This window comes from Chlorocebus sabaeus, chromosome 20 (genome assembly GCF_047675955.1).
Source record: "Chlorocebus sabaeus isolate Y175 chromosome 20, mChlSab1.0.hap1, whole genome shotgun sequence".
Classification (NCBI taxonomy): Eukaryota; Metazoa; Chordata; class Mammalia; order Primates; family Cercopithecidae; genus Chlorocebus; species Chlorocebus sabaeus.
In genome coordinates this window covers 99,574,082-100,020,703 of record NC_132923.1, presented here as the reverse complement: position 1 = coordinate 100,020,703, position 446,622 = coordinate 99,574,082, and the positions used below count along the sequence as shown (strand labels likewise).

At 47.3% G+C, this 446,622-nt stretch overlaps 1 protein-coding gene and 2 long non-coding RNA genes across 7 annotated transcripts; 1 reads left to right on the top strand and 2 right to left on the bottom strand.

Annotated features, from left to right (window-relative positions):
• Nucleotides 1-85,964: 85,964 nt before the first annotated feature.
• Nucleotides 85,965-432,819, bottom strand: LOC119623946 (uncharacterized). Of its 4 annotated transcripts, XR_005240067.2 has the most exons (7): nt 432,584-432,819; nt 347,757-347,862; nt 124,910-125,031; nt 99,135-99,284; nt 98,381-98,684; nt 94,964-95,038; nt 85,965-91,611 (listed from the first exon to the last, which is right to left on the bottom strand). It is a non-coding gene; the product is annotated as an uncharacterized lncRNA (long non-coding RNA). The 4 variants fall into 4 exon arrangements; XR_005240056.2 differs by having other exon boundaries at nt 94,964-98,684; XR_005240062.2 differs by having other exon boundaries at nt 85,965-95,038.
• On the bottom strand, nt 256,100-257,666 carry LOC119623972 (uncharacterized). Its single transcript, XR_005240077.2, has 2 exons — nt 256,557-257,666; nt 256,100-256,415 (listed from the first exon to the last, which is right to left on the bottom strand). It is a non-coding gene; the product is annotated as an uncharacterized lncRNA (long non-coding RNA).
• Nucleotides 432,820-432,952: 133 nt separating the features above from the next.
• Nucleotides 432,953-442,781, top strand: ZC3H12A (zinc finger CCCH-type containing 12A). 2 transcript variants are annotated; one of them, XM_007979374.3, is made up of 6 exons: nt 432,953-433,075; nt 433,865-434,348; nt 438,722-438,861; nt 440,029-440,263; nt 440,854-440,960; nt 441,157-442,781. In XM_007979374.3, exons 2-6 carry the CDS (start codon nt 433,900-433,902, stop codon nt 442,029-442,031), a joined length of 1,806 nt encoding a protein of 601 aa, XP_007977565.3. In that variant the 5' UTR covers nt 432,953-433,075; nt 433,865-433,899; the 3' UTR covers nt 442,032-442,781. The 2 variants fall into 2 exon arrangements, with proteins under 2 accessions (XP_007977565.3, XP_007977564.3); XM_007979373.3 differs by having other exon boundaries at nt 432,979-433,075; nt 433,862-434,348.
• The last annotated feature ends 3,841 nt before the right edge of the window (nt 442,782-446,622 follow it).

Here is a 446,622-nt window from a genome sequence, read left to right as displayed (position 1 = left end):
GCTGAGTTGTCTCACTAGGATCACCTGGGGGCCATTTTTTAAAGATGGTGTTATTGCAGTATCATTTACATGCCATAAACTTCATCCATTTAAACTGTACCATTTAATGATTTTTAAGTAAATTTGCAAACTTATGCACCCATCATTGCCATCCAGTTTTAGAACATTTTAATTTTTAAAAGAAAATACAAAGGAGAATGAGGTGGCACCTAAGGAGGTGATTAGGAATGGATCCTTGTCACTATCTTGGGAATGGGTTTGTTATCGTGACAGTGGGCTGTTATAAAAGCAAATTCCGCTCTCTCTTGCGTTCTGCACTCTCTTGCTCTTCCCTCTTCCTCTGTGGGATGCCGCAGCATGAAGGCCCTTGCCAGATATGGTGGGCCCCTAAGTCTTGAATTTCCCAGTCTCCAGAAGTGAAAGATAGAAATCTCTGCTCTTTATAAATTACCAAGGTTCCGGTATTCTGTTACAATAGTACAAAACACTGTATCTCAGTCACTGTTGGAGGGACCTTTCCAAAATACAAAATGCAAAGGAAGCGGGGGCTGTTCTTCTGCTCAAAATCCTCTAATGGCTCCTGGACAAGTGTCTCAGGGTGGGATAGCCATAAGAGGTCAATCATAAGCAAAGGCACTTGGGGACTTAGGGGACACGGAAGGGGAATCTCCCCTATAAGCCCCTCCTGGCCTTGAAGGAGAGAAAAAAAACAAACGAAGGCTTGCTGCATGCTAGGCACCATTCTAGGCACTTCACATGTATTAATTCTTCTAATCCATACAACTGCCCTTTGAGGTAGGCACTGTTATTATTGCTACTTTGCTGATGAGGAAATGGAGAAACGGTTAGTAAGTGGTGGAACCAGGTTTAGCATCCAAGCAGCCGGGCTCCCATTCTCTCACCATATAGGCCATACCACACAGTGTGGGCTGCCCATGATCTCTTCTCTCTCCCTTTTTTTTTTTGAGTTGGAGTCTCACTCTGTCATCCAGGCTAGAGTGCAGTGGCACGATCTCGGCTCACTGCAACCTCTGCCTCCTGGGTTCAAGCAATTCTTCCTGCTTCAGCCTCCAAAGTAGCTGGGATTACAGGCGTGCACCACCATGCCTGGCTAATTTTTGTATTTTTAGTAGAGATGGGGTTTCGCCATGTTGGCCAGGCTGGTCTCGAACTCCTGACCTCAAGTGATCCACCTGCCTTGGCCTCCCAAAGTGCTAGGATTACAGGCATGAGTCACCGTGCCTGGCTAATTATTTCTTCTCTAATGTTACCTGACCTGTGACTTCCCCACCCTCTCCACCTCTTCCATCCATTTCCACTTCAACCCAAACAGCCCATCTACTTTCATGCCTTTGCACGTTTATACACAGTCTCTCTAGGTATGATACCTAAATCTTCCTGTACCCTTTTCTCCATTGGGAATTTCTGCTTATGCTTCAAAACCCAACTTCAGTGTCAGTTCTTTTGTGATCCTTTCTACAACTTCCCCAGACAGAGTTAACTGTTCCAGGCCCTGTGTTTTCTCTGGACTTTGCACACATCTCAGTTAAGGAGTAGGTCTCTGAAGGCTGCAATTAGTGCTGTGTCCCAGTCTGTCTTCCCAGTCTATGAGCTTCTCTGGGTCAGGGGCAGTGTCTGCCTTGTCTCTGTAACCCGCACAGTGCCTGAAATACATCATAGGCTTGTTAAATTGCAATGGTCCAGCCAGAAAGGTGGGGTAGGATGGGAGGGTCCTGCCATCTATTTTCAGTCTCCAGCCCAGTCTTCTGTGAAGTATAGCAAGCCTTCCCTTCACTGGGCCACAGCTGCCATTTTTAAAACTGCAAAGGACAACGTGTCTCCAACTGCAGAGGCAATATTGGTTTATTCTCCTCTATTTCCCGAGCACTACCACATGGTCTATTACAGAGTAGGCACTCAGTAAGCGCTCCTATGAATGGGTGTGTGAGTGAGGGAGTGAATGAGGCCCCATCCTCCAGGTTCCTTGATAAGGACTCTGTCTGGCTCATGTCCTCTTTCCACTTAAAGACGCCTGGATCTTTCCTAACTCCACTTATGCAGGAGGTTAATTCAAGTGCTTTCCAGCTTAGCAAGCAATAAACAATTTGGTGTGGCAGTGAGTTGTTCTGCGTGTCATATTTATGGATCGAAAGTGGGGGGAGGGGTTGGGGGCGTTATTAAGTTCAGTGTTAACGGGGAATGTTCCGTGCCCTTCCTTAATTACTTTCCTCTCTTTAATTAGATGTTTGGGGGAGGGAGTGCTCTGGGGAGGGGGACTGAAAGTCACAGCAGAGAAGAAAGGCATTTGTGGCATTCTGCCATCTGATAGGACAGCAGTCATCTGTGGGGGGTCAGAAGGAGGAGGGGGAGGGGGCCATCTCCTCTCTAGAAGGGACCCTGAGCATGGAGAATTCTGAGAGCATCCTTCCTCGTGGTTCTTTTCTCCAGGGACCCTGTCTTCCCCCTTGATTGTCTGCCACCCATCCCCAAGTTTCTCTGTTTGCACCAGTGAGGAGCGGTTCCAGCCTCCTGCCTGCTGAGCAGAACCCCCTCTCCTTTCTGACTCCAGGTGAAGGTCACAGGATGAGCTGTTGTCTGTAACACACATGCCCCTTTGCAGTGGTGCAAGTGGGGTACCCTGGGCACCTCTTCTTCAGCCCAACAGGCCATAAGCTTGAGGGCAAGGTCTTCTCCCCAACATTCATCCCCTGTGGAGCACTTCCAAGTCCCTTCTTGGGGTCATCCAAACCGGACAATAACCCATGCAGACACAGTGCTAGGCGCTTCCCATTGACCTCATTTGAGCCTCCTGATGACTCTGTGAGGCACTGTCAATGACCTATGGTGAGTGACTGGCCTGAGTGGCACATCTAGGAAGCAACACTGGCAAGTGTTTGATCCCCTCGCGTCTTTCCCTGGCACTGATGCTGCCTGAGTATAGTTTCTGCAAACTGAGAGCATGAGCTGCTGTTTCCCATAATGGACCAGAAGCCACAGGGGCAGCCAACACAGCTGCTCTGGCTGCATCAGGCATCTGAGGGTGGGGAGGGTTCCTCCAGGACCCAGTTGATGGGGACCCGGCGGGGCCCCCCATCTCTCACACACGCCGGCTTCCCGTGCCAAGTCTCTTCCTCTTCTCCCCACTGCCTGTGGGTAGACGAGCTCCAAACCCAGCCCATCTGCTGCATTTTCCTGAGACTCCCGAGACGATCCAATTCCGCACACCAGATGGGAAATAGCATGTACATTTCGGATGGTGATTAGTGTTTTTGTTTTTTTCCCCGAACGCTCACGTTAATGGAGCTCCTTCCTGAAAGCAAATTGGAAAGACTTCAGTTTGACGGAGCCTTGTCGACCTCCACCTCCCCCTGCTCAAATGCAAGCCTGACTTTTCCAGGTTCAGTGTGCAGGGGCCTTGCTCCACCTCTGCCCCTCTGCCCAGGCCCACCATCTGCACTGACGGGGCCTCATGCTCTGCAGTGCAAAAACAGGGCAGGGGACAGGATTTCCAGGCTGCAAAAGGATTCCTTGTGGAGCCTGGTGATTTCCAAGGCAAATAACTCCAGCCAGGCCTCCTTGAAAATACCATGACACCCCCAGGAACCCTGACTGAGAAAGGGAGTTAGGACTTGATGGATAAACCTGGATTTTTCTCAGGGCTTATGACTTGAGAGGAAGTTCACGCATAGTGGCAAATTCGTAAAGGCTAGAACTCATATCTTTCTGTATGTTTGAGCCAATGCATAGTACACAATAGGTGTCAACAGATGCTTGCTGAATAAATAAAAAATGAATATAAGATAGATAAATAAAAGTAATTCTGTGCCTGCAGTCATATATAATACTCATTATCCAACATATTTGTATACACATACACATCACTGTTTCTCTCCCAAATAAGTGATATTAAGAACATATATATATATTTTACATAATACATATGCATATTTATAAAATATATCAAAACATATCTATGTAACATACATATTACATAAAAGACACTCTGCAGTACTTTCACATGTTGTGTTGCCTGGCTTTCATAATAACTCTGTGAAAACCGTGGTGTGGCTCTGAGGCCCCACAACAGGACCAGGGTCCCACAGGTAGCAAGTGCTAGAGGGGAGATTTGGGTTCAGGTGTAGCTGGCTTCAAAGGCCATAGGAACTCAGCAAAAGGTTTGGAATGGGAAGTGAGATCCAGATTGTGCTTTTATAAATGGCTCCACTCTCCCTGAACTGGGTGGATTGGGACCAGAGGGTCCGGCGGCTGAAAGATGAGCTGGGGCCTATTGAGTAGAACAAGTTTGTGGTGATAAAAGCCTGGCCCTGGATGGCAGCAGTGAAAACAGAAAAGGGAATATTTCACAGGGAGGAGCCACAGGCCTCCAACAGATGACAGGTGAGAGATGAAGGAGACTGGATGGTGATGAATGCAATCCCAGGAATACTTAGGTCTGGAGGAAACACTGGTTTAGGGAAGAGGGTGATAAGGGACAATTTGGGACCACAGGGCTTAAGATGTACATAGATCATCCATTGGAAACAAGGCTTGAGAGTTCGGAAAAGAGGGCAGAGATTGGCCAGATGAATTTGGCAGTTTTATCTTCATGGGGAAGGAAGGAAGCAATGGTCAAGAATGAGATCTTCTATCAAGTGTAGACCCAGGAGACAAGAAGCCAAGAATAGACTCTGGAAGCCCGGTTACCTAGGGAGGAAAAGGAATTGGTAGAAGGGTAGGTTAGGAATACACACACAACATGCAAACATATGGGCCTATGTGTGTGTTAAACACTCATGTGCATGCACACATGCATGTCACACATGTCGACATGCTCATATTTGTGTATGTATATGCACAAATACACAAATACACGTACTTACATCTGTGTATATGCAGTATGTGTATACACACACATCCATGGGTGTACAATCTCTTGGGGTAGAATTTCTGACAAAATATGGTAAGAAAGATTTGCAGGGCAAGTGAGGGAAGGAGCTTGGCTTCTCTGCCCCTGGGGGCTGAGCACACAAAGGGGAGTGTGAAGCTTCACCCACGTGGTGGTTTCCAGCAAGCTCATCTTCAGCAACCTGACCAGCTCCCCTCCAGTGCCCTGCCTTCCTTTATCCTGAGGCCTCCTCCAGTTCTAGGACAGATGATCAGTAGATCATCTTCATGCACCTTTCTCACTTGGAATGCACAAATCTCCATGTGCCTGTACCTGGGACATTTCAGTATGGAAGTGACAGACGGGCAAGCTGGACACCCCTCCCCAGCCCCTATAGAGAGGAGGCTGCAGCTTTGTTCACGGTTAGGATAGGGGAGGAGAGGGTTGTGATTTGGAGTGGGCATTCTGCTGCCTCAGTCTTCCCAGGTCAGGCTACACCTGGTGGCTTCACCATGAAGTGCCCAGGCCCTTGAGACATAAGAAAATCAGCCTTCTGGATACCTTGTCCTCTTCTCAGAAAGTCAGTTCATGTTTTCTCAGTGATCCCTCGCTCAGGTACAAATGAAGTAAATGTCCTTTAACCTAGGCCCTGGGAGAACTGACCTGAGAAAGAGTCAACAAGACAAAGGGTGGTTAGATGCAAGAAGGGGTTGGGAAACTTCCCTTTCTTTCTGGGTGGGCCAGAGCCCTGCAGAAGGGTCAGATATCTTAGGTACCTATTGTTGACTCTCCCCTCTGCCCTCAAGGCAATGAATTCTCAGAAATTCACCACCTTGAGTCTTTCCAGACATTGCCAAACCTGGCTAGGGGTGCTTCTCCCATAATGTGTCAGTTGCACTCTTCACAAGGAGGACAAAATGTCTTGAGTTATTAGAGTAGGATTTTCATGGTAAGAATATCTATAATGCCTTCTGCTTTTTCAGTCTGCATCTCAAGCCTAGAATTTAACATGGACAAAGAGGCTTAGAACTCTCAGGGAATAGATCTATTTGTCTGTCTGCCTCTGTGGCTCTAACCTGCCATCCTCACAATAATTTTATGTCCAAGGAATAAGAGGTGTAAGCTTCCATTTTTCAGATGAAGAAACTGAGGCCCTGAGAAGGCCATGGGTTTTGTAAGTAGCAGAGTGACAGCGCTGGCTTGTGTTTGGGCTGGAATCTGACAGACCTGGTTTCAATCCTGGCTTTGCCCCTTTGTTGTACGATGGCAAGAAGTTACCTTATCTCCATTTCCTGTTCTATGGAATGCAATAATAATGCCCACTTGAGTGTCTGTGGTGAAGATTTGAGGGGGCAAGGCAGCTTACATATATGGGACGGCGTCAGGGGTACAATGATACCCAGCAAATCTTAGCTGTTTGCTGGGACTTGATCCCTGGTCTCCTCACTTTGGGTCAGTCATCTTCCTCTGTAACTCTCTAGCACCTCATGGTGTAGCAGCCCCCAAACGACTCCCTGAGGGTCTTTAGCTGGGTTTGGAGGTGCTTTTCCTGCCACCCTCACTCAGGCATTGGGTTGGAACCCAGCCCAATGTGCCTGCCTCTGTGGGCACGTGCAGTCGTGCGTGTGCATGTGTGTGCGCCCCGCCCAGCAGGCCAGGCTACTGTCACTCTGCATTCTATGTGTTCATTTCACTAATGGGAAATCACATAGTGGCCCAGGAAGGGAGCAGCAAGGTCATGCGGAGTATCCAAGTCAGAGCCCGCCGAGCCTTGCCATTAGAGTTAATGCCAGACTCATGAATACCAGATGAATGTGCTGCACAGACCAGTCACTTAGGCTAAAGTGGGCCTGCTTTTCACTGGGAGACCAATTCTCCAACCTGGGGAGGCTGTGAAAAGGCCCCTTCCTTTTAACCCATCTCCCTCTACCACCTCCCCACCCAGGGGCTCTCTCTGGGGCTGCTGATCGCCATCTGGGCCTTCTGAGAGATGGTTTAAAAGAAGGATTTGCAGGCACTTCACCGGGCTGTTTTTCTGGCGCTACGTGCCTACTCTCGCTCCCTTCCTCCTCCCGACCAGTTTCTGCCTAGTTACAGGGAGTGGCTGGGGGCTGCCTGCAAACCTGGTTCTGGCTTTGTGGCAACTTGGCTGTTTCAGTTCCACCTCTGCTTCCCTGCTCAGGAGCCACATCTTTGGGAGATAAGGAATCAAGGGCTCCCAGCTGGGTTGGGTGGCTTGGGCAGGTAGAGGAACGTAAGTCTGGGGCGGGGTGGAGACGAAGGGTTAAGGAGAGCCTGCAGCTGGGTTCTGAAAGGTTCCATGATACCCACAACAGAGATCCCAGCCTGATTCTGGAAATAAAGAACATTTTCAGGGGATGGGGATTGGGAAGAAAAGGTGCATGACCTACAAACCTGCCCAGAGGACATCAACCAGCAGGGCCCGAGCCCTCGTCACCCAGAGACCTCTCTGAGCACCAGGAAGAGACTCCACACAAGGGCTTGCTGTCTCAACATCTCTACCTCACCCCTTGGACTTAATTTTTAAGGCCCTAGTTATTAAAATGCAAATAACTGCAAGAATGGAATCCAGTTAAGTCTCGGGGGCTCCTGAATGAGTCAGATCATTTCCTGAATGCAGGATCATTTGGAGTGAGGAAGACAAGAGCACAAGGTTGCTATTCAGTGGGAAGAAGTGTTGGGGCAGGGTTGCAAAGACTCAGAAAAGGATAGGGGCATATCCAGGACTCCAGGACTCCATCCTGTTGCTTGTGGCAATGCTATGAGCTGGGAGGAGACCTGGATTTTGATTCAGATATGTGATGCCTCCCAGACACCCTCAGAACACTGACTTATGGATATATAGGGCTCCATCCCCTTCCACCTTCCTTTGAACTCACACTTATAAGGGGCTGGCTCTATAGAAAGCTTTTTATTCTCCTCTTAACCTATCCATCCATCCACTCTTCTATCCATTCATCCATTCAATAAGTATATATCAAGTACTTACCATGTGGGGAGGCACTTGGAAAGGAGCTGGAAATGCAAGGGTGAATTAAGCCTATGGCCCCTGACCTCATGGAGCATGCAGTCTGGTGAGGAAATTAGACTTGAACCAAAGAGTCATATAACTAAATGGGTAAGAACAAACAGTGAGAAGTGTGCTCTACAGAAAGGTCACCCAGTTCTCTGGGAGTGATATCAGGGGACTTGAACTGAAGACAACACTTGGGTGGCCCTGCAGGGCCAATGAGCAGCGATGGAAGGGGATGATCCCCAGTGGCCAGGAGGTTCCAGGAAGTCCCCACAGGCAATAAGCCCTAAGTTTCCAAGGGAAAGGAGGAGGCAGAGGAAGACACTCTGCCTTTGCCTGTGCTGTTTCTTCCTCCTGGCCCACCTTCTCCATCAAGCCACACCTGGCAAGACCCAGTGTCAGCTACAGGAAATTTCCTCAGCAGTTCATTAGATAGGTTGAGTCAATTAGAGTCTAGACCAGTGGAGAGCATCGAGTTCAATCTCCAGTCGTATGTTAAGGGAAAGTGCTGCTAAGAGAGGGAAGGAGACTTAGTCAAGTTCACACAGCATGTCCATGACAGACCTTGCATCATGTGATTGTGTTCTGCCTCCCCACCCCCCACCACCATGCCACAGTCTATTATAAGCACCATTATCTGGGTCTCTGGCTCACCCTTGGCCACAGCCCACTCCTGGGAAGATAGGAGGTGCCCAGGACACAATAGCTAACATTCGTTAGTGACAAATATTAGCAATCATAATCATAATAAACAGCTACTATTTATTGAGCACCTACAATGTTCCAGGTCTGAGCTAAATGTGTCACACAAATCCTTTTAAATAACACTTCCTAAAAACCATCTGTGTGGTGGGTCCTAGTATGTCCGATTTTATAGATGCGGCATAGAGAGATCACTTCTACGACTTTAGCTATTTCCAATTAATTATTATTCATGTTAATAATGATACCAGTTAATGTTTATTAATCACTTATTACATGCTGTGCACACGGATTAGTGTTTCTCATGGATTATCTTGCGATGCTCTTAAGTAGATACTATTACCATTCCCAGCACAGGGAGGAAACTGAGGCTCTGAGACCTTAGGTTACTTACCCAGAATCACATGGCATGCAAATGGTAGAGCCTAGATGGGGATTAAGATTTATCTGATTCCCAAACCTTGGCCTTGACATTCTTATCCTAGTTTTCATAGGCCCCTATTAAAATTAATGCATATTTTTGGTGTCTAAGCAATTTTTTAGATAGGATGCAGAGCCTTCACCAGTTTTTCAAAGATGCCCACAATCTAAAAGAGGTTGAGGTCTCTGGTGCTCAGCCATGCTGCACAGGGCTGGCCCTGCGGGTTCTGGCAGCAAAGTGGGCCACATGCTAAGTATCTTGGAGGAATGTTCCCCACAAGGGAATTGCCAGGCCCAAGCTCAGGCCTGTCTCTGGGGCATTTAACACGCAGGAGTGCCCCAAAGCTTTTTATCCACTCAGTTCAGATGTTGGTGTCATGAAGACAGTTGTCCCTCTGCATTCTTGAGGGCAGCAATGAGCACTTGATTTTCTGAACTCTTGCAAATCCTAACCTAGACTCTTGGCCCCTTGAAACTGCCCAAGCCAGGGAGATGGATGCTTTCATCAATAGGAATCTATGCCCTGGCTGATGGGTCTGAAAACTCAAGAAGCCAGGCTTCTGTGTCAGAGTATTCATAACTTCTCCATCCCAGTGACTCAATTGATCGGCAAATTCTGTTTCCTTCTGAGTGATCATTGGTGAGCGGGTAGGAACCAGCCCCTCCACAACACCGCCCCCTCAGTAATAGCTCATGATTACCCTGATTGGGCAGCCAGCGGCCGGAGCAAGACCGTACAAGATAACTGATTGTTCATAATTGTCAACCAAATTGCATCCATGGTATTGAGCTTAAAAAATGGACCAAAAGAAGCATCTCTTATTGATCCCTTCGGGTTACAAACAAGATGTGACTGCTCCTCAGAACTGGAGACTGGGTTGGCATTGATTTTTATTCTTTTTCTCCTTTGAATAACCTACAGTGGAATTTGAGAGCTGCTTTTTAATCCAAAATTTTTCAAGGTCTTGCTTTTCTGGAGGTTGTTGGAGAAGGGCTGTCAAAGATGGCTACTGTCCCGAGATACAGCTACACAAACTGAGTAATTGACTTCCTCACTGGAAGGTGGCAAGGGTGGCCCACCTCCTCTGACCTTCACCGTGACCCCTCTGCCCTCCTACGTCTCTGGTATGAGGCCTCTCTGCTGTGCATAAAATCCTCCACAAACCCCAAATTCAAGGCACTGGAAGGCCAGTAAACAGCCAGTCACATGATTGGCACTCAATAAATATCTGTCAACTGAATGCCCAATCAAAGCTAAAGATGAGTCAACTCTCCAGACATTGCCACATTTTTGATGTTTGATGATACAAACATTCAGCCTTTGCCACTTCTGAAAAAATGGTAATAATGACACCTAATAATACTTACTTCTTTTTTTGAGATGAGGTCTTGCTCTGTCGCCCAGGCTGAAGTGCGGTGACAAGATCATAAGTCACCGCTGTCTGGAACTCCTGGGCCCAAGGGATCCTCCTGCCTCAGCCTCCTGAGTAGCTGGGACCACAGGTGCACACTGCCACGCCTGGCTGATTTTTTTTACTTTTTGTAGAGAAAGGGTCTTGCTTTGTTGCCCAGGCTGGTCTCGAACTCCCGACCTCAATCAGTCCTCCTGCTTCAGCCTCCCAAAGTGCTGGTATTGCAGGCATGAGCCACCATGCCCAGCCTTCACATTTTAATAACATGATTTTATCTTATTCTCACAAGAGCCCTATAAAGTAGGTATTATTTTTTCTCCCATTGTATGGATGAGGAAACAGAGGCAGAGAGAGGTGAAGTAATACGTTCAAGGTCCCTGTGTGAAGCCAGGATCCACATTTGCAGGTAGCAGATGTTGAAAGGCAGATTGCTACATGGTACCATCTCCTGCACAGCAGGAGGAGGTCTCCAAAGCAGGAAGGATTGAGATCCAGCCAACAAACACTTGCTGGGTAGCCTACTGTGCTCTGAGCACCCTGCTGGCTGCTCTCTTCCCCGTTAGCCCATGCAGTCCTCACGTTTGCTTGGCAAAGCAGGTGTCATTACTGCTGCTTTACTGATGGGCAAATGCAAACTCAGAAAGGAGAAATAATTCATCCACGGTCACACGGTCGGTAAGCAGAAAAGCTGTGATTTGAACCCAGGTCAGTATATTCCCAAAGACCTGTGCAAAAAAGCACAGCAATGACATTAAAAAAAAAAAAAAAAAAAAAAAAAAAAAAAAAAAAAAGCCATCTCATACGTTACCCTTACCATTTGCAGCCCAAGTCTGTTCCATGTTCTGTAATAATCACCACATAGGGATGATTACTCCCATTTTACAGGCAAGGAAACGGGCACACCCCAGAGCATTAAAATTGCTTTTCTTAGTTTTTGGTTAAGCCATACTTCAGGCGGGCCCATTCGATTCCAGGAAACTTCCTGCCAACAGGCAGGCTCGCTCCTTGGATGGGAAATGAGAAGAGAACTGGCAGGCATCAATGGTAGTCTGGGCTCCGGAACAGGCAGCAAAATGCCCCGTTGACAGATCTCCACTCACCATCAGATGGATGGTGTCTTCCAAGACCCTGGGGAAGGGCCCGGAGTTTATTTCACAAGTCTGGGCTCAACCACAAGCTAATGAGGGCGGAGGTAGCCTGGCAGGGCAGCAGTGAGGAGTGGGGCAGAGCCCTCTCGGCAGGCCGTTGCTTAATGAAATCTCTGGCTGAGAGGTGAGGAGGCAGCCTGCCCTCCAGCTCCATCTCCACAGCTACCGAGCCTTTCTGCCCTCCCCCTGCTGGGTGAGCCCAGACAGCAGCTGTCTCTTTAACAAACATCTCAGCCATTATACCCAAAAGCCCGGAAGCTACCAGAGAAGGCCCAGAGCTCGTGGACAGTGCTCAGGAGCACGGCAGCAGGGCAACTCCTAGGCTGCCCAGAGAAGCGAGCTATCCCCCCAGGTGACACGAAGGGCTCCAGTGACATCCCTCCTGCCAGATGGTCCTGCCAGGAAAAAAAACAGAACATTTCCTGAGATCTGACCAAAATCTTTTCTGGTTTTCTTTTCAAATATAACATTTATTAATGTATTTTTTTTGTGTGTTGGCTTGGTTTTTGACACCTGCTTTATTTTAAAACCACTTTCTTGATCTTCACAGATATGAGGATGTTTGTTTCGCCTTGTTTTTGTTGTTGTTGTTGTTGTTTTGTTTTGTTTTTATTTTGTTTTGTTTTGAGACAGAGTCTTGCTCTGTTGCCCAGGCTGGAGTGCAGTGGTGGGATCTCGGCTCACTGCAACCTCCACCTCCTGGGTTCGAGCGATTCTCTTGCCTCAGCCTCCCTATTAACTAGGATTACAGGCGCATGCCTGATAATTTTTGTATTTTTAGTAGAGACAGGGTTTCACCATGTTGGCCAGGCTGGTCTCAAACTCCTGACCTCAGATGATCTGCTCATCTCGACTTCCCAAATTGCCTCGTTTTTTGATGGCCAGACCTGGAAATGATTTAAATATACCAATGATAGACGAGTTAAGAAGGATACAGAACATCTAAAGGACCTGTTCTTCAACTTTAGCATGTATTAGAATCACCCAGAGGGCTTGTTAGAATACAGATTCCTGGGCTCCATCCACAGAGTTTCTAATGCAGTAGGTCTGGGGTGGGTGGGGCTTGCAAATTTGCATTTCCAATGAGTTCCCACGTGAGCTAATGTTTGCAGATCACCAGTCTGAACTGCAGAATACTATGCAGACATTAAAAATAGTGTTGTAGAAGAATAGATGTTGATTTGAGAAATTTTACATGATCTGTTGCAAAGTGAAAAGGACAGGCTGCAAAACAGTCTGGGTAATGCCGTCAGTATGAGTACAAATATAAATATAAATGCATACGTATGCACAGAAAGGAGAACGATGAGGATATGACCCACAAAGGAAGCTGAACGATCTGTGCGGGCTCAGGGTCAGACGGATTTGGATTTGGACTCCAGCCCAGCTACTTCTTGCCTCGTTCAAATGACATTGAACAAACTGTATGACAAGCAGAGGAAACAGCGTGTACAAAGGCCTTGAGGCCAGGGGTAGACTGGAGTAGAGGAATGGGGAGCAGTGTGACTGGAGCAGAAACAACTAGAAAAAGCATGGTAGAAGACGAGTCTCGAGAAAAGTCCAGTGAAGCTCAAAGCTTCACTTTCCTAATCTGTACAATGGGAATAATAACAGTACTACTGTATGAGGTTGCTATGAGAACAAAATAAGACTACATATGAAAAGTTCCAGTCCAGTGGCTGGTAGATGTTATAATATAAGCTCAAAACCTTACAGATGCTACATCAATACTCTTAACAGTGAGAATCGGTGGAGAGTGGGTTTAGGTCCATTTTAGAATTTGTCTTTTTCTATGTTTGACAAGTTCCCAGATTGAGCATTATGTTACTTTATAATAAAGAATAAAAGCCCAACAACTATTACATGTGTGCTAATCACCTCTGAAACTCTCCAAGTTCTTGTGCTCAGATTTCTTCAGACATAAGCAGCATTTAAAAAACAACCCCTAAACTTTGAAATGGAAAAAGAAAAAGTTTTAAAAGCAAATTCAAAGTTTGGTATATTTAAGAAGCCTCAAGCACTCCAAACCCTGGCCATCACAGTCCCACTGTCTATGGTCCTGTGATACTGATCTTGGTAGCTGCTCAGGTCACAGTGTCCTCCATCCCTTGAATGCAGACCACACTGGCCACAGGGCCTTTGCACATGCTGTTTCCTGTGCCTGTCATACCCAACTTCCCTTTTGTACAATTAACTGAGATTAAGATCTCACCTCAAACATCATTTCCTCAGGGATATGTTTTCTGGTTTCTCAGATTCACGAGACTGCTTCTGTTGGTAATGTTGTAACCTCATATCCTATTCTTCAGAGAACTTGTCAGTTTTCATTTTAAATCGATCCACATGTTTATTTGTTTAATATCTTCCTAATAGGCCTGCAAGCTCCTGAGGGCAGAAACCTGGCCTGTTTCACTCACTATGCCACTCTGCTCCTAGTTCAGTGCCCACGAATAGAAGGTATTCAGTAATGCTTTCAGGAATGAATGGACGACTGAGTGAATGAATGCACTTCCTTTCATCTCTCCCTTCCTCTGAGTTCTTCAGGCCTGCCCCCCACTCCCCACCATCCCAGGGGTCTTTTTCTTGCTCTGAGTTCTGTGTTCTCGCCATCTCACCAATTCTTCGTGTGGTCTCTTTGGGCTCTTTCTGTATCTCTAAGGTCCCTGTCTTGCTGGACTGAGGGCCTGCCCTGTTTCATGGCCCCAGGACAGGGTGACATTCCCAGTCTGGGCTGGGAGCAGGCAAGGGACAATGACACTATCCCAAAAAATGCCTGACCCTACTGTGTTCAGGTTTCCTCCCTGAAGGCAGAGATGATCATTGCTCAGAGCCCCAAGGTGTCCCCGGGGCCCACACAGACCCTAAATAGCAATCCTTGTGAGTTTAAGGTTTGATGGGGTGGTGGATTTACAGGGGAGCTCTGAGCAGGAGAGACAGATGAATACTCCAAATGTGGGCCCTGGGCAGAGACCATCGTGGGAAATGGGAAAGTCTCATGGCTGCCAAACTCCCCAGCCCCACGTATGGTCTTCTGACACTTCCCCAAATGATTTCGTTGACCATGTGGCAAACGTCTTTGTGTTTGAAGAAACTACAGGGAGTTGTGGGAAATAGAACAGCCACTTGGCAGTGCATCAGGGAAATCTTGCTCCTTTCTTTAGTTTCGTGTTGTGTGTATTTTTTTTTTTCTGATGAAAGCTGCATGTGATTTTTCTAGGAGAAAACAGGTCCGTATGGGCTAAAGTGAGAAGTCGTCAGTAAAGTCTTTTTTTTTTTTTTTACTTTTACTTTAAGTTCTAGGATACATGTGCTGAACATGCAGGTTTGTTACATAGGTATACATGTGCCATAGTGGTTTGCTGTACCTATCAGCCCGTCATCTAGGTTTTAAGCCCCACATGCATTAGGTATGTGTTTGAATGCTCCCTCTCCCCTTTCCCTCAACGCCCCTGGCAGGCCCCGGTGTGTGATGTTCCCCTCCCTGTGTCCATGTGCTCTCATTGCTCAACTCCCATGAGAAGTTGTCAGTAGAGTCTTTACTGAGAAATTTGACACCTACTCTTGGTAGGGAAAGCCCAGGGACCCTAGAGGACAGGAAAGCGAGAGTCTTGGGGACAAGTCTGGGCAGTGCTTCTGCAATTACATCACTGTGTGGGGTGACACCCTACTGTGGTCCCTGTAAGGTAGGGCTGCCCAGTAAAAACACAATGATGCAAGCATCAAATGCCAACCTCATGGTAATTTTAAATGTTCTACATTTCTGACATTTTTAGGAGTAAAAGAAATGAAAAAAATAGGTAAAATTGATTTTATCCCTATATTTTATTTAACCCAACATATTTGACATATTATTACTCCAACATGTAATCAATGTATTTGATGGGTGAATGAGCTTTGTTACATTCTGTTTTTCGTACAAAGTCATTGGCATCTGGTGTGTGTTTTGTAATTGTCATGCATCTCAATGTGGAGCGGCCACATTTCAAGCGCTCGGCAAGTAATGACCGTAGCAGACAGCGAAGTCTCAGACTTCAAGGACCATGAAGCTTCCTTCACCATGGGCTTCAACTCTGAAATTGGACAGCGGTACCTCGCTGGCTCCTGTTTCTCTGGTAGTTTTATTAGATCCTATAACTCCAACTGACTTCCAAATGCCAGAGTGCCCAGGTGATTGCATTCTGTCCCTTGAAATCATACCTATGTGCCAAGGATGTCCCTGTACCCCTCCAGCCCTCATCTCTCCACTGAACTTGGCCTAGGGCAGCCCATGGCCTGCTCACAGCACCCCTCAATGCAGGCCTCTCAAAGTAAGCCTGTCTAAGGCAGAACTCTGGCTTTTCTCCACGCCCCCAGATCCATCCTGGCTCCAGCTCTCCCCAGCTTAGTATATGACACCATCCTCACCCAAGGTCTCATAAAGGTCATCCTTCCTTGAGTCATCTCTTTATCTCATCTCCACCTCCCAACTTCCATGAACATACAGCCTCTGCCACTAAAGTATATCTCGAGACAGGTTACTTTGTTTCCACCCTGATCACCCTGGGGCCTAGCCACCATCTCCCTCCTGCACTACTGCATTAGTCTACTAGCGGGCCTCCTGCAATCATTCCCCATACAAAATCATGATCATTTAAACATATCAACCCAAATACAATCACATTTCTCTTCTGCTTAAAACCCTCCATGTACTTGATTGACAAAGCCACATGTTACTTCGTCTTTGTCTGTATCCTCATCCTCTCTCTTTCCTCCTGCCACCCTGGGCTCTCTCTGCTCCTGGATCATGCCATGTTTGTTGCAGCCTCCAGGCCTTTGCCCTTGCTGTTTCTGCTGTCTGCCATGTCACTTCCTTCAGTGGTGGGCAGGGGTCTTCTCTGGCTCTCCTTTCTAAACGGTCCCTCCTCACTTCCCCAGTCATGATCACATCACCCTATTTTATATCCTTTAAATCATTTATGACTGTCTGGATTTCTTTTTCTCCTATTTACTGGTTGGCTTGTGTTTCTTTGTTTCTCCGCATGCAGATGTAAGCTGCATGAGAGCAGGGGCTTTCTCTGCCTTTCCAGTGGCTGCCACAGGGTAGGTACTCACTAAATAATTGCTGAATGAATGAATGAATGAATGAATCTGAGTTCGAATCCCATCTCCACCACTTAATTACTGTGTAGCCATGAACAAGTAACTTAATCTCAAAGAGCCTCAGTTTCCTCATCTATAAAATGGAGAAGTAATAGGAATAATAGCTGTATTCATCAGCTATTGCTGCAGTGAGAACCATGCCAATATCTTGTCGCTTATGACCACTAACATTTTTTTCTTACTCTCATTATATAAGGGCTGCAGCTTGCCTGCACTTGGCTGGATTTCACATGTCTTTTTGCTCCGGGTCCTAGGCTAAAGAAATAATGATTATCTAGGATACACCATTCTCCATTCCCTTGGTGGAGGCTGCAGGAAGTGAGCAAGCAGAAGATGCTCTTAAAAGTCTCTTCCAGGAACTAGGACACTGTCCCAGTCACCTATATTCCATTGATCAAAGCAAGTTACATGGACAAGCTCAAAGTCGATGGGGAGAGGTTGTAAAATCCTCTTGCAAGGAGAGGGGTGAAAAGTTGGGGACAATAATCCAATCTACTGTAATCGCTAACATTTGTATATTGCTCACTATGTGTCAGGCACTATTCCACGCATTGAGATGGATGCAATCATCGCTATTATACAGATGAGGAAACAGAGGCACACAGGTTAAATTACACGGCCAAGGCCACAGCCAGGAGGTAGCTCATCATCGTCGTCCTGGGCCTGCATCATTGCCTGATCTCTGGTTCACAGTGATTGATAGGTCACCATGGGTAATATGCCTGAACCCCAGGAAATACTTTCTCTGGGGTGCCTGTGGCAGGTATTCAAGTAGTGATTCTTTTTAGGAAGCATCCTCCTTTATATAAAGAAGGATTTTTTCTAGATCCACCCACCATGGCCTGGTTCATGTGATGTCAAACACTCACCAGGAGCTAGGACAGGCATGGGAAGGACAGATGTTAGATGACTCTCCGGGTATATCTGCATTCCTGTGGAGATCCTCACACCCACATGCTCCCTAGATGTTCCCTAGGAGCCCAAAAGTGGCCTTCACCCAAAGGTGGCCTTCGCCCAAAGGTGGCCTTTGCCCAAAGGTAGTTTTCACCGCAGCACTGCCAGGCAATGTTCAACCACTCTCATCTATCCCCAAAGCTTATTGACCTAAAAACTTCACCCTCCTTTAGGGAGAAAAGAGTTAATACTTAACAAGTGCCGGATGCCCAACTCCTCAAATTCTCCAAACAGACCTACAAGGTAGGAATACCTCATTTTACAGATGAGAAAATTGAGGCTCAGAGGAGTGAAGCAACTTGCTCAAGATCATAAGCCAAGAAGTGACAAAGTCAGGAATCAAACCCAGATAGCCAGCTCTCATCCCCAAACTCACACTTTTTCTGTAGAGGCAAGGGTTTTATCACTGAGGAGGAAGAAACACAATTGACCTGTGCCAGCAAGGTGCTCCATGGAGACTTGTTTCACATAATTTCACCTTCATCCCTCTCACCTCCAGGGTCACTGCACATGCTGTGTCCTTGGGCACAGGCGCAGGGATGAGTTCATTTATTGATCTCTCACACATTTGGTCACTCATTCATTTATTCACATACTCAGTAATCCTTCCACCCATCCATTCAATGATGTATGTAACCATTTATCCATTCATTCTGTGAGTCCTGACCAGATATGCTTCACACTCTGGGTTGTAAAGTGGAAATTCTTCTTCCCCAGGGAGTGAGATTGAGGGTTTGCAAAAACAAGCTCATTCCAGGTATGAACGAGCATCCAAAGTGGCTGGGGAGGAGGCCTGCCCCCGCGGTGGGATGCTAGCAAGGCAGCTTCAGAAGGGCAGGCAGCATCATGGAGGCAGGAGAGAGTGGACCAGCCCCCAAGCTGTGGTGCTGTCAGGAAGGAGACATCTCCCTAGAGCCAGGGAATTTGGGGGTCAGAAACTCTGAGTAGCTTTATACCTGACACAGGGAGCAAGATAGGTGGCATCCTCCTTGTGGGGACTCAGGAAGCAAGAGGGAACATAAATATGCTTCAGCCACCAGTCACAGAGTGATGGAGAACTATGATTACCTCCTGCCCCTGGTTGGCAGCCTCAGGGCCTTTGTTACTGGTTGGCTTCTCTTTTTTTTTTTTTTTTTTTTTTTGAGACAGAGCCTCGCTCTCTCACCAGCTGGAGTGCAGTGGCACGATCTCAGCTCACTGTAACTGGTTGGTTTCTCTTAACCAGGGTTTAGTGTAGGCATCTAGAATGGACAAAAAGAGGGTGGAGACTAGAAAAGGCTACATCTGCATCCATTAAAATATCCAGATAAAACATCTAAGAACACAAGGTTAACACATCAACCAGATGTGTGTCTGCACAAAGTCCACCATCTGTAGGTTTGGAAACATCTGTGTGGCCCACCAAAGCTTTCCCTCTTGCCCAGATGTTGGGTGTTGCGGAGACCCAGCCAGCGACAGAGAGTGACAGGGAGGAGAAGAGCAGAAGGGCGAGGGGAGGAGGAAGGAGGTGTCTGCCAAATGATTAAAAAATTAAAGGGATTTTTATGCAGAGAAAATATTTAGCTTGGCATTGTCTTCTCAACCAAACGTTGGCTTCCAAGAGAAAACACTGGTGTTGGCAGCAAATGTTTGCAGAATGGAAACAATTGTCTCCTTCCCAGCAGCCATAGAAAATGCCTTTGTTTGGGCTGATGGTGCCTGGGCCAAAAACAGCGTCTTCAGAGCTGCCCCCAATTTCTGAGAGGCTGCTGGAAGGGAGGGGAGTCATGTGGATCCATTGTCCCCATCGCACCTGCTAATCTTACAGGTGATGCTGTGCAAAATGGCTGCATCCCTCTCTCCAGGGCCTGGGGTGTGGGGAGGCTGAGAGGAGGCAGGTGAGAGGCAGGAGCGGGGGAAAGAGAGAAGGGTGATGAGAGAGGCAGGCAGTTGCAGCTGTGTGGAAGGTGCTTGAGCGCAGACAGTGTGGTGGAAGAGCTGATTGGGATTCTGCAACAATGGTATCCTCAGGGTGGTAGTGACCTCCCAGCTACCTGTCCCCAAGCGTGGCTCTGCTTCAAAAGCTCCAGGAGGAGTCTTGACAATCATAATACAGAACAAGCATGGCTTTAACATATTGTCTTGCCAAATTCTCATCGACAAACAAGATACCCTAGGAACCTCATTTTTACAAGAGAGAAACTGAGGCAGAGACGGTGAGGCTTTGCTCCAAATCACAGAAGTTAGGGAACAAGATTAGAAACCAGAGGCCAAGGGCTTACCCACTAGGCAAACAAGACCCACTGCCTTGGAGGCTCTGGGCTGGGGCCTGGGAACCTGTGTTGCTGAATGTAGCCGGTCCCTGACCCAGCGCAGGGACATCCTTGTGGGTGCAGCGCTCTGGGGATTCCCCCATCCTCACTCCATGAGAGATTTTGTCATGGGGCTCCATGACTTTTTTTCTTAAAAAGGGATGTTTGTAAACCACTGGGCTACACCAAACCACCTGAAAGAGAGGGCAGGGAGGCTCCAGGAGGCCTCCTCCAGGGAACATGGCTCTGCCTCTGCCCAGAAACCAGGGCTCTGTAGACCTCCCACTCCCCTCCCTGAGCCTGGCGAGCAGGTGCAGAGGAGAGCAGTGTCAGCACCAGTGCCCTGAATACCCGGAACGCTGCCCCTGCCTCATTTCCTGGACACCCCTTCAGTCAATTTCCACCAGGAGTCCAGTCTGCGTGGGGTAGGCAGTGACAGGATGGGGTCACTGTCTCTAGAAAGCCCCTCTGAAAATGGACCTGGAGTTATTGACGCGTTCTTTAGATCCTCCTCTTTGGTCATACGTAGTCATCTTGTACCAGATCAATTGCACTGACACACTCTTGTTCTTTGTGTATTCTTTCATTTGTTCATTCGTTCATTCATTCATTTGTTTATTCAAGGCTGCCTGTGGGCCAGGCCCTGTAGCAGGCATTGAGAAATTGAGATATCGGGGAAATGATCCCTGCCCTCCTGCTGGCCTGGTGGGGCATGACCTATCAAGGCAACCACAGTCAGAGACAACTCTGCTTTCTGTCTCCAATCCAGGGCTCTCTGCTGACTCCCAACTCGTCCCTTTAACTGCCCACTGGCTGCCCGCCTGGACAGCAACCTAAGGCAGCCAAAACAGAACTCTCGCTCTTCCCAGACCTGTGCCACCTTGCTCTGCCATCTCCGTGTAAGACAACACTATCCTTCCAGGTTCTCGAGAAAACCTTGGCATCGTCATTACTCTTCCCTCGCACCCACCCCACATCTAATCCACCAGCAGCCCTGTCAGCTCTAGCTCTCAGTGCACCCAGAATCTGACCTCTTCTCACTACTTCTGCCACCCCAACCCGGTCCAGGCTGCCATCGATTCCCTCTTGAGTGGCACCTTAGCCTTCTTCCCAGCCCCTGTTGATGCAGTAGCCGGAGAGATCCTGGGACACCAAATGAGGTCAGCCTTCTGCCCAAAACCCTACAGTGACTCCTGTCTCACTCAGAACCAAAGCCAAAAACCTCACCAGGACCCCTCGGACATGGACTCCTCCTCCTCTCCTGGCACCCCCACCCAGGCATACCTTGCTGTTCTTTGAACCCACCAGGCACTCCACTCTCAGCTGTTGCAGTGGTTGTTTCCTCCACCCCAAATGCTCTTCCCATGTCCTCATAGCTTACTCTTCCCTCCTCCAGGTCTTTAGTCAATATCAGCCTCCCTGTTTAACATGGCAGCCCCTCCTTGCCCCGACCCCAATATTCGTCCTCCTCCCTTTTCTCCGTAATGCTTGTCCCCACCTTCCTACCACACTGGGTATTTTTCATATTGATCTGGTTTATTGCCCATCTCCCTGGCCTCCCTCTGCCCCACCAATAATGTAAGCTCCCGGGGTCAAGGACATCTGCTCTTTTTGTTCATGGAGGAACTGTGTCTTCAGTGTCTAGGACAGTGCCTGGCACGTAGTAGGGCGTCAGTACATATATTTGAATGGATGGATGAATGAACAGGAGGAGCTGTTGGCCTGGCCAGGATGGTAACCAGGAAAGGCGGGGTGGGGGTAATTCCATGATTTCTGAGCCTGTAGATCTTTAACAGAAAATCTCTCCCTCCCCATCATGGGCAGAAAGTACAGCAAGGGAGGTCAGGAAGGGGCACGGAGCTCTTATTATCCCACCCTTCCCTACATATGATTACTACACTGAGTTTGTGGTTCTCATTTTCTTTCTTCTTCCTTTCTTCCTTCCTTTCTCCCTTCCTCCCTCATTCCCTTCTTGACTTCCTCCCTCCCTCCCTCATTCCCCACCTTCATCCCTTCCTCCCTTTGCTTTGACATACAAACACATACATCAGTGCCTAAACAATTATCTTTTAGCTTGACTTCTTTTTGGTCTTTATAAACAAGGCATCAAATACTGTGTCGCTTCCTGAGACTTGCCTTTTCAGTCTACATTATGTTACTAGAATTTATCCAAGTTATTGTGTCACTGCAGCTCATTCATTTTTCGTTGCTCTATATTGTCCTATTGTGTGAATTTTACCGGTTTATTTAGCCATTCTTCCAGCATTGGACTTGTGGGCTGTTTCCAGACTTCAGTGTTTTTGTGTTTATTTTTATGAACACTGCTGCTCTGAGCCTTCATGTATGTGTCTCCTGGGGCACAGGTGCAAGGGTTTCTGTGTGTATTTACCAAGGAGTGGAATTGCTAGGGCATAGAGTTTTTGACTTGTTCAACTTTACAAGACAAGGTCAAATTGGGTATCATGATAGTTGGACCAATTCGTACATCTAGCTGCGTTCCAGGTTGTGCCCATCCACATCCTGTTCCACTTGTGGTGTCTTAGATTTCTGTATTCTTACCAATTGAATGGGCATAAGTGGGCGCACATTGTGGTCTTTCCCCCAACTCTTCACAGTTCTTTCCACCTTCACAGTCCTGCCACTGGCCAGGGGGTGGAGCATCCAAGTTAGTTTTTCTAATATCTAAGCAAGAACTGCCAAGCTCAGCCTGGAATCCTTGACCCAGTATGGGCCCAGGGTCCCACAACCCTAGAGCAGGCTGCCTTGAAAAGCCCCTTCCATCTCTGGCTCTATGGGGAGGCCTCTCTTTTTTCTCCTTCTCTTCTCCACTCCTGGAGCCATAAGAGTCATTCTCCCCAGGCCACCATCACACCTTCCTTAACCCAAACCAATATTTTCATGAAAATGGGCCAAAGCCCATTCCAGAGGGAGGGAGAGAAAGGCACCTCACCCATAGGCCTTCTCAAAGGCATCATTTGGGGAAAGATTCGTTTTGTTCTGGTTTTCCCCACATTTCTTCCCGCACTCTGCCAGGCCTTCCTCACCCCTTCAACCCTCATACTCACCTGCTCTTGACCCCTCCTGACCAGGACTGCCATGGAGGGAGGGACACCAGAAGCTGCATCCAGGCCAAGGGAGTGAGTGCCTCCGTGCTGCCCTGGGCCCCTGCCTTTCCCTCTGGCTGCTGGTTGTGGCGCTCTCCAAATGTTCTGGAGGAGCACAGCTGGCAGCGGTCGCCCCACCCCAAGTCTCCCACCAGGCTGATGCTCCTCCTGGATGCTGCACAAAGCCCCCCAAAATGCATGCACCCCCTGACTTCATTTGCTGCCACCACTCAAGGTGGGTCTTAAGCCCCACTCAGTCCTCTTTTTTCCCTCCGGGCTGCTCCTCTGTGCCATCTTCAGCACACTCCCGCTCAGCTGGTCTGAACACAGAAGACCTCCATCACTGTCTGCAGAGGTAGCTGGCGCCAGCCACGGGCACGGGCGCTTCTGCTGGGTTGGCACCGAAGGCTCATTAGTCAGGCTGCCAGACATCTCCAAGTTCATTTCCTACTTCCACCTTTGGCTCCTCTCCCTGTCCCCACCTCCCTGTCAAATCAAGGGTGCTTCCTCCAAGTTCTCTTGATCAAGAGGAAATAAGAGCACTTGAACTTGGGGCTCCACGTTCATTATTCAGATTCAGGGCTCCACTCTTTGTCCAGGCTTTTAAATTCCAACCTAATTGCTCTCCTGAACTCCCACAAATGCCAAGAATTGGCACCTAGCAGGTGCTCAATAACTATTTGTTGAATGAATGAATGAACACTATGTTTTTTCCCCCTTTCCTGGGAATGTAGTCCCTAAGGAGTTTCTCCTAAGCTGCTCCATATGTTACATCCACTCCTCACCCCTTTCTCTCAGATCAGCTAGCCTCAAATCCTCCAGTTGTCTCCCTTGGTTGCTTCCTCATGTTTTCTCACTCTCCTTTGTCAAAACCTTCTCTCCCAGCTCCTCCTGAGTTGCCCTGGGACCATAGACTCCAGATCATATTTGGTCTACCCAGCTCAACCCTCGGGGAGGCAGGATTGATCAGTGGTTGAGCCAGGCTTTGCTGTCAGGCAGTCGGGTGAGTAAGTAAGGACCAGCACGTGTGACTCGATGCATTTGCATCTCCCTTCCCTGACATGCCTTCCTCCCGCTCCATCACTTCGCCTCTAAGCCAAGCGTAATTGCTCAATCTAATTTAATAGACGTGCAGAATGGCTGCGAGTGGAGTGAACTCGGCTCAGCTTCCCCAGGGGCAGGCGTGATGGGCATGTTTTGAGCCTCCTACTCACTGTGTGGGTCCCCAGGAGTCAGGAGGGGGGCAGGGGCAGAGAGGCTGTAGCAGTGGCTCCTGCAGGGGTTAGAACTGCCTCAATGGAGTCTCAGCCCACTTTGGCCAGGGGACAGGTATGGACTGGTCCCTGGCAGCTGCCCTTTCCCTGGGATTTGCCAAGGATGACCTAGGTCCCTCTTGTTCCCTGGGAAGTCCCACTGGTTTTAGCCTCAGCTTGGCCAATCTTTCCTCCAGGTCTTTGGGCACTCTAGAGGCCCTCCAAACCCTCCACATCTTTGAGGGGCCTCCAAGCCCCTTCACCCTCAGGAAATCTCCCTGCTCACCCCAACCACCTCACCCCCATACCCCAGGCTTCAGGGCTGCTTCAGACCAGGGATTCTGATTATTCCCGCCCGCAGTAGACCTCACAGCTGCCCAGACTCCCCATGGCCTCCAGGCTGGTGGCCGGACGTGAGTCCACCCATTTGCTATGGAGGTCTGGGGTCTGTCCCTGGATTCCTACCAATACATGGAGACTTAGGTTTTTGCAGTCACCTCCCCTCTCACTTCCTGCTGAGCTCCGACCTCGCATTTGTTTTCCAGATTGCTTGCCTCTCCCTCTGGCATTGAGCACTGTGGCTTTTGTTGTTATTTCCTTTAAACAGCATCAACCCAAAGAATTTGTGCACTGCCAACTTTACTGGCTTGTGGGAATGGGAGGCATGACATCTTGCCCAGCACAGGGCACACAGTGCAAATCCACGCTTAAAAGTCCTGTGGACACTCCTCCTCAGAGCCTCAGGGTCCCACTGTATTGCTAGGTCCTTTCTTGCCCGCACCTTCTCTGCTCCTCACTCCAGGGTCCTGCCTTTCCTCTCTCCTAGCTGCCCCTGATAGTTCTTCTGTTGGGTTCTTCTGTTGGGTTTTGCAAAACAATTCACCTCTCTTTTCTCCTTTTTCTCTTTGGCTTTCCAGCTTATTCTGGCCATGCCCTGAGGTGGGGAGGGCTATAGTGGGCTTCACCTTTACTCACCAGAGAGCTCCAAGGCACTTAACTCGACAAAGGCAGTTTTTCTCCCAAGAGGAATTCTGCATCTGGCTTTTCAAATAGGTTGTCTTTTAAACATCTCTTGGCCTTACATTTTTATCGTGCTTTATCATCCATTCAGCATCTGACAAGCTCTTGCTGAACAGCTGAGGATGTGAGGATGGCCAGAACGTGTCTTTGTCCTCAACAGAGTTCCAAATGGGGCAGGGGCATGAGGTAACTTACAAGGAAGGGGAAACCATTTGGCCAGGGGCAGGAGAAAGGAGCTGTAGGATCACAGGAGAAAAAACACCTTTGGGCAGGTTCTAGGGCAGGGACCAAACCTCAAGTGGGTCCTCATACCTCAGAAGGAATTTGTTCAGCAAACAAGTGATGGGAGGGCATTCCCAGGAGAGGAAACAGCCTGTGCAAAGGTGCAGCAGCGAGGAAGAGCAGGGTGCGTTTGCAGAACTCAACATTGCGCCGTGTGACTGGCCTGTAGTGCAAGAGGGGCCTGGAGGAGGCGAAGCTGACAGTGAGATTAGGGAGGGAAATAAGAAGGATCAGGTCACAGAGGGGCCTCGAAGGGCCTCCAAACTGCCTGGGGAGGTGGGGACTGAGATATCTTTATGCCCCTTTTATGCCCGTTTTACAGATGGCAAAACAGAGGCTCAGAAACGTTAAGCAACTCTGTCTGCGTGGCTCAGCCAATACTTAACTCACATCACTCCCAAACAGGCCTTGTTTGAAAGGTTTGTTAAATACAATCAATTTATTTATTTACTTTGGCCAGATATCTTGGTTCCCTTGGCTGGGCCCCATGGCCCGAGAGAGTGGAGTCCCTAGGCCCTGCCTTTTTCACCCAGCAGTAGAGATGGCTGTCCAGACCCTCAAGAACCCCTCCCTGACTGGAAACAGAGAGCCTCCAGGCCCCGGAGAGCTTTAGCCGGCTTCGGTGACCAGCAGGGCACTTGTCTAATCTCCAAAGAAAGGCAGAGGAAAATGGATTACGGAGCAAAGCCCCTTCTGCAGCGTGAGATCAACAGTTGCCCACAGCCCAGGGGAGGAGAAGCCACTGCCGGGAAAAAGGCTTAACAGCATTGGGACTCTAAGACCCCAATCTCCCTTCACTTGTCCTCACCCTCCAGAATCTTTTGAAAGCTGCACGGAAATGGAGGAGGCCACGGATTATGGCCCAAAATGTTCAGAGAATTGAATGAAGGATTAGCTACTTAATGGCCATTGACTTTAATGATCCCAGGCTCAGAATCACTGAGCTTTCTGAAGCCGGGAGCACATGCGGTTTCCTTGTGCACACCATGTGTACATGGATAGGCATACTATGGATGAGCTTACTGTGTGCAGAGGGTGTGTGTGGACAGATCTGTGCAGAAATGGTGCATGCTATAGACACATCTTGTGTCTGTGTGCTTACAGGAATGTGTGTGTGTGTGTGTGTAAATGCCCATCTGTGCAGCTAAGTGTAAGTGCCAGGTGCCCCTTGGTGCACTCTCCTGTTCATTTGTATTCGTCTTTGCTAAATCTGCATTCATGCACATTGCTCTGTGTACTGCTGCAAACTGTACTGCTTGTTCACGTGTCTGCTTGCATGCATGTGCTTGTCCACACAGGCCTATGTGCCTTAGTGCATTATATGCCTCTGCCTATGCATGTGTAGTCTATTTGCTTGGCATGCATTCTTGTCTGTGTACAGGCTTCACTGTATGTAGAATGTGCGGTCTGTGTTCCTACGAAATTAACTTCCGTCTTTTGGTTCCTTGAATGTATCAAGCTCTTTTCTTCCTCAAGGCCTCTGCACGTGTGTTTCCCATGCCTGAAATGCTCTCTCCCCTGCTATCTACCTCCTCATCCAACTGTATTGCTCATCCAAGTGCGTATTTCCTGCTGCTTTTCTCATAGTGTCCTGTTACTTTTCTTCATGCGCTTATTTCCATTTGTTAGTCTGTCTTTTGTGTATGTGTTGTCTATTCTTTCTCTCTCCCCACCTCCCCCGCACATACAGACAGTAAGCTCCATGACTTAGGCACTGTGTCTCTTCATAACACAGCTGTCCTCTGTGCCTTGCACAGTGTCTGCTATATAGTCAGTTTTCCATTAGTATTTATTACTTTCTGCATGTGTGTTCATGTGCGTGGGTTTAGCACTTATGTCTGCGTAGCCAGACATGTCTGTCTGGATGCCCATGCCTACCTCTCCATCTGTGTGCATGTGTCTGTGTGCAGGTGTGTGTAGTAAGAACCTGTACATGTATGTGCATGTGTGTGATCACATGTATTAAAAATGACAGGACTTTTATTTCTTCAGCTCCTCCCTGCCCCAGCTGGGGTATCTCAGGTCCTGGATGGAATCCAAGAAAGAAAAGCTGGGGAATTTCTAGAATAGCCTGGAAACAGGACACTGTCCCGAAGGTGAACAGAGCAAATTCTCCAAAGGGCAGCACCTGCGCACCAGCCAGGAAGTGGGGACAGTGGCAGCCGTGGGCACCCCTGACTGTGGGAGTCATCCTGGGAGTGACTGCAGGGCCGAGCAGACTCCAGTTGTGGGTCTTGAGAAGGGACAGGGCATGTGAGTAATGAGCTGATGTCTCCACTTGTGTCGGGCACTGTTATTTGCTCACAACTACTCACTCATTCAGTAAACGTCACCAGGACCTCCTCCAGGCTGTGTCCTGAGCTGGGCTCTGGGATGGGGCCTCAGCAAGGCAGTCACATGAGCCACAACAAGGACTTCACTTATCGTGACACCAGCAGCCTGGCTGCCCCAGCTGACTTATCTGGCTCTGAGCTTCATGAGGGCAAAGACCAGGGGCCCGTCTTTTTCACCATTGTGTCCTCAGTACCTGGAGATGCTTGGTGAGTATCAGTTAAATGAGAAGAAATGAATGAATAAATGAATGACTGCACAGTCTCTCCCCCATATGAACAAAGAAAGAACAACTCCATTTGCCTACTGCCTTAAAACTCGCTGAGAGCTTCGCCATCCCCTTTCCCATGTATTTTCTCACCCTCACAAACGTGAGGCCCCTGTAAGTCTCTTTACGTACAAAAGTGGAGAGAGTGTAAAAATAAAACAAAACTAGGAAAAGGAGTGGCTGATAGAGCAACAGGCTGCAGGAGTAGAATGCTCTAAAAGCAAACACGGTCAAAGGCCGTATAAGGACTAAATAAAGTCTGCTGATAAGACATACTTGGGGAAAAACAGCTAACCTGGTTTAAAGAACTGTTAATAGCCCAGCCTGAATACCAGCGAAATCCTTCTAGCTGAAATGACTGCAGACCCCCAACCCCCTGCCCAGTCAGTATCCAATCTAAGGGAGGTGGAACCACATCAGGGAGGCTGCCTGGGGCATTTTGCTTCCTGGAGCTGAAGCTCCTTTCCTACAAAATACGGATCAGAAGACCCACACCTGCCCCACATTCACATGCTTTTTATGAAGATGCAATGACATGAGCCTGGCAGGTATCAGGTGATCAGTCCACTCTGGCTTCTTCTTCCCTTGCAGACAGACTTTCTACTGCAAAATGGTTCGTGATGTGTGTTCTTGTGGCTTGGCGTTTAGCAGACCCAGGTTAATAATATTAGCTACTGCTTATTGATTCATTGAGTACGTGTGTGCCAGATGCTGGGCTGAGCACTTTACACGTCTCCTCACTCAATCCACAGAACAAATCTATTATTAGTTCCATTTAACAGATGAGGAAACTGAGGCTCAGAGGGGTTAACCAGACTCAGCTCCAGGTCACACAAGCTGGTGAATAAAATAAGCCAGGTTTGAGGACTGATTCCAGAGAGCAAAATTACCTAGCAATGCCTCTTTTTTCTGAGTCTCAAGATCCCATTCTGTGAAACAAAAGAGTTAGATTAGAGCAAGCATTTTCAGAATGTTTTCAGTGGCTCAACCCTTGTATTCAAACAGAAGCCCAATGTGTGAAATAAATAAAAAGGGAGCTGCTCTGATTAACACATGATCTTCTCTTCCACCCGTTTACTGCCCCCCAAGGCAGCCCCGGAGGCACCCCTGGGAACAGACTTTGAATAACTCCAGAAAGATGATCTCTAAGGGCTTTGCCAGCTCTAATTTCCTGGGATTCTACTCCATTAACACTTATGGGTGTGCTGGAGGGTGGAGAGATTGTGGAGAATGACTCTAGAAGATGGAGGAGAGGCGGTGTAACTACCATCATCCCCTGCCCCCACTTATGAAGGTGGAAATCAACTAAAACCACAAAAATAATAAGAAAAAGCTACCCTGAAGAGCACTGCACGGGGCCCTGGGCAAAGGCACTCCAAGGTGGGGCGCAACCTGGGCAAGCTGGGGGATGGAAGCCTCGCTCCACATCCCCTGTGTAAGGGGCTCACCAGCCTCTCTCAGGCGTGACTGGGAGCCCAGGCCTGGTTAGAGAGCCTTTGTTTGGAGTCCTGATTTATGCAGCTTCTCACTGCAAACTATGCATTAAGTTGCCAGCGAAGATTCAAAATTGTAAAATAATTGTGGTAGTGAAATTATTCACAAATCCATCCAGGCCCAGCGCGTCGGGAAGGCAGTCAGATTTACATTGAGCACATGGTGACATAACTCAGGCTAAAGAGATAAGCTTGTTACACTCCTGACAGAAGCAATTCCCCGGGGGCTGCTGGGTAATGCCAGGCCAATTACACACCCAGCCCGAGGAAGGGAAGTCATGTCCCCACTGAGGGTGACATGCAGTGACAAGGGGAGTAAGTCATGCCTGAGGGGAAGCATCTTCATGATACCTGAGCAAGCCCACGGAGGCAGGGGCTGGGGCATCCTTCTTCTTAGGCAAGGAGGCCACGTGGACAGTCATGGGGGCATCTTGCAGTTGGGTGTAGCTCCGAAGTTGGGCAGTGAATCAGTTGGCTAGTGTATTAACCAAACTACATTGGACTCATGGAGGAGGCAACCACATCCTTCAAATGATAAAATGGACTCTTTCCTCCCTTTTGGGTGGCTGCATTCATTTTGGCAGGACCAGGTGCCAGGTGTTAGGTGGACCAGCGTCAGGTATGCCCGAATGATTTTGTCAATATCTCTCCTCTGAGTCTTTACTTGAATACTCTTTTTCTTTCTGGCCAGTTTAAGTTGCTTTATATGGCACTTTATCAAGAAGGCAGGTGTTTTTTATATTCAACACGACAGTGTTTTCACTCTTATCGAATAGAGCTGGTCATGATCATAGCTAACAATACTTGAACGCTGCTAAGAATTTCATAAACATGATTTCAACTTGACCCCCTAGAGCAGTGGTTCAAAGTTCAGCCCAAATCAGAATCACCTGAAAGGTTTCCTAAGTCACAGATGGCTGCATCCCAGCTCCAGAGTTTCTGATGCAGAACGTAGGGTCTGAGAATGGGCGTTTCTAACCAGTTCCCCAGTAATCATGAGGCTTCTGGTCTGGGGACCACTCTTGGAGAGCACTGGTCTAAAGAAAATTAGGTACCAAGAAGCTTCAAAGGCAGCTGCATGCTCATTCTGCAGCCTAATTGCCTGAGTTCAGATCCTGGATTCCTCTACTTCCTGGCTATGTGACCCTGGGCAAGTCGCTTCACCTCTCTGTGTCTCAGTTTCTTCAAATGGGCATAAAAATAGTAACTAGCTCATCAGGCTCTTACCAGGATCAAATAAACTAACACACTGCACAGCTCTTAGAAGAATGCCTGGCACATGGCAAACACTTGGTAAATGGGAGCTGGCATGATTTTAATAGCCCATGTTCATGCAGGTACTAAGCAGAAGCTACTTCCAGCTCCTGCAGCCCTAAGTCGACGGATGAAACTGACCCATGGTGCCTCCATAACACCTTCTCTCTCATCTCAGACCTCTAACCATGACACTGTGAGTCTCGTGAGCTGGGGCTGGTGACTCTATAGGGTCATCAGCGAGGGCAGCAACCTTCAGAGGCAGCGTGAGGAGAAGTAGGGGCACTGGTCTTGGAGTCAGGAGCTCCAGGCCACAGTTTGGGTGCTCTTCTGCTCCCTGTGGGATCCGATCTTCCCCTCTGAGACGGAGTTCTCTTACCTGGAAACAACAGGGCCTGCCCCACCTACCTCGCAGACTGTTGGGACAGGAAGAGATGCTGTGTGTTAAAATGCCCCATAAACTGTGAAGGGTCTCTAAGAGCTAGCTCTATTATTGGGAGTGGTGAGGATGGACAAGGAGTAGTCTCAGCACGTTTATTGTGCCTGTCTGAAGAGGGCCAAAACAAGAGGGGAAGGTGTGAGACCACAGGGAACAAGAATTAAGTTTTAAGAACTGCCTGTGCCACCCCGGTGCCTGGTGCCCACACTGCTTCTGAAGGCAATAGCCTTCCCCAGCTCTCCCTGCCTGGGAAGCCACTTTGTGTGTTGTGTGACTCTCTTGGACACTGCTGATCCTCGAGTAGCCAATACCTATAGCCTCTGACCTATGACCTGGGATCAAAACATGAGCTAGGCCAATCAGACTCCTCTCTCGGGAGCTGAACAGGGAACGCTGAAAGACCAAGTCTGCTGGCAGCATTTCTGGAGGTGAAAGGATGCCACAGGCAGAGAACCACGGCACGTCAAAGCCACATACAAGCTGAGACTTGAAGAGCAGAGATGGTTCTGAGCAATGCTTCTCAGATTTGAACGTGCAACCGAATCAGCCTGCAATCTCATTAAAATAAGTAGGTCTGCAGTGGAACCCAGTTGCTGCTGCAGCTTCTGCTGCTGGTCCAGGGACCACACTTTGAGTTGCATGATACAGAGTAGGGTGTGAAGAAGCTGGCTGGTAAAGGGAGGAGGACAGCACAGAAGCTCAGAGAAAAGAGGACCCAGACCATGCCAAGCACAGGAAAAGGCTAACTCCAACAGCTCTGGGGCCCTGAAATACTTCTGCGTCCAGGCCACATGCATGGTTGGGATAAACTCCGGTCTTTCCTAAGGAAACCTGGGTTGGTCTCTGTTGCAAGTAGAGGAATTAGACCAAGACAGCAGCCGCCTCCTGCTCTCTTCTGTCAGGGTAATGATGCTTCCAATGTAGTTGCTCAACTGCCCCCTCCACCTGCCCCAAGCCATATATACTCTTTCAATGATTGCACCTGTGATCCCTGGCAGACCTCACACACGGTCAGGGACACACAGACAAGCAAGTCACAAAGTCTGCCCTTTGCAAAACTCATAGGTCTGCTTCTCCATTCTTGCAGTCTGTCTCCCAGACTTTGCAACCATCATCCAGAGGATGATGAAGCTGGCGCCTGGGGCCCAAAATGATCAGGAAGGATCTGTGGGGAGCAGGTTCTCGGAGCCTGTGGACTGAGAGGGAGTAAGGCCAGAAACCAGAGATGGTCTATTATGCCTGGATGGGACATGTGGTTCCAGATGCCTATTTTATTAGAAGATCCAGAAAAAAAAAATCATTATCTTCATGTACAAATAGGGGGTAAGACAAAATTAGAAGGTGGCAAAATTAGGGGGCAGAATAAAAAAATACATGTACATTTTTAAGATTAAAAGGTGGGGTTTCAAAATTAAAAACCTGCCTGACTTTGAGCTCTGCTTTCTTCCAGGAGGTGTCCTTTAACCAAAAGTTTGACTAACTCTTGCTGAGAAGGCTGGAGTTGAAAGAGCAGCAGGGGTCTCAGGCAGCTGCCCCTGGGCTCCTCTGGCTCTGGGTTAATGATTCCCACATCAGTTCTGAGTTCCTAGGCCCCACTGGGCCATTAGGCCCTGCACTACCACTGAATTGAGGCCAGAATCTCCAGTCGTTAAACTTTTCTCACCCTCTTACTTGTTCACTTTGTCTCAAGCCTACCACCTTGATTTCACATCTATAACTCAAGATATTGATCAACTATCAAGTGTTAGGTGTCAATGATGCAAAGATACATAGACCTGGTCCCCCTGCTTCAGAGATGTTCTTACCTAATGCAGGAGACAGACATCTAGACAGCAAATTACATCCTTACTAGAGGAGTAATCAGATTGTGGTAGAGCATGAGGAGGGTGTGATGAATTGTGTTGGAGAAGTTAGAGAGGCTTCAGAGAGGAGATGTCACCAGCTCTTGGGTTAAAGGGTGAACTGAAGTTTCCTAAGATGAGGAAGATGTAAAGGGTGTTCTAGGTAGAGAAGCAGCTGATGGCCAGAGCACGTATGTTCATGGGAACACTGGGGCTTGCACACTGTCATTCCTTCCATTTATTTTATTGATATTTATTAAATACCTGCTTTACAGGCCCCTGGAGTGACGGGGTGTGAGGGGTACAGCGGTATGCCCGACACCCTCAGTCCTTGCGCTTGGGGAGCTTATGTTCTAGGTGGGTGACTTTCTCACCCCAGCAATGGAGCCAGATCATAAAGGAGTCTGAATACCATGCTGAGGAACTATAGCTTGGACTCAAACATCGATGCTACTCAAACTTTCCTGTTAAACAACCCCTACTAGAAGGGAGCGTTTTGCAAAGCCAGGCAGTTTCTCTGAAACCCAGTGTTTTAATCTTAAAAATGCATACATGTGTTGTATTCTACTTCCTAATATTGCCATAGTTGTTTGCACGTGAAGGTAACATTTTTTTGACTCTTCTAATAAAATAGGCATCTGGGATCCATGTAACATGTTTGCCTGGGGCTTTGAATCCCCCTCGTTGTATCTGAGCACATCTGTGGGTGGCTCAGTTTTAGGTACCAGAGCAAAGACCCAGATTGCTGGAGGATCTGGCCAGGCTCTGTCCCTCCCCAGGATACTTTGCTTGGCCCTAGCTCCTTGAAAGGGTGGTGCCAGACCATGCACGAGGGTGCTCTGTCTCTTCTGTACAGTGACGAGGCCATCAACTCCACCTGGATTGTGGCTCCTGTTCATGAAGAGATTTTACATCAAGTGCTTTTCATTCAGAATTGGAAGCTTTAATATGTTTTACAGGAAGCTCTTTTATGTGCCAATAAAAAACGACCGATTATAGCAGACGATGAAAAGCAGCTAGCACCTCGGAGACACTGTATGTTTAGAAAGAGCAGATACATTTCCCACGAGAATGACACGATCGGGTCCCTTCTCGTTCATTATGGAATCAGGCAGAGAAGAGCTCTAGTTAGAGAAATGCAGAGCTTTTCACAATCACTGCACACACACGTGTGTGTGTGTGTGTGTGTGTGTGTGAGAGAGAGAAAGAGAGAGGGGGGAGAAATAGAGAGAGAGACATGAATAACGCTCTCTGGCTCCACGAGTTTAATACCTTCCTTTCTTCTTTGTTGAAGAAGAGATGGACGGGAGCCAGAGGCAGTAAGCCATGACCACTAAGGGCAATTAATTTGGCATTTTAATGACTATTTATTCTCCACAGACACCAAAAACCCTCTCCATTTCTAGAATCAGCAAAATCTAGAGTCAGAGAGGCTTGAGAGACCATCCCCTCCTCCACCCAGTGAGCACAAACGGAAGTCTCATGTTCTGAAGGAGACAGCCTGGGGTCCTTTCACTTTCCCTGGGAAAGCATTATGGGGCGATTCCCCTTCCCCCATCCTGAGATCAGCAGGTGAGGAGACAAGGGAACATCCTAGGGTTGGCTTTTGAATCCAGGGACAGTGCACATGGAGCCGTGGTCCTCAGGTCCCAATGCCTAGCCTGGGAGCTAGGCTTTGCATCTTTTCTGTGCACGGTGAGATGCTAAGCAGCATCCCTGGCCTCACTCACTTGATGCCAGTAGTGGGTGGAGCCCTTTGCAACCCTCAGCTGTGGCCACCAAAAATGTCTCCAGGTACAACCAAGTGTCCCCTGGGGGGCAAAATCACCCCCATTTTAGAGCCACTGACTTCTCTAGTTCCTAGAGAGGAACTGCAGGGTTGGAGGTGCCCTGTCCTGTCTGAGAAAGTGTGCACCCCTCCTCCTGTGCCCCAGGTGGCCTGACTTGAAGGTTAAGTGAAAAACCAGGTGGACATTAGACTCCTGGGGTCTAAAGGCTAAAGTGTTAGCCCTCACTTTGAACTCCAGAGCCGTCACAGGTTCAAGCCCAGAGGAGGCATCACATAAAAGGAAGCAGACAAGTGTGGACTTCCTGGGCTCCAGTTTTGGCTGTGCCACTCACTGCTGCATGACCTTGGGCCAGTGGCTCTCAAATGGGAGTGCCTTTGCCCCCCCCAGGGACAATTGGAAATACCTGGAGATATTTTTGGTTGTCACAACAGAGGGTTGCAAAGAGCTCCACTCACTACTGGCATCCAGCGAGTGGAGGCCCTGGATGTTGCTTAGCCTTCTTCCGTGCACAGAACAGTCCCCCTTCACAAAGAATTATCACACCAAAATGTCAACAGGGACGAGGCTGAGAAACCCTGCTCTAAGAAAATTACTGAACATTTCTGTGCCTCAGTTTCCTCGTCTATAAACTAGACATGGTACTAATAGAACCCACCTCCAGGGCCTGTTGTGAGGATTAAATGGATTCATGCATACTGAGTATCTAGAAAAGTGCCTGCCACAGAAGAAACCCTGCCAATGTGCACGCTTAATGCTATGATTATCATCCGAGACAGAAGAAGCCAGTGCTCAGGAAGGAGTTCAGCAGAGTGTGTGGGAGACTGGAGGTCCAATGTCAGAAATGGTGAAAGGGGCCAAAGCCTGGGTAGAATTCTGTGTGCCTGAGTGGACAGTACAGAGTTCGGTAGACCAGATGAAGAGGAGATGGAGGGCAGAGGGGACCTGAGCAACTCCCCCAAGCCCTGGCTGGTATTTGAGGGTTCTGTCTATGCAGCGCCAGCAGCCGGGGAGCAGATGAGTAGTAACCTCAGTCCATTGTGTCATGACTTATGCTCACATTCCTTCTCCAAGCTCATGGGAGGCTTCTTTCCCCACCTGCCCCATGGCTACCCTCACTCTCCACATAATGAAGCTGCTGTGGGCACAGGAGGGTGGTCTTTGATCCGTGAAACTGGGCAGAGAATGGGAACTGGAAGCAGCCCAAACTCTGAGTTCCAGATGGCACAAAAGTTCTGCTGAGTCCTGTACTGGTTTGAATTGTATCTCCAGAAGATATGTCTACCCAGAAAGAACCTCAGAATGTGACTTTATTTGGAATAAGAGTCTTTGCAGATGTAATTAAGGTAATGATCTCGAGATGAGATCATCAGCCTAAACTGGGGGGCAGGGGACAAACTTAACAATGGGTGTTCTTATAAGAGGCAGAAAAGGGGAAAACAGAGACACAGAGAGGGGATGGAAGCAGGATTAGAGCGATGCAGCTACAAGCCAAGGAGCACCAAGGACTGCCAGAAGCAACCAGGGGCCAGGAGAGAGGAGGGGAACAGACTCTCCCTCAGCACCTCCAGAAAGAGCACACCCCGCCGACACCTTGACCTTGGAGTTCTACTCTCTGGAACTGGGAAAGAATACATTTCTGTTGCTGAAATCACCAGGACTGTGGTCATTCGTTACAGTAGCCCCAGGAACCTAACACAGTCCCCATAACAGAGAGGCCTCAAGGCTGAAAGGCACCATCGGATGAGGAAGCTGGGCAGGAAGCTCAGAGCTTGGCCCTGGCCCATGGTCACCTTTGAGGGTCTGGGGCAAAGCTTTCAGCATCTTGTCCTCAGATAACTCCCCAGTAACAGGGACCTTTTCTTCCCTGAATCCCAGAACTCTCCACACTTGGCAAGATCTACGTCTCCGGACCAGTTAACAAGGCCACTGGCCGGTTAGGTTAAGGCAGCGTCAACAACCAACTGTGTGGGAAGCAAAGAAGAAGAGAGAAAAAACCAAGTACAACCGAAGCTTTATTCATTGTCCAGGCTATTTAGCAGGAGGAGTTGAAAAGAAAGTAGTTAGCTGTTAGAGGAAGAAATGGAAAACTCTGGTCCCTCATTAATCTCGCTGCCCTCCATGTCAAACGCCCATTGTCAGGGTGGGCACAAAGGCTGCCACAGTTTGCGGCAGAAACACTAAGCGCCAGGCAAACGGGAATGCACAGGCCCGGGAGAGAACGGTTCGATATTGAAAGTGTTTTCTCCGCAGCCAGAGGTGCCCATTTCCAGTCCTTTTCAATTTGTACACTTTTTCTCCAATGACTCCTCGAGGGTAATTACAGTTCTTTTCTCAAATGAAGTATGGAAGATACGAAAGAGAGGCGAGGTTGTCAATAGTTCTGCAGGAATGTGCGGGGCTGTCTCCGGGAGACACAGAAAGCATCGATCCTCCCTCCTGCGGAACTCAGAGCATGAATGGAAGGCGCCCCACGGGGGAGGCTGGGGGGACATCGCCTTAGCCTCCCAGGGGCCCTGGTGCCTGAGGAGAGGAGGTTCTGAGCCCCAGGAAGGGCTCAGAATAGAAGAGGGTGGGTTCCCCCTGCCTCCAGCAAGTGTTTGAAGACCAACATGATTGCATTTTTTTTGTATTTTCGTTCCTTGGATGATGATCTGAGGACTCTAGCCACAGGCAGTGGGCAGCTACTCTCTGCAGCGTGAGGAGCTCTGGGTGCTCAGGAGCTGGTATTTCTGCCAGTGACTTCAGAATGGGCCAAAGGCATCTGCTTACCAACAGGTACACAGTACCCAGCCACAGGAGACCGTGGAGTCATTGGAATCAAACAGACATCCTCAGGCTGGACCAAGAGGCTGAGAATGAAAGATAAAATGTCATAAGTGTATATGTGCAATTTTGCCCTTGGATCCCAAACCCACCTTGGGACCTTCAGCTGCCCTGCTGCATAACTCTAAGGTTGTGAGTTAACAGTAAGCTCAGTATCAGCTGACACATGGGAGAACATTCTTCAGGCCAGGCACCACACTCAGGGCTTACAACAATGTCCCACTGGATCCTCACAACAGCCCAAAGAGGTCCATACTATTGTTATCCCTAGTTTGTAAACAAATAAACAAATGCTGAGAGTAGTGAAGCGACTTTTCCAAGGTCCACACTGAAAGTGGAATGATGGAAGCAGGAACACTGGCTGCAACGCCCTGTTCTTAACTGCTGCCCAAGCTGCCAAACAGACTATTCTAATGCAGCTGCTTCAGCAGAACACTTATCCCAAAAGAAGTGACCATCTGTTCTGTGGCTCAGGCCGCAGCACAGTGGGATGGGATGCTCAGGCCTCAGCGCCATGCTTCCAGAAGGACATGAAGGGTAAAGGAACCAGCATATGCAACATCTCCCTCTGCCTGTCCTTCCAGACCCTCGCTCCCACCGTGCCTGGCTTAGACCTCCTGCAGACCTCTTCTCTCTGGACTCTCTTCCGGGGGTTCAGTCCATACACTCCTTCCCAGCACTCAGCATTGCTTCCTTCCCCGTTCATCGAGTTGTCACTGCCATCACATTGACCCCATTCTTGCAACACCCTCAACCTCCTTGTCTCCTTTTTCTTTTTCACCCAGAAAAATGCCAAGTCTGGTTTAATCCAACTGTTTTTTTGTTGTTGTTGTTGTTTTGTTTGTTTTCGTTTGTTTGTTTTTTGCCCAGGCACTTGGGTTTCTGAGGGGAGCAGGATTGAGCAATATTATAGTGCAGGTGGGTCATGGTCTTCACTGAGGGCTGGGCCTGCAGCCCTTCCAGCAATGACCTTCCACACATCAACTTGGTCTGAGGTCCCCCTACTGGCCTTTTCAGGCCTCCACCCTTCTTGGCAAGCCCCCTCCCTCTGCTATCACATGACTTGCTCTCAGCATAGGATCTCACCTCTGCTGGAGAGAAAAAGGCCAATTTGTGGGGAGTGGGAGGCACTCTATCAACTCATTGCCTCAAATTTTTTCTAAACAGCTTTTTACATACCATAATTTACATACCATAAAATTTACTCATTTGAAGTGTACAATTCAATGATTTTTAGTGTAGACAGAGTTCATCACGTCTCTGAACATTTCCACCACCTAAAAAAAAAAATCTTATGCCCATGTGTGGTCACTCTGCAACTACACCCCCAGACCTGGGCAGCCACTAATCTGCTTTCTGTCTCTATAGGTTTACATTTTCTGGACATTTCAGATCAATGGAGTCATGCAGTATGCAGTCCTTTGCGTCTGACTTCTTTAATTCAGCCTAATGCTTTTGCAGTTCATCCACATTGTAGTATGTATCAGTAGTGGACTCCTTTTTATTGTGGAATAGTATTCCATTGTATGGATATAACACATTTTGTTTATCTATTCACCAGCTGATAGACCTGTGGGTTGTTTCCACTTTTTTGGCTATTATGAATAATATTGCTGTTAGCATTCATGCACAAGTCTTTATGTGGACATATGTTTTTATGTGGACATATGGGTAGTTACCTAGCATATTACCTCAGTCTTAGAGGTTAATCTGCCTCCTCCCCTCCTTCCTCCCCAATGTCAATAACTAAGATATCTCTCCTCAAATTAGAGGAGAATTCTTCATCTGGACTCTGAATTCTCTCTTTTCCTGTTGCCCTGGGGGTCTTGTTCCATCAGTCATTCCTTCTCTCTCCTGTACCAGCATTTTCCTCCATAAAAATGAGGCTAATATTAAGACATACCTCAATGTGTTTTTGTGAGGATTAAGTGAGTATTACATGTTAGGGACAGAGTCTAAGATGGCCCCGTGATCCCTGCCTCCTGCTGTTCAGGCCCTTTGAGTGTGCATGAGACACGTGTCTTGCTTCCAACTAAACAAATATTTCAAAAGTAATGGGATGCCCCTCCCATTATTATGCTACATTATGTAAGACTCCATCTCAGCAGACTAGAGATAGAGCCTCTCCTTGCTGACTTGATGAAGGAAATGACCCTGCGGGAGAAATGCACGTGGAAAGGAACTGTGGCATCCTTCAGGGACTGCTGATGGCCTGTGCAATTGCAAGCAGCTTCTAGGAACTGTAGGTAGCCTCTAGGGCCCAAGGGAATCCCTGGCCAACAGCCATCAAGAAGCCAAGGTCTTTAGTCCTACAACCAAAAGGAAGTGAGTTCTTCCAACAATCTGAATGAGCTTAAAAGAAGATTCTTCCCCCTTCGAGCCTCCAGATGAGAATGCAGTCCAGCTAATGCCTTGATTGTACAATGGAGATCCAATACCTCCAATGTTCCCTGTAAGGCCCTAAGCAGAGGACTCAGCAAGCCATGTTAGAACCCACAGAAACTTTGAGATAATAAATGTATATTGTTTTATGCTGCTAAATTTGTGGTAACTTATTACACAGCAATGGAAAATAAATGCACACATAAAGGATTTAGAAGAGAGGCTGGCACAGCCAGTAGTCTATGACTGTTGGTTGGTTTTAATGGTGGTAGCACATCAGCCCATTTCCTTGGATTATAACCAAGCAAAGTTCATCTCAAAACAACAACAACAACAACCAAAAAAAGCAAACCTTCTTCACTTTTCACCCCTGATAAATTTCTTCTGTTTTCTGTATTTATTTCTTACACTTCCATTCACTCCCATTTTGCTGCAATTTAATTCCTCCATCTCCTTCAGTCCTTTAATGTTCCTGAAGGTCACCAATCCTCTCCTAGTTACTAAATCTGAGGGATGTTTTGGGTCCCTCCTGTATTTGACTTCGCTTTGGCCTTTGGTGTCAGTGACTGAAGAGCTTTAGAGTTTTGTCCAAAGGAGATACCCACTGAATCTAAGCCTTTCAGAAAGACCCAAGAGTGATCAGACCCTGCTGGGCTGACTCCTGGCAGCACTCATTCATTCATTCATTCACACCCTTGCACATTTTCTGGATACTACAGATGCCACGTTAAAGCACTCAATAGTATAGGCACAGTCCCTGCTCTCAAGGAAAATCACACATTAGGCATAGGGAGAGATTAAAATAAGTCAACAATTAAGCAATACGATTTCAGAGAATGGTAAGTACGATGATTACAGTAAGTCACAGTGAAGTGACAGACAATGCGACATAGAGGAGCTACCTTAGACTGAGTGGTTGGATTAGGCTTTTCTAGAGGGGAGGCATTCCAGGTGAGGCCTGAATGAAAACAAGAAACCAGCCATAGGAGTATCTGGGGGAACAGCATCCTAGACTGGGATACAGCAAATGCAAGGGCTGTCAAGTGGAGAAAATTCTGGGGTGTCCAAAGAACAGAAAGAAGATCAGTGTGGCTGCAGTAGAATTGAGCAAGCAGGCAAAGGGTAGAAGATGAGGTGAGAGACATCAGCCGGGCCAGATCACTCAGGGCCCTGTCAGCTGCACAAGGGAGTTTGGGTTTTGTTCAAAGGGTAACAGTGAAACGGTATAGGCTTAAATCTGGAAAGTCATCGATCTGATCTTTGTTTTACAAAGATCATGTTGGTTGCTTCATGAAGAATAGATTATTTTGCAGGGGCAAAAGCAGAGAGACTAGGTGGATGGCAATTGCATGGTGCAAGGGAGAAATCAGGGTGGCTTTGATTAGGGATTTAGGTCGGGTCTCCCAGGACACAGACTCTGGAATTCGGTGATTCGCATGCAAGTAATTTATTGGAGAGTGCACTCAGGAATAACACCTGTGGGGTAGGAGTTGGGTGGGGGGACAAAAGGATTATGCAGAGAGAAAAATTAAACTGGCATGAAGTTGCAACAGAGTTGTCAACCACTGCAAGGGAAGCTCCAAAGCTGGAAGAGTCCCTCAGAGCCATCCTGAACAGAGGCAAGAGGGCCAGGCTTTTAGAGCTCAGAATCAACCAGCCACTGGGTATAGAGTGTAGACCTGGGGAGGGGGCACAGCCTCAGGCAAGGGGGTTCTCTTCAGCTGAGGGTAATTCCTGGAGAAGGACACAGCAGCTGAGGATGGAGTATCTGGGCACATCACAGCATTCCCTGTAGGGGGTAGCTGTAGAAACGCAGAGAATTGAACAGCCAGAATAGAATTCCTAGGTAGAACTCATGGAACTCAGAGCTGGCCTGGTTGTAGAAGAGAAGAACAGGAGAAGAATCCAAGACGACTAAGGGTGTCTGGCTGGAGCCCAGGCTAAATGGTGGTGACATTTTTTGAGATGAAGTAGCTAAGGTGGGGAAGAACAGGTTTTTGTGAGGAAATTAAGAGATTGGTTTTGACTATGTGCTCTTTAAGAGGCAAATAGACAACCACAAGGCTCTGTCAACTCTGCAGTGCACCAGGTGAGTCTGGGGCTCAGTGGAAGGTCAAGGCTAAAGACACAGTTTGGGGAGCTCTCGGTCCTCCAACCAGGGATGAGATGTCTACAAAAGACACTGAAGAGAGGCCACGAAGCAGGAGGGAATCAAGGAGAGAGAGTGACCCAGAAGCTAACAGAGGGACTGTTAATCAGGAAGAGGGAGGAGTCCTCAGATTGAGTGCCAATGAAAAGCAACCATTGAATATGGCAAGATGGAGATTGAAGGAAATCCTGATATGAGCCGTTTGTGGGGAGCAGTGGGACAGAAACCTGAGTAGAGAAGGTCAAGGGGGAGAAGCCTAGGTGGAGAGATGATTATAATGACCGTAGACAGTTACTTAATTGTTGCGCATAGCAGGGAAGTTAGACGATATCTGCAGGAAGATGTCTGGTCAATGGAGACGGGTTATTCCAGAGCATGTGCAGATAAGGATGTTTTAGCAGAGGGGAAGGGGGATGGAAGGAGGAGAGTCCTTGAGAAACCTAGCTAGAGTGGAGTCCAGGGCATGTACAAAGGATTTGGACCTGTTAGGCACAAAAGACCTTCATCCATGTAACCAGATATCAGTAGGTTAGCAGGCTTGGTTGGAAAAAGATGAGGAAGTTTCATTCTGCCAGTGAAATATGAGGTCAGGTGAGAAGAAAAAAGGGCATATGGGGGATTTGATGAGCAACTTGTTATTCTCCCGTGGGGAAGGCCAGGCCCAGCACCTGTATCTTAGGAGCACACCTACATGGTTTCCAGGAGGCTGCTTGGTGAACACTCAGAACAAAGGAGGCTGGTTGAATAAAGGGACTAGAGCTACCTCACTCTGCCACAGCCATCCACCTTGCCCTTGAGATGGTCTGGCCATCGGTACCTGAAACCCCAAAGTTTTATGTCTAGCACCATCTGTATCTGTCGTGGGGACAGAATTTTCTGAAACTTTGCCTTGCAGGCCAATGTTTTTTCACTTCTACATAGCCCTGGAAGGGCCACTGACCATCTTTTATCTAGGGACTCTCACTTCCTTCTACTGTGACCAACTCCCCTTTGACCAACACATTCTTATTTTGTATTTCCTAGACATACAAAATAGGCTACAGTCCAGTAGTCCTAGCCCCAAAGCTATTTTTCATTTTTAGATGACCTAGCATCTCTCTGCTCTGATCCACTGATTCAAATGGACTCTCAGAAGCTTATTGATTTCCCTTGTTTCCAGGTTCTCCAGTGCCGCTCTCATAAAGAATGAGCTGCGGTTTCTATTTTCCAGCATTCTCCTTTCCTTCAGTGTCCCTCTTTTCTCACTTTCCTCCTTCCTTTCAGACCTTGTCTTCTCACTTCCTCTGAGGTCTTCCCTCCCCTTAGGCATTGAGCATTGTAGATACCACCTCCAATTCTCTTTTCTTCTGAACTCCACACACTCTTCCCTGGATTCCCTTGGCTGCCATGCATGCACTGACAACCTGATGAATTCCAAATAGTTATTGCCCATGTAGAACCCTGTCCTGAGCTACAGGCTGGTAGATCCAATACCTCCATTTAATCTCCATCACAAGTCAAGGATCACCATCATGGTGAAACCCTTCCTGACCACTCTGCTGCCTTTGGCATTCTATTCCCCGTACAGATTTCAATCTTGGCATCTTATAATGTTAATTTTTATTAGACTTTATTTTTAGAGCAATTTTAGGTTGACTGCTAAATTGAGCAGAAAGTGAAGATAATTTCCACATACCCTTGGCTCCCACACACACACACACACACACACACAGCCTTTCTCATTATCAACATCTCCCACCAGGGAACTACATTTGTTGTAATCTATGAATTGATGACACATCAATTATCACCCAAAGACCATGGTTTACATTAGGAATTGCTCTTGGCGATTCTATGGGTTTTGACAAATTTATATTGATGTGTACCACCATTTGAGTATCATACAGAGTAGTTTCACTGCCCTAAAAATCCTCTGTGCTCTGCCTATTCATCCCTCCTTTCATCCTAATGCCTGGCAACACTAATCTTTTTACTATATTGCCTTTTCCAGAGCATCATATAGTTGGAATCTTGCAGTGGAGCCTTTTCAGATTGGCTTCTTTCACTTAGTAATATGCATTTAAGTTTCCTTCATGTCTTTCATGCTCGATAGCTCATTTCCTTTTAGTGCTGAATAATATTCCTTTATATGGATGTGCCATTTTTTTTATCCATTGGTCTACTGAAGGGTATTTCTAATACTAATTTTCACACTAGTCAGGAGCAAGGTGGTTAAGTCTTCATAACCCCAGCACCTAGTAGGGTGCCTGGTACACAGTTGATTCTCAATAAAGGCTTCTTAAATGAATAAATGAACAAGCTGACAAGTGAATAAATAGCATGCCACTGATATTTGCAACTCCATATGTTTTAAAGCTAAATATAATCTCTCCTTCTAATCCCTCTCTCCCATCATCTCCCAAATGATACAGATACTCTTCTTAGATTTTCTGTCTCATAGAATATAGCCTAGGATAAAAATCTGAAGATACCTGGTTCTCCTTTCTCCTTCACCTCCCACATCCAATTACTCCCCAGTTTCTGTTGATTTTACCCTCAAATGTCTTCCAGTTGTCTCTTGTTTGCCATACCCTTTACCATCACTGACGTCCAGGTCTTACTCATTTCTCACCTGGATTATTTCAACAGCCCACCCCTCCACCCCCCGCCTGCCTCATTCTCTCTCCTGCCAGGGCACTCTTCACACTGGCCACCTGACTAGACTTCCTAAAATATTTCCTGTCCTACTTAAAATTTGGCAATAAGCCCTCTTGCTTTTGGGATTACAATGGAATGCTTAATTAAGATATTTCAAAGTTACTCATGATCCAGCCCCTGAGACAGCACATGTGAAGCTCTCAGCACAGTGTCTGAAACATGAAAAGTACAATAAGTGTTCATATTATTACCGTTGTTACTATATGGCCTGGAGATGAGAATAGTTTGTGAGGACATAAGAATTATCATCAAGTGTCTGGTGATCCGGCATATGAAATTTGCATTAGATCCTTCTGTCTTGTCCCAAGAGACATAATTGGACCAATGGATGGAGGCTGCGGAGGGGCAAGTTTTATTTAATTGAGAGAAGACATGTCTAACAGATGGAGGCATCTGAGAACCAGAAGGGAGTGCACACCCCCTTTGATGAAGGAGTGCAATCAGAAGCCAAGATATTCTTGAATTCTGGTTGAGTCATTCACTGAATTCCCCAAGCCCACATAGTTTTTTAGGAGAGTTCAAGCATCTGGGGTCAGGGCAGGGGTGTGGACCACATGAACCTAATGGGCACCTCCCAACCCACAGGCTGTTGTGATGGTGATGAGAGCCCTGCAAAGCGCCAGCTCTAAAGGCCCCACTGCTCCCATCCTGTCAGATGGGAACCCTGTATCTTACCTCCTTCCCATTCCCTTCATTCCCACAGCCATCACTCCCTCTCTGCAGCCTGCACTGTTTTGTTAGCCTACGGACATCCTTGGAGCCTGTCTCCTCCTCCCAGTCCAATCCATTCTCCACCACACTTACAAAACGAGCTTCTTAAGTCAATAGCTGAGACCCTTTCATTCCTCTCTTCAAAGACCTTTGAGATCCCCAGTCTCCACTACATTGCTTCCATCATAAACTCCAAATACCTAAGTTGGTAGTTCCTGGTTGCATGAACTCTGTGGTCAGATAAACTCAAGTTTGAATCCTGACTCTGCCACTGACGGACTGACCTTGGGCAAATCACTTGTCCTTTTTGGATCTCAGTTTCCTTATTTGCAAATTGAGGATGACCATGCTGACCTCAGAATATAGCCATGGGGATAAATGCAGAGTTGTGAAGTCTCTAGCAGGTGCTGAAAGCACTGTGGCCTCAAGGCACCATGTCCCAGCGCACACTCCCAGCATCATCTCCCACCCACCTGCCATACCGCAGCCCACTGTCTGTCCCCCAGTACAGCACACACATCATGCCACTGAGCATCTGTCAAGGCCATCCCTGTGGGCTGGGTTACTCTTCACCAGATTTGGCACCTTTTAAAACCCTTCTCGTCCTTCCAGGGGGAGTTCCAACCTCACTCCTTCTGTGAGCATTATTCCTGTAGGTCTTCGTCAGAACCAACTGTCCCAACACGTTCGCTCCCACAGCATTTTTGGTTGAATCTGCATCAGAGCACCTCCACTACCCGGTTTGTTCTATGTCTGGTTCTCTTTAGATCATAAGTTCCTTGGGGACAGGAACCTTGCCTGGTCCATCAGCCCAGTGTATGCAAGGTATCCTTGAACTGGAAGGTAAGTACATGGGCCTAAGACAATGTTAAAATAGCTTGGAAATGAAGCATCCTCAATAAATGTCAGTTACATAAGTAGATGGATGTGAAAGAAATACAGTCAGTGAAACCTGGGATCTCCCCACAGCAGCGCTGTCCACTTTCACTGAAGCCCCAGGGCTGATGGCCTCTGGGGAAAGATGGCTGTAAAGGGAGGTTATGGCTCCATCTCCAATCTCCTATCTCTAGAACTTCCCCAAGGAGCTCTCTGCTCTGAATCTTCAACTCCAAATGTCCTTCTCATTGAACAATCTAGAGGCAGGAAGGAGAGGCCTCCAGCTGACCTCCTGTGATCAGGCACCTCTTGTCCTGTAGACAGAAGCTCCGCTCGGCTGCCTCAGCCTCTCTTTGGAGCAACCCACTCTGCTGGGCCCAGATCTCAGAGAAAGGTGCAGCCCTGAGTAGCCACTTAGCCTGGGTCTGGGATTCCCTGTTGGCTTCTGGGAAGGTGGAGGGCAAAAACGCAGACCACCAAGGGGGCCTATGAAAGGAGAGGGCAAGGAGGACAACCAGACTGTCTAGCTCAGCTGAGCGCAAAACCTCCCAGCCCAGACTGGGTGCCTAGGCTAGAGCCCACATCCACCCAAGATGCTTGTGTCCAGTGCTCAGAGCCTGGATTGGCTCAAGTAGCCAAGCAATCCAGTGTTGACCAGACTACTGAGAAGTGCAGAGTTCGGGGACTAGTTACACACACACACACAGACACACACACACACACACACGCATGCACACCAGGGATGAGCTCAGCTCCTGTCTCTCTGTCCCACTCTCTGGGATGAGTGTTGTAACCCACAGTTCAGGTGCCCATTCCTAGCAAACTCCAGGCCTCCTGGAACCCCCATAGTCTAGGCTAAAGAAGGAGGGAAGTAGGCTACTGTTTATTCACAACCGGCCAAGGTGGGTGGGAATCTGTAGCTCTTACTGCTCCCATTCCCACTTTCATTTTAATGAAATGAAACCACCCCACAGCCTCCACCCTGAAACCTTCCTAAGGTAAGAGTGAAATCGATTTTCCTTTTTAACTCGAAAGCAAGATAAACACATGGCACCCTTAGGGGCGGAGGGGAAGCACTTAAAATAGCACATCTCTGGGAGCAGGCTGCTGCATGCAGTTTGTCACAGACGAGGGCTGAATGCAAATCACAGAGGCAGCAGCTGGGCCCCACCCGCCCCCAGGGAACAGGTGAGAGGCAGCACCTTTGCCCCATGTACCCTCCACCTCCCACGGAGCCTGCAAGAGCATCCACAGGCTGACCCCTGTTCCCACACACTCTAACCTGGAAACTGTCTATCGGGCCATCCTCACTTATGCTCGCTGCCCTGCAGTGATGGAGAGCGTGTTACCCCTCAAGGCAGCCCATGCAACTCTCCTACTGAAAACTTCTCCCCTTATTGACCCAACACGGGTATCCCAGCAACTTCCCCCTTTGATGGATTCTGTCCTGCGCCCTGTATCCCTTCTCAATTCATTAGCTCCCTGTGCTCCAGCATGACTCTGCAGGGATAGGAAAGCCAAGATCGTGCCCTCCCCCGACCACAGTCTTCTTTTCTCCTGTCTGACCCCCAGGACCCTCAGCCATTCCTCGGAGGACCCTGTCTCTGCACAGAGAGGTTCTTTGCACTCCTTATTTATCTGTCAGTGTTGGGGAAAAGTATCCAGAGAGGATGAAAAGGAGGAGGAGGAAATGGTCTGGGGCAGGGTAACTGACATTGACTGAACACTTGCTGTATGCCAGATCATGTGTTTGTGGTGTGTTTCCATCACCTCATTTAATCCTCACAACAGCCCTATGATTTAGGGACCACGATTCCCAGTTTACAGGTGAGGAAACAGCATCACAAGCATTTCAACAACCTGTCCCGGATCCCAAAAGCGGTGAATTGCTTTTAATCACTAACTGTATTTTCCCAAGGAATCATCCTTTTTGTTTTACTGATTCATCATTTTGGATTGTTGTAGCCTCTGCATAAAAGCGAGCCCACCCCACATTTGGGGTAGAGCAAGAGGCAGAAAGAGGCAAGGTAAGGGAGCCGGACTTCCCGTGACCAAAGCTGGACGGCAGCACAGGCTTTACAAGACAAGGTGGAGGAGGATGCCTCCTGCTAGGCCACACAAATCAGTGTGATACAGGGCTTGTGTGAACACATCAACTTTGATGGCAGAGAGCTGGGTTCAAGTCTTGGGTCTGCCCCTTACTAACTGTGTAAAGTTAGGCAGAGGTCCCACATACTCCTGCTCCAGTCTCAAAGTCTAGCATGTGATGGTGGCTATGGTCCCTGGGGGCATGTCAGGGACCCTTCAGGAGAGGGGTACACAGATACGGGAAAGTGTGTCCAATTTCCGTATCATGGGGGCAACTCTTTTCTCCAAAAATGTGCTGAGGACAGAGTGGGTGGCCAAGGGCCAAGAAAGTGCCCAACACATCAGGAAGTCAGCCAGTCCCTGTGCAAATACTGCCTGAGCTCTGACAGCATGCCTGACCCTATGTCCGCGTGGAAGACACAGAGCAGGTCTCAACACTGCCCCTGCCCCCATAGGCATCCAGACCCTGGCTGGGGAGGCAGACTGGCCTGCACAGGTAAACAGTGGCTATGGGAGCTGAGAAATGGGGGCCTACCTCAGCCAGGGCAGTCCAGGAGAGTCTACTGTAAAACATGACACTCAAGTCTGAGAGGGAACGAAAGTCATTGAGGAGGAGGCCAAGGAAAGGTAGGAAGAAGGTGTGACAAAATGACAGAACTGAGAGCAAACACAGCAGAACCAGGAGGTCTGTTCTTCCCAACTGGTGTGGCTGGGAGGCTGGCTGTGTGCGGGAGGGGCCCATCGGTCACAGGGCAGAGGCCAAGACACCAGCAGCAGATGGTGGCTCTCAACAGGGATGCTGAGCTCAGGGCACCAGGGACCCAGGTGGGGAAACCAGGACACAGATTTGGTGGAATTGGCTAACGGGGTGGTGAGGATGAGGAGGTGAGTACTGGGTAGGGTGGGTGGTTTCAAGGTGTCTGTGGGGCATGTTGGAGGACAGTTCTGTCAGAAGATGGATTATGGGAGTGGCCCTCGGCAGAGAGGTCTCAGGTACATCATCACAGTGTGCCCACTGTCATTCCTAACTCTGCACACCCTCCCTGGGGTAGAATTTTATATCCTTGTTATGCATCTTTGACTTGTGCCGTGTGCCTATTGCAAAATCTTCCTCTGGAGTATGTGGAGTTTATATCCCTGCTCTTCTCCGCTTTGTTGACCTTCTGGCGCTGCCATGTAACTTGCTGTAATGAATGGCAAATGGATGGAAGTAACAGCATTGTAGTTCTGAAAGAAGCCTCCAGGAGGCATTGCCTGCTTCCACTCTCTTCTGTTGAGGGTCCACCCTCCCCATGAGCCCAGACTGCCCTGGGGCTTGTAGTGAAGATAAATGGAGTGCACTGAAGCCTCACCTGGAGCCTGGAGGCCAGCCTAGTCCAACTGAGGCCAATCAAGACCAGCCAAGTCACAGCCAATCTGCAGACTCTTGAATATGAAATAAATATTTGTGGTTGTAGAACGTTGAGGTTTTGGGATGGTTTTTAATGCAGTGTTATTGCAACAGAAACCTAATACACTGGGCATGGAGGACATAACCCAGGAAGAACAGACAGAATGAGGTGGGGAGAGAGCATTAGGACATGCTCACAATAGCAGCATTAGGAGACAGGGGAAAGAACGAAGGCTGGGACACCAAAGTGTAGCCTGTGAGGTGGGAGGAAAACCAAGGGAGGTACAAGGCCTGAAAACACAGAAGGGAGCATTATCGACCCACCCTGGGGTGACGTGAGAGGGCTACTGTGGCTGGACCCTCAACACCAGCCAGGGCTTCTCAGGCTGTGGACCCTTGAAGAGGTGGAGTTTGGGTTGGAAGGAGACAGAATAGTAGGGACATGTTTGAGCTTGGGCTCTGCTGAGCAGGGCAGGGCAAATGGAGAAACAATGGGTCTGAGGGAGCTTCATTCCATAAATCAAGGTCAGAAACTCAAGAGATGCAGAATAAGACCCAGGAAAGGGAGACAGCAGAACCAGAGGCCACTTCCTGCAGTGGGCAAACGGCCCAGGCCCTGCCTGGGGGTGTCAGGGCCCACCAGGGAGTCTGCCATGCCTTATGAAGACACCTCAGAAGGAAACCCTGGGAGAGTCCATAGGATGGCTGCAGAATGGAGGGAGTGGGGCCACCCATCCTCTTCCACAGCCCATCTCGAGGCTGCTGCCTGGAGTCTGAGGCTGCTGGAACCTACCTGGAGTGACTTGGTCCCTCATGGGCTAAGCCTGAGACCCCCATCCTGGCAGCTGTAATGGCTGAGGCACCGGCACAAGGGCTTCCCTCTGAGCACAGCCCCACACCCACCCACCTGGGAAGCCAGGAAGCCTATTTTGCATTTAAAAGTATCATTTGTACACGCAATAGAATATTATGCAGCCATTTAACACAAAGCTGTCGATCTGTGTTTATTGACATGGAAAAATGTCCGCAACATATTGTCGGGAGAAAAAATCATTTACGCAACAGCATGTGGAGTCTCCTCCTGTTCACTTAAAATGGTGTACATATGTGTTTACGTTCAGACAGGGATGTCTGGAGAGTCTTCACCACAATAGAACCAGGGGTTGTTTCTAGGGGGTAGGATTTGGGGTTGATTTCTTATTTTCTTCTTCGTTTATTTCTGTGACTGAATTTTTGTAATAAACCTATATTATACTTTTAAAAAAACACTTTTCCAAAAAAACTCCACTATGCTCTTTAGTCAGTGTTATAATACAGCACATGGGCTGAAGGAGTGTCTTGTTGCCGTGTCTGCCTCTCTCTTCCCTCCTGCCTCTCTCTCCTAATCCTTCCTCTGATCTCCTCCGAAGACACATGCAGGGGTCTGCCCTTGGGCCATGGCTTTGGAGTCAGGTGACTCGTGTTGCAATGTCAGCTCTGTAGAAAATGGGCATGAGAATTTCCCATGAGGTTGTTTAAGAACTAAGTAAGATAAAATAGGTGGAGGCCCTGAGCTGTCCCCGACCCCCTCCACACTTGGTGTTGAATGCATCTCCGGGTTGGTGGCAAGCACACCACAGGAATGCAAAGGCCAAAAGCGCAGAAGCCTGGGGAGCACAGCCTGTCCCTGGTGGGCAGAAACACTGCCTGAAAGCACCTGTGTCCCTCACAACCTCCGTAAATGTAAGTTAACATGCATTTTTAACTAGCGCATCTCTCCAGCGGCGGGCAAACTAAATCCCATGGTCACGTTCAGCCCACAGCCTGTTTTCCAGTGGCTGTGGGGCTAAGAATGATCCTTATGTTTTTAAAGGGTCAAAACAAACAAACAAACAAACAAAAAAGAGTATGTGGCAGAGACTATATGTGGCCCTCGAAGTCTAAAATATCAGACTTCAAGTCTAATATTGCATATGTGCTCGCACATACACAAACACACGTGGCCTTTTGTAGAAAATGTTTGCCGGCTCCTTCTCTATCCAGTAGTGGCTTAGGAGCAGAGTGCAGGGGCACCCCCATAACACTCTGACAGCAGCAGAGTGACAGCTCGTGAGAAGGGGAAACGCCACAAGGCAGAAGCACAGAACTGTCTTTCTGCACCGTATAGCGGGTGTGAACGCTCATGCTTCCAAGGCAGGGAGAGAAGCGTTATTTTCAGGATCCTCTGGTGAGGGAGGCAGGGATGTGAGTGAGACATCTGAGATGATTTCCATCCCAGAGAGTAAGATGGAGTTTTGAGGTTGAAGGGAAGAGCTTCAATTATGCAGAAAATGTATCCTGTGAGTTGGGTACTGTTATCATCTCTGCTTTGGGAAGTGCACACTTAGAGAGAGGAAGTTAGGTCAAGGTCACACTACTGTGAGCAGAGAGCAGGGATTTGAGCCCAGGCAGCATGACCCTGGGTTCTGTGTCCTGAACTTCGCCTGCAGGGTTGTTCTTGGGTAGGGCAGGGTCGGTTAGATGTGGGTCTCCAGGTTCCTCTTGGAACATCAATGACTCATCTAAGTGGACCACTGGGGGTCACTGGTGCCACCCACCCAATTGGTCAGGTCTGACTGTGAGGCCCGGCTTCTGCAGAGAGGTCAGAGGCCCTTTGTGGCAAGAGGGAGGGAACACCCACATTCTGGTCACTGGCCACGTGGGCCAGGCTCCATGCTGGATGTCCCACACATTACATCATCTCCTTCCATCCTCACAACCACCCGCAATATCGGGACACTGACCCCATTTTACAGGAGGAAAATTGAGGCCCCAGGAACTAACACAAAGTCATGCCGACTGTAAATGGCAGGTTCTGGAGTTGAAACTAGCTCTCTTTAATTCCAAAGTCCTTGCCTTTCCTGCTCCACAATGCTGCCTCTTCTGTGGGGGGGGGGGGGGGGGGGGGGGGGCGGGGGGGCACCTCCTCCTTGCCTCTCTCTGGGGGCACCTCCTTCTGCACCAGCAAGTATATCAGCAAGTGAGCTGCCTGCTCAGCTCCTACCAGCTCTGTCCCACAGAACCTGAGCCAGTCAAGTGTAGCAGGATTGGGTCTGCCGAGGCAGACTAATGAAGCAATTTAAAAACAATCGTTTGGAACACACAGACATCTGGGTAATAATAGACTACAAGACAACTGACCAGTGAATTTTCTCAGGGCCACTAACGGAGCAAGATCTACCTCAGCACATACAGATGGCAAGAAACTCATTGGCAGTCCCACAGTTATCTCTGTGAGGACTGGAGATATATCCACTTCACAGGATCAGCCCATCCACTCCTCTGGCATGGCCTGGCTGGGCACTGCATGTGTGTGTCTGAGGAATGCTCCTAAGCAGACACACACAGAAACACAGGTACATTTAACAGCTTGGCATGATCATGCATATACACAGTTGTGCATACATTTGCATATATGTGGAAGGCCATTTATGCACACATATACTGTCATGTACATATGCAAGCACACATGGGCATACACAAATATACATGCATGCACATCTTTGTAGAACACAATATTGACCCCAATTCCCCACCTCTGCCTATATTTCCACTGAGGGGGCAGAATACATTTCCCTGCCCCTTGACTTTGCATTTGGTCATGTGACTTGCTTTGGCCAATAGAATATGGCAGACGTGATGGAGTGGCAGTTCCAAGGCTAGGCCTTAAGAGACCTCTTGCCTTTATGTCAATACTATGCAAAGAACATGTCTGGGCTAGCCCTTGGTCCCAGCAGGAAGATGAGACACGTGAAGCAGAGCTGCTCCAGCAAAGCTCAGCCTAGATCAGCCCAGCCCAGCCAATGCACAGATGTGTGGCAGTGATAAATGGTGTGGTCTGTTATACAGAAAGAGTTAACCAATGCACACCCAGAGAGATGCATGCACACAGAGACATGTAGACAGGAATCCTTCATTACCCAGGGGGGACTGGTTCCAGGATCTCCCCAGGTACCAAAATTTAATGATGCTCAAGTCCCTTATATAGAATGGGGCAGTGTTTGTGTATAACCTAGATTACTTACAGTACTTAATCCAATGTAAATAGGTGTTATACTGTATTGTTTTTAAAATTTGTATTTTTTATTGTTGCATTGTTATTTTTTAAAAAAATATTTTTGATCCTTGGCTGAATTCGAGGATGTGGAACCCACAGATACGGAGCACCTATTGTACATGCCTCCAAACAGCCCCCATACACACACACATATACCTGCATGCGCACATGCACTCTCTTGCACACACACATTTCCAAACACAAACACCAGTTTACCCACGTGGATAAGGGCTTATAGGAGACGGCAATGAGAATTAAACCCTTTCTTATCCTGCCTTCATTTCCAGGAGACTCTCTCTTGCTGCCAGTGGAGAGGTGAACGTGACGTATTTGCCCCAAAATTCTTTAATAGACTTCACATCCAGTAGCTTCTGGCCCCCGAGTGGCAGGGTTTTCTGGAGCCTCCTCTGAGCAGCTCTGACAGAGGGCTCCAGGGTTGATTCAGATCACAGCTCCTTCAGAAAGGAGGAACAGGCTGTCACCTTCTGACTTGGGAGCAAGAACAAAGGGAACTGCAGAAGTGGCGTGGGTTGGGCAGGGTGGAGCTGCTCCAGCTGTGGGGGCATCTGAAGGGCGTGGGCGCTGGGTCCTCTCCCTCCGCACCCTGGACGATTCATTCAGGTAAGCAGGTGTCTGAGCCTCAGTGAGCCTGGCCCCACAGGAGTGCCCACTGCCATGTCTGTCCCTGGACTGAGCTGGACCCTCCTCACAGAAAACCTGCCTCTGCCTCCCTCTGAAGTGATGTGACATGGGCTCTGGGCAGATGTCACATGTGTCTTGGACATTGGCAGTTAGCTACGAACATGGGCTCAGTAAAGGGGTGTAGCTCATGGGGGTGGAGGTGGGAGTGAGGGTGGTGCCCAGGCTCTTAAACCAAAAGACCCGGATTCCAATCTTATCTCCACCATTCCTAACTTCTCTGTGCCTCAGTTTACACATCTACAAAATGGAAACTGCAAGAGTGCCTACTCTATAAGAGTTTTGTGAGGATAAAATGAGATCACTGCTATGATAGGCCCTAACTCAGTGCCTGGCATAGAAGCCACAATGAACGGTAAGTGCTATTCCTACCACTTTAGATGACAAGCTCCAAAGGGCTAGAGCTGTAATAGCTAACTTTGCTCAATTTTGTGCCCCAGGGCTTGACACATAGTATGCATTCAATACAAGTAATAAATGAATAAACTAATGAATGAGGATAGAGAGGGCAGAATGAGTATGAATGAAGGTCTCCAAGGTCTTTAGGGGCATGGATCAGGGTTAGATTACAAGACAGGTGGTGGCTGCTAGATGTCACGAGTGGCAATGGCATCTAAAGCGCTTTCCATGGGCATGGCCCCTGTAGCTTCCCAAGCATGTTCACATCTGCTGTTGGTTAAATCCTCACCACTGTCCACATTTCAGAGATGGTTTAACTAAGGGTGGCAGAGGATGAGTCGGCTCTTTTGACTCCAAATCCCAGGAGCTCTCTATGACTCCCATAGCTTCTCTCAGAGTGAGAAGAGCTTCTGAGATCCTCTACTCCAACTTCTTTCTCATGGGAAGATAAACCTGAGAAGAAAAATAACCATCTCAAGATCAGACAGTGAGGAGGACCCTGTGTTTATTGAACCTGAGCTCAGTGCATCCTCCCAGGTCCCCCGAATGTCCTGTGACATATGCATGATCTAATCTATGTACCTGCAAGCTGGAGACACACACAGGTAAGAAAGAATTCCAGTACAATGATGATAGATCAACACCAAATTAAAAATAAAAATAAAAAAGCCTTAGCAGTAAGAACAAGAAGGAATAGGATGAGGAGGAGGAGGAGGAGGAGGAGAAGAAAAGAAGAGAAGAGGAGAGAAGGAGAAGAGAAAGCAGAAGAGAAAGAAAAAGGAGTAGGAAGAAAAAGAGGAGGAGGAAGAGGAGGAGAAGAAGGAGGAGGAGGAGGAAAGAAGAAGAAAGGAAAACGAAGAAGAAAGTAGAAGAAATTTCAGCACTCAAGTCACAGGCATGAGAAGAAATCAGCCTGTGTGCATGTGAGATCGAAATATATGGATAAAGAGGAAAAATGAAAAAATCCAGTCACCCAATCAACAAGCATTTATTAAGCTCCTATAGCAAGCCAGTGTTCTATGCTAATAGCTAGAGTCATAAATACAGATAAGATGCAGACCCTACCCTCCAAGGGGCCACAGTCTAGGGGGAGACAGATGTGTGAACAAAAGTTATTAGGGTAGGCTGGACATGGTGGCTCTTGCCTGTAATCCTAGCACTTTGGGAGGCCAAAGTGGGTGAATCACTCGAGGTCAGGAGTTCAAGACCAGCCTGGCCAACATGGTGAAACCCCGTTTCTACTAAAAATACAAAACTAGGCAAGTGTAGTGGTGGTGCATGCCTGTAATCTCAGCTACTCGGGAGGCTGAGGCAGAAGAATCGCTTGAACCAGGAAGGTGGAGGTTGCAGTGAGCAGAGATCCCGCCATTACACTCCAGCCTGGGTGACAAGAGTGAAACTCCATCTTAAAAAAAAAAAAAAAAAAAAAAAAAAAAAAAAAAAAAAGAGTTCTTAGTGTAGGGCAGTACTTGCCAAGATAGAAAACGCTAAGTTCATGGAGAATTGGAGGCTTCTAACCCAGACTGGAGAGATCAGGCAAGCAGAGCCAAACAGAAGCCCAGGAGCCTTTTGGAAGACTCATTCCTGCTGCCTATTCAAACCAATATCGTCTATCTGTTTTGATGAGAGTCTCAGCCTGTTCTCTAGGTCCTTAGCAATTCAGCTCCACCCTTATATTTGCATCCTCTCTCCCAAAGCAAAAGTCTAAAACAGACCTTCCCATTCTCCTTCTTTTCCCTTGAGGGTCTTGTTCCCTGCCAACAAACACAAACACATACTTCCAGCTATTTCTCAAAGGATTCCTTCCAGGACCTGAGGGAGTTCTACTAAACAAAATTTCCTCCATGTCTGTACATTTCCAGTGAAAGATGTAAGGCTTCTTCTAAGGAGGTGTCCTGGGCAGCAGCTTGTCTGGGTCACTCACTAATCTGGTGCAGCAGGGAAGTATCCCTAAAGGAGATGACAGTTGCATTGAGTTTTGAAGGAAGAATAGGTTTGTGTATGCAGGGTGAAGGGTAGAAAGGAAGCTGCAGAGAGACCTACATGTTCAAAGGTGTAGGAGGATGAAAAAGCCTGACTTGCTTAAGAAACAATAAGCAGTTCCCCGTGGCTGCCATGGAGCGATAGAAAAAAGAGTAGCCAAGTAGCTGGGGAGGCCAGCAGGCCCCAGTCTGGGGAGGGGGCTCAGACTGGCTGTTGTTAAGTGGAACCCATGGAGGACAATGGAAGGACGCTAAGAAGTTCTTTGTGGGTAGAGAGTACAGAGGTAGGACAGCTATAGGCTTGGGGAGGAAGAGAGGGAGACAATTCTGGCTTGGTAATGAGTACAACCTCCTCCTGTTGCTCACCTGTGTGTTCATCTAACAATGATTTGTGTTTAGCGATGAGATCAAAGGGGCTTGAACATGTGTGGTCTGTGGACCATGGTGGGCACTTAGGATTTAATTCTGAGTGATATAGGGAAGCCACTGGAGAGGAGGAAAGATAGACTCAACAGACTGGAAGAAATCACATTGGGGCTGGGTGTAGATGGGTAACTGTCTGAAGCCTGAACCCTGGGGCCCTTCGATGCTCAGGGGTTGGGAGATAATAGGGACTTGCAAAGGGGACTGAGGAACAATCAGAGGAGGAAACTAAGTGAAGAAGGAGCTCCAAGGAGGCAGGCACAGCCACCTATCACCTGCTGCTACTGAGGGTAGAGGACTGACCATTGGATTTGACATTGTGGAGGCAAAGGAGGCATGCTGGCGAAGTCAGGGCTCAAAGCCTGATGGCAGTGTGCTCAAGAGAGAATGGGAGGAGAGGTCATGGTGACCAGCAATGACTACTCTCTCTGGGAGTTTTGCTGCAGAGGGGAGCAGAGAAATGGGCATGGAGCTGTCAGGGCAAGTGAGATCCAAGAGAGGGTTCTTTTAAGATTAGATACATAATTAAGCATTGCGTTTATGGTGGGAATAATCCAGTTATGATGGGAGAAGGTGACAAAGCAGAGGACACAGACAGGGAGCTGTCCTTGAGGAGGTTCGAGGGGATGAAATTCAGGGGACAAGTGCTGGCTAGCCTTGCACAGGAGCTGGGATGCTTCCTCCACCGTCACCAGAGAGAGGACAATCACCACTGAGTGGGCACAGATGCAAGGAGGTCTGTAGAGGCAGGGGCAGGAGTTTGGGAAGTTCACTTCTGATTGCTTCTGTTTTCTCAGGGAAATAAAAAGCAAGGTCATCAGTTGACCATGAGGAGTGGGGAGGAGGGGCTGGAGGTGATTTCTCCCTAAGGTTATTTTTTCCCTCGGGGGCAGCTGGACCTCAGTGTATCTGTCCTGACTTACTGGGGGTAAGAAGAAAGGACACAGATGCTTCTGCCCTGAGCTGTCTGACTCTCCCACACCTGCCCAGCACCCCAGAGGGCACAGAGAGCCCTCCTCTAGCAGCCCAGACAACTCAGCACTTTTCCTGTTGTCCAGAAACAGGCCCTAAGGGCAAAGAGTGCCCAGCCAGCCTTGTCCCCCTATCCAGCTCATCCCACAGGCTTTGGCCAGTTCCAGCTCTGGCAGGTGAAGAGGTGGCAGTTGGGGAGGAGGTGGCTGAGAATCACAGGAATTCTGCAGGTGTCTTCTGGAGGCAGTGCCTGCAGCCAGCCCCCCTCACAGCCAGCGACAAATCTTGCACCCAGAAACTCTTAGGTGTTACTGCTAAACTGTGTGATTACACTTGCCACATTCCTCGGAGGAATGCGGAAAGGCTTCCCATGTCTTCAGGTGCCTGCACGAGGGAAGAGAAGAAGCCGTTGTCAGCTCGGGTCTCCTCCTCCCTCCCTGACGCTGGCTCCCGATTCCAACAGTGAGATGGGACAATGTGGGGACAAACCTCCAACCTCAGCAAGAGCAGCTTATTTAGGGAGCCGGGCCGTGTGCCATCTGCTCTGCACCCAGTAGCTCATTTAATTCTCATGATGGCTGCAAGTTGGTTCTAACATCACCCACACTTTACAAACGATGGCCCTGAGGCTCAGAGAAGTTACCTGCTCAAGGTTACCCATCTGGGAAATGACAGAGACAAGACTTGAAGCTAGGTCCATCTACTGAGACACCTGCCAGTCTGCTCCCTGCAGAGTTCATTTCTTTATTTATAAACCTCCCACATCTCCTCAGGACCCCAAATGGCCCAGAGAGTGCTTCACTAGCAGCCTGGGTCCTCTACAGTTCTTCTCAGCACTTCTCCTGATAGGGTTTTCCAGAAATGAATCACTAAGGGCCCTGAGTGCCCAACCTTGTTCAGCTTTGTCCCCAGCCAATCCAGTCAGGGTCAGACTGCCTGGGTTCAATGCTGCCTCAACTGTTTACTACATGAGTGACCTCGGACACGGTACACAATGCTTCCTGTCTCTATCTCTCCATTTGTAAAATGGAACTGTGATAGTGCTTCTCCCCCAGGATTGACTCAATAGCCTTTGCCATGCTGAGCCTGATCTTCCTCTTCTCAACATGCCCCAGAATATGGCATCAAAACCTCAGGTGAGGACAGAACCAGAGCAGGCCATATCCTCCCTCATTCTAGATACCAGACCTCTACAGATACCATCTCACAGTCACATCCCTCCTTTGGTTCACATAAAGCTTGTGGTCCCCTCCGCCTCCCAGGTCTTTTTAACATAAATATCACAAGCTAATTGAACTTTACATTAAAGAAAGTGAGTACCCCCAACCTGGGAAAGAGGGAGGTGCAAAACTCCTTCCTGGAGGCCTGTGTGGTAGCATGCACCTGTTCCCATTATCCAGGAGCCATCAGATAGGTGTTCTGTGGAGATGAAGTTGATTGTAAATGCAAATTGGGAGTGGGCTGGAGATTGACTGGGAGGAAGCAAAACAGTGGGTGAAGGCCTGGAGGTGGGAAGCAAGTGATGAGCAAGAAAGAAGGCAGAGTTGGGAAGGAGCCAGAGCCAGACCTGAGTTCCCGACTGTGGGAGATGAGGTTGGGAGAAGCCCCGCTGCCGGTTCAGCAAAAGCTCTGCAAGCGTGAGAACCAGAAGAGTCCTGGAGAATCCTGACAAGCTGGGGTGACCTCTTAACACCATGGTGGGGACTGTATGGCCAAAGGAGGCCACCAGCTCCTGCAAAGACCAAAGGGGCCTAATGTGCACTGAGCATAGTTCATTTAATTCACACACAACCTTGTAAGGCCAATGTGATTATGCCCCTCATACACACATGGCAATAAGGTCACTTGGCTCTATGCCTGGAGAGAACGCCCCAAGAAAGCATTTAGAAAGAGCGCCCCAGGGTTTCTTGCAAACTTCCAATGACGGAGAGCTCAGGCCCATAATTAAGAGGCTCTATAGCTAGTGCATGGCAACACCAGGTTCACACAGGTAGATGAACTTGACTCCACAGTCATGGTACACAGGACTTGGAAATCTCCTGATGGGCCTTCCCACTTCTTGGACCAGGCTTTCTGTAAGATGCTCCAAATATGACATCATGGCTTCCCTCATGCCCTCTGCCCCAGAGGAGAGCTATACGTTGGGGAGGACAGCATCTGTGGTCTGCCCACCAAGAGGTCTCAGCCTGGGAAAGGAAGAGCCTGTTACTCTGGGGCCACTTGTGGTTGGAAAGGGACTGGGCTGGGCTGGAGTGAGAGAGAGAAAGAGAGAGAGACAAGAGGTGAGAGAGGGGAGAGGGAGCTGAAATCCAACAGGCTCTCCTGAATAGACTGTCCTATGGAGCCCAAGAAGATGTCAGTTTTTTTCTCCACCTGGAACAGCAAAAAGTTAGAGATCCCTGATTACGGGGACCCTGATGCTATCAGCAGGAGGAGGCAAAAAGTGAAGATGTGGAGCCCAGTGGACAGCACATTCACCACCCTTCATACTCGGCCTACAGCAGACATCACCAATCAATCATGGCACTCTTTCTTGACAAGACTGGATGGTCGTTTTAGCCAACACCACATACCCTGAGGGCCTTGAGCCTCAGTGGATAAGCCTCTAGCAACAAAAACATTGTGGACAGCTTGGAAGACCAGACTGAACTTGACCCTGGCGGTCAAGGGCAAATCTCTAACAGAACCTTAAAACCACTTTGACAACTCATTGGCTCAGGAGACCATTAGGTCATTTGGCGCATTTGGGACCAGACTTCCTGTCTTCCCTTCTCCTGGCATTGGTCACAAGTGGCCAGTGATTGAGCCCTGAGCCCACAGAGAACAGGATGTGGCAGAAACCAGCATGCCACCTGTATTCTCCACTCTGGCCAGTGTTCTGCATCTTGTCTATGTGGGCTTAGGGCCCAGCACACAACAGCTGCAATCTGTGCTTGGGAAGCTGAATGACCAAGGCCATGGTGCCAGCTACACTCAGTGTCTGGCCTCTTACTTTCCTGGAATAATCTAATCAGAGACTCAGGACTATTTTTAACTGATTAAGAGGGGAGCCTGGAATCAGCGTTTCTGTTTTAGCAGCTGCGCTGCCGACAAGGTGCTACTACAAACAACTGCAGTTATTCTCGAACACTCAGAGCAAGTGTCATCTGAGCTTCTGCTGGCCTGACAAGACCTCCCGTTTTATCGTTGTTAGCCCCTCTACACTTGGCCATTAGGATGAATTAGGGCAGCAGGAGAGACAATCACCTGCTAAAGGTATCCTTAGAGCATGAGCCTGAACGATTAGCCGAATGTTCTCAGTATCACTTACGGGACAGGTCCCCATGGCAATGCAGTCGGGATATGATTGCTGACTTTAAATAATGAGGAGCCTCCAGATCCATGTGCAGATCCAAAGCTGCGGCTCTGCCTAGGAAACAGCCACTGAGAGCATAGGGGAGGCTGAAAAAAATGAATGCTTGAAGGGGACTGAGTCCAACTGTGTACCCAGAGACTGGCCTGGGAGGACAATGGTTAGCAATGAACACTCCAATATGCTTCTCCACTCTGGCCAGTATTCGGATCTCCATCCTACATTCCTTCTTGTTATAGAGGGTTTTAGGGCAGAGGTGGCACACTCCAGCATCCCCCATCCTCTGCCTGTGGCAGGTATTGCTAATTGATTAGGGCATTGTTTATTGCCCAGGCTGCATGTAGATTGCCTCATCCAGAGCTCCAGCCAGGCACTATCAACTGAACACATGATAAAACTTAGTCACTTGTCTTGCTTTGCCATCTTTTTATGATTAAGTTGTGTCAGAATGGGAATTATTGACCTTCCCACTACTGGCTATGAAGGGCCATCTTGGCATTTGCTTTGCCTTTCATGTGCTAGTGCGGGGCACTAGAGAGGACACTGTGGTTTCAAGCAGTATGCTTGGTGCCAGAAGTCTGGGAGTGCCTTACCCATGTGGGACCTTATCAAGTGCTGATTAGATAGGGTGCATTTAATATTTTGTCTGCCCAGCATGCCACCTGTATTCTGCAAGCAGCTGCCCCTTCTTTAGTATAACTCCTCTCCACTCTCCAACAATGATTGTGGTTTTGATGGGGCTGCCAGTTATAGAACCTACCCTATGGCTACATTGACCCGTTCAGATGTAGACAAATCATGAACCAGAGACCTGTGCCAAGACAGACAATGGCATTCCTTGAGAATTTTGGACCCAGAACTAAGAGAAGAGGGGCTGGCCCTTTTTGGTGGTTTAACTGTGGAGTGCAATGCAAAGAAAATGCCAGTGGACATTTCTTGACAACAGAAGAAGTTGGTCAGAGGGGATAGTGTGAACACAAAAATGAGCAAAATGGAACAAGAGAGGTAGAGGATAAAAAAGATAAAGATAGAGATGAGAGGGAGAGAGAGACAGAACCTTGTTCCACTTCTCCCCCAGACCAGGCTATCCGTCTTCAACACTCACATGAGTCTTCTAATACAATTCCCTGTGGGGTTACTCTCTTGAAGTTGGGTTTCTGTCACCTGAAACTAAGAACTGGAAATATACCAGTGCATAGCAAGGACCCACAAGAAGAAGATAAGACTCCTGGGCAAGACTCCTGGATGAAAGCCTCAGCAGTTCCCTAGGATAATCTGTCTATCATGGGATGCAGGTAGTCATGGCCCTCAGAGGAGCCTGACCTCGCGGGCAAACACAAATATGGAAGGGATCTGGACCATCCCACTTTTTATGAAGTTCACTCCTGTGAGCTGGTCCTGGGATGCCATGCTGCCTAAATCCATGGTCCTCTTGTGTATCTGAGGTCAACAGACTGTTCTAAGATTCTGTGAGGCAGGTTGATCTCTGTATTCTCTACTTTGCTCCAGGGTTCCCATGGAGTGGGATAATATGCTGGGTACAGCAAGGAATGCATACATTCCTGGTAAGAGGGGCCAAATCTCAGCATTGGCCTCATGCCTAGAGCAGCAGCATTTCACACTCTTCCCTGCAGGACACACACTTCTGAAAATAGCTAGGGCAGGACAGAGCCTTCCACAACACTCACATGGTCATCCATGCTTTCAGGACAGGTCAGTTGGCACCTACTGTCTGCTAGACCAGGAGATGGGCACCTCAGGTACATGGTCCTCTCCTTGAGGAAGATTCAGGCTAGTGGGGCACAGAGGCACATAATAGAATATGGTGCAGTCATTTTCATCAGAGGTGGGTGTAAGGGATTCTAAAGGGCATAGAGGGACATGGCAAGTCAACCTGAGGGATCAGAGCAGGCATCACTAAAGAAGTGACATGCGAACCCCGGGGGCAGAGTTTGCAGTGAGCCAAGACTGCACCACCGCACTCCAGCCTGGGTGACAGAGCGAGACTCCGTCTCAAAAAAAAAAAAAAAAAAAAAAAAAAAAAAAAAAAAAAAGAAAAGAAAAGAAAAGAAAAGAAAGAAAAAAAGAGAAGTGATATGTGGCCTGAGGTGGTGGCTCATGCATGTAATCCCAGCACTTTGGGGGGCTGAGGACGGCGGATCACCTGAGGTCAGGAGTTTGAGACCAGCCTGGCCAACATGGTGAAATCCTGTCTCTACTACAAATACAAAAATTAGCCTGGCATGGAGGTGTGCACCTGTAGTCCCAGCTACTCGGGAGGCTGAAGTAGGAGAATCGCTTGAATTTGGAAGGCAGAGGTTGCAGTGAGCCAAGATTGTGCCACTGCACTCCAGCCTGGGCGACAGAGCGAGACCTGTCTCAAAAAAAAAAAAAAAAAAAAAAAGAGAGAAGCAACATGTGAACTGAATAAGGGTTCATTTAGAGGACAGAATGCCAGGATTTTCCTGAAATTTCCAGAGCTTCCCAAGTATGGTGGGTTCTATGCTCTCATCCTTCCAACATACCTTCCTGTACAGTAGAGACTAGAGAGCTAGACCTGCATCTCTCTGACACCTTCTGATAAGTGGGTTTACGTGTGTGATCTAGGTTTTCCCAAGTAGACAGACCAGATGAGACGCAGAAGGCAGAAGTGAGCCACAGGCGGTGGTAGCAGTGGGGTCTCCTAGAGAAGCTTCCACTAGGGCTACAGTCAATTCCCAGGTCTTAGGCGCTGAGCAGTGGGAGCTGGTGGCCATGGGATTTCTCCAGAAAAGTTCTAGAAAAGCTCTAGTGTTTGCAGAATATTTCTCCAGTCATTATTTCCTGATCCTCCCAGCAATTCTATGAGCTACCTGATCCCTATAATAAACCCCTTTCTATTTAAACCAGCTGGAGAAGGTTCTGTCTGCAAGAACAACTCCAAGTATTGCTCTAGGTTCTGCTGTGGTCTTCCTTCCATTCTGGTGGTGTGATACAGTAGCCAGGCGCATTAACTCTTGGTATCCAACAGACCTTGGTTCAAATCCCAGTCCTATCATTTTCTGTGAGACCTTGGGACTGAGGTTGACTTCTCCACCTGTAAAATGGATATCTCATGGTATTATAAAGTTCAAATGAGATCATGTATGTAAATAACATACTACCGGCATATAGCAAGTGCTGGATAGAGGATGGAGATTATTAGTCTTACAGCCAAAGTTTCTTAGTGAGCCAACCCAGGCTTCACATTGGCTATGAAAAGTCAATTTAAGAGCAGACAAAAGAATATTCATGGCAAAAAAGGGGACCTTGACAAGCTAGAAGGTGAATTGAACAAGATGAAACACATGCAGGAACTTGCAGGAGTAAATGCAAAGTCCTAATCTTGGGTAAAGAAAATCTGAACAAAGGCAGAGAGGCTGAGACACAGAGTTTGGTTGTAATTATGTGAGACAGATTTCTAGGGTTTAGACAACTGACCAACATGTATTACTAGGGTGATGCATCACCAAAAACACATGCAGTCTGGCTGTATTAATAGAGTCAGAGTGTATAGAAAGAGGGAGATGACAATGCTGTTCTACTCTGTGTTGACAGCCCACATCTATAAGATTTAACTCGTTAAATCCTTATCATGAGAGGATACAGCTATACTACCTTGAGTTCAGAAAAGCCAACCAATATGGGGAGAGAACTAAGATAACAACTAATAGTTATGGCTCTTTTAACATGTACCAGAAGCCATTCAAAACACATTCTTAACTCTTTGCCCCGCAGGATAGACTTGGACTTGCAGAAGTAGGGATGGGCTAGGTAGAATCAGACTTGGTTTTAACAATGGCATGACAAGAATGACAAATGTGGGGCACTCATGCCATTACCAGCCCCTCCCATCCCTCAGCAGACATCACTAGTCAATTACAAAACTGATCTCACTGATCCCAAATGTAGTTTCTAAACCACCCCCTTCAGCCAATATTGCATTCAATCAAAGATAAATCCTATAGGTATGTCAGTCACCACATGGACAGGATGGGCAAGTGGTGACTGTGCTGTGAATTGTAGCCAACCAAGAAGAGATGGAACTTCTTCCAAAGTGGACTGAGAAACATAAGAGAGAGGCTGACAGGGCCTCCTGGAGGTGGAGGTAGACGCAGCCCAGCCACTTGTTCTTTGCCCCACAGGTACAGAAACTTGGTATTGTTAATGTACCCAGAATGGATCCAACTCTGTGACACAGACAATGCTGTATGTTCACCAAGTCCCATTTTATTTTCTTCTTCCTGGGCACACAAAAAGACTACATTTCCCAGCCTCCCTCACAGTTAAGTTGTGGCCATGTGAATGGGTTCTGCCCAATGGGTGTGAGCAGAATCGGTAGATATCACTTCTAAGCCAGATCACAAAACCCACTTGGGAGAGTGATTATCCATGCCTTTTCTTCTCCTTCATCAATGACCTTGGAGGCCATGTACTGAGGACATCCGCTAGGCAAGATTAAAGGAGGCTGAATCCCCGAGTCACCAAAGAGGAAAGCTCCAAGGGTTACTATCCAACCCACATCAGACTGTGATGTGAGCGAAAAGTAACGTTTGTTGTGTTAAGCTACCAAGATGTCAGAGTATATTTATTAATGTGGCAGAGCCCAGCCTAGCCTGACTACAGCATATTAACACAACTGTGTGTGTGTGTTTCTCCAGTGTGGACTGTGATCACCAGCTTTAGAAACAACCAAGAAGCCTGTTGGACCTGCATATTCTTGGCTCCACTTCAGAGGACCTGGAAGCATAGATGCTGGGAGGGCCCAGGAATTTACAAGTTTAGCAAGTAGCCTAGTCATTCTTATTCTCCCTGAAGTTTCAGAACCACTTGCTGCTCAGCCACCCTCATAGAAGCCAATTTATCACTTTGTGATGAGAAATAGAACTGTCAAGCAGAACAGAACCTTGGGGTCAGCTGGCCAGTGCTATCTTTTCCCACGGACACCTGTAAATAGAAAGAAATGGAATTCCCATCTGAAGCCAACTTGGGGGTCTAGAATTAGATCCAGAAAGTTGAGAAAGAAGATCTTAAAGTTTGTCAGCATGAGCCATGGTGGCCTGAGATCCTCTTCCCTCCACCAACCATCACTGCATACTCATTCTGGAGTGATGTTCTGTGCAGACCAAATAGGGCATCTTCTTCCCAAGACAGTGCTGGAAGCTTCGAGACGATGCTGGGCTTTGGACCCATTCTCTTCACACCTTAAAGACCACCACTTCTGCCTCCCCAGCCATTCCTCAGACAGGGGCCAACATAATGAATTAGGGAATCCCCATGAGGATACCCCTGGAGATGTCACACAGTGCCTGGGTATCTCCTTATCATGCATCTTCAGCACAGGGCTCAGCAGGGAGGGATGCACATACCTGCACCTGCTGTATAGACTGAGTCTCACCTGGCCTTCACCTAAGGTATAAGGCTACCTGCTCCCCAAGTCTGCTGACCATGGGCTCCAGGACCCATGGATATCAGTCCCAGCTCTGCCACATACTGAGTGGTAAAATCAGAGCAAGCCACTTCATCTCTCCAAACTGCAGTTTATTTGCCTGTCAAATAAGGATCAAATAACAGCCACCTTTCACGGTTGTGATGGTTGCATTAGATACATATTTTTTGACAGCCCCAAGCCTCACCCTACATATGGGATGTTCAATAAAACACCGAGTGGACTGCATGACATGTGTGATGTTTGTGATGGGAGAGGCAGAGGGGATGGAGACCGTGGAGATTAAGAGTCTGCATTTTCAGGTTAGAAAGGCCTCAGTTTGAACAGTCAAGTACTAACTGTGTGGCCTCAATTTCCATAGCCATAAAATGGGAATAGGAATCCCTTCATCACAGGATTCTTGTAAAGATTAAATAAGCTAAGTGAATGGAAGCCATTACTGTGTGTGTATATGTGTGTGTGTGTGTATCCTGGTGAATAGATGTTGTGTTTGTGTATTTGTGAGTGTGATAATATAATTAACATTTCTTGGGTGCTTCCTACATGGCAGGCACTATTCTAAGCACTGTGCTTAACTCATTTGAATTCTCACAACAATCTGAGGCAGACAGTCATTTAACAGATGTGGAAGTTGAGCTGTAGAGTTTACATATGTTGACCTCACTCAAGGTATCCGTAATCCTTCCATTTCTCTTCTGATGCTACTTTCCCCACTCTGGTACCAAGAGGTGGGAAGAGCAGATGCAGCCCCTAGCCCTTGGTGGAGAGGACCCTGCTATCTCAGCAGAAGCCCAGTGTTCACCTTGGTCATCCCCCACAGACCTTATGTCCTGGGGAGCTCCATGCAGGTTTTGGGTGTGAAAAGTGGGAGTAGTCGAGCAGAAGACACAGGGTTGGTGACAGTTCTGCAGAATCCCAGAGCCCTGGAGCCTTGAGAGGTCAGTATGTCCACTCCCTGTCCTTGAGCTCTGGCAGGACCAGGACTGACTTAGTGTGATTTCCTTGTGATTTGCAGAATACATCCAGGGACCTGGTAAAGTCATAAAAAGTAAGGCTGCCATACCCTGCTATCTAGTGATTCCCTCTTAAGCACTAACCTTAGAGAAATGCTTGCCATGAGCATCTGGAAACACCAGCAGAAATGTTCACAGCAGTGATGATCATAAAACCCCAAACTGGGTGAGCGGGGTGGATCAGAGTTTCACTGTGGACTACTACACTGGCAGCCATATGAACATCCTGCAGGAATCTTAGAAACAAAGTTGATGGAAAAGTTGCTAAATACATACACTTATGTTTTCGTTTACAAGAAGCCAGCGACTCTACATTTTTAAAGAAAACAAGGGAATGATAAATCTAAAATTCAGAGTCACCTGTGGGAGGGAACAGGGGACCCCAATTACAGAGGAGCACCCCAGAGTTTCAGTGGCTTCAGGATGTTCTAGTTTTTAGGTTGATGTATTCCACACTGTTCGTTTCTACACTGCTATAAAGAACTACCTGAGACTGGGTAATTTATAAAGAAAAGAGGTTTATTTGACTCACAGTTCTGCAGGCTTAACAGAAAGCATGACTGGGAGGCCTCAGGAAACCTATAATCATGGTGGAAGGTGAAGGGGAAGGAAGCTCGTCCTACCATGATGGAACAGGAGGAAGAGAGAGAGAGATAGAGCAAAGTAGGAAGTACCACACAGTTTTTCTTTTTTTTCTTTGAGACAGAGTTTCGCTCTGTCACCCAGTTCGGAATGCAGTGGCACGATCTCAGCTCACTGCAACCTCTGCCTCCTGGGTTCAAGCAATTCTCCTGCCTCAGCCTCCTGAGTAGCTGGGATTACAGGCATGCAGCACCATGACCAACACATTTTTCTATCTTTGGTAGAGATGGGGTTTCATTATGTTGGCCAGGCTGGTCTCGAACTCCTGATTTCAAGTGATCTGTCCACCTCAGCCTCCCAAAGTGCTGGGATTACAAGTGTGAGCCACCGCACCCAACCTCCACACACTTTTAAACCATTGATCTCGTGAGAATTCACTCACTATCATGAGAACAACAAGGGGGAAATCTGTCCCCATGATTCAATCACCTCCTGCCAGGCTCCTCCTCCAATTCTACATGAGATTTGGGCGGGGACACAAATTCAAACCATATCAGTTGGGGTGGAAACATTGGTGTTTATTTTGTTGTCTTCATAACATATATATTATATATATAACTTTTATATAAATCGGATGAAATGAACAGAAGAAAAGAAACCAATTTCTTATTCTTTTTTTGATTTTTTTTGAGACGGAATCTTGCTATGTTGCCCAGGCTGGAGTGCAGTGGTGCCATCTCAGCTCGTTGCAGCCTCCACCTCTTGGGTTCAGGCGATTCTCCTGCCTCAGCCTCCTGAGTAGCTGGTACTACAGGCGCCCGCCACCACGCCCAACTAATTTTTGTAATTTTAGTAGATATGGGGTTTCACTACGTTGTCCAGGTTGGTCTTGAAACCTAACCTCAGGTGATCCGCCCACCTTTGCCTCTCAAAGTGCTGGGATTACAAGGGTGAGCGTCCATGCCCAGCCTGCCTTATTCTTATATAGCATTAGACATCAATTTCATACAATAGTAACAACCAATTCCCATCCTGTTTGTGTTGAGTTCTTTTCATCACATTAGAAATGGCAAATATTCATAGAATTTTTTGGACTAGGTCCTGTTCTGAACATGTTACATGTGTTAACATATTTAACCTCCATGCAAATCCATGAAGTAAGGTACAACTATTATCTACATTTTGCAGATGAGGAAACTGAGTCAGAGAGGTTACTTTACCTGAGGACACACACCCACCCAGGACTCAAAGCCTACTCTACTCTTGAGGCTGTCTTTCTAGCCCTTGGGCACCACAGCCTTTCGTGAGACCACAGTTTGCCTTGATGTGCCTGTTTAGTCCTCACACTGGCCCTCTCAGGCATAGGTTATTATCCTGTCTTCCATATGAGGAAACCAGGGCTTACAGTTCCATGCCTGTTCTATGTGGCCCTCTGCCTCCAGCAGGCGGGGAACACGTTCATGTACCACTTCCCTCGCCTAGTCCATAGCAGATCCAGCTATCTGATCAGGGCACCCACTCAGGCCCTTCTCCAGGATGGTTGCTATTAATCCGTCAGAGTCAGCCCATACCTTGAAACCTATTTGCCACTTCTTCATCCTAAATGACCTCTGCTCCTGCAGGTCCTCAGAGGCACTCCCAGCACTATTACCTGAAGAGAGCTCAGCCTGTCTCCCCGTGTCTTCCTGCACTGCAGACAGTGTCTGCACCATCACCTGGGAGTTCCTGACCCTGAGGAACTGGTCCTCCCTCTGTTTCATGTTCCACTTCTAAAACAAATCAAAACTGGCCTTGAACAAGTCTCTGATGCCCCATGCCTCAGTTTCCTCAAATGTGAACTGGATGAAAGGCTGCATGATCTACCCCAAGCCTTAAGGAACAACAGCTGTTATCTATGTTTTCTGCCCCTGTCGAAGAAAGAAGTCAGTTAAATACCAGGCCCGTTTAGGGACCCATTTCTGAAGACTCAAGACTCTGGGGCACTGTCGGCCTCATCCCCCATGAGCCTTACATTACATTTCAAGCCGCATGTGACGGCAGCACATTGCAATAGATATTAATTGCTACATTAAATTCTGTGATATTGCTTAAGAGAATGTTCATTTAATTTCCCTGCAACTGTGGTCAACCTGATCTTTAATCGAAACTGACAGGTGCAATTTAAATCAGGTAGCAAACTTCCCTCTCTTTAAAAGAGCCAAGAATGGCATGAATATTAAATGGGTCAGGACAGTCGGCAACACTAATACAGCTTAAATCGGAACAAGCCTCAGATACAGCTTTTAATTATTCATGCTTTCGTGGTAAGTCAGGCCCTGACAGCAATGTCACTGGGAGTTCAGGAAACTTCCTCGATGTGACATGAAAGACAAGGGGGGACCGGGGTGGGGGCAGTGTGGTCCCAGGTCAGGCCCCAGATGTCTGAGGGTAATCTGGCTTGGAGAACAGGCTGGAGGGTTGTTAAATTAAAAATGGACACTACTTTTTGGCTGCTTCTCCCATCAATAAGCAGAATCTATTTTCTTTCCCCTGGAATCTGACTCTTGATCTATTTTGACGAATGGAATGAAGCAGAGGCGATGCTGCGTAATTTTCACAACTGGATCCTCAGGGATCTGCAGCTTTCACATTCACCAACTTTCAGCCTCTGGCATCACTGAAATGCTGTATGCTAAATGGGGGAAGGACAGAAACAAATATAAAGAGGCACAGACCGAGATAGAGGCACAGTTAGAGAGAAATAGTGGCATAAGAGAGAGGGAGAGGGGAGGGGGAGGGGGGGGGAGAGAGAGAGAGAGAGAGAGAAACTTAGTTAAAAGAGAGTCATGTGGAGGCAGAGCCAGGAGTGGCATCAGAGGCCTGGAGAGACAGACCAGGGACAGAAGGGACAAGAGGGAGGGTGCAGCTCAGAGCCTGCTCAGGGGCCTGTGAGTACAGGAAGACCACAGGGCAGGGGTGCAGGTGGCACCAGAGTGGGGCCCAAACCAGCAGAAGAAAATAGAAACAACTGGACATGCCCAGAGATTGTTGCCTGGGGATGGAGGGCGGAGCTTGCCTTGCAGGAACCAGCTCCCCAAACAGCACAGGCTCCACTCAGCACTGCCTGGGCTGAGCCAGGTCTATAAATCACTCAAGGACAGGAAACACTGATGTGTAGCCTTGGAAATAGCACCTAGCAGGGGAAATGGGGGGAAGGATTGTGAGGGGCCTGAGGGCAGACCGACAGAGAAGCAGATGGGACTGATCTGAGACAGCCAGGGAAGAGGCAGAACCCAAAAGGAGATGAGAGAGACAGGTGGAAAAGATAGGAGGAAAGACCAAAAGATGCTGCTGGAGAGGGAGGCACCAAATGTGAAAAAGATGCACACCCAGAGGTGGACAGAGGGAGATACTCAGGGAGGGCACAGGAGGTGAAGATTCAGAAAGAAAGACTTTCCTTGCACACTGACCTTTGAAATGTTGTTTGCTGGGAACCGGCTGTTCTCAAGAATAACACATCCTCCTACGTGTAAAGCACTTACAGTCCACGAGGTACTTTCCCATCCATGATGTTCTCTCCTCCAGCCCTCCCGACAGCCTCCCCAACTCTAGAGGAGCATTCTAGAATATTTATGTCCTAAAAGCACAGGTTGGTACTGAATCAGGCCACTTGATTAACCCAAATCGTCAATTATCAGGCATTTATCTGAATGCTTCTCCCCAGCTGTATCGTCATCCATGGACGGATGCCCATGGTAAGATACAAAGAGCATTGAAGAAGGAGCCACTTCCCACCCTTGGAGCCTCAGTTTCTCCCTCCACCCAGTGGAATGTGACAACCCTGAAGGATGCTGGCGAAGCCCAGCTGAACTCACCCGAGAAAGCATGAGCCCTGTGCATATGGGAGAAATTGTCCTGGCCCCCAGTAAAAAGACACCTCATTTGTAGGTGCTCTGTAGAATTTGGTAAAGGGTCCCTGGATTGAAGAGCTGGCCCCAAACCTCATCCTCTCACAGATTCAGCCCTGGCAGGGCTCCCTTCTGCTTCCAAAAGGATGAAGTCTGTCTCCTGATCCTCCTCCCTGCTGTCAAAGCCTCTGGGGCGCCCCAGGCATCCCTCCTTGGTGTGGCTGAGATTTGCATCTAGTCTCCTGGGCTCGCTGATCTCTGACCGGAGGAAAAGGTAAATGGAAAGGCAGCCCGGGCTTCCTGAATGTGTTTGCCCTCTGCAGCACTTAACATTTACACACGCCGAGGAGGAGGAGGTAGCAGTCTTAGAGCCTGAGGCTGGCATGCCAGCCAAGGAGAGCAAGCCTCTGGCTGGGCCAGGTCAGAGGAATGTATGAGGGTTTTCAGGTTCAGCATCTCCTTCTCTCTGGGTGGGCAACATCTGTGTCACCTCCGAGGACCAGCAGCAAACCAGGTGGGCCTGTGGAGGTGGGCAGGAGTACGTGCCTGGGCCATTTCACCCAGAGGACCAGTCCTGGTGGAGGAAGAGTTGGCACAGTGCAAAATGAAACTGTGGGATCCCTTATTCAAAAATATTTAAGAATTTCATCATGGCCACAGCAGAGTATTAAACCATACATGGGGACCTTCTGAGTGTGGGACTCTGAGTGTGACTACACAGATTATAGGCCCACAAAGCTGATCCTACCCTATGGCAACAGGAAAAGGGTGATGATAGAAGTGTTTACAGAGACTGTGGGGGTGTTTTAGGAGGACCAGACCAGGTACTAGGAATGTGGTATAATACAGCAGATGAGAGGATTGAGTAGATCCTAATTGTTGGACCTCTGGCAAGTGACTTAACCTCTCTGAACCTCAATCAGGACAATAGCTTATGGGCCTAAATAAATGATATACATGAAGCAGTGATAAGGCTGGACACAGTGACTCATGCCTGTAGTCCCAGCTGCTCAATAGGCTGAGGCAGGAAGATTGCTTGAGCCCAGGAGTTCAAGGCTGCAGTGAGCCAAGATTGTGCCACTGCCCTCCAGCCTGGAGGGCAGAGTGAGACCCCATCTAAAAAAAAAAGCAGTGACAGTACTTGGCACACAGTAAGCACCCAGTAAATGATGATTATTGTCCTTTTTCTGACAACTGTGAACAAGATGAAAAACACACAGCCCCTTCCCAACCCCTCCTTCTGAAGGTTCAATGATGTACTGACTAAGCACGTAGCAACCCGACAACCACACAGGAGAGAGAGCATCTGTCTGCCGGAGCACTTTTCTACAGTTTGAACTACTTTAGACATTAACCAATGTGAGGGAATGATGTAAGACGTTGGCCAGAAGTACTTCATGCTGTACGACAGAAGACAGAGCCAACACGGACCATTTGGTATTCATTTGTTTAATAAATATTAACTGAGCACCACACACTGTTAAGGGGTTAAGACATGTCTAAGAAGCGACCAGCATGGTTCCCCACTCTCAAGGAACTCACAGTCTAGCATTTCCCACAGCAGAGACCAAATCTTGCTTTAATAAGAAATCATGACAATTGTAACAGTATTAGGGAACATTTTGTTGAGGACTTGCTATACACCAAATGATGTTTTATTTGCATTCTCTTATCTTCATCCTCACAACAGTCCTATGAGGTACAGACTCTAGGACTCCACATTATAAATGGAGAAATGAGTTTGAGAGAGGTCATGTCACCTGGCCAGGGTCACAAGACTAGGTAAGAGGCATTCACTCATTCAACCCTCACATGCCAAGCACATCTTCTATGTTGCACTCTGTGCTTAGGGAAACCATGGTGAGCCCCACAGATTTTGCCTTCATTCTGGTGAGGAATATAGACACTGAACAGGAAAACAAATAAAACAAGATCATGGCATGCTTTAATTAAAGCAAAAATGAGGGAGGATGCTAAAGTAGAAAACAATAAGAGGTCTGCTTTTAATGGGACATAGATTGGTGCCTAGCACATAGAAGGCACACAGTAAATATTTGCTGACTAACTAAATGAAAAAGGAGGTCACATGGTATCATTTCTGACACCTGAAGAATGAGAAAGAGCTATTCAAGCATGAGCTGGCCACTCCAGGTAGAATGAACAGAAAATGCAAAGGCCCTGAGGTAAGGAGAGCTTGGCATGACAGAGTAACTGCAGGGAGGCCAGTGGGGTTGGGGTACAGCAAACAAGGTGGTGAGTAGCATGCAATGAGGTCTAGAGAGTCAGGCAAGGGTCAGAGCCCTGGAGGCCACTAGGACAAAGGAGTTTGGAATTTAGCACAAGGGCAAAGAGAAGTCAATGAGGGAGAAGAGCACAGTGATACGATCCTATCTACATGTTAAGGAGATCACTGTGTGGGTTGGGAGGGGGAATAAATTAAAGATGGAGAATAGTATTTGGCTGCTCCCCCCATCAATAGTCAGAATCGACTTCCTTTCCCCTGGAATCTGGCCCTTGATCTATTTTAACCAACAGAATGCAGCAGAGGTGATGCTGTGCAATTTTCACAACTGGACCTTCAGAGATCTGAGGCTTCCACATTCACCACTTTGGACAATAGTGCCCAAAGTTTGGAATGCCTCCCATTGACACTTGGCTGCCCAGCTGTATGAAGCCCAAAGCTACATGGAGAGGCATGTAGACAACTGAGGCTACTCTGGCAGTAGCTCTAACTGAGTTTCCAACTTCCAGCCAGCACCAATGGCCAGCTAGGAGCATCAGATGACTCCAAACCAGTCAACACTATGTGGAGCAGAAGAACCAATCAGCTGAGCCCGGTCAACCCACAGACTATTGAGAGAAAAACAACTGTTGTTTTAAACCACTACATTTTGAGGTGGTTTATTACATAGCCATGAGTAACCAAATCAGCAAGAACAAATCAAAGGAGGGCAAAAGCAGATGCTGAGATAGGCTTTGAACCTAAAACTCAGTGACTCCAAGACCCTGCCCCTATCCACTATGCTATGTAACACCTAAGTTTCTCTGACTGCTGATGCTCTGGTTTAACTTTCATACTCATCTGCCTGCCTTCTTACTGCCTTTCAGATTCAGGGCCTATTCTCCTGCCAGCTCTGACTTCCCTCAGCTGTCTCCTGTCCTGACCCTTCCCTGGGAGCCCTGTGTGGCTGAGACCTATGAGGTCAGAGGGGCATATGGGGATTCCTGTCCATCTTGCCTTCACCATCCTGAATGCATCTTTGGTCTTAATCCCAGAGTCAGTGCTGACCCAGAGGGAGAGCTTCTTCCCTCCCACCGGCTCTAGGGAGCAGGCTGCTGCCCCACTACCTCTCCCCTGCACTCAGACGTGACTCACTGACCTTTACGAGTCTGAGACTTGATGGGCCTGGTGTTTTATTAACCTAATAAAAAGGCAACCTGATTCAGGGGCTTAACATTTCTGGAGAGAGGAAGGCTCTGCCCCCCGGGCATTGGGAGGAAGAAATACTGTCTTGGCCTGAGCTCCCCAGCACTGTTCTCTGGGACTTCTTGCAGGGAAGCAAAGAGCAATTCATTGTATTCCCCATCAAACAGCAGCAGCAAGCCACAAAGCTTAATTTAATTTTGTAATCAGTAGAAGCACAGGCAGAGGAAGACTGCTGCTCACTGTTTTTTCCACTTTGCTTTTTAATAGAATATCTGACAGCACACATAATACAGTGGCTTTATGCAATAAAGGACGTGCATGCACACACACATATATGCACATGACGAGGCAGCTGCAGGAGAGTGGAAAGAATCTGGGATTTGGAGGCCAAAGACCTTCCTTTTGCTCACTTTACGGCTTTCAAGTAAGTCACTTCACTTCTCTGTGCCTCTTTAGCTAAGAGTATTTTCCTTATTCTTCTCAGATTTAGTGAAAATACCTAATATTTATTGCAGCTTAATTCAAGTGCTAGGGAATGTGTGGAGTGTCTCATTGAATCTTTATAACAAGCCTACAAGGTAGTTAATGTTATTGTCTCATTTAAAAAGGAGAGGTCTGAGGCACAGGAGGGTTGAGTAACTTGCCCAAGGACACAGAGCTGGTAGGTGGCAGAGCTGCATTTCAAGAGGGCCTTTAGTTGCAATCAACAGAAGCTGACTGTAGATGTTTAAGCAGAAAAAAAAAAGTCTTTGAGAGACTGATGAGTGGTCAGGTGACCCAGCTTGATTCTGAGCTTCTTGCCACAGTTTGTTTTGACATTATGTATTTGTTCAGCAAACTAATTCACTCTACAAGCACAGAGTGGTCCTGGTGAGGAAACCACTTCTCCACTGGGAAGTGGCCTTTTGTGCCACTGCTCTTGGCTCCAGCCCTGATGCCACTTTGCCCTCAGGAATTCCACTTTGTAGCCTTGCCACCCACCAGAGCCAGCAGGCTTGACTGTCCCATTCAAAAGCAAAATGCATTCCAAGGGAACCTTCTTTCCCAATTTTCCCACACCTAGAGACAGTCCCAACAAGTGAGCCTGCCTGGTGAAACCTAGGTCATCTCCAACAACTGGGCTGCAAAGGTGGCTGGGACCATGAGAGTTCTGGGTTCTCCCTGAGGACACAGAACACATGGGCCTGGAAGACGTCCAAGGATAGGAGGGTGTCCAGAAGGTCTATACAGCCAAAAGCAGAGCAAATGCCCACTTGTCACTCAGATTCACACCAGGTAGGCTGACCTAGAGCCTACTTGACTGGCTTAGATGAGATGATGATGTGAAAAAGGTCTGTCCAATATAAAGTCCTTCTAGGGGCTGGGGGTGGGGGTGCTTCTCTGTGGTGGGAGCTGAGGGAGAGAGTCAGGTTACTGGTCAGAAAGTGACCAGTCTTACCAAATGGAGTGATTTGCATTCAGATCACTATCACATCAGATTAATTTGTGCTCAAGTGGCTCACAGTAAGTGATAACATGGACAACAACTAGGAGGGAAATCCTTTTAGTACTATCCATGAAGATGCCTTTGTCCTCGTTCCTGGATGTAGCCTGCCATCAGTCACACTGAACTACTCACCACCTCTTGTTCTTTCCCACCTCAGTCCCTTTCCACCTGATTTTCTCCTGCCCAGAATGCCTTTCTTTTCCCTGAGTGGCAGGCTCTCATACATTCTCAAAATAAAAATAATAATAGCATATATGTGTATGTATACATACATATATGCTTTTTAATATATATACTTTATGTATATACGTGTATATGCTTTAAATTTTTTCTATGTTCTAGACACTGCTCTAAGTGTTTTATATAGGTAAGTTCATCTGATACTCATGACGATTTTACCGCTATTTTACAGAGGAGGAAATGCAGGAACAGAGAGGTTGAGAGACTTGCTTTGTGATGCACAGCCAGTGAATGGAGATGCTGGGATTTGAAGCCAGTCACCCTGGCTCCAGTAGCCATACTTGCCACCACTGTGCTATGCGTCCACTCAAACACCACCCACTCTGTGAGACAGTCCAAAAGGGCTCCAGGCCCAGTCCAAACTCCCCTCCTCTGGAATCCCACAAGGCCTGGCTTCTCTGTTTCAGCAGGATCATGCACTTTCACTTCAATGAATCCTTCATAGGGTTCTGCCTCCCCCACTAGACTGTGAGGCCGGGACTGAGTGTGTGTCGTCTGGTTTGTAATCTCTGAGTCCCCAGTGCCTCACTCAGCCTGGTGCATAAGGTATGCTAGGTGCTTGTAGAGTGAATTAGTTTGCTGAACAAATACATAATGTCAAAACAAACTGTGGCGAGAAGGCTTAAATTCCTGAAAAGAGGAAAACATTGTTTCAAGATGCTCTTGTTTCCTAGGACACCTGGATGCTCACCCCTTGTGAGGAGAAGAGTCTTCGGAGGGTCTTGCCAGGTGTCACTGTCCTCCTGCCCCAGTGGAGCAGGCGCCCTTAATGGCAGTCACACAGTAATTCTTCCAAACCATTAAATAATTGGGAACTTTTCATTAATTAAGCATGGAGACCCTGTCTATTAATTAATGAATGAAGAGGAAGGAAAAAAGGAAAGAAAAAATGATATCAACCTTGGTTAAGAGCTTACTTTGACATATTTCTTAAGTGATTTTCTTTCTTTCTTTCTTTCTTTCTTTCTTTTTTGAGACAGGGTCTCTCTCTGTCATCCAGGCTTGAGTGCTGTTGCATGATCTTCACTCACTGCAGCCTCGAACTGCCCAAGCTCAAGTGATCCTCCCACCTCAGCCTCCCAAGTAGCTGGTACTACAAGCACGTGCTACCACACCTGGCTAATTTTTGTATCATTTGTAAAGATGGGGTTTCATCACGTTACCCAGGCTGGTCTTGAACTCCTGGGCTCAAGTAATCCTCCAGCCTCAGCCTCCCAAAGTGCTGGGATTACAGGAGCGAGCACTGTGTCCAGTGGTTTTCAAACATTGTCTTTGGGCCAGTGGCATTAGAATACCTGTGGATTTTTTTTTAACTACAGATTCTTGAACTCCTTGCCATGGAAATTTGGTTTTGTTGGACTAAGTGGGGCCCAGCACCCGCCTTCAGAGGTGATCCCTGGGATATTTCCCTGCCCAGATAGGTTCAGGAACCCATGCTTTATATCATATTTTCCACCAGAATAACATGAAGGGCACATTTAGTCCCTCTACAGGTGAGACGTTAGATGCTTTTCCAAGGTCAGCAACTAGTGAGTGGCAGGCCTGGGACTGCAATTGAGGTCTACTTAATGAAAGAGAGAGACAGAGAGAGAGAGAGAGAGAGAGAGAGAGAGAGAGAGATCTTTAAGAGAGTGGGATGCCCAGTATGAGAGAAGCAAGAAAAAAGATGGGAACAATAAGAGACGACCACCTCACGTTCTCCTTCCCCAGCCATGGCTCTGTGCCTTCCTCTGGGTCTGGATCCCAGCCCCCGATTCCCATGTTCACTCTCACCTTTGGCTGACGTGCCCTACCCCAGCTTTGGTCTTGGGAGCCTGCTCTCCTGCCATCTGACTGCTTGCTGGCAGCCTGCTCTCATTCGGCTTTCACCTTCCTCTATGGTAGCGTCTGGCTTATACCAGTGTATATATGACAGTGCCTTTAAGAGATTGCCTGATGTCTCAACCCCCAGGCTGTAGAATCTCCGTTTTAAGAGGAGCAGAGTGATTTACCAGGGCAGAAGGGGAAAATTGTACAAAACATACAACTAACAAGTATTTACAAAGCACCTCTATTTACAATGCCTCTCTGAGAGAGAGATAACAGAGTCCCTGCCCTGGGAGTTCAGTGTCTTGCTAGGGATCCAAGACATTCTCAGAAAGAGAGAGAAATGCCCTCGTGATCAAAGGCCCTGTCCTACGACTCAAAAGAACACTCAGACTGTGGGAAGGACGCAGTTGGAACGATCGCTGCAAGCAGAGGAGGCCACGGAAGCAGGAGGAGGTCCTGACTGGAATGTTCAATGTTTGTTGTGTGGGGTGGCAGTTGGAGGCTCCCAAATCTGGAAAGTGGGGTGAGGAACAAGAAAAGTTCACGCAAGCAGAACTTACGGGGGCCAGGCACTGCCCTAGGCTCTTCCCATATGTTACCTCCTCATTTAATCCTCGCCAGTATCCTATGAGAGAGGCAGCTACAAGGCAGGCCACTTGACAGATGAGAAGGCCGAGGAGTAGCAAGGGGAAGGAACTTGTTCAAGGCTGCACGGCTAAAGTAGCAAGGCTGGAACTTGAACACAGGCAGACTGGCTGCGGGCTCGATGTGCCTGACCACTTTGCTATATTTCCTGTCCAAGTGAAAAGGTACAAGAGGTGGATAAGTACAGCATGGATTTGCAATGGGGTGAGATCCCACTGTGGCTGCTATCTGGTGATAAAGGAAGAGGAACAGGACCTGAGCTGTGCCTCCAGGTCAGGCCTGAGGAGAGAGAATCTTGTGTGCTGGTGTAGGGAGTGTGTGTTCTTCTGTTAGTGGTAGAGAGCTGTTGGGGGTTTCTGAACCAGCCTGTGGGGTCACAGTCCTATGGTCGGGGAGATGAATCTGGTCCTACTGTATGGGGCGTTTGGGGTGGACAAAGATGCAGGATATTTCTGCAAGACTGAGATGGGGTTAAGGGCCTGCAGCCAGGGCTTGGGGTTGGGGGAATATCAAGAAAATGGAGAGGAGAGGGCACTCCTGGGAAAGCCCCGTCGTACCCTGCTCCATGGGCTACAGTTACCACTCCCTGCCACTGGCCAGCAGTGTGGCTTTGAGCAACTGACTGTGGCTCTCTGGCCATCTGTATAAAGAGGAGCCTACAGGGATCAAATGAGGCCATGGTTGTCATGACTGAGACTGGCCAACCACAAGGCACAGTTCAAATAGGAGATGTCACTTCTATGCCTGATGCCATCTTCTCCCCCTTCATCTCTCTCGTTGCTGATCTCCATACTAACTACTTGAATCTCTCTGTGGACTTTTACTAGTGTTTTTGTAGGAAGTGACCTCGCATCTGTCTTGGATGAAGCCAGGATCATAAATAATAAAGAAATAAATGAATGCACTTTCAGCCCGTGCCTTTGCATTTCTGCTCAATGTCTGCCTCTGACCGCTGACCCGTTTGTTCCCTCAGCTGCAGCCTCTGCACATCAGGCTTTGGCCTGATGGCCCAGACCTCAAACCCTTTCATGGAATGCCAACGAATTCCACATGGAGTCCACAGGGCTTGAGGACACTCCCTGCCCTTTGGCATATCTGTGTCATACACCACGCATTCCACCTTCCAAATGAGAGTCCATGGAAGAGACTGGAAGGAGGATCTGTTGGTGCAAGGTCACTAATTTGCCATTCCTGGGAGGGGTCAGGGGACCTGAGGAGACCAGGCTCAGCCCAGGTTTGGGCTTGAAATACAAAACATGAAAGCCAGAAAAGTGTTTTGCTGCATTTTTCAACACAGACATCCAGGCACAGATGTCCAGGGGCCAGCAGAAGATACGGATTAGAAGTTAGGAAAGGTTCTCAGCTGGGGACATAGGCTCTAGAGTCATCTCCAAAGAGGGTTATGTTTAAAGTGGAAGGCTTCTGCTATTTTGGTATCAGTTGACTTCACTAATGTTGGAAATTAGCTGTTGCTAAACAGCCATTGTGATACAAACAATTCAAAATATATTTCATATTACATTCATTCATGAACCAATACTCGTTGAGCACTCGTAAGTAGAAGCACTGAAGCTACAGGGGTGAATAAAACAGATGCAGTTGCTGCCCTCTGGAGCTGGAGTCTGTGGCGGGGGTGGGGGGTGCAGGGATGTGAAGTTCTGCAAATACTGGGTTAACTATAGTTTTTGCGATTGAGGAGGAGAGGAAGGACATGGAGCTCTACTGGAGGGACCTAACCTGGTCTGGGAGTGAAGGAAGGGTTCCCTAATGATGTGACTTTAAAGTCAAGACCTAAAGAATAAGCTGGAGTTGGCCAGGTAGGGAAGGGCAAAGGGGAAGCAGGAAAAGCAGAGGGAACAGCACCTGCTAGGACTCTGAGGCAGGGAGGGGGTTGAGGTAAGGGGGAATGGAATCAGGCCCATGTGGCTGCCACGTACTGAGCACGGAGAAAGGGTCTAAGATGAAGGCTTGAGTGGTGAGCTTGGCCACATCATGCAAAATCTTAGAGGCCATGATGAAGGTTTTAGATTTCATGGTAGAAAACTAGGGAGTCACTGATGGATTTTGACAAGGGATGACATGGTCAGATCTGTGCTTTAGAGAGATCCCTCTAGCAGATGAAGAAGAAACTGGAGAGAGGGGCTGTGAGGAGACCAGAGTACAACCACATCTTTGTTGGATCCTTGGTCCAGATAAATTTGTGTCTGATTCACTCAACAAACTTGCTCCCCATGCCTCCTCCTCGCCTCTCACTTTGCTTTCATTTTTCTGTTTCAGGAAAAGACTCCACATTCTGTCCAATGGTCCAGATCAGAAACTTGGAGTCCCCATGACTTGACCTCCTCTCTCATCCCCGCATCCAGTCTACCTCCCATCCCTTTCGTCCTTTGTCTGCATCCCCCTGCCCCCACCCCAGGCAGACTACCATTCTCTCCCTTCTCAGGTACTGCCACAGCCCCCCACCACCATAAGTGGTCTCCATGTCCTCAGCCTGCCGCACTCCAATCCACCCCCACATCAGGGGACTCAAGTGCATCCCTCACACTTCTCTCATATCTCATTGCCTGAACAAGGTCACAAGACCCATCATCACCCAACCCTTGTCTACCTCTGGAACCTCCTGCTCCTCCTCCCCTCCTGTCCCATCCCACACCCATGTTCACTTCTCTAGAATGCCAAAATAACACTGAGTCCTTTGAACTGATGTTCTGTTCCTAGCCTCCCAGCCTCCGCACACACAGTTTTCTCTGCCTGGAGCACTGTTTCCATTCCCCTTACCTGGCTAGCTCCTCGTATTTTATGTCTCAGCTTAATGCTACTCTTTCATTCCTTCATTAATTCAATACATATTTACTGACCTTTACAATATGCAAAGGTTATGATAGGTGCTAGGGTCCAGTGGGAGCAAGAAGGGCATGGTTTCTGCCCCCAAGGAACTTACAGCCTGAACCCTGGGTGTGGAGCTATACACCCATCCGATGTTGCCATGGTTCCCATCTTTCTGCTTGATGGAAATTACAGGTTATTGGTACTGTGAGCTGTCTCCCCTCCTAGTCTGCAAGTCCCACAGGACAGGGGTTGAAGCACCCAGTACAGTACTTGGCATTTATCAGGTCCCCAGTGTGCCACATATACAGAGCTGACTAACAGTACCTTCCCTGTACAGTTAGAGGACATCTATGCAGCATGGCTCTGTAGAGATCATTCTGCCAGCATCACAGAGTGATATCTTCTGCCTAGACCTCATCACCCTGGGCAGTAGCACCACCCTTGCATTCCAGCAGCCCCCATGCCCACCACCTACTTATGCAGAGCTAAAGACCCAAGAGATCCACTTCCCTCTCTGGCTAGCATGGAGCACTGCCACCCTGTAAGTCCTACTTTTCCATGCAAAAATGGTAATTGGAAAAAATGCTGATTAGCACAAATGTTAATCCACCCAAACTTGCATTCTGTGCCCAACAGCTGAAACAAGTGACACACAGCCCTCCTGCCAATCCCTCACCCACTTCCTTTCTCCCTCCGTGCCCTGTGGAACTTGGCTTTTCCTGAAACTTGGGGGAGGGATGTGTTCAGTGCCTACTGTTGAAAGCCAACAAAAGAAAAAAATGTGCCCATCCCAGGAAAGGAATTGTGTGGTCATTCACCAAACACAAAACCACCTTTATTCTGTTCCAGCCCCACATTGCAAATTCCACATCACGGAACAAGGGTGTGCCGCGCCAACAGTGGACTTCGTGACTTCTTGACCTCCACTTATGAACTGCTGTGCCTGCTCCCTGCCCCTGTGCCTCTGCTTCTCCTGTCTGGAAACTTCTCAGCCATTGCTGCTCCCCACTCACCTGCTATCAAGTCTTGCCCCCAGTTCTGTCCTAGGTAGAGGTTCTAGGAACCCAAGTATAGCCATTGGGCACTCGTAGGCAAGCATAAACTCCCAAAGCCTCAGTTCCTTTCTTCCTTTCTTTCCCCCTTCCTTCCCCCTTCCTTCCCTTCCCTTCTTTCCTTCCTTCCTTCCTTCCTTCCTTCCTTCCTTCCTTCCTTCCTTCCTTCCTTCCTTCCTTCCTTCCTCTCTCTCTCTCTCCCCCTCTTTTTGAGATGAACTTTCATCCTGTCACCTAGGCTGGAGTGCAGTGACACAATCTTGGCTCACTACAACCTCCATCTCCCGGGTTCAAGCAATTCTCATGCCTCAGTCTCCCAAGTAGCTGGGACTATAGGCTTCAGCCACCACGCCCAGCTAATTTTTGTATTTTTAGTAGTGATAGGGTTTCACCATGTTGGTCAGGCTGGTCTCGAACTCCTGACCTCAGGTGATCCACCCGCCTCAGCCTCTGAAAGTGCTGGGATTACAGGCCTGAGCAACCTCACCTGGCCTCAAAGCCTCAGTTTCTGCTTCTGCAAACAGAAATGAGATTTCCCACCAGGTGGGTTCCGGTGGGCATTCAATGGGACTACATTTGCACAGGCTCTGGAAATACCAGTGTGCATCTGGGTCCCTTGTCCTTCACCTGGCTGTGCAAGTGTTTCATTCTGCCCCTGCAGGTTCATGCCCACCCAGGTCCCAACCTTGTCCCCAGAAGAAGGAGTAGTAGGACTATGCCATGCCTGGGACTCCTGTGGGCAGCCCCAAGTCTCTCTCCATGCCATCCTGACCCAGTCTGGCAGCCCACAGCTGGCCCCAGGAGCCTTCACTATCACTAACCCAGAATCCTTCTATCCCATCCCCATTGGTCATCCCTAGACCAGAGCCCTCCCATTGCCCCCACCCCAGGTGACCCAAGCCTTCCTTCTACTTTGTTATTGGCCAGTCAATGCCATTGGGCATCTGCCTTGGTTCCCAGCCTTACATCTGCCTATGATTCCCACCTTGATCCCTGGAGGGGTCTTAGCTCTTTCCAGGCTTCTGTGGCTGTTCTGTCCCCTTACCCCAGACTCTGCCTCTAGAAAGGAGAGCTGTCATGGATGGGGGAGCAATATAATTTGCAGCTTATGATTCAATGACTTAAATTCCAACTCCAGCTCCACCCTTATTAGCCATGCGGCCCCTAGCAGGTCATTTCTATGGGAAATCACTGTTTACAGGGTCAATGGGAACATTAAATGGGTTGATACATATATAGTACTTATCCCAGTGCTGGGCACATAGTACCATCAAGGTAGGGAACACATCTAATACTCTAAGCATTTCACATGTGGTAACTTCTTTAACTCATAACCATCCTATGAGACGGGTGCAGATATTCTCCCATTTCATAGACAGTGCAACCAGGCACAGAGAGGTTACATAACTTGCCCAAAGCTACATGGCTGGTAAGAGGCAGAGCCACATATCCAAACCAAGGGAGGCTGCTCGAGAGTCTATGCTCAGAACCACACTGTGTCTCCCCTATTTGTGGAAGCTGTTGTTTCTGTTTTAGTTATTTTGTCTGTATGTGTGTTTTTAGATGTCCTAAAACCAAAGCCCTCTGCCAAGTTTCTGGTTTGGACCACCTCCTGGAATCCCTCACTGCCCCACCCCACCCCTGGCACTCCAGCCTACCCTGCAGGTCAGAACTCTGCAGCTGAGGCCCACGCATCTGCGAGAGGGAGGGAGTGCAGTGTCTGCCCTCATGTTCTGTGTGTCTGTGTGTGCAGATGCTGCGAGCAACAGGGAGCAAGCCAGAGAGGCTGATGGAGGAAAAGTCAGAGACAAAGAGATGTTGCTGCCAAATCCCTTTCATCTCCAGCAGAGAGAGAGAGAGAGTCTGAAATTCCATGGTAGGTTGGGAGTGGTCTGTGTGAGCAAGGGTGTGAGAGAAACTGTGAGTTCCAGAAGGTGAGCAGAAGGCAGGCCGCCTCCTTGTGTGTGAGTGCCGCTGTGTGTGCACAGGGGAGTGTGTGCCCCTGTGTGTTTGAGTGGTGAGCTTGTGAGTGTGAATCTGTGAGCACACTGGACCATGAGCAATGATCGTTCCACCCCAGGATAAATGGCATAAACAAGGCTGAACTTCAAACAGGCCTTCTGATGACTTTGGTGGCAGAGAGGACAAGAGGAGGGAGAGGAGGAGGGAGGCTGCTGGAAGGAGAAGAAAAGGCAGCGAGCTCACGTGCTGGGGAGTGGGCATGTTGGATGCCTTCCACCGCCAAACTCTCCTAAAAGCCGTTCCATCCAATGGAATAACAATCACAGAACAGTCCCCAATACCAGAGCCGGGGCGTTTCCCAGGGGCACAAGGCCCGTCTCCTGCTCACAGGCACTGATATTTTATTGATTTTATAACAGCCTGGAGGCAATTGCAGTTGGGGCAGCAAAAAAGCAATTTTCCTCCCCTCCTTCTGCTTTCCTGCCAGACCTCTCTGCTGAACTGAGGCCAGTCCTGCACGGCAGCTGGGGTGCGTTCAGGTCACGTCGGTACAGCAGGAGTGCCAGTGCTCAGTGACCTCCTCAGATTCACCTGCGTGCTAGGTCCTACTGCGGGGCACATTATTGGAGAGATAGATGTGTGGCTTTGTTCAAGAGGGAGTGACAGGGGCCAGGCCAGCCCTCTCCTACCTGTCCAGCCCAGGCCATTGAGCCAGCCAGAGTTCCTGCCAGCCTTCCAGTTTGGGACAGGGATATAGAAGGCAAGTCTGGGCACACAAAGGACAGGAGGCCAGGATCAGGCAGGCAGGAGGCCCATACCTGATTCTGAAGCCAACATAAGCCAATGTCAGCTCCTCAGAGGGGTGGAGAGCAGGAGACTAGTCAGTTCACTCCACCTTCACTTTCCTCACCCATGCAATGAGCATGATCTCTCTTGGGATAATTGGGATCCATCACCTAGGGCATAGTAGGTGCTCACAGAACCCAGTGGTGTGCATTAGACGTGAAGAAAACACAGCTCAACTCAGGCTTGCCAAAAAGCACATGACTATTGGCTCACAAATTCTACCTTAGTAAGCACTAGAGTATTGGGAAGGTGTGGGAGGAGGGGTGGTGCGTGGTACCTGACAAGGGCTCAGTGAGTATCTATGGAGGACAACATGCTGAGAGCCTGAGGCGTGCACACATTCTAGAGGAAGTGGGGCCTGGAGAAGGGCACAGGCCTGGGAATCAGAAGCCAGAATGTCTGCCACAAAAGACCAGAAACAGGGGCAAGTTTCACACAGGAGTTACCTTTTAGAAAACATTTTGAAGGGAGTGGGAGTTTGCTGGGTGGAGGGAAAGGGAGCGGGAACAGAGTTCCAGGCATGGAAAACAGCATTGTCAAAGGCACCGAGGGTAAACTGCACAGCTCAACTAATAACAAACCCAGCTGACTGTCATGTGTGTGCCGAGTGTTGTTCTAAGTGCTTTTCATGAATTCACTCATTTGTACCCTTTGGGCGTATATTGTCGCTTATCCCATTTTACAGATGAGGAAATTGAGACCCAGAGAGTGAAAGTCACTAGACCCTGGGCACACAGAGCTGAAAGACACTGTTTGTTCAGCCAGGCCTTTGGTCCAGCTGGACGGGTGGGAGAAGGTGCAGGGGAGGAAGGCCTCAAGCATCATTTGGAGAAGCTTAAAACAGATGCTGTGGCCAGTGGAGAGAGATCAGTCTAAGCTCTGAATTGAACACTCTGGTGATTTCTGCAAAAGGTGGATGGGAGGAGTCAAGGCTGGAGGCAGGGATCATAATGGAGGCAGCTTCCAGAGGCATTTTTTTTTTCTTGCAACTTTTAAAATTTATTTTTATAATTGATGCATAACAATTATACTTATGGGGTACATAGTGATGTTTCGATAAATACAGTGTATTGTAATCAGATCAGGGTAATTATCATATTCATTGTCTCAGCATGTATCATCTCTTTGTGTTGGGAACATTCCATATCCTCCTTCTAGCTATTGAAAACTATATGTTACTGTTAACTATAGTCATCCTACAGTGCTATAGAGCACTAGAACTTACTCTACCACCTCGCTGTAGTTTTGTGTCCTTTAAAAAATCTCTCCCTATCTGGCTAGGCGTGGTGGCTCACACCTGTAATCCCAGCACTTTGGGAGGCCGAGGCAGGCGGATCACAAGGTCAGGAGATCAAGACCCTCCTGGCTGACACGGTGAAACCCCGTCTGTACTAAAAACACACCAAAAAAATTAGCTGGGCATGGTGGCAGGTGCCTGTAGTCCGAGCTGCTGGGGAGGCTGAGGCAGGAGAATGGCGTGAACCCAGGAGGCAGAGCTTGCAGTGAGCCGAGATCACGCCACTGCACTCCAGCCTGGGCAACAGAGCGAGACTCCTTCTCAAAAAAAAAAAAAAAAAATCTCTCCCTATCCTTCTTCCCCACTCCTCTTCCCAGCTTCCAGTAACCTCTGTATTGCTTTTTACTTCTGTGAGATCAACTTTCTTTTAGCTTCCACCTATAAGTGAGAACATGCAGTGTTTAACTTTCTGTTCCTTGCTTATCTTACCTAACATAATGTCCTCCATTTCCACCCATGTTGCTGCATATGGAAGGATTTCCTTCTTCTTCATGGCTGAATAATATTCCATTGTGTATATGTACCACATTTTCTTTATCCACCCATCTGTTGTTGGGCACTTGGATTGATTCCATATCTTGGCTATTGTGAATAGTGCTACAATAAATATGAAGGGACAGATATCTCTTTGATATGCTGATTTCCTTTTTTTCAACAGGAACCTCAGGCTTTGAAAGCATTTGCACACCAAATGATACATTTCTGCCCAGTGTCACTGCACTTTCACTCCCATTAGTGTTGTACCAGCTCCAGGAGTGCCCATTGCACAGATGAGACCACTGAGGCTCTGAGCTCTGATGACTAACACATAACTGGCATCTGGCAGAGACTGGACTCGAACCCATGTCCCACGACTCTAAATTATCTGGTGTACATTATCTTTCTCCCCTACCTCAGTTGCACCCTCTTGGAAGGCACTGTTCGTCTGATCCACCCAGCACACAGTAAACCCCCAACAAGGATGTGTAGAAAGAATGAGGGAGTGAATGAATGAGTGAAGCTGGATCTTGGGTGTTGGTCACTTCTAGCTCTAGGTGTCACTCAGGTTGTATCACAAAAAGGAAAACAGATATCAGCCCTTTCACTTTCCCTCCATCAATTGAGGGATGATTCCTAATACATTGAGACAAGGTAGGCAGAGTCATGAGAGGTGGGAGCAGAGCAGAACTCAGGGGTCCCATCCTGAAGATTAGACTCAGGGCCCTGAATTAGGCCAGAGGACCCAGTTTACCACCTTCTCTTACTCCCATGCTGGTGAGGACCACCCCACACCCAACCCCCAGAATAAATGCCAACCCAGGCTGTTGGAGGGACCAAGGAGCTGCTCTGAGAAAGTCCTTGGCAGCTCTAAAGATAGGTCCTTTAAATAAGGCAAACCTATTAGGGAGTGAAGGCACAAAACAGACTGCAATCCTGGAGGCTTGGGGAGATCTTGCTCCTCCAGGACTGCTGTTCTGGAGGAAGCCAGTGCTGACTCGGAAATCCATCTCTAATATGATGTAAATGAACGATGGAAGTGCTCTTTCCAGAGTATTTTTAAAATAAGATCATATATACATATATATATGAAGAGAGAGAGAGAATATGACAGATGGACGGGGTATTCAGTGGAGTATTTTTAATCCTGGAGTCAGGATTATGTAACGTTGGGAAGAGAAAAGCTAAGGCAGGTGGTGAGTCATCTGGAGCAGAGAGGGGAAGCAAGTCACACTCAAACCCCTCTTCCCATTCTGCCAGCATCTGCAAGTGCCAGGATGCACAGGGCCACAGCAAAGAGGCAAGAGAGGTGGACCCAGGGGTGTTGAAGAACCACCGTGTAAGCTGGCTCAGTGGGTGGAGGTGGTGACTTCACAGGTTTAGCAAGGGTTGTGGAGAGAAAGGTAGGGCCCAGTCAGGCCCAGCTGCAAAAGCTAAGTCCTGGAAACACTTGTCAATTTCCAGGAAATTGGAAAAGGTGGAGATATTTTCAAGTGAGTATTTGGCTCTGCACTGCACTGCAGACTACGTGTCATCTTTGACTTCCTGGCTGAAATGGGAGGCTGTGAAGGCTCCCCTCAGAAATTGCAGCTGCAGCCTGGGGATCATACCCTTTGCATGGCCTCCCTTAAAGGCTGACCCACAGGGGCTCTTCTCCAGGCCTGTGAAGCATGTGCCATAGCCAACAGGCCTGTGTGAAGACAAGAAGCTTTGAAATGGAACATAAGGGAGCCCATCTTGACTGTGAAGGAAGGAAAGCTAGAAACGAGTGAGGGAGGGGAGCTGGGGGTGTCTACCCCTGGAGAACTTCCAGAAGAGAACACCCACCATCTGCCCCGGGGGGTTTGCAAAGTCATCTGCTGAAGGCAAGGGGTTGGACCAGATGGCCAAACGGAACTCTCGTCCCTTCTGGAACCCTTTAACTCTAGATGCATTGCTGCTCAAAATACTCAACAGATGTCACAGAGTTAGCACCCGTGCCTTTCTTCTTCAGCAGAAGGAGCTCCTGTGTATACCCACTGCCTTCCATCTCCAATAGCTGCCATTTACTGAGTGTTCACCATAGTCCAGACATTGTGCTCTTCATGTATTATCACACTGAATTCACTATCCACCTACAAGATAATGGCTACTATTCCCACTTTACAGGTGTGAAAACTGAGGCATAAAGTCAGTGATTGGATTAGGACTTTAACCCAGTTTATGTGACTCTAAATCTCACACTTTTAGCCTTGACAGCATAGACGCTCAGATCCTACAGTTTTATTCCTCCAGGGCTGACCCTCCTCAGGGCTTGGACCCCTGCAGTATGCTTAACTGAAGCCAAGGCAGTCATCAGTCAGGAGAGACGGCTGCTAGTTCCAGGAGCAGCTCCATCTGTCTGTGATCCAGGGCACACAGGGTGGGAACTTGCTGAGAAAGTGGCCCCCACACCTCCGTGCAGCCAAGGATGAGTCTGCTGCAGTTGCTGCCCGAGCGGCTCTTCAAAGCCCTTGACTGGTCAAAGCAACTGGGCTGGAGAAAAGGGGACGAATCAACTCAGAGGCAGCCTTTGCTGCCTGGAGGGCTGATGCTGTTTGCTTCCAAGCAAACACATCTTCTCTTTTAGTTGTTTCTGTTAGAGGATCCTAGAGAAAGGCCTAGCAGGAGGCTGTGCGTGCCACGAGGCCTGGCAGGAGTGGCCCGGTTTCTGCCCTGGGTCTGGCCTGTCCATGCTGCTGAGACAGGAGAGATGTGGAGACCACGAGGGAGATGCCAGTGAGACAGAGACACAGTCAAGATTTAGGGAGAAGGAGATACCATAAGAGACAGAGAAAAAGCCCAGGACAGACAAGACAGAGACAGAGGCCATGAGAGAGGCTTGAGAGTCATGGAGACCTAGTAGGCAAATAAAAACAAGAGCAGAGGCCCCAAGAGACATGGAGCCTGACAGTTAGCAGGGTTTTATCCAGCTCCTCTATGTGGCAGGTGCTGTTGCAGGCATGGAAGTGACAGAAGTGAGCAAGACAAAGCCTCTGCTTCATGGAGCTTCCTGTCTAGTGGAGTAAGGGGCAGGAGGGAAGATACCCCACTCACAAGAATCTCCCCAGACACTATGACAACACCTTTAGACAGCAAGACGCTGAACCAGGGAGGCTTCGATGGTGGGAAACAGGCAGAAAATGTCATAGGAACCACTAGCAGGCCAAGAAGGGAAGAGAGACAGAGAGAAAAAGAGAGAGAGAGACCGTAGGATAAATGACACCAGGGAAACCAGAAGATGTGGGACCATGAGAGATGCCAATAGTCAGGAATCCCGAGAAACCAAGACAGAGTTAGAAAGGAGACAAAAACCGAAGAAAGAGACCTGCCTAGAATCAGGGAGGCCAAAGATGGGAACAAAATGAGAAAGGCACAAGCAGAGAAAGCTACAAACCTGAGTCTAGGAAGGCAGAAAGGCTGGAAGAAACCCAGAAAGAGAGAGACAGACAGACAGACAAGCATGGAGACAAAGAAAGAGTAGGACAGAGAAACAAAGAGACTATTGCTATCATTGATTATGGAGTTGGGTTTTCCAGGCCTCCCCTAGATCCACGAACTTCAACCTTCTCTTTGCCAAGGGTTACTTTCATTATCCTCCCCAAAGGGCCTCAAGGTTTGAAAGATATTTGTCTACCAAACAATCTGCATTTCATGAGTAATAATTAATTCACTTTCCCATTTTTTATTCATCAAAGACATCTATAACTGGCAATCAGAGCTTCAGATCAGCGGGAGATAGCTCATGTTGCCACACTGAGTAGCTGTACTTCCAGCCAAAAGCAAAGAAATCTGCCATTGAGTCATCAGCCTTGCACAGCCTAATCACATTTCTGTTAAGTTTTGGGAGATGTTGACAATAGTTCAAAGGACACAAAGAGAGACCCTGCTGCCTTTGCAGGCTCCTGCAGATCCAAGGGCCCAGTTTCCAGATGATAGTCCCAGGAAGTCCCTTCATCCTGCTGGCATTGAGCTGCACGATGTGGGCTGAGATCCTGGGAAGGCTAGGCTCCTTTCTTGGGAGTATATGGCCAGAAATAGACCCATATCATCTATCTTAAGTAGCCTTTTTACAAACTAACTATATCTATTAAAATAACAGCATAAAACCTCAGCTTATCCCTCTCACTATGTCCTAGTTCTTGTCTTCCTCCACAGCCGCACTTGCCAAGGGAGTATGGTTATTTTCTTCTGACCTCCATAACATGGCTCATTACTCTTTTATTCATTGTCTTCCAGATTGCCCAAGCCGATAGCTTTTTCCAACTCAAGCTATTTAGCATTTAGCATTGTAGCCACTGCCCTCCTACTCTGTTTTCAGATGTTAGACTCAGGTCCAGAAGACTTCAGTGTGCATGCAGGTTTGTCTATGCACCTGCAGAGGCAGTCTCAGGACTCCCAGAACAACCACCCAACCTATGGGCAACCACTCATCCCTCGGTGTTTCTCTCTTCGTTGTCCCTGTCAAAGCACTAAAATAGCCTATGAAGATTAGCATGTTATGGCCCCCAGTCCCTGACCCTGGCCATGCACCAAGCTCTGAACCTGCAGGAAGAACTTGGTTTGAAGTCTGTCTGTAACCTCTTCTTGGGCTCTGACCCTGAGTTGGGTTGGCATTGGTTTGGTTTCTTGTTTGACCCTCATTATGGTGTTCTTTCAGATTCTCCTGTAGCTTCCCTGTCCTGCGTGCTGACTCCTATTTCCCCCATCCAGTGTCTTCAGTGTGAGCATCCACCCAGGCATCTTCTTCTGCTCCCAGCACTGCCCTCCTTGTCATGCACTCTACTGCAATCTCCCACTGACGTGTTACTCATCCTGCCCCACTCCTTAAACACTTTATGCCCATCCTCCACTTCTGCCTATTCAGCTCCCACTGTCTTTTAAGGCCCACTTTCTTCCCTATCCCCTGCTTCAGAGAGCCAATTTGATGCACATGTAGGATCTCAGGGGTCCCCCAATACATCCAGTAGAGAGGGCTTGATAAACCTAAATCCTAGGAGATTCCAAGAAGACAAGCACAGAGTGTCTCTTCCAGGCCAGCATGGAGCCAGGAAGAAAAGACCAGACTGGCATGGTCAGAAACTAGACACTGGGGCAAACAAGGAGTGTGGACAGCAGTGGACAAAATAAGATCCTCTTCTACCTTTATGGCCAGGGCTGAGTCTCCAGAAATTCAGTGTTTTAGCCACCAGTCTGGTGCAGGATGGACACCATGTGACATAAAGGCAGAGAGTCAGGGCAAATAATTCCTAACTGCTACATGAGTCCTCATGACTCCGTGCCATCATGCACAATAGCAATATCTCACCCCACCTCTCTGTTCTCCCAAAGCACTTCATCTTATTATCATTCATGTTTCACTTATAGCTGCTGTTTGTGCACATGTGCTATTTTTTTCCTGTTGAAAGTATGAAATTTCACAAATATTGATGACATTAACTCCCCAGTTGTATATTAAAATTAGGAGAAAATTCTACTTGAAGAAAGACTTAAATAAATGCATTGTCTTGGGATAGGTCTATTCCCTTCTTACTTTCAACCTTATCTATAATTCATTTTTACTTAGCTATCTCATTTCACTTGTTTATTAACAAACATTTGCTGAGTGCCTATAATGTGCCAGGCCCCATGCTAAGAGCTTGGGTGCCACAAGAACCAAGACACAGTCTCTGTCCTCTAGGAGCCACTATGGTAAAGACAGAGAGATACGGGAGTAAACCATTGTCAAGCAAGGTAATAGGCATTAAAATAGAGATATGTGTTGAGTATTTGGAAAATACATAGTAAGAGCGATTGGCCAAGACTTTGATAGTGACAGTGGTCAGGGAAGGCAGGGATAGTGCCTTACCAGGATCTGGAAGGGCATGTGTCAGTCAGAAGAGGATTGGAGAGGGGAAGAGAATTTCCAGGCAAAGCCGTTAACCTAGAAAAGGGGGAGAGCATGACACACAAATTAGTGGAATGGCAGGTTGTTCAGAAAGTCTAATAATAGGGTGCCTAGTGGGGTAAGTGAGGGGAGAGGTGAGCGATGTGGCTGGCTGGTGAGGGGAAGCAGAGTGAGATCATGAAGGGCCTTGTATTCAATACTAGAGAGTTTGCATCACGTATCCCTGAGTTATGATAAGTATTCCTATCCCTTTGAAGAGATTTAAGCAGGGAATGGCATGACTAGATTTGGGTGGTAGGTAGAGCACTTCTGGCCAATGTGGAAACAAGATAGGCAGATATTGTAATAGTTCAGGTGAGATGTGATAAAGGTTTGGATGAAGGCAATGGGAATGCAGAAAATGGACAAATTAACATGGCATTAAATAGGAAATGTCCACAGGTTTTAAAGACTGACTAGGTTGCAGATTTCTTTGAATACATCCTATGTCAGCAGTCTTCCTGGGTTGGGTTTGCTCTTACCTTGGTCTCTGGCTTTCAGAGCTAATAAGCAGCAGTAGACTTACCTCCATGTGATGGCTTGCTCCAGCAGCCCATGAACTGAGCAGACTCTCTCTTCAAACACACTGAAAATGATTTTTGCTCGCCACTGATTTTATTAAAATTGGATGTCACTCCTGCCTTGTAGTTTTTCCAGCTCAGTTCAGACCAAATTTCATAGTCAAACAAAAAAATGAACAGAAAAACCTTCTGCAACTAACTTTAAGTTCACAACCCATCCCACCCTCTTTCAACACTCGTTATTGCCTTTTTTCTCTTCTTGTTGCTCCAAAGAGCACTGGTGACAAATGTGGCTGTTAGTAGTTAATTCTATCCTCTTCTTGACTGTTTTTGCCCAATCAGGACTGAAGTTTACCTTAGTTTCCAGGGGGAATCATGCTATTAGTTATCTATTCACCTATCTTTGAAGCTCACCGCCAGTGTGAAAATTACTTTGCATTAAATTATAAGGAGGTACTCATTAACTCGATTATGCTGGAAGAAACAGTTCTAATAAAGAAACTTTTTCCCCTCTTGAATATTTTAGACATATTTTGTAGGGTAGAATTAATTTTTAAAGAAAATTACATAGTGTTTTTCTTACAAGCAAAAGTAGATTGAAGGGAGAGCGGGGAGGGATGGGAAGAAGAGGAGAGAGGAGGGGCAGAGAGACTACATGAGCACAGAGAAAGACAGAGATAAATAGAGAAAGGAGATGACAGAGACAGAGACAGAGTGGTCACAGATTACTTCCTATTGGAGTTGTCTTTGCTGGTTGCTATCATTTTGGAGATAGTCTATGGAACAGATCATCAAAGCCACTTTTTCACACTTTATAAAATACACCAAGACTCTGTGACAACTGCAGATTAAAGAAGTAGTACCAGTACCAGCTGCTGGTCTTATAGTTTTTCTCTCCTGGTTCCAATGCTCCCAAAGGCTGTCATGACTTAAAACTTTCTACCCACCATACGCTATGTCTTGCAGCCATTAACCAGGGCATAACTCAGTAAGAGCTGACATATCATCTACCACTCCTGCCCCCACAACTTGCAATTTTTTTCTAATTCCCTTTCCTGCCAGGTTCCAAGAATTCAAAAGCTTTTTAACCTCACACTGATGAAGACCACATTGAAGTGGTTAGCATAAATGTACTTCTATGGAAAAATAGGGTGGGGCAGAGGAAATGCCAGCCCTGCAATTTCCCAGAGAAACAGCCATATACGTGTTTGTAGTGCCAGTTCAGAACCATGGACAGTGACAGGTAACACATGCCCCACCTACCCTCACCAGCAAGCCCCTCGCCAAAAAATAAAATCACAAGCCTTGCTTTACTAGAGAGTTGGAGAATCGAAACACCCAATACTGATGATGAATTATGGAGGAAGGGGATTGTAGGACATTCTCTATTCAAAACGTATTGAGAAGTTTATCTCCCGTGTCTGGTTGTGTTGACTCTGCACAGGAGTGCTTGCTCTGTGCTGAGCCCAGGTTCATGTAGCTAGTAATACTAGACCTTGGATTCTGATCCATGTCCATGTGACTACAAAACCTCTGCCCTTAACCACAATATGGAGGTTCTATGTCTGAACCGGAGCCCCTTAACATGAAGGAGTCAGCATCGCTAGACTAGGGGGTTCCCCATGGTGGAAATTTCTCAGATTTTGACCTTGCCTCATCATATATTCTTGTGTGCTCTACATCAACCCTGAAAAATTATCTCACAGGAAGAAAAACGACTACACAAGAAGAATTAAAACAGAAGCACATCATTTTAGAAGGAAAGAAAAAACACCACCCAGAACACAGCTATTTTTCACCTCTGCCTATTATCTTTCAGCCCTTGTTGACACACTGACATATTTTCCATCATTGCAATCAAAGCAATTGTAGTATTTTCATTGTATTTTCACTTAGTGTCTTATCATAAACCTTTCCCCAAGTTGCTATACAGTCTCTGTAATGATCACTTTTAATGTCTGTATAATGTTCTAACAAATGGATACATCGTGATTTACTAAACAACCCCCTAATTGTTGAACATTTAGGTTAGTTCCAGTTTTTTTATTTCAGAGATTTGTGCTATGATGAGAATTTTTATGTGAAAACCACATGGGGTGATTGAAAGAGCATGAGATGAGCTTTGGAGTCAGACAGAAGAGAGTTAAAATCACTCAACAATGTAACCCGAGTGTAACTCAACAATGTAACCCTTCTCAGAGGTTTTGTCTTGGGGAGAAGGCCAGGGAAAGTTGACATTGCCAGGACAGAGGGGTAAGGGTGAGGCGAAATCAGACAACCTACAGAGAGAGATGCAAAAGGCAGGTGGAGCTACTGATTACAAACTGCGACTTTACAACTTTACCTCCTCAAGCCCAGAGCTGAGCAAAAGCATTTTAAACAGAAGAAGGAAGGCACACAAAGGGGATGTTTCTCCTTTGGCAAAACCTTTGGACCCAGGGCCTGAGATGGGCAATATAAATAGGAGATCAGCTGCCAGAAGTCTTCTTCAATGAGGTATGGTGAGAGTAGGAGGCAGAGAAACACCTCACCCCCATTCCTCTGGACTCAACATCTTAAGGCTTAAAACCCTGGAGTCACTTCTCAGACCCAGAAAACTTTCTCTGGGCTCATTCTTCCTTCCTGAAAGCCCAAGGGCACATCCTGCTGCCTCCACCTTCTGGAGCTACCAGCACCCTATGAGCACTGATCATAGCTAACAGTCAGGACTCAATCTCCCCAGCTCCTCCTGTCCCTTTCTCCCCAAGGACAAGCTCACAGCACCCTTTATGGTCATCTTTTATGTTGCTCCATGAGGGTAGATAAGCCTGAGAATTACCAGATTTCTCGAACCTTCCATGGTTTCAGTCATCATCCTTCCTTCCTGCATCCTGATGGGGGGACCCCTGGGCTCTTAGACGATCTCCATGCATTCTCTTTGACTCTTGGCTGGGCTGAGCCCAGGTTCATGCAGCTAATAATACTAGACCTTGGATTCTGATCCATGTCCATCTGACTGCAAGACCTACATAAGCCTACATGTTCAGTTTGAAGATGCACCTAGAGAAGGCTGAGAAGCAGATCGAACCAGTTGACCATCCGAGTGTTTCCAACTCCAGTGGATAATTCTGTTTTAATGGGACCTGCAGACAGAGCAATCCTTCATTAGTGCGGTCCCATGTCCACACCTCCGTGGTAAGGAAGATCTTCACCTGACCTACCTCCAAGCCACCATGGGCAACTCTACTTGGGGTGGAGGGGATAGAGCATGGAGTGGAGAGAGAATGGGAGCCTAGGGCTGAGCCCACCCACCACAGCCCTTCCAGGGAGCTGGCCATCCTCAAGGCACCCCACCCCAACCCACTCCCCTCCATGCAGCTCCAGAACACGACTGAACTGTAGGCTGAGCTCTCACCACCCTGGGGAGCAGGGAGGCCTTTTCAGGGGAAAGTTGCTGACCAGCCCCTTCTCCTTGGCTGTCAGGGCTAATCAACATCAGGGCAGTTAATGGGGAACATAAAACCTATTTAAAAGCTACATTTACCACTTGGCTGGTTCCATTACATTGTGCAATATCCAGGTGTCACACTTACTCTCAAAGTGTCTGTCTCAATGCTTCCTTGAGCTGCCGGGGTTAGGAAGTCGCTGCCAAGAACCACCTGAGGAGGACTCCTCCACCTATCCTCACAGCGGTCTTCTCTGCAGGTTCCAGTGGTGAGAGGTTCCCCAGTCCATGGAGTTGCCTGAGGAGGAAGGTTATGGAGCCGGGCACAGCAGTGAACATTGAAAGTACCTGGCCTCTAGCCTCTCCTCCAAGCATGGGAGGAGTTCTTGCTCCCTGCTATGGTGGTTATGATGCTGCCTATTGGTGCCAACTCTATACCCACTCACCCCCTGGAATCTGGACACCAATGGGCATGATCTGCTGAGTTAAGGCCTCAGTCTCTCCAACTGTCCTTCGAGTCCAAATGAGTAGGGTGGCTTTCCATGGCTTCCTGACATGGGCACATCCGATTCCTGCTCTGATTCTCTCACTGAGGATCTGACTGGGGACAGAAGACAAGCTGGGGATTCCATTAGAATAAAGCCCAGAGCCTTCTCCTCCCATCCTGTTTATCTCCCACTCCACTCTGCCATCAGTGCCAGCCCGGCCCACCCCACCCAGCAGCATTCAAGCATTTTATTTCCTTTAAGGCTAAGCCAAAAATGTCTTCACTTCCTTGCCACTGACCTGCCGTGTGTGGTGCCTAATCTGTGGGCACAGAACCCTTGCTGTGCTGAAGGGTAAATTCTTGGACTTTGAAGGAAGTCTCTACTGAGATTGCCAAAAGTGACTCTCTTTTTATTCATCTGGTAAATATTTTATAAGTACCTACTGGACTCTGTCCTTGGCCTAAGGATACAGAGTGGGCAAAGCATATAGTTTAGAGGTAGACACAGGCAGAAATCAAATAATCACAGAAACACCTATTGTACACTATGGCAAGTGATATGAAGGAAAAGCACAGGAGCCCCAGAAAGCAACTAACAGGGGTCTTAACCTGACCTGGGGTCCGGGGACATCTTCAAGGAAGCCCATTGAGGAGGTGTCTATGTCTATCTTTTTTCCTAGTCCTTGCAGTGTCTGGCGCACAGAAGATTGCCTAGTAATGCTTGTGGAGTGACTAAGGAATGCGTCTCATCACATCTCCAGCACTGTCATCATCACCCCTCCACCCTTTCAGCCACAATCATCCCATCTCTATAGCCAAGTCAAATCTTGTTTAATGCAAACAGGTGTCAACCTTGTAGTAGAATCAGGTCTGGCCACCCTCCCTGCTCCCACATACATGGCGTGGGCACCCTTTGGAAGAGCCTGAGAAGAAAGCTGTTGCCTCAGGATGAGCAAAGGATCCGCCTCCCTCCTACTCTGACACTTCCAGCCACTCTGCTCTCAACATGCATGGCCAGCTGATGTTTTTCTGCAGGAGACCTGGTGAATGTGTTGGCTCAGACTGGCAAGGGAGGCTCCTGCTGTGCAGGCTTCCCCCAGGGTTGGGTGCTGGCAAACCTGGATTTCCCAATAGTCTGCAGGTCCTCCAGGATCAGCCACTTGCAGAAAATAGAGCTGCTACTTCCCATTCTTACATACAGCAAGCCTGCTTATGCTAGGGAAATGAGGGATGCTTGTTTGCCTCTAGAGGTGCTAGAAATGTTCAGAGGTGCTATAGCCTTAGATTGTATGGCTCTCAATAGTACAAGAACCTATCCTGTGAGGGCATCTGGTGCCCACATATCCAGTCACACCCAATGGCATCTGCAGGGGCTCCCCACACCACCTGCTCAATGGGCATCTCTCCATCTTGCACATGACTGGGTCACAGGGTAAACAGAAGGCATGGCCTCTCCCTCTGCAGCCAGTCAGAGGCTGCCAGAGTGTCATCCACATTAGCATACATCCCCAGTCAGGGTGGAAAAGCACAAAATGCACAGCACTATGGGTCAGGAGCTGCAGGGCCAAGTCCAGGCATCTTTAACTCACTGTGAGTTTAGAAGTGACCTCCCTTCTCTGAACCTCATTTCTCATGAAACAAGGGGTGAGGCTAAAGCAGTTGAGCCAGCCCCACTTCAACCAAACCACCACCAATTTTATCTGCTTTGTACGTAGAGCTTCTGCAGAAAATTTTCACTTAGAAAAAAAAAGTTGATTGCTAAATGGAGTAATAGTCCCTAATGCCCCTTCCAGCTCTGACATTTCATGATTTATGAGTAAATGAAACAATGTATATGAAAGGGGCTTGGGCCATGGTAGGGATGCAATAAACAGACTTCATGATTACTGCTGTGCCTTACGTGTGTGATGAGAGCCCCTGATAAATGCTGAGCTGAGATTTGGATGTAAGGCCTACACCATTTTCTGATCTTCAAGTCTAGGAACCACACTCTCTAAAGAGGCTCGATAATTACGTAAGTGGATACATGTAGAAAGAAAAAGAGAGAGAGAGAGAACAGGGAGATAGGGGAAGGAGGGAGGCATAAATGCCAGAGTCAGGCCCTAGAAGCCCTCAGGCACTCAAGTTTCTGGAGAAGAGGGGTGTAGACCCCAGATCCCTGGCTGCCAATTCCATCATTGGTTGCCATGGAGACAAGGGAGCATGGGCTCAAGGCACTGGTCTCTCCACCAGAGGCAGCATCTGCACCTCTTGATTTTTTTTTTTTTTTTTTGTCTCAGGCTGGAGTGCAGTGGCGCGATCTCGGTTCACTTCAACCTCCAACTCCCTGGTTCAAGATATTCTCCTGCCTCAGCCTCCCAAGTAGCTGGGATTACACGCACTACCATGCCCAGTTAATTTTTGTATTTTAGGCAGGTGGATCACGAGGTCAGGAGATCAAGACCAGACTGGCCAACGTGGTGCACCTCTTGATTTTATTCAATTGAAGAAGACATGGCGAGGACTTTGTGCTTCTCTCATCCTGTTTCCCAATGCCACCTCACTGCCCTCTGCTCATCTCCAGGATTTCCCTGGGTAGCCCAAGCCCAGGTCCCCTTTGCATAGAAGGCCTGCTGCAGCACACAGGCTCATGTGTTGATTGAGCGTGTGATGGGAACAAGGCAGACTTGGTCAGAGCAGGCACATTGAGGAAGGCTGGAGAAGGGGTTGGGGCAGGATCCTGGGAGCAGAGAATGACAGCATCAGAGTTTGAAGAAGTGGGTCTGACAGGCTGCAGAGGGTGGAGCAGGGGGGAAGAGGCGGCAGGCAGGAGGCCGGGTGGAAGGCTGCTGGAGTCATTCAAGTGAGAAAACGAAGGCCTGGCGTAGGCCAATGTCAGAGGAAATGGACTGGAAGAATGAGCCCTGGAGTTTCAAGGCGGCAGCAGCAGCTGGCTTTGTTACTTAGATCTAAAACCTCGGAACCTCAGAGCGTAAAGAAATCTTCAAGATCTCCTAGTCCAGCTTTTCCCAAAATGCCTTCCCTGGAAAACCGGCCCCATAAGAGGCTCTATTAGAAAAGTGTCTAAGGTCAAGTTAGCTTTGTTGTAAATGCAGTGTGCCGAAGCCCTCCCAGTGCCGAATCCCTCCCAGCTTAATAAACGTTCACAGAGGTCCTGCTGTAAAGGAGTTTCTACCTTTACATTGTTTGACTCGACTTTTATTTTCACCTCAGTCCTGCTTTTAAAAAATGTGGTTTAACATTGTTTAATCCAACTTGGACCGTGGAACTTCCCTTGTTCCATTTACACCTTCTGGAGCATTAGGAAATTATTGATCTAGTCGAAGAGATCCCACGCGCAGCACAATGGTGGAGGATTGAGAGGCTGAGCTGTCCCAGAGATGCTCACATCTGTGACTCAGGCGCCCCACCTGTGGGGGTCGGCCTAAGACAGGAGTGCTTAATGTGGAAATGGTGATGTGGATGACAATGTTACACGATTTAAAATAGTGAAAATCATAAAACAGCTGGAGGTTTAACAACAGGAAAAGGATCAGTAAACTGTGGCATCATTCCTTGATGGGTCTTTTTGCAAGATGATTATGAATATGATCCAGTTACATAGAAGATCACTTAAGATTGAATAAATCACAAGAATGGTTTCACTGTACTTTAAGAAAATATATGGGAAATATAAAGATAAGAAAACACATAGAAATTTGTTTTTGTTTTTCAGGGATTTTTTTTTCCCCAAGAAAGAATTTTCTCCAAATGGTGAAATTAAATTCTGGTTGTAGAAATAAACAGTCTCGCCTGAAATAGATGGCAATTGGCTTGTACATCAGGCTTCTGTGAGTCTAGTCAGTTTGAGTCAGTTTCCTCCATCTCATTCTCTGCAGGCATCTTGAGTATGTGGACTTGTAGGGCTGAACCCTGGTATCCCTGTTGAAGTATGGCCCCTATTGAGACCCATCCAGAATAGCCACTTCTTGCCATTGACTCTCATATCACATTCTCAACTTTAACAGGGCAAACAAGGTTTGGGAGAAGGAACAACTGGAGCGTAAAAAACGAGGTAACTTGACTCAGAACAGGCCCTTTGAGAGCTTTCTACATTGTTGTTTGGTTCTTGACCTTGGCTACATATTGGACTCACCTGAAAAGCTTTTTAAAAAACACTGATACAGGGGTGTTGGCCTCAGATATTCTGATTTAACTGGCCTGGGGTATGCTCTGAGTATTGCAGCTTTAAAAAGCCCAGGTGATTCCAATGTGCGGCTGGGGCTGAAAATGCAGATGTGAGCCATGGATGAACCCAGGCTGAGACTGAAGACAGAGGAACTTGCCATTTCATAAGGGCTCTGCTTGAAGTTGCCACTCAATGCTGTGGGACACAGAGCGGGTGTTTCTCAGGGTCTGGGGTCAAATAGCCTGGGAGGCCTCTCAGATGACAGGCATGAGGGCAGGCCTTGTAGGATGCTGCAGAGTTCGCTCAGTGGGGCTCATGGGTCAAGCAATCGGCAGGTCCCCAGCAGTGAGACTCCCGGGCTCCCCAGAACTCCTGTTCTGGGAGAAATCACACTACCCCTTAAGGCTCCAGGGTCCCTGCTTTGCAAATGAAGACATTGCCACTTGCCAAGTGGATGGCTTGTAGGGCTCAATGACTTAATATTTTTAGAGTAGAAGGAACAAAACCGCAAAAAGACACTGTTGTTTTCCCTGTCATAATTGATGGGGCTCCGTCTTTTCTGCTGTTGAAGCGCAAGCTGCAGCTATTTTTCTTTTTTTAACCAAACACCACTGAATGCGAAACATTGATTTTTTTTTTAAACTGGGTTTCAAACTGAGAAATGTCTTGATTCCAGAAGTCAATCACCTGAGATGTCATAGTAACTTCCACTGGCACCACTGTATGGCTGACAAGGGGCTCTGTGCCAGCGGGACTAATGTCCCACTCGGAGCAGCTACCTTCTCCCTCCTCCCCAGACCACATCACCAGGCAGACAGGGGACTCACAGCCTCCCCTCTCTTGGCTTCCACCCCACCCCTAACCCAGCAGTGATGGTCTCAAGGAGAGGGACCTTCTAGGTCTTTTCAAAAGGGTCCCTGAGGACCATCCTCTGTCTTGTTTGGCTCCCTCAGACCCTCCTCTTGAGGGTCCGAGGAGATTTTCACTGCCCTTCCAGCCACTCCCATACCCTGAGCACATCCTGTCCCAGGCAGGAGGGACACTCCGAGCCTCTGCCCCATTGGGTCTCTTAGGACCACCAGGTCCAGTTGTTCTGGTTCCTCACTGCACAATGCTGGGGAATTGGTCCGATCGGTGCTGCTCACCTGCTATTTAAAGTAAGCTCCTGACAACTCCCCATTGCCAGCAGGTGAAGTCCAAGTTCTTCCAGACACCTCCCAGGGCCCAGCCTGGCATTTACCTCCAGCCACCTCAAGCTTTACCCCCTTATGTCTAGCTCTGGACCCACTGAACTCATATTCTTTTTCCACAGAAGTGTGTTCTCTCTGACCACGTCTTTCCCCATGCCATGCTCTCTGCCTGGAGCACTCTCCTCCCTTCCCTCGTTCCTTCCCTCCTTCCTTACCTCCTCCCTTCCCACCTTGGTGAACTCTACTCCTCCTTCAGCTCTCAGCTAATACATTGCTTCCTCCAGGAAGCCTGCCCTTACCTCCCATCCTATTGGGCATCCTGTCGTGTGCTCTGTGGCACCTTTTACTTCCCTTGACACACCTGTCATTGAGTGTCATTGTAATGACTTTAAGTCTGTCTTTTCTGTTGGACTGGAAGCTACAGGAGGGCGAGAGCCATGTCTCTCACTCACTGCGATCCCTCCAAAGCCCAGCCCAGGCACTGGTACAGAGTGGGGGCTGAATTCATTGGTTCTCAGTGAATGAAGGAATGAAGAAATGACTGGCTGTGGTTCCTCAGCCTAGGCCTAGCATGCGGTGCAGTCCCCCACACCTACCACCATGCTTGCTCAGTCTCTACTTCAGTTTCTCTAATTAGACCAGGAGCCTGCCTGCCCCAAATTCTGCCTTCCCAACTTTGGCTCTGGTACCTATCCACCCCTTTTTCGACCCCTCTCCTCGGGCAGAGGGGACATCTGAGTCCTGGTACCCACAGGGCCAATTGCTGGTTGCACATGGACTGGCTTGACCACAGCCAAAATGCTGATGCTCCCTGCCTTCAGCTCTAGAGAGCTAGACACCCAGGTTCCTGGACTCTTGCTGCCTTGTCCCATCCTCTAGGTCACAAGAGCAAAACACTAAGTACTTGATGAACTGATTTCATTTAAACTACACCACAACCCTTTGAAGTGGGTGCTATTACTAGTATACCCATTTTATAGATGAGGAAAGTGAAGAAAAGAGGGGCTAAATGATTTGCCCAAAGTCACACAGTAAGTCATAGCTGTGCTGGAATTTGAACATAGGGTAGATTGACTCCAAAGCCTTTGCTTTACACTGATATTCCCAGAACTAAGCTCAAACTTGCCACACAGCATGAAGACTCAAGGTCTTAGGTGGTGAAACTGCCCCTTCAGGGCCCACTTTTCTCGGGATCCCCTCCCCCAGCATCCCCCAGCTCTGTGAAAGAGGTCCTGGTGAGTCGCTGGCCCAAGGCTGGGGATATTTCACCTGCCCCCACGTCCTCTGCAGGGCCCCACCCATCTTGTTCTCTGGGTCCCTGAGTGGGGAGGGAGGACAGCAGCTCCCAGTCACCGCCTGGACAATCCTTCAGAGGCAGCCACAGTGCCCCTCAGTCTCCCTCCCTCCAAGCTAAGCTGCCTCATCCCTCAGATGTCACCACACCCTCAGCACAGTCAGTGTCCCCTTGGATTGCAAAGGCACAGGCAGTCTTACAGTCACTGGGAAAAAGAGGCAGAGAAAGTGCATTTCCTCTGAGACCATTGTGAAGAGCTGTGTGTGTATGACTCACCACTTTTCTGTGGGATCGCTTTCACTGGGTCTTGCAGACCTGAGACTTCCTTTTGCAGAAGAGTTGAAGGCAGGTGACGCAGGGAAAATGACTGACTAGGAGGAAGGATACTGGGTCCCATTCCCAGCTTTGTCACCAACCTGTTTGAAAACCTTCAGTGGCTCCTTTGCCCTTAAGAACATTTTCAAATGCTGTAAGAAGGGGGACAAGATCCTGTACCATCAGGCCCAGGCCACTTCTCCCACCTTGTCATGTATCGCTGTTCTCTTGAAAGCTCTGCTCCAGCCACAATAACTTCTGCCTGTTCCTCTGAAGGTCATGTTCTCTCTCCTGCCTCTGGCCCTCTTAAATGTCATTCCCTCAGCCTAAAGCTGTCTGTTTCCTCCATCTTTGCCCAGAAAACCTTTCTCCTCCTTCAGCCTAAATGTCACCTCCTCCAGGAAGTATTCTATTGTCATCACCCCTAGATGAGGTCAGGTTGCTAAAATGCTCCCATGTCACTGTGGGTGTTTCCTAGTGGAGTATGTGTTGCAATTTAATGTACTTTTCCTGTCCAATCATCTAACAATCTCCAATGTGAGCGTCATGAGGGCTGCACTCATCTGTCCTGCTCACCATTGTTTCTCTAGCATTTAACATGGTGCTTGACACACTGTCAGTGTTTTAAAACAATATGCTGCATAAGTGAATGAAGAAACAAATCAGTCAGAATTGTTAGTTGCAAGCAAGAGAAACCAGCCATGCCTGGTTCAAGGAGAAAAGCAATTTCTTAGAGGGTTATTGAATAGCAAACTGAATCAGAGCAAGTTCTAGGGCACCAGGACCCCACAGCAGAACAGTGGCCCAAGCCACACAGCCAGACTTATTTGGGGAGGACACCACTACCATTCCCAGCTAGCTGCAAGCCCCTGTAGCTGAGACCACCACCATCGCCAAGCACTGACCCTTGACCCTCCCACAGCAGTGCTGCCCCACCCCCAAACTCAAACCCTGCCTGTTGGGGACAGCTGCCAGCCTTGCACACCCTCCTGCTCACACAACCACATCCTAGCTGCACAGGAGCCTGGGAAAGGGAGTACTCAGCATTGCCTTTTTTTAAATTTTAAGTTATGGGGTACATTGCAGGATATACAGGTTTGTTACATAGGTAAATGTGTGCCACGGTGGTTTGCTGCACCTATCAACCCATCACCTAGGTAATAAGCCTAGCATGCATTAGCTATTTTTCCTGATGCTTTCTCCCCATCCCCCAACAGGCCCCAGTGTGTGTTGGTCTCCTCCCTGTGTCCATGTGTTCTCATTGTTCATCTCTCACTTATAAGTGAGAACATGTGATGTTTGGTTTTCTGTTCCTGTATTAGTTTGCTGAGGATAATGGCTTCCAGCTTCATCCATGTCCCTGCAAAGGACATGATCCTGGTCCTCCTTTTTATGACTGCATAGTATTCCATGGTGTATATGTGCCATATTTTCTTTATCCAGTCTACCACTGATGGGAATTTGGGTTGATTCCATGTCTTTGCTATTGTGAATAGTGCTGCAAGCATTGACATTTTCTTGAGTGGGAGGTGGGTTCTGTTTCCTATCATAAGTTGGAGAGTCATGAGTTGCAGAATTCCTAGGAACAGGATACACAAGCCGGGGGTGTTAAAAAGACAGGGAAACATCCATCACAGCAATCAAAGGAATGAACCAATAAGCCAAAGGCCTTAATCAATTTCCCTCCTTTCTCTTTGCCTCAGTTTCCTCATCTGCAAAAGGAAAACATGTTAGTCTCTCAGTTCCCCTCTGGCACTAACATTCTATGCTACTGGTTTTAAGTTGTTTATCCATCATAAACAGGGTATAACCTCATCCAGGGAAAGGATAATCTCCAAAAAAATCTTCTATCAGTCAGGATGGCCTGGGCTTTGCCACACTAACAATTAACCCCTAGATCTCAAGGACTTACCATTCCAGAGAAAACTGCTACAACTAGAGGGGGCTTTATTGCCTAGAAAAGAAGAGCTTCATCACCAGAAGCTGCTGGCACTTTCTTTTGGTTCATAGGAGGAGCAGGATTGCCTTGAACTCTGTGGAAGGAACAATGGGTCAGAAAGGCTAAAAAAAAAACTAGCTGGGAAGCCTGAGGGCAAATTCAAAGGCAGGTAGCTGCAAGAGGAGGGGTTCACCAGCAACAACCCTGATGATGATTCACTCATTTATTCATCCAGCCAGTCAAGAAATATTTTTTGAGCATCCATGATGTGTCAGGTACTCTGCTAGGGACTTGCTACCAGGATATGAGGGTAGGCAAGACAGAAAAGGTCCATGCCCTCTTCAAATTTATATTCTTGTGGGGAAAAAGGAGAAAAAAAATGAGTAAATAAATAATTAAGCAAAATACTTTCAGATGTTGGTCAGTGTTATAAAGACATTAATCAGAGTGGTACAATAGAATGACACATGTGTGGGTGAGGGGCATTTTAGTTGCAGTGGTCAGGGAAGATACCCCTGAGTTGACTTTTAAGCTGAGCTCTAAATAACAAGAGGGAAGAAGAGCAAGCCAGGCAGAGGGAACAGCCAGGTACAAAGACTGAAGTAGGAACAAATGTAGCTGCAGCACCATAGGAGGTGAGGTCAGAGAAGCAGAGAGTCTTTAAGCCATACCAAGGAATCTGCATTTGATTCTGAGTATCATGGTTTGCAGGGAGGGTGAATTGGCTGGCTTTAAGCAAGAGAGTGACATGATCTGATTTGATTTTGCGTTCTTTTCAAAAGATCACTTTGGCTGCTGTGTGGATTGTAGGATTGTCAGGGGAGCAAGGTAATAACAGAGCAAATACAATACCTAGCTCAGTAGAAATGAAATAGCCAGCAGAGAGTCTAGGCTTTAGTCACTATTGCAGGTGAGAGATACTGCTGGAACCATACAGGGAGTTCTCATGCAGGGAGGATGTTTTTGTGTATGAATTCCTTGAGGAGAGTCATCCAAAGATCCAAAGATCCTTGTATTGGTTAGAATAGGGTAGGCTACACCACAGTCACAAATTAAACCTTAAGCTCCGGTGGCTTAATACATAAAGCTTTATTTCTTCCTCACATGGCACGTTCATTGTGAGTTAGCCTAGGGTCTCAGCTCCACACAGTCACCCAGGAACCCAGGCCTAGAGAGGCTCCACCCTTGATAGCCTTATCCTCTTAGCCACTGTGGCAGGTGAAGAGCAGTCAAGGCAATCTCACAAGTTCTCCTCCAACTTTCATCATCTCTTCTCACATCCCATTGGCCAGACTAGTCACATGTCTCCACGTAGCTGCAAAGAAGCTAGACAGGGTGGTATTCTGTGGGCTCAGAAGAAAAGGTATGTCTTCGGGGGCCTGAAATCCAAAGTGATAAGAGACCAAAGAGTTGCTCAAAGAATAAACAGAGCTGTTTTTCTGCTGGAATATGCAATGTGACTCGGGAGCAAAACACACCTGTTTTAGGATGTATATGGATCTGGCCGGAGCACACTAGGAGGGGCCAGGCACCCAGGAGTGGAGGGTCATTCAAGACAGAGTCTCCAAATACCAGAAAAGTGGGCTTAACCTCCAGGCTGCCCCTTACTTTGGCTTCTGTTTTGTTTGCTTGTTGGTTTGTTGTTTTTTTGGTTTTGCTTCTCTCTGTTTGTAGAGATACATGTACATCCTGGAGAATGTTGTAAGCCTCTTTGCACCATTATGTGATCTTTCTATTCAACAATTGTTATGCATATGTATTTTTGCTTTCTCTAATAACATCATTTTAAAATAATAATCATAGCTATGCTTTTATAAGCACCTTCTAAGCATCTCAGCTATCATAGCTAATTAAATCCTCACCGCAATCTTATAAGATAAATATTATTATCATCATTTATACATGGAGAAACTGAGGCATGGAGTGATTAAATAACTTGCAAAAATCTCACAAGTTCTATGAGTTTCCTTATCTCTTCTCACATCCCATTGGCCAGACTAGTTATGTGTCTCCACATAGCTGCAAAGAAGCTAGGCAGGGTGGTCTTCTGTGTGCTCAGAAGAAAAGGACTGGATATGTCTTCAGGGGCCTGAAAGTGGAAGAGCTGGTATTCAAACCAGGTAGTCTGGCTCTGAAGCCCCTGCTCCTGAACTCTAGACTACATGCTCTTGATACAAAGTGTGCCCCAGAAGGCTGGCCAAGATCCACGCTTGCTCTGAAAAGCAACTGTTCCTGGGAGAGGCTGGAAGAGAAGCAGCAAGTCCTCTTGGGCCACATTCCTGAACTGGTGACTTGCGACTTCATGGAAAGATGAGCCTTCCCCACGTGTACCCAAGAGAAACTGACCTGAACAATATGTAAACAGTGGTCTCTGAGTACTTAAAAACAGCCAATAACAGACTAAGTCAAGAGAACCAAAGCAAACAGTTTGGAAACTTTTATATCTTTTCATTTTTCTACTTCATATTAGCTTGGCTTATTTTGTTTTCAACAAATACTTTTGAAAATCTCCTACACAGAAGACACTCAGTTAATGCTATAAAGGAAATTACAGGGAGGAAATTAGGAGTGTAAGTCATAATCTCTTCCCTCAAGTCAGGGAAACTTAACAGAATCACATGACAAATTGAATCACTTAAAAAAAAAAAAAGAGAAAGTAGCACAATTCTTGACAAGACAATGTGATTATTTGTTAAACAAATGGTCAAGATGATGGGAGCTACTGTCACACAGGGGTGTAAACAGATGAGAGGCATCACTGAGCTAGATGAGCAAGGAAGACTTGGAGCAGGAGGAGGAACCTGAATTGGGTTTTAAAGGACATGGTAAGAGCCAAACTAAACTGACTGTGGGGATGGCTGGCCTGAGGCACCAAGAGAAGGAGGGCCTTGCCCAAAGTTAGAGGCTCCTGGACAAAGGGCTAGGCAGGCGCCCATCAACAGATCCTTTCTGAAGGGAAGCTCCCACTTTGGTCTGTTGGAAAGTTCTCAGAACAGCAAGTTAAGAAATAAGACTTAGAAGCACGAAAGTGAGTTGGAAGGTGGGTTTGGGGGGACCACAGGCCCTGCTGGGCCCATGTTTGTTGCTCTTGCTATAGGAGCAGCTGCTGATCTCAGGAAAGCCATGCTTAGCCTTACTGCTGCCTGAACATCTACGGGAGCCCCTGTAGGAATGCCCAGCACTGAAAACAAAATTGTTTTAAATTCCATTATCTACAGCCTTGAGGCTGCCACCTTCTACTCTTTAGGAAATTTGCTTCCATCGCGCGCACACACACACACACACACACACACACACACATCAAACAAGCCAACAAAAAACCTACACATTTCCCTGTTGCATGAGTCAGAACCCATAACCCTCTCTAACTGATTTTGAGGAAAAGCATCAATATATCAAATGTTGCTAGATCACTCAGAATTTCAGGGAAGGTCAGAGAGCTGGTTTTCTATGTTGCCAGAAACAACATTCAAGTCATATGACTGGCCCATTTGTGGATATGGTCCTGCTGTTTCAGGCACAGACACTGAAGCTTGCTTTGTGGGCCTGGAGCACAGAACACCCTTCCCGGGACATCACCGCTGCCTCCAAAAGCTTGATGGCTCTCTACCACCCTCCACCCCTTTGCCAACAGCTCAGCATCCACACAGAGCCTCCTGCCTCAAGGTGCTCTCTGCTGACTGGAAGGCTCTCATAGATGCAGCTGATTGGACAAGCCCAGGTCACATGTCTACCAGTAGCTGCAAGGGAGGCTGGGAAAGTGAGTTCTGACTCCTGTCTTGGGGAGATGAGATTCATAATGGGGTAATTACCAGGGCAGCCATCCATCCTGGTGTCTTAGGAGAGTCTCAGGTTTTGTCTGTTGTTCCATGTAATGATCAATAGCACACTTTTTACTCTCAAACGTGTTTTGGTTTAGATCATCAATTATACAGACACCTTAATAATTCTCAATAATAATTTTGGGGCTCATATGTCCTGTTTTCTCTCCCAAGCAGCGCATACTGAATTTGCTGAAACCTTTCTATTGCAGAGCAAAAGGGAGGCTATTCTCTGTGTTTTCAGGGAACGCCCACAACAGACAATACCTCAGAGAATTACATGTTCCTCCTAGAAGGTGTTTTACATGTGAGGTGAACAATCTAAATGAAAATTCAGAGAAACAAATAAAAAACAAATAAAAAGATGACTCTAAGAACCTTCAGCTGGTCAGTTTACTTGGTGATATGGCTTGGCTCTGTGTCCCCACCCCAAATCTCATCTTGAATTGTAATCCCCATCATCTTCACATATCAAGGGAGGGACCAGGTGGAGGTAATTGAATCATGAGGGTGGTTTCCCCCATGCTATTCTTGTGATAATAAGTGAGTCTCAAGAGATCTGATGGTTTTATAAGCATCTGGCATTTCCCCTGCTTGCACATCTCCTTCCTGCCATCTTGTGAAGAAGGTGCCTTGCTTCCCTTTCGCCTTCTGCCATGATTGTAAATTTCCTGAGGCCTCCCCAGCCATGCTGAACTGTGAATCAATTAAACCTCTTTCCTTTATCAATTACCCAGTCTTGTGTGTGCCTTTATTAGCAGCGTGAGAAGAGACTAATACACTTGGAGGTCCAGGTTGGGGCCAGCTCATGGAGGTCCTTGAATATCAAAAAAAAAAAAAAAAAAAAAAAAAGACTTTGGACTTTGTCTCTGGGAAATAGTCACATGGAAGGTCTCTGAATGGGGGAATAACCTGACCCAGTCCAGTTTACCTGAAAGAGCAAGAGTCAGACAGACCTGAGTTTAAATCATGACTCGTTGTATGGAGTTCAGGATAGAGTAGAAAGTTGCTGAAACTCTTCGTGCTTCAAACTTCTCATTTATAAAATGGAGAAGCTAAAAACTCCCTCTTGAGATTAATTGTAGAATAAATTAAAATTTAAAGCTCTTGCCACAGTATACAAATCCACAGTAGGTATGTGACATGTGCTAGTTGTCTTAGCCGATGTCATGGCAGTATTTTGGGGAGCATCACACAGCAAATGTATGCAGAGCAACAGGAAGAAGAGAGAGGCTGGAGGCAGGGAGGCCAGTGAAGAGGCAGCCAGACAGGAGAGACCTGTAGAGGAAGGATGAGCTACTAGGAGCTGAGTGAGAGGACAGAGTCAGGCTGACTCTTCTTGCCTGGGTTTTGTCAGGCCAGTGGTGACAACCCCAAAGTCCAGCATGATGGCAGGCGGTTGATTTAGAGAAATTTGTAAGAGAAAGATGAGAAGTTCAGTGTGAGACATACAGGATTTAAAGGTTCAGACTGTCATCTAGGAGAGTCTCCAGCAGAAAAGCTGAAGCTTAAAAATTGTCTGTCCAACCCCAGATCTTAGAAGCTGAAAGAGAAAGTGTAATGAATAATAACAGGATGCGCATTGCTGCATGCTGGGACCAAGCCGCAGAACCTGTCATTGGTCCAGGCAAGAAAGGCTAAATACACACCTGGATGGCAGAGACCTACTGGGGTCTAAAAGGGCAGAAAGGGACATTTTTGGCTTTAAAGGAGGGTGACATGCTTGATTTGCAAGAAACAGAAAACCATTCAAGTTAGCTCACATAAAGAGGGCACATTATGAAAAAGATACAGGCATCTCACAGAACAAAAGCTCAGAAGTGCAGCTGAACCCAGGCTTTCTCTGTTCATCCCCCAGGGCTGTGTAGACTCTTTTCTCTCTCTCTCACTGACATTCTTGTATGTACTCCCTTTCTCCTGGTCAGCTTCTTCCATATGCTAATCCAATATCTGGTTTAGTCCAGTGCCCCTGCCCCGATCTCACCTGGTTTTTCAACTTGAGAGCCTACCACCAACTAAGAGAGCAGTTTCTGTGTCTACTGGATTAAATTTCCAATATCTAGAAAAACTGGGATCTCCAGGAAAGCCTGTGGGAAAGGTGGGCCTTGGAGCCATCTAATGTAAGAGGTTATTGAACTTTTTAGAGCATCCCTCAGTGTTCAGAGATGGAGTTGGCATTAGTCTGGCCATTTCTAGGGCAAAGAGGCTGCCCTAAGATGTGACTCCCAAGCCCTTGGTCATACCCTCAATATTGTATATACAGCAAGCTTGAATGTGCAGAGATAAGGACTTGGGAGCATGTTGAGGGATCTGTCATGAGGCTGGAGCACTGAATGCTTGGGTGTTGGGGGAACAAAAGATAAACCTGGAGGGATCAGCAGGAGCCTCATCCTGCAGGAGGTGGAAATTCATTCCAAGAGCAATGGGGAAGCCGTTAAGTCTTTTCAAATAACATTTTTATTGAGCTGCAGTCCACACACCATAAAATGTACCCTTTTAAAGTATAATATTCAGTGATCCTTTAGTATAGCCACAGAGTTGTGTAACTTATCTAATTTGAGAACATTTTAGAACATTTCATCATCACTTCCAAAAGAAATCCCATACTAATTAGCAGTCATTCCTCATTCCCCCTTGCTTGACAGTCCCTGGCAACCACTAACCCACTTTCTGTCTCAATGGATTTGCCTATGCATGACATTTCATATAAATGCAATCATACAATGTGTGATCTTTTGTGACTGGCTTCTTTCCCTTAGCATAACATTTTCAAGGTTCATCCACGTTGTAGTGTGTACTTCACTCCTTTTTATGGTCGTGTAATATTCCATTGTATTGATATACCACGTTTTATTTATCCATTAATCAGCTGATGGTCAATTTGTTTGGTTATTATGAATAATGCTGCCATGAACACTCATGTACAAGCATTTGGGTGAAGATATGTCTTCATTTCTCTTGGATATATATCTAGGAGTGGGAATGTTCTATTATATTATAGAGTTAACTCTATGTTTAACTTTTTGAGGAACTACCAAATTGTTCAAAAGTGGTCGTACTATTTTGCAATTTGACTAGCAATGGATCAAGATTACAATTTCTGGGTATACTTGTCAATCTTTGTTATTGTGTGTCTTTTTTATTTTAGCCATTCCAATGTATGTAAAGTTGTATCTCATAGTGGTTTTAATTTGCATTTCCTAATGACTAATGATGTTAAGCATCTTTTCATGTGCTTATTGGACAATTATATATCTTCTTTGGAGAAATTTCTGTTCAAATTGTTTGCCCATTTTAAAAATTGAGTCACTTTTCTTTTTATTGTTGAGTTGTAAGTGTTCTTTATATATCCTGAAAACAATTCCCTTATCAGACATATAATTTGCATGTCTTTTTCCCATTTTGTAGGTTTGTCTTTTCACTTTCTTGATCGTGTCCTTTGAAGCATGAAAGTTTTAATTTTGATGAAGTCCACTTTATCTATTTTTTGTTTGTTTTGTCACTTGTGCTTTTAGTGTCAAATCTAAGAATCCACTGTCAAATCCAAGGTTATAAAGATTTGCTCCTGCATTTTCTTCTAGAAGTATTATAGCTTTAGCTCCTATGTTTAGGTCTTTGATCCATTTTTAGCTAATTTTTGTATATGATGTGAGGTAGGGTTCTACTTCTTTCTCTTTGGCATGTGGCTATCCAGTGTCCAGCACCATTTGTTGAAAAGACCATTCTTTCCTTCACTGAATTGTCTTGGCAACCTTGTTAATAATCAATTGACTATGGATGTATGGGTTTATGTATCAACTCAATTTCATTCCATTGATGTACACGTCTATCCTTATGCCAGCCACCAGTCCTGCACTGTCTTGATTACTAGGTGGTTTTTTTTGTTTTGCTTTGTTTTGTTTTTTTTGTAGTAAGTTTTGATATCACGAAGTAAGAGCACTCATACTTTGTTCTTGCCTTTCAAGATTGTTTTGGTCATTCTGGGTCTCTTTAAATTTAATATGAACTTTAGAATCAGCTTGTGAATTTCTACAAAGAAGTCAGCTTGGATTCTAACAGGGATTGCATTTAATCTGTAGATCAATTTGGGGAGTATTGCCAGCTTAACAATATTAAGTCTTCTGATCATGAATATGAAATGTCTCTCCATTTATCTAGGTTTTCTTTAACTTTTTCAACAATATTTTTCAACTGCATTTTTGGTTATACAAGTCTTGCACTCCTGTTAAATGTATTCCTGATAATTTTATACTATTTATGCTATTATACATAGAATAGCTTTCTTAATTTCATGTTTGGATTTTTAATAGTATATAGAAATATAATTGACTTCTATTATTGATCTTATATTCTGCAACCATACTGGACTTGTTCTAGCAGTTTGTGTGTGTGTTTTCCTTAGTATTTACTATACATAACATCATGTTATCTGCAAATAGACATAATTTTACTTCTTCCTTTCCAATCTGGGTGTCTTTTATTTCCCTTACTTGCCCAATTGCCCTGGCTAGAACCTCCATTACAATGTTAAATATAAATAGTGAGACTGAATATATTTGTCTTACTCCTAATCTTTGAGGAAAAGTTATCAGTCTTTCACCAGTATGTTAGCTGTGGGTTTTTTTCATAGATGAGTTTTATTAAGCTGAGGAAAATGTCTTCATTTTTATTTTATTGAGTGCTTTTATCTTGAAAGGGAGTTGGATTTTGTCAAATACTTTTTCTGCATCTATTGAAATTATCATGTAGATTTTGTTCCTTTTTCTATTAATATGGTATATCATATTAGTTGTTTTTATAGATGTTAAAAGAACTTTACATTCCTGGAATAAATTCCACTTGGTAATGGGGTACAATTATTTTGCATATTGCTTGATTCACTACACCAGTATTTTGTTGAGAATTTTGTGTCTATATGCATGAGGACTACAGATTTATTTTCTTGCTATCTGGTTTTGGTATTAAGGTAATACTGGGCTCATAGAATTCATTGGGAAGTGTTTTGTCCTCTTCTATTTAATTGAAGGATTCATGAAAAATTGGTATTAATTCTTTACATCTTGGGTAGAATTCATCAGTAAAGACATCTGTGCCTGGGCTTTTCTTTGTTGGAAATATTTTATTGTTGTTGTTTTGGTTTTTTATTAATTCAATCTCTTGTAATAGATAAATTCACACTTTTATATTTCTTCTTCAGTCAGTTTCAGTAGTTTACATCTGTATAGGAATTGGTTAATTTCATTTCTATCACCTAATTTGTTGGCATACAGTTATTCATAGTATTAGCAGATAATCATTTTTATTTCTGTAAGATCTGTAGTGATGTCACCTCTTTCATTTCTGATTTTAATAATTTGAGTCTTCTCTCTTTTTCTTGGACAGTTTTCTGAAAGGATTTGTCAATTTGTTGATATTTTTAAAAACTAACTTTTGGTTTTCATTAAATTTCTCTATTGTTTTTCTATTCTCTATTTTATTTATTTCTACTCTAATCTTTATTATTTTCTCCCTTATGCCTGATTTTGGTTTACTTTTCTCTTCTTTTACTAGTTTTGTAAGGTGGAAGTGTAGGTCATTGATTTGAGATCTGCCTTTTTATTTAATATAGGGGCTGATAGCTATAAAGTTCTCTCTGCACTGCTTTTGCTGTGTCCCATACGTTTTGGTATGTTGTGTTTACATTTTCATTTATCTCAGAGTATTTTCTAATTACCTTTTGATATTTTCCTTTAATCCATTTTTTATTTAGGAATGTATTGTTTAATTTGAATGTATTTGTGAATTTCTCACTTTCTCTTCTGTTACTGAGTTCTAATTTTATTCTATAGTGGTCAAAGAGCTTATTTTGCATAATTTTAATTATTTCGAATTTATTGAGGCTTGTCTGTCTTATGGTCTAACATATGGTCTATCCTGGAGAATGTTTTATGTGCACTTGTGAAAAATGTGTATTCTGCATTATTAGTTGAAATATTCTGCATGATGTATGCTTTATAATGTTATTCAAGTCTTCTATTTCCTTTTCGATCTTCAACCTTGTTGTTCCATTCATTATTGAAAGTGGAGTATAGAAGTCTCCAACTATTACTATTGAATATTCTATGTCTCTCTCCAATTCTATCAGGTTTTGCTTCATAGATGTTAGGGCCTTGCTAAGTGAATATATGTATTTAATTGTTATGCATTTCCAATACATTGACCTTTTCATAATTATAAAACATTCTTTGTCTCTAGAAACAGTTTTTAATTTTAAAGTCTACTTGTCTGATTAGTGTAGCCTCTCCAGCTCTTATTTGGTTACTCTTTGCACAGTATATTTTTCTTTATCCTTTTACTTTTTTTTTTTTTTTTTTTTTTTTTTTTTTTTTTTTTTTTTTTTGAGATGGAGTCTCACTTTTTCGCCCAGGCTGGAGTGCAGTAGCTCGATCTCAGCTCACTGCAAGTTCTGCCTCCCGAGTTCACACCATTCTCCCACCTCAGCCTCCCGAGTGGCTGGTACTACAGGTGCCCACCACCACGTCTGGCTAATTTTTTTGTATTTTTAGTAGAGACAGGGTTTCAATGTGTTAACCAGGATGGTCTCGATTTCCTGACCTCGTGATTCGCCCACCTCAGCCTCCCAAGTGCTGAGATTACAGGCAAGAGCCACTGCGCTCGGTCTATCCTCTTACTTTTAACCTATTTTTGTCTTTGAATGTAATGTGTGCCTCTTGTAGACAGCATATAGTTGGATTATGGGGGTTTTTTCCTATTTTGCCAATCTCAGCCTTTTGATTGGAATGTTTGGTTGATTCACATTTAATGTAATTGCTGATAAGGTAGAAATTATATGTGATATTTGGTGTTTGTTTTCTATATGGCATGGGTTTTTGTTGTTGTTGCTCCTCTACCCTTCCATTACTGCCTTCATTTGTATACACTAGATACTTTCTAGTGTATTTTTTTAATTCTCTGTTGTTTCATTACCATGGTTTGTTTTTTAGTTCTTGTCTTAGTGGTTTCTCTGGGAGTTATAATTAACTTCTTAATTTAGTTTGAATAATGTGACATAATTTCAATAATATGCAAAAACTTTGTTCCCAATATATCTTTGCTTCCTCCTCCTTTGTTGATTATTATACAAATCAGGTCTTTATACATTATCAGCTCATCAACACAATTTTATAATTATTGCTTTATGCAATTGTGTTTTAAGTGAAATAGGAAAAGAAAATCATTACAAACAAAAATGTACTTATACTATCTTTTATATTTACCCATGTTACTGTTACTTTTGCACTTTATTTCTTTGTGTGGATTCAACTGACTGCTTAGTCCTCTTGTTTAAACTTGAGAGACTCCCATTAATATCTTTTGTAGGGCAGGCCTATTACCAACGAATTCTTGGTTTTTGTTTATCTAAGAATGTGTTAATACCTCCTTTGTTTTTGAGGCTTTGTTTTTGTTTTTGTTTTTTAACTTTAACTTCTGGGATACATGTGCTGAGCGTGCAGGTTTGTTACATAGGTATACATGTATCATGATGGTTTGCTGCACCTATCAACCCATCATCTAGGTTTTAAGCCCCATGTGCATTAGGTATTTGTCCCTAATGCTCTACATCCCCCTTTTCACTCACCCTCTGACAGGCCCTAGTGTGTGATGTTCCCCTCCCTGTGTCCATGTGTTCTCATTGTTCAACTCCCACTTATGAGTGAGAAGATGCAGTGTTTGGTTTTCTGTTCCTGTGTTAGTTTGCTGAGGATGATGGTTTCCAGCTTCATCCATGTGCTGCAAAGGACATAAACTCATTGTTTTTTATAACTACATAGTATTCCATGGTTTATGTGCAACATTTTCTTTATCCAGGCTATCATTGATGGGCATTTGGGTTGGTTCCAAGTCTTTGCTGTTGTAAATGGTGCTGAAATAAACATACATGAGCATGTGTCTTTATAGTAGAATGATTTATAATCCTTTGAGTATACACCCAGTAATGGGATTACTGGGTCAGATGGTATTTCTGATTCTAAATCCTTGAGGAATCACCACACTGTCTTCCACAATGGTTGAATTAATTTACATTCCCACCAACAGTGCAAAAGTGTTCCTATTTCTCCACATCCTTGCCAGCATCTGTTGTTTCCAGCCTTTTTAATGATCACCATTCTAACTGGCATGAGATAGTATCTCATCGTGGTTTTGATTTGCATTTCTCTAACGATCAGTGATGATGAGCTGGAGTGTTTTAGTTAACCTTTTTCTTTCAGCATCTTGAATATGTCTTTACACAGCCTCTGGCCTCCCTGGTTTCTGATGAAGTGTCAGCTCTTAATCTTTTTGAGGATCTCTTGTATGTGATGAGTAATTTACCTCTTGGTGATTTTAGGATTATTTTTTGTCTTTGGCTTTTGACCATTTGACTATGTGTGAATCTCTTTGACTTTATTCTACATGAAATTTATTGAGCTTCTTGAATGTGTAAAGTTTTTCATCAAATTTAGGACATTTTAGGCCATTATTTCTCCAAATATTCTTTTTGCATTTTTCTCTCTCTTCTCTCTTTCTGAGACTTCCGTTACGCATATCTTAGTATGCTTCATGATGTCCCATTGGTCTCTGAGGCTCTGCTCATTTTTTCCTTTTTTTCTGTTTCTCAGACTGGGTAATCTCAATTGACTTGTCTTCAAGTTTGCTAGTCCTTTTTTCTGCCAGTTCAAACCTGCTGTTGAGATTATCTAGTAAAATTTTCACTTCAGTTATCATACTTTTCAACTCCATAGTTACTATTTTGTTCATATATGTATACATATATATATATAATACACATAATATTTATCTCTTCAATGATAGTCTTTATTTAGTGAGACATTGTTCTTATACTTTAATTTAATTCTTTGGATGTCCTTTATTTTAGTTCTAAAAACATTTGTTGTAGTTAATCTAAAGTCTTTTTTCTAGTAAGCCCAACATCTCAACTTCCTCTTAAGAAACTTGGTGTAGTTTCTTACGACTACTTTTTTTCCTTTATATATGAGCCATATATTCCTGTTTCTTTGCATGTTTAATAATTTTTTGTTGGAAACTAAACATTTTAAATAATATACTGTGGCAACTCTGGAAATCAGATTTACCCCCTCCTCTGGATTTGTTGTTATTGCTGTTTATTTAGTGACTTCTCTGATCTAATTCTGTAAAGTCTGTATTCCTTTTCATATGCAGTCATCGAGGTCTCTGTTCAGTTACCTTAGTGATTATCTAATGATTGAACAGAGATTTCCTTAAATAACTTCAACCAATACCGATAAGCCTCCCATCCTTTACTAAGGGGGGCTCCATGTGTGGTTAGGACATACCTTCAGGGCTCTGAAAATTAATGACTCTGCCCAAGCCTTCATCTCCTGCTTGTGCAGAGTTCCAGGGTCAGAGGTAGGGCATTCTCAGGTCTTTCTTGAGCATGTGCCCAGCCCTACACATATGTGGCCTTCTAGATTCACAGGAACATTTCAGAGTACTTCAAAGTTCCCCTTCAATATCTCATTCACCAGATTTAAGTTTTTTGGCCAGCGTCTTGTTCACCCCAGTAGGTATCCCCAACTCAAGTAACTGTGTGATATTAAACAATTGCCTGTGATTGTTTTGAACAAATGATCTGCAGAGTGTCTCACTGAACAAGCTTCTAGTTAGGTCAAATGAAGGCAAGGCCTGTGATGGGGTTTTTCCAGGGAGCTGCCAGACAGGTCAAATAGCTACAATTCTCTTGAAATAAAACTTTTGTTTGAGACTCTAAACTTGTTCTTCCCCATCCCATGATTGTTAGGCTACTGGTTTTCACAGCCGTTGTGATTGTAAGGCTGCTGGTTTTCTAGGTTAACACAGGGCTAGGGACGGAGGCATGAGAATAAGACAAGTTGAAATGCCACAAAGCTCACTGCAGTTGCTGAAACCAAGCCATTTTTCTTGAATAAACACTCTTTTGATTGTTGTGAAATTTGATTAATTTCCAGAATTCTAAAAATGTTGATTCTGACAGTATTTCCCGTGTTCTCATTGCTTTCGTGCAGGAGTAGATTGTTGGAGATTCTTCCTCTGCCATTCTGGAAGTGCTTCCCTTCCATGCAGGATTTTAACTGAGGCCCAAAATGATCAGGTCTTCATTTTGTTAGGATTGGTCCAGTCACAGCATTGAGAACAGAGTAGAGGGATGAGGCAAGAGGCAAGAGGATAATTAAGAGAACCATGCTGGGGAGAAGTGGTGGTCACCAGGGCTTCAGAAAAGTGGATTGTCCAGGAGACTCATCTAAGGCACTTTTGAAAACTAAATTCTTTCCCCCAACCACTTAAGCACTTCAACCAGTCACTGAAACAGGGCCCACGCTCCATCAGACAAGCTGTTCCAGAGGGAAAGAGCCCAGACACAATGCAGGGAAGAGCAGAGGTTGCCTGCTTATCTTAGGGAAGCCAAAGATGACTTTATGAGAGAAGAGATTCAGGACCCCAATGGCGGGTGAAGTAAGCTAAGGGAGGGACAACGAGGGCTGACACAAGGGGATGAGGGCCTGCATGTTCCCTGACCTCTGCCTCAGGGACAGCTTGGGGGAGTGACCAGAGCTTTGCCTTTTGGGATTCTCCAAAAGCACAGATTCCACTCTGCTTCAGCCTTGTTCACCCCCTCCAGAGGCTGCCCTGTGTGCACTGTATGTCTGCTAGAGCCCAGAAGCAGAACCGGGTGCGGGGTGAAGTGGGCTGCTTTCTTCTTCATTCCTCTCTCTCCCAAGCAATTCTCCAAACAAGCTTTTGTATGTCCCAGATGTTCCCGCCTTTGTTCAGATTTAATCCTCCCTATTTATTCCCCCTTCTGGTACCTGTTTATTATGTTCTATTTCTCTTTGGAAGCTGGGTCTCAGCGGATCTGCCACATCTGATATTATCTGCACTTGGGCAAACACAATCGTGCCCATGCCTTGTCAACCAGCTCTCGTCTGAAAGGGCTGGAGAAAGAGAAGAATTAAAATCAGCACTGCCAAGAACAGCAAGCCCAAAAAGATTTAAAAATAAACAGGAAAGCTGCTTTGGGCCCCGTTCCGAGGCACTTGCAAAGCCCTTCAGTGGAGACACAATGGTGCTGGGTGGACCCATTCTCACTGCCTTATCCTCTGCAGCTGGAAAACGTGTGGCTGTGGCTCTTGACTCCTCCTTGAAGAGGGAACCATGTCTCCTACCAGAGCTGTGAGGACAGTGACTCAGAGCTTCTTCTGCTCAGACTCGATATCTAGGAACATTACAGCTGCTCGAAACCAAAGCCTTGGGTCCCTGGCAGAGTTCCTGAGGCCAGCATGGAGAGTATCCAGTCATGGTGAGACCAGGTATAGGAAAGGTTAGGATGCAGCCTCCTGCCTCCCCTCTCCATCTCTTCTTCCCACTGCGCACTGCATACACAGGGGCTGCCAAACGGGAATGGAGAATCACAGCACTAGCAGAGAAAAAAGAAAGAAACTAAAGAAAAAGAGATTTCATTCCTTATTGCTGTTACCAGACAGATCTGTGGAGATGAACTAACCTGACAATATTGTCTCTAATCTGGAACTCTGAGGCCTCCCCTGGACCTGGAGCCATTACAACCTGCCAGCCACACCTTTGGGTAAAAGACAAACAGGAGTTGAAGACAGACAAGGTCTGATTTTTCACTAGATTCTCAGTCCAAGCTGTCCCAATAAACCACAGGCAGGGCAAAAGCCTTGGAGACAAGTCGTAGATGGCACCGCATGTGGGGGAGGTGTAAGGACCTTGTCTAATCAAGACTCCTTTTCCCACCCCACATATCCTCGCCTTGACCTGGGACAGAAGTGAAATGGGATTTCAAACGGATTTAGGACCACCTCCATGCCAGAAAGTATGGTCGTTCTGTAACCCACTGTACACAAGTTCTCTTAAGCTTCACATCAACTCTCCAAGGCAGGTTTCAATATCTCTACTGTGGAGATGAGTTAACCAAGACTTCGAGAGGTTGCACAAGTTGCCTGAGATCGCACAGTTGAGAACTGGCAGTTCCAAATTTGAGTCCTGGTCTGTTGAATAAATATGTCGGGCCCATTTGAGCCCTGGTCTGTTGGGTCCAAGCTAAAAGATGCCCAGGAATGTTCAGGGCACCAGGGCTCCCACGAGGCAGTCCCCTCAGGATTGCCCATCCCACAGGGGTGTGGGATGTAGATACATGGGCGCTGCTGCACTCTGCATGCCTTCCTGTGGGCACCACAAATGGCTTGTTTTATAGCTGTGGCTGCGGCAGCAGCTGCAGGCGCTTTTGCCTTGCAGGATTGACATCAATCCTCATTCAAATCAAACTCCTTCTCAAACATGCTCCAGTGGAGTGGAATTTTCTGCTAAATAAGGTGTTATTAACCCAGCTCGCAGCTCCTTGGGCCTGGGCTGAGCTCAGCAGTGGCGGCAGCCGCTCCGCGCTGATGAACCCACTTAAACACCGATTAATAGGCACTGCGACACTGGCCCTGGCAGACCCTGTGACCCCCTGGGCTCCTCCTGGCTCCTCAGGCTGCAGCGCCTGGAACTCAGTCACATCTCTGACTTTCATTCCAGCCCAGTTGCTGAGTAGTGATTGGATGCTTTGTGGTCTGAGGATGAGGAGATAGAAGTGAGAGATAAAAAAGGGTGTTTTTTTTTTTGTTTTTTGTTTTTGTTTTTTTTTTTCTTTCTGCAGCTTCTTTCTTACCAGGCTTCAGTTTCCAGAGCTTCTCAGGATGGGAAAGACAAAGTACAGGCCCCATAAGAGAGGAAGAGGTGTAGCTCTGCCCTCCTCCAGCGCTCCCAGCACACATGGATAATGGGGAGGTTCTGCAACAATACAGGAAACATGAGAAGTCGTCCGGACTTTAGGGCAGGACTGGATCTCAACAAAATGCCATTCTAGTTCTAGTGCAGCTCAAAACAGGATTTGACACCCCAAATCCAGTCATTGTAACTACATACAAGTTCAGTTTATATAATTCTCAGAGTCTCAGCTCTTACAGCTGAAAGAGCCCCAGAGAGTCCCTGGTCCAAGTTCATCTTACAGCTGAGAAAACTCAGGACCAGAGAGGGAAAAGGTCATGCTCAAGGTCACACAGCTGGTAAGCAGCAAAGCCAAGGCTCATACCCAGATTTCACAACTGCCCATGCAATGCTCTTTCTGTTATCCTGTTTCTCTTCCTTCCAACAACACAAAGGCATCACTGATAGTCATAAAGTAATAACCACATTTACATGATTTCCCAGTCTACATACTGCAATGGATATCAAATTGTTCTTAAGTGATATGTTATTAAATAAGATCAGAGAATACAAAAATGGATTTCTGAAGGATGATAAATAAAAGTACACCACATTTATTCATCTGTCTTTTAGACACCGGTTTACTGGGCGGGCATCTGATATGCCTCAGGCTGGGTGTGGGCTCTAGAGGGATGAATGCACAGGAGGTGGTCTCTAGCCTCACCAAGCTTATAGTTCAGGGGTGAGGGGAACGGAAGAACAAGCTCACATGCACACACACCACACGTGCACAGACACACACAATTGCAAATGGTGCTGAGCAGATCAGTGCTATGAAGAAATGGGTGAGGGGTCCAGCAGAAAAACCACAGGCCCGATTGATGTTTGTGCGGTCACAGAAGGCTTCTCTGAGGAGGTGATATAAAAACTGAGACCTGAAGGATGGGAAAAGGCCGACTACACAAGAAAGTGAAGAGAGGGGATTCAAGTAGAAGGAATCAAATTTGGATTTCTTTTCATAAACAACAAAGTGAAAATATTTTAGAATTAATAGAAGTCTATTATTTTAGAGACAGGAAAGCTATTTCATTTTCTCCCCTAATTGCTCTGCTTCTTGAAGATGGTACTTATTGATCAGCCTTTTTGTGTCGTTTGTCTATTTTTGTGCTGTTTCCTCAATTTGTGGCTGAGAAGGGCCCTTTCAGAGGTTTGAGAAGACTTCATTTATCTTCCCAACCCCAAAATGATGGTGAGTGGAGTTGTTACACACACAGGCTCCGTCTCTTAACCATGGGAGCTTGGGGAAGGCATTTCTTCTGTGAGCCTCAGTTTCTTTATCTGTATAATTGAGAATAACAAAAGCACACTATCAGAGAGCTGTGGTGTGGCTTAACTGAAATCACGTCTGTGAAGAACTTAGCACAGTGGAATTGGAACGTTGGAATTGTTCAATAAATGTTAGCCATTTGTTATGACTGTAAGCTACATGTATTCAGATTAAACTACCTTGTTTTATAAAAGTGTTGATGACATTTTCTTGCAACTTTCTTTCCTTGCACATTGTAGCAAGAGCAGATCAGATCCCTTTGCGATTGTGACCAGGAGCCTGTGCTGAGAACTAGATGAGTCCTGGTAGGTGGAGCAGGCTTAGGTAGGGTATGGGGAGGGTCTAAGACCTGGAGCCAGAGATAAGATCTTTTAAACTGGGGCCAGTATCCCTCAGGGCAGAATCCCAGGGAAGATGTCAGCCTTGGGAGAGATTACAGAATAAAGCAGAAGGAAGAACTCCAGAGAGGGAGGCCAGAGACAGGCTGGCAGAAGCCATAGTTGCTGAGTTGGGCTTCTCAGGACTCTAGCACAAGTAAGTAGAGACCAGAAGATTCTAGCCATCAGTGGGAAATCTAAACAGGGCCTTATTCTGGACCAGGGTGTGTGCCAAGGGGCCTGGGAGGCTGGGGACTGGCTGGCAGGGGGGCCCTCAGAGGGTAGTATCTCTACGCATCAAAGAATTTCATCAGAACTTTTCCTGGTCTACCCACCGGGAAGGCTTTTCCATCTGTATCTGAAGAAACAATCATGTCTGACAAGCAGACTTGGGAGTCACCCAGAAGATCCCCAAAGACATTCACTTGGTCAGACGTGTTTTGATCTTCTCTCCCCACTGAATGATGCTTGGATTTTATCTTCTCTCTCCCTGTGGCTCCCCAGTTTGGTCCATAGCATCTCTCAGGACATGCCTGGGACCCACCCTAACTGCCTTCCAATATCTTGCCTCTTGGACCACGGACCAGTCTCTAGGACTGCCAAAAGCATTGGCAGTTACCATCCCTCCTTCTCTGGCAGTACCCACATCCAGGCTGAAATGCTCCAAGTCCAACTCACTTGAGCTGCTCTCTCAAAGCCAAATGCAAGAAAGGCTTTTTTCATTAGCTAGCTGGCTTGATTAGCATTTATTAGGGTTCCCCCCAAACTCTTTTGGCCTCCCCCTCCATATACCTACTAACCCCTGAGGCATCTCCACCAGGCTCTGGAGTTCCTTGGAACACCATTTGAGAATTGTTGCTTTGATCTAATGTCGTCACTCTACCCTTAGGGAAACTAAATCCTACAGTTAGAGTCTCAACCTTAGCACAGCCTAGACCCCATGTTCAAACCTGGCTCAAGGTTCACGCATGATAAGAGCAGAGGACCAACTAGGGAGGCTTCCATTTTCATGCAGAGCCCCCCACCTTCTTTCTGCCTCTGCCTCCACAAATCCCCAAGCTAGATTTCCTCATGGCCCTGCCTGTAGACCAGCTAGCAGACAGATCAATTCTGCAGTGAGATTCTAGACTCAGCCCTAGCATATCAGCTGGGAGACTTATCAATGAGTCACCACACTGGTTGATCCTCACTTCCCCCCAAACCAACTTTGTTTCCTTTTCTAATCTGCTCCATGACCCAGGAATTTGACCTCACTGCTGGATTCAGCCAATGGGTGTCACCAGCAGGGCAGAAGGAGAGGTTGGGTCATTTCTTCTCCATCCCCTTCTTGCTTTGGCACCATGTTTCTGGCAGTAGATATATCCCTCTGTGGCTAACAGCTCCCCCCAGACCTCCTGCCTGGCTCCAACTCACACTGGGCCCTTTTTCTCTTTAATCCTTAGAGGAGCAGCAGCTCTCTACTGCTGTGACTCTCTGGGTGACCATTTGTTGATTCCCGTTATTCTGCCTATACCTCTATAAGCAGTCCCTCCATTTACCTTTCTTCATTTGAATCATCTGGTGGGTATTCTGTTTCTTGCCAGGCATTGAATGATACAATCACTTTCCTCAGACTCAAGATTCAATGTCCCAGCCATGGTGGTTTACCTTAAGCTGTCTGTCTAAGCCTCATGCTGCACTCCCAGAGATAAGATTCTCTACAGGACCTTGGACCTGCATATGTTTGACATATAGGCTCCCCTGCCCTGTCTCTCGTAGCCCTGTCACTTCCCAGCCCTGGCCTTGTCCTGATGAGAGGCTTCACCTGGTCTTCAGCCTGTACTCTGGCCTCTCCTCATGTTGTCAAGGCCAGAGCCAGCCTCATGTCCTTGTGACCTGGCCTCCACGCTGGCCTTGGCTCAGACATACTCCCTCTTGGGTACTTTCCATACCCTTTGATAGCCCTGCCCATGGGCTCTTCAACCAGTACCCCAGGGCACGTCCAAGAAGGTATTCCCTCTGGCTATCTTGGCTTTCTGCCCTTCCCAAGGATTCTGGGCCACGCTCAGTGACCAGAGGTGCATCTGCCTGAGGTCTTTCTTATCTCTTCAGCACACTCCGGGGCAGGGCTCTGGCTAGGCTTCCCTCAGCCTGTGTCACTCCCTGACTCACTCAACAGAGAGTCTTTGAGCATCTCTTGTGTACCAGGCCCAGCCTTAGGAGGCACACAGGGTTCCTAAGTCCATCAGACCAGGAGGCCCCCTGGCCTCAGAAAGCTCACAGTCTAGAGGGGAAAGGTCTAAAGGCACATTATTACCTTGGAGAATGACAAGCACCCTAAGGTCCAATGGGAGCAGGCTGGGGAGTGCTAAATCTCGTCTGGAAAGTTTAGAGAAAGCTTCCTTGGGGAGGTGATGTCTCTGCTGAGGCTCAAAGATCCAGCGAATAACAGTGGCCTGGACTAGAGTGGGCACAGTGGTAGGTGGCAGATGAAATGCTCCAGAAGTGGCTAACAAGAGGATACTGGTGACATATCAGCCCTTGAGGGCAGGGTAGGTGAGCTGATCAAGGTGGCTACCAGGTCATTTAGGTGGGTGGATGGGAGAGGTGCCAGCCTCTGAGAACGGGAACACGGAAGGAGGAGTGGATGTGGGGAGCAGCCAGGGGTGGGGGCAGCAATGGTGAACTCAGTTCTGAAGTGCCTTGGGAATGTTCGCCTGGGGATACCCAGTACCTGGAGGGACCTGGGACCCAGAGAGAGAGCTGGGAGTCAAATCCTCCAAGTGAAAGCCAATGGAGAGAATAAGATGTGGTGCTGAGAGAGGAAGAAAGGCTGAGCACAGAGCTGATGGACACCAACATTTAAGAAAGAAGGTTTTGGAAAGAATGAGAAGGGGTGGTAAGAGAAGTGGGAGGGAAACCAGGAGAGGTTGCTGTACGGAAACCAAGGGAAGAAAGGTCTCAGGAGGGGGCAGTCAGCATGGGAGGGTGAACGGCACAGAGGGCTCGTGCAATATGGAATCACAATGGGCTCTGCAGGCCGGATTTGGATCCTGGCTCCTCCACTTGCCACGTCGATAATCTTGGACGGCAGTTCAAGTGGGAGCCTCAATTCCCACTACGTAAAAGCAAACAACGGTGGTGCCTTTTAGGGTGGTTCCATTCACGTGACCATGTTGTGACGCACCTAGCACAGTGCGTGCCACACTTGACATGTTCAACAGATAGTAGCTACGCCTCTGAGAATTAATTCACTCAGAGAACACTCATGTGCACGCATGAAATGATCTCTCCTACAGAAGATGCTGAAACATGATTAGGTCTAGTCTCGAAGAGAAAATTACATCAATCACTGAATCCATGGGAACAAGTGCCAAGTGGCATAAAAAGGAGCCAGAGAGTGGCTGCAAGCGTCCTCAGGAGGCAAAAACCCTGCTGTCACCATAGTTTGTGCTTGGAAATCTACAGGCACAGAAGCTTGCCATGGAGGAGAGACCCATGAGCCAGGCCTGGAAGAACATCCAGGAGGAGGGAACAGCCTAAGCAAAGGCCCAGAGGGAGGAACCTGCACCTTTGTGAGAGACTCTTGGGGCTCCCTGCTGCCCTCTGGTGCCAAGCTCAAGGGTAAATGGCTCCGTGTCTGGGCCACAAATTCACAAGAGCTGCAGCTCCCAGCCCTGCACTCCACATCACCAACAGGGGGATGTGATCATTAGGTGATTATATTTTTAAGGCCCAAATTGTTTTATTTGTTTCCCTGCCAGCTTTCATGAGGCCATCAGTCATTCCCCACACAGATAACATTTCTTATGTACATTGACAGAATAAATTACATGGTTCTCATCCGGCAAATCAACATTACAGGGGAACATTATCTTTTGCAAAATGCTGCCTGGGCACATCATAAATCCTAACCAGGTTTATTACATCTGTCTTGTCATAGATTCATTTTATTGAGAAGTGGGCCTTTTTTTTCCAGATTAATAATCACATTAATAGATGAGATTCTTTTTAGAGGATTATTTTCTTGGAGAAACCAAAGGAAGAATTTCACAGCTGCAGAGCATGGCCACACTAGTGGCTGGTGCTGTAAGACTGTCCTTGTCATGCTGACAATATCCTCCAGGACTGGGACCTGGGAACTCCTGACTCACCAGGGACTTTGGGCCAGCTCATGATCCCTTCTTTGCCTCTTATTTCAGGGCTCTTTCCAAAGAACAAATCCAGAAGCTTCCAAGATGGGATCAAAGATGTATTGTGATATTAAACCAATCAAATGAAAATTTAATGAGTAACTAGCATGTGTGCAACTGACAAATCAATGGAGGAAGGAACATTAACCCACTTGGAACAAGAAGAGAATAATTCAGATTAGGGGTTGGAAAACTATGGCGGATGGGCCCAAACAAGCCCATCACCTGTTTTAGTAAATGAGGTTTTCTTGGAACATAGCCTCTCCCATTTGTGTATTGTCTATGGCTGATTTTGCTCAATGGCAGAGCTGAGTACCTGCAACAGAGACCTTCTAGCCTGCACAGTCTGAAATATTTACTCTCTGGCTCTCTACAGTAGAAGTTCGCTGGCTTCTGGTCTAAATAAACTTCAGGCGGACAATTTGCACAGATCGCACAATTTGCAGCCAAGTTGTGGGATCTGTGCTGAAGTGCTCACAACATTGATTTGAGTTCATTGTGCTAAATGCTTTTCTTGCATCATCTTATTTAATTCTGGTTCTATTCTACAAATGAGGAAACTGAGGCTTTAAGTGATCCAGTGACTCTTCTAAAATCACCAAGAGGCAGAGGCAGAAGCAGAATCAAGCTAGAAATTCAGGCCTGTCCAGTGCCAAAATCCCTTCTTACCTTTCCAGGAAATGGCCGGGGTAGCATGGAGATGTTAATTAGTGAGAGTGGGGGAGACCTGAGGAAACTCCTTAGGGGACCTCAAATGTGGCACTTAAGATGTGGAAGGGTGGAGAGAAAGCGGGAGGAACTCCGGCAGTGGGAGCCCAGGAGAAGAGGAGGGGACTGTTATGCATCACAGGGTGGGCCCTGGTGTATCGGTGAGAGAATGACTTCCACCTATGGCTGCCATGATGGGCATGGCCTCATTTAAGGCTTACAGATGAACTCTAAGGTGGGTACTTCTACAGTCTCCACTCAACAGATGGAGGAAAGAAGCCCAGAGAGGAAACCACCAGCCCAAAGTCACACAGCAGGTGAGTAGCATTTCCTCTTCACTCATGTGGTTTTGGCAAGTTCTTTGCACAATATCAGGCAGTCTCACCTGGAGTAAGAGAGAGAGCTGGTGGGACACTTTAGGGATTAAAAAGAAAAAGTGAGATAACTCCAGCCATGGGGTAGGTTGCATCAGAGTGGCAGAACCCAAGGGGAAGGCAAAACTTAGAAGCCAATTGAAAGCTATCAAGGTGGCTGAGTGCACCTGTCTGGGAATCATCTCTCAGACCTCTTCTCTGTTCAAATCAGGGAAGACTTTGTGTCTGAAAAAGGGTGCTTCTCCCCTACAACAGAAAGAGTTGGGGACCTGGACCAACCCATGCCTCTTCCCTGACCCCCAGTCTGCTCTACTTCTCCACTGTGACTTCTCACAGACGGCCCTAGCATCCCCAGTATGGCACAGTTCTCATCTTCCCTGCAAAGCCTGTTCCTCATGCTAGTAAATCACAGTCCCAGCCCCCTAGATGCTCAGAAAGAAAACTTAAGCCATCCTTGACTTCTTTCTTTTTCTCACACTCAACATGCAATCCACTAGTAAACACTGTTGGCTTTACTTTCAAAATATAAATAGTATCTTATCAATTCTCCCCACTTCTGCTGCTACCCACTGGGCCCAAGACCACCATCATCCCTTGCACCAACTGGTCTGCCCACCTTGGCCCTGCTGTCCTACTCAGCCAGAGAGGTCCACTTAACAGGCAGCTTCTTGGCTCAAAACCCTCCAATTCCTCATTTTCACTAGCCTAAAGCCCACATCCATATAATGACCAGAAAGGCCCCGCACACTCAGCTGTAGTTACCCTCTCACTCAAGTCCCCTCTTCTCTCCTCCATCACTCTCAGCCACATCACCCCCTGCCCTCACAGCGCCTGCCTCCCACCTTGCTGCACACCCCGAGGAGAAACCCTCTCCTTGCTGCCTTCATGAATGCCGTCCATGAGTTGTGCAGCCCGGCAAATCCGTGCCTCTGGATGCTTGTACTAGCTGTTCCCTTCTCCTCAGATGCCCTTCCACAAGATATCTGTGGGCTGGATCCCTCAGCTCCTTCACAGTTTCGCTCAGAAGTCATTCTCAGTGAGAACTTCCTGCAGGTTTATGCAAAATTCCAACCTCCACACCAGTCTCTGCCTTCCCAGTTCCCTGCATTATTTTTCTCTTTATCATTCACCTCTATCAGGCTGTTTGTTTATTGCTCATTGGCTCTTCACTAGAATGTAAGCTCCACCAGGGCAGGGTTCTTATCTGTTTTATTCACTGCTAAATATGGAGTACCTAGAATAAGTCCTGGCATATATATAATAATATATATTAACCCATATGAGCTTGGCAAATGTATACAAGTTTAATAAATTTTAACACTGTTCCACCACAGGTAAGATGTGGTTCTTTGGACAAGGTATTTTATTGCTCTAAAACTGTATCTTTATATGTTAAATGGGGGTAAAATAGTTAAATAGCAATACTTTCCCCAGTACATACTATCAGGAATGATTGAAAAACAAAGCAAAGCTAAAATGAAGAAATGTAACATGCCTGGTTCAGAGTTTAGCACAGAGCCTCTCACAGGGCAGGTTCTGGGAGATGTGGTCCCCCTCTCCTTTTTTTTTTTTTTTTTTTTTTTTTTTGACAGAGTCTTGCTCTGTCACCCAGGCTGGAGTGCAGTGGTGCGATCTCAGCTCACTGCAACCTCCGCCTCCCTGGTTCAAGTGATTCTCCTGTCTCAACTTCCCAAGTAGGTGGGATGACAGACACCCACCACCTTGCCCAGCTAATTTTTTATTTTTAGTGGAGACAGGGTTTCACCATATTGGCCAGGCTCCTTTATTTTTAAGGACAATAACCAAAGCCAAATAAACCTGCATCATGAGACCAAAACTGAGACTGCATCTGTTAGGCTCTGATGTCCAACAATGACAAGAAACAGCTCCACAACCTACTAACAATGTAACCAAGGAATGTTTCATCATCTTGCACCTCAGTTTGCTCACCTGTAAAATGGGTGATAATAAAACTGATTTTATAAAGTTATTTTAGGGACTGAATGAAGGAAAGTACAAAAAAGATGGTTGGCATAGGGCCTGGCCCACGTGAGCTTGATGAATGTTAGTGATGGTGAGGACAGTGATGACAATCCCCAAGGAGGCTGCCTGGGAAGGAGGTGCCCTCCAATCCCTGGCCTCTCAGCAGGGAGTAGGCTGCTGATGAGTCAGGCCTGAGCACATTAATGTGCAAAGTCTCTCTCCCTGTTTTTTTCTTTTTAGCACAAAAATCTCTCCTAGCACCTCTCATTATCCACTTCATCAGTCTCAAACCGTTGGCTAATTGCACTCCCCAGCAGCTCCTCCCTCCCCGCCTCTTCAACAAGCTCAACAGGACACAGCTGCCTCCTTCTTTGGGGCTCCCCCGGGGAGTTATAAACAAAATATAACAGGCAATGCCCTGACTGCCTTCTCTGGGCTCCCCTACTGAGCCCCTGTTCCTCTCCTACCTTCCCATTCTGCAGGAGAATGGCCACAGGACAGCCAAGGGCAGCGGGGTGGGTGGAAAAGGGCGGCGGACCTGCAACAAGATTTCATGGTTTACTCTGGCTCTTAGGTATGCAAGATTCTAACCCCTAACTGGCTGTGATCCTTGAGAAAGGGAAACAGAGGAGCTGAGTTTGACATTCGTCCCAACTTCCTGCCAGTGGGCCCTTTCCAAACCTGGAACACATATTTGGAGAGAGAGAAAAGAGGTCTGACTGCGTGAAGGAATCAGAGACTAGAGTGTGAGGCAGCTGGAATTTGTGGAGCAGGTTGCAGGACAGTTGGAAGATGCATAGAGAAGGAGCACCAGGAACATATAAAGTATTTGCCCTGATAGTAAGCCACACATGGACAGGGTGAGACTGTGCTGCCTGGCAGAGAATAGCTTCTAGACCTGCAGCAAGCCAAAGTACTTTGTTGGAAATCACACCGTGCTGGGAGATAGTGGAGTTGTGACCAGCCAGAGTGGAGATCTTGCTGAATGCCCTCGGCATTTGGCAGACTCCAAGAAGGCTATGTATTAGGGACTACTCTACACTCACCCTAACAAAGTCTAAAATTAATTCATGACACAACCAAGCTGACTCACCAGCAAATTAACTACCTACCACAACAAAAACACAATACTCTTTCAAAGAGGGCAATAAAAATTAGTATCTCCATAACACAGCATTCACATTGTCTAACACACAATTTTTAAAATGCCAAAAATGCAAAGCAGGAAAATATAACCTATAACCAGGAGAAAAATTTACCTACAGGTGATGTGGGTGCTGGAATTAGCAGTAAAAAACTTTAAAACATCTATTATAAATATGTTTAAGGATGTAAAGGAGAATATGTATGAAATGAGTGAAACAATGGGGAACCTCAACAGAAAAATGGAAACTATGAAATGAATCAAGTAAAAATTATAGAACTGAAAGATGCAATACTTGGAATGAAAAATTAACTAGATGAACTCAACAATAGATTGGAAACTGAAAAGAAAAGAGCAATGAATTTGAAAACAACCTGTGAAACCATGAAAACTAAAGTACACAGAGAAAAAGGAACAGAATGTCAGTGACCTGTGGGACAACACCAAGGACTGTAACATAAACAAAATTAGAGTTCAAACAAAAAGGGAGAGAGATTGGGGCAGAAAAAAATTTTTGAAAGAAATAATGATGGTCAAGAGAATGAAAAGACAAGCCACAGACTGGAAAAAAATATTTGCAAAAGACATATTTGATACAGGACTGTTATTCAAAATACACAAAGAATTATTGAAACTCAACAATTCATAAAATAAGCAACCCAATTTAAAGTGAACAAAGTATCTGAACAGATACTTAATATACATGGTCAACAACCTATGAAAGACAGGCTTTCATAAATGACATTCAGATGGCAAATAAGCATGTGAAAAAAAATGCTCAATATCATATATCTTTAGGGAATTATGAAGGAAAACAATGAGATATCACTACACACCTATTAGAATGGCCAAAATTGAAAACACTGACAACACCAAATGTGAACAACAGGAATGCCTCATCTATTATTGGTGGGTATGCAAATGGCACAGTCATTTTGGAAGACAGTTTGGCAGTTTCTTTTGTTTTTTTTATAAAACTAAATATACCCTTACTATACAATCCAGCAATCACTCCCCTTAATATTTACCCAAATGAGTTGAAAATTTATTTCCACTCAAAAACCTGCACAGGAATGTATACAGCAATTTCATTTATAATTGCCAAAACTTGGAAGCAAATGAGATGTCCTTCAATAAATGAATAAATAAACATACTGTGGGACCATCCATACAATAGGATATTATTCATCACTAAAAACGAAATGAGCTATTAAGCCCTGAGAAGACACAGGGGAACCTTAAAGGCATATTGCTAAGTAAAAGAAAACAACCTGAAAATTGTACGTGATTTCAGCTATATGACATTCTAGAAAAGATAAAATATGAAGACAGTTAAAAGATCAGTGGTTGCCAGGAATTCAAGGGAGAAAGAAGGAGGAATGAATATGGAGCACAGAAGATGTTTTGAGCAGGGAAATTATTTTGTATGATGCTGGAATGATGGGCACATGTCAGTACACAGTTGTCAAAATCCATAGAATGTATAACACCAAGAGTGAACTCTATTGTAAACTATGGACTTTGGTTGATAATAATGTGTTGATGTTGGTTCAGTGGTTGTAATAAATGTACCACACTGATGTGGGATGTTGATGGTGGGGGAGGCTATATGTGTGAGAGGTGAAGGGGTATATGGGAAGTCTGTACTTTCTACTAAATTTTGCTGTGATCCTATAACTTCCCTAAAAAGTAAAGTCTATTGATTTTTTTAAAGACTTAAAATGTTTCAAATGTGATGACAATGTCAACCCACAAATCCAGAAGCTTGGCAAATCCCAAGCAATATAAACACACACACACACACGCACACACACACACACACCCCTCTGCCTTTACTACCATCACCAAAACACACAATAATAAAATTTCTGGAAAACAAAGTAAAGAGAAAATCCCACAACAGACCCAAAAAAAGATGCATATAGGTAGGAGAATTAAAATAAAAAGATAAGAATGATCACTGATTTATCATTGAATACAATGCAAGTCAGAAGGCAATGGAGACCTTAAAGTGCTAAAAGAAAAAAAGCCCATCACCCTAAGTCTGTATTCAGAAGTCATTAAAAATGAAGGTGAAATGGAGAAATGTTGAAATAAATAAAAACTGAGAGAATTCATCACCAAGCTAAAGAAGAATGGTACCAGATGGAAGCTAAGGTCCTCATCAAGGAATAAAGAACACCAAAAATGGTAGTATATATGAGTAAATGTAAAATACATTTTCCTTAAGTTTTAATTTATTTAAAAGAAAAGTGACTGTTTAGAGCAATAATAATAGCATTGCATTGTGGGAGTTAACATATGTAAAAATAAAATAAATGTCAAAAATAAAGCAAAGAAAGGAGGAAATGGAAGTATACTGTTGTAAGATTATTATACTGTATGTAAAGTGGAATAATATTAATTCAAGGTAGGCTTTGTTAATTTAAGAATGCATATTGCAATTCCTAGAGTAACCATCTAAAAAGAGATATAGATAAAAAGCTAGTAGATGAGATTAAAAAATTTAATGTTAGAAATTCCCATGAATTTAAAAAAGGCAGAAAAGAAAAAGAGAAAAAAGAAAAGGAGAAAAATAGATATCAAATTGCAAAATGGTACATTTCAACCCAACCAAATCAATAATTACATTAAATGTAAGTGGACTAAACACTTCAATTAAAAGGCAAAAATTGATCATTTAAAGAAATAATACTCAACTGTATCCTATTTATAAGATACCCACTTTAAATGTAAAAATACAGAGAGGCTAAAAGTAAAAGGATAAAAAGAAGATATGTTGTGAAAGACAAAGTAGATTCAACACGAGAACTATTACTAGAGATAAGAGGGATATTTCATATGAGAAAAGAGTCAATCAAGAAGACAGAGCAATCCTAAATGTGTATGTATCTAATAACAGAGTTTCAAAACAATGAAGAAAAACTGACAGAACAAGACCTGTGTGCTTCACTTCTTGTAATTTATATCTTAATAAAAAATAAAATATATATTTGTAGAAGTTTAAAAAAAAAAAAAGAAAACGACAGGCTCTCTGGCTCAGGAATAGGTAGGTCTAGGGCTTAAGATCAAGGCCTAATCAGCCGCCATCTTGACACAGTCTCAGAGAGCTGGGCCAGAGCTCTCAAATCCCTCCTGCCTGATACCAGGGAGAGCTGGCGGCTGGGTCAGGACAGATTCAATAGTCACAGGTGAGAGATAAGCAGGGCAGGGTCCCAGACAGTGCTCAACCCCCTCCTTAGACTGGTAGATAACACATGGGAGAGAGCAAGGAATAAATGATCTAATTTCCTGTTTCAGCACTTTTGTTTTCTTCATAATATTTAACTACAGTTTGTAATCATTGCATCTATCTGTGTGTTCATGATTTAGTGTCTATCTCACCCTGGGTCTGTAAATTCCATGAGGGCAGAAACCATGTCTGTATTTTTGGCATCTTATCCTAAGCCTTGGATACAGTGGCTGACATGTTGGAACACCCTTGATAATTGGTCATTGGATAAAGGAGTAAACAAATGAATGAATGAGGGAAGAACAGAAAGGAATGGAAGAAAGGAAGGAGGGATACATTTTCCACTTTCCCTAAAAGAGCTAAGGCAATGTCATAAAGAGCATGAGGTCAAAAATACAAACCCTTGGGTCTCTTCTGCCATCCCAAAATTTCCTAGTAACTCTTGCAACCCCTTGCTGGGCTGCCCTAGCCCTGTTTCTGCCCTACCACCTGAGCTCCTGACCTCTCTGTCAGGTCCAGTAGCTGGGCAGCAGGACCCCCCGAGGCATGAAGTCTCAGTCGAAATCCTCTTCTGCTTCCTGTAAGGACAACCTCCTCTCTCTGGACTTCAGTGTGTCCTGCACTAAATCAGACTTTTGTCTGCCAGAGCACAATCTCAGCTGCCTGAGAAAGGAATGCACAGTCATTGATCAAAGACTCTTACCTTAATTTGCTGCCACCTCAATCCCTTCTCCACAATGAGCCATTTTCCAGACAATAGCCATCATCACTGCCTTTGTGCAGGCCCAGGCATCCTGAAATTGAGCTTCCAATTTCCTTGTAGACATGCACAGGAAATGGAAAATCTATGCCAGTCCCCGGAGGCACATTGACAATTGATTCCAAAGCACACTGGGTACCTACTCCCTGGGGCGCAGAGAGGACAGATGACCTGGGCCAGCCTGGGAAAGGTCTAGCTCCCATGACCAGTCCTCCAGGGTAGGACTAGCCTCTCCCTGAGGGCTGAGGGCCCCCTTAACTGCTCTACTTATATCACCCACTCACTCACTGCTGTGCCAGGCAGGACAGGGCCCTATTGCTGGGATCATCCCAGGAAACATCCCAGGTCACATCCCTGGGACCCTGAGTCCCAGAGTCCTGTTTGCAGAGGATCCCTTGGCTTTCTGGAAGGACAAAGATTCAGGAGACTAGAACTCCGAGAAAGGAAGGTAGACAATGGATGCCGTGTCTGGGAAGAAGCCCTTGAAGTCACCAAGTCATGCTGAGGTAAGAGACACGCCTTTATTCCATTCCCCAAAAGACAGACCACAGATGCTTCTGACTCATACGTCTGAAAACATCATTTCTCCTGCTTAAACCTCTGACCATGGGTAGAGGGTCTCCACTGCTGTGTTGAACATAATCTTAAATATTTTCAGATAGTCAGGGAAATTTGATTAGGGACTGGGTATTTGATAATAGAAAGGATTTATTGTTAATTTTGTTAGGTGTGATAATATCACTGTCGTTGTTTAAGAAAACATCCATATTTTTTAGAGATATATGCTGCAGGAGTGTCAGGACACAATATCTGGAATTTGTTTCAAACACTTTAGTACAGAAAAACAAAAAGGAAAGAAAAACTATCATAAAGCAGAATCCAGGCTCAACAAGATGAGATGCTCAGATTGAGAAATAATGTCTGCCACAGGCAGGGGAGAGGCAGCTGGGGTGGAGGTGGAGGGAGTGACAGGACACCAACCACACATTTGACATCCTGGCTGGTCCCCCATCTGCCAGACAAATGTCTACTTTGCCCTTCAGGCCTACTTTGAAGAATACCTTAGTTATTATTGACTAACTAGGAGATGATATGTTCTTAAACAATTCAGCCTTGTTTGTTTATTCTGTTGCTGCTCTAGGACAGACCAAAAAATGAGAACTATGAGGGCCTTGGTCTAATGATTGCTGCTATTAATTGACTTTTATATGAAAGTCCTGACTTTCTGGCTGGGTGTGGTGGCTCACACCTGTAATCCCAGCACTTTGGAAGGCCAAGGCGAGCAGATCCATTGAGGTCAGGAGTTCAAGACTAGCCTGGCCAACATAGCAAAACCCTGTCTCTACTAAAAACACAAAAATTAGCTGGGTGTGGTGGTGTGTGCCCGTAATCCAAGCTACTAGGGAGGCAGAGGCAGGGGGATCACTTTGAACCTAGGAGGCAGAGGTTGCAGTGAGCTGAGATTGTGCCACTGTCCTCCAGTCTGGGCGACAAAGTGAGACTCTGTGGAAAAAAAAAAAAAAAGAAAGAAAAAAGAAAAAAGTACTGACTTTCTATTTTAGACTCAAATAAGCAATTTCTCCTTTCCTTACTTTCAAGTAGGAAGGGATATTAATAGCTGCCATTTATTGGATGTCTACCACATGCCAGGCAGTGTGCCAAGTACTGCGCATGCATCATCTCATTAATCGTCACAACAACCCCATGAGCTAGGGCTGTATTACCCCCATATTTCAGATCCCAGTTGGAATCACTTGTACAAGCCCACACAGAGGGTAAGCACTTGAGTTAGGATCTGACGTCAAGCTCTGTAACACCAAAGGCACTGCTCAAGCATTGTACTCTCTCACCTCTCACCTCTCACCAAACACCTGGACAAAGGACTTATACATTTGCGGGATAAGGGAAGAGCTGGGAGTTTGTGGCCTGGAGGGCCAGAGAGAAAAAACAGAGACCAAGTTCCAAAGGACAGCTGCTAGAGAGCTGGTAACCTTGGGGAAACTCTCTGCTCTAACCAAGAGGGGGAAAGAGAAAACACTATCTACAAGGGGCTCCCAGCCCACGGAGAGGAACTGCTTCCTGGACAGCTCAGAGCAGCTGCTCAGAAGCCTCCAGGAGAGGGCTCCCGGCTGTGAGCACTCCAGGTGGCTGGGACCACTTCCCTGAAAACTTAGCCCACTTTGGGATCAGCACTCTGTCAGCTAAGAGCTAAAAACTTGGGGTTTCAATAAGTGATACTGGGAACACAAATTCGAGGCTCCATGAATATAATTCTAATTGGGCATAATTCTTCGTTTAGGGATTTTCTTGTTTTATGGTAATAATTTGAGTCAAATTTTTTATGTGAGTTTGGTTATTTCTGTAGGATTTAAATTTTTATCAGTAACTAAATATTGTACCCAATGTGCTGTGATAGGGGGTCCTGTCAACACAGAATGCAAAGTTCCAATGTAGGCATTGAACGTGTGTGTGGCTCATGCAAGGAATCTGATATTCCAACTGAAGCGAAATTTATTGAGAAATAAGGAAGGGTTGCTAGTCTACAATTCTCTGTTTTCTGTTTTGTTGTTGTTGTTTTGTTTTGTTTTGGTTTTTCAAAAAAGGACTCCAAGATTTCCCCAGGAATTTGTGAGAACTGCTTGTAGTAATTTAGGATGGACGTTAGAAATAAGAAAGGATTGCTAGCCTATAATTCCCTGCATTTCCTGTTTCTGTATTTTTTTTCTTAGAAAAGGACTCCAAGATTTCCCCAGGAATTCATGAAAATTGTTTGTAGTAATTTAAGATGGTAGTTAGTGAATGTGATATGAATGAGGAATTGGAAGCTCTAACAGGTGTGGGATTTCAGCTGAATTATTAGGAATGAGGCATGAGCTCAAGGGAATTGTCCAGTTTGAACTGTCTGAGTGAATGTGTCCTATTGCAATGTGGATTTCAGCACACTTAGCTGGCATTTGTTTTGGTTGAGATCCCTCATTGGCTATGTTTCTCTGGTAAGAGTTTGGAGAAACACCAAAACTACAGTAACAAATGGCTAAGACAATAGAGTTAGCATCAGAACTTTACTCACTGCCCTAAAAATATCTCCCCATGACCCCAAGTTCTACAGCCTTCCAGAATCAACCTTCTCCTTAGAAGCTATATAGTGATAGTCCAAGTCCCCAGATGGCTTACATGAAGGAAAACCTGGCTGTTTATCAGGTTTCTCTCCCCCTGAGATCTCTGGAAATCCCCGAAGGATTGCTTCTTTGTCTCACAAAACAGCCTTGATCATCACTTGAACATCAAGCAGCTGCCTGGCTTTTGGGCAACTTGTATCTTCATCTCTGTGTTGCATTTCTCTGGATTATTTCTGCTCTCTTAAAAGTCCCATCCTAAATTCCCCCAGAGAACAGTGAAAACCAGGTTGTAACATGTAACATAATTTTTCTGAAGGTGCATGGGGAACAGACCGGGATTGCAGTGTGGAGTGCTGGCTTGCTGTCTCTCTCTCTCTCTCTCTGGGCTCCAGCCTGACACTGTGCACACAGAATTGCTTTGTCTCTATCTTCCCAACATAAGTGTAGATCCTCCTGCCCATCCCAGTCTTCTGTGAGGTCCAGCAACAGAGAAAAAGGTATCTCTAGTCTCTGCTTCCCATGAACTGCAAACAGCTAGCTCAGCCCAAAGTGGAGACACACTGTTAACATCATGATAAAGAGAGGTTTCATTCTTCACTGCCCTACAAATTCCATTTCAGAAAAGAATGTTTTTGACTTAAAGTTGTGAAACCAAAGTCTCATTAAACTATTTGTCTTAAGATATAATTTGCCCATAAGTAAGATACAAATCTCCCCCCTTGGAGAAACAGGAAGTCATCAGTTTTGAAAACAGCGCCTTCTCCTGCCACTTCTAGCCATCAACATTGAGGTCCGCCTTTATGATTTGGAGGTTATCTCCAGGCCTGGCAGCTGAGAAGGACCTATGGTACCTAAGCCACATTCTCTTTGTGGTCTGTCCTTTTGTAACTGGTTCCCCAAGGGGGACAGCCTATGTTTTTGCTCTGTGCCCCAAAAATGCCTTTGGACACAGTGATTCCCTGCAAGGTACAGGATGCCTGGAGGAATGGGCAGTTTTGGATCAGATTAGGGAGGCGAAGTAGAGGAAAAGCCTTTGAGTGCTGCTGGAGGCAGCACTTGTGGTCCAAGGAGAGGAAAGGAGCAACAATATTGGCAGTGAGACTGTGACAAAAAGAAAGACAATCAGTATGGTTTGGCTCATGTGGAAAGAAGAGAGCCAGGGCAGACCCCTTGATAGCACCCCAAAGTCAGAAACTTTTTAAAGTCATCTTTGTATCATTGCATTGTGTTTTGTTCACAGGGGGCCTTGGCTTTGGTGTTTCTGGGAAATGTTTGAGTTTTCTCTTTTGAAAATATTTCAAGCTCCTTGCCCCGATGTGTCTTAATCTATGCTTCTCAAACTGGGACACATTTTCCTACTCGCCAGGGGAATGGAACCATGTGCTAGAGCATACATGAAGCCACAGAATACCACATATTCATGGCATGTGGATTTAATTTAAACAATGGCCTGGGGGCATTTTTTTCTTACACGACTGTGTCACAAGGCAAAGTCATCAGCCTTCTGCTTTTCCATTTCATCTAATTTCATGTTTTCTTTTTTATGAAAGATTGGCATTTACTTCTTTTAAAGTTTTCATCAAAGTAATTCATGAACAGTTTTAAAATATAATCATACAAAAAACTTCTCATGACAAATCATCATGCCCTCCCCATCCCACCCATCCCCCAGCCTCCCTTCCCCCGAGGTAATTATTTATCATTCTTTATAACTTTTCTACTAGTTAGCTCCGTGTTTCCAAATAATATGCTTAAACTGCTGTTTATTGATCCATGCATTTGACCTTCTCTATTTATTTTGAATTATGATGGATGTGGGTTTGGCTCTTTCATTCTCCCAATCTGCATTGCCTCTTGCAGCAATTTCACTACTACTTTTTGTTAAATAATTTATGTTGTAAAATAGACATTGACTGTTTGGTAGCCACCTAACATCCATTTTCTATCCTTTTGGAACTGTACCTTGATTCCCATTTGGAATGCAAACCCACCCATTCCCCTAGGCAGTGGAAACTTTCTTGAAAAGCTGACCCCGTCTCCATCCACAAGGGTAGGTTCTCATCAGCTGAATCCCACTCGTCAAGTTATAGTGACTGGTTCAAGAAAAGGCAGGTTACCCAACATCAACCAATGAGAGGTCTGCTGGAGGAAAGTGAGGGCATGCCTTTCCTTGTTCTTCTGCAGAACTGGAGAAATATTCTTTCCCTGATGGACATGAATGAGGAAAATTAAAGTCCCTAACTGCTAGAATCCACCTTGCAACCCTGGGGAAAGCCAGTCTTACTTTAAATAGATACTGCAGAAGGCCAAGAGGAGAAATTAAAAGATTTCAGAGGGCCCCTGAATCAAACCTCATCTGTAAGCTAAACTGCCTTCTGTCAAGTATGCAACAGAAATACTGTAATTTCCTTTATGGTTTAAGCCACTTTGAGTTTTTAGTTACGTGCAAGGAAAAGATTCCTCACCAACATAAGGGTTTATATCAATATGATATGCTACAAATTATTTGTGATTTCACCACAGAGTTAAGTGATGAATGATTACAATTCCTTTCACGTGCAGCATTCTGGTGGTCTTAAAATTTAATTAATCATTATTGAGGTTCCAAGATGGCCGAATAGGAACAGCTCCAGTCTGCAGTTCCCAGCATGAGCGACACAGAAGATGGGTGATTTCTGCATTTCCAATTGAGATACCGGGTTCATATCACAGGGGCTTGTCAGACAGTGGATGCAGCCCATGGGGCAGGGTGGGGCATCGCCTCACCTGGGAAGCGCAAGGGTTCAGAGAATTCCCCTTCCTAGCAAAGGCAAGCCATGACAGACGGTACCTGGAAAATCGGGGCACTCCCACCCTAATACTGCACATTTCCAATGGTCTTAGCAAACGGTATACAAGGAGATTATATCCCGTGCCTGGCTCAGAGGGTCCCACTCCCATGGAGCCTCACTCACTGCTAGTACAGCAGTCTGAGATCCAACTGGGAGGCTGCAGCAAGGATGGGGGAGAGGCGTCCACCATTGCTGAGACTTGAGTAGGTAAACAAAGCAGCTGGGAAGCTCAAACTGGGTGGAGCCCACTGCAGCTCAAGGAGGTCTGCCTGCCTCTGTAGACTTCACCTCGGGGGGCAGAGCATAGCTGAACAAAAGGCAGCAAAAAACTTCTGCAGACTTAAATGTCCCTATCTGACAGTGGTTCTCCCAGCACAGAGTTTGAGATCTGAGAACAGAGAGACTGCCTCCTCAAGTGGGTCCCTGACCCCCAAGTAGCCTAACTGGGAGGCACCTCCCAGTAGGGGGCGACTGACACCTCATACAGTGGGGTGCCCCTCTGAGACAAAGCTTCCAGAAGAAGAATCAGACAGCAACATCTGCCATTCTGCAGCCTCCGCTGGTGATACCCAGGCAAACAGGGTCTGGAGTGCATACCCAGCAAGCTCCAACAGACCTGCAGCTGAGGGTCCTGACTGTTAGAAGGAAAACTAACAAACAGAAAGGACATCCACACCAAAATCCCATTGGTACATCACCATCATAAAAGACTAAAGGTAGATAAAACCACAAAGATGGGGAGAAACCAGAGCAGAAAAGCCGAAAATTCTAAAAATCAGAGCGCCTCTTCTTCTCCAAAGGAATGCAGCTCCTCGCGAGCAAGGGAACAAAGCTGGACGGAGAATGACTTTGACTACTTGAGAGAAGAAGGCTTCAGATGGTCAGTATAACAAACTTCTCCGAGCTAAAGGAGGATGTTCGAACCCATTGCAAAGAAGCTAAAAACCTTGAAAAAAGATTAGACAAATGACTCACTAGAATAACCAGTGTAGAGAAGTCCTTAAATGACCTGATGGAGCTGAAAACCACAGCATGAGAACTACATGATACATGCACAAGCTTCCATAGCCAATTCAATCAACTGGAAGAAAGGGTATCAGTGATTGAAGATCAAATGAATGTAAAGAAGTGAGAAGAGAAGTTTAGACAAAAAAGAGTAAAAAGAAATGAACAAAGCCTCCAAGAAATGTGGGACTATGTGAAAAGACCAAATCTACATTTGATTGGTGTACCTGAAAGTGACGGGGAGAATGGAACCAAGTGGGAAAACACTCTGCAGGATATTATCCAGGAGAACTTCCCTAACCTAGTGAGTACAGCCAACATTCAAATTCAGGAAATACAGAGAACATCACAAAGAAACTCCTCGAGAAGAGCAACTCCAAGATACATAATTGTCAAATTCACCAAAGTTGAAATGAAGGATAAAATGTTAAGGGCAACCAGAGAGAAAGGTCAGGTTACCCACAAAGGGAAGCCCATCAGACTAACAGCAGATCTCTTGGCAGAAACTCTACAAGCCAGAAGAGAGTGGGGGCCAATATTCAACATTCTTAAAGAATTTTCAACCCAGAATCTCATATCCAGTCAAACAAAACTTCATAAGTAAAGGAGAAATAAAATCCTTTACAGACAAACAAATGCTGAGAGATTTTGTCACCACCAGGTCTGCCTTACAAGAGCTCCTGAAGGAAGCACTAAACATGGAAAGGAACAACCAGTACCAGCCACGGCAAAAACATCCCAAATTGTAAAGACCATCGATGCTAGGAAGCAACTACATCAACTAACGAGCAAAATAACCAACTAACATCATAATGACAGGATCAAATTCACACATAACAATATTAACCTTAAATGTAAATGGGCTAAATGCCCCAATTAAAAGACACAGACTGGCAAATTGGATAAAGAGTCAAGACCCATCAGTGTGCTGTATTCAGGAGACCCATCTCACACGCAGAGACACACATAGGCTCAAAATAAAGGGATGGAGGAAGATCTACCAAGCAAATAAATAAATAAAAAAAAGCAAAGGCTGCAATCCTAGTCTCTGATAAAACAGACTTTAAATCAACAAAGATCAAAAGAGACAAAGAAAGCTATTACATAATGGTAAAGGGATCAATTCAACAAGAAGAGCTAATTATCCTAAATATATATGCACCCAATACAGGAGCACCCAGACTCATAAAGCAAGTCCTTAGAGACCTACAAAGAGACTTAGACTCCCACACAATATTAATGGGAGACTTTAACACCCCACTGTCAACATTAGGCAGATCAACGAGACAGAAAGTTAACAAGGATATCCAGGAATTGAATTCAGCTCTGCACCAAGCTGACCTAATAGACATCTACAGAACTCTCCACTCCAAATCAACAGAATATACGTTCTTCTCAGCACCACATCATACTTATTCAAAAATTGACCACATTGTTGGAAGTAAAGCACTCCTCAGCAAATGTAAAGAACAGAAATTATCACAAACTGTCTCTCAGACCACAGTGCAATGAAACTAGAACTCAGGATTAAGAAACTCACTCAAAACTGCTCAACTACATGGAAACTGAACAACCTGCTTCTGAATGACTACTGGGTACATAACGAAATGAAGGCAGAAATAAAGATGTTCTTTGAAACCAATGAGAACAGAGACAAAACATACCAGAATCTCTGGGACACATTTAAAGCAGTGTGTAGAGGGAAATTTATAGCACTAAATGCCCACAAGAGAAAGCAGGAAAGATCTAAAATTGACACCCTAACAACACAATTAAAAGAACTAGAGAAGCAAGAGCAAACACATTCTAAAGCTAGCAGAAGACAAGAAATAACTAAGATCAGAGCAGAACTGAAGGAGATACAGACACAAAAAAACCTTCAAAAAATCAATGAATCCAGGAGCTGGTTTTTTGAACAGATCAACAAAATTGATAGACCACTAGCAAGACTAATAAAGAAGAAAAGAGAGAAGAATCAAATAGATGCAATAAAAAATATAGAGAGAGGAAATCACCACCAATCCCACAGAAATACAAACTACCATCAGAGAATAGTATAAACACCTCTATGAAAAAAAATTAGAAAATCTAGAAGAAATGCATAAATACCTGGACACACACACCCTCCAAAGACTAAACTAAGAAGAAGTTGAATTCCTGAATAGACCAATAACAGATTCTGAAATTGAGGCAATAATTAATAGCCTACCAACCAAAACAAGTCCAGGACCAGACAGATTCACAGCCAAATTCTACCAGAGGTATAAAGAGGACTTGGTACCATTCCTTCTGAAGCTATTCCAATCAACAGAAAAAGAGGGAATCCTCCCTCATTCATTTTATGAGGCCAACATCATCCTGATACCAAAGCCTGGCAGAGACACAGCAAAAAAAGAGAATTTTAGACCAATATCCCTGATGAACATCGATGCAAAAATCCTTGATAAAATACTGGCAAACCGAATCCAGCAGCACATCAAAAAGCTTCTCTACCACGATCAAGTTGACTTCATCCCTGGGATGCAAGGCTGGTTCAACATACACAAATCAATAAACATAATCCATCACATAAACAGAACCAACAACAAAAACCACATGATTATCTCAATAGATGCAGAAAAGGCCCTTGACAAAATTCAACAGCACTTCATGCTAAAAACTCTCAATAAACTAGGTATTGATGGAACTTATCTCAAAATAATAAGAGCTATTTATGACAAACCCACAGCCAATATAATACTGAATGGGCAAAAACTGGATGCATTGCCTTTTAAAACTTGCACAAGACAGGGATGCCCTCTCTCACCACTCCTATTCAACATAGTGTTGGAAGTTCTGGCCAGGGCAATCAGGCAAGGGAAAGAAATAAAGGGTATTCAATTAGGGAAAGAGGAAGTCAAATTGTCCCTGTTTGCAGATGACATGATTGTATATTTAGAAAACCCCATCGTCTCAGTCCAAAATCTCCTTAAGCTGATAAGCAACGTCAGCAAAGTCTCAGGATACAAAATCAATGTGCAAAAGTCACAAGCATTCCTATACACCAATAACAGACAAACAGAGAGCCAAATCGCGAGTGAACTCCCATTCACAATTGCTTCAAAGGGATAAAATACCTAGGAATCCAACTTACAAGGGATGTGAAGGACCTCTTCAAGGAGAACTACAAACCACTGTTCAACGAAATAAAAAAGGACACAAACAAATGGAAGGACATTCCATTCTCATGGATAGGAAGAATCAATAGTGTGAAAATTGCCATACTGCCCAAGGTAATTTATAGATTCAGTGCCATCCCCATCAAGCTACCAATTACTTTCTTCACAGAATTGGAAAAAACTACTTTAAAGTTCATATGGAACCAAAAAAGAGCTTGCATTGCCAAGACAATCCTAAGCCAAAAGAACAAAGCTGGAGGCATCATGCTACCTGACTTCAAACTATACTACAAGGCTACAGTAACCAAAACAGCATGGTACTGGTACCTGTTGCAGGAAGTCAGGGACCCCGAATGGAGGGACCTGCTGAAGCCATGGCAGAAGAACATAAATTGTGAAGATTTCATGGACATTTATTACTTCCCCAAATTAATATTTTTATAATTTCTTACGCCTGTCTTTACTGCAGTCTCTGAACATAAATTGTGAAGATTTCATGGACATTTATCACTTCCCCAATCAAAACTCTTGTGATTTCCTATGCCTGCCTTTACTTTAATCTCTTAATCCCTTCATCTTCATAAGTTGAGGATGTATGTCGCCTCAGGATCCTGTGATGATTGCATTAACTGCACAAATTGTTCGTAAAGCATGGGTGTTCAAACAATATGAAATCTGGGCACCTTGAGAAAAGAACAGGATAACAGCAATATTTAGAGAACAAGGGAGATAACCATCAGGTCTGACTGCCTGAGGGCCGGGTGGAACAGAGCCATATTTCTCTTCTTACAAAAGTGAATAGGAGAAATATCACTGAATTCTCTTTCTCAGCAAGGAACAGCCCTGAGAAAGAGAATGTGCTCCTAGGGGGAGGTCTCTAAAATGGCCACTCTGGGAATGTCTGTCTTATATGGCTGCAGATAAGGGATGAAATAAGCCCTGGTCTCCTGTAGCACTCCCAGGCCTATTAGGACGAGGAAATTCCAATCTAGTAAATTTTAGTCAAACTGGTTGTCTGCTCTCAAACCCTGTCTCCTGATAAGATGTTATCAATAACAATGCATGCCTGAAACTTCGTTAGCAATTTTAATTTCACCCCAGTCCTGTGATCTCACTCTGCCCCAATTTGCCTTGTGATATTTTATTGCCTTGTGAAGCATGTGATCTCTGTGACCCATACCCTATTCATACACTCCCTCCCCTTTGAAAAATCACTAATAAAAATTTGCTGTTTTTGCGGCTTGAGGGGCATCACGGAACCTGCCGACATGTGATGTCTACCCCAGACACCCAGCTTTAAAATTTCTCTCTTTTGTACTCTTTCCCTTTATTTCTCAGACCAGCCAACACTTAGGGAAAATAGAAAAGAAACTACATTGAAATATTGGGGGTGGTTCCCCCAATAGGTACCAAAACAGAGATATAGACCAACAGAACAGAATAGAGCCCTTGGAAATAATACCACACATCTACAACCATCTGATCTTTGACAAACCTGACAAAAACATGAAATGGGGAAAGGATTCCCTATTTAATAAATGGTGCTGGGAAAACTGGCTAGCCATATGTAGAAACCTGAAACAGGATCCCTTCTTTACACCTTATACAAAAATTAATTCAAGATGGATTAAAGACTTAAATGTTAGACCTAAAACCATAAAAGCCCTAGAAGAAAACCTAGGCAATACCATTCAGGACATAGGCATGGGCAAGGACTTCATGACTAAAACACCAAAAGTAATGGCAACAAAAGCCAAAATTGACAAATGGGATCTAATTAAGCTAAAGAGCTTCTGCACAGCAAAAGAAACTGCCATCAGAGTGAGCAGGCAACCTACAGAATGGGAGAAAATTTTTACAATCTATCCATCTAACAAAGGGCTAATATCCAGAATCTTCAAAGAACTTAAACAAATTTACAAGAAAAAAAACAACCCCATCAAAAAGTGGGCAAAGGATATGAAAAGACACTTCTCAAAAGAAGACATTTATGCAGCCAACAGACACATGAAAAAATGCTCATCATCACTGATGATCATCATCACTGAAAAAAATGCCATCAGAGAAATGCAAATCAAAACGACAGTGAGATACCATCTCACACCAGTTAGAATGGTGATCATTAAAAAGTCAGGAAACAACAGGTGCTGGAAAGGATGTTGAGAAATAGGAATGCTTTTACACTGTTGGTGGTACTGTAAACTAGTTCAACCATTGTGGAAGACAGTGTGGCGATTCCTCAAGGATCTAGAACTAGAAATAACATTTGATCCAGTCATCCCATTCCTGGGTATATACCCAAAGGATTATAAATCATGCTGCTAGAAAGACACATGCACACGTATGTTTATTGCGGTACTATTCACAAGAGCAAAGACTTGGAACCAACCCAAATGTCCATCAATGATAGACTGGATTAAGAAAATGTGGCACATAAACACCATGGAATGCTATGCAGTCATAAAAAAGAATGAGTTCATGTTCTTTGTAGGGACATAGGTGAAGCTGGAAACCATCATTCTCAGCAAACTATCGCAAGGACAGAAAACCAAACACCACATGTTCTCATTCATAGGTGGGAATTGAACAATGAGAACACCTGGACACAGGGTGGGGAGCATCACACACTGGGGCCTGTCATGGGGTTGGGGAAGTGGGAAGGGATAGCATTAGGAGATATACCTAATGTAAATGACGAGTTAACGGGTGCAGCACACCAATATGACACATGTATACATATGTAACAAACCTGCATGTTGTGCACATGTACCATAGAACTTAAAGTATAATAATAATAAAAAAACTAATCATTATTTTTACTTGCAAAATTTTCCATATACATATCCTTAATTCTTTCCCCATACTCATTTCCAACCTCCTTCATACTCCAGTGGTGGCCTCTGAGCTGTCAGCCTGAGCCTTCTCTTCAGCTCTCTCCTGAGTTAAATCCATCTATTCCTGGATCCCATGACTTCTCCTTTTTTAGATTACTCAGGATTTACTGGAACGTTTTCTCAAAGCTTCTTATGAAAGAGTGCCAAATTGTCTACGAATGAATGAAGATGTCGTAACTTTGACCTCACAACTTGACTATTAGCCTGGCAGGGTGTAAAATTCCCAGTTGAAAATTATATTCTGTAAGATTTTTGATCCTATTGTTCAATTGCTTTCTGGTATCCAATGTTGCTACTGAGAAGTCTGGTGTCTTTCTAATTATATGCTTTTATATGTGACATATTTTGCATTGTTTTGCTCTTTGGGAGCTTTTAGAGAACCTAATTCTTGGCTTTAAATCCTCTCTATGATATACCTCAATGTGGCGTTTTTTAATTCTCACTGGGATGTGTCCACTGTGGGCCTTTCAACACATAGCCTGGTTGGTGCTCTTCATTTTGGTAAAAAAAAAAAAAAAAAAAAATTCTTGGATTATTTCCTCTGTTTCTTTCCCTATGTTTCCAGTCTTCTTTCTTTTTTTTTCTTCTTTCTTTATTATCTTCTCTCTGGAATCTTATTATCCAGATGTGGAATTTCTAGGCTTTATTCTCTATGCCTCTCCTCAGCATTCTTATATTTTTCAACTCTTTATCTTTTTTTTCTGCTTTATAATCATATTTCCTTGACTTTGTCTTCCATCCATTTTTAAAATTTAGCTATTATTTTTATTTCCACAAGCTCATTGTGGTATCTTGCTCTTGTTTTATAGATGCAATATTTTCTTATAGTCCTCTGAGAATATTTATTAGAATTGGGGCGGTAGTTATTTTGGAAGTTTTTTCTTTTCCCTAGATTATCTCTGTGGGTTTTTTTTTTTTTCATTTTTTTTTAATCAAAGACTTTAATCAATTGTCTTGTGACCTTTGACCATCTGTCTGCATTTAAGAAATAACTGAAAACTCAAAGGCCTGGGCAAGGTTTATGTAAGGTGGACTTATGTTAGAGTGGTAAAGAATGATGACAGCCATCTCATTGGTGGATGCACAAAATATCAGTGAGTGACTACAGGATTTCAAAATATATTACAAAGCTATAGTATCAAACAGCATGGTGCTGGCATAAAAACAGACACATCAATCAATGGAATAGGACAGAGAGCCCAGAAATCAACCCATGCTTCTACAATCAATTGATCTTTTTTCTTTAAATAGAGATGAGGTCCTACTATGTTACCCAGGCTGGTTTCAAACTCCTTAGTTCAAGTGATCCTCTTGCCTTGGCCTCCCAAAGTGCTAGGATTGCAGGTATGAGCCACTGCACCTGACCTCAATCAACTGATTTTTGACAAACGTGTCAAGAACACACAATAGGGAAAGGACAGTCTTCAATAAATGGTGTTGGGAAAACTGAATATCTGCATGCAGAGGAATGAAAATAGACTCAGATCTCATCCTTTACACAAGAATCCATTCAAAATGGATTAAAAACTTATACATAAGACCTGATACTGTAAAAGTCCTAAGAAGAAGACATAGAAGGAAAGCTTCATGACATTGGCCTGGGCAATGATTTTGTGAATGTGACCCCAAAAGCACAGGAAACAAAAGCAAAAACAGACAAATGGGATTGCATCAAACGAAGTAGCTTCTGCATAGCAAAAGAAACAATTAACATAGTGAAAAGACAACCCACAGATTGGGAGAAAATATTTATAAATCATACACCAGATAAGGAGCTCATATCCAAAATGTACAATGAACTAAAATTGCTCTACAACAACAAAAACAAATAACTCAATTTTTAAAATGGGCAAAGGACCTAAACAGACATTTCTCAAAAGAAGACATAGAAATGGCCAACAAGTAAATGAAAAAATGCCCAACATCTCTAATCCTCAGGGAAATGCAAATTAAAACCACAATGAGATAGCACCTCACACCTGTTAGAATGACTATTATCATAAAGATAAATGATAACAAGCATTGGCAAGGATGTGGAGAAAAGAGAACACTTGTACACTGTTATTGGTATTGTAAATTAGTACAGCTATTTTCAGGAAAAGTACGGGGGGTTCCTCAAAAAGCTAAAAACAGAATTACCATGTGATCCATGCTATAGTGTAGATATTTGACCCTCCAAACCTCATGCTAAAATTTCATCCCAAATGTTGGAGGTGAGGCCTAATGGGAGGTGTTTGAGTCTTGGGGGTGGATCCCCCATTAATGGTTTGGTGCCCTCTTACTTGTAACAAGAAAGTTCTCACTCTATTAGTTCCCACAAGAGCCCCCAAGAGCTGGTTCTTGTGGCCTTGCTTTGTCACCCAGGTTGGAGTGCAGTGGTAACATCTGCCTCCCAGGCTCAAGTGATCCTCTTACTTCAGCCTCTTGAGTAGCTGAGACCACAGGTGTGTGCCACCATGCCTACCTAATTTTTTATTTTTAGTGGAGATGAGGTCTCACTATGTTGTCCAGGATGATCTTGAAACTTCTGGGCTTAAGTGAGCCTCCTACCTTGGCCTCCCAAAGTGCTGGGATTACAGGTGTGAGCTACCGCGCCTGGCCTTAAAGAGCTGGTTCTTAAAAACAGCCTCCCACTTTCCCTTCTCTCTTTCTCCCTCTCTCACCATGCGATCTGCACACACTGGCTCCTCTTTGCCTTCTACCATAAGTGGAGGCTTCCTGAGGTCCTGTCAGAAGCAGGTGCTGGAGCCATGCTTCGTGTACAGCCTGCAAAACTGTGAGCCAAATAAATCTCCTTTCTTTATAAATTACTCAGCCTAGGTACTCCTTTATAGCAACACAAGTGGAGTAAGAAAATTCAACAATCTCCCTTCTGGTTATACACTCAAAGGGAATGAAATCAGTATGTTGAAAAGATATTTGCACTCCTGTGTTTATTGCAGCAATAGCCAAGATACGGAAACAACTAAAGTGCTCATCAATGGATGAATACATTTTCAAAATATGGTATACCTACACTATGAAATATTATTCAACCTTTAAAAAGCAGGAAATTCTGTCATTTGTGACAAGGATGAACCTAGAGGACATTATGCTAAATGAAATAAGCCAGGCAGGCATAGAAAAACAAATACTGCATGATCTCAGTTACATGTGGAATCTAAAGAAATTGACCTTATAGAAGTAAAGAGTAGTATGGTGGTTGCCAGGGCCTAAGGGAAAGAGGTGGTGGGCAGGTAAAGAGGAGACATTGGTCAAAGGGTACAAAGTTCCAGTTTGACAGGAGGAGTAGGTTCTGATGCTCTATTGCACAGCATGGTGACTACAGTTAATAATAATGTACCACATAGTTCATATAACTAAAATAGTGGACTTTGAATGCTTTTACCACAAAGAAATGATAACTATTTTAGGTGATGGATGTGTTGGTTATCTTGATATGATCATTCCACAAAGTATACATGTATTAAAACATCACATTGTACCCCATAAATATATATGTAAGTATTATTTAACTAAAAATAGAATAAAATAAATCATTGTGTGGAGGTCTTTTTCTGGGGCAATGCAGTTTCTGCAGAGGAAAACATTCTGTCTTTCTACTTTGTTAAGGGTGGGGAAAACAGAGGGAAGGGAGGCTGACAGTACAATTCAAGCTTGTCCAACCTGCAGCCTGCAGACTGTAGACATGTAGACATGTATCCCAGGATGGCTTTAAATGCACCCCAATACACATTCGTAAACTTTCTTAAAACATTATGAGATTTTTTTGCAATTGTTTCTAGCTTATCAGCTATTGTTAGTGTTAGTATATTTTATGTGTGGCCCGAGACGATTCTTTTCTTCCAATGTGGCCCAGGGAAGCCAAAAGATTGGACAACCCTGGTATAATTATTTCATCTGTAGATTTGTTGTCTCCATCTCCATGCCCCACCTCATTTCCAAACTTCTTGGGCTGAATTTGTACAGGGAATAAACTTTCAGTTTCCTTCTTGAGGTTAGAGGATCATATAAGAAGGGATGTCTGTCTTCTGGAATTGAGTACACATAAGTGGGAAATAGGGTTTGAAGAGGGGATTCAACTCTTCCACTACAGAGTCTTCCAACAAATCCCCCAGTTTGTAGCTCTACCCCTCACCCAAAGCCTGCTCAGTAACCAGTATCTCTGCCTCCTAGGTCTTTCGAAAATCCTGTGGGGATGGATCAGCTCACTTCTCATCCATACCCTACTCTGCACATACTGAATACAGCCTTTTGTGTCATGATGGATCAGTTGCCCTTCTTCCATCAATTTGTGTCTTGTAAAGATTTGTTGAAATCCCTCATCCACTGATGTCCCCTCTCCCATTTTTGTTTTGTCCTTGTGAGTTTATGACTATTTTACTCATCTTTCAAATTTTATTAGTCATTTTTAAATGACAAGAAAAAAAGATAAATGTGCATGGTCAATCCATTATTTTAACTGGAGTTTTCTAAAACCTTTTCATATGTATGCAGACAGTGATTGAAGAAACAAGTAGTTTTGTGTTTCCCAGAGCTCAGTTGTATTAACAGTATAGTTAGAACTAGGATTAGAGCCAATGATCAGAGAATGTGCCAAGACTGCAGAAAGCACAAATGAAAGTGATATTGCTGCCCACACAGCTAGGCCAGGCCACCAGACTAAAAACGGGGTAGGATGGAATTTTCACAGAGGTCACAGAAAAATGCAGACCTAGATTTTTGAAAGTAAACGTATCATCTTTTCTTTTAACTTTTGACACACAAAAAAGTTTCTTGTACAAATTATTCAAAATCCTAACAAAAATGCACTTCATTAAATATTTTATCTACAAAATGTGGAAATATGCTTATTTCAACATCTGGCCACAGTGGATTCCTGGCATCTTATGGTCTGGGTTTCACTATTCTTATATCATTTCATAATGCAATCATTTTTAAATTGCATGTTCAAATGGGACCATGGATCAGTAGTTAAAATAGGAAACTTGAAGTAAAATTTGAAATTAGTAGGAAAATGCCACCCACGTAATAATCAAAACTCAGAACTCTAAAGTATCAAGGGTGTTGTATCCTTATCCTAGTCACTGAAATTTCCCACAAAGATTTGAGAATGAAGATGCCACCACAATGTAGCAGCAATTGGGGGAAGGGCAGGATGGCCTAAAGTTTATTTAAAATACGAGTTTTATTGTTGTGGACTACAACTGAGCCTAAACTAGCATCTCCATTTCAGAAAAACCTGGAGCAATAGCTGTGTGAAACTATCATTCTTGAAGGGATATTTTAAACCTAATATACAATCTATTAGGAGAGTTAAATTACAAAATACTAACAATATGAAAAACCAATAGAGACAATGCCAAAAAAATAGTGTCAATACCAACAACCAAATTCATCACTGAAACTGGATTTCTCTTACATTACTGGTGGGAAGGCAAAATGGCATAGCCACTCTGAAAAATAGTTTGGCAACTTCTTAAAACATTAAGTATTTACTGACCATTGATAGCAGCAATCACATTCCTGGGCATTTATCTCAGATAAATGAAACTTATGTCCACACAAAAACTTGCACCTGGTTGTTCATAGCAGGATTATTTGTAATAGCCAGAAGCTGGACATAACCAAAATGTCCTACAATCTGTGAATGGTTAAACAAGCTGTGGTGTATCATGGAATACTACTTAGCAATAAAAAAAAAAAAAAACTGTCAATATACACAACAACCCGATGGTTCCCAAAGCATTATGCTGAATGAAAAAAAAAATCCCTGAAGTTCACATACTGTATGATTCTATTTGTACAAAATTCTAAAAGTAACAAAATTACATAGGTGAAGAACATATTTGTGGTTGCCAGGAGTTACGGAGGGGAAGAGGTGTAGGCAGGAAGGTAAGTGTGACTTTAAAAGGGTAGCACAAGTAATCTTTGTGTTGATGGAACAGGTCTGCATCACGATTACAGTTGTGGTTATGTGAACCAATACGGGTGATAAAATTGCCAAGGACTAAATACACACCTTTGGTTCTATGTAACAGATAAACTGCCTACATTAAAAAAGATAAAGATCTCAAATAAACAACCTAAATTTAAACATCGGGGAACTAGAAAAACAAGAATAAATTAAGTCCAAAGTTAGCATAAGGAAGAAAATGATAAAGATTAGAGCAGAAAAAAAACAAACTGAGAACAGAAAAACAATAGAAACAAATCTTCAAAACTAAGAGTTGGTTTATTGAAAAGACAGACAAAATTGGCAAACCGTTAGCTAGACTGAATTTAAAAAAAAAGAAAGAAGGTTCAAATAAACTCAGAAATGAAATAAGAGACATTACAATGAATGCTTCAGAAATTTTTTTTTTAAAGTCATAAGGGACTAGTATGAACATGTATGCACCAACAAATTGGATAACCTAGAAGCAGACAAATTCCTAGAAATATGCAACTTGCCAACACTGAATCAACAGGAAATAGAAAGCCTGAAAATATTAATAACAAGGAAGGAGATTAAATAAGTAACCAAAAGCTTGGCAACAAAGAAAAGTCCAAGACCAGATGGCTTCACTGCTGAATTCTAGCAAATATTATACCAATCCTTCTTAAACTCTTCCTAAATAAATAAAAGAAGACTTCCATACTCATTTAATGAAATCAACATTACCCAATACCAAACCCAGACAAAGACACCAGAAGAAAAGAAAATTACAGGCCAATATTCCTAATTGATTATTATAGATGCAAAAATCCTCAATAAAATACTAGCAAACCATATTCAATAGCACATTAAAAGGATTATAGTCTATGACCAAGTGGGATTTATCCCAAGGATGCAAGGATGGTTCAACATATGCAAATCTATAAATGTGATAACACCACATTAATGGAATAAAGGACAAAACACATGACCATCTCAATAGATGCGGAAAAACATTTGACAAAATTCAACATTCATTTCTGATTTAAAAGAAAAACTCAGACAGGTGCAGTGGCTTATGCCTGTAATCCCAGCACTTTAGGAGGAAAAGGTGGGAGGATCACTTGAAGCCAGGAGCTCAAGAGCAGCCTGGGCAATATTGCAAGATTCTGTCTCTACAAAAAAAAAAAAAAAAAAAAAACTTAAAAATTGGCCAGGCATGGTGGTGCATGCCTGTAGCCTTAGCTACTCAGGAGATTGAGGCAGGAGAATCATTTGAGCCCAGGAGTTCAAGGCTGCAGTGAGCTATGACTGTGCTCCAGCCTTGATGGTAAGGTAAGATTCTGCCTCAAAACAAACAAAAAAACTTTCTTTTTTTTTTTTTTTTTTTTTTTGAGACGGAGTCTCGCTCTGTCGCCCAGGCTGGAGTGCAGTGGCCAGATCTCAGCTCACTGCAAGCTCCGCCTCCCAGGTTTACGCCATTCTCCTGCCTCAGCCTCCCGAGTAGCTGGGATTACAGGCGCCCGCCACCTCTCCCAGCTAGTTTTTTGTATTTTTTAGTAGAGACGGGGTTTCACCGTGTTAGCCAGGATGATCTCGATCTCCTGACCTCGTGATCCGCCCGTCTCGGCCTCCCAAAGTGCTAGGATTACAGGCTTGAGCCACCGCGCCCGGCGCAAAAAAACTTTCAGCAATATAATTAATGTACCTCAACATAATAAAGGCCAAACATGACAAGCCCACAGCTAACATCATAGTCGATGGGAGGAAATGGAAAGATTTTCCTCGGGCGGAGCAAGATGGCCAAATAGGAACAGCTCCAGTCTCCAACTCCCAGCGCGAGCGACACAGAAGACCGGTGATTTCTGCATTTTCAACTGAGGTACTGGGTTCATCTCACTGGGGAGTGCCAGACGATCGGTGCTGGTCAGCTGCTGCAGCCCGACCAGCGAGAGCTGAAGCAGGGCGAGGCATTGCCTCACCTGGAAAGCGCAAGGGGGAAGGGAATCCCTTTTCCTAGCCAGGGGAACTGAGACACACAACACCTGGAAAATCGGGTAACTCCCACCCCAAAACTGCGCTTTAAGCAAACAGGCACACCAGGAGATCATATCCCACACCTGGCCGGGAGGGTCCCACACCCACGGAGCCTCCCTCATTGCTAGCACAGCAGTCTGTGATCTACCGGCAAGGCAGCAGCGAGGCTGGGGGAGGGGCGCCCGCCATTGCTGAGGCTTAAGTAGGTAAACAAAGCTGCTGGGAAGCTCGAACTGGGTGGAGCTCACAGCAGCTCAAGGAAACCTGCCTGTCTCTGTAGACTCCACCTCTGGGGACAGGGCACAGTAAACAATAACAAACGCAGCAGCTCTGCAGACGCAAACGACTCTGTCTGACAGCTTTGAAGAGAGCAGTGGATCTCCCAACACGGAGGTTGAGATCTGAGAATGGACAGACTCCCTGCTCAAGTGGGTCCCTGACCCCTGAGTAGCCTAACTGGGAGACATCCCCCCCACTAGGGGCAGTCTGACACCCCACACCTCACAGGGTGGAGTACACCCCTGAGAGGAAGCTTTCAAAGCAAGAATCAGACAGGTACACTCGCTGTTCAGAAATATTCTATCTTCTGCAGCCTCTGCTGCTGATACCCAGGCAAACAGGGTCTGGAGTGGACCTCAAGCAATCTCCTACAGCTACAACCTACAGCTGAGGATCCTGACTGTTAGAAGGAAAGCTATCAAACAGGAAGGACACCTACACCAAAACCCCATCAGTACATCACCATCATCAAAGACCAGAGGCAGATAAAACCACAAAGATGGGGAAAAAGCAGGGCAGAAAAGCTGGAAATTCAAAAAATAAGAGCGCATCTCCCCCGGCAAAGGAGCGCAGCTCATCGCCAGCAACGGATCAAAGCTGGACGGAGAATGACTTTGACGACATGAGAGAAGAAGGCTTCAGTCCATCAAATTTCTCAGAGCTAAAGGAGGAATTACATACCCAGCGCAAAGAAACTAAAAATCTTGAAAAAAAAGTGGAAGAATTGATGGCTAGAGTAATTAATGCAGAGAAGCTCACAAACGAAATGAAAGAGACGAAAACCATGGCACGAGAAATACGTGACAAATGCACAAGCTTCAGTAACCGACTCAATCAACTGGAAGAAAGAATGTCAGCAATGGAGGATCAAATGAATGAAATGAAGTGAGAAGAGAAACCAAAAGAAAAAAGATGAAAAAGAAATGAACAAAGCCTGCAAGAAGTATGGGATTATGTAAAAAGACCAAATCTACGTCTGATTGGGGTGCCTGAAAGTGAGGGGGAAAATGGAACCAAGTTGGAAAACACTCTTCAGGATATCATCCAGGAGAACTTTCCCAACCTAGTAGGGCAGGCCAACATTCAAATCCAGGAAATACAGAGAACGCCACAAAGATACTCCTCGAGAAGAGCAACTCCAAGACACATAATTGCCAGATTCACCAAAGTTGAAATGAAGGAAAAAATCTTAAGGGCAGCCAGAGAGAAAGGTCGGGTTACCCACAAAGGGAAGCCCATCAGACTAACAGCAGATCTCTCGGCAGAAACTCTTCAAGCCAGAAGAGAGTGGGGGCCAATATTCAACACTCTTAAAGAAAAGAATTTTAAACCCAGAATTTTATATCCAGCCAAACTAAGTTTCATAAGTGAAGGAGAAATAAAATCCTTTACAGATAAGCAAATGCTTAGAGATTTTGTCACCACTAGGCCTGCCTCACAAGAGACCCTGAAGGAAGCACTAAACATGGAAAGGAACAACCGGTACCAGCCATTGCAAAAACATGCCAAAATGTAAAGACCATCAAGGCTAGGAAGAAACTGCATCAACTAACGAGCAAAATAACCAGTTAATATCATAATGGCAGGATCAAGTTCACACATAACAATCTTAACCTTAAATGTAAATGGACTAAATGCTCCAATTAAAAGACACAGACTGGCAAACTGGATAAAGAGTCAAGATCCATCAGTCTGCTGTATTCAGGAGACCCATCTCACACGCAGAGACATACATAGGCTCAAAATAAAGGGATGGAGGAAGATTTACCAAGCAAATGGAGAACAAAAAAAAAGCGGGGGTTGCAATACTAGTCTCTGATAAAACAGACTTTAAACCATCAAAGATCAAAAGAGACAAAGAAGGCCATTACATAATGGTAAAGGGATCAATTCAACAGGAAGAGCTAACTATCCTAAATATATATGCACCCAATACAGGAGCACCCAGATTCATAAAGCAAGTCCTTAGAGACTTACAAAGAGACTTAGACTCCCATACAATAATAATGGGAGACTTCAACACTCCACTGTCAACATTAGACAGATCAACGAGACAGAAAGTTAACAAGGATATCCAGGAATTGAACTCATCTCTGCAGCAAGCAGACCTAATAGACATCTATAGAACTCTCCACCCCAAATCAACAGAATATACATTCTTCTCAGCACCACATCGTACTTACTCCAAAATTGACCACGTAATTGGAAGTAAAGCACTCCTCAGCAAATGTACAAGAACAGAAATTATAACAAACTGTCTCTCAGACCACAGTGCAATCAAATTAGAACTCAGGACTAAGAAACTCAATCAAAACCGCTCAACTACATGGAAACTGAACAACCTGCTCCTGAATGACTACTGGGTACATAACGAAATGAAGGCAGAAATAAAGATGTTCTTTGAAACCAATGAGAACAAAGATACAACATACCAGAATCTCTGGGACACATTTAAAGCAGTGTGTAGAGGGAAATTTATAGCACTAAATGCCCACAAGAGAAAGCAGGAAAGATCTAAAATTGACACTCTAACATCGCAATTAAAAGAACTAGAGAAGCAAGAGCAAACACATTCGAAAGCTAGCAGAAGGCAAGAAATAACTAAGATCAGAGCAGAACTGAAGGAGATAGAGACACAAAAAACCCTCCAAAAAATCAATGAATCCAGGAGTTGGTTTTTTGAAAAGATCAACAAAATTGACAGACCACTAGCAAGACTAATAAAGAAGAAAAGAGAGAAGAATCAAATTGACGCAATTAAAAATGATAAAGGGGATATCACCACCGACCCCACAGAAATACAAACTACCATCAGAGAATACTATAAACACCTCTATGCAAATAAACTGGAAAATCTAGAAGAAATGGATAATTTCCTGGACACTTACACTCTTCCAAGACTAAACCAGGAAGAAGTTGAATCCCTGAATAGACCAATAGTAGGCTCTGAAATTGAGGCAATAATTAATAGCCTACCAACCAAAAAAAGTCCAGGACCAGATGGATTCACAGCTGAATTCTACCAGAGGTACAAGGAGGAGCTGGTACCATTCCTTCTGAAACTATTCCAATCAATAGAAAAAGAGGGAATCCTCCCTAACTCATTTTATGAGGCCAACATCATCCTGATACCAAAGCCTGGCAGAGACACAACAAAAAAAGAGAATTTTAGACCAATATCCCTGATGAACATCGATGCAAAAATCCTCAATAAAATACTGGCAAACCGGATTCAGCAGCACATCAAAAAGCTTATCCACCATGATCAAGTGGGCTTCATCCCTGGGATGCAAGGCTGGTTCAACATTCGCAAATCAATAAACATAATCACATATAAACAGAACCAAAGACAAGAACCACATCATTATCTCAATAGATGCAGAAAAGGCTTTTGACAAAATTCAACAGCCCTTCATGCTAAAAACGTTCAATAAATTCGGTATTGATGGAACGTACCTCAAAATAATAAGAGCTATTTATGACAAACCCACAGCCAATATCATACTTAATGGGCAAAAACTGGAAAAATTCCCTTTGAAAACTGGCACAAGGGCCGGGCGCGGTGGCTCAAGCCTGTAATCCCAGCACTTTGGGAGGCTGAGACGGGCGGATCACGAGGTCAGGAGATCGAGACCATCCTGGCTAACACAGTGAAACCCCGTCTCTACTAAAAAATACAAAAAAAAAAAAAAACTAGCTGGGCGCAGTGGCGGGCGCCTGTAATCCCAGCTACTCGGGAGGCTGAGGCAGGAGAATGGTGTAAACCCGGGAGGCGGAGCTTGCAGTGAGCCGAGATCTGGCCACTGCACTCCAGCCTGGGCGACAGAGCGAGACTCTGCCTCAAAAAAAAAAAAAAAGAAAAGAAAACTGACACAAGACAGGGATGCCCTCTCTCACCACTCCTATTCAACATAGTGTTGGAAGTTCTGGCTAGGGCAATCAGGCAAGAGAAAGAAATCAAGGGGATTCAGTTAGGAAAAGAAGAAGTCAAATTGTCCCTGTTTGCAGACGACATGATTGTATATTTAGAAAACCCCATTGTCTCAGCCCAAAATCTCCTTAAGCTGATAAGCAACTTCAGCAAAGTCTCAGGATACAAAATTAATGTGCAAAAATCACAAGCATTCTTATACACCAGTGACAGTCAAACAGAGAGCCAAATCAGGAATGAACTTCCATTCACAATTGCTTCAAAGAGAATAAAATACCTAGGAATCCAACTTACAAGGGATGTAAAGGACCTCTTCAAGGAGAACTACAAACCACTGCTCAGTGAAATAAAAGAGGACACAAACAAATGGAAGAACATACCATGCTCATGGATAGGAAGAATCAATATCGTGAAAATGGCCATACTGCCCAAGGTAATTTATAGATTCAATGCCATCCCCATCAAGCTACCAATGAGCTTCTTCACAGAATTGGAAAAAACTGCTTTAAAGTTCATATGGAACCAAAAAAGAGCCCGCATCTCCAAGACAATCCTAAGTCAAAAGAACAAAGCTGGAGGCATCACGCTACCTGACTTCAAACTATACTACAAGGCTACAGTAACCAAAACAGCATGGTACTGGTACCAAAACAGAGATATAGACCAATGGAACAGAACAGAGTCCTCAGAAATAATACCACACATCTACAGCCATCTGATCTTTGACAAACCTGAGAGAAACAAGAAATGGGGAAAGGATTCCCTATTTAATAAATGGTGCTGGGAAAACTGGCTAGCCATAAGTAGAAAGCTGAAACTGGATCCTTTCCTTACTCCTTATACGAAAATTAATTCAAGATGGATTAGAGACTTAAATGTTAGACCTAATACCATAAAAATCCTAGAGGAAAACCTAGGTAGTACCATTCAGGACATAGGCATGGGCAAAGACTTCATGTCTAAAACACCAAAAGCAACGGCAGCAAAAGCCAAAATTGACAAATGGGATCTCATTAAACTAAAGAGCTTCTGCACAGCAAAAGAAACTACCATCAGAGTGAACAGGCAACCTACAGAATGGGAGAAAATTTTTGCGATCTACTCATCTGACAAAGGGCTAATATCCAGAACCTACAAAGAACTCAAACAAATTTACAAGAAAAAAACAAACAACCCCATCAAAAAGTGGGCAAAGGATATGAACAGACATTTCTCAAAAGAAGACATTCATACAGCCAACAGACACATGAAAAAATGCTCATCATCACTGGCCATCAGAGAAATGCAAATCAAAACCACAATGAGATACCATCTCACACCAGTTAGAATGGCGATCATTCAAAAGTCAGGAAACAACAGGTGCTGGAGAGGATGTGGAGAAATAGGAACACTTTTACACTGTTGGTGGGATTGTAAACTAGTTCAACCATTATGGAAAACAGTATGGCGATTCCTCAAGGATCTAGAACTAGATGTACCATATGACCCAGCCATCCCATTACTAGGTATATACCCAAAGGATTATAAATTATGCTGCTATAAAGACACATGCACACGTATGTTTATTGCAGCACTATTCACAATAGCAAAGACTTGGAATCAACCCAAATGTCCATCAGTGACAGATTGGATTAAGAGAATGTGGCACATATACACCATGGAATACTATGCAGCCATAAAAAAGGATGAGTTTGTGTCCTTTGTAGGGACATGGATGCAGCTGGAAACCATCATTCTCAGCAAACTATCACAAGAACAGAAAACCAAACACCGCATGTTCTCACTCATAGGCGGGAACTGAACAATGAGATCACTTGGACTCGGGAAGGGGAACATCACACACCGGGGCCTATCATGGGGAGGGGGGAGGGGGGAGGGATTGCATTGGGAGTTATACCTGATGTAAATGACGAGTTGATGGGTGCAGCACACCAACATGGCACAAGTATACATATGTAGCAAACCTGCACGTTGTGCACATGTACCCTACAACTTGAAGTTTAATAATAATAAATAAATTTAAAAAAAAAAAGATTTTCCTCTAATATCTAGTATAATGCAAGGGTGCCATCTCACCACTACTACTCAACATAGTACTAGAAGTCCTAGCCAGAGCATTAGGAGGAGAAAAATAAATACAAGGCATCTAAATCAGAAAAGAAGAAGTAAAATTGTTTCTGTTCACAAATGACATGATTAGATATGTAGAAAACCATAAAGACTCAATGAAAAAAAAAGTTAGGCCTAATAAATTCAATAAAGTTGCAGGATACAAATTCAACATATGAAAATTGGTGGTGTTTCTACAAACTGACAATAAACTACCTAAAGAGGAAATGAAGAAAACAATCTTATTTACAACAGCATCAAAAAGAATAAAATACTGAGTAATAAACTTAAGCAAGAAGTCATTATTCAAAAAAGATACTTGCACACACATGTTTATAGCAGCACAATTCACAATAGCAAAATTGTGGAACCAACCCAAATGCCCAACCCAAATGCCCATCAGTCAGAGTGGATAAAGAAACTCTGGCATACACACACACACACACACACACACATATATATCGAAGCCATAGAAGAGAATAAATTAACAGCATTTGCAATGACCTGGATTAGATTAGAGACTATTATTCTAAATGAAGTAACTCAGGAATGGAAAAACAAACATTATATGTTCTCACTGATATGTGGGAGCTAAGCTATGAGGATGCAAAGGCATAAGAATGATACAATGGACTTTGGGGACTTGGAGGAAGAGTGGGGGGGCAAGGGATAAAAGACAACAAATATGGTGCAGTTTATACTGCTCAGGTGATGAGTGCACCAGGTTCTCACAAATCTCCACTAAAGAACTTACTTATGTAACCACATACCACCTGTACCCCAATAACTTATGGAAAAAACAAAATTTTTTAAAAGAGGTGAAAGACTTGTACACTGAAAATCATAAAACATTAATTATGAAATTTTAAGCACAGATAAATACAAAAACAGCCCATGTTCATGGATTAGAAAGATTAATGTTGTTAAATATCCATGCTACCCAAAGTGATCTATAGATTCAATGCAATCCTTATCAAAATTGCAATGGCATTCTTCACAGAAATGGGGAAAAATCCTAAAATTCATATGGAACCACAAAATAGTCTAAATAGTCACAGCAATCTTTAGAGCAAGAAGAACAAAGCTGGAACATCACACTCCCTAATTTCAAAATATATTACAAAGCTACAGTAGTAAAAACAATATGGTAATAGAATATAAACAAACATAGACCAATATGAAATAGAATAGAAAGCCCAGAGATAAATCCATGCATTTACAGAATGCCAATGACACACAATAAAGAAGTATCTCAAATAAATGGGGTTGGGAAAATTGGATATCCATGTGCAGAAGAATAAAATTGGACCTCATCTCATACCACATACCAAAAATAAATAAATCAACTTGAAATGGATTAAAGACTTATATGTAAGACCTGAAACTATAAAACTACTGAAAGAAAACATAGAGAAAACACTTACTGACATTGTTCTGGACAGTGATTTTTTGAATTTGACTCCAAAAGCACAGGCAATAAAAGCAAAACGTTGATACTCGGTCTCCAAAAAAATAAAAATCACATTGTAACCCAATAAATACACAAAATTATTTTTTAATTAAAAATAATTTAAAATGTTTTTAAAATTTAATAAGGAAATTCAATTTAAAAATAAGGAAATTTTGACACACGCTGTAACATCAATAAACTTTGAGGGCATTATGCTAAGTTATGTAAGCCAGTCACAAAAGTACAAATACTCTACAATTCCACTCATAAGCAGTACCCACGGCAGTCAAATTTAGAGAAGCAGAAAGTAGAGTGGTGGTTGCCAGTGGCTGGAGCGGAGGGAGAAATGGAGAATTATTGTTTAATGAGCATAAAGTTTCAGTTAGCAAAGATGAAAAAGTTTTGGAGAGAGATGGTGGTGATAGTTCCATAACAATGTGAATGTACTTAATGCCAATTAACTGTATACTTAGAAATGGTCAAAATGATAAATTTTATGTTATGTATGTTTTATCACAATTTTTCAAAAAATCACTTTGGAAAGAAAAGTCCTTCCAAGCTGGGGGAGAGAGAATGAGGAACTGGGGTGTAGATATGGCAGAATGTTTTGGAGCAAAAAGAAGCAGCCAAGCTAGAAAAGTTGCTCTTGCAGGGGGACATCACACACCGGGGCCTATCATGGGGAGGGGGGATGGGGGAAGGATTGTGTTGGGAGTTATACCTGATGTAAATGACGAGTTGATGGGAGCTGAGGAGTTGATGGGTGCAGCACACCAACATGGCACAAGTATACATAGGTAACAAACCTGCACATTATGCACATGTACCCTAGAACTTAAAGTATAATAATAATAATAATAATAATAATAAAGAAAAGTTGCTCTTCCAGACTGAACCATAAAATAATGCATTTTAATGTGTTTTAAAGGCATATTTGAGCAACCATTTGGGAGACCTGGGTTAAGTGGGTTCTTTACCTTACAGTCATGTGACTGAACAGATGTTGACATGGAGGGTATTTTATGGGTCTGTGTTTACTATGTTTATAATGATGATGCCTATAAGACATTAAATGCAAATTTCTTGAAAGTAAAATAACTGGTTAAGGAAACTTCAACAAGATAATATGAGTTCCAGGGAAAACCATGGTATCAATTGGAGAAAGTGAGCAGATGGAGCTAGAATTCTGACAGGCACAACTGCAGGAGTGGCAGTAGCTGGCCTCAGGCACACACTGGATACAGCTGGAATCATTGCCTCACTTACCCTAGAATGCTTCACCTGAAAGTGCCTGCCTCCTAATTTTGTTAGTGTTTTCAATAGGGAACTGAAGCAGGTAAATTTTGTAATAAGATGTGTTTTGAGTTGTTATCCTGTGGAAAGTGCCTTGAAAAGCTGGTTCTATCTCACTAATATACAGTGGTTTTGCAAGGAGAGATGTTTGCCAGTGGTTTTGAGACATCAAAACTAAGTGTAAAAACATCAATGAGCTGAATAAATTTGTTGTTCACCTTAATGATGAAGTGACTCACAAAACCAGCTTATTTAGCAAGTTTCTTCTTTCAAGGTTGAATACACTCAATCAAAATCTGTAAAATCAAACAGTTGAGGTACATTATTAATAACCACACCAAGGCCTGATATTAATTATGGTGATGCCCAAGAGTTCAGGCAAACTGACTCTTCAATTTGCTGACATTGCCTTCAGACAAAATAATCAAAGTGCCCCAACATCTACAAAAAGCTTGATTTTGTTGTTGTTGTTCTTTCTTCCATTGTCTTAGTACATGAGACTGGACTTCTGCTTCCAGAAAGATAGAGTAGGTGTGCTTTACACTGATCTTCCCGCTAAGTATAGCTAAAAATCCTGATAATTATCTATAAAACAAACATAAGACTCTGAAAGGTGATGAGAAGAAGACAAACTGGCTGGGAACTTCAGGACCCAAGGAATGACTCAGCAGGAAGGTCTTTGAATTTTCTCTTTGCCTCATGTGTCCCACTGGGTGCTGGAGAAGCCAACAACCTGGAAATGTCAATGAACATAGACAGAAAAAAAAAATCTCTAAGTCAAAGCCCGCTCCCTCTGGACAAATGAAAAGCTTAGCAAAATGGAAAACTCTAGAAAATAATTTATCTCTATTCCAGTGACATATCACAGAAAAACTGTGGTCCCACTCCCACCCCTACTAACAAAGACTGAGTGGGGAGCCTAGACTTCCATTTTCACCAGACTGTAATGAGGTGTCCTATTCCCCACTAGTGTAGTGTCAGAAAAGGCCAAGTAAAGATCTGGGACTTTTATCTCTGCCAACTGATAATGAGACTTCTCTTTGTGGAGTCAGTAGAGATAACATGGGGAGCCTGGACGTCCACACCTGCCCAGTGGTATCAAGGTGCTCCTCTCCCTTCCCACTTAAGTAGTGTCAGAGGAGGCCTAGCACAGGGTCAGGATTTTCACCACCACCTGGTTAATGAGTCCACTCCACTATCATTATCCTTGTTATGTTAGTAGAGGCCAGCTGGAAAGCAGAAACAAAGTATTTCTCCCTCTTCCTGCCCAGATGGTCTCAGTAGAGGCCTAGTGTAGAACCTGAACTCCTACTCCAACACAGCAGTAACAAGTAGTTCTTGCCCCACTACAATGTCAATTACGGCTGAATAAGGAAACTGGACTTTCATTCCCACCTTGCAGGAATGATACAGCACTCTCTTTTCTCCACCAGAACAATACCAGCAGAAGCTTATTTAAACAGTTGACTGAAATAAGATACAGGCTGGGTGTGGTGGCTCATGCCTGTAATCCCAGCATTTGGGAGGCCAAGGTGGATGGATCACTTGAGGTCAAGAGTTTGAGACCAGCCTAGCCAACATGGTGAAACCCCATCTCTACTAAAAATACCAAAATTAGCCAGGCATGGTGGCAGGCACCTGTACTCCCAGGTACTCGGGAGGTTGAGGCAGGAGAATCGCTTAAACCCAGGAGGCAGAAGTTGCAGTGAGCCAAGATTGTGCCACTGCATTCCAGCCTGGGTGATAGAGTGAGACTCTGCCTCAGAAAAAAGGAAAAAAAAGGGGAGGGGAGGGGAAGGGAGGGGAAGGGAGGGGAAGGGAGGGGAAGGGAGGGGAAGGGAAGGGAAGGGAAGGGAAGGGAAGGGAAGGGAAGGGAAGGGAAGGGAAATATAGAGTCTTATAACAGTATACCTAAAATGTCCAGGTTTCAGCCTAAAATCACTCACCATACCAAGAACCAGGGAAATTTCAACCTGAATGAGAAAAAAACATCAACAGATGCCAGCACTGAGATGACATTAGATGTTAGAATTATCTGACAAGGATTTTAAAGCAACCATCATAAAAATGCTTCGTCAAACATTATGAACACATTTGAAACAAATTCTGCCAAAAAAATTGACAAAATAGAAGATATGAAGAAGAACTAAATGGAAATTTTAAAACTAAAAAATATGATAACCAAAAATTTAAAACTCAAAGGACTATATCAATAGAACAAAGGAGAACACAGATAAAAGAGCCAGTGAACTTTCTGGACAATAGAAAATACTAGATCTAAACACCAGAGAGAAAGTTGACTAGAAAAAAAATGAACAGGATCTCAGGAGACTGTGGAATTTTAATAAAAGATCTAACATTCACGCCATCAGAGTCATAGAAGGAGAGGGAAAAGAGAATGGACTGAAAAAGTATTCAAATAAGTAATGGCTGAAAGTATCTTGAATTTTGCAAAAGACACAAAATTATGAATTTAAGAAGCCCAGTGAAACCCAAATGGGATAAACTCAAAGAAACCCACATCAAAACAAATTATAGTCAAAATTCCATAAACTAAAGACAAAGAAAATACTTTAAGCAGAGAGATACCTTACCTGCAGGAGTTAAAACAATTCAAATGACAGTGATTTCTCATCAGAAACCATGAATGCCAGAAGAAAGTGGCACAATATTTTTCAAGTGCTGAAAGAAAACAGCTGTCAAACAAGAAATCTATATCCACCAAAAATATTCATCAGGAATAAAAAGGAGACCAGGCATGGTGGCTCATGCCTGTAATCCCAGCACTTTGGTAGGCCGAGGTGGGCAGATCACTTGAGCTCAGGAGTTTGAGACCAGCCTGAGCAACATGGCCAAACCTTGTCTCTACAAAAATTACAAAAATTAGACAGGTGTAGTGGCATATGCCTATAGTCCAGCTACTCAGGAGGCTGAGGTGGGACGATGGCTTAAACCCAGGAGGCAGAGGTTGCAGTAAACCGAGATCACACCACTGCACACCAGCCTGAGCAGCAGAGCCAGACCCTGTCAAAAAAAAAGAAAGAAAAAAGAAAGATGAAAGAAGGAAGGAAGGAAGGAAGGAAAGAAGGAAGGAAGGAAGGAAGGAAGGAAGGAAGGAAGGAAGGAAGGAAGGAAGGAAGGAAGGAAAAATCAAGATATTCTCAGATTTTAAAAACTAAGACAAATTGTAGCCAATCGACACACCAATTGGCCTACCCTAAAATAATTGTTAAATGAACTTAAACTTGAAGATAGAATAATAAGGAAATGTGGAAAGGAAATTGTGCAATAAGGAATCTTGGGATATCAGGAAAACAGAAAGAACAATGAAAAGAGTAAAAATATGGGCAAACCAAATAGACTTTCTTTCTCCTCTTCAGTTTTCTAAATTATGTTTGGCGGTTGAAGGAAGAATTGTAACACTCTCTGATGTGGATCTCATTGTATGTAGAGGAAATATTTAAGACAATTATATTACAAATTATAAACTGTGGAGGATAAAGGAATACGAAGGGAGATAAGGTTTCTTACCTCTCAAGTTGACAAATATTGGTACCAATAGATTGTGATGTTGTGTATATATAATGTGAATCCTAGAACAACCACTTTTTTAAAAACCTACACAAGGAGATATACTCAAAATACTACAATGTTTCAAAATGAATTATTGACCAGGCACGGTGGCTCACAACTATAATCCTGGCACTTTGGGAGACTGAAGTGGGCAGATCACAAGGTCAGGAGATCAAGACTATGACCTTTCCAATAAAAATACAAAAATTAGCTGGGCATGGCGGCACACACCTGTAGTCCCAGCTACTCGGGAGGCTGAGGCAGGAGAATCACTCGAACCCGGGAGGTGGAGGTTGCAGTGAGCCGAGATTGTGCCCCTGCACTCCAGCCTGGCAATAGAGTGAGACTCCATCTAAAAAAAAAGAATTATTAAAAATGTTCAAGGAAACTACAGAAAGGTAAGAAAAAGAAAACAAAACAAAAAGAACACAAAAATAAAATGGCAGACTTAAGCGCTAACATATTAATAATTACATTAAATGTAAGTAATCCAAATACACCCAGTAAGAGATGGCGATTGGCAAAATGGATGGAGATTGGCAAAATGGATTTTTTTTTTAGTGACCAACTATGTAATGTCTACGAGGAACTCAATTCAACAATAACAGTATGGGCAAGTTGAAAGTGAAAAGGTGGAAAAAGAGTTATCATGCAAACATTAATCAAAGGAAAAGAATGGCTATACAAATATCAGATAAAACACAATCAGAACAAAGAAAATTACCAAAAATAGGAATAGACATTATTTGATGATAAAAGGATCAACCCACCAAGAAGACATAGCAATTCTAAATGTATATGCACCAAACAAAAAAACTGCAAAATATGTGATGCAATATATAAAAGGAATCATATACCACAATCAAATGGAATTGGTTTCAGGATGTAGGACTGATTCAGTATTTGCAAATCAATCAGTGTAATTCACCATATTAACAAGCTAAATAAATAAATACAACATTATTCTCAACAAATGATGTTGGAGTAATAGGATAGTCATAGGCTTAAAAAAGGAAACTTGACCTAAACCTAACATATAAAAATTGACTCAGCACACCAACATGGCACAAGTATACATATGTAACAAACCTGCACGTTGTGCACATGTACCCTACAACTTAAAGTATAATAATAATAAATAAATTTTTTTAAAAAATTGACTCAAATATATCCTAGACTTAAACATAAAACTATAAATGCTTTTAGAAGAAAACAAGAGAAAATCTTCTGGACCTAGGGCTTGATGAAGAACTCATCAAATTTAATATGACACCAAAAGCACAATCTGTACAAGAAAAAAGTAATAAATTGGACTTTATCAAAATTATAAGATTTTCTCTGAAAATGACCATATTTACAGGGTAAAAAGACAAGCTATAGACTGAGAGAAAATATTTTCAAGCTATCTGATAAAGGACTAGTATCCAGGATATATTTTAAAACTCTCGAAACTCAACAGTGCATCACGTCTTACTCATTAGGATAGCTACTATTTAAACAAACCAACCACCCAACAAAGAACAGAAAGTAAGTGTTGTCAAGGATGTAGAGAAATTGGAGCCCTTATATATTATTAGTGGTGCTGTAATGTAGTGCAACCTCTATGGAAAACAGTATGGAGCTAACATACATTGCATCAAAAAAGTAAAAATAGGATTACCAGAGGATGCAGAAATTCTACTTCTGGGTATATGTCCCAAAAAACTGAAAGCAGAATCTTGAACAAATATTTGTAAACCCATGAATGCTATGGCAACATTATTCAAAATAGCCAAGAGGTGGAAGGAACCCAAGTGTTCATCAATGGATGAATGGATAAACAAAACGTATTATACACACTCAGTGGAATATTCTTCAGCCTTAAAAAAGAAGGAAATTCTGACACATACCACATACCACAACATGGGTGAATCTTACAGACATTATGCTAAGTGAAATAACCCAGTCACAAAAAGAAAAATACTCTATGATTCCACTTATGTGAAGCATCTAGAGTAGTCTAATTCATAGAAACAAATAGTAGAGTGGTGATTATCAGGGACAAGAGCAGGGAAAAATGAGTAATGGTTGTTTAATGCAGTAGTCCCCAACATTCTTGGCACCAGAGACCAGTTTCATGGAAGACAATTTTTCCAAGGATCTGGGCAGGGGCATGGTTTTGCCATGAAACTGTTGTACCTCAGATCATCAGGCATTAGATTCTCATGATTTAATGAGCACATAACCTAGATCCCTCACATGCACAGTTCGCAATAGGGTTCACACTCCTATGAGAATCTAATGCTGCCACTGATCTGACAGGAGGCAGAACTCTGGCAGTAATCCTTGCTCACCCACTGCTCACCTCCTGCTGTGCAGCCCCAGTTCTTAATAGGCCACACACTGGTACTGGTCCATGGCCTGGGGTTGGGAACCCCTGGCTTAATGGGTACAGAGTTTATGTTTTGCAAGATGAAAAAATTAAGGAGATTGGTTGCACGACATTGTGAATATACTTACCACTAATGAATTACACACGTAAAACTGATTGAGATGGTAAATTTTACGTTATGTATCATTTACCATAATGTTTAAAAAACTCAACAGTATAATAAACAAACAAGCCAAGCAGAAAATAGATTTTAAAAAAAATGAGGAGACATTTCACCCAAGAGACCATCAGGTAACAAATAAGCACATGAAACTTCAACATCACAAGCCACTGGGGAATGCAAATTAAACCACAAGGAAATATTACTACACATCTATTAGGACAGTTAAAATTTAAAAGAGTGACAATGCCAAATGCTGAAGATGCAGAGAAATCTGACTTGTCATACATTGCTGATGGGAATGTAAGATGGTATATAGTACTCTGCAAAATGGTTTGGAAGATTCTTTAAAAACTAAACGTACATTTAAACCACACAATTCAGCATTCATACTACTGGGCATTTATCCCAGAGAAATGAAGCATATCCAAACAAAAACATGTACACTATTGTTCATAGTCAAAAATTAGAAATAACTGAAATGTTCTACAATCAGTGAATGGTCAAGTTGGTACATTCATACCTCGGAATACCACGCAGCAATAAAAGGGAACTAAATATTAATACACACTACAACTTGGATGGATCTCAAGGACACTATCTAAATGAAAAAAGACGCTAATCTCAAAAGTCTCAGAATGGATGATTCCACTTATATGGTATTCTTGCAAAAACAAAATTATAAAAACAGAGAATGGACCAGTGGTTGCCAGAGGTTAGGAAGGGTCATGGGCAGGGTTGAGGGGAGTAATTATAAAGGGGTAGCATGAAGGAGACCTTTGTAGTGATGGAATAGTTCTGTATCTTGGTGGTGGTGGTTACACAAAGCTATACATGTGATAAAATAAACACATAAAACTGTATATATTAACACATCGATGGCTATATCCTGGTTTTGATATTGTACCATAGTTACATAAGATGCAACCAATGGGAGAAACTGGGTGAAGGGTCCCCTAGACCTCTCTCTTTTATCTTTGCAACATCCTTCGAATCTATATTTCAATATTTTAAAAGGTTTTTAGAAAAATAAATAAGACTGATAGTGTATCTGGGACCTTTTCAGACTGCTGTATATATTGAGTGAATTGGCCTCTTTACACGATACACCTGCGGATGTTTCCTTGTAATGGTAACCTGAAAATCTTGCCCATGCCCCCTCTTTGGCAAAATTCTGGGCATCTTTCTTCAGAGCTTATGCTGACATAGCTCATAAAGCAATAAAAAGAATAAACTGTTGTCATTTGTGCCCCTGTATCTATGCAAGCCTGAGTGCACATTGTGAGACAAAGGCAGAGAAAATAAATTGCCTCAATCTTGAAATTGATGGGCAGTGTCGATTCTATATATGTGTTATCTATTGGCAACAAAGTAACCCATACCACTAATACAATTGTGGTCTGCTACTTATATCTCTAATGGAAGGAAATGCTAAATTTCTGCTGCAAGTTACTTAAAACAGATTTATGTCTTTTTCCCAGCCAAGTTCACAAGATCTCTGAATTCTTACCTGAGGTTAAGAACGCTAGCACTGAGGACTGTTTTAGCTGCATCCACAAGTTTTTGATGTCTTCTTGTTTTCATTTTTGTTCAGTTCAAAATATTTTCTTATTTCCATTGTGATTACTGTTTGACCTGAGGGTTATTTAGTAGAGTATAGATTTGCATTTCCTTCAAACCCACAATATATTCCTTGCAAATGTGTTTTACAGGCAACTTTCCACTGAGCTTGGAGAAAATGGAAGCTCCCCTTAAAAAGATGACTTGCAAGCGAGCTGGAAGGTTGTTGAAGCCATGGTTAGAGCAGCCAGGATGAAGTGTAAATTTTATTGCTTTAAGATTTATCATTTTTCAAATGAGCAGTAACACAGGCTCTACCTTCAAAGGCACAGTGGCTGCCTAACAGGGAATCTGGGGCTTGGGGAAAACTGTCAGGTCAGGAGAGGGTGCCCACAGCCGGTTAGCCATTTACACTGCTACCTATAGCTGGGCTTTGTTCTGCTTTCCTTCAATAAGTAAGGGGACCCTAGGGAATACCAAGGATCAGGACTGGAAACTTCTAGCCAAGTAGGAGCTGTGGCAAGTCCTAGTCAAACTTCCCCCGCTTCAGTTAAAATCAAAAAGACACATGGGGGAGGTGAGATGAAGAAGAATGGGGAATTAGACAGAAAAGATCAATGCTCACACCCAAATGGTCTACAAGAGTTTGGGCACAAAATGTCAACATACCAGGTTGGGGAGAGTTTAGTCCTAAGTTTTGAAATTCAGGGTGTATTAATCAAGCTTCATTTGAGTTATGCAAGATAGATAAGTGTCGAAAACTGACGAGATGGATTCTAAGGGGTTTATTTCCATTGCTTAACCCACTGTGTAACCTTGAGTATACACTTAAACTTTCTGGCCCTTGATTTCCCTGTATGTACAGAGAAATACAGCTCTCTGAGGACCCTTCTCATTCTAAAATGACAGTGAGGCTGCAAATTTCTCACTAGGTTGTGTAGCCCCTCTGAATCTATTCTATCATCACTTGGCCTTGGAAAATTGCAGATCATCTAAAAAGGCAGGATTTGCACAAATACTCAAATGTGAATGCCATGCCATCAGACACACAGACCCACACAACTGGGACAGATAAATGCTAAGATATTCACCTTCACACACACACACAAATTTGCACATGTCCTCAACTTCACACTGACAGTGCCCATGCACTCATACACACACACAGACACATGCACACACACCAACAGCCTATGTTGTATACACCTTACCCAACTTCTGAAATGTGGGCCTTGAAATAAGACAGGGATGACACAGTATCTGATCAGTGTGAGGGTGGAAGAGCAAATGCATTTTGCAACAGACTCAAGATTTCAAGGTTCTGCTGGGTTGGATGACCAAAAAGATGAACTCCAGTTGAGATGAGTACAGAGTGGCCATATAATTTATTGACAAAATGGGTAACATTTAAGAATACAAAGGGCACAACTAAAAATGAAACGTCTGGAACATGGTCACCCTACATAGGTATAAAGCCTTGAATATGGGTTTAAAATATCAATTTCATGAGTATGGGGAAGCTGAGTGTAACAGCACCCACAACTGTGACATCCATTCAGGTACATGTTCTGGTTGAGATCCTCAATTTTTATTTAAAAAATGTCTCATCTACTCTGTCAACTGTCAAAATATATGAATATTTAAGAAAATCTGCACAGCAGGTTCTTTCCTGAAAATACAACCTCAAACTCTCTGTTGCCCTTCTTTATCAAAAACTTTACGGAAATAAATGATATTCATGGTGGACTGCCAGAAGGATGAATAATCCATCCATTCTTCTAACTAGCCTAAATTCTCCTCTTGGATAAAATTCAGTGCAGTTTATCAGAAAGCCAGTATGTAACTTGCACTGTTTGTTCCAGCCCCCCTATCCCATCATCTCCTTCTCTCACCCCAACTTACTTTTTTTTTTTTTTTTTTTTTTTTTTTGAGACGGGGTCTTGCTCTGTCACCAGGTGGGAATGCAGTGGAACAATCTCAGCTTACTGCAACCTCCAACTCCCTAGTTCAAGCGATTCTCCTGCCTCAGCCTCCCGAGTGGCTGGGATTACAGGCACATGCCACAGCGCCTGGCTAATTTTTGTATTTTTAGTAAAGACGGGGTTTCACTGTGTTGGCCAGGATGGTCTCGATCTCCTAACTTCGTAATCTGCCCTCCTTGGCCTCCCAAAGTGCCAAACCACTTTTTAAATTGTGTGTTGGTGCTAGGGCTTTGGGATTTTCTCTTTAGCTTGCACTGGGACACTATAAGAAACAGCTATATGACACCTGCTACTACACTGAACATGGAGGTATAGCCTGGAAGTGGTGTACCACAACGTCTTACTGATGAAGACCAAGGGGGGAAATGTTCAGATCTTAGCATCAGAATATGCTGAGATGATCCTAAACAATTGACATATTTAAAATTGGATGAGCCCTGTACATTTTTAACACTTGGTTTCCCCTTTTTGCTTTGGATGCTGGGAAACTCAGAGTTAAATTTGCAGCCCTCCTCTAGCAACTGTACTAGACCACATGGTCTCTGTATTTCTGGGTATTTCATGGTATATAAGTCACTTTGTCCCAGGTGTCACAGGCGTTATAGGAGCTTCAATATTCATTTCAGCCCCCATGATTAATCTAAGTGCACCATGGGAAGTCCATTCCCCTTGTCCATAATTCATTTGGGAGTGGAAAAGGGACCCATTCCTGGCCAATAAGAATTAGTGAAGGAAAGTCTGCTTGGGGCATCTGGGAAGTTTCTTTTTCCTAAGAAAAGGTGGTCTTTTTCCTTCCTTTAGGTATCATGATGCTGGCATATGATCCCTGGAAATGCTGCCAGCCTGAGGATAAAGAAAAAAATGACAGAGCAGAAAGAGAAGAAACCTGGGTTCCTGGGCCATCCCCCTGGAGTTGGTGTGCTTTAATGCACTAATGGGTTAATGGAGTAATGAGTTATCATAGGAGTTATTATGAATGGGTTGTCACAGAAGGGATCATGAGAATGGGTCTGTTATAAAAGCCTGATAAGCTCTTTTGTGAACCCCTTTGCTATGTGATGCCCTGGGTCACCTTGGGACTCTGCCCACTAGCAAGACCCTCACTCACCAGATGCCAGTGCCCAGTCTTGGGCTTTCCAGCTGCCAGAACCACAAGCCAAAATAAACTCCTCTTGTTTATAAATTACCCAGTTTCAGATATTCAGTTATAGCAACAGAAAGCAGGGTAAAACATCCTGTTATGTAAGACAATAAAAGATAATAAATGAGCTAATTGTTTAATACTTACAGCTAGAACCAGCCTGACTGACACATGCTGGCTTTATTATTTATCCACCTCTTTTTATCTTTGAACTTGGTCTCTCAAGCTAATGTTCTATCATTCTGAATTTTAAGTATTTTTGCAGGTCACTAAAAATATTATGTTGAATGAGACTAAAAGGAAAAAGATATATACATAAACAGGCAGATTGATTAATAGCAGAAGACCTGGGTGTTGCGTGGATGTGACTCAATGATTTGATCCAACTGCTGAAAGAGTTAGTGTGGCCAACATCTACCCAAATGAAGCTGTCACTCACTTATTAGGTACCCACTATTTGCCAGGCCTGTTCTGGGCACTGAGGCCACATCCATGAACAAATTAGATAAATTATCTCCTTTAGAGATAGATAATAACATATAACAAGAAACAATATAATTTCAAATAATAAAAGGTGCAAAGAAGATGAGCAGGGTAAAGGGAGAGAGAAAGATGGAATAATAGAGTTATTTTAGATGGGGTAGTCAAGGAATTACCTTTTGAGGAAAAGATGTTTGAACTGAAACATGAAAGAAAAAAAGGAAAACACTATGAGACTCCCTAGAGAAAGAAAATTCCATGTGATAGGAACAGCAAGTGCAAAGGCCCTACAGTGGGAAGTAATCTGACACATTAGAACAGCGTTTTTCAAATAATGGTCCAAAGCCCTCTGGTGGGTTGCAAAATTGATTCAACGGGTCAAGATCAGCATTGTTTAAAGATGTTAGTTTTTTTTTTTTAAGTGTTTTCAATTGACAAAAATTGCATACATTTGTGGTGTACAATATGAGGTTTTTGATGCATATAAATATGTGAAATTATTACATCAAGCAAGTTAACATATCGATCACCTTATGTGCTTATTTTTTGTGATGAGGACATTCAAGATCTACTCCCTTAGCAATTTTCAAGTGTACAATACATTAACTATAGTAACTGTATTAGTCCATTTTCACACTGCTGATAAAGACATACCCAAGACTGGGAAGCAAAAGAGGTTGGGTTTAATTAGACTTACAGTTCCATAAGGCTGTAAAGGCCTCAGAATCATGGCGGGAGGCTAAAGGCACTTCTTACCTGGCCGCGGCAAGAGAAAATGAGGAAGATGCAAAAGCAAAACCCCTGATAAAACCATCAGATCTCGTGAGATTTATTCACTATCATGAAAACAGTATGGGGGAACTGCCCCAGTGATTCAAATGATCTCCCACAGGGTCCCTCCCATAACACGTGGAAATTATGGGAGTACAATTCAAGATGAGATTTGGGTGGGGACACAGCCAAACTATATCAGTCACCATGCTGTACAGCAGATCTCCAGAACTTATTTTGTCTTGTCCAACTGAAACTTTGCACTCTTTGACCAATATCTCTCCATCCTGCAACCCCAGCCCCCGGCATCCACGAGTGTACTCTCTGCTTCTATGAGATTGACATTTTTAGCTTTGACATATAAGTGAGATCATGCAGTATTTGTCTTTCTGTGCCTGGCTTATTTAACTTAGCATATCTTCCAGGTTCAACCATGTGGTCACAAATAACAGAATTTCCTTCTTTTGTAAAACTGAATTGTGTTATGTGTGTGTGTATGCACATGCATGCACACGCCACATTTTTAATCCATTCATTCATTGATGGACATTTAGGTTATTTTTGTGTCTTGACTATTGTGAATAATGCTGCAACGAACATGGAAATGCAGATATCTCTTTGACATACTCATTTCATTTCCTTTGGGTAGATACCAGAAGTGGGATTGCCGTAGTTCTATTTTTTATTTTTTTAGGAACCTCCATACTGTTTTCCATAATGGCTGTACTAATTTACATTCCCACCAACATTGTGCAAGGGTTCCCTTTTCTCTATATTCTCTCCAACACTTGTTATTATTGTCTTTTTTGTAATAGCCACTGTAACATGTGTGAGATGATATTTATTGTGATTTTGATTTGCATTTCCATGATGATTAGCAATGTTGATTTTTTCATATTCCTGTTGGCCATCTGCATGTCTTCCTTTGAGAAATATCTACTTAGGTCTTTTGCCCATTTTAAATTAGGGTTTTGTTTTGCTATTGAGTTGTATAATTTCCGTATATATTTTGTTATAATATATATATCTGGATATATATAAAATCAGATGTATGGTTTGTGTATATATTCTATCATTCCTTAGGTTGTATCTTCACTCTACTGACTGTTTCCTTTGCTGCACATAAGGATTTTAGTTTGATGCAATCCATTTGTCTATGTTTCTTTTGTTGCCTGTGCTTTTTGGGTCAAATAAAAAAAAAAAAAAATTGCCCAGACTAATGTCATAAAGTTTTTTCTCCATGTTTTCTTCAAGTAGTTTTACCTTTTAGGTCTTATATTTAAGTCCTTAATCCATTTGAGTTGGTTTTTGTTTATGATGTGAGATAAAAGTCCAATTCATTCTTCTGCATGTGGCTATCTACTTTTCCCAACACCATTTATTGAAGAAACTGTCCTTTTCCCATTGTGTGTTCCTGGCACTTTTGTTGAATATCAACTGACTAAATGAATTAATTTATTTCTGGGCTATTTACTCTGTTCCATTGGTCTGTATGTTCATTTTTATGCCAATACTATGTTGTTTGAATTACTACAACTTTGTAGCATATTTGAAATTAGGTAGTGTGATGCCTCCAGTTTTGTTATTTTTTCTCACTTGCTTTAGCTATTCAGTGTCTTTGTGGTTTTATATAAATTTCAGGATTTATTTTTTCTATTTCTGTGAAAAATGTCACTGGATTTTGATGGGGATTGCATTGAATCTGTAGATCACTTTGAATAGTATGGACATTTTAACAATATTAGTTCTTCCAATCCATGAAAATGGGATATCTTTTCATTTATTTGTACCTTCCTTAATTTCTTTCATCTATGTTTTACAGTTTTCAGTGTACAGATCTTTCACTTCCTTGGTTAAACTTATTCCTAAGTATTGTATTTATTTTTGTAGCTATTATAAATGGAATTGTTTTCTTGATTTCTTTTTCAGATACTTGTTTGGTTCTTTTTATAACTTCTATATCTTTCTTAAATTTCTAATTTTGTTTATGTATTGTTTTCCTGATTTCATTTAGTTGTCTATCTGTGTTCTCTTGTAGCTCACTGAGCTTCGTTAGGACAATTATTTTGAATTCTTTGTCAGGGAGCTCATAACTTTTCGTTTCTTTATGGTCTCTTATTTTATTTATTTGATGGTGTCATATTTCTTGGATTATTTGTAATCCTGGTGGCCATGTATTGGTTTCTGTGCATTTGAAAAGCAGGTACCTATGACAGTCATTACAGACTGGGTTTGGTAGGGAACGCCCTTCACTAGTCTGCTGGTCCAGAGATTTTAGGTTGGCTGTCTGGTAGTGTCTGCAGGCAGGTTTGCTGCTGGAGCCCTTGAGAAGATTGGCCTGGTACCTGAGTCAGCAAGTGCATGGGCCAACAATCTGGATCCTCAGGAGCTGACCTGGAGCCTGGATCCACAGAGGCCAGTCTGGCTCTAGGATCCACAAAGGAGGACCTGCAGACTGGATATTTGGGGGCTGACCTGACACCAGGATAGGCCTGCTGTGCAGGTCCACAGGGATAGGCTTTAAACCTGAGTCTGCGGGCCCAGCAGGGTGCTGGAGCAGGCTTAGAGTGGGACTGGCCTAGAATCTGTGTCCATAGGGACTGGAACAGCTCTGGACCCTGAGTCCACAAGAGCAGGCCTGGACCCTGGATTCACTGGAACCTAGGGTCTTGGGGACCAACCTGGAGCCTGGTTCTGGCCTGGAGCTAAAGTAGGCCTAGAGTCTGGATCCATGGATGCTAGCCTGGTACCTGGCCTGCAGGGTCTGGCCTTGAGGATGTGTCTTTAGGGCCTGTCCTGGAGTTCAGGACCACAGTAGCCAGCTTAGCACTTTGGCAGGCCTGGAGACTGGATACACAGGGACCAGTCCAACACCATAGTCCAGTGGAGTAGGCTTGGACCCTGGGGCTCCTGGAGTATGGGGCTGCAGGGACTGGCCTAGCATTGGGTGTACCTGGAGCCTGTATCCATGGGACGGACCTGGTGCTTAGGGCCACAGCGGCCAGCCTAGAGCTGGAGTCCATGGGTACAGGCCTGGTACTGGGGTCTATGGAGGGAAGGGTCCACAGGTAAGAACAGCATTTTTAAAAAATGAAATAAAATAGAACAGGACAGATTAAAACACAAGGGTACATTGTGTCCAGTAAAGATTAATATATTATTTCGTGACACTTTTGTTTTGGTTGCATATAGGGGTAGTTAACTGCGTAGAATGTAAAATGAATTTCTTACGGTGAATTGTGGTTTTAAAAAAAAAAGAAACCTACTGTAAGAGAAGAACAGAAAAAAGCTGGACTCTGGAATACAGTCAACTGTGGGGAGAATCATGGCATTGGGAGTTCTACAGGAGAAAAAATCCAGACCAAAAGAACTGGTCAGAGTGGCAGGAGGGAGGGAAAAGGCAGATGAGCATAAAATCATGGAAGCCAGAGAAGAAAGGGTTTGGCAGAGCAGAGGCTCCCAAAAGGGGTAACATGAGAGTGAGGGATGAATACGGAGGTCATGAATGAGCTGGACGAAAATGATCCCCCGGAGTGATGGAGAACAAAGCTTGGGTGGAGAGCATTAAAAAGAGGATGGAAGGTGAAGAATCTGAGTCAGCAACCAAAGACACTCTTTTGAGAAGGTTTGGTCTTGTGAATGAGCAAAATAAATGGCGTGGGTGCTGGAAGAAGAATGGTGCCATTTGGGAAGCAATAACTGACCATTCCCCACTTGGCTCACTCCCGATCAGGCCCCTTTGAAATCATTCTTCTTTCAGTTTCAGGCCCCACATCCCATAATGACAGGAGAAATTGGGAAGAATCATCAAAACAACTCTTTCTATAAACCATGTCATTTCCCCATAGGAAAAGTAGGTTTTACAATGGAATAAGAGAAAAGATAATGTAGGAAGAGTGTGTCACTTTTGCTTTAGAGCCAGATAGAAGTCCAGGAGCATGACACACTGGCCAGATGACCTTGAGCAAGCCGCACGCCATATCTGAGACTTGTGCTTCTAGGTATTAATAGGCCAATAACAGATACTTTGCAAGAAAAGATCACATAGAGAAAGGGCTCCTATATGTGTATGTGACACATAGCTAAGTGTGCAGTAACAATATAAATGCCCCTCACCCTGACAGTATCAGTGCCTTTGTTGGGGCTACGGATATAAGGGGCAAGTGCATGGCACACAAGACACCCCAGAGCCAAGAGGAGGAGTGAACAGGCAACAAAACCCACATTCCCATCCCCACAAAAGATGAAGTCTTCTTAACTAGATCAGGCGAGTCACTCAAGGTCAGGGCCTTCCCCTGGATATACATCCACCCTGACTGCAGGATCAAGCCTGGCTCCTCATCCCAGCATCCAAGCTCTCTCCAGTCTGGCCCACGGCGTTGCAAAATTGCATCATGACTAAGAGGAGCATTGAGTCATCAGCCATATCTTCCCAGCTATGTCAAGTCTCTGGGCCCCAGAATCCCCATCTGCACAAGGTGGGGATACTCATCTCAGGGTAGGGGTAGAGTGAGGATCAAATCAGGTAGCTTGGATAAGACACTGGGCACAGTGCAGGTACATAGTACGTGCTGAATAAATACATTTGAGTGTTCTTCCTCTTCAGACATTCCTTCCATTCACCCTTGGCTTCCCCTAAATTAGCCTTCTCACCCTGGCCCAAACCTGCCAGGGCTCTTGGAAATACTGTGCCTACGTCTCTACTTGGTCCTGTCTGGTGGGGTTGTCCCTCCTCCCAATTTCCTGCTCCTTTTTAGTCCTGATTCTAATGTCACCTCCTCAGAAATCTGTTCCCTGACTCCCTAGGTGTTTTGTTGCTCTCAAAACACTTTGCTTATACCTCCATTATAAGGCATTTTGACATTGTATTATAAGTAATTCTTTATACATACTCCGCCTCACTCCTCGGCTAGATCATTTGAGGGCAAGAACTGTATCTTATTTATCTCTGTACCCTCAATGCTTTGCACAAAAGAAGTGTTCAGAAGATACACGGTGAATGCATCAATGCAAAAGTACATGAATATGGATGGACAGACGAACAGATGGATGGGCAGTGGGCAATCTTCCTGTCCACTTCAGCCCAGACTTCAACCCAGCTCCTCCCTGAGTATCTCAGGCTGGCACAAAACCCAGGCAATCACTCAAGTGAACAGTAACATAGCACAGCTCACCTGGACTGGAAAGAAATTGTGGACTCAGAAACCTGGGGTATAGAATTTTGAGGATAACTTGGGGCCAGAGAAAACCACTTAGGAAGAGCCAGGCTCCTCACAAACCTGCCAGGAGCCTCAATGGGAGAAAATTATTTAATTATCAGAATGTCACCAAGCAAATTGTACGCCTCATTTTTGGGTACTTAATGCTTATGGTAATTAACATTACGAAGATTTTTCTTCTGTCTTCTGTTTATATTTGGTTTAGCCATTCACAATAGAGCTAAAATTATTTAAACTAATTTTAGGAGTTCTTTCTACATTGCCCCTGTGTTTCTTCCCCAGCACTGCTACCCAAATGCAATCTTTAACTTCAGAGACAGCCAAATGCAGGACAAATTGGAATCAATGCTGCCTTTGTCTTCGCTAATAAGTGGCTGCCACGCAGAGGAGTGTGGAACTGCTAATTGGCTGATCTCAACAGGGAAGAGACAATGGTGGCGAGAATGCTGGGGGATTAATTATAGGGCCGCCTTCTGTGAGGCCTGGCTTCCGCTGCTCCTGGCTTGCGATACAACAAGGGTGGCCCTCTCCACCTGTCTTTAGAAACAACTAACTTTCCAGCTGGAATTCTCCTGCACTGGGGATTCAGACCACACACCCGGCACACACAAAGGTCAAGGGAGAGGAAGGTGGGAGTGGGGGTGGGGAGACGTCAAACTCACAAAGGAAAGCACCAGAGTGTGTGTGCTGGGAGGGTGGAAATGAGGGAGCACTCAATGGGATGCAAAGCTCTGTGCACCTGCTCATTTGGGAGGCACAACCATCCCCCAACACATGATGAAACTGAGGCCTCAGACAGTGAGGAAACTGGAGCATCAAGCATGCCCAAGTTATGTCAGGTTAGCTCCTAAAAGGAGGCAACAGTTCCCTTTTAGAAGCAGCCAAGCTACGAGTAAAGACTCCTCTCAGCCTGGATTTGAACTCAACTTTGTCTGATTCCAGAGCCCATATTCTTTGCACTCTCAAAAGCTCTCCTTCACCATTAGTCTTTGGCCTCTGAAACCTGATTTCCTTGTGTTTGGGGTAAAGGAGTTACCTCTGAAATGTCCTCATTAAAATGCAAATATATCTGCAGAGTGGAGGAGCGAAGGCATCCCTTAGCCCAGATTTGCTGTTTAAATGAGGCACCTGACACCAGGGAAAACAGATTCTTCAAGGAATGAGAAACGTCAGTTTTGATAAGGGGGAGGGGAATTGCCAAGAGACAGCAGGGCCACAGGGAACTCAGTGGTTGTCTTGGGAATGGGATGGGGAAGCCCAAAGGGGTGGCATTTGGAAGGAAAATACCAAAGGGATTGCATCAAAGGCAAACTGGGCTGAGTCCAATAGTCCCAAATCAAATTTGGTGTTCTCTTCTCAAAAGCCACAGTCCCTCCGGATTCCACATATCTGTTGCTCCACCTGGAAGCCTGGGACAGCTCCTCCATTCCCTCCTCTCTGTACTCCAGAATCAACCATTTGACTCTGCCTTCAAAGCATGTCCTCTCCTTCCCATCCTTCTAGTCCCCGTTGGCTTATGCTTGGCATTTTCCCCATGTCAAGGTAAAATTGCACCAGACATCTTTTTTTTTAATGGCAAGACAGATTTTATTTGAGCTCCTGCACTGGGGGAGAGACACTTCATGCAGGATTGAACTCATCTCCAAACACAGTAGGGGCAACTGGGGATTTATAGCTAAAGGGAAGGGTGAGGGAGTGAATGAATAGGAAATTACTAAAAGGAACTTGGTTCAGAGCAAGGACTGGGGAGGGATTCTTGCTAACATGCCTTGTTGGGATTCTTGCTAAAACTAGGTTCTACAGGCTAAGGGTGAAGCCTAATTGAGAAAAAGGCTTAAAGGAGTCTGACTAAAGTTTGGTCAAGGAGGGAGTCCCAGTCAGCCATCTCTGGGCCCTCTGCCTCCAAGCTCACTCTTCTGGTCCAGGCTCATACACAGTCAGAATCCGCCCAAAACTCAGTGCTGATGTTATTGCTTTCCCACTTGACACCCTGCACTGGCCCTCGCATTGTCCTCAGGATAATGTACACACTCCTAGGAGGATGGGCCACAAAGACCATTCAATCATAGCTGAAGAATCCTGGGAAAACCTGATTCAGAAGAAGGAAAACTTGTCTTAGTTCATTTTCTGTTGCTTATAGCCCAAAACTGAGTAATTTATAAAGAAAAGGAATTTATTTCTTACAGTTATGGAGGCTGAGGAGTCCAAGATCGAGGGACTGCATCTGGTGAGGACCTTCCTGCTGGTGGGAACTCTCTGCAGTCCTGAGGTGGCACAGGACATCACATGAACAGGAGGCTGAGGGTGCTAGCGCAGGTCTCTCTTCCTCTTCCTGTAAAGCCACCAGTCCCACACCCAAGACAACCCGTGAATCCATGAATAGATTAATCAATCCACTCATGAGAGCAGAGTCCTTATGATCCAATCACCTCTTAAAGCCTTCACCTCTCAATGCTGCCACATTGGAGATTAAGTTTCAACATGAGTTTTGGAGGGGACAAACATTCAAGCCGTAGCAGAACTTTTTGGTGTTCATTCCTGATTCTACCTAGGTTCTACACCTAGAAGGATTAAACACACCAGAACAAAACCCTCCCTTGCAATTATCTCACAGTGCGATAACAAGACTCTTCAGCCTTTCCGAAACTTTTTGTTGTGCTTTATCTCCTTGGTTTTCACAACCTCCCTGAAAGGCAGAAAGTTTAATCACCATTTCCCAGATGAGGAATCAGAATGAGCATGGTGAAGTGACTTGCTCAGGTCACACAGCGAAGAAGTGAACAACATGAGTTTCAACATGAGTTTTGGAGGGGACAAACATTCAAGCCGTAGCAGAACTTTTTGGTGTTCATTCCTGATTCTACCTAGGTTCTACACCTAGAAGGATTAAACACACCAGAACAAAACCCTCCCTTGCAATTATCTCACAGTGCGATAGCAAGACTCTTCAGCCTTTCCGAAACTTTTCGTTGTGCTTTATCTCCTTGGTTTTCACAACCTCCCTGAAAGGCAGAAAGTTTAATCACCATTTCCCAGATGAGGAATCAGAATGAGCATGGTGAAGTGACTTGCTCAGGTCACACAGCGAAGAAGTGAGTTCAACCAGCATCCAAACCTCATCTTTGGTGCAACACGACGTTGTAATTGCCCTAGTCTCCCTCCTTGATGGTAGGCTCAGTGAAGAGAGGTAGCATGTCCATTTGGTTTACCTCTTTTTCCCCATACTTGGCAATGTCTGGGACATAGGAACACTCAATGGAAAAGGTCATGAAATCAGTATCATTTGTTGAGGACTTTACCTTGTACTAGTACTGGGCTGAGTTCATTAAAAGGTCACTCTTTGCCTCAATGCTTGATGGTACTACACTATAATCAATCCCATTTTACAGACGTAAAAGCAGAGGCTCTGAGAAGTTAAATAACTTGCTCAGGTGGCACAGTTAATAAAATGATAGAGCAGAGACTTTCACCTATGTCTGTTGACTGCAAAGCCCACACTCTCTATTGCTTAATAACTGCCATGTGAATAAGTGAGTGAATAAATGAAGGACTTCAGCTCTTGAGCTCTTTCCAGCGTGCTTTGCTTTTATCTGAGTAACTACCTCCTCACTTTCCTCCACAACCTGACCTCAGGGCTCAGCTGAATGTAGACACTTTGCGAGCAAAAAAGAATTCCCAAATATTAATGCTTATAGCTAATGTTCTTTGGTAAAGATAATTTCAATGTTTTAAGATATTAATGTTCTTTTGACTGGTCTCCTTTCTAAGCACTTCTGAGTAAACACATCTATCTAAGGCTGATTGATTCTTGCAATTGCGCTATTACAACCTAAACTAGGACATTCTGAGTCACATATTCAAAAGCAGAAATTGTTCAGGATATGTATGTGTGAGTGTGCGTTAATATTTTTTTAAGTTTCCTTTTGTGTTCAACTCGAGAGAAATATTTGAAATTCAAATAATGAGGTATTCATAGCGAGTTTGCTTTCCTTATGCCCAGGGTAAAAATAAAATAAAATGCTAGACCTTTTTCTTGCTGCGTTACATGGTGCTGACTTTCCTTTCTCATTATGTTTACCTCCAAAATTTGAATGGGAGTAAAATTTAAAGGAATTACCACAATTCTTCAGTACATTTGCAAATCAATTAAGAGGAGCCACAGTATGCTCCTGCTTTTTTGGGGGAGCCAGTCTTCCCCAGCTCACAGAACGCCGCAGCCCACAGCTGCCTGGCAAACAAAGAACAGCTGTCACGTCTAGAAGTAGGCTTGGCATTTCAACACTCACCTCCCGCAGCCAATGCCACCCGCTGAATCAACCTCTCCACGGGCAGCTCCACGTAACTGCTAGGAGCTGGGTCCCCCATGGGGTGTTAATAGTGTCAGAAAAATACACACTGTCTTTACAGTCAGACAGACTCCCAGCCGTGCAGTCCCCACTCTGCCGTCTCCTTGCTGTGTGGCCTTGGCCAAATCACTTCACCTCTCTGAGCCTCAATTCTTCAGTTGCCAAGTGGAAACAATAGCACTTCCCCCAAGGTTGTCCTGAGAATGTGAGGATGTGATCAGTGTAGAACGCACCCCCACCTGCTCAGCAAACTGTGGGCTCAGTCAGCGGGGTTTACCTTCCTGTGTTCTCACCCTCTGGGACCCAGAAGAGCCTCTGGGTCATCTGGGGGAGGGGGTGCTGGGACTGTTTGCTTTATCCTGCAGATCCAGCTCCACTCCTACTCCCCTGCCCTCTTCCCTGAGAGGCTGAGTCACCTCCCAGAATTCCCGTAACCTCTGGTTCCCTTTAGTTTGACTACAGGGAGCCCCCGGGTGAACTCAGTGGGAGGGTGGAATGTGAGGTAATGTATGTATCACCCCCTCCCTGTGGGGTGGCCTCGCATTGAGTCCTTTCTCCGAAAGCCAGCCCCTTCAGTGGGCTACCCTAGACCCTCATCCAGACCTGGCAACTGCTCCCTTTCCTCATCCCTTTAGGCCTCGGGATATCAGGCCCAGCTTTAGCTCAGCTGTCACCAGCCCCGGGATGCTGCATGCTCTGTGGTTCCCACCCCCTGCCCACACCTTTATAAATGGTCCCATTACCAAGCCGTGCTCCAATTATCCTAACATGGAAGGCCATCTGTTTCCTGCCAGAGCCCTGATGGCACTTCTCTTCCCTTTTGTCTCATTCCCCTGGAGTCATAGGATGGAACAAGGAGTTCCAGCAAGATTTGGAAGTTAAAATGTCACCTCTTCCAAGAAGCCCTGCCAGATTGCAGCTATACTATCACCTCTTCTCAATTTCCTCCGAGTTATGGGAACTTTACTCCCTATTAAAGTAATGTATGCCCACATTTTCCCTCTCCAAAATAACAAAATACTATGAGAGCAGGGAAAAATCATGATGCTTCTTTGCAATTTCTATTTCAGCCAAACAGAATTTGTTGTGATTTTAACTGATTTTCGTCCAGGCCTTTACTCATGCTATTTCTTCTTATCAGAGGCACCCCCAACTCCACTTTAAAATGGATAAGCTGCCCTACCCAGACAAGCTATGGCTTTGCAGCTGCAGATTCAGGTGTATGGATGATGCCCCACTTTGTGTTTTTCTTTGGCCCAATCTGAACTTGACTCCAAGCTGAGACAGAGGGGCTGATGTGGGAATCATCTCATACTGGAACAGTTGACAGCAGCTGATGCCACAGGCCCCGAGGTGCCTCCCTGGAGAAGATCTGTCCTGGAGAAGGAGGCTCCAGAGCATGAGGTTTGGGCTTTGTGACCTGGACACTGAGGAAGCTCCCAGAAACAGAGTAGGCCCCATGCAGAAGAGCATGCAAAAGAAGACAGGGTAAGCCCAAGAGATGAAGTTATGGGATGGAGCAGCAGAGGCCTGATAAGGGGGCACCCATTTAAACCCAAGTACTAGGGCAGGGCCTGGTGCAGTTCCAGGCCCCAGAGAGAGCCCTCTGGGGAGGAGAGAGAGGGTTTGGGAAGAAGGGCAGAGTGCTGCAGGCCACTGAGGTTGGCCTCTCTCCTCTCTGGACCTCAGTGTTCAACTGTGAATTAGACAGTTCTGAGTAGGTGGTTCTCAGGGATCCTTGCAATGCTAACATTCTGGGATCATAGAGGGAGGGTGGCCACAGCATAGATGAAGGTGTGGCTAGCAGGGCCAAAGCACCTAAGAAAGTGTCAGTCCTTCCTGGTCCCCACCCAAGCAGCCAGGTGACCTTGAAAGCATCTTCATGCCCCCACGCTCCCAGGAGCTAGCCAGGATGACAAAGAAGCATGGTCCAACTTGCCTTGCTTTTATTGAGCACAAGTGTGCCAGATATTGTACCAAGGGCTTTGCACATATTCTTTGCTAAAAGAGGTGGGTGGCTAAGTTGTAATGGGCTCTTCTTGGCCCAGAAATGCCCAGGCATGTCCCAGCCTCCCTTCACAGAGGTCCTGGACTGATGAGTAAGGAAAACAGGTGAGAGGCCCACCAGACTCTCTTTGGGGCGTATGTACAATCTTTCCTTCACCTCCTTGCCAGTCTCCTGCCCTAGCGTGTTGGGGGGCGGGAGACGGGTCCCTGGGCCCTGACATGGGCGGGCCCCGCTCCACAGGGATGCCCCAGCCAGGTGTGCAGTGCTGTGCTAAGCAGCCTGCCAGCTCCAACAGATGGCAGAGCCGAATCGCCATCCATCACAGCCGTAAGTGGCCAACTCCCCTTCTGGTGTTCCAGACAAACGGCTCTGCTCCTCCGTCCCTCCCCCGACCCCTCCGTCAACCGCTCTCGCCAGGCAACCAGGCGGAGTCGTTTACTCAGCGAGTCCTGCGCACAGAATGTAGGGGGAGGCAGAGCTGGGCGACACAAGGAGGCACATCCATCATCACAGAGAGCCAGCAGCTTGCTCCACACAACGATGGAGGGACCGGGAGTGCGCTCGTGGAGGATGCCAGCCCTCACCGTGTGTGTGTGTGTGTGTGTGTGTGTGTGTGTGTGTGTGTGTGTGCACGCCCATAACACCATCCCCTCTGCCTGGCAGGCCTTGGTGGGCCTCTTCTCACAAGGAGGGACATGGTTTTGCCTCTCAGCCTGCCTGTCTCAGCCTAGGTTTTAGTTCCAGGGAGCAGAGATGACCAGACAGCTCATGGCTCCTGGAGTGGGCAGAACTTTAGCCGCTGTGTCCATTTATCCACGTTAGGCCGTGTGGCAAGCAGGTCAGACAGAGTGTCAACCTAATGGCAGGCCAGGCTCCAGGCCTCTTGGCAGGCCATGTGAGTCAGAACACAGGTCAGACCACACATCAGGTCACACATGAGGATATGGCTCAGATCACCTGTCAGGACACGAGTCTCCGCTTGATGTCCAGCAATTAAAGCCATGGAACTGATTAAGTAACATGAAATCTCCATCCTGGGGCTCTGTGGTACCAAATCCCAGCTCTCCCACTTCCTGACTGTGGAACCCTGGGCTAATGGTTGAACCTCAGTTTGTTTCCTTTTCTGAAAAATAGAAAGAACGATGCCTGCCTCCAGGGGCTTTGCATCCACCAGGCACTGGGTGAAGGACCTAGACAAGAGTAAAAACTGGCATTGTTGAGCCCCTGAGCACAGGGGCCAGTTAGATAAATATGCAACTGGGAGGAGAGTGGGTCAGGACAGCAGGCAAAGGGGGGCTCTGGTAGCCCCTGGTGAGACGACAGGTGGGAGGTCATGTGGGCACCAGGATGGGGCATAGAAGTCAACTGTGCAATTGAGCCACTGAAAGAACTTGCTGCAGAGCCTCAGAGTTTGGCCCTCTCCTCTGTACCATGCTCTTGAATGACACAAGAGAGAACACAGTAAAGCACCTGGATCGATTCTGTGAATGACTCAAGACAAGAAAAGGGAGCTCATTTATTTGAAAGGCATATCTCAGGCTCACCACTGACAGGCCAGCACCAAGTTTAGAGATCATATCTAACATAAATCTAACATCCTTCCCCTACTTTCAAATGCTACAGACTCAAGCACCAAAGATGAAGGGACCTGAATTGGCAGAAGTTCTTGTGAACACAAGTTGACAAACTCCTATACATCCTTCAAGGACCAGATGATCTCTTCCCTCCTAGGTGAAGGCTTTCCCAGACTCCCCTTTTATACATGCTTTCATCCTAGCGCCTTTCATACTGGATCCTATTCCCATTCTCTCTCTCTCTCTCGCCAGGTAGACTGTGCCTTCCCTGGGGCTGAGACTACATTTGACTCATCTCTCACACACATCCCCAGAGACTAGCATAGTGCCTAACACAGATAGGGAACAAATGAATAAATGAACTCAATCACTCATTACCATTTTGGCTGTCCAGAAGCTCCACATGAGCTAACAGAATTATATGGCCACTTACAGAAAAGCGGCCTCATTAGGTTGCATCAATAGAGGTATTATGATCAGAGAAATGGAGGAGAGAGTCCCTCTCTGTTCTGTATGACTCAGAAAGAATGCCCTGAAAGGGGATGTCTGAATGGAGATAGAGTCTGAAAGATATGTGCCATGAAAGTATTCAAGAAAACCCAGGAGATGAGTCTCAGAGCTCAGGAGCTGTCTGTAATGACCTGAGGGTCATCAGAGGTAATGGAGGGGAGCCCAGTGCAGCCTTTCTCCAGGCCCCTTTCACACCTCCACCACCTTCCCCAGCCCACAGCATTCTGGCCGCCCCATCACACCCCATCCAGTGAAGATGTCAGACTTCCTGACCTGCCACTGGGAAGGTTAGAAGCCACAGGGGGCATCTTAGGGCCCAAACTGATGGCTTCTGGCCTGAAGGGTTATCCAGACGGCACAGTGAGGTAACTTCACATAGCCGGGTCAAGCAATAGAATTGGCAAATCTCCCTAAACAAATATATCTAAATTCCGAATATAACTTCATTTCAACTTCATATCCCAAACTTATGTGTTTACTTCAGGGAGGAAGTGCTATTTTGTGGTTTCCAGGACAATGCAGTTCATAATTTTTTCACACCTTTCAGAGCAGGTGACAGCTTGCTTACAAAACCTAATTTATTCCCATGCAGGGCTTGGAGCTGCACTTTAATACATGCACCAATAACACATCACAATAAGGTTAGAGACAGGCACTCCCTCCCTCCACCCCAAATAGGCACTTTCTGGATCCAGCCATCCAAGAAGAGAGCTAAGCCAAGTAGACACCTCCAGTGAGGCCTCCCAAAACCAGCAATAAGAAGCCTCCCTGTGTAATTTCCTCTTGGACCAAGTGCCACCACCTCGTCCCCCTCCCCAACTTAATTGCAGGAAGAATTGTTATGCTAATTAGCATTATTCACCGAGTTAACAGAGCACAGGGTCTAAATTTAGATCCCCGCTGCAGAGGGCTCTGAATTCATTGGAAGTTGGCAAAGATGCTGGTGAGGAAGGGGAAGTCCCCCGGGCTGGGTTGCAGGACAGTGGAGGAGGGGATGTCACGGGGATCATTCTCCCTCTTGTCCCATCTTCAGACCTCCTGCGGTCTTTCACTTGTAACTGAAGACCTGTGACTCCTGTCAGGGAAGACTCCAAAGAGGCAAAATCCTGTCCCAAAGGAAGGTTGAACCGAAGGAAAGGGAAGCGTCCGAGGGCTGAGTGGCCACCATGTGCCCAGCAAGACACCCAGGTCACTGGTAAGAGCTCAGTGTCGTGGAGTAGCTCTGGCTTCATGTCACACACCCTGGGGTCCAGGCCTGACTCTTCGACATAGAAGCTGAGTGACCTCAGGAAAGTTACTCTGCCTGTCTGGACCTCAGTGTCTTCGTCCACAGAGGGGACCATGACATCTTCTTTGCAGGGCTGCTGTGAAGGTTGAATGAGATACTGCATGTCAAGTGGTCTCACGTAGCTGGGATTTGTACCCAGACATGTCTGAGTGAAGTGGCTGCGTGATTCACCCTACCCTCCCTGGCTTCACCCCACTGTCATGCGTGCCAGAAGGATTAGTAGCAGCTCAGCCCAATGCTGGCCCAGCCTCCTATGACTCCCATTGCCTCGTGGGAGTGAAAGTGCAAGATGGGGCCAACCAAGGCAAGGACAGTGTGAGCTGGGGTGGTCCTGCCTCCTACTTCTCCGCCCCCATCACCTGGGAGGGAAGCAGGGGATCTGGCAACTAGTACACTTGAGACCTCAGGTCTAGGGTCCACCCTCTCGTCTTGTCACAGACAGGCAGTATCATGGTGGTTAACAGAGTGAACTCCCTCCAGGCTAGAATCCCAGTTCCAGGGATTGGAACTGGGGCTTCAATTTCCACATCTGTAAGGTGGAGACAACAATGGTGCCTTCCTCCCAAGGCTGCTGTGAGGATTCAATGAGCTGTCCCATGTAAATTGCTGACAACAGAGCCTGGACCTCATAGTAGGTGCCATCTACATGCTAGTTGCTATGAGATTCTGAAAGTCTGGAGGCCAGCCTTGTTGAGGACCCTGCCTTGGGATCCCACCTGAGGTTTCTAAACCAGTTCTCGCTGTCAGGGCCCAATGGCTGGATCTTTGATGAGACACCTAAGTGAGAAATGTAGGACCTTCTTTTCCTCTGAAAAAGGAAAAGTTCTTAGATCTAAAGTTGGAATCCCCATCCCTGTATAACCCAGGCTCCAACGATACCCTGGGCCCCACAGAGCTTCCCATCTGTTTCCTGGATTCCCAAGGAAGGCTCTGCACCCAGCCCTGTGCCCTGGCCTGCGAGCAAAGCTAAATCTCAGCCTCATCAATGTTTAGTTGAAGAACACCTCCCTGCTGGGCAGACCAGTCATCTCTGAGTCTATGGGGGTCTGTGGGAAACCCCCGGATCCCTGGCAATCAGGAGATGGGGGTTCAAATCTCTGCTCAGATCCCACTGGCTATGGGCCTCAAGCAGGTCTCTGGGCTTCTGTGACCTTCAGCATCCTCATCTTTAAAGCCAAAGAGTACACTCCTCCAGAACAAGCTGATTATGCAAATGAAACACAATAATGTGATGTTGTTGATGAAGCTGTAAAGCACCACACAAATGGGATGGATTACTTCCATTATTCCTGAGTGGGATCCCAGGTGTGCATCTATGGATCAAGTACCTCTGGGAATAGATGTGGGGGCTGCATTCTCAGCCTTCTCCCAGCCCCACCTGCGACTCCTCCATTATGGAATACTCTTCTGTCCTGTGAATACTGTGGTTTTGCGGTTCACCTTCACAGACGTCCCCTGAGGCAGGCACTGTCACTATGCGGGAGGCATAAGAATAACCCCTGAAGATGGCCACATCCCAACCCCTAAACCTAGGATATGTTCCCTAACATGGCAAAAGAGACGCTGCAGGTGTGATGAAGCCAAGGATCCTGAGATGGAAAGAGGCTCTAATGGTCTGGGCAGGCACAATGTCATCACAAAGATTCTTGTAAGAGGGAGACAGGAGGGCCCAAGTCAGAGAAGATGTGATGACAAAAGAGACTAGAGAAATGTGCCTGAAGATGGGAGAAGGGGCCATGAGACAAAGAATGCAGGAGGCTTTTAGAAAAGCAAGCATTCTCCCCTAGAGCCTCCAGAAGGAACATAACCCTGATGCCTGGTGCCACCTTAATTTTAGCCCCTTAAGACTCATTTCAGACTCCTGAAACCTGGAAGATAATGCATTTGTGTCACTTTAAGCCACTAAGTTAGTTGTAATTTGTCACAGCAGCAGGAAAAATATATATCACCTCCCCTTTTATTTGAGACAGGCTCTCTGTTGCCCAGGCTGGAGTGCAGTGGCATGATCACAGCTCACTGCAACTTCTGCCTCCCAGGGTCAAGCAATTCTCCCACCTCAGCCTCCCTGGTAGCTGGGACTACAGGTGTGCACCACCATGCCAGGCTAATTTTTGTATTTTTTATTTTATTTTATTTTATTCTTTTGTAGAGACAAGTTCTTACTGGTACCCAAGCTGGTCTTGAACTCCTGGGCTCAAGTAATCTTCCCACCTCAGCCTCCCAAAGTGCTGGGATTACAGGCATGAGCCACGGCGCCAGGCCCCATATCATCTCCTTTATACAGATAGGAAACCTGAGACTCAGAGGGCTGCAGTGACTGCCCAGCATTCACCAGTGAGTAAATGGCAGAGCCTGGACTAGAGCTCAAGCCTTCTGACAGCAGAGTCCTGGGATGGGAATGTCATGCAGAACACTGGGGCTGAGTAGAAATCCTGGAATGAGTTTCCTGTCACTGGAGGTGTTCAAGAAGAGGTTAGACAATTATTTACCATGGTGTTCTAGAGGAGATTTCTTTATCAGGTGTGTGTTTGCTCCAGGACAATGGTTTTCAAATCACTTAGCAGAATTCTTCTCCCAGAAAAGAATTTCTCACTCCACTCTAATTAATCCCCTATTAACACCATACAGATCAAAGAGGAGCTTCTCTGTTTGGGCAGGATGGGCCCCAAGCCCTCAGAACTGCTCCTTCCCCATGTAGGCTGTGCTGCCTCTGCAGTGCCCCCATGCACCCCAGGATTCCACAGAACGGTGTTTGAAAGCACTGGCCTGGAAGGTTTCTGAGGTTCCTCTAGATCTGAGGCCCCAGGAACCTAAGGATTTTTCTGAAGACACAGACGGGGAACACGTGGCCTCCCTCAGACCTCCTGGAGCAGGGGCGGGAGACAGGGAAGGTTTAAGAGCTGTCGAAGACGCTACTAACGATTTTTAGTTACTTAATTCTCCTAGAGCTTTGACAGGTCCCCATAACTTAGGGTTTATTTGCTTTCTCTTGAATGTCACATATAATTCTTGCCGAAATGTTTATTTGCTTAATGCAACTTTTAGTGCCCTGGTAATTTATTTTCCTATTTATCAGCCAGGAGGAAGGAAGGCTACGTTTAGCCTCTGGCTCAAATGCAGAAAACAATACAGTGGCCCCCACTCTTTCATCTCCACAGCACGACTACGTGCCTCACCTGCCACACACCTTCCCTGAGAAAAGCAAAGTCCACTCCACTGCAAGGCCTCTCGCCCCTCCCACGTGGACCGCAAGCTCAATTCCATCCAGAAATCGGAGTTTTGTTTTCTTCAAAAAGAGCAGCCAATGAGGAGGTGAATTGTATCATCACAAGCCCTTGAGAGAGATAAAAGTCAATTCTCTGGATACAATGTCATTTCCAAATCGAATCAATTCTGTGAGTTGTGAGGGAATTCAATTCAACCAACACTAATTGAGCACCTACTATGTGCCATACCCTCTGCTGGGATGAGAATTCAGCAATAAATGAGCCAGCGTTCCGGCCCTCCAGGAACTGACGGCCAATTGGGAGACGGGAGTGTAAACCAATAACGGCAACGCAATCCAGGCTCTAATGAGGAAGCAGACAGAGCACTGGGGGAAGGCGGGAGGAGGTGGCACACTACCCCAGGAGCCACCTGAGATGGCAGAGACAACATGGGATGCAGCCTCATATTGTCCCAGGACGAAGTCGTCTGGGTGGCATTGAAGACACAGGGAGCCCATTATAAGGGAAGGCAGATTGGTACCTGGTATGCCATGAGGGGCACCAGGGGGCACCAGGGGAGAAGGCCTGGAGAGTGAGGCCGATCCTGGCAGGCCTTGGATGCTGCCCAAGAGCTTTGATGTCACTCATAGGCAATGGAGAGCCGATTGATAGTATGTGTTCAATGATTGTGGTAGCAGCGTGATCGTGAACCAGGATAAGACTGGAACTGGGTGTGCTGAGCCAGTGTGGGGTCTCTGCAGTAAATATAGGTGCAAGATGGTGAGCTAATTGGAGGCAATGTGGAAGGAGTAGGGGTAAGGGAGCAGCAAGCATGGGAGAGATTTGGCAGCATTTCCATGTGGGACCATGACTGGTGATTAGATGTAAGGGTGAAGGCCAAGGAGTGGGTCACGGATGCCATCCCTGTGTAGGAAACACTGACAAAGACCAGGTTTGTGGGCAAAGCAGTAGCCAGCTCTGTACATGTCAGGTCTGTCAGGTCTGTCAGGCATGGAGATGTCCAAGGGAAGAGGATGGCCAAGTGGTTGTTGGAAATGAAGGTCTAGGAAGAACCTGCCTGTGCCTTGGTGGGAACTGTGGGCTGGGTTGGGCTGGGTTGTGCTGGGCCGGGGCAGTGGGGTTTTTCCCATCCCAGAACTTTTGCCCTGGCCCTAAGGGGTGGTGCTGACTTCATCATATCCTCCCCACCACCACCACCACCACCAGCCCTTTACCTGCTCTACTCAATATCAGCATGGCCCTGGGGTAGGAGTGATTCTTAGAACTTCCCTGAGGCTTTGCACTCCTTTCAGAAGTTAGAGAGGGAGTCACATTGAGGGTCCCCCAGGCCTCCAAAGGGCCAAGAGAGAAATGGGGGCATAGGCAGAAATCTTGGGTTCTTAGAAATCTAGAGAGAAGCCATAAAGAAGGGGGATTCATGAGCATTCCCTATGCCTCAGGGGCCCCCAAAGCCACCTCAGTTTTCCCTGGAGGCTCACCCACTCCAGACCCAGATGTCCCAATTGCCTGGACTGGTTGGCTGTGGTCAGAGGCCAGGTCATTCACCAAGGGTGGAGCAGGACGGTGCCAGCTTCCAGAAATTTGTGAAGAAGCCTAGGTACATTGGGGTCTCCTTGGGGTGACCTGAGCATGGCTAGGAGTGTGCACAGGCAAGACTGCAAAGTGCATGCAGCAAAGACAATGACAACAGAGTCATTCGTGCTGTGCCCTGCAGGGAAGGTTGGGGTTTTCATGGCCTGCTGGGAGGCAGCATAGACTTCAGAATCAGTCTAGGTCTGTGTCCCGATCCTGACTCTGCCACTGACACAGGTGACCTTGAGAAAATTGCTACTGATATAGGTGATCTTGAGAAAAATCACTTAACCACTCTGCCTCAGTTTCTTACTCTGTAAAATAGAAATGATAATAATAGTACCTACCTCATACAATTGTTAGGAAAATTAAATGAGGTAATTACGTGAAGCACTTAGCACAGTATCTAGAACTTAGTAAGCACTCACTAAGTGGGTGGCTCTTATTTATTTTTTTTACCATCATCACCATTATCAAAGGGGCTACAAAAGCCAGAACGTGTGACCTTCCAGCCACGACCAGAGGAAAACTCTCAATTCCATCAGAGACCACTGTTGGTTCCAACACTGGAAAGGAAGATTCCTGCTATAAATTAATACACCAGACCCCAACCAGGCATGAAATTGCTCCAGGTTCTGACCACCTCCTGGTAGCCCATAAAGGCAGAGCCAGGTCCTACCCGCAAACCCACCAGCCCCTCAATAAGGGAAACCCCATTGCCAGAGCCAGCTGTCTCCTAGACCACAGCTCCAGCTCATTATTCTTCAAGTCCAGCCCCAGCCTGGAAGAAAAAAGCCCCTTTCTTTCTTAGGGACCCTTGTCATCAGTTGGGGTCTACTCACTGGACCTCCTTGACAGGAATCAGCTCAGAAGCTTCAGGGACCAACAGATTCTCCCTGGGAACTGATGGAGGAGTCCCTTCCCAATGCTCCTCCCCCCACTTTTGTGTTCACAAGCTCCCATTTCCTGAGCACCTACTAAGAGACACCCCACGCACACAGCAGCCAACTCTCCATATGCATGCCAAGGAACAGAAACTCTCAAATAACAAAGAACCCAAAAGTCATTGCTAATCATATTTGCATAATACGATTATTTTTTCAGCAGATTTACCTTCCTAATTACGTTTGTCTCCAGCCAATATTAAAGTGATTTTGCATTCCCCAAGCACATTGGTGTTGAGCGAAGCTGCTCCAGAGGTAGGCCAGGAAGTCATCCTGGAAGCCGAGATTTTGCCACGAAGTAGACAATTCCAAGTTGAGAAATTATTAAGACCCACCTACATTCCCAGGGGGGAAGAATAGCAGCAAATTGCATTTTTTACAGTGTTTTAAAGCTTACAAAGGACTTCTTCAAGCATCTCATTTGATCTTTACAATAACCCTGTCACCCACTATACAGGCAGAGAAACTGAGATTGCTTTTCTTAGGACATTTAGGAATAAAGCCAGGACTCCATCAGGACTCCAGATCCCCTGATTCCAAAGCTCTTCAGGGATGATGTCCCTAAGAGCTCCCCTAGTCTTAACTGTATAGCATCTACCACAGACGCAGATACTGAAACACAGAAATATAAGGGCCCAATTTGTTCGTGTCTCCCTGTATCTGCACCCTTGGGTACTCCCCATTGCACACTGACTCTAGAATTGGTCATGTGGCTTGCTTTCACCAGTGGGACAGTATAGAACACACGTCACAGACACTTGCAAAGTGCATGCCTCATGCTGTTCTTGGATTCCTTCAACTACCATGTGGGTAAGCTCAGGCCGGCCTACTGGAGGATGTGGGACACATGGGTCAGTCACCCTCATCACCCTGACCAACAGCTTATCAGCCACCAGACCCATGTGTGAGGCCACTGGAGTCCATCCAGACCAGCCAACACATAAGTGACTCAGCTGAGATCAGCCATGCTGAACCCAGACCACAGAGTCGCTCAGCTGCCCCTAAGAGCCAGGGTGGTTTGTTACACTGCAAAACTAACCCTAACTGATTGCTATGGACTGAATGTGCATGTCCCCCAAAATTTTCATGTTAAAACCTAACCCCCAATGTGACAGTACTTGTAGGTGGATCCTTTGGGAGGTGATTAGATTGTGAGGGCAGAGTCTTCATCAGTGGTATTAGTGCCCTTATAAAAGAGCCCAAGGGAGCCTCCTTCACCTTCCACTACTGAGGACACTGTGAGAGCACAGCTGTCTATCAACCAGGAAGAGAGCCCTCACCAGACATCCAGCACCTTGGTCTGGTATTTTCCAGCCTCCAGAATGGTGAGAAATAAATTTCTGCTGTTTGTAAGCTACCCAGTCTACGGGATTCTTTTACAGCAGCCGGAAGGACTAAGACATTGATACAGGGAGTGACAGAGCATCCCACTCCTCACTGTAGGAGGACTGTTGGCAGGAAGTGTTTCCATACACAGTCAGGCCTACACCCTCTCTCAGGCTCTGCTATTCCTGAGCCCTGATCCAGCCTGGGCAATTTCTCCACCCCAAATATCTGGCCTTGCCGAGTTCTGAAGCTCTGTTCTCAGGACATATAGAAGGTGTATTTCTTCATCCACCCTCTCATACTCCATAAACACTCTTCCCTAGTAAATCCCAATTACTGATGTGCTGTCCTCTCCTTACCCCTGTGGAGACCCCACATGAAGTCAGTCAGGATTTCAGAGACAATTGCCCGCGAAAATTAAGCTGGAGTTTGGAAGGCCCACAGGCAAATCCAGGCAGTCACCGGGGTCAGGTGCGCTGACACCAAACCTTCTCACTGGTCTTATGAGGTGGCCTTGCTTGAGGCCATGCCTGGATCCCTCTCTCCAGACAGTGCTGGCCCCAGTCGTGTTCCTGTAACCAGCTCCATCCTCTTAACAGCTTTGTGACTTTAGCAAGTTACTAGGGCCTCTGTGTTTTTGTTTGCCCCTCTGTAAAATGGGTATAATAATAGTACCTACCTCGTGGGGCTGTGTTGAGGTTTACATTTATATATGTAAAGAACTTACAAGAGTGCCTGGCACAAAGTAAGTGCTATGTAAGTACCAGTTCCCACTATACCTACTATGACGTCTCCTGTTAGAATTATGGTGCTGGTTATTCTTGTTTCCATGTCTCAGGGGAACGGGCCTGGAGGAGAAAGGACAAGTTCATGCTTTTGGTTTCAAGCCCTTACCTCAGCCTCCCGGAGGCCCCTTTAGCCTGCTCCCTAGGTTTAGGACACACAAAACACCCCCTTTCCCCTGCCTTCCTTTTCCTGGACCTAAGCCCAGCATGTGGTCTGTACTCATTAGTCAGAAGGTTGTTCTCAGATCTACACTCAAGGCTGGTTCTCATTCTGGGGCAAGGACAGCCTTTCTACCGCAGTTCAATCCCCCAAATCACTCACCCTTTCTGTTCTCACTCCTCTCTTTAAGGTCACAGTGAGGCAACTTGGCACTATAAACCTAGAGTCAGAGGGATCTGGTTCCAAATTCTGGCTGTCTCACTGACTAGTTGTGCAGGCTTAGGCAAATCACTTAACATCTGAGTTTGGGTTTCTTCATCTTTAAGATGGGTTATTGATACCTGTCTCCTACAAGTTGCTGTGAAGATTAAATGAGATAATATCCATATGTTAGTTAGAGTAATGGTAGCTGCTATAACAAATAAGCTCCACTATTTCAGGAGTTTTTCACAATAGAAGGGTATTTCTCATTTACACAGTAGTTGAATGAGATTGTTTCTTCTTAACTGGTGGCCGTCCTTTGCACAGTGATTTGGGAGCCCAGGCTCCTTCCATCCCCTCTCTCTGCCATCCTTTAGGGGCACAGAGCCCTCTGCATCTAGCCAATAAAGAGAAGAGCAAAGTTGGAGAGGACATCCTTATTTTTGCCCACCTTTACCCAGGTGGAACACGCATCATCTTCCTCATGTTCCGTGAATGAGACCAAGCCATGGGCACCATTTAAATGTGAGGGGGTTAGGAATAGAAATAGACCCAGGCTGGGCAACACTGCCAGACACAACCCTACAGTATGGAAGGGGAGCACAACCCCATGGTGGACAGACACCTGGTTATGTCTGTTGCAGACCACAGAGGCTTATAGAAATACCTTGGGCAGACAGGACAAGCTCAGCAAGTACTTACAGTGGCTGCTGTGATTATTACTGCCACCACCACTACCGCACGGCTGCTATTACTATTTGATTAATAGTTGCTGTGTAAAATAGAGATAATAATACCAACCTCTTGGAGTTGTGACAAGCATTAAATAAGGATGTGAAAGCATAAATGGTACTACTTGTCTCTTTCTCTTTCCACATCTAAGTCCCCAACTACCCCTAGCATGCTTCCTAAGGTCAGGCCCTCCTAGGCTGAGCATGCTTTTTTTTTTTTTTTTTTTGAGATGGAGTCTCGCTCTGTTGCCCAGGCTGGAGTGCAGTGGTGGGATCTCGGCTCACTGCAAGCTCCGCCTCCCAGGTTCCTGCCTCAGCCTCCTGAGTAGCTGGAACTGCAGGCGCCTGCCATGACGCCTCGCTAATTTTTTGTATTTTTAGTAGAGACGGGGTTTCACTGTGTTAGCCAGGATGGTCTCGATCTCCTGACCTCATGATCCGCCCACCTTGGCCTCCCAAAGTGCTGGGATTACAGACGTAAGCCACCGCGGCTAAGCACCCTTCTAAATAGAAAGCCAGGCCCCCACTGACCCCACCACCACCCCAAGGTTGTATAGGAAACTTGTCCTTCTCCAGCCTCCCTCACCCTCCAAAGAACCACTAAAGATAGTTTTCCAAGTCAAGCTCGCCTGATATTTTAATGGTCAGAACAGAATGCTTTCTGCCTACTTCTCACCGGGGCTCAACATGGACTCAAAGTAAGAAAAAATGGAATTTCATACTTTGCCTCCCATTCTCCATGACTGTTTCTTTTCCAATAGAAATGATGTTTCAGGCAGCTGTTTTCCAAGTCCCCCCTCCCACCAGCCTACTCCCTCAATTTCTGTAAATTCCCACAACCTCCCACTTCTTTCTGGACTATTTACCATGGACAGGATTTTGCTTTCAGGAGCAGGTGTCCCAGAGGTGGCTCTTTCTAGGACCAGGTTGTTAAAATTTAGAGTAAGTCTTCTGCACAGGCAGTGGGGCTGTTCTCAGTCTTGTCCCTGATCTTATATTTTTATTACTTTACGGGAGACAAAAGGAAGAAGCTTGTGTTGGAAACATAGACACAAACAGAAGGGGTTGTTTGAGAGGAAGGCTGGAGGAGAAACACAGAGAAGGATGGAGATTCATCAGACATGAGTTCTATCCTGCCCTCGTTCTCTAGGGTGATATAGTGGGTTTGAATTCTTATTCTGCCTCCATAGCTGTATAATTTTTATAAAATCATTCTACCTCCCTGAACCTCAGCTTCTTCATCTATAAAATGGGACCTGATGCTCACCTCATAGGATTATTGAGAGCATTAAACAGGCGTAATATTGCAACACAGCTGGCATGGTGCATGACGCTTAGTAGGGCAGTCAACAAATAACTCCTTTTGCCTTCCCCCCTCCAAAGGAAACACAGCTAAAACTTTCTGAGTCTGTGGTTAACTGGAATTTTTCTAATAAAAAAAGAACTTTTTCTGAATGCAAACGTAGCATATTGTTAGTACCTCTTTAAGTACAAGAACATTTAGAATAGTGCTGGGCTATGAGGGCCACAGGGCAGGAAAGTAGCCACAGCTGCTAAAAATCTTACTATGTAAACTTCATATTAAGATGTTAATATCAGCACTTTGGGAGGCCGAGACGGGCGGATCACGAGGTCAGGAGATCGAGACCATCCTGGCTAACCCGGTGAAACCCCGTCTCTACTAAAAAATACAAAAAACTAGCCGGGCGAGGTGGTGGGCGCCTGTAGTCCCAGCTACTCGGGAGGCTGAGGCAGGAGAATGGCGTAAACCCGGGAGGCGGAGCTTGCAGTGAGCCGAGAGCCGGCCACTGCACTCCAGCCTGGGCGGCAGAGCCAGACTCCGTCTCAAAAAAAAAAAAAAAAAAAAGATGTTAATATCTGATTCTTTTTACCTACAAAACAGCTATTTTATACAGTTCAACCTAAATCAGATAGTAGTAACGCTTATATAGTGCTTACTAAACACTAAGCCCTGTTCTAAGGATTTTAGTGCTCATTAAATCCTCACAACAACTCTGCAAAGTAGATACTACTATAAACTTACTTTGTAGCCAAAGAAACTTAAGCACAGAGAGGTTAAGTGCCTTGCCTGAGATCACACAGCTGCTGAGAAGCAGAGCCAGGGTTTGAACCCAGATAGTCTAGCTCCAGAGGCCATGACTTAAGCCCCTATATTTTACTGCCTCCTGTATGAATAATCAAGAGGTTTCCTGAAAAGGAACATGTATATCTACTGGTCTCTCAGGTGAACTGGGAGAAGGCTTCAAAGACAGGTTGGCAGGGATGCCTGGAGGGAGGAGAGAGTGCCTATCACCCAATGGTCCATCTGCAGTCCTGAGCTAGCCCCATCCTGGAAGGGTGGTATCACTCCCTCCAGAACAACAAGACAGGTACTGGCAAGCACCTGGTCCCGCTCTCTTGCCTGGGCATTTTAATTTCCTGTCCTCTGTGGCACGGCTCTCATAAAACTATTCATTTCTTAATTCTGATGGCAGAAAAGAATTTAATCAAATTGCTTGAATATGACGACAGCCTCCCACTAAGCCAGCTGCCTCCCAAGGGTCATTGGGAGACAACGCCCTGTTAATATTTAGCTCCAACAGCAAACATTATGGCTTTCAATTTAGAAGATTATGCTTCTGGTTAGTTATGTATCATATGTGCGCGCGCGCGCTCGCTGGGTGGCTCATCTCATCAGTGCGGGAGCATTTTGCCAGGGTTATAAAAAATGCCATTTTCTCTGCGAGCCCTTTCCACTCAGTGATCCAGTGTAGTAACATCGGGATCAAAACCATGTTCTGAAAAATAATTGATCTATTTCAGCAGCTCACAGGCCTGCATGCCAGCCGCCCAAAGGAGCCATTTTCAGGAGAAGCCAGGGGCCCACGTGGGAGGGAGCTGCAGGAGAGATCAGTCTCTGCGGTGGTGGCGCGGGGGCGGGCGGGGGTGACGGAGGCTGTCCGTGGTGCTGAACCCAAGCTATCCCAGGATTGCTTGGCAGTACGAATGAACGCTGGCTAATGGAACTGGCTGACTGTTTGGGGAGCTGTGCCTATTCTAGGGTCTTGGATCATTACATTTTCCTTCTTTCCAGAGCTTCCAATCCTCTCTCTAGTTCTGGGTCCACTTCTTCAAGTGCCTTCTCCCGTTCTTGCCCTGTCTGTCATCTGCTTTCGTCGTGAGGGGCTCATTCCTACTAGCCACTTCATGGCTTTCTTTGTTGTTGTTGTTGTTGTTGTTGTTTTCTTTTTTGTTTGAACTTGTCCTCAGGATGGCACAGAGGCTCTAGTGGGTCTGAGAAGCTCAGTATTTAGGAAACACAGACCCTTCTCTGTCCCCTTTTTTCACCCTTCCTCTCACTCAATTTCTCTCTGTTGAATCATCAGGTCGACCGCCCCTCTCTCCCGCTCCCCACCCCCCTTTCCCCTTTCCGCCCCCCTCCCCCGCACCCTTACCCTCCTTCCCTCTCTCCCCTGCCCTTGCTCCTCCCCTCCCCTCCCTCTCTACCTCCCTTTCCTTCTTTTTTGGCTCTTCCTTCCTTCCATACCTCCTCCTTTCTCCTTGGCACTCTCTCAATCTCTCTTTCCCTTCTTCCTCTCTCTTCTCCCCTCTTCCCTTCATAGTGCTCACATTTGCACATGCTCCCTCTCTCACCCCCTCCTTCATCTTCTCCCTTCATTTTATCTTTCTGTCCCTCTTCTCTCCCCACTTTGCTCTCTTCTCCCATGATCTCCAACTTCTTAGGAATCCCCTGCCTTGCCTACTTCATCTCTCACCCTCCCTTCCTGGCTTCCTTCTTCCATCTGTCTTCCTCGTGGTCTCTCTCATTCTTTCCATCTCTTTATCTCTTCATTTCTCCTTCTCTTTTGCCCTCTCTCTTCCTCTCTCCCTATTTGCTCCTTCCTCTATTTTCCTCCCTCACTCTCACTGGCTCCTTCCTTCTCTCTCTGCTTCGTCTCATTCTCTCTCTCTCTCTCTCTCTCTCCCCCCCCCGCCTCCCTCTCTCCCTCTTTCCCTACCATCCCCCTCCCTCCATCCCTCCCTCTCTCTTCATCTCTCTCCCTCTCTCTTTCTCTCACTCCCTCCCTGCTCCCATCCTCCTCCTCTCCATCTCTCCTCCTCCTCCCATCCTCTCTTTCTCTGCACACAGTTCCCCTCCCTAGGAGCTCCCAGCTGCCTAGTGAATTCATTTCAGCAGCTATTAGGGATCAGCACCTGCCCCAATACTTGGTGGGGAAGATGAGTTTGAGATAAGATGGGCTGTTTCAATCTCAGCACATCTGTAATTGCATTACTATTAAATTGCACCATTTTCTAAAGGTGAGAGCCCAGGGCCCTTGTGCCGAGTCTTCTGCAAATCCACTGCCAAGTCCTGCATGATGTGGAGGCCCCCGGCAGAGGGGAGAGAAGATCCAGCTTGATTTGACCACCGTATTAATACCCTTTGTCTTCAGGGTCTCTTGTTTTCCATTATATTTCAAAGGTAAAAGGACCCCTGGGAATCATTATTTCCAACCCTCTTATCTCTCAGATAAAGAAACAGAAACTCAAAGAAAGAAAGGGAATTGCCCAAGGTCACACAGGCACGAGCCACTGAGTTTGCAGATGTCCCTCATTCTGCAGCCTTCCTATAATTTAGGACAAGATCAGGAAAAGGTGGGGGAAGGGCAAAAACTGGGTCCAGTATTTTTAGGTTCCAGGAGGGGTGGCCTTGATCCAATATCCACGGTTCTGTCAGATCTACTGGACAGGCACATGGAGCAGAGGATGGCAACATAATAATTTCTTGTCGTGTGTCAGGTTTGGCCAGGGACACAGAGAACAGGATTCGTTTGGCCTGGAAGAGAGGACAAAGCTGGCAAAAGCTGGATGGGAACTGGGCACATGAGAGTTCCAGACAGATGGGCTTGCATGCCGGGCAGGATTCTATCTCCAGCCAGGACCTGGGGGACACAACTGGGAAATCCATGCAGAAGGCAGCACATAAACCAAGGCAATAAGATGGGCTGGCAGTGGAGATTGCAGTCCAGGAGTCCACCCAGCCTGTGCCTGTCTGGAGGCTGGTCCAGGCAGGAGCTAGGAAGGATAGAATCTGGCAAAATGGAGACCAGGATGGGCTAGAGCCTGAAGATAGAGGAAGCAGGACACAGACACCACCTGGGGATAGGTTCAGGGGGAGGATCAAGCACACACTGTGGATTGGACATCAGGAAAAGCTCCAGACGGGAGCTTATCAGATAGAGCAGATGAGCCTGACCAAGGATCAGCATTAGTGCAGAGCACCCACCAGAAGAGAGCCAGAAGCCAGAGAGGGTATCATCTAGCACAGGGGTCTGTCCCCTGGGGCTCTGAGCTGCCTCACTGATGTTCTGCTTCCTGCTTTGGAAGGAAAATAGCTTCAGCGTCAAACAAAGCCCAGGATTGTCTTCCACTAGAGGATAATTCTCAGTGCCCAGCTACTGGCAAGCAGACTGAGAAAGGGTGGGTTTGGAGCTGGAGGGGAGAGCAAGGAGATCATTACCACAGTGGCCTCCAAGGATCTGGGAGCCCAGTGATGCCCACTCTCCAGCCCCAGCACCGACAGCAGTGGAAATTTAAACAGGCAGGTTGAGGCTGATCAGATGCACTTCCCCAGCACATCAGCCCCAGCTCCAGGGCTGGGAAACCAGCAAGCAAACAAACAAACAGCCAGCAAATGTGTCCTGGTGCCCCAGGGTCAGCCTGCCACAGTGGCTACACCTGCTTTGGCAAAGCATCTACTTTGAAGCCCAGCCTGATGCAGAGAGAGCGTGCAGCACCCGGGGACAAAATAGGGAGGTTTAATGATGTGAAATAGCTGTGTATGTAATCTGGGTGCGCTATGAGGGCTGCTGAGAGTCTCTAAAAGCTTCCCGGTCTGGCCCGCCTCTGAGGCCAACCCATTATGTTATTTGCTGCCTTGTGACCAGGATGAAGCCAGCCCCAGCTGGCTCTGGTTCCATCCATCCACCCTGCTCCTCTCCCCCAATTCCAGGCACCCATGGGGCCCCGCCACAGGTCAACAGGCACACAGCGAGCTGCCCCAGCAATTCTTACATAAATCAATTAGGATAAATGAGCTTAGTGGTGTATGATGCCCTTACTCCACTGCATGCCTTCCGAACTATTAGTTCTCTAGAGAAGATTAATTACGGGAGCGTCATGCTAATGCTTTTTTAATGGAAACTGTTATTTAAGTTTAAGAAGAGCAGGTATCAAATGTATAGGAGTTAGATACCTGTTATGAGCATCTCAAATCAGGGGCGATGGATGGAGTCAACCTCAGAATGGACCTGTTGAAACAGATAGAGAGCCAATGACCACTCTGAACCTTGTGGAAAGTTACAGTGAGTCCTAAAAGGTTTTCCCAGAATTGCATGTGTTTGTGGAATTAACCTTATAACCTACTTGAACAGGCTTTCTTATGTTGGTGGAAACAGAGTAGGAAAATGGAGAAGGAGATATTGAAGGGAAGAGGCTGGTTGGCCTTAAGTAAGTTAAGAGTGGGGTATAGACAGAAAGGGCTCATTTGATTTGTGGTCATATTAATAGAGGTATAATACCATGAGTAAAGGAGGTTATCGTCTTGTCCTAGATAGTCCAGTTCATGGAAAGTCACATTTCCCAGTTGCATTAACCTGATGGAGTACATGAAGTGGACAGTGACTAGAATGATGAGAGACCTGAAAACTGAATTCTGTGATGGTTGCAGGTAATTCCTGGGAGAATTCAGCAGGAGATGAGGATGAGTGTGGCAAAGCTAAGGATCATTTATTCTCTAAAATAGTGGTTCTCGGCCCTGGCTGCTTCTTAGAATCATCTGGGGAACCTTTAGGAAATACTAATGGCCAGACCTCCTCCCCCAAAATTTTTATTCCATTCATCTGTGGTGGGCTCAAATATTAATATTTTTAAAGGCCCCTCAAGTGATTCTAATGCACAGCCAAGGCTGAGAAACACTGCCTAGAGGGATGTCACAGGTAAAGAGGGATGGTGTTTATTTTGTGTGACTACAGCAAACAAAACAAGTAAGGGTGGGTGGAAGCTTTTGTCCTGATATCTCAGAATCCTATTGCTGGAACCCTGGTGGACCAGCAGAGGACAGGCATGAAGTGGATCAACACTGAGCCAAGGGCTGGCTTCTCTGTGGAGGGTATTAGCAACTGAAACACAATGCCAAGGGATTGGACAACCAGAAAGACCCACACAGAGGTGGAAATAATTTGCAAGAAACCTTATATTTATTTACTGAATTTTTATAAAGGAGAATACAAAGGAGTCAGCCGTATCCCCAGGATTCCTGCCCACCAGAAAGTCGGCTGGGGGTTAGAAGCAGTGAAAGCAGCATGTCTGGGCAGAAGCAACACTCAGAGCTGGATGGGCAAGTCAGAGTGTCAGTAGTCAAGGCAGCCCCAGCTGAATACAGTCAGGGGCCCAGCCAGTTGCCAGGTGCCCAGGACGGGGCATGGCCCTGCCCCCAGGAAAGAGGAGCCTGGCAAGAACTGTGCAGACGTGCTGGGGCCATACCCTCCTGGGCCAGTGTTTAGGACTGGGTTGTTGTCCTGGAACGTCGGAATCAGAACCAAAAGGCCCTTAGACCAGGAATGGGTGGCCGTATTTTGGGGAGATGTGAATGTGTATTCTCTGAACACCTGCTAGAGGCCGGGCCCATGAGGTAGCTTCACATCATCATCTCTTTATTCCTAACAATGGCCCTACAAGTCATGGGCAGTTTATGGACACATTCAAGATGAGAAAACTGACGCTTGAAGAGCTCAAAAGACCCTCCCATGGTCCCTGCCAGGGTCTGACTGCAAGCTCTTTCCATGGGCCTAGGCTAAGGGCCATGCTGCCCTGTGGTGGGCTGTATGTGCTCAGGACTGAGGCCAGGAAAGGCAGGCACTCTAATGGAGGAAAAGCCACACCAACCTCCTGCCATGCCTGGCCCCCACCCACCTCAGAGAAAGCAGAATCTATGGGGTCTTTGGAGCCCCAGAAGGTTGAGGGGCAGACAGAGGATGCCCTGTGACATAGACTGGGCAGGAGCTGTGCACTGTGTGGCGCTGGCTTCTCTAATCCAGAGATTCTGCACAGCCTCATGTCCTCATCTGCCAAATGGGAACAGCAGCCCCTGTGATGTCCCCTGCCGGGGGGTGATGGTGTGTAAGAAGTTTGGAAATATTTCCAACCCAAGTAGGGCAAAGCCACCTTCCTTCCCCGTGGGGATAAAGCATGATCCCCTAACACACATACACCCCTACATGCATACACAGACACACAAATATGTGCACACCCAGGGACACAGACATGTGAGCATCTTCATTTACACATAATGTACAAGTAGCACTGTGTTTGTTCCTGTTGTCATCCTCAAGACCCTGGTAAAATGTTGTTTAACTATTCCAGTCCGTTCTTAACAAGGCCAGACTTTTCATGCTTGGGCCAAATAACAAATCAGGAACAGGGTGCCCCTTAACACACGTAGAGGGCACTTGATAGATGTTTGGTGAAGGAAAGAAAAGAAATTTAATAAACGAATGGGTGACCTTGCACTGTAATTCCATCTTAACAACTCACATAAATAGAACGCTTTACAGCTGACAATGAGCTTTGATACATTTTCTCTCAAATAATCCTGTGATAGGTATTAGTATTTACACTTTACAGATGAAGCACCTGAAGTTCAGAGAGGTTAAGTTACTTTCCCAAAGACACACAGCTAGTAACAGAATAAGAAGTGGTAGAGCAGAGAGCTGGGCACATACCTCCGGAGTTACATAAGACTCCAGTTACCCATCCTGAAGTCCTCTGCTCCCCACCCCCGGAACCTCCCCCATCTTTTTCAGTTCCATTACCCTGCCTCCTTTTCTCCATAGCTCTATTACTCATATGTTTATCTGCTACAGTCTGTCTCTCCCACCAGAAAGTAAACTCTAGGAAGACAGGAACTCTATCCCTCTTGTTCACTGCCGCATGCCCAGTGCCTAGTAGAATGCCTGGCACACAAATGTCCTGCTGAGCAGTGATTCATAATTGGCTGAGGAATTGCTAGGGGGTTGGGGGAGATGACAGCAGTGGGGGGAGGTATTCATAGTGACACCTCCCACTCCTCCATGTTCTCCTTTGCAAAGGTTCAGTAAACAAATGTCAGGTTCATTGCAAATTATTTCTGCCATCTCTCATACAATGGAGTTAACAGCTGGCTGAGCTACAATATATCAATTGTATAAATTCCGAGGGCATTTTCATGTTTCAATCTCCTTATGTATTTCTAGTTGACCAAACTTGTTCAAATTACTATTAACTGCAATCTCATCACCTGGCTCACTGGGCAGGAAGGCAGTGGCTTGGGTTTAACTCCTGAAGTGCCATGCATGGGACAGGAAAGCGGTCTGGGGCTAGCAAGGGAGGTGGAGAAGAATCTGCTGTTAAAAGCCAATCAGTTGCTTTAATCTGTAGATCTCATTCTCCATTTTCCATGGGAGCTTCTGTTTGACCACCTTCCATCTAACTTCTGTATCTTATCAGATCCTTCTCTCTTGGGACTTTAAGGCCATTTCCTGCTACATTTCCACCCACACCAATGACTGATAGAACACCCTCCTGAAATACAGTCCCCAATTCAAATTCAAGGCCCCATAATAGACAGACACAATGAAGCAGGGATACTGAGAAAGTGGGTTTCTTTTTGGACAAAGTTGTAATCCAGTGGGAGTCAGGGGAGAAGGGGAATGTAAAAGCTCTTTAGGGCTGGGACAAAGACCTGCTCATGCGTCACTCAATTCCTAGTACCTGGCACAAAGGCTAGCAAGTAGCAAGGACTACAAAATATTTATTGAATGAATGAATGAATATAATACAAAGACCATGGGTCTTGGGATCAGATAACTGACCTCAGTTCCTGCTTCAACCATTTTGTGATCTTGGGCCAGTCACCTAACCGCCCTGAGTCACAGTTTCTGCATCTTTAACATAAGCACGGCATTCAGAGTGGGAAGGTGTCACGTGACCCCTCCCCCAATTTTCCAGAGGGAGAGAAAAATCTTGTAACTGTCAGTAACATGCTAGAACTGTCAAAAGCACACAAAAGAACTATGCCAATTGTGAAACAGAAGTCACAGTTCTGTTTATTTTGCAATGATGTAAACTTCACAATTTTTCCTTGCAGATAAAAAATGCAAACCTTTCACTGCTATATCCAAGAAATCTGTAAACTTCAAACATTGTAGACCTGCCTGTCTAAGGTAAATGAAACACAGACAATGTTAGTGGTGTCCTCATGAGAGTTAGCCCAGCCTGGGGTAGGGGTTCCCTTCCCTGTGAACAAAGAGGGGTCATTCAGAGAAACACAGCTCACATCATCCAGTTGGGGAAAAGCTTCCTAGAGTAGAAGACAACCAAGTGAACCCAGGGAAATGGGCAGGATTTGACTAAATGGAGATGGAGTTGGGTGGGGTTGTTATAGCCCATGATGCTCTCGTGATGTCAGGCCAGTAGAAACTGAGGCTAGTTGTTGGATTCTGTCCTATCTCAGCCCCAGCCCAGCCTTGCTTTGAGAATAACATCAGCAATAACAATAGTCCATTTGTTCAGCATATAGCCCAACTTAACTTAGGCACCATGCTAAGTACTCACACCTAGTATCTCATTTAATCTCCCTGACTTACCCACAAAATAAATATTATTGCATTCTGACATGGCTCCCGATGATGCAGACCTAGTGACTTGCTTCTAAAGAAAAGAATATGGCAAAGTGGATGGGATGCCACTTCCAATAGTAGGTTATAAACAACTGTAACTTCAGTTTTGTTTGCTCTTCTCTCTCTCTCTCTCTCTCTCTGTAGGTGTGTATTGTGTGTCTGCCAGTCTGTCTATCTGTCTCTCTCTCTGGCTCTTCATGTACTTACTCTGATGAAACAAGCTGGAGAGGCCCATGTGGCAAGAACTGAGGTCAACCTCCAGGCAGGAGACTGAGACCCTTAGTCCAACAGCCCTTGAGGAACTGAATCCTGCCAATAACACGTGCATGAGTTTGGAAGCAGATCCTTCCCCAGTGGAGCCTTCAGATAAGACTACAGCCCCAGTGACACCTTGACTGCAGTCCTGTGAGACAGCCTGAGTAGAGGATCCATTCAAGCTGTGTCCAGATCCCTGACTCATAGAAACTGTGAGATAATCAATGTGTATTGCTTTCAGCTACTAAATTTTGGTGATATTTGTTACTCAGCAATAGGTAACTAAAACAATGATTATTCTCAGTTTGTGGATAAGGAAATCAAGGCTCAGTGAAGTTATTAAGATTGCCTGGCCCACACAGTGAGTAAGTGGAGGAGCCCACATTACAACCAAAGTTCATCTGACTCCAAAGCCCATGTTTCTATCTACCAAGAACCCTCCCCCTCTCTGGAGCCCAACACTCCAGAAGCCAACTGGCCTCCCAGTCACAGACTGTGAGATCCCACTATTGGCCCCTTAACCTCCTGTCCACAGCCCTCCTGTTCAGGGGCTTGGCTTTATTGGATTTTGAAGCTTCAGTCAGTCCCTAGTGAGAGCCAGTGGAGGCACATAGAGTCCCATGACTTCTGGGTCCACCTTGGGTGGACATACTGTCTTTCCTCCTTGCCTGGAGAAGATGGTGGTATACAAGAAACAGTGGCAAAGAAAGAGACAAGGGAGGAAAATGTGGTGGTTGTTTGTAAAGAGCCTCCCTCCACATTCTCAGACTTTTCCGGGCACCCTTTCCACCCACCTTCCCTAGTCCCATCCTCATCAGCAGCTCCTTAAGGCCTCCAGTGGTCTCAGCCCCATTGCCACACTACCCACAACACTTTGCTGCAGGTCTGAGCAGGAGAGGACCTCCTGTGCCTGGCTCATGGCTCTTTCCCCAGGACCTAGCACAGGCCTAGCCCAGAGCAGCTGGAAGGTGGCATCCTCCAGGGGTCCAGAACCCAAGGAGATGGAGTCAGCCAGACTGGGTTCCAACCCCTACTCCACCATTTGTGCTGTGTGACCTTGAGCAACCTCTTCAGCCTCAGTTTTCTCCCATCCAAGTACTAACCAGTCCTGACCCTAACTCTTAGCTTCCAAGATCACGCAGGATCGGGTACGTGCAGGGTGGTGTGGTTATAGACTAGTGTCAGTCTTCTATCTGCAAAATGGGAATAACAATCACAATAATGACAAAGTTCTGAATCTAGTGCCTGGCATATGGTCAACAGTTAACAAATATTATCTACTAATACTGTTATCATGATTACTATTTCCATTTTTTTAAATTGGAGTAGTTATATATTTCACGGAACTGTCCACTGGCTGTAAAACCATGTGGTCTATTGCATAAACCACTAAGAAAGAAAAATGCTATCAGTTATAACCCCATCAATAGTAAGATGTTGACCATTTATTTCTAAGAGTACATCATATAATTAATGAAATACAGAAAGGGTGTCTGCTTCACAAAGCTGCTGTGAGAGGATTGAGAGGGATGATACCAAGGCATTCAATAAATGTTTGTTGAATGAGTGGAGGTTGGATTCCTGCCCAGGACCCAAGACTAATCCAGTGCTCTTCCCTCTCTGCACTCTCCCCACCCTTGCCCACTCTGTAGCACCCACAAGAGTGCAGAACTGATCTGCAGGGGGCAACTCCCATGAGCTCCATGAGCCCCCTTGCTGCACAGTCTCTCAGTTCCAGGACCATCAACCTTACAGAGCCGTCCTTCTTGCAGCCAAGGGAGACCCCACTCTGACCACCTAGAGGTGCCTCCTCTCCTTAAGGCTATAGCCTCAGGCAGGAGCATGAAGCCTGGTCCTGCAGCCCCCAAGGCCAATCCACAGCCCGATGGGGCAGCACTCGGACTCCATGTCTGAAGAGCAGCATTCCCGTCCTAGCTTGCTCCTTCTACTACTGCCCTCTCTGTGCCTCAGTGTCTTTCTCTGTAGAATGTGGATGATGATTCCTTCTTCTCAGGATAACTGTGAGAAGCCCATAAGACAATGTCTGTGAAACTCTTCCTTGCTTGGATATGAGAAATTTGCCCCACCAGAATGAAGTTCCCTAGACCTCTTTGCTGCCCACTGGACTTCCATCCAACAATGAGAAAGTTCAGCAACTTCTCCCTTCTGCTCAGGATTGGTCAACTTCCCAAGGCCAAGGCTCAGGGGCAGGAAAGGGGGCATTGGGCAGAGGCCTCTCCCTGAAAGCCTTCTGAAGCCAGGACTGCACAGACCCCTGTGGATGCTCCTCCAGAAGGTTCTGCCCCAGCTCTTCTGTGTCTTTCCAGCAGTCAGAGCCCAGGCCCCCAGCTGAGCAAGCCCCAGTGATTAAAGGCATCTGAGCTGGAGGCAGTGAGGAGAGGAGATAAAGAAATGACGGTCCCCAGCTTCCAGTGTACAGCTGTGCCTCCCATGGGCAGGGATAGGCATTCACAAAGCTCAATGGCTAATCCAGTTTTCAGAAATACAAGTTTAGGCTTCTTTATATCCATGTGTCTCTCCCAAGCCCCTCTGCCTGGGAGGGTCTGTTCCTCCCTACCACCTCCTGCCATGGTGAGGTATTAAGGGCCACCGAGGCAGGTGGAGCTCAGCTCCCCACCCCCAGCCAGAGATCCTGGCTCACCTAGGACCGGTGCAGCAGCTGCTCAGGAACAGCAGTCCCTCCCTCTCTCGGTGATGATGAGCTCCTTATCTCTCTGTGCAAATCAGGAGCACTTCATGGTAATCCAGCCCAGCTCCAGCCTCAGCAGACTCTCCAAAATAAAAGAGCTGGATCACAGTCATCCAACATTTCAGTTCCCCTACCGCTGCCCCCGCCAGCAGCCAGGCCTGTGAGGAGCGGGTGATGCTGCATGTCCTCCCACTTCCCTGGGCCTCCTCCCCAGCCTGAGCCCCTCCTCCCCAGTCTCCGGGTGCCCAAGAGCCCACGGCCAGCTTCCCCTCATGTGCTAAGGGAGCCAGGCCCTGAGCAGAGTCCATGCCCCACAGAGGAACCAATCATAACAACACCCATCCTTCAGGGAGACTCAGAACCAGCCAAGCACTAAGCCAGGTGCTCGCTAGGCCAGGAGTTCAGCATGAATGACCTCATTTAAGCTCACCACCGGAAGGAGCTTTAGTCCCATTTTTCAGATGAAGGGCAGAGAGATACACCTAGTGCTGATAAGTGGTGGGAGTAAACAGCAACACCCCCCCACCTAAACCACTCTGCTCCTGGGCACCCTTGCTGCCCCCACCTCCCCTACACAGGCACCCACCCCTGGGAAAAGGCTGACAGTTCTGGCAATGCAGCCGTACACATGCGCTCCCTGAGTACACCCACGCACATCCTCGTGTGCTCAGGACTCAAAGCGAGAATGCTTCCTCAAATGGACCCAAAAGGAGTGTGAGATTCAGGTTGCAAACTCTAGGCCTAGGCTGTAAAGCGGAAAATCAATTTGTAATGGAGGAAGCCACGCTGTCCCAGAGGTACCTGGGAGAGCCCAGCAAGCCAGCAAGGCACAGGCAGCAGCCCCCGCAGAGGAGCGATGCTGGCTGCTTAGGAAGCGGGACCTGTGCAGCCCCGCATTGTCTCTAGATTGCTGTTACCAAGAGGTTCCCACTTCCGCTTCCCGCCGGCGGCTCCCGCGCAGATGCTGAATTCCAAATGCAGCGAAAAATAAATATTTTAAGGCTCTGTGGCCTGAGTCACCGGAGTTTGGTGGCAGCTAATGCTCTGCAGCTGGCCCTGCCCACGGGCCTACTTAGCATGCAATTAAGATGCAAAATAACATCCCTCAAAAGCTCCCCTCCAGGCTTCTTTGCTTCTCCCTTCAAGGGTCTGGTGGATTAAGAAGATTCTGGAACAGTGGGGAGGCACTTCACCCGCTACCTTTATTGGCCAGCGTGCCAGGCTGGGTTTATGGGTTTGACTCAGAGCCAAGCTTAGGGTTGAGACTCTAGTCCTTGGCTGCCCCCTCCTCCTGCCTCCCTGCAAGCCACCCCAGCATGGCACACAGGAGCCTGGAAAAGCAAATCAGATGGTGTCACCACTTACAACTCTTCAGTGGTGCCTAACTGGCTTTAGTTTATAATTCAAACCACCGACAGTGACCTCTAAGCTGACCACCCAACAGCTCCTCCTGAATCTCCAGCCTCCTCTTCTTCCACTCTCCCTAACCGGCCACCTGGGCCTTCTTTCCATGCTCCAAGAAGCTTCAGACCCTCTGCACCTGCTGTTTCCCTTTCTCCTGATCTGCCCCTCGCTGGCTCCTATTCAACCCTGAATATCGCCTCTTCAGATGACTCCCTGGGTCACCTCACCTAATGGGAAGCACTCACTATGTGCCAGGCACTGCACAGGTACTTTATGAAAGCTGGGGGGGTGAGAAAATGGAAGCACAGAACTGGGAACTTGCCCAGGGCCACACAGCCAGGGTTCAGGTTTGAACACAGGTATTCTGGCTTCAGAGTTCAGGTCCTTAACCACTGTACTATGCTGCCTGGAGCAACACCCTGTCCCCATCTTCCTCCTGGCTTCTTCCCCTCTACCTTTATTTGGTTTTTTGTCTGCCCCTCCCCCCTGCCCTTTAATGACACTATTAGTCCATGAAGACAGGAGCTTTGTCTGTCTTCCTGTCTCCTGCTTCAACAGCATCTACAGCAGTGCCTGGCAAGCAAGGGTGCTCAACATTTATCTATTGACTGAGTAACTGAATGCATGAATGAAGTGCTCCAATCTGCTCCACCTCCTCCTGCTCCTTCTCTGTAGGACACACTGCATGGCACATAGGTTTTTGTGGAACAGGTCTTCAAGGCCTGGGTGCTGAAGCAACTCCTTGTCAAGACAGGACAGCATTTGTATCAAATTTCCCAATTTAAACCTCCTCCTAAGGCTGGGCACGGTGGCTCACATCTATAATCCCAGCATTTTGGGAGGCCGAGGCAGGTGGATTGCCTTAGCTCAGGAGTTCGAGACAAGTATGGGCAACATGGAGAAACCCTGTCTCCATAAAAAAAAAAAAATACAAAAAAAGAAAAAAAATTAGTCGGGTGTGGTGGCGTGTGCCTGTGGTCCCAGCTACTCAGGAGGCTGAGGTGGGAGGATCATTTGAACTTGGGAGGTGGAGGTTGCAGAGAGCCAAGATCATGCCACTGCACTCCAACCTGTGTGACGGACTGAGATCCCATCTCAAAAACAAATTTAAAAAAAAGAAAAAAAAAACAAAAAACCTCCTCCTGCAACAGCTGGTTCTAGAAGAGCAAGGGAGACAAAGAGGCAATGAATTTGTCTGTGGTTCCTGAACTGCAGTGGGCTGTAGGGGGACAAGCAGGACAAAAATGCAGGGGGAGTATTGAACCAGCTAAGAGAATATGCCCATGGACCAGCCAGCAAGGAAACTGCAGGACCTCTAAGTCTGCACACAGTCAGGGGGAAGGACTCCTCTTACTGAGCACAAATTGCATCCTTTAGGAAAGAAGTCATTATACGAAAAAGATACTTGCACATGCATGTTTATAGCAGCACAATTCGCAATTGCTAAAATGTGGAACCAGCCCAAATGCCCCTCAATCAATGAGTGGATAAAGAAACTGTGATATATAGATAGATAGATAGATAGATAGATAGATAGATAGATAGATAGATAGATAGATAGATAAATAGAGATAGAGATATAGAGATAGATATAGATATATATACACACTATGGAATACTACCCAGCCATAAAAAGGAATGAATTAATGGCATTTGCAGCAACCTGGATGGGATTGGAGACTATTACTGTAAGTGAAGTAACTCGGGAATAGAAAACCAAACATCCTATGTTCTCAGTCATAAGTGGGAGCTAAGCTCTGAGGATGCAAAGGCATAAGAATGACACAATGGACTTTGGAGACTCAGGGGGAAAGGGCGGGAAGCGGGTGAGGGATAAAAGACTACAAATTGAGTTCAGGGTATACTGCTTGGGCGATGAGTGCACCAAAATCTCACAAATCACCACTAAAGAACTTACTCATGTAACCAAATATTTCACCTGTTCCCTAAAAACGTATGGAAACAAAAAAAACTTAAAAAACAAATTGCATCGTTTAGGATTGTTGGGTCACAGAATTGTCACTTATCAAGACTGTTATAGGAACTAGCGAGGGCAAAGTGCTGGTGTCCTCAGGGGACCATAAGGCAAATATGGGCCAGCAAAGTGAGGCAGCTGCTAAAGAAATTTAGTTCACTCTTAGGCTTTATCAGTAGGAATACAGTGTATAGATTAAGGGAGACAATTGCCTCACTGCACCTTCCCAGGCCACACTTCCCTGGAGTGTTGCATGTAGTCCTTACCACATTTTAGGAGCACCTCACCAACTTTTTTTTTTTTTAATGGAATCTCACTCTGTCGCCCAGGCTGGAATGCAGTGACGCGATCTCAGTTCACTGCAACCTCCACCTCCTGAGTTCAAGCAATTCTCCTGCCTCAGCCTCCCAAGTGGCTGGGATTACAGGTGCATGCCACCATGCCTGGCTAATTTTTATATTTTTAGTAGAGACAGGGTTTCACCATGTTGGCCAGGCTGGTCTCAAACTCCTGACCTCAGGTGATCTGTCCGCCTCGGCCTCCCAAAGTGCTTGGATTACAAGTGTGAGCCACCATGCCCAGCTTCTCATCAACTTTTGAATGTACAAATGAGACATTCCCAGACCTACTGCAGGAACTGTTGCTGTCAGCTAGGAGGAGAGCAAATCCAGAGACCCTGAGCTTTGTTTGCAATCTCTGAAGGCTCCCAGGAGATGGAGCTCAGTTTCATGAAGGAAGAAGGATTTGAGTGCCAGAAATTGTATAGTAAAGAAGCCTCACCCTAAGGGGAGTGACATTACTGCCATGAAAGGCGATAAAGCCAAGGCTCACAGCATTTGTGAAGAGATGGCAGTGAGGATGCTGAACCTGTGAAAGGGGTGCCTGGAGGGACAAGTCTTGCAGCTCAATGTGGTGCACCTGCCAGCAGCGTCCATCACCTAGGAGCTTGTTGGAAACAGAGACCCTCAGCCCCCAGCCCTAAAAATCAGAATACACATTTTAACAAGATCCTTAGGTGAGAAGCACTAGGCTAGAGGCTGGGGGTGGAGTCAAGGCCTGTCAAAAGGGAAGTGACTCAGTCACCTGTTTGGAGGGCACCAGCTGAGCACCTACGTGTTGTCAGGCCCCAGAACCCCCTTTGGAGGAATTTCCACTCTGGTAGGGGCAGCAGACTCCTAAATAGGCAAGCAGCATAAAAGGAAGCTCCAAGTGCTGATAGGAGGCAGTGCAAGGTGGGGTGGTCAGTTCTGGGGGAGGGTGAGATGGGAGAACACCAGAAAGGGCTCTAAAATAAGGCCCAGAACTGGCCAGTCACGGTGGTTCATGCCTGTGATCTCAGCACTTTGGGAGGCAGAGGCGGGTGGATCACCTGAGATCAGGAGTTCGAGACCAGCCTGGCTAACATGGTGAAACCCCATCTCTACTAAAAATACAAAAATTAGCTGGGCAGTAGTGGTGTGCACCTGTAATTCCAGCTACTCAGGAGGCTGAGGCATGAGAATAGCTTGAACGTGGGAGGTGGAGGTTGCAGTGAACCAAGATCGTGCCACTGCACTCCAGCCTGGGCAACAAGAGCAAAACTCCGTCTCAAAATAATAATAATAATAATAATAGTAAGGCCCAGTGCTGTTCAAGGTCACACAGCAAGGACAAAACAAGCACAGAGCCCCAGGTGCCTGGCTTCCAGCTCGCCTGGTTGTGCTGTGTGTCTGTGTGTGTGTGTGTGCACGCACGCCTGGGTGTGGGTGTCTACATCTATGATTTGTGACATCATTGGTCATGCTCATGGTCATGTGTGAGCTGTGTAAAAGTGTGAGAGGTGTGTGTGTTTGTGGGATGCATCCACGTGGGAGTATGGATGGCTGTGGGAGTGTTTCCACAGGCAAGGCTGCAGCTGCTGTGGCCAGCCTCCCCACCATGCACAGCCCTTGACCATCAGCAAATGGGACCTTGAGCTTTGCAGTTCCCCCAGGCCCAGCCTCACTTGCCTTTGATGACTGACCCTGGAAAAGAAGGGTCCGCTGGGCCTGTCAGGTGTCCCTGGGCTGACCCTGGGCACCTACAGCCTTGTTCCTGACTGAACTTTTCTGCCCATGTGGCCTCAGGCAGTTCACAAGACACCTCTGACCCCTGCCCCCCATTCCCAAGTGAAAGTGGGCAGAAGATGGGACAAGGGCAGGAGCCGCAATGGTTGTTCCCTCCACCCAGATCTACCCCCTGCAGCCCCTCCATGGGTGAGGGCTCTCTAGCAACACTGACCAGTCTCCAGGCTGCACTGCTGGTGCAGGACAGCCCCTCTCCTTCTACCTCTTTGTCCTCTAGCTTATGGTCCTGACCTAGCCTAGTCCCCATGTGCCTGGCCTTTGACTGAATTTATCCTAAATACCTCTCCCCCACCTACCTCCTACCAGCCACCCAGGCTTGGCAGTGGAACAAGAGTGCCCCATGCCTTCCGGGTGAGCTTGGCCTGGGCTGGGGATTCCAACCATCCTGTGGCCAAGGGAGGTGGGCTAGGAGGCAAGGGGACAGCCAATCTTTCTGTGCCCAGAACATGGACTCTGGATCACAGAAAGTCCACTCTACTTCTTACTCAGGCAAGTTACCCCACTCCCTGGATGTCAGTTTATTCATTGATAAAATGGATATGTAGTACCAACTTCCAGACATGCTGTGGGGTCAGATGAGATCATAAGAACAGTAACATGCCATGGACACTGTGTGGGTCAGCAGGGTCTTCTCTGATGCCAGCAGGGTGGAGGATGAGCGTGAGGTCAGGGTGGCTTGGGAGAGGAAGTGACAGGACTGCTCGTGGGTGAGATGGCCCTGAAAATGCCCAGTGCTGCTGAGGAGCTGGCCCTCATGGGACCACCAAGGCTCCAAATGGGAGCTGAGCAGGAGTTGAGAGATGGATGCCATGGGTCTGGGACCCCAGAACCTCAGCTTCCCTGGGGGATCACGGGTCTCCAAGGAGACACAGGGCAGAATTCTCTCCCCAGCCAGCTGCTTTGGTAGAGTGTGGGGGCGGCCACTGGTGATAAGGGCAAGAAGTGGGAGGGACATGTTCAGGGGCCAGAATCTGAACACCTCTAACAGCGGAGGCCCTACAGCTCTGCCCTTCCGAGTGCGAGATGGCCCCAGGTGACAGCCCACAGGCCGGAGCAACCAGACCACAGAAATGTTGCTCAGACCTCAGAGCTGGTGGCCAACAAGGTCTGCTTCCTAAGGGCCTCCCAGAGGACCGAGGGTGAGGATAGGACTGGGCAGCCTCAACAGCTCAGAAGCTGGCACCTGCAGCCCCCTCAGTGGGAGCAGGGAGCTCAGGGAGTCAGCTTGGGGGTTCACAAGCTGCACGACGACCTCTGAGCCACACTGGCCTCTTCTGGTGGATGGGATCCTAACCCACCTTCCAGCGTTGCAGGGAGGATGAAATGGCATGATGAACAGCAAGTGCTATGCAAAGTCCCCAGTGCTAGGTGCATGGTAAAGCCCTGGAGAGGCTCAGCATCCTCAGCAGTCCCTTGGTTCTTCTTTCCCAGCACACAAACAGCCCAGATTCAGAAGCCAGTTCTCCTACTGCTTAGCTGGGTGGCCTAGGGCAAGTTACTTAACATCTGTAAAATGGGGAGAATAAGGGCTCTCCTTATGGGGCTGTCGTGAGGATTAAATTAGTTAATAAATGTTGAGTGCTTAATCAGAGCCTGGCACCAAATAAGAGCTCAATCAACAAGAGCGAGACTACTACCGCTGGCATTGTCATTCCCATCGCACACCTCCTCCCCCACCACGCCAACACAAGAGCGCCCCATCCCCAGGCTTTGCATTCAACCCCTGCTTCCTCTGGCTGTTGCTCTTTATAAGCCCAGCCTCCCAAGCCACCTGAGGACAAGACCACAGCTCCTGCCTCGAGTCTCTCTTTAGACCCCTTGCCCACTCTCAGCATCCAGATGCCTGATCTACCTGGAGTCGGTGGTGGTGGCAGAAGAGCTCAGAGAGAGATGGCCTCTGGGGCCTGATGGGCAGGTCCTGGCCCCCCACACATGGGCCAGGGCATGCAGTGTGAACACAGGTTGGATACGTGTAAGTGCACACACATGAACCACACCGCAGGCAGCCCTTCCAGCTCCCAGGCTCAAGCCACCATGTTCTTAGAACACTGAGGGGGGCAAAGCCAAAGCCCCTCCCTCCTCAGCAGCCACCTCTTCTGCAAGTGGAGCTGCTGCTGCTCAACACTGTCTTGTTGCCACCTAGAGTCCTCCCCTGGCATCTCTAGGCCCTGCTGGCTGCCCAGCTCCAGCCCCCCACCCCCACCGCTAGCTCCCACAGTTGGGGTGGAATAGGGGGAGGGGGCTAGGAGTAAGGGGAGAGACAGGGTGGGAGAGGAGGCACCTGGGCACTGCTGGGCAGAAGCAGGAGAGCCGGGTTCCAGCCCCGGCTGGGTGTTAGCTCTTTACATTGCCTCATGCAAGCTGCTACCCTCCTCAGCCTCAGTTTCCCCATCTGTAAAAGGACAAACATTCACACATAGGTCTGTGGTCTACAGACACATACATACACTTTCTGGCTAGAGGTCTCTAGGGCAGGAGCTCATGTGGAGTGGCACAGTCTTCTGATGAGAAGATGGCTCCCCAGGCTAGGCCTTGGTGGAAACTACTGCTAATCCCACCTCCCTGGCCATAGCTGAGAAGCTGGAGCTGCCCTGGGTTCAAATCCCAGATCCACCACTTTCTCGCTGTGGGACTTTGAGCCAGGTGTTCAGTCCTTCCTCTATGCAACGGATACAGACAAACACTCAGCACAGTCCCCAGGCCACAGTGGGTCCCCAGCAAATGCCAACTATGACCAGCTGCTATTGCCTGCCCAAGAAGGCTGGAAACGGTTTCTTTTGGGACCAAATAATCCACAGGTGCTTCTCCCGTGTTTCATTTTACCTGAATGGAATCTGCCAAAAACTAAGTGAAGGGACTCCTATTTCGCTAAATTAGAAGAATTTGGGTCACATGGTAGAAACCCTGGTAACCAGCTCCAAAAGGGCCGGAGGGTGGGGAGGAAGCTGCCACATCCCTCAAACCTCCACCAAGAGGTCTCCTAGACAACAGGAGGTGAGGACACTCCCAGGCCGCCTCCCTCTCGCAGAAGCCAGTCTGCCACCTCCTCTGCCACCACCAAGGAAGGAAGGGGCACCCACTGGATGGGGACTTCACTCTGCTACGCCCCACATTTAGCCTGCGTGGCTCACAAAGCTCCTCTACCACTCAAAGCGAGGCCAATAGGGGCTCTCCCCACCATGGATACCGGGCCCTACAGGGCTGCAGCTGCACTGCAGCCCCTGGGTCCCCACCACCACCCTCCAGGATCTACCATGGACTCCTTGATTGCTAATTTAGACTTTCCTGCCATCCCACGCAGGGGAATCAGGGGAAATCAAATTACCGAGTTATTCACTCTTTTTGTACAGCTGATGGGCTGATTAGCTGTCAATCAGGGTCTGCATTAACATCTGACACTGTGTGCATAACAATTACCAGTCACATTAAGGAAACCTTTCCCTTTCTCTCTAAAGGGAGGGGTGGGGAAGAGACAGGAGAGAGGAGGAGGCGGGAGGCACTGAAGGGAGAAGGAGGAAATTCAATCAGCATAATTAGCTCAATCAGAGGAGAATATCACTTCACCAGCTGAACAGAGCTACTGGCACTGCCAAAGGCCGCGGGCTGACCAGCTGCTCTGGAGCCTCTGCCCACTCTGCCCTCCAGCAAAGTGCCCAGCCTCTCCCTGCAGCCACAGCTCTAGCCAAGGCAAGCTGCCCTTCCAGTCAGTTAACCACTTGGATCCGCCTTTAGACTTCCCTTGCTCCAATCAGGCGGGCCCATTTCTGCCTGCTTCACTGGGATTGGCTCTGACTGAAGAGGAGGGATATAAGACTCTAAGGGTCGAGGCAGAGTTGGGAGTTGGGGGTGGGATAGAATAGAAGGGGTTGACGACTATTGGAGTCTAAGTTTATGATTATTTTGTGAAAGGGACTCCCTTATACTGAGTCAGGCTGTGACATTTTGTGGATCATCCTGCTGTTCTTCCTACTCCTTCCCTACGGCTGGCATCCTCCATCCCTCAGTACCCCTTCTGAATTGTTTGACCTTCTCTGGGCTGACCTGCATGTGTCTTCACTTGACTCTTCCAAGATAGAGTTTCAAGCCCAATTCCCATACTACCCTCCAACTCTGAACACTCTCAGTTTGTCACTGCCCTGAAAGCTAATAAGTGCTCCCTGTATGTTGTAGCTACCAGGGTGGAGGATGAGCCTGGGGTCAGAGTGGATTGTGACAGAGAGGAAGCGACAGGACCACATATGGGTGATATAGTCCTGGAAATGCCCAGTGTTGCTAGGAACCACCAAGGCTGTAAGTGGGAGCTCAGCAGGAGTCCGTGGGCCCCAGCACTCTTGGGACCTCAATTTCCCCATCCGTAATATAAGTGTGTCTCTAACCACCCTCCAGACTGGCTCTTTTTGAGTCTCTCAGTCTAAGGAGTCCTTACTCTGGATCCTGCTGCTGCTCCCAGGAGAGGGATGGTGCTTGGAGCTATTTCCTCAGTCCAGACATGGGGAGGGTTTGCAGGGAGCAGTCACACTCTCCCGTTCAGTCTCTTCAGGGCCTCCTGTGACAGAAGTAAAACAAACTGACAACATTCTTGGAAAAGGCCAAGCTTGTCCCTGGCCCACAGACTGATTGTCAACAGGTTGTGTTTGCTGAGGTGACCAGGCAGGGGTTCCCCTCATCTGTTTGCTTTTTTTCACGTGGAAGAACAGGTCTCAAGAAGGCTGGCTTTGGCCTCCTTAGCACTGCCCTGACCCACTGAGCAAGTCACAGACAGGTCTGGTGATAGACTAAGGCTGCACTGGTGATGACTGCCAGGCAGGAGCCTAGGGCTATAAGTTATTCAGGGAGGTGCAGGCAGAGGGAGGCCTGAGGTTGTGCTGTAGCTGCTTCTACAATGCAGACGTCCCATGAGGGTGAAGAAGATACTCAGCCCCATTCTCTGGGCCTCTGAATTTCTTGACCCAGTGTATTAGTACACTGGTGTTGCCATTACAAAAGACCACAGACAGTTTAAATACTAACATAAAATCACAGAAACTTATCTTCTAGCTTTTGAGTTCTGGAAGCTAGAATTCCAAAAGCAAGGTGTTGGCAGGTTTTGCTTCTCCTGAGGCGTCCCTCTCTGACTTGCAGATGGGACCTTCTCTCTGTCCTCATGGCCTTTTCTCTGTACACATGCACCCCTGGTGTCTCTCCATGTGTCCAAATTTCCTTCTATAAGAAAGCCAGGCAGATTAAATTAGGGTCCACCCTAACATCTTCTTTTAACTTAATCACCTCCTTGAAGATTCTGTCTCCCAATCTGAGCTATTAGGAGTGAGGGTTTCAACATATGAACTTAAGGGGACACAATTCAGCCAAAAACCCTCAGAGAACTAATAACAATAGTTATCATTGTTGTTGGATAGCTAACATATATGGCATTTACTCTATTCTAGGCACAGGTCTAAGTGCTTACATACACTCACTAAACCCTCACAGACTTGAGCAGCTACTATGAGGCAATTATCATTATCATCCCAACTCCTTAGATGGGAAAAATGACATACAGGGAGCTTAAGCTACCTTCCTGTCTAGTAAACAGGAGAGCCAAGATTCAAATTCAGGTATCGGACTCCAGAGTCCACCCACTCAGCAACTATTTCACATGCCTCGGCACAAGGTCCTTGGCGGCTCAATGATGGTGCTGACAGTCTTTCCAGGCCCCAGAGAACAATTGCCTCCTGGCCTCTGGCTCAGCAGCTTCCACATTAGGGATACCTCAGGCAACTTCAAGCCCAGCCCTTGTACTGAGCCCATCTTCAGCCCAGAGAACTCAGACACCACCCCCGACCCAGCATTCGAGAGGGTCTCCATGTGGAGGGGTAGGGGGTGCATTTGGACCTTCAGCTGCCAACTTTCACAGAGCCCTTGATTATGCACCAGACCTCGTGCTAAGTGCTCTGCAGGTATCATGTCATTTAACTCTCACATTAAATGTGAGTCCAGGATTATGCCCATTCTCTCCCTTCCTCTACAAACAAGACCTTCCAGACTGACCTCAGCTAAGCACACCAGGTCACCCCTGAGCCATGATAACTCATTTTCTTTCCTTTTCTTTTTTTGAGACATGGTGTTGCCGAAGTGCAATGGCGCAATCATAGTTCACTGTGCCTCAAACTCCTAGGCTCAAGCAATTCTCCTGCCTCAGCCTCCCAAGTAGTGTCACCATGCCCAACTGAATTTATTTTTTATTTTTTGTAGAGACAGGGTCCTGCTATATTGCCCAGACTGGCCTCAACCTCCTGGCCTCAAGTGATCTTCCCACTTCGGCCTCCCACAGTGCTGGGATTATAGGCAGGAGTCACAGCACCTGGCAATAACTAGTTTTCTTAGGCATTCCTAAAGCCACTAATTTACTCTCCCATTCAAAAAATTATTTACTGGGTGCTTACTATATGCCAGGCACTGGTTCTGGATATCAGGTATGAATGGGGGAAAACAATAGAAAGGAGTCCTGCCCCCAAGAGGCTTATAATCTAGTGGGCTTAGACAGAAAATAAACAGGTATGGAAATAAAGAAATATGATGGTTACAGATAGTGACAAAGGAATCACGAAATGAAACCAAGCAATGACTAGGTTGCAGACACTTCAGATGGGGCAGTCAGGGAAGCTTCCCTGAGGAGGTGATGTTTGAACTGAGATCTGAATAACAAGAAGGATCCAATAATGAGGGGAAAGGGCAGGCAAGACAGAGAGAACAGTAAGTGCAAAGGTCCTGAGACACATTCAGGGGACAGAATGAAGACCGGCCTGGCTAGAGCAGACAGGACTGGGAGGCCGGTTAGGATATCATGTTAATGAGGTTCTGCACCTGAGTTGCCGCACATCACCATCAGGAAAGAGGTGACTGTCAGTTCCTTCCCATGTCTCATCCAAATCCTTCCAACTTCAAGTGAAACCTCATTGCCTTGCTCTGTCTTCAGAGCAGACTAAAATCCGAGAACACTTATGGTGTTTCCTCTCCACCAAATCACCACTGCAGCCAGAAAATAGCAGCTTCCCCTCTTCCCCCAACCATTTCCAGGTGACAGTTAAAGGAGTGGTGGGGGTTGGGCTGGGAGCCTCTATGAGTTTGAGAAAATCTATCTCCCTTCTGATGTTTTCAACTGCCTCCCTTTGTAGGCTGTCAAAGCATGACAGGGAATGTTTCTTGCCAAAGGTCCCCTTGTGTTGCTGCCTAAATACACTCATAAATTCTTGCCTGAACCCAGAAGCAAGGCCCTGTATTTAAAATAAGAAGGGCAGAAAGACCCATAGAGAACCTTCCACCCCTTTCCATTCTGTTTTCTTATCCTTTCCTTCCCAATTCCCAGCTGCAGAAAATGAAGGAAATGCTTTTCAGGAGTCAGGGTGCATAGATTATTGTGTCTACATCCTCAACTACCATGGAGGAGGAGACAGATGCATCAACAAACAAGTGCAATGCATGCTATAAAAAGTAAATGAACTGGAAGTTGGGGAACCATGGTTGGAAGTGAAGCTCAATTCATCATGTATTTACTCAATAGCTATTTACTGAACACATACTCTGTGCCAAGTACTTGAATCAGTACTGTCAGGCACTTTAATCAGTTAGGGTCTAGTTAAGAAAAGAGAAACCATTCTAGGTATTTCACACAGTGGAAATTTAATACAGGGAGCTGGTTATGCAGATGATGGAAGAGTTGAGAGGCCAAATTAGCACCACCAAAACATTGGCAATAGCCGAAAGCCACCAGCTCCTTTGGAAATGGAACGACAGTGAAAAGAGATGGCTTTACTCTATCTCAGAGCTGGGGTTGTCCTGCAAGGAGCTAGACTACAGGGAAGCCTGCTCAGCAGAATCTGAAACCACAGAGGGTGCCATTGTCTGGCAAGAGATGTACTTGCTGCCAGAGATGCTACCCCAGGCAAAGAAAAAGATGAGAAATGCCCTGGCTTCCTTCTTCCTTCCATCCTCCAGTCTCCCATCAGTGCCTCTTATTGACTAACCTCAGCCAAAAGACAGATCACCAAGAGCCTGGAGAACACAGTCTGCAGGAGTCACTTTCACCTCCACAAAACCCCCATGGTAGAGTGGAGAAGGGGAAAAGAAAGAGATGGGTTTGAAAGGCAAAGAGCCAAATGAGTGTCACAGCACTAAAGACTTAAAATAAGGGTACACTTGATGTGAGTTTTAAAGTTTGAATAGGAACTTTCCAATCAAGAAAGAGAAGAATGGTATAGGAAAGAGCAGGTTCAAAGACAGGGAAGTGCAGAGGATGTGGCTTATTCAACTAACAACAAAATATTCTGCCTGGCTGCCAGGAAGGTATATGAGCAGAGCCAACAAGAGATTGGGAAACATCCTGTAGGGCCTAAAAGGCTGAGCTCAGGGGGTTGGATATCATCCTGTAGGAAGTGTGGGACTCCACTGGGTCTCAGTCACAGACTGGGATTAGTAAAGAAGAGGGACCACAGATTGGGAAGAGAGACAGTGAGAAGCATTTGCAATGGTCCTAGTGAGCATTGATTAAGTCTGCATGGAGACTGGGAGGAGAAAGGGCATATAAGAGAATTTTAGGATGTAGAAACAGCAGGACTTGGTAGTTGACTGGTAGGAGCGAGAGGGAGAAAAAGAGACAAAATATTATATTTGAGTGGGTGTTTATGAGAATATAATTCTAACTTTTCTCCCTTCCTTCTCCTTCCTCTAGGACCACCTTTGGAGAGGCCTTCACTTATCTCTTAATGTGCAGCCTCTTATAATACAGCCTTCCTTTCTTCCATTGTATTAGAATCCTCAGTTTGGGGCTAAACAAAAAGGCCTCCTGGAATAAAGGCTACACTTCCCTGCATCCCTTGCAGTTAGACACGGCAATGTGCCTAAGCTCTAGCCAATGAGATGTAAATGAATGTGTCAGGGGATAGCTTACTTATATGCAGCTGGCATGTGCCCTTTGGCCCCTTCTTTGTCACTCTTTCCCCACCTTGCTGCCTGGACAGTAACCATGATGAATAGAGCTTTGGCCACTATTTTAGACCAGGGAACAATAAGAGCCTGGGTCCCTAGGAACATGATAGAATAGATTCAGCACCCACTTTGCACTGCCTAAATCAGTTCTGTAGGTGAAAGAGAAATAAACATCTCCTTATTTAAGCCACTGTTATTTTGAGTATGTTTGTCACAACCACACTTAATCCTAAATGATACAATACTCTATTATTTCAGGAAATAATTTAAATATCTCATCTCATTTACTCCTCAGCAATCCAATGATGTAGCTAATGTTGATATATCCAGTTTACAGATGAGGAGACTGAGGCTTGGTGAGGTTAAGTCCCTTGTTCAAGCTTACACAAAGCCAGTAGTGTAGGCAAGATCCAAACTCTGGAATTTTTGCTCCAAATATTCTGACTTCCTCAGAGGCACCTCTTTTCCCTTCCCGAATGTTTTTCATCTTCCCTCCTGCTTCTTTCAGCTTGATACATGTTTCTAGCAGTAATAATGGCCTCAATAGTAAGGATAATAATAAGAACACCGAGATTTGCTCTTTTGTAGAATTGAACAACTTCCCACTATTTCTGTCAACAAATTAGTCTTAATTGCACTGTGGCATCATTAAGCAGCATTTGGGGAAATGTAGAAGGTCCCCAACATGTCAAGAATATAATTTGATCAACAAAACATCTGAAAAAGAAAAAAAAAACCAGTAGATGCTTGTATTTAAAAAACAAAACATTGGGCTGAATTTTATAATGTGTCCTTTTAACTCCTCTCTTTGTAAAAGACGAATTACACCTTAGTGGCTTCTGGGCTCTGGCTCACTGCACAGTCGCCAAGTTGCCTGTGACACTTCCAGCTGAATTTGCTCCCTGCTGTTGGCTGTAGGGAGGGGGTTATTTCACCAAGAGGGAGGAGAGTCATTTGGGTTATTTTTCTGCTTCCACTCTTGCCACTCTACCATCTAATCAGCATGGAACAACCAGATGAGGCTTCAAAAACCTAAGTCACATCACATCACTCCTCTTTTCAAACACTGTCAATAGCTTCCCATCCTATTTACAATAAAAACTAAGCCTCCATCATGGCCTCCCAGGCCCTGCATAATCTGGTCCTCACTCACCTCTGTGACCTCATTACCAACTCTCTGCATTTCACCTCTGATGCTCTGGCCACAATACACCTGGACAGCCCTGCCCCAGGGCCTTTACACTTGCTGCTCCCTGCGTCTGGAACACTCTTTCCCCAGATGTCTATGTGATGGCCTCCCTCGCCTCAATCGTCTCTCTGCTAAAAGAGGCCATCACTACCCACTGCAACAGAGCATCCCCTCCTGCCCTACTTTTCTTCATTAAGTTGATCACTACCTGCCATTACATTATAAAAGTATTTGTATATTTTTTAATTGTCTGGTCCCCCAAGTAGAATGTAAGCTCCAAGAAGGCAGGAGCTGTATCTACTTTGTTCAGTGCTTGGCTTCTGTGCCTAGAGCGTGTATGACACATGGTAGGTTCTCAATAAACATTGGAGGGAGGGAGAGAAGGAGAAGAGGGAAGGAAGGAAGGAAGGAAGGAAGGAAGGAAGGAAGGAAGGAAGGAAGGGAGGGAGGGAGGGAGGGAGGGAGGGAGGGGGGAGGGAGGGAGGAAGGGAGGGGGGGAGGGAGGGAGGGAGGGAGGGAGGGAAGGAAGGAAGGGAAGGAAGAAGGGAGGGGAGGGGAAAAGAGGGGAGGGGAGGGGCGGGGAGGGGAAGGCTGGAAAGTACATGGTGAAGAAGGCATCAGACAGGACAGGGAATAACTGCTCCAAAGATCAAACAAAATGAAATTCAGTAAGAGGAATTGGAGTTAGACATAGGGAAGTATTTTTTGACACTGAGAGGTGTAAGGTAGTAGAGCAGGAAGCTGGGGTTAGGAGGGGATTTGTGGTTAGGAAGTGGGTTCCCAGAACAGTGGTCAGAGTGAAGGAGGACATCTGGCCTTTCCTGGGCAGTGTAGGAATGCAGCCAGATCTGCATTCTTTTTTCCCTCTCCCTTCCTTTCTGTGGGAGGAACTGGCACAGGAGAGATTTGGGACTTGGTGAGGGGAGGGGAAGAGGAGGAGGCAGTTCTTTTTTCTTAACCTCCCCACAAAGTTGCAGAAGAAATCTCGAGTAGTGAATCATCCCTCTTTACAATCAAGCAGTTATTTAAAATGGAAAAAGGAAAAGAGACCCAGAGAAAGGGAGAAAGTGGGAGATTATCGCCCGCCAGCTTGCTCCCAAATTCCCGGCAATCAGCCGCTGAGATGTGTCTAATCTCACGATGAGCCGCTTTCCTGATTGAGGGAGCTAATTGCAGGGCTGACACAGCTTCCCGGGAAAGTACTTGTAGACAAAAAATGCCAAGTGCTACCAACAACAACAAAAATACACCCATACACACTCATAATGGCTCAAGACGCAAGAGGCCTGTACTGCCAGAGACATCTACCCCACTCCAAAAAAGGAGAGGAAGCTCTTGACACCAGCCAAAGCCATCAGGAAAATCCCAGGGGAGAAATTGGCCAAGACATAAACAGCAAGTTCACAGAAGTGGAGGTACAAATGTCCAGTAAATCTAGGAAGAAAGGTTCAACCTCACTTGCAGTCAAAGAAGCAACGCTACTTACAGCTATGGCACCATTTTTTGTGGACCAAATTGAAAAGGTTTTGAAGGAAAAAACATTCATATTGACCTGGGCCTTTAGGGAGGCAGGGGCAAAATCCTGGGAAGATTTCTTTGCTGATGGAGTTTATCATCAAGATACCCGAGAGAAACAGGTCACAGGGGAACCTCTCTTTGACTGCTGTTGGCACACAGTCTAGTGGAAACAGAGAGCAGTCACTCAGTCTGCTCTGGGATGCAGCTGAGCTCCAGCCAGTGCCTTTGGTTTGTCTGTGTCGCCCTGCATGTTACCCAGAAAGAGGACTTGATGGGTTCTCCATCCAACAAGGAGACTCTCCTTGGGCTCCAATACACCGGTTCCATCCTCAGGGCCATCCTTAGGTCTTGTCTGGGACTCTTGGACCAATTCCAGGTCTAATCCGGTGTGGCAGAAGCAACTAGTTTAGTTTCACCCAGCCATGCCTCAGAATCAGAGTGACTTAAGCAGGAAAGAACAGCTTCTGTTGCTGGTGTCAAAGGCAAGCATGCTGAGGCTCCATATCCTGCCTGATAAAATGGTTAACACTCGGCCTTGCAAGGATGTGGTGGAATTGACTTTCTTGTGTGCTACTGGTGAGTGTAGAAAATGATGCAAACTCCCTGGAGAGTAACTTGACAAAAACCAAAATCTTCATTCCCTTTTCCCTTCTGGGAATAAGGAGAGAGGAGAAATGCTTCAGCTATACTCATTATGCCAGATGACCCCTGCCCAATCCCTTTAGGACTCCCTGCTGCCCTCACAAAGAAGGAGAAATAGCCATCTGACGGACCGGAGAGTGAGGCACCCCTCAGTCCATATTCAAAAGGTCAGCACCTTTGAGGTGTGCTCTTGCTGGTACTTCCTGCCTCTATCCCATGGACAGAGCTCCAGGGCACACCTGGGTATGCTGCTGTCAAGGAGAAGGAGTGTTGTAACCCACTTGAGCCTCAAGCTAAGGCATGCACTGCAACTCAGCCTTGTACTTCAGTTCTGAATTGGGGACATTGGGTCACATTTGGATGACTATTTAAGAGGTAACTGCATTCCAGTTCTGCTATTTTTCCTTATGTACCACTTCTTTAAAACCTGAAAGGCGGGTGATCAGTAACCAGGAAGAATTGATCCTAGAATTTCTGAATTCCTGGCAGTAAAACTTTCTGATGTCATCCAAATCCCACCTGAATTTCTTTTCTTCTTAATTGAAAGATAATCTACACATAGTGAAACATAAAAAGCATATTTGTTTTCGTTATATGGCTTGATCATATTTTTACTTTTCTATACACTCATGTAATTACCACCAAGATCAAGAAAAGGAACATTGCTGGCATCATCAAACAGCTATCCTGCATCTTCTTAGTCTGTATCTCCCCCCAGAGGTAACCACTGTCCTGATTTTAACATAGATTTATTGCGCCTGTTCTTGAACTTCCTATAAATGAGATCATATGGAACATATTTTTTTCTGGCTTTTTTCACTCAACATAATACCTGTGAAATTCATCCATATAACTGCATCTACCAATAGTTCTTCCTCTTTTGTTGCTGTGTAGTATTCCATTCTTATGAAACTACTATAATTTATTTATCCTTTTACATATTGATGAATATTTAGATTATTTCTAGCTTGGGACTATGATGAATAGAATATATATGAATATTCTGTTATGAACCCGTGCGCTCATTTCTCTTGGGTATATACCTAGATGTGAAATTGCTGGGTTATAGCACAGGTGTGTGTTCAGCTTCAGTAGAAACCATTTTCCAAAGTGATTGTACCATTTTCAACTGCACCAGCAACATATGAGAGATCCAGTTGCTCCATATTTTCACCAATGCTTAATACTGTTGGTCTTTTTAATTTTACCCATCTAATGTTTAGTGGGATTTCATTGTGATTTTAATGTACGTTTCTATGGTGAGTAATGATACTGAACAGTGTATCATTATGTGCTTATGTCCATCTGCATATGTTGTTTTATGAAATGCCTCTTCAAATTGTTTGCTCATTTTTTAATTGGACACTTTAATTTCTAAAAGAATCAATACTAAGGAAATAATCAGAGAAGCAGACAAAACTTCATTCATTTAGATGGGCAGCACAGCGCTGCTTATAATAGCAAAAAACTAGATACAATGTAAATGTTTCATATAGAGAATTAGTTAAATAAATTATGATACAAGTATATATTCAAAGACTTCATGCTTTTGATAAATATGCTTGTGATAAACATATATGTTTGTGATAAATGTTTATACTAGAAATAAGAAAATTTTTACAATGTAGTGTTTTGATAGCAACTTTAATGTAAGCATTAAAAGAAAAATTAGAAGGAAAAACATCCAAATGTTACTGCTGGTTATTTCTCAGTGATAAGATTATGGGTGATCATTATTTTCTTCCTCCAACTTTTGTTTCCTGAATGTTCTACAACATTCATACAATACTTTTATAATCAGAAACACAATAAATATTTTTTTAACTACTAGGACTATGATGTCTAACTGAAATTGAGTATTACAAATAAACTATTGTCTGAAGAGAAACTAGTTCCTTGACTTTCAACATCGTCAGGCACAATTTTCTAAGCCTGAATACCTTACACTTTCTTGAGAAGAAATTATTTTGTTTACTCCACATGCTGTAAAGGTACTTTTGTGTCTGTGTTCGGAGTAGGTTTTTATCAAAGAATGCCAGTGTATCACTTGGATTTGAAAAGCCCTAAATGGGGCTTAGTAATGGGGCATTTGGAACAGGCATTCTCATCTGTCAACAGATACATTTCTGAGTATAGGCAAGGAATAAAACCACAAGCTCCATGAGGGCAGGGACTTCTATGCCCGTCCTGTTCTCTGTTGGGTCCACAGTGCCTGGCACAGGACCTGGGCTTCAAAACTACTTGTTAGATGAATGAATGAATGAATCCACCTGTAAAGTATTGATTTTCCCTTACAAACAAAATGGAACAGACCTTGTAAACAGAAAAGAGTGTTGCCCCACAAAGGCAGCCCCTTGAGAGACTGTAAATAGTTTTTACAATAGCATTCCCATGGCATAATATGTTGGGAATTTCTTTTGTGGAATTGTTTCCAGAGTCTAGAATATATTCTTCTGAATAGTTTCAAGGGTGGCCAATCAAGAAGAGTGAAAGGAAGATCTCCTGGAAGGGCTGTGGGGAGTGAGGCAGGATTTAAGCACCATCTTTTCCTTTGGGCACTGAGCAGACCCCCTGCCCACCCCCCAAGACCATGCAGGACCATACATAAAGCTGGTCTGTCTGGAGAAGAAAGTGAGGGCTGAACATAACAGCCTGGTGGCCTTTTCCCCACCTCAGGATTCTGCACAACCCTCCACCAGATTAACCCTCCTGCAGCTCATTACCATGCTGTCACTTGCCTACTTCCAACCCTCTAATGACTTCCAAACAGAGCCCAAGCCTCCCAGACTGGCTTCTAAGGCCCTTCAGGGTCTGACTCCATCTGTTCCAGCCTCATGTCCCATGACTCCCTTGCACAAACCTTCCCAGCAGGAAGAGGCTACTGTACTGAGACTCCCTGTGGGTTCCCACCCATCCTACAGGTTGGGCTGTCAGAAACATGAAACAGGAAGGCATTTCAGCCAAGGAGGCTCATCCGGAGCCCCCACAGCACTAGAGATTGGGCGGTGAGAAATTGGAACAAAATTCCAATCAAGCTGTGACGCTCTAGACCAGTGGTTCTCAACTCTGCCCACACATTAGAATCACCAGGGAAGCTGTGACAGGGTGTCCAGCTGGCCACCAAAGATTTATGCTTCCCTCCTAGCATTGCTTGAAAGTGGCTTCCCTGCCAAGGATTAGATTTCTCGACTTCTCTTGCATATAGATGGGCCCATTGACAGAGCTCCAGCCAGTGCAGTGTGGGTGGACATGGTGTGCCTCACTTCTAGGCCTGGCCAGTAAAAATCCTACCAAGCAACCCTCCACTCTCTCTTCCCCCATCTGCTGACTAGAAACTCAGTTCACCTTGGAAGCTGCATGTTGAAGACAACAGAGCTTCCATCCACTGGTCCTAAATGACGGTGTGGAACATAACCAGCCCAGGGCACAATAGACTATGTAAGCAAGAAATCCTTCTCCTGAATGAGGCTTCTAAGATTTAAAGGTTTATCCATTACCACCACTAAGATGGCCTCAATTAATATAGGAGTTTTTTGAAAAATGGCATGCCTGAGTCCCAACCCCAGATTCTGACTTAATTGATCTAGGATGGAGCCCAGACACGGGTTTGTTGTAAAAGCTCCCCAGGTGATTCTAATGTCAGGGTTCAGGACCATATTTCAGGCTCAGAAGTATACATGGATCTTCCTACAGGTCATTCAGCAAGTCATGGAGCCCTACTATATGCCAGGCCCGCTGCTGCTCCCTGGAAGTTTTGTCCCTAAAGCTGATCAGAGACTCAGCTTTGATCCCATATGCATGGCTGTGGCTGGGAATCCTGTTGCCCAAGACTTGAAGGCAAGAGGAAGCCTGGCAGGCCTCTTCGATTCATCTAAGAGCCCCACCTTTCTCCCCCTCCCCACCCCAAGTCCCTGCTTACCACCAAGACAAGGACATAGAGGACAGAGTGCAGATTTGTCTGCAGTTGGAGAAAAGTTGAAGAGTTTCCTCTGGGCAGGTCATGGTGCTACCCTAGGATACACCAATACCTTCATACAGCCTCACCAAAATTGGCAGACTCTTGGGATGGCAGGCAACAGAGACATAGTGATGATGAAGACATATTCCCTACCCTCAAATAACTCATAGTCTACTTGCAGACGTAGACTATGGTATTGAGGATGAAGCACAGGGGCCATCCAAAACCATCCTGGGTCTCCCCCATCCCAGAGGCAGCACAGGATGATAGAAAAAGCACTGAACTCAGAGTCTGGACACCCATGCTCTCATGCTGCCTCTAGCACTGTCTTGGATCTGGCTGGAGAGAAGGGAGCAAAGAGAATGGGACAGATGACGAAGTTGGGGAGGGGGCTGGGACTGGTCTCTACAGAGCCTAGATACGAGGCTCAGGAGCTTGGAACTTCATTCTGTAGACTCTCAGGGGCCCTTACGAGGTTTTGAGTGGGCAGGACATAGTCAGATTCATGGTTTGCAAGGGACTCTGTGATGGGGGATGGACTGGTTGGAAGGATAGAGGCATGTGAGAACCTGGTTGGAGGACTTAGTCATGAGGGCAGTGGCCAGTGATAGAGAAACAGGTGACACCCCAAAGATCCCTGGGGCTCCCTCCTCAAGAGGCAGCAGGATCATTTGGAAAGAGCACTGAATTTGGAGTCTACACCTGCTGCTCCTTCAGCCCGAGAAGCTCTTCCTCCCTCTCTTTATTCTCACCTTACAGCTCTGTTCAAAGACCACCTCCTTGGAGAGGCTGTTCCAGATTATTGTATCAAAGTGGATGTCTCCGTTTCTCCCTGCCACACCACCCCATGATTTCCTTTACTGCAGTTTCATGATCTGTGACTATTATTCATTCATGCGTTTACCTCTTTATTTCAAGTTCCATGGGGTCAGTGACTTTGTCCTGTTTACGGTAAATCCCTATCTCCGGGCACAGTACCTGGCACCTGGCAGATGCTTGCCTCTTCCTGTATTCACACTTTTTGCCATGAACTTTGCAGTGCTCTCTCATGTGGGTCAGTGTATTTCTCACTTGTCCTTTTGACTTTGACCATGTGACCTGCTCTGACCAATCGAATAAGGTGAAGCAATGGTGTGCTAGCTCTAAGCCCAGGCCTCAAGAGACCTTGTGTATGTCTGCTTGCTCTCTGCCACCACTGCCACGGCCATGAAGAGAACGTGCCTAGGTCATCCCACTGGTCTCAGGAGGTGGAGAAGAAGGGGCAAGTGAACCAAAGCCACCCCCAGCCAAGCCCAGCCTACATCTGCTGACCCACAGATAAATGGAAATGAATGATTGCTGTTTTAGGACATAGAGTTTTGGGAGTGGATTGTTAGATAGCATTCTCCTCCACCTGTAAAATAAAGGGGCTGCTAGTTGAAGCATCTCCCCTAAAGGTCTCTGGTTTTTCTCTAAACATGGCAGCTCCCAACTTCCCGGTCCTACCTCTTCACCCTTCCTGAAAAATGGCTTCACCTTCTCACACGCTCTGCCTTTGCCTCAGCCCTCATAAATAACCATGCGGCATCCACTTTCCCGGGGCCAAGTTCATGGCTCCCAAGAGCCTCACTTTCAAGACATCTCTTCAGTGGCTTCTGCCTTGCCTGCTTCACCATGGCCCGGGGACATGAACAGCTAAAAGCCCTTCTTGGGTTCTGATGTGCAAATCAGAGAGCCCCAGATGGCCCAAGAAGAACCTGTCCTTGCCAGGACTGCCCTGCCCTACAGCCCAGGTGAGCACAGGGAGGGCAGCTGGGCTGGATTTGGAATATGTGGTGCCCATTTGGCCAGGGTGTGAACAGAAGTGAGTCAGAACCTGAGGTCATGGAATTCTAAGGCTGCAGGGAACTTCAAAGACCATTTGAGACCATTTCTCACCTAACATTTGGGCAAACTGAGGCACACGGAAGTAAAGAGACTTGCCCAACTATTCAGTGGCAGAGTCAGGAACCAGATTTCCTGACTCCCAGCCCAGTGCTCCTTTCCCGGCACCTGGCTGGTCACAAGCAGGGAAGAGCACAAACAAAGGTTTGGAGGCTAGAGGTGTGGATTCATTCAACACCATGTCCAGGTCAACCGCAGGCGAGGGACATCCACCATAGGCCAGTTTTTGTGCTAGGGCTAGGGGGTAGGGGGCAGATCTATTGGATGTCAATTCCCATAGTGGGGAGCTTATGCCGGGATCTATGCTGGGTGAGCGTCTTTGAGTGCCAACAAGGGCCAGGTCATGGATTGATTGAGTGCTTACTATGTGCAGGTTCTGTGCCAAGTGCCACCTACTCAATGGCCAATGGCTGAAATACTCTAACCACCTCTGTCTCCCTGCTAGTCACTGTGCCCTCCTTCAAGCCTTTCTAATTGGCAGCCTCTCTCTGCCTCTGAGCCTTTCTGTGTCTCTTGCTCTCTTTGTGTCTCTGTTCCTGCCTCCTCTATGTGTGTCTCTCTCTAGTCTTGCACCTTCTCTCTTTCTCTTGGTCTCTGGATGAACCCCCTTTTCTCTCTGAAGTTGTATGATTCTTCTGTCTCTTGCCTGTGTTCTCATTTTCTTCTCTCTCTGTGTCTCTTTGTGTCTGTGACTCTACCACCCTCCATATCTCTGTCTCTCTCTCCCAGTCTGTCTCCCCTTCCCCCATCTTTGTACCCTCCACCCTAGGTTCCTGTCCAGTGTCCTCCCCGCACACACCCCATGCTCTGTTCTCTGCCAGCTACAATTACAAGTGCATCTGCTGAAGTAGTCAAGCTCTTTTTCCATGATGGGGTAACAAGAGGCTGAATGTTTGCAGCCACTGACTGGAAATACTGAATTCTTTTTCAGCAAAGAAAGACAAGCACCCTCTTGGTTTATAAATATTAATTATAGGCACCCGGTAATGAGAGAACAGGGCAGCTGTTGGCTGTGATCTCTGATTGTTTGACTAATCCTAGAGACAGTTTAAACAAGACAGTTATTGCCTGACGGGAAGAGGAATTAGGGTGCTGTGGTCCTTCCAGAAAGATCAGCTTAGGAAATCCAGGAGAAGCATGATCTCACCGAGTACACTAGCAGAGTGACCTTGGGCAAAGCCTCTTCCCCTCTGGGTCCCAGTTTCCCCTTTTATCCTACAAGGCCCTTCTGGCTCTGACCTTTACTATGTGGAGGTCCTGTTTGGGGAGGCAGTTGGGCAGAGTATTTCAGGGCATCTGCCCCGCAGGGAGCATGGCCCCAACAGGGGGAAGGCCAGCACAGGGGAAAGAGCCTTGAGAGTCAGCCAGGACAGCATCTGGCTCCTCATCCTTGGGGTGAAACGTGGGTCTGTCCTAGTTTGAATCAACTCCTTCCCAGGAAAAGATCCTGGCTTAAGACAAAATCTGAAGCATAAACAGAGGTATGTCAGTTCCATGTTGCAAGCCAGATGTTCTGGACCTAGCACTGGCTGGGCAGGTCTTCCAGATACCTCAGTTTTGCTTTCTGCAAAATGGGAGTAATGAGGAGGAACTTTCTGCAGTTCTTTTGATGCCAGAAAAGTCTGTCTAAATTGAATCTGAGAAGTCTCAGACTGTCTATGTCTACCAGAAGCCATTTGACAATTGCCCTATCTCCAAGCTCATGCCTCAATTCGATAGTTATTGACATTGCTATGTGTAAAGCAGGGAAGTCACTCCCAATGCACAACCAGGAAGAAGGTTGGTTAGGGGAAGAGGAGCAACGTCTGGAAGACAGCGTGCCTCTGAGACGTCCCCGGTCAAGGTCCCCACATAGAGGAAACATAGGCTATTGCTTCTAGAACATGTAGTTTTTAAAACCCCTTCACCCCGGAGAGATATTTAAATTTGTAAAACACTAAGCCATTTATCATCTCATAGAAACACAGGCCAGCCTGCAGGAGAGCCAGTGCAAAACATGCGCTGCCCATTTGATGGAAGCAGAACCTGGGCCACAAGGTGTCCTGGTCTCTTGCCCAAGACCATGCATCTAGGAGGCAGCCAAGCTGGAAGTCAAGCTCTGGTTCACAATCCGAAAACTCAGCTGAGGCTCCTCCCCAGGCTCCCAGCCTCATCGGCCCCTCATACGCCAAGGTCAGTACAGCTCAAGCGAGCATCCTTAGAGGGTGGGACAAGCCCCTCCTCTCCTGTCATCCTGCCCTCCCACCATCGCAAAGGAACCCGGGCTTGGGCCGCTGATGGTGCTTACAAAATGTAAGCAGGAAGGGAAGAATGTTCTTCCAGGTCTCAGCAGCATTTCCACCAGTCCCTGACTGGTACTTACAAGAACAGGTGCCTGGATTCACATCCTGGCTCTACCATGGACGTATGAGACCTTGGGCAAAGTCCTTAATCTCTCTGTGCCTCGGTCTTCTCTTTTGTTTATTTTTATTGTGTCTCAGTTTTCTGACCTTAAAATGGGAATGATATTAGGACCAGCTTCATTGTCATATCGTGCTCTAAAAGTGTCGGCTGTTATTAATAATAACCGCCTCCTGTCCTGCCTCCTTTCAGAGCTCAGAAGGCAGTTTACCCAATTTCACTTGAAGTCAAATGAAGGAGGAACATTAGGCTGCCCCCTGTCATTATGCTGCATCATGTCAGAGGTTGAGCTGGTGAGTCTGGCTCAACTCCCACACTGGTGGAACCAGAGGCTGGAGAGGACCCTCATCGGCTGCCCTCTGTTCCCCTCAGAGCTTGATCTGTGGAAAGATCCCACAGGCCCTATCCTGGATGACCCTGAATGGGAGGAATAAAAGCTTAGGGCACTGCCTTGCCATGGGCTCTGTGCCTTGTAGCAAACTCCTGCCACAGTCCCATAGGCTTGGAAGGAACAGAGTTGGGGGGGCGACTTGCTTAAGAAAACCCAAAGCTCTGAGTGCCCCTGCTATCCCCCTCCTTGGCCCAGGCAGACTAAACACCTCTACAGAACCGTTTCAACTCCAAGTACAGATGCCGCCACCAGAGCCAGTCCTTGGGGAGCCTCAGGCTGGGCTTGCACACAGATCAGAGCAGGGTAGCCCAGGTGGCCAGAGTAGCAGCGACAGCTTCGGGAAAAGAGGCTGGGTGCGTCCTTCCCTGCATTCTTTCTCTTCCAGCCTTCCTGAGCTGCTTAACAGGGCTCACAGGTCTTAAGTCTTCATAGGGGCCGAGGGCCCACATCACTTCCTCTCCTGCGCCTTCAGAGGAGGCAAGCTGGCTCAAGGGCTAGCACTGGGTCCATACTCAGCCTGGGCTGCTGGAGGCTCCAGCCTGCCGTTCCCAGGTCTTCTTGACACTCTCCCCTAGAAGTGTGCAACCTCGGCAAAATCTGTGTGTGCAGTCCCCTCACATCTGTGTGGTCCCCCGCTACATCCCCTTCTTTTCAGCCCTCCTACCACCCTCTCCTCCCCAGTGAGCCAGACAAGAGAAGAACTGTTTCTGCCTATAGGCAGCACCCTCACAGCTCCCCATAAAGATTTACAGGAATATCTTCCTGCAGATTCGAAAGGAGGCCATTAGCTCAGTGCCAGACATTCAAATTTGCCACCTGAATTGATTTGTCTACACATTCAGAGAACTCACACCCATTCCATCAGCCAATTCTGTCATCTGGGGCCAGTGTGTTGACCCCTGTGAGCCTCAATGTCCTCATCTGTAAAATGGGAAGAATAGTCAGAGCTGCCTCCTAGGGTGAGGAAGGAGCAACGAAAAGATGCAAATGAAGTGTTTAGCCGAGTGCCGCGCACATAGAGAAAGTGAGTCTTTTTTTTTTTTTTTTTTTTTTAAGGCTGAGTTTCACTCTTGTTGCTGAGGCTGGAGTGCAATGGTGCAATCTCGGCTGACCGCTACCTCCGCCTCCCGGGTTCAAGCGATTCTCCTGCCTCAGCCTCCTGAATAGCTGGGATTACAGGCATGTGCCACCATGCCAGAATAATTTTGTATTTTTCGTAGAGACAGGGTTTCTCAATGTTGGTCAGGCTGATCTCCAACTCCCGACCTCAGGTGATCCACCTGCCTTGGCCTCCCAAACTGCTGGGATTACAGGCATGAGCCACTGCACCTGGCCAAGTGAGCCATTCTTGCTAGCTGTTAGGATACATATTTTTTAACTCATGGTTACACGCCATATGCCAGACCCTGGAGCCACAGTGATGAATCCAGCCAGCATCTCTGTTCCCAAAGAGTTCACTGTGACATGGGAGAGAAGAACAGGTAAACTAAAATGCTGCCAGTGTGGCAGGATACATTTGCATAACAGAAGAATGTACAAATCAGGGTTGCCAGGGAGGCACAAAGAAGGAAGACCTTGGTTGCGGGATGCAAGGATGCTGGGATGGATTTTGAAGACTGAGTAGGAGCTCACCAGGCAGTTGATGCAGAAAAGGCATTGCAGGTAGACAGAACGATCAATACAGAGACTCACAGGCAGGAAACAGCACCATACATCCAGGGCTGTAGACAGTGATAGGAATCCAGGTTAGGGGAGGCCCTAACTCCAGCCACAGGAGGGTCTAGACTCATGCTGCACACATGCGTTGAGTTCAGTCATGAGAAGGGTTTTAAGCAGGAGTGACATGATCACATTCCAGTCTTAGGCTGCATGCACATCCAAGTCTGGGGGATTTATACAACTTTTCCTTTTCTTCTCAAGCATTTATCCAGCCTAGAAATTTTAGAGCAAGCACTTCCCCTTATTTCTATTCAACCTGAAAGCGGCAGTCGAATCCAGCTTGCATGGTATTGAAATGCAGGTGGCCTGTGCAACAGTGTTGCTAAAATTACCAAAACTAACCACACCAGGGAAGGGCCATTATCAGAAACAGATTTTATTACCATGGAAACCAGCAGATAATGCCAAGTCCAGTCATTTTTATTCTCCGAAAAGAGAGAGAGACAAGGAGAAAGAAAGAGAGAAACAGAGACAGCAGCAGGAGAGGAGCGCGGTTGAAAGGGAGTGAGAATGCCAGAGTCCCTGGAAGAGGGGCGGCGAGCTGGGGAATGACCCAGGCTCACGCCACACATGCTCCATCCATCCACACACTTCACCAGCATGTACAGAATGTGTGCTACCTGCCACAAGAAGCTGGCAGGAAGCAGCCAGAAATGACAGAAACGGCTTTGCAGTGTGACTTCCACCGTGGGTCTAAAATGTGGGAAACCATGTGAAAGCCCCAGAAAGAGCTACCTGGGGCATATTTCAAGGCAACCCTGGTGGTCTCTACAGAGGGCACTGAACATGGGATCAGAAGACACAGCTTTGAGTTCAGGCTCTGCCTACAGTGGCTTGTGACCTTGGGCAAGGTCAGAGAAATTCTCAGAGCCTCAGTTTATTTATGTGTCCAAAGAGGGACCTCCTGGGGGTGGCTGTGAGGGTCAGGTGTGTAGAGGGCTGTGGGCACAGAAGGCCCTGCAGGCTCTGGGATTCTTACACCTGGATCTCTACTTTGTCCCCTGATTTGAAGAGTTCTTTCCACCCACACACAGCTTTTTGGCCTTCTGCAGCCCGTGGAATGCATCCCCAGCCCACACAGACCCAAAAGATGAGAGCAGGGCAGGAGGCCCTGGTGAGAGTTTTGGTGGAGTGGGGGGGCTGCTGAGAATAGAGGCGACGGGAGAGTCAGGATGAGTATGGTTTTGTGAACAGGGCTGAGACAAGGTTTTGACTGGATCACCCTAAGGGAAAGGAAAAACCGAGGGCAGAGTGGAAGGAAGCAGGTGAGACAGAATGAGGAGAGCCAGGTGACCCTAGGGAAGGGGACCTGTCAATGGCCTAGGATCCTGGGGAAGGAGTAAGTGGGAGGTTTTAGCTGCCCAGGTGTGTAGCACAGGGTAGAACAGGAGAAAGGGAACCACAGAATATCCACAAAGACCCATCACATCACAGGCACATACACAAAGGGCATCCAGCCCTTGCTCCTCGAAGCATGCATCACCTGGGAGCTGGCTAGAAATACAGATTCTGCCCCAGACCTCCTGATGATTCATCTGTATGCTCAAGTTTAAAAGGCATTGGTCTAAGTCCTTTCCCTTCTCCAAGTCTCAGTTTCTTCATCTATAAAATTGGAATCATAATACCCTCCCAGCCTCACAGGGCTATTCAGAGGGTTGGAAAAAACAAAAACAAAAAACAAAAATGTTTGAATGAATCACTTTGAAAAATTAAAAGCACCATATTGAATGCAAGATATTGTTTCACTATTATGTATTTATTATTATTATATACAGGCAGCCCCAATCTCCCAGAGCAACAAACCACTCTCATAACAAAATGACTTGATTAGACCGTTCTCTTAAAAACACTGCTCCCCAGCTAGCATTTTTCCTATCAGCGTGCCTCTTCTTGCAGCTGCATATTAAATCTTCATCCCATCAGCACTTGACTGAATTTGTAGAAACAAAATGGAAGAGGGAACTCAGGCATGAATTAGCAGTTTAAGACAGGAATGAGATTACGATAAAATCCCCACTCTCTCCATCCATCAAAATGTAATAAGAATAGAAACTAATGTGAAAATATCAACATGACCTATTGCTTCGAGCCTGGCACTGCCATCCTTTATGATCAAGCCTTGCAAGATGCAAGCATCTCATTTCACTGTAAGCGTCACGGTTTAGGCAGGGGACACAAACCATGTCCGAGACAGGCTGCACGCTTAGGCAGATCCCTCTCGGGGAAACGGGAAGGGACCAAATATGACGCGGTTCCCTGACTTCCCAAGTCACAGAGAATGAGAATGAATCAGAGGTGACTTGGTCTGAAAGGTGTTTGGTTTTGCTTTCGATTCTGTCTGTGGGTATGGAAACTCCAGCTCCATCAAAGGATCGTGGAAGATGGCCAGAGAGGACATTTCTTAAGTTTCAAACGTCTCCAGGAGCCTCCGCTCCTTGGTTGCAGCAGCAATGGCAGCCCCATCCACCAGCCTCATACCATCACTGCAGACAACCTTGTGTACCTGCACAGGCATCACGGGATATAGAGCAAGTTCCTGGAGATAGTGGTACGGCCACTGATCCCTACAGTGGCAGGTGACGAACAGACGAACTCAGATAAGCAATGGGACTTGCTCAAGGACACACAGCAAGTAAGGGTTAGACACCAGATCTGCCAGACTCCTTGTCCATTGCTCTTCAAACAGCATCACATTGACAGAGATGTGCCAGGACCGAGCTCAGATTAGAAGTACACAAAACATGAGCAGCTGTACCTGCCTCTGGGAACTCAATGCCTCACTCGCATCTGAGCTCATTCTCCCTCCAGCCTCCCACCTCCATTCTGCCAAGGCCGCCTGCTTCCTCTTGCTCCAAAAAAGCACTGAATTTTCTTTCCAATTACAGACTTTGAACACTCTCTTCCCTGGAATACTTTTCCTCCCACTGTTCACTGGGACTACTCCCTGTCCGTCAAGTCTCACCTGAGGTAGCACCTCCTCAAAGAAGCCCTCCCAGATACACCTTCTCCCTACGCCCTTTCCTCTGCTTCAGGGCTCTCAGTTAATTCACTTTCATATCAGCCTGTGCTATGTCCCTGTATCACATTTCTCAATAGTAGTTAAATCACTGTTTGTGTTATTACTTCATATTTATCACCTTCATGGGACAGCAAGCTATAAAGTATAACTCTCTGGATCACTCTGTCTTGTTTACCACTGTATGCCCAGCACCTAGCACAACACTTGGCACTTAGTCTTCCACTTATTCGAAAGTGTTTATTGAATATCTACTATGTGCCAAGCACTGACAGCATCCCTGTTTGCATGGAAGCTTCATTCTAGTGGAGAAGCACATACAATACAAACCTATGTCTGGTGATGATGAGTGTGAGAAGAAAAACAGAACAGGGTGTGCCAATTTTTGAACTGATGTTTGGGAATTCTCTTAGAGGTGACATTTGAGCAGAGCCTGGGAGGAAGCGAGAGGATTAGATCCACAAACACTGAAGGGAACAGCATTCCACACAGCAGGATCAGTAACTGCAGAAGCCCAGAGGCTGGTCTGTGCATGGCATGTTCCTAGAGGTTGGGGTGAGAGGGCAGTGGAGAAGGTGGGTCAGAGAGGTGGGGGGCCCAGTGTTGAAGACTTCAGAGTTGACTCTGTGTGAGACAGGAAGCCATTGGAGGGTTGTGAGCAGTGAGAGGACTTGATCTGACTTTGGTTCTAGAACGACAGCTCTGGGTACTGTGCAGAGACCACCCACAGCGGCCAAGGGCAGGAGCAGGAGAATGTGCTGAGAGGCTACTGCACCAGTCCAGGTAAAAGGTTGTGGTGGCTTGGACCAGAAGAGTAGCGATGAAGGTGGAAGAAGACTATGGACTGCAGGTATATTCTGCAGATGGAGCCAACGGGGTTTGCTAAGGGATTAAATGTTGGGTATAATGGCATGAAAGGAGTCAAGGATGATGCCACAGACGCTGGCCTTAGCAGCTGGAATAATGGAGCTTCTGTAAACCAATAAATTGCCCTTTATGCTTAAGCCCAACTGAACTAGGGTTTATCACTTGGAATTTTTTTTTTACTATTGAGTAACTCAGAGACTAACCAACAGGCCAGAAGTAGCAAGGTAGGAAGTACGGAGGAAGGGACAGATAGGGGGAGGACAGGAAAGTGCCCGACTGGATGCAGCAGAGAGTGGGACCTCGAGATTGAAAAAAGAGGACTCTGGGATTGCCTCCCCAGGAGCTGAGGAGGATGGCAGCCTCGATCATGGGAAGCACAGGTTCGACTGAGTATTTATCACCTCCATGGGACAGCAAGCTATAAAGTATAACTCTCTGGATCAAAAAGGAAAACGTCCTTTTCCTTTTTAATTTGAGGCACCGGTTGCTGGAAACTGGGATTAGAGCCTTGGAGGGAAACCAGAGCTGCCAGGTGCTGCATGCTTTCAATAAGCCAAGCACAGTGTGAAGCTCACATGTACTGTGTTGCTAAGCACTGCAAAGCTTTATCAGATTAGTGTCGCTGCTCCCATTTTACAGACGAGGAAATAGAGACTCAGAGAAGCTATGCGGCCTGCCCAAAGCCACACAATTAGAAATAGACTTGGAACCACCCAGGAGAAAGTAAATCTTTTGCCTGTAGGTGACATTAGGAACCCCCCAGCTGGAGGTCAAAAGACATTGGCTCCTTGTGTGACCTTGGAAGCTCATCCTCCTCTCTGCGCTCCGCTTCCCCATCTGGGAAATGCCAAGATTGGGCTTGATGATCTCAGACTCACTGTAGCCTTTCTCCCTCCTGTTCTGTCTTCAGAGGACCAGGACAGGCAGAAATGATCCATCTGCCACACAGCTTGGGCACCTACTGTGTGCAGCACCTTGTCTTGAGAGGAGGGAGGGAGAAGGAGCATGGAGCCCACCTTCAGAGGACTCCCAGAATGCTGGGGGCTGGGAGCACAGGGCCTCAGCAGACAGCACTTCCAGGAGGGACCAGGGAGCCAAGCCAAGCTCCTGCACACAAATCGCTCCTGGCATATGCTCCTCATTTCATACATCATTTGCAAGGAGCTGTAGCCATTTTGCAAAGCCTCTTCCTGCTCCAGGAGCATCTGGGCTTTGGCTTCCGTCTTTTCTGCTCGGTCTCCTGCCCTTTACATTGTCCCCTTCCACTGCCACCAGCAGCCACAGACAATACTTCTCTGTAGGTTTGGGAGATCCAGGTGGAGGTGAGCAGAGTAACTTTCCCCTGAATGGACTCGATGGTGTAAAGAGTGTGCATGGTCCAGGCCGGGTCCTGGAAGACGTGCACCGCAAGGGTGGAGCGACAAGTGTGAGTGATGCCTCTGGGAGGCTGCATCGAGTAAGATAAGGAATGGCTGCGTTGGGATTCACTGAGTAACGCACACACTGCCAGAATTAGGCTCCCAATGAGGAACTGTTATGATACAGTAATGCGGAAAAATGTCCATGGTATGGTCCACTGCAGGTTGGGAATATCGCCGTCAGGTTAGGTTTCAGGGAGTATCTCACTATCTTGGAAGGGCTGGGGGATGTGAGTAATACCACTGTTGGGGGTTTTGCAATGTAGGCAATGTGCAGAAAGGACAGACCCATGGCTTGTTCAAGTTATCTCCAGGGCTTACTGTATAGTAGGTGCTCAATGAATATTTGCTAAGCAACTGGATAAATGAACCGAGTGAATAACACTGTGCCCAGATACACTGAGTGATGAGAACGAACATCGCCAAGGACTCCTCCCAGCGCTGTCCCCAGACACCAGGAACCACAGATGCAATGGAAATGGGTCATCTGACTCAATTAGAGGGACCAATTCCATCTCTCTCCTCACTCTCTCTCTCTCTTCCTCTTTCTTTCTTTCTCCCTCTCTCTCTCTTGCTCACCCTCTGTCTCCTCTTTCAGTCTCTGGTTTTGTTGCTGGAAGGAAAACAAAGAAAGTTCTCCCCGTTCATGCTGGAGCCTCTCACCAAGCCTGAGCTTCCCGGAGCCCAGGTTGTTCACTCCCCACAATCTTTCAAAAGTTGGGCCGGCAGCTCAGAGCCAAGGATATGGGGAAGTTAGAGCTCCGGCTTCCACCCATCCACCAGGACAAACCCCAGACCAGCTACAGTGGCCATGGAGCCTGCTGGAGCCAATGCCAGACTCCAATCTGACAGAGCCCACACATACCACCTCCCTGTCCTGGAGTGCCTACTTCCAGTCCTCTCCAGCCTGAACCCAAGGGAGGACCAAGATGGCCCAGGGGAGCCCTGAGCAGCAGAGCCGCTGGGCTGTACCTAGGGCTTAATGCATATTCTCATTCTTTGTCTATTCTTCCATTTGGTGGAGTTCTTGAGGACCTGCTATGTGCCAGGCACACACTCAACCTTGAGGATCTCACAGTGGGCCAAGCTGACAAGGTCCCTGCCCTTACGGACCTGACATTCTAGTAGAGAAGAAAGCCAATCAACTATCAACCAACCAAATGAGTATGAATATTTTAGGTGGTGAGAAGTACAACAAAGACAACATAAAGTTGTGCTGGCTTTTCTCAGTTTCTTCCCCTGGCTTCCATTCGATTATTTTCCCCACTCTGATCTGCTTCATGCCCTGGGGCTGAGCCCTGTGGAATGCACCCCTGGACTCCCTTGCCTCCGGCTGGCTTCTACTTGGGTTCAGGCAATGAAGGACTCCAGCAGGAAGTCAGAGCACTGGAGGAGAAAGAAGTTCATGCATCCCTTCTCCTGCCCCCGCTTTCTATGTTGCCCAGGTTCTAGCAGTGGCTGCAACTTTCTGTGACTCTGGCTCAGCCCTCTTCAGATTCTGATAGCACATTTCCTCCCAGCGCCCCCTCAGACCCCAGGTGCTAGCATCTTCCCACAGTGGCTAGCTGCAGGGTCCCTTATCCTTGTCCACAGTCTTCAGATTCTCAGTCAAGCATGCCCTGCTATTCCTGCTGGGCCCCTGACTGATACACAGGTAAATGGCATAGGATGTGCTGGGAGACAGGGCATGGTCAGGGAAGGCCAGTTCAGGCTTGGGTTGTTAAGGAACGGAAAGCTGCCCACATGTCTGGAAAGCAGTGAATGAGGGAATGCAGTTGGGATGAAATTCAAAATACTTAACAATTGGCTTGGCACAGGAGCTACCCAATCAGAAGGGAACCAGTTGTAATTGGCCATTGCACCTGCTGCACTAGCATCCTGGGTGATCAGAAAGGCAGTCAGGGTGCACCGGCCAGGGTCCTGCAGACACCAATGACACATGCAAGCTCCACGTGCAATGTCTCTGCTTCATATCTGATGCTTTTCTCCTTTTCTCCCAGGGCCACACCAAAGAAGATAGCTGGCTTGCCAGGTGTTTGACAATTAGCCATGTGGGGAAACCTTGAGTCCTGGGGGCACTTCTAAAAGGTACACTGCTGTAGGTTCTGGCTCCAGACCCAGAGAAGTGTTCAAAAGAAGCCTGAAAAAAATACAGCTCAGAGAGGTTATGTGACTTGCCCAGGACCACACAGCCAGGTGGGAAGGCAAGTGAGGAGAGTTTAATAAAGGGGCACTTTATACAAATGTGGATAAGGAAGCCTCAAGGGTGAGGCAGAACTGCAGGACTGTAACAATCCCATGCAAGAGGGCGAGGGGAGAACGCCGTTACTAGACGCAGACAGAGCTGTGCAGAGAGGGCTGCCTTCAAAAAAGCTGGGACCTTACCTCAAGGACCGCACGTAAGCTTGGTGGCCCTATGGGAAAGCATCAGAGAAACCAATGTCCCAACCCAGCTCTTCACCCTGTCCCCAGTCTCCTTATGGTAACACCCACTGGCCAGTGCCACTAAGGAGCCAGAGAATGTCTATATGGGTCACCTTCCCGAAGCCTAGAGCAGGAGGAGAAGGAGGGAGCCTGGATCATGAGAGGGACGTGGGAAGTCTCCAGCCCCTAGATCATGTCACACCTTGAAAGTCATGGCAGGTGGGAAAATACTGGGAAGGAGAGTGACAAAATCACATCTGGACCCTTTACCTCCATCCACAGGGAGGTGACAATGGGCTCTGCTCATGACAGCCTGGACCAGACACCTCCCAGAACCATGTGGTGATACTGGTTGGGAGGCAGAAGGAAGCTGGGAGCACCTCCTGGGGAGCCCAGCCCCCTGCGACCAACCATCTCAGAGAACCCAGGGGCCTCAGCCCATGGGAGGCAAACTCACTGGGCCCTGCACCCCATGAGTGTGGCACACAGGACCGCCCTAGATGCAATGGGCTTTGGTTTCCCTCCACCAGGTAGGCAGCCTTCAGAAATCAGAAAATGCCCGAGGCTTTCCTTGAGAGGCTCCTGCTGAGCTACCAAGGAGAGGCAGAGGAGGAGGCAGAAACCCTCCCAGACCCAGCTTTGCCAGGTTGAGAAGTGGGAGAGGTGGTTTTGGAAAGCTGCCCACATGTTCCCTTCTCCCAACCATCATGAGGGTTAAGACAGAGACACAGAAGAAAGGGAGCAACTTGTCCCCGCTTTCTGTACTCATCTCAACCTGTGTTCTCATCTGCGGGAGTGGTCAGGGCACCCAGACAGGAGGACAAACCCCAGACCCACACAGGTTCTACAGGTGCTTGGAATTTGCAATCAACAGGACTTCCAGAAGAAGATTCTATAGGACCTCCACAAGAATCTGGGGGCTGAATTTTTCGTAGCTTGAATGTTGGAGTCAAGAAAATCCTTTGACTTGGAATCAGAAGCCTGGGGTTCTAATCATAGCCTGCATGTAGCAGGTGCATGCAAACATGGTTTTAAGGCAAGAGAGAGAAAACTGATAACATGGAATATCATATCACAGCTCCTCATCTGACCTGCGCATGAGCCAGGCCCTGGCTCTGCAAATGCACCTGATGTTCTTTTTCACATTGTCTCAGCAGGAGCCTGATCCATTTCACAGAAGAAGAAACTGAGGCTCAGAGAGATTACTTCCCTCGCCCCAGTCCTGCAAGCTGGTCAGCAGTAGAGCCAGGAGGCAAGCCCAGGCCACTGGTGGTAAAAGCCTGGGCCCTCCACCACCAGACCTCCTCTCTAAGAGGAGAACGATGCAGCTCCAAAGCCTGGGTTCCTCAGCAAATGCTGGGGTTTCCAAAAAACAGCTCAGACAACTCTGGGTTCCACAACTCCCCGCCTCCATTATTACAGCCCAATGCTGCCGTTCCCAGACTCACTAGGCAGAGGCTGGATCCTGCCTGATTCATTCCTTTAATCAGGGCTGAAGCAGCTTCCTGAAGAACACTTAGACCCTCGTTAAAATTAAGTCATTGCTTTAATAACCACAGGGCAGAAACGGCTGCAGCTGGGAGTGTGTGAGCTCTCAGCACTCCCCATGGGTCTTGATGAGCTGGGCACTGCCGTGGGATACCAGGCACTCCAATTTCTCCAGTTCATATCTGATGCCTTTCTCCTTTTCTCCCAGGGCCACACCAAAGGAGATATACAGCAGGCTTGCCAGGTGTTTCTCTGACAATTAGCCATGTGGGCAAACCTTGAGTCCTGGGGGCACTTCTAAAAGGTATCCTGGTATGGGTTCTGGCTCCAGACCCAGAGAAGTGTTCAAGAGAAGCTTGAAAAAAAGAAAAACCACAGCTCAGTGAAGTTATATTACTTGCCCAGGAGCACACAACCAGCTAGAGGGAGCACAGGATCTGGAACCCAAGTCTGTATAAACCTTAAACCCAATATACCAACTGTATATTCCTCTTACCTCATCGCGTAGGGTCATTGTGTCTTCGTGGGTCCTGCAAAGGCACCTGTTCTGGGGACAAGTGCCATCTCACCTGGGAAGACAGACCTGCCATTGTTACTCATTAGCTCAGTGAGTTGAGGTAAATTGCCTGACTTTTCTGTGCCTCAAATTCTTCATCTGTCATACAGGATATGAGGTTATTGTGAACCTTGAATGAGATAACAAATGTGCAAATGCTCTGGCAATTGTAAAGTTTGGTGTACGTTGAGGATAAGTGGGCCTGCGGGAAAAGTCAGATTCCAGCAAACATCATGGCAGGGACTAGGGAGCATCAGGGAAGAACAGGGGGAGAGGGTGTGGGCTGGGAAATGATGAATGGGCGCCTGCACATTCCTGGGGGAGAAGCATGCAGAGATCTGTGAGGCAGGAGCTCAGCTTGGGGAGAGAGAGGCACTCTGGCTGGACCACACAGGGCTGGGGCAGGGGCAAACTGGGGAGTTAACCACACTCCTCCAGGACCATGCAAGAAGTGGCCAGGGTCAGGCAAGCTGTGACTGGGCTGTGCACTGAAATGGCCACATCTCTTGTGCTCTGAGCCTTGGTTTCCTCTCTGTACCATGGAGGTAATAGATCTACTTTACAGGGTCATGGTGGGGATTGGCAATAATGGGTGTAAAGTGCCTGACATACAGCAGGTGCTCAATAAATGATTTCCATCGTTATCGTGATGGGGACTATGATGATTAGCAAATATCTCTGAGTCTACTTCCTACACTATAAAGTGAAAATAATCAGATCTATGTCACACTATTCTCAGAATGCTAAAAGGTCGTAGTCTACCTGAGACTACCAAGCACAGGGCCTTATGCACAGCAGGCGCTCAACAATCTATTCTCCCCTTCCTTTCTTTTTCTGACCAAGGACAGGTGTGGAGCCTACAGATAGGCATGGTAGGAAGATAGGCTTTGGTTCCATCCTACAGCTCCCAGCTTCCTTTTGTTAGTGAAGGAAGGTGACAAATTTCAGGCAACAAGCTGAATTCAAGGCCAAAGCCCTTGCAGCTTGGAGGATGCACAATCCTATGACTGCAGGTTCTGATGTCACTGGACCGCCCAGCCCTGGCCTATAGTAAACACAACCTTAGATTTAGAGTCCAAATATTGTAGGCGGAATCCTGGCTCAGCTTCTTCCATTTCATCAGGACCCGCATGTAGCAGGTGAGCAACAATCCATGTTTCCTTAAGACAGGATGGAAGCCTGCCCCTTCGGCTGCCCACCAGCTAAAGATTCAAACTCAGATATCTGTGGGAATAGTACAGCCCTCCCATTCCTCCAGATTCCTTTGGAATGTTGGGAATTTTCCCAAATTAGGAAAAGTAAGGGCAGAGGCTCCTCCAAAAGCAGGCAGTGGCTGGCCAGGCCCCTCATGCAGAGGAGCACCCAGTGGGTGCTGGAGGCTTCCCAGCACCTTTCCTACGCCCGGGCAACCCCAGCCCAGCCCCAGCAGGTGTGTTTGGAGAAGCACATCCCAAGTCTCACCCCATACATGTTCCCTGGCTCAATTACAGGCTCAATTTTCTTTTCTGTTTAATCCCCAAATCAATATGTGTTCATACATATTTAATCGGGAGACTGTTTTTATTAGAGTGGGGATTAGTTTTACATCTTTCTCCCCACTGCTTGGAAGACATCCGCCACTCACAAGAAAGATGAGTGGATGAAAGAGAAAAAGACCCACGTGCAGGCCGGGCCCAACCCAGTGCCCGGGCCAAGGCAGAGACACTGAGAGTACTGCTCCTGCACCTGGCATCCCTGCCGCATGGGGCCAAAGCCCTGCTGCCTCCCAGCCGCCTCTCTCTGGGGCTGAACCTGCAGCCTGCTCCTCACTTCCCAATCCCTGCTGTAAGTCCCTGCTCAGGGATGGGCCCCTGGGGGGCCTTCCAGGCCTGTTCTCCAGGAGCCAGGAGACCCAGGGCCCGCTACCTGTTAGAGGTCAGAAAGGGAGGTCGCCCTCAGCCTTGCCTTTCAGAAGTAATAGATTTCTCCTTCCAACTCCGAGTCAAGGCTGAACAGAATAAATTATCACCCTTTCACAGTGTCATCACCGTCACACTCAGTCTCGGCTGCCATCTGCTTCTTCGCCAGCATCCCCACCTAGCCAAGCTGGAAGGAAGGAGAGAACACGTGGACAGGTAGATCACTGTGCTGGCCAGAGAAGGACAAGGGCAAGAACACCCTGGGGCCCAGAGTGAGAGAGAGGAGGCTGGGGCAAATTTCTCAGCACCCCTGTTAAAATAGGTGTAAAACAGTAGGCGTGTGTCAAACCAACCACACATCATCTCATTTAATCCTCGTCTCATCTCTGAGAGACAGAGCCTCTTCTCATCATCTGCATTTTACAGAGGAGAAAACTGAGGCTCAGTGGGATTACAGGTCTTGCCAAAGCCTCACAAACAGGAAGTAGCAGAACCTGGAGTTGAGCCACACCACATGGCTCAGGGCCTGTGCTTTTAGCTGTTTGGACTGCCCTCTCTCCAGCATAAAATAATCTTCCCCTCCTCAACACAAGCTGGAGGTCATTCAAGGTGACATCTATAGGCAACGAGAGTTTGGGAGCACCAGTTATTGGCTGGAAATTGCCAGCCGCCAAGGAACCTGGGGATGTTGGGTGTGGCCAGTACCACAGCTCATGGCCACCACCACTCTCCTGTCTCTTCATTGACCTCAAGCGTAGTGTGCCTACTGAGCATCTCCACCTGGTCTGCACTAGGAGCTGGGCTACGTGGATGAACAAAGCCAGGTATGGTTCGTCTCTCACTCAACTAACAGTCTATGGGTGAGGTGTGCCTGCTAGCAGAGCCGAGGTCCTGGAGAGCGTGCCCCTGCCTGGGTTTCCCCACATCTCCAAGCCTTGCCTGCTCATCACCTAGCTTCCTGCAGCTGTCTTCAGCAGGGGCTCCCCAACACACAGTCAGGGAGTGCCCTATGCCTCACCTTCTGAGAACTCACCCCCCTGGCAACTATCTGATTGCAAAGACCGGGTCTGCCTTATCCACCGCAGGATCTTATTCATCACTGGCGTAGAAAGAAAAACTAGGGAGGAGGAAAGAAGGAGGAGAGGAGAAAGGACAGGAGGGGGAAAGGAAAGGAGGGAAGGAAAGAAGGTGAAGTTGGGAAGAAAAGAAATCAGGGGAGAAGGAAAGAACAAGGGAGAAGGGAAGAAACTTGTCCATTTTTGAAAGACCAAATGCACCCCCAAAGATCCCTCACTTCCGCCTTGCTCTGAGCTGAAGTTTGAGTTGGTACCCAGAAACGTGCTGAGAAGGTAAAGCAAGTAGACCCACTGCAGTAGGTAAGAGTCAAGTATTTCAAGGATTTCCCAAAAGGAGAGCTATCAGCTTAGCTGAATTAACCCCTTCATAGAGGTCAGGGGTTGATGCCTCTCTTCTCAAGGCTGCCAGAGGCAGATGGAGGGGCAGAATGACCTCACATGTGATGACACCATGAACTTGACAAAGGATCAGGCCAAGGCACCCGGAGAGTTCTTCTGGCCAAGAAGTCTGTGACCAGAGCTCGGGGACACGCAGAGCTCCACGTTGGGCTTCAGCCCTTCTCGAGAAGCTGGTGTGTCTCCTGCTGGCCACCTTTTCCAAGCACATCCTCAGGATGGCCAGCTGGATGGGCCCCGTGTGACACGGGCCATCTGGGGCCGGTGCAGTCACTCTCCACTCACACCAACCACTTGGCAGTGCGTGTTTGACGACGGGTTAATTCCTGAACAAAACGCATAACGTAGGCAGTGTGATTCCTCATTTAGCTGTCAGATTGGGATAAAAAATGTGTGAGAGAGAAAACCCAAGGGGAAAAAAAATTGGATAATGATGAATTGTGACTGAATGCTCCAAAGAAACGCAAGCCGTCTCCCCCATCGTGTTGTGCCCGCTGTCACTTAATTTGAAAATATTCTAAGTGTGCAGGGCCTTCTCCTTGGCACTTTTCAGCTCTTCCCAAGAAGAACTGGGTCCGCTTTTGTCACCAGTGTCATTTCCTCCGCAAATGCAGCAGTGCATCAAAGGCCCAGGCGGGAATGCTGGCCAAGACGCCCTCCCGTGGCCCCCCACGTGGCAGCGCCTCTCATGCCACACTCCGAAGAGACGAACAGACGCCTTTGCACTGCAGTATTCTAATACCATCATGCACACTCGCTCAGGAGGGAGCGAGGGAGGGGGAGGAAAGAGAAACAAAATAATGCTTTTGCTGTGATAACTGTCAGCTCTGCCTGCGTCTACAGAGAACTTGTTGTTTTGCAAAATGGAACATTATCCAAATGTACAGAAGCAGTAGATTGAAGTGAGGAGGCTTCCAAGATCAGAAGTTGTCTGGCTGCCCTGGGAGTTGAAGTAAACACTCGTGTCTGGACGTCTCCTCACACCCCACAAGGACGAGCTGAAAAATGAGCCACTCTGGGAGCCTCTTTGGGACTCTGGCCAGTGCCCTTTCCCTGAGGGCAGCCAGGAACCACATGCCTCGGCCAAGGAAGCTCAGCTCCCTAGCAACCTCCAAGAACAGGCAGGCCGCCTGCTGGTTGGAGATACTTCGGGTCTGACGGCAGGAGGTGGGACATGATGACCTTTAGGGGGTCAGCCTGCCTGAGGATGGCCTGTGGTTTCTTGAACACCAGCAAGTTTAAATGGCCCGCTGGGTGACCTTGAGAAGGTCCTCTCCTTCTCTTGAGTGCCTGGTTGCCCATCTTGGAACAGGAAGCTGGCTTGGACAACCTCCAAGTCTCCCTCAGGGGTTCAAAGCAGCGGGCTTTTGGGACTGGCACCACAGTCCAGGGGTTGCCCAGAGTGTGGTTTAAGAAACAGTCACTGGGAGGTAGATCAGCCCAAACCTTTCTGGAGAAGAGCAGACCTGGAGTTGGTGCATGTGATGGGAGGGGAAGAGTAGACATTCTGTTCCAAGGTGGTCCATTGAGTGTCAACCAAACGGCCTCACAGCAACCCTAAGAAGCAGGAATTGTTCTCCCCATTTTAGAGATGGGGAAATGGAGGCTCAGCAAGGTCAAGTGACTTGCCCCAAAACCTAGGGTCATGCTTACCACTCTGTCATGCCAACACCCCTCCGTCGCCAAGCCCTTAGTCCCACTTCCAAAATACCTCTGGGCTCTGCCACATCTCTCCACTCCCATTGCCACCCCTGGAATCCAAGCCACCACTATCCCTCCCTGGAACTCCCATGACAGCCTCCTAACAACTGGCCTCCCTGCCTCCTGTCCACCCTCCCCACCATCAGCCAGAGGTCACTTTCTAAAATGCAACACCATGTGATACCTGCTTAGACCCTTCAATGGCTCCCCTTGGGATGAAATCCAGCTTCCTTCACAGGGCACTCAACATCCCTCAGTCACCAGCCACCTCTGTAGCATCATCTCTTACTACTTCTTCCTCACACTCCAAGCCATCTGACTCACTCTAAGCTTTCCCCAAGAGGCAAGTTCTCTTTGCTTCTGGGCCTTTGCAGTTGCTAATCTCTTTGCCTGGTGCACCCTCTCCTCTCCCTCCCCTTCGGTTGTATCACCCTTCAGAGCTCCCGTACATGTCACCTCCCTCAGGAGCCTCTGTGAACCACCCCTGCCCCAAGGTTAATTTCCAAACCCCCTGTATTATTCCAGAGCCCCCTGCACATTCTACCAAAGTGGCCTATGTGCTGTCTGGGACCCACACTGGCCCTTAATGCCAGAAATGCCATATTCATCATCATGCCCTGAGCACCCAGGACCATTCCTGGCACACAGTAGGCGCTCCAGAACTATTTGCTGGATGAATTACTGAATGAATGAATGAATAGTAAGAGCATGAACGACACAGCCAGAGTGAGCTTTCCTTCTCCACGTATCCAAATGTGTAAAAAGTACCAGGCAAGTTCATCAATAAGGCAGTCACTCGCTCCTCGCAGCCTGTCCTTGGCTGGGAGTCGGGTGATAGATTTCCGGAGGTGATGCATGGGCGCGTGAGAAGGGCGGAGTGGACGCATGGAAGAATAGAATATAGATTTCTATAGATTAATCATTTGTCATTCCTGCCACTCGGCATGCTCACGCGCGCTCTCTCTCTCACACACACACGCATGCACACACACACACACACTCACACTCCTTCCCTACCCAGGTCTCCCCCTTCACACCAAAGAAGCACAACTCACATTGCCCTTGGAGCATGCAGCAGAGGCCTATATGCATACACACACACACACACACACACACACACACCCCAAGTGCCCCAGACACATTCACAGACACTTTATGCACGTTTGTGCATCACAAAAACCCTCAAATACACAAACAAGTACTCTGCACTAAATCTTCCTTCACAGCTTCCTTATTCCCACCTAGGATACACACACGTGCACATGGGCAGGCGAGTAGGTGTACACTGACTCTGACACACACTGCAAAGTACACACATACTCCTCTACACAGAGTATATGAGAGTGCACACTTTCTCTTACACACACACAAAGCTGCACAGAGACATACACTTACTCTTAGTAATTCCACACTGAGGAATGCACTCTTATACACACAAAGGTGCACACTTATACACACACACAGATGCACACTTGCTCTGACACACACACACTTACAAATCTGCTCTCATTGCCTTTACTGGCTCACCTTATTCCCAACCTCCCATATGTCTTCCTTACGGAGCTGTGAGCCCCTCCAGGACTGAGATCAGGGCTCTGAGCACTCACTTCTTTATCTCAGGGGAGAAAAAAACCACTTCTCAGACCCTCCCTGAGGTCCAGCTCTACCAGGCCCTGAGCTTGCCCTTACCAGCGGTCCCTCTCCCACCCCAGTGAGTTCAGCCGCATGCCCCATAAGGCAGGTGCCTATTCATCCATTTCTTGTGTTAGGTCTTCCACATTGCAGGTGAATGGCTGAGGGGAAGGCCAAGGTGAGCTCAGGGTGGGTTCCCCCAGTTATCTTTGCCGGCCTTAGCGGTTGGGTATACGTGGTTTCACATGTGTTCTGTGAGTTGCTTTCTGTAGTTGCAGAGTTGCTAAGGAGGAAATTCTCCTATATCCCAACTGAAGGGGGAAAAGCCCCAAGCCCAGCCTTTCCCTGGCCAGTCACTCCAATTAGTGCTGGGAAGATAGGGCTCGAAGGAATGCCTCTTCCCCCAACATCCCAGAGGTCCCGGCATCTGCCCTCCCAGAGGCCCTATCTGCCCTAACTGGAACTCCAGGCACCCCAAGGCACCTCCTCACCTTGTGGGACCATCCCCTCTCCTCTGAGTTCTCACAGCATCTCCCAAAGACCCCCACAAATACCTCCTAGGGTTCCAGGCCCAGAACCTTCATGCATTTCTCCAAAGTTCAGAGCTGTTATGAGACACACACACACACACACACACACACACACACACACAGTCCTCCAGTCTCCAGACCCAAAAGTTGTGTGAGTACCCTGTGTTCACTGAAGCCTTTGGAGTTATCCTGAGCTGCCCCCTTCTGCCTCAATAGCACTTGAAGACTCTCAGCTTCTGCCCTGTTCACTCAGCTAAGCCCTCCTCACCCACAAGGTCCCCCATACTCTCTATCCCAGTCATCTGTATAAACACAGAGTTTTTACCTTGTGCTGCCAGAAACCTAGCCCTTGGCCCTCCTCCAAGCCTCCATCCTGGATTCTGGTTATTAGAAACTAAACCCCTTAAACGTCTTACCCTCCCCAAAGCCCAGAAACCTAGGGACCCAGATCCCTACCCAGCTCCCAGAAGGGAGCTACTCCTAAACTGCACCTGTCATAGCACAAGCAAAATGTCAGTCATTACTCATTCACTTATTCACTCAGCCTCTTATTATTGGCTCCGAGCTGTGTCCAAAAGGATGGTCAGTGCCTCTTCCAGGGACCCTGCCTCATGGAGCTTGCTGTCCATGGAGACCCAGACACTCACAGAAGAGCCAGATCTAAGAGCAGAGAGATGACTCAAAATAGGAAGAGGTCACTGCTGGCTGCAGGGTCAACAGGCAATGACTCCTGCCCAGATCCAGGGACACCATCAAGACTTAAGAAGAGGCCAGGTACAGTGGCTCATGCCTATAATCCCAGAACTTTGGGAGGACAAGGTGGGAGGATCACTTGAGCTCAGGAGTTTGAGACCAACCTGGGCAACATAGTGAGACTCTGTCTCTACACAAAATATAAATAAATTTTTTTAAAGATCTAGGAAGAAAAATTTGCAATAAGCAGTCATCTGGTCCATGTCCCTAAACCCAAGAACAATGGATCCCAAGCCTGCCACGCAGAGGGGAGCAACCCCCAAACAACCTCCACCTATTAACCCAGCCCAGAGATGCAGCAAAAATAACCAGCCCTTCCTGACCATGTCGGTTTGGTTCCCCACTTACATGCCACACACCAACTGCCATGCCAACTTCATAACTTTCTGAAGGACTGGAGGGGAATCTAGGGGCACACACAAACCCACACAGGGGACACCACCAAGGCTCAAAGAGATCATTATTTCCTCCTAGGAGTCCTTGATTGTCTGCCTGGGGGAGGGGGCCCCAGAATGCAGGAACCCTAAGCTCCTCAGACCTCCGCCCCAGGAGGGGCTGTCTGGTCTGTGGGGGGCTTCTTGTGCCCCTTCTGCTGGACTCAGTTTCCTGGAGCCTTTCTTCCTTCCTAGGGATCCCTCCATCAGAGCATCTCTGTGGATGCTGAGGCTGGGGAAGGGGGTTGGGGAAGTGCATAGAACCACCTTCTATTGCCTTTGATCTCCGTCACATTCAAGCTGCTTCAGCATCCAGCTGCCTCTCTCTCTCTTCTCCTCTTCCTTTGAAGTCCTTAAGTAAAGATGGCTGTAGATTACAGCCATTACAGCTGCCTGGAGCGAGACCTTCTCAGGCTGCCTTCCCTTTGCCACTAGCCTGTCTGTTCCATCTGGGGGTTCCTGAAGCCCCTGCTCCAGGCTGGCCAATGCCAAGGCTTCTCCCTTCCACAAGTCCAGGGCATTCGTGCAGCAATGACCCAGCATCTCTTTGTTTGCCTTGCTCCCATAAGACAGCTCTACAGTGATTTTGCCAGCTCTCCAAGCACTGAGCTGAGCATCCCTGGGGATGTAACCAAGGCCCCCAAAGTTTCCAAGAATGGTTTGAGGAACTCTCCGTGGTGCTGGAGTGAGGTGCCACATCACTGTCATCTGAGAGTTTAAAATCAGCCCCCCAAATTATGGTCTGCTCAGTACTGCACTGAATGGGAAGATGGCCAGCATCTCTCTCCTCTTCCCAATACAACTTTGATTTTCTCTGGGCAAATTGCCTTTTCTCCATCCTTAGTGAGGTCCTTTCTCCTCTCTCTTTCTTTCTCTCTCCCTCTCTCTCTCTCTCTGTCTCCCCCTCCCTCCCTCCTTCCCTCCTCCCTCCTCTCCCCTCTCTCTACAGGCTCTTCCACTCTTCTTTGCAGCTTAATGCTTCCAAAGCTGCCCCTGATATGTCGCTGGAAACCAGAGAAAACTTTTTAAAGCACAAACCACGCCACTTCTCTGCCTTAAACCCCTCAATGTTTTACCATTGCTTCCACGGTAAAGAATTAAACTCCTTAACCACTTCACATGTGCTGGGATCCCAGCCTCATCCTGCTGACCCTCTTTGCTGTCCCATGACTGCCACTTGCTCTCTCTCTGGGGTGGACTTTTGCTCAAATGTTCTCCTCCTTCCTCATTGTCCGAGGAATTCACCCCGCAGAACTCAGCCCACCTAGTACAGCCTGCAGGAAACTTTCTCTGGCCCCACCATCCAGGTTAGGTCTTCGTAGGATTACTTTCTTAGAAGTGTTCTCCTTTCCTTCAAAGCACTTGCTTTGGTTTTAATGAGTCACTCATCTGTGTGACTATTTGGCTAGTATCTGCCCCCACAATTCCATGAGACAGAGAAAAGACCTTGCCTGATTTTATTCAGAGTCATCACCAGGGGCTAACACACCACCTTGACCCTCAGGGGCACTCAATACATATTACTGATGGATGGAATGGATGAATGAATGAACTAGTGAATGGCTGAGAAAAGGCTAATCACTGTGGGTTTGACAAAGCTGGTAGCCCTCAGCCAGGTCATCTTAACACTCTGATCATGCCATTTTATCAGACCAAACACGAGATTGGCTCCTAAGAAAAAAAATAAGAAACAGCCGCTCTTCTCAGCCCCACTTTGCTTACACAGAGCAGTGCCATGGAAGGTCAAGTGCACAGACCTGGGTTCAAGTCTCAATGTCAGCTCTTCCTGAAAAATCCACACACTGTGAAATAAAGCAGTAGTTGCAGAATATCTGTGCCAGTAACCCTAGAACTCCACAGACAAGCCCTCTCCCTGGTAGGTCTCAGCTTGCACGAACCACCTTCAGGTTTAGAACCAAGACCAGAGAAATGGGTAGACCAGGAAAATTCTAGGGAGTCCATAATAGATGGTGCTAGTAAGGGTCAGAACCTGGAAATCCAGACCCTTAGCTTCAAATCTGATATTCACTCTCCCAGCGCATGACCTGGGGTTGTCATCCCCCTGCCTCATTCCAGTCCCCAACCCCTTTGGGGGTAAAGAGCTTAGCGCCGAGGACCTCGGATATTTCCCCCCTCCTTTGGGGGTGGCAGTGGCTGTCAGTTCACTCCTAGGTCCACGCCCACTCCCCCAGCACATGCCCCACCCCCCTGAGCTCTGGTTTTTGTTCTGGAGAAATCATGTTCTTTGATTCTGCTATAAATTAAGATGCACTCTACTTGGTTAGTCACCCCCTGCATCACTAAAACCAGGGGAAAGAACCTGCTTCTTGTCTTCCAACTCTCTCCTCCAAAGGCCTTTTCAAAGGGAAAGGGAAAAACCACACAGCGACACCCCCTTGCAGCTCCAGGCACTTTAATGAATTCCAGCCTTCAGGGAGAACGACGGCTGTGTTAACGGTGCTGGTGAAAAATGAGGGGAGGAACAGGGAAGCAAATTTCTTTTTATTGACTTTTAGTGAGCTATTTAATCCAAACAGCTCATTATCTGCAATATAAATATACTATATAATGGATTTTGCAATAAGAACAATTAGTTTTGCAATTAGCATGAGAATAAGCTCTCCCCAACTGCAGAGAAGGCAAGGCCTAGGCATTGGGGGTTGGGGAAAGCTGGGTTGGAGGAGGGATGTGAGGGAGAGAAGTAAGAAAGCAGCCTTCCAGGTGGAGAGGGCAGAGCCCTGTCCCCCTCCTCCACTCCACATCCCAGGAAGGTCTCAGACCTGCAGGGATATTGCCAGTAGACAACACAGCAGAGTCACATTGGTTAAAACATAGGCTTTCAGCAGACCTGGGTTCAAGGCTCAGTTCTGTCACTTACCAGCTGTGCAACCCCGGGCAAGTCACTAAAGCTCTCTGCAACTCAGCTTTCTCATTTGAAAAAACGGACATCACAGTAATACTTCTTTATGGAGTTGTTATGAGGGATGTCATAGGGTGATGTACCAGTCTTTGGCAGAGAGTACATCCTTGATAAATGCTTCCGAGGGTGCTGAGCTGGGATTTCTTTGCATCTCCTTGGCCAACCTCCAGGTAGGAAGGAATTGTGTCTGTCTTGCTCACCACTGAATCCCTAGTGCCTGGCCCAGTACAGAGTAGGCGCTTAATAAATATTTATTGAATAAATGTTTTAAGCAAAGGAAACTCAATGGCCGCTTGGCCCAATGCCTGGTACATAGTAGGCACTTAATAAATATTCGTTGAATAGATATTACTAAGTAAACGAAACTCAGCAGCCACTTCCCTCCTGTCACAGGGCAGCAGCCTTGTCTCAGGAAGCCTTGCAGGTGAGCATAGCGGCAAAAATCAGTCTGCAAAACAAAGTGCTCTCTGCAGACCCCATGTCCAGACACCATTTCATGAATTTCCAAGCCCAGCTCTCTCTGCCCTCTGCCTTAGAGTCAGGGTATCCCACCAATGTTACTTCTTCTCTGTGGCCCAGTGCCTTCCTGAACGTAGCTTGGGTTCAGCCCTGTCCCTCCAGCTGCCCCCAGTCTCCTGCTCCTGCCCTGGACTGGAATGTTGCACACACTGGAGTTCATAGGCAATGGGAGAAGTGCTCGCATTGCATTCCAAAAGCAAAGGGAGCAGAACTTTGAGATTTTCTGAATAATCCCAAACACAGGCAAGCACAGTAGTAAATGCACTGACACTTACCCAGACAGCCTGGGTTTGTATCCAGAAGCTCCATATCTTAACTATGTGACATTGGCAGGATCTTTGATCTTCTTTGACTCATCCACAAAATGGGAATCATAATAATGTTCATGATCACCTAGAGTTTCAGGAGAATTAGATGAGAAATCCATGGGAAGCACTAGTGTTTGTTCCACAGTGAGGTCTCATCAAACATTAATTACCATTGTGGTTACCATCTTCTGCGGTAGAGTATCAAGACCACAGATAGACCACATGCCTGGCACCCAGCTCCACTGCTTCCTGTCCTCTCTCCAGCAAGCTTTGCTAAAAGTGTTTCACCTTGGTCTCAACCAGGTAGCAGGTTCACTTTCGGATACTTCACACACACGATGGCATCTAAGCCTCATGTCTCTACGATTTGGAATTGTGCAAGTGAGGAAGTCAAGCCTCAGGGAGGTTCAGGACTTGTTCAAGGTCATGCTGCTGGCCACTGGTGGAGTCTGGACTCAGCTCCAAATCTTTCTAAGCTCCACCCTCTTCTCCAGGAGCTGAACGTGATTCTGAGGAAATGAACAAAAGCAGAAAAGAAAAGAGTCCTTTTACTCTTCCACGAAGTCCCCAGATGTTTTGCCTCGGGCCCTGGTACATCATTGCTCCAGTGGCAGGAGCAGGACTTGGTGGAGGAAAGAGGATGGGGCCGTTAACTTGGAGTTCCAGGATACCCCCAGGTCAACCCCTGGGACACACGGTCTCGCAGATTCCAAAGATGGACTTCCTGTGCTCACCATGGAGCTCCTGACCTCCTGATCTTGGACTGAGGCTGCAGTGGCCTTCAACCCTCCACAATGGCCAGCTGCAGAGGGATACTCAAACATGTGGTACACACAAACAGGCAGGCAGAAAGTGAAGCTTCCCTGTACAAGAGCACACCAAGGAGCAAGGTTAAGCTATGGCCCTGCTGAAGAAGGCAGGTGGCGAGAGGTCCCCCACCCAAAAGCAGAATGGATTCTCTCTGGATACAATAGCCAAGAACGTTGGCTCCAAGGATGCCCAGCCCCAGGCTGAGCCCTGGTTCCGTTATTTGTTCTGTGATCTTGCACTGGTCACTTGTTCTTCCTGAGCCTCAGTTTCCTCATCTGTAAAGTGGGGACGGTAATACTCTACTTCCCATGACTGGAGCAAGATGAAGCCTGGGAAACACAAACCCTCTCTTGGCACCTATGCAATGGCAGCTCTCACTGTCACTATCACTCTTGAAAAAACGGGGACCGCATGTGGCATCCTGCCCTCTCCCCATCTCAGCTTCCTGCCTGTGTCAGATATTGGGCCCAGTGGTGCCCAGTGCCTGGGCCCTTCCTCCTCCCTGTGCCCTTGCCCTCGCTCCCCCTTGCAGCAGCCTCCCGGGAGCCGTCTGTGTCGTGTCCGGCTGAGCCCCGTGGCCCTTTCTCAGGAGAGCAGAACGGGAGTGCTGTTAGTCACGGTGTGGAGAGGCGCAATCCATTCGAAGAGGCCAGCGGGACGCGGAGAGGTCATCTCCATTACAAACTGGCTGTGATTAAGCCATTACTTACCGTAATGGGATCCTTTCAGTCCTAGGTGATGCCTGCCACAGCCGATAAGCCACAACGGCCACCGCGGCCCGGCAGGCTGCAATAACACAGGCTCTCCCCTCTGTGACAGGTTCAAGCTCTGACGCTCATCGAAAAGTCCATTTTCCAGCACAACTGGGCACACTTCGCCGTGACAAATGCCTGTTCGCCTTTAATCTGTTACAAGCCAAAGCAGCCCAAAGGAAGCGCTCCATCACGGGAAGAACGTTTTTATAAGCGTGCTCTTTGAGGGCCCCGAGTGAGGGGCTGCGGCAGTGCGGGGACGCGGGATGGCTGCACATTTACGGGGGGCGATGGGGGGGCACAGGCAGGTCCAGAGCTGCCGCTGGAAGGAGGGGTGTGCCCATGGCGTGTGGGTTCGGGGTGAGTGTGTGGGTTCACACAGGCGTGTGGGGGTGCACCTTCATGTACCTGTGCTTGGGGAGGGTGTGGGGGCGTCTGGGAGGGTGTAGAGGTGTCCATGGGTGCCCATATGTGTGAGTGCACGTGTGTGTCTGTGAGCAAGGGCAGGGGGGCGTTAATATCTGACACATGTGAGGAGATATGTGCAGGGTGGTAGGTTCAGATACGTGTTCAGGATCCTGGAGCTTCCACAAGTGTGTAAGAGTAGAGGTGTGTGTGTGTGCGCTTGTGTAAGGGTCTAGGTGTGTGTCTCTAGGTGTGTGTGTGTGTCCCTGGTTGAGGGCCCAAGTGTGTGTGGGTGTGCCTGAGTGTGTGTGACTGTCTGTTGGGGGTGTGCATGTGTATGTGTCTGGGTGAGGACCTGGGTATGTGTGTGTGTCCCTGGGTGAGGGCCTGGGTGTGTGTGTGTGTGTGTGTGTCCCTGGATGTATGTGTCTCTGGGGGGAGGGGGTGTGTCCCTGGGTGAGGGCCTGGGTGTGTGTGTGTGTGTCCCTGAGTGTGTGTGTGTGTCCCTGGGTGTGTGTGTCTCTGGGGGGGTGTGTGTGTCCCTGGGTGAGGGCTTGGGTGTGTGTGTGTGTGTGATCCTGGGTGTGTGTGTCTCTGGGTGTGTGTGTATGTCCCTGGGTGAGGGCCTGGGTGTGTGTGTGTCCCTGGGTGTGTGTGTCTCTGGGGGGGTGTGTGTCCCTGGGTGAGGGCCTGGGTGTGTGTGTGTGTGTGTGTGTCCCTGGGTGTGTGTGTCTCTGGGTGTGTGTGTGTGTGTCCCTGGGTGAGGGCCTGGGGGTGTGTGTGTGTGTGTGTGTCCCTGGGTGTGTGTGTCTCTGGGGGGGTGTGTGTCCCTGGGTGAGGGCCTGGGTGTGTGTGTGTCCCTGGGTGAGGGCCTGGGTGTATGTGTGTGTGTCCCTGGGTGTATGTGTCTCTGGGGGAGTGTGTGTGTCCCTGGGTGAGGGCCTGGGTGTGTGTGTGTCCCTGAGTGTGTGTGTGTGTCCCTGGGTGTGTGTGTCTCTGGGGGTGTGTGTGTGTCCCTGGGTGAGGGCCTGGGTGTGTGTGTGTGTGTCCCTGGGTGTGTGTGTCTCTGGGTGTGTGTGTGTGTCCCTGGGTGAGGGCCTGGGTGTGTGTGTGTGTGTCCCTGGGTGTGTGTGTCTCTGGGGGTGTGTGTGTCCCTGGGTGAGGGCCTGGGGGTGTGTGTGTCCCTGGGTGAGGGCCTGGGTGTGTGTGTGTCCCTGGGTGAGGGCCTGGGTGTGTGTGTGTGTGTGTGTCCCTGGGTGTATGTGTCTCTGGGGGTGTGTGTGTGTCCCTGGGTGAGGGCCTGGGTGTGTGTGTGTGTGTCCCTGAGTGTGTGTGTGTGTCCCTGGGTGTGTGTGTCTCTAGGGGGGTGTGTGTGTCCCTGGGTGAGGGTCTGGGTGTGTGTGTGTGTGTCCCTGGGTGTGTGTGTCTCTGGGGGTGTGTGTGTCCCTGGGTGTGTGTGTCTCTGGGGGTGTGTGTGTCCCTGGGTGAGGGCCTAGGTGTGTGTGTGTCCCTGGGTGAGGGCCTGGGTGTGTGTGTGTCCCTGGGTGAGGGCCTGGGGGTGTGTGTGTGTGTGTGTCCCTGGGTGTATGTGTCTCTGGGGGTGTGTGTGTGTCCCTGGGTGAGGGCCTGGGTGTGTGTGTGTGTGTCCCTGAGTGTGTGTGTGTGTCCCTGGGTGTGTGTGTCTCCGGGTGTGTGTGTGTGTCCCTGGGTGAGGGCCTGGGTGTGTGTGTGTGTGTCCCTGGGTGTGTGTGTCTCTGGGGGTGTGTGTGTCCCTGGGTGAGGGCCTGGGTGTGTGTGTGTCCCTGGGTGAGGGCCTGGGTGTGTGTGTGTGTGTGTCCCTGAGTGTGTGTGTGTGTCCCTGGGTGAGGGCCTGGGTGTGTGTGTGTGTGTGTCCTTGGGGGGGTGTGTGTGTCCCTGGGTGAGGGCCTGGGGGTGTGTGTGTGTGTGTGTCCCTGAGTGTGTGTGTGTGTCCCTGGGTGAGGTTCTGGGTGTGTGTGTGTGTCCCTGGGTGAGGGCCTGGGTGTGTGTGTGCGTGTGTGTGTGTCGCTGGGTGAGGGCCTGGATGTGTGTGTGTGTCCCTGGGTGTGTGTGTCTCTGGGTGTGTGTGTGTGTGCCTGGGTGAGGGCCTGGGTGTGTGTGTGCGTGTGTGTGTGTCCCTGGGTGAGGGCCTGGATGTGTGTGTGTGTCCCTGGGTGAGGGCCTGGGTGTGTGTGTGTGTCCCTGGGTGTGTGTGTCTCTGGGTGTGTGTGTGTGTGCCTGGGTGAGGGCCTGGGTGTGTGTGTGTGTGTGTGTGTGTGTCTCTGGGTGAGGGCCTGGGTGTGTGTGTGTGTGTCCCTGAGTGAGGGCCTATGTGTGTGTGTGTGTGTGTCTCTGGGTTAGGGCCTGGGGGTGTGTGTGTGTGTGTGCGCACGTGCCTGGGTGAGGGCCTGGGTATGTGGGGCATATCTAGGGAAAGACCTGGGCATACATTCCTGTGTGCATGATAGAGAGGGTATGTGTGTGGCATGTATGTGATCATTCACGTGTCTACCTGAAGAGGGACAGAGTGGGTCTAACTGAAAAAACCAGCTTCCCCAGGCCCCACCAGTGATTATTTTCATGCAGTCCCCAGGGCCTCCTGAAAATGTGGGTGTGGCCCTAAGCACAGGCCCTTAGGTCCTCATAGTTCATGCCAAGGTTGTCCCAACACCTAGGAGTTTCCTGGGAGGCTAGGGATGCACCCTGAGCTGGGGATTGGGAATGGGGAAGGGGGCATCAGTGCCCAGAGATCCTCTCCCTCCAGCCTAGATTCTGGGTGCAGAGTCAGAGCTCCAGAGGATCTCAAGATCCCCCTCTCAGAAGGGGCACTCAGTTCCGGGTTGACACTAAAGCCTACAAGAGTCATGTCCATATGAGGATGGCCACGGGGTGAGAGGAGTAGGGCAACCCTGGGGCAGCCCACAGAGGTACTGGTAGTGCTCAAGCCGCCCAACCAGCTTAGAGTCTGCCAGGGCCAGAAGAGCCAGAAGAAGACAGCCAGGATGCAGGAGAGGGGTGGCTGCCTTGTGCCCAGGAGTTGCTAAAAGGGATGCTGCAGCCTAGGGCTCTGCAGTTTTCTGGCCTGAGAAATGTGCCCCTAGTGCTGGAGGGAGACGGAAAGAAACATGCACCAAGTACCCAGCATGTGCCCCACCCTGTGGTAAGTGCTTTACACACTTGGTCTCATTTCATGATCATCAGTATTGATACCACCATGCACTCACCACCAGCAGGCACAGGCACTGCAGCAAGGGGTCTACACTCAGAATCTCCCTGGATTTTTCTTCAGAATCTTTACTGAGGACCCATTCTGTGCCCACCAAGGACTTTGAGTACATTATTTATTATGATTATGAGCGTGATTATTATAAATAGCTATCACTAGATGTTGGCGGGAATGCAAATTAGGACAGCCACTATGCAGAACAGTATGGAAGTTCCTCAAGAAACTGAAAATAGAACCACCATATGATCCGCGATCCCACTACTGGGTATAGATCCAAAAGACAGGAAATCAATACATCAAAGAGATAATCTGCACTCCCATGTTCACTGCAGCACTACTCACAGTAGCTGAAAGACAGAACCAACCTACATGCCCATCAAGAGATGAACGGATAAAGAGAATGTGGAAAACACACACCATGGAATATTATTCAGCCATAAAAAAGAATAAAATCCTGTCATTTGCAGCAACGTGGATGGAACTGGAGACCATGATGTTAAGTGAATCAGTCAGGCACAGAAAGACAAATATCACATGTTCTCACTCATAGATGGGAGCTTACAAAGTGGATCTCATGAAGATAAAGAGTGTGTTAGTGGTTACCTGAGGTCAGCAAGGGGAGAAGTGAAGGGTATGGAATAAATAAATAAATTGCTACTGCAAATTGATGGGTGCAAAGTATGTGCGTGTGATTCACACACATGATCTCATTATAGAAATAGTAATAGCGATAGCCAATGGCTAACTGAGCCCCTAATGTGAGCATTATGTCCACAACAACATCAAGTCCTCCCTGAGGAAGGTGAGGGTCAGGGCCGGGCAGCCAAGTGCTTTGGGTCCCACCACCAACCAGCAGAGAGGATCCAGCATTAGAACTGTGATCTGCCTTCCAGAAGGCTCCTTGAGAGAAGGTTCTGGCAAGAATATCTCCTTTGCCTGCCTCTCACCCTGGAGCCTCACATCAGCTGAGCAGACAGCAAAGCCAGGGTGCACTTGCTTGCGGTCTGATGGAGACTGTTAAATTCATTCAACAGTCAGGTCCATGGGTGGAAACCACCCAAATCCTCCACTTAACAGAAAAAAGTAATAAGCACTAAGGAAAACCTCCAGATCTCAGTAGGCATATCAGTAAACATCCTGCAAAATAAAAACAGTAGTGTCTGTAAAGTGTTTCACCTTCCTATGCATTATGGTGCCCAAGGTCGCACATTGGGGAATGTCAGAGCCAAGATTCAGTGCAGCTCCCCTTCCCCACCCATGCTCCTAGAGATCCAGGAGTGGGGAGAGCATGACTTATTTTTCTGTGTTCCAGAGGGGATATTCTGGAAATGTATGATTGTGTCTGCTGTTGAATGTGTAGTCTATTTTATAAAAAGGTGCATGCAAAAGGAGTGGCCAGGGTGAGCCCCGGATGAAGCAGAGGATGGAGAGGAGACACAGGCAGGAGTGGAGACCTGTGACTTTGAGGTCCTGGGGGCTGTGCCCTGGGGTTGGTGGATGTGAGAGCAACAGAAGACGGGAGTTTCCTGGCAGCAATTATTCTACTGGGAAGAGGAGCGGGAGACAGAGGAATGGAACGCAAATTTATTGAACATCAACTGCAGGCCAGGCACAGTGCTAGGCCCTTACCTTCCTGATCCCATTTAATCACCCCATCCACAAAGCAGACAGAAAATGTCCATCCCACAAAAGACAATGCTGAAGCTCAGAGAGTTTAAGTAAGTTGCTCAAAATCACATAGCTCATCAGCAGGGAAATAGAATACAAAACCAGATCAGAAGAGCTTGTTCCCCTACACCTCAAACTTCGTGCACCTGACTTCCAAGCCTTCTTGTTGTAACTGTGGGCCCTGAGCCTCCTCAGCCCGAGTCCTCAGACTTCAGCTCCCCTGTGAGCACTGCTCAACCTTCTCGTGGAACTTGGAATCTTGTTGCCCTGAGAGCTGGGGGCCTCCATTCTCTGCCCCAATTTTCCTTCCCAAAATGTTGGCCTGAGACTCTCTCTCTGATCTTTGAAGGAGCTGTCCGCTCTCCCCAGATCTGCCCAAAGCCTCTCTTTTGCTGGCCTGGGTACCCGCTGCTGTCACAGCACATGCTCTGGGTGGAAGGAAGCAGGGAAGCTGCTCTGCTCCCTCCTCTCATCCCCAGTGGATTTCTGCTCTGTCCTGCACATTGTATGGAGGAAAAGGGTCCAAACTTGACCACCTGGGACACCTTCCTAGCAAGTGGCCTCTTCTCCAGATCATGGCCCTTTCTGAGTTAGACCCTCCCCAGTGGGCATTTAGCTCATTTCTAGAATTAAATGGTCAGTGACTGGCCCGGTCAATAGACAAGTTATACTCCTAATCATCCTTCAGATCTCAGACCAAACATCATTTCCTCAGGGAGGGCCTCCCTGATCCACCCGTGGACTCTCATTGCACTATACATTTGTCCCTCAGATTATTCTATACAATATCCAACCAAATCGTAAATAACATCATTCAGTGTTCAGTATTTGCCTCCCCTACTGGGCTGTGCATGCAATGGAGGTAAGGATTCTGTGTATCTTGTTCGCCTATGAATCCCAGGCATTCTGAACACGGTAGGAATGCAGTAAATATTTATTGAATGAATAATGAATGAATGCTCCAGACAGAGTTGGGTCTCCCTCCTCTGAGCTCCCACAGTTCTCTGGACACAGCTTCTTTACCACTTAATCACACTGTGCCATAAGCCTCTATTTCGGAGTCTCAAACTCATAGCATGAGAGCCAAACCAGGCCCAGAATTTTAAAGTAAGAGATGTTATATATATATATTTTAAATGTAAACATTGAACTTATCTTGATAAATAGGAAGATATGGCAGTGTTGTGCCACATTCTCACCTTGCCACAATCATGTAGAACTGAGTGGCAGCTGCCACTCTCTAGATGGGGCCCCAAGTCTGCAGGTTGCCCCTCCCCAACTCCCTGTTCTTTTTACTCAGACCAAATTCATCCATCTCCATTACCACCCTAGCCATGGAAAGCACTTGGGTTTGTGACCCCCCTCTCTGTTTCCATAGCCCTTCCCCTTCCCTCCCCAGGCTGAGCACCCCCCTGCATGGGGCCCACAAGGAGCAGATGCATCTCAAGGTTGGCTGAACGAGTGAACAAAAGCCAGAGCAAAAGGAAGCTACAGGGAGCGGTGACACCAAGTGGAGTGAACTTGAGTGTTGAGAGAAGAGAAAACCTTCCCTAAGGAATGGGAGCACCGGATTAGACACTCTTTAGGGATTAGTCAAGAAAAGATAATTGAGTGTACCAAACACTTTGTATTTTGTCTCATTAGCTGCTCTGATGCTTTCCATGCTTAAAGTTGAGGGTGGTAAGTAGGTTAATCTCATTGAACTGGTTTAATAAGTAGAAATCCATTTTTAAATGTCTCCCAAGGATGGAAATCCTCTTTGCTATGGCCTGGCTCCCCAAAGCGGCCTGGGACTCTACTGCCACCTGGTGACAATGAGTGCATATTGCAGGAAGAGTGTACTAAAAAGAAAACAAATGGTCAAGAACCTGGACCCTCCCCTGCCAGAAACAACCCTGAAAAGGGGACCGGGCGCTGTGGTTCACACCTGTAGTCCCAGCACTTTGGGAAGCGGAGGCAGGCAGATCACGAGGTCAAGAGTTCCAGACCAGCCTGGCCAACATGGTGAAACCCCCGTCTCTACTAAAAATACAAAAATTAGCTGGGCATGGTGGCGGGCGCCTGTAATCCAAGCTAGTCAGGAGACCGAGGCAGGAGAATTGTTTGAACCCAGAAGACAGAGGTTGCAGTGAGCCAAGACCGTACCACTGCACTTCAGCCTGGGTGACAAGGCAAGACTCCGTCTCAAAAACAAAAACAAAAACAAAAAGGAAGGTACCCAGTGGAGCTGAAATTACTGGTTTAAAGGAGGAACTAAATTTAGTGCAACTCAAAACACAATTACCTAGTATTTGAGGTATCTGAGTTTGGAGTTTCCAACCCTCTGGGAGCTTCTAACCATAATCGCGACAGACATACATAATTTACTCTAATGCAAAGTAGACTGAGGCCCAGGTCCAGAACTGCCAAATCCTTCTGTATGTGGGTGCTTCTGCTCAGCTTGAACTAACATCAAGAGCTGGCAAATATGGACTAGGCACCAAGTAAAGTGTTCTTACACATTTTTATTTTCTCCAGTAAACCTTCACAACAATTTTCTAAAGTCCTATTATTATCCCATTCTACAGGGTGACAAAATGGAGGCTCAAAGAGTTGACATCAAGTGCCCGTGGTCAAGAGCTACCATGAGCAGCAGAGAAAGGACTCAGGTCTGGCTTAGGTCTGGCTGACTCCAGGCCCTTCACTGTTTTTCTACAGTTTCCTATCTGCTCTAGACCCAAGGTAACCTCTTTGAAATTCTAGAACTAACCCAAAATCAGCATCTCCCCTACCTGTAATTCCTAGAAGGACTGAATAGCACAAAGAAGAATGCTAGAACTTCCCACCTCATACCTTGGTTGTCTCCCTGTCCTTTCTGTCCTCTCCTCCTCTGCCTCTGTTCTACAAGACCCTCTGGAAGCTCTTCTGGTCCCTGCCTGCCCCAGGGGGAGGCTAGCTGCCTGTCCTGAGCCTGGAGCCCAGGACTTTGGTCATCCCCATGCCAAGTTCACATCCCATCTGGTGACATGGAGACTGGTTTGCTGATTGGCAAGTTCACAGTATGAGCCTGTGCTCCCCAGAGAGAAATACAAAACCATAATTGTCCCCAGATTGGCTTGTGTTCTTTGTAGAAAGAAACAATACACAGCCTTTGTGTTCAAAAGAGAAAATTACTGAAACAAAAAATTTCCAGTTCACACTCTTTTGAATTGAGAGAAATAAGTAAACACTATTTCCCAAATCTATGTTCACTGGGAAGCCTCCTTTTATTATATTTATGCAAAAACACGAGCCAAATCTCATCCTACGCCGATATAAGACACATTCGATAATAAAATGCAAACGCTGTTTGCAAAGAATTAGAGAGGATCAAGTTCTGGTCTATTGTGAGGAGTAGTTTTAAAATTAAGACTTTTAAGCTTCATGTATCCCAATTTTATTTTGCAATAATCCATGCCTTTAACTTACCCTGTTTATATTTGCTCCGAAAAATGTAGCCAAAAATTCACTGAACATTGATTGTGAAAAGGGTAACTCATTATCTGCTTTCATCCAGAAATAACAGAGAAAGAAAGAAAGGTGTTTGCTTGTGTTCCCACAATTCTTTGGGAAATATTTGCTTTCAGACATTTTGTAATATTGTGACGTGTGCACATTTCTGCATGGAAGCTTTGTAATTTTTAAAAAGATACCAAAAGGAGCAGAAAGGAGACTAAAGGTTTGCACCTGTGCCCAGGTCACAGCAGAGCCTAATGTGCATACCCACCTGAAGAATTCTGGGATGTCGCCATAGCCCTCCGGTGAGCATTGACACAAAGTATCTCCGAGCAAAGAGGACTTTGGGAGGTTGCTGGAGGGATCTTGCATACCAAGCCCCATAGCAATGAAAGGAATATGGAGAGACCACCCTCCCCTCGTGCTAAAAAGGACACTCTGGGGGAGGAGGGGGGAGAGGGAAGGCTTACAGGAACGCCACCCTAAGCCAAAAACAAGTCAGTAAGTATATGACTCACTGTAACTGTAGAAGCCAGTGGCTTCCTCAATGGCATAATGGACAGGCCAGGGGGCCCCAGTGCCTGCTGACCAGTGTCCTGGGTTCCAACCACCCCGTTTCTGAATCTCCCCCTTTGCTTAGGGGTAAGCCTGGGCCATTTGGGATTTGCATTCACTGCCTGACCACCGCCCCATCCCATTTCTATTCCCACCACTCCCCTTGCCTTCCCTTTCTCATCTTCCATTCATCCATCTTGCTCATTGATGGATGTGTTTCCATTACTGCCAACATTCACATTAAAACTCTCTGACCTTTATGTCGCTTTTTTTCTGTTCTTTCTAGAGCACTTTTACTTACACGAATGCTTCTTCAACTGAATACACACAACCCTTGGGGGCTCCCACCTGTGGGCCAGGGAGTATGCAGAGCCACATGACAAACACGGCCCATCTTGCTGGCATTGAAATTACCCAATGATAAGTAACTTAAAACACTGTTTTTGTGTTAAAAGAAACAACATGTATACATTATGGAGCAGAATGCAAAACGCACATGAATTTTTTAGCTACAGTAAGACTTCAAATAAATTCTGAGCTTGTGGCGATCTGCTTTAAGCCATACCATCAAACCCCCAGGATACAGCTTACTCTCTTTTGCCATTAGGTTTTGCTTTAGTGGAAAAGCTGAAGAAGCTCTGACTTTATTTATCACATAAAATTCTCAAAATAGGCCAGGCATGGTGGCTTACGCCTGTAATCCCAGCACTTTGGGAGGCCGAGGCAGGCAGATCACCTGAGGTCAGAAGTTCGAGACCAGCTTGGCCAACATGGTGCAACCCCGTCTCTACCAAAAATACAAAAATTAGCCAGGCGTGGTGGCAGGCGCCTGTAATCCCAGCTACTCGGGAGGCTAAGGTAGGAGAATTGCTTGAACCTGGGATGTGGAGGTTGCAGTAAGCCGAGACCACACCACTGCACTCTAGCCTGACAACAGAGTGAGATTCCATCTCAAAAAAAAAGAAAGAAGGAAAATTCTCACAACTGCCCTTTAAAAAGCAAGACAGTTTTAGAGATGGAAAAATAGGGACTCAGAGATGCTGAGCAACTTGCCCCGGGTCACCCAGCAAGCAGGTGTCAGAGCCTAATGTCTATCCAGCTATTCTGGCTCCAGGCAGGATACTCGTTCCATAGCAAGATATTACCAGGTGCCTTGAACTTCCCCAGGCAAGAAGACCCTGGAGACAGGTAGTAGGGCAGCCAGGGCTGGGGTGGCTTCAAAACTCACAGACAATTTTCTTAATCCAGTCTGTCACTGATGGACATTTGGGTTGATTCCAAGTCTTTGCTATTGTGAATAGTGCCGCAATAAACATACGTGTGCATGTGTCTTTATAGCGGCATGATTTATAATCCTTTGGGTATATACCCAGTAATGGGACGGCTGGGTCATATGGTACATCTAGTTCTAGATCCTATACACCATGGAATACTATGCAGCCATAAAAAAGGATGAGTTTGTGTCCTTTGTAGGGACATGGATGCAGCTGCAAATCATCATTCTTAGCAAACTATCACAAGAACAGAAAACCAAACACCGCATGTTCTCACTCATAGGTGGGAACTGAACAATGAGATCACTTGGACTTGGGAAGGGGAACATCACACACCGGGGCCTATCATGGGGAGGGGGGAGGGGAGAGGGGGGAAGGATTGCATTGGGAGTTATACCTGATGTAAATGACGAGTTGATGGGTGCTGACGAGTTGATAGGTGCAGCACAGCAACATGGCACAAGTATACATATGTAACAAACCTGCACGTTATGCGCATGCACCCTAGAACTTAAAGTATAATAATAATATAATTAAAAAAAAAAACAAAAAACTCACAGACAAGCAGATGCTTCAAGTCTGGGAAGCCTAAACCCAGGCAGCTGCAATTCTGATGTCGCCTAGATAAGCCACTGTCAACTCTGCCATTCCCTCCCCCAGGCTCAGAGGCTGAGGACAGAGAAGCTGGGGTTGTGCCCCAGTTCTTTCTAGTAAGACTCAAAGGGCAAAGGGTGGGCCCATGGAACACGGGTGGGCCTGGCCTCATCCTCAGTGCCCATTGCTGTCAGGGCAGGGGCTCCAGCTCACAGCCCTCTGGGCCCAGCAGGATTCTAGAGTCTGCTGCTGAATTGACTGGGACAGGATTGAAAACCCCACACCCTTCCCACTCAGCCACACTGTGTGATGTTATGGTAGGGGTCCCTTCCCAGAGTCAGGAGGCCTAAGTTCCAGCCCAGTTTCTCCAAAAGGAGCTCAGGCCAGGCCCTCCTCCCTCTGACTCTGGCACAGCAGGGCTCCTCACTCCAACACAGTGATTGAGGTCAGGGTTTCTGGAGCCAGAGCTACCGGGCTTCAAATTCCAGTTTTTCCATGAACTAGCTGTGTAGTCTTGGGTATGTTACTTAAGTGCCTGTGCCTCAGTCTCCTCACCTATAAGTGGGGGATGCTATGTGTGCTTACCCTCAAAGGCTCGTTGTGAGGGTTAAGCGAGTTAATGCACATAAGGCAATTAGAACTGCGCCTGGGCAGGGCGAGGTGGCTTGCACCTGTAATCCCAGCACTCTGGGAGGCCGAGGCGGGTGGATCATTTGAGATCAGGAGATCGAAACCAGCCTGGCCAATATGGTGAAACCCCGTCTCTACTAAAAATACAAAAATTTGTTGGGCATGGTGGTAGGCGCCTGTGGTCCCAGCTAATTGGGTAGCTAAGGCAGGAGAATTGTTTGAACCCAGAAGGCAGAGGCTGCAATGAACAGAGATCACCCCATTGCACTCCAGCTTGGGTGACAGAGTGAGACTCCATCTCAAAAAAAAAAACAAAAAGAACTTCGCCTGGACCCAGTCAGTGCTCAGTGAAGGTAAGATGTTATTAGAGTAAAACAGAGGGCGAGGGAAGGTAGCGTGGCCCCAGGGACCCTCCCCCACCCACCCCGCCCTTGCAGCAGTGCGTCTCTGACTGGCAGATAGGACGGCCACCCATGCACGGCCACCTTTTTTCTGGCTCTGCTATGTCAGACTTAAACAGCTGCCCCAGAGTCATCTGCCACTTCCCGTCTCTCCAAGACCCAAGGATTGAGTGAGAAAAGCGTTCATGAGAAATCACCAGGGCCCACAGCCTCCTCAGCAACCCTTCCCAGGTGCCATTCCTCAGCCACCCAACCCCCAGTCCCACAGCTGATCATTCATTCAACAATGATTTAATAAGCATCTACTCTGGGCCAGACATTGGCTGGGGCATGGAGGATAGCATGGTGAGGAAAACCAGGCATGGTTCCTGTGCTCACAGACTCAGAGTCTAGAGGAAGACAATAAATAAATACACGGTGGGATGACAGGCAGTGGTAAGTACATTATCAGGGTAAACTGGGGGAAGGGGAGAGAGATGGGAGAGGTGGTTTACATAAGGTGGTTAGGGGAGGCCTCACTAATAAAAAAATAGGAAAATATGTCTTATAAATAATATATATAATATTATAATTGTATAAATAATATGTAATATTATATGTAATATTTATTAAGAAATAAAGAAGCTAGTTGTAGGATTATCTGAAGGAATGGCATTCCTGGCAGAGGGACGAACACAGGCAAAGGCCCTGAGAACAGAACAGGCTGAGGACTTTGGCTTTTATTCTCAGTGTGAGAGCATAGATGGCTCTTTAGAGCAGATAGAATAGGAGATGTCAATCACAGTATGAAATTCAAACATGATAATCCAGAGTCCAAAGGAGTCCAGAGTATCCAAGGTCACTGACCACCCCAAAGTCGCTTCCAATTCTATTGAGACAGAAAAAAAAAATAGATTGCACAGTAGCCCAAGGGATATTAAAAGCTCTGTTTTTATTATTAGAAAGAAAAAAAAAAAAAAACGTGAGCGAACACAGCCTCCTCCTCATGCTGAACAGTTGTATTTAATGTACAGATCACAGAGGCAGGTAACTCATACACAGTTAGTAGCAAATGGAGAAATCAAAGCAAAATAAGTTTAAAAAGAGACACGGCAGAGGAGAATGTTCCACCTAAATCAGCCTTTTTAAACTGCTGCAGGGCACCCTGGAGGGTCCCATGAAATGCCAGGCACATGCTTGCCAGGATTTCTGATGCAGGTGTGGCCCCACCAAGGGCATCCATGGGTTCGCCTCTGCCTACTGGGAGTTTAAATTATCACTACTCAGAGATGGCAGCTGCTTACAAAGTACTTACCACGGGCTAGGCGTCACGCTAGATACTTCATCTGTGTTGTCTTGTTTAATTCCCAAAAAATCCTGGAAAGTAGGGATTATTTTCCCCATTTTAGAGATAAAAATACTGAGTCCCAGGGAATTTAAGAAGCTTGCCTGGGCCGGGTGCAGTGGCTCACGCCTGTAATCCCAGCACTTTGGAAGGCTGAGACGGGTGGATCACCTGAGGTCAGGAGTTCGAGACCAGCCTGGCCAACATGGTGAAATCCCGTCTCTACTAAAAATACAAAATATCGCCTGTGCATGATGGTGCATGCCTGTAATCCCAGGTACTTGGGAGGCTGAGGCAGGAGAATTGCTTGAACCTGGGAGGCAGAGGTTGCAGTGAGCTGAGATAGTGCCACTGCACTCCAGCCTGGGTAACAGAGCAAGACTCTGTCTCAAAAATAAATAAATAAATAAATCGAAGCTCGCCTGAAGACATGCAGTTTAAGGTAACTCAAAACCTGGCCATTTCAGAAGACTTTGTAAGATCTTGGTTAAAAGTGAAATGGTTGGCCCTGAAATAGGGGATTGGGAAAGTTGAGGCCAAGCTTTGAAGAGGGGAAGGGAGAAGAGATGCAAAACATTTCCTGAGCACTTACTATGGGCTGGTGCAATACAAGGCATCTTTTACCGTGTCCTGTTCAGTCCTCAAGGTTATGCTGTAAGTTTGATTGCTAGTTTTACCTGCAGTGTGAGGAAACTGAAGCTCAGAGAGGAGGGAGTGACGCACTTGCCCAAGGTTGCCAGCTAGTAAGCAGCAGAGCCCAGATCTGAGCCAGGTGTACCTGGCTCCAGAACCCACAGTTACTGCTGCAGCTGGTCATGGCACAAGCTGGAACCAGCCTGTCCCAGGAATCACAGTGCCTGGGATGTGACCCCAGCTTTTCCAGTGACTTGCTATGTGACCTTGGGCCCATCACTTCCCTCTCTGGGTCTCAGTTTCCTCATCCATAAAATGAAGGGGTGAACTCCAATGCCCCCTTGACAGTGAGTCTCTGAGCCTATGAGGATCAAGAAACAAAACACACATGTTCCTTTTGCCTCGTTGCACTTCTGAAAGCAAGATGGGTCACCAGCAGCTCTACGGGAGCCACCAACAAAAATTCAGCCAGGGTTCTTGCTCTTGTCACATCTGTTCACACCGGCAGGGTCTGGTCCAGAAATACGGCCTCCACGTGTGCAGCTATGTTTCTGTCAGAGGATGTAGGTAGGCTTCATGAAGCTGGGCTTGAGTAGATTAGCCAAGGCACCCACTCGAGGAAAGAAACCACACTAGCTCTTTGTACATAAAATAATGTTTTAGAAAAGCAAAACACAAACTAAGACTGACCATTTGCTGACTCCTACCACCCCAGGCAGCGCATGAGAGAGAACAGCAAAATCCCTGCTGCCATGTCTCTGGAACACCACCCAGCAATCTGTCTTAGCTCAAGGGGTTAAGCGAGTTTACTCCTATGCAGCATAGGAGCATAACTCCTATGCTGGAAAGTCAAAGATCTGTCCTGCCTGCTCCTCCCCATCGTCCTCCCTGCCCCCCACATCTGCTCAGTCACCAAAACCAGTCCACTCTATCTCGCTATCTTCTCATACATTGGCCCCATTGTCTCTACCCCCACCCAAAGCATGTGTCTGGGTTCCAATCCTATACTTTCTCCTGAGGGCCACAGGGAGCCATAAGCCTAGTCCCCTGACCCCAGTGCCTCCCTCCAACCATCTTCCACATGAGTGGCGAGAGAGACCACATCTTTTGCATGCTCCAAATCCTCCAAAGTCTCCCTAAGGCCAACAGAATAAATCCCTTAGCATGACATTTAAAGCCCTTCAAGACCTGGTCCTAATCAGCCTCAACTGATTAATTGCCATCCACCACTCTCCTCCTCCTCACCCTCACCCACATGTCTGTCATGAGCTCTGCTTTTCCACCTAACTGCCAATCTAGGCTGTTCTTCTAGTCTGGAATTTCCAGCCCTCTCCACTCTGCACCTTCCTTCAAATGCCATCCTCCCTAACACCCCACGGAGGCCACAATTCATCCCTTCTCTCCATTCCCATGCAGCACTTTGCACAAACCATGATTTATTTGATTCTATATCTCTGGTGCCTGGCACTAGGCCTGGCACACAGGATGGATGTAGAGGCATATTTGACGGATGAAGTGAAGTTTGGCATCTCACTCTCTCATGGCCCAGGGATTTTTTTTTCATCTAGAATGTCAAGTTGCCCAAGAAAACCCAGGCATCGCCCCAGCTCTGCTGCCCACTCAAGTAACGCCTCCCGATGTCCCCCTCGCCTACATCCAGTCATCCTGCCAGCTGGGTGCCCGGAATACACTCTTTCTGTCTCATTATCCCACTCCCCTGCTCTCTGAGGACATTGAGCTTCTCCCTCCTCTCTTTGTCCATCTCGAACCCTGGGGACCTCTATCCAGGGGCAGTTCAGAGGGGAGGAGGATGAAACATGTGTGGCCGGAGGACATGAGTAGTTTCCATACCAAGTCCCTTGAAGCACACATATCTGTATTTTAGAAAAGAAGTACAACCAGTAATATCTAAACAAACAACGATGCATCCAAAATAGGAAGCCCATACAGCATGGAATGACAAGGTACCTCTACAGATACTGCTGGGGCAGTCGTGGCCTGTTGCAAAGTGAGAAGTTAGGATGGAATCCAGTTTGTATGATCTGACACCATTCTGGCAAACAGGAAAAGTCTGAATGACGGCACACCCAAATGTCATGGGGCCTATTTCTGGATGGTGGGGAGTATGGATTATTTTTACATTTGTCTTTAAACTTTTATACTGTCTGAGTTTTTTTTTTCACAAAGAGCATGAACTTTTATGTTCAGAAAAACAATCATATTTCCATATTGAAAGAAGAGGAGGAGGTGGAAGAAGAGAGCTGAGAGGAGGACAGAAGGAGGAAAAAAAAAACTAAATCAGAAAAATGAAGATGAAGATAAATGCCCCACAAGATGCTCTGAGCTGCTCCTCCAACCCAGGATCTGTAAGCCCTCATCAGTGCCCACTGCCCCGGACAGACCCCTGACTGTAATTCCAGGACTCACCCCAGACCCTGCTCTCCTGCCTGCGGCACACTCCTCTGGGACCCCAGCTTCCTTCTGGCGTCTAAGGCTCAGCTAAACCTCTGGATCACAATGCCACCCTGCCTCTGGCTGAAGGGTAGAGTGACCATCAGGGCTGTTGTCTCAGACCAACCCCTTTCACTCATCTGTCTCTGGACAAAACACCAGGGAAAGAACCCAATCCCTTACCCCTGGTCCCTGTAAGGGGAGACTCATGCAGAAACACTGCACCAGTGGCCAGCTTGGCACAATCTGCAAACAAATTCCTTTAAGGCACTGATGAGAACCCACCATGCAGGGTTTGAATTGGTTAAAGCCTCTGTGTGAATCTACAGAGCACTGGGCTCCCATACAGAAAGGCAACATTGTCAGTGCAGGTCCTGGCCCACTTGCTGGTAGCAGCATGACCTTGGCCTAGTTACTTAACTTCCCTGCACCTCTCTTTCCTCACCTGTGAAGTGGGAGTGCTGATCATCATAATGCAAGTGTTTCAGGACTATCAAGAAGACCAAACCAGATCACCAATGTAAAGCACTGAGCACAGTGCCCGGCACACAGTAGGCGCTCAAGAAAGAAGAGGTTTTTTCATTGTTGGCAGAATTGTTCTAATCTTGCAGTGGTAGGTCACAGACACAGCTATTACCACTGGCAGTCCCGCTAACAACAGGAGCCCAGTGTGTCCTGAGCAGTTACCATTAGGAGGCTGGCAACGCCTGAGGGATTCTGATGACGGGAAAATCGATTGGGGTTCATGTACAGGGGAAAGAACTATATTTGTCAGGGGAGGATTTTTGCACAAGAGAAATGTGAAGGGCTTCTTTCAGCTCATCCTCTTTCCTCCTTGAGAACATCTAGTCTTATTAAAGATATAACAAGGAGGATGGTTCCCACCTTCATCAGGGCCGGTTAGGGAGAGAAGACGGCAAGGCAAAGGAGAAGAGGGAAGACATCATCTGTCTGTTGAGGCCAAGACCTCAGGACACCTCTAAGAAGCTCCAAGGGGAGAAGCCTATGCATGTGCATGTGAAAAGCAGCAAGAGTGCTCCAACCTGTGGTCAGCTGCAGGAGACTCTCGTGAGACCTGGATGACTGAGAGTTTCCAGACTCTCCACCATCTTTTGGTTTTGGACTCCTTTTCTCACTTCCAGAATCCCTCATGTCCCAGCTTATGGCTCTTCACTCACAGCCACACTGATGTTTTCAGCCTGCACTGGACAGTCCCATCCATGGGTCAGGACCTGATTTTTTATTCAGTTCATAAATCTGTGCAGATGCCTGCTATGTGCTGGGAGAGACAGAGGTGAAACCAAGGTAGATCCTGGAGGGAGGAAGAGAACAGGATGTGCACATCCTTCAATCAGTGAGACGTGCCATGTGCACAAACAAACCCAAGTCATGTCAATCCCTCATGTTACTCTTCTGCTGAACATCTTCAGGGGCTTCCTATAATCTGTGTGACAGTGTTCAAATCCCTGAGCATAGCATCCAGACCCTCTCCCCATCAGCCATAACTGACCTTTTCCATCACTCTGCCTCCTCTATTCCAGCCTTGCTGAACACCAACATGTTCATGCCTCTAGGTCTTTGCCCATGCTCTGAATTCTTCCCCATTTGACAGACTCCTACATTTCCCTCAGTACCCTGTTCAAATGCCCACTCCTCCACCTATCTTCTTAAGCAACCCCAGCAATTTTTGGTCTTTTTGATTTCTGTGTTCCCAGAACAGTGGGTGCAAATGTTTATTTCAGCACTTATTATGATATTTCATATATATTTTATATGTTCATCATTAAACCTTAAGGGCAAGGTCCATGTCTTATTAATATCTCAATTATATAACAGTACCTGGCATACAGTAAGGGCTCAACAAATGTTTGTCTAATAAAATATAGTTGGACACCAACCCAAATGCCCATCAGTGATAGACTGGATAAAGAAAATGTGGTACATATACACCATGGAATACTATGCAGCCATAAAAAGGAATGAGATCATGTCCTTTGCAGAGACATGGATGAAGCTGGAAGCCATCATCCTCAGCAAACTAACACAGGAACAGAAAAGCAAACACTACATGTTCTCACTTATAAGTGGGAGCTGAACATTGAGGACACATGGACACAGAGAGGGGAACAACACACACCAGGGCCTGTTCAGGGGTGGGGGGTGAGGTGAGGGGAGGGAACTTAGAGGAGGGGCCAACAGGTACAGCAAACCACCATGGCACACGTATACCTATGTAACAAAACTGCACATTCTGCATGTGTATCTTGTTTTCTTTTTTTAGAAAGAAAAAGAAAAAGAAATATATATACATATATATGGACAAAAAAATACAAGAAAAAAATATTTCCCATCTCTCTATGCTCCCGATGTTCAACTTCCCTAGTACTAAGGGAAATTCAAGCTACAACAATGATAAGGTGCCATGAAACCCACTGGATTAGCAAAAGTGTGAAAGATAGAGAATATTCTGTCTTGATGAAGATGTAAAGGCAAGAATTGCTACAATTTTTGGAAGGAAATATTGTGCCATCTGTTAACAGAATGTATATACCTGTTGAGTCTTCAATCCTACAGTTATGAATTTATCCTATGGAAATAAAGGCATCAGCATAGAAGGTATATTAGTAATCTACTGTTGCTTAATAAATCACCCCAGGCCTGGCGTGGTGGCTCACACCTGCAATTCCATCACTTTGGAGACCGAGGTGGCAGGATCCCCTGAACCCAGGAGTTCAAGACCAGGCTGGGCAATGTGGTGAAACCCTGTCTCTACCTTAAAAAGTACAAAGATTAGCCAGGCATGGTGGCAGATGCCTGTAGTCCCAGCTATTTGGGAGGCTAAGGTGGGGGGAATCTCTTAAGCCTAGGAGGCAGAGGTTGAAGTGGGTCAAGATCACGCCACTGCACTCCAGCCTGGGTGAAAGAGTGAGACCTTGTCTCACACACACACACACACACACACAAACAAAACTTGGCAACTTGGAACAACACACATTTATTATCTCCTGACTTCTGTGGGTAAGGAATCCGGCCCTGGCTCAGGGTCTCTCACAGGCTGCATTCAACATGTCTGCTGGGGCTGCACTCATCTGAAGGCTTGACTGCGGAAGGATCTGGTTCCAGGCTCACTCATGTGGTTGTTGGCAGGATTCAACTCCTCAAGGGGCTTTGGATGGAAGTCCTCAGTTCCTCACTGATGGTTGGCTTCAGGCCACCCTCAGCTCCTTGCCAAGTAGCCCTCTCTGTCAGAGTAAGCACATGAGAAGAGCCAGGGAGAAGACACCAAGATGACAGAAGCCACAGTCTTTTGTAACCTAATCAAGAGGTGACATCCTGTCAATTTTGCTGTGTTCTGTTCATTAGAAGCAAGTCACTAGGTCCAGCTCACATGTGAGATGAGGGGATAACACAAGGTTAGCCCCTCAATACCAGGAGGTGGGAAACATTGGGAGCCACATCAGAAGCTGCTGGTCACAGTGTGTGTGTGTATGTGTGTCTAAGTGCGTGTGTGTATGTGTATGCGTGAGAGTGTGCACATGCATGTGAATCATGGAGAAAGACATGTAAGGAACACTCAAAATCCTTAACAAGGGTTATTGGGGACTTGGGTGAGGAGTGAGGAATTGAAGAGGCAGAAGTGGGAGGAGAAAATGCATTGTATAAATCTCTATTTTGTTTGGCCTTTTAAATAAGTAGGCATTAATGTTATAACTTAAAAAAATAAATGCCCAAGTGTCGTGCCCTGAGAATTGATAGAAGGAAAACCTATCCCAGTATAGGGAGAGAAGAAGAGAAATCTGGGAAGCCTTCACAGTGGAGACTGTTTGAAGTGGGTCTTGAAATATGAGCTGGATTTGGACATGCAGAAATGGCAGGAATGACTTAGAAGGGAAGAGTGCAACAGATGGCAAGCTAACTGTCCTAGGGCCAAAGAGTTATCAAGGTAAGACAAGCTAACAGAGCACAGGCATTCAGCCAGGGCACCCAGACCAACCTGGGACGTGCCTACCTGACTTTCTCCAGACCCACGTAAGAGGGGCTGCAGGGGAGGTGTCAGTTGCAACTGAGCCCTCAGGGTCTCTGGCAGAAAGTTCTAGACCTTTGCACCTCCTCACACTGCTTCCAAACTTCAGAGTCACAAGTACAAGTCCCATTCTAAGGGCCAGGGCAACTAGGAGGAGCCTGAGCCCCACCCAACTGAGCCTACCGAGAGGCCCACAGCAATGGAAGGAGAAATACCAACGTTCCCTTTCTCTCCCCATGGCTCCACTGAAGGGGGTCCTCCATTCATCACAGAGACAGAGTCCACACTCTGGTTGTTCTGTGGAGCAAAGCCCTTTATATCTCCCTGGCCATTAACTTCACTAAATTTACCCCAATCCATCTCCAGGAAGAGCTGGCTTCATCAGAGTCATAGGGCTGGGGCTGGCCATAGCTCAGAGGTCCCTCCAACAAAAGGGAACTTAGAACTATGAGGCTGCATGAGACAAGGCTTTTGGTTAGTAGGTAAACATAAACCTCAAGAAAATTAGTCCTTCAAAGGCTCTCCCTGATTATCTCCTCTGGGTCGGCTCCAAGCTGGGGAAGGGAAGAGGCTTAGACCCAGCTCCCTGCCTTGGAGCAGCCCTTGGCCAAGTTGGGGTCAAGAGGCCTGTATTGGACCATTCCAGAACAGGATGGTGTGGGGCTTAAGGGAGGTGAAGAATGGTTTCACAAAGAGGAGGAGACACATGGACTGGGTTTTGAAGAGTGAGTAGAAGTTTGATGAAAAGAAAGGGAAGACAGCACTTTAAGCAGAGTAAACAGCACGTGCAAAGACATGGCATCTGGACCAGCAGTTCAATGTAGCTGGAACTTGGAGGAGGAGAAGAAGGGGAGAGGGGACAGGATTGGCAGGGGGCAAGAGAGGAAAGGGAGCCCACGGTCAGAGGGGAGGGAGTTTATAAGGTAAAGTGTAACAAGGTTCTTTGACAGTCACCGAGGGGTTTGTGGCTCATTAAAGATGATTTAAGAAATGTAACCTCTGGAGGGGGACGCGGAGGTGGGTGGATAAGAAAAGACAAGACAGGGGTGAGACTTTTACTTATATCCTCCAGGTATATTTTACAGCGAGTCTGTACTTTTATTATAATATATTTTTCAGTATGTTAGGCCTTCTGTGTTGGCAAGTCTCATAAATCATTGACAATAGCTGCCATTTATTGAGCACTTACTCTAAAGCTTCATATGGATTATCTCATTTAATCTCACACAAACCCTCTGGGAAATGTAGTGTTACCCCCATTTCCCAGACAAGGAATTGAAAGCCTAGGGTCACACACACAAATAGGTGGACAAGCCAGAATCTGAAATGGGGTCTGTCTGATGCCAAAGCCATGCTCCTAACCACTGTGCCCTGCGGCCTTCTGGTTAGCACAGATGACAGGGAGGCAAGTTCATCACTTTCACAGATGCCATGAGGCTGGAAGACAAAGCAAATACTCAGGACAATAGAGCTGATTCAAGCCATCTGGATAGGCTGGTACCCTGGGCATGGGGCCAGCATGCCAGGGCAGAATGCATCAGGCACAGATGTGAAGTCCTGGACTTGGGAGCAAAGCCCTGCCCAAGGACAGGCAGGAGATGTGTGGCTTACCCATGGCCTTGAGCGCTCTGCAGCTTCCAGAGCCTGGGCCTGCCTGCCCGCGCCCTGGGCCAGGAGAATCAGATTAAGAAGTCCTCATCCCACTTGGGGGGGCTGGGCAGCTGGTAACTGGAGATGAACTCCAGGCTGACTTCAGCTTGCAGCCTTGGAGGACTGTTGCTCTCCTGTCTCTTCTGTCCTCATCACTGTCCCCACTCATGTCTCCTCTGGTGGCCCTGATGAAGCTGGAGCCAGCCCTTAACCATCCCAACCAAGAGGCAAGGTTGAAGTGAGGCTGGGTCTCACAGGAGGTGGGAAAGCCCACGGTGTAACTTCCAAAAATTGCCCTAGGCCAGTGTTTTTACATTTTCTTAGGCTGCAGACCCTTTTCTTTCATTTAAATCTTACGCAGACCCAGTGTGTGAAATAGGTAAAGTAGGAGCATCTCTGGTTGAAACCAGGCTGGGGCTGGACTCTCACTGGTCTTCCAGCACCCCCCAGGGGGTCTCTGAGAGGTCTGTAAGGGGTCATCTGAACACAGTGTGAAACCCACCAGGCTAGATCACTTCAAAAGGCCCTAATAGACTGAATGTTTGTGCAGAGCCCTCATAAAAGGGATCAATGCCCTTATAAAAGAGACCCTACAGAGCTCCCTATCCCTTGCACCATGTGAAGACACGGCAAGAGGGTGCCATCTAGAAACCAGAAGGCAGGCCCTCGTCAGACACTGAATCTGCCAGTGTCCTGATGTTGGACTTCCCAGCCTCCAGAACTGTGAGAAATAAACTTCTATTGTATATAAGCCACCCAGTCTAGGATACAGGCAGTCCCCAACTTACAAAGGTTCAACTTACTATTTTTTGATTTTACAACGGCACAAAAGCAATATGCATTCAGTAGAAACTCTACTTAAGTACCTGTACAACCATTCTGGTTTTCACTTTCAGTGCAATATTCAATAAATTACATGAGATATTCTACACTTTTTAATAAAATTGGCTTTGTGTTAGATGACTTTGCTCAACTACAGGCAAACGTAAATGTTCTGAGCACGTTTAAGGTTGGCGAGGCTAAGCAATGCTGTTCAGTAGGCTGGGGTATTAAATGCATTTTCAACTTATGATATTTTCAACTTACAATGGATTTATCAGGGCATAACCCTATCATAAGTCAAGGAGTATCTGTATTCCGTTATAGCAGCCTGAACAGACTAAAACAGGCCCCGAGCTCAGAAATGCTGTGACCCTTTAATTCCTAGTGAATAATCATAGAAAAAACTAACACGTACTGAGTATTAACTATGCACCAGGCACTAAACTAAGAGCTTTATACAAATTCCTTCATTTAATCCTCATCACAAACCTACAACGTAGGTTTTATTACATGGCAGAGACCGCCAGCTGCCCACCAAACACTACTCTCTCTTTCCTTTAATGACACACGACTACATTCCCCAGCTTCCTTTGCAGTGTGGAGAGGCCATGTAACCAAGTTCTGCCCAAAGCATGTGAGCAAGGGTGATGTCCACCACTTCCAGGCAAGGGAAACTGAGTGAGTGGCTGAATTCCCCACCCTCTACCTCCTGCCCTCTGGCTGGGACGGTGACCAATAGAGCTACTGAGGAAGCCTGATGCTGAAATGTAGGGCGTGAGTCCCTGAATTGACCCAGTATGGGTGGTGCCCCCTGCTGACCTGGAGCCCACCCCCGCCTGTACTATTACCTGAGAGAGAAAAATGTCCATCTAGCTTGAGACATCGCAGTGTAGGTGTCTGTGTAACAGCAGTGCAGCCTTATCATATCCCCATTTTTCACAGGGAGGAAGTCAAAAGGATTAGGTAACTCCCTAGCTCACCCAGCTAGTGGCACAGGCAGAGTGTGGAGACATTCAGTCCGATTCTAAAGTCCCTGCCCTCAAACCAGGACAATGGCCTGCCAGGTGTTATAAAAATAATAATGACAAAACTTGGAGCAGTCAAGGTGTCCTTTGGTGTGAAGGGATAAATAAACCATGGTACATCTATACAATGGAACATTATTCAGCGATAGAGACAAATGAGCTACTGAGCCATGAAAAGACATGGAGGAAGCTGAAATGCACACTGCTAAGTGAAAGAAGCCAATCCCAACCAGCTACATACTGCATGATTCCAACTCTAGGGCATTCTGGAAAAGGCAAAACTATGAGATAGTAGAAAGATCAGTGGTTGTCAAGGGTTACGAGGGTTGGAGGTAAGGAGGAACGCAAAGGCAGAGCACAGAGGATTTCTTTTCTCATTTTTCTTTTTTCCTTATTTTTTTAGGCTGCCTGAATTTACAAAGGACACAGAGGATGTTTAAGGCAGTGGAATCTTAATGGTGGAAACATGGCATTATGCATTTGTCAAAACCTGTAGAATGTGCAATGCAAAGAGTGAACCCTAGTGTAAACTAAGGACTTGAGTTAATAACCGGGTATCAATCTTGGTTCACCAATTGTAACAAATGTACTACACTAACATGAGATGTGAATAGTAGGAGAAACTGATGGGAAGGGGATATATGAGAACTCTCCTTACTTTCTGATCAATTTGTCTATAAACCTAAAAGCATTCTAAAAACAGAGCCTATTAATTCATGTATATATATAGTTTCAATAAAAACTCATGCATGGAAAAAATAATGGTTTTGCCATGCACCAGACACTTCCATCAGCATTCACTTACTCTTCCTAACAACCTAGTTGTAGGGACTGATATCCCATTTTCAGATGAGGAAACTGAGGCACGAAGAGGCCATGCAATTTGCCAAGGCCAGGATAAAGCTCCCATTTGTTTTACTTCCTGCCACTCCTCCTCCCCAGGACCTGCTCATTCTACCTTCCCTGAATGTTTGCCCTCATCAAGGAAGGGTGACTGATTCCCCAGCCCGGAACAGCCAGTAGGGTAGCATGTAGCAGACACCTCTGCACGTGAGCCATGGCGAAGAAGGCTCACAACAGCCCTGTGGGCGGCTGCAAGGTCACCCAGCAAAACAGACTGCCTGTGTAGTGCTCCCGCCTCTGCAGAGCACTCACGAGGAATAGATCAGTCCCAATGCCACTACACCCCCCAATACACACATGAGCTTGCAAACACACGCATTTGTGTGTACACATGTGCATACACACATATACACAAGAACACACTCATGTACATTTATTAATACACTCAGTCACACACACATATACACACAGACATGGATGTGCACACACACACACACACACACATACATGCTTCCACTTTGTCGTTTGACCCTCAAATAGACAGGCTTTGGACTTCCCTTCACCACTTACACAAATTAACAATTCTCACCAAAAACCGAGGGTCATTTAGGGACGTTTTTTTTCTTGGAGACTGTCAAGAGCTCCTTCAAAATGCATAACCACACCTGCACATTAACACAAGGCATCACTTTCTCTGCTCTCTGTAACCCCTAGAGGGGAACTGAAGGAATGTATCAAATTCTTAATTTAAGAAAAAATCCCCAGCGCCGGCGTGCGGTGAAAGGGCCATTTCATATGTTAGAGGGTTATGAAGAAAGTGCTGCCTGAAAAAGACTCATCTGGCTGCGGTTCCTTAGGATGCTGGGCCTCCCCATGAAAGAAATAGGACCTCATCCAGCTCTGGCATTTAAAGGACATAAATGAGGTTCAGGGACAGCATGATGTCTGACTGTCAGGCCTGTGGACTATCCATTATCTGACGACAGGGCAAGAGGATTCAAAACCCATGGAGTTTTATTAAATGCCCTGACTCCATACTACTGTAAGTAGCAAGGACAGCACAGGGGCCCAGTGAGCAGTCCCAGAAGCTGTTGATGCCTTCAAGAGTGAGAACCCGGTCTTCAGTCCCTTTCCTCTAGAAAAGTCCACCAAGGTTCTGGAATTAGACAGGCCTCACCATGTCCCAGCTGTGTGATCCTAGGTGTGTTACCTAACATCTCTGAGCTGTCATTGTCTCTTCGGAAAAAAGATGGGCAAATAATTATAGGGTCAGTGAGATAAGGCAGGTAAGCACATACATAGCACATGGAAACATTCAATAAACACGAATGATTTTGTGATGATGCTCACTTGAGAGCTAGCGAGGTTCTTACAGATTATCTCCTCCAATTCCTTCATTATCCAGATGGGAAAATGGAAGCTCAGAGAGAGAAAGGGACTTGCCCAAGATCACACAGCAAGTTGAAAGACCAGGGACTAGAACCCATGTCTGTGTCTCTCGGACCAAGGTTTTCTTTATCTACCCACCAGTCACCTTCCAAGAATATCTTAGAAATGTAAAAAGTATTCCAATAGCCTTGTGAGTTATATTAAGAAAACCAGGCCTGGAATAAGCAAAGCCTGGGATGTCCTATTCCACAGTCATCCTGGAGTTCCTGCTCAGCTGCCCTAAGGGCTGGGATCTGCCTCAGCCCCTCTGTAGAAGGAAACGGCTACTAGAAAGTGGGACGTCTGGGAGGGAATCATTGCTGCCTTTTGTCAGACATCTCTAGTCCTAGAGACGCCGCAGGAGGAGATCTAGGTGGGTCATTGGCTCTGCAACTCAACCCTACTCAGCAAATAAGACAGTCTCCACTTTCTTAAAGTCCATTCCAGAAGCCAGCCCTTTTCTCCTCAGGCCTCTCAGTAGGCACCTCTGGTTTTCAGGACTAAATCAGCCACTGAGCCTTTACAGGTGCTCTGCACAGACACTGGAAGCCCATGGCTACAAACCTGCAAGAAAGTCCCTGTCTGCAGGGGTGAATATGCTCAGGATCTGCTGGAATCACTCCTCCATGTCCCTTTCTGAGCCCTGGGGGTGCCCCACCTGATCCTTCTGAGTGGGCAGCTAGCTGCTCAGCTTTGCTACCATCCTACCTTGGAAGCATGGAAGTGTTAAGGCCCTGTCCCTGTGAGCAGGAAGGGGGCAGGAGCCAGGATGTGCCCTGGCTGTTTGGTGGGCTTTGGAGGGCATGGGCATGTTTGGCCTGTGTTCCTTTACTAAAGGCATTCACCATCACTGGCCTCCTATGCTTCTACTGAGTGGGACCAGCCATGTTCTGTATCACGTGACCCCATCACCACCTAGCCACAGATGTTTGGTCAAAGAGGAAACATCTGACTCCACTGGCTAGTCAGCCATCCTAGGAGCTGGCCACAGTCAGCCCTGGGGGAATTTGAACTTGGCGATTTAAAGGGTATTTAGAGCCAAGTGCAGTGGTTCACGCCTATAACTCCAGCTCTTTGGGGGTTCGAGGGAGGAGAATTGCTTGAAGCCAGGAGTTGGAGACCAACTTGGGTAACATAACGAGACCTTGTCTCTACCAAAACAAACAAACAAACAAACAAAAACAAAAACAAAAAAGTTTTTTAATTAGGTAGGTGTGGTGGTGCATACCTGTAGTCCTAGCTACATGGTAGGCTGAGGCAGGAGGATTGCTGGAGCCCAGGAGTTCAAGGCTGCCATGAACTATGATTACACCACTGCACTCCATCCTGGGTGACACAGCAAGACTCTGTCTCTTATTTTTTTAAGTTGGGGGGTGAGATTTAGGGGTACACACTGGAGCCAAAAGGCTATGTGTGGGGGGTGGAGAGATTAATGGGGAAAGAGGGCAACATTAGAGTCTTGTGATTTCAGAAGGCTGAAAGAAGATAGGAGCATGAGTCGGCCGCCTTCAGGAAAGAATTCACAGGGGTGGTGGGGTGTTGGTGCTGACGAAGGGGAAGAGAGAATCCCAGAGGCACCGCCACAGACTATGGAGACAGGGATGTAGGCCAGATGCTCAGATGACTGACTCTCCCCGGGATGATGGGAAGACCCCAGAAAAAGTCCATAAAGAGACTTGACTTGGTGTCATACATTCTATGGGTTTGGACCCAGAGAGAGACTCCAGAAAGAGAAATAGGCCAGGCATGGTGGCTCACGCCTGTAATCCCAGCACTTTGGGAGGCCGAGGCAGGTGGATCACGAGGTCAGGAATTCAAGATCAGCCTAGCCAAGATGGTGAAACCCCGTCTCTACTAAAAATACAAAAATTAGCTGGGCATGGTGGTGGGTGCCTGTAATCCCAGCTACTTGGGAGGCTGAGGCAGAGAATTGCTTGACCTGGGAGGTGGAGATTGCAGTGAGGTGAGATCGTGCCACTGCACTCCAGCCTGGGTGACAGAGCAAGACTCTGTCTATCAAAGAGAGAGAGAGAGAGAGAGAGAGAGAGAGAGAGAGAGAGAGAGAGAGAGAGAAATATAAAATAATAAGGCCACAATGGCACCCAAAGGTAATGAAAGCTAAGTGTACTCATAACAGAGGCTGACAATCCCTAGAAAAGGAAGTCCCCACTATGCACCCTGATATAAGAGGCCCCTGAGATTGAGAATTGGTGGAATTAAAAGAAATTCTCCCAAACTCTGGAGCAGAGCCTTCCCGTGGGCTCAAGGCCACTTCCTCCTGACCTGTGGCAGCTGCTTTAGAGCACCTGAATAGGTATTTTTTTTTCTTGTGAATAGTAGCAGAGATTTGGAAGTTGAATTTCTGAGAATGTATCAAAAGGCAGGAGAAAACCGTAGCATCCTTACTGTATTTAGCAGGAAGACTGGTGGAACGGTCTAGGCTGAAGCAAGAGAGAGTGTAGGGTGGGGTGGGAGGGGGTTGCAATGAAAAGCTGCTATAGACGATCAGGCTACACAGAAGGCCAGGAGGACCTCCTCCATTCTCACTGCTAATTGGGGAGGAGGACAGGAAGGAGCTGGCATAATGGTTTGGAAAGAGAGTCAGCAGGAAGGCCTGGCCCAGGCCTTGGCATCGGGGTTCATATAGCTTTGCCAATCCATTGAGGTCATATCCACATGGCTCCTGGGACTGGAAATATCCAAGCTCATCCCCAAGAGCTAAGCCACAGGGTCCAACGCAGAGCAGGATCAGACTAGGAGCACCATGCCTCAGCTCCCAAACTCCATAGTCAAGATGGGGAGGGCAGGGAGACATCCTGCAGCCACTAATGAAGAATCTGCCCAGTGAGCAGCCTGGCTGCTCTTCCCCCCAGGTTGGTAGGGCCCTGAGACAATCGGGAGATGAGCATGGAAGACAGGCTGTGCTCTGCAGGGCCAGAGAGGGAAGACACACAAACATCATGATTTCTACTATGAGCACCTGCTCCTCATCCCTCTATAAAGAGGGTCTGGGGCAGGTGATGGGAGCAAGGAAAGAGGCAGACACAGCTGCTGCTGGCAGCTGGCAGGACCCACTGAGAAGGTGGAGGGACAGGAGAGGCCCCTGCAGAGTTCCTGAGTGCAGGGAGACCGCTGGACACCCTGCTCGAATACTTCCTTCATTTCCCAAACAGTAGAAGGCCATCCTGGTATTGTAGCCCTCACCCCCTGACCACCCTTTCCCCTAAGTCCCCAGAGTCCATTGTATCATTCTTACGCTTTGGCTTCAGTGTATACTGTTCGAGTAATGGATGCACCAAAATCTCACAAATCACCACTAAAGAACTTACTCATGAAACCAAATACCACCTGTTCTTCAAAAACCTGTGGAAATAAAAACAAATGTTTTAAAGAATTTATGATGCAAATGTATAATAACATAAATAAGATTTTAAAATGCAATTTAGAAAAATATGGAAAAAAAAAGTCATCCTGGAAAGAAGAGAGGACAACCCCAGCTCTAGTTCTTCGTGTGCCTCATCTAGGAAATGCCAGCCCTGGTGCCAGAGTTTCCCTAAAAACTGAGGAGTGAATGCATGCTTGGTGAGGAAGGCAGGGCTAGAACCGTGCTTTCTTTTTTTATTTTTATTTTTATTTTTATTTTTATTTATTTATTTTTTTTTTTGAGACGGAGTCTTGCTCTGTCGCCCAGGCTGGAGTGCAGTACCGCGATCTCAGCTCACTGCAAGCTCCGCCTCCCGGGTGGGTTCACACCATTCTCCTGCCTCAGCCTCCCGAGTAGCTGGGACTACAGGCGTCCGCCACTGCGCCCGACCAATTTTTTGTATTTTTAGTAGAGACGGGGTTTCACCGTGTTAGCCAGGATGGTCTGGATCTCCTGACCTCGTGATCCGCCCGCCTCGGCCTCTCAAAGTGCTGGGATTACAGGCGTGAGCCACCGCGCCCTGCCTAGAACTGTGCTTTCTCTGCATGAGTGGGTCCTGAGCTGTGCCTGAGCAAAGCGCCCACTTGGAGTGGGTTTAGCGACTGGCAGGTGCAGATTAAGGAGGTGCTGAGCAACAGGATTATTTGTGATCTCCCTCCAGCTGTGTAAATGGGAGTGCGCTCTGGAGAGGCCCAGAGGTCCACATAGTGGGGCCTGCTGCACGTAGGCCCCACTGGGCAGCGCCCACCAGAGGTCAGGAACAAGCGATAGATAAGCCCTGTGGCAGGGGCACCACTGGTCAGCCTGACACTCATGAGATCATCCTCCACTGTGTGGGCAGAATCCCATTTTTTTAAAATAGAGACAGGGTCTTGCTCTGTCACCCAGGCTGGAGTGTAGTCATGTGATCATGGCTGCCTGCACCCTCAATCTCCTGGGCTGAGGCCATCCTCCCATCTCAGCCTCCCGAGTAGCTGAGACCACAGGCATGTGCCACCACGCCCAGCCCAGAATCCCATTCTTGACCCACCTGCTATCTCATTTGGTCCTCCCTCTCATGCCTCAGCCTTAGGCTTTCATGCAACCTGTATCTGAGCTTCCCAGCGGCCCCCCTGCAACTTCCAGAGAGTCTGACCTTCCCCTTTCCAGGTGCCACTTTGACTTGTTCATGTTTTTCCAAGTTTGTGCCTTTTCCACATCACTAATTCCACTCATCTTGGGTAGAATTAGACACAGTTCCCCCTGGCTACTCCCTTTCCTCTCAGAGAAACCAAAAACAGGCAAGACTGCTTCAGGCCTCTTTGTCCAACCTAATGAGATGTTCAGCAAGTGTCCAAGGCTTTGCTGTTCCCATCTTCTGGTTGCCCACCTTTGGGCTTGTGTGATGATGTGAAACCAGGACACATCCTTCATCTTCCCCAGGAGGCTGGGACACACCTCTCAGCCGTGGTCCCTCAGCATCTTCCCCCGCCTTCTAATGACAGCAGGAAAAAAAATAAAAGCCATAATTCATGGAAGGGCTGGGGCAAGCCAGGCACTCTGCAGAGTGTTTTAAATAAATATCTCAGGAAATCATCCCAATTACCCAGAAAGTGGGTACTTTCCCCATTTTACTGGTGAGGAAACTGTGGCTCATGGATTTGCTAAATGTCACACAGCTAAAAAGTGGCAGAACAAGGATTCTCATTCATGACTGTTGAACTCTGAAGGCAGGACTGAGAACACTCGGCTAGATGCCCACCTATGCCCTAAGCTCCCAAGAGAAGGTGTGAACATTTCCACGGGTTTGGAGCCTCCTGCTCCCTCAGACCTTTTATTTCAGTCAAAGTGGACCTTCCCTGCCCCATCACTGAGTGTCAATGACCAGATGCAGGACCAGCAGTGACCCTGCACGTAGCAGACAACGAATGCGGGAATGGGTTTGTGAATCCTGTATTTACGTCCCAGGTTCACCTGTGTATCCCGGTCTCCCCAAGGCTAAGAGAACTGGAGCCAGCTCCCTTTGCAGATGCTTGTCCTGGGGTCTTCTCTCTGCGCACAGTTCTCCTATCATGCCAGCATTCCTCTATAACTTTTCAGGTGTTTCCCCCTTTGAATGTGTTACTCAGACACTTATTAAAACTCTACTACAGCCAACCGTGGTGGCTCATGCCTGTAATATCAGCACTTTGGGAGGCTGAGGAGGGCAGATCACTTGAGGTCGGGAGTTTGAGACCAGCCTGGCCAACATAGTGAAACCCCGTCTCTACTAAAAATACAAAAATTAGCTGGATGTGGTGGTGCGTGCCTGTAATCCCAGCTATCAGAGGTTGAGACAGGAGAATCTCTTGAACCCAGGAGGCAGAGATTGCAGTGAGCCGAGATCACACCACAGCACAGCCCGGGTGACAGAGACAGACTCCATCTCAAAAAAACAAAAACAAACAAAAAAACTGTACTGCCAGCCTCTAGGAAATCTAGGAAATCAACGATAAATCACACACCATTCTGCCCTCCTGGAGCTCACAGTGCAATGGCCAGCGGGGGAGCCCTGGATGTGGTAATAGTAATTCCACGCTGTGGGAGGAGCTGTCAGGCCAGGATCTAGGCCAGAGTCTGGTCCTGCAATCAAACCCCTGCCTTCATCACAAAACCTCAGCCAGCCACTTGCTTGCCAGTCTCTTTTTCTCCCTTAGTTCCAAGAAAATGTGGAAACCTCACCAACACCCCTATGTCCTCCTTTAAGCATCGTGCCTGATATGGTTTGGCTCTGTGTCCCCACCCAAATCTCATATTGAATTGTACTCCCATAATTCAATACATCAATGCAATACATCAATTCATCTTGAGTTGCATTCCCATAATTCCCATGTGTGGGAGATAACTGAATCATGGAGGCAGTTTCCCCCATACTGTTCTCATGGTAGTGAATAAGTCTCATGAGATCCGATGGTTTGATAAGGGGAAACCTATTTCACATGGCTCTCATTCTCTCTCTTGCCACCGCCATGTAAGACGTGCCTTTCACCTTCTGCCATAATTGTGAGGCCTCTCGAGCCACGTGGAACCGTAAGTCCAATAAACCTCTTTCTTTGGTAAATTGCCCAGTCTCAGGTATGTCTTTATCAGCAGCATGAAAATGGACTAATACAGTGCCCAGGATGTCATAGGACAAGTTCCCAGGAAAAACTCAGAGGGTTAGGAGACTCTGAGCTCAGAGTGTAGAGACCAAACAGCTAGAACCCTAAGGCCATATTAACAGAAGCATAGGCCCACTCATGAGAGGTGACTATTTCTCTAGACTAGATGTTGAAACTCAAATGCCCAACTGCCTAGCAGCACATACAGCACATGAGGAAAGGGGCTGGTGTAAGGGGTTGGGAAGTCAGCACAGCTGGGCCTGGTCTGTATTATAAAAGGCTAGAGAACACAATTCTGCCCCCAGTAGGGGCCACCTCTACTCAGCCAGCCAAGAGCTCTGTCTCATGGGAATGTGGTCCAGTGTGGCCCAATCTTCTTATTTTTAAGAGAAACCAGAAATCCAGATTTGTATGTGAATCCCTAGAGTTTTAAACATTGAAAACAAATCCAAATTATTTTCAACCATTATGCATGTCAATGGTGTGTGCTAAGTAAAATGTATCTGGGGGCTTGATGAGGGCTCAGGCCATCAGTTTACAAACTCTACCCTGGACTCTGCTGCTCCAACACATGATCCTTAGAGGCTCATGTTCTTTCTGCAGGCCCCACTTTAAGGCAAATCGGTGAGGCCCAGGACCCAGGGCGGATTCACCAGGGTGGAGAGGATCTGAAAGCTCACCATGTGGGAAGAGAAAATATTCCAGTGCTATTTGGGCTGGTGAAGAGGAGACACAGAGTTTGGGCAACTATGTTTTGGGTCTTGTTGTTTTTTAAGACTTTTTTTTTTTTAGGTTCACAGCCAAGTTGAGAGGAAGGTACAGAGATATCCCATATGCCTTCTGCCCCACACATGCCTGGCCTCCCCCATTATCAATGCCCCCCGACCAGGGCACCAGGGGGTTAGGAGACTCTGAGCTCAGTAAGTATCCTGCAAATAGCTAAGAATGAAACAAATATTGTACAAGGCAATGGTGAATGAATGGGTTAGTGAATCCTTGTAAACGCTGAATGAATGTGAATAGCAATGGTGAATGAATGGGTTAGTGAATCCTTGTGAATGGTGAATGAATGCGAATGGCAATGATGAATGAATGGGTTAGTGAATCCCTGTGTTTACTTATCTTGTCCTTCACAAAGCTAAGAGGGCTGGACCCAACTCCCTCTGCAGATGCTTTTCCTAGGAACCTCTCTCTGGGCACCTTTCTCCTCTGTGAGGCCAGCAGGCCAGCATTCCTAACTCATTTGGTATAAAGGAATTTGTTAACATGGATGAACCTACAGTGAAACATCATCAGCACCCAGAGTCCACAGTCTATAGTTTGCATCATGGTTCACTCTGGGTATCTGCATTATAGTATCAAACGGAGCATTTTCACTGCCCTAAAGATTTTCTATGCTCTACCTACTCATCCCTTCCCACCCTCACCCCCAGAACCTCTGGCAAACACAAATCTTTTTACTGTCTCTGTAGTTTTGCCTGAGAAACTATTTTTTAAACTAGAAAATTAGAGCATATGACCTCACCAAGTATGAGTGTTCAGTTATCTACGGCTGTGTAACAATGTACCCCAAACTTTAGTGGCCTAAAACTACACCGAGGGTACCTGGGCAACAAAGCCAGACTCCCTCCCATCTCTACAAAGAATAAAATAAAAAGCTAGGCTTGGTGGCACACATCTGTAGTCCTAGCTTCTCAGGAGGCTGAGGTGGGAGGATCACTTGAACCCAGGAGTTGGAAGTTACAGTGAGCATGATCCTGCCACGGCACTTCAGCCTAGGTGACAGAGTGAGACCCTGTCTCAAAACAAATGGAAAAAAAACTACACTAAGGGGAGGGGGAATGGGGAATTGGAGAGTTTCTGTCTGGAATGAGGAAAAGGTTCTGGAGGTGGATAGCGATGATGGTTAGACAACAATGTGACTGTACCTAATGCCACTGACCTGCACACCTAAAAGTAGCTAAAATGGTCAGTTGTATGTTGTCTATATTTTACCACGATAAAAAGGCAGCGAATTTTATTTTGTGTAAGTTAATAAAGCTAATAAATATCTTCAAATTTAGATTATTCTAACATGGTTACACTAAACTTTACTTACTATATTTTCACTGACTATGCAATGGAATATAATGACAGATCAACCAATTAATAGAAAAATATTTTCTCAGCCTAAAAAAAAATGGCTACAGTGAGTTATTTTTTTCACAATTGTGTGTATTGACCAGGGCTCTTCCATTCTCCTCCGTGTAGCTTCTCAGCCTCTGCTAAGCTGAGTTTTTTCACAGCACGATGTGGCTTCAGGACAGGGAAAACGGCAAGGCCTCTTAAGGCCTACTTTTGAAGTCACATCACATCACTTCCGCCAGGGTTCAGCCAAGGGAGCAGAATCCTGTGAGTGCTTTGAGATCCAGTATTTATTCTAGGAATAAGACCTAGAATTTGCACAATTGAGGGAAGCTGCAGAAGCAGAGGTCCAGAAGATCAGTTGGAGGTCCAGAGGAGCCACTAACCTGTCACTTAGAGAAGCCAACCATGCCCAACATCAAAGGAGAACCATGAAACCAGTGCTGGCAGAGAGGGTCGTGAAGAGCTGGTACCTCTGCCTGGGTCTCAGCTCCGTGTGTCTGCAGCCACATGCCTGGTGATGAGCATGAGCCGCCATTGGCCAATGGGGTAGATAGCCACAGAGAAGAGCTGGAGGCAAAGGGAGAAGAGTGAGGACAAGATGGGACCCACTGGGCATCTCTTCATCTGTCACTCCATCTGACTGTGATGACCTCAGAGAGTGATGGCTGCTGCTTCTCTCCCACTTTCCAATCCTGGGCAGCTTCCTCTTTGCCCAGCTCTAACCTGAGCCCACACAGGAAAGCGGAATTGCAGATTAACCAAGTTGACTCAGTGCAAACCACCACAGTGGGAGTACTTATGGGACAACAAGACAGGAGATTTGAAATCAGGGCTGTCCTGACAACTGTGGCATGTAAGCTCTCTGGATATAGCAGGGAGTGGCAGGTAAGGAGGCTCTATCCTGTAGGGCAAACTTGTTTTCAGCAGCTCCAAAACAGAAGACCTAGGAAAGTCAATATGGGGTCTTAGAAAATAAGACAGATCTGGGTTTAATCCCAGCCCATCAGCTTACCAGCTGTGTGAGTTTGGACAAGTTGCCCAACCTCTCTGAACCTTAATTTCTGTATCTCTAAAATATGGGACCATAACCTCAGCTTCAGGGAATTGTGCCTGCTGTGGTGCCTGGCTTCAGAGTTGGTACCTATGAGACTCAATTTCCCTATCCCCCAACTCCAATGAGTGGGTGTGCCCAACGTTGAGCTAGGCTGGGTGCACATTGGAGGAGCACAGTAAATATGTTTAATTGTGCAAGCTATAGGGAAGCATACTTTGGCTGAACTAAAGAAGGTCATAACCATCCAATTCTAGCAAGGGTTTCTTTGGAGTAAAGAGTTTCCCCTTACAAGATGTATGTGAGCCCATTGGAAAACCAGTTGGACCAGGTAAATTCTAAAGACTCCTATAGTTCCAATAAATTGACTCTAGAGAAAAGCCCAATGAGTTTATGAAGAAGCATTTTCCCATTAATTTCAGAAATGTTCCATATTTATTATAAAACGCCCACCACTATTCACTGCTGATGGGATTATAAATTGACACAACCTTTCTGAAGGGCAATTTGGCATGATGTATCAAGATTCTTAAAAATATCCACACCATTTGACCCTGTGGGAATTTGTCCTGAGGAAATAATCTGTAATGTGCCAGAGATACAAGTACAAGAATGTGCCTTGTTATTTATAATAGCAAAAAAGTGGATATAATTGAACTGTCCACCAATAGAGGAATGATTAAATAAATTAGGATGCAGCCAAAAGATGGAAGGCCATGTTTCCATTAATCTTGTCTTTAAAAATACATCATGTATTTCCAAATGTAACATGGGGATTTTTCCCACAATTATCTTAGAAAAAAGAAAATCTCTTTAAATTCAAATTCTTACAATGACTTTCCTATTAAGCATACTCTTTCTTAGTTACTTTATTTTAAACAACAAAGTACCGTTTGGGGAAATCACATTAGCCATACCTGACCTCAATCAATGCTAGTTGGGGATGTTTATAGGGGTTACCTGCTGGAATTGGCAAAAAGGAGGAAAAGGAATTGAACAGAGATTTAGTAATTATTCTCAGGGTTACAACCTCACAATTGCAAGTGTTGGCTGTCATTGTAAACAAGCCTTTAAAGATCACTTTGAGGAGCAATCCAGTAAGCAGTGATGTTGTGGGTATCGCTAATACACTTATGGGACAAATGCAAAGACTGTCCTAATGTTATGCAAATAGGTACTCGTGGCTTAAAATACAATTGCCAGAGACAACATTGTACACAGATTTTAAAAGCATTGCATCTTAATCTTGAACAAGTTAAACAAAAGGGAAAATGATGTGCTCCGGACAGCTATGTTGGGTAATTCGTAAAGCAGCCCCAGGGAAGATGGAAGCACAGATGTCAAAGATGCTGGCAGAGTTGGTGAAATGTGAAATGGAAAAATGAATCTTTCTAAATGTAACATATTTTACCTGTGGGTTTAAATGTCTATATATAACTGAATTTGTCAATTAAACATCATCAGTTAGCATTTGATGATTTCAGCTCTACTCTTAAATATTTGCATATTCAGTTGGTTCCAAAACTTTTTATTAAATCTTCCAGATGGGAAAATTGGGCCCTTATGTGCTTGGCTACCAGATATTTGGGCCCATATTATATATAGCTGTGAGAGAAAACATCTATAAAATAATGTTAAGTAGAAAACACAAATTACAAATGTTATGGTGTGATTCTAATTTGTTTAAATACACACACATACATAAGCACACACACACACACACACACAAGCACATAAAAAAAAGCGAACATAGAAAAGACTAGAAAGAACTGTACCAAAATGTTGACAATGATTATGTATGAGTAGTGAGATTATGAGATACATAATGGTTTTTCCGGGAGGAGGGTTAAAGGTACATTAATGTTTTAACCAGGGAAAATAATTTTTAAAGGCTTTTATAAAAGTGATTTCTGTCTTAGATTTCTGTCTTCTCTCCCTTGAACCCTAAGAAATGCTTTTATCCCTTTTTATTCCTTAAATCTTCTGTATATGGCGGGGGTGGGGGTGATTTTGATAGAAATATGTGTATTGATATAAGATGTGCCTGACACAATAATGAGTGGGGGGAAGCATATTACTAAGCAATGTCAATAATATGTTTGTGGTATGATTCCTCTGAAAGAAGAGAAAGGGGAAGAGAAAGAGAAAGCGAGAGAAGGAGGGAAAGAGAGAGGGAGAGAAAGGAGGAAGGAAGGAGGGAAAGGAGGAAGGAGGGAGGGAAAGAGGGAAGGAGAGAAGCATGGTGATTGCATATGACATACGTTTGCATACATGTAAGGGTAGTTCTGAAGGGAATGCATCAAACTGCCAACAGCCCCCCAGCGTGGAGGAATCTATACTCTTCTGTAGCGTTCATTTTTTCATTTGTGCAGTACATGTTTATAATAGGATGTAATTGACTTTTTGCTGATTCTACTGAAATGGGGAAATGCTGAGGGCAAGGCCCATCCGTTTGCTATGGCTTCACTGCTCTGCAAAAGAAAAACAAAATGTTTTTCTAATTACCCAATATTTTCTAGCCAACCCCCAAGCCTGTGGGGTATGAAGGAGTTTACAATCACAGCAACAAGCAGCATTCCTCTGGCTCTAACTTCCGTCTGCTGCTGCAGGACTTCCAGTCTCTAAGAGGACACAGAGATACAACTGAGCGTGAAGAGCTGTTCACTGAAGGTTTTCTACATCCCAGGCACTTCGCCAAGTGCTTTCGCATGCATTCGCTTCTTAATCCTGAGTCCAATCTTCTATCCACTTTACAGGTGAAGAGACTGAGGCATTGAGAGCATAGGGATATACAGCTGGTCAGAGACAGAGCTCAGTGAGACTGACCCCAGACAGCCTGGGCACCCCATGGGCGACTCACATGTGCCCACAAACACACCCTCTTGGCTACCACCTTACAGCTGACATTTTCCACCTTTCCTGATCTGATTCCATCAGTGAGAGCTGACGCCACGGCCTCTACTGCCCATGCTCCTGTGGCCATGGCCAGTACCCACTACAGAGGGCACAGATATGGGGGCCGAGAATGCTGCTGCCTCAGGCTCCCAAGGCTGCCAGTACCCTCTACCACCACTGGGTTGGGGTTTTATGACTGGAGTGCTACTGAGATTGAATTGTTAGGATGACACCGAAGCCATTCCAGAATTCCCAAATCCTGCCTTGGCCCAGCTACCTCCCTCCTCCTGAAAGGCCCTTAGGGAAAAGAGACATACCAAGGAAGACCCAGGCCCAGCACCTTCTTAGTTGGGCTCCAGTCCCAACCCCTAAAGCAAGGACCCTGGGCTGGACTCACCCAGGACCCCTTTCCCTAAGCTAGACTAAGTCACCCACTTCCCAACCTGACCTCAGGCCTCACTACTATGAGACAAGACCTGGCTCCAGCACAAGCCCCACCCCACCCTGCCCTCAAGGACCAGAGAGAAAGCAGCAGTGAGACGGGGGTAAGGAAGAGTGTCCCCACTCCACCCCCACAAGACCTACTAGTTGGGAGAGTGGAGGAAAAAGAAACACAGGCAGAGAACTGGATCTTCCACTGGAAACAGCCCTGCCCAGCACTCCATCCTATCTCCTGCAGGGGCTGCAAGAGAGAGGAGGGCACACCCACAAGCCTGTGGTCTCCAGGGGCTCCTCCACTTAGACAACAAGCATCCTTCCTCCTTTGGAGGCGGCGGGGGGGGCACAGTTTCTTGCCCTCAATGCTGACCCATCTTAGGGAAGAGTATGGTAGGCAATGGGGGAGAGGGGAGAGGTCTCATTGAGTCCCAGCTGAGCTACCTCAGTGCTCATCGAGTCCCACCTGAACTGCCTCAGGTGAGGGCCTGTCACCATGAAGCCATCAGTGAGACAAACAACGTTGGCCCTTAACCCATCAGTGCTGCTCTGCATTCCTTGAAACCCTTGACATAAGCTGGGGACCACGGCCCCCACACTGTCAGACACAGATGACACAAGTGGGACCATCCTGCGCCTAAGAGATTTTACCAAAAACACCTCAATATGGTTTGGCTATGTCCCCACCCAAATTTCATCTTGAATTGTAATCGCCATAATCCCCACATGTTGAGGGAGGGACCCAGTGGGAGGTGATTGGGTCATGGAGGCGGTTTTCTCCATGTTGTTTTCATGATAGTGAGGGAGTTTTCACAAGATCTGATGGTTTTATAAGCCAGTTTCCCCTGCTTTTGCTAGCTCTCTCACCTGCCGCCATGTAAGACATGCCTCTTCCCCTTCCATCATGATTGTAAGTATCCTGAGGCCACTTCAGCCATACAGAAACATGAGTCAACTAAACCTCTTCTTTATAAATTACCCAGTCTTGGATACATCTTTATAGCAGTGTGAAAACAGACTAATACAAGGACTCAGGCAGGAACTCAGGTGAGCACCCAGAATTGCCCCTCCCCTAAAAGCAAGCTGGCAGACCCCACTCTCCCCTCCCTTGGGATGCTTTCCCACCCTGGTGACGCCTCCAGATTCCCTCTAGTCAGCCCTCTGCCTCTCCATTCCCCCAGCCCTTGCCTGAACATGCCCAATCCCAGGTTAGCTCAAGGTAGAAAGAGCCCCTCCCCTGCTCATCCCCATCTTCATCTCCATCTCCCTCTACTCACACATGCTTAGAAGATAACAACTGTCCACCAAACCTCCATCAGAGGGAGGTCCTGTCTCACTCAACTTGTCCCTGAATTGGCAGAGGTGTGACTGCCTTCCCAGTGACATAAGAAAAGGTCAGAGTTTCACAGTAATGCGCCTCAAGGGAAGCAGAGTTCCCAGGGGCTGGCGCTTCAGGTCTGTGACCCACTTTGGAAATAGGAGAAAGACCTAAGAGCCTCTGGAAACCAACATCCATTTCTTGTCTCAGATTTTATCTCTTCCTTGGTCTTCCTTTTGATCTTATTTTCAAGCCAGAGATGAGCATTTCCACGTTGACTCTGGCTGATTATAACTGACTCCAAACCTTTCTAGTGATTAAAGTAGCCGTGAGGCTATGTTCTCCAGAGATCTGTACTGCAGGCTGAATAATTCAAGGCAGCCTTTCCAAAAGACTGAGAGATCTGGGAGAAAAAAAATCAGAGAGAAGAAAAGTTTTGTTTTTTTTTTTAAGAAAAGAGTAATTTCCCCCATGCTGGCGACACAATAAGCACTCAATAAACATTGGTTAATTCTGATTGACGTAAACACTGGGACGGAAATCGAATAGAGAGACTGGCAGTGACCGGGCAGGGCTGGGCTGGGGCAGGATACTGGATGCTTCCAGCGAGTGGAGCAGCTCAGGTGATGACCTCCTCTTTACCCACCGCTGGCCGATCTGCTTGGGAACTTCTAGTATTTTCTAAATTGGAAGGAAGTTTGAGAAGACAGCAGAGGCATAGGGTAAGATGGCATCTGTTGCCCTAGCTCAATCTGCTGGGCTGAGGTTGAATACAGTGGAGAGGGGGTAAAGCCCAGAAGATGTAGGAGCTGTTTTCACGAAGGACTGTGTGAGACTTTGAGCCCAGGTTGAGCTGCTTTGGTGCCCACACAGCCAGGTTTGGCACAGGAAGAAGAAGGAGAGGTGGGCCTTCTCTCCATCCCAGCTCTGGTGCCCTGAGGCAGGGTCTAAGGGACATGGAGCAGAGGTGAAGCAGAAGCAGGGCCAGATGTGCCAGGCAGAGTGCCCAAGAAGTGGTCTTCACACTGAGAAGTGAGCCGTGTAGCAGTGGCCAATTACCACCTGCAAATGACAGTGCACAGAGGGCTTCCCCAGGAAGAACAGAGTTAAAGAAAAGGCACAGGCCGGGCGCGGTCGCTCAAGCCTGTAATCCCAGCACTTTGGGAGGCCGAGACGGGCGGATCATGAGGTCAGGAGATCGAGACCACCCTGGCTAACACGGTGAAACTCCGTCTCTACTAAAAAATACAAAAAACTAGCCGGGCGAGGTGGCGGGCGCCTGTAGTCCCAGCTACTCGGGAGGCTGAGGCAGGAGAATGGCATGAACCCGGGAGGAGGAGCTTGCAGTGAGCTGAGATCACGCCACTGCACTCCAGCCTGGGCGACAGAGCGAGACTCCGTCTCAAACAAACAAACAAAAAGGCACAGATCAGAGAGCCTGCTGCCCGCAGCAACCCAGCAGAGCAACCTTGTCCAACCAGGGGAGACTTCATGGGGAAGGGGAGCCCTCGCAAAAAGCAGATAGAGCTTGCTGCTCTTACAATCAAAGACTAATGATATGGTGGCTGTGTTCCCCAGCTGGTACAGTCAGGATGGTTTGGGTTATAGAACCTCCTCCACATGATTGGTCCGATGTTTGGCATCTCTATCTCATGGGAAACCCTGTGCTAAGGCGGCTCTGGAATCCTCCCACCCAACTCCTCATCTTGTAAAAACTGAAGCTTCGAGAGTTCAGGCTGCCCAAGATCACACAGCTAGTTAGCTAGAGAGGAGTGAGAGCCAGGATCCCTCATGCCCAGTTCCCAGGATTGTGTGTGTGTGTGTGTTGGGGGCTGGGGGTGCTGGGGGAGGAGAAACAGAGAGAGGTTGGGATCTGGGCCCATTGCATGAGACCGCAAAACCATGCCAACGCCTGTGCCAGTGACTCTGTCCACTGTGTTGTCAGCACCTCACGGAGCTGGAATCCCAGCTGCTGCTGCCACCTCCCTAAGGTTGCACAGTCAGCATCTACAGAGCCAATTCATCTACCTGTGGTTTAATGAGCACTGGACACTATGACCAGGGACCTGGAGCCCAGAAAAATTCCAATTTCAAGCCCAGTCTTTATAGTTAATTAGCATCACAATCCCACACCTTGGAGAGTCCAGGGGCACAGGAGCCACAGAGCCAGTGGCTTAGGGTGGCTCCCCAAACATGAGCCCTGACTCTAGGGGCACAGAATCTCAGTGTTCAAACATCAGAAATGTCTCCAGTAGTGGAAAATGAGCAAATAATGAGCAAACGTGATCTAATGTTGATCTAGAATGAGAGAAGTCCCAACTTCTCTAGGCAGGACAGACCTTCAGGGAATGACGTACTCTCTGCTTCCAGACCTCCTCCTCCAAAACCACTTCGGGTTGGTGAATAAGACTTTATGAACTCAGAAAGAACCCAGATAGAGGGGTCCAGATAGGTGAGCTATGCCACACCTACTGGGTTCTGTCCAGCCCTGTTTCCAGTTGCACCGATGAGTCCCTTCCCTGAGGACTGTGGGAAACTGGAGGTGGAGCGGAGTGGAGGTCAAGTCCCACTGGGCACCTGGAGCTCAAAAACTGTGGGACGGGGCCTATTCTACCCACCCTGTGGACCACAGAAGCAAAGGACTTCCAGCTTCAGAGAAAGCAGCATGAAGTGGAAGGAACAGAGGTGAGTCCAAGGAAATCCCAAATCAGACTCACCGTCACGCCCCTCGCTTGTCCTCTGGGGCTCACAGGCCCCCTTGCTCTGTTTCCGCTAAGTTGTTTCTCTTCTGGTTTGAACACTCAGGTTCTTCAACTGCCCCTTCCTGGATATGAATTGGAAGGACACCCCCTTGCGAAATGGTCCCCATTGTGTCTCTGGGCCCTTTGGAGTAGAGCATTGGAACACAACCAGATGCACTGAGCTCAAGAGCGAAGAATGACCTGTGACAAGAATGGGGGGACTGGCACCTCCCTGCTTCTCTGTTTATGAGAGGTCCCTCTGCCTGGGGACAGCCACATCACTCGGCTAGATCACACAAATGTCACAGTCTACTAAGACCCCTGTGTTTTTTCACGGTTGTTTTTGTAAGGCCACATTTTTCTCACATTTCTTCATTTCACTGGGGTGGGTCTCTCGGGATGTTGCCTTCTTGTTGCCAGTTCCTCTCCATCAGCTCCCCCGTCTTCTTCTCCCAGGGTCCCTGCCTTCACTCTGCCTCCTAGCACACCACACTGAAGCAAGAGTGTGCTGCCTAAAACACAGATCTGGCCATCCTGTGTCCCTGGGTAAACCCTTCTGTGGCTCCCTGGACCTATCAGAGAGTCAAACTCCTGGGAATAGCGAGGGTCCCCCAGGCACTGCCCAGCCCCGTCTCCCCAGCCTGTCTCCCTCCTCCTCCTCCACACCTGGAAGATGACATCACACCACACCCCCAGCACTTGTTCTCCTAGTGGTGCCACACTTTGGGGCACACTGCTCCTTCCTCATGGCAGGTGGCTTGGGAGTCAGACAGATAGGGTTGGAATCTGAATTCTGCCAACTAGTGGTCTATAACCTGGAGAAACCCCATTCCCTCCCTGGGCTTCTGTTATCCCATCTATAAATGGGTAATAAAAGTACCCACTTTGCAGCATAGTGAAGAGGATTTGAAATTGATCAATCATCAAGCATATGCCTTAAGTTACCCATAATATACTTACTAGGACTCTACGCCCACATCCGTATTGCTAGAAAAGTTCTATTCATATATCAAAACCTGGTTCAAGTGCTGCTACATCCAGGAAGCCTTCTCAGATTCCTCACCCAGTCTCAGACTCCAAAAGAGCTCCTGCTTCTGGCCTCACGGCCACTTCAACCTGCCTCTGATTGACTCCACGTACCCCATAGTGTCACCATCTGCATCCGGGTCTGACTCCCCAAACTCATGTCTGAGCCCCGCCAGGGAAAGGACCAGGTCTGACTTCTGTCTCCTCAGTGCAAGGCCTGGCACACAGACAAAGTCCGTAGATGTTTATTTAATTGAATCACGTTGAATTATTCATACCTTATTGAATTCTGTCACCCAGCATATTCCCCATCCCTCCCACCTTATAGAAGTTGGACTTCCTCCTTCATCAATAACAATAATAATAGTGAAACCCTATTGATTGCTTCCTGTGTGCCAGGCACTTTCTAGGTGTGTATCTCATAATTGGCTCAGTTAATCCTTACGACAACCCTACTGAGACAGGCACTGTTTTCCAAATGAGGAAAAATAGGCCTTTGTTTTCCTAATGAGGAAACTGAGGCTCAGGGAGTTGAGTTTCATGTCTAAAGTCCAACAGCCAGGAAGTGGAGGGGCTGGATTTGAGGCCATGTGTTCTAGTTCAGAACAATTGTCCTTTTTTAGCTTTTTATTTTAAAACTATTTTATGGAAAAGTTACGAAGATGGAGCAGAGAGTTCTCATATACTCTTCCCCCTCTTCCTCTAATATTCAGGTCTCACCTAGCCATGGTGTGTTTATCAAAATTTAAAAATCAACATGGCACACTATTATTAACCAAACTACAGACATTATTAGGATTTCCCCAGTTTTTCCACTCATGTTCTTTTTCTGTTCCAGGACCTAATCCAGCATCCTGCATTGCATTTAGTCATCATGTCTCTTCGTCTCCTCTGATCTATGACCATTTCTCAGTCTTTCATTGTCTTTCATGACCCGGACACTTTTATTTTTTAACAGAGTTTCGCTCCTGTTGCCCAGGCTGGAGTGCAGTGGCACGATCTCAGCTCACTGCAACCTCTGTCTCCCAGGTTCAAGCGATTCTCCTGCCTCAGCCTCCAGAGTAGCTGGGATTTCAGGCATTCACCATTATGCCCAATTAATTTTGTATTTTTTGTTTTGTGTTTTTTTTTTAGTAGAGATGGGATTTCACCATGTTGATCAGGCTGATCTCAAACTCCTGACCTCAGGTGATCCACCCACTTTGGCCTCTCAAAGTGCTGGGATTACAGGCGTGAGTCACCACTCCCGACCACCCTGACACTTTTAAAGAGCAGCATCAGGTATCTCACAGGATATTCGTTAGTCTAGGTTTGACGGATATGTTCTCATGAATAGTCTGAGGTTACAGATTTGGGGAAGCATACAACAGAGGCACCCTTCTCCTCACATCGTATCAAGGGCCACATGACACCAGCATGACTTGTCACCTTGACCACGTGGTTAAGCTGGTGTTTCCAGGTCTCTTCACTGTGGAGTGACTATCTGACTGCATTTGATTTTAACCACCACACTCCAATGACTCTCAGTTAATGTCACTGATGCTGGAAAAGAATGATGCCTGGCAGAACAGGGGGTTCCAGCCCAGAGCCCAGAGCAAAAGGATTCTGGAGCTGTCCCAAGTGGGGCTAAAGGGCTAGTGGCCCCCTAGGGCACCCAGAACATCAGGAAAGGCATTCTCCCTTGGAGCCATCAAGAAAGGCTTCCCAGAGACAGCGGGACTAAGGAGGGATCTGTACAGGTGACAGGTAGGGACATCTACTCCAGACAGGGGAACCAGCACCAGCGTGGACATGCTCACAAGGAGACGAGAGCATGGACAAGGTCTAGATAAAAATGCAGTGGCTGGACTAAAATCACACAAAGGTCATGATAGCCATCTCCCTGTCTCCAGGCAGAATGATTCTAAAACTTTCCTAGTCCCTTGAAAATACCTCCACATCTGTAACCTGGAAACTCAGAGCAATGGTTTCCAGACACGGGCAAGATCAAGCCAGCAGAGCATCCCACGCTCCCCCAGCCACCGTCCGCCGGTCTCTGTGTTCCCGCTGCACTTTGACGCTCTGCCTGGTATTTATCACAGCTGCCTCTGCTCCTGGATGCAAGCGTGCTTGTCTGAGTTCCCCACTAGACTGCAGCAAGGGCAGGGCCCTGCCCCATCCTCCTTTGCCTCCCATCCCCTTCTTTCTCCAGGCTGAGCTCAGAGCCTGACACACAGTAGGGGCTTAGCAAATGCTTGTGGAAAGGCAGAAAGAAAACAGATTCACTTCTGCAGAAGCTTTGAGAATATTCTGAAGACATTTTGTGACTCGCACTGACTTCCAAAGCACAGAAAATCATTTTAAAAACTGATGACTGTGAAATTTCAATTACATTCACAAGGAGAGACAGAGTAAGCTGCAAGAAGCACAAAACAGCAGCTTTGCATTTGAGAAGCCAAAGAGCCTGGAATAAGAGCAAGCAGGATGGGGACCAGCCTTGAAGCCATATCCAGCTGTTTTCAGAGATGAGCTGCACATGAGCAAACTTGAATTCATAGCCCTTGAAAGAAAGGACAGTTCCAGGGAAATCAAACGTCTGTAAGGATAGCTGAGTCAATCCCATGAACCTACTACCAAAAATAATTTAGTGCTCAGAGGCTGCATCAATAGAGGTACAGCACCTACACAAAAGGAGGTAACAGATCTGTTCAAGGTACAGAGAATGGCACAAAGAACTGGGTTCAGAAAGACAAACTGGATTTTGTGCAGAGGTCTTAAGAGTGGAGAAAGGCCTGGAGTTAGCCAGTGAAAGGGCAGGAAGAGTGTTCCAGACAGCAGGAAAATATATGTAAAGCATCTGCAGGACAAATGCTAACTCTTTCTAAAGACTGTGAGAAAGGCCAGCATGGCTTAAGGAGAGAAAGCAAATTGTAGCCAGACTTAAGGCTGGAGAAGTGGGTAATAACCAAACCCACAGGGTTTTTTGGGTCATACAGAGTTTGGGTTTTACCCCTAAGAGCAATGGAAAGCCCTAATCTGTCCTTTCCTTGCATATTGGGCAGAGACCCATACTGGACTAAAGTCCTAGACACACGCACAGAGAGAGAGAAAGGGAGAGAGGGAAAGAGGGAGGGAGAGGAGAGAGAGAGACAGAGAGAGAGAGAGAGAGAGAACAGCTCTTCCATGTCCAGTAGGAACACTGCACACTGCGTTGGAAGAGCTTCAAAGGAGCAGGAAGTGGATCCCCTCAGCCTTGACCCTGGCAACAGGGCCCAGTGGAGAACTTAGCCAAAGCTGCCATTGAATAACCTGCATTGTCTTTTAGACCTGGCCCTCAGGGATCTCAGAGAACCAGCAGCTGGCAGAAAAAGCTTTCTGCAGCAGAATTACATGATTTCTACTTTTTTGCCTCACCCTGCAGAAAACTGGAGCCAAAGCTCATCTGTTTCCTGCTGTACTTTTCTTAAAGCCAAAGAAGTAACCACTTGCTTCACTTTTCCTACGGAGTGCATTGCCAAGTCTCTGGACACTCCATGGTGGGTATACACCTGGGTTCCTAGGGATCACTTCTTAGGTGCCTCACTGCAGCAAAGTACAGATGTGATCCTTTCATCCCTGGGTGTGGAGGAGAGTCCCACTGCCCTCTACCCCAAACTACCACCAGCAGCCCCGATTTTCATATTTCCGTATTTCAGGTTTCCTAGAACCTCCTCCATGGATGCCTCCAGAAATAAGTTGCAGCTGCTGCTTTTGCTGCCGTCTCACAGGAATGACTTCTGTAGGTACCTGTTTCTTGACTCCCTAGTCAAAGTCTAGGATGGGTGTGCCTGCCCGGCAGAGCCAAGGTTCCAAGCCTAGGCCCCGTCTTCAAGGAAGGTTGGGCAAGGGAGTTTTCAGATTCTCTACTGAGGCTGTCTGTTTCTCACCAAGAATCAAAAACTGGAAGAATTCCCAAACATGATGTGATGGTTAATACTGAGTGTCAACTTGATTGGATTGAGGGATACAAAGTATGAATCCTGGTATGTCTGTGTGGGTGTTGCCAAAAGAGATTAACATTTGAGTCAGTGGGCTGGGGAAGGCAGATCAACCTTTAATCTGGTGGGCACAATGTAATCAGCTTCCAGTGAATATAAAGAGGGCAGAAAACTGTGAAAATCCCAGCCTACATCTTTCTCCTGTGCTGGATGCTTCCTGCCTTGGAACATCAGACCCCAAGTTCTTCAGTTTTGGGACTCAGGCTGGTTCTCCTTGCTCCTCAGCTTACAGACAGCCTATTGTGGGACCTTGTAATCATTTAAGTGAATACTTAATAAACTCATATATGTATGAGATAGATATATTTGCTTGGTTAGCTGAAATATGGAGATATATATATATATATATCTCCATATATATATTTCCATATATATACACATCCTATTAGTTCTGTCCCTCTAAGAGAACCTGACTAATACAGATTTTGGTACCAGGAGTGGTTCTAAAGGAATAGAATATTAAGGATGGAGTTTTTTCATTGGTTTTGGGGTTTCTGGAGGTGGCTGCTTAATATGATTAGACCCAAAAATGCCAACGACTCTACTTCTAATAGTATGGAGAACACTGATAATCCTTGGCATGAACTGTTTAGAGAGTTATGCAAAATAAATACATTTGACACTCCTGATTCACCGCTCATGAGAGGCAAGGACTTGAGTGACTCTAAACATAATACCTTTGGCCATATGTGGAGAACCAAGGAACATAATGAAGCTAATTGTTTGCTCCTACGTTCAGTTGACAAAGTGATTAAAGAAAATGATGAACTCAGGGATTCTGTCTCCCAGTTTTAAAAGCAGATACTAAGTCTCAAATCTGCTAAGACTGCCCTAAGTGAGAGTCTTATCTCCTGCAGAGAAAGAGCTGAAATCGTGGAAAAACAGACACAAGCTCTTATCATGTGAGTGGCTGACCTGTAATGAAAGGTGCATGCATAGCCTCACCAGGTGTCTACTGTTAAAGTGAGGGCATTGATTGGAAAAGAATGGGACGCTGAAACTTGGAATGGGGACATGTGGGAGGACCCTGATGAGGCTGGGGACACTGAGTTTGTAAACTCTGATGAACCTTTTTTGCCAAAAGGAACAGCTTTCTCATCCCCAGCAGTGGCAGCATCCCCTCCCAGACCCAGCTGTCATCAGCCTTTCCACCTTTGCCTGAGGAGATAAACTCTGTGCTGCCTGAGGCAACAGTGACGGCCTCCCCTGAGGCGGTTGCCAGGCAAAATAATGTTGAGTCTCTTCAGGAGCCACCCCCAACACCCCTGTTTGCTTCTAGACCTATAACCACACTAAAGTCCCAGTGAGCCCTGGAAATGAGGTTGAGAGTGTGACCCATGAGGAGGTGTGCTACACTCGAAAAGAACTGTTTGAGTTCTCTAACTTATATAAACAGCAATCTGGAGAACAGGCACGGGAATGGATATTAAGAGTATGAGATAATGGCCGGGCGTGGTGGCTCATGCCTGTAATCCCAGCACTTTGGGAGGCCGAGGCGGGCGGATCACGAGGTCAGGAGATCGAGACCATCCTGGCTAACATGGGGAAACCCCGTCTCTATTAAAAATATGAAAAATTAGCCGGGCGTGGTGGCAGGCGCCTGTAGTCCCAGCTACTCGGGAGGCTGAGGCAGGAGAATGGCGTGAACCCAGGAGGTGGAGCTTGCAGTGAGCCCAGATCGCACCACTGCACTCCAGCCTGGGCAACAGAGCCAGACTCCGTCTCAAAAAAAAAAAAAAGAGTATGAGATAATGGTGGAAGGAACATAGAGATGAATCAAGCTGAATTTATTGATTTGGGTCAACTAAGTAGGGACTGTGCATTTAATGTTGCAGCTTGGGTAGTTAAGAAAAAATGGTTCTAATAGTTTATTTGCTTGGTTAGCTGAAATGCAGATTAAAAGATGGGCCACTGTGAGCGAGCTGGAAATGTCTGATCTCCCTTAGTTTAATGTAGAGGAAGGGATCCAAAGGCTTAGGAAGATTGGGATGGTGGAGTGGGTTAGTCACTTTAGACCTACTCACTCCAGCTGGGAGGGTCCAGAAGATATACCCTTGACCAATGCCTTGCAAAATAGATTTATGAGGGCAGCACCTGCATCTTTGAAGAGCCCTGTAATTGCTCTTCTTTGTATGTCAGATCTAATGGTGGGAATCGCAGTTACCCAACTACAAAATTTAAATACAATGGGAGTAATTGGATCTCAAGGTGGTAGGGGCCAAGTGGCAGCACTCAACCATCAAAGGCAAGGTGGGTGTAGCTACTGTAATGGACAGCAGAGGCAAAGCGGTAATCAGAATAGTCTGACTCATGTAGAGCTCTGGCACTGGCTAATTAATCATGGTGTTCCTAGAAGTGAAATTTATAGGAAGCCTACTGCTTTCCTACTTTATTTGTACAAGCAGAAAACTTCTAGGTCAAATGGACCAAAGACTAATTTGAATTATAGAAACAGAGAATCACGGCCCCTCATTCAATTTCCAGACTTGAGCCAGTTTAGAGACCCAGAACCCTTTGAATGAAGGGGACAGGTCCCCTTGAGGAAGGACCCCACTACATTACTGACAATTTATGCAGTGACTCTTTCTCTCATCCTTCCACAAGACCTCTAGCCTTTTACCAGGGTAACTGTGCACTGGGGAAAGAGAAATTATCAGACATTTTGGGGACTACTGGACACTGGCTCTGAGATGACATTGATTCCAGAGGACCCAAAACATCACTGTGGTCCTTCAGTTAAAGTAGGAGCTTGTGGAAGTCAGGTAATTAATGGAGTTTTAGCTTAGGTCTGACTTACAGTGGGTCCAGTGAGTCCCTGGATTCATCCTGTGGTCATTTCCCCAGTGCCAGAATGCATAATTGGCATAGGCATACTTAGCAGCTGGCAGAACCCCCACATAGGCCCCCTGACTGGTAGGGTGAGGGGTATTATGGTGGGAAAAGCTAAATGGAAGCCATTAGGGCTGTCTTTACCTAGACAAACAGTAAATCAAAAACAGTATCACATCCCTAGAGGGACTGCAGAGATCAGTGCCACCATCAAGGACTTGAAGGATGCAGGGCTGGTGATTCCCACCACATCCCTGTTCAACACTCCCATTTGGCCTGTGCAGAAGACAGATGGATCTTGGAGAATGACAGTGGATTACTGTAAGCTTAACCAAGTGGTGACTCCAATTGCAGCTGTTGTACCAGATGTGGTTTCTTTGCTAGAGCAAATTAACACATCTCCTGGTACCTGGTATGCCGCCATTGACTTGGCAAATGCCTTTTTCTCCATTCCTGTTCATAAGGCCCACCAGAAGCAACCTGCCTTCAGCTGGTAAGACTAGCAATATACGTTTACTATCCTACCTCAGGGATATATCAACTTTCCGGCTTTGTGTCACAGTCTTATTCAGAGAGACCTTGAGCACTTTTCACTTCTGCAAGATATCGCACTGGCCTATTACATTGATGACATTATGCTCATTGCATCCAGTGAGCAAGAAGTAGCAAACACACTGGACTTACTGGTGAGATATTTGTGTGCCAGAGGATGGGAAATAAATCCAACTAAAATGCAGGGATCTTCTACCTCAGTAAAATTTCTAGGGGTCCAGTGGTGTGGGGACTGTGGAGATACGCCTTCTAAGGTAAAGAATAAGTTGCTGCATTTGGCCTCTCCTATAACTAAGAAAGAGGCACAATGCCTAGTGGGCCTATTTGGATTTTGGAAGCAACACATTCCTCATTTGTATGTGTTACTCCAACCGATTTATTGAGTGACCCAAAAGGTTGCCAGTTTGGAGTGGAGTCCAGAACAGGAGAAGGCTCTGCAACAGGTCCAGGCTGCTGTGCAAGCTGCTCTGACACTTGGGCCATATGACTCAGCAGATCCAATGGTGCTTGAGGTGTCAGTGGAAGATAGGCATGCTGTTTAGAGTCTTTGGCAGGCTCCCATAGGTGAATCACAGTGGAGGCCTCTAGGATTTTGGAGTGAAGCCTTGTCATCTTCTACAGATAACTACTCTCCTTTTGACAGAGAGCTCTTGGCCTGTTATTGGGCTTTGGTGGAAACTGAATGTTTGACTATGAGTCATCAAGTCACCATGTGACCTGAACTGGCTATCATGAACTGGGTGCTTTCTGAACCATCTAGCTGTAAAGTGGGTCATGCACAGCAGCATTCCATCATCAAATGGAAGTGGTATATATGTGATCAGGCTCAACCAGGTCCTGAAAGCACAAGTAAGTTACATAAGGAAGTGGCTCAAAAGTCCATGGTCTCCACTCCTGCCACCCTGCCTTCTCTCCCCCAGGCTGCACCAATGGCTTCATGGGGAGTTCCCTATGATCACTTGAAAGAGGAAGAGAAGACTAGGGCCTGGTTCACAGATGGCTCTGCATAATATGCAGGCACCACCCAAAAGTGGGCAGCTACAACACTACAGCCCCTTGTTAGAACATCCCTGAAGGACAGCGGGGAAGGGAAATCTTCCCAGTGGGCAGAACTTCAAGCAGTGCACCTGGCTGTCCACCTTGAATGGAAAGAGAAATGGCCAGATGTACAATTATACACTGATTCATGGGCTATATCCAATGGTTTGACTGGATGGTCAGGGAGTTGGAAGAAGCATGTTTGGAAAATTGGTGACAAAGAAATTTGAGGAAGAGGTATGTGGATGGACCTCTCTGAGTGGTGAAAAACTATGAAGATATTTGTATCCCATGTGAGTTCTCACCAACAGGTGACCTCAGTAGAGGAGGATTTTAATAATCAAGTGGATAAGATGACCCATTCTGTGGACACCACTCAGCCTCTTTCCCCAGCCACCCCTGTCATCACCCAATGGACCCATAAACAAAGTGGCCATGGTGGCAGGGATGGAGGTTACGCATGGGCTCAGCAACATGGACTTCCACTCACCAAGGCTGACCTAGCTACAGCCACTGCTGAGCGCCCAATTTGCCAGCAGCAGAGACCAACACTGAGCCCTCGATATGGCACCATTCTTCAGGGTGATCAGCCAGCCACCTGGTAGCAGGTTGATTATACTGGACCTCTTCTATCAAGAAAAGGGCAGAGGTTTGTCCTCACTGGAATAGACACTTACTCCACATATGGGCTTGCCTATCCTGCACACAATGCTTCTGCCAAGACTACCATCGTGGACTCACAGAATGCCTTATCCACCATCATGATATTTGATACAGCATCGCCTCTGACCAAGGCACTCACTTTATGGCTAAAGAAGTGCAGCAGTGGACTCATGCTCATGGAATTCACTGGTCTTCCCATGTTCCCCATTATCCTGAAGCAGCTGGATTGATAGAATCGTGGAGTGGCCTTTTGAAGTCACAATTACAACACCAACTAGGTGACTATATTTCACAGGGCTGGGGCAAAGTTCTCCAGAAGGCTGGGTATGCTCTGAATCAGCATCCAATATATGGTACTATTTTTCCCATAGCCAGGATTCATAGGTCCAGGAATCAAGCGGTGGAAGTGGAAGTGGCACCACTCACCATCACCCCTAGTGAGCCACTAGAAACATTTTTGCTTCCTGTTCCTGCAACATTACATTCTGCTGGCCTAGGGGTCTTAGTTCCAGAGGGAGGAACACTGCCACCAGGAGACACAACAACAATCTCATTAAACTGGAAGTTAAGATTGCTACCTGGAGACTTTGGGCTCCTCCTACCTTTAGGTCAACAAGCTAGGAAGGGAGTTACAGTGTTGACTGGGGTGACTGATCCCGACTATCAAGATGAAATCAGTCTACTACTCCACAACGGAGGTAAGGAAGAGTATGCATGGAATACAGGACATCCATTAGGGTGTCTCTTAATATTACCATGCCCTATGATTAAGGTCAATGGGAAACTACAATAGCCCAATCCAGGCAGGACTAAAAATGACCCAGACCCTTCAGGAATGAAGGCCTGGGTCACTCCCCACCAGGAAAAAAAAAAAAAACCGTGACCTGCTGAGGTGCTTGCTGAAGGCAAAGGGAATACAGAATGAAGAGTAGTAGAAGGTAGTCATCAATACTAGCTACAACCGCATGACCACTGCAGAAACAAGGACTGTAACTGTCATGAGTATTTCCTCTTTCTTTTGTGAAAAACATGTTTGTGCATGTACACTTGTAACAAAAAAATTCTTCATTTTATTTCATTTTTCCTTTATCATGTGACATAAGATTTATTGACTTCATATCAGCATTTAAGTATTGTTAACTTTATGTAATAGTGTTTGGGTTGGGGATTGGTGCGTTTCCAGTTATACGAAGGATAGTTGTATTATGTTAGCCGTAATTATGACCTTTTTATAGTCTTTATTTGAAGATTATGTATGATCTTAGGAGGTGTGTATGGGTTCAAGTTGACAAGGGGTGGACTTGTGACAGTTAATACTGAGTGTCAACCTGATTGGATTGAGGTATACAAAGTATTGATCCTGGGTGTGTCTGTGTGGGTGTTGCCAAATGAGATTAACATTTGAGTCAGTGGGCAGGGGAAGGCAGATCCACCCTTAATCTGGTGGGCACAATCTATTCAGCTTCCAGTGAATAAAAAGTAGGCAGAAAAACGTGAAAATCCCAGCCTACATCTTTCTCCTGTACTGGATGCTTCCTGCCCTCAAACATCAGACTCCAAATTCTTCAGCTTTGGGACTCGAACTGGCTATCCTTGCTCCTCAGCTTGCAGACAGCCTATTGTGGGACCTTGTGATCATGTAAGTTAATACTTAATAAACTCCCCTACATATACATATTATATATGGATATATACATATTCTATTAGTTCTGTCCCTCTAAGAGAACCCTGACTAATACACATGGGAAGGTGGTTCTGATGCTAAAAAGACCAGTAAGTATGGTGTATGCCCACTGCAGGTGGTTTCATACAACCCAGCTCCTGGTACCAATTTCTATCCTTATCAAGGCTCCCTTAGTTTTAGGAAGCAGTAAACACAAGACCAGGAGTGATGGGGGTTGGACCCAGGATCCTCATAAACTCCTTCCAGCAGCAAAGAGTGGGACTTGAGGGTCCCACCTGGGCAGACCCTCCACACTCTTTCCCAATGGAGACAGAAAGTCAAAGCCATCAGCAGAATCCAAGTGATGAGCTGAGCTGTCTCCCTTCCCCCAGGATGGCCAGTCTTGCAGGGGCTTAAGACAAAAGTTGCAGAGACTTTCTCTCAAAGAATAAGCAGGCAAAGAAACACTGGCCCCCACCCCCCAGCTGCCCCCAACATACCCTGGAAGCTCCTACTTCTTTACTTGAAGTCCCACATCAAGAATTCTGGAAGGCAACCACAAGTTCCCCAGCATGAAGCCAGACTTCATCTTCTTCCTCGGATCCTAGTTTCCTAACTCCTTAGAGGCTGTCTATCTGCACTCCTGGGCCCTTCCAAGATGGAAAACCACACAAAGAGGCCAGGTCACCTGTCTCCTGCGAAACTTCTACACCTTATGAAATCCTCTCCTGACACTCCAAGCCCAGAGGAGCCCACTTGGCAGAAGGAGAGTACAGAGGCCAAGTTCTGTCTCTGAGCCAGCCAGGGAGTGGGTGGCATCTGCCAGCCAGCACTCCCTCTTTCTTTCCAGGCTTGTAATTACCTAAGACTAGGTAGAGGCTGGAAAGAGGGGCTACCCCAGGGAAACATGCTAAAATTAAACCACAACGAGAACAGGATAACTAAAGCTTCCCCCCGTGATTAATTTGGACACACCACACTGGCCATCTCTTCTTAGAAATTAGATGAAACCTTTAGGGAAAAGGAGTGATCTGTGTTACATAATCACACACTTGAGATACCAACCCCCACCCTCTACCCCCTCCCCTTTCACCTAGATAAAAGAATAACAGTAATAATTAAGCTGGTCTATTTATGGTTCTGGAAATCAGCCATTCTGGGCCACACCTGTCAGGGTCAAGCTGAGCTGTGGAAGGACTCTGCGAGACGTCCCTAAGTCTGCCCAACTGTAGTGGGCAAGACGAGGGAGCTGCCAACATCCCTCCTTCAGGGAGAACACAGGGCCATTTAGAACAGCTCATTGGTGGGGTCAAGGAGAGGAAACCAGAGACTCTGAAGGGCATTTCATGTCGTGAAATCCAGCCGGCAGCCCGGGCTCATCACTCAGTGTAAGCCATACAGATTTATTTATATTTTGCACAAAAGAGGGAAATTACTTAGCCGTAGGGATCAATTCTTCAATCCAATGTTTCTAACATGGCAATAAATTTATTTCACCATCTCCTTTTTTATTTTTTCTCTTCTTGAGCTTAAAGAAATAAGCCACCCTCTGGGGAGGCAAAGGGAGACAGGACATTCAAAGCAAGCCGGTACCCTGAGAAACCAGGCATCCAGCCAGGAAGCAGCTCACTAAGGCAGCTGGCTTTGTGGCATGAGCATTGGAGTTGGAGTCAGGAGATCCAAGTTCGGACCCTGGGTCTCCCTCTTTTCTGCAGCATAGGTAACCCTGAGCAAGTCAGTGCTCCATTTTGTAATCCCTAAAATGGGGATAGCTGGGTTGGTGTCAGAAGTAAATAAGACCACGTGTACTCAGGCTTCCAGGTCAGCTCCAGATACAACAGCAATATGACTGACTAAAGATGAATTTCAATCAGATTTGATGGTGTGACCCAAAGCCTCTCTCTATCCAAGTTGCATAGATTGTGATGCTACAGAGATGTCATAGCTGAAGCAAGGGAATATCAGGGGCAGTTTCTCAAGGCCAGAGAGTACTTGGAACTCCCTCCCCTCACAGGGACAAGGTAAATGTGGGATGATTGTGACAGCTCCGGCCTAAGACACCAAAGTCCAGGAGAGCCTCCAGACGCTGGGCGGGTGTTATGAACGGTCCCCCTGGCACGACCCACCTCTTCACTGGAGAGAGGCTCGGGCTTATGTATGGTCCAGGTAAATGCAGCTGCTGGTTAATGCGATGCTGTAATGGAAAAGCATTAGCTGAGATTGACTTGGAGGAAACCACGTCACAGGGATGAGGGCCAGGGAAGTGACAGGAAGCTTTCCTCCTGGGAGATGCTTGAAACAGGAGGGGTAAGGATGGTCTGGATAGAGGCAACAACCTGGACCAAGGCAAGAAGACGAGCAGGAAAAGGGATGCTGGGAAAATCACAGAAAAGCTCATCCAGGCCGGGGGCAGCAGCTCACACCTGTAATCCCAGTACTTTGGGAGGCCGAGGCCAGAAGAGTGTTTGAGTCCAGGAGTTCAACACCAGCTTGAGCAACACAGTGAAACCCTGTCTCATGTGTCAAGACCTGTGCCAAGCGTCTCCTCTTCCAGGAAGATCTTTCTCACCTAGGGCTGTGTCCCTGCTCCAGAGCAGCAATAGATCGCACTCCTGAAAGGATCAGACTCCTTTATGGCATCACTCAAGAACTCCAGATCTGGCCCCAGCCTACCTTCATTCTTCTAGACTTTCATTCTCCAATCCCAGCCCTGACCACCCAGGTCACAAGCCTTTGCTCCAGACACTTCCTCCACATAGAATGCCTCCCCTCCTCCACTTGCATCTATAGAGACTCTAAGTTATCTCCTTAAGTCCATTCCAAATGCCCCCCTTTTCTAGAACACTATCCTGGACCATCCAACCCCCTGAATTCTTGTCACCCTGCCACCCTGAATCCACAGAACACTTTGTCCTTAGGACGGGGCTCCTTATGTAGCTTACCATGTTGCACTGACATTCATTCAAAAACAAGTATTTATTAAAGGTGGATACACAAACATGGCACAGGCATACAATGGAATACTACTCTGCAATAAAAGAGGAACAAATTACTGATACACATAACATGGATCTCAAAAATATTATGCAGAGTAAAATAAACCAAACGCATGAGTTTGAGCTCTTTCTAAGTTCAAGAACAGGCAAATCTAATCTATGGTGATAGAAATCAGAAAAGCAGTTGCATCTGGTAACAAGGGGATTGACTCAAAGGGCATGCAGAAATGGGAATTTCCTGGGGTGATGAAAAAGTTCTGATTCTGTGTTGTCCAACACAGTAGACACTAGCCACATGTGGTTATTCAGCACTTAAAATATGGCTAGTCTGAATAGAAAGGTACTTTAAGTATAAAACCTTGTTTCCAAAGACTTGGGATAGGCAGAACAATGTAAAACATCTCATTCATAAATTTTACATTGATTACATACTGAAATGACCATATTTTGGACATATTAGGTGAGGTAAATATATTTTTTTTTCTTTTTTTTTAATTATACTTTAGGTTCTAGGGTACATGTGCACAACGTGCAGGTTTGTTACATAGGTATACATGTGCCATGTTGGTTTGCTGCACCCATCAACTCGTCATTTACATTAGGTATTTCTCCTAATACTATCCCTCCCCCAGCTCCCCACCCCCCGACAGGCCCTGGTGTGTGATGTTCCCCACCCTGTGTCCAAGTGTTCCCATTGTTCAATTCCCATCTATAAGTGAGAACATGCAGCATTTGGTTTTCTGTCCTTGTGATAGTTTGCTGAGAATGATGGTTTCCAGCTTCACCTATGTCCCCGCAAAGGACGTGAACTCATCCTTTTTTTATGGCTGCATAGTATTCCATGGTGTGTATGTGCCTCATTTTCTTAATCCAGTCTATCATTTATGGACATTTGGGTTGGTTCCAAGTCTTTGCAATTGTGAATAGTGCCATGATAAACATACATGTGCATGTGTCTTTACAGTAGCATGATTTATAATCCTTTGGGTATATACCCAGTAATGGGATCACTGAGTCAAATGGTATTTCTAGTTCTAGATCCTTGAGGAATTGCCACACTGTCTTCCACAATGGTTGAACTAATTTACACTCCCAACAACAGTGTAAAAGCGTTCCTATTTCTCCACATCCTCTCCAGCATCTGTTGTTTCGTGACTTTTTAATGATCACCACTCTAACTGGTGTGAGATGGTATCTCATTGTGGTTTTGATTTGAATTTCTCTGATGACCAGTGATGATGAGCATTTTTTCATGTGTCTGTTGGCTGCATAAATGTCTTCTTTTGAGAAGTGTCTGTTCAAATCCTTTGCCCACTCTTTGATGAGGTTGTTTTTTTTTTTTCCCCCTTGTAAATTTGTTTCAGTTATTTATAGATTCTGGATATTGGCCCTTTGTCAGATGGGTAGATTGCAAAAATTTTCTCCCATTCTGTAGGTTGCCTCTTCACTCTGATGGTAGTTGATTTTATCATGCAGAAGCTCTTTAGTTTAATTAGATCCCATTTGTCTATTTTGGCTTTTGTTGCCATTGCTTTTGGTGTTTTAGTCATGAAGTCCTTGCCCATGCCTATGTCCTGAATGGTATTGCCTAGGTTTTCTTCTAGGGTTTTTATGGTTTTAGGTCTAACATTTAAATCTTTAATCCATCTTGAATTAATTTTTGTATAAGGTATAAGGAAGGGATCGAGTTTCAGCTTTCTACATATGGCTAGCCAGTTTTCCTAGCACCATTTATTAAATAGGGAATCCTTTCCCCATTTCTTGTTTTTGTCAAGTTTGTCAAAGATCAGATGGTTGTAGATGTGTGGTGTTATTTCTGAGGACTCTGTTCTGTTCCATTGGTCTATATCTCTGTTTTGGTACCAGTACCATGCTGTTTTGGTTACTGTAGCCTTGTAGTATAGTTTGAAGTCGGGTAGCGTGATGCCTCCAGCTTTGTTCTTTTGACTTAGGATTGTCTTGGCAATGCGGGCTCTTTTTTGGTTCCATATGAACTTTAAAGCAGTTTTTTCCAATTCTGTGAAGAAAGTCATTGGTAGCTTAATGGGGATGGCACTGAATCTATAAATTACCTTGGGCAGTATGGCCATTTTCACGATATTGATTCTTCCTATCCATGAGCATGGAATGTTCTTCCATTTGTTTGTGTCCTCTTTTATTTCATTGAGCAGTGGTTTGTAGTTCTCCTTGAAGAGGTCCTTCACATCCCTTGTAAGGTGGATTTCTAGGTATTTTATTCTTTTTGTAGCAATTGTGAATGGAAGTTCACTCATGATTTGGCTCTCTGACTGTTATTGGTGTGTAGGAATGCTTGTGATTTTTGCACATTGATTTTGTATCCTGAGACTTTGCTGAAGTTGCTTATCAGCTTAAGGAGATTTTGGGCTGAGACAATGGGGTTTTCTAAATATACAATCATGTCATCTGCAAACAGGGACAAATCGACTTCCTCTTTTCCTAATTGAATATCCTTTATTTCTTTCACTTGCCTGATTGCCCTGGCCAGAATTTCCAACACCATGTTGAATAGGAGTGGTGAGAGAGGGCATCCATGTCTTGTGCCGGTTTTCAAAGGGAATGATTCCAGTTTTTGCCCATTCAGTACGATATTGGCTGAAGGTTTGTCATAAATAGTTCTTATTATTTTGAAAAATGTTCCATCAATACCTAGTTTATTGAGAGTTTATAGAATGAAGGGCTGCTGAATTTTGTCAAAGGCCTTTTTTGCATCTATTGAAATAATCATGTGGGTTTTGTCATTGGTTCTATTCATGTGATGGATTCCATTTATTGATTTGTGTATGTTGAACCAGCCTTGCATCCCAGGGATGAAGCCAACTTGACCGTGGTGGATAAGGTTTTTGATGTGCTGCTGGATTCGGTTTGCCAGTATTTTATTGAGGATTTTCGCATCGATGTTCATCAGGAATATTGGTCTAAAATTCTCTTTTTTTGTTGTGTCTCTGCCAGGCTTTGGTATCAGGATGATGCTGGCCTCATAAAATGAGTTAGGGAGGATTCCCTCTTTTTCTATTGATTGGAATAGTTTCAAAAGGAATGGTACCAGCTCCTCTTTGTACCTCTGGGTAGAATTCGGCTGTGAATCTGTCTGGTCCTGGACTTCTTTTGGTTGGTAGGCTATTAATTATTGCCTCAATTTCAGAGCCTGCTCTTGGTCTATTCAGAGATGCAACTTCTTCCTGGTTTAGTCTTGGGAGGGTATAAGTGTCCAGGAATTCATCCATTTCTTCTAGATTTTCTAGTTTATTTGCATAGAGGTGTTTATAGTATTCTCTGATGGTAGTTTATATTTCTGTGGGATTGGTAGTGATATCCCCTTTATCATTTTTTATTGTGTCTATTTGATTCTTCTCTCTTTTCTTCTTTATTAGTCCTGCTCGTGGTCTATCAATTTGGTTGATCTTTTCAAAAAAACAGCTCCTGGATTCATTGATTTTTTGAAGTGTTTTTTGTGTCTCCATCTCCTTCAGTTCTCCTCTGATCTTAGTTATTTCTTGCTTTCTGCCAGCTTTTGAATTTCTTTGCTCTTGCTTCTCTAGTTCTTTTAATTGTGATGTTAGGGTTTCAATTTTGGATCTTTCCTGGTTTCTCTTGTGGGCATTTAGTGCTATAAATTTCCCTCTACACACTGCTTTAAATGTGTCCCAGAGATTCTGGTACATTGTGTCTTTGTTCTCATTGGTTTCAAAGAGTGTCTTTATTTCTGCCTTCATTTCGTTATTTACCCAGTAGTCATTCAGGAGCAGGCTGTTCAGTTTCCATGTAGTTGTGCAGTTTTGAGTGAGTTTCTTAATCCTGAGTTCTAATTTGATTGCACTGTGGTCTGAGAGACAGTTTGTTGTGATTTCTGTTCTTTTACATTTGCTAAGGAGTGCTTTATTTTCAATAATGTGGTCAATTTTAGAATAAGTGTGATGTGGTGCTCAGAAGAATGTATATTTTGTTTATTCAGAGAGTTCTGTAGTGTCTATTAGGTCCCCTTGGTGCAGAGCTGAGTTCAAGTCCTGGATATCCTTGTTAACCTTCTGTCTCGTTGTTCTAATATAGACAGTGGGGTGATAAGTCTCCCATTATTATTGTGTGGGAGTCTAAGTCTCTTTGTAGGTCTCTAAGGACTTGCTTTATGAATTTGGGTGCTCCTGTATTGGGTGCAAATATATTAAGGAGAGTTAGCTCTTCTTGTTGAATTTATCCCTTTACCATTATGTAATGGCCTTCTTTGTCTCTTTTGATCTTTGTTGGTTTAAAGTCTGTTTTATCAGAGACTAGGATTGCAACCCTTGCTTTTTTTTTTTTTTTTCTTTCCATTTACTTGGTAGATCTTCCTCCATCCCTTTATCTTGAGCCAATGTGTGTCTCTGCATGTGAGATGGGTCTCCTGAATACAGCACACTGATGGGTCTTGACTCCTTATCCAATTTGCCAGTCTATGTCTTTTAATTGGGGCATTTAGCCCATTTACATTTAAGGTTAATATTGTTATTTGTAAATTTGATCCTGTCATTATGATGTTAGCTGGTTGTTTTGCCCGTTAGATGATGCAGTTTCTTCATAACATCAATGGTCTTTACAATTTGGCATGTTTTTGCAGTGGCTGGTACCGGTTGTTCCTTTCCATGTTTACTGCATCCTTCAGGAGCTCCTGTAAGGCAGGCCTGGTAGTGACAAAATCTCTCAGTATTTGCTTGTCTGTAAAGGATTAATTTCTCCTTCACTTATGAAGTTTAGTTTGGCTCAATATGAAATTGTGGGTTGAAAATTCTTTCCTTTAAGAATGCTGAATATTGGCCCCCACTCTCTTCTGGCTTGAAGGTTTCTGCTGAGAGATCCGCTGTTAGTCTGATGGGCTTCCCTTTGTGGGTAACCTGACCTTTCTCTCTGGCTGCCCTTAACATTTATTCCTTCATTTCAACCTTGGTGAATCTGACAATTATGTGTCTTGGGGTTGCTCTTCTCAAGGAGTATCTTTGTGGTGTTCTCTGTATTTCCTGAATTTGAATGTTGGCTTGCCTTGCTAGGTTGGGGAAGTTCTCTTGCATAATATCCTGCAGAGTGTTTTCCAGCTTGGTTCCATTCTCCCCATCACTTTCAAGCACACCAATCAGATGTAGATTTGGTCTTTTCACATAGTCCCATATTTCTTGGAGGCTTTGTTTCTTTTTACTCTTTTTTCTCTAAACTTGTCTTCTCGCTTTATTTTATTAATTTGATCTTCAATCACTGATATCCTTTCTTCTACTTGATCGAATAGGCTATTGAAGCTTGTGCATGTGTCACGAAGTTCTTGTGCCATGTTTTTCAGCTCCATCAGGTCATTTAAAGTCTTCTCTATACTGTTTATTCTAGTTAGCCATTCGTCTAACATTTTTTCAAGGTTTTTAGCTTCCTTGTGATGGGTTAGAACATACTTCTTTAGCTTGGAGAAGTTTGTTATTACTGACCTTCTGAAGCCTACTTCTACTGACTGGTCAAAATCATTCTCCGTCCAGCTTTGTTCTGTTGCTGGCGAGGAGCTGCGATCCTGTGGAGGAGAAGAGGCACTCTGGTTTTTAGAATTTTCTGCTTTTCTGCTCTGGTTTCTCTCCATCTTTGTGGTTTTATCTACCTTTGGTCTTTGATGTTGGTGACCTCAGATGGGTTTTTGGTGTGGATGTCCTTTTTGTTGATGTTGATGCTATTCCTTTCTGTTTGTTAGTTTTCCTTCTAACAGTCAGGTCCCTCAGCTGCAGGTCTATTGGAGTTTTCTGGAGGTTCACTCCAGACACTGTTTGCCTGGGTATCACCAGTGGAGGCTGCAGAACAGCAAATACTGCATAACAGCAATTATTGCTGCCTGATCCTTCCTCTGGAAGCTTCGTCCCAGAGGGGCACGTGCCTGTATGAGGTGTCAGTCAGCCCCTACTGGAAGGTGTCTCCCAGTTAGGCTATACAGGAGTCAGGGACCCACTTGAGGAGGCAGTCAGTCCATTCTCAGAGCTCAAATGCCATGCTAGGAGAACCACTGCTCTCTTCAGAGCTGTCAGACAGGGACATTTAAGTCTGCAGACATTTCTGCTCCCTTCTGTTCAGCTATGCCCTGCCCACAGAGGTGGAGTCTATAGAGGCAGTAAGTCTTGCTGACCTGCGGTGGGCTCCGCCCAGTTCGAGCTTCTCAGCTGCTCTGTTTACCTAATCAAGCCTCGGAAATGGCAGACACCCCTCCCCCAGCCAGGCTGCTGCCTCGCAATTCAATCTCAGACTGCTGAGCTAGCAGTGAGCAAGGTTCTGTGGGCATGGGACCCACTGAGCCAGGCATGGGAGAGAATCTCCTGGTCTACCGGTTGCTAAGACCATGGGAAAAGCACAGTATTTGGTAGGAAGTGTCCCATTTTTCTAGTACAGTCTGTCACAGCTTCTCTTGGCTAGGAAAGGGAAATCCCTGACCCCTAGTGCTTCCCAGGTGAGGCAATGCCCTGTCCTGCTTCAGCTCACCCTCTGTGGGCTGCATCCACTGTTCAACCAGTCCCATTGAGATGAACCAAGTACCTCAGTTGGAAATGCAGAAATCACCCATCTTCTGTGTCAATCATGCTGGGAGCTGCAGACCTGAGCTGTTCCTATTTGGCCATCTTGGAACAGATCCCTTAAATATATTACTAAATTAATTTCACCTGTTTCTTTTACTTTTTTTTTTTAGATGAGTCTCGCTCTGTTGCCCAGGCTGCAGTGCAGTGGCATGATCTCAGCTCACTGTTACCTCTGCCTCCCTGGTTCAAGTGATTCTCCTGCCTCAGCCTCCTGAGTAGCTGGGATTACAGGTGTGTGCCACCACCTTCAGTTAATTTTTGTATTTTTAGTAGAGACAGGGTCTCACCATGTTGGCCAGACTGGTCTCAAACTCCCAACCTAAACATGATCCTCCCGCCTTGGCCTCCCAAAGTGCTGGGATTATAGGCATGAGCCACTGCATCCAGCCTCTTTTTACTTTTGTAATGAGGCTGCTAGAAAAATTTTAATTACCTGTGTGGCTCACATTATATTTCAGTGGGACAGTGCTGCTGTAGATCTTGATTAGCATATGTAGATTATACCTTGATTATAAAACAAATTTTAGTGAGCACCTACTAAGTGCTGCCAGACATTGTATTAGGCATTGGAAATGCCATGCTGTAGAAAAAACACACCCAGCCCCTGCTCAACCTAGTCAGAGAAACTGACTCTAATTAAATAATTCCTCTAAAAATGAATGTATTGCCTCACCAAGCTTAAACTGATGAGGCCAAAATGGCATTTAGGCATCTTTGCCACCTATCACTGCCTAGCCCAGGGAAGCGGTGCATATTAGACACTCAGCAAATTCTGAAGCACTGGATTGAACTACTGAACTAGTTAAAGCTCATTTCCTGAAACAGGCAGCTCAACAGAGGCTATCTGGGGAATGTTTCTGCCTTTGAGCCAGACCAACTAATGTAAGACAAAAGAGCTTTTGTCTTTCTGTAAAATTCCCAGGGATAGAAGGACCCAGTCTATCCCCATTTTTGGCCTGCTCTTTGGGGATATAATCCTAGTGTCATAAAAATTTTTTTGTTAAATACTCTGAGCCTCATGGGTAAATAGTGTGAGAACCAGGGTAGTCAAAATTCGTCCAAAAAAAGTAGATTTGCTTATTTAAGTTTGAGAGTGTATGTACAGGCTGCTTTTGCTTTCCAGAGATTTTGAAGTAAAATGTTAGGAAACGTCCCCACAGAACAGGTGTTCCTGCTACAGGGAGTTTACTCATGTTTGTTAGTTTTTTAAGAAAGGTTTGTAAATAGGCTCCAGCTGGCTTTCCTGCCCAAGCCTTCATAGAGGAGTTGCTCCTTGCCTCAGAGCTCTCACTGCAATATCCGCTTCCATGCATCTTAGGACTAAAGGGGAACCACTCAAGCGGTCCCTCTTTGCTGATGAGGTTTTAAAGGAAGCCACCCTATGACCTGGTAGAAGTCACTTAAGTATCTGGATCCGTTAGAGACCACTGAAGTGAAAATCCAACTTGTAGCAGCTGTAGAGAAACCCTTTATATTAATTCATTTCAGTGTGGTTATTGACTTCTGCTCCGAGCTGAGCCTACACAGAGTACAGGGGCCCAGGAGATATATAGAAGGACCTAAGTCTCTACCCTCAAGAATCCCAAATCTAGCAGTAGGAGTATAATGAGCACTGTTACCACCAAGTCACAGGTAAGAGGGACCAAAGAGAGTACTGGGGGATACAGGGAAGGGTGGGTTCATTCCAGCTACAGAGGGCTGAACAACAGCTCCTGAGCACCTCTACTATGCCAGGTACTGTGCTGGGCTCCGAGTCTGGACACATGGCTTAGGGTGGTCTCTTGCCTCCCCCATACACCTTACCCTCCTCACAGCAGCCAGAGAGAGATCATTTGCAATCAAAATCAGATCATGTCACTCTTCTAGTTAAACACTTTCAATGACATCCCGTTGTACTTAGAATAAAGCTTAAATTTCTCATTGTTGTTAGTCTTAGTCAGCTACTATTGTGTAACAAAACAACCCCAAAACAAGCCATTCCAAAACACAGTGGGCTAACAACAACAGTAACATATTATCGCTTGTCCATCTGTCAGCTGGATCAGCTGATTTAGGCTAACGACCGTTCTGCATGCTTTGGACCAGCACATTAGCCTTGACATTTTTTGCTGGTGATGCTGGCAGAAACAAGATAGCAATTTAAAACATATAAATCTTCTCAAGGCCTAGGCTGGAACTTCTATAGGAATGTCAGTTGGCCAAGGTAAATCCTGTGGCCAAGTCCAATGTATCTATACCCACAATGACACTGAGGCAAGGCTGTGAATGCAGGGAGGGGTTAAGAGTTGGGGCCAACAATGTAATCTGTGACCTATCCTCTACCTACATCACCATACTCACCTTGTATCATGTCCTCTTCCTTTGCTCCAACCACACTGGCCTTTCTTCACCCCTCAAATGCAACACACTCTTTCCTACTCCAAGGCTTTTGCACAATTCTTCCCTCTGCCTGAAAGAATCTTTTCCTTGTTCTTTCCAGGATGACTTTCTCTTATCGTGATCTCAGCTTAAATGTCTCTCCTTAGAGACGCTTTTCCTAACCCCCCCAACTTGAGTAGACTCCACTTTTAATTTTCTCATGATGTCCTTTATCATACCCATCACAATTTGTACTTATATTTTTTAATTGTTCATTGTCCATGTCCCCACTAGACTGAAAGCTTCACAAGGAATGACAATGTGTCTGTTTCATCCACCAAATTGTATCCTCAATGCCTTTACAGTGTCTGGTATATAGCAGGTGCCCAGTTCATAAAGCATCATTGAGGTTGCATTTGAGCTGATCTTTGCAAAACAGCTGCAATTTAAAAGGCGTTCCAGGCATAGGAAACAGCCTGAAGCCAGTAGTTCTCAATGTGTGGTCCGCAGGTCAGCAGCACGGGCGTGGGCATTACCTAGGAACTGGTTAGAAATGCACATTCTTGGCCAGGCACAGTGGCTCACACCTGTAATCCTAGCACTTTGGGAGGCCAAGGCAGGAGGATCACGAGGTCAGGAGTTCAAGACCAGCCTGGCCAACATAGTGAAACCCCATCTCTACTAAAAATACAAAAATTAGCCAGCCGTGGTGGTACATGCCTGTAGTCCCAGCTACTCGGGAGGCTGAGGCAGGAAAATCGCTTGAACCCGGGAGGTGGATGTTGCAGTGAGCCGAGATCACACCACTGCACTCCAGCTTGGGCAGCAGAGTGAGACTTTGTCTCAAAAAAAAAAAAGAAAGAAAGAAAGAAAAAGAAATGCACATTCTTAGGCTCTGCCACAGATCTTTTAAATCATAATCTCTGGGGGTGGGGCCCAACAATATTTGTTTTAACAAGCTCTTTAGATGATTCCGATGTAGACTAAAGTTTGAGAACCACTGACCCAAGCCAGAGGTCAGCAAAGTTTTTGTCTATGAAGAACAAGATAGTAAATATTTCAGGCTTTGAAGGTCAGATGGTCCCTGTTGCAACCTCTGAACTCTGTAGTTGTTGTGTGAAAGCAGCCACAGATGAGATATACAAACAAATGGGTGTAGTGATATTACTTACAAAAAACGGGCAGCTGTGGCCTGTGAGCTATAGTTTCCCCACCCCCGACCTCAGCAAAGGTACCATGTCAAAGCACGCACTTTTTTTTTTTTTTTTTTTGAGACAGAATCTTGCTCTGTTGCCAAGGCTGAAGTGCAGTGGCACTATCTCAGCTCACTGCAACCTCCACCTCCCGGGTTCAAGCGATTCTCCTGCCTCAGCCTCCCTAGTAGCTGGGATTACAGGCACGCACCACCATGCTTGGCTAATTTTTGTGTTTTTCTTTTTGTTTTTGTTTTTTTCTTGAGATGGAGTATTGCTCTTGTTGCCCAGGCTGGAGTGCAATGGCATGATCTCAGCTCACTGCAATCTCTGCCTCCCGGGTTCAAGCAATTCTCCTGCCTCAGCCTCCCAAGTAACTGGGATTACAGGCATGCACTACCACGCCCAGCTAATTTTTTGTATTTTTAGTAGAGATGGGGTTTCACTATGTTGACCAGGCTGGTCTCAAACTCCTGACCTCAGGTGATTGACTCATCTCAGCCTCCCAGAGTGCTAGGATTATAGGCGTGAACCACCGCACCCAGCCTAATTTTTGTATTTTTAGTAGAGATGGGGTTTCACCATGTTGGCCAGGTTGGTCTCGATCTCCTTACCTCAGGTGACCCACCCACCTCCGCCTCCCAAAGTGCTGGGATTGCAGGCGTGAGTCACCGCACCCAGCCTGCAACATGCACTTTTTTTTTTTTTTTTTTTTTTGAGATGGAGTCTCACTCTGTTGCCCAGGCTGGAGTGCAGTAGCACCGTATCAGCTCACTGCAACCTCCATCTCCTGGGTTCAAGCAATTCTCCTGCCTCAGCCTCCCAAGTAGCTGGGATTACAGGTGCCCACCACCACACACCCGGCTAATTTTTTTATATTGTTAGTAGAGACAGGGTTTCACCATGTTGGCCAGGCTGGTCTCAAACTCCTGACCTCAGGTGATCCACCCACCTCAGCCTCCCAATGTGCTGGGATTACAGGCATGAGCCACCGCGCCATTTAAGCTCACAATTCACATCTCTAGCTAACAGAAGTAAAATTTCAGGGCTAAACAAATTTCTTTTTTATAAAAATTCCATTTATTCAACAAATTAGTAAATGCCTTCTCCACATTCAATATACAGAAATGAAAAAGACGTTATCAGCAACCTTCCAAAAAAGGAACTCAAATTAGCTGAGCGCCTGTCATGAGCCAGCAACTGCACATGTGTTGTCCCATTTATTCCTCGCACAACCCTACCACGTTGGTGCTATTCTCCCCATTTGATAATTAAGGAGACTGAGGTTCAGAGGCCAAAGTGGCTTGCCCTAGGCCACACAGCCAGGATTCAGATCCAGTTCTGACCAATTCCAAAGCCACGGCTGTGTTTCCCAAGGGAAAGACCTGACAGTCAGTGCAGACTGGGCTTGTTTCATGAAAACCACTTTGGTGCATGTGTCTTTATGAATGGGTGTACCTTCACGCCATCAAGCCTGACCAGTAGCCCCACCGCCCTGCCTCCCTAGTCCTGCCACCAGTACCTTCTCCTTCTGCCTTCAGGAAAGTCAGCCAGGCACAGTTGCTCATGCCTGTAATCCCAGCATTTAGGGAGGCTGAGACAGGAGGATCATTTGAGCCCAAGAGACCAGCCTGGGCAATATAGTGAGACCCCATCTCTACCAAAAAAAAACAAAAACTTAGCTGGCATAGTGGTGCATGCCTGTAGCCCCCAGCTTGGGAGGCTGAGGCAGGAGGATCACTTGAGCCCAACAGCTCAAGGCTGCAGTGAGCTGTGATTGCACCACTGTACCCTAGCAACAGAGGGGAACCCTGTCGCAAAAAGAAAAAAAAAAAAAGGAAAGTCAAATGCCACTTGTCTCATCTGCCAAAAGAGCCGTGAAATGAATCTGAAAGAAAGTGGAGAAATAAATCACAACTTTCCCACGTGTTGTATGCCTCTTCTCAAAATGCAAGCTGGGGCTCCCTGGGAGATGGGGAGTGTTGCTACTTTTTAATAATATGCAAAGTGATTTTTTAGGAAGAATGTGCTTTTTTGGATGAACATTGATTGAATCCCATCTTTCTGACCAGAGAGCTAAATCAAGCCTTTCAGGCAGGTGATTGAAACGATGCTAGAAGTCTATTTGATTTCACTCAAACCCGCCCTTGTGAGAAGGGAACTAAGAGCTTCCCGCTATCTCAAGAATCATCAGATTAAGGAGAAGCTGGAGCTAATAAGGAACCAGAGTGGCTGTTTCAGCCCCAGCTTCTGGCTGAATGCAGCTGGTTCTGAAGAGGCTAGGATCCCCAGGGGCCAGGAGCAGTGACTTCCCGCCTCTCCCGCCCAGAAAGTTTCTCCTTCCAGCCAATATAATGTTTTTTGTTTCAGGTTAGCTTTGCAGAAATAAATTCATGCATCTTCTGCAGTTAACTGGGGCACGAAAGTGGCCATGGCTTTGGGGAAGTAACCAGTTTGCACAGCACTGTACCAGGAAGGGACCCAGACTCCTGGGAGGCGCTTCAGTGAAACAGGAGGAGCTATGGACATGTCCTCATCCTGGCTTCGTTTCTGCACAGCAGCCACTACTGCACTCTCGTCCCCTTGTCCCCTCCCCTGGCCCATGTGAAACCTGGTCTCAGTGAATTATCCCCTGGGAAGGTTCTGGCTCCCCGAGAAAGGGAGGAACAAAGGACCTTCCAAAATGCTGCAGGCATTCCAAATTTTCTTTTTGGGGCAGTGAATCCTCGGGGACAGCTATCAACACTCTCTCATCAGCCTCTTCTCCACAGCTATCATCTGTCTATCTTTATAAGGCCCCTCCTGATACACTCTCTCTTTTCTCTCTTGCCGCTTCGCTCCTCCCCAGGGCTACTTCTCCCTCTTCCCCAAAGACAACCTCAAAACACCTCAGAGATTAACTGAAAGCTGTATCCAGAATATGATCAGTTTAGCTCAGCCAGAAGCCTCCTGCACCCCCTTTGTCACAGCTCCCGTGGCAAAGACGCTCTCCCAAATGGGCAGGAGAACCAGAGGGCAAGACCCCAGAGCAGTGGCCTGGAAGGCCCAGCGATGGCCTCCTTCGCAGGGAACAGAATTACCCTGAGAACTTCGAAGAGTCACCAGCATGCGGGTCTAGAAGGCAGCCTGCTTGGAAACGAGTGACCTGCCTGGAGACAGGTGACCTCCCTGGAGCCAAGTGACAGGTGACCTCCTGGTGCTGCCCTCCCCATGCTACCTGCACTGCTTTGCCTGGTCTGCTATGTGAGCATGGCCTGGGGCTCATGCCCACAGCAGCTTGCAATAGGCAAAAGCATCCCCACTGCTCCCCACAAAACTAGATTAAACAAAAATGAGACAGAAGTGGGGCCTGGTATTTGCAAAGGATACAGAGAGAGAGAGAATGTGACTAGATTGGATGCACCTGCCCAGAAAAGGGGTGAGACCTCATTTATCTTTATCTTTTTTTTTTTTTTTTTTTTTTTGAGAAGGAATTTCACTCTTGTAGCCCAGGCTGGAGTGCAATGGCGCAATCCCGGCTCACTGCAACCTCTGCCTCCTGGGTTCAAGCGATTCTCCTGCCTCAGCCTTCCAAGTAGCTAGGATTACAGGCATGTGCCACCATGTCCAGCTAATTTTGTATTTTTAGTAGAGATGGGGTTTCTCCATGTTGATCAGGCTGGTCTCAAACTCCCGACCTCAGGTGATCCACCTGCCTCGGCCTCCCAAAGTGCTGGGATTACAGGCGTGAGTCACCGCACCCGGCCAACCTCATTTATCTTTTAACCCCAATAGCTGCCTCTGTGCCTGGCTCTGTGCAATGACAGAGAGAGAGGGAGAGGTGAAAAGAGAGAGGAAATCAGGAAGAAAAAGAACTTGTTGGAAAGCACGTTGAGCCAGAGCTCAGAAAACTGAATCGCAGGGCAATGCAGATTTCTCAGGCACCAGACAAAAGGATCCTGGATCAGGTTTGGACTCAGGGGGATGGCTAGCCCAGCCAGACTGACAGAAGCAAGATGCTGGCTGACCTTAGACAGAGACTGAGAGCGGTGGGCTGGGAGTCAGAAAGCCAGCCCCACTAGCCAGCCCCCTGACAGTGTCCCCTGGGCCTCAGTCTCCTCACCAGTAAAATGGGTTGATGACACCATCTTCAAGATGCCTTCTCACATGTGCTCTGTGCTAGCCTCACCTGTAGACAGCTGGGCCTTGACAGAACACCCTGCCTGGGCAAAATGTTGTGGGGGCACTCAGAGGGCAAGCCAAAAAGTGTGTTGCTGACCTAGAAGTCCCCAGAAGGAAGATGGAGAGGAAGATAGAGACACCAGAAGGTACATATCCAGACCTGCTGGCAACAGTGGGGCTGGCAGGTGGGGAGGGGGCACAATCAGGCAGCTACATCCCCTTCCCACCGTGCCTCTGAACACCACCTCTAAAGCCAGTCCTCTCATGTTCTTCTGCCTTGCTACTTAATACATCCTGTTCTTTTCCCTCATAGCACCCATCCCGATTTTTTTTTCTTATTTATTTAGAAAACAACCATTTATTACAGAGCACTTACATGTGCCAAGCACTGTTTCTAAGTGCTTTATGAATATTAATTCCCCTAGTCCTCATAACAACCCTCTGAGTTCAGGGCTATGGTTCATCCCATTTTACAGATGAGCAAACTGAGACACAGAAAATGAAGGAACTTGCCCAAGATCACTGCAGTGAAAAAGCAGCAGAGCCAGGATTCAAACCCATGCCCTTCCTAAGGGCAGGGCTTAGATCTGTTTCATTCACAGTCTGGCGCATAAGAGGTGCCAGATACATTTACTGAATACAGAACTGAATGCTAGGACGCAGATTGGCTGACACAGGTTCAAACTACCACTGAAGAGACCTCTGGGGCCAGGCAGGAACCTGCTCCCACGGCTGCGGGGCATCAAAGATGGGGTCGAGTCTGCTCCCCACCCGGCCCTTCTGCATCCTGGGCCAGGGTTGACCTGGGCCCTAAGCAGTGAGGAGACCTCAAGAGGATCCCTGAGTCTGGCTCCAACCTGTCCTGGGGTCTGTGGGAACAGGAGCCTCTGCCTTCCTGTGGCTTCCTCTACCCCCCTCCACCTCCATGGTTGGAGACTCCAATTAATTATGCTGTGTAATTAGATAAAGAATATTCATTTTTCATTAATGACGGTAAACCCTTGCTCTGTGGCTGAGTTCCTTATGTTTTAATTAAGCGGGGCTCCTGAAAGCCGCGTGGCTCCTCTGCGAGTGCCCCCTCTTCTAATGAACAGTCACTTAGAATTTTAAGAAGTGACGGATTCCTTCCCCAAGTTAATTACCCCAAAATTAGCTTAATCACAGCTCATTTAAACTTATCTAAACAACGGCGCAAGGAGTTCCAGGAAACAGAGGTTCTGACTTTCCTCATTAGAGTCAAAAAAAGTAATAATAAGGAGTTCCAGGAAACAGAGGTTCTGACTTTCCTCATTAAGAGTCAAAAAAAGGAATAATAACATAAACATCCCCTCTAGTAGGTAGTGGTGACCCCTTAGTCCTTCAGCTGCAGCTTGCTCAGAGCAGGAATGTTTACAGCATCAGGGGACTGACCCAGGGATGGGGACATTTGGCCTTTTTCAAGGCCAATGGCCCATCTGTGGCTGCCTGGGTTCCTGGGGTTGAGGAGTGCTAAGGACCCCTCTCCTAGTGGCTCTGAGAAAGGGAAAAGCCCCAGGCCTTGGTCTGTCACTGCCCCTCCCACCCCCAAACACCCCTGCCTCTCCACGCCCTCTTAGGTCAGGTCATAGCCAGAGTTGTAGCTTTGCTTGGCCCCTCCTGCTGGGCTTGTACAGACCACAGTGTCTTTGCAGAGCAGGGGACAAGGGGCTGGAGAAGCACAGACCAGGAATTCCATCTCAACTCTCTGCAGACAAGGCCCCCACCAGCACAAGGCCTGACATCATAGACACTCAATATGCATTTATTGAATGAATAAATTAATGAATGACCAACTGCATGGCCCTAGAATGCCGAGCCAGAATCAACAGAAAAACTTCCGGATTTTAGCTCACTACAAAAAAAGAATTATCTTCCAGTAAAATCTACTTAAGCTGCCTTGGAAGAACATTATCAAGACCTCATTGTGTGGCAGGCACTGGGTCAAGTCCTTAATATCAAATGTCTTGGATAGTCCTCACAACAGCCCTGTGTCATAAGGATGAGTATTATTATCTTCATGTCACAGGTGGGAAACTGAGGCACAAAGAGGTGACAGAACTCACCCAAGGTCACATTGATAATAAATGGCAGGATTTAAGCCCAAACAGTCAGGCTCCAGAGCCTCTTGGATAAGGAGTAAGTTCCCTGGACTGGGGGTTGTTCAAGAGGATGCTGTGGGACCACAGGTCTGGAGGATGCTCTAGAGGGGCCCTGTGTTGGAAGGAAAAAGAGGAGAGACTAGGTCACTCATGAACCCCCATTCTGTTGCAGATTGGAAGGGTTTGAGGCATCCGACATTTCCACCCACCATGGGAATGCTGCTTAATCTAATCCTGTGGTTTGGAATGGTGAGACTGGAGCAAGCCCTGCAGATAAGCACCAGCCCGCCCCACAGGGACCAGGCAGGCCAGCAGGAGGTGCAGCTTTCCTTCCTCACAGAACAGCTGAGTGGAGGCTGTTGCACTCCTGTTCAGAGGGGGCTGGGAGATTATTTATCTGCATCCTCTGTTCCACACAGTTGGCTTTTCTCTGCCAACTCCCTATAGGGGTGGGAATGCTCAAAAAGCCTGGAAGGGGCGGTGAGCCATCATAAAAGGCTTCCAAAAATAAGAGGCTGCCTTCCTGGGAGAGATAAATGGCTCTGGCAGCCCCATGCTCCCGGCCCCTTCTGCCCAATCCCAGGTCACTCAGGCTCACCAAAGGACTCTAGCTCCTGGCAAGGATCCAGAACTTGCCAGCCATTACCTGTCCCCTCCTCCAACTCCCCCCACCCCACCCCCCACCACCAAGAGGCGGCACCACCGCGGAGACACTGTAATTCCAGCTGTCACTGCCCTAATTACACTCCACGGTCCTCCCGCCAGCACCGTGCACCCCGCGCAGCCTGCATAATGGGCCTTGTTTTTAAAGACACTCTCTCCTTTTCACAGAGGCCTTTTGAAGGCGAACAATCTCACACAATGTCGCTTAATGACAGCACTGCCTAGCTCTCCAGCAATTCCCAACCCCCAGCCCCCAGCCCCCTTCGTCTCTCGCTCTCTTTTTTATTTTTTTACTTGATAATCATCATAATTGTCATAATCACCCTGGAGTTAAGAGAAGGTACCTGGGACATTTCAATCAATTATAAAGTGACCTAATAAAAGGTCAGGATGGTCTGTGGAGCAGGAGCCTGCAGGGAGGGAGAGAGACAGACACACAATCACACATGAGCGAGTGCAGGGATGTGCATGCACACGCACACCCCACACGGGTACACAGGCCACACACGTGCACACGCCAGGCCCTGAAGGCTGACAGCAAGGGAGTCAGAGACATGGGAGACTTCCTCCTGATGCTTCGGAACAAAGAACAGGGTTGGATCCTCTGGGAGAGACCCGTCGACCCCACCCACCCCAAGCCCTATAGAAAGCTCTCTTGCCTGACCAAAGCACAGCGCAGGGAGCCTCACAGCAGTGATCAGGACTACAGGTATCAGAGGCCAGTGCCCTGAATCTGAGTTACTGCTTAGCTCCTTTCTGGCTCCCTATTTAATCTCTCAAAGCCTCACCATACTCATCTGGAAAACAGGACAGCAAACAAACCCACTATAAAGTTCTGGAGAGGACTGAATGTTCTGACCAAATTATCTAAAACAGTTTCTCTCATCTGGGCATGGTGGCTCACGCCTATAATGCCAACACTTTGGGAGGCTGAGGAGGGAAGATTTCTTGAGCCTAAGAGTTTCAGACCAGCCTGGGCAACATAGCAAGACCTCGTCTCCACGAGAAAAAAAAAACAAAAATAGCCTGGCGTAGTGACATGCGCCTGTAGTCCCAGCTGCTCAGGAGGCTGAGGTGGAAGGATTGCTCGAGCCTGGAAATTCAAGACTGCAGTGAGCCATGATCACACCACTGCACTCCAGCCTGGGCAACAGAACAAGACCCTATCTCAAAAATAAAAATAAAAAATAATTCCTCTCAGTGTATTAATGTATTTCCTTTAGGGCAATTACAACAATCTGAAAATACATTTTGTAGAGAGAGATATATATATAGATATATAGAGCTGCTGAACACACACCTCCTCCCATGTGGCTATCAGATCCTTGAGGGCAGCTTTACTCACATCTAGAGCATTTGAGATTAAAGAGCACAAACACCAGAGCTCAACTTGCCAAGTTCAAATCCTGATGCCAACACCTACCAACCGTGTGACCTTGGGTTAATTACTCAACCTCTCTGTGTCTCAGTTTTCCACAGCCGTAAAACTGGGATAATAAGAGTACCTACCTTGAGGGCTGTTGTGAGAATTAAAGAATGTATTATACATTAAGTGCTTGGAATGGTGCCCGCTCATAGTAAGCACTGTTTACCAAGGTTGTGGCATTATCCCAAACACTTCCAACAATGCCTGCCATCATGCAGACACTCAATAAAGATCTGTTGAGTGGATAACGCATGTACAGCTCTTAGCAGTGAGTTTATACATGGCAAGCATTCAATATGTGTCAGCTATTATTATCATCTTCATCACCATTATTGTCATTACTGGGCATGGCTCTCGCCCTCCCTGCTCCCTCTGGGATCACTGTCCCCATCGTTCGGATGAGGAGTTGAAGCCAGGGACAGCTTGCCACAAAAGTCCCACCACTCTGGGCAGTCAGGACCCAACCCCTGTTCTCTGGGCCTCAGCTCTTTCCCCACCCAGAAGCCTCACCTGAACTGCTGGCTCCAGAGGTGTTTAATAAACGCACGTCCCTCCCGCAGACACTCACCTCTCAGCTGCTAAAGCCTGGAGTCCAATCTGCTTTTGATGTGTCGAGGCCTCCTAGGAGCAGGCTCTTCCATCTAGAGGCTGAGCCATCTGCCACTAGCCCGGAGCTGTTGGGAGCCAGAGAGGAACAGGAGCAGGGTGTGAAAGGGTTTCGTGCTCCTTGAAGCAGGGCAGGAGTGGGAGGAAGGACACAGCCGTGTCAGACCTCTTCCCCCACCCACTTGTAAGACCCCGCAGTGAGACATGAGCCATCAGCACCACACCGGAAATAAACGCCAAAGCCAGCACCTCCAGAGAGGCCAAGTCCAGGTCCTCAGCAGAAGGGGACAGAGCCCTGGCCAGAGCTTCATACCAGGACAGGAAAGTTCTAGACTGGGGGAGCCAGAAGTGGAACCCATAGGTCCCTCTAACCAAAACTAACAAATCAGCTTAAAGCAGATAAGATCAAGGTCGGATCTTTAAATGCCCTAAAAACTGAAAAGAATTTGGTACCATTCCCTTCCCCTCCCCTACTATAAATTTCAAAATAAAATTTGATTTTTTTTTTTTTTTTTTTTTTTTTTTTTTTTTTTTGAGACGGAGTCTTGCTCTGTCGCCCAGGCTGGAGTGCAGTGGCCGGATCTCAGCTCACTGCAAGCTCCGCCTCCCAGGTTCACGCCATTCTCCTGCCTCAGCCTCCTGAGTAGCTGGGACTACAGGCGCCCGCCACCTCGCCCGGCTAGTTTTTCGTATTTTTTAGTAGAGACGGGGTTTCACCGTGTTAGCCAGGATGGTCTTGATCTCCTGACCTCGCGATCCGCCCATCTCGGCCTCCCAAAGTGCTGGGATTACAGGCTTGAGCCACCGCGCCCAGTCTGATTTTTTTTTAAATGACACAAAAGTTACAGGAATTACAAAAGCTACTGTAATCCCTGTGCAGTGATCAGGGTTGTGGACTCTGGAGCCTGGCTGGCTGGATTTAAATCCTGGCTTTGGGCAAGTCACTTGACCTTACTGTGCCTCAGTGTCCTCATCTTTAAAGGAAGTGATGACACCAGATTACTTCTTCAGGTGTTTGTGAGGATTAAGGATAATATAAATTAAGTACTGACAGCAAAACCTGTCACAGAGGGAAGGCTTATTAAATGTTATTATTATGACTCTTGAAATTAAAATACCTGCTTTCTAGGTTTTTAGATTGCAAAATTCCAGATAAGTTCATTGATGCCGAGTATTTTACCTTTTCTGGTGCCCCCCACTTGTGGCTGCCCTCGGCATGGGCTCAGGTTTGTCATGAGTAACACAGCCCCCAGCAAGGAGCATGGAGAGGACTAAGGTCATTTCCCCAGACGGTGCCAGCACCACCATGACACCCTGAGGCCAGCATCTGGCACCATGCCAGAGCCATGGCTACAAGGAGCATGGGTGGGGAAGCATCAGCAGAGCCCCCCACCCGGAGTTAGTGTCTAGTCACTGAGAAAGGGCAGGGAAAGTCAGGAATCAAGCCCCTCCTAGATACACTTTAGGGCCAGTAGGTCCACACCATAGGCAAGAGGTCTGGATTCATCTGTCAGAGAAAAGCACAGAAGCAGCAAGGAAGAGAAAAGGACACAGAGAGAGGCTCAAGTGGGCGAGGGCTTAAATCCTTCCTGGCTGGGACCACACTTGGCGCCCAAGCTGGCAGGTGGGTCTGAGGAGAGAAACGGCAGGGCTGGAGCCAAAGGGGTCTCTGTTTTCTGCCAGCCACCTGGGTCCCCTTCAGAGCCGCAGATGAAACCCAGGGGACTTAGCTCTGTCTTCAAGTGCAGGGAAAATCAGATTTTGTCTAGTCACTCTTGATTGGGATAGTAATTAAGCACTCAAGAAAGGAGCACTGTCTCGGGGAGCAGCCACCGGTTGCCTGCATAGCCCTAGCAGTCTCTAAGGACTCCTCTTCGCTGCCTGTCCTGGGGCTGCAGCTACATGCTCTGGCAGCCACTTGGACTCCCAGTGATCCTGCCCCCTCCATCTCACCAGTCACAGGGGTGGGGATTGGGGCACCTCACCCTGCCAGAGCCAATCAGCATCATCCTTCAAGAACTTGGGATTGGAAGAGAGGGAAACATTCTGCTTCTCCTGAGACAGTTGGTGTTGTTCCATGTAGCCCCCAGAGCTGAAGGAGCTGAATTCCCTGCCACGTGGACCAGAGTAGCAAAGGAAGTTGGACTGCAGAGGAGAGAAGCAAGACACAGATGTGAAGACAGGCAGTGAGGAGCAGAGACAGAGGAGAGAGCGCATCTCCAGGAGCCAGCTCCAGCCCTTTCCCAAGGACCTGCCACATCCCTCCAGGAAACACTCAATGTCCTTACAGCCAAGTTCCCCTTAGGACTGAGCTACTTTAAGTGGTTTGCTATTTCTTCAACCGAGATGCTAACTGGTATGTTTCCTGCTATCCCTGACACTACTAATCCTAAATTCCATCATTCATTTACTAACAATGCATACATCTGTTTCACATGCATCTCATCTTCAGAAACAAAATGTGAAAAGGGGTGGGGAATACTTCTTATTGAATCCAAATGAATTCCTCTGCCCCACGTGGCCCAGTCTTGCCTTGGTACTACACGCAAAGAAACAGTCTGATGGCCAAAAGCAATTAAAAACGAAATTCTAATCTTCGCTTGAATCTCTCCAAGCACTGTAAAAAGGATCCAGCTAAAACCCCATAGACTCTTTGATAAAGACCCTTTCCTCATTTCTCCTCCTTTCCCCAGAGCCTCACATCCTCCAAACCTTAAAATTCTTGCCCCACTCACCCAGCACTTGGTCTCTTCCCCTCTCCTCCTCTTTCTCAGCAATTCCTGACGTAAACGTTTGAGGTTTGGGGCTCTTTTGTTCTCTAATTTCCCTCATACTTCCATTGTCCACAGCAAAAGACAGCCCTGAAATGGACCCTGCAGCTAGAACCTCCACCCCTGCGTCACCCTCCAGTCCTGTCTGCTTGGTGTCCCAGTCTGGCTCACAGAGTCCTGAAAACTAGGTTGGCAAGGACAGAGTGAGTCCCTAGAGAGCACAGGAGGGGAAGCAGAGTGAGAAGAAAAATCCCTCTCAAAACTGGGGTCGGAGGGAGAGAGTGGGCAGGCTGAGAGCCTCCCAAGTCAGCCCATCTTGGTTCTGCACCTTTTAGTCATGGAGATGTGATTCTGTGCCCTAGGGGCAGCTGACCCTGGCTTGCCTTCACCTCCACCTGGGGCAAACAGATCCAAAGCCCCCAGCTCCCCTCTCCACGCCACATCCCCAAGACACTATCCTGACTTCCCAGTCCTGACTTCCAGTGGCCTAGTGATGCCACCCTTACTGCCATTTATACAAGATCGGGTCCTTACATCAGTCTGGTTCTCCTTTTCCGCAGCCAATTGACCACCAGTCCAGAGGGTCCCTCCAGGTCATCTCCGAATTCACCCTCATAGCTTCTGCCTAGACAGCTCATAACTGGGCCACAGCCTCCTGCCTGGCTCCTTCCTGCCAGTGCTATCTAAACTCCACCAAAAACCCTGCCATCTGCTGGGTGCGGTGGCTCATACCTGTTATCCCAGCACTTTGGGAGGCCAAGATGGGTGGATCACCTGAGGTCAGGAGTTTGAGACCAGCCTGGCCAACATGGTAAAACCCCATGTCTACTAATAATACAAAAATTAGCCAGGCGTGGTAGCAGATGCCTGTAATCCCAGTTACTCAGGAGGCTGAGGCAGGAGAATCGCTTGAACCCAGGAGGCGAAGGTTGCACCACTGCACTCCAGCCTGGGTGACAGAGCAAGACTCAGTCTCAAAAAAAAAAAAAAAACTGCCATCTCCAATGAGTGTGCACACTTGCACATACAGGCACACGCAGGCACATTAGAGATCCATATTTCTTCTCCCAGAAGCACCACTTCCATTTTTCTCTCCCAGTGACTCCCTGCTGCCTAGTTTATACCTTGCTGTTTTCTCTCCCTGGCATTCAAGGCCCTTCATAGTTTGTCCCCTTCTCTCAGCCCAGCCTCCCTGACTCAAGCTCTTCAGTCCATCTCAGCTCACTTGTCACCACTGCAAAGCCTTTGCTCAGCTGGTGCTCACCTGGAATGCTACCTGCACCTCTACAAACCCAGCCCAGCCTTCAGGCCCCTAAGCCCACGTTCCTTTCTTTGGGTACATAAATGTTATTGAGATACTTCCATTCTTCCATGGCATATCACTCCAATTTTAAGCTCTCAAGGGCAAGTGATGGGTCCTTCCAGACTTCAAGAACTACCATACAAAGCAAATCACAGAACAGTAAACCTAGTACAACCCCATTTTGGGGATTGTACTCATGTAGGTGTGTGTTTATAGGTGAGTGAGTGGGTGTGTGTGTGTGCGTGCACAGAGAAAAAAATCTTGAAGGACACAGTCAAACTTTTCACACTGATTATCTCCAGAGGCTGGGGTAAGAGATAGGGATGAGAAACGTTCAGTTTTTACTTTCCATTTCTTTACTGTTTGAATTTATTATGGCAAGAATATATCACTTTTGTAATTTTTTCCTTAGGAAAAAAAAAAGAGCACTTTATAGGGAGCCAGGGAGCCAGAATACTTTGGTTCCAGTCCTTGCTATGCCACTAAGTCATTAGGTGACCATAGCCAAGTCCCTTCCCTCTCTTGGTTTCAGATCCCCTTCCATGTAACATGGGGCTCATTCTAGACCAGTGGTTTCAAAGGTTCCAAGGTGGCTCTGCAGAGCAAGAAGATGCTGGGCAGCTGGGCTGCAGCCCCTGGTTCCTGCATCACCCTGAGCTGACTTTTTTCCATTTTGTCCACTTGACATATTAAATTTCCAGTTCTTCAGTTAGGTGTTAGAAAACATCACCAGGGTGCACACTGTGATCCCAGCTACGAGGGAGGCTGAGGCAGGAGAATCGGAGGTTGCAGTGAGCCGAGATGGTGTCACTGCACTCCAGCCTGGGCAACAGAGTGAGACACCGTCTCAAAAAGAAAAGAAAATCATCACCAGGAAGTAATGAGGAATGCCAGGTGGGTTTTGGATGGGATTGACAAGTCAGATCTTTGCAGAAAGCAGGCACTCCTATGATCCTGGTGAGGATGTAAAATGGTTCAGCCACTGCGGAAAAGAGCTTGGATGTTCCTCAAAAACAGTTAAATATAGGTCAGGCATGGTGGCTCATGCCTGTAATCCCAGCACTTTGGGAGGCTGAGGTGAGCTAATATTGTTAGGCTTGTGTCCCCACCCAAATCTCCTCTTTTTTTTGAGACGGGAGTTTCGCTCTTGTCACTCAGGCCAGAGTACAATGGCTCGATCTCAGCTCACTGCAACCTCCCAGGTTCAAGTGATTCTCCTGCCTCAGCCTCCCAAGTAGCTGGGATTACAGGCGTGCACCACCACGCACACCTGGCTAATTTTGTATTTTTTTAGTAGAGACAGGGTTTCACCATGTTGGTCAGGCTGGTCACGAACTCTTAACCTCAAGTGATCCACCCACCTTGGCCTCCAAAAGTGCTGAGATTACAGGCGTGAGTCACTACTCCCAGCCCCAAATCTCATCTTGAATTGTAATCCTCCTAATCCCTACGTGTCAAGGGAGAGACCAGGTGGAGGTAATCAAATCATAGGCGTAGTCTGCCCCACGCTGTTCTCTTGACAGTGAGTGAGTTCTCACAAGATCTGATGGGTTTATACGGAGTTCTTCCCACTTCACTGGGCAATTCTCCCTCCTGCCACCTCTAAGAGGGTACCTTGCTTCCCCTTTGCCTTCCACCATGATTGTCAGTTTCCTGAGGCTTCCTCAGCCATGCTGAAATTTGAGTCAATTAAACCTCTTTTCTTTCTAAATTACCCAGTCTCAAGCAGTTCTTTACAGCAGTATGAAAATGGACTAATACACAGACAGATCACTTGAGCTCAGGAGCTCAAGACCAGCTGGGGCAACACAGCAAAACCCTGTCTCTACAAAAAATACAAAAGCTAGCTGGGTGCAATGGCACGCACCTGTGGTCCCAGCTGCTTGGGAGGCTGAGGGAAGAGAATTGCTGGAGCCTAGGGGGCAGAGGTTGCAGTGAGCCAAAATTGTACCACTGCACTCCAGCCCGGGCAACAGGGCAAAATCCTGTCTCAAAATAAAAAAATAAACATAGAGTTACCATATAACTGAACAATTCCACTCCTAGGTATGCAGTCCCAAGAACTGAAAACAGGGACTCAAACAAATACTTGTACATGAATAGCAAAACTGTTCACAATAGTCAAATGGTGGAAACAACAAAATGTCCGTCGACAGATGAATGGATAAACAAATTGTGGTATATCCTTACAACAGAATATTATGCAGCCATAAAAGGAGATGAAGGACTGACACATGCTGAATATTGATGAACCTGGCAAACATTCTGCTAAGCAAAAGAAGCAAGTCACAAAAGGTCACACATTGTATGATTCTATTTACATGAAATATCTAGAATAGGCAAATCCAGGGGGCCGGGAAGCAGAGTAGTGGTTGCCAGAGACTGTGAGGAGGGGAGAATGTGGAGAAACTGCTTAATGGGTATGGGATTCTCTTCTGGGTTGATGGTGGCTAACATGTTTTGGAAGTAGATAGAGGTGATGGTTGTACGTCGTGAATATACAAAATGCCACTGAATCATTCACCTTAAAATGGTTAATTTTTTGTTATGTGAGTTCCACCTCAATAAAAATAATTTTTTTTTTTTTTTGAGATGGAGAGTCTTGCTGTGTCACCAGGCTGGAGTGCAGTGGCACGATCTCAGCTCACTGCAACCTCCACCTCCCAGGTTCAAGTGATTCCCCTGCCTCAGTCTCCCAAGTAGCTGGGACTACAGACACATGCCACCATGCCTGGCTACTTTTTTTTTTTTTTCCTGTATTTTAGTAGAGACGGGGTTTCACCATGTTGGCCTGGATGGTCTTGATCTCCTAACCTCATGATCTGCCTGCCTTGGCCTCCCAAAGTGCTGGGATTACAGGCGTGAGCCATCACGCCCAGTGACCTCAGTAAATTTTTAAAAAGGAAGGTCATCTGTGGTGAAGGGGAGCTGAGAATGGAGGGGGACTGGGCAGGAGCATTGGTCAGCAGGCTGTGGAGAGACAGCAAGAAAGAGACCACATGGTGAGAAGGCTGTGGGGACGGGCAGGTAGAAGAACGTTCAGGGAAGCGAGGAGAGTCAGCCGCATCCTCTTCACCTGGGAAACTGAGCAAGAGGGAACAGAGCCTGGGGAGGGGAACCAGTCGGCTTTGCCCAGCATCAGAGAGAGTCAAGGAGAGTTTGCACAGAGAGAACCTGTTGATCCAGAGGAGGTGATTATCACTCAAAGAGCAATCACAGGGTGTTCCTCACAATCCCCTTGTCTGGGCAGACTTTGTCCTGAAAGTACCAGGAAAAGGCAGGAACCTGCGTGGTCCCCCAAGGTAGGGCCAGATCCCAGCACTCTGGAGTCTATCCAGGGAGCACCCAGCTGCTCAGAGGCCAGGGCAAAAGCCCCAGTTACACAGCCTTTCCCCATCACCTTCTTTCCATGAGGTAGCTGCCCCATCACCTGGATGAGTGGAATAAGCCTCTCTCACATGGCTCAGGGAGAGATGAGTCTCCAGGAGCCCAAGCTTCCCCAGCACGAAGCCACGCAGCTCATGCTGACAGTCTGGTAGATAGCCACCTCCACACTGGACTGTGGGCCTCTGATGGGCTGGGGCTGTATGTTGTTCATCTCCTGGTCCCCAATGCCAGCACAAGTTCGATTCAGTGTATGTTCAACAAAGCTAAAAGTTCAGGCCCTGTAGCCAACCTGTCCATGTTCAAATACAGACTCTACTTCTATTTGCTGTGTAACTGTAGGCTAGTAACTACACCTTTCTGAGTCCCAGTTTCTCACCAGCAAAACACAGCTAATAAAAGTACTCATCTTCTAGGATTGCTGTGAGGATTAAAAAACATAAGAGTATATGAAGTGCTTAACACAGGATGTGGCACTTGGTGAGTACTCAATACAGAGTAGCTGTCGTTATTATTACTACTATTAGAGCAATCCACATTGACTTCTGAACCGACTTCACAAAGTCATGGGGTCTTGCATCTGGAAGGACCTCAGTTTCAATTAAGGAAACTGAGACTCAGAGAGGCTAAGAGACTTGACCAAGGCCACACAGGTACTAAGAGACTAAACTGAGACTAAATTTCCCACAGCAGCATTATTTCCTCTGCAAGCCTGCCTGAATCCTTTCTCATCTGCCCACTCATTCCAGCTTTGAATCACGCATAATTTTGTTTTATTGCTTAACTTCCTCATCTCTGGGTATGCAGGAGCATGTGTGTGTTTGTGTGCATGGGTATGAATGCACACAGGTTTGGGAGTTGGTGGGTCGTGGTTGTGTGTGTGTGTGTGTTTCTATGCATGCTCAGATGTGCGCACTTATTTTCCTGTGTGGGGTGGGGTTTCCACATGCATTTGTATGGTGTGTGAGTGTGAGCACGTGCCTGTGCACATGGGGGTGTTGTGAGTGTGAGCATGTGCCTGTGCACATGGGGGTAAGTGTTGTGGGTGAGTGTGAGCACGTGCCTGTGCACATGGGGGTAAGTGTTGTGGGTGAGTGTGAGCACGTGCCTGTGCACATGGGGGTAAGTGTTGTGGGTGAGTGTGAGCACGTGCCTGTGCACATGGGGGTAAGTGTTGTGGGTGAGTGTGAGCACGTGCCTGTGCACATGGGGGTAAGTGTTGTGGGTGAGTGTGAGCACGTGCCTGTGCACATGGGGGTAAGTGTTGTGGGTGAGTGTGAGCACGTGCCTGTGCACATGGGGGTAAGTGTTGTGGGTGAGTGTGAGCACGTGCCTGTGCACATGGGGGTAAGTGTTGTGGGTGAGTGTGAGCACGTGCCTGTGCACATGGGGGTAAGTGTGGGTCCGTGTGGGAAGGCTGCACTACATGCATGTTCGTGTGTATAACTGGGGTGAGTTTCCTCCCAAAATGGTGGTAAGATCATGGAGGGCAGAGTTGTGTCCTTCACTTCTTGGTATCCTCACAGAGCCCAGAACAGTGCCTAGCACAGAGTAGGCCTCAATAAACACGAGTGGGGTGGTGTGGAATGAGGCGCATGCCCCTTGAGAAAGCAGAAAGGATTTCCGCCTCTTCAGCAGCCCCTTCTACCGAGCTCAGCAGTTCCAGGAGGGGTGCTCCCTCGAGGCCCCTTCCAGCTGGGCCATCCCTGCCTTCCCTGAATCAGGGGTGAATGCAGAACAGCTGACTGGAGTCCTCCCCAGGGGGTGAAACAAGTGGGTGCTCAGGGACATACCCCCAGCCTGAGGGTGGTTGCTTAAGCGGCAGTAAAGGAAACAAAAGATGAAATCCATCAGCCATTGGCAGGCGTAAAAAGAGCAAAATCGCTCAGCAGAAAGCCGCGTGCTATCCATCATCCGGTCCTTCTCCACTTCAGTTGCCGAAGCAAGAGAGTTTTTTAATGCCCTCCAATTCATTTGCATTCGTACAGCCACTCTTTTATGGTATCAGGGGTTGCCAAGAAGATCTGAGCGGTTTTTTAAAGACGTTGATAAACCATTTCCGCCGGGGCATAAAAGTTTTTTGGGAAAAGGGAAAAGAAAGTTTTCCGAAATCATGCATTCTGTCTGCAGAGTGACGGGTAAGTGATTCTGCAGATGTATTGGCCCCATAAAACTGAGCGAAGAGTTTGGCCCAAATGTGCTCTGTGCTGGTGAGATGAGCAGTTCATTCATTTTGCAGCTGAGTTGAGACCTAAAACTTTGCAAGAGAGTCACTGAGAAGAGCTTCCAAGATAACCTACATCTTTAATATGACCAGGGCTCGTGACCCCTGAGACACATACACACCATCAGGTTCCCAGAGCCTTACAGCCACCTTCAGAAACTCCCACTAGCTTTGAAAGTATAGCTGTAAGTCATCTAACAGAGGGAGATTTTCCTTCCCTTCCCTGGGTCAAAAAGCCTAAGTACCTTGATAGGTGATCCCTATCCTCTTGTAACACTTGACTAGGCTTTTCCACATAACTGACTTTGCAGCCAAACTCTGGCTTCATGACCCACAGCAAGCCTCTTCCACAGTCTGGGCTTCTATTTCTGCATTAACCAAGTGAACATACTGGTCTGAGTGTTTGGTCTGCTAAAGGAGTCAAGTATTATCATCCTCATGTTACAGATAACTGAGGCCCAGAAAAGAGAAATCACTTGTCTAAGAGCAGACGCCTGGTAAAGGCAGGGGCAGGACTTGAATGTGGGTTTCCTGTTCCTCAGGTAACAGCTTTCTCCTTACTCTCGTCTACATTTACTAAACACATGCTATGCATCAGGCAGTTGTCCACTGTCTCCCTGTATTCCCAGAACCTAGGGGCAGGAGAGAGGGAGAGATGGAACAACGCCTGGGTACCCTAGTCCTATTGTGAGAAATGGAGACCTCTCCAAAAGACCTCTCAACCAAAGGAGCATAAAGCACCCCACTTGTAATCCCAAGGGAGAAGTTCCAGATCTCTTAGTCTGAATTTTATACTCATCATCAGTGTCCACACATGAAGGCATAGTAGACAACTTCTGGATATGTTGGTCTGACCAGCACCAGAAAGACCCCTCGGCCCCTGAAATAGCTTCGTTCCTACCATTAGTCACGCCTGTGGGTCAAGGCATGCAGGCACAGTTAAAACTCAAGTGACACCTCATTGGAAGAGAACAACAACAACTCTCCGCTCCTCCTTGGTCAGTTGCCCAAAAGGGCCAGAGGTGATGTTTTAAGGACAAGAGTCTCTGAAAGATGAAGAGGTTGAGAGCACCTATTATGGGCCTCTGGGTAACTAGTGCTGGTGGGATGGGAGAGATTGAAACAGAAAAGAGTGCCAATGGTGAGAAAGTCAGCATTCTGGCAGCAGAAGCAGCTAATAACAGTAATGAACACTGCCAGGTGTGGTGGCTTACACCTCTAATGTCAGCATTTTGGGAGGCCAAAGTAGGAGGATTGCTTGAGTCCAGGAGTTCAAGACCAGCCTGGGCAGCATAGTGAAACCTCATCTCTATAAAAAATATGAAAAATTAGCCAGACATGGTGGCAGGTGCCCATAGTCCCAGCTACTCAGGAGGTGGAGGTGGGAGGATCACTTGAACCCAGGAGGTTGCGGTTGCAGTGAGTCAAGATCACGCCACTGCACTCCAGCCTGGACAATAGGGCAAGACACTGTCAATAATAATAATAATAATAATAATAATAATAATAATAGTCGTTACATATTGAACTCTTACTATGCTCCATCATTGACCCATTTTATCTCATTTGGCCTTCACAGTAACATGTTAGGAGGTAATTTCTAATCACTCCTTTTACAGAAAAATAAAACTAAGGCTCAGAGAGGTTAAGTAACTTGCTCAAGGTCACACAGATAGTATGTTAACATAGAGCCAGGATTTAAGTCCTACAATCCAACTTCAGTGCTGTACTTCACCCAGCTCAGTGCAGCACCATGTCACAGGATCACAGGTTGGGACAGATGTCGGTGCCCTGCCCACATCCCCTCAGAGTCAAATGCCTGCTAGAGACCTTTAAGGGCCTGCCTCATGAACTGTTTCCCATAAGCATTTCCAAAACCTAATTCATCATCTTCTCCTGCACTCCACAAACTCCTGTATCTGTGTCCTGTATTCCAAGGCAACCTGGCAGTCAAACTCGACTCCTCTCTCTCCCTCCGTCTCACATCTGACCATTCACTAAGCCCTGTCTCATCCAGCCTCTATCAGCCTTCTCCTCCCTGAGCCTAACAGGGTTCATTGCCTCTCGTTCCCATTTTCCCCTCTGGCAGGTGCCAGGAACCTGGGGCTTCCCACCCAGGCATTCCCAGGAATGGGATCCTCCACCTCCTGCCCCACTGATCATGGATCAGGAAATAGTCTGTGCAGCACCTTGCAGCAGGACCTGGGTCCTGACCCTTCCCAGCTTGTCCACTTGGGCAAATGACTTCCTTCCCAGGCCTATTTTCTCATATGAAACCTCCATCTGCCAGCTAGAGAGCCCAGAGGTAGATAAGAGCTGGTCGTTGCCTTTGAGAGAGGCTCAGAGAATACCAGCAAGACAGACGTGCTCAGACAATACCAGCAAGACAATTAAAATAGTCTGATAAGCTTCTAGAAAAGAAGAGTATGAAACAGAAAGGGCACAAAGGAGGGAGCAATTAGGTGATTAATAAGGGCAACTATGGTTTATTGATTATCTTTAATGTGCTGGGCATTTTACTTGTATGAGTTCATCCAATCCTTATGTTAAGCCTTCCAAGAAGGCATAATTACCATACTGCATAGTAGAAAACACAGGTTTACAGAAGTGACTTTCTCAAAGCTACAGCCAGGCTGCCAAGATTTCTAACACTCCTCCTCTTCTTCCTATGCTCACAATACAGTTTCATCCGGCCGGGCGCGGTGGCTCATGCTTGTAATCCCAGCACTTTGGGAGGCCGAGGCGGGCAGATCATGAGGTCAGGAGTTCGAGACCAGCCTGGCCAACATAGTGAAACCCCGTGTCTACTAAAAATACAAAAATTAGCCGGATGTGGTGGCGCACGCCTGTAGTCTCAGGCACTCGGGAGGCTGAGGTGGGGGAACCGCTTGAATCCAGGAGGCAGAGATTGCAGTGAGCTGAGACCATGCCATTGAACTCCAGCCTGGATGACAGAGTGAGACTCCGTCTCAAAAAAAAAAAATACAGTTTCATCCATGACCTCCCTCCAGTGATGTCAGCCTCAGTTTCCCCATTTACCCTGAGAAAGATTAGCACATGGTAATCTCTCTGTGGCCTTCACTTTCTCATCTGTAAGAGGAGGATAATACTAAAACCTACTACAAAGGGTGGCACTAAGGACCTAAAGGAGTGAATACATGGAAAGCATTCAGAGCAGCAGCACTCTGAAAAGCATTCAGAGTCAGGGCTATATGGATGATATATTATTTTTAGTAATGTTATTTTATTTTCTCCAAGAGCACCATCTTGCCATAATCCTGCAGACCACTTAGGCTCACTGAGGAGCCCATTGTCTATGTCAAATAATGCAGATGAGTCTCCTGCCCTGTAGGAGCTTCATCTAAATCAGTGGTCTCCAAACTTTTTGGCACCAGGGACTGGTTTTGTGGAAGACAATTTTTACATGGACTTGGGGTGGGAATGATGGTTTCAGGATGAAACTGTTCCACCTCAGATCATCAGGCATTAGATTCTCATAAGGAGCGTGCAACCTAGATCCCTCGAATGTACAGTTCACAATAAGGTTTGTGTTCTTATGAGAATCTACTGCCACCACTGATCTGACAGGAGGTGGAGCTCAGGCGGTAATGCTCACTTGCCCACCATTTACCTCCTGCTGTGTGGCCCAGTTCCTAATAGGCCATGGACCAGTAAGTTGGGGACTCCTGGTCTAAATTGAAGTCCCCTACCCCTCCCAGTCCACCAGCTCTTTCCCCAACCCCAACTTTGAGCAGGCCTCTCACAGACTCCCATTTCCACCATCACTGAGGGCCCCCAAGACCCTTCATTTTTCCAGCCAAGAAAAGGGAAGCCACAGGGGCCTTGGAGAGGCCAATGGAAAAAGGGGAAGGGTTATTTTTCCCCTGGGACCTCAGGGAGTGGTAAAATGTATGCAGGCAGCTTATGAACAAAAGCCCTTCTGCTTCCAGGAGTGCTGGGTGTTGGCAGCTGTATCACCGGCCAGCCAAGGCTGAGACTCTGTCAGAAACTGCCCATTCCTGGTGAATTTCAATGAGGAACCCTTTCTGCGGGGAGGAGAAAAGCCATCGTTTAAAAGGTGAAGGCTGCTTTCACTTGGCAAGATATGATGATAGAGCAAATGCTGCCTTAGGGTAGGAAGAGGGGGCTGGAGGTCTTCCTGCAAGTTACACACAGTGCATGTCAGCAAGGTCCCTGCTTTGGACTTGTCTTATGTTGGGTGCTAAGATGCAGGGATGCATCTAACACTGTTGCACAAGTAAACAGGTAATTACCAGACAGAGCAAAACAGAGTTAAAGGTGTCAGGATAGAGACATGCACAGGAAGCTGGTGGAGTGACGGAGGCGGCAGTGGAAATCTCAAACCCAACATGGAACAGATAGAATTTCAAGGAGCAGACAGCATTTGAGAAAGTTCTTGAAAGAAGAGTCCACCAGGCAGAGAAAAAGGCTGGGAGAGGGAAGTAGATGAGGCATTCTAGACAGAAGAAACATCATGCACCAGGATAAGATTGGCTGGGAAAGCCTGGAATACCAGGAAATGTGGCATTGCAAGATCTTGTTAGAGCACAGGGGAATGGTCAGGAGTGAAACTGGAAAAGAAGTCAAGGTCAGACTGCAAATGGCTATCTATGCCATGGTTTTCATCCATATATGGATTTCCTCTTTTAAAGGACTGAAGGATTTCAAAAAGGGGTGTAATATCTTGCATCGTATGTTTGAGGAAGTATAGTGCATGGATTAGAAGGGTTGTAAGAATGGAGACAAGAAATAGTTAAGAGACTCTTGACAGTTCCAGACTAGAGGTAATGAGGGTCTGATCTGGGATCCCTAAAGTGAGCCTGGGATGAGAACAGAGATGCTGCAGACATTTTAGCTGAAGAATGGGCAAATTAGTATGGGGGAATAAAGAAGGAGACCTAGGATCACCCTCAAGGGTACATCTTGGCTAACCAGATGGATGGTGTCTGAGGATTCTCCAAGAGCAACAGAGAGGCCTGGCATTCTAGGCCAGCTAGGACGTGGGATCTGAGACTGGTAACGGATGGGCCTAGAGCCACAGTGCCCAACCCCATATCACCTGCAGCCAGGATGGCAAATATATTTCATCCTACATGCCAACACTGATGGATTGGTGGTGTCTACCTAAATTACTATTTGAGAAGGATTATAAGACCATGTCTGGGCCCAGTGGGGATGAACCCTGTGATTGATTAGCAGCGTCTGTCATGGGTGCCAGGTCGGGAGGGGTAGTACATGTATCTCATGCTTGCTTTCCCTGTACTACTTATTCAGACTGCCTACTGAGTATTAGTGAGATGAGTCTTGGGTGTCTCTCAATCAGCCCAGTTAACAGAGAGCAGCAGATGCACACAGGAGATGAGCAGCTATGCTGGAAGACATGAAGCTGACAGCCATGTTATGTGGACCTCCAGCTAGTGGAGTCTATAGGAGCACCAGGCGGCATCTCCATCCCCGAGAATCAGCGCTGGCCCTTGCATGACTGGTCCCTGGCATCCTGAATGGTATCTTAGAGACCCTCCTGGGAAACCCACGCAATGCCCCAGACACTGACCAGCTACTTGAGCATTGATACCACCCAAGGGTACAGAAGTTGTGTCAAGAGGTAGAAGCCAGAAAAGCTCAGGTTGGAAATTCTTTACCTAGGATCCATGGATGAGCTACAGGAGGTCTGTAAACCCCTCAAAATCATGCACAAGTTGTTCTAAGTATGTGCATGTTTGTCAGTCTCTCAAAGAGGTCCCTGCCCCGCAAAAAAAATGATTTTAATCACCACTCAAGATGAAGTAACACTAGTGAATTCTGCTAAGGTGAGGGAGGTGAAGCACCTGTATCTCGACAGGAGGTCCAGGGGTTTCACCTGATTATGCAGCCAGCACAATCCACTTAGCCTTAAAAAGTGTCCCCCAGACCACTTGAGTCCAGGAGTTCAAGACTAGCCTGGGCAACATGGTAAGATCCTGTCTGTACAAAAAAAAAAAAAAATTAAAAATTAGACAGGCATAGTAAGTAGTGCAAACCTGTGGTCCCAGCTATTCAGAAGGCTGAGGCAGGAGGATCACTTGAGTCCAGGAGGTTGAGGCTGCAGTGAGCTAAAGATCGCACCACTGCACTCCAGCCTAAGTGATAGAGTGAGACCTGTCTCCAAAAAAAATGTCCTAAAATCTAGGATGCAAAGTTGGGGCTACTTTTGACTAGCTTGGGAATCTGGGGAGGCATTTTTTCCTCAAAGAATGTTCTTAGTTTTTGCTAATCTCTCAAAGAGATTTGTGAAAGAAAAAAAAAAAAAAAAAAAGCTTCTACCAGTGCTCGAAGTGGAAAACAATGCTATCTGTAATCAAATAACCAAGGAGGTTTGTGGCAACAAAATTTTACCTCCCTTGAGTTGGGAGAAGAGCTAGAATTGGCCACACCTGAAGACACTATTCATCCCAAGGAAACTGTGGCAGGTAAGGAAGACACTTTGGACATTACATTGGGATTCTGGACTGGTGGAAGCTCCTGAAAACTATTAGGCTTAGGAAATTGTATCTGATGAAGGTTCAGAGATTTGGGTCATGTTTGGAAAATAGGACCAGATGCAGTGGCTAATGCCTGTAATCCCAACACTTTGGGAGGCCAAGTCGAGAGGATCAGTTGGGGCCAGCAGATCAGCCTGAGCAACGTAGCAAGATCTCATCTCTATAAAAACTTTTAAAATGAGCTGGGCATGGTGGCACACATGTGTACTACTTGGGAGGCTGAAGCCAGAGGATTGCCTGAGCCCAGGGGTTTGAGGTTATAGTGATCTTCGATCACACCATTGCACCCCAGCCTGGGTGACAGAGAGAGACCTTGTTATTAAAAAAAAAAAAAAAAAAAAGTTGGGAAATGGGATGCATGGCCTGGGTTTGCAGCCGTAGCTGTGATGCAAAGGTGCTGCAACCCTGTCCTTCAGAGCACCTATGTCCACTTATAAATACACACTCATTGGTGTGTTCATGTATTATCTGTCTGCCCCATAAGTCTGTCAGCTCTAGGACAGCAAGGACTGTGTCTGATTTTGCTTCCACTGTTACCTGGCAGAATCTTGGGCACAGACTAGATATATTCAATAAATATTTGTTGAATGAAGAGCTGGGTAGTTGAACGGATAGATGAATGGATGAATGGATGGACGGGTGGGTAGGTGGCTGGGCAAGCCAAGGTCATCCATCTGAAAGGCAGAATCTTAAAAAAAAAAAAAAAAAAACTAAACCAAATGCCTCATGGGTTTGTCATTTGGGAGGCAATGTAGTATAGTGCTCAGAGAACAGTTTGCAGACTTTGCTTATTTAGTGTATGAACCTAGGCAAAATATTTAACCTCTCTGTCTCAGTTTTCTCATCTGTAAAATAGAGATAATAGTTCCAGCTTCATAGAGCTACTATGAAGATTAAGTGAATTGAAACATCTAGAGCACTTAAATAGTACCTGACACATCATAAGCACTAGGCAGTAAGTCAAAGAAGTTTAAAAAGATACATGGAGGCCGGGCGCGGTGGCTCAAGCCTGTAATCCCAGCACTTTGGGAGGCCGAGATGGGCGGATCACGAGGTCAGGAGATCAAGACCATCCTGGCTAACACGGTGAAACCCCATCTCTACTAAAAAATACAAAAAACTAGCCGGGTGAGGTGGCGGGCGCCTGTAGTCCCAGCTACTCGAGAGGCTGAGGCAGGAGAATGGCGTAAACCTGGGAGGCGGAGCTTGCAGTGAGCTGAGATCCGGCCACTGCACTCCAACCTGGGCGACAGAGCAAGACTCCGTCTCAAAAAAAAAAAAAAAAAAAAAAAGATACATGGAGAATCTAGATAGAAGGCAAAGGGATGCAGCGGGTAGCAAGGGGGATGAAAGCAAAAAATGAGAAATGGAGGCTTCAGTGTCATCTTCTAAGGTGCCAGTGACTCACCCATGGCACCTTAGACAAATCCATCCAGGGTACTGACCAGGCCTGGACAACAGTGATTGTTTTTTGTTTGGTTGGTTGGGTTTTTTTGTTTGTTTGTTTTGGTTCACAGGGGTAAGAGAAAGATTAGAGGAAGATGAGCCGATTTTGAGACATGATGTGGACATCTGCATGGGGGTGTCCAGTAGGTGAGCCTGAGTTCAGGAGGAAGATTTCAATGGGTTTAATCTTGCTGGGGAAAGTCAGTTCTGCTCTCAGATGTAAGGAAACGATATAAGAAAAAAACACCCTCTAAGTCCTCTCCACTCAAGTGGTCTGTACTCCAGCACTCAGGCTGCTGAACTCAGGCCTCTTCTGCTCCCTCCTCGATTCCTGCCAGAATCATGGGCACTAATCCACCAGAGAAACCCCCAGAGGCAGCCCCCAAGTCTCCTACCCTTTGGCCTTTGGGATTGTGTAGGGGGTGAAATAAGTACAGGAAATTGGATCAATACCATCTTCAAACAACCCCAGTAGACTCTTTAGGCCTGGGACATTTGGGCATCTCCAGTCCTCCAGTGTTTGATGATGTAAGGGAAATGCATCCATGGGTGGAAAAGGAGATTTTGAAGGCCTAGGGTGTCAGGCTTATATAGACTATGCCATACTCTGCTTCTCCTGGCCTGTGTTCAACTAGAACACTAACCACCAAATGCCTCTCTATCCACCATTATAAATGACAATGATAACCCCTCAAAGCACAGACTGACTTCTCCACCTCCTCCAAGTGTCTTGTCAATAGTGGGAAAAGCTATGCACCTTATGTAAAGAATAATGACTCTCATCTACAGGTCAACTCAATGCAGGCATATCCATGGTAACTTCTACCCACAAGTCAAATTATGTTGGAATCTGTTACAAGTTAAAGACGCCATATCTCCTTGAAAATGTTCATGTCATCTGCCACTTTGTTCCAAGGTGGTAGAGTGAAGATACCATCACAGTGACAATCTTGATCTTTTTGCTAGTTCCCAGATGTGTCAACATAAGTCCATTTCTTCTAAATTTATCAAAGTGTTGACAGACAGAAAAATGCCAAGCTGTCAGTTGAAACAGAGACCTTACTTCCGTCTTCAAGACAAATGCATTCTAAAGACATTCTGTAGTGGAAATCATGCTGGACTGGGAATCAACAAACTCAGGTTCCAGTTCTTGCCTTGGTCATCACTTGATGTGTGGATTTAAGAAGTCACTTTACTGCTCTGGGCCTCAGACACCTCATCTGCAATGTGAGAGGCTTGGGCTAGATGATACTATGCTGAGATAAATTATAGAGCGTATAGTACTTCTCACTTTGCCCCCACGCAAGTTCTCTGAGTCATCTTCTTCTGCCCTCCCCCGTTCGCACGTTGATTGGCAGTACTGCAAGCTGATTGGCCCTTTCTCCTCTGGCGATGTGGGGGACGGTGCTCTGTGTTATAAATAAATGAACAGGGTGGGGCGGGGCAAAGGGAGGGGCTGTCTGAGGCCCTCGGAGAGCTCATTAGTGGGGAAAGCTCCTTGACTGGAGATTTCTGATCTTCAGCCCTGATTCACTCAAGCAGTCACAAGTAAAAGGAGAGGAAAAAGAGGATCTGGGGGAGATTCACGTGTATGGGGCACTAGGGACATGATGGAGGTCGGGACCATGACTGGCCTGAGGGGAAGCAAAAATCCCTCCCCCAACCCAGGACAAACTTCGCTGGCCTGCTTACAATCAAGATTGGGTCCCTGGCTAGGCCCTGGCCCTAAAATATGTGCACCCCAGAGGATGACAGGATCAGCCACCAACAAACTGGACTCTTGAAAGATGTGAACCCCTCAGGGAAACCCCAAATTGGTCAAAGTCATGAACATTCCTCTGGAAACAGAGCTGGAGAGCTGTTGGAGTGACTTCTTAAAGACCTCGCCAGGAAGGAGGTGTGCGAAGGCTCTTGAACAACCACAGAAACAAAGGGGATTAAGTGACTCTCAGGTAAAGATTTCAAACTGCATCCGGATGTGGACAACAGAACGAAGCCTCCCCAGAGCTGTCCGTGGTGCTGGAGCCTCTGCCTGAGGCTGGCTCCCCACAGCCTCCATCCACCACACCAGCTGTCAGCCCACATTATGTCCTCTCCGACCTCAACCAACCGCAGAGCCAGCTGCCCACCCAGCTCCACTTCCTGCCTGACCAGGACTCCCCCCAGCCTGCCCCAATTCATGACTGCCCTGACCTAACACCTCTGCCAGCTGCCTGCCCAGAACCATGCAGCCAGTTATGCTAACTGCTACCTACACGTGTGTTCCATTTGCCCCAGTCTTTTCCAGCCTGGCAGCCTGATTCTCCATTCATTTCCCAAAAACACAGCTGGAGGTGGTGAATCAGCCACAGGGAGGGGAACTGGGCCTTGGCTGGGCACCCAGGAGGCCAGGCGAAAAGGTCAGATGCAGGAGAAACAGAGCCACCCCTCCACACCCCACCCCGACTAGTGCACCCTAAACAGGATGGCAGAGAATAGTTTCCCAGTCCAGAAATCCTTGCCTACACATCAGCTAGCTAAACAGGAGCCCAGACCAAGCAGAAATTCCCTGGGAGTCTCCTTATTGTTCCACCCTACCACACATGGGCTCACAAATTCTGTCTTTAAGGGGTTTGGGAGGAGACATGGTTTGAGTGTTTTCTCCCCTCCAAATCCCATGTTGAAATGTGACCTCCAGTGTTGGAGGTGGGCCTAGTGGGAGATGTTCGGGTCATGGGGGCAGATCCCTAATAAATAGCTTGGTGCTGTCCCCATAGTAATGAGTAAGTTCTCAGTCTCTTCATTCATGAGAGAGCTGGCTGTTTAAAAGAGACAGCACCTCCCCGCTCACTTGCTCCCTCTTTCACCATGTGACATGCCAGCTCCCCCTCTGCCTTCTGCCATGATTGGAAGCTTCCTGAGGCCTCACCAGAAGCAGATGCTGACACTACACTTCTTGTACAGCTTGCAGAACTGTGAACCAAATAAACCTCTTTTCTGTATAAATTACCCAGTCTCAGGGTATTCCTTTATAGTAATGCAAAATGGGCTAACACAGAAGGCTTTGTCACCAGCAGCAATCAGTTGGCACAGTGGGTCTCAGGGCAGAAGTGTACCCCTCCCCTTTCCTATGTCCCAGTGAGTGACTTTGAGCAACTCACTGAATTTCTCTCAACCTCAGTTTTCCCATCAGGGTTGCCCCACACTACCATGAGATAAAGGACATGAAAGTACTTGGTAAGTTCTAGAATGTGGTACAAGGGGCAGTTACCATTACTATCTAAATCCTACCCAGGCCTCCATGCTACTCTGATTCTTGTCAAGGGGGATTCAGGAGGCTGGCTGGGGAAAGAGAAGAACATGTAAGTATTTCAATGTGCCTGGGGCTTCTCTGCATGTTGTCTTATTTAATCCAGTGAGGTAGATGTCACTGTCACCATTCCACAGATGAGGTTAAGTGGCCTGCCCAAGGCCACACTGCTAAGATGCTACATAGCCTGGATCTGAACCAAATGCTGTGTAGCTCCCAAAACTGTGCATTTTGACCATTACACTAACCAACCTCCCTCTTGTGTAGTTATTGCAGCCCACCCCACCAGGGCCAGACCTTGTTTCCAAAAACCCAGAGAAACAACCCCACCTCAAAGTAAGGCCTCTGCTCCCACTTGTCCTCTCAGATCAGACCTCCTGGCTTGTGCTCTGTTCTGAGCCAGACCTGACCCTAGTTTGCCAAACTGGCTGGAATGTGGCTTTAGACCTGCCCCCAACTTGAAGACACAGCTTTCCTCACCACCCCCACATCCAGTCTCTCCCCTCAACCCTCCACACAGTGATGTGCTCCAGCCCTTCCCTCCCCAGAAGCAAGGGCACTGGAAATGCAGTACGTGCCCTTAGGCCAAAGGTTCTCAAACATTACAAGGCACAAGAATTACTGGGGCAATGCAATGAAAATGCAGTCATCATCTACAGAGATCCTGAGTCAGCAGATCCACAGTGGGGCCCAGAAATCTGGATTTTTAAGAAAGTGATTCCAAAGCAGGTGGTCCATGTTGCCCTGGACTCTCAGGCCTGTGGTCTTTTCTCTGGGCTGGAAGTTTGCACTGATCATGGATCCCAAATACTACACTTCTCAGGGGCAGGTATCACCCTCATGTGAGGCAGCTCTCGCTGTCACTGTTCTGCATTACAGAGGTCAGGTAGTGGTCCTTCCCTTCTTCCACTTTACAGATGACAAAGTTGGGGCCTAGAGAGAGAAGGAGACTCCTCCAAGGGCAGGCCACTGGTTAATTGTGGAACCAGTACTGGGGCCTGGGGCTGCTGACAGTCAGGGCAGCCCAGTGCCCAGGAGGCCTAGACATCTGTGGAGGCAGTGGTAGGAACTGAAGCCATGGCAGCTACAGAGCCTTTGGGTCACTTAGCTGTGGGGCTGTGGGATGACTCCACAGGGACTAGGAGCCTTTCACACTGATTTATGAGGTGGTCCCTGCTAGAGGACTCCTGGGCAGGGATGCCATTTGTTACTTCCCCAAGGAAAGCCCCAAAATGATGATGACAGCACACAGCCTCAGCACAGGAACACACACAGTCTCTCATTAATAATTCCTGGGCCATCTGGTACAGCAGCAATTGGGGCTCCAGACCTGGGCATCAGGTGCAGGGAACGTGACAAGAGGTGGCACAGAGCTGGGCTCTTTCTGCCAACAGGAGAGGAGTTTGTGCAACACGCTGAATAAGAATTTGGGGAAAGCACAGATGCATCCATACTCAAATTTAGAGGAGTGTGGGACCTCCTTGGAGTTCAACCCATTCCACATCAAAGGTCTACAGCAGCACTGTGCAACAGAACTTTCTGCCATGATGAAGATATTCTTTATCTGCTCTAAGACTAGTCACTGCCCACATGTGGCTACTGAGCACTTTATATGTGACTAATGGGACTAAGGAACTTTTTTAAACTTTAATAAACACTAAAATTAGTTAATATATTAACTCATTTAAATCTCACAAGAGGTCTATGAGTAGATACCATTCTTTTCCCCATTTATAGAATGAGGAAGCTGAGGCACAAAGAGGGCAAGTAACTTGTCCAAGGTCACTCCGGCTAGTAAGTGGGAGAGCTGAGAATTGAACCCAGGCAGTCTGGAACCAGTTTTTTTTTTTTTTTTTTTTTTTTTTTTTTTTAAACATGGTCTCGCTCTGTTGCCCAGGCCAAAGTGCAGTGGCACAATCATGGCTCACTACAGCCTCAATCTCCCGGCCCACCTCAGCCTGAGTAGCTGGGACCACAGGTGCATGCCACCATACCCAGCTAATTTTTTAAATTTTCGTAGACATGGAGTCCCATTATGTTTCCCAGGCTGGTCTCAAACTCCTGTGCTCAAACGATCCTCCCACTTTGGCCTCCCAAAGCGCTGAGATTACAGGTGTGAGCCACCACGCCTGGCCCAGAGTCTCTTTTAACCACTACCTAAGTGACATCCCTGCTGGCATGCCGCATTCCTGACACACTATCTGGGCTACACTGCAATATACATGCATGCACACATGCACATCATGGGGGCTTGTCATGAATAAAACACCAGCAGCGGCATTTGGAGGCTTTACTCAGTGAAAGAGACATGGATCCCTGAGTGACAGGGCGGCCAGTCTGATGGGAAGAAGTACAACCCCTGTCCTGGAGCACCTTCCAATTAGATGGAAGAAGCAGAGAAACTACATGGGTTCAAGCTGGGGGGTGTCATGAATCTGAAGGGAAGTATCCTATTGAACTGTTGACTCCCTGACTCCATTTCAGCTGGTCCTAACAAAGCCTTTGGGGTTCCAGGGAGCTCCAGGATGAGCTCTCCTTGAGCCTCTCTGAAAGGGAAGGTTTGGAGAAAGCAAAGTACGGCATCTCAGATGATCACTTCTCTCACACTCCAGAGAAGGTGGGGGCAGAGGGAATCTGCTACAGCTAATTAGGAAAATGCATTAAGAACATAACTTACAAATGGCCCCATGGGTCTCCACATCTCATTTGCATTGAGCTGTTGTTACCTTATTGATTATATTAAATTAGGAGATAGTCACAACTGTCTGCAATACAACAATTACCATCATCAAACCAATTAGTATCAAATGGGATGTGGTCCCTGTCACTCCAGTGCTGCACTTGGCTATTTCTAACACCGTCAGCCCAGCCTTACGAAATAATTGTGTTTCTAATGAAACAGTGGCAATCAGCAGAGATCTTCCCAAGAGACCCACCCCTCTTTCCACAGCCCTGTGTCAGGATAGCTTGAAACACAAGCACAGGCCGGGTGCAGTGGCTCACGCCTGTAATCCCAGGACTTCGGGAGGCCGAGGTGTGTGGATCACTTGATGTCGGGAGTTTGAGACCAGCCTGGACAACGTGGTGAAACCCTGTCTGTACTAAAAATACAAAAATTACCAGTCTTGGTGATATGCACCTATAATCCCAGTTACTTGAGAAGCTGAGGCAGGAGAATCACTTGACCCTGGAGGAGGAGGTGCAGTGAGCCGAGATCACGCCACTGCACTCCAGCCTGGGCAAGAGAGTGAGACTCCGTCTCAGAAAAAAAAAAAAAAAAGAAAAAAAAGAAAAGAAACACAAGCACAAGCAAATGATACAACTGGTGTCTTCAGTAGCCCAAGTCCTTATGGACAAACCACACCTGGCCCCTGAAACCCTTCATCCATCAATCACAGAGTTTCATTCACAGGTAAGTTCACACACAATCCATGTGTGCAAACTTGGTTGTCCACACCTTCTCACAACTAGAATACACACATAAACCATGTTGAAACCTGCTCACACAGAAACACACACACACCTCTCCATGGACTTCATGCACACACACGCACAGCTCACCCTCAAGCAAAGGCACACATACTCACCCATGCACACTCACACTCTGTCATACCTTCTACACAGGCCTGCACCCAGCACGTATGTCCAGTTACACACACAATTGTTCACCCAACACATATAAGCAAGCACATGCTAAACAGCCACACACTTGCACAAGGAACCAAACACAGGATACAGACTTATATACACACAGCCCAGCATCCGCACGGTGACTCACCACACTCTCCCACACTTAAGCAAGTGATTCCAAAGCAGGTGGTCCATGTTGCCCTGGACTCTCAGGCCTGTGGTCTTTTCTCTGGGCTGGAAGTTTGCACTGATCATGGATCCCAAATACTACACTTCTCAGGGGCAGCATCACCCTCATGTGAGGCAGCTGTCACTGTCACTGTTCTGCATTACAGAGGTCAGGTAGTGGTCCTTCCCTTCTTCCACTTTACAGATGAGAAAGTTGGGGCCTAGAGAGAAAAGGAGACTCCTCCAAGGTCACGTCACCGGTTAATCACTCTCATTAAGTAGTGAGGCAAACTACCCCCTTCTGTTGGCAGAAAGAGCCATAGTCACACACAAGCACACACCAGTTTTGGAGACACTTTAGACAGAATCCAGGAGTCTGGCAGGAGGATGCTAAGACCCCTTCTCCTCGCTGCTCAGGTCCAGGAACCTCATTCTTCAGAAACCTCTGCACTGCCACTCTGCCACCCCCAAGACTGGCATACCTACCCCATGGTGTAGGGGGAAGGCTCGTCCAAGGTCACTGGCAGCTTTGCAGTTCTCTCAACGATTGCAAAGGAGGCAATGAGGAGAGAAGGGCAGAAAACCAGATGCCCTGGACTTTCCTGTGCAGAGGCAGTCTTTGCAGAGGAGCTTCTTCATAGCTTCTCCCTTGCGATGGTGTCTGTTCGTTTGCTCACATGGCTTTACCCCAGTTGCCATTTATTGAGCACTTACCCTGTCTGTCATGGAGATATTCCTTCATTGACTCAATATTTCCTGGGTGCTGTTTTGGGTACTTGAGATTCCACCATGAGCAAAACATAGTCCCTGGTCGTACGATACCGTCTACAGGCAGAGACAGACCAGAAAGTCGTAAACCACCACATGTGAATATCTAAGAGCTATGAATAAAAATAAAGCAGACAGAGAGCACAGAGTGTGGGTTGCTGTTTTAGACAAGGAGGTCAGAAAGTTCTCCCTGATAAGGTGACATTTAATGAGTGACCTGCCAGAAGGAGAAGCAAGCCATGTCAATACAGCCCCGTGTCACATAACAGCGTTTCAGTCATCCACAGACCACATACAAAAACAGTGATCCCGTAAGGTTATAAGGGACCTGAAAATGTCCTATCGCTAGTGACACAGTAGCCGTCATCACTTCAGGTGTTGGGAATGTCACAGCACAACAGGTTACTCATGCGTTTATGGTAGCACTGGTAGAAGCAAACCTACTGCGCTGCCACAGTCATGTAAAAGTCTAGCACAATGGGCAGGGTGCGGTGGCTCACACCTGTAATCCCAGCACTTTGGGAGGCCAAAGAGAGTGGATCACTCGAGACCAGGCTGGCCAACATGGTGAAATCCCATCTCTACTAAAAACACAAAATTAGCCAGGCATGGTGGCACATGCCTGTAATCCCACCTACTCGGAAGGCTGAGGCACGAGAATCACTTGAACCCCGGAAGCGGAGGTTGCAGTGAGCCAAGATCACGCCATTGAACTCCAGCCTGGGCAACAAGAGCAAAACTGTCTCAAAAAAGAAAAAAAAAATGTCCAGCATATACAATTATGTACAAGTACATAATACTTGATAATAAACAACAATGTTACTGACTTATGTATTTACTATGCTATGCTTTTTATTGTTATTTCAGTGTGTACTCCTTCTACTTACCAAAAAAAAAAAAAAAAAAAAAAAAAAAGCTAACTGTAAAACAGCCTCAGGCAGGTCCTTGAGGAGCTATTCCAGAAGGCATTGTTATCAGAAGAGATGACAGCTCTATGTGTGCTATTGCCCCTGAAGACCTTCCAGTGGGACAAGATGTGGAGATGGAAGACAGTGATATTGATGATCCTGACCCTAGGTAGGCCTAGGCTAATGTGTGTGTGTCTTCATTTTTAACAAAAAAGTCTAAAAAGGAAAAAAAGGAAAAGGAAATAATTTTATAATAGAAAAAAGCTTATACTGACAGTTTTTACAAAAGGTATATATGAAAAGAAAAAGAAAAAAGCTTATAGAATAAGGATATAAACAAATAAAATAATTTTATATAGCTGTATATGTCTGTGTTTTAAGCTACATGCTATTACAAGAGTCCAAAAGTTTTTACAAATCAAAAAAAGATAAAGTAAAAATGTTACAGTAAGATACATTTTTATTATTGAAGACAAGAAAGAAGTTTATGAATTTAGTGTAGCCTAAATGTATGATGTTTATAAAGTCTATAGTAGTGGACAGCACACAGGAAGCACACAGGAAGGCTGAGGGGGGCGGATCACCTGAGGTCAGGAGTTTGAGACCAGCCTGGCCAACATGGCGAAACCCCGTCTCTATTAAAAATACAAAAATTAGCCAGGCATGGTAGCGCATGCCTGTAATCCCAGCTACTCAGGAGGCTGAGGCAGGAGAATCAGTTGAAACCAGGATGCGGAGGTTGCAGTGAGCCAAGATCGCGCCACTGCACTCCAGCCTGGGCAACAGAGTGAAACACTGTCTCAAAACATTAAAAAAAAAAAAAAAAAAAAAAAAAAATTCCCATCAGTAAGTGACGCATGACCGTGACTGTGGGGACAGCATGCCAGGTGCAGGAACAGCCAGTGCAAAGGGCCTGCAGCAGGTGCACAGGTACCATTCCTCAGAGCAGCAATGCAACCAGCCTAGCTGGAGAGTGTAAGCAAGGGAGGTGCCAAGACGCGTTGCCTATTTCAGGTGCATTATCTCATTTAACCGCCACAGGTCTAGGAGATGGAATATTATCATCTCTAATTTAGATGAGAAAACTGAGGCTCAGAGAGGTAATGGAACAGTGCCACGTCACACAGCTCTGAAGATACTGAGCAGAGATGCACGCCTGGGTCTTCCCATTCCAGGACTGCCTCTTAGCCCCAGGCCCTTTCTTTCCCTCAACCACCCATCTCCCGGCCAGGTTGTACCAGGCCTGTTAACATAAAGTCGTACTCTAGCTTACACTCACATGGTCATCAAAGTCATGATGGATCTATTAATTCATTGCTGGAGCTTTCATTACACACATTATTACAATGCACATGATTATGGTCGTTAGTGGCGCTTACAACTACAAACACCATTAATAACTCATAACTCTTTCCATCACCACGAAGGGGCCTTCTCCAGTGTGTATGTCCCTGACAACATACACACACAGCCACGGAGGGACCCCTATGAGTGCTGGGGAAACAACCCCTTATCAGAGAGTGGAGCCTCCAAATCCTCAGCTAACTGCCCCAGCCCCTGCAGTTACCCCCTTTATCCACCCCAGGGAGATGGGCCAGGCTCCAGCCATCCCAGAGCTATCCTCCTCCATCTTTGCTCTACTGCCTGGAGTTATTTTGATGCACTTGCTTTTTTGGGTTAGAGTGGAAGAAAGGGCAGAAGCAGCCTGCAACATGCAGAGAATTGAACACTGACTATGGCTAATCCACAATTCAAGGTCCAGTATTAGCCAGGAAGGAAGGAAGTCCCTGAAACAAAACAGCAGAGGTTCAAAGAGTATGCCAGAATCCTCTCAAGGCTAAAAGGAGATAAAGAAATAAGAAAATATTTTTGTGTCTCAATCTTTGAAAATGCTATATGTAAACCTTTTCTCAGTTAATCTTGACGATGACCTTATGAAAGAATCATTACGTGCATTTTATAAACGTAGAAGCAGTGGCTCAGAGACATTGAACCACTTGCCTGAGGTCACACAGCTAGTAAGTGGTAGGACTGGGATTGAAACCTAGGTTGATCTGGCATCACAGCCTGTGCTCCTGCCTGGGTTGCCAGATCGAGAGATTGAGAAGGGTCACGGCATGCCCAGCTGACTGTTCTGCAGCAAGACATTCCCTCCACTGTGGTCCTCTCCCTACATAGGCACCTGAGGGGAGTGGACTTAAGACAGCAAAAGGGGCCAGGCATGGTGGCTTACACCTGTAATCCCAGGACTGTGGGAGGCTGAGGCAGGCGGATCACGAAGTCAAGAGATCAAGACCATCCTGGCCAACATGGTGAAATCCTGTCTCTACTAAAAATACAAAAATTATCTGGGTGTAGCGGCAAGTGCCTGTAATCCCAGCTACCCAGGAGGCTGAGGCAGGAGAATCGCTTGAACCCGGAGGCAGAGGTTGCAGTAAGCTGAGATCACACCACTGCACTCCAGCCTGGCACCAGAGCAAGACTCCGTCTAAAAAAAAAAAAAAAGAGAGACAGCAAAAGGGAGGGAGGGAGGGAAAGGGAATTGGAAGAGAGAGAAATAAGGAAGAGGGGATGAGGGGATTAAGGGAGAAAACAGTTAAAGGAAAGGAGAAAGGAATAAAGGAGACAAAGGAAGAGGAGGCCCACATACCCCACCACCCTCCACCCACTCCATACCTAATGTGCATTTGCCACATATGATCCTTAATCCATATTCCAAGATATGAAAGGAATTAGACTGCTTCACAGGAGCAAGAACTAAGATCCAGTGGCCTTTCTGAGACGTTGCACATGCATTCTTTTTTTTTCTTCCTCGTCTTCTTTTTTTTTTTTTTTTTTGGAAACAAGATCCCATTCTGTTGCCCAGGCTGGAGTGCACTGGTGCAATCACAGCTTACTGCAGCCTCAACCTCCTGGGCTGAAGCGATCCTCCCACTTCAACCTCCTGAGTAGCTGGGACTATAAGCACACACCATCATATCTGGCTATTTTGTATTTTTTGTAGAGATAGAGTTTCACCACATTTCCCAGGCTGGTCTCAAACTCCTGGGCTCAAGTGATCCACCCACCTCAGCCTCCCAAAGTGCTGGGATTACGGGTGTGAGCCAATGCACCTGGCCTGCATTCTCTCATTTTAATCTTCACAGCAACATTCTTCAGGAGTGAGCAGCCACACAACACTGCTGTCCTTTCTCCACTCATGTGCTTCCACATCTCTGCGTCTCTGCCTAAAATGCCATCCCCTACCCTCATTCCTAGCCTCATTGGCTGGTAAACTCCCATCCATTCTTCAACACTCAACTCAAATGTCACCAGCTCTATGGAGTCACCCATGACTCAGCAGCTATACTAGCTGAGTAATGCAGATATGTAGGAAAAGTTCATTTTCTTCTCCTCCCTGCTTCAATCTCATCTCCCTGAGGTCACAACAGATGACATGTATCTTTTTCATATACCGTCATCCCTCAGTATCCACAGAGAGATTGGTTTAGGACCACCCGCCCCCCGCCCCCCCGCCGATATCAAAATCTGCAGATGCTCAAGTTCTTGATATAAAATGGTAATGTACTTGCAACTAACCTATGCACACCCACCCATATAGTTTTGATCATCTTAGATTAATTATAATACTTAATACAATGTAAATGCTGTATTTTTATTTGTATTTATTTTTACTATTATATATTTTTTCCTTTCTTTCTTTCTTTTTTTTTTTTTTTTTTTTTTACATCTTTGAGCTGTAGTTGGTTGAATGAATCTATGGATACAGAAGCTCCTGATGCAGAGGACCGGCTGTAATTTTCTAGACCCTTACAGACACAAAAAACATGTGGGCTTTTTAAATTTATATTTATTGGCTGGGCACAGTGGCTCATGCCTGTAATCCCAGCACTTTGGGAGGCCAAGGCAGGTGGATCACTTGTCGAGACCAGCCTGAATAACATGGTGAAACCCCATCGCTACTAATAAATATACAAAAATTTAGTCAGGCATGGTGGCATGCACCTGTAATCCCAGCTACTCGGGAGGCTGAGGCATGAGAATCGCTTGAACCCAGGAGGTGGAGGTTACAGTGAGCCGAGATCGAGCCACTGCGCTCCAGCCTGTGTGACAGAGGGAGACTCTGTCTCAAAAAAATAAATAAAAATAAAAAATAAATTTCTATTTATTTATCTAACAAAAATAGGATTCACATTACTCCAAACTTGCTTTGTTCACTTAACACATCATGGACCACCTTTGAGGTCAGTCCATCTGGAAGGTTCTCCCTCCTGTCAGTAGCTGGATCACCATCCGCAGCCGTCAGTTAACCATTTCCCTCCTGATAGATGTTCGACTGTTTCATTCATGACTACAAATGGCAGGGTAGTAAATGTCTTTGTGCATTCATCCTTATGTTCTGACACTTTTATTCCCACAGGTTAGATTCCCCAAAGAGCGATTTGTGAATCAAGGGTATTCGTACTTTAAATTTTAATTGCCACTGCTGATTTTGTTCCCTAGCACTGACAGCAATTCTCAATCCCCAGTGATGGATGCAAAAGCCTTCTTCCCACATCATGGTCAGAACTGGACATTCTTTTTGCATTCTTGCCAATAGATGGATGATAGTACCTATCCCATAGAACCGTTGTGAGGTTTAAATGTGAAATACAGTACCCATCAGTTAAGTCTCTAATAAACATTAGCCATTTATGTAACTCTGATGTTATCTTATTATTATATATCTAAGGAAAGCCTAGAGTACATAATGACTTCTAGATTCAGGAGACTGTATTTTTTTTAGCAGACCTAGATTCCAAGCCAGCCTTCCCTGACCAGAGCTTCGTGGCTCTCAGCTAGCCACTCAACCTCTTGAAGCCTCAGTTGCTTCACCTGTAAAATGGGGATGATGAGCCCTGGGCTTTCTCCTTCACAAGGGAGTAATAGACCTCAAATGAATTCATGAATGTGAAACCACTCTGGGGGGAAAAAAAAACACTAAGACTTCACACAAGTGTGGGGTTTATGCTACCAGTTCCACTGATGACCAGGCATAACCTCTGGGTAATTACCAGGAAGCCACTTCTTAAAGAAGCAGCAACCGTCACAGTCAGAGACAAAGGTGGAGGTCCCCTGATTCTTGGTCCTTGTAATAGTCTGTTCTTGCAATGCTATAAAAACTGCCTGAGACTGGGTAATTTATAAAGAAAAGGGGTTTAATGGGCTCATGGTTCCATGCTGCTGAGGAGGCCTCAGGAAAATTACAATTATGGTAGAAGGCGAAGGGAAAGCAGGCAGATCTACATGGCAGGAACAGGAGGGAGAGAGAGAGCAAAGGGGGAGGTGCTGCACACTTTTAAACAACCCGATCTCGTGAGAACTCACTCACTATCACAAGAACTGCAAGGGGACCCCATGATCCAATCACCTCCCACCAGGCCCCTCCTCCAACACTGGAGATTAAATTTGACATGATATCTGGGTGGGAACACAGAGCCAAACCCTATCAGTCCTCAGCCCTTCAGCCAGCATTTGTGCTCCAAGAATCATTGAGAACAGGGTGCATATGTGGATACAAGCATGGGGTCATGTAATGAGCTCCAGAAGAATCCCCTCCTACTCACAAATGCCCCCTAACCCAGAAGCTATTGTCAGCTGTCTGACATTTCACCATTAGAGACCCATTCCTCCCTACAACACTCCCCGGAGGATCAAGTGGATTCCCATGACTTCCCATATTACTTATGAAACATTTCCTGAGCACACGCTTTGTGCCAGGTACGGTGGCCAGTGCTCTGCACACAGTGCCTCATGATCAACTCTCTGCTGACACTGCCAAAGCCCACCTCTACAGCTCGGACTTCTCTCCAAGCTTCAGACCCATATTCCCATCTGTCTGCTAGAAACCCTACCCTCAACCTCCACAGGCATCGCAAACTCCTCAGACCCCAAAGTGAACTTATCAGCCTCCTCCACAAACTCAAATTCCCTCCTCCTGCTTCCCCATCTCTGGGCCTGGCCTCCTGATCTCCAACCCACACCACCAAAAGCCTCAGCGTTCCCCAGAGAAAGGAGGGTCCCTTCTCCTCACCACCTGCAACCCACCAGTTATTGAGCCCATACATTCAGGTGTCTTCTCCATCATCCTGCCCAGGGCCAGGTCTAGGATGCGGTGAGTGAAGCAAAATTCAGGAGGCTCCTGCAAGGGATGGCACTGAGAGAAAGCAGGGCCACTTAAATGTGGTGTCCCCAGAGCCTCACTTGCCCACCCTGTTCTTGGCCTGGCCCACCCTCTAGATCAGGCCAGCTCAGCTCATCTCCTCTCACTGGACTAAGGCAGCAACCACCTACCTTGCCTCCCTGCCTATCCTCTCACCCTCCAACCAACCTCTTCCCTGCAATCAGATAATATTCCCAAGTCTCAACTTTGACCATATCACATCCTCAAGAACCTCAGAGGACTCACCATCACCTACTGAATTACGTACCAAGACTGGCATTCACACAGGACTCACCAGCCTCCACGCTGACAAAATCAACTTCCGTTTAAAACTACCCAGTCCAAGACTGCCAGCTCAGAGATGGCATCTGATTGGACCATGAATGAGCACCTGAAATAAGGGCAGCTCATCCATAGGCTATCTCATAGCCTATCACATGGCCTGGCACAAAAGGCGCCACAAAGAGACAATAGTCATCAGCTGAGCCAATCGAATGTCTTCTCTCAGGTGGTTGAACGGAAGGAAAAAGAGAAGAATTGGTGAACCGCCAGCAGGACAGGAAAGAGAGCCAGAAGGAACTGACCGCAAGTTGTGTTAATCGAGTGAATAAATTCCCTCCCGATGCTGAGGTCCTGGCACCATCTTAAATCCAGTCTGCCTCAGTTTCCTGCGGGTCCCAGCCCTGACAGTTTCTCTTGTAGGATTTCCACACGAGTGCCCTTATTATGCCACTGGTGTCTCGAGTGAGCTAGCTCGAGAGGACCTCTGATCCATAAAACCAAAACATTCAAGGCTCTTTGCAATACAGCCCTGTTTAGAATCTTAGCTGCAAGTAACAGACACCCCCTCAAGCTGACGTCACTAGGGCTTTAACTACAAAGATACAAGGAACTTCGTGGAAGAGGACTGGAGCTAGAATGCAGAAGGCCACCAGGAAGGACAGTCCTTTCTCTCTCCCCCTCTGCAGTCCACTTGGTTGCTGGGTAGAACCTGCCCACTCCCAGCCTCCCAGTGAGAGATGCAATCACTCACAGACAAACCCTGCTCTCTCCCAGTCCCAGCTCTATATTTCCAGAAGAGAGAGTGTAATTGACACTATTTGGGTCAGATATCTAATCAGCCATGAATCATGAGACCAGCTCATCAGGGAGACACACGGCTCCCGAGCCTTTGAATTCTTCTTCTAGGTTAATCGTCGCCCTATCCCGGTTCAGCCCTCCCATGGCTGTGTCCTCAGTGAGGTTCTGAGACGAGAACTAGAAGTAGGACGCCCTGCCTTTCCTGAACTTGATCTGGCTCACTCAGGCTGGCACTGTGTGAAGAAGGTTGGATCCCACCAAGACCCAAGGCAGGAGACAGCTGTCTGGAGAGGGATGGCAACCCCAGCTCCTGCCAGACAGCCCAAGCTTGACTGTGATACTCACACACCCACAAGAAAAGGGGCATCCAACATTTCTGTGCAGTTCCAAAAAGCTGGAGACATCTCACACCCACAAATAATAATCATGATTTTCTGTAATTATTATTTGTGTATTTTGCATAATTGTCATAATTATTATCATCAGCTCATCAGCTTCCCATCCCAGCATGCCCTCCTCCCGTCCTCAGCCCTGAAATCTGATCACATGGGGACCCTTTCCTGCCTCTGACTTCCTCCCGAGAGCCAGTTCTCAGGGATCCCCTCAGGAAACGGGATAGGACATTTCTGTGGGCTCTTCTCCCCTGTTTGTCCTTCCAGAATATTCCTGGCCTCAGTGCTAACTCTGTGCAGGGCTTGTGGTCGCTGCTGGGAGAGGATGCAGGGAATGAGAGAGGAGCTCCCTCACTGTCTCACTCTACGAAAATAGATAAGGCCTCCCTGGTCCACTCCAACCAGCGGTGTGCTGAAGCCAGCTTGTGCCAGTTCAGGAGATCAGACCATTAGCATCTCATCCCAACTCTGTGTTCAGCAACATCACGTTGATAGCTCAAAATCAGTCACAGTGGGAGTATTTTACACCACAGCAATTGGCCAAAAGCTTTTTTTCTGAAGTGACCATTGTTAGACATTTACCAGCACACCCTCACACCCACCCTTCACAATACACCAATACACACAAGGTGCTTTTTTTTTTTTTTGAGATGATGTTTCACTCTGTTGCCCAGGCTGGATTACAGTGGTGCAATCTCAGCTCACTGTAGCCTCCACCTCCTGGGTTCAAGTGATCCTCCTGCCTCAGTCTCCTGAGTAGCTGGGACTATAGGCACGCACCACCACACCTGGTTAATTTTTGTATTTTTAGTAGAGACAGGGTTTCACCATGTTGGCCAGGCTGGTCTCAAACTCCTGATCTCAGGTTATCTGCCCACCTCGCCCTCCCAAAGTGCTAGGATTACAGGCGTGAGCCACCATGCCCAGCCACAAGGTGCTCTTTAAAGCCTGCGAATGTATCACTCTCCCTCAAGGGCTCTGCGTCGCCCCCAGGTAAAGCCCAAACTCTTAAATGTAAGGCCTCCAAAGCCTCGCATGCCAAGGCCTCAGCCCAACCCTCTGACTTCCTCCTTTATCATCTCCCCATGACCTTCCAGATCCTTCTGTGACCCAGAGAAGTTATCTCCAGGCCCCAGACTCTCTGGCCTCCAGTCTCCACTACACACCATCACTGCCTGAAATACCTGAAACACCTTCGTCACCCATAGCCTTCTCCCCTTCATCCCTTGGGTGTTGGCTGAGACACTACATCTATCTGGCATCTTCACTGACTTCATTGACCCGCAGCCTGGGTTAGAAACCCTTGCCCGATGCTCGCAGTACCCCACTCTCCTGGCAGTACTGTACATGGTAATCCTGTGTCTACCTACCTAGAGCCCCACTTAGCCACAGGCCCCATAAGGCAGGAGTCAAGTCTAATTCAGTGTCTGGCACAGAGTCTAGCACTGTTGAATTGAATCGAATCAAACTGAATTGAATTGAATTAAACAGAATGAACACCACCGCCCAAGACACTAACAAAGGCTGTGGTCAGTGCCCTCACAGAGGCCCAAATAGAGTCCTCCGAGGGGGTCAGAGTAGGGCAGGGTGCTTCAGATGGATGAGTCTGGAGAAGCGTCCTAGATACATCCCCAAGGAGAAACACCAGGCCACCTTCCTTAGTGAGACAGTTCATGAGGCTCGGGATCACGAACTCAGTAGCTCCCACTCAGTGGCATGCCTTACACCAACTCACTGCTTCTTGTCTATCTACTCCACCCCACCCTCCCTAAGGGGGCATCCCCACCCTCGGGTCCCTGTCTGCTCCCAGCTTCACACTACTTCTATTACAGGAACCCCCACCTGCATCTTTTTCACACACACACACACATGCACATCTCTGACTTATCCCTAAGAGAGTCTGAGGCTGAATTTCACACATTCCTAGAGGAACAAATGGGGGTTCAATATTAGATAGTAAAATTGGTTTGAAAGGAAGAAAAAGGCCAGGCAAGGTGGCTCACACCTGTAGTCTCAACACTTTGGGAGTCCAAGGTGGGTGGATCACAAGGCCGGGAGTACTCTGTACTCACTGTACTCCAGCCTGGGTGACAGAGCAAGAATCTGTCTAAAAAGAAGGAAGGAAAGGGAAGGGGAGGGGAGGGAAGGGCCAGGGAGGGGAGGGGAGGGGGAAAGAAAGAAAAGAAAGGAAGGAAGGGAAGGGAAGGGGGAAGAGAGAGACAGAGAGGGAGGGAGGAGAAGAGAGAGGGAGGGAGGGAAGGAGGGGGAGAGGGGGAGGGGGGGAGAGAGAGAGAGAGAAAGAAAGGCAAAAAATAAGGTATTTCTTACATATCTAAGTATGCAGATTGCGATTCCTATACCATAGCTAACATTTATTGAAAAACGTCAAGGAGCAAAACAAAGACCAGAAGAACTAAATTAAATAATAACAAAATAGAACAAAACCTGAAAGGCCGGGCATGGTGGTGCACACCTGTAATCCCAGAGCTTTAGGAGGGCAAGGCAGAAGAACTGCTTGAGGCCAGCAGTTCAAGACCAACCTGGACAACATAGCAAGACCCTGTCTCTACCAAAAGTGTTTTTAAAAAATGAGCTGTGTGTGGTGGCATGCGCCTATAGTCCCATCTACTTGGGAGGCTGAGGCAGGAGGATCTCTGGAGCCCAGGGGTTTGAGGTTACAGTGAGCCACAGTCGTGCCACTGCACTTCAGCTTGGGCAAACACAGTGAGACCCCATTTCTTTAAAAAAACAAAACAAAACAAAAACAGGCTGGGCACGATGGCTCACATCTGTAATCCCAGCACTTTGGGAGGCCAAAGCAAGCGGATCACTTGAGGTCAGGAGTTCAAGACCAGCCTGGCCAACATGGGGAAACCCTGTCTCTACTAAAAATACAAAAACCAGCTGGGCGTGGTGGTGTGCGCTTATAATCCCACCCGCTCGGGAGGCTGAGGTAGGAGAATCGCCTGAACCTGGGAGGTGGAGGTTGCAGTGAGCTGAGATCATGCCACAGCACTCCAGCCTGGGTGACAGAATGACACTCCATCTCAAAAGAAAAAAAAAAGGGGAAAAAAAAACCCTGAGTATTTTAATGTACCAGAAGTTCATGTGCCAGTGAAGATATTCACCAAGTAGTTCACTGAAGGGGAAAATTGAAGGTTTTTCAATGCCAGAAAGGGTGAAGGCAGTTTATTGTGGTTCTTTTACTCAGATTAAAACTAGCACTCTGCCAAGGGCGGGATGGAGGACGAGTCCAGTGGTTATACACAGTTGGACACAGAAAATCCCCATGCTCATAGGTCCAGGGTCTCCAGTTCAGTCTAGAAAGGATCTGGCACCTGTCACATGGTGAAAACAGCCTTCAACTTTGATCCATCATAGGCGAGTGCTGCTGAAAGTGGATGTTCTCCCTGGCCCGGTGCTAACGCTTCTTGTGCACTTACTATGTTTAAGGATTCTGCCTCCCGCAACCAGAGAGGCAGTGGTTAAGAATCCAGGCTCAGGGCCCGATCACCTGTATGCAATCCCCCATTTAAGACTTGAATGAGTCAATACCTCAGCTTCCTCTTCTATAAAATGGGTAATAATAGCAACTACCACATAGGATTGTCAAGAGGATTAGATGTGTTATTCTGTGGACAGCCCTTGGTAGATACAATCTTCTAAGAGATGACCATTATTTTCTCATTAATCTTGACATCAAGAGGCAGATCGTATTCTTCTCTCTGCTTTACAGATGAGGCTCGGTGACTTGCTCACAGCCTACTTCCCGCCACACGCAGCTGCCGTCACCACTGCACCCTGGGTTTCAAGAACTGGCAGTGTCATGCCAGGGCTCAGGTGGGGAGGACTTGCTTATGGTGGCCATTACTCAACAGTGATGCTGTGAGACGCTGCTATGGCTTAAATAGGGTTTGTTTGGCCCCACCAAGTTTCATCCCCAGTGTTGGAGGTGGGACCTGGTGGGAGGTGTTTGGGTCGTGAGGCTTGGTGCCATTCTCGTGGGAGTGAGGGAGTTCTCACTCTTAGTTCCCCTGAGAACCGATTGTTGAAAAGAATCTAGCGTCTCCTCTTCTCCCTCCGTTTCTCTCTCCCTCTCGTTCCCTCTACCTCTTCTCTCCCACTCCCTCTCTCCCTCTCCCCCTTCTCCGTCTCTCTCTCCCCCTTCCCTCTTTCTCCCCCTTTCCTCTCTCTCTCCCCCTTTCTCTCTTTGTCCCCCTTTCCTCTCTCTCCCCCTTTCTTCTCTTTCTCCCCCTTTCCTCTCTCTCCCCCTTCCCTCTCTGTCTCTCCCCGCTCTCTCTCACCGTTCTCTCCCTCCCCCACTGCTCTCTCCCTCCCTCTCCCTCCCCTACCTCTCCCTCTCTCCCTCTTTCTCTCCCTCCTTCTCTCTCTCCCTCTCTCCCTTTCTCTCCCTCCATCCCTCCCCCTCCCCCTCTCTCTCTCCGTCTTCCTCTCTCTCTGTCTACACATGTGATCTCTGCACACAGGCCCCCTCTACCTTCTACCATGAGTGGAAGCATCCTGAAGCCCTCACCTGGTGCAGCACCTGTGCCACCATCATGCTTCCAGTACAGCCTGAAGAACCATGAGCCAAATAAACCTCTTTTCTTTAAAATTACCCTGCCTCAGGTATTCCTTTATAGCAATGCAAATGGACTGAGACAGACACCCACTGACCCAGAACCCCAGGGCTAGTTTAGCACATTAGCAAGGCTGGGAACCAAACAGCCCCTTGGAAATCCTGACTCCTCCAAGGCCCTGCCAGAGAACAGACACAAGCCCCTCTGCCTGGGCAATGCCAGATGTTCCTCCCCCCACAGTCTCCGGAGCAGTTAACAATCCTCCCTGCAGTCAGGGGAATCCCTTCTTCTCTTTCCACTGTTCTCTGACTTTTCCTACCAGATCACACAGCTTAATTCCCAGGGAAGGCTTCAGCTTTAGGGAAATAAAACCTGAATGGAGAAGTGTCTTGCAGACAACGTCTCTTCTAGTCTCAAGGCAGCTCAGGCCAGCCGCCTGCCTGAATGGAGACAAGAAAGAAAACGTCACCATCTCCAAGCATCGACCTCACTAGCGTGCGAGTGGGCCTTGGAGCTCCACCCAGGGTGGATCCCTGAGAAGCTGGAGTCAGATTCTGAGGGGCTAGGCTGACCCAGGCCCATCCCTGAGATAGCCCCAGGGGAGGCCAGGGTTCAGTGAGGACACACACCCCCCACTGACTGTGACTATGCACAGCGGGCAACTTCCATCCAGGATTGAAGCTAGCTCTGGGTAAGGAGCCAGAAGCACCACCTGGAAAGGGCAGGGCAGGTTTCCAGGGATGGGAGCTGTGGGCTTGGCCAGGCCGGGTGGGGACAGGGCACCAGCCAGAGGGGTAGGAGGCTCAGTGCAGGAAAGAGCTGGAGGCTGGACCTTGCACTGGCATCCAAGGAGATGGTGCTAGGTGGCCCTTAGCATCATGGACATGGTGTGGGTGGAGAGAAGAGTTAGGACAGGCAGATGAGGGCCAGTTGTAGGGGCCTTGAATGCTTGGTCAAGGAGCTTGGCCTTCATCCTGTGGGCAGCAGGGAGGCCACAGAAGGGTTTTAAATGAAGAGGCTGTGCCCAGATTTGAACATTGAAAAACCATACTGGCCATAGGGTGGCTAGCAGAGTGGATAGGAGAAGGAGGGGAAGGGGTGCAAGGGAGAGGCAAGGAGACCAAATTAAAAGTGACTGCAATCATTCAGGTGATGGTGTCCCAGACAACGGTCTGAGGTAAGGGGTGGGGAAGTGGAATCTCAACTGGGCTCCCCAGATAGGCACAGGAGCAGTGCCCTGGCCAGGTGGTCTCCTGGGCCAGAGCACAGCTCCTGTGCAAACTGCCATCCAACTGTCCCTCCACTCTAGAGGACTACTTCCTTCAAGCCCACAGACAGGACCCTGCTGGCCTCCCAAGGGCAATATGGTTGGGGCAGCAGCAGTTCAGAGCCCACCCCACCTCAGCGGCAGCCTGAGACTGGGAGGGACCCTGGGGAGGCTGGGAGAGGCCCTGGGGAGGCCTGGCCAAGGCTGCAAATGCTGGACTGGAGGGCTAAGACCTTGAACCTGTCCCAGGGAATCCCATTCATAGCCATGCACACGGGCATGCATTACACACCACACACCCTCACACATACAGGCACACCCAATTCACCCAACCCAATAGAAGGCGCATACCACAATCACACACGTGGCACCTGCCTTGCACACACTTGACATCCCACCAGCTGGATACTCATATCACACCGACCCCCATGTCCCCAAAAATGATCGCCACTCACACAAAACCCATTCTTCACTACCCCCAAAACACCCAGACATCACACACCCCATGCAACACACACCCCGCCCAGACCCACACCACCCAAAACAACGTACACTCCTTGTACTCAAACGTCAGACACACCATGAAAACACACAGACCCAGCACACACCACCCACCCTCCCACATCTAAGCTGGCCTGCCCACCACACACGCACAGGCAGGTGCATCTTAAACACCACGCACAGGGCTGAGGCCCCAGCCAGCCTCCACTCCCCACGGGGCTGGGGCTCCCTGAAAGAGACACCTTTGTCTGACTCATGAAAAGGCAGTACTGGTTTAGGGTAAACATGGCCTTGCAGAGCTGGCTGAAATTTTCAAACCAAACAATGCCTGATAAAGACTTCTGTCTCTGGGGCCGGGCACGGTGGCTCATGCCTGTAATCCCAGCACTGGGATGCCAAGGCGGGCAGATCACCTGAGGTCAGGAGTTTGAGACCAGCCTGGCCAACATGGTGAAACCCCCGTCTCTACTAAAATACAAAAATTAGCTAGGCCTGGTGGTGGGCACCTGTAATCCCAGCTACTCGGGAGGCTGAGGCAGGAGAATCACTTGAACTCGGGAGGCAGAGACTGCAGTGAGCCGAGACTGCACCACTGTACTCCAGCCTGGACAACAGTGCGAGACTCCATCTCAAAAACAAGAATTATGTCTCTGGGAACAAACTGTGTATCCACATCTATGTAATAGTTACCTCCATCCTTAGTGAATGACAATGTACATCTGATTATAAATGATGGAAAAACTCTGATATCAAAGGCTAAGTTAACATGTATGTGATGCTTGGTGCTTGTAATAAATTCCATGTTTTATCATAAGCAGATATACTGGGGTTTTTTTTTAACTAACAGAATATCATTTTACCTTCTCCACTAAATAACTGTTGGACAAATATTTAGAGAATATTGATATGAAGTGGCATCAAATTGGCCTGCTTGGGAGGTCCTTGTGTCTCCATCTGGCCCTGCTTAGCTCAGATCCCTCCTACGGCCTTTCCAACATGGTGGGCAGGGATGGCGGTGGGCCTGGCACACTCAGTGGGCCCACGGTGCCTGGTGCTGGCTGCATCAGCCGCAAGGAGGCTCTGGCCAGCAAGACAGGCTGCACACCTAGAGGGAGACTGACTGGAGGTATTGCTCCTGGAGGGGCTGTGGTGGATCTTTCTAAGTCCACACTTGACTCTGTCCACACAGAACTCGCCCGTGTGTGGTCTTTGGGGAGGCTGTATGGGAGCAGCATATTGATCAGGCTGGGAGGAGAGAAAGAAAGAGGAAAACCACCTTCAAACAGCAGAGCTTCAGATTCATCGTTGACTCTAAAAGACCCAAGAACACAGACACGCACGGGCCAGCCCTGAGATAGCCACACACCATGACACATAAAAGACACAGAGGCAAACGTGTGCAGAGACAACCTGCCATCAGAGACAGCTCACAGCCGCTGGCGCAGAGTGACACTCGTGTCCCAACACATACACAAAGCACAGAGGCAAAAGCCAGCATGCCAGGCAGACAGAACCAGCCCCAAAAGCCCCTGCACATGCCGGAGAGACACACTTGCATGCACATAGGTACCCAGCACCTGCACATGGGAATGTGTCCCCACATGTGCAGGGGTACTGAGACACACTCCCGAGCACACCCCACAGCCACTCTGAGCCCCTCGTCCCTGGCAGGTGGGAGCAGGGGTCTCCTTGCAGGCAACCCTGCTCACCACCTTTTCTCAGCCTTGAGGCCAGGGGCCAAGGGCCCTCAGACCCCCTGCTGTGACATCATGGGCATGAGATCTAAATGACCCAGACCTACCCCACAGGAGGGAAAAGAGGGCCCTGACATTTGTTGGTTCACTCCTCTCAAACCCCTGCCACTGGGCAATTCAGTGTGCGCTGGAATTGCCAAGGGATCATGCCACTGCACTCCAGCCTGGGTGACAGAGTGAGACCCCATCTCAAAAAAATAAAATAAAGGCCGGGCGCGGTGGCTCAAGCCTGTAATCCCAGCACTTTGGGAGGTCGAGACGGGCGGATCACGAGGTCAGGAGATCGAGACCAGCCTGGCTAACATGGTGAAACCCCGTCTCTACTAAAAAATACAAAAAAACTAGCCGGGCGAGGTGGCAGGCGCCTGTAGTCCCAGCTACTCGGGAGGCTGAGGCAGGAGAATGGTGTAAACCCGGGAGGCGGAGCTTGCAGTGAGCTGAGATCCGGCCACTGCACTCCAGCCTGGGCCACAGAGCCAGACTCAGACTCCCTCTCAAAAATAAAAAAATAAAAAAATAAAAAAAAAAATAAAATAAAATAAAGTAAAAGAAAAAAAAAGAAACAAACAGAAAAGAATTGCAGGGAGATTTTTTTTTCTTGCTTGCTTGTTTGCTTTTTTTTTTTCTTTTTGAGACGGAGTCTTGCTCTTGTCACCCAGGCTGGAGTAGCAGTGGTGCAATCCTGGTTCACCACAACCTCCACCTCCCAAGTTCAAGCAATTCTCCTGCCTCAGCCTCCCAAGTAGCTGGGATTATAGGCACACACCACTGCACCCGGCTAATTTTTTTTTTTTTTTTTTTTTTTTTTTTTGAGACAGAGTCTCCCTCTCTCACCCAGGCTGGAGTGCGGTGGCACGATCTCGGCTCACTGCAAGCTCCTCCTCCCGGGTTCACATCATTCTCCTGCCTCAGCCTCCCGAGTAGCTGGGACTACAGGTGCACACTGCCACGCCCAGTTAATTTTTCATATTTTTAGTAGAGATGGGGTTTCACCGTGTTAGCCAGGATGGTCTCGATCTCCTGACCTCGTGATCTGCCCGCCTGGGCCTCCCAAAGTGCTGGGATTACAGGCGTGAGCCACTGCGCCCAGAGAATTTTTTGTATTTTTAGTAGAGAGAGGGTTTCACCATGTTGGCCAGGCTGGGCTTGAACTCCTGACCTCAGGTAATCGCCCGCCTCAGCCTCCCAAAGTGTTAGGATTAAGGGTGTGAGCCACTGCGCCTGGCCAGGGGAGATTTTTGTTGTTGTTGTTGTTAATGAGTGATGCCTGAGCCCTACCCTCAGACTCCGATCCGTGGATCTGGGGAGGGCACCAGGCTTGGGTGGGTTTTTAACACTCCCCAGGCTACTCTAACGTGCTCCCAGGGTTGAAAATTACTGAGGCACCAATCTGGCCTCCCAGGCTCTTGCAGGCATCCCTGGTCTCCGCTGGACTGTCCCAATCGACAAGATCCTGAGGGTGTCAAGGTGCCCCCTCTCTGCCCTTCAGCTCGCCAAGGAAGTCCTTGCCACACTGGGTCCGACCCCCCCGCCACGAAGACCCTTTCTAAGTGCTAGTGGCACTTAGAAAAGGTGCCGGGCGCGCCCATCTGCGCACTGCGGCTGCCCCCTGCTGGACAGAGCCGGTCATGCCCAGCTGCCGGCATGACTCGACTCTCCCACACAGGGCAGCCCCAGGCTGAGATGTTAGGGCAGCCAGAAGCACATGGCCCTCAAGAGAAGTCCCCACACCCTCTCCAAGAGTCCACACACCCTCAGCTCTGCACCCTCCTGCCAAGCCCCAGCTACCTGTCTGGTCCCAGCCATCTCAGGCCTAGATGATCACAGGTATTTTCCTTTGTTCATCTACTCAGTGGTAGCCAGTAATGCTGTGCTGGGCTGACCAGTCCTGGCAGCTGGGGCTGCAGAGATGAATAAGGAAGGGAGCTGACAAGTCCTTCCATGCCCAGCCATCCGCCAACAGCTGCCCAAGCCACCTTCCTCCAGCTGCCTATATCCTCGCTACTCCACAGCCCTTGGTGCTCCCTCCTACCCTTAGGATAAAGCCCAGACTCCTCACAGCCTGGCTCCTGCTGCCCAGAGCACCTCTCTTCTCAGTGTCCCGGAAGGCCTTCCACCCTGGGACTGCCTGGCAAACTCTCATTCGCAGTTCCACTTTCTACTTATGCCACCTCCTCCAGGAAGCCGCCTCTGACCTCCTCCCTCCACCAGCCTTCACACCCATTAGCCACTTCCTCTTTTCCCCTGAACATTACATACTTGTCTCTTATACTAATTCTCTGTTTATGTGTCTGCCTCCCTCCCTTCTAGACTGGGGGTTCCCGGTGGGGTGGGGGTGGTCCAGGGGCCTGGAATCAATAAAGGTCTGTAGAATTAATGAAGCCTTCTCCAACCTGCCCAGTCCAAGGAAAGCTCTGGCTGCACCACACCAGCAGGCTGAGTGCCTCACTCAGAGCAGCAATCCCTAGGGCAAGGAAGAGAAATAATAACAGCAACAACAGTACTAAAGCACATGCTTACTAGGTGCCAGATGCATATTCGATTCCACGTGCTTTATATATATCAATTCATTTAACCCTCACAACATTATTATGAGCTAGACAGGAAACCTAAGGCACAGAGAGGTTAAATGACTTGCCCAAGCAAATGTACAGCTGTCAGTCCAGAGCTGGGACCCTGCCCAGGAGTTGGCTCCAGAGGCCATACTGTTAACCATGTTAACCACATTTCCTGGTTTTTTGTTTGTTTGTTTTGTTGTTGTTATTGTTGTTTTATTTTTGAGAGAGGGTCTCACTCTGTTGTCCAGGCTGGAATGTAGTGGCACAGTGGCTCACTGCAGTCTCCACCTCCCAGGCCTCAATTGATCCTCCACCTCAGCTTCCTGAGTAGCTGGGTCTACAGGTGTGTGCCACCACACCCAGCTGATTTTCTTGTAGAGACAGGGTTTTGCCATGTTGCCCAGGCTGGTCCCACTCCTAGGATCAAATGATCCACCCAATCACCTGCCTTGGCTCCCAAAGTGCTGGAATTACAGATGTGAGCCACCACATCCGGCCCACACTTCCCTCTCAAGGGAAGAGAATGTTGGTGGAGAACCCATGTCCATTGCGGCCCTGAGCTGCCTCCCAGGCACCTCCTATGGGAGACAGGAAGGGTCTTCCCAGGAGAGGCCAGACCCAGATTCCCTAGCCAGCAGCTCTAGGGCTGTGGCTTCTTTCACTTCCTTCTTAATTTTTCCAACAAGAACAGATGCCACTGCAGCTGACAACTGCCTATGTGAATGGAAAGGCGGATCCAGCCCCTCATTTTTCTGGTGAGAAAATGAAATTGGACAAGGAGGCAGCCGAGCTTCAGGAGACCTGGAGGATCCAGAGGTGGTGGCAGGCACAGGAGGGCTCCCAACAGGCAGGGAATGAATACAGGGACAGGATGGGAGGTCTGAGGTGCCCCAAGACCCTCTGGACAAGGCCCTGGCTCTAACACTTTTTTTTTTTTTAAGATGGAGTCTTACTCTGTTGCCCAGGCTGGAGTGCAATGGTGCGATCTGAGCTCACTGCAACCTCCCCTTCCTGAGTTCAAATGATTCTCCTGCCTTAGCCTCCCAAGTAGCTGGGATTACAGGTACGCGCCACTATGCCCGGCTAATTTTTGTATTTTTAGTAGAGATGGGATTTCATCATGTTGGTCAGGTTGGTCTCCAACTCCCAACCTCAAGTGATCCGCCCGCCTCAGCCTCCCAAAGTTCTGGGATTACAGGTGTGAGCCACCACGTCCAGCCCTCTAGTACTTTCTTTCTTCCTCTCTCCCTCTCTTCTTCCCTTCCTTATGCCCTTCCTTTCTTCCTTCCAGACATGGTGAGCAACTACCAGGTACTCCCCCTGTGCTGGCTCCTGGGAACACAAGGGAGAAGGAGTCACTAGCATTGTACTTAAGGAACTCCCAGTCTGGAGAAACAGACAGGGCCAGACCATCAGTGAGTGCCATGATGGAGCAGATTCTGAGGCCCATCTGTCTGGGTTCCTATCAGCCTCCACCACTTCCAAGCTGTGTGAATTGCACCAAGTATTTAAGTTCTGAATCTGTAAAATGGGATGCTCAAGACACCTGCTTCACAGAGTGTTAGAAGGATTAATGGAGTTAACACATGTAACATGCTTTGGAATCGTGCCGGGCACACAGCAAGCTCCTCCTCCCACGTCTCCTAGGAATGCAGCCCCTCACCAAATCCCAGGATCCTCCTTGCTGCTGGTTCCGTTTACTCCTCTGTTGTTCCTCACACTCCCTCACAATCTAGAAGTAGCCCCTGAGGTCTAACCACTATCCCTCCCGTTGCGAGGCACTTATCATCCACAGCAGATATTTACATGCACCACCCACAACAGACATCACACTGAGCTCACATCTCCGCCTAAGCCCACCAGGGAAGGGCCCCTGTTGACTCTGAGACCCTGGTCTTGGGAGAGGATAAGGGTTCGGCCTGGGGCGGAACAGCTCCCTGCCCCAAACCAGGTGTGTCTGCCTCACCAGTCACTCAGGCCTGGGGTGGTAAGTAGCAGCCCTCACTGCAGAAACCTGCCCCACCACGGGCTTCTCAGCTGGACGGTTCTTATTGATAGCTGGCCTCAGGCTCTCTAGCTGCAGCGCCAAGGGTCTGTTCTGACAGAGCAGAAGGAATGCTGGGGTGACCTGCAGAGGAAGTTCTCCCTGACCCGGACCCAGCCACGCAGCCCACAGTCCCAGGGAGCAAAGTTACCAGGTCAAGGAGTCGGGGCACACCTCTGGCCTTAGCAAGCCCCTCAAAGGTGAACTCACGGTTGTGGATCTGGTGTGTCAAGCCTGACTCTGTACATGTCTCTGGGGTGAGGACAGGTGTGTGTTTGTGTGTGTGCTTTGTGTAATTGTAGCTGCCACGTCTGTGTCTAATTGCGTCTCTGCAAAGCTTGTCCACGTATCCCTGGAACACTATCCCTGGCTAAGCACCTTGTTATGACTGTCAGTATCATCCACAGAGGACCCACTTTGTGCTTTGCCTACATGTTTTCATTCACTCCCCATAAAAAAAGCTTCCTGACTCCAACGCTTCCCCAAACCCCAGGCAAATAGTCTCAGAAGCTAGCATGTCAAGCTCAAATCCCATGGCGGGGTCTTTGAGGCCCCTCACAATCTAGCCTAAAGCCATTTCTCCTGTTGTTTCTCCCATTCTTCTCTCTCCTGTACCCTCCTTCCAGTCCCTTGCCTATGTTGTTACCTCCACCAGAATCCCCACCCTTCATAACCAGGAAAACACTATTCACCTTGCATGACCTCGCTTCCTCTGAGAAGTCTCCCCTGATGACCCTACCACCTCCTCCAGGAAGCCTTCCCTGCTTACCAAGAGTTGACACCATCAGCCTGGGCTCCGTGCCTCTGACGCCACCTTGGATGGTCATTACTTCTTCCATACCAGCTCCTTGAGGACAACGCAGAGTCCAATTCCCCCAAGGAATCTCCACCCTGGCACACAGTAGGTATTCAGGAAGTGGCTCAGTGTGTGCTTCTTGGTTGTTGATGGGTAAAGGGAAGCCTTTACCCAAGAGGGTAGCCCAACATCCATTCCCTGTGTCTGCCCCCAGTTGTGCCCAAGGGAGCAGCTCTGCTCTCTCTCCCGGCTCATCTGGAAGGGCACAGGCACTTGGTCTGTCTCAGGCCGTCTGAAGCCCTCAGACCTAGAGGAGCTCTGCAGGAGGCTGCCCAGGGGAGGAACAGAATTCTGCTTGAGACTGATTCTCCCCCTCTCCCCAGAACAGCTGCTCTCCCCAGACCTCAGGTCAGTCCCTTCAGCTGCCCACTGCCACCACCATCAAAGAGGCCTCCCTCTGAAGGGGTGGGGTGGAGGAGGCATGGCAGAGGGAGGAGGGAAGCAAGGTGGGGAGATAAAAGGCTGAAAGGAGAGGGATAGGAGGGAAAGGGGGAGAGGAGAAAGCAGGACTGAGCATTTGCTTCTGTGTCTTTGCAGGCTGTTACTTCCCCCTAGTTAACAATCGCAGTCCACGCACAGCCCCCAGCCCCTCCTAATTAACATGATTAGCACTAAGCGAGCTGCCACATTTTATGACTCTCCAAACCAAAAAAATAATTAAAGCAATTACTGTCATTAACACTCTGCCCTCTTCACCACCTTCTCTGAGAGTGAGCAATGAACAGGCCCCAGGGAGTCATGATTCAACCCCTAGTGCCTCCCTGCTCCTCTTCCATCCCCCACCACCACCACCTGCCACCTCCAGGACCACCAGCCTGGACAGCTCGAGCCACCAGCAAGGCTGAGAGGCAGAAGGAAGGGCCTCAGTAGGCCCCAGGCAGACCCCCTAACATGCCTGGAAAAGCTAGAGCCGGGCCCTGGGAAACCACACAGAAAGGCTGCGCCAGGAACTGCCCCCAAACCCACCCAAATCGAAGCTTTCTTTCCCAGATACTTCCTCCTTCCCATCCCCCACCCCAGGCAGGAGTCCACCAGGCCCAGACACCCCTGAGACTTGGTCTTGTCCCTCTGCAACTCCTCAATGCCAGGTCCCCCAACCCCACAGGCAGGTCTCCTTCAAGCCCTATTCTCTCTGACTCCCCAGTCTCCCCTCACAGCCCAGCCCAACGCTCTGCCACTTCCCAACTGAGTGGTCAGATCATCTAACACCTCAGAGCCTCAGTTTCCTTATCTGTAAAATGGGCTCTATTAGTCAGCTCCAACTACTATAACTAATACCACAGACTGGGGGGTTTAAACAACAGACATTTATTGCTCACTGTTCTGGAGGCTAGGAAGTCCAAGAGCAAAGTGCCAGCAGATTTAGTCCCTGGGGAGGGCTCTCTCCCTCGCTTGCAGACGGCCACCTTCTTGCTGGGTCCTCACATGGTGGGGGGTGGGAGTCTCCAGGGTGTCTGTTCTTATAAGGACACTAATCCCATCACAAGGGACCCCTTCCTGAGCTCATCTAAACTATACCCCAAAGGCCCTATCTCCAAATACATTGGGGATTGGAGCCTCAACTTAGGAATTTAGGGAGGTCACAGTTCAGTCCATAGCACGGGCTTTGAAATGTCTGTGGAACCACCCCTTCTTCACAAGTCTCTTTGAAGATTAAATGAGATCATCAACACAAGGCACCTAAAACAATGTCTGGCACATAGGAGGTCCTCAGTAACAAAGGTTCTCTTCCAAGCTTCCCCTCAAGCAGATGACAGCTAGGATAGAGGTAGAAGATTTGCTGAGAATCCTGGGTAGGGGCCAGGCTCTGAGCTGTAATGATCCACCAGCCACTGGAACCACAGTACCCGTGACCTGGGATTACTGTGGCAGGCTTCTAACTGGTCTCCCTGTTTCTGTCCCTGCCTCTCCAACCCCTCTTCAATTTATTCTCAACACACAGACCAATGTGAATCCTTTAAAACATAAGTCAGGCCGGGTGCAGTGGCTCATGCCTGTAATTCCAACACTTTGGGAGGCCAAGGCAGGAGGATCACCTAAGGTCAGGAGTTCAAGACCAGCCTGACCAACATGGTGAAACCCCATCTCTACTAAAAATACAAAATTAGCCAGGCATGGTGGTGCTTGCCTGTAGTCCAGCTACTCAGGAGGCTGAGGCAGGATAATTGCTTGAACCCAAGAGGCGAAGGTTGCAGTGAGCTGAGATTGTGACACTGCACTCCAGCCTAGGTGACAGAGCAAGACTCTCTCAAAAAAAATAAATAGGCCGGGCGCGGTGGCTCAAGCCTGTAATCCCAGCACTTTGGGAGGCCGAGACGGGCGGATCACAAGGTCAGGAGATCGAGACCATCCTGGCTAACACGGTGAAACCCCATCTCTACTAAAAAATACAAAAAACTAGCCGGGCGAGGTGGCGGGCGCCTGTAGTCTCAGCTACTCGGGAGGTTGAGGCAGGAGAATGGTGTAAACCCGGGAGGCGGAGCTTGCAGTGAGCTGAGATCTGGCCACTGCATTCCAGCCTGGGTGACAGAGCAAGACTCCGTCTCAAAAATACATACATACATACATACATACATACATACATAGGGCCGGGTGCAGTGGCTCATGCCTGTAATCCCAGCACTTTGGGAGGCGGAGGTGGGCGGATCACCTGAGGTCGGGAGTTTGAGACCAGCCTAACCCACATGGAGAAACCCCATCTGTACTAAAAATAAAAATTTTAAAAAATTAGCTGGGTTTGGTGGTGGGCGCCTGTAATCCCAGCTACTTGGGAAGGCTGAGGCAGGAGAATCGCTTGAATCTGGGAGGCAGAGGTTGTGGTGAGCCAAGATCACACCATTGCACCCCAGCCTGGGCAACAAGAGCAAAACTCTGTCTCAAAAACATAAATAAATAAATAAATAAACAAACAAACAAACAAACAAAATAAAACATAAGTCAGATCATGTTCCTTCTATGCTCAAAATCCTACCATGGTTTCCCATCTCACTTGGAGTTCAACCTAAGTTCTTAAAATGGCCTCCAAGGTCATATTCTTCTCCCACTACCCATCCCCCTCGCTCACTCTGACCTCCGACATAACTGATGTACTCTCACCCATCTGGAACCCTTTCTCCCAATACAATTCACCTCCTTCAAGACTACTGACTGTCTTCCCAATGATGCAACCCTGACCCAGTACCCCACCACACGCTCCCAATCCCCCTCACCCTGTTTTACTCTGTTTCCTCCTGTGCTTAACCTTTTAACATGCAATGTAGGCTGGACGCAGTGGCTTATGCCTGTAATCCCAGAACTTTGGGAGGCCAAAGCAGGAGGATCACTTGAGCCCGGGAGTTTGAGACCAGCTTGAGCAACACTGCAACACAACCCCATCTCTCTCTCTCTCTCTCTCTCCCCCTCTCTCTCTCTCTCTCTCTCTATACATATATATATATATCTCAAAAAATTAGCTGGGTGTGGTGGTGCACACCTGTAGTCCCAGGTATTCAGGAGAATGAGGTGGGAGTATCGCTTGAGCCCAGGAGTTCAAGGCTGCTGCAGCCCAGTCAACAGAGCAAGACTTCGTCACCAAAAAAAAAAAAAAAAATTGACACGATCGATTTTGTTTTGTATAATTTTAACACAATTTAAAATTTTTAATTTTAAAAAAAGCACTAGTCTGGGCAACATAGTGAAACCCCATCTCTACTAAAAATAGAAAAATATGTAGTGGTACCTGCCTATAGCCCCAGCTACTCAGGGGACAGAGGTGGGAGGATCACCTGCACCCAGGAGATCGAGGCTGTAGTGAGCCGTGATCATGCCTCTGCACTCTAGCCTGGGTGACAGAGTGAGACCCTGTCTCAAAAAGTAAATAGATAAATAAATAAATACAAATAAAAGTTTTAAGAGAAAAAAAAAAAAAAAACCTCCAGAAATTGAAAAGCTTGATGTGACTCTGAAGTCTAAGGAGAGATGCTTCAAAGTCCGGCACAGCGGTGGGTACAGGCCATCTCCTCACCCCCACAAGTTGCCCCCCAGGCCACAGGCACCATGTGAAGCTGCTTCTATGTGCCACATTTCACCAGGTTGGGACCCAAGTGTGGCTCATATTTCTTCTCAGGGTCCATTAAAAATGACTCCGAACCCCCAAAACCCAAACCAAATGTAGTCTATTTCTCCATGAGATTCCAAAACAGGCAAAAACATGGTTTAAGTCCTCTCCACGCCCCAAGCATTGGCCAACAAGCCTGTCTGGAGTAATGAGAATGTTTGACATTCTATTTGACTAGTCTATTTGACTATTGCTTAGGGCCCAGGCTCTGTAAAATTAGATGTTTACTTGTAGAAAACTGGTAAGGAGCAAGTGATTTTCATCCACTAGAGAAAATAATCCCAAAAGGTTATGGTTTTAATGTCCTATGGGCTACCAACCAGTTTCATATCTAATTTAGTATCTTATTCCATCATCATTTTTCATGCGAGTTTCTCATTCTTTGAACCACCTTGTTCAAAGATTCTCTCATTGAGCTAAATAATGTTTTGATGGTGCTCACTGTGTATTGCATGAGAATTATGGTTTTAATATCTTGAGAAATTATACTTTGGCATATAGGGGATCTAGACAGGTGCTTGTGGGTTCCACACACAGTCCTGGGGCCACTTTTCACCTCACTGTCTCGCCGCTCCTTCTCCTGCCGGCTTCTCTTGCATCCCCTCCACTCTCTCCCTCTCTGTCTCTGTGTGTGTGTTTGTCTCTCTCTCTCCCTGTCTCTCTCTGTCAGTCTCTCTCTGTCTCTCTCTCCCTCTTTCTCTGTGTCTGTCTCTGTCTGTCTCTCTCTCTGTCTCTCCCTCTCTTTGTGTTTCTGTCTCTATTTCTGTCTGTCTCTTTCTCTGGCTCTCTCTCTGTCTCTTCTTTCTCTGTGTCTGTCTGTCTCTCTGTCTGTGTCTCTGTCTCTCTTTGTCTCTCTCTCTCTCTGTCTGTCTTTTTCTGTCTCTCTATCTCTGTCTCTCTGTGTGTGAGTCTCTGTGTGTGTCTGTCTGTGTCTGTCTGTCTCTGTCTCTGTCTTTGTCTCTGTCTCTGTCTCTCTCTGTCTTGCTCTCTCTTTCTCTGTGTCTGTCTCCGTCTGTCTCCCTCTCTGTCTCTCCCTCTCTCTGTGTTTCTGTCTCTCTGTGTGTCTGTCTCTGTGTGTGTCTGTCTCTGTGTGTGTGTGTCTGTATCTCTCTGTTTCTGTGTGTGTGTCCGTCTGTCTCTCTGTCTCTCCCTCTGTGTTTCTGTCTCTCTCTGTGTGTGTCTGTGTCTGTCTGTCTGTATCTCTCTGTTTCTGTATGTGTGTCTGTCTGTCTCTCTCTCTCTCTGTGCCCCCGCTCCCCAACCCCCACCACTGTCTTTCCTCCTCCTGTCTTCATTTGCTGCAGTCAGGGTTCCTACACGGCTACACTGACAAACAGCTACACAGTGTTCCCTTGGGGCCCCGGACTGGACACCCATTCTCAGGGTCCGTACTGTATGGGAGAGCACAGCCACCAACGAAATGTTCCTCAGGCCTCCCCACACCTGAAAATCCCTGTTCTCCCCTGCCCCCACCCCAGACCATAAAACCAGGTCACATCCATAGCAAACTCTGCTTGAAATGCAGTCATTATGAAACAGAATATTTAACATCTCAGGTTGCATTCCACCACTTACAGTTCTTCCAGGGCTCTTCCCAGACAAGCAGGTGGTGCTTGCCTTATTCCTATGAAGGACCTGTCCTGGTGATTTTATTAAAATGGGAGAAGAGGCTGGGTACCGTGGCTCATGCCTGTAATTTCAGGACCTTGGGAGGCCGAGGTGGGAAGATCTCATGAGTTTGAGATCAGCCTGGGCAATATAGTGAGACCACCATCTCTACAAAACTAAATAAATAAATTAGTCAGGTGTGGTGGGTCACGCCTGTAGTCCCAGCTACTTGGGAGGGCAAGCGGGGAGGATCATTTGAACCCAGAAGTTTGAGGCTGCAGTGAACTATGATCTCACCTCTGCATTCCATGCTGGGTGACAGAGCAAGGCTGTCTGAAAAAAAAAAAAAAAAAAAAAAAAAAACAGAAAACTTAAAAATGAAATAAAATAAGGGGTGTGCTTCAAGTTCACATGTGTCTGCAGCTCTAAAATTAACATGATTTCTAGAAAACAACTATCCCCAACTAAGCTTCATTAAATTGAAAAAAAAACCAAAAGACCCTCTTCTTCAGATAACCTGCTACAATATATTAAAACTGATTATTGCCATTATAGAAAAAAGCCGGCCAGGGCACAGTGGCTTACGTCTGTAATCCCAGCACTCTGGGAGGCCGAGGCAGGCAGATCACGAGGTCAGGAGTTCGAGACCAGCCTGAACAGCATGGTGAAATCCCATCTCTACTAAAAATACAAAAATTAGCCAGGCATGGTGGTGCGCGCCTGTAATCCCAGCTACTCAGGAGGCTGAGGCAGGAGAATCGCTTGAACCCACGAGGCAGAGGTTGCAGTGAGCCAAGATTGTGCCATTACAAAAAAAAGAAAAAGAAAAAAGCTTTAAATTTTTATTATTTTGTGTCTGACATCTTACTAAACTTTTTTAAGAGACAGGGTCTCTTCCTGCAGTGTAAAAAAAAAAAATTAATTAAAAAAAATAGACACAGAGTCTTGCTCTGTGACCCAGACTGGTCTCCAACTCCTGGCCTCAAGTGATCCTCCCACCTCAGCCTCCTGAATAATGTGCACCACCGTGCCCAGCTAACTTTTTTCATTTTTATAGAGATGGGGTTTCACTATGTTGCCCAGGCTGGCCTCTGACTCCTGACCTCAAACGATCCTCTTACCTGGGCCTCCCAAAGTGCTGGGATTACACGCATGAGCCACCAGGCCTGACCTAAACTTTTTCATTTGCTATAATTAATTGTTTTTAGTTACTTTTATTGAGTTTTCTAGTTATAAAATTGTGTCTCTGGCACATGATGACAGTTTTCCCATAAATTTTGAAATTGTGTTTTTTGTCTTATCACATCAGCTATGATGTGTGTTCTTTGCTATGATTAAATGTGTTAAGCTTTTGAGCAGCTATAGGGGAAGAAGATGTATTGGCAAGGAAAGAGGCTAGTGACTAAGTAGCTAAAAAAAAAAAAAAAAAAAAAAAAAAACCTATGGTAGTAGTGTGAGTGTGGATTGATGGGACAAGGCCTGGCCCAGGATCATGGCTGCAAAGGAAGAGCTACAGAGAAAAGAAATTCTAGATGATGAATCAGCAATGAGGGCAGGAAACAGAACACAACTCCAGGTTGGCACATCTGAAACCCAGTGGTCTACCTGAGCAACCAGGAATAGTAGGCATCTTGCTGGGCTCCCAGCACCCATTTCACCTGCCTCTGGTACCACAGTGATTCTTTCAGTGATGGGCACTTTATGCAGAGCTAAGACCTGGCATTCCCCATCTTCTGATCCACGTTAATCCCATCAGAAGTGCAGCTCGGGAATCATGCTGAATTTTTGGCTAAGGAGAAGCCTCTCTCTCTCCCCCAGGATGTAGAGGGAAAAGCCCAGGAGAAGCCGGCCTGAGCCAGAGTAACAAACTCTGGATCAAATCCCCTTTGAGGTTTGTCTTACCTCTTGATATGGTTTGGCTGTGTCCCCACCTAAAACTCTTTTTTTTTTTTTTTTTTTTTGAGACAGAGTTTTGCTCTTGTTTTCCAGGCTGGAGTGCAATGGCACAATCTCAGCTCACTACAACCTCTGCCTCCCTGGTTCAGGTGATTCTCCTGCCTCAGCCTCCCAAGTAGCTGGGATTACAGGCATGTGCCACCACGCCCAGCTAATTTTGTATTTTTAGTAGAGGCGGTGTTTCACCATGTTGGCCAGGCTGGTCTTGAACTCCTGACCTCAAGTGATCCACCCACCTCAGCCTCCCAAAGTGCTGGGATTACAGGTGTGAGCCACCACACCCGGCTTTTTTTTTTTTTTTTTTTTTTGAGACCGAATGTCACTCTGTCACCCAGGCTGGAGTGCAAAGGCGCGATCTCGGCTCACTGCAACCTCTGCCTCCCAGATTCATGCAATTCTCCCACCTCAGCCTCTTGAGTAGGTGGAACTACAGGCATGTGCCACCACACCTGGCTAATTTTTTTTGTATTTTTAGTAGAGACAGGGTTTCATTATGTTGGCCAGGCTGGTCTCAAATTCCTGACCTCGTGATTCGCCCACCTCAGCCTCCCAAAGTGTTGGGATTACAGGCGTGAGCCACGGTGCCCAGACTCCAAAACTCATTTCTAATTGTAATCCCTGCATGTCAATTACGAACTGGTGGGAGGTGATTGGATTATAAAGTTGGTTTCCCCCATGCTGTTCTCGTGATAGTGAGGGAGTTCTCCTGAGATCTGATGGTTTAAAAGTGTCAGTTTACCCTGCTCATGCTCTCTCTCTCCCTCTCTCCCTCCCTCCCTCCCTCTCCCCTCCCTCTCTCCTTCTCCCCCCTCCCCCTCCCCATCTCTCTCCCTCTTTCCCCCTCGCTCCCTCCCACTCTCTCTCCCTCTCTCCTTCTCTTTACCTCCCTCCCTCTTTCCCTCTCTCCCTTCCTCCCTCCCTCCATCTCTCCCTCTCTCTCTCTCTCCCCCCCCTCCCTCTTTCCCTTTCTCTCTCCCCATCTCTCTTCCTCTCTCCCCCTTCTCTCCCTCCCTCCCTCCCTTCTTCTGTCCCTCTCTCTCTTTTCCTCTCTCCCTCTCTCTTCCTCTCTCCCTCCCTCTCTTGCTCTCTCCTTCCCTCCCTCCCTCTCTCCCTCTCTCTCTCCCTCCCTCCCTGCCTCCCTCTGTCCCTCTCTCTCCTCTTTCCCTCTCTCCCTGCCTGTCTCTTCCTCTCTCCCTCCCTCCCTGTCTCTGTCTCCCTCCTCCCTCTCTCCCTCTCTCTCCCTCCTCCCTCTCCCTCTCTCTCTCCTTCTTTCCCTCTCTCCCCATCTCTCTTCCTCTCTCCCTCCCTCTCTCCCTGTCTCTCTCCTTCACTCCCTCTCTCCCTCTCTCTCCCTCCCTCTTTCCCTCCCTCTTTCCCTCTCTCACTCCCTCTCACTCTCTCTCCCTCCCTCCTTCCCTCTCTCCCTCTGTCCCTCTCTCCCTCCCTCTTTCCCTCTCTCTCTCCCTGTCTCTCTCCCTCTCTCCCTCCCTCCCTCTCTCCTTTCCCTCCTTCCCTCTCTCTCTCCCTGTCTCTCCCTCCCTCCCTCTCTCCCTCACTCCCTCTCTCTTCCTCCCTGTCTTTCTCCCTGTCTCCCTCCCTTCCTCCTTCTCTCTCTCTCTCCTTCCCCCTCCTGCCATCTTGTGAAAAGGGTACTACTTGCTTCTCCTTCACCTGCCACCATGATTGTAAGTTTCCTGAGGTCTCCCCAGCCCTGCAGAACTGTGAGTCAATTAAACCTCTTTTGTTTATAAATTACCCAGTCTCAAGTAGTATCTTTACAGCAGTGTGAAAACAGACTAATACACCTCCAGACTTCCAAATCACACCGACCACACATTCTTTTTACTGGTTAAGCCAAGTTGCAGTGGATCTCCTGTTCCTTTCTCTATAAGGAGTCCCAACTGATACACTGGGATTGGCAGTATTTTTAACAGATACTATAATTCTCTTACAATGTACTCATCCGAAAAGGGTGTGAAGGAAAAAAGTAATTAGAATTCTCAGTTTATAAACATTTCCTAAAATGTGAATTCAAGAGAAAAATTAGCAGATATTTTAATTGTCTGTTCTATCTTCACATTCTCACACTTAATCTACCTACTCTCTAAATGTATTAATTAACATTTTCATAAACACTCTTCCAGCTTACACCGCAACTTCACACATCTCGACTCATTTGGTTCCCATAACAAACAGGAGAGATGGGCGGTAGCAGCGAGTCCTCGTTTTGTGCAGTACACTGGTTTGTAAGACCTTTTCTCTTACGTGATTTCACGTGATACTCGAACGTCTAGCTCTTGCAAGTTCTGGACTCTAGAAAAACCGATGTAGTTGTTCTCTCGGCCCACAGAGAACTGTTTCGCATTTCTGTGTCTTCACGGGTATCACTCGGTCAATACTGTTCTTCCGGGCCTTGTTCGCCAGGTGAATTCCCTATTCATACTTAAAAGCCCATTTCAGACAGGGCACAACTGTGTCTCTTTCCCCAGGGAGGTGTGGGCAGGCAGTGAGGTCTTCAAGAAGTGTTTTGCCTTTGCCAGATGTCAAGGTCAGCCAACCAGCTGTACAGATAAATGGTTCGGGGGGAAGCGGGGGCTCTGGCCAACCTTTTTGTGGTTTGGGATAAACAAAATCCATCATCAAAGGAAAAACACCAGCTACTCCACCAGCCCCCTGGCCACAAGAACCTACTTCAAGCTTGGCCACATTCACTCTTTGTTGTATGAAGGGAGAAGGGTCAATGCCAGCTTTGGCCTTTGGTCATCCATCTTGGTTTTATGCTACTGGCCCTTGGGCCAGCCCAGACAGTCTGTAGGCCTTCAAACAGGCCTCAAAGAGAGGAACTCAGACAGGTTCTCGGATTGCTCTCAGAGAGACCGTCACCTGGGTCGTCTGACAGGCCTCGGAGGGACTTTGATGGGAATGGATCAGCACAGACCTGAATTAGGAAGCCCTTCTTCCTCTGACCACAGATGTTCCCTCAAAGACACCCTCCTGAGTGACACACACCCTGAGGGAGTCGCAGCAGAGCAGGAGTTCCATTAGTACTGGCACCCCCTGGCCATGCCCCTGCTGGAGGTCAGCCTGGGGCCCACAGTCTGCAGGACTCTGGGAGTGTTTTTCAGGTCTGAAGGCCTGAGTGGGGAGGACTAAGGATGCTGGCGGTGGCCATGGCAACCAGCTGAATCCCCTGACATTGGGCAGGTGATGCCCTTGGCCTCCCCCATCTTTTTGCTACTCTGGGGGTTCCTGTAATCAGAGTGGTCCTTCCCATAGAATGAGAGGTAAGAGAATAGAAAGGGTGGGGAGAACGCTGCCCCAGTGGGGGACAGAAAGGGCCAGTGTGGGAAGAAAAGAGATGTAGGGAACAAAAGAGGTGGCCTGAGCCCTTTGCCCCGAAGCTGGTAGGCCTGTTTTCCTGGGAGGCTCCTGGGGTTGGGGGGAGTCCTAGGGGGCTGTGGCACCATATCCCTCCCTATATTTACATGATCTAGTTGTCACTGCCACTCTGAAATCTCCTTCCTATATCCTTAGCACAGTTGGGTCTATATTGGGGGGCTGCTGATGTTGCCACAACTGAACCCCTCCGCTTTCCCAACCTGCTCCTCCTCCAGGCTCCCCAGCTCAGAGAATGGCCCCACCATCATCCCTGCCTTCCCTCCCCACCCCCAGCAGCCACAGGTCACCTTAACCAACCAGCCTCAAGTCCTCAGCTCGGCCTGCAAGGACACCAGCACACCTGGCGGGGCCTCTCCCTTCCCTCCCACCAGCCTCCAGAGTCAGTGTCCCTAAGCCACCTGGAATTACATCACCCTGCTCTGAACCTGGAGCGAGTCCCCGTTGCCCCGAGAGGAAGTCAAAGCAACCTGCCACTCTTCACAAGCCAGCCCCAACTGGTCTCTCCAGACTCATCTTCTTACACCTACTTCCTGCCAGGCCACATTCAGCCACCTCCATTTCTCAGCTCCCTCCCCACCCTGCCCTTGCCCAGACTGCCTCTTCCTCCAGCCCTGTTCACTCTGCCCTTGCCAGTTCCACAGAGCCATTCTCTCCCCTCAGCCCCACTCAGGCATGCCCCTGCTCCTCAGATCTCCTGTGGCATCTTCACCATTTCTACCCCCAAACACACCCTGTGCGGGGTGACACGCACCCTGAGGGTGTCACAGCAGAGCAGGAGTTCCATTAGTTTTGTTTGCCGGAATAAAGTCATTTGTCCAGGCATCCAGCGTCTATGCAGCACTTGCCACACTCCTGGTGCAGTCTGGGCCCTGGGGCATAGCCGTGATGAAGATGAGGCCCTTGTGAGTAGGACTCAGATTGTGTCAGAGGATAACTAGCCGAGTGAATTCTGGCCCTAGCAGAGACCTTAGCTACTTCCTAATGCCTCTCCAGACTCCAGTGTCCAGGACCCCAGGGCTCCTCCCCTGCCCCTCCATGTTCTCAGCCCCCACTATCGCCTGCCGTCTGAATGTGCAAGGTAGATGTGCACACCAACCCCTGGGCATGGGTCCTGGGAGTAGAGCTGGGTGGGGAGCTGAGGCTGGCGTGCCTACACGTGCTGGTGCCCGACCTGGGTGCACACGGCTGCCAGGGAGTGGGGGGAACCTCCATGACTGCCTCACCCGTGCACCTCCCCAGCCTCTGCTCGAACTGTTCCTGGCTCCCGGCGCACCACGCTCCTGTTGTTTAATTTTTCTGAACACCGAGTCTCAACCCCATGTTAATTGGTTTTACTCCAGTCTTTTGTGCCACCCATTAAATGAGGAAATGCCACCCATAAAATTTTAATTTTAAAAGCCAACTTGTTTGTTTTATATTGAAATTCCCCGGGCAGTTCCAGCAAAGGGAAACAGACATTTTCGTTTCATTAAAGCAACTTGAGTGAAGATAAAAAAGAAGCTGAAAAATTAGATTTAAAAACAGAGCGAGAAGCATTTAAAGAAAATGAATGAAAATGAGCTGCCACAGAGGGCGGTGGGAACCACAGCTCCATCTCTATCTTCCCAGAGCCTCCTGCAGGGAGGCGGTGGAGCAGAAGCGGGAAGCTGGGGGTGGAAGGGGACACTCTGGGTGCCCCCAGAAGGCTGGACCATGCACTCTCCCCTCACTAACGACTGGCCCACTGGATATCCTAGAGGAAGGAGGGTAGAGCATCCTGGACCCTGGGACCAGAAGCATCCTTCCTCCCTGGGGACAAACTGCATGGTGATGAGGCTTGCTGGCTTGGAAGCTGAGCCGTCTGGATGGTCCTGGCTCTGCCACTTACCAGCTCTGTCATGGTGGGCAAGTGGCCTGTTTTGCTCATCGTAGTGATGATCTGTAAAACAACCCAGTTTATAGGGTTGGTGGGAGGATTAAATAGAATAGTACCTTGAAAACACTTTAAATAGAGCCCGGTATGCAGTAGGTCCATAATAAATGTTAACTTTGACTAGTGACATCCGGCTGCCTCCCTTCCATTGCATACTCCTTACACACTGCCCCTGCTGAGTGCACCTCCCTCCCTCCCCCACACATCCTCCTCCCCCACACATCCCCCTCCCTCATACCCGCCACTCACTTCCTTTTTTTAGGAGGCAGGGTTTAGCTCTGTCACCCAGGCTGGAGTGCAGTGGCACAATCACAGCTGACTGCAACGTCGACTTCCTGGACTCAAGGGATTCTCCCACCTCAGCACCCCTCCCCGAGTAGCTAGGACCACAGGCATATGCCACCATGCCCAGCTATTTTGTTTTTGTTTCTGTTTTGGTTTTTTTGTTTTTTGTAGAGACAAGGTCTCGTTATGTTGCCCAGGCTAGTCTAGAACTCCCAGGCTCAAAGAATCCTCCCGTCTCCCAGCATCCCAAAGTGCCGGCCTTTCTGGGTTTTTGTTTTGTGTTTTGTTTTGTTTTGTTTTATTTTGACGGCGTCTCCCTCTGTCACTCAGGCTGGAGTGTCATGGCTCACTATAGCCTCAAACTCCTGGGCTCAAGCAATTCTCCCACCTCAACCTCCTGAGTAGCTGAGACTATAGGCACGTGCCAACACACCCAGGTAATTTTTAAATATTTTTGTAGAGACAGGTTCTCTCTCTGTCTCCTAGGCTGGAGGGCAGTGGCACGATCCCAGCTCACTGCAACCTCTGCCTCCCAGACTCAGGTGATCCCCCTACCTCAGCCTCCAAAGTAGTAGCTGGGACCACAGGCTCGTGCCACCACGCCTGGCTAATTTTCAAATTTTTTTAGTAGAGAAAGGTTTCACCATGTTGCCCAGGCTGCAGAGTTCCTTTTAATGATATTCCTGAACTGAAGACAGCTAAGAGGGACTGCGGAAGGTCTGATGAAAGGCTTGGGAAGCCTCATTCCTTGGCAGTTCAATTCTTGTGAGCCAAACCAATGAAAATGTTCTTATAATCCTTCCGAGGAAAGCCAGCCTCCCTGGGTTCCAATCCCAGCTCCACCACTCACCACCTGTGTGTTTTCAGGCAAGTTTCTTCTGGGCCTCAGTGTCTCTATAATAAAACGGGACTCACAGTGCCATGAAGGTCCCAAAACACAAGCTCTGCGGAGTGCTGGGCAGGTAACCGGCCAGGGAGCGGCTGCTTCCCCTTTCAGCATCAGCTGGAGACACAGCAGCACGAGAGGGTGTGGGGGTCTGAAGCTGCGGAGGGGAGGGCAGGGCGGGGCTTCCATCATAGGATGACCTCATGGGGGTTCTCAGCTGTTGCCCTAAGGTAATTTTTTTTTTTTTTTTTGAGACAGAGTCTCGCTTTGTTGCCCCGGCTGGAGTGCAGTGGCACGATCTTGGCTCACCACAACCTCCGCCTCCCAGATTCAAGCAATTCTCCTGCCTCAGCCTCCTGAGTAGCTGGGACTACAGGTGTGCGCCACCACGCCAACTAACTATTTTTTTTTTCTTGTCGCCCAGGCTGGAGTGCAGTGGCACCATCTCGGCTCACTGCAACCCCCACCTCCCAGGTTTAAGCAATTCTCCTGCCTCAGCCTCCTGAGTAGCTGGGATTACAGGCGCACACCACCACATCAGGCTAATTTTTCTTTCTTTTTTTTTTTTTTTTTTGAGATGGGATTTCATCATGTTGGCCAGGCTGGTCTCAAACTCCTGACCTCAGGTGATCCACCCGCCTCGGTCTCCCAAAGTGCAGGGAATACAGTTGTGAGCCACTGACCTAATTTTTGTATTTTCAGTAGAGATGGGGTTTCACTATATTGGCCAGGCCGGTCTTGAACTCCTGACCTCTGGATCCACCCGCCTCAGCCTCCCAAAGTGCTGGGATTACAGGCATGAGCCACCATGCCCAGCCACCCTAGGGTAACTTTTAATGACACTCCCTTTCATTCCCAAACGTGTCCTAATCTGGATGACTAATTATATGGTCATCCTACTCCAAATCCCCCACGCCCAAGAGGGGACCCGGGAGCTGGTCCATGGTGTTGGGAAAGGGTCCCGACTCCTGACCTGTTTTCCTTTCCAGTCCCTTGGGATTGCCTAAGCCTTGGCTCCCAGCCCCAGACCTAGCCCACTCTCAGGCCAAGGAAACTCATTCCCTCAATTAGCATTAGAAAGCGGCAGGGAGGGGAAAGGCCTGGAAGAGGTGGCGGGTGCCTGGAAGGTGCTGGGAGTGGGAGTCTGTCGGGATTCCCGGCCTCACCTCTGATCCTGAGGGCAATTTACTCAACCTCATATCCTTAACTTCCTCTTTCCTGCAGGGAAATTAGTAACAGTACTATCTCTGGTTTGCAAAGATCAAATCACACAAGGACTGGCGGTGAAAGTGTTGTGCAGTTCGATGAGTGGCGTTAGGAGGGCAGTGACTTCTGCTTGGGCCACCATGGCAGAATTCCCAGGTCCTATTTCTCCAGTGACTGTGGAGGGGACAGAGATGGAGCATAAAGGGTCACAGAGGGTCCACAGATGGCTGGGGGTGGGGTGTCTACCCAGTGCCTCGGCCTACAAAAGTCTTCTAACAGCCCCTAGCCCACTTCCACCAGGCCTGGAAGGACACTTCCAACACCTGTCCAGGGCCCCCTGGCCCTGCTCAGAGACACTTTCTCCAGGCAGGGTCAGCTACTGCCCTCAAGCTCCACATGACCCCTGCCTGGCTTCAGAAGCTACTCAGGGTCCAGGCTGCTTCTCAGAAAAGCTCAGAGAAGACATCTTAGCAGCTGCTAAGTGGCACCCATTTTATTTGAGGCAGAATTCTTGTCCGGTGGCCCCCAAACTGTACACCTAGGGACCCCAAGGGCTTAATGAAAGATGAGAGTTCTGAGGGAGCGGGACCAAGTGGGGGGGACTCCGGGGCATTGAAGGGCTTCCTCCTCTCCCCTCCCCTGTTCTCTCCCTGCCCCTGTTCTCTCTCTCCCCTCTCCCTGTCCTCTCTGCTCTCTGTCCTCTCCCCATCTCTTCTCTCTTTCTCCATCTCTCTCTCTCTTTCACTCTTTCTTCAACCAGAGCAGCTCCATTTATTATTCTGTCCAAAATTTTTATTGCATAAACATTTCCACAGTTAAAATAATTTTTTCAAAAACACAGTTCTGCTCCTCCTCTCTCCTTTCCTTCTTCAACAACTCAGTCCTAAAACCATTACATGCAGGAAAGCAAGGGAACGGGGAACCATGGATGAACACAGCAGGATGTCCTAGCAGATTGAGGAGGGGGACCACTGGGGAAGGCAGGCAGGCCCGGGGGTATCAGAGTACAAATGAGTGAGGGGCTGTCACCCCTATGGGGTCAGCCTGATGTGGGTGTCAGAGCCCAGGCAGACAAAGCAAGGCAGCCATGTGGGGGATGGTTCCCACGTGGGAAGCCAGAGCCAGTCGGAAATGGGATGTCAGAGCCTACAGCTGAGTAAGGAGGGTGTCTCAGTGGGGGAAAGGGGTAACCCTGTACAGAAAGTCAGAGTGCCCAGGTCACCCATCCATCAAGACTCAGGGCCCTGCCTGCCCTGCGTCTGCCCCAATCCTTTCTAAAGCCAAGCTTAGCTGGACCAAGGAAGACCCTGGGCCTCTTCTCAGTTGAAGTCACTGAGCACCAGGACATGCCACGTGGGATTAGATGTGCCAGGTGCTGGAGTTAGAGCCAGGCTGCAGCAAGACAGACAGGTCTCAGCCTGCGTGAAGCCCACAGCCCAGCAGGGAGGATGGACATGGAGGCTGCCATCACAGAACATGAGCTCAGCAGGGGGATGGGAGCTCGTGGAGGGCAAGCAACGTGACCGTGCACAGGGACCAGGCAGTGTCCACGGAGGAGGCAAGCCAATGGGTCAGGAAGATGAGTTTACCAGGCGGGGGAGGATGGGGGTGGCAATGCCTCTGGAACTCAGTCTCTCCCCCTGCCCGTCCTCACCACCCCATCCACAAAAGTCCTAGCCACCAGGAGCCTCTCAAGAGGCCTTTCTATCCTGAGACCCCCGTAGACTACACCCTAGTCCCAGGCCCCTCCAGATGGACAGTGTTGGGGGCCATCTCACCCGCCTGACCTGGACCCCACCTCACTGGAGGCTGCCCTCAATGGGAAGGTTCCTTTGCTCCCCTTTCTGAGGTCTGACATCCCCTATCATTGAGAACTCCTGCCTTGTGTTTAACTCACATCTCTCTTGCTTCCTCTAATCTTCAGAGAAATGGCTAACTGAAGGCCCTTCACCAATTACAGGAAAATGCTGATAAAACTGGTCCCAGGAGGGCAGTGGGTTGGGGCTGCCCCAAAACTTTACCTTCAGGCTGAAGCTTCCTACCTTAATTTTTTTTTTGAGACTGAGTCTTGCTCAGTGGCCCAGGCTGGAGTGCAGCGGCGTGATCTTGGCTCACTGCACGCTCCACCTCCTGGGTTCACGCCATTCTCCTGCCTCAGCCTCCTGATTAGCTGGGACTACAGGTTCCTGCCACCACACCCGGCCTTTTTTTTTTTTTTTTTTTTTTTTTTTTTTTTGGCATTTTTAGTAGAGAAGGAGTTTCACCATGTTAGCCAGGATGGTCTCAATCTCCTGACCTCGTAATCCACCTGCCTCAGCCTCCCAAAGTGCTGGGATTACAGGCGTGAGCCAGAGCGCCCGGCCCCTACCTTCATTTTTTCATCTGCAAACGCTAACCTCTGGGGTCCCTCTGATCTTCCCACACCCAGGTGAGAGCCCCCACACATGCACTCTATCCTCACCACAGCCCTACTCCCCGAAGAGTCCTTATCTATAGAAGGCCTGCATAGGGCTCATTCCAGGGGGCCCCTCCGTTTGGGGCTTACGATGGCCCGGCCTAGCAGAGAAAAATAACTGCTTGGACTCCATATGACTTTATTTTCTGGGGTGGAGGAGAGAGCCAGCCACCTCAGCTGCCTCATCAGGCAAAAGGTAGAGATTAGACCCCAGGAAGGACTTCCTTTGACTTAGGGCACCCTTCTCCCTGCAGTCACCAGCAGGGGGCGCCATAGGCCAGCCTGTGGGACCCGCTATATGAGAACGGGGTTGCAACCGAGGAGTGAGTGAAGGTCTGGCCAGCACTGAGGGCTCTGGGGTGCAGGGATGTTAGGAGATCCATCAAAGCAGCCAGACCACCTGGTGGGAGGCGGCACACACCCTGTCAGCCCGGACGCGGGTTAGGGAGTGGCATCACATTCTGCCGAGTCATTGCCTGCGAAGAGTAGCGTCACCTCTGATGTCAGGGCTCCAAGGAGCTTCGTTCCAGCTCCAGGCTCCAGGAAGGGGCGTCGCGGGGCCCAGAGGTTACACAACTTCCCCCAAGATCACCGTGGAAATGACTGGCAGAGCAGGGATTCAAACCCAGGGCCCTGCGGGTGCCTCCGCCCAGCTGCCTGCAGGGTCTGCAGGTGGCCATGTCCCACATGTCACCTTTACAGACCCACGGCTGAGAGCCAGGCCGGCCTTGACCTGGCTTCCTTCTTTCTCATCTCTAAAAATGCCTTTCATTCTAAGATCTTGGCAGCTTTATAATAAAAGAGACTTCTGAAACCACAAATGTTTTTAAATGAATTCAAGCCCCAAGTTTCTGCAGTGGGGGTGAGGGGTAGAGGATGAAGATAAGTATTTGAGTATGAAAGTTACATGCCTGATGCGAGAGCCCTCCACTGACCTCCAAAACTCGCGCTGCCGGGGACACGAGGGCCCCTGGCGAGTCTCCTCAAGTGTCTCCTTTTGAAAGCTCACCAGTCCTTGTACTCTGAGTGCTTTCAGTTGGGTCCATTATGAGAAATCTCCTTTTGAGCATGGATGTATTCAAATCCAGATGTTTTCCCCACAGAACAAAAAGCTCCCTCCAAATTCTCTTTATGAAGAAGTAGGTTCTCATCCTTTGAAGGAATAACATCTCTTGGTAAGTGGAATTTTCTTCCCCCAGCCAAGAACCTGCTGCTACAAATTTGCTAAAAACTGGTTTAATAGCCAGTCTCTATTCTATTTCAGAGGCCAGGGCAGCGGGCGACAAGGTGGAATGTCAGCGGAAGATGTATTCAATAGATTGAGTGTGGCCTTCACTAAGAAGGCTGGATTTTTAAAATATTTGTTGTTTATTTAATTTGTTTTTAAATTCAAGACATATATTCTAATCACAAAAATTAAAAATAGATTGAAAGATGAAAAACAGATTGTCAAAAAAACCTGCTCAATCATATACTTCATTTTGATTCAAATAACAACTTTTCAGGAAGGAAGGATACAGTAAACCTACGCATTGATTGTAAATTCGTTCCAATTTCTATAATATTAATTTTCTTAAAGTATGTTGGGTGTGGTGACTCACACCTGTAATCCCAGCACTTTGGGAGGCCGAGGCAGGTGGATTGCTTGAGCCCAAGAGCTTGAGACCAGCCTGGGCAACATGGCGAAACCTTGTCTCTACAAAAAATACAAAAATTAGCCAGGTATGTATTGGCAGGCGCCTGTAGTCCCAGCTGCTCAGGAGGCTGAGGTGGGAGAATGGCTTAAACTGTGAGCCAAGATCCTGCACTACACTTTAGCCTGGGTGACAGAGTGAGACCCTGTCTCAAAAATAAAATAAAATAAACCTTAAAATAGGGAATATATGGATTTCATATTTGTCGACTATATGTGTATATACAGCCAACAGAAATTTTTATCAGTAGGGTCTAGTTTTTTTGTTGTTGATAAAACCATCTGAGAGCTGGAAACAGGAATCCTTTCCTCACTCTGCTTGCATACCATTGGTGATGGGGAGCTCACCACCTTTGAAGGCACCCTGATTCACTATGGGACAGTTCTTTTTTTTTTTTTTTTTTTTTTTGAGACGGAGTCTCGCTCTGTCGCCCAGGCTGGAGTGCAGTGGCGCAATCTCGGCTCACTGCAAGCTCCGCCTCCCGGGTTCACGCCATTCTCCTACCTCAGCCTCCCGAGTAGCTGGGACTACAGGCGCCTGCCACTGCGCCCGGCTAATTTTTTTCTATTTTTTTTTTAGTAGAGACGGGGTTTCACCATGGTCTCGATCTCCTGACTTTGTGATCCGCCCGCCTCGGCCTCCCAAAGTGCTGGGATTACAGGCGTGAGCCACCGCGCCCGGCCTATGGGACAGTTCTGATAGCCACAGAGCTGGTTCTCATTCCCCTGTTATCTCCGTGGGTGCCAGTTCTGCCCTTGGAGCCAGGCAGGGTTATACCACTGTTCCTGCCTCTGCCCCTTTGAGTCTTCTCTTCTGCAAGATCAGTATCCCTAGTTGCTCACTATCCTTTACCCTCCACAAACTGGACTCTGGTCTCTTCCTGTCTCCTCAAATGTACAACAACCAAAGTTGAGCACAACCCTCCAGCTATCATCTCCCTCATCGTCAACCTATACCTCTATAGATTCAGCCTGAGATCACAATCATTTGGGGCAACTATCTCAATGTACAATGAACCTTCAGCCAAAATCTCTTTCATGCAAAACCTTTTAATTTTACATCCATCCCTAGAGGGGTTAGTCTATCATCTCATCTACTTTAGGGGCTTTTGGGCCCCTGTTTGGTCATTTAAAATACCAGTCACTGCATCTAGTTTTGGGTCACCTGCAAATCGAATAAGCATATCTTCAGCACCTTTAACCCAGCTGTTGATAGGCATGAGTGGTGATCTTGCCCCAGCCAGCCAGTGTCTCTGGGACCCTGGTTTCTCCATCCAATAACGAACAAGGGTGAGATGATGACCTGCATCGAGACAGCCCATGGACTACAGGTCAGACACTATCCTAAGCCCTTTACAAACACCAAGACATTGAATTCTTCACACCGATTCGATGACAGAGGTATTGTTAGCATCTTCCCCATTCTGCAGATGAGGAAAACAGGTTTTGCAGGATTTGACCTCAATTCTGACTGCACCCAATCCGATGCTTTAGCCACCATGGTTTATTCTCAGGGGAGGATCTTTGATGTGACCTAGAGTTAGAGCCAGTAGACCCACCAACAGAGCTGTCCTCAAAAGCAGGAGTGCTACGTGGCACTCCTTGGGAACCCCTCAAAGATCCCCAAGTCCCATGCACAGCTCAGAAGCAGTGGAGGGCTGAAGATTTGAGGCCGCCTTCAGAAAGGGGCATTAGATGCCTCAGTCATGACCGGGGTGAACAGACAACCAAGGGACAACAAATCCTTCCCCTTACTCCCAGGCCTTGATTCTGCTTCAGAGAAAGGTGGACTTAAAACTTCAAGAGTGACTCAAGGAAGCGTGTTTGCCAGCTCAGTGAAAGTAGGGATTTGGTGTCAGAACTTCAGGTAGGTTATGGCATGTAAAGGAAGTGATGTTCCTAATTAAAAGGAAGCATGGGGTTGGGCACAGTGGCTCATGCCTGCAATCCCAGGACTTTGGGATGCCAAGGCAGGCAGATCACCTGAGCTCAGGAGTTCGAGACCAGCCTGGCCAACACGGTGAAACCCTGTCTCTACTAAAAATATAAAAATCAGCTGGGTGTGGTGGCGGGTGCCTGTAATCCCAGCTACTTGGGAGGCTGTGGCAGGAGAATCACATAAACCTGGGAAGTGGAGATTGTAGTGAGCCAAGATTGTGCCACTACGCTCCAGCCTGGGTGACAAAGCAAGACTCTGTCAAAAAAAAAAAAAAAAAAAAAAGGAAGCATGGGATTGGGGGAGTGATGTTCCCTGCACACCTGAGTTTGTAGTCTGGGAATGAACTCACCACATTCCCACCAGATGCCAGATACTTAAGACACATCCCATACACCCCAGGGCCCTGTGAAGTAAATACCATGATCAGAGGTGGGTTTTCAGTGATGCTGAGGACACTTAAACCTTCAGGGCCTCTCCCTTGCAGGGGCCCTTCCCAGATCCTGCAGGGGGAGTGTTTCCCTTTTAGAATTTGTAAGAGAGCCCTCCAAATTGCAGAAGCTTGAGGCCCTACAAAAGCTTCCCCTGTTATTACCCCCATTTTATAACTGAAGGGAAATGTGACACAGGTAAAGCAAGTTACTCAAGGCGGCCGCGTCGGGAGGTAGCGTGGTTAGGACTCAAGCTCTCAACCCCTTAGATCTGGGGTGTCCAATCTTTTGGCTTCTCTGGGCCACATTGGGAGAACTGGATTGTCTTGGGCCACACATAAAATACACTAACACTAATGATAGCTGATGAGCCAAACACACACACATACACTCACACACACACACACGCACACACAAATCTCATAATGTTTTAAGAAAAAATTTACAAATTTGTGTTGCGCTGCATTCAAAGCTGTCCTGGGCCACATGTGGCCCATGCGCCATGGGTTGGACAAGCTTGCCTTAGATGAAACCCAAAGTTTTCAGAGTTTTCCCACGGAATTCAGCTCTTTCTTTTTTTTTTTTTTTTTTTAAGACAGTCTCACTCTGTCACCCAAGCTGGGGTGCAGTGGTCAGATCTCAGCTCACTGCAACCTCTGCCTTCCAGGCGCAAGCAGTTCTTAGGCCACAACCTCCCAAGTAGCTGGGACAGGCAGGCATGCACCACTGCACCCATCTAATTTTTGTATTTTTAGTAGAGATGGGGTTTCACCATGTTGGCCAGGCTGGTCTCAAACTCCTGGTCTCAAGTAATCTGCCTGCCTCGGCCTCCCAAGGTGCTGGGAATACAGGCGTGAGCCACCACACATCGCCTAAACTACTTTTATTATAATAACAAATGTATAGTCTATACTCGTAGTGGATCACTTGTCAAAGACAAAAATTCTAAAACCACACTGATGCTTCAATACAAGTTATTAGGAAATTTGTAATGAAAATATTTCTGCAACTTCCCCATATCTATACACTATTTATATCTAACTACAGTTCTCACACATTGGTTGATAAATGCCATTGGGACCACCAAGTATCCATCAGGATAACTATATTGGGTTCCTACCTTTTACCTTATGCCAAAATAAATTTCAATGGGTCAAAAAATTACACATAAAAATGAAACTGTAATTGTGTTTAACAAAATAGGAGAATTTGTATCATAACCATAGAGAAGACCTTCTGTTTTGTCTGTCTGTTTTGAGATGGAGTTTCACGCTTGTTGCCCAGGCTAAAGTGCAATGGTATAATCTCGACTCCCGGCAACCTCCGCCTCTCGGGTTCAAGTGATTCTCCTGCCTCAGCCTCCTGAGTAGCTGGGATTACAGGGATGCGCCACCACACCTGGCTAATTTTGTATTTTTAGTAGAGATGGGGTTTCTCCATGTTGGTCAGGCTGGTCTTGAACTCCTGACCTCAGGTGATCCACCCACCTCAGCCTCCCAAAGTGTTGGGATTACAGGTGTGACCCACCATACCTGGCAAGACAAGACCTTCTTAAATATCACAGAAAACCCCAAAACCATAAAAGCAAATGATGTTTGTATACAAAATAATTGAACATTTTTTCCTGGTTAAAAAAAAAAAAAAAAAAAAAAAAAGGTGAGAACAGTGGTTTACATCTGTAATCCCTGCACTTTGAGAGGCCGAGGTGGGCAGATTGCTTGAGCCCAGGAGTTTGAAACCAGCCTAGACAACATGATGAAACCCCATCTCTACAAAAAATATAAAAATTAGCTGGACCTATATATTAGCTGGGACTATAGTGTGTGCCTATAGTTCCAGCTACTTGGGAGGCTGAGGTGGATCGCTTGAGCCCAGGAAGTCAAGTCTGCAGTGAGCTGGGACCACACCACTGCACTCCAGCCTGGGCAACAGACAACAGAGCAAGACCCTGTTTCAAAAAAAAAAAAAAAGAAAGAAAGGAAACAGAAAAACAAAATTCATATACAAAGTCAAATAACAATTGACAGGAAAAGAAACATCTGAAACATATCACAGATAGCTAATTTATTTTACATTTAAAGAGCTTCTACAAATCAATAAGAATAAAAGACCAGTAATTCAATGGAAAAATAAGCAAATGAGGCCGGGCGCAGTGGCTCACGCCTGTAATCCCAGCACTCTGGGAGGCCGAGGGAGGCGGATCACAAGGTCAGGCGTTTGAGACCAGCCTGCCCAACATGGTGAAACCCCGTCTCTACTAAAAATACAAAAAAAATTAGCCGGGAGTGTTTGTTAGCACCTGTAATCCCAGCTACACGGGAGGCTGAGGCAGAAGAATCGCTTGAACCCAGGAGGCGGAGGTTGCAGTGAGCCAAGATCGCGCCGCTGCACTCCAGACCAGGCGACAGAGCGAGACTCCGTCTCAAAAAAAGAAAAAAAAGAAAAGGAAGCAAATGATATAAACAACTGGATGCAAAAACAATGCAAATTGGTCTTAAATATATAAGAGAACTCTCATCCACACTTAGAAATGGAATGCACGTTGGAATACAACGAGACACCATTTTCCACCTACCAGCCTGGCAAAAATCAAAATGTGTCATGGCCCACTGTGTTGGCAAGGCTGTTGGGAAGGTAACGGTACGATTTCTTTCTTCTTGGTCTTACTCTGTCACTCAGCCTGGAGTGCAGTGGTGTGATCATGGCTCACTACAGCCTCAGCCTCCTGGGCTCAATCGATCCTTCCACCTCAGCCTCCCAAGTCGCTGGGACTACAGATGTGCATCACCATGCCCTGCTTTGTTTGTTTGTTTTTCCTTTTTTTTTTTTTTTTTTTTCTTTTTTCGTAGAGACAGGATTTCACCATGTTGCCTAGGCTGGTCTTGAACTCATGGACTCAAGCAAGCTGCGCACCTCAGCCACCCGAAGTGCTAGGATTGTAGGCGTAAGCCACTGCGCCCAGCCAATGGTACAATTTCTATGAAGAGGGTATTTAGCAATATTTTTCTAAAAGTAAATGGTTATATACCCTTTGTTATAGGCTGAATTGCATCCCCAAAAATGCATATGTTCAGGTCCTAAGCCCCAGCACCTCAGAATGTGCCTTTATTTAGAAATAGGGTCATTGCAGATGTAATTCATTCAGATGAGGTCATACAATATGACGAGTCCTTTTGAGAACAGGAAATTTGGACATAGACAAATACACAGGAAAACCACCATGTGAACATCAAGGTAGACATTGGGGTAATGTTTCTACAAGTCAAAATATGCCAACTATTGCCAGCAAACCACCAGAAGCCGTGGGAAAGGCACGGAACAGGTTCTTCCTTACAGCCCTCAGAAGGAACCAATTCTGCGGACATCTTGACCTTGGGTTCCCAGCTTCCAGAACTGAGACAATAGATTTCTGTTGCTTAAGCCATCCAGTTTGTACTTTGTGATGGCAGACCTACCAAATCAACAAACTCTTTAACTCAGTAAGAGGAATGTACCCTGCTACATATTTGCACAGTTGCAAAGTGATACACAGACGGAGGCAGATGTTGCAGTATTGTTTGTGATAGTAAAGACTGGAAAAAAACTAAATGTTTATCAGTCAAAAACTGCCTAAACAAATTATGGTACATCCTTCCAGTGGAATATTTTTCAGCTGCTAACAGTAACGAGAGGCTGAGTGTGGTGACTCACGCCTGTAATCCTAGCAGTTTGGGAGGCCAAGGCAGGAGGATCACTTGAGCCCAGAAGCTGGAGACCAGCCTGGGCACCACGGCGAAACCCTGTCTCAACAAAAAACACAAAAATTAGCTGGGGCCGGGAGCAGTGGCTCATGCCTGTAATCTTAACACTTTGGAAGGCTGAGGCAGGTGGATCACTTGAGGTCAGGAGTTCAAGACCAGCCTGGCCAATATGGTGAAATCCTGTCTTTACTAAAAATACAAAAACTAGCAGGGTGTGATGGTGGGCATCTGTAATCCCAGCTACTCGGGAGGCTGAGGCAGGAGAATCACTTGAACTAGGGAGGTGGAGGTTGCAGTGAGCAGAGATCGTGCCACGGTACTCCGGCCTAGGCAACTGAGCAAGACTCTATCTAAAAAAAAAAAAAAAATTTAGCTGGGCATGGTGGTGCATGCCTGTAGTCCCAGCTACTCGGGAGGCTGAGGTGGGAGAATGGCTTCAGCCTGGGAGGTTAGGCTGCAGTGAGCCAAGATCACACCACTGCACTCCAGCCTGGGCGACAGAAGACCCTATCTCAAAAAAAAAAAAAAAAAAGTGGAATAAAACAAAATGTTTAATCAGTCAAAAGCTGCCTAAATAAATTGTGATACATTCTTCCAATGGAATATTTGTCAGCTGTTAACAGTAACGAGGCAGCTTAACACGTACTGATTGGAATTACCTCAAAGGTTTATTTTTAAGTGAGAAAAGCAAGGTGCAGCTGGTTATAGAAAGAGTTTCATTTGTATAAAAATAAAGAGCAACGCCTCAGAAATAAGAACAAAAAAGGAAAAGAGAGAAAAAAATCTGGAGCAAGATATCCTCAGAAATAAGAAAAAGAAAGAAACAAAGCCGAATATATATGTGCAAACATTTGCTCCCGGACGCAGAGACTCCATCTGAGAAGAGACATAAGAAACTGCTAACTTTGCATGTTCCTAGATAGCAGAGCCACTTTAAGGACCAGGGAAAAGGGATTCTGTTTCTAACATAAATATCCCTGCACTTTTTGAACCTCTACATTGCTAATAGATCAAAACTTTTTTTTCTTTTTTTCTGAGATGGAGTTTCCCTCTTGTTGCCCAGGCTGGAGTGCAGTGGCGTGATCTCGGCTCACTGCAACCTCCACCTCCCGGGTTCAAGCAATTCTCCTGCCTCAGCCTCCCGATAGCTGGGATTACAGGTGTGTGCCACCATACCCGGCTAATTTTGCATTTTTAGTAGAGATGGGGTTTCTCCATATTGGTCAGGCTGGTCTTGAACTCCTGACCTCAGGTGATCCACCCACCTCAACCTCCCAAAGTGCTGGGATTACAGGCATGAGCCACACCTGATCAAAAAAAAAAAAAAAAAATCTAAAACTTCAAAAATGAACATTTTAAGAGAAAATGTGGTCATTTTAGCTTTTCATTTTTTGGAAATAACAGTTATTCATAGCTGAAATGGGTTGTTTGAGGAGTGATATCCTCTCTCTTATCTCTTCATTTAGAAACCAAGCATAAAGTTTGTTTTTAAAATAACTAAATAAATCACAAGAATGAAGTATAACATGCAAACGTTCTAAACCCCCATGTATTGAAAGTATATTTATTTTTGTTTTTGTTTGTTTGTTTTCTGAGACGGAGTCTCGCTCTGTTACCCAGGTTGGAGTGCAGTGCTACAATCTCAGCTCACTGCAACCTCCGCCTCCCAGGTTCAAGTGATTCTCCCCAGCCTCCTGAGTAGCTGGGATTACAGGCATGAGCCATCACACCCAGCTAATTTTTGCATTTTTAGTAGAGATGGGGTTTCACCATGTTGGCCAGCCTGGTCTCAAACTCCTGACCTCAAGTGATCCACTTGCCTCAGGCTCCCAAAGTGCTGGGATTACAGGCGTGAGCCACCACACCCGGCCTGAAAGTATATTTATTTTTGTAATTCATAGCATGTATTTAAATTTCAATCTACAATAATAATTTCAGTATACATTCAGTTCCCAAATCAAGCCTGACAAATTATTTTTAATTAATTTGTCTGTAAACCTTGCTTTTCCTCATAAAATTAAATTTTTTTTTCCCTAAAACTCCCCTGACAGATATAGATTCTATTAAACAGTAGGCATCACTTTATTAAGTAGAAAACGGTCAAAAGTAGCCTTTAAAAATAATGCATCTTTTTATATATACACTTTCTAATACAATCCTTGGGATCAGACTGACCTAAAACAAAATAAATTGTCTCAACATATCTTCTATATCTTGTAAAAATGATGAAATGAATTTGTTTTTTAAAAGGGTTTGTAAGGTCATTGATTGCTGTGAAAATTATCTGAATGTCCAAACATTGAGAAAGGCAACCTAGGCCTGCCGTGTACAGTTGTACAAGCTGTGAACTGCACAACTCCAGAGGCGCCATACAGATCAGAATCCAAAATTGTTCAGTGCAACACCTGTGCAGCCAAACACATCAGCCCTGTGGCTGCTGAAAAGGTTGGGGAGCCATAGAAGGCTTTGCGGGCAGGAGAGGGTAGGTGTCAGAGCTGGGGTCACAGGGATTGTGGGGCCAGAATCTCATGCATACAGCCTCTCATCTCTCTAGGTTGGCCTCCCTTTTGGAGGCTCTGGCAACAGAAATATCATAACCTTGGTTTTCCTAAGGTTGGGGGGAAGGACCTATCTCTCAAGGCCCATAATCACTTCTTTGGCCTGTACAAGGCAATGTCCTCTTTAATCACTTGGCCACTAAGAAGCAAGGCCAAGAAAGGTCCCCACCCTACCCCTAATCTTTACTCCTACTCTCATGGAAGCAGAGGTGGCTGGCATAAGGGGTGGGATAGAGGGGCTGAACCCTAAATGGCGTTCAGCACATGTGGCTCCTAGGACCAGTTTCACCACTACCCTGCTGTAATCTTTGGCAAATCTTTAGGCCTTTCTGGGTTTCTACCTCCCTATTTACAAAATAAAGAGAAATATTACCATTCCTTCTCTGCCTCTTGGAAAGATAGGCAAGACAAGAGAGAAAACACGTAGTGATGATTTCACTGGGAATGCACAGAAATTCAAGCACTCCAATTATCATTAAACATCAAGAATTAGGCCAGGCATGGTGGCTCATGCCTGTAATCCCAGCACTTTGGGAGGCCAAGGCGGGTGACTCACTTGAGTCTAGGAGTTCGAGACCAGCCTGGACGACATAGTGAAACTCCATCTCTACAAAAAATAAAATAAAATTTAGCTGGGCATGGTGGCACACACTTGTAATCCCAGCTACTCAGGAGGCTGAGGCAAGAGAATCGCTTGAACCTGGGAGGCGGAGGTTGCAGTGAGCCAAGATCACGCCACTGCACTACAGCTGGGCAACAGAGTGAGACCCTGTCTCAATAAAAGAAATAAAAGAAAAACAATTAAGAATTAGTGGACTGTGGGTCAGGAGGCCCTACTAAGCAGCTGCAAAACCTTGAACAAGTCTCACGGCCTCTCTAGGTCTTATATTTGTCATGTGTCAGGTAGCTGAGCTTGGGCTGATTCAGCGTTCTGCTGACCTTTTCACTATGAGTGTTTTATTATTGCCAAACAGATCTCATATTTTCTAAGATTTTATCTCCTAAGCTGCATTTAGGTAATTACTATATACTTAGTAATTAAGTAATTATTATTACCATTAAAAGGGACATCTTTGGTGTGACAGAACTTGTGGGCTTAGATAACCAACAAGCCTAGAACCAGGGGTAGCTTTAGGTAAGGCTTGATCTAGCAGCTGTTACCTATTTTCTTTCAGTCTCTTGGCTCTATCTTCTACGACGTGTCACAAGGTGGCTGCCAGAAGCTCCCAGCAATACTTGCTTTTCTCATTTGTAATTAGCAAGAAATAGCTGGATTCCCAGTTAGCTCAAAGAAAAGACTCTGAATCGAGACTTATTCACTCTGGTTGGCGTGATTTGGGACCTATACCTTTTTCTGACGAATTACTGTAGCCTAAAGGATGAAATATTCTGATTGGGCTGGGTGCAGTGGTTTACGCCTGTAATCCCAGGCACTTTGAGAGGCCAAGACAGGTCGATTGCCTGAGCTCAGGAGTTCAAGACTAGCCTGGGCAACATGGGGAAACCCCATCTCTACTAAAAATACAAAAAATGGCCAGCTGTGGTGGTATGCACTTGTGATCCCAGCTACTCAGGAGGCTGAGGTGGGAGGATCACTTGAGCCTGGGAGGCGGAGGCTGCAGAGAGCCGAGTTCATGTTACTGCCCTCCAGCCTGGGTGACAGAGTGAGATCCCATCTCATTAAAAAAAACAAAACTAAACTAAGAAACATTCTGATTTGCAGGCCAGGCACAGTGGATCACGCCTGTAATCCCAGCACTTTGGGAGTCTCAGGCAGGCAGATCACGAGATCAAGAGTTTGAGACCAGCCTGGCCAGGAGACCAGCCTAGCCAATATGGTGAAACCCCATCTCTACTAAAAATACAAAAACTAGCCAGGCGTGGTGGCAGGAGCCTGTAATCCCAGCTACTCAGGAGGCTGAGGCAGGAGAATTGCTTAAACCCGGAGGTGGAGGTTGCAGTGAGCCGAGATTGCGCCACTGCACTCCAGCCTGGGCGACAAAGTGAGACTCCAACTCAAAAAAAAAAAAAAAAAAAGAAAAGAAAAAGAAATATTCTGATTTGCTTAAGGCAGTTAGGCCCCACCCCTGGAATAGGGTCCTTTCCGACCAGATTACACGGCTGAGAAATTTCCAGTACCGTTAGGAATAGGGAATCCAGCAAAGGGGGCAGGAGAGACAACCAGCACCAGCAAGTCTCCTATAGCATGTTCACTGGCCAGTTGTATCTCTAACTGCCATCGGAACGGATGACCACCATGTGAACGGCGCATTAGTGATCCCCATATCTTGTGAGGTGCTCACTATGACCACCCCATCTGTGGGTGGCCACACTGACCACATGAGCTGACGTCAGCCCAGCCACTGCAAGCTCCTGACTGGTTAGATCTGCCCTGGTTGCAAGTTCATCTATGTTCAGCTTGTAGTTCTCCACTCCCATCTGAACCTTCACAGATGGCTCAGCTGGAGACCCCAGGTGAGCCTTGAGCTGCCTTCCAGCCAACTTCCCTGTGACTGCTTTTTTCAAATGCAAGGAGAGGTCCACGAGCTGGACATGGCAAAGAGGGTACAACAGACATGTACACAGCAAAACATAACTGGAACCACTTCAGCTCAGGCATGCATTGACTCAGCAATCATTTACCAACATCCATGCCAGGTCCTGTGCTGGGAATGCAGAGAACAGTGAGACTCGGGGCCGTACTCAAGGAGCCACAGTCAGGTGGGGAGACAATGGTAGCACAGACCATCCCAGTTCATTATGGAAACACAGAAAGGGAGGCACTTCCCCCTCCTAGGCCAAAAGGTGGGAATGTCCACATAGCAGCCTCAGCAGCAGGGCCACTTCAGCCCCATCCCCTACTCTCTAGGCTTCAGGAAAGGCTATGTGGGTTCTCCAGCAGCTTTGAGTTTATCACCAGAGTGGTGTCCCCAGTGCACATTAGGGAGTGTTCAACCCCAAAACTGGGGACCCCACCCCCTTCACATGCTCAGGGCTTTGCAGAATCCTCTCTGGCCCCTTTACTGCAATAGCTCTGGGGGTAAGAGTACGGGGCAGAGACAGACTCAATCTTTTATCCACTTTCAGGCCATGCCTTTTCCTGGATCTTCAAAACCGGTGGGATTCACCTGTTAAGGCATGCACAGTGAGATCAAAGCGGAAATTTCCACTCCAAACCATTCTTCCCAACTAATACTTGGCATTCAGCCCCTCCTTTGAATTTAACATTGCCCTAATCAGGTCCCCAAGTGAGTCACCAATACTTCAGAGCACCTGTGTGGGTCTGACCCACATCTCTGTGGCAAATGGGGCCAGGGATCCCGGGACAGAGAAAGCCTGGCTAGTCCCATTCTTGGCTCTGCCCAAATTAACTTGGATGTGACCGGGGGCAAGTCCCTTTCCTCTTTCTCTTTCAGTCTCCTCATCTATGAAACAAAAGATTCAAGGCCAGGTGTGGTGGCTCATGTTTATAATCCTAGCACTTTGGGAAGTGGAGGCCAGCGGATCACTTGAGGTCAGGAGTTTGAGACCAGCCTGGCCAACATGGTGAAACCCCGTCTCTACTAAAACAATACAAAAATTAAAAAGCCAGGTGTAGTGGCACATACCTGTAGTCCCAGCTACGTGGGGAGCTGAGGCACGAGAATTGCTTGAACCCGGGAGGTGGAGGTTGCACTGAGCTGAGATCGTGCCACTGCACTCCAGCTTGGGCAAGAGTGAGACTCCGTCTCAAAGAAAAAAACAGAAAGAAACAAAAGATTTAGCCTAATCAATCTCTGTATCTCTATGAGACCTCCTAGCTCTAGCAGTCTGATTTGAGGGTTCAAATACAGGGAGGAGGGGTAGCAGCATGGGGGTTGGTTGAGAGAGAAGAGGAGAGACAGGAGCTGGCTAGGGCTCCATAGACAAAAAGGCTGCAAGTTTAGACTTCGGATGCTATCTCCAAATAGGATTGTCCTCAGACACAGGATGCAGACCAATAGAACTGAACAGAGATAGTTGGCCTATCACCAAAACACCAAAACACACCATCTGTAAGGCCCATAAAATTATATATACACACACACACACACACACACAAAATATATATGGTAAATATATATATGGTAAATATATATAATATACAATAAATATATATTATATATGGTAAATATATAATATATCATAAATATATATATATATCTTCTGAATTTTGGGATTAATTTTAGGTTTACAGAAGAGTTGTAAAGATAGTACAGAGTTCCCGAATACCCGTCCTCCAGTTTCAGTTTCCCCTAATGTTATCTTACACCACCCTGGTACATTTCTCTTGGTAACTATATATATAGATACTCACCAAATAAACTTCTGAATTCAGGGTTTTTGTTTTTGTTTTTTGTTTGTTTGTTTGCTTGAAACGGAATCTCGCTCTGTCGCCCAGGCTGCAGTGCAGTGGTGCGATCTCAGCTCACTTCAATCCCTGCCTCCCCAGTTCAAGTGATTCTCCTGTCTTAGCCTCCCAAGTAGTTGAGATTACAGGTGTCCACCACCACACCCAGCTAATTTGTGTATTTTTAGTAGAGACGGGGTTCCACCATGTTGGTCAGGCTGGTCTCCTGACCTCAGGTGATCCGCCTGCCTCCGCCTAATTTCTGAATTTTGGAATTAACTTTAGGTTTACAGAAGAGTTGCGAAGATAGTACAGAGAGTTCCCGAATACCCGACCTCCAGTTTCGGTTTCCCCTGTTATCTTACACCACCCTGGTACATTTCTCAAAACTCAAAAATCCCACATTAGTCCGTCATTAGTAACATAACTGCAGACCTTATTTGGATTTCACTAGCCTCTCTGTTCCTGCTCTCTCTGCTCCACAACATGACCTAGAGTGGCATCCTGCATCTAGGCAGCATGTCCAGTGTCCTCTGGTCCATGGCTGTTGCTGTCTTTCTGTGCTTTTGAATTTTTCTTTTTTAAAATGCTTTAATTATTTCTGTGATTCTTAGAACCTTGATAGTTTTGAGGAGTCCTAGTCAGGTATTTTGCAGAACATCCTTTAATTTGGGTTTGTCTGATCTTTTTCTCCGGGGTTATAGGGTTTTAGAAAGAACACCACAGAGGTGAAGTATCCTTCTGGTCATATGTCATGGTGTGGATGGGGCAGAGTTAGCTACATGATAGCCACTAGACTTATCACTGGTGATGTTAACTTTGAGCCCTTGGTTAAAGCAGTGTCTGTAGGTTTCTCCGTTGCATAGTTACTATTCTTCTCTTTCCCTACTCTATTATTTAGAAGCAAGTCCTGAGTCCAGTGTACAGGAAAGGGAAGGGAAAGGAATAATTAAGCTCCACCTCCTAGAGGAGAAAGAATCTGCATTCATTATTGGAAATTCTTCTGTAAGGAAGACTTAACCTCTTCTCCCTCAGTTGGTTATTGTTTATAACCAACAATTTCTTTAAATCGGGGCTGGGTGTGGTGGCTCATGCCTGTAATCCCAGCACTTTGGGGGACCAAGGTGGAGGATTGTTTCAGGCCAGGAGTTCACGACCAGCTTGGGCAACATAGCGAGATCCCCATCTCCACAAAAAAATTTTTAAAATTTGCCAGGCTTGGTGGTGCACAACTGTAGTCCTAGCTACTCAGGAGGCTGAAGCAGGAGGATTGTTTAAGCCCAGGAGTTCAAGGTTACAGTGAGCTACGATCATGGCACTGCACTCACGCCTGGGCAACAGAGCAAGACCCTGGTTCTGAAAACAAAAAATATATATTTATATCAGTATATTTATTTATACTTTGGGTTATAATTCAGTATTATCCTATTATTTATTCCCTTGCTCATTTGCTCCAGCTTTGGCCATAGGGAGCTCTTCTGGCTCCTGGATGTCTTTGACGCACTCCCATCCTCCTGCGTTTTGAGCGCTTCCTAACTCCCTGGCAACACAACACACTCCCGGCTCATCTTTTCCCTGTCCCAGCCCTAAAAAGTCAGCCATCTCTCCAAGGAAATAACGTATTTTTAAAACAAGTTCTCCAATTATCTTGTCAATAGTCCAAATACATTGCACTGCATTTGAGTGCATGATTTAAAAAAAAAAAGAGTTAATTTGTTCAGTTACCGTTTAAAACACACATTGATTTTTGTAGCCCTGCTGTGACATGTCTTTTTGAAATATACCAGGAGTCTCAAACATGGGAGGGATCTGGTCCTTTCTTCACTTCCAGGAGGCCTTGCTGAATTTAAACATCACCTCAGCAGCACTCTGCTAAGGCTTGAGGGCAGCCGGCCCAGCCTTTCTACAGAGGTAGCCCAGTTCCCGGGTCCTCCCTAAGCTGAGCTGCCCAGTGAAGCAACTGAAAGTCAAGGTCATTTCTGGGACCTTTCCCTCTCCAACCTCACCTCCCAACCCCCCACCACCCTCAGGCAGTGACCAGTCCACACGCTTTGCAGACCCCACCTAGGCTGCCTGGGCACAGGCAGATAGATGGTGGGAGGCCAGGCAGGCTCCAGGAAGGAAGTTAGCCAGTCCAGCTGCCAAGACAGGCATATGAGAGGCGGAGGGGTTTGTGTGGGCTTGGCATCAGAGGATTCCTGGGGATTAGGGCCAAAGTTTGCAAAATCCAGCTGTAAATGGAGCAGGGGTTCCCCGAAGAAGCCCTGGGTTCTGTAGAAGAGAGTCAGCTTCTTAGGAAGGAACATGAGCTGGAAAACAGCGAGACTGTGGCTCTCTCTGGGAGGGCAGGGAGCAGCATGACTCATCGCCTGGTCCTGCTGGCTCCTACTGGCACAGGGCTGGGCAGCAGAGGGTCTGGGAGCAGGAGCAGAGTCTGGTCTTGTTGCAGCTCCAGAGGAGGTCCCAGGCTGGCAAAGACAACCTAACACATTGGGATATAGGCAGGGTGTTGTGGGGACACTTAGGAGGGTACAACCAGCATCAAAGGAGTCTTGGCTGGCCTCACAGAGGACGTGACATCATCCAAATGATGAACGGAACTGGCCAGCAAGCAGCTGGGTGGCAGGGAGGGAAGGATACTCTGAACCAAAGAAGAAGCAGAGCAGAGGCCCGAAAGTGTCTGCAAGGCACTGGCCTGTGCCTACCACCCAGTGAGCACTCTATAAATGGGAGGCATTATCTCCGTGATTGATTAGTATTGTCATTATCATTATTAACCTGGACACATCACTTAATATTTTTACTATCGTAAAAGTAGTTACTATAGCAAATAAATGCTTAACATAACTGAGCTCTTCTCATTTGTAAAAGGGGCTTTTGTGAGGTTAGGGGTGCAGCCAGCACTGTACTCAGCTATAGTGACAGCAAGCATGTGAGGTGCCCAGCAAGGGATGTGAGCTGTACGTGGCAGGGGGCCTTGTGTTTCCTCTCTCCTCAGGTTGCCAAGCCCCTGGAGCTGCTGTGCCTGGGGGGGCACAGAGAAGGGAACACTTTGGGGTCTTCAAAGATGACCAGACAACAAAGCAGGAACACGGCTAGGTAGGGGCAGGCAAGCCCAGAGGAACAGCCTCAGGGCCCAGCTAGAGACACACATGCCTGCCTCCCTGAGGTCTTTGGTGGCCTCCTGAACAAGCAGGTGTGGATGGGGAGATGGACTGCCTTGGAGAGAGCTACATGAGTTCCAGCTCCACCAGCCCCCAGAACCTGAGCAAGTGACTTCACCTTTCTGAATCTCTGAACATGCATTTCCTCCGCTGTACAATTCCATTAAGATACATACAAGAATATCCAAAGCACAGTCTTTGTAATAGAAAAAAAATCCTAGAAACAACATCCAACAACACGTGAATGAATAAGTAACCAGTGGTATATTCATAAAACGGGACACTATTCAGTAGTAAAATAAATTACAGGTATGCAGGCAATCAAAATGGATTTTTGAAAATATAATCCTATATGAAAAAGGAAGTCACATAATTATGGAATGATTCCATTTACACAAAGTAAAAAATAGCAAAACTATACAATATCCCATTTAGGGATGCATACAAAGGTGGTAAAACTACAAGAAAAGCAAGAGAATGACTAGCACAATTAAAATTCAGGAAACTAGTTCTTCAGGATGTCGGGGGAAGGCTGTGATGGTGGCACCCAGAAGGCCTCAAGGTACTGGCACTGGTCTATTTTTTAAGTGATGGATATATGGCTTTTTAAATTATTACTATTATCCTTTAAGCTGTACATGTACAGTTGTGTCTAAAAGTATTTACTATAACACTAGCACTTATAGGACACATGCCTATGATGAAGTAGAGAGAATGTAAGAAAGGACTGGCACATGGTAAGCACTGATGGCATGCGGCTCTGTCCTCCAGCGTGTGGGCCCTGTGTTTTCTCTCGCTCTCACACACACACACACACACACACACACACACTGGAAGCTAGGCTCCCCTCTGCCCTCAATCACCCGTGGTTCACAAAACGGCAAATAATAGGAGCACTAGAATAGGAGCTCTCCATCCTGGTTCGAGTCTTTCCAGCTGGGGCAGTTTAGCCTTTGCAGAATTTCTCAAGGGTAACATCAGCATAATGACCTCTGTCTGTAAGCCCGCGAGTAGCTACAGTAAAGTGCTGTGCTCATGCGAGAAATCAGGTGTGACCTGGGAAACTAAAAGCATCTTCACGGAGCAAGGGTGTTCCTCCAGTGGGGGCGGTCAATGAGTTCTGCGGTGTGGGTGACAGAATTATTGTGTGGACACTCACGTGGTGATTGGGGTAAATGGCCCTCTTTTGCCTGGTTTTCTGCCTCGGTCATTGTGCATCTGCTGGTTGAACCTGCCTTTCGGTCCTAGTAAGGTACAGATTTCAGGAAAAGTGTACCTGTCCCTGGGGGTGGCCCACCTCTGTGTGACGGCTTCAAGCACAGTGTGTCTTGAGGGGGCCTGACTCCATCTGGAAAGGGCCTGTCTGGATGTACCTGTCTTTATAACCATGGACCTGCCTCCAAGGTGCGTGGACCAACCTCTGTGTACCTGATTCACTCGATGCGCACCTGGCCGTAGCTTCATCAGGCAGGGTGTACCTGTCAAGTTCTTAGGTCCGAGTGTTCGCGGCTTTACTTGTCCTGGTACCGCCGTCAGCACCTCGGTCAGTGCGTCCCCGGCAGGTGCGTGTACCTGGTTCAGTCCGTGCTTATCTTGCGCGTTCGGGCCGCTCAGTGTCCAGCTCGGAGCTCATCGCCACCGCGGCCTTGAGGCGACGTCCCCAGGACCCTGACGCCCTGGTTGGCCCCGTCCGGCGCGCAGCGGCCGCGGGGGCGGGGCCGCGACGCGAGGGGCGGAGCAGGAAGGGACTCGAAGCTCCGCCCCCAGGGCGGTTCCGGACGGCCCCGCCCCTTGCCCGCTTCCGCGTCAGCGCTTCACCACCACCTGCCCGCGCGCCGCCCCATATAAAGGAGCCGCTGGCCTTGCCCCCGGGATTCGGCCCCATGGAGATGCCGCCGGCCGCGGCTGGCGCTCGGCGGGGTGAGGCGCGGCGGGGCGCGGGCCTCGGCGGGGAGGCGGCAGGGAGCGCTCCGGCGGGGTCCGAGCCGAGCCGAGGGGAGGGGAGGGGAGGGGAAGGGCGGGGTCCTGTTATCCAGCCCGCCGGGCCTCAGTACCCTCCAACTTAGCCCAAGTTGAGAGAGCCGGAGAAGAGCACCAGGGTCCGGATCGGGGGCCGAGCGGGCTCGGGTCTCGGGCCGGGACAGCCTCGGCGTCACCAGCTCCCGGCAGCCAACCAGAGTTTCCCAGCAACTTTTCTCCCCGCGGGTCACCCCGGAAACTTGCCCTCCCCGGCTCCGGGAGTCCGGCCACGGGCCTTGCCCTGCTTAGGCCTGAGCTCTGAGTGCTGGACGGGTGGGCGAAAGCGATGGCCTCAGTGGGGAAGCCCCGGGCCTCGCAACGCACTTCCAACCCCAAGATTCCATCTGAGAACCCCGTCCCGCCTTCTGGGCCCCCTGGGTTGGCGTGGGGATTCGAGTCTTTCCAGCTGGGGCAGTTCCAGTCTTAGTTCAGACTAAGTTCCGATCTTCGAGCCACCAGCTAACAGCTGGATGACCTTGATCAAGTTTTTAATGTCTGTGCGTCAGTTTCTCCCTTTATAGAATGGGAATGGGAATGCCTAGCTGGGAGAGCTTTTGAGAGGACAACCTGAACTAATAACATGATGTAGTGTGTAGTGCCACCCATCCCTCATCTGCTGGGTGTGGTGATGGGAGGGAGGGTGGGAGAGAGCGCTATTCCCTGTCCCTAACCCTGTTGGTTGTTCAGTAGGAGCTGTGGCGTGGTGCCTTCCAGGAGTCTGAGCTATGAGTGGCCCCTGTGGAGAGAAGCCTGTCCTGGAAGCCAGCCCCACCATGAGTCTGTGGGAATTTGAGGACAGCCATAGCCACAGCCGTCAGGGCACCCCCAGGTCAGCCCAAGAGCCGGCAGCTGAGGACGCCTCAGCGGTGGAACTGCAGATGAAGGTGGATTTCTTCCGGAAGCTGGGCTATTCATCCTCGGAGATCCACAGCGTCCTACAGAAGCTGGGCGTCCAGGCAGACACCAACACGGTGCTGGGCGAGCTGGTGAAACACGGGACGGCCACCGAACGGGAACGCCAGGCCTCACCGGACCCCTGCCCTCAGCTCCCTCTAGTCCCGCGGGGTGGGGGCACCCCTAAGGCTCCCAACCTGGAACCTTCACTCCCAGAGGAGGACAAGGAGGGCAGTGACCTGAGACCAGTGGTCATCGATGGGAGCAACGTAGCCATGAGGTAAGTGTCACTTCTGTGGCCAAGACACATGAGGTTCGCATCTCTCCTGTGGCCAGGACACATGGAAGGATGACTGTCTCCAGCTCTGGTGGGCTGGAAGGAGTGACTGTCTTCTTAGGGACTGGTCTAGAGGGAGGGAAAGCCTTTTATGAGGTTTGCCTAGGGTCGCGCTACTGGTGATAGAGGCAGGGTTCCAGCCCAGGTCCCTCTGTCCACAGAGCTCGCCTTATGCTGTGGGTCCCTCCCTGAGGCCAGCACTGTCTCCGCTCCTCTCCTGTCATGTGAGGCAGGGCTGTAAAGGGGACCAACCCTTGGGCAGCAGCTCACTCACCCTCTGAACCTGATCTCCTCAGGTGGGTGTTGTGAGGAGGGGTTATGCGGATCCTGGAGAGGAGCAAGCGTTGGGGATGGTTCCAAAGTAGTAGTAGTAGGCAGTGGTAGTAAGCAGTTGTTGTTGTTGTTGTTATTTCAGGGGCTGGGCTTCTGAGGCCTTCTTGTCTCAGACCTAGGCTCCCACGAAAACAGGTCCAGCGACTATGTCCAAGAGTGACCTCAAGGCTAGGTCCAGTTTTACATGGGTTGTGGGCCGGTGGCCTAATACTCTGGCCTCAGGTGAGCTGCGACTTGGATCCCCACTGATTCAGCTGAAGCAGCCTGGGCTGGACTGGTCTCTGGAGGTTCCCTGGGGCCAGAGCCAGGACTCAGCCCCCAGTGACTCCCACCCCCATCGCCAAGCACAGGAATGGGGTGAGGAGGTAGGGGCAGAGGGGGAAGCCAGGGCTGCTACTGACCTTGGGGAACCCAGACTTCTCCTGTCAATCCAGGCGCCACCCTCCGGCCCCACTTTTTCCCAGTTCCCTCCAAGGCAGGCCGATGAGTCAGTGTTGGGTGGATGGCTCACAGGGAAAAGTTCCTGTTGGCATGGATGGGGAGACCCCAGACACGGGGTTGGGAAGGGCTGCTTTTCTGGCTGCCCCGAGGGAGCTCCTAGGTGGGCATGACATTGGCCTCTGCCCTCTCTGATTTGTGGCCCCCGTGGGACAAGTTCACTGTCCAGCTGGCCCTGGCCCGGCTCAGCAGGCTTGCAGCTGAGGCCTCTTCCCTCCTCCTGTCACCTTCAGGCCAGTCTTCCTCTCTCTGACTTGGGCTGAGCCTGGGTGGGAGGCTGAGAAAATCCAGTTTCTGTGCCAAGAGGCAGCAGGTTACAGCCTGTGCTTTGAGATTAGGGGGGGGTCCCTCTCAGTGTCCAGCCTCATGTGGCTGGGCTAGGAGCTAGGTTGGATCTGTGTGACTCCTTCCTCTGGAGGCGTGGGCCAGGAGTGGCTGAGCCCTGGGAGCAGCCGAGTGCGGTATGTGTTTGTATCCAGAAGGAGGAGGGACATAGGAGGAGGGGCTGTGATGTTGGGGGGTGCTCAGAGGAGCCTGCTCCTGAGAAGCAGAGCCACGCACCCACCTCGGGGGTTTCTGAGCTGGGGTAGTGGCAGGAGGGGAATTCCAGCCTCAAACTTCCTGTCTCAGCTGCTCGGTTCCTGCCCGGCCACCCTCCTCCCCAGAGGCAGGCGGGCTAGCCCCCATCCATCATATGCAAATTATGGGGAAATTCACCTCTGTTTCCTTCTAAGGGAATTTTTCTCCACTTGCCAGGCCCAGCCCAGGCATATCTTTTCTTTTCACCTGGGGAGGCTGGCCCAGCCCTGCCCTCTGTCCTGGGGCAGGAGCAGTCTAGCTGGAGTCTTCTACACACACTTCCTATCAGTGTCTGCTTCGCCAGGCTGGGGGACCCTCACCTTATGGGCAAAGAGGACTGGGGTGGGGGCAGGGATGTCTGGTTTTCCTGTGCCAGCAGCGCTTCCTCCAGTGCAGTGAAACAGACTAAAGCTAGCTGTAGGGGGGCACTCCAGGCCTTATGTGCTCTACCAAGAGGGCTCTGATAGCACCCACTGATCACAGTTTTTCCATCTGCTGAGGGAATATTCAGGTGCTAGGGCTGCTGAGAACCGACTTGTCCCCAGCCAAGATTTCAATGCCCAGAGGCAGTGCACTGCCCTGGGAGCCCTGGCATCCCATTAGTTCCCAAGGCTCCAAGATACCAGCCTAGGATCACGTGCCTGGAGGGAGGCGGGTGGGTGGATACATGTGCACACTGCATACCTGAGAGAAGGAGCCGGGCCTGGGGTGACCCAGCTGCCACAGTTTTGAGAGGCAGGGCAGAAGGCCCAGGGAAGGGGGTGATGTGATGGGGGAAGCACTGGGCATTGTGAAGACACAGACCAGGGACCTGACCCATTGTGGCAGGTCAGGGAAGGCTTCTCAGAGGCAGTGACATCTCATAAGTGTTTTGAAGGAAGAGCAGGAGTTTGCCCCCAGCATTGTTTCTCCCGTTCACCCCTGTCTCTTATAACACACTTTGTTCAAACTCAATTTTGGGAGCTTTGTTCTCCCAAATAAATTCTGGGTCTTCTGTTAGAGACAGGAAGGCAACCGAGTGGCCCAGACCTGGGTTCCAGTTCTGATTGTCTCTTACCACTAGCCAGGTGACCTTGGACAAGTCCCAGAGCCTTCCTTTCCTTCACGATAGCAAGCCCTGTAAGAATGAAGCCATATATCTGGCTGCCAGTGGGAGCTCGGTGCCTGCGAATCCCTGCTCATTCCCTGTGATCAGGGTCTGTCTGCCTTTATACCTACCTGAGCATTAACGTACAGGGTGGTGATAGGCACAGGTCCTGGGCCTGCATCGCTGTTCCACCGTTACTGCTGTGTGACCCTGGTGACTAAGCTGCCTTCTCTGGACCACAGTTTTCATCTGAAAAACAGGGAAGGGGATGATGGTGGTATAGTAGCCTCCTCACAAGCTTGCTGATGATTCAGTGTTAGGCGCTTAGAACAGGGCCTGGTTCACAGCTCTCAGCAAATGGGAACTTTTCTTATAAGCAGGCTGGCAGAAGGGGTGGGGGGACCAGGGGAGGATGAGTGCTGCCCTGGGCTGGACTTTGTCTCCCCTACAATTTAGAGACCTTCAGACCCTGGTGCCCCAGCCTTGCCCCCAAACAGCCTCCATGGCCCCCAGCTGCCCTACCTTCTCTTAAGGCTCCAGCTATCACCCCTTACCTCCCCCACTCCCATTAAAGACACCCACAGGATGTGGTCGGCCCTGGACTTGCCTCTTTTGCGTAACATTTATTCTGTTTTATTTGCCAAATATGAGAGTCTAAGCTGTTCACTGAGGGGGCAGTGAGAGGTGGGGCTGCTGGTCCTAGGAGCTCTTCCATGACACTTAGTGTTACCTGGGAGCCCCAAGCCCCAGTCCTCCATCCCCCAGGAAATCCAGTTGGAACCCCTACTTTGCAGGGCCATCTTTGGCCTGAAGCCACCAAGAAAGCTGTCGTGCTGACTGACCCGTCTTAAGGACACTGCAGACTGCTGGGCCCATTTTCAGATAGAGGAACGGAGAGCTGCAGCAGCCCAGGAACCCCACCAGGCGTCCTTCTGGGTGCAGCCACCTGTGGGTGGGGCGCGGCCTGGTCTGAGACCAAGGCAGGGCCCATGCCTCACTCAGCTGTCCTTGCTAAGAGTCCCCCGGCGTCTTCCTGATGGTCTTTCAGCCTTGGGGTGAACAGGCATTTGGGGGAATTGCCATCTTGGGAGGAAAAGCAGTATCCTTTCACTTTCAGACTGAAAAGGGAGCCTGCTCCACTCTGGCACTTTCTGTCCCACGCTGAAGGCTGGAGTCGCCAGCCCCTTCCCCTTGCCCTTCTCAGGCCCCAGTCCCTGAGGTGTGTGTGAGGACTGAACTTTAATCCGGAACAATCTGGTTTCTCCTCAGTCAGCCCAGCCGGTGCTTCCCCCGCCCCCACCCACGCTGCAAGAGTCGAGGGAGGGGTGGTGACTCAGTGTGCATGTGTACATCTGTCCCTGTGGTCCCGGCAGCTCCCCGGGTGGGGCAGGAACCAGAAGTCTCCCAGCACCTTTCCCCCACCCCCAGGTGTGTTGCAAGTGGCCTGGCCCTCCCCTACCGAGGGGAGCAGTGCTGCCAGCTTCCTGGGCGCTTCCTCACTTTCAGGAGATGGAGCCTCAGGGAAAGTCCCAGCGGGGCCTGGCCATCCTGGAGTTGTGGGAACTGGCACTGGGAATGGAGGCCTTGGCCTTGGGCCCCACCTGCAGAGGGCCAGGGCCTGAGCCCTGGGGAAAGAGGAAGGGGCTGGCGACTCCAAAGGGGAAGGGGCTGGCGACTCCAAAGGGGAAGGGGCTGCTCACCACCACCACCAAAGCCAGGGCAGGGGTGGGGTGTGACAGCCCCCCTCCTCCTGCTCAGGCCTAGGGGGTGGCAGGCTGGCCATCAGTGCGGGCTAACCCTGTCCTCCTCTCCCTCCCAGCCATGGGAACAAGGAGGTCTTCTCCTGCCGGGGCATCCTGCTGGCAGTGAACTGGTTTCTGGAGCGGGGCCACACAGACATCACAGTGTTTGTGCCATCCTGGAGGAAGGAGCAGCCTCGGCCTGATGTGCCCATCACAGGTGAGTGGTGCCTCTGGAGGTGGGATGGTCTTACTGCCCCAGCAGCCCTGGTTCTCCCCAAGAGAGACCCTCTGAGAGTGGCCTAACTTCTAGAACTCAAGCAGGGACCAGCATTTCTTTTCTCAGTTTTTTCTGTCCTTAGCAACCTGCTCTGAACGGTGGTCATTGGAGGTCACCTTGTCTAGTCTTCTGCCTCAGATGTGGGGCCCCTCCCTCATCCTACTGGTGGGCGGGTCGCTCTTTCAACCTCCCCAGTGGTAGAGGGGCAGTGCCACATAGTGGTTAAGCCTGTGGGCTCTGAGTCAAGACAACCAGAGTTGGAATCCTGGCTCTGTCCCCTCCTGGCGCCCTGGCCTGGGCAGGGATCTCTGTTAGCCCCGCTCCACGTGCTCCTCATCTGAAACCTGGGGTCAGTGTCAGCGGGGGGTGTTGACAGCAGCGCCTTCCTCATGAGATTGTATAAGTTAACACATGGTTAAGTGCTGAGAAGAGTACCTGGCACGTGGTAGACGCTCAGTGTATGTTAGCTGTTACCACTGTTTTTGTAAGAGCCCCCAGCTTTTGGAGGTAAAAACTGAATCAGTTTCTCTAGAAGTCTTGAGATCTGGGGGCAGGCTGTCTGGGACTGCAGGCTCCAGGAAGAGGGGCCCTTTCCACTTGCTCACATCTGTGTCCCTGTGGTCCCAGCAGCTCCCCAGGTGGGGGGCATGGTGAGTGGCCTGACCTTTCCCCACCATGGGATTTAGCGACCTTGTCCTGGCAATGCAAGGGACAGAGCCAAAATACTTCTCCCACCCCAGAGCAAGCTGGGGCTCATTCACAGACCCCTCAGAACAGGCTGGATGAAAGCCAAAGCCAAGACCACATCTGGCTTGAACAGGCCTGATGTCCAGAGGGAGAAAAGGAGCAAGGCCAGCTCTGTGCTTGGAGCCTTTGCTGTGCAGGCCCTGCCACCTGTGCTCAGATGTTCTTGGTCTTCAGGCAGCAAACTGTGGCGGGCCAAGGGAGGGGCTGGGGTGTGGAAGAGGCCTCGGCAGAGCTAGTTCTTGCCCCCGTGACCTTGGCGTTAACAGCTCCTGTGTATGGCCACCAGCAGGTTAGGGAGCCCTGTAGGCCTGGCTCTGGGTCCTGCTGGGCCCTGACCTGTGTGTGCCCGTCACCTCCCAGACCAGCACATCCTGTGGGAACTGGAGAAGAAGAAGATCCTGGTGTTCACACCATCGCGGCGCGTGGGTGGCAAGCGGGTGGTGTGCTATGACGATAGATTCATCGTGAAGCTGGCCTACGAATCTGATGGGATCGTGGTTTCCAACGACACCTACCGTGACCTCCAGGGCGAGCGGCAGGAGTGGAAGCGCTTCATTGAGGAGCGGCTGCTCATGTACTCCTTCGTCAATGACAAGTATGTTCCTCCCAGAGACCCTGATGGACTTGGGGTCCACAGGGGAAGCCAGAGATGCCCTTGGCAGGGGTGGAGCTGGGGGCTGGGCTCTGCGGGGCCCTGCAGCCATGGGAGGTTGTGGTCTTCGCTCCAGGCAGCTTTGAGAGTGAGACGGACAGCTCACCACATAGGCAAAATCAGACCAGGACCAGGCAGGCTGTGGGGTGGAGAGAGTGGCTAATTTGGGAGATAGAGCCCTAGCACTTATGAGGGGATGTGGTTGGGGTTCCAGGTGGCCTCTCTACGAACCAACATGGCATCTCTCGAGCAGAGGCCATGGGCCAGTGGGTGCAGGCTGCCATCCCCCTGACAACCTCAGAGAGAGTTCCCCTAAAGGTGCCCATGAGCTATGGCCCTCTAGACCGGGGATCCCTTTCTCCTCCCTTAGTATGATCCCACCCAGAGAGCAGTTTTAGGGGGTCCTGGACAGGCCCCCGTTTTAGGTGTCGCTCTCCTATTCTTCCCAGCAAGGCTTGCCATCGGCCCCTTCTCAGCAATTAGAAGTCCCTGCATGGCTCCCACCTCCAGAGAGTTCTTTGCACCCTCTGCAGGTTTATGCCTCCCGATGACCCACTGGGCCGGCACGGGCCCAGCCTGGACAACTTCCTGCGTAAGAAGCCACTCACTTTGGAGCACAGGAAGCAGCCGTGTCCCTATGGTACGGAACCCAGCCTGCCCTCCCCGGCCCTCCTCACTCCTGCCCTTCCTCTCACCTGTCTGCCTGTGCCCTGTTTTCCTCTTGGGAACCTCTACCATTGGACCACCCAACTCCATTTCCTGTGCCACCCCTTCCCTGCTCTCAACCCTGGTTCTGAAGTGCCTCTGCTTAGAGTCCCTCTTGATTCCTCTTCCAGGGAGGAAATGCACCTACGGGATCAAGTGCCGATTTTTCCACCCAGAGCGGCCAAGCTGCCCCCAGCGCTCTGTGGCAGATGAGCTCCGAGCCAATGCTCTCCTCTCACCCCCCAGGGCCCCGAGCAAGGACAAAAGTGGCCGGCGGCCTTCACCTTCATCCCAGTCCAGTTCTCTGCTAACAGAGAGTGAGCAGTGCAGCCTGGATGGGAAGAAGCTGGGGGCCCAGGGATCCCCAGGGCCCCGCCAGGAGGGTCTAACACAGACCTATGGCCCATCAGGCAGGAGCCTCCCACCTAGCGGGGGCAGTGGCAGCAGCTTCGGGCCCACGGACTGGCTCCCACAGACTCTGGACTCACTCCCGTACGTCTCCCAGGATTGCCTGGACTCAGGCATTGGCTCCCTGGAGAGCCAGATGTCGGAACTGTGGGGGGTTCGAGGAGGTGGCCCTGGTGAGCCGGGCCCACGCCGAGCCCCTTACACGGGCTACAGTCCCTATGGATCTGAGCTCCCAGCCACTGCGGCCTTCTCTGCCTTTGGCCGGGCCATGGGTGCTGGCCACTTCAGTGTCCCTGCCGACTACCCACCTCCGCCCCCTGCCTTTCCGCCTCGAGAATACTGGTCTGAACCGTACCCACTGCCCCCACCCACACCAGTCCTTCAAGAGCCCCCAGTGCAGAGCCCAGGGGCTGGCAGGAGCCCCTGGGGCAGGGCAGGCAGCCTGGCCAAGGAGCAGGCCAGCATGTATACCAAGCTGTGTGGTGTGTTTCCCCCGCACCTGGTGGAGGCCGTGATGGGGCGCTTCCCGCAGCTCCTGGACCCCCAGCAGCTGGCTGCCGAGATCCTCTCTTACAAGTCCCAGCACCCCAGTGAGTAAGCTGCCCGTGGCTGGCGAGGGCAGCACCCCCAGCCTCCATGGGCTGTCAGACTGGGCCTTGGGCCATCGAGCAGCCCATTCCCAGCCCTGAGGCCCACCCCGGAGACTGGACAGAGGGAGGATTCAAGTTGGGAAGGAAACCCACAAACCAAAGATACTGTAGGATTGGTTCTGACCCATGCAGCACCTCTAGCTGTCTGCCTGAGTGGGTCAGAAACGATCACCCTGTTGATACACATTGTATCTCTGTAGTTTAAGGAGACGCTGCCGGTAACGGCGTCAGTCCATGGCTGAGGCCCAAACCGTCTTTTCTCTCGGAGGGTGGGGAGAGAGGTGGGGGCAGCAGAGGCCTGGGCTGGGTGCCCTGTGCACGCCACCCCACTTCCGCCCTACCTCTGGGACGTTGGCCTTGGCTGGCTAGTTGGGCACTGTGTGCCCGCCCTCCAAGGGCCTCCTCTACGCCTATGAGGCCTCATCCGTGCTCTCGCTGGGCACGTGGCTTCATGTCAGTAAGCAAGATGCTTCTTAGTAACCTACCTTCTGCCCCACTCTGTTCCTTATCCCACTGCCCCTGTAGGGGTCAAGGACCCTCTGTCTACTCTCTTCTCCTCCTCCATCCTCTATTCAGAGTCATCTCGCCCTTCCCCACAGGTGGGGGAACATGTGTATGTGTACACATGTAAATTTTAAATATTTTAAGCAGAAAGTCCTTACCTCCTGTAATACATCAATAAAGTACAATCAATGCGAGCCCTTTCAAGAGGCGATTGTCTTTGTTACGCTCAGGGCGTTGGGCTGGCCTCTGGGTGAGGAAAGGCCAGCAGGTGTGCACCCTGACCTCCTTCACCCCAGGAGGAAGCCCTTCCACACCAGCTCCCTGACCCTTCTCTGGAAGGAAGATTTCTAACATTCACCAGGAATGCTTAGCCCCTTGGGGATGGGGCATCTTTCTCGAGGCCTTGGTCTGGGCCTTGTTAGGAGGGGCCCATGGACACACGAGTGGGCAGGCGGCTGCAGGGGGCAGTTAGGCTGCAAAAGTGTAAAAGGGCTTGGAGTCTAGTTTTATCTGCAAAAAGAAATCTTATTTACAATATACTTGGGCTTCTGTTTGTTTTGTGGGACAGGAAACTAAAATACCAGACTGTCCAGTTCATTATCAGCCACTTGGCAATGCTGAGTGACTTGCCCAAGGCCCCACAGAGCAAGGACAGACTGGGGCCTTGAGTCCTGGTTCTGGTCCCCAAACCAGGGGGGGACAGGAAGGGTGGGTCTGCACACTAGTTTGCAGCAACCCAGGGCCCTGCAGGGTTCGGGGAGGTAAAGATACCCTCAGCCCCACCCCTCATAACTCTCCTAGGTTTCAACATCCACAAAGGAATCCTTCCAGGCCAGGCATGTTGGCTCACGCCTGTAATCCTAACACTTGGAAGCCAAGGTGGGCGGACTGCTTGAGCTCAGGAGTTCGAGACCATCCTGGCCAACACAGGAAAAGTCTATCTCTACAAAATATACAAAATTGGCTGGGCGTGATGGCATACACCTGTAGTCCCAGCTTCTTGGGCTATGTAGGAGGATCACTTGAACCTCAGGAGGCAGAGACTGCAGTGAGCCATGATTGTACCACTATGCTCCAGCCTGGGTAACAAAGTGAGACCCTGTCTCAAAAACAAAAAAAAAAAAAGAGGAATCCCTCCAGCATAGCAGCTGAAAGGACCACCCTACCTACCTGGTCAGCAGCAGATGCCCAGCAACCCCACCTGCCAAGCCCCCTCTGTCTCTGCACACCACAGTGGAGCTTTAGGCTGCCTGGAAGAAACAGAGTGTTCTCACCCCTCTTCCCATCCCAGCTGCCAGCTGGCCAGAGCCTTGGGAGTTCATACTTGCTTACTTCCTTCTTGACCAGAGCTGAACTCTGGGCCATTTGCTGCTTCTGCTGTGTGTGGGGAGGGACGGGCAGTGGGTAGCAGGTCCTGGCTGGCTGTGCCGTGCCTGGAGGTTGAGTCTGGCCCTGCTGGTTCACTGATAGGCACCAGTAAGGGTGGCAGAGCCCACGTGGCATGTGCCTGCGGGATCTGGGGAGGACTGGTCAGTTCCATGCCCTGCTGGTCTGAGCTTGCATCCTGTGCTTTCCAGGCAGGCTTAGATGCAGGCCTCTTAGTCTGCCAGGCAGAGTGACTCTGAGGCTACCAGGCCCAGTGCCCCAGCTGTTTCTGTTTCTTTCCCACGACTTCGGCTCTAACTCCAAAGTTCTCCCCATCACCTCCTGCTCCACTGCCCATTCAAGCAGCTTAGGTAGGTAGTATTTGCTCACAGAGCCTCAGTCTCCCCACCTGTAAAAGGGATATGATGGTCCTTGCCTCTTTCTAGATTTGAGAGGAGAATAACTCAGTTCCTGTGAAAGGAGGGGAGGGAGGGGCCCTGAATTGAAGCACCCATCACTAGCGATGCAGCCCTGGGCAACCCACTTCTCTCTCAGAGCCTCAGCTTCCTGCCTCTTCAGAGGCAGCTTCCCTCGGAGAGGGGGACAGGGATGGAATGTGACTTGTGCGTGCTAGAAGAGATCAAACTCTGGGGAGCTGCCCCAGTTGCTCTTTCCTCCTCTTGTTTTCCTGGTTCCAGGAGCCAGAAGCTGATGGGGAAACCAGTGAATATGCAAATTCCGGCACTATTGGGAAATGATCCCGGGGAGCTCCCAGAGGACAGTCTCCTGCCTGCCCTCCCCTACACCCCCGCAGGCCCCCCACCTTGCCCTTGGGCTCTCACCAGTGGGGGCCGAACCCTGAGTTTCATTGTGAGTTCTGTCTCGCACACATGGGTTAACCCCTCTTGGAGTGAAGCCAGGGTGACTATGGCCAATCTGTCCTCAGAAAACCTCCAGCCTCACTAGCAGAGAGCAAACGAGCCCACAATGGGATGAAAGATCCCTGCTCTGGATGTCCCAGCCCAGTCCCCCTCCCGCTTCTGTAGAGTGGGGGAAAAACTCAGCAGTCCCTAAAGACCTGGGACCTAAACTAGGAGCAGAACTTTAGAGGTCCAGGGGAGCAGCTCTCCAATCCCCTTCTCCAATCCCCGCAGTGCTGCTCATACCCCCCATCGTTGTAGTCTCCTGCAGGTGGGGGACAGGTGGTGTCTGGGAAGGGGCCAGTACTCCTCACTGCAGCTGCCACTTCCCTCCTCTTCCCCCAACAAAGTTCTCGGCCCTCCCTTCCCCATGCCTCCTGGAAAAGTCAGCATTTGTCTTCTGTACACAAAAGGGAAAGACCCCATCCCTGAGGGAAGTGCTGGGCAGGACTCTCCCAAGACAAGAGTGAGTGAGCAGCAGAGAAAGTGGGACTTGGGGGGCATATATCTAGGAGCTGCAGGGAAGGAGGTGATGCAATCATCCTGAGTCCTGGGCCCAGCTGGTCCCTAGAGACACTTCCCCAAAAGAAGGCAGCCCAAGGACCCTAGCACTTTTGTCCCAGGGTTTCTCAAGCCTCTGGCTTTTTTTTTTCTTGGACTATAGCAGAGTGGGTGGAGTAGAGGGTGGCAAGGGCCTGTTCTGGGGACCTCCCAGTTCATGGGAAGGGTGTGGGAGATTTGGCTGAAAGAGGCAGGAAGTTGGGCCCTACAACTAAGGAAACCCAAGCCATCCCAGGCCATGGCATGTAAATCCTTCCGGCTAGTTCCTGAAGGGGAGGAGGCCCCAGGCTGTCATCCTGAGGTGTGGCCTCATTAAGCTCCTCTCAAGGCAGCTGCTGGTGATCTAAACTGCTCATCCATTTAAGAAATGTCAGCAAAACGAGGTGGGAGGAAAGGACCAGGCGCCCCACCCCACACTAAGTTGGGCACATTGCTGGGAGGTCAAGTCACTGGGAATGGTATAAAGGCTCTAACTCTGGCTGCTCCCAGGCTGCTTGTGGAGCCGTGCCTGCCACCTGCTGGCGCTTCCTGATACTGCTGCCTATGGAACCGGGGCCTGCCTACCAGCTCTGGCCTGGAAATGAAGGGCCTAGAGACAAAGATCTTCCAGCAGGATCTGAAAACAATAATTTAAGGAGACTAACATGGGAAGTAAAGTGCTAAGACAAAAACAGGGAATTCTTAATGGCATTTGCAGCTCCGTCCTGGAAAGAAACACCAGAGGTCACTGTCATGCCTTCTACAAAGTGTAAAGTTCTAGAAAGTTCCAACTGTTCCAGGTAACAAATATCCCAAGAAAAACTCTCAGGAACTGAAGGAATAAAAAGGAAAGGAGAAAAAAATATAAACATTCTTTTTTTTCGAGACAGGGCCTTACTCCATCTTCCAGGCTAGAGTGCAGTGGCATAATCACAGCTCACTGCAGCCTCGACTTCCCGGGCTCAGGTGATTCCCCCACCTCAGCCTCCCGAGTAGCTGGCACTACAGGCATGTGCCACTATGCCTGGGTGATCTTTTGGTATTTTTGTAGAGATATGGTTTCACCATGTTACCCAGGCTGGTCTTGAACTCCCGGGCTCAAAGCAAATCCGCCTGCCACAGCCTCCCAAGGTGCTGGGATTTTAGTCATGAGCCAACACGCCCAGCTATTTTTTTATGTTTGTTTTTTTCAAGGAATCTTCTTTTTCTG

Coding starts and splice junctions, on each gene's coding strand:
- ZC3H12A (XM_007979374.3), top strand. CDS start 433,900: ATGAGTGGCCCCTGTGGAGAGAAGCCTGTCCTGGAAGCCAGCCCCACC. Junction 434,349..438,721: donor GGGAGCAACGTAGCCATGAG/GTAAGTGTCACT, acceptor TCTCCCTCCCAG/CCATGGGAACAAGGAGGTCT. Junction 438,862..440,028: donor GCCTGATGTGCCCATCACAG/GTGAGTGGTGCC, acceptor GTCACCTCCCAG/ACCAGCACATCCTGTGGGAA.